General features: G+C 38.8%; 2 protein-coding genes across 2 annotated transcripts; both read right to left on the minus strand.

The window, feature by feature from the left end:
- Positions 1-14,388: 14,388 nt before the first annotated feature.
- On the minus strand, positions 14,389-18,264 carry LOC149244791 (peroxidase 51-like). The gene is made up of 4 exons (XM_089375003.1): positions 17,636-18,264; positions 17,262-17,456; positions 16,798-16,963; positions 14,389-15,201 (listed from the first exon to the last, which is right to left on the minus strand). The coding sequence occupies exons 1-4, from the start codon at positions 17,867-17,869 to the stop codon at positions 14,795-14,797; spliced, it is 1,002 nt and encodes a 333-aa protein (XP_089231129.1). The 5' UTR covers positions 17,870-18,264; the 3' UTR covers positions 14,389-14,794.
- A 459,061-nt stretch (positions 18,265-477,325) lies between these two features.
- LOC149244792 (peroxidase 50-like) lies at positions 477,326-489,878 on the minus strand. Its single transcript, XM_089371641.1, has 4 exons — positions 489,706-489,878; positions 478,053-478,263; positions 477,631-477,825; positions 477,326-477,388 (listed from the first exon to the last, which is right to left on the minus strand). The coding sequence occupies exons 1-4, from the start codon at positions 489,876-489,878 to the stop codon at positions 477,326-477,328; spliced, it is 642 nt and encodes a 213-aa protein (XP_089227767.1).
- Between the last annotated feature and the right edge of the window lie 86,838 nt (positions 489,879-576,716).

The raw sequence follows: 576,716 nt of genomic DNA on the forward strand, positions 1-576,716 counted from the left end.
TAATTTGGTCTCTGAAATGGCAGTTTTCAAGCATGGGCTTGAGAAGAGTCGGTTGGCCGACTTCTGTGCTTAACTGGGCTGCGAAAACGACATCCATAAGAGCTGGCGCTACTTTCTCGGCCGCGTTCATGATGCATCTTGCGGTCATGCATTGGCTGTGGGGCTTAACTAAGTAAGTCCAATAACTTTCCCAGTTTAGTCTAGCCAATGCCTGAATTGTCTTCCCGTTTGCCTGTGCCTTCTGCTTCCATTCTGCCTCCAACTGTAACGCGTTTGGTAAGTACCCCGGGGTGGACTCTGAAATCAAATTGGCCCTGTGTAAATTTTCATTTACACAGTCGATAAGTATGCTCGCCTGTGTCGCCGCTGACTCTGCTGCCTGTTCCGCCTGTGTGATTTGTTCGTCCCACTTATTGAAGAGAATTTCCTTATGATTCTCATTAATCTTGGGTGCCCCTGCTCTTTTCCCTTCCTCGTCATTTTGCCAAGCCAGATATTCTGTTACTCTCTTGTTGGCCTGGTCATAGTCATTCCGCAATTCCACCACCTGGCTGGTGATCTTGTCGCTTAGCTCACAAAAATGCCTCCACTGTGATATTCTGCGGACCATATCTTCCTGTTGCTGTGACAGATGGTCGTTCAAGCCGATGGACTCCGAAATAAACTTCGTCAACTTGGGTTCATCCTTGTGCATTTCTTGCACCGTCTGCAGTTGTTTTTCTTTTTCTTCAATACTTCTTTGGTGGCTCACCTGCATTTGGCGAAAGCTTTCTTGTAACTCTTCAAGCTTCTTGGAGGCTTTAGCGTTCTCATTGGCTTGTTGCAACTGTTGTTGCAGCAGTTGTATTTGACTTTCGCGCTCTTCTAGAAGTTGTTGAACTTCAGAAGCCTTGTCGATAGTTGTAGAAGCATATGCTCCTGCAATCTGAGACAATTTCGTGAGATTGTCAGTTGGATTGTTATTCGGGTCTTTCCACAAGACATCTAGGTGTTCAGCATTTTGAGATAGTGCATCTTCAAGCTTTCTTTTCTTTCTTTGTCTCCTTACAACTACCCTGTGCTGTGGGTTGTAGAATACGTCCAGTGGAGGGATCTCTTCTACGCTAAGTAGATGTTCTGAGGATGGAACGATAGGAAGATGCTCCATTTCTGCGGTACTACTGATTATGGTTGAGAAGACCTCTTGCGCCACCTGTGCGTTATTCACAGGTGTTTTCGGGACTTGACCTTCAAGATTAATTAGTTCATTGAAGGTCTCCCATTCTTTATCTAGTTCTGCTGTAACAAGAGGTGCTTCGGTGACGGGAGGGGGAACTTCTTTTGGTGGCGAGGTGGCAACTTGCTGCTCAGCCATCGAGCTTGACTGAGCCGTGTCCTTGATTATTTCTTCGTTCCTCTCTTCTTTGTGGACAGACTCTTCAGGATCTGGAGATATTTCTTTTACGGCGTTGGAATCAGACTTGGAGGCGCTGGAGTGTTCACTGAGGCTGATGCTCGGAGTTGGTTCTCTGGTAGCTATTCGCAGTGTTTCCAGTGGAACATTAGCCAGCTTTCTTTCTCTATATAACCTGAATTTCCGGAGGTCGTCCGGGGACAGCCTCGACTGAGCTTCCTGCAAAACTTCTTCGAGCGAGTTCTTGCCCTGAAAGAGATCGTCAAACAGATCTTTTTGCCCAGAGAACACACTTATCCTGACGTTAGTTGTGAATTCCTGAGCCACCTTATTTGGATCAAATGGCCTTGGTGAGAATTTAAATAGTTGGAGACACGTCACGTTCTCCACCTCGCCAAAAGCGTGTCCTACATCGAATAAAGAGAAGGCCCCACATGTGACTGGGAATTGAGGCCAAATGGCCTTCTTTTTGTTCTTTAGGTCCTTAGTTAAACCGCCTTCAGAACAAGTCTGATATGCGATCTCTCGGGCCAACAACTTATCTGGGATGTACAAGGGTAGGACATGCGGAGGTGCTGTGCTTCCAAAAACTCGAATGTATGTAAACCACTCTTCTCCAAACCATCTTGCGATGGGGGTGATATCAATTTGTGCCTCGGGAGAGCACCTTGGGGGGTCTTTATCGTATATTATCTTATGTATGGGCAACATAAGCCCATGACAAATCTGGTAAAAATGGGGGGCGAACTGGGAATCCCACAAGATTTTATGATAGACGTGAATAGGCAATGGGTCCTGGGTAGTCCATTGCCAACCCATAGTAGGGAATTTCGACACAAGACAGACAGAATCCATTATATAGGCAGATAAATAAAAAGGCGGATAGACCCTTTGGGAGTAGGATCTCTTAGAACGATAGTGGAGGACCGCCGTGTACAGAGTGTCAGAAAGGATTTTGGCCCAATCAACTATCTCAGAGCTAGTCGCGACATCAATCAGCGGTAGCCATTCAGGTGAAAATTTATTGATATCTGGCTTACCGAATATTATACAGAGCATGGCTGCAGCAAAGCAATATGGAGAAGTAAGAGAACCAGTGCTATACATACGGTTTTTATCTTTCTTTAATGGCTCATCTCTTCTTGACCACTCCTTAGTTGTGTCTGATAGGTCCGGATTTTCTGCTGCGAACTTCCCAACAAATTCTGCGTTGTAGGTCGCTTGCGGCTCAGGTAGATGATACATGAGCTTTAGGTCTTGAGCTGCAAACGATCCCACGGGCCCATGTCCCTGGACTTTGAGCTGTCTATGGTGCAACTCCGCATCATCTAGTATCCATTTGATCATGTCTGTGTATGGCAGGATCTTTGGCCTCGCTGCTATTCTATGGAGGAAAGAACATGCTAGATCTTCCAGGGATGCCTCTGAAGAACGTGATGCACCCGCGATAGCAGCAGTTACCTTGATTATTCTCGGATTTTCTTCCTCCAATATCCTATACATGCCCTCCCAAATTGAGATGCCTGCATCTTTATTGCATGTAGTATCTGTGTAGAGGGGCGCCATCTCTTTGGTCTTTTCCCTTGTCTCTGAGCTTTGAGCTTTGTTCTTCTTCCCCATCTCGCTTAGCGTTTCTGTTCGGTTTTGCCTTCGCACTTTGCTCCTGCAGGTTACGAGCGAAAATGGAAAGATTGATCAGAAAGGTGATGGGAGAGTTTTAAATGCAAGAGATAGATTAGATACGCCACCTTACATGAAACAAATCCGCATTAAGGCACGCGTCTTTATGCCACTTAATAACTGACAACTAATTCATTACTAACATTAAAAGCGCATAATTTCCAAGTCAGGTTATAGTAAGTGGATTTTCTTTGGGAGGCGTGCGCGAAGGAGTCGTACTAAGGTGCTTTTATGACTTGCCAACGCATCCTCGCATGTCGCGCGATCGCAAAGGTTAGTGATTGTAGCATCGCAGATCGCCATATCGCAGATCGCAATGATTCAAATATTTGCCAACGTGCCCAGCCTCATTTCTGCGATATGCGATCGCGCGATCGCAACATCGCAGATCGGCGGACTTACAAGCTTTTCTTTATGGATGCTAGTGTATCGCGATGCGATGTTGTTCATTAATACCGAGGCAGTGTGCATATTGGTTTTTAGAGGGGAAACGAAGGCATTTCTTTGTTTTTCGTGAAGCAATCTTAGGATTTGCTTTTATGAACACAGGTCTAGGCTTAAGTTGTCTCAGAAACCTTTCCTACGCTTATGCTTGCGATTTCGAAAGAAACCTTTGTTTTTTCAAAAACATTAACTAAGGGTCCCCATTCAATCTAGCATCGTAGCTGGTACTAGATTGAACGAGGGGGGTTGTTGCTGGCCACAACAGAACCTTAATATAAACATTTCTCAATTCATCCATCACATTGTAATCAAGCAAGACAATTTGTTTCTCTACTCCTTCATCGATTTTCAACCTTTCTGGGAAAGGTGGTTTAACTGATATCGAGGGTTGTTATATGATAGGAGTATCTATTGGAATTTCTTCTCTTTGTCTATTTTCATTTTGAGGGAGAGAAGTCTTCCCTTCTTCTGATAGATTTTTGTGATTTTGAAGATTAGATCTTGTTTCTTGAATGACGACAGGAGTTTTTCTTGGTAATACTCTTCCAGACCTTAATTGGACATTGTTTAGGTTTAGTGGAGTTATTACATAAGTTTTAGGATTCTGACCCTCCATGTTGTACACTGGTTGTTGTGGTATTTTATTATTAGGATTTGGAAGTGGTTGAGCAGGTAGTTGATTTGATTTTTGTGGAAATGGTAGGGAAAGTTGTCGGTTTTGATTGTGAACTAGAACTTGTGGCAATTGATTAGCTTGAGGAATTTGATTAGATGGGGGTAAGAATTGTGGTGGAAAGTAAGATGGCAAGTATTGTTGATATTGAGCATAGGCTCCATAAGGATTTTTCCATCCTTGATTCCAAGTTTGTGACTGTGTCAAAGCCCAAGGTTGTCAGGCTGAATTCCAATTATTTTGTGAAGACTGGGAAAATTGTTGTGGTCTAAATCCTTGTGATTGATTTGGTTGGGGGTTTTTCCATGGTATTTTGTCTATAAAGTAGAGAAGGTCTACTAGTTCTTATATTCCTTCATCATTGAATACAGCCTTAAGACTTGGTAAGGATGGACATTCCTTCGTATCATGATTATCTACACACGTGACATAGGTTTCTATGGCTTTTGAGCCTAAGGGACACTCTCTTAGATCATGTTTCTTCCGATATTTGGGACAGAAGATAGATAATGCAACATTTTCATAATTTTGCTTATTTTGTATTTTAAGGGCTCCCTAAAATATCTGTTTTGAAGGTGTCAAGCAAATTTCCTATTTCTGCCCTGCTAACTGTCCCATCTGCAAACTTGTTAATTCTTGACAAGAGAGAGTCTCTAGGATTCTTTCCAACTCGTGCTTTACCCCTTGATATACGTACACATAAATCATAAATATCTGCAAATGGTAGTTGGGAAATATCTCCTTTCCCAGTTAGGTTAAGTAGATCGATCAATTCATCTTTAATGACTCTAAGTGAAAGAGATTTTAAGGTTTCTTCATCCAAATTATCCATTTTTTCTCTTTTAACATTATAAACAAACTTTTCTACCAATTCATCAAGATTTTCATCTTCTTTTTGTGTCATTTTGAAGACTTCATATTTAAGGTTACTAGGCATACAATAATCTCTATATTTGCCTAAGATAACCATTTTAATGCTGAGTCTTTTAATGTGGTAGGGAACAATTTTAACTTTTGAACATCATGAAGATAGTCATATGATATGCATAATACTTCAAAATCGAAGAGAAATATCTTTGGTTCTTTGTTTCTTTTCCTGTGGAAATTAGGAAGAATTGAGGGTGATGTATTTTTCATTGTGAAGGTTGTATCTTCATCAAGAATAGGGAATCTTGAAGGATCTATATTTCCTCTAGCTCTACCCCCTCCTATACCTCTACCTCTACCTCTTCCTCTTCCTCTTCCTCCAATCCAATCTTTCCCGCCATGGACATTGTGTACTTCTCCTTCCCCTTCTTTAGCCATGATAGATTCTTCGGAGCTAATATAGTGTTCTTCTAATATTTCGGGTTCCTCTATAAATGGTTGCTCATGATAAGTTTCCAATTCCTCTTCTTCACTAGGAACTTCTAATTCTTTTCCCAAAATTTGCTCATCAGCGAGGGATAGAAATATTACTCCTATAGTTGGGGATGTAAGATTTTCTTCAATTACAGCTTCCGTAGAAGAAGTAGGTGAAGTTATGGATTGGAATTCTGATTTTAATACTTTAGGAAGTCTTTGTCGACCTCTAAATGTAATTCGGGTTTGAGTAGGTGGTGTGGAATCTCAAAATCGTGGTGAAGTGAGTGGATTTGTGGGAATTAAACTTCTTCCTTGTCCCACAAATCTACCTCTATATTCTCTATCCCTACACATGTCATGTTTTAAATTAATGATGGTTTTTTTTAACTTCTAATTGTACTTCCCCGACAATGGCACCAAAATGTTTAGCCAATTTAAGGTCTTTAGCTTGTCAACCCGGTAAATAGACTAATGAAGTACAGGTGCACAATATGTGCTTAGAAGTTATTCATTAGGTCATTATGTATTTTTTAGGATCTAAACTTAAGATGGATATGGAGGTGGTGTTTGTCAATTATATTAGTGTCGTAATTCTTAAAGATGTTGGCTAAGTTTCCTAGGAGTTAATATTTATCTAATTAGTTTGCAGATGATATGAGAGTGAGCCTACTTGTGTTAGATTGTTTTAGGATTTTTGATCTTGAATCTTTATGATGCAGCTTCTAATTCACTAAATGCAAAAAGAAACTTATTCTATTAGCTATGAAGAATTATTGTTTGAACTTAATTGTTTAGGAGAGAACTCTCACTCTTTTACTTATTCAATTTTCGCTCAAACAAAATAATCCAAGCAACATCTATACTATGAATTAAACACACTTCAACTATGCTAGATAATAAGCAAATGTAATAACCATGTTTTACCAGGTATAAAGAAAATTAAATAACAGGCTAAACTAGATATAAAGAAAATGAAATTACTTATGCAAATAACAACTTGCTAGAGAAATCATTATGCTGCACTTTCACACAAAACAGAGCAATTGAAGAATGAAAGGAAATCACGTTGCAATTGATTAAAACCTGTCACTAGTAGGGTCCCTCCACATGGTAGTTCATAGCTTCCAACCAACACAACGCATACACACAAAACCAATTCTATTCAAACAAAATTCACAAATTGTTCAAAATTACATCATTTGGTGCGCACCCAAATCATACTGTGGCCACAAGTTTTATAGCAGGTCTCTTGGCATAAATGTATGAATAATTCAAGCCTAATATATCTATCATATGTAAACTTATATCGCTAAACCTTCTTTTTTCTATTCTGAAAGCAAAACAATAAGGTTTCGATCGAATCTAGGGTTCTGTTCTGCATTAATCCAGCGGTTGACTTGGAGTTTGACCGTGATATCTTGTGCTTATCTTCACGAAAAGTTACAAGGGGATAGGAAGGGATCCAAGAGGGAGCCATCCTATATCCATCCACACCCTTCGATGCTGACCTGGAACTCCAGAACCTTGCAAACAATGGAGACAACTATAGAAACCTGGATTAGCTGCGGAAACAGACTGATTCGGTAGCCAATTGCAACTTTATCATAACAATATGGTATAAAGTTAAATATGAACAAGAAGACATATTATTGCATACCTTCATCAAAACTTGCTGGATATGGCTTTATTTAGGTGGTAAATATATAGGAAAAGAGAGGATCATTAGGCAAAAAGGATGTCATGGTAGGACAATCTTCAGACTCTACAGGTCTTAGACACTACAGTGATATATTGTGACAACAAGAGTGGGATCCATCTGGCAGAGAATCTCGTATTTCATGGAAATTCCAAGCACATAGAGACTTAATATCATTAAATTTGAGACATGGTACAAAGAGGATTTATTAGACTCCAACATATATCGACAGATGAGTAGATTGCAAATATTCTCACCAAGGTTTTATCGAAAGGGAAGTTATTGGTCTTCAGAGAGTAGCTTGGACTGAAAGATGTTTCCCCTCTTGACAAGGGGGCACGCTGATCGAGAACACAAAGCCAACTCTTCCCCCTTGTTTGAGATCCTAGGGTGTGGAATTGAGATGGAGGGCTCCTAGGGTTGAAGGATCTATGGACAATAGTGTATCACCATTATTTGTTACCCATAGGGTGTGTGTGATCCTTGTCTTTTTTGACAAGTCGGGTATCTCCCCCTATCTTGGTCTATGCCGAGTATACTCCATTTGGCATCATACCCACAAGTTGGTCTTGTTGGGATTGCCCCTCCCCATCTGGCCAATAGGTTGAGGAGGCTTGGGGGTGTGTGATCCTTACCTCTGGTAACCCAGGTATCTCACCCAAGATTGTATTATGATGCAAGTGTTCTACCACATGCCTCTTGAGGGTCATCATTGGGAAGACTTAAAAGAAATAGGATGGATGTGATCCTTACCTCTTATATAGTAAGTTGTATCTCGCTCACTGATTACATCATGGGATGGTTGTTATCCTTACTTGGTAACTTGTATCTTGCCTATCACTCAATGAGATGACATGAGATGAGAATGATTGATAGGACCTTTCTCATTTTCTGAGAGGGTGGTAGCTTTAGCTCCCTAGTGATTCTTCTTCCTTAGATTCAAAAATATTTTAGTATATAGAGTTGAGTAGAGATGGGACATAACATGTCGATAGGTCACATATGATTCTTACATGATGTAGTTTGAATTTATCCCTAGATGAGATGGAGTTTAATTTCGCAACTCAATGACAAATTCCAACCATGGGACTAGATTCCTCTTTTCTAAAGGACCAATTTTGACTATTGAAGACTCAATTTGGATAAGGGAAAGTGTACTTATGAAAAAATCCCACATATGCACATTAGGACAGGTCGGCCTTGATAGGAAATTGGTCACCCTTGGATGACTATAAATACAAATGACCTCAATGTCATTGTAACATCATCAAGAATCATCTTCTTCTCTTCTTCATTGATTGGTTCACACAAGTCTGAGGCTGGGTCAAGGAAAGGGGTTCACTGGGGTCTAAAATTACAAGGCTTGAAGCTCACACATGTGTTATGGTTTTTGGTTTTCGACCGCAGGCTTGTCAAAGGAAAATTTTGGCTACAACCATAGGCTAGCATGCTCAAGGGTGTGGTTGGAAGGTCTCAACCGTATACACAACTCTTCCTCTGTACGGTTGGAAACTAGGGTTTAATTTTGACATCTCACTGCAATTGACCATAGATAGGAAAAGTTGTCTATGATATACATTGATGTTGGGAACATATATTTGAATGTTATTAGGTTAATTTTGTTGGAATATTTTGTATTGGGCTCATTTTACTCTTCGTTGAATATTTTATCACAATCTAACGGTTTTCCCCATAGTGGGTTTTCCCCTAGTCTTTGACCAAATCTAGTGTCTCTTTTTGATGTGTTGATTTTCACCTTTGGGATTTCATTTCTTGTTATATCTTCAATTAATATTGTTGATTGGAAATATTAATTGGTATTCAAAGGTTTCTAATTGAAGTATTGAATTCGGCTAAAAGTAAATGAAACAACATAGAGCAATGTGAAAATTAACAGTGTCTATTGGATTTTCACTCCCTATTTGAAAAGTATAAATAGATGACGTGATGCCTCATTTATTCACCAATGAAGATCAAGTTTGATCTAATATTTTCTGAGGTCAATCTTCTCTCTTGTAGACAACTACATGAGTGAGGTAGGAGGATGATTTTATCTGGCCCTTTGATTGAAGTTGATTGAACCTTTGACAAGCATGTTTGTTTAAGTATTTGATTGTTGTTTAATTAAAATACTTAACGAAGTTTGACCACTGAAAAAACTGATTTTGACTGCATTTGAGATGAGTTGACCACATGTTTGACCCTAAGAGTTAACCACAAACACGAGTTAAATGCAAGACTGAGCTAACCACGGGACCAAATTTGACTAGGCTGAAAGTTTAATTATATTTGAATTTTTGGTTGGTTTGAATAACATTGAATGTTTATTTTGACCAGTTTTGATTGGTATTTTGACTTGGATATTGGCAAAGATTTCTAGACAAATTGTTGACTTGTAAAATTTGCTAAGGAATAATTTCTCCTAAGAAAAGTTGATGTGTTTTCTCCCAAGGTTAGGTTTCCTAGGATAAAAATATTGTCTCTATTGTGCATGGCTATATTACTATGATTGTTACTATTTTCTACTGCATTTAGTGTTGAATTTTTATAAGTTTAATTATTCAATGATAACAACGGCATAAATACCATGTGAAAAATCATTAGGAGATAATTATCTGGCAGATATTTTTATTTACTATACATCTTGTAGAAAATTCGACAATTTCCCCAATCACAGAGTAGTGGCTCAAGGATTTCACTTCTTCTTTTGCTATTGGTTGAGTGATTAATCTCCTGAACATTTTTCTCCCATATGTGTCTTCTTTCTCTGCTTTCTTTTCCCCCATCCCTTCTTTTGTGTTTTGACTTCTTTCTCTATGGACGATCATCCTCACTCTCTATTACATCCCACAAGGAAGGTAATGGTGTGGTCACCATGCTCCACTTAGGTTTACCATACCGAAACTTCATTGCTTGTTTTTTCATGCCATTAATTCATATGGGTCATAGGTAGTGGAATTAAATAATGTGGGTGTGGCCTAGGTTTTAACACGTGACAAGAAACCTCTCCTCCCCATATCTCTAAATATTTGTCGTCTCCTTCAACTTAGTCATCAACTACATTTTTACATAAATTACTTAAATAGATGTACATAGTGGCATTAACATTACTTAAATAGATGTACATAGTGCTATTTACATAGGGTGTAACAAAAACGGTTGTTACATAATGGAGGTATACATGAATGTGGAGGCAACTCCAATTTGTATGACATGCTTCCAATCCTCTACAATACCTTATAGGGGCCATATTACCTGGGTACTAATTTATTATCCTTTGTTGCTCGACAAAAAAATGTTTAGAATTATAACCTCACAAATGGCGAATTCTCCACTTCAAATCCCTTTGAGTGCAATGTTGATGTGCTTGTTGCTTCACTCTATTTTGTGGTATAACCAAGTTATCCTCTAGAATTTTGAAAACCTTTGAGATTCACAAGAGAAGTTAAGGAAATTTCTTTGGGTGATTTTTGGAGTTTAAATGACAAAGAAAGAAAGTGATTTATGGGATGAACAAACCATATTGGAATTTTTGTTGTAACTTTTCTTATGGTATGTTTCAAACCATGAAACTTGGAGGATATAGATAAAAGACATTTGTGTACCTATGGTTAATTTTTTTTACCGTGGTTCATTATAATTTTGGAGATATGATTTAAGAAAGTTAGTGCTCCTAAATGATTTTGAAACATGCTTCAAACATGTTAACGTGGAATTTTTTTCCTATAATTTTTTTTTTCCGAGATGTTTCAAACTATGAAATCCAAAGGTGATAAAGAAGAGATATCAAGGTACATGTGGTAGAAATTTCGGAACTAGATTCACAAAATTCAATACATGGCATGTTGCACAACTTTGTTCTTGGGAAGAAGCAAAAATCAACAAGTTTTTGGATAAGTATACATGGTAAAGGAAACAATATGTAGAAATAGTGAAGGAAGAAGCAACTAAAAAACTTGGTGAAGGTATATGCAGTAAGTAGACTTAGTGGAAGAAAATGGAACTAAGAGACAATGTGAATATCAAACGAATGTAGTGAAGTAGGCCAATGCCTACAAAGCAATGAAGGGGATTAGTGTCTCCTTTAGATTGGTTCCTCCAAAGAAATATTGGGGATTGGTGTTTCATATACATTTGTGCCTACAAACCAATAGAGGGGATTAGTGTCTCCTATAGGTTGGTTCTTAAAAGGAAGCACACGGGATTGGTGTCTTTGGTAGGTTCGTGCATACAAAACAATAGAGGGGATTGGTGTCTCATATAAAAAAGTTTTATGGTTTTCTCCCTTAAGGGTTTCCACATAGATATTTTGTTACTTGTTCAGTTTATGATATTGATGTTTTATAATGTTTGAATGTTTAAATAAGTAAAATTTCCATTATATTTATGCCTCCCAGTATAATTGTGAATCCAACATTATACCTTGAGATTCTTTCTCGAATAATGATTGTCTTCACTAAAGAGACATAAATGTGCAAACAAAAAGTTGGGGTATGATTATGAGATCATATACAAGAAGGGTAAAAAGAATGTTGTGGATAATGATTTCTCTAGACAATTTGAGGAGGATGGTTCACTTGCTTTATTATTACCATGTTTAGGATGGCTCTAGGAGGCGTGTAAGGAATGTATAACAAACAATACTTTAAGGGATGAAGTGATACCTCACATTGGGTTGACGTGATCATTGCTCTTCACAAGTGCACTACTCTTCAATGTGTCACAATGATAATTTTCAAATTTTTGGCATAAATACACCCATTACAAGCATTCCATTATCCCCATATCGAACATCATTCTTGATAATTTTGTTATTTCTCTCAATTGGCATCTTACAACCATTGATGAAGCTAAGTTTAGAACAACTGTATTCACTTGAAACAAATAATATTTGTATGCTCTTGTCCTAACACTCAGATTCACTCTATTCATTTTGGTTTTGGGCTTTCTCCTCAGAAATGTTTCTTGATACAAAGATTTTAGGACTTGCACTATTAAGTGAGCTATTTGAATGCACTAATATTGTGATAAATTTATTCCTTACATCAAAGATCAAACTTAGGATTAGTTACGAGAACGACCAAACCCCGCCCCCCTCCCGTCCCACCACCCCTTGCCCCCACCACCCTCCTACTCCATCCCTCCCACTTGGATTTGACATTTTTGAATCCCAAAATGTGGAGAGAATCACATAGATGACATGTAGCGGTTACTTTATATTATCCTCAAGAGTGAGTTTATGACTTTTCCTGTAAGGAGTATTTGAGAGATAACATGTTGCTTTAGCCTAGGATGAATGATGGTATCATGGTTTAGTAAGAATTTGAGAGGAGTGAAGCTCAAATATATTCCCATGGGTCAATAGGTAGTAGATATGTTGATCAAGCCCTTGAAAAAAGGGAAGTTTGAAGCATTTAGCCATAAACTTGGATTGATACAAAATTCCTTTCTTGCTAAGAGGGATAATTGTGAATTATAGCTCAAAAGAAACTTATTCATAGGTTCAATGTGAACATGTGAGAAGTAGTTCGAGATGTTTTCAAAAAGAAATTGTATCTTTGAAAAACTAATTTTATTTTGTATTCACTCTAGTAAAACAAGTGAAAACCTTATAATTAGTTGTTGAGTGTTAATTATGCATCTCATGTATGACTTAGACTATGAGAAATCTCAAAAATAGATTCACATCTAAAAGTATAAACATAGGTCAAGGTGGAGGTTTTCATCATTTTCTAACAATTAAGTAGGTTGACTGATGAACAGAGAGAGAGAGAGAACATGGGAAGATAGGAAAGAGAAAATTTTAGGATCACAAAATCAGATAGGAAAGAGACATTTTTTAGTAACACAATACCATATAAGGATTTGTATAGTTTTGTACAACCGTACAAAATTCCATATTGTGATATGAATAGGACCACATATATCCATACAATTATATGGATTAAGCATATAAGTGTTCACACAATCTGTGTGAATAGTCTATATATGCATATAGTAGGTCATACACTCTTAGCAAGATGTTGTACTCAGTGCAAGATTATTTCAGTGATTGTGCAATATTTTTTTTTTTTTGGCAACATGTGGCCCAGTTTTTAGAGGGAATGGAAAAATGAATTTGAAGGAGTAATTCCCTATATATGTGAAATTGTGTTTTATATTTATGTTATTAAATTTCTAACTATGGTTTAAATTTAATTTCAACGTTATCTAACTTCAAAAAGTTATTATTTAATTGAGATTTTTCACAAAAATCTCAAAGGCAGTCCATCCAAGAGAGAGGTTTCCGGACCTATCTTCCTCTCCCCTAATCATACACACTTTCTTTTAGAGTTGGGATTGGCTAACCTAAATAATACAAACAATAACTATGACTTTAGCATTCCTCTCCCCTAATCATACACACTTTCTTTTAGAGTTGGGATTGGCTAAGCTAAATAGTACAAACAATAACTATGACTTTAGCACTTGAAAAAGCGCTGATACCTATACAAAATTTGGGCAACTCCCTCTTAATTATTCAATGGTTGAAAGAAGACTATACCTTTAGGCATTACTTGCTTTAGTGCTTAGTTTATAAAAACAGTCTATTTTTGCTCACATTTCATTTGGATATGTGTCTAGAGACAATTTTTAAAGCTAATAATTTATATAAAAAATATTTGGAACAACACATACAAAGTCTTAAACTATCCAATAACATACTTATTTTTATTATTTCTAAATTAAATTACTATTAAAAAATTTGTATTAAAATGAAAACAAATTACATCTTTTATATATAGATATATAGATATATAAAATAAAAAGTGATATTTTATTCGTATTTTTATATAAAATTTAAAAATATTCATAATAGAAACATGACTATCTAAACTTTTATAATAAAATCTCTTACCTATAAAATATATATATTTTTAATTATATAATTATCTTAAATATAAAATGATGATTTACTATGTTCATTTAGTATTTAACATTTACCTTTATAGTTGTGTTATCTTCTCAACTATTTTGTAAAAACTCAAAATAGAACATTCTATATACGTTATTTAAAAAAGCAAACTAACTTTACCAAATATATTCTTTCCCAATCCATTACTATCACACATCGCATTCATCACGAGACTAAAGTTTACATCACTTTTTGAATGGGAGTAGATGTTAAAAATATACTTTGAATTTTGAAATATATTGCAATACAACTGTCTGGATTCCGAATTGGAATAGGAAGCAATGAAGAAATATACAGTTGAACTACACCACCAACTCATTGCCGTTCTATGATGTCATTATACAGTATAGTTTAAAAAAACATGTTCTTCAGTTTTATATGATTGCCAAACATTCAAAATCCAATGGATAAAGTATGGTTTCCATACTTTATTAGTTAATGGTAATTGCACGTTTTTTAGCACAACCCAACACAGAAACCACCTACCCCAGCAGGCCGCGGGGATTATTGAGAAATGAAAAGGAAAGAAGCAACTGCCATTGTCTCGTTCCACTAACTCCCATAGAAAATACAAAAGAATAAATGCAACGCAATGCAGGTCCGGTAGGATTAGTTAAATCGGCTGCAATCTTGTCTGATCTCGCCCTGGAATCCCGTCTTCACGTCCACACGCCCCAAGTTCCTCATGGCGCTCACGAAGGCCGTGTTAAACGTATCTGAACTCTGAGCAAATTTGTTTACAGCATTTCGTGTGCGCAGGTCTGTATATAGAACCTCGTCAGATGAGAAAAGCCCCTTTCCAGACTGTAAATTCTGGTAATAAACGTTATCGAATTTGCGGGGAGTTGTGGGATCTATGTTAACAGCAATGGTCGGGTCCACGTTCTTAGGGCACATCTGTTGAAGTTGAGTAGCATAGGACGCATTCAGACTTGGATCCACGGATGTACTAGCACTGAAACTGTAGATTCTGTTTGCAAATTGGTTGCAGTGAGAGAATCCCAGAGTGTGGGCTCCTGTAAATACACCAAATATACATAAGTTACTAAAAATAATTTATCACTGAAAACCACATGCAAGGTATTAATAAAATAACTTTACTTGTTTCCCAGGTTCAAATAATTGTACCGTTGGGAATCACCACTTGTAAGTTATAAAATAACTTTACTTGTTTCCCAAGTTCAAATAATTGTACGGTTGGGAATCACCACTTGTAAGTTATTAATAATATAACTTTACTGGTTTCCAAAGTTCAAATAATGGTCCGGTTAGGGTCTATTAGTGTAGTGAGAACAAACCCTTCAGGAGTTAGTCAATGATCATATGGCCAGGGATAAGAAGTTAGAACACATAAGATAAGAACATATGGGAGTATTGGTTTATCTTATTTCTAATATTTAGTCAATGATCATATGGCCAGAGATAAGAACACATAGGATAAGAACATATGGGAGTATTGGTTTATCTTATTTGGCCAGAGATAAGAACACATAGGATAAGAACATATGGGAGTATTGGTTTATCTTATTTCTAATATTTTGTGATGAGAACAAATGGGAGTATTGGTTTATCTTATGTCTAATAATTTTCACAAAAGTTGATATCTAACATTTTCTAAGGGTTAAATTGTGTTTGTATAATACTAATGGCTTATATTCTAATACTATTTATTGAGAATAGTAATTTCCACACTCTAATATCATTTTGTGGGAATCACAATTGTTCATTAAACTAAAACCTGTAAGTGTTAATCAACTATTACATAGCCAATGATAAGGATTCATACTATTAATCCATATTGCAAAACACAGAGAACCATGTTTATCCATCGTCCAACATCTACTGGGGTTTTCGAGGTCTAAAATCTTAACCTGATGTATAGTTTTGATAACATAAAAGGTTTCATATATGTGTAAGTTATGCAATTTTAAGTTATTATAAGTAAACATTTCAAAAAATAAACATTCAATAATGATTTTCATCATTATTTTAAAGTTTAAATCTAAACCTCATGGAAAAACTTCAATGGTTTTTTAATCTCTCCCACAACTATTGATTTAAAAATAGTTACGTCTCTCTCATTTCAGAGGTAGAGTTTCGTTCTCCAATGAAATTTCCATAAAAAGTTATACCATTTACCTCATATATGTATAACATCAATTAATATTAAGATGTTGAAATCTTTAGTATACGGTTGTTTCATATGGTGGCCCAGTTTAAAATTCAAAATGTGTCATGGAACAGAACTGGGAATAAAAAAGCATTCCCCTTTCCAGAGAAATCAATTTGATATTGCAATAGAACAATAGAAACAGACAAAGGAACTGGTCTGTGTCTCCAAGGCCAAGTTTAAGTTATGAAGATAATAGTGATCTGTTCATGAGCTAAAAACAAGCAACAACAGACAAACACTTGCAATTCTGTATCAGACAAAGAAATTTTGTATTTTCTTAGATAAATTAGTTGGAATAAGATATAAAGTATCAGATTTGGTGTGATAAAACATTATGAAATTTAAAAAAGAAAAAACAAAGAGGTTGAACTAATGGAAGCAGGAGTAGAAGAGTTAGTGGTATACTGGCAATCAGAAATGAGGGATTGCAGATAATTACCAGATAGAGCTACCATGTCTGTTTGACTCAAACCCTTCCTTGCAAATAGAAAGTTTAGTTGGTTGAGAGTGAATGAAGCCTTTGGTAGGTTTCCATTGACTCTGGAAGCTTGGGATATCAATCCATCTCGTCGCCCTAACTCCACATTGAATTGTGGGCCTCCAGCCTGCAAATGAGAAGAGCAAAATAAAATTAATGACTGAACAAAAGTAGCTGGTCCTAAAATTACTAAAATACAAAACTACATAAGGCAAATCATTTTTGGGGTCAATGTTTTAACAAACAGTTATCAGGCACCATATTCTCATAGTGATTGGGAAGATCCACATAGATTGTTTATCACTTTGTGTGGATGAAATGATTAGCCAATGGCCATCTAACTGACTCCGCTCTACAAGTCCATTAATTTGTATATTCTTGTCTTGAAGAGAAACCAAGCCCTATGATAAATGCTGATCACTTACCAATGCTACAACATCTCTGGAAGCCATGGTTAGGATATCAGCACAAGACACTGCGTTGGGGCACACTTTCTCTACAGCTTGCTTGGCCTTGATGACAGTATCAAATCCATCACCAGCTAATGACAAGTTGTCTGAAAAATCTTTCTCAGCAGTGTTGTTTGATGTAGACTGAATAATCACTGAGGCATCACATCCCTGTGCAGAGATCCAAACGAAAATCAGATCAGTTGACCTATTACTATTGTGAACACCACATATCAACCAATGTAACAATACTAATACCAACTTCAACAATTTGCAAAACTGAAAGAGAACAGTTTCAATTTCAAGCAAAATCACAAGTTCATTGCTTTGAACTAATACACGTCCTCTACCTCAACAAAGCAATCATGGAAGAAGAGTCGTAATGTGCCAGGAACTGTCACAAATGTCTGGGTAAACTTTTGAGAAACAACATTCCTTACAATGGATTCAACATTGGGACAGATTTTTGCATAAAAATTCTCACTAAGTTGAGCTGATCCATTGTTTACACACAGCCCTAACAATACCCAAATGACAAATCCAGCCAATTCCAATGGCTTCCTAGCAGATTTTTTTGAACCCATGACAATATCTTATCTGAGAACTCACAAGATAAGAGCCCCTGGCCTACTGTATTACGCACAAACCTGCATACCTCTCTATATAACAATGAATGAAAAAGACGGGCTGGTGGCTGGAATCTAATGGCTGGATCAGACAAAACATGAGTCAAATTTAGGTGGATAACAGCCCAGCATTCTCCCTATGTCACATGAACGATCTCGATCCACTCTTGCAAATGTATATGATACCATCTGCAATAGTGGTTTACGCGTATCCACGCTTGCAAAGACGGCTTTGTAATTAAAAACAAGCAAGTGTATTGATGTCTTGGGTATCTGTATATTATATTTATTTTCAAACAGTCAGAAACAGGCTGCCTTATTGAATAATTCAAAGCATGTAATTGTCACTTTGTGAGAGTCCTGATAGATTGGACTGCTTCCTGGGAATATGTAACATGTGTATTCTCATCAAGTATTTGTATACTTGCACAGCAAGGTAGATTCCTCATCATTTCCATTGAGTGATCTAACATAAAGTATGATTTACCAGTTTACCAAACAGAACACGTGAAGAGAAGGTAAACTTCCTGGAGGGAAAACCCTGGTTGCTGCTTGGAAAAGCTTTTTTTTTATTAAAGGAAGAGCAGTTGTCAGAGACAAGGTTTCCATGGCGTTTTCATGATCACATGGGAACAGTTTTCATTTATACCATCACATCATTGATTTATTTTTGCTTTAACAGGGAAAGTTGTGATTCTTCTCTGATCCCAGTGTGAAATCCATGTCAGCTTTATGCATGTTAGCATGGTCAGCATTTTAAGAAGTTTCTTAACAGGTGCTGGTTTTTTGACAGGTGCTATACTTGTTTTCAACATGTGAGTGACAGGGGTTTTTCCCTTCAAAGCTTGAAGCTTTTAGATGATTCTAGAGAGCACTCTCTCACTAGAATTTGCCTAATATATATATAATTCGTGTAAAGAGCGTACTAATTGATGAAGAATCACTTTTTTTTAATGAAACAAAACTGTCATATTCCATTAGGAGAAAGTTGATACTATGAAAGTCAATATTGTCATCCTAAACCATTAAAATAACAGAGCAAGGCCGTCATAATTGATCAAAGGAACCTGGAACATGAAAGGGATGAGAAATTATTATTATTATTATAAATGGGCTGATATTTATTATTATTGATTTAACTTGATTAAACTGTTAATTTTTATAGTATTATTGTTGTTTTACAAAACTGTCATATTCCATTAGGAGAAAGTTGATACAATGAAAATCAATATTGTCATCCCAAACCATTAAAATATAAAATAACAGAGTAAGACCGTCATAATGGATCAAAGGAACCTGGAACATGAAAGAGATGAGAAATTATTATTATTATTATAAATGGTCTGATTTATAGTATTATTGTTTTTTTTAATCCAGTTTAAATTTTTATTAATAAAAGAAAGATTTATATTAAGTGTATGTTTATCAAAAAGATTAATTTGGGAGTGCAAAGTTTTAACTAGATATTTCAAGATAGCATTTCAGCATTAAGGCTTTTTACATTTGGTGTTACGTACCAAATTGATTCATGGGTTTTTCCTCTTACATCAGTCCAACCTCTAGAGCTATCAAACATCGCTGAAGGTGGAGTTGTTTCCACGATATTTTGAGAAAGCTCAAAAGTTGATGAATTTGCTCTAACTACTATCTCTTTCTCATTGTCTGAGTGATCAGACTCATGGGTACGCTTTTTCCCACTAATTGTCGGTATTGTCATTGTTGAATCCTTATCATTGATCTTTATTGTCAGGGACCCCTCTATAGAGGGGTGAGATGTTGTGTTGTCAAGGGGTGACTTTTTTTGTTGATCATTGCTCTTCTTATGATCTGCAACATTCTTGGGGTCGGAAGCAACTTTTGGGTCCCTCCATCCTTAGCCATATTTCTTTGGCTCTTGGGTGCCAAATGTCCCTATTGCTGAAGGACACGAACTCTCAAGGTGCCTGGGGTGTTGATAGGTTCTACACTTGAAAGTGTTGTTCTTGGTGAAATTCTTTACCCTCACACATGAGGATAGTTTTGTGTGGAAGACCTTTATTAAGATCCATTTCTACACAAATTTGGACAAAAGTGATGATCCCTTGAGCCAATCTATCACTGTCCATCTTGATGAAGCGATCTATTGAGTCTCCGATATTTGCTAGGATCTCTGATCGAATCTAGTGAAGAGGTAAGTTTAGGAGCCTTGCCCAAACTAGAGTGGTAAGAGATTTCATAGTATTTGGGTTAAAGTCTAGAAACCATGGTTGAATTGAAAGGCCAACTCGGCCCCAGAACGAGGGTCCCTCGTCAAAAACCTTATGGTAATCTTCCATATCCTTGAAGACAACCACGAAAAAACCTTTCAAACAAAAGAGAAATCCACATTCTGGGACCAATTCTGGTGAACCAATCTGGAGGGCCAATGATGAGGGCCAAAACCCATTAAAGCAACATATAATCACCCTACGTTTGTAATCTGCTACCCTGATCCTTGAGAGAATAACATTCATTGACAACTTTGGAGTGTCCTTAGATTGCTCCACCACAAAAGCTTGACTTGAGAGTGCTTTTGAAGTTTGAGAGCTAGAACCAGGGTTAAGGGCATCCTTGAAGGATTTGGGCTTCAAATCCAAGGCTTCCCCCCTACCCTTGGCACCTCCATTTAGACGCGACAGCGAGGGAGATGGAAGAATCTCTCTTGATGCCATAATCTCATGTAGTTCGCCATTTTGAGCTGCCTCCCTTCAGAAAGGAGTCTCATTTCCCCCACAGGAACTCTTGTGGGCTTCTGGATGCTAGAAGCAAGCTAAAATACTAAACCCTCTTCTTCAACCATTATGCAAAGAGATTCCTCGGACAAAGATCTAGCAAAAATTGGGACAATCTTGGAAACTAAGTTTCCAGGACCTCTACATGATGGAGTAGCTTCCACTCGTTGGAGAGATTTGTCAAACATTTTGCTGGAAACCCCATAACCCAAGAAAACTTCCTAATAAGGAATATGGAAGATATTAAAAGAATTCCGCATCTTCCACCCTGCCTTGGGGATCAAGCTAAGTAGAAATGTTTTCTTTCTACCATGGTGTGATTTATTTCTTGCATCATTCACTGAAGAAATATTCATGTACCTATCATTCTCATGCATCCACTGTGCAAAATCACACAAGGAGGTCCATTTCTTAAAGACCCGTGAGGTGTTCTATAACTGAAACCACTCGGTGATTGCATAATTTCGAAAGGGTATATGTCCTATGTCAATCTCTTGACCAGTGACGACGCAATTCGAGAAGTTGCTAACACCTAATATCCTTATCCAGTGTGGGACCTCTATTTTCAATCAACCACTTAGTATTTCTATGAGTTGATTTTATTTATTTATTTATTTAAATTTCAAAATTAAAAATATGATTATTTTTTAATAATGCTATTTTATTAAAATAAATGTAATAATATTTCTTAAATATTGTTTATAAAAATTAACTTTCATTAAAACTAAATTTGATTTAACAATTAAAAAAAAACACTCTAATTTATTTTGAAATTATATAAAATAAAGAGTAAAAATAAATTTAAATTACAATAAGACACCTTAATTAGTGATCAAAATAATGTGAAATTTGTAATAACTAAGAGATTTGACATTGAAATCCTCCTTGGAGGATTTAAGATGTCCAAGATTAAAATCCCCCCTTGTAACTTAGTTAAATTTGATTTAACAATTAAAAAAAATACACTCTGATTTATTTTGAAATTATATAAAATAAAGAATAAAAATAAATTTAAATTACAATAAGACACCTTAATTAGTGATCAAAGTAATGTGAAATTTGTAATAACTAAGAAATCTGACATTGAAATCCTCCTTGGAGGATTTAAGATGTCCAAGATTAAAATCCCCCCTTGTAACTTAGTTCAAGGAAACGAAGTGTAAAGTTTTGTAGATGTTCTATGCTAAGAGCAATTTCACTTTTCTCACAGCAATCATACAAGTAGATAAGCAAAATGCAGATAGAACATATAAGCAGATCTTACAGAAGACAAATCAGAAACAAGAAAAATGTATGTGTTCGTTTCGGCGGTCAACAGGATGCTTCAACCAGCAAAGTCTCCTTTGGTCAGCCAGCCCAGCATGTGTCACAACAACCCTCCAACCAGTAGATGAGTCAACCCAAGTCAGTTCTACAAAAGTCAACGCTGTCTTGAAAAGTCAACGCAGGGGCAGCAAGCCAAAAGTCAACGCAGCAGCAAAACGGTCAACCTTTTGACCTCGATTTTTGTGCCAGTAGTACGGCCTTCAAAAATCGAACCTCCCACAAGTTTTCAGCTTGTTTGGACCAAGCGTTGACCAAAGTCAACGCTGGTCAAACTTCTGCGAAACCCTAGCAGCAGAAAGCCTAGCAGCAGAAAAAATCCTCTTCGTCCTTCCCACGTGTGGCTGAAATTCGTCCTCCAGGTAGCTCGTACTTTTTAGGATGAGAGAGGAAGATGTGAGTTATGTTCAAATTCTCTCCAACTTTTCCTGTATATATATCCATCAATGAGGGTGTGTGACACATCTGTTGGGCATGTGAGCCTACATTACAAAACTGGTTGACCTTGCACATATAATTTATTAAGAATAATAAATTCAAAATATAAGTTCTGCTCATCGGATTAAGACTATTTTTATATGGATTTTACACCTCTCAGAAAGAGGAATCCAACAAAAATATTAGCCTCTTAATCTGAGCATCGGAACATGGAGTTTGGACCTAGTTGTCCAAATTTAACACTCCCTCTCAACTAGGGAGAACTCCATCTATTAGTGCAATTAACATCGTGAGTCATCCCGCCGAAACTTGCTTTGCTGGCTTCTTTATTTCAGAACAGAAGTGGGTCAGTCACAAAGACATCATTCCCCGACTGACATAATCAGTCCAGAGGTCCCAGACCTCACAAATCTTGATCCCAGATCAAGTGGTTGGACCATGCCATCCTAGATAGAGAGTACGGCAATCTCTGATGCGTCCATCAGTCTTTGCTAATAGTCTCTAGCTTTTCCACACCTCATTGGCCAAATGAGAGGTACTTCCATGAGCCCTGAACTCAATGGGTAGGATGCATATGGGGCACAGATTAAATGAGTGGCGAACCAGCTCAATAATCACAAGGGTGGGGCAGAAGCATTATGAGTGCTTATAGCTCCGAGAAGCTATCCCCAAAGCCCCCCAGAGCTCCCAGAGCTCATCGTCCAACAGGACCCACATCATAGGGTCTTTCCATGACACCAAGACTCTCACGGAAGGTTAGGAACTTGACCTTCCCCAGGGGCTTAGTGAGAATATCCGTGACCTGCTCATCAGTTCCTATATGATCGAGCCTTACGGCGCCTCGCTGTACCATATCCCGGATAAAGTGGTACCTGATATCAATATGCTTGGATCGGTCGTGGAACACAGGATTCTCAGTCATACGAATCCCACTCTGATTATCACAGAGTATTACAGTGGTATCTAGCACATGTTGGAACAGCTCACTAAAGAGCTTCCTCAACCAAACTGCTTCACAACAGGCCATACTAGCAGCAATGTATTCGGCCTCCGCGGTGCTCAAAGCCACCGACTTCTGCTTCCTGCTCATCCATGAGATCGAAGCAGAACCAAGATTGAAACAGCATCCAGATGTGCTCTTACGATCCACCACACTGCCAGCCCAATCGACATCAGTATATCCCCGGAGTATCACACTCCCGGCAGTGTATCTCAGCCCATGGTTTATCGTGCCCTGAAGATATCTCAAAAGATTCTTGGCACCAACCCAGTGAAAATGATGAGGCTCAACCATCTGTTGACTCAAAGTATTCACTGCAAAACATATGTCCGGACAGGTGTTCACTAAGAACATCAAAGCTCCTATAAGTTGACGATACTCAGTAGGATTGGCCAAGATAGGCCCTGCAGCGCTGCCACTCAACTTCTTAAAGTTGAGTTCCATTGGTGTCGACACGGACTTACAGTCCACCATCCCAAATCTTTCCAGAAGCTTCACAATATACTTTCCTTGAGAAAGGAAAATCTCTCCAGGTCTCTGCCAGACCTCCAGGCCTAGGAAATAGTGCATCAGTCCTAGGTCTTTCATCTCGAACTCAGCAGCAAGCTCCCTCTTACATTGATGAATGAGAGGGTCATCACCTGTCAGGAAGAGGTCGTCCACATACAACACTAGAATGAGAGGCTTTCCTTCCACAACCTTAAAGTAAAGGTTTGGATCAGCATTGCTTCGAGTGAAGCCCAGCTTCATCAAGTAACTATCCATCCTCTCATACCAAGCTCTGGGTGCTTGCTTTAACCCATAGAGGGCTTTCTTCAACCTGCAGACATAAGTGTCTCGATCTTGAACTTCAAATCCCGGAGGTTGTTCTACATACACCTCTTCCTTTATTGCACCATGCAGAAAAGCGGTCTTGACATCCATCTGATGAAGACTCCATCCTTGTGTAGCAGCAAGGGCTATGATGGATCGGATGGTGGTATATCGAGCCACAGGTGCAAATATATCGTCATAGTCAATTCCTTCCTTTTGAGAGAAGCCACGGGCAACAAATCTTGCCTTAAACTTTTCAGCACTCCCATCAGATCCATGTTTAATCTTGTAGAGCCATTTAGCGGTGACAACAGATTTGTCCTTCGGTCTCGGGACCACATCCCAGACATCATTCTTCATAATAGCCTCATATTCTTCATGCATAGCATCCTTCCAGACTTGATGCTTGATGGCTTCCTCAAAAGATCCAGGTTCAGATTGTATAATAGTACTCAAGGCAGCTAGATACCCTTGGTATCTACACGGCTTCTTGCTTTCTCGGAATGTTCCCCTTGGGGCAGCATGACCCTCAGCATCTTTGAGGGTGTCCCTGAGCCATGATGGCCTCTTTCCTAGAGAAGGGGAAGGATCAATAGGGTCCATTGGCCCTTCAACATCAGGCATAGTCTCATCCTGGGGTTCTTCCAGATTTCCAGGTCTTTCTTCATGGTTTTCTTCAGATCTAGGAAGATCTACTGCTTTCTTCAGGGAAGCATCTTCGTCAAAAGTGACATCATGGCTTATCTCTACTTCCCTTTGACCAGGTACATAGACTCTATATGCCTTAGAAGTCTCACTGTAGCCCACAAACATTCCTTTCTTCCCAGTAGTATCCAGCTTACTTCTCTTTTCTTTCGGCACATGAAAATAGACAGGACATCCAAAAATTCTAAAATGTGAGACATCATGTTTCTTACCAGAGAAAACCTCTTCGGGAGTTTTGGAGTCCAAAGCAGAATGAGGGCATCGGTTTTGAATGTACACAGCAGTATTTGCAGCTTCTCCCCACATAAACTTTGGAAGACCTTGGTCACATAGCATGGCACGGGCAGCTTCCACAATAGTCCTATTCTTGCGTTCAGCAACACCATTCTGCTCAGGAGTATATGCAGTGGTAGTCTCCCTCTTAATGCCAGCTTCTCTGCAAAAGTCTTTGAACTCATTTGACTCATATTCAGTGCCATTGTCAGTCCTCAAAATCTTGATCTTCTTTCCGGTCATATTTTCCACCAAGGCTTTGAAGGTACGGAACCACATGAAAGCCTCATCCTTCTTCTTCAAGAAGTATATCCAGGTTTTGCGAGAGAAGTCATCAGTAAATGTCATATAGTAAGAACATCCCCCCAGGGATGTTACAGGCAACATACCGGAAAGATCAGAATGGACCAGTTGCAATATCTCAGATGTCTTTGTGACACTTGAGGGGAAAGGTCCCCTTGTATGTTTTCCTTCAGCACAGCCCTTACATACACCTTTATGATTATTTCCAAAATCAGGCATCCCTGTCACCACCTTCCTTGCTTCGGGAAGAGCCTTGTAATGAAGGTGTCCAAATCTTCGGTGCCATAGTTCGGTTTGACGGATAGTATCACAAGTCATAGCTCCCAACGGACTCCCTCCAACCTGGTAGAGTGTACCAACCCTAAAACCAATTGAGATAGCTTCCTTGAAGCTCTTCTTCCACATGAGTACCTTTCCATCAGAGAAAGTTACATTGAATCCTTTGTCTTCCATGGCAGATACAAACACAAGGTTCTTCTTCAATTTGGGTACATAGAGTACATCTTGTAGATGGAGGACTTGTCCTTGAGACAAGTGGAGGGTCACAGTCCTGGTCCCTTTCACAGGATAAGTGGCATTATCCCCAAGGATAATTTCTAGATCAGTATCCCTTTCAACCATGTCAGAAAGTGCTTCCTTGAATCCGGTGATGTGTCTTGAGGCACCACTATCGATTAGCCAGACATCCATAGTGTCGGGCGGAGATGCAGCTGAGAGAGCAGATATTAGAATATACTCAGTTCTTTTATCAACAACATTAGACTCCTCATACCTGGTATTTCTGGTCCTTTTAGAAGGTGGATTGTTTCCTTCAAAGTGAGCCTTCCTCTTTCCTTAGGATTTGTCATTTCTTCGATTCCCATTCCTTCGGTTGTTGTTGTTGTCGTCACTATCGGGAGAATTCTTCTGGAAGGGGCATTCTCTAGCATAGTGTCCAGTCCTATGGCAGGTGAAACATTTACCCTTCTTCTTTTGAGTCTTAGTCCTTCCTTTGTCCTTGGAACCACCAGAGTTCTTCTTCCGGGAATGAGCAACATAGGCAGCATTTCTTTCATTATCAAATTCCTTCATCCTTGTTTCTTCTTGCATACATCTAGACAGAAGCTCATCAAAGTTAGGGATGGTATTATTGTTGAGAATGGTAGTTGTGAATACTTGCCATTCATATGGAAGTCCTCCAAGTGCGGTGAGAACCATCTCACGATCAGCTATTGTCTCCCCAATAGCTAGCAGATTGTTCCTGGTTTCGGTCAACTTCATAAAGAAAGTTTGAATAGACTCGTCTCGGCCCTTCTTCATATTCTTCAACTTGTTCTTGAGGAATAGCACTTGGTTCACATTGTTTACTCGGAACATAAGTATCAGTTTGTCATACATCTCCTTGGATGTGCCTAGTTCAGATATGTAGGCAACCAGACTCTTATTTATGGATTCCCTGATCAGCAGCTTTGCTCTGATTTCTCCCTTCTTATACTTGTGTTTAACAGCAGCAGAGGCATTTGATGGAGGTTCTTGAATCTTCCCTGTCACATGATCTAGGAGATCATGATCTTCTAATTTGAGATCTAATAACATCTTCCAGGCATGGAAGTCATCACTTCCAGTCAGCTTGTCATTCTCCCTGAATTCAAGCTTAGAGGAATCCATTTCCTTCGATGATGATTGCTATAGATAGAGTTTGTCTTCACCTCAGCTCTGATACCATGTAAAGTTTTGTAGATGTTCTATGCTAAGAGCAATTTCACTTTTCTCACAGCAATCATACAAGTAGATAAGCAAAATGCAGATAGAACATATAAGCAGATCTTACAGAAGACAAATCAGAAACAAGAAAAATGTATGTGTTCGTTTCGGCGGTCAACAGGATGCTTCAACCAGCAAAGTCTCCTTTGGTCAGCCAGCCCAGCATGTGTCACAACAACCCTCCAACCAGTAGATGAGTCAACCCAAGTCAGTTCTACAAAAGTCAACGTCGTCTTGAAAAGTCAACGCAGGGGCAGCAAGCCAAAAGTCAACGCAGCAGCAAAACGGTCAACCTTTTGACCTCGATTTTTGTGCCAGTAGTACGGCCTTCAAAAATCGAACCTCCCACAAGTTTTCAGCTTGTTTGGACCAAGCGTTGACCAAAGTCAACGCTGGTCAAACTTCTGCGAAACCCTAGCAGCAGAAAAAATCCTCTTCGTCCTTCCCACGTGTGGCTGAAATTCGTCCTCCAGGTAGCTCGTACTTTTTAGGATGAGAGAGGAAGATGTGAGTTATGTTCAAATTCTCTCCAACTTTTCCTGTATATATATCCATCAATGAGGGTGTGTGACACATCTGTTGGGCATGTGAGCCTACATTACAAAACTGGCTGACCTTGCACATATAATTTATTAAGAATAATAAATTCAAAATATAAGTTCTGCTCATCGGATTAAGACTATTTTTATATGGATTTTACACCTCTCAGAAAGAGGAATCCAACAAAAATATTAGCCTCTTAATCTGAGCATCGGAACATGGAGTTTGGACCTAGTTGTCCAAATTTAACACGAAGCCATAACTTAAACCCAAAAAACACAAACCATAAACCCTAAAAAGTTTACAAATAACCCCGTATCAAAAAACGACTTGAAAAAATTCCTCTTGTCACAAAACAAGAAGCAAAACCTTAAATCACAATACTTATTATTGATGAATTGCATGATGCACATTCATTTTGTATTTAGTAAAATATATCTTAATTTTACAAAATCTTAAATCACAAAACTGATTATTTATGAATTGCATGATGCACATTCATATTTGCAGTTAGTAAAATATATCTTAATTTTTTTTAAAAACGATAGAAATGATTTCAGTGACATAAAATATTAATGAGTTAAAAACTAAACACGGTATATTCATATATTTCAAAGTTTTTTTAGGAATGAAAGAAATGATTTTAGTGACAAATGGATTGCAAATAAATAAAGGAAACAGGGATTTCATTTTCATGAAAAAGACCTACGAGGAAAGAGAAGAGAAGGATTATTCTAAAATTTATCCGATAGGAGAAACTTCGTTCGTTGGAATAATTTTATTATTTTAAAGTTTTTTCTTTCTAAGGTTTGCATGTGTACACCGCATGCTCTTGGAATAAGATATCAAATTGATCAGAGATTTATTATAGTGGACTTTTTTGAAAGGAGAAAATAAACTCAGATATCAAATTTGGATTTAGATATCGCATTGATAAAAAATATAATGGAATATTTCACAGGTGAAAAGAGAATAATATTAATATATAAAAATTTAGATTCAAATGGAAATTTATTAATCCATAGGTGAAAAGAGAATAATATAATATATAAAAATTTAGATTGAAATGGAAATTTATAAAATAATAATTTGTTATACAGATTATTTTATATGTTATAATTATAGTTATTAAAAGAAATTGAAATGAAAATTTTATAAATTAATAATTCATAAAATTAAAATATTTGTATATATTAAAATTATTTTCATGTAATGATGGGGTAAGCAATTAAATGAGAAAACAATTAAAGATGTCACAGGTTTTAATTGTTATAGGAATGAGTGTAAGATTGTAAAAAAAAAATTGTGATATAAGTGAATGATGAGTAATTTTAAAATAATAAGATAAATATAGATATGATTAATGGTGTTAATATTTAAAAAGAATTATTTATTGAAAGTTTGATGATATGATATTTTTTTCTTTAGGCTGTGGTTCACAGATACCTTGATCAATAGGTGGTGCTACGTCTACGGAAAAATCTGGGCTGATCGACCCCGAAGGGAATCTAGCCCCGTGGCCCAGTAGCTAGGCCTAACCCCAAGGGCTTCAGGGAGAATGGACCCTGTGACTTCTCGACGGCGAGCAACTGATTTTGACCAACTGAGCTAACCATTGGGGCTTGATGATATGAGATCTTAAATAAACGAATATAAGAAATTTTTAACGAGGGAAAAAATTTAGTATAAAGAGTTAATTATAAATTTAATATGATAATTTTTTTCTTTTCATGAACTTTATGAAATAGAAAAATGAATGTATATTTGTTTTGCAATCTAAAATACTATGTTTATCAATCTTAAGTTAAAGCCAAAATAACCAATTTATCCAAATACTTAGAGGAACAAAGGAAGTCTCATTCTTTTTTTTTTTGAATATATACGAATGCACATATATTTCTATTACACATATTTATAACTTTACAACACATTTCCTTTAACATTAGGACCTATTTTGGGGACCTATGTTTCATAAGGAACGCTTAGCATTAGGATCTATTTTCCTATCTTGTGCATTGTCAAAATCCCTAGGGCTATTTACTTTGTCCAAAAGCAGCTAATGGTGCCTAAAAGACCACTTGGGTATTGAAGACACCATAGGGATGCCATGTATTTAGCTTGGAGGTCCCAGTTTACATTGCTTGAGGCCTAGAAGGTCCATTTTATTGCATAAGGTCCTTTTTTTCCTTCTTAACCATGGTCTAAGCCCTTAGACCCATCATTGATACCCATAACCAATTTATGGCAATGATATCCCATGGTCAAACATCACAGAGAAAGGTATTTTGTGGTATTTCAACACATCTTTTACCATACACGAACTCAAGAAGCTTTGCTATATTTCTTGGGACCTTCTTATAATTCCCTAACCATTGTCAAGATGCAATGACCCATTAGTATTATTGAAAACAACATAATTTCCCTTGGCAAACCACTCATTGATTTGTAGACAATTGACCTATTGCAAAATTGTCTCATCATTGTTTATGTGAATTATAGGATAAGAAAAATAGTTGTCACCTTGAATTCTTATTAGACTATAAAAAGACTACTTTGTAGGAATGATACATCTTAGACAAAATAAAGGATGTGTATTCTTACAATAATGTAATTTGGAAACCCATCTTTACTCATAAATTACCATCCACAATATGATTGAAATCAACACAATGATGACATAAGGAGTCACTTTGTGTGAGGGCTCAACTCCAATCCACAAACAATTATTTGAATGTAGTCCCAACAACAATTCAAAGTATAGTTAGTAGCTCATATAAACATAATAAAAATCCTCCACGCATTTTCATTCAAAAATTTCTCTCAATATGAATAACTGTGGAAATATACACTCTCTCATAATAAAAATAATCAAATTAAAATATACCAAATCATTATAGTGTGTTATTAATCAATAAAATGGAGTTTGATCTGCGCCTTCTTGTTTTCATTTTTGTGCCAAGAGGCACTCTTCGATGTAGTATGGAAGAGGTGTTGTAATGTTATGTATAGATTTGGACTCGGTTAAATTACAGGTAAAAATTAAAAAATAAAATTGGAGAGGTCAAATTATTTAAAATAAAATTAAAATTAAAAAATTATAACATACTAATGGTTATAAAAATTGTTATGATTGTTTAAAAGTAAAATTGAGGTCCTAGAGTCAATTTACCATTGGCGGGTTTTGGGTTCTAGGTTTTGATAACCCATGGTTTTGCTAATGGTATTCTTATGTAGTATAGCCTATTTAAAGGCGTCAACACTCCTTTGCAATTTTCTTTTGGGGCATGTGTGTGTGTATGTGTGTGTGCGTGTATTAAACCAATTGAGATCCATCTTAACTCTCGATCTATCAAGCATCGAGAAGGATCAAATCTCTTGAGGTGAAAACCTTTCCTCAAGATTTGCACTCAAAAAAGAGTGTTTAACCTTGAGATATATGATCCCTCTCAGTGCTTGATAGATCCAGAGTTAAGATGGATCTAGGTTGGTTTGTAAAAGAGGGATTAAGTAATACATATGAGACAAACAATAATAATGGACTACTATGTATATGACAAGAAAAATTGTATGGTAATTGTGTGGCTCTAACCATTGAATTTTACGCAACAATTAATACTCAAGCCACTTTGAAATCATAAACCCACATCCATCAAAAGGAAATTCTATTTATAAGAATCAAAGAATGTTGGTTATTGTGGAGTTAACATGACTTTTCTATTCGATGATTTCACAAGAGACCAAGGAATTGTGTAGCGAGCAACATTGGATCATAATAATGAAACCATGATGTCAATACTGAATTCTTGAACATTATTAGTAATAAAAAAAGTGTGCGGTGTGGGGCTTTTCCCATTGAACAAGACACAATGATGTGTTCAAGCCACATCTCAACTCAACCACATAATCTTGTTCAATCTCACAATAACACCATGTGAAATACACTAAAATAAATTGATTCTTGTTGGTGAATATCCAACCATAAATGTTAATGCTAACAAAATACTTACAATTTGGTGATGTATAACAACAAATTAAATGATAATATGTGTGCATTACGTTTAAGAAAATATGTACCCAATGAATATAGAAATGCAATATTTCAACTCAAGGTTGAATATTTTGGCCATCAGTTGGACATAATCTATTTTAGCGTGTGTGTCATACAAATATTTCAACTTCTCTAATGCACCAGGGTGTAGGGTTTGTTCTCCTTGTTCTCCCAAATGGATAGTGCCTTATCTGATGTTGGATTGTTAGGTGATTTTTCCTCCTCTCCTTCACATATTCCTTTTCTAAGTTATTAAAAATGGGCGTGTGTATGATCATTTTGGATCACTATCTATAGTTCTCCTTACTAGTTAGCACCACACTAGTAATGGAGATGAGGGAACACATTCTCACAAAAAAAATTGAAGGGGTTAGAAAATTTGGAAGGGTAGTAGTTCTAATGGTGATGGCTTCTTCTTCCTCTTTTTTATATATTCCTTCTCTCGCTAGCTCTCTTCTGTAATGAACAATCTAATTTTTCAATAACACTTGATGAGAAAGTTTGGAAAAGTCTCATATCTAAGCTTAGCAAATGTCATCATGATAATAAATCCTTGTAGATTTGAATGAAACAAAATCAACACAAGCTTGCAACTTGCTTGTCAAAATCACACACTGGAACTAAAAGACTTAGATATTAGGATGAATCACAGACATACCTTGAATGAAACACACAGTAGTTCTTTTATGCAAGTCAATTGAACAAATATTTGGACTAATTGCATATAATAATTGGAAGCCAAATGCCCTCAAATATGTATCAATGCCTTTTTGTTACCATAGAACATGCTCATTGCAAACAATTCAAATATTGATCAGGCCCCCAATCATCTTAAAATCCATTGTGTTAATATTCTTGATTCAATAAGTTGTAGAACTGAACTATATAAAAGAAAGGAAAGGGTAAAATATGGAATTAATTAAGAAAAATGTTTGTAAATCCAGTGTTAGTAAGGCATCAAGGAAACAACTTGCAATACTGCGAAGAAATGTTCACTTCATATGAGTAGAGTAAGGAAGTCTCATAGATTCTTGTGTGAGTTTTGTTGTCCTCCATGAAATGAAAAAATACTAAAATATCATTGAACTTGTTATAAGGAAGCTACCCTTCCAACATCTCATTAGAAAGTTTGCATAGGATATTAAGACAGATTTGAGATTTCAATCTTTTGTTGTGGTAGCCTTGCAAGAAGCATCATAGCCATATATTCTTGGCTTCTTTAAGGGCACGAGTCTCTATTCCATTCATGACTATAGCCTCACCATAATGCCCAAAAACATTCAAATTTCTCATGATGCAGAGGGCTTCACAACTTTTGTAAGTCACATAGAGAGAGATAACACAAACTATGAGCACAAGTATAAATAGGGAGTAGTGTTTTTGATACCAAAAAACTAAGGAAATGAGCATGCAAGAGTTATAATTTTAGATAGGAAGGAGAGAATGCGTAGATAAGAAGACAGATGGAGACAAGAGTGACAACGTTAGCCGTGGACATGAAATGCTAAAAGAGTGAGTGTGGCATTTTTGGTGTTCCTGAGAGCACATGTAGGTTTGCAACCTAGCAAACAAGGATGGAAGGGAACTGGTAGAGAAAGGAGTTACAAAGTGAAAGTAGAATGCCTAAGCTTGTCTCTGATACAATGTTAGGCTAGGTTGAGTAACTCTCAGTATTGACTTTTCCATTAACATTCAATGTTATATATAGTGAAGTGACACTTTATTTCATATTCTAAAGTTCTATTTATATTTTCCATCTCCTAAATTGTTTATTTATATTTATATTTATAGGAAAAAAACCCCAAAGGATTATGTCCAACACAAGGCATATAAATTGTATAATCCAATTACAAAGAAGGTGAAAATCAATGAGGATGTTGAATTCAAAGAAGATTAAGCATGGGATGGGATCATATACAAGAATTTAACTATTGGAGCAATAACACCTTAAGTAAAAGATTAAATAGAGGAGTAGGTTGCATAAGGAGGAAAAAGAGTTTCACAAACCCAATCATCAATAATAGATGCTCCAACAAGAACCCCAAGAAATTCTATTGAAGGTAACCCATCTAGCCCAATAGCTTAGTCTATTCATACTTTTCAATCAAGTAGTAAATTTGACCCTACAATTACTAATGTAAGGTCTAAAAATACTAAAGTTTGAGAGAAATACATGAGGATCTAGATGTGCATTCAAATTTTGCATTTCTTACTTGTCAATCCACATAGTTTGAAGAAGGATTTAAAGAAGAAAATTGGGTCAAAGAAATGAATGAATAATTGGAATCCATAGAGAAGAGTGATAAATGGTATCTAATGGAATTATCAAAAGATAAAGATTGTATTGGTATAAAATGGGTTTACAAAAATAATTTTAATGAGAAAGGAGAAGTAGAAAAGTGCAAGGCCATATTTTTGGAAAAAGGTTTTGCACAAAATCCTGGAGTTGATTATGGTGAGACCTTTGCACTAGTTGTAAGGTTAGATATGGTCATAGTTGTCTAAGCCATAAAAGGTCAAAATAAGAGGAAATATTATCAAATGTATGTAAATTCAGCATTCATAAATGACATTTTAGAAGTCTAAGTGGAGCAATCAATAGGATATGTGATAAAAGAACTTGAGGATAAGTGTACAAATTGAAGATTTTTGGATGAATGAAAGTCAATTCTCCTCGTTTGTTTCATGACATGTGCCTAACAATCTCTTAAGGACCCATTAATTATGGCAATGAGTATGTTTACTAAGACCTATGGGTTTTGGTGTAATGGAAATTGTGATTCCAACAAGTTGTATCAGAGCTAAACGTATCAAGTTTGGAACACACCTAAGTCACATTGGGGGTGAGACTGTTGGACTAATGAAAGTCAACACTCCCCATGTGTTTTGAAACATGTACCCAACAACCTCTTAAGGATCAATTAACTCTAGTGATGCATCCATTTACTAACACCTATGGGTTTTGGTGTAATGGAAATCATGATTTCAACAAATAAATATTTCTATGGGCTTAAGAAAGTTTCCAAAGCTTGGTATAGCATCATTGATTCATGTATTATTAGTAATGAATTCAATAGAAGTAGAAATGGTCCTATAATATAAATCCACACCAAAAACGAAAATACATGAAAAGTGTTTTTCTTGAAAGAAACATGTTTTCTCATGTATTTTCAAATTTCTTCAATGTGACAAAAAACTAGTATTTTTTATTTTTTCTGGTGTGGATCTACTCAAAAGTATGTAGAGTAGGTACTCATTGGATGCAAAATATTCCCAATCCAAGTGTTGGATACACTTGACATTTGAGTAAACTTATAAGGAAATAATACCAAAAATACAATTTTAAAAAATAGTTTTCTTCTTTTCCCTCCAAAAATATTTATCACTCTAGTTGCCAACGTCATCTTGAATCTTAATGGTTCTTTTAAAGTTTATTTATTAATACATTTTTATTTTTATTTTAAGACCCATTTTTTACATCAAAATTCCCCTAAGGGATATGATATAGCATATTCAAGCACTTGTAGTAATTTCTTGGTTAGATATATTGATAATAATTTTGCAATTAGGACGGATGGTGGACAAAGCACTTCAAGATATGTCTTCCATCTTGGTTCAAGTGTGATTTTATGGGCATTGAAGAAGTAGCCCATTGTGACAATATTATCAATAGAAGCTAAGTATGTAGTAACAATAACAATAATATGCCAAGTAGTTAGGTTGTGTAGAGTATTAAGTGATCTTTAACAAGGATAAGAAGGACCAACATTAGTATAATGTGATGACAACTCAACAATAAATTTTTCAAAAATCCATGTTTTTTTGCGAAAGAAAACAAACATATTAATACTAGTTACCATTGTCATAGTCTATATGTTCTACATTTTGGAAGGTTTTCTAGCATATATTCTAGTCTAATTTGTCCAGAATCTAGCAAAGATTTCTTAGAATCACAAGTTTGAGGTGTAAACTATCCATAATTTGAGTGCCCTAGGGGTTTTTTAGGGTGCTAAATCCATATATGCAATCGATAACCAATTTTTAATAACAAAAAATAATATTTGGCTAAAACAATCATTGGATTCTAGCCAAAACTCTAAAATGTAGCATGTTTATGGCAATACTAATATCATTTTATTAGAGAATTTAATGGTAAAATCTACTTGGAGTTTTTAAAATTAAAGGACCAAGAGACTTATATATGTCCATAGCCAATGACAAGAAACATGTTTAAGTTTCATTAAAAAAAAATAGGTGTTATAGATATTGAAGCACTTAATGATTGTAATTAAGGGAGAGTGTTAAGATATTATTATTCTTGCACTAGCATAGAGAGTTCCGGAAAAAACTCAAAGTTGACATCTAGTTAGATTTAGTTAGATCTATATACAAATTCTAAATTCTATCCATCGAAAACTCAATGCTCCATCAATTACATTAATAAAACCTCCTTAATAAAAGTAACATTTGTCATTATCTTATTTTTTTAATAAATTGCAAATTACCCAATTTTCATTAGTAAAAGTCACATTTCATTACCATATTAAAGTCACATTTCATTACCATATTATTTAAGGAGTAGTGTAAAGAGGTAACCTTTTGGACACCTTGAAGTTTGGATTAAGGCGGTTGAACATTTTTTGGCAATTTGATGATCCATATCCTCCATGCTCAATTCATCTTTGGCTCTATTCATCTTTTGCACTCTGTTTCCTTAATCGTCCAATGTACACAAGCATGAGATTGAGAGGGAAATGAAAATTAGAATTTTAAATGTCTTATGATTCAAGATGATATATCCATGAAGATCTTACTGGCCCTCTACTCGTTAGACTACTCCACTCCTAACACCTATGTTGAAATTCCTTTGTACCCCAAATCTGATCTATGTCTAAACTAGAGAATAAACACATCGAAGATACCAAACTAAAATCACTTTACATAGAAGAAATATAAAAATAGTTAAATCAACACTGATAGTACACAAGAATATATGAGCCCAAATCTCATTTCTCATTAGTCAATTAATAAGAAAACACTAGGTCTCTCGTACCAAGGATCATGACCCTTCAGATTGTTACCCTCATACTCACAATCAATAAGTCTAAAATAATAAGATTATGAAACTTGGAAATTATAATTCTTACCTGTCTTTGATGTGCTCATCAATTCTAGAATGAGTTTGTTCCTAATACTTGGTAGTTTGTTGAGGTTTAGTTGGTTGAGAGATTCTCTCCAACTAGTTAGCCTCCTAGATTAGTGTGTGGCTGAGATATTCATTCAACCAAGAGATTGCATGTCCAAGATAGAATAACTATCTCGAGACATAGCTTGATGTATATATTGTATCATCATTCTTTGTGAATATACAATCAAGATTAAAGCCTTTTCTTCCAACCTTCCGTCTCTTGAATTATTTATTTATTTTCATTTATTAAATTCGATGGGTATCAGAGCAGCTATAATTCTTAGGGCCTAATTTTTTCATGGTAGTGTTCCATGGGAAGGCAAGACTGTGTTTGAGGGATTGTATACTCGATCAATTACCAGTGACTATGTCCATTCACTATATGGTGATGGTTTGTGGCAGTGTGGACTATATATACCTACACATGCAACCTGTGCACAAGTGAAGGAAAGGCCGAAGCTTGGGTAATTTGTGGCCGATGAAGTAATCCAAAGCATACCTATATGATATTTGACCAAAGGTTGTGTTGTGTTGACCGTATATTATTAAGGAGTTTGAGTTCAAATCTGAAGGTTGATTCTGCATGACTTTTGTTATGCTCTTAACCTGCAAAAAGATACCCAAATACAGAATATGCGAAGAAAGATACCCAGAACATAGAATAGTGAGAGACAACAACAAATATTTTATTATTCAGAAAGCAATGTTCACTGGCCTCTTTGAGGGGGCAACCTCCAATAGAGCAGAGCTCGATACAAAAATAAGACACAATGCTCCTCGCAGGGAGTCTCTATCCTTTATATATGACTCATACATGCAATACCAAGGATCAATACCATGGTTTTATTAATACCATCTATCTAATACTACGGCCCATTTGCAACTAACTGTGGTCCCGTCATTAATTGCGGGTTAACCACTTACAATTATTAATATGGGCTTTATTGACTCTTGACTATGACTCGATCCCATTACATAAATAAGGGGGTTAGGGTGGGACCCTAACATGCCCTCCCCCTTAAGACTAGCCTTGTCCTCAAGGCTGAAGCTGCGGAAACTGCTGAAGAATAGTGGCTGGTTCCCAAGTTACATCTTCTGGAGAGGTGTCTTTCCACTTGACGAGGACTTCTGGGTGAGAACCATCAAATTTACGCATATCCAACTTGGGAGGTTGCGGACGAGATTGTTGGTGGGGGCCCCAAGGTGAGGAGAGTGGCTAGACTCACCCTCACTATGTCCATTGCCAATATACGCCTCCTCATGGGCTTCCTCCTTGCCCGTTGGGATTATGCTCGGGATCAGGCTATTTAATCGGTCAAGCTGAATGTGGAGGGATTGCAAGGATTCTTCAAGTTTGTCCATCTTTTCATTGGCCATAGCTTGAGCTCTAGTTTCTACCATGCACCGACTTGATGTTTTTGAAAATTGGGACCGCCTAAATTTTTTTTTTCACTAAGAATTGAATGGTACCACCATGCTCAGCTCGTCGTCCTGATTCTAATGGGCTAGATCACCAATAAGCACCCCGGGAGATCTCAGACTCTTTTTTTTTTAACTCCTTTAGGAATACTGCAGTCACCAAATCCTCAAAATGTCAATGCGGCCAAAAGTCCCGCGAAAATTATACCCCGGTATAGGAACCCCACACAACTACTTAGATCTGGTGGATCTGAGAGATTTGAATGGCGGATCGGATAGCTCTGGGCAGCTAAACAGATTGCTGCTACGGATTTGATGGATCTAATAGATCGGAATGGCTGGTCTGCTAACTCGGAACTGTGGGACTGATGTCTGCTGCTGCTGCACCTCTTTGCGCGCTGATCTGGCAGAGATGATGCGTGATCCCCAGATAGAAAAGGGAACTATGGTCTCGAGGAGTGTCAGGTGCTACAGATCGCAATATACATAAGGGTCTGACAGTAGTACTCGGCCCAATGTTTCAGGGCTCTAACTAAGGAGGATCAACCGTACCCTTAGCCGTACAACCCGACTACCTTATCGTATGGGTGAGTAATCTCTCTGAGTGCTGTTCTCGGTGTACTGTAGCAGCAAGACGGCTGACGGTTTATCTATGGCAAGGTTGCAGAGGAGCTAAGGGGCTTCCGATATACCCAGAAGGTACTTGGAAGACAGTCCGTACGCGGTTCTGTCTAATGCGTTACTACTCGAAGGGGTACCCACAGGGGTTACAAGGGAATCCAACAAGTGTGACCACCTCTTGTATTTCCTGCGTGCATGCCTCCCTAAATCCGTAGGTTTATGCACTCAACGACAGATCCCATAGTTTAAAGACGCCGGAACACGTCTCTAGCCAAAAAATTTTTTTGCTAAGAAATAGAGATCCCACTGGCCCTGGAAAGTGCTTTGATACCACTTGTTATGCTCTTAACCTGTAAAATTATACCCAAATACAGAATATGCGAAGAAAGATACCCAGAACATAGAATAGTGAGAGACAACAACAAATATTTTATTATTCAAAAAGCAATGTTCACTGGCCTCTTCGAGGGGGCAACCTCCAATAGAGCAGAGCTCGATACAAAAATAGGACACAATGCTCCTCGCAGGGAGTCTCTATCCTTTATATATGACTCATACATGTAATACCAAGGATCAATACCATGGTTTTATTAATACCATCTATCTAATACTACAGCCCATTTGCAACTAACTGTGGTCCCGTCATTAATTGCGGGTTAACCACTTACAATTATTAATATGGGCTTTATTGACTCTTGACTATGAATCGATCCCATTACATAAATAAGGGGGTTAGGGTGGGACCTTAACAACTTTTGATGGCCTTTCCCTTGCGAGAATGTGGGTTTTTTCGAGGGAGAATAGGGAACAAAGTTCGATCCTCTGTTTTGTAATTCTCAATTATTTATTTAGTGTAATACATAGTTGGGTTTTATCAAATATATGGTTGAATTTATTCATTCGGGGAACAACTGAGTAAGAATCCATCTTTGTCATATATAAGTAGTGTTGTCTATACGTTTTGGTGTGAGACACATGATTATATGTTTGATAAAGGATCCAATGCACAAGTGATAGGTTGAATTGAATCAAGACATGAATGATGTTGTGGTTGGACATCATAACCAAGGAAATGAGGCAATGAGTGTTATCATAATCGATTTCTAGATCACAATGAGAAATGTTGAGCAACATGGGTCAAATGTTGTGCTGGAGACTAAATCTCTATTTAGGGTCATCAATTCATAATAATCGAAGAATACCTCATATGGACAGACTCATATTGAACTGTAAAGAGATCCTAGCATAACACTCTATTTCCATTCGAGGTTATAATTCACTCAACAGTGAGGGGGGCTCTGTCTGTCAAAATGTTTTTTCCACTATCAGATTTAGAGATGAATGGTCAAGACTACTTTTGAAAAGTCAATATATATGGTGGATGTTCAATGTTATTTGCACCATCGGTCATAATTTAATTTTCTTTTATGAGTTTCGCAGTACAATAGGATTGTTTCCAAAATCAACCTCACCACAAACATCAAATGGTATTGATAGGTATTGTGATTGCAACAGAAATTAGGGTTGTAAAGAGGAAGTGAGTGGATTTTTCCATTGTTGAGAGCCAAAGTTATGTATAGATGCCCCGATTCTAAGGTATGGGTGATGTTACATAGTGCTTTCCACTGGATTCCATGACAAAGCTCCATGCGATGGGCTGGACAACTGCTACAAAACTCATGACCATTGCATTGGGAAGATCAGTTATCTCACCGTCAATTGCAATCACAAACGGTTGAAATTCCTCAACACTTACAGTAGTTCTAGACAATCTTAGTTCCCAGGTGCCACGTGTAGCATTCACATGGTGCTGAATACCATCGACTTTGGCATCGAGATAGGTGTGTGGATTAGAAAGGAGCTACCACCCTTAGCGGCCCCAAACGACTCCAACACTTCTACAACATAACAAGAAACGTGATAGATTAACAACAACACTGTGAGGAGCCTGCGTGAAGCCACCTAAGAAAGCACCTGCGTGGAAATCCGCATGGAAATTAGCTAGCTCGTGAACCAGCAGCGTGGAACCCATCTCGAGAACTATGCGTGGAACCAAACTGGAGGAATGCGCACTCTTCCTTGGAGATCTGTGTGATTCTAAGTTTATTTCTCTGCACAGATTTCCCTTGCACTCATTTATGCAAATCATTTTCCATATTCTTTTTTCAACTCTTTTTGTCTTAAAAGGCTCGCGTGGATAATTTCAAGAAAGTGAAAGAGTAAATTCATATAAGTGGAGAAAACACATTGAGAGAATGAATTGAAGTTAAATGGTGGAACATCTTGAAGTATGGATGTGTATGCTTATTTATTAATAAGCATAGTAGTTTTGGTCGTATTTGGGCTGCAAGATTAACTTTTATATCTCCGCATGCTAATTTAAAGATTGTAATATTAAATGAGTCCAAAGTTCTTAGTTATTTGGTCAAAAGTCGTGTGAAGGAAGGTTTACAAGTTTTGGGATATAAAAGGGTTTTAATTTTGGAGTAATAAGTTTGTAATTATAGGGGTTTGAAAAGTCATTTTTTAGTTGAGTTCAAGCTATGAATAGTTTAAGTTGAGTCCAAATCCAAGAAAATTTTATGTTGTAACAAAAAGGGTGTATTCTCGGTTGAACCCGACACCCAAGCCTTGATTGAATTATTAAGTAAAAATTGATAAGGGGTTGGGTTTTTTAAAAGTCAAATAAGAAGTCATCTGCTCATTACATTACATTGTAAAAATCATTAACTTGGGTGCATTTTTGGTAGTAGCGGACACCCTAAACTTGTCAAAACTAAATCAAGTGAGCGTGAAATTGAAAGAAACAAAGTTCAAATCTAAGATCAAGAAAGCGTTAAAATCAAGCGAGTCTTAAAAGAAAGAAAGCGTGATTTCTATTGAGTGAGTTCAAATGGAGCAAAGTATTCAATTGCTAGAGTTTTTGAACAATCTAATACTAAGGCATCTACAATATGCATATGAGACAGTTGAATTTATCCAAATTGAATCACAACTATAACGTGATGAGCTACAACAAAAGAGTCATGTTTTTGTTCCATTCAAAAATACAACTTCAAATGTTGATTCCAAGCCACTGAGTGATCCAATTTCAAGTGTAGAAGTTGTACATAATCAAGTTCAACTTTCTTGTTCCAAGCCAATCATCAAACCATTGGAGGAAATCCAATGTAAAAAAATTGACGTGGTTTAGGATATGACAAAGATGAAAGTAATTTGTATATTCCTCATTATTCAAAACAAATCAAGTTAATCATTAGAGGATTTCTTGATCAAGCAACATTAAAAATCAATGAGAAAGTTGAAGAAAAGCCAAAATGCCAACATTGTCAAAGAACAGGTCATATGGAAGATCATTGTTTTGATCTTCATCCTTGTCACCATTGTGGCAAGAAGAATCACTCATCAGAGATATGTTGCAAATGAAACCAACCAACTAGATTGAAGATTAATTATGCATGGATAGATCCTTGGGAGCAGTTATGAACAGTAAAATGATTGTATATGTTTTGTCGTAGAATTTAATTTCACATGAAGACAAATATTTCAGCCAATAGTGAAAAGATGGTACTCTCATGCAGCTGAAAGGGTAAGTACAACAATGAAACTCTCCTACATTTGAAGAGGGGGGGGGGGGGGAGTTCAAAACAAATGCACATGGTTATAGTCTCTTCTTCCAGTTGACAAAGGGGAGATTGATGATGAAATTTAAATTGAATTGATGATGATGGTTGTCAGACTGAAATTTTCGCCAATAACACAATTGTGCAGGGGGAATCAAAATTTGTCAGTGGACAAGTGATTAAGATGCTGATTGAGAGAAAATGTGGGCATTTTTTGTTCACTTAGATGGTCATTGGACCAAGAAAAGGATAGATAGATCCTTTTGCATTGTAGATTGGAATTAGATTGAGTTGTCAATCATTTTTAGGGATGTGTCAGACTTGCAATTGATTCACTTCTCTTGGCTTGCTCTCTTCATATTGCAGTTTTCAACATCCAGTTTTGGCAGTTTTTCAAGCAACTTTTCATTGAAGCTCAACTCAATAGTTTCAACATGAAGACTTGGAGATGGTACTAGGTTCTTACTATGGACTTATGATTGAGGGGGGAACATTTTTTTCACAAGAAAAAGCGCAATTTTCATTAATAATAAGAAAATTACATATTGTATCTTCAGCATGTGTGAAATGCAGAAATCACCAATAAATGGATAAACCATTCAAATCAGTACAATGTCATAGTTCAATATTTACAATAAAAAGCATAATATTTACATAAAAGATTAAAAGGCATAACTGTCCAGTAAGCATAGAGATGATCAAAAAGAAAAAAAATCGAATGATCTTATGAAGATCATTCCGATATATTCGCATCCATCTCAATGAATGGTCGATGGTAAAACTAATAGAACACCCGATTTCTGAATTCCTGAATCAACCACTGCCCCTTGATCTGCTGCGCAACCTCCTTGGAAAGAAAATCGGCGACCGCATTCCTTTCCCTATATATATGAGAGCATATAATAAAATCAAATTGTGATTTTAGAGTGATGACTTCATCCAGTAAGCCCCTCAGTGTGTGAAAGTGACAATGATATGTAGAGTTGATCCATTTTATAACAAGCTTTGAGTCCCCAAAGATCTGTATCCTATGTAAATTTTGTTCCAGAGCAAATATTATAAGGTATCTGAGACATTTAAGTTCAACATAGTTGTTGGTGCCCCTCCCTAAGCCCAATTTGATCTTGAAGAAATGTGAGTCGTTTATGTGAAGTAACCCCCCCCCACATCCATCGGTCTGTGCCAACCCATCGAAATAAGCCCAGGGGATATTCTTGTCTATTACTTCTAGATCGATGACCCAGGTGGGGTGGTGATTAGAGTCCTCAGGGATCAAACTATAGATAGCAGCGATATAATTTCAAGTGGCCGGCCACTCGGACGATGCGTCCTGATATATAATGCAATTCCTGGTCAGCCAGATACCCCAACAGACAATCAGAGGGAGGTTTCTAATTTTTTGTGAAGCTGCAACATTCCACCAACTTTTCCAGGCATCAGATAAATGTGGTCCATCCCATTTGAGCACAATGTTGAGGGAGGTAGTGATCTGAACCCACACCTGGCCAGCAACCAGGCAATGAAGGAATAAGTGGTCGATATCCTCTGCATTTTCCTTGTAGAGGCAACATATAGACGGACCATGAAAATACTGATGCATAAGATTAACCTCCATGGGCACTTTATTTGATAATATACACCACATGAACAGACAAGTTTTGTGAGGTGCCTTAAGCTGTGGGTGCCACCACCAGCTCACCTCCACCAGATCTAGAGTATTCATAAGTGTTGTGTATCCTTCCATTGGGGTATATTGACCATGTGGTGTAGTCGCCCATATGATTTCATCTTCCTGTAGAGTAATCCTGATATTAGCTTCCTCCAATGCTCCAATAAACCGATGCCAAACCCTGCTCCATCTGCCTGGAATCCCAAGATCCAGAGCATTAAACCATTTCTCAGAGATCCAATTTGGGTTTCTAACATCAGTAATATGAGAGAGCTGGGTGATTTCATCCAGACCAGGCATTTATACCTAGTCGCACCTATGCACCATTCCCGATTCGTCAAGCCAGTCCTTCCTTCATGACACTAATAGACTGTGAGATAGCCTTCCAGATGATAGATGCACCTGTAATGCCTTTTTTCGACCTGCTAATCTAGTCCATGAAAAATAGAGGGTGAATGTATTTAAAGTAGACCACCTCTTTCCATAGACTATCTGATGTGATAATCTGCCATCCCATCTTCGCAGCCTATGCTTTTGCAAATAAATGTAGATCATTTATACCCCATCCACCCCATTTTTTGGTTTCCCAATTTTGTCCCAGTGAACCCAGGAAAATGTCCTCCCACATTTTCCCCCCACCATAGGAAGTGACAAAAAATTTGTTGTATTACATTGATTATGCCTTTGGGTATCCAGGCAAGAGTCATCCAATATACCGGGATGGCCTCCAAAACAGATTTGATCATGGTGAGACTGCCAGCTCTGGAAAGCCATCTCTGCTGCCATATGTTAATACGACCATCAATTTTTGTAATGAACCATTTCCAATCTGAAATATGATAACCATTTTGTTTGAGCTTGAATCCAAGGTATTTTGGACCCATCTCCAGTTGTGCTCCTGCTCCTACCTAACAAATTGAAATTGTTGTATGGCATGTATTTGCTCCTTTTGTAAGAAAGACACCAGCAAGATGGTGGATTTTTTGAAGTTTGGATCCATACTTGTAGCTTTACAAAATAGGGATAATATTTCCTTAAAAGAAGTGGTATCATGGACTGAGCCATTTAAAAAAATAAGAACATCATCTACAAACAATAGATGTGAGAGATAGGAAACTTCAGATATCTTTACACCACCCAATGACCCTTCAACATGGGATTTAATTAATAGTCTACTTAGTCCCTCCATGATCAAAATAAATAACAATGGTGATAATGGACATCCCTGTCACAGTCCATGTTCAACATGAAAAAACCCAAATGCAACCCCATTGATGAGAATGCTATATGATGCAAATGTGAGACAACACATGATCCAATTTATGAAAGAGTGAGGAAAATCGATATGGGTAAGAATAAGTTGAAGATATGACCAACTGGCATGATTAAAAGCTTTTGATAGATCAATTTTAAGAATGATACTCTTGGTATTCTTTTTCTTGATCGAATGGATCCCTTATTTAATGTATCTGGCATTGATTACGGGATGCGAATTGTTCCTTGGAGATCATCTTGGATAAAAAAAGGTTTGATGCAGTTAACAATAATTTTTGAAATTATTTTGTATATACAGTTACATAGGGAGATGGGACGATAGCCATCAAAGGTTTGAGGGTGATCGGCTTTGGGAATGAGGACAAGAAAGGTCAAGTTGAATCCTTCATGCATCTGGCCAGAAAGTCTACAGTCCTCAATAGCCAATAGAAGATCAGGCCCAATATGATCAAAGAAGGTGAGATATAATTCCATAGGCCACCCATCAGGACCCAAGCTCTTATCTCTTTTGAACCATTTTAGGACAGCTTCAATTTCCCCCAGCATCACCGGTTCATTTAGTATCTTTGTATCTTCAGCCTCCACAAATCTAGGAATCGCTTCAGCAGTGCGAAGTATCTCAGCAATGGTAGCTTCCCTAGGTGCTTTGAAGATTTGTGAGAAATGTTTGATGCCCATATTAGCAAGTTGATTGAAAGTGTTGGCCTCCCTACTTGTCTGATCGCTTATTGTCCTGAGAGTGTTAATAATTTTTCTCCCCCTAGCACATTGTTGAAAAAACTTAGAGTTTTTGTGTTATTCTTTCCACGACTAGCCCATGTAGTGAACCGGGGGGTTAGAGGGGGTAGAGCCCCCTCTTCATTGCACTGATTGCATAGTGGGGGGTTTGAGGGAGGTGGGTAGCCCCCTCTATGGGGTCCGGGGCAGCGCCCTGGGAATTTTTTTTTGGACCCTATATTAGGGTGGGCAGACCTACCTATGGTTTTGTGCATGATTTTCGCACATGGTTTTGGACACGATGGTTTTCAATCCATGGTTTTGGATGCGATGGTTTTTGGTCCATGTTATTGGATGCTTCGGCATGTATAAAATGTATTGTAACATTGAAAGGAATATAATGAAAAATCAAGCTGGTAGTCCCGGTTTTGGGATCCAGGAGAAAATCTCTGTGTATATGTGTTTTATGTGTTATGCTCTCGCATTGTTTATTTTCTGTGTTTTAGAATTTGTAAGCAGGTAATTTCTATACGGGGTTAAAACCTACATTTGGTATTAGAGTTGTTTTGGCTTCAAGGGGATGCCTTTGTTGCTGAGGGGTTTCACTCGGGCCTGTGGTAGACCTCGTTCAGTGGGAGATCTATGGGATCAATTCTGGAGGTGAAAGAAGATGGCGAGTAGTGGAAAGATAGAGATTGAGAAATTTAATGGTCAGAGTTTTGAGTTGTGGAAACTCAAGATGGAGGATCTGTTGGTGGATAAAGATCAGTGGATCGCGATAGATCTGGGTACTAAACGAATGGGGGTGTCTGATGAAGAATGGAAGAATTTGGATTGGAAGGCAAAGAGCACAATACAATTATGTGTCTCAGATTCAGTATTGTTGAATGTATCAGGGGAAGCTACGACAAAGGCTTTGTGGGACAAGTTAGGGACTTTGTACCAATCTATGACTCTGGTGAATAAACTGTTCCTATGGAAAAAGTTGTATAACCTGAGGATGAAAGATGGAGACTCGGTGACAGAGCATCTGAATGCGTTTAATATTGTGGTAAGTCAGTTATTGTTTGTTGATATCAAAATTTTAGATGAAGATACGTGCATTAGTTTGTTGCATTCTCTACTAGATTCTTGGGATAGTCTGGTTATTGCAATAGGTAGCAATGCAACTATCTTGCAGTTTGATGAAATAGTCTCATCCTTGATGACAGAGGAGATGAGATGGAAAAATATGGAGAGGTAGAATGGTGATGCCTTGTTTGTACGAGGACGGTCCTAGAATAGAAACAAAAATAAGTCATCGAGTGGGAGGTCTAAATCTAGAGGGAGATCTAAATCTCCAGGAAAACTTGTAAAGGTGGTGTGCTGGAAATGTGGAAAGAAAGGGCACTACAAAAGGGACTATAAATCTAAAGCTCTTAACAAAGGAAAGGGATCTGATGATGCTCCTTTTGTAGAGGCGAAAACCACCTAAGATGAAGGTGGGGATGTGTACTTGGCTTCTTCAAGTACACATGTAGATCATGAGGCATCGTTGATTGACTCAGGTGCATCCTTTGACTTCAGTCCCCATAGAGAGTGGTTCTGCGAGTATGAGAAACACGATGGTGGTGATGTCTTCTTAGGGGATGATAGGAAGGTTAGAATCATTGGTCGTGGAAACGTAAAGTTGAAGTTGCAAGGTGGAAGGGTTAGAACACTTCTGGGTATTCTACATATTCCTGCATTGGCCAGAAATTTGATTTCTATAAGAAAGCTAGATGATGCAGGTGTAAAAATAGTGTTTGAGAAGGATACCTACAAGATGGCTCAGAGAGCACTGGTATTGATGTGGGGAGTTTGGATTGGAACTCTATAGAAGCTGCAAGGTAGAACTGTTGTTGATGGGTGCAACAGTTCTGTGGTTCTTGAAAGTGGAGCAGAAAATCTAGTGGTCTCTGGAGAGAAGACCATGTTGTGGCATCAAAGGCTTGGACATATTGGAGAGAAGGGCCTTCGAATACTTCATGGTAAAGGGATGGTAGAAGGTATGAGTAATAGCTCTCTGGATTTTGATTTCTATGAAAATTGTGTATATGGGAAGCAGAATTGGGTGAGTTTCCCCTCTGGTGGTAAGAGGCCAAAACAAATATTAGAGCTTGTGCACAGTGATGTGTTTGGACCTGTGAAGGTTTCATCACTAGGTAAGTCTGTGTACTATGTATCATTTATAACATTCTCAAGGAATACATGGATATATTTCCTTATGAATAAATCTAAAGTCTTTGACAGGCTTAAAGAATTTAAGGCTCTGGTGGAAAACCAGACAGAGAAGAAAATAACGGTGTTGAGGACAGATAACGGTGGAGAGTTTTGCAATAAGAAATTTGCAGAATTCTGTAAGAAGTGTGGTATAGCACTGCAAAAGACTACTCCATATACACCTCAGCAAAATGGAGTTGCAGAAAGAATGAACAAGACGTTGATGGAAAGGGCAAGAAGCATGCTCAGTGGTGTTGGGTTAGGACAAGAATTCCGGGCAGAGGTGGTGGAGACAACATGTTACCTGGTCAATAGATCACCTTCATCAGTGTTGGAGGATAAGACTCCACAAGAGGTATGGATTGGTAAGAAACCCTCTTTTTCACATCTGAGGGTATTTGGATGTGATGCATATGCACATGTTCCAAAGGAGAAACAAACCAAGTTGGATAGTAAATTTAAAAAGTGCATATTTATTGGGTATAAGGATGGTTTAAAGGGTTATAAGCTTTGGAACCCAGTAACAAGGAAGGTTGTGTACAGCCGAGATGTGGTGTTCTGAGAGGTGAAAGATGTTATTGAACATGAAGTCCAACCAAAGGAACCTGAGAAGATAGAGTTTGAGCTTAAGAAGGAAGAATCAAACTCTACAATAGAGGAGGAATCAGAAGATGAAGAGCCACAAACTCTGGGTGTGAGAAGATCAGTTCGAGAAAGAAGGTAGTCAGAAAGGTATAGTCCATCTGATTTCTGTTCAAATTTTGCTTTATCTATTACTGATGATGATCCAAGAACTATGAAGAAAGAAGTAGATTCAGAGGATGGCAAACTCTAGAAAGATGCCATGGTTGATGAAATGACATCTTTGCACAAAAATGAGGCTTGGGATCTGGTGGAGTTGTCGGCTAGAAGGAAACCCATTGGCAGCAAATGGGTGTTTAAGAAGAATGTAGAAATTTCAACTATAGATCAACAGATTATGCAATAAACTAAAGCAAAATACAAGATCTACTTCTACAACAAACTTTGTGGAAGCTTAATCGAATATGAGCAAGATCAAATAGAACACATATAACTGGGAACGAGAAATCAATCACACATGAACACAGAAGAATGACCCAGGGAAAGCCTCAACCTAAAACCCCAATCTCTGTATTATCATACAAGTGGAAATATGTTCATATTACAAAAAGAATCAGCTCACAATCTATCCCGCTCTCTTTGCAATCAAACTGCTGCTCATAGACAGTCAAAGGATTCTCACAAACCTTCTCCTCTACCCTCCAAGCCTCCTATTTCCCTGTGCAGGTTTCCTTGGGGTCCAGTGCTGCCACCTGTGTGAATTGGCCTCTTCACACACTCACTAACCTCTGATCTAACTGTGCAATCCTGAAGGAGATAATTCCTTCTACATGGATGAGTTTCCTTTATAGGAAAATTCCTCCAACTGATAGTACACTATCCCTTCCTTTAATCTCAACTGGGTCTCTGACTAAACTGACATGCATGAGTTATTTATGAGAGAATATTCAGTTATCTGAAGTGCAGTAGTTACATGCATGCATGCATTAACTAACTGAACTCACAATTAGTTCAACAAAGTATTTGAACTAATCTAACTGGACTTAACTTAGTTAACTGAGCTAACTAATTACAACTAAAATTACAACTCTTCCTTATCTCTTTAACTGAGGGATAAATTCCTCAATCAATGGAGAAACTGTTGCATGTCCTCACATAGACTTTATGTTTGATTTTCTACAACTAATTAACTCAAGATGAATTAATTAATTATTTCACAAACAATTTCTAAGATAAAATTCGAATTTTACTTCTCAATTTTAATTCAGGGACTAACTAAAAATTGGAATCCATCCCGAAATACTATTTATAGCAATGCTATTTTTATCACTTCCATTTTTTATTCCTTGTTGCTATGTCCAACACTGGTACCCGAACTACTATCTATAGCAATGCTAATTTTAGCATTTCTTGTTGCCATTTTCAACACTCCTTCTCAACAAGAAAGGCATTCAACTCGAACCTGATCCTGAACCTTTGGAATTTTTTGCATGCAACACTTCTCCCAAGTGTTGTCATTCCAGCAACTCTAGAAACAAAAAAACTCCCAACTGACCTCCCTGTTGGGCTAGAAACATCCTCTGATGCTGAAGCTCCATTTTCCGCTGACAAGTGCTCCCTCTCTAACCTCTGAGATGTTGCAACACTCCATGCATCTTGCACCATTGCACACCTCTTTGTGCCATCCTACACTGGCACAACACTCCAATGCCTCTTGCATTGTTGTAGCTTGCTAGCTCTACAAAGTCTTGGGACTTCTGCACTGTAGCTCTCTCTGCCACTCCATCCACATCTGTCTCTATCCACTCAGCCAATCCTACTACTCCTCATTGGGGCTCCCATAGCAAGGTCTAATCAAAGAGGTTGGGTACCTCAATGATCCTGCCCCTATTCCAGCCTTCTTGGGATTGTCACTCCACATCACCCCACCTCCGACCTAGAGGTATGGATGCATGTGATCCCTCTGCCCACTTGGCTCAAAATTTACCCCTACTGGAGGTCTCTGCATGAGTGGATGCCTCCACTTGGTCTCCTCTCGGTTTCTCTATTTTTGGCTGCTCCACAACCTCCTGAAGCTGCTTCACCAATTGTGGCTCCTCCACAATTGTCTGAGACTTCTTCTGGCGAGGCATGTTGAGAGGTAATGTAGTCTCCCTCTCAACCACCAAGTCTCCAATAGTTTCCTTGTTCCTCAAGGCTTTGCATGCATCTTGAAGCTCAAGAGCATACAGGTTCTTGGCTCGTGAACCGATCTGCTTCACCTATCTCGTGGTGATGTCTCTAAGGAAAACCTTTCCCTTACTGAAGACTAAATCATAGCCTTTGTCTTCCAGCATTGCGATTGATACCAAGTTTTTCTTTAGTCCTGGCACATGCTTCACATTTGTCAAGGTAATGCGAGCTCCATGCTCCCTCTGAAAAACAACCGTGCCTACACCTGAGACACTATAACTTTCCTCATTACCCATCTTATGAGTATTTGGAGGCCTTTCTCCTCCAAGGTACTGAACAAACTCTTATCTTTGGTCATGTGGAATGAAGCTCCACTGTCAACCCATCATCGATGAAACCATGCATGCGATGAGGGTGAAATCCAACTCGAATTGTGAGGCTAGTGCCTCACCTTCTAATCCTTCCAAGGATCCCTTCTTGGATTTCTTCTGTGGCCAATTTGTTGCATAATGGCCCACCTCATGACAATGAAAGCATCGAACTTTCAATTTGTCAAACTTCTTCCCACCATGGGAAGAACTCGATTTGGGATGAGAATCCTTCTCCTTCCATTTCTTCGCCTTACTCACTAAGGCACAATTTTCTTCATCCTCCTTGGATGAAGAACCATCTCTGGTGCTTCTTCTTATCTCCTCCTGTATCAGATCTGACCAAAGTCATTCCCAATCTGGAAGTTTCTCTCTTCCATTTACCGAGTCTTGATAGCTATGCCAGCTCTTAGGAAGACCGAGGAGAGTAAGACTCACCATGTCATCATCGACTGTCATGATCTCTACACTTCCAAGCTCATCCCTACAGGTGGTGAGCTTGTTTAGATATGTAGAGATCGTGTCACCCTTTTCACACTTGATTTTATGAAGCTTGTCTTTCAGTGCCAGCTTCCTTTGATCGCTGCTGTTCTGATATAGATCTTTCAATGTTTTCCAAATTGAAAATGATGTCTCCTTCCCATGGAGACTCGAGACTACGTGGTCTCGAACTCCCTCCAGAAGGATTCTCCTCGCTCTAGCCAAACATTTCTTCCATTCCACCAATTCTGTAGCATTAGCCGCTGCTGGCTTGGGGACTTCTTGATTAATGAAGTCCTTTAGACCGTTATCCTCTAATACTGCTTCCATGCGATCCTTCCAGGCTATATAATTCGAGCTGCCATCAAGGACATACTCGAGTCTTAAACCGTTGAACGCCATTGGTGAAATTGAGATGTGATAAGAACTCGATAAGAACTTCAATCTTCGAACTTCTCCCTTTTTTGTATATTGTTCTTCACTTTGATTGCCTTTGCTCCAATACCATGTAGAAATCCCCACTGTAGATCAACAGATTATGCAATATACGAAAGAAAAATACAAGATCTACTTCTACAACAAACTTTGCGGAAGCTTAATCGAATATGAGCAAGATCAAATAGAACACATATAACTAAGAACGAGAAATCAATCACACATGAACACAAAAGAATAACCTAGGGAAAGCCCTAGCCTAAAACCCCAATCTTTGTATTATCATACAAGTGGAAATATGTTCAGATTACAAAAAGAATTAGCTCACAAGCTATCTTACTCTCTCTGCAATCAAACTGCTGCTCATAGATAGTCAAAGGCTTCTCACAAACCTTCTCCTCTGCCCTCCAAGCCTGCTATTTCCTTGCGTAGTTTTCCTTGGGGTCTAGTGCTGCCACCTGTGTGAATCGGCCTCTTCACACACTCACTAACCTCTGATGTAACTGCGCAATCTTGAAGAAGATAATTCCTTTTGCATGGATGAGTTTCCTTTATAGGAAAATTCCTCCAACTAATAGTACACTATCCTTTCCTTTAATCTCAACTGGGTCTTTGACTGAACTGACATGCATGAGTTATTTATGAGAGAATATTCAGTTAGCTGAAGTGCAACAGTTACATGCATGCATGCATTAACTAACTGAACTCACAATTAGTTCAAAAAACTATTTGAACTAATCTAACTAGACTTAACTCAGTTAATTGAGCTAACTAATTACAACTCAAATTACAACTCATCCTTATCTCTTTAACTGAGGGATAAATTCCTCAATCAATGGAGAAACTGTTGCATGTCCTCACATAGACTTCATGTTTGATTGTCTACAACTAATTAACTCAAGATGAATTAATTAATTATTTTACAAACAGCTGCTAAGATGGTCTGTACTAGACCATACATTGCACATGCAGTGGGAGTATTGAACAGGTTTATGTCAAAACCAAGGAAGGAGCATTGGACAGCAGTGAAGCGGGTTTTCAGGTATTTGCATGGCACTAGTGATTATGGTTTTTATTACCAAAGAAGACTAGGATTGGACAAAGTTTTAAATATACGTGGCTTTGTTGATGCGGATTGGGCTGGAGATTTGGATCAGAGAAGATCTACAAGTGGGTATGTGTTTAACCTATTTGGAGGTGCAGTCAGTTGGATGAGTAAGAACAATCTGTAGTGGCACTATCAACTACAGAGGCAGAATACATGGTAGAAACTCATGCAAGCAAGGAAGCAATTTGGTTGTAGATATTTTGTTCAAGTATGGGGTTAGTACAGGGAGCTATAAGGATAGACTGTAACAACCAAAGTGAAATTTTCTTGGCAAAGAACCCTGCTTACCATTTAAAGACAAATCACATTGATGTTCAATATCACTTTGTGAGGGATATGATAGAAGACAAAAAGGTGTTGCTGGTAAAGGTGGACACTTTGAAGAATACTGCAGATGCATTGACAAAATCTGTGAGCTCTGAGAAGTTCTCTTGGTGTAGAGAAACAATGGGCATTGTAGGGCTGGATAAATGACTAAGCTCTCTTGTGGCCCCCTGTGGAAAGAAAACAACAAGTGGGAGAATGTTGGGTTGTGTTATTCTTTCCACAACTAGCCCATGTAGTGAACCGGGGGGTTAGAGGGGGGGCGAAGCCCCCCCTTCATTGCATCAATTGCGCAGTGGGGGTGTCATAGGGGGGGCGGAAACCCCCCTCTATGGGGTCCAGGGCAGCTGCCCAAGAATTTTCTTTTTGGACCATATATTAGGTTAGGTGCACCTACCTATGGTTTTGTGCATGATTTTCGCACATGGTTTTGGACGTGATGGTTTTTGGTCCATGGTTTTGGACGCGATGGTTTTCGGTCCATGGTATTGTATTCTTCAGCATGTATAAATATGTATTGTAACATTGAAAGGAATATAATGAAAAATCAAGTTGGTAGTCCCAGTTTTGGGATCCAAGGGAAAATCTCTGTGTATATGTGTTTTATGTGTTATGCTCTCACATTATTTATTTTCTGTGTTTTAGAATTCGTATGCAGGTAATTTCTATACGGGGTTAAAACCTACATTTCATCCCCAACCTTTAGCCATATTGCTCTGCTCTTTAATCTCCAAGTCTCCTCTTGCTGTCTTAGGATGTGAATCTTTTCAATTTCCAATTTGATCATATGGTCCTTTTATTCAGTGCTTGTTGAGTGGGGTAACGTTAGCCTCATACTCACAATCAATAAGTCTAAAATAATAAAATTATGAAACTTGGAAAATATAATTCATACTTTTCTTTTATATGCTACTGCTCATTAATTCTAGAATGAGTTTGTTCCTAATACTTGGGAGTTTTCTAGGTCTAGTTGGTTGAGAGATTCTCTCCAACTATTTATCCTCCTAGATTAGTGTGTGGTTGAGATATTCACTCAGCCAAGAGATTTCATATCCAAGATAGACTAACTATCTTGATACATAGCTTGATGTACATATTGTATCATCATTCTTTGTGAATATACATTCATGGTTGAAATCCTTTTCCACCATGTTTCTGTCTCTTGAATTATTTATTTATTTTAATTAATTATCTTCACAAATCTCTTATACAAACTAGTATACATAGTGTTAGCACTCAGAAAATTCCTCTTGGGTGTAGGAGATAAATTCTCAATATAACCATTTCACTCCAACTTGTAGATCAAAGGCTAGCCCCTTCAATCCAAAGACGACTCTCTCTGACCTTTACAATGTGGCTATATATTTAGATGGGTTGTGTTGATGTAGGGTTTGGTTGTGCCTGAAATCAATAGTTCATTGGGTGATGGAGTCAAATAGTTAGGGTTTAGATATGTTTACCAAGATAACTGGTTTCCTAATCAAGATTGATAAAGGCAAGGCAGATGGTAGATCCTAGACCTTTGCCATTTTTTGTAGATGGATGAAGAAGAAGAAAAATAGTACACCACTATAGTGCATGCACAATGAATCCTAACGTGAATTTAGAATATCATAATGAGAACCTTTGAAAACCTAACTCAAAGCATCAATAATATAATGAATTCTGAATTAACTTATATTTTCCAAACATTAAGAGGGAATGTAGTTATGGGATTATTGAAGGAGAAATTAAAAAAACACAGAGATACATTCTAAAATCCATTATCTCATGAATCTTTATATCGCTGGTTAGAATTTACTCATCTTGGTAAATGAAATAATTGAAGTATTTAGAACACATAGACAATGATTATAATTTTCAAAAAAATCCAACCCTTTTTTCATATTCTTGATGAAACATATAAGAAAATACAATAGAGATTCAAATCCACAAGTTGTGGAAAGTATTAATTACAATAAACATAAATATAAAAAAGAAATGGATCTAAAAACCCATCTTTAATCTTCTCTCTTAGTCGAATTTGGTGAGGTGTCCTGCAACTGTCGACTTGACATTTTTATAGGAAACAAAATTTTGAAAAATATGGAAAATTCCTAAAAATAGGCTTCAAAGGTGCATTCAGATCTTCCAAACGATGACACCTGTTAGAAAAAAGAGGGGGTTTTTTCTTAAATGATCCATGAGCTCCAAATAAATATTTTGGTTTTCCCAAATTCATCTCCATCTGCTCAAAAACTAATTTTGAAAATAGTAACTAAAACATGAAAATATAGAATTACAAAATATGAAAACTAGGCCTCAAAAATTCCTCTATAGTTTCTAAACCATGAGGTCTAGATAAAATATGAAAGAGGATTTTTGAAATAAGCCTGTTTATAACACAAACCTCATTTGGTGTTTTAAAATTCCTTACCAACTGCTTGGAATCTCTGTTGGAATAGGGTTACTAAAATAGGAAAAAACAAAGTGTTGTAATTTCTCTTAAATCACTTCTCTCCTTTAGTTGGTACACTTGTTCCCTTTTAAGGTTGTTTTTCCATATGTTGACTTGTATTCTCCACACTTACTCAACCGGAAAGTCTCTGATATTTGACCACAGTACATTCAAAATAATTTATTTGCTTGAAATATTAACCTCAGTAATCCAATTTGTTGAAGAACTATTAGGGTTTGATGCAACATAATTAGGGTTTATGTAATACTTGGCCCCTGAAGTCAACTGATCGCTTTCCTATGTCTTCTGTAGCTTGAGCAAGGATTTCCAACTTATCTGGACTCCTTGTCACCCTCCTATTTAGCTTTTGTGACATTTTATCATTTTTTAGTGTTTTCCTTTGCTCTTCTCAACATACTCTATTTTTCTCTAATTTTTCCTACCTTTTGAAGCCTACTCTGTTTTTTCTTCTTCATCAAAGATGATGACTGCGTCTTTGTAGTTAGGATTTATTCTTTCTTTGAAGTTCAACCTCATATTGTTATTAGGATGAGTGTGAGGCTTTTTTACCATAACCCTAATTGTCTCAGCTTCCTCATCTTCTGTTTTGATTTTCTATTTACCCTGTTTTCTCTTTGAGATTTCCTATTTTATTTCCTCCTCCTCTACTAAATTTCTGTGTTGGCTTCTTTGGATTTTAGTCCTTCCTTCATAAAATTTAACCTCTGACATCTTCACATGGCTAGACTGACCCATTTTCAATGCTCCAAGACCTGCAAACACCTTTAATGACCTTTAAATACCATAACAGAGGACTGCAAGACAACTAGAAACCTTTCTGCACTAGAAAACTACAAATCTAGGTTTGCTGGAAAAACCAGTTTTAAGAAAAACAAGGGAGATTATGGTTTAATTTAAAACGACTAAAATGGGCTAAACAATAGTGGAAAATGTCACATCATGCATGAGGAGGACAATTATTTTACAAACCGCCACTTGAGTGCTCAAAAAAGATGACCTATAGTGTTGGAAATCAAGTTCCATTTTTTTTCGAAAAGTGGTATGAAAACATTTTGTAGCGCCACACTACGAAAATATTTCATAGCGCCACCCAATTTTTTTGTATAGGTCAAATCACTTAGTGAAATTTTACATAGACTTAGGGTTAGGTAAAAGAGTTTTAATGACACATTTTCCTAGGATTATCAAACTTTATAATGAATACAACACCCCCATTTACATTATTTATTACTTGCAAAAAGAAATATTGACATTATTGACTTGAAATGAAGGTGTAAACCTGATGCTATCACATAATATACAATAAAATACATAATTTTTCCTTTGACTAAACCTAAGGCTTCAGATATTCTCCTTCAGATATTCAATCCAGCCAATAAATCAAATGCATACATGAGCTAGTCCTTCAACTCATGTGATCTAGGTGGATATTGGTGGCCACTCGCCAAGTCCACTTGGACCCCCACCATTGTTTCTTTTAGCTTTCCAGTTTGCTTAATTGTAGCACAATTTACTATTTTTAGCAGTTTTTCGGGTCTTGAACTTACGGAATCGTTTTGAGGCCCTAAATGACATTTTTTGGGAAAACTGGGAGAAACATAGGTCCATGGACCTATGCTAGTTTGTAATTCCCAAAGTTGTAGTTCTCGGATAGATCTTTCTAACGAGATATTGTGTGTGTCAAACGGAGATTGTATGCCAAAGTTACGACCCCAGGAAGTTGATGTACCAATTTACCCAAACGGGGCCCACCGTTTGGCGTTTCATTTTCTAGGGTTAGGTTTTTGGATGTTTAGGGTTTTCCATTGTTTCCCAACAATAAATAGGCCTTCGAGCCTCATTGTAACACAATTCAGAGGCATGTAGCCGCCACATCTCTTCTCAGAGATAAGCTACCATCGCCCTATCTGGTTTATTTCCATTTTTGTTTGTAAGAATATTTTAGTATTTTACATTAACGAAATGAAGCATTATTTCTGTTGCATCTCTGTGTTTATAGTTATCTATTTAATTTGTTGCATTCCTGTTTAAATCCAGATCATCATGGTCCTTAGATTGTTTGTAGTCCTTTGTAATCAGTCCTTCTGCAATCACTTTACAACTTCACGATCTCATAGATTTTCTTCTTCAAATCACATATCTGAATTTTTTCTTCTAGATATGACCTTCCAACACTCATATATGACTTTTTTCCTATAGATCTAACATTTTAGCACTCAAATCTAAGGTGTTTAAACCCTCACCCTACCTTAGTTAGGCATCGACCCTTCTCTTTTCGAATTGGCTAACTTTTCTAGTGAACTTGACCCTTCCTTAGTCTACCAAACATGGCCTAACCATCCTTGTTGTAGCTAGATCTTTCTACTCAACCTCTTTCTTGATCTTATGGCTCCTCTAAGGCAAATCTACAACTAGGTCCTTTAGCCTCCCTCTCTCCACAAGTGAAATTCCTTCTCTGCCTGTGTGTCTGGGCTTCTCAGTTGACCTATTATTTATACTTTTGTGTAGAAATATTGGGACTTCTCATTGTCCATTAAGAAACCATCATTTAAGAACTAAAATAAAAATTAGAAGAGAAATTAATTATCTTAGGTCCAAACCCGTAACTTCAGCTGCAATCCCCAACCACTTGGGTACTTTTCCCACCCAACCAACTTTTGGTGGGTTTTCTCCACTTGGAAATACCTTCCGAGCTAACTAATTTCCAACACTCCGTCTTATTCAAGAAGGTATTTCCGTCACACCTTGAAATTTTCAACTCCATGATATTCCTTACATACCCATGATTTCCCTTGAATGTCATAACTTTCCTTATGTAGCCATATTTGTTGTTGAATGTGCCACACCTTATTTTGTACTAGGCTGAGATTTATGTTGCATGCGAGGATAATCATGCCCGATGCACCACCATGAGTTTTCTCATGTGGATCGTGATTTTCCTTACATGGGATGAAAACTCCACTCTCTCTTAAACCTAAAGATTCAAACTTCCATTGGGCAGATGTCATTGCTTATAGTATCCCTCTGAAGCTAGACTTTCTATGATTCTACACAAGATCCACTGGCTCATTTTTCTTTCCCTCCTGGAAATTATCACTATTGAACTTGTGTCCTTCCAAGATCAATCTCGAGCTACAATCAAACACTGGGTCTAATCCACTCTAGACCATCGCTACTCAACTTTGCATGAGTCCTCATCCTCCTGGGTCAAATACCTCATGTGCACATGGCTCCCCTAATAGATGTGCAACAAGATTCAATCTCACGCTCAATCTGTCATCCATGTGAAGCTATCTCATCCATGCCAAAGCACCTTCTTTGCTAAGCATCCTTCTCCATGTCCAAAAATTTCACAACTCCCTCTTAAGTTTCTTCTTGTGCACACTTTGATTCACTTTCTCTTTAAAGTAGTTATGGTACCATGCTGAATTTCCCTTTGTACCCCATATCGGTCTATGTTTAAACTAGAGCATAAACACATTGAAGACACACAAATAAAATGTCTTTGTATAGAATAAATATAAAATAATGAAGTCAACAATAGTACACAAGGGCCCCTAGGGTTAGTTCAATTGGACGAGGTCTCATTGGTAAAGCACCTTGCCATTGGGAGGTCACATGGTCAATTCTTCTTGATTCCCTCAAGGTTAGGATCTGATTAGTTTGGTCGATGGGATGTGATACCTTTGGGTGGATTTGTCTGAATTTTACTAAAATAAAAAGTAGTACACAAGAATATATCAACCCAGACTCATTTTTCATTAGTCCATCAATAAGAAAACACTAGTGCTCCCATACCAAGGATCACGACCCTTCATATATTTGATACAAAATACTATATATAGTATACAATAAAATACATAGTATGTCCTTTGATTGAACCTATAGCTTGAGATTTACTTGTTTAGATCTTCAATCTACCCAATTAATCAAATGAATACATGAGCTAGTCCTTCAGATCATGGTCCTTGGATTTTTTGTAGTCCTATGCAACCAGTGTTTTTGCAATCATGCTACAACTTCTCGATTTGCTAGATCCACTTCTTCAGATAACAGATATAAATTTATTCTTGTAGATTTGACCCTACAACACTTAGATATAACTTTATTCTTACAAATATAGCATTCCAACACTTAGATCTGACTTTCTTCTTGCATATCTAACCTTTCAACACTCAAATTTGACTTTATTCCCACATATTTGACCTTCCAACACTCAGACCTAAGGCTTGTAAATCCTCAGGCTACCTCACCTAGGCCTCGACCCTTCTTTTACTGGCTCGATTGACTTAGCAAGTGAACTCAACCCTGCCTTGGTCTATCAAATATGGCCTAACCTTCCTCATTGCAACTAGATCCTCCTACTTGGCCTCCTTCTTACTATTGTAGCTCCTCTAAGGTAGATTTACAGCTAGGTCCTTTAGCCTCCCTCTCTCCACAAGTGAAATTACTTCTCTACTTCTATATCTTGACCTATCATTTGGTCTTTTATTTATACTTTTGTGTGAGTTATCTTGGGGGTTTTACTTGTCCATCAAGAAAACATGATTTAATAACTCAAACACAAATTGGAATAAAAAATTAATTATCTTAGGTCCAAACCCACAACTTTACTTCCAAACCCAAACCACTTGGGTACTTTTCCCAACAAACTAATTTTTTTTGGGTTTTCTCCACTCAGAAGAACCTTTCGAGCTACCCAATTTCCAACAATCTATTCCTTCCTATATCGATGCATGTGACCAAAAATGTTGTTTCCATTATTAAGCACAGATGGGTGGAGACAAAGTAGAATAATTCACAATTTTTTCTCTATTAATTGATTCTCAACCTTTCCATATGCACACCATTGGTTATCCTGGCATAGGGATTAGCGTTCTTAAGGCTTGTGAATGGCAAGGCTTAAATAGGTAGGTTAAGCATAATGAATGGGAAGCATGGAAGAGAAAGAGGAGTAAGTTGTGTAAGACAAGAGAATAATTCTTATACCTTGGATCAAGATGAGAATTCACAATGAATAATGAAGTGGATAGGAGAGGTTGTTGCCTACCTTATGAAAGGTCATCTCATTGAGAAGCTCCATGATCATAACAACTTCCACATAGATTTTGGACTTTTATATTTCAATGATGTAGAAGAAATAATGGACATCCTGTCGTGGATTAGCCTTCCAAAGTAATGGATCTCCAACATAGAAAATGATAGGTTCCTCTATATTTGGTCCCTAATGCATTCAACATTAGCCTAATAAAGAGAGAAACATGGAACAATTGAATCCTTCTTGCCTTAATCTAAAAGCCACTCCTAGCCTCCTGCGTCAATGGTGGATCGAATCCATCTGTACTGCAAATTTGTTTCATATGGAGATGACGAGTTTAGAAATTCAATGAATATAACAAGGCTTATGGAATAAGAGCTCCATCTGAAGCCCATAAATATGGTGGTGGTGAACATGGGGATCAAGGCCAAATTATGAGGTGATGGATCAATGATTTAGAAATGACTCTCAATGTGGATGAGTTCTTCATGGAGATTCACTAAAACCACCCATTTATATGTGATTACCACTGGTTTACCTTTGGTCACGTCAACGAGAAAAATTCCAAATAGCTTCTTGCAAATATTAGATGGCACGACTTCTATGACCACTTTTGGCCTTGATTAATTGGGTTGATTAAGACTACTAAAACCTTAGCGTAGGGTTATCTTATTCATGTTTGAAATATCTAAAAGATATTGAAATCGATAACAAATAACATAAATAATGCTATAATTCAAAAGGGTCAATCACAGAAAATCCACATAAATAGAATGGTTCATAATGGATCCACCTCTATCTTGCTGTAAGAATGGTAACACTAGTTGTTTATTTGATTGGTTGATCAACTTCAAATATTTAATTAAGGCATTCTTGCTATATTGATTTTATGGGGAGTATATTTTCTAGATAATTTTGTTATAGAAGGGTATGCTACTTCCAAAATATTTCTATTAGCTAGTATTCTTTAAAAAATTATAATCCTGTAAAGAAGAATATTGCATTCTTGCTTTATACTCTTGTATGTTATAATGGATCAACTCTCAATTCATCAGACTTTCATTCATTCAAATACAAGAGCAATGCAATCTTACTTGATACAAATTTATATTTATATTTACCAATGAGCAACATGATCCTACTTGATACAGATAAGACAATTTTCAAAATGGAAGGAACACATATAGATAAAGGAAAACTTTTAGATTAGGAAAAGTAATTAAAGTATCCTTTCTATAGTTACAAATGATCATTTTTTCAAAATTTTACAACACAAGCAATTCTTGTTAACCAAAAGAAACTCTTGTTAACTAATCTCAACATGAAAATGGTACAAGGAACAAAATAAGGCTTATTTAAAAATGAAATATATTCATTTCATAACTCAAAAAATAGAAGGAATTTATATATTTCTCACTTTCACTTGTACAATTTTTTCAATATGTATTGTAAAGAAGTAATAATGAAAGTTTAAAGAAGTAATAATGAAAGTTTATAATTTATTGCTTTCTAAAAAAATCTTTAATATAAAATTTTAAATTTATTTAATATTTATGAAGTACAATAAATATTATATATGTTCAAAAAAAAGTTACATTTTCAATAACTAATGAGCATCTAGTTTTCATTATTCAATCATCATTGTAACTTCAATATTCAATAAGAATGAATGTGAATCACCCACAAGTTTGAGGATTCATGATCTAGATTGGATCATTGTATTTTTTTCATCCATCTTGATGCTTTCAAAGTGGAAAAAGTGGTGGAATTAACTAACATGACCATTTTTACTAGCAGGACCTAATTTGGAAAAAGGGGGTTTGAAACCTTCTAGGAGCGTTTTGATGCATCAAATGATTTTTTTTTGGGGATAAAACTTTGTTTCTTTAGCATGGACCCTTTCTTCCCATTATACGCACAGAGACCTTTCGAACGGTACATGAATCACACCAATGAGAGTCCATTTGCAAACATTGTGCCACTTAGAAGTTGACCTTCTTGTTTCACCACCATAATTCAAGAGGATTCCATGTCAGCCCCCATAGTTCATGGAAAACGAGATAGCCACATGATTATGATGAAGAAGATTCTATAGGAGTTTATATTGAATCTTTGGTTTAGAGTTGAGGTAGTCAAACCTAACCACTAGTAGGCTATCTGAATATGTAAAATTGGACCACTAGGTGGAAAAGGGGTTCCATTCATTCGAGTGCATATGTTCCATAGCTGAGAAAAAGTAGCAACAAGGGATAGGAGATAGAGTACATCGAGAGGATTTGTGCACTGTGTTATAAATAAAAATATATATAAAATAATACAAATAAAGTAAAACAATAATAATAATAAATAATGATTAATTAGTAATCAGTTAATTAAAATGTATGTCCCTAAGAACATAACCATTAATGAAGAGGTATCTGCCTATGTATCCAACATGAGGCACAGACTCGCAACATTGTGGTTCACCAACCCAAACATAGTCAATCATCAAAATATACTTCTAGAAACTTATGAATAAACTCCTTGAATGCCACGATCACTACCTAGGAAAATATTGTAGGCGCTTTCTTCAATCCGAATGGGATAACTATATATTGGAAGCAACCCCCCTCCATCGTGAAGGTTGTTTTGCTTCGATCCTTCGACATGATATTTATTTGATGATAACCCAAAAATCCATCAGTGAATGAATACACTTCCTGTCCTCCAACATTCTCTAATACTTCATAAGTAAATGATGTTGGAAACAGGTCATCCACACAGACATCATTCAACTTCCATAGATCTACGCATATGTGGATTTCTCCCTTCTATTTCTTTTCTTGGACCACCATTGGGCTTACCCAATCAAATTCTTCTATAGGCTCAATAATTCCAGCTTCCAGCATCTTATCCAGTTCTAGGCGCACCTTTTCCTTATACTTTGGATTCAATAGATAAGGTCGTTGCTTAATAGGCTTCACATCCCATTTCAATGTAATCTTCATAATGCCTAAATCTTCGACAATCCCTTTAAAATCTAAAAACTTCGCAGGAAATAAGTCATGGTACTCATGCAGCAGCTTGAATACCTTATCAACCATATCTTCGTCCCAATAGTCTCCTATCTTCACGAACTTAGGTTATTCTTCAGATCCGATGTTTATCTGTCGAGTTTTCAAAGGTTCAGATATATCAAGGTTTGCCACCTTTGGTCCTTCGACTTTGCGTTGTCCTTCCATTTCAGGAATGGTAATATTGCATGGATCATCCTCTTTTTTAGAAGTCACATTATAACATTCCAATGCATGGCGCAGCTATGTACTCCAATCTGGATGAGTCCATTCGACCAGTTCCTCTGGTGTTCTAAATATAGATTCTTTAATTTCCTGTAGCGCTTCATCAATGCTCTCAAACCCATCCTTGAAGTTGAATGTTAATAGAATACTCTCCCTTAAAATGTCCCATTCATTCATTCCATGGTGAAGCTCTGACACTAGATAATAGTTCATTGGGATTGTATCTAACGCATGACAGAATATATGCACCCACTCTAGTTGTGGCTCTGTTCCCTAGGCCTTAGTCCATCGTACTAAATGATAGCGTGGATCATCCTTCCCGCTGTATTTTTCTATCATCCTAGTATTAGCATACCCAAATCTTAACTTCATCATCGTTCGGTATTCTTTCCATCGAGCAAAGTTGTCCTTGTGCGTACCCCACCAACGGGAAGGCGTAGTGCCAATTCCAGTGCTTGGAATCGATGTCGTTCTGGTACTTCCTTTTCAAATTCATCCAAAAATAGTTCCACGTCAGTCAAACCATCATACTGTGGAAGCTTCCTTACCTTAGCAAAGGCACACCTCACCGACTTGGTCACCATGTTGCAAAAGAGCGTAGATACTTCATGTAGCATATTCTGCTAATTCTCCAGCTCTTGATTGGAATCTGAGGTGCAGGAGCTATCCCTGTCCCATGCAATCTGTCCATCAGCTATAGGATTGATCCAGTCCTCATCTCACGCTATTATCTTGTATATCTGATCCAAGTCATCATCAGTTTCTACATAGTCACAGACAGGTTCAGTATACCGTGCTCCCTCTATAGGGTCTAGTGGCACTATAACCCTGAGTGACTTCCTTTCAAAGGACATCATCCACTTCTTTAAGTTGATTACCCCATTCATATCAATAGCCCAGTCAATCCCTAACAGCACAGGGTAGGGATTACTGTCATCCACTATTTCGATGACCTCGAAGTCAGCCAACGCGCTCGCTCCCTCAATGTCCACCATTACACCATATAAGCATCCCATCGAAATAATTTTCTGTTGGTTTTCCATACGTAATTGAATAGGAGACCACTGCAGTGCAGGTTGCCCCAGCCTTTCCCACATCTGTTTGGGCAAGACATTCTCATCCGATCCTAGATCCAAGATTACCTAATCCATCTCATATTCACCTATCTGCACGGTTAGCCTCATCTCACACCCCGTTCGTGCTTTATTTTTAGCAATCTTTCTGACTGTGCGTTGTTCAAGCATAATACTTTTCTTTATGTGCACACTTGTCGATTAAATCTTGTAACCCTTCTACTTCTTTCTGATCATGTAATAGCTTCATGTAAGTCTCCATAAACGTAGCTACCACTAAAGGATCTACTTCTCTCTTTGCGCTAGTCTTGGGTTCTTTTTCCTGACTACCTTGAGGTAGATGCGTCAACGAAGTTCTTCTTAGCCTCCATGAAGGTCTCCTTAGCGCGATTGAGATCAAAAGATGTCTCATTCTCAATAGCCTTGCGCACCCATCCATCTTCCTAAGGTAGCTTTCCTTTATCCTCACCAATGGTTATGCCACTTCTCAGCACGATATTCATGTTCTGATCCTCTTTGCGGGGTTCATCCCTCATCATCTGAATGTTTTTCTTATTCTACTGCGGCTGCGCCTTCTTCTCTTGCATTTTTACCAAAAGGACTAGACACTCCTCTATGACATGGTCTAGTTGTCGACAATAATGACATGAGGGATGTGTGGGATCTGGACAATCGCGGGTGAAGTGCCTTGCTTCACCACAATTATAGCAAATTACCTACCCATGCCCTCATCCTGGTCCATCACCTCTTCCTCATCCTCAGCCTTGGAATCCTCTACGCACTGCTCCCATGCCTTGATCTGGAGGTCGGGTTTCTTCCTGCATCCTATAGTTAGGCGTTCTATCCATCATTAGCTCATAAATTCTACAATGGCGTTCATTGTGCCCTACTGACTTACAAAAATTGAAAAATAACTACTGAGTGGTCAGTACAAACTTTTGCAATAGATGGTAGTTATCAGTAGCATGTTGTCCTGTAACTTGACAGATAGCGCACCACAACGAAGCTCCCGCGCTCGTCCCAATATTAGTCTCTGGTTTCATGGGTACAGGCCCTCCCCCTATAATATAGTTCTGAAAGACCAGGCAATGATCCTTATCATGTCCATGGATTTTACATTTTAGACACCAGATCTCAACACGCACCTCCGACTTCCCTTCCCTTCCCTTTTTCAAGCTCTACGACTCCAAGTTCAAGCTCTCCAGTGGCAAATGAATCTATTGCACCCCAAGGTTCATATCTTGAATATGTGATGTGTGCAGCCTCATCATGATCTCCAAGGCTTCCGCTTGTTTTGTTATCTTCTATTGTGATAAAGGTATTCTTAAATGTGGAAATACCGATGCAATAAATGAGTCGCGCTGTTGGGTATCTAAGATTTGCATATTGACCTACCTGATCTGGCACTTCAACCTCTGATCAAAGTCCCAAGGAGTCTCATTGACTTTCATTTAGATCTCCTTAAATTCAATTACTCACTGCGCCTCTAACTTAGGTCTACTGAACTTGTTCAAAGCTAGCTGGGTATCTGCCAATGACACATTGGGGTTATCAGTTCAATACTTGATATACCATGTTAATGCGCAGTCCTGTAAGGTCGTAACCAACTATGCTTTCTTAATATTATTGTTTGTAATCTGCTGCATAGTACAAACAACATCTGCGACAAACCAAAACTGTTTTGGATCTTCGGTCCCCGTTCCTTTAAAAATCAACATCTTCATCTTGTTCGCCATATTGAATGGTGGAGGTCGAGGTGGAGGTGTAGGTGAAGGTGTATGAGGTGGAGGTGGAGGTGGAGGTGGAGTGGATGGATGAGGGATCCTCACAATACCTTGCGTTATCGACTGAATTGCACTTTGTGGCGCAGTCAACACCGCCCCTTTATCATCACTTGAAGGGGGTTTAATGAGCAGACTATATTATGGGCTAGATCCTCTGTTTCTTCTAAATAATCTCCCACTTTGCGTAGCCCCAAACATCAAGGTAATTGCATAACCATGTTTTCACATAACAACATTTTAATCCAAGTCTTTAGTGAGTTCAAATAGTTACCTCACAGTCCTTTAAATTTTCTTTGTTCTGCTTCGCTATAGCTGATGTTCCTGTCATTCAGGAAATAAGTCACAAAGCTTCCCAATGTGCAATCAATCTAGTGATCCAAAACCTACGTGATATTACTACCTGATGCCTTCAGACGTCACACCAATTTAGGAGTCCACACTATAATACCTTCGAGTCTCCATGTCCCTTGACTTTCAGCTAATTTAGACAACCATTGATGCAGTTCTTTAGGGAAGAAACAAAATAACACGCCGGTCTCATCTGAATGCAAAAACCTTTGCAACGACTACTCCTTGGACAATTTAGGGCTCCTGTTCTCCTGAGCTGTGAATGCATGCGATTTTTGATCAATCCACTTGTCAAGTTATTTCTTCGTCGGAAACCATTTACCACACATCTCTTAGACAGATTCCGAACCTGACAACAAAACCATTTGTTGGCTTAAGGGGGCCTAACCTAGGTTCAGAGTTGTTCGTGCCAACCAAAAAACCCTCAATTGCTAGCCCTTTCGGCAACAACCTACGTAGCACACGTTGCAGTCTCACCTAAAGCCGTATTGGGGGATGCTAGAACCATGTTTTTTGCATCCAGGGATATGAGATAAGCGGTTTCTAAGTCTGCACAACTTCAGATCTACCTTTCTGCAGATCGATATCTTCCTAGGTCTTGTCACTGTAACTAGGGAAAGATGGCTTCTAGAGCTTCGCGAAGGTCTATGATCAGTCTTTGCAGACCTTAAACAAATAGATTATCTACTTACATGCACCAATAATCAACCCTAGATCTAAGTTTGCGCAGATATATCAATTCATCAGAAAACATAACAAAATAACTTTTAACTTTGCGAAAGTAGATAACTACTCATATCATGGATCATTAAGATAGGTTCAGTGATTTCGCCAACATTCATTCCTTATTTCATAAAACTCTATCATTAAGCGACATAATATAAGAGAACAAATTCCAATAAATGCACAATAATTCTTCAAAATTAGTCTTTATTAATCTTCCATGTTTATATTACAGACTCTTCTACCCTACGCACTCAGCTATAGGGGTCTGCGCACTCAGCTGTAGGGGTCCGCACACTCAGCTGTGAAATCTACAGCTACAGGAGACTTCCCTTCTTCACCTAAGTATAGGAAGTAGAGCCTTCCTGCCTTCGCACTTGCCTAAGACAAGAAAAAGCATTCACCGTACCCAATTCTCTATCAAAAGTTATCTCTAAGACTCACTATGACTCAACTATTTATAGCTTTCCTTCATACAATACCATGGTTCGCGGACCATAGGAGAATCTTAAAACTGACCCAAACAAGGGGTAAATCCCCTTTGAGTCCTATTTATCTATGCACTCCACATCCACATTTCGCGGAGTCTTTACATCTTGTACTAAAACTTTTACAAAATTGGGTTAAATTAACCCCAAAACTAACCCTAGGAATGCTAACCCAAAAATGATGCAGGGTCTTCAATGATCTTTAGTCCTGGAAGGTGGTTGCAAACTTGTGTCCCTTTGCTTGCTCTTGATAGGTCCACCCATAAGTTTAGCTACAAGTTTGTCTTTAGGGATGATTCCCTCTTTCTCCTCCTTCTTTATCATCACGCCATGACATGACAGTGTACCTGTTCCTACAATTCACACATGATGGGACGACATCAATCTAAAAAATCCCTAGTCTAAGATGGTGCATTATTATCCATGAAATTAGCCTAAGACAAGTGACAGATTGGGAGAAAGGGCTCAGTGAGTGTGCATTGCATAGTTTTAGGTGTCAGGGAGATAACTTGATCACTGAGATTACGTAAAGCACAGCTCAGGCTTGGCTGAGGAACTTTTCTGCACAGTCCTCACTGAGGAGAAAAATTGCGTAGTGCCCACTGAGGGACAAAATTGCACAGTTCAAGAAAGGAGTGGTTTCTAAGGGATGAGGCCCTGAGAAGACAGACTGTGGAGTTTCAAGAGGTGAGGGGGACTAAACAACAGAGAGGCCTAAAGGGAAAATATACACAGTGTTTGAAGGTTGTGAGCTCCGGTTGGGGGAAGGGCACTGGAGGAAGCATATGCATAGTTTTGGAGGCCAAGGGAGGTTGGTCTATTTGCTCATTGCATAGTTCCAACAAAAAAGGGAAAATATTGAGGGTTAAAGGTGCGAAGTGCACAGTTTAAGGCAGACCAAGAGTCACAACTGCACAATTTTGGAGGTTAATGGAGGTTGTTGGGCTCTGTAATTGCGTATAACATCAGTCCTGGAGGTCAGTGACTAAACACTACGTAGTCCCAAGAAACAAGGTCACATCCATGACGACTGAGACTATGTAGTGCACAGATTAGTTAGGGCTTGGTGAAGCCAAGTTGTCTGGTCGGGAAGGTTTCCCGAAAATGGCTAAGTGTGGGAAGGGAGCTAGACTCGTGATGAACTTGACTTGTGCTCACATACCTAACATACTTTGATGGCATGACAACACAGATCATTGAAACAAATAAACAAAGAATTCCCCTCTGTGCGACTGCCTGGTGACACGATACGATAAGTGCAACACTTAAGATAGACCTTGGGATGACCATGAGTACACTTGTGCGACAACATTATAGATCTTTTGTATGAATGTGATGGATGTTTACATGGTTAGGAAAAATCATATACACAAAGACTGACCTTCGAAACCACTATAAAAGGCTCGCAAACATTACATAATAGTCAAACATTCCAAAAGACGACAGCTAATCCAACAAGTAAAATGGTCCAAAGAACTTCAAGAAAGCTCATGGAATGAGCTTGATTGTTTGAAAAAGTCAAGGAAAAGACCAAGGAAGGCTCTGAAATTCGAGTGCAAACCAAAATTTTGGACGGTGTTGCAGCAACTACAACACGAGGATAATTACAACAATATTAATTTGGCAAATCAACTATTAGTTCTAGAGCTAAATATAAGAGAACAAAAAGGTCTTTTTCGAAAAAAAGAATATGAAATTAATGATTTACAAGTGATAGTTGATCATTATGAATACATATCTCAATTCTGTGTCGTAACCATGCTTGACAAAGAGGTTGACATAATTTTCAGTCGACCTTGGTTCAAGGAATTAGGTACGTTCATTTTAAACACATAGAAAAAATTCATAATGTTCCCTTACAAGAAGAAGATAGTCATGTTCCAAGACATTACAATGAATTCAGAATTGATAATGCCTTCATCAAAATATCTTAAGGATATTTCAAAACTAATGTCTCAATAGAATCCAGAAATAGTATCAAAGAAACGAAAAGAACTTGAAGAAGTCATATCCAACAAAACCAAGGAAAATTCATGTTTGAAGGAGCATAATCAGAAACTACTTACACAAGTGAGAAAATATAAAGCCAAGAAACATGAGTTAGAATAAGAAAATAAAATTTCTGAAAAGAAACTCAATGAAAGTCTATCAGGAAAAGAAGAGGAAATTTTATGCTTAAAGAACCTTAACCAAAGGTTATTAGAACAAATCAACTGTTTAAAATATGAGAAGATTGAATACCAAAATAAATTTGACTCAGAAAATGAGGAACTTTTACGTGTGAGACACCATAATCAAAGTATACTCACTCAAATTAAGAAACTTAAGGATGATAAGAAATCATCGAAAAATATATTAGAAGAACTTATCACGAAAGAAGTGTCGAAGTCTTCAGTCCAAAATGAAGAAAGAGGAACAAATACCGATCCAATCAATATCACAACTTAAGAAGATGAGAAACCAATAGAAGTTAAAACATATTCAGATGTTGCAGTTTAAACAATGGAAATTCCAAGTGATGATTCAATAGCCAACTCAACAAAAACAATATCTGAAGTAAAACAAGAATCTGCCACACACATGATAAGGGAAAGTCTAACGAGAAGAAATTTTTATCTACATATGAATCATAAGAGAAGACAACTAAGTCAGTCTACATATTTGAACCATTCACAATGGAAACAACAGATATATGTTCCAAGGAATGTTGAAGTTTGCAGAATCCAATCCTATGATAACCATTCATTACAAATTTCCAGTAATCAGAAGATTCCACAAAAGATTAATCTAGGATTTTCAGATCCATTCTCAGTCCGACAATTTTGTCTATCACTCAGAGCATCATATCATCTAGTATCAACTAAGATGAAAGTTCAGAGGTGAGAAGATACTCAAAACGAGAAAAGAGATCAAACCCTTTCATTAGTAAGCTTTTAAGACAAATCTTTTTGAAGAGGAAGTCAATATTATGAATAATTATATGTAAAAAATAATATAAATAATTTTAAAACAATAATAATAATAAATGATGATTAATTACTAACTAGTTAATGAAAAGGTTAGTCCCTAAGGAAATATCCATTAGTGAATAGGTACCTTCCTAGGGTATATAAACATGCCCTCACCCTTAATGTAATCATTCTCATTCATACATTTTAATATATATTCTTGTATCCTCAATTGATATCTACATATTCCAAATCTTTTAGAGTGTTTAACCTCTATGTAACCATTAGTGAAGAGGTACCTACCTAGGGTATATAAACATACCCTTGCCCTCATTGTAATCATTCTCATTCATAAATTTTAATATATATTCTTGTATCCTCAATGGAGATCTACATATTCCAAGTCTTTTGGAGTGTTTAACCCACTATGATGAACATTGTTCGTTACACATTGTAGTTTATACAGGTCACACTTCATACTTCTTTGTACTTGTAGTCATATTTACCATGCAAAGAAAGAGAGCAAAGAAACCTCACCTTGCAACTGTGTTTTTCTCCTAAAAGGGTTTCAGAGGTCATATCGCGTGTCAAACGCGTGTGTGAGATTTTATATCATTGTTTTCTATTTTCTAAATAATTTTTATTTGCACGCACACACTATTAACAATAATCTTAAGGTATATAAATCTAAATAGATATAAAATTGTAATAGTGTAGATTTTAGATTTTTAAGCATAATTTTATCAAATTTGTTGTGATGAACTATCCAATGGAATATCCACAACAATTTACAAATCAATTCAACACTTTTTTTTTGTCATTAAAAAACTAAAGTATTACTCTATTCTCATTGGTTCTTATCTCTTCTTTGATACAATATACGTTTTTCACAACAATACACTCATCATCACATTGGCCATGCCATCATAATCCTTAAACCATATTGACATATCCACCATTTTAAGTATTAATGAAATCTTCTTGGAGAATCTTGGAAACCTTGTATTTTTGAATCGCCATTTGAATCCATGTGTTATGAGCGATGTTGATCCTTGACATCACATTCATCGTTCATATTTAGTTTGTTAAGATCTCACCCTTACCATAACTCATTAGATTGGTCATCATTGTCTCTACTTTTGTGATTTCAAAACACCAAAACAACTAGTGTTGAGTTATGAATGTAAATTGTAATGGCATTGGAAATTCGTTAGTGATATTGATTGTTCATATATGGTTCAATACCAATTTTTAAATGTAAGAGTAGACACATAGGGAACCCAATGAAATTAGATCATCTCTCTTTTTCATGTGCATATATTCCATCTCTCTAAAGGCCTCTAACATGTTAATTCATAGTATACCTCTAACATTTTAGTTCATAGTATATTTGTTGTATTGGCAACTAGCTTTAAATTCCAGCCAAAACCACCTAAGGCTCAATCCGGGGTGGCATAAAGACACAAGGGCCTGGTTAAACTATTGAGAGATCAACGAGAATGATGCATTGCAAAACATAAATAACATTAAAGATATTGTTACTTCTAAGTTCAAAGAAAAATGTGGTGTGAGAAAGATTTAGCGGCTAAAAGAAAATTAAGTTATTATAAGAAGGTCATCAACCCCACCCTAGAAGATCAAAAGTATCTCTCTATTTTAACTAGCTCAAAGAAGAAAATTAATATAGCAAAGATTAGAACGAATTCTCATGAGCTCCATAGTGAAACAGGTCGTTGGGCAGTTTCTAAAACGCCATGGATGGAAAGGATCTGCCATATATGTGAGAATAGGAACATCGAGGATGAAAACCACTTCCTCTTAGAGTGCCCACGTACAACCACATTAGATCTCAATTTCACAGTCTTTGTTACAATACTGACCTTCCTAGCCTTTTACAATGTCTAAATTATAGTGAGCTCTGGAGGCTTCTCTCCAAGCTTTTTGAGCATAGGAATAAAATCTTACATCAAAATAAATAATTTGTTTCTTTAGGTCCGATAGACCAATGTTTGGTCTCAGCGGACGTTAACCATCATCATCAACATGTATGTTTGTTATTGGTCATGCCATGGTTATAGTGATGGTATCTAATATTTAGCTATTATTTGAGCCATGGAAAATTTTAGGGGCTAATATTAGCCCAATGGGCTAATTTTCCATGATTTTTCCACAAAAAAGATTCACTAATTTCCAATTTTTATAAAAGATGAGTCGCCCAAATTTTAGAATATAAAATTATTTTACCTTAAAAATCGCCAACATTATATAGAGACTATACATAAAATCATTATAAATTTGAATAATTTTACAAATATATCAATAAACATTTTATAGTTTGCATATTAGGGATTAGTGAGATTTCTCAATGTTTTTAAACTTCAAGAAAATTTTCTATCCTTAAAATTTTCCTTGATTTGAGCTAATCCTACATTAGCCTATTAACCATGTAGTTTGTAATTCATGACATCTCTATTGCTGTAATAGATATTTGATATTAAAAAAAAAAATATTACTTAAAATTACAATCCATGAATTTTTTACATGTTTAGTCAAACTTGGTGTAAAAATAACGAGTACATTTAATATAAAACATTTTTTTGTAAATCAATGAAATTTTCTAACTTGCATATTCGTAATTAATATTAAATAATAAACTTTGTTAGTCTAAAAAAACTTAAATTAACATTACAATATTGAGAAATATGATTCTATTCATTTAAAAGTTTATGGATCATTAACCCTAATTTCTTTGTTCATTTCACTTTTTTCATCACTCCTTTAATTTCTTTTTCTGGTTTCTAGTAACATTGATATCCCTAAAGTAATACATCATATGCCCAATATTTTTAGAATACCAGTTAGCTCTCTCTCCTATTTCCTCCCAGTTCCTCCCAAGATGTATGAGATATGTCATTTGCAAAATTAATGGTTGGAGCAACATTCATTGATCCTTGGTTGGGGTTCTTAAGCAAGTGATGCAGAATGTAACATAATTGTTGTTATCATCCACGTTCCAAAAGCACATCTGTTGGAGTTGGCTGTCATAGGAAGAATTCAAACTTGGGTCCAAGGCTCTACGAGGACTGAAATTATAGATTCTGTTTGCAAATTGGTTGCCGTGGGAAAATCCCAAGGTGCGGGCTCCTCGAAAAACAAAAGAATTGCATGTTACTAATATTATTTTATCACTAACTTTAGATCTAGCTTAATTGGAGATCGCATTAATTTAATGTAAACTGTAAACTCCCATGTTCAAATCGCTCAATTAACCTTTGCATGCGGGAGGAAAAAATAAATAGTAATTTAGCATTACTATCCGTAAGTCATGAAGACAATATTTTTGTTTACCTTTCTTATAAAACGTTAAAACCAGCATACATCTGCCCAGCATGGGCCGAGACAAATCGTACAACCTCCACCTCTTGCAGATTAACTGCCATTTACTGTACACTTTTGATTTTCATTATGTTCAGAATTGTCAAAGGGGTTGTCGAGTTTAAAACTAGGCCTTTCAAAAAGATCACAGATTTTGAAATAAATGTACTCTTTTAACGAGAGAAACCATTTTCAACTTGGAACCCATAGCAAAAGAACAACTAGAAATAGACACAAGGAATGCATTTTGTCTCGAATTCAATCCTTTTTTCCAGAAGAAAAATCAAAATATGTTATATTAAGGTCATATAAGCGGTGATGAATACATGGAGGAATGGATCGGGATAAACCATCGATCGATATCAGTTCCATCATGGATGATCTAATGAGGAGAAATAGCAGAATATGGAAATAAGTGAACAGAAGCATATAAACAGTCATACAGATACAAATCCTAGAACCATCGGCCTCCCAGAAAGGCGAACTGTGGCGGAACTGTGGCGAGCAATCATAGAGACCAATAATCGCTGAGAAGAAGCGAGAGCCGGAAAACGCTGATGAAGGACGCAGGAGGAGGACGATCCTGGCAGTGGAAGCCTTCAGAAGAGGAAAGAAGACTAATCCGGAGGCAGAGAGCCGGTGATAGAGGATATGATGATCGCAGGAGGAGAGAGATGTTCCTGAAAGACACAGCAGCAGCGCCATTTCCAAACATGCCAGAGCGTGAGGAGGAAGATGGCGTGCCAGAAGGGCCGCTGTGAAGACCACCAAGAGAACGCCTCTTTGACCGAGGGAAAAGAAAGGGCAGGGAAGCCATATAAAGAGCAACAAAAAAAAAAAAAAAGTAACATATCTATATGTAAATGAGTAGTTTTAATTTAATTATTCATATTTATTATGTAGAGAGTAGGGATTTGTCTTCTATGGAATATTTAGAATATTTTTAATAATTTTTACAAATCAAAAGCTAAGATATTTTAAAATAGTTATGCCATTAATTAAAGAAAATGTTTCGATTAAAACTACGCTGAATAGAATTGTTGAACAAGTAGCACAATATCTTGAAAAACACGACCCTGTGTTGCAATATGTGCTAGGGTTTGAGTTAGGGCTTGGCACTGGTAACCATGGCGGGTTGTGGAGGAGGGAGTTCTGCTCCCTCCTGTAGTCAAATAACTGCAAATAGAAACAAGGAAACTGATCTGCATCGTTTCAAGAAACCAACAGAGGTGATAACTAAGGATACTAACACAGGAAATACCAAACCTCACGAACAGAGAGTGAATCATGAGGAAGATAACATGGAGAAGAGAAAAGAGGGCAGCAGTCAAAAAGCTGCACCTCTCAGGGCAACAGGCGTCTATAAACCCTAGTCGACCATCACTCCTCGGGCGTTTTAAGTGACCCAGCGCTATAGGTGCACATGACGGAACACACGATCATATGCAAATTTATGGGGATTTGGCCGACGGAGAAGGCCTTACATGCATGGATAAAGAACCACTGGAAACCTAAAGGGGAAATAAACCTTCACCTCGGATCCAAGGGTTTCTTTACGGTGGTGTTCACAAGCTTAGAAGATAAAGACAGAGTGTTTGAGGGAGGACCCTATTTCTACGTTGTTGCAGGCCTTTACATGCGACCATGGGTGATGAACTTTGTCCCAGAATGAGAAACGTTCACCTCAGTACCGGTATGGATACGAATTTACTCCCTTCCTTTAGATTATTGGTTTTCGGAGTCTTTAAAGGCTATCGGCAATAAACTAGGGCATTTTATAAAGATATCAGATGTGACATTAAGAGGCAAATACACTTCCTTCGCCCGGATCTATGTGGAAATGGACCTATCTGGGGCACTCCCAGACGAGATCATTTTAGAAGTCTATGATGAAGAATGGGTGTAGGTGGTGGATTATGAGCATGTCCCATTTAGATGCTGTAAGTGCCATGAACATAGGCACCTTTACAAAGACTGCACATTCAATAAACTGGAAAGCAACAAAAAAGCCACCACAAGTAAAGATCCTGAGGGTTTCACTAAGGTGGGGGGTAAGGGGAAAGGAGGAAACCGGAACGTAAAGAAAATCAACGAGGATGGACAACTGAGCCACAATAGTTTCCAAATCTTAGAAGAATATATAGGAAACAATGGGGAAAACCAGAAATCAGAAACTAAAACCAATGAGAAGAATAGGGATACTAACATGGAGGACATACTAGAGAACAACCAATAACAGGATGATCCACCGAGCATTGTGGAGCTCAGCAGGGACAATGCGATGATGCCAAGTGAGGCGGGGAAGGGAGGATTATGAACTACATGAGATTCTTGAGAAGGAAACTTAGATCTGGAAAAGTTTCTGAAGCAGGGTATTACCAAAGGAGTTGACTCCCTGCCAAAAGAGGAGTTTGACAAGGTTCAACAGCTCTTCCTATGGCGATCACAGTCGAAGAGTTCTGGAGTCAAAAGAAACCATGACAGCTAGGAAAATAGAGGGATGAAGACAATGGAGGAAACACAGGGGCACACTTCCAAGAACCCGGGTAGGAAAAGAGGAAGGAAAAGACAAAATGAGCTGCTGACAAAATGTGGAAAACTCATGATCAAATCAGGTAAGATGAAATATCTCACCAGTTACTCTTTTACAAACCTATCTTAATGAAGTTTACAACATGGAATATTAGGGGCCCAAGAAGTATAAGGAAACAAAGAAATCTCAACAGTAGAATAAAAGAAGAAAAACCAGACATGGTTTTCATTCAGGAAACAAAGTGCTCAATGGATAAAATCAAAGAAATCCACAGTAAATGGTTAAGCAGGTATGAGTATCTAGAGGTTAAGGCAGAAAGCTCAGTAGGAGGGATTCTGATGCTTTGGGATCCCCAAAAACTTGGAATATTGGATGCGGAAGCGTCCAGGAACTATCTTTTGCTGGTAATACAACCCATGGGTGATAAGGAAATTTACATGATCACAAATGTCTACGAACCTCACAAACTAGAAGACAAACTCAAGATTCTCACTTCCCTTGAGGAGCTAAGAGAGAGACATACTGATATACCTTGGATTCTGGTAGGAGATTTCAATATGATCAAGTCTCTTACAGAGAAAAAAGGTGGCACCAGAACACTAGGTAGAGACTCCATTGCCTTCCAGAACTTTATAAATAACATGAGATCAGTGGATGCTGAAACATTAAATGGCACTGTCACTTGGAACAATAAGAGAGGAGGGGCCTCTTAATTTTCCTCTAAACTAGATAGATTCTTGATCTCAGAGGACCTATTTCTCACGGGCCTTGATATGTCAGCTTTTATCCTTCCATTTGGAGGTTTAGACCACTAGCATGTCCATCTTGAAGCCACTTTTATGGGTACATCAACGAATAGACCTTTTAGGTTTGAAAATATCTGGCTCTCTCACCCTGACTTCACCAACAACATTTAGAAATGGTGGATGGAAGAGTTGCCCTTTCAAGGCACTAAAATGTGCATGCTACAACAAAGAATTAAACACATCAAAGCTAGACTCAAATATTGGAACAAAAAACAGTTTGGCAACATTTTCAAAGCCAAAAAAGAAGTTGAACAAAAGCTTCAGGGGATTAATCAGCTTATGATCACAGATGGATTTACTGAGGAAAGGAATACTAAAGCCGATGTTCTTCAGAAGGAATGGGATGATAGGTGCAGGCAAGAGAAGATTTTCTGGAGACAGAAATTGAGAATACAATGGATTAAAGAAGGAGAAAGAAACACAAAGTTTTTTCATAAGTCAACTTTGAGTCACAGGTCACATAAAATTTTTTTGAAACTCAAAGATTCTCAAGGAAAAGATCTCATCACCCACAAAGAAATGGAATTTGTCCTAGTTCAACACTTCGTTAACATTGCAAAGGAGCCTCTCTTAGATAGGTCACAGTTTATTAGTAAATTCACAAGGTACATCCCCAAGCTGGTAACAAGAAAAGACAATCATAATCTCAATAAGCCAGTATCTGAAGATGAGGTCAGGGAAGTTATCAACGAGATGCAAAATGGGAAAGCTCCTAGCCTGGATGATTTCAATATGGACTTTTTCAAAGCATGCTGGAAAATAGTCAAACAATACATCCTTAATGCAGTTGAAGACTCAAGAAGATCCAGATCGGTCCTGAAGGCTCTCAATGCCTCTTTCATAACTTTAATTCCGAAGTATGAAAAAGCCATCACATTGGACAGATTCAGACCCATAGCTTTGTGTAATGTGGTGTACAAAATTATTTCCAAAGTGATCGCTAACAGACTCAAGCCCCTTCTTCCAGGTCTTATCTCAGAGGAGCAAACTAGTTATGTGGAAGGAAGACAAATTCTCAGCAATATCATTCAAGCTCATGAGATGGTACACTCTTTGAAAAATAAAAAGCAAGTTGGAATGATAATACAACTTGACCTAGCGAAAGTTTATGACAAGCTAAGCTAGTCTTACATCAGAGAAATGTTGAAAGCTTATGGTTTTGACTATAATTGGATTAGATGGGTCATGGATCTTGTTTCCACGACCAGTTTTTCATTTCTGCTTAATAGATCGCCCTCAAGAACATTCATGCCTTCTAGGGGTCTAAGACAAGGAGATCCACTCTCCCCATTCCTCTTTGTGATCATGATAGAAGGGTTGGGCAGAGCGATAAAAATGGCAAGTGTTGAGGGAAGAATCCAGGGTTTGAAACTCACCACAGATGGCGTGGCTTCAACTCACCAACAATTTGTGGATGACACTATGCTGCAGGGCATTCCCACGGTCAAGGAAGCCAAAGCTTTTAAACAAATCCTGAATGACTTTGCCATGGCAGTTGGTACAAAGGTAAGCCTTGACAAATCAAAAGTTTTCTTTTTTAACACTGACATTGCTATTCAAAGAAACCTTACCAGAATTCTAGGGTTCCAAAGGGATTAGTTACCCTCTAAGTACCTTGGAATGCCCCTTACAGAAAAACCTCTAAGCAGGGGAGTTTGGGAGCTGGTCATTAACAAACTTCAGGATAGGATCCAGAAGTGGACATGTAGATCTTTGAATTTAGTAGGGTGCCTTGTGCTCACAAAAGCTGTCCTACAGGCCATACCCATTTTCATGATGTTAGCTCTTCCTATTCCTAAATGCGTTTTGCAAAATATTAGGAACATTTAAAGAGATTTTCTTTGGGGCAAAGGGGAAGATCAAAAGAAATGGGCTTTGGTAGCTTGGGATAAGCTCTGCAAAGCTAAAGCCCATGGAGGTTTAGGGCTTCATAACCCCGAAACCCTCACTAGAGTTTCGGGTGCAAAGCTTTGGTGGAGGTGGCTCAAGGATTCAGCATCCCCATGGGCAAAGCTTTGGAAACAAAAATATGCACAAAATTGGTAGGAGAGGGATCATATTTGAATGTATGGGCTTATCAAGGGCCCCCACATTTGGAATCTTGCTTGGGAAAATACAGGCGTTTTCCAGCTGCACAGCTTCTAGGAGATCCGAGATGGGAACTTGGCAAGATTCTGGGAGGATAACTAGCAGCAAGAACCAAACCTATTTAGAGAAGAACTAACCGAACTCAAGAATGACACTGACAACAAAGGTTTATGCATGGTAAGTGATTGCTGGGATCAGGTAATAAACAATGGCAAATGGAGAACTTGGAAGGATCTAGGCTACAGGGAAGAGAGCCCTTTGAAAGCTTAGGAAAACTCTCTTGCTATGGACTTAGAACAAAGGAAGATTTTGGTTTCATCCTCGTCTGACCAGCTAATATGGGGAAGAAACACAGAAGGTAACTTTAACCTCAAAGAAGCCAAGAAGATAGCCATAGGGTGTGATTATCAATACCCTGATAAGGCATGGAAGGACCTTTGGCAGAACTCGCATTGGATGAAAATAAAGATGTTCACGTGGGTGGTTTAACAAAAGAAAATTCTAACTTGGGAAAATCTTTTGAAGAAAGGTTTTGTTGGACCATCCAAATTCTATCTGTGTGGTACACAAGAGGAGACAACGGAACACTTACTCAACCTTTGCCCTTTCACCTCAACCTTGTGGGATTGGGTGGCCTCAGTCTTTAGACAAAGTGACATCGATGGCCTCAGTATTAAAAACACTCTGAGGAATTGGAGAAGAAACTTCTCAAGAAATGAGCTCATCAACAACGCTTGGACTCTGGTTCCAGGCTTCCTAATCTAGGACGTCTGGAAAGAACACAATGGCAGGATTTTCAAAGGCAAAACTGGCTCAACCCAAAACACTATTGCAAAGATATTAAGACAACTCAAAGATACTGTTTGTGCCATGTTAGGGAGACCTCCTGAGGAACCGACTCTGCCACAGGACAAGCATATACTACTACAGTTGGGTCTCTAGTCGCAAGTTCCCTAGAGCATACATAAGGAGGTAAGCTAGATAAATGTTGATAAAGACTTTTGGCAACCTCCACCTCATGGTTTCTAGAAAATTAACATAGATGGAGCTTCTAAAGGTAACCCAGGGATGGTTGGGTTTGGCAGGGTCATCAGAGATGAGCAAGGGTGCATAAAGGATATCTTTCATGGTCATATGGGAATGGCTACAAACAACATGGCGGAGCTCATGGCCTTAGAGCAGAGCCTAGAAATACTAATTGAGTCAAATTCTCACAATGAAATTGTTGAAGTTGACTAAGAATTGGTTATTAATGCGGCCAAGTAGATCTGTAATGGAAAATCACCTAAAAAAATATCCAAACATTGGCAACTTTTGCAGGTCTTTCAGCGCATTCATTCCCACCTACAAACCCTGAGACCGGCTAGCCTCATTCATGTGCGAAGAAAAGCCAATATGCCAGCTGATCATCTGGCGAATGAAGGAGTGTTGTGAAAACAAAGTTACAGTAGGTATGCGAGGGATTCAACACCCTTGGGGAATTTGCGGGAGGATTGTCAAAGACAGGCAAAGAAAGACATGGAAAACTTCCATACCATTAGGTTTGAACAAGAAGAAAGGCTAGTGGAAGCCGGAGAAAGCAGGGTTGTAACTTGTAAGCCTTTCTTAACCGTTTGATTTTTAAGAAAAAAGAGGGGGTGGGGGGGGGGGGGGGGGGGGGGAAGGTGAAGAGAGAAGAAAATTGCGCAAATCAGAGCTTTCCATAGGGGAGAGGCGCTTGGTAATCAATAGACCTCTTAGCAGGTCATCAGCCATGGATCCTAACTGCCTTTGTAATCACATGGCCATCAGGTGGAAAAGTAATCGGAGGATAACCACAAAAACATACCTAATACTTTATAGATAAGTGGCTTATTTTCCTCATTGGGTCCGAAAAGGAAATTAAAGACCATGCAGGTTTTCGCTCCGATATCTTGGAGGAATGTTAGATCATCAGGGGCTTTATCGTACAGGTTTCAGGTTTTAAAAGTGCTTGAAACTTATGTTTCAAACTGGAACCGAACATTCTTTAAACTCCGGCTCACTTTCCTTATCGGGGCTACGCATCGGGTAAAAGGGACGCTTGTTTCCAAATTGTAGTTTCGTGACCGTCGGATCTCACGAGATCTTTGGATGGAGATTTTTTTTGTAAGCCTCAGATTGAGGGTTTCAGGTTCTTTTTCAGGTTGTTAGTTGGTTACCCTTTATAAGGTTAGCCTGTGTTGGTCCTTACATTGTAAGGCCTTGTAAATTATGTAATCTTTCTTTCGGTTAATAGAAGGCTCCACTCTTATTTGACCAAAAAAAAATTAAAGAAAATGTTTCTAAAATATTATTTTAATTATTCATAATGACATATTCTATTTTATAGATGTAATAGTAGATATATGCCTTTTTTATTAATCACATTATTGGGATTTGGTTGAATTTTAGAACCAACTAATGTGGTTCATCCTCAGGACAAGGTGAGAAATCAATCCATCTGTATGAATAAATAGTATGGATGCATCATTCCCCAGAGTTATCCATTGAAAATTAGCCGTTGATAAATTATTTAATAACTAGTTAATAATGTTCGGCTAGGGCTAATGAGCGAGAGAAATTATGTCTAATATCTGCACCATGCTCATGGATTATCTCTTTAATAGACCTATCTGTTTCTCAAATATAGGGAATACCACAGGAGTAGGGAACAAGATAGATACCCTTCATGTCTTTAGGGTCAATAGGGTCTTTAACAGATCCAAGAGAAATTTTAAGGGTATTGAGAGGCTTGAATGAAGAAGAGACATTAATATTCCTTAGGATATGGGCAATCATGTCTGTGGTTCCTTGGGTACATGAGAGGTGAACCTTAGCGATAGGATCAACACAAGTAGGTTTAACTTTTGGCACTTTATAGACCCTATGAAAGGCCTTGAGGCTTTGAGATCTGCTATACCCATTATTTTTAAAACCCTCAAGAAAAAGAAATTTCTCTTGTTCAAGGTTGCTATCATTAGAGATTCTTAGAGCACGGGTAGAAATAGTTATGAGAACACCAAATTTTTGAGCCGAAAAATGATGAGAACTAGCATAGAGATACTGTTCCGTGTGAGTTTTATTTCGAAAAACTTGGTGACAAACGGAACTATCCTCCATCCTCGAAAGGAGAATGTCTAGGAAGGGAAGGCATCCATTCACCTCAACTTCCATCATGAACTTGATGGAGTCTGATTGAGAATTAAGGTGGTTAAGAAACAAATCCAACTTCTCATGACCATGAGGCTAGATGACACAAGTATCATAAAAAAACCTCTTCCACTTTTTAGGGTGAAATTGAGTTGTGGTGAAGGCCTTGGTCTCAAAATTTTCCATAAACAAGTTAGCAACGATAGGGGAAAGAGGGGAACCCATCGCAACACTATTTGCTCATAGAAGATTTAAATATTGATGGAAGATTTTGAGACCAAGGCCTTAGCCACAACTCAATTTTGCCCTAAAAAGTGGAAGAGGTTTGTTGATGATACTTGTGTCATCTAGCCTCATGGTCGTGAGAAGTTGGATTTGTTTCTTAACCACCTTAATTCTCAATCAGACTCCATCAAGTTCATGATGGAAGTTGAGGTGAATGGATGCCTTCCCTTCCTAGACATTCTCCTTTCTAGGATGGATGATGGTTCCTTTTTGTCACCAAGTTTTTTGAAAGAAAACTCACACAGAACAGTATCTCCATGCTAGTTCTCATCATTTTATGGCTCAGAAATTCGGTGTTCTCAACACTCTTGCTACCCGTGCTCTGAGAATATCTGATGATAGCCACCTTGAATAGGAGAAATCTCATCTTCTTGAGGTTTTTAAAAATAATGGGTAAAACAGATCTCCAAGCCTCAAGGCCTTTCGTAGGGCCCGCAAAGTGCTAAGAGTTCAACCTGCTTGTGTTGATCCTATCTCTAAGGTTCACCTCCCGTATATCCAAGGAACCATGGACAAGATTTCCCATATCCTGAGGAAGATTAATGTCTCTTCTTTGTTCAAGCCTCTCAATACCATTAAAAATTCTCTTGGACCTTTTAAAGATCTTATTGACCCTAAGGACACGAAACTTGCCCACCTTGTTCCCTACTCCTATCGTATTACCTACATTGGAGAAACAGGTAGGTCAATTAAACAAAGAATCCATGATCATGCTTCAAATATTAGACACAATCGCTCCCAATCATCAGCCATAGTCGAACATGAAAAGAAATTGAAACACCATGTCTACATTGATGATTCCAAATTCATTACTAGAGTTGATCACTTCCACCATAGGAAGCTTAGGGAAGTGATTAAGATTGAGAGGAATGCCAGCACTCTTAATAGGAATGATGGTTGGAAATTGAGTAAGAGTTGGATTCCGGCTCTCTCTTTATAATTTTACCTCCCTTTCTTCTCCTTTTTCATTTCTTCTATCTGATTTTTATATTTTATAAATTTTTACTATTATTTTCTTTTGTTTTCATCATTTATAGGCCCCTATTATTCTTATTAAGATTCTTTAACTTCGTTTGTTTATCATAGTAATTATTTTTTAGCAACCTCTTTTTAAATTATACATATTTTGTAACCCTCTAGATATTAGTTATTATTTTGTTTCCCCTCTTGACCATTCATCTTTCTGAATATTTATAAATGTTGAGTCCTTCACTACCATTTATTTTTTGCAATATTATTAAGTTAGTTAATATAACTAAAATATGTATACACCTAATAACTTCTTTATATTTAAATAATAAGATGTAACCTCTTTTTTCATTTTATATATTATGATAAATTATTAATATATTTCTAGTATGAATTCTTATCCTATAACTCTAGTTTTATACAATTCAACATGACTACATTTTTATTTAATGGGAATAAGTTAACCCCTAACAAATAATATTATATAAACTGATAATATCGATAAATAATTATTAAAATTTTGAGATAAAATATTTTATATTTATTTATTCCTAACAACTAGTTTTTAACTAAATATATAGTATTTTAATAGGCAATCTCCTTACCACTAATTTTTAAATAATATTTTACTGACCTTAGTAACTAATTTACCAACGACTAACTCTGGGCAATGATGCATCCATACTGTTTATTCCTAAGGATGAACCACATTAGTTGGTTCAAAACGTTGACCAAATCCTAATAATGTGATTAATCCAAAAGACACATATCTATATTATGGATCACAAAATTCTTAGATCTAACAAGATGAAATAGTATTTTTTCACAATATGTTTTCTTATTAATTTTGATCAAAATATGGCAGAGATTTTTAGAAACTTGAGTTTAAGTTGTTTAATCTCTAGAATTGGAGTGCCCTAGGGGGTTTTCGAGACTGTTGAATCTATTTATGCATTAAAAAATGCATTGGAGTGTCCTACGGGTTTTTTTGGGTTGTTAAATCTATTTATGCATTTTAGAAAACAAAAAATTACATTCTTTCTTGAGACTACTCAGTTCCAGTGAAAAAGTCTATTTCATCTACAAGTTAGACTAGGCCATTCATAATTATTAGGTGGATGTTAGGGTTTTATTCTCTCGACAATATTTTAAAATATTCTTAATAATATTCACAAATCAAGTAGGGATTTATTTTAAAAGTAGTTATGTCATTAATTAAAAAAGGTGTCATATGAACTTGAGTTATGGTTTTTTGGGCATGTAGTATGTAAGTCATGGTAATGTAACAAAACCTATTTCTTGGAATCACTATTCTAAAGTAAGGTGAATTTGCATAGTTAAAATAATGTTACATGTTTTTATAAATGTATACATGTTTAAATCATATATTATTTTTTATTATAAATAATATTAATAATAAAAATTTAAATTTAAATTATAAATGAATTAATTTTAATAAGGTTTTCTCTATATTGAAAATTTCAAAATATATCATAAAATAAATATTTTGATGTTTATTTACAATTCTAAATAACTTTTTTTTTTTCCTGTTTTTTTAAATATTATGTTAAAAATAATATTTATTTGGAAAATAAAAATAAAACACCTGAATATAATAATAAACCAAAAATTAATATAAATTCATTTTAATACATAATCTTTTAAACCATGGAGATATTTGATATTCAATTCTTTTAATTCCTCTTAATGTTTGATACATCCAACAAAAGCAATGAATAAAAAAAAACAGAAAATAGTGAATTAATGACAAGAATAGATTACCAGTCTAATAAGAAATTGGGAATGTATGATCCATAATTAATTACCAGAGAGATCTATCATATTTCCCTGATGCAAGCCCTTCTTAGAAACTAGAGGAGTAAGTTAATGGGTTGATGAAACACCCTTCGGGTTTCGTGCCCCCTCACCGTTAGTGAGGTCCTTCCGCAAAACTGGTCCCATCCCTACCCAACGTTGATAGCAAGCAGGTCCTTCCCAAATGTTAACTTTAACATCTTTGTTTCCTCGCTCATCATCTAGATACTCTATTTGTAGAGCTCCCATTTGCAGGCGATCTTGTTGGATGCCACGATGGGTAACCTAACTCACGTAGCCGCACACCCTGAATTCACACCTTCATCTGTCTAAATTCCTTTCGATCCGAGATCATTTTGAAATCCCCTGCATGCTCAGATAGAGAAAATTGAAATCGCTTGCAAATATCGGTCGAATGTTCAATGTGAGTAGCAATAAGAAATGTCACGAGTTGCAGATTCTAGGTTTGGTTAATAAGCATGCACCCTCAGATGGAGAAAATTTAAACTGCCTGTGTTGATCAAATTGCAAATATCGTTCCAATGTTCAACATGAATGGAGCTTAAATTTTGTAAATAACATGAAAACAATGTGACAGACGTTTATACCCGGACGTCGCTCATATTGTAAATTCAAAATAGGAAATGTGAAAACCCATGCAGATTCCAGGTCTGGTTAATAAGCATAATGTTTGTTTTTCTATTGTTTTTGATGGTGCTGGTCAAAACCCAATTACTAAAACCTAATTTGTAAAACCTAGAATCCTCCACATTACTAAAACCCAATTTATTAATACTATTATATAAAGTAAATGTTTCTTTGGGTTGCACACAACTGGTTGTTGCTTGTCCGTCAAGGTTAGGAGAGCACCAAAATTTATTCAGATTGTGATATAAAGGAAATGTTGTTTAGGGTTGCAAACAGTTGTTTCTGACCCAAAATTTCTTGTTCAAACATTGCGGAAACTCACTGGTCAACCATTACGACAACTTGCTTGTTAACGCTAGTTAACCATTGCAGCAACTCGCTGGTTAACTTTTGTGGAAACTCATTGTTTCACTGTTACAACAACTCACTGGTTGATCAATGAGGTAGATAGTTGGTTTACCACTATGGAAACGCGCTAGTTTATAGTTGGGAGTCCTTACCGTTGTGGAAACTCGGTGGGTCACCATAGTGGCAACTCACTGGGTCACTATTGCAACACATTTTGGGTTACAGTTCCAGCAACTCATTGAGTCAGAAAATGGTAAAGCAAGTCAAATGGGAAACAAAAGCAATATTTTAATAACCAAACTTTGTAACCATAACCTTCCTGGTGCAAGACCTTAAATAAAATATTATCTTTTTTATAACGGATTTAGATTGGTTTGAAGTATATGGAAAACACATGGAGATTGATCGGATTGCAAAAATCCCTTCAACTAGAATTGGAGACTTTATTAGAGGAAATGAAATGAACCTAGATGCTCCATTTTCTTTCACCCAGGTATAAAATAAACGCCAAGGCTTAAGGCCTATTAGTTCCTTGCTATATCAAGTGTAAGTTTTTTAGATATGTATTGTTTAAATGTTGGTATTAATAGTGCTCGATCATTTTTCATGGATTCATATTACTTTTCAATTTTTTAATGTAGCTATGCTTGTTCATATGGCCTCGAGGATAGAACAGGACAAGATGAAATGAAGTGAAGATACTTATTTGTGAAGAAGAGGGGTCATGCTAGGTGCCTGCATCAAGAAACGTTATCAAGGGACATGGTTTCCTATGTAGAGAGTTGTTTCTTCTTGAGAGTGCCAGTTGACTCGGTTTGCAAAATTCATGTTAAAAAATATGTTGACATGGATGTTGGAACTCAAGATAGGGATTTCATTTTTGTGTAGGAAAGATTTTGTTAACATCTCTAATCGTCTAATGAAAGGAAATATCAATTGCATAAGAAGGATGAAATGAGTGTGAACCTTTGGCATAGAAAACACCCAGATGATTTTTTCTTTTATCAAAAACCCAATGGTGGAGAGATCCCTTTTATGGTTGGAATTCAGACAAAGTGGATGTTGGAGACCATGGTGAAGCTATCGAATAATAGCCTAATAACCATATATTCAACATTTAGCATGAATAAATATGGGGTGATTGTATTAAGAATGATTGATCTAGTACAATAATTTGATTAGTAATGATTGATAATGATTAATGAGTTGAAGTTGACTTCAAATGTTTTTTGAATGCGTTAGTATTAGTTTTACACACACGTGGTGTTTGATGAGCAAAAAAGTGGGTTTCCAGTTGCATGCGTGGTGGCATCATCTAATACATCACGAGACATTTCACTATGGTTGGAGCAACTCATGCATAGGTGTCACTAAGTTGATCATAGTTGGAAATTTAATGCCTTCATGGTTGATGATGCATTGGCTGAAAGTAGTGCTTTAAGGTAGCGTCAATCTTCTTATTTTATAGTACAACTTGTATTTGTTACAAAAATAACATGCTTGAAATTAATTGAATGTGGCAGGAGAATCACAAGGTGCAATGTTATCTTGTGTGTTTGGCACATACATCGAGCATGGTTAAAAAATGTGAATCGATTGGCCAATAGTCCATAAATAGCAAAAGAGATGTTTAGTGATTCAGGTTTAATTATGAATTATTTTTCTAGTGTTGAAGTGAGCAATGCAATTAATGTTTTCTTCAACAACTTTTCTAATGAGGAGAAGTTCCTAGACTATTTCCACAAGAATTGGGTTGCTGGTGACAAGATTTGTAAGTTGAAAAACTCCTTCTTACATTTCTCTTTTTGGTTTTCATACAAATGAAATAGCTTCATTAACCAAAATCTTATACAATTAGGGATATGGGTAAAATGTTGTCAGGATTTCCCCATGCAAATTAGGAGACAAACAATGTTGTGGAGTCATATCACTGTTAGCTAAAGACAAACTGTCTATATGATAGAAGAAAGAAATGTTTTCATAGGATGGATTGGTTGATATATGTTATTCTAACAAATGTTGAACCTTGTTATCTGTTTAAAGAAATTCTAAAAGAGGAAGGATTTTTGAATAATTACAGGAAAGAGAAACAATTTGAATCATAATGGAAAGAGAAAAAACAATTCCAGATAGTGATTGCAGCCCTCATGAGCAAATGTATCATGATTTCTTAGCGAGGAGTCAATATAAACCTAATAAGGAATATCTTGTCACTTGTCATCACACAAATTTATAAACTTGTGATTTCCCATGGTCTATTAGGTGGAATATTTTCAAGCATGCCATAAAGGTGGGTTGGTTGTCTTGCCATTCAATGGCTTCAAACCAATTACTAAATTATCAAAGAACAACTGATTCATACAATGACCCTCTTGAGATAAATATAGAGTCAATATCGGATCTTGGTGAAGATGCAAACACATTTTCCATGGAGAGTCACATTGTTTATGTAAATGTTGAAGGACTTGCGTTGGTCAAAGAGGAGTTATTTGGCTACATAGACCTGGCTTGAAAAATTCCTCCTGCTACTTTGACCAAGATTGAACAGCTGATTTCTTTGTTTAAAAAAATGTTTGATGGCGCCAACAATCTTCATATTATGGATTATGAATTCACGTATGGGTTGGGTGCTTTTGAGTCATCTTTAAAGAGGAAGAAGAGTTTCCTGAGCCCCAAAAGGAGAATAAAAATAGGTAAACAAAATGCAAGATTGGAAAATGACTTGAATATCGCAGTGGGTTAAGATGGACCATTTGATTTTGATTAACTCAACAAGAGAGGTCACCCTCGCTCCAACAATGAGTGGCTTTCCAGGTTTGTTGTGATGCATTTGTTTTCAATTTGATTTTAATATTTATTAGTATATTACATGTATTTTATGTATTATTGTTTTGTTGAATATGTTCATGTATATTTGATAGGTGGTCACAATATGTTTTCTAATTTGCCTAATTTGTCTGAATTGTCATTTAAGTTCGGTAAATAACTCCATTCATTTACACTTAGTCTTTCAATACATCTATTTTTGTGTATGTTATGGAAGATAACTTTCATGAGGTTTTCTATACTTTCATTATGCTTGCATACATTGGTGTCTAAACATGAATCTGATATATAAATTGGAATAAAACAATGGAAATTTAACAAAAATTGCAGAGGAAATGCAACAAAATTGTAACTAAACATGTAAAACACAATTTTACGAGTTTTTTGTAAGTTCTCAATGCTAATGGTGAGATATTATTGGATAATAATATATATATTACAACATCAAAGATTATATATATTACAAAATCAACAACAATGAGGGAGTAGATATTAGCAAGAACATAGGGGTTAATCTGAATTTGAGAATGAAGGGGCATTTTCATGAATATTTTTGATACAATAATCATTGTGTCCATCTTCACCAGGATGAAGATACCCTCTTGTTTCCATAATTTCATTCCAACTTTATTTAATTATTTAATTTTTTATGTATTTTTTAATTTTTAATTTTTTTTTTTTTAATTTTTAATTAATTAATTAATTTTTAATTTTTTTGTTTTTAATTTTATTTATTTATTTATTTATTTTTTATCAGGGTGTGTAACTTTTTATATATCCTTTTTGGCAGCCAGATCATTGGATAATGAAATCTAAGACCGATCTGGTTATTCCCACACTATTCCATGGAAATAATATAATGAGCAACCATTGTTAAGACTATCTTTAAGTTTGGGTACTTAAATGGGTCTTTATTTCGGGTTTGTTTTCCCGAGGCATCCCAACTTGATTTATATCCTTCTTGTATGGAAGTCTCCAATATTTGAATCTGGGTTGCATAATATGCAATGGTCTACTGCCTATTTCGGGTGATATACTTTGCTACCTTTGATAAACAGGCCAAATCTTGTTGTTATTTTATCACCTCTACGCGTATTTGATATTCTCCTCTAACCCATAGAATGATCTCACAATAACGTATAAAGTTTTAATAGCTTCCACCCAACTGGCTTGATTTCTCAAATACGATATAAAGGCTCTCAATTGGACATCCCCTAAATCAGGGTTTGGATTCCATTTTTTGTTAAGAGATGCCAAAAAATTATGTTGGTATAGTTCACAAAGCAAGTCTCTTTCTAGATTCATGTAGGACCTATATAATTTTATGAAACCATGTTTGTATTCAACATGGAAAGGATTCTTGTTGATGATAGCATTCTTTTTAAACATCAACAATATTTCTCTCAAGTACACGTTGTACTTGGTTGAAGGAGCCCTGGAACTAAGCACACTGCCCATTATCTGTCTAAGTTGTTTCTTATCACTCTCCATCTTGTTCACCTTGTTTTGCAAATCAATCACTTTGTTTTTATGTTCTCCTTGAACTTTGTTTATATATTCTTCCCATGTATTGCAAAGGTCACGAATTAATTTTCCGTGCAAATGGAAATGTATTAGTTTTCCCTTATAGGAGGGTATACACAAGACTAAACTATCCTTTGCCTACGCATCCTCTGTTTGCACAACAACTTGTTTGGTTAGTTTGATCTATGTTTCCTGATCCTCTGTTAGTTTCATCCCTGGTTCATGTTCCTCTGTTTGTACAACCATTTCTTTTGTTAGTTTCATTTGTGATTCATGCTCCTCTATTTTCATAGTTGTGATTTCGGTCAATTTCATCTCTGGCTTCTGATCCTCTATTCAAACATCAATGCCAACAAATTCTTTTTTTCCAAGGGGTATATTTTCTTGGATCCATGGTGAAGGTATATATATGACACCAATGGGTAGGTCATCTGCAACTTGGGCCAAGAAATTTAATCTATCAAAAGTTTATTTTTGTCTCAGCTCATTTGGTAGGGTTTTAACTTTGATTTTTAGTTGTATTTTTTTCATCTAGAGAATCCTATTCTTCTTTAACAATGAAATATACAAAGGAAGATTTGTAGGGGTACTTAATTTTCCAACGTGCTTCTTTGTCAATTATGGGGCTCCAGTTGGTTGGTCCTCCTCATCATCCCTATACAATTCTTGTGGTGTAGTTGGTTGGTCCTCTTGATGATCCCCATACAATTCTTGTGGTTCAGTTGGTTGGTCCTCCTCATTTTCCCCATACAATTTGACATAGGAGGCTGATGAAATCAAGGTGGTAGTCTTAAAAATAGACTATTGGTTACATTATAACCAATCAGATGCATTATAGCAGATTTTGTACATGGCTTACCTTACACTGAGGGTCCCACGTTGACTTTTCCTTTGTAAACAAGCACTTCACTCTACGTAGTTGATCTCCTCTCTCCAGATCTAACGGTCATCACTCACCTCGATAAAAAAAACAATCCATTGATCCTCCACCGTTGATAAAAGTGCGCTGGATCCAATGGTTCACGATGATATCAGCTGGGGAACTTGCATGATGCTTACTCGCCCTTATAGAGCCGATAAGGATTATAAATCCTTGATCTATAAAAGTTCGAGTCTGTCTTTGGAATTAAAATCCGAACACTTGGTGACCCGATATCCATTGGATAACAGAGGCCATCAAATCCTATGGCTGGCGGGTCTTCAACTAGCACATGGGTTAACAACAGGCCTAACCCCCGTCGTTGACTGTGACCTAAAAGTTTGAAATTGAGATCGACAGCCAAGAATGAGTGCGGGTCTCCAAACACGATCCAGGATTTCCGCACTCTCCTACCCCGCAGTTGATACTAAATGACCACGATTAACACATAAATGCTGAGTTTTACAATTAAAATGGGAAAACAGAGAAATACCTGATTAAGTTTCAGAACACAGATTCATAGAGGTAAATGAGAGTCTTTACCAGAATTAACACACATTCGCACACTGAATCAATTTCTTCAATATAATAATAGTTACAGAGTCTTGTCCCTCTCAACTCAATTACAGTAATTTATCAGACCTTTGTCTCAATCTCCAAATCCTATCTATCACTCAACTCTTGCCTCTCACTGAATTCTCAATCATCTCAGCTAATCCCTTTCCATTACAATTTCTTCCCTTTTATGAGTCAAATCCTATTCTCAATGTACTAACAACTCGATCTCTATTTTAATCAATCTAACAATCAAATCTCTATTTTTAAGCTCTATTACACACCTATTCTAGCAACTTATTTCTTAGCCTAAAATACAATAATTTCCTAACTATTACAATAATGAAGTACAAATAATTTTCGAGAGATCCAACCCTCTCTACCAAACTAACTTTTGACCACTCAAGTCAGTGAAATTCAACTCATTTAGCCCCAACATGTGAACAAACCATCACATTGCTGGCTAAGTCCAAATTCTCTTGTATCAGACTCCCGAGGAAGAAAAGAATCATCCCTCAGACTTTCAGGGTTTACTCCATACTTCTGCAACTCTGCTGTCATCAACCAACTAGCGTCCTCTCATTCTTCTGGATACTCTTTTCTCCAATACATCTTCCACCTCTTTCTTAATTGTCTTTGGCATTTGTTCTTCCCAATTCAAAGTTTGAACTTCATCTTATGTAGTTTCCTCCTGTAGCTCTGTCTTTGTCTCTTTGTATGGATACAAATCTGCAACATTAAATATAGGTGATATTCCAATCCCTTCTGGTAATTCAATCTCATAAGCATTAGTTGAAAACTTCCTTACAATTCTACATGGTCCTATCTTTTTCATTTTTAGTTTATTGTAAGTCTTAGCAGGAAATATTTATTTTCTCAAATACACCATCACTAAATCTCTCACTTGGAATTCTTTCTCTCTTCTTTTCATATCTACTCTCTGTTTGTATTTTCCACTGCTTTCCTGCAATCTACCTTTGACATCTTCTTGTAGTCTCTGCATCTTCTCTGCAAACTCTTTAGCTTTTGCACTTCTTATCTCCTGTTTACCCAAATTTCTGAGCTCATACACACCCCTTGGATTCATCCCAAAAACAATCTGAAATGGACTCATTCCAGTACTTCGGTTTGGAGTGTCATTATAAGCAAAATCATCCTGAGCTAGTGCTAAATCCCACTGCTTAGGATTTTGATACACTAAACTTCTCAATATGTTCCCCAAGCTTCTGTTTACCACTTCGGTCTGTCCATCTATTTGAGGATGGTATGCTGAATTGAAACTGAGGTTAGCACCTAGTTTCTTCCAAAGAGTTCTCCAGAAATGCCCTAAAAAATTTGTATCTCTATCATACACAATATTTACAGGCAATCCATGTAATCTTACAATTTCTGAAAAAATAGATTAGCAATATGTGTTACATCACTAGTCTTCTTACATGCAATGAAATGTGCCATTTTGGAAAATATATCTACCACAACATAAATGGAATCATCCCCTCTTTGAGTTTTAGGTAACCCCAAAACAAAATCCATGCTAACTACATCCCATGATCGGTCTAGTATTGGCAATGGCTGGTACAATCCTATATTCTGGCTTCTCCCTTTAGCATGCTGACATATCCCGCACTTCTCAACAAATCTCTTAAAATCAGTCTGCATCTTTGGCCAATAGTAAAAAGTATTTACCTAAGAAAAGGTTTTGTCTTGTCTAAAGTGGCAAGATAATCCTCCACTGTGTTTCTCCTTTGTTATGTTTTCCCCCATAGAACATTTGGGAATGCACAACTTGTTGCCTTTAAACAATAAACCTCCTTGGATAAGATAATCTAACCATTGAATTATGTTATGAACTATTGGATTTTGTACTGTTGTATAAATATCTTTGAAATCTGCATCATCTTTATACATTTCAACCATTTCTTCAAATCCTACAACACCAACTTTTAATTCTTGCACAATGAAATTTACCTTGCTTAAAGCATAAGAAACTTTGTTCAACTTACCACTGGTGTTTTTTATCACAAAAGTAAATCTCTGCAAAAACTCTACCCACTTGACATGTTTCTGGTTCAATTTTGGTTGATTGTTTATGAACTGTAATGCACGATTGTCAGGTTACAATATAAACTCTTTTGGTAGAAAATAATGTCTCCATTTTTTTAAGTCTTGTACGATGGCATAAAATTCTTTATCATAAGAAGAATATTTCTTCTTAGCTTCATTTATTTTCTCACTGAAGTATGTTATTGGTCTCTGTTCCTTACTCAAAACTGCTCCAATTGCAACTCCACTAGCATCTGTTTCAACTTGAAATACTTTTTCAAAATCAGGTAAAGCTAAAACTGGTTTCTCTATGATTTTCCTCTTTAGCAACTTAAAATTCCTATTTGCTACTTCTGTCCACTTGAATGGTTGATTAGTTTCCTTGATTGTTTCAAGAATCGGTGCACAAATTTGACTAAAACCTCTGATAAATTTCCTATAAAAATTTGCAAGACCATGAAAACTTCTTACCTCAAATATATTCCTTGGAATAGGCCAGTTCCAAATTGCTTGGAATTTCTCTGGATCCATTTTCAACCCTTATTTAGAAACTACAAATCCCAAGTAAAGTAATTCTTCTTTCATGAAACTACATTTCTTCAGATTTATCAGTGGTTTCTCTTTCTACAGAGTTGTTAAAACCAATTTAAGATGCTCTAGATGTTCTTCTTTACTTCTACTAAAAACTAGAATATCATCAAGATAAACAATAACAAACTTGCCTGCATATTCCTTCAAAACTTCATTCATCAATCTCATGAATGTGCTAGGTGAATTAGTGAGTCTAAAAGGCATCACTAACCACTCATACAACCCAATGTTTGTTTTAAATGAAGTCTTCCATTCATCTCCTTCTCTAATTATTATTTGATGATATCCACTCTTCAGATCTATTTTAGTAAAATACTTTGACCCACTCAAAAAATCCATCAAATCATCCATGCATGGTAAAGGAAATATATACCTGATAGTGATTTTGTTTATGGCTCTGGAATCTATACACATACACCATTCACCTCCTTTCTTTGGACTGAGTAATGTTGGCACAACACATGGACTAAGACTCGCTCTGATTAGTCCATTATCCATCAGTTCTTGCACTTGTTTTCCAACTTCTGCATTCTCTTGAGGAGTTAATCAATATGCTGCTTTGTTTGGAAAACTTGCTCCTGGTATCAGATCAATTTGATGACTAATACTCCTGATTGGCGGCAATGCATTTGGCAACTCATCCAGAATAATATCAGAAAAATCATTCAACAGAGTTTTGATTTCTTCAGGTAAATCATCTAAGTTTGTGGAAGTCAAAATTACCTTAGATTTCCCTATGATAGAAAAATGCATTTCTTCACCTTTTCCAACCTCTTGCAACAACTGCTTTCCACTCATCAGCATAACACTGTTTCCAGGTGCTCCTTTGTCAGTTTCATCCTTCAATGGCAACAGTGTATGTTTATTTCCATCCTTCTCCAGAGTATAAGTATTTTCCTCCCATCATGAATAGTTTTTCGATCAGAATTACAAGGTCTTCCCAACAGTCCATGGCATACATCCATTGGCATTACATCACACAATATCACATCTTTATAAGTACCAATCTGTGCCTCTACCTTGCATTGTTCTGCCACAGTAATCTGATGTCCTTTCTACAACCATGACACTTTGTAAGGAGTAGGGTGTACTGTCTTCACTAATCCTATCTTGTCCACCATCTCTGTAGAAAAAAGGTTATTAGCACTTCCACTGTCAATTATCACTTTACGACATTTACCTTTGGATTTGCATGTAGTTCTGAATAAAATCTTCCTTTGAGCTGGTTCTTCAGTCTCTTTCTCTACCTTAAGCAATGCCCTTTTCAAAAACATGGATTCTCCTACTTCAGGGGATTCTTCCTTTTCTGTAATTTGAGGTTTTTCTTCCTTTTCCTTATCCACATTCACATTTCTCTGACTTGTTGTTTTATTATGAGGAGAGTCCCATGATCCATGTCCCCATTCTCCACATGTGTTGATCCGAATCAGATCCATAGAAGACTGTCAAAGTACCATGACTGTATCAGGTCGAACAAATCTCTAAAGAAATCCAAAACAGTGATAAAAAACACCCTAAACTAGTGGCAATGGAAGCCAACGTGGAACGATGAGGACCTCGGTCAAAGCGCACTAACTGAGGCCGATGGAGACTACGCAGGATGCCAAAATAGCTCCTGGGAGCCCCAAAATGGGAAAAGGAAGTGATTTTTGTTGTGCGATTAGTGCTAGGCGAACATGGCCGTGAAGGAAAAAGGTGAGCACTCGGTTACGTGGGGGAACTGGAGGACCGTGGGTGGAAAAAGGAAAAAGCGCTAAACACAATGACGAGACCTGCGCTCTGGAAACCAGCGGTTTTGATCGGGGTGCCCTTAAACAGTAAGAGGTTTTGGAAGAAAGCAGAGCGATTCCATACAATGATCGACGCGTGGCAGGTGGAGGTGAGAGAAAACAACCGTCGATCGTGAGCTATCCGTAGAGCAAGTCAACCGTGTGAAATGTGCATATGGTGTTGGATCTGGAGGGCTCAGATCGGACGGCTGAGATCGCGGTTGATGGAGGAAGTGGAATCGACAGGGAATTAAGCTACATTTTAAAGGGATTTGGAATCCATTTGACCACCACGGTGGAGGAAGAACGCATCCACGACGTAACTAAAGAAGCGAACCGACGAAGCAGGCTGGCACCATTTAGAGGAGGACAAGTGGCCACTCCCTGAGCGTTCATGATGACACCGAACACAGGGAACTCCAAGTGCAGCTGTAGAAGGTGAAGAGATAGGCGGAAGAGGAACCGAACAGGCATAGGATCGAATGGCTAAAAGCCATGAATAGAGGCAATCGAATAGGGGAGAAGTTAGACACAAAAAGACAGAAGTCGAGAGATGAAGTGTAACAGTGAACCCTGAGAGGAGGACTAAACACAGAGAGCAGTAAAGCGAAGCATAAGAGACAGAGGGCCGAGCTAACCAGAGGCAACATCGAGCACCAGAGAGCTTGAAGATTCAAGCCATCCCATAGAGGAATCTGTCCGGACTGAGCATCACATTTGGCTCTTTCCATTGTAGACCAGAGGGTCACAGAGCTGGTAGGAAGAAGAAGAGTCAGTGTACTCCAAGTGGTTTTGGGAATCCAAGAAACCACCCTACCAAGCAAAACCTGCTTCAGGAGAACTCACATTGAGTCCCTGTACTGTAATTTATCTACTTAAAGGCACAATAAAACAAGGCCACCATTGAAAGTTGGACCGAAGACGTAGCCCTGGAGAATAAAGTGAACTCCTTATTAACATTGCTTGTGTCTTTATGTTTGCTTACTGTGTTTCTTTGCTGTCTTTTCCCTTTTCAGGTCTGTGTATTGGCAATTTGATCAATCCATTGCTTCAATAACACAAAACACACACCAGCACATGAGTTTGTAATACCTTAGTTTAATAAATCTTTAACTGATGTCACTCATAAGGTGAATATCAGATCAAGTGGTATCAGAGCTCTAGGCTGTAAGGTTAGACAAGCTTGTGTTGGTTTAGCTGTGAATGCTCAAAATATCAAAGCTCAAATTAGGAGAAGGAGAGTTGGTGGAAACTAATCCTGAAATTGGAAGAGTCTATCCTTGAAAGACAATGTCAGAAGAAGGATATATAGGGCCAGACCCTCAATTCATATAGAGTTTCCTAGCTATAAAGTCTATGGTTGAAGAAATGTACAGAGACTTTAGAAAGCAAAAGGTGGAAGATGCATCAGGCTCTAAGCAAGATAAAGAAGAATATGAGTCTCACTTCCATGACAACTCCAAAGGAAAGGGGAAAGAGGAAAAATTTATCACACCTCCTAATAGCCCCGTGCATAATAAGAAAGCATCTTTGATTAAGCTAGATGTTAAATTTGATTTTCCTATATATGATGGAGAACTAAATGCTGAAAAGTTGGACAATTGGATTAGAAAAATTGATTTGTATTGCAGGGTACAGAACATAAACTCAGACAAGAGTAAGATTTAGCTGGCAAGCCTACGCCTAGGTGGCACTTCCTTGGTTTGGTGGGAAGGCAGAACCCAAGCTGATATGAAAAGACATGGCAAGACCATCTCTGTCTGGAGTGAATTTGTTGCTGTAATCAAAAAGCAGTTCTATCCATTGGCCTACATGCAACAAGCCATGATGAGTTGGCAAATTCTTCGACAGTTGAAAGGGAAAAGTGTGCAAGGGTATACTCAAGAGTTCAGAAAGAGAGCATTGAAGTTCAGTATTTCACTAGACTCACTAGAGACTCTTTTGAAGTACATTGGTGGTCTACACAGCTACATGAGGCATACAATCCTCATGTTTAATCCCACTAGTAAGATGAGGTATCTGTACAAGCTACTCATCTAGAAGCTAGAGGAAATAATGGCAATCTAAAAGTTGGGGCATCATCCCAACCCGTTGTAAGCAAGAGCAAGGAGAAAATAAAATAGAAGTGGAAAGCAAGGAAGGCTAACACTGCACAAAAAGCCAAAGCTTCATGCACTCACTGTAAAAAGGAGGGGCATGATGATGAGAATTGTTGGATTCTGCATCCAGAGCTGAGACCTAAGAAGTCCGAGGGCAAGAAGAAGAAGACAGCTGCAGCTAGTTAGAGAGGTTTGGGGTCAGACTCGGGAGATGAAACAACCATAGAAGACACAAGTATAAAAGGTAAGAATTATGAAGCATCTACTAGTAATTCTGCTCTATCTGTTATTGATGAAGAAAATGAGAGAAAAAGACATGAGCTTTTCCATATTCGAGTTATTTCCAAAAATCAAAAGATTGATACTTTTTTTGATAGTGGCTCACAAGCAAATTTGATTTTTGAAGAAATTGTAAAGAAATTGGTATTAGCAACTACACCTCACAAGAAACCATACCCATTAGGATGGTTGAATGATAAAGCACAACTGCAAGTGACTAGACAGTGCAAACTCAAGTTTTCTTTTGGGTCAGCATTTGTAGATGAGGTTGAGTTAGAAATAATTCCTTTGGATATATGTGGAATTTTTTTAGGAAGTCCTTACTTGTATGATAGGAAAACTATTTTCTATAGAGTTGAGAACAAGTATCTACTTGTTAAAGATGGAATCGAATACTTTGTAAGAGCTCATAAGCTCAAGAATAATTATACTCTCATAAACTCAAGATTAATTCATGCAAACAATTCTTACTAATGGTTGTAAAGGAAAAGAAACATGATAAAACCAATGTATTTGAGGGCTGTAATGCTAAATAGCAAGCTGACATAGAAAAGGTTGGTTCAAAGTATGATGTCTTGTTTCAAGAACATAAAGGTTTGCACCCAAAAAGGGAATAGTACATGATATTATTTTGCAGCAAGATGTTCCATTGCCTAACATTGGGATGTACAGGTTGTCTGCTTTAGAGAATGCTGAAATCAAGAAGCAGGTGCGGGAGTTGCTCGAGAAGCGCTTCATCAGGCCTAGCACATCACCATGTGGGTCACCAATTGTTTTGGTGAGAAAGAAATATGGCTCTTGGAGAATGTGCATTGACTGCCGAGCACTGAATAAGATAACAATCAAAAATCGTTATCCCCTTCCTCGCATAGATGATCTTTTAGATCAATTGAAAGAAGTTGTTTATTTCACCAAGCTGGATTTCCACAGTGGATACCATCAGGTCAGAGTTGTAGAGCAAGATGCATGGAATACTGCTTTCAAAACAAAGCAGGGATTGTATGAATGGCTGGTTATGTCTTTTGGCTTAATTAATTCTCCTGCTACTTTCATGAGATTAATGAATGATGTAAGTATGGGAGTTTACACAGTGCATTATTAGATATCATTTTGGGATTCAACTACGTTAAGTAAGTCATGATACTTTCATGAGATTAATGAATGATGTAAGTATGGGAGTTTACGCAGTGCATTATTAGATTCAACTACGTTAAGTAAGTCATGCTACTTTCATGAGATTAATGAATGATGTAAGTATGGGAGTTTACGCAGTGCATTATTAGATATCATTTTGGGATTCAACTACGTTAAGTAAGTCATTCACGTATGACCATTTCCATGAGAGGTAGTCGTAACTGACTAATTTCTCATGATTTTTGAATAGTTCACTTAGCACTCATTGCATCGGGTGATGCTCACAGGGGTGAAGAAGTGGGATTGAAACTAGTGAAATGAATCACATAGCATCAATCATCACTTCCGGGGCTTGCACCCGGTAACCAGGACTTCCCAGGAGGTCACCCATCCCAGAACTCCTCTGGCTCAAGCGCGCTTAACTGTGGAGTTTTCCCCACAATCAAGCCCACTTAGCTTGCTACCCCATTTGCAAAACCTTAGCAAGTATTGTGCCTCATGAACCATTCTAGTAGAGATCCCTTGACTCTTTTTTGAATTTAAGTATGGGAGTTTACGCAGTGCATTATTAGATATCATTTTGGGATTCAACTGCGTTAAGTAATTCGTTCACGTATGACCATTTCCATGAGAGGTAGTCGTAACTGACTAATTTCTCATGATTTTTGAATAGTTCACTTAGCACTCATTGCATCTGGTGATGCTCACAGGGGTGAAGAAGTGGGATTGAAACTAGTGAAATGAATCACATAGCATCAATCATCACTTCCGGGGCTTGCACCCAGTAACCAGGACTTCCCAGGAGGTCACCCATCTCAGAACTCCTCTGGCTCAAGCGTGCTTAATTGTGGAGTTTTCCCCACAATCAAGCCCACTTAGCTTGCTACCCCATTTGCAAAACCTTAGCAAGTATTGTGCCTCATGAACCATTCAAGTAGAGATCCCTTGACTCTTTTTTTGAATTTAAGTATGGGAGTTTACGCAGTGCATTATTAGATCATTTTGGGATTCAACTGCGTTAAGTAAGTCATTCACGTATGACCATTTCCATGAGAGGTAGTTGTAACTGACTAATTTCCATGAGAGGTAGTTCACTTAGCACTCATTGCATCGGGTGATGCTCACAGGGGTGAAGAAGTGGGATTGAAACTAGTGAAATGAATCACATAGCATCAATCATCACTTCCGGGGCTTGCACCCGGTAACCAGGACTTCCCAGGAGGTCACCCATCCCAGAACTCCTCTGGCTCAAGCGCGCTTAACTGTGGAGTTTTCCCCACAATCAAGCCCACTTAGCTTGCTACCCCATTTGCAAAACCTTAGCAAGTATTGTGCCTCATGAACCATTCAAGTAGAGATCCCTTGACTCTTTTTTTGAATTTAAGTATGGGAGTTTACGCAGTGCATTATTAGATCATTTTGGGATTCAACTGCGTTAAGTAAGTCATTCACGTATGACCATTTCCATGAGAGGTAGTCGTAACTGACTAATTTCTCATGATTTTTGAATAGTTCACTTAGCACTCATTGCATCGGGTGATGCTCACAGGGGTGAAGATGTGGACAAGGAAACTAGGATGATGCTAGCATAGGTGATGTACTCAGACCTTTTCTTGATGATTTTGTTATTGTGTATCTGTATGACATTCTGATTTTTAGTAAAACGTGGGAAGAACATTTAAAGCATGTTAAGCAGATATTAGATGTTTTGAAAAGAGAAAAACTTTATGTTAAACTCTCAAAATGTGAATTTGGCAAAACATCTCTAAACTACTTGGGTCATATAGTAGGGGGAGGTGAATTGAAAATAGATCCCTCTAAAGTGGAAGTCATTGTGAATTGGCCTAAACCCAGGTCTGCTATAGAAGTGAGAAGATTCCTAGGAGCAGCACAATATTGGAGGAAGTTCATTTCTAACTTCTCCTCAATTGCAGCTCCCTTACATGCTTTAACAGGATTGAATCAGGTGTTTCAGTGGGGAGGCAAACATCAGAAAGCCTTCGACACCTTGAAAGAGAAAATTAGTACAACACCTATGCTAGCACTGCCAGATCTACAAAGACCATTTGAGATCCAAACTGATGCCAGTGATTATGCCATGGGAGCAGTGTTGACACTGCATGGTAAACCCATATGTTATCATTCTGAGACTTTTAATCCTACAGTATTTAACTATCCTACATATGATAAAGAATTGTATGCATTATTTCAGAGTGTGAAAAAGTGGAAACATTACTTAATGGAAAAAGAGACAGTAATACACACTGATCATCAACCACTTCAATATCTACACTCCCAAACTAAGTTGCAACAATCAAGACATTACAGATGGATGGGTTTTCTACAAAAGTTTCACTTAGTCATCAGATATAAAAAGGGCATACATAACAAGGTTGCAGACATGTTATCTAGACCTATTATAAATGCATCTACCATACTTAAGCATAATTCTGTGCTACATGAAAGCTACATAGAACAATATGCTCAGGATATGGACTTCAAAGATGTATATGAATCTTTGAGTCAAGGCAAAAGAGTAGAAGAATTGGACTGTCATAGAAGGGACCGAATCTTATATCATTGTGGGAAACTCTGCATTCCATAAATTGAGAGGATAAAGATAATTAGGGAAGCACATACTTCTCTGATATCAGGTCACTTTGGGGTAAGTAAAACATTTGCACAGTTGCAAAGATTCTGCTATTGGCCGAAAATGAATGAGACAGTTTCTAGATATGTAAGAGGGTGTGCCATGTGTGCTAAAAGCAAGCCCAACAATAAAAAACTAGGCTTGTACACTCCATTACCAGTTCCTTCTCACCCTTGGGAAAGTGTTTCCGTGGATTTTGTTGGAGGACTACCTAAATCTAGGAAAGGTCATGATTATCTATATGTTGTTGTGGATAGGTTCAACAAAATGTGTATTTTGATACCTTGTAGTAAACAGATCACAGTTGAACAGACTGCAAAATTGTTCTTTGAACATGTATGGGTTCATTTTGGATTACCCACTTCCATTGTATCTGATCGAGACACCTGATTTGTGGGGAAGTTTTGGTTGAGTCTGTGGGAACTGATGGACACCAAACTGAAGAAAAGCACAACTTTTCATCCACAAACAGATGGCCAGACAGAAGTAGTAAACAGGACAGTGATCTAGTTACTGAGAGGATATTGCAGTAAACATCCTAAGCTTTGGGATGAAAACTTGTGTTATGTGTAGCATGCTTACAACAGGGCCAAACACTCTTCTACATACATATCTCCTTTTGAGACCTGTTTTGGTTTCACACCAAGGTCTCCTTTGGATTTTGTCTTTGGTAAAGATACCATGGTTGATGGACACAACGATGTGGACAAGGAAACTAGGTTCATTGAACAGATCTAGGAGATCCACCAGGCAGTACAGGAACTGTTAGGGTCCCACCCTAACCCCCTTATTTATGTCATGGGATCACGTCATAGTCAAGAGTCAATAAAGCCCATATTAATATTTGTAAGTGGTTAACCCGCAATTAATTACGGGACCACAGTTAGTTGCAAATGGGCGGTAGTATTAGTTAGATGGTAAATGGGCGGTAGTATTAGATAGATGGTATTAATAAAACCCACGATATTGGCTCGTGGTATTGCATGTATGAGTCATATATAAAGGATAGAGACTCCCTGCGAGGAGCATTGTGTCTTGTTTTGTAATCGAGCTCTGCTCTATTGGAGGTTGCCCCCTCGAAGAGGCCTGTGAACATTTCTCTCTGAATAATAAAATCATTGCTATTCTGTGTTCTGGGTATATTTTCTTCGCATATTTTGTGTTCTCGGTATCTTTTCTTCACTTGGGTATTGATTTGCAGGTTAAGAGCATAACAGGAACAGCTAGAAAAGAGCCAGGCCAAGTACAAGGCTAGGCATGATAAGCACCGGATGGAGCATAGTTTTCAAGTTGCAGACCAAGTCTGGCTATATATCAACAAGGACAGGATGCAAGGTGAAGGTAAAAAGCTAAAGCCTATCAGGTATGGACCTTTAGGATACTTGAGAAGATTGGTGAAAATGGTTTTCGCCTTGATTTACCAGCTTACATGCACATCTACTCAGTTGTAAATGCAGATTGCTTGAGATTGTTTGAACCTTCAATGATAGAGGACCCTGACGAGCAAAGTCAATTGCCTTCTATTGATGACCTGCTACCTGAATACCTCATTGACTTGCAGGAAGACATAATGCTGGACAGGAAGGTGAGGACAACGTGTAGGGGAGATGTTGAGTACCTCAGGATTGGGCTCAAAGGTTCAAAGCCAAGTAGTGCAAAGTGGATTGAGATTGGACAAGTGAGAAAACAGTATCCTCACTGAGTCGATGCTTGAAAACCAACTTTTGGTGGTCCAAAAGTTTTTTTAGTGGGAAGGCCGTGATCTGAATCGGATCCATAGAAGACTGTCAAAATACCATGACTATATTAGGTCAAAAAAATATCTAAAGAAATCCAAAACAGTGATCAAAAACACCGTGAACCATTGGCAATGGAAGCCAATGTGGAACGACGAGGACCTCGGTCAAAGCGAGCTGACCGAGGCCCATGGAGACCGCGCAAGAGGCCAAAAAAGCCCCTGGGAGCCCCGGAATGGGAAAAGGAAGTGATTTTTGATGCGCGATTAGCGCTTAAGAGAACATGGTCGCGAAGGAAAAAGGCGAGCACTCAGTTGCATGGGGGAACCGGAGGATCGCAGGCGGAAAAAGGAAAAAGTGCTAAACACAACGGCGGGATCCGCGCTTTGGAAACTGGCAATTTTGATCGGGGGTTCCCTTAAACGGTAAGAGGTTTTGGAAGAAAGCAGAGCAATTCCATACAACGATCAACGCGTGGTAGGTGGAGGTGAGAGAAAACAACCGTCGATCGCGCGCTATCAGTCGAGCAAGTCAACCACGCGAAACGTGCGTATGGCGTCAGATCTAGAGGGCTCAGATCGGACGACTGAGATGACACCCGATGGAGGAAGCGAAATCGACAGGGAATTAAGCCACGTTTTAAAGGGATTTGGAATCCGTTTGACCGCCACGATGGAGGAAGAACGCATCCATGGCGTAATTGAATAAGCAAACCAACGAAGTAGGCTGACACCGATTAGAGGAGGACAAGTGGCTACTCCCTAAGCATTCATGATGACGCCAAACACAGGGAACTCCAAACGCAGCTGCAGAAGGTGAAGAGACAGGAAGAAGAGGAACCGAACAGCCATAGGATCGAATGGCTAAATGCCATGAACAGAGACAGTCGAATAGGGGAGAAGTTAGACACATAAAGACAGAAGTCGAGAGACAAAGTGTAACAGTGAACCCTGAGAGGAGGACTAAACACAGAGAGTAGTAAAGTGAAGCAGAAGAGACAGAGTGCCGAGCTGACTAGAGGCAACATCGAGCACCAGAGAGCTTGAAGATTCAAGCCATCCCATAGAGGAATCTGTCCGGACTGAGCATCATATTTGGCTCTTTCCACTGTAGACCAGAAGGTCACAGAGCTGGTAGGAAGAAGAAGAGTCTGTGTACTCCAAGTGGCTTGGGGAATCCAAGAAACCACCCTGCCAAGCAAAACCTACTTCAGGAGAACTCACATTGAGTCCCTGTATTGTAATTTCTCTGCTTAAAGGCACAATAAAACAAGGCCACCACTGAAAGCTAGATCGGAGACGTAGCCCTGGAGAATAGGATGAACTCCTTATTAAAATTGCTTGTGTCTTTATGTTTTCTTATTGTGTTTCTCTGTTGTCTTTTCCCTTTTAAGGTTTGTGTATTGGCAATCTGATCAATTAGTTGCTTCAATAACACATAACACACACTAGCACATGAGTCTGTAATACCTTAGTTTAATAAATATTTAACTGATGTCACTCATAGGGTGAATATCAGATCATGTGTAACACTGAATATCTCTTCCTCGACCTCTTCCTCTGGGTGCAAATCTTCCTTTATTAAAATCTCCCCTCTATGGTGGTCTGCTACTTGAACTTCCTGCTTCATTGTGATGTTGCTGAAACCTTGGTCTAGTAGTTCCTCTACCTCTTACTGAACTTTTCCATCTATTCCTCTGATTTTGTTTTCTCAACATCTTCTCTTATTCCTTCAAACTTGCTTGATAGGCATCTTCAATGGTCTTCAGACTCAGTAAGCTGATCTCATCTTGTATGTCATATCTTAAGCCATTGATATATCTGGCTACCTTCTCCATGTCATCCTCTGCATGTCCTGCTCTAATACTCAATCTATAAAACTCTTATGTATATTCTTTAACAGACATTCATTTTTGCCTTAAATTCTATAACTATTTGAAAATATTTAACTGATAATATTTTGGCATAAATTTAGCTTTCATTTTACTCACTATATTGTCCCATTTCTTGATCTTGGACTTTCCTTTTCTTGTTCTGGATGTTTGTAGTTCATCCCACCAAATTGCTACATGACCCTTCAATCTGGTAACTGCAAATTTCACATCCTTTTTGTCATCAACCTCTTCATAGTCAAAATATTTGTTCAGTGAACTGATCCAATCCATTAGCTCTTCTGCATTGAGACTCCCTTCATATGCAGGAATTTCCACCTTTGGTTTTCCACCTACTTTAGCCAACATCTTGATAACTTTGGTAGTTTCATTTTCCTCCTTCTCTTCTTCTTCCTCAGAAGATTCTTCTGCAACACTAGCAACTCCTACATTAGGTGTTATCCTCTGAGAAGTATCCATTGTGTCCATCCTTGTACGTAGACTCCGGATCTCCTTTAGCAGAACTGCATTTGCTTCAAGTCTTCCTCAACCTATGCCAGCTCCTCTCCTTGGCAGCATGTTTACTGCAACCAACTCAATCTCTATGCTCTGATACCAAAAATGACGTAGGAGGCTGATGAAATCAAGGTGGTAGTCCTAAAAATAGACTATTGGTTACATTATAACCAATCAGATGCGTTATAACAGATTTTGTACGTGGATTACCTTACACTGAGGGTCCCACGTTGACTTTTCCTTTGTAAACAGGCGCTTCACTCTACGCCGTTGATCACCTCTCTCCAGATCTAATGGTCATCACTCACCCCAATCAACAAAAAAATCCATTGATCCTCCACCATTGATCAAAGCACGCTGGATCTAATGGTTCACAACGATATCAGTCAAGGAACTTGCGCGACGCTTACCCACCCTTACAGAGCCGATAAGGATTATAAATACTTGATCTATACAAGTTCGGGTCCGTCTTTGGAATTAAAATCCAAACACTTGGTGACCTAATATCTGTTGGATAACAGAGGCCATCAAATCCTATGGCTGGCGGGTCTTCAACTAGCACACAGGTTAACAACAGGCCTAACCCCCGCTGTTGACTGTGAGCTAAAAGTTTGAAATTGAGATCCATGACCAGGAATGAGTTCAGGTCTCCAACCATGATCAAGAATTTTCACACTCTCCTACCCCGCAGTTGATACTAAATGACTGCGGTTAACACATAGACACTAAGATTTACAATTAAAATGGGAAAATAGAGAAATACCCAATTAAGTTTCAGAACACAGATTCACAGAGGTAAACAAGAGTCATTACTAGAATTAACACACATTCGCACACTGAATCAATTTCTTCAATATAATAATAGTTACAGAGTCTTGGCCCTCTTGGATCAATTACAGTAATTTTTTAGACCTCCGTCTCAATCTCCATATCCTATCTATCACTCAACTCTCGCCTCTCACTCAATTCTCAATCATCTCAGCTAATCCCTTTCCATTACAATTTCTTCTCTTTTATGAGTCAAATCTTATTCTCACTGTACTAACAACTTGATCTCTATTTTAATAAATCTAACAATCAAATATCTATTTTTAAGCTTTATTACACACCTATTGTATCAACTTATCCCTTAGTCTAAAATAAGACAATTTCCTAACTATTACAATAATGAAGTACAAATCATTTTCGAGAGATCCAACCCTCTCTACCAAAACTGATTTTTGACCACTCAGGTCAGTGAAATTCAACTCATTTTGCCATAACATGTGAACAAACCATCACATTGTTGGCTAAGTCCAGATGCTCCTGCATCACAATTATGGAGGTGTAGTTGGTTGGTCCTCATCATTCCCATGCAATTTTGGTGGTGCAGTTGGTTGGTCCTCCTCACTTTTGGAGGAAAATTCTGGTGGTGAAGTTGGTTTGTCCTCCATAGCATCCGCATAAAAAATTGAAATTGAGGCAATGCCCTCTATTCCGTACTATTCCACTACTCCTGATATGTACTCATAGTCAAAATCAGGAGAGGGAACAGTATTTAATTGTTCTTTTGTGTCAGCAAGGTGGCCTAATCCTTGTTCCATGAATCCTTTCTGCATGCATCCTTGCTCCATGACTGCTTCTTCCATCAATACATCCTATGGATGCTCTTGCTCTTTCTCTTCTATTCTTTTTCTGTAATAATGAGGAGGGTTTCAAGAACTGGAGCAAGACGACCTCACTTTCACCTATTCTGCTTGTTGGCACTACTGCGGGGCGTTTTTTTGTATCCTCTTAATATTATAGTGGCAGGTTTACAACCCAATATTTCTATTTCATCATCATCATATTTTTTGTCTCCTTTCTGTGGGTTTGAGCAGAAGAATCCTTAGAAACCCTAGTTTAAACATTGGGAGGCTCAGTTTCCATATGGAAAGGCTTTATGGAAATTTCTATAGCTCGACGACGATGGGAAAAGTTGCAGATGGTGGGTCATGGGGCAGAGTTACAGCTCCCAAGGAATCCTCTCGAGGGTTAGCAACTTCAACATGCAATGGCCTTCCAACTAGTTCAATCCAAGTTATCCCTTCTCTTTGCAGCTCAACATCCACCAAAAGTTTAATGAGGAAAATGTGGGACAACAATTCGAATGGCCACTTTGATTTTTGCATAGATCGGCCCATACTTTGTAGGTTTTTTGTAAGAAAGAAAGGCATGTTAACCAACCTGCCATGATGCAAGCGGTCTAACAACCAAATGTGTTGGTAATAAACAACGACATACCTTCCTTCGCATGTGAAAAATCTCTAGACAAGGAATGCAGGATCTTTCCAGGTTTTTGGTAACGTCCTCCTGTCAAATCTTGTTCTTATCTTCTGCAGTTGTTCACTTGCCTCAAGGAATTTCCAGACACATCATATTGGGGTTTTCAGGGTGCAAACCATTGTTATCCTATCTGGGGTAACCCTGTCACTTCTACAATTTCTTCTTCTATCACATGAAACACTGTCCCTACAACCCTAGATTTACCCTCCCTGTAATCCATTGAACATTCTAGAGCTATGCCATTGTCATACCCCTGAAACCTATGAATGTACTCTATTGGTGCGGCTTGTTCAAAAAATGGTTTAACGCATGGAAATTCGTCTAGTAATTATTCACTACCTTCTCTATTGGAAATACTAAGAGGGGAGAGTGAATCATTATTTTATTTCAATTTTTATTATTACCAGTTTAATTCTTCACAATTTAAATAGAGAAACGTATAAGTATAATTTTATTGAGTAAAATAATAAATACAATATAAATGTGTTGCAAGCTCCAACTTGGTTTTGATGAGGTTCCTACCTCTAGGGCTTCGACCCTATCTTGTCAAGGCACTAACCTTGGATTTAGGAGCACCAACTCCAAGGACACCAATCCTTCCAATTTTGAGCCACCAACCCAAGGGCTCCGACCCTATCTTTCAAGATGAATCAGGTCAAAATATTGTCCTCCCGCTTTGTCTTCAACTTCCTTGTTCGCTCGGCCTTCAGCTTCTACTGCACCTTCTATGTCTGCCAGACCTTCGGCTCCTACTGCACCTTCTGCGTTTGCTAGACCTTCGGCTTCCTCTGTTTCTTCCAGTTCACGAGTTGTGAAATTTCCTTGTTCTCTGTGATAGATGCCTGATACGCCTCACAGAAGTGAAGCGTTTCAACTTATATATATATATATATATATATATCTATATATATCTATATATATATATATATATCTATATATATCTATATATATATATATATATCTATATATATATATATATATATATATATATATATATATATATATATATATATATATATATATATATATATATATATATATATATATATATATATATATATATATATATATATATATATATATATATATATATATATATATATATATATATATGAGTTTTTCCAATGAATCAAAACGACTCGTTCAAAGGTGAAGGGGCCAACCACGTCATCACCTTACCCCCGCAATCACAACCTTCATGAAAATTGGAGTTATTCCTTTAATCCCGCAATCGCAACTTTCGGAGGTTTGCACATAACATAGCCGATTCCCCTACTGCCGATGGAGTGGATGTGATATGATATTAAACAGTTGTTAATAAATCCATCGGGTCCATATCCTTATCACAATCAACGGTTTGACATCCCTTAGAAACTAGCGATACTGCGGATGCGATATTGTATAAAGTCATGTTATAATGGTGCAACGGGTCCGCAATATTATATCGCAATCGAAGGTTTTACCGTGATAACCCTATAAGACTTGCGATATGGCGGATGCGACGTTATATTATGGATGTTACTATAACCTATTCAAGTCCACATGTATTATCGCAATCACAGTTTTAGTGTGACATTGACTTTCGATGAGGCGGACGTGATATTACATTAGGGCGTGTTCTATTGGAGCAGCGGGTCCGCGTATTATATTGCAATCTATGGTTTGCCGGAATTTGGTTGGCACAAGGATTAAAACAGCCTTAACCCCCATAGTTAACTATGATCTAAGAGTTGAATATGAGATCGACGGCTAGGATTGAGTGCGAAACTTCGGCCACAATCAAGGAAATCCGTACTTTCCTACCCCCGCAGTTGCTAATCACCGTCAATCTAACGATCCAGATCTATTCCTCCGCCATTCTTCTTTCGCAAGCACTTGGGTTTGATCTCCTATGACTTCTCTTCACTCTTCCACTCTTCCGATAGCTGTTGCTCCTGTGGCTTATCTTCCTGTGACCTCCGATAACTCTGTTTATGCTCCTCCACTGTTTTCTTCCTATCGGTTCTTCTTGGGCATATATTACATGCGATACTTCCGATATGGCTCCTTCGATGTTTTCTTCTTTACTCCTCTGATATTGTTGTTAACTCCTCCGTTATGTTAGCTCCTCTGATATTTCATGCGATATCTCTGATATGGCTCTTACTCTTGACTTGGCTTTCTTGTGGCTTCTCTGTGATTTCCGATGGCTACTCTTTGATGGATCTTGTTCTTGTCTTCCATGATGGCTTTCCTCCTTGGGTCTATTGCTTCTATTATGTCTATATATATATATATATATATATATATATATATATATATATATATATATTCATTCCATATGTTGTATTCAGTCCTTGGGTCCTTCATGGGAAACATTATGATCACAAGAATTTTCCATCACAAACACTGCCATATTGACATCAATGACAACCTTGATTAACAATCTCCCCCTTTTTCATTGATGGCAATATTCTTCTTCTCTCCCCCTTTGACATCAATGGCAAAAAGGTGCACAAGAACTCCCCTTGTCGAACTACTCCCCCTGTCATGCAACATCTTTATGAATCAACTTAATGTGATGCTAGAGAAATAACCCCCATCTTTTGGCGAAGATGTTCAAATGCTTCTCGAGGAAGAGGTTTTGTGAAAATATCAGCTATCTACTTCTTAGTATTGATATATTCCAAGTTTATGTTTTGTTCAGCTACTTGTTCACGAAGGAAATGATACTTGATTGGTATATGTTTGGTCTTTGAGTGCATCACTGGATTTTTGCTGAGACTAATAACACTTGTGTTATCACAATAGATGGTGATTGGTTGATTGGTACCTATGTTGACATCTTTTAGAGCTTCCTTCATCCATAATATTTGAGTACAACAATCTGCAACAGCTATATACTCGGCTTCAACTATAGATAGTGATATGGATGTTTGTTTTTTGTTGAGCCAAGATACTAGACAATCTCCCAGGAAGAATGCATTTCCACTAGTACTTTTTCAATCATCGACACTTCCGGCCCAATCAGCATTGGTGTATGCAGTCACAGTAAGAGTTGAGCTCTTAGGGTACCAAAGACCAAAATCAGGAGTTCCTTTCAAGTATCTGAGAATTCTTTTTACAGCCAACAAATGGGATTGTTTAGGAGCTGATTGAAATCTTCCCACCATTCCTACTGCTTGCATAATGTCAGGTCTCGTAGCAGTTAAGTATAGGAGGGCTCCAATTATTGACCTGTAATGAGTTGCATCTACCAGAGGAGAGTCATCATCTTTGCCTAATTTCCAATCTGTTGTCACATGTGTGCTCATGGGTGCACAGTCTTCCATTCCATATCTTTTAAGCATGTCTATAAGACATTTTTATTGAGATATGAACATGCCTGTTGTGGTTTGAGATACTTGTAGTCCAAGGAAGTAAGATAACTCTCCTATCATTGAAATTTCAAACTCTTTTGACATATTTTGAGCAAAATCATGGCTCATCTCATCATTATTACTACCAAAAATCAGATCATCAACATAGAAAAGAGTGACTAGTAACTTATCCTCATCCATCTTTATGTAGAGATTACTTCCTGCCACCCCCTTATTGAAGCCTTGTTGTTGTAGATAGTGATCCAATCTTGCGTACCAAGCTCTAGGAGCTTGTTTCAACCCATATAATGCCTTTTTCAACTTACAAACAAAGTCTTTTCATTCTACTAGATTAAACCCTTTTGGTTGCTCCATGTAGACTTCTTCCTTGAGTTCCCCATTCAGAAATGTTGATTTTATGTCCATTTGATAGATTTTGAATCCTTTTGAGCAAGAAAATGCCAAGAACATCCTTATAGCTTCCACACGAGCTACTGGTGCAAAGGTTTCTTCAAAGTCGATTCCTTCAATTTGTGAATAACCTTTACAAAGAAGCCTTGCCTTATTTCTGATGATTTGTCCATCTTCATTCATTTTGTTTTTGAACACCCACTTGGTTCCAATTATATTTTTGTCCTTTGGATGAGGTACCAGCTCCCATGTCTCATTCTTCTCGATTTGAGACATTTCTTCTTCCATGGATTTTACCCAATGAGGATCGTTACTTGCTTGAGTAAATGTTTCTGGTTCTATCATAGATAGGAGAGCAACATAAATTTTATTTGGTGTATTTGTCATCCTTCTTTGGGTTTGCATCCCTTCATCTATATTGCTAATAATCTGCTCTTATGGGTGATGTTTTTGGAGAAACTTCACCTTTGAAGGGGTTTGAGATGGTTCTTTTTCCTTGTGATTTTCTTGATCTTTTTCCCCTTTTTCAGGTTCTTCTTAGTTTTCTTCAATGAGAGGGTCAACTTCATGATCTTCTATTTCTTTTCCTGGAAGGTCTTCATCAATGCTTTCCACTATTTTCCATAGTCAATCATTGTAGCACTTGTAGGCTTTGCTCCTTGCAGAATATCCAAGGAATATTCCTTTGTCAACCCTAGAATCAAATTTTCCTGGTGAGTCATCATTGATTTTTATGAAGCACTTGTTTCCAAAAATATTGAAGTATTTTATTGAAGCAATTCATCCTTTCCATAATTCATAAGGATTCTTCTCATTATTTAGTCTTATTTGAGTTTGATTCAAGGTATAAACAATTATCCTCACCGCCTCTCTCTAGAATTTTGGCTGCAAATCAGCTGCTATTAACATTGTTCTTTCCATTTCTTGAACGGTTTGGTTTCTTCTTTCAACTACCCCATTTTTCTTGGGTGTTCTGGCAGTAGAGAGTTCTCTTTCAATTCCATGTACTTTACAGAATTCATCAAATTCTTTTGATGTGAATTCTCCCCCTCTATCCATTCTAAGACATTTAATCTTAGAATCCTTTTCATTTTCTACAAGAGCTTTAAGATTCTTAAAACATTCAAATGCTTCAGATTTATATTTTATGAAATATACCCACATCATTCTAGTATAGTCATCAACAAATAAAGCAAAGTACCTTTCTCCTTCGAGTGTCAGAGTTCTAGTTGGTCCACATAAATCAGTATGGATGATCTCCAAAGGTTTTGATGTAGAAAACTCCTTGGTCTTATGGTTGGTTCTAGTTTTCTTTCCATGTTGACATGGACCACATACTCCTTGATTTGGCTTGAATAACTTTGGGATGTCTCGTACTACATTAATCTTGCTAATATTGATCAAGTTATCGAAACTTGTATGTCCAAGTCACTTGTGCCACAACCAACTTTCATCTGTTTGACTTAAGTAATATTTATCTTCTTGAATTTTGTTCAGAATGTAGATGTTATCTGATGTTCTAACTCCTTTCGCCACGAGTTCCCCTGAGGGAGAGTTCCTTATTTCACAATATTTAGTGCTAAAGACAACATTATGTCCTTGATTACAGATTTGGTTAGCACTCAAGAGATTGTGTTTGAGCCCGTCTACTAGCAAAGCATTTTGAGCCTTTCCTTTTCCATTAATAAGGGTAACAGTTCCTTTTCCAGCAATTTTGGCAGATCCACTTCCAAAGGATACATTTCCTTCCTTTTTGTTTCGTCCTTTTCTACCTTGAGAGAAATGATTTTATTTCATAATTTCTCATTTTCTTCAATGGCACTCATTATCAATTCATCTACATTTCCTTCTAGACCTGAATCATCATCATTTGTGAATGCCATGAATAATACTTCTTGGCTCCCAACATAGTCATTTTCTTCATTTGATTCATCATTACCTCCTTTGCGATGAGGGAAATGATTAGTTGATTTATTTTTGATGAGTACAAATTCATCTTCATTAGACTCATCTTGCTTAGAGAATAAATTCTTCTTATTGAACCCTTTTTTGTGTACCATCCTTTTAGAATTTTCCTCACCATCACTATCATGCTTAAGAGGACATTTTGCAACATAATGACTTATTATTCCAAATTTGAAACAAATAATAGGGTACTTACCTTTTAACTTAGATCCTTTCTTTAGTCTTCATACAAATTGTGCCAATTCAGATTCAACATCGGAGTCATCACTACTGGTACTCCATTATTTCCCCTTTTTTATTTTTATTTTGAGGCCTTGAATGCTGCATCTTTGGAACTTGGGCTTCCTTTTCTCATCTCATAGGAAATGAGGATTCCATGAAGTTCATCCATCTTGAGAGCATCTAGGTCCTTCATTTCTTCTATAGCACTTACTTTGGAGTCAAATCTGTCTCGGAGAGATCTTAAGACCTTTTGAAAAATAGTGCTTTCTTCAATGTTTTCTCCCAATCCTTTAAGAGATTTGACCACTTCATCTACTCGGAGAAAGTATGATGCAATATCTTCTTCATCATCCATTTTTAGACTTTTAAATTGTCTTCTATGAGTTTGAAGCTTTGCCTTCTTAACTTTGGAGTCCCCATCGCATAAGCTAACTAGCTTATCCCATGCTTCTTTGGCCGAGTCACAATTCATGACTTTTGTAAATTCAGAATTAGTGATTCCACATGATGGAATTTAAGGCTTTTGCATTTGCAATGTAAGCTTTCCTTTTGTCTTGATCTGTTGAAAGAGTGGAAGGAGTTGTATACCCATTTAAAACTGAATACCAAACTTCAAGTCAAAGGGACATTAAGTAGTAGGACATTCTTTTTTTTTCAAAAACCAAAATTTGTGCCATTGAACAGAGGAGGTCTTTCTGACACTTCTTGATTTCTCATTGTGACTAAGAATCCTTCTCCTGGCTGTTAGGCTAATATGAAGAAGCTGGCTCTCATACCAATTGTTGGAAATACTGGCAGGGGTGGGGGGGGTGTGAATCAGTATTTTCTTTCAATTTTTATTATTACCAATTTAATTCTTGACAATTTAAATAGAGAAATGTATAAGTATAATTTTATTGAGTAAAATAATAAATACAATATAAATGTGTTCCAAGCTCCAACTTGGTTTTGATGAGGCTCCAACCTCTAGGGCTTCGACCCTATCTTGTCAAGGCACCAACCTTGGATTTATGAGCACCAACTCCATGGACACCAATCCTTCCAATTCTAAGGCACCAACCCCAAGGGCTCTGACCCTATCTTTCAAGATGAATCAGGTCAAAAGATTGTCCGCCCACTCTGTCTTTAGCTCCCTTCTTCGCTCGAACTTCTACTTCCACTATTTCTTCCAGTTCACGAGTTGTGAACTTTCCTTGTTCTGTTTGATAGATGCCTGATATGCCTCGCAGAAGTGAAACGTTTCAACTTATATATATATATATATATATATATATATATATATATATATATATATATATATATATATATATATATATATATATATATATATATATGAGTTTTTCCAATGAATCGAAACGAATTGTTCAAAGGTGAAGGGGCCAACCACAACATCACCTTACCCCAGCAATCGCTACCTTCATGAAAATCAGACTTATTCCTTTCTTCCCGCAATCACAACTTTCAAAGGTTTTCACATAACATAGCTGGTTCCCCTACTGTCGACGGAGCAAATGCGATATGATATTAAACAATTGTTAATAAATCTGTCGGGTCCACAACCTTATCGCATGTTAGAAAATTATATATTACGGAGCAATGGAACACATAAAATATTGCAGAAATATAAACACAAAAAACGCACAAAACAAGAGAGACAGAGATATACGTGGTTCACCCAGTTTGGGCTACGTCCACCCTGAACATCCAGTCCTTCCTTTCTATTATCCAACAAAATGAAGAGACACAACCTATAGCAAATCCGCTGCAATATCCTCTGTTTTCTCTCACAGTCTCACCTCTTTGTTTCTCGCTCACACAGAATACACATCTATCACACAGCCTCAAATACAATACCCTCATACAAAGGGAGGGGTTGCCTTCTAGGGAAAAAAACCCTAAACAAACATAAGTTCTACCGTCAGATCATCCGCCTAATGAACGGCCCAGATTGACTAGAAATTACTATACTTTTACAAGGCAATTTCACATTTATTTTTGGCTTCGGGGGCGCTGCCCCCGAGCCCCTTCTGGCCCCCGGACCCCCCAGCCGGGGGGGATGGGCCCCCTCAGACCCCCGCGGGGGGGACAAGTCCCCTCGCACCCCCCCGTGTGGAGGGGTGTACAAAAATTCCTGGGGTATACATCCGGCTGAAACAAAGACCTCTGAACAATCATGCTCCACACACAACAATCTCCCACTTGGAGAATGATTGTAGCAACTCCACCGCTGCTTCATTTGCTGGAAAATGGCTCCTCTTTGGACTTGGCTGTTTCTCATCTTCATCGTCATCCTTGAAGACCAATTGAAACTGAGCATGTTCTCAATTTCTCTCTGGTTACAACTTTTGTTATCATATCTGCAGAATTCTGGCTAGTGTGTATCATTTCCAGCTTCAACTCTCCATCTTCCAACACTGATCGTATGAAATGATACTTGAGCTATATGTGTTTAGTCCTGGAATGAAATGCTGAGTTCTTTGCAAGATGAATGGCACTTTGGCTATCACTGTATAACGTGCCCATATCATGCTTCTTACCCAACTCACCCATTAAACTTTGTAACCAAATCATTTCTTTACTAGCCTCTATAGCAGCAACATACGAGTCTGCTTCTGTTGTTGAAAGTGCAACAACACTTTGGATTTTTGAAACCCAACTGACAGCTGTTACTCCAACAGTAAATACATATCCTGTAGTGCTCCTCCTGTTATCTTTGTCACCTGCCATATCTGCATCAACATATCCTTGTAGGGAGATGTTTGAACCACCAAAGCATAATGCTTGATTTGTGGTACCTTTCAAATATCTGAGAATCCATTTCACTGCTATCCAATGTTCCTTTCCTGGATTGTTCATGTACCTACTTACAACTCCCACTAGATGTGCAATATCAGGCCTTGTGCAGACCATTGCATACATTAAGCTTCCAACTACTGATGCATATGGAACTTTAGACATATAATCCATGTCTTCTTGGGTCTTTGGGCACATTTCCTTGCTAAGTTTGAAATGGCTAGCAAAAGGTGTACTAACTGGTTTTGCATTGTGCATATTAAATCTTTTCAACACCTTTTGTATGTACTCATTCTGAGACAATGTTAATTTGCTATTTGTCCTGTCTCTAGTGATTCTCATACCAAGGATTTGTTTTGCAGCTCCCAAATCCTTCATTACAAATGAATTTGCCAATTTTCTTTTGAGTACATTTATTTCCTACATGTTAGATCCTACAACAAGCATGTCATCTACATACAATAACAATATAATATAGCTGCCATCATTTTGCTTTTTCAAATAAACACAATGATCAGAGTGGCATCTAGTATAACCTTGTTCAGACATAAACTTGTCAAATTTTAGATACCACTACCTTGGAGCCTGTTTTAAGCCATACAAGCTCTTCTTCAACCTGCACACTAGTTTCTCCTTCCCTTTCACCTCATATCCTTGTGGCTGCTGCATATATATCTCTTCCTCCAAATACCCATGGAGAAAGGCTGTCTTTACATCTAACTGCTCAAGATGCAAATCCTCAGCTGCTACAAGACTTAAAATAGTTCTGATTGAAGTCATTTTAACAACAGGAGAAAATATTTCATCAAAATCAATACCTTTCTTCTGTGCAAACCCCTTCACCACAATTCTAGCTTTGTACCTCTGTTTTCCTCCATCTTCTTCCTTCAGCCTGTAAACCCATTTATTCTGCAATGCTGTTTTACCTGCAGGCAACCTGACTAAGTCCCAAGTCTGGTTATGTGCTAAGGAGTCCATCTCTTCTTTCATGGCTTGCTCCCACTTCTTCCTGCTTTCAACCTGCATTGCTTCTTCATAACATTCGGGTTCACCATAATGAGTCAACAATAAATAATATAATGAAGGAGAGTATCGTTCAGGGGGTCTACTTATCCTGGTAGATCTTCTAACACCACTTTCTGGTGTTTGGGGTGCCTTTTGTTGTTGTGGTGGTTGTTGTTGTTGATTATTATTATTTCCAGGCACCTTTACCTTTTCAGTGATGTCATCAAGAACTGTGTATTCCTTGTTTTTGTTTTCTTTCTTCTTTTCCTGCAACTGATTCTTATACAAGACCTTTTCATTGAATATTACATCTCTGCTCCTAATGATTTTGTGATTTTCTTAATCATATAAGCAATAACGAAAATCATTAACACCATATCCAATAAAGGTACATTTCTTTGACTTTACCTCAAGCTTTGTTCTATTTTCTTTATCAATATGGACAAAGGCCTCACAACCAAAAAGCTTTAAAAAATAGTAGTTTATCTTTTTACCCGTCCATGCTTCCTCCGGAACACCACCATCCAAGGAACTTGAAGTCCCTCTGTTTATTAGATAAACAGAAGTATCTACAGCATCTGCCCAAAACTGTAAAGGCAATCCTGCATGCAATCTCATGCACCTTGCACGCTCCATGATTGTTTTGTTCATCCTTTCTGACACACCATTTTCTTGTGGTGTTCTTGGAACTGTCTTCTCTCTACGAATTCCATGCTCTGAACAGTACCTATCAAACTCTTTGCTGCAATATTCACCTCCATTGTCTGATCTAAGACACTTCAATTTCTTTCCTATCTCAATCTCAACCAAAGATTTCCATTTCTTGAAAGTATCAAATACATCAGATTTATTCTTAATACAATAAATCCAAGTTTTTCTAGTTGCATCATCAATAAAGGTAACATAATAGCGAGAGCCACCAAGAGATGATACCTGAGCAGGTCCCCATACGTCTATATGCACAAGCTCTAATTTTTCGTGCTTCTTTTCTTTCCCAACTCTGAGAAATCTGACTCTCTTCGGTTTTCCATAAATGCAGTTCTCACAGAAGTCCAAATCAACATTCTTCAAACCCGACAACAAATTCCTTGAGTGAAAAATCTTCATCCCCTTTTCACTCATGTGTCCGAGCCTATGATGCCATAATGATGCATCTGCTCCTTTGGAAGTTAAAGCATTAACAGAGTTAGAAATACCATTGCATAAATACAATGTACGAACCTTTTCACCTTTTGCTATTACCAGGGCTCCTTTGGTGACCTTCCAAGCTTTACCTGTGAAAGTTGTCACACAATCTTCACCGCCTAATTGCCCTGTTGAAATCAGATTTTTCTTTAGATCTGGAACATGCCTTACCTCCTTTAATAGCCATTGGTTTCCATTCTGTTGTTTTACAAGAACCTTACCCATTCCAACGATTTTACAGGGTTTATCATCACCCAGACGAACTTTTCCAAAATCTCCTTGAACATAGTCATGAAAGTATTTCTTATCAAGTGTGGCATGGAATGAAGCCCCTGAAACTACCACCCAGGAATCAGTAATATTTTCGAAAGAAAGAATCAAAGGATCTTGTAACACCTCACCTGTCACATTTTCTTCATGATTGTTTTCTTGTTGTGCATCTCCTTCTTTTCCCTTCCGAGATCTACAGTCTTTCTTTAGGTGTCCTTTCTTTCCACATTTCCAGCACACTATTCCCGATCTGGAGTTGGGTCTGCCTTTCCTTGATTTACTACGATATCCTGAGCTCTTTCCTCTTTCCATTTTTCTTCCTCTAGACTCTGCACTCAAAGCATTTCCCGATGTCTCACCAGAGCTTTTCCGTCGCATTTCCTCGCTAAGGATAGCACCGACAACATCATCAAACTTTAAAGTACTAGATCCAGAAACGGAGTTACTAATGGCCATTACCAAACCATTCCAACTTTCTGGTAATGAGCACAAGAATAACAGAGCTCTAACTTCATCATCAAAGTTTACCCCTACAGAACTTAACTGACTTGTAAATGTATTAAAATCATTTAAATGGTTTGCAACAGATCCACCTTCCGACATATTCATATTAAATAACCGTTTCATAAGAAATACCTTGTTTGAGGCCGAGGGTTTTTCATATAGTTTCGACAACATCTTCATCAAACCCTCTGTCGTGGTTTCCTTCGAAATGTTGAAGGCGACTGATGCAGCAAGGCACAACCGTATTGTTCTGAGTGCCTTTCTATTGAGAAGGTTCCATTCTTCATCTTTCATACCCGTCGGCATCTTTGTTTTTCCGCCCAATGGTAGGTATAGATCTTTCTGATACAGATAATCTTCCATCTGCATCTTCCACAGCGAGAAGTTTTGGCCGTTAAATTTCTCGACCCTAAACTTACCATCTTCCGCCATTGCTCCCACTCGAACCAGGAACCCTTCTTTCCTGCGAGTTTATCAGCCAAATATACCTTCGGCTCTGATACCAGTTGTCAGAAAATTATATATTACGGAGCAATGGAACACATAAAATATTGCATAAATATAAACACAAAAAACGCGCAAAACAAGAGAGACGCAGATATACCTGGTTCACCTAGTTTGGGCTACATCCACCCCGGACAGCTAGTCCTTCCTTTCTATTATCCAGCAAAATGAAGAGACACAACCTACAGCAAATCCGCTGTAATATCCTCTGTTTTCTCTCACGGTCTCACCTCTCTGTTTCTCGCTCACACAGAATACACATCTATCACACAGCCTCAAATACAATACCCTCATACAAAGAGAGGGGTTGCCTTCTGTTAGAGTCGGTCTAGTAGCCCTCCACCAGAGATCAAAACTCTTTGCATTTCATAATTAGGTGCCTCATCAGTGTGGTCATGTTGCATCCCGTTAGGCATGCCATAACCCTGGTGGAGAAGCTTATGTCTTTTATTCCCCTCTTGTTTGGCACTGTTGGATCATGTTTTCCTGAGTAAATAAAATCTTCACAAGGTCATTTCCCTGTTTGCAATGTCAAGGTCTTAGGTCTAGGGTTGAGTCAAGCTTTCTCTTGCGATATCATAAAGGACTAGCAGGCCAGAGGGATGTCCGTCATAAAGCATCATTTTGATAACTCTTATCATTGTACAACTAATTCTTACCTTGTTTTCAAAAACCCTGTTTTCGAAGACAAAGGTCATTATCTCATTTTTGTAAAAATTTGTAAAAAGTTCAAATTCTCCGAAAGTTGGCATGCAGCCTTGGTCTCCTTTGCCAAGACATCTCCGAAGCTATCCCTGCAAAATTTTTCAAGAGAAATCATCATTTCAACCAATTTTTCAAAGAAATTAAATTAAAGGTCAGAGCCAATTAAAGCAAAAAGTGTCAACATTCAAAACATTACAAAGTGGGTTTTGGGCAAGTAAAAATTAAAAGGAAGCCTATAAAAGCATGTCATTCCTCATTGGTAACTCATTTGCCTCTCAACACTTCAAGAGAATACTTGTCAAGTCGATTTCAAAGTTCATTGGGTGAATTGGGTAATTACAGTGGCGCGCTACGCATCAGAGGAGGCGTGCTACATGTTGGGGGCGCGCTATGCATTAGTGCGCATTTTCCAGTGCTAAATAACTCAAGCGCTACGCATTGGATGTTGGGTGTGGAGCCTGATTATCTTCTATATTCAAAGGTATCGCCACATAGGACCCGAGTTCGAAATGGGGGCGGCAATGTCGCCCGTAAAATATTCGCTGCAGGGGGGGTCCAGGGGGGGGCGGCTGCGACCTTTGGGAGCCCCCCCCTGGCGGGAGGTTTTCGGGGGCAGCGCCCTCGAAGCTAAAATTAGCTGTAAAATTTCCTTGTAAAAGTATAGTAATTTCTAGTCAATCTGGGCCGTTCATTAGGCGGATGATCTGACGGTAGAACTTATGTTTAGTTTAGGGTTTTTTGCCCTAGAAGGCAACCCCTCTCTTTGTATGAGGGTATTGTATTTGAGGCTGGGAGATAGATGTGTATTCTGTGAGCGATGAATAGAGAAGTGAGACTGTGAGAGAAAACAGAGGATATTACAGCGGATTTCTTGTAGGTTGTGTCTCTTCATTTTGCTGGATAATAGAAAGGAAGGACTGGCTGTTCGGGGTGGACGTAGCCCAAACTGGGTGAACCACGTATATCTGTGTCTCTCTTGTTTTGTGCGTTTTCTGTGTTTATATTTCTGCAATAATTTATGTGTTCCATTGCTCCGTAATATATAATTTTCTAACATTGGAGGCGCGATACGCATCAGGCTGGGCGCGCTACGCATTGGGTTTCTTGCTCAGGAAATCGCCAGCAAGCCACCAAAGCTACTTCTCTCTCAAAATCTTTTCAGGTAGGCCTCTAATCCATGGTGATTTTGGTTTGGCTAAGATGAATGAGCAATGAACATGCAAAAAATGCCATGCTAATATGAAGTAAAAACCCTACCTTGCTGTATCAAATTTTAAAAATGCAAATGTGCTAGGGTTTCATTGATATTTGCTGCCCAAGGTTACCCATTTTCCATTCCTCTTTCCCCATATTTTCCTCCCCATTTTCCTTGAAATTTTTCCATGCAAATCATATAATTTTCCTATTAAAAATCATTAAAATCCCTAAACCCTACTAATTTCTAAAACCCTATGTAAATTTTCTAAACCCTACTTCCCATTAAAATCCCACAAATTATGATTATATATGTTCCATGTTCCTTTCCTAAAATTTCCTTTCCCATTTGTTTTCCCTAATCCCCTCAATATTCCCTTTTCCCTAACATTTCCCATGTGTGTTTGTCCCCTTCGTAACAACATTTAAACAAGTCAAAACAACAGTTCATTGGGTGCACAGTCAGCATTATTTTTCAGTCACTTGCCTCCAAAACCATGTCAGAAACTGAAACAGATTATGAGCAAAGTGATGACCGTGAAACAACACCAGAGGTAGAGGTGCCAAGGAGGCATCACAGGGGTGGTAAAGGTGGTCAGCATGTCAGGGAGGAGCCCACCTCTTTGGCTTATCTACAAGCTTGTCCACTTGCAGTGTCATGTTTACAATATCTATCATGCTATGAATATTGTGAGAGAATCTCCCAAATTCAACACCACAAGGAATTGACCCGCTTGTTTGTCCTACATTTGCACAATGGGCATGTGAATCTTGCAGGAGTGGACTTCACATTGTCACCCAAGATTGTTGCTCAAGCAACAGGGATACCCAATATTGGAGAAGAGTGGAGCAAGCACCAGTAGTTGGACAGATTTCATTATGATCCATATATCAAACCTGTATATATGAGGCACCTAACTGGTGTTTTTCCCTTCAGATTCTTAAGAGACGAGTATGCACCTTTGATGAGGATCATCATTCGCTATTTCACTTGCGAGGGCATATTTTCACGTTTATATTCGTACCATATCCGTTTGTTGATGCATTTCACACGGGTACAAATGATGAACATTCCATTCTTCATGTGCCAAAATATAGAGAGGATGGTGCCCTTGGTGCAAAGAAAGAGCCCAGCACAGCAACACAAGAGCATCTATCATTATGCACTGATCAAGATTGTGGTCATGCATCAGTTGGCACAACAGGGTATTCCATGGGAGGATTTCATTTCTCGTGACTTGTTCACAGTGCCACAACCACCTCCTGAGGTTGTCCGTGATGAGGGAGGGCCTTCACATCAGTTTGATATTCTAGAGCCCGAGCATGTCAGCTCCCATCCATTTGTCACATATCAGAGAGGCCACAGGGCCTTATTTGCATCTGCACGGCGAGTATTATCTCCACATCAGGTGGAAGGGGTCTCGCCTTCTTCATCAGCACAGTGAGTGTTATCTCCACATCAGGTGGAAGGGGCTTCACTTTCGACAGCAGCACAGGTACCAGAGAGAGGCAAGCAGCCCAAGATTGATGAGGGGCCATCAGGTGTTCCAGGCATAGATGTTGTTGACCTTGATATCATTTCTCCTAGCCTAGAGCCAAAGGAGATCATCCAGCAACTAAGGGCTGAAAATGACTTGTTGCAGCAAAAATTGCAGATGGAAAATTGGACAATTACTTATTTAGAGCAGCGCAACAAGCAATTAGAGGATGAACACTCTCTTGATGAGTTGCGGAGGATCCATGAAGACCGCAACTTGGCTCGCAAGAGACCCGGTGATTTGACACCCATTGAACGAGAGGCTATGCTCATCCGGGTCAATAATCATTTGGAAAAGTTGTTGGCCAAGGAAAACACGGAAAAAGACATGCTCCAACACATGAAGAATCACTATTGGGCTCGAATGCATGTGTGTAAAGCAAGAATGAAGGTGCTCAAAGGACGGTTGGCCAAGGCACTAAAACAGAGGAAAAGGCCCGATCCCCTTCATATTTTGGCTGAGGCTTCCTTGGAGGAGCATGGTACTAAATGACACACCTTCAGCTCAAATTTCAGAGAATTTGGAGCAATTTTGGTCATTTTTGAATTTTTTGGTCAAAAAGCAGGTTTTTGCCCTCAACGCGTAGCGCGCTGCGCGCTACCCTGAAGATGGGCAAGTTCATTTCTCAAAAACTCAGCATTTTTGGATTTTTCATGACAAATTACACTTGCTCAGCAATTTCCAAGACATTTCATCAGGTTTTGAGCCCTCAGAAGGTCAAAAAACATGCAAAAAATGACTTTCTGCAACTTTTTGGACACACAGGAAGCAGTCTTGGGAGATTGCAATTTTGGAGGGGAAAAGGGACACTAAATTGAGCAATTCCACTTGGGTTGGCAAGTAGACATCCAGAACGTTCCAACAAGCCTACTTTTGCCTCATTTGGATGCCGGGAAGTGCCTCAAAAGTTGGCTCAAAGGCGAGCTATGCGTTGAGAATTGGGGCGCTACGCATCAGGGAAATTTGCCAGATTTTCACCTATAGCTCAGCAAAACGTAGATTTGACTAGTTTTGACTTTTTGGAGTGATTTTTCATCCTCCTTGATGTACTTGATGTAATTTTATGATGTCATGGCACTTATTTATCTCTTCTAGAAGATTCATTCATAAAAAGTCAAAAATTTAATGAATGAATTGGTCTCCTAGCTTATAGAGGCAAGTTGTTTTGTTTGCCTAGATTGTAGTGCTCAGTTTAGAATTGGTTGAAACAGCTCCTAGGATGATGAGCTTGACCCCTAGAGGCAAGGAAAGGTGTTAGCTTGCCTATATTATGTATTTTCTTAGTCATTTTCATGGTTGGACTCTTGAGGGATAAGCTTCTATTGTATTACACTTTGTATCTCTGCAATTTTGGCAAAGGAAAGACCAGGGTTTTGCAGCACTATTTGGGATTCCTGTGGTTATTTTTGTTGATGGTGTGCTTCTCTCATGTACTTGTAAGTGTGTTATGTGTATCATTTTCCCACTTCTCTTTTCTGCACATTAAGTAAATGAATTGTTAAGGTAGAATTCATAATTTATATGCTCTGCCTTTAAGTTTGCTTAATATCTATGTTTTACTCTGTCTAAAGAGAAATCTCGATGGTTTCTTGCTCTCTTTAGCTCCTCACCGGTCATTCCTATCCATTCACTTAAATCAAAGGCATCAAGACAATCTCTGACCTTGCCCCAAAAAGACCTCTGCAAAAGCTGTGTCCCATCCCTGCACCCAAAATTGCTCTCCCCCTGTTTTCCACCAAAACCCTAAAAATCTGAAATCAAACCTTCTCAATCAGTTTACTAGCCTAAAATCAGTGTTCTTTATTGGTCATCTCCGCCCTTTGAAGACCTTTTGCCGAGATAGGCCCGGAGAGAGCCCTCTCCTGCCCCGTAGGGCTAGCTATGAGGCTAAGTGGTTTGATGTTGCCTTGGATTTTGTCTTTTTCAGCCTGAGGCCAAATTCAAGTGCTAACATATTGGCGACCATACTGGGGAGAACAAACTTGTTTGTGGATTGATGTGTTTGTTTCATAAGTCTTAGATGGAGCCTGAAGTTATGCCAGGTAGCCTTCGAAACGCTTTTGTCTTGCATAAGTGGAAGTAGATAAATGCTGCTTTAGTCAATCTCCGTGAGCTTGTGAATACGACCACTTCGATTGCATTTTACCCCAGTTCATTTGTAAACTCTGAACTTTTGGATGATTAGTTGAGAGTTTTCACAGGCTGATCGGTTATTTGTTCCTCGATATCCAAACTGGCTTCAGATTCTAAACATATATTCAAATCTCATTCATGTCCAACTGTTTTTGAGTATCTTGAAGACATTGATTTTGACGAGAGTTTTGAGTTGTCCTTGTTCAAAACCAAATCTGAAAGTGCACTTGGTTCTCTAGTTCCCAACCCTGATTTTGCTGCTGCTCTTGAAATCGAGAGACATAATAAATTGGTTGAAAATTTCATCCTAAGACACCTTCAGACAGATATCCAAGTCACTAATCTTGCTGATTTCCTAGAAACTATATCTAGCAATATTGGATCTACTATCACGGCTTCAGTTCCGCACGAACAGACCAATCCTCCTTTTATTTCTATATCCCCTATAGTCACACATCCTGAATCAACAGTTAATTCTCCTTCCTCGTCACATACCGCTTCTCCTCTGCCTACACCTCCCTATACCCCTCATACTACATCTACACCTACTCCACCTGCTACTCCTAGACCCAATCTACCTAAAGCAATGGCTGCCCGGTTTGCTCCACTTGCTCTTCCTCAAAATCTGCATGATATGCCAGCTGATTATCAGAGTAAAATTTCCATGTTTGATGGCACTCCTCAGGGTGTTTCCGCTCAGCAGCATATAGACAAGATGACAACTTTCTTTGATCTATATGAGATAGATGAAGAGGATGTAACTATGTGTTTGTTTGTACAAACATTCGATGGAGAAGTAAGAAAATGGTTCAGAGGTTTGACAGCTAGAAGTATACCCACATTGGAAGAACTTCAGAAGCAGTTTCTAGATCGATGGGAAATCAGAAAGGATCCACTTCAGATCAATGCTGAGTACAACAATCTCAAACGTAATCATGGTGAGTCGGTCCAAGATTACATTATCAGATTTAACACAGTTTATAATGCTATTCCAGATGATTTAAGGCCATCTAGAAAGTCAGCACTTCTTAAATTCCCGGATGGCTTTGATCCGGAGATGGCTTATTCATTGCGAGATAGAGATCCGCCTACCTTGGAGGATATGCAGAAAATCGTTGTTAGTGTTGAAGCGAATTTGAATGATAAGAGAGCAAGGATGAAAGCCGAAAAGCGAGTGACAATCAAAGAAGAAGCTTCTACATCAGATCAACTCCTTCGCAAGGTAGCTACGTTGCTTGAAAATACTCATCTCAGCAAGCCGGAACCGCAGATTCGTAATCCTGATTTCCAAGGTCCATAGCAGCCACAATACAGAATCAAGCAACGTGAAACTAGGGCACAAGAAACAACAGTTCAGCAACAAGTAAAACCTCCGCTTCAGCAGAATTTTGTTAGCCAAGAATCTGAGGATGAAGGTGATACTATAGGAGAGGAAAATCACTTTTTTACTCCTAATGATCTGCCTACCTATATTACAGAAGAAGAAGAATTTGCGCGAAATTCCATCATACATCAAGATGAGAATTATATCCTATCGAATGAGGCAGCACTTGAGGAAGAATCGGAGGAGTACCAAAGAGGATATCTCAATGCTTTTTCTGCTCAGCAGAGACAATTAAGAAACCGAGCTTTTCCCATAAATCCCATTCAGAAAAAGAAAGATACTTCAGAAAAAAATGATTCCCCACAGACAAAAGGAAAAGATATAATTGATCCCCCAGCAAGTCAATCATCTTCAGCGGATAAGGTAAATCAGCCACCAAGCATAATGAAGGATAAAGTCGAAAGAAGAGAAGTTCCGGCCAAAGAAGGTGAAAAAGTTTCAGCATTTAGTTTGGAGAATGAATTTCAAAGCTGAAAGTGTTTATTCTGTTAGTGTCAGTCTTTCCAGCCTTCCTCCAGTGATCAAATGTGCTCTTACAAAGTGATTTTGAAGTGTCAAGGTCAAATTTTGTCATTTCAGTGAGTCTTCAAGCAAAATTTGGTCACTACGCATTAGGTCTAGGGTTTACTCTCACTCTTTTCAAAGTTGCCCAAATGCCAATCTATGTCACTATTCAGTTGAGTCCATCATCATTCATAGGGTTTTCATTATCATCTCAGTGTCTAATGAGTCTTTTTACACCTTGTTCATGCTTCAGTTGCGCCTAGGCAAGGTCATTTCCCTCCCCTAGGGATTTGAAAGCTAATTTCTCTTGGATGGTCAAATCATCGGCAAAACTTGTTTCCTGATGTTCATACACCTTCCCCTATCCTTAAAGTACCTTACCAAATGCTTCCCATCACTGAGATCCCCCAAATTCCTCATTTTCGCACAAACCCTAGTTTCTAGCTACAACCTGTCAATTTTCTAGGTTGGGCCTGTGTTTTGCCTTTTTGGACCCCTTCCCCTCACTCAATATCTAAGATTCCACTTTCCCCTGCTTCCTAACATCCCTCCCTACTTACAAAAATTTCCCCAAGAATTTAGAAGCCCCTTATCCCCTTCATTTTGCTTCATTTCGACAAAATTCCTTGTTTCACACATTGGGATAAGTTTCACTCAAAAGATGTTTCAGAGCAATCAAAGATGAATTTTGCAAAACTGAGAGAGGTTTTTGTCCACAAAAAGCCAAGGAAGAAAAAATTCCTTCACTTTTTACACAGGTGTCATGGTTGTAGAGAAATGTCAAAAATACAATCGCTAGATCCAAGGCGGTTGGCCAAAGCACTAAAATGAAGGAAAAGGCCCGATCCCCTCCACATCTTGGTTAAGGCTTCCTTGAAGGAGCATGATGCTAAATGACTTAACTCCAGCACAAATTTCAAAAAATTTTGAGCATTTTTGGGTCACTTGTGAATTTTTGGGCAAAAAACAGGTTTTCTCCACCAACACGTCGCGCGCTGCGCGCGACCCTTTCGATGGTCAACTCCTTTTCAGGAAAACTCAGTGTTTTTGGATTTTTCATGCAAAGATACACCTTCTCATCAATTACCAAGAGATTTCATCAAATTTTGAGCCTCCAAAAGGTCAAAAAACAAGCAAAAGATGACTTTCTGCCACCTTTTTGACACACAGGAAGAAGTCTTGGGAGATTGCAAATTTGGAGGGGCAAATGGCCACCAAATTCAGAAATTCCACTTGGGTTGAAAAGTAGACATCCAGACCTTTCCAAAAAGCCCACTTTTGCCTCATTTGGACACCTGAAAGTGCCTAAAACGCAGCTCCAAAGGCGCGCGACGTGTTCAGGATCAGGGCGCGACGTGTTGGGCAGTTTTCACAGAAATTCACCTACAGCTCAGCAAAACGCAGTTTTGACTAGATTTGACTTTTTGGAGTAGATTTTGATCTTCCTTGTTGTAAATGATGTAATTTTATGATATTTTGACACTTATTTATCTCTTCTAGAAGATTCATTCATGAGATAGGCAAAAATTTAATGAATGAATTGGTTTCCTAGCTTATAGAGGCAAGTTGTTTTGACTGCCTAGTTTTGAGTGCTCAGTTTAGAATTGGTTGAAACAGCTCCTATGATAGTGAGCTCGACCCTAGAGGCAAGGAAAGATGTTAGATTTCCTATATTATGTACTTTCTTGGTCATTTTCATGGTTGGACTCTTGAGGGAGAAAGCTCTATTGTATTACTCATTGTATCTCTGCAATTTTGGCAAAGGAAGAAAGACCAGGGTTTTGCAGTCCTTTTTGGGATTCCTGTGGTTACATGTATTGATGGTGTGTTTCTCTTTGTACTTGTAAGTTTGTTATGTGAATCATCTCCTTACGTTTCCTTCTGCAAATTAGGCAAATGAAGTGTTAAAGTAGAATTCATGATTGCCATGCTCTGCTTTTAAGTTTGCTTAATATTTATGTTTTCATATGTCTAAAGAGAAATCTTGAAGGTTTCTTTCTCTCTTTAGCCCCTCACCGGTCATTCCTATCCATTCACTTAATTAAAAGGCATCAATACAGTCTCCTACCTTGCCCCAAAGAACCCCCTGCAAAAACTGTGTCCAATCCCCGCACCCAAAATTGCCTTTCCCCAATTTTCCACCCAAACCCTAAAAATCCCAAATCAAACCTTTTTATCAGTTTACTAGCCTAAAATTAGTGTTTTTTATTGGTTATCTCGCCCGTTGAAGATCTCTACCGAGATAGACCGGAGAGAGCCCTCTCCTGCCCCGTAAGGCTAGCTACGAGGCTAAGTGGTTTGATGTTTCCTTGGAGTTTACCTTTCTCAGCCTGAGGTGAAATTTCAACCGATAACATATTGGCAACCATACTGGGGAAGAACAAATGGTTTGCTTTTTGATGTCATTTGTTTTATAAGCTACAGACGGAGCCTGAAGTTATGCCAGGTAGCCTTCAAAACGCTTTTGCTTTGCATTAGCGGAAGTAGATAAACGCTGCTTCAGTCAATCTCCGGTCTAGCTTGTAAACGTGACATCTAACTTGTTAATTACCCCAGTACATGTATCAAGTTCAGATCTGATTGTTGATGGTGGACAACAATCAGACACTGACAAGGCTGAAATCATTCACTGAAAACTCCAGAGATCAATGCTTCATGGTGACTTCACTGCAGAGAGATCAGTAGCTTTGAGCTTTTCAAGATGGATCGGATTGCAAGAAGATATGCTCCCTTGAGTCGAGATCACATTCCAGGTTTTCCGAATAAAATTCCGAAAGTAGATTGGTCAAGGAATCTACCTACATTTAAAGATGATGGTAAGAAGGATGCTGCTCTACATCTAGTTAGATTTCATATGCATATTCACAAGTTCAAGATGGATTTTCCTGAAGATTGCTTGATGAAGATATTCCTGGCCACTCTGGAAGGTGAAGCCAAATCTTGGTATGAAAGTTTGCCGCCTGCTTGTATTTACTGTTTAAAGGATTTTCATGCTATGTTCATTGAACGATATAAGGACTCTTATCCATCATTAAATTTGGTTCATGACTGTTGCAAACATGCTTCTACTTTTATTGGAAGCCTTGAGAAATATTATGAAGATGATAATTTTATGGATGTTGAGATCTGTTGGCATTATGAGACAAGTGTTGGCCTTGATGGCAAATCACACTGATGACAAATCATAGTGCAGAAGGATAGCAGCAAGGAATTGATGATCAAACTACAAGTATGAAGAGAAAATATATACACGTTGGTTCACTATATACCAAGTCGCGTATACAAGCAGGTTCACTATATACCAAGTCGCGTATATGCAGGTTCGCTATATACCAAGTCGCGTGTACACGCAGGTTGGCTTCAGTAAAAGAGCGTGTATGTGGAAAACTTATCTTTGGTCCGTGGCGGTTATTCCTTGGAAGTTGTGCCTATGGTTTTGGACCATGGTGTCTCGACGGACGTGTTGATCCCTAATTTTGAAGTTGATGGTATTGGATTTCTATGGTTTTGGCCCTTGGTATTGAGCAAGGACTAAGGCTATTTAAGGAGAAGAAGATCATTAGGCATTGCACAATTGAAAAGTCTTGAATATCTGAAAAAGAAAGAGATCTTGTATGCCGGTTCTGGGTTGCTTGATCTAAGCTAAGGAGAGATCACACCGGTTGATGGAAGACTAGATCTAAGGACAGATCGAGATCTAATGGTTTGAAATGCACTATTATGATTATGCCTATTTCTGGATCTGCATACTGACGCAATGTTATGTTCTGGGTCTGACTAATGTCCGGTACAGCTGCAAGTTAAGCGAAATTTATTTTTAGATCTGTACGCAGGTTGTCTTTGGTAAAAGCGCGTGTATACGCAGGTTTCTCTCATTGAAGTAGCATATATCTTTTGAAGTTTGATTTTTTTGGTTGCAGTTGGGTCTGACTGCTATTGCAGAGTTCTGTAGTCTGCTCTGTGTTCTGGTGACTGGTGTTGACAGGGTTTCAGTGGTTCAGTGATTCAAAGATTGATGATGCTAGTATTGGTTGTTTTGTGCTTCAATGATCTATTATGAAATTTGAATGAATTGTGGTCTTCAGATTGTAATGTTGTGCTTCAGGAATATCCAGTCTGAAAATGTATGAAAAGTGGTACCTGAAGGAAAGAAGATTGTAGGCCAGCACCTATGTACTAGTATCTTAGCTAGCACAAGAGCAAAGGGGGTTGGAGCTCCCTTCCAAGGAAGTTTGGAGAACGAGAGAAGGTTGAAGCCTTCAGCAGGTTGTAGCCTGCGTACTGGTATAAGGTTGCACCAGTACAAAAGATTGTAAACTGAAGTTTCATATTAAAGAAAGATAGAGACGACTTGCACCAGGTGGTTTTCACCCACATTGGGTTTCCACCTTATATCATGGTGTTCATGTGTGTGTTTTCTGTGTGATGATCTATTTTGTTATATTGCACCTGTCTTTCTATCATGGTTAATAATGTCCTGATGAATTTACTGAAGATAAGCTACTGAATCATAAGTTTTCTTGTTATACGCTGGTTTCTTTAGACACAGTAGCGTGTACACGCTGTTTCACTTAACTGAAGTAGCGTATATGTTTCTGAGCATAAAATGAAATTTTTTTTCTGATAATACTGATTCAACCCCCCTCTCAGTATTATTTCCAACAATTGGTATCAGAGCAGGTCCTTCAGAGAAGCTTGATCGCTTGAAGGTAGATCGTTCATCATGAGCAACTATGAGAGAGAATCATCAATCAGGCCACCGGTTTTTGATGGGACAAACTTCAATTATTGGAGGGTAAGAGTTACTGCCTATCTTCAATCTCTTGGTACAGAAGTTTGGGACATCGTAGAGACAGGCTACACATTTCCTTCAGCTACTCCTACAGATGCAGACGAGAAAAAGAAATATGAAATAAATGCGAAAGCAGTCAGTACTCTATTGGGATGTATATCCCAATCGGAATTCATGAAGGTAATGCATTATAAATCTGCAAAAGAAATATGGGACAAGATTGTCACGAGCTATGAAGGAGACGAACAGGTAAAGCGTGCTAAACTTCAAACTCTCAGGATTAAGTATGAGACTCTCAGAATGTATAATGATGAAAGTGTGGCTAACTATTTCCTTAGAGTTGATGAGATTTTTAATTGCATGAAAAACTTGGGTGAAGAAATAAAAGAGGCTATTGTGGTTGAAAAGGTTCTAAGGTCATTGTCCCCCAAATTTGAATCTAAAGTGTCTGCAATAGAAGAAAAGGAAAATCTACGAATTCTTACTATGTCTCAGCTTCATGGAATTCTAACTGCTTATGAAATGAGAAAGGGAGGTCCATCAGACAGAAGAGAAGCTGCTTTCAAAGCTTCAGGCAAAGGAGATTATTATGAAGCAAGTTACATGCCAGAAGATGAAGAAGAAGAATCAAACTTTGTCAGAAATCTTCAAAGGGGTTCTGGAAGGTTCAGAGGTAAGTTACCTTTTAAATGCTTTGCTTGTGGAAGAGTAGGTCATTATGCTGCCAGATGTCCTCACAAAGATAAGAATGACAAGGGAAAGGAACCTGTTAAATGGAACAAGAAACAAAATGAAAAGAAGAAAAGCTACTACACTCATGAAGATAGTGATGGTCTTTCAAATAGTGATGAAGATGAACAAGGTAATAGATATAAACTTTTAATGGCTTTTGAAGATGATGACTACATGGATGCTATAGATGTAGAAGGCTTTTGTGAAGAAATGAAAGATCTCAAAGTTTGCTTAGAAGAGAAGAGTGCTATTATTGATTCTCTACAATGTCAACTAGCTGAAAAGGAAAAACATCTTGAAAAATTGGAATGTGAGATTGTTTGTCTTAGAAAGGAGATTGAGAAAACAAAAGCGATTAATCTTAAATTTGTTAAAGGATCTGAAACCTTGGATGAGATTATCAATGTGCAGTGATCTCCTCTGATAAAGACAGGTCTTGGATATAATGGAGAAACATCTCAAGCCTCTACCTCTAAAAGTTATCTTGATGCAGCAAGGAGAAGCGAGCAAAAGCCAAATAAAAGTCATCAGGTGAATCAAGGACAGTTTACCTCAAGAACAAATAAAGACCATCAAGAAGTTTGGGGACAAACTGCCTTAAGGACAAACAGAAGCTACAATCAGCCACAGGTAAAATCTTCCCAATTTGCTCCAAGAATAAATGTGAATAGAAGCTACGGTCGGTTGGATGATAGATCTGATTATCGCAGAAGTTTCTTTAATGGCCAATGCTTTTCCTACCATAACTTCGGTCACAAAGCAGCTCAATGTGTTGCCTACAAGACAATCATGACTAGAGAAGCTCAAAAGCAAGGGAGAATGACTGGAACCATGAAAAGGACTTATAACAACTTTTCGGTTCTTGAAAATGAAATTGAATGCTCTATCTGTAATAACTTTGGTCATGAAGACTCTGAATGCAGGAGCAGGTTCCGGAAGACAACTCAGAAGGAACAAACCTCAAATGTTAGAACATGGAGAATAAAGGAACCGCAACTAGAAAGATGTGGGATAGCCTTTTATGCAGAAGGTCAAGAAAGTCTATGGTACATTGATAGTGGATGTTCGAAGCATATGACAGGGGACAAAGAAAAGCTTGAGTCATATACCGCATTAGAAAAGGGGAAGAAAGTTTCTTTTGGAAATGATATCTCTGCAGCCATAAAAGGAAAAGGTGTTGCTCCATTAAAAGAGAAGGTCAAAGCTGGAAATGTTTTGTATGTTGATGAATTGAAGCATAATCTTCTGAGTGTCAGTCAGATGTGCGATCAAGGAACAAAGGTAATATTTAGATCAAATGGATGTTGTGTTCGTGATCTTGATACAGGTAAAACAGTGATCAAAGGAAGAAGGACTCCAAATAATATATACATATTTGAAGAAGGACCACAACAATGCTATTTGAGCAAGGATGATGAACACTGGCTATGGCATCGGAGGTTGGGGCATCTAAGCTTTTCACAAATAAGGAAAGCATGCAAATATCAGGCAATTCGTGGTCTTCCAGATATCAAAATTCCAGACAACACTATATGCAAATCTTGTCAGTTTGGGAAGCAAACCAGAACTAACTTTCCAGAGAAGGAAGGATCAGCCAGCATACCTCTTGAGCTAGTCCATACAGATGTATGCGGTCCATTTAGGAAAAGTACACCTCGAGGAGAAGAATATTTGATATTATTCATTGACGATTTCTCCAGGTTTGTCTGGTTAACACTTATGAAGCACAAAGATGAAGCATTCGAAAAATTCAAATCCTTCAAAGCCTTGGTTGAAAATGAATCAGGACACAAAATTAAGTGCCTCAGATCTGACATAGGTGGGGAGTTTACCTCAAACGAATTTTTCGATTTCTATGAAGAACATGGGATAAGAAGAGAATTCTCTATAGCTAGAACTCCTCAGCAAAATGGGGTGGTGGAAAGAATGAACAGAACAATCCAACAAATGGCTCGTGCTATGCTTGATGAATCAGGTACTCTCGCAACTTTCTGGGGTGAAGCTGCACATGCTGCGGTTATTATTCTTAACAAAACAAATGTCTGAGTAAACAGCACTCAAACACCTCATGAGCTCTGGAGTGGTGAGACTCCTTCGGTGAAGCATTTCAAAATCTTTGGGAGCAAATGTTATATTAAGAATACTGATGAGCAACTTGGCAAACTTGAACCAAGAGCAGATGAAGGCATTCTTCTTGGTTATTCTCCACATAGCAAAGCATACAAGTGCTACAATAAAAGACTTGGCAGAATTGTTGACAACATTGATGTAGTGGTTGATGAGAAGGGATATATTCCTAGGCAAGTTCATCATGAAGACATTGAAGAAGATGAAGGCTACCCTCAAAGGCAGAATGATGAAGAAGAAGAACCTCAAGAAGAAGAAGAACCTCAAGAAGAACCAGAGGAGCAGGCAAGAATAGAAGAGAAGACTCCATCCAGATATGTTCAAAAGAATCATCCAGAATCTCAGATTGTGGGGCAGAAAGAAGCAGGAGGACTTCAAGCTATTTGGCATTACTTTCTTCCACTGAACCACAAAGTGTGAAAGAGGCATGCAAAGATGAATGCTGGGTCAAAGCAATGGATGAAGAACTTGAGCAGATCGAAAAGAACAACACTTGGGAATTGGTTCCTAGACCAAAAGATAAAAATGTCATAGGGACAAAATGGGTCTTCAAAAATAAATTGAATGAAAATGGAGAAGTAATTAGAAACAAGGCCAGACTTGTTTGTAAAGGGTATGCGCAGCAAGAAGGAATAGATTTTGAAGAGACCTTTGCTCATGTTGCAAGACTTGAGGCCATCTGAATGTTCCTTGCTCTCTCAAGCTTTCAAAACTTCAACGTATTTCAAATGGACGTGAAATCAGCCTTTCTGAATGGAGACTTAGAAGAAGAAGTATATATTGAGTAGCCAGATGGTTTCATTCTTGGGAATGATCCAAACCTTGTATGCAAATTGAAAAAGGCTCTCTATGGTCTCAAACAAGCTCCAAGGGCTTGGTACTATCGATTGGACAAATATCTTCACCAACAAGGCTTTTCAAAAGGATTAGCAGATAGCAATCTCTATATAAAAGTTGAAAATAACAAATTGCTAATACTTGTTGTTTATGTAGATGATATTATCTTTGGCAGCAATGAAGAGACTATGAGTCAAAACTTTGCCTTGGTTATGCGGAAAGAATTCGAAATGTCACTACTTGGAGAATTGACATACTTTCTTGGATTGCAAATCCAACAAAATGAAGGAGGCATCTTCTTGTCTCAAAACAAGTACCTCAAGCAGATCTTGAAGAAGTATGGCATGGAAGATTCAAAGCCAGTATGTACACCCATGGTTACAGGATGCAGCCTCAGTGCAAATGATGAATCATCAGCATCTCATCAGGCTGGGCGTGCTACGCGTTGGGTTTCTTGCTCAGGAAATCGCCAGCAAGCCACCAAAACTACTTCTCTCTCAAAATCTTTTCAGGTAGGCCTCTAATCCATGGTGATTTTGGTTTGGCTAAGATGAATGAGCAATGAACATGCAAAAAATGCCATGCTAATATGAAGTAAAAACCCTACCTTTCTGTATCAAATTTTAAAAATGCAAATGTGCTAGGGTTTCATTGATATTTGCTGCCCAAGGTTACCCATTTTCCATTCCTCTTTCCCCATATTTTCCTCACCATTTTCCTTGACATTTTTCCATGCAAATCATATAATTTTCCTATTAAAAATCATTAAAATCCCTAAACCCTACTAATTCCTAAAACCCTATGTAAATTTTCTAAACCCTACTTCCCATTAAAATCCCACAAATTATGATTATATATGTTCCATGTTCCTTTCCTAAAATTTCCTTTCCCATTTGTTTTCCCTAATCCCCTCAATGTTCCCTTTTCCCTAACATTTCCCATGGGTGTTTGTCCCCTTGGTAACAACATTTAAACAAGTCAAAACAACAGTTCATTGGGTGCACAGTCAGCATTATTTTTCAGTCACTTGCCTCCAAAACCATGTCAGAAACCGAAACAGATTATGAGAAAAGTGATGACCGTGAAACAACACCAGAGGTAGAGGTGCCAAGGAGGCATCACAGGGGTGGTAAAGGTGGTCAGCATGTCAGGGAGGAGCCCACCTCTTTGGCTTATCTACAAGCTTGTCCACTTGCAGTGTCATGTTTCCGATATCTATCATGCTATGAATATTGTGAGAGAATCTCCCAAATTCAACACCACAAGGAATTGGCCCGCTTGTTTGTCCTAGATTTTCACAATGGGCATGTGAATCTTGCAGGAGTGGACTTCACATTGTCACCCGAGATTGTTGCTCAAGCAACAGGGATACCCAATATTGGAGAAGAGTGGAACAAGCGCTAGCAGTTGGACAGATTTCATTATGATCCATCTATCAAACCTGTATATATGAGGCACCTAACTGGTGTTTTTCCCTTCAGATTCTTAAGAGACAAGTATGCACCTTTGATGAGGATCATCATTCGCTATTTCACTTGCGAGGGCAGATTCTCACGTTTATATTCGTACCATATCCGTTTGTTGATGCATTTCACACGGGTACGAATGATGAACATTCCATTCTTCATGTGCCGAAATATAGAGAGGATGGTGCCCTTGGTGCAAAGAAAGAGCCCAGCACAGCAACACAAGAGCATCTATCATTATGCACTGATCAAGATTGTGGTCATGCATCAGTTGGCACAACAGGGTATTCCATGGGAGGATTTCATTTCTCGTGACTTGTTCACAGTGCCACAGCCACCTCCTGAGGTTGTCCGTGATGAGGGAGGGCCTTCACATCAGTTTGATATTCTAGAGCCCGAGCATGTCAGCTCCCCTCCATTTGTCACATATCAGAGAGGCCACAGGGCCTTATTTGCATCTGCACGACGATTATTATCTCCACATCAGGTGGAAGGGGTCTTGCCTTCTTCATCAGCACAGCGAGTGTTATCTCCACATCAGGTGGAAGGGGCTTCGCTTTCGACAGTAGCACAGGTACCAGAGAGAGGCAAGCAGCCCAAGATTGATGAGGGGCCATCAGGTGTTCCAGGCATAGATGTTGTTGACCTTGATATCATTTCTCCTAGGCTAGAGCCAAAGGAGATCATCCAGCAACTAAGGGCTGAAAATGACTTGTTGCAGCAAAAATTGGAGATGGAAAATTGGACAATTACTTATTTAGAGCAGCGCAACAAGCAATTAGAGGATGAACACTCTCTTGATGAGTTGCGGAGGATCCATGAAGACCGCAACTTGGCTCACAAGAGACCCGGTGATTTGACACCCATTAAGCGAGAGGCTATGCTCATCCGGGTCAATACTCATTTGGAAAAGTTGTTGGCCAAGGCAAAAACAGAAAAAGACATGCTTCGACACATGAAGAATCACTATTGGGCTCGAATGCATGTGTGTAAAGCAAGAATGAAGGTGCTAAAAGGACGGTTGGCCAAGGCACTAAAACAGAGGAAAAGGCCCGATCCCCTTCATATTTTGGCTGAGGCTTCCTTGGAGGAGCATGGTACTAAATGACACACCTTCAGCTCAAATTTCAGAGAATTTGGAGCAATTTTGGTCATTTTTGAATTTTTTGGTCAAAAAGCAGGTTTTTGCCCTCAACGCGTTGCGCGCTACCCTGAAGATGGGCAAGTTCATTTCTCAAAAAATCAGCATTTTTGGATTTTTCATGACAAATTACACTTTCTCAGCAATTGCCAAGACATTTCATCAGGTTTTGAGCCCTCAGAAGGTCAAAAAACATGCAAAAAATGACTTTCTGCCACTTTTTCGACACACAGGAAGCAGTCTTGGGAGATTGAAATTTTGGAGGGGCCAATGGACACCAAATTGAGCAATTCCACTTGGGTTGGAAAGTAGACATCCCGACCTTTCCAACAAGCCTATTTTTGCCTCATTTGGATGCCGGGAAGTGCCTCAAAAGTTGGCTCAAAGGCGCGCTACGCGTTGAGAATTGGGGCGCTACGCATCAGGGAAATTTGCCAGATTTTCACCTACAGCTTAGCAAAACGCATATTTGACTAGTTTTGACTTTTTGGAGTGATTTTTCATCCTCCCTGATGTAATTGATGTAATTTTATGATGTCATGGCACTTATTTATCTCTTCTAGAAGATTCATTCATAAAAAGTCAAAAATTTAATGAATGAATTGGTTTCCTAGCTTATAGAGGCAAGTTGTTTTGATTGCCTAGATTGTAGTGCTCAGTTTAGAATTGGTTGAAACAGCTCCTAGGATGATGAGCTCGACCCCTAGAGGCAAGGAAAGGTGTTAGCTTGCCTATATTATGTATTTTCTTAGTCATTTTCATGGTTGGACTCTTGAGGGATAAGCTTCTATTGTATTACACTTTGTATCTCTGCAATTTTGGCAAAGGAAAGACCAAGGTTTTGCAGCACTATTTGGGATTCCTGTGGTTATTTGTGTTGATGGTGTGCTTCTCTCATGTACTTGTAAGTGTGTTATGTGTATCATTTTCCCACTTCTCTTTTCTTCACATTAAGTAAATGAAGTGTTAAGGTAGAATTCATAATTTATATGCTCTGCCTTTAAGTTTGCTTAATATCTATGTTTTTCTCTGTCTAAAGAGAACTCTCAATGGTTTCTTGCTCTCTTTAGCTCCTCACCGGTCATTCCTATCCATTCAATTAAATCAAAGGCATCAAGACAATCTCCTACCTTGCCCCAAAAAGACCTCTACAAAAGTTGTATCCCATCCCCACACCCAAAATTGCTCTCCCCCTGTTTTCCACCAAAACCCTAAAAATCTGAAATCAAACCTTCTCAATCAGTTTACTAGCCTAAAATCAGTGTTCTTTATTGGTCATCTCCGCCCTTTGAAGACCTTTTGCCGAGATAGGCCCGGAGAGAGCCCTCTCCTGCCCCGTAGGGCTAGCTACGAGGCTAAGTGGTTTTATGTTGCCTTGGATTTTGTCTTTTTCAGCCTGAGGCCAAATTCAAGCGCTAACACCTTCTAGGGAAAAAAACCCTAAACAAACATAAGTTCTACCGTCAGATCATCCGTCTAATGAACGACCCAGATTGACTAGAAATTACTATACTTTTACAAGGCAATTTTACATTTATTTTTGGCTTCGAGGGCGCTGCCCCCGAGCCCTCGCTGGCCCCCGGACCCCCCAGCCGGGGGGGATGGGCCCCCCCGAACCCCAGCGGGGGGGACAAGTCCCCCCCGCGCCCCCCCCGTGTGGAGGGGTGTACAAAACTTCCTGGGGTATACATCCGGCTGAAACAAAGACCTCTGAACAATCATGATCCACACACAACATCGCAATCGACAGTTTGACATCCCTTAGAAACTAGCGATACTGCGGATGCGATATTGTATAAAGTCATGTTATAATGGTGCAGCAGGTCTGCAATATTATATCGCAATCAGAGGTTCTACCGTGAAAACCATATAAGACTTGCGATATGACGGATGCGATGTAATATCAGGGTTGTTACTATAACATGTTCGGGTCCGCATGTATTATCACAATCGCAGTTTTAGTGTGACATTGACTTATGACGAGGCAGACGCGATATTACATTAGGGTGTGTTTTATTGGAGCATCGAGTCCATGTATTATATCACAATATATGGTTTGTGGGACTTCGACTGGCACATGGATTAAAACGGACTTAACCCCCGTAATTGACTGTGATATAAGAGTTGAATATGAGATCGATGGCTAGGATTGAGTGTCAGACTTCAGCCACGATCAAGGAAATCTGTACTTTCCTACCCTTGCAGTTGGTAATCACCATCGATCCAACGGATCTGTCGATTTGGTGATCCAGATCTATTCCTCCGCCATTCTTCTTCCGCAAGCACTTGGGTTTGATCTCCTGTGACTTCTCTTCACTCTTCCACTCTTCCGATAGTTGTTTCTCCCATGGCTTATCTTCCTATGACCTCCAATAACTCTGTTTATGCTCCTCTGTTGTTTTCTTCCTTTCAGTTCTTCTTGGGAATATATTACATGCGATACTTCTGATATGGCTCCTCCGATGTTTTCTTCTTTACTCCTTTGATATCACTGTTAACTCCTCCGTTATGTTAGCTCCTTTGATATTTCATGCGATATCTCTGATATGGCTCTTACTCTTGACTTGGCTTTCCTGTGGCTTCTCTGTGATTTCCGATGGCTACTCTTTGATGGCTCTTGTTCTTGTCTTCCAATGGCTTCCCTGATGGCTTTCCTCCTTGGGTCTATTGCTTCTATTATGTCTGTGTGTGTGTATATATATATATATATATATATATATATCTATATATATATATATATATATATATATATATATCTATATATATATATATATATATATATATATATATATATATATATATATCTCTCTCTCTCTCTATATATATATATATATATATATATATATATATATATATATATTCATTCCATATGTTGTATTATTCCTTGGGTCCTTCATGGGAAACATTATGATCACAAGAATTTGCCATCACAAAAACTGCCATATTGACATCACTGACAACCTTGATTAACATTCTCTATGAAATCTTGAGCCTCCCATATTTATTCACAGTTCAGAGTGGTTATGGTTATGTTTGTTCTCTGCAACAATTTGAATGTGGGAGAACAACACAAAGGAAGAGTTGAGGGAATGAGTCTAGTAAGGAGAAAATGTGGCATCATCGATTGTAGTGGTAGTACCCAGTCAAGTGTTTCCACAATAATTGTAACCCATTTTCCAACAACCATTCATTGTTCTCATTGTCAAGGGCTCTATTTCCATTGTACATAGTTAGGTTTTGCCGCAATGGTTTCTTGCCATTTGACAACAACGCTTCATTACTGTTGTGGTCAAGGGATATTCTCCATCATAATAATGTAAAGTCTGATTACATGCAACTTTGTTGACCCGTGCAACATTACACTCACTCCTTAAATTACTTGTCTTAAAAGGTATTGGTTACAATTTATTATTTATCCTTGAATTCATATTATAATTTTTGCATGATTATCAAATTAGCTTCATTGATTTACAGGTTGTTCATATTAGTTTCACTCTTTTCAGGCTTATCTGTTGTTGTTGTCATGTCTGTCAAAACATGCTTCAATTCAAATCACCTGATCTTGTGAATGTAGATGTTGATAGTGGAGAAATTCAAAACATTTGAACTTTTTGTTTGGATATTTATACAATTCCGTCTCTTGAGTTTGGATCTATGGATTGGAAAAATGCAAGTTATCACAATTGCATTTTGTATTTAACCACATATAAAGGGAAAATCATGATTGATATATAAGCTATCTTCGTTTGCTCGTAACCAAGGGTATCTCACATAATTTGTTATTGAAGAGACTTCTTTAATAATTTGATCTCATTAGACTTTTAATAGAGACTTGTATAAATATTGCATGTGCTACTCATCGATAATGAATGAATGAATGTTACTAGAAGTTGGAAATGTGAAGAGGTATTGAAGGCATTCTAAGGTCTCGTTTTGTAACATCTTTTGGATTCCTCTATTTGATAATAAAAATATTTATTTTGCTGTCCATTTTTGGGTTCTGTTTAAAGTGTTCTCAACTGATAAAATAACATTTGTAAAAGGAAATAATGATTCTCCCCCCAGCCTTCTCATTATTTCCAACAAATAGATAAAATTGAACTGTAATGAAAATGACACAATTGAACTAAAATGAATTGTTAGACACAACTAAACTGTAATGAAAATGAGACATTTGAATTGTAATCACAATGTAGTTCCATTAATAGCATTGACTGAAAAATACATTTTTACATACACGTGTTGAGATATAAAAAAAGTACCAAAAAATAAAGTGAGCCCATCTATAAAAAATAGAGTTCATATAAATACATAAAAAATGATGGACATAATGGTTGTTTATGCTGCTACAATCTATCACAAGAAATAAGAACACCATAATAGGACTCCCACCATAATAACCCCAATAGAAATCACAAGAACAATCCATTCATTAACAGGCCACGTATATCGATGCCTGTCAATGAAAATTGGTGGAGCACATGCTGGCTCCTCCACATATCTTGCACATCTGTGTCCATTGGATGTTTCTTCACTGAGTATATCATCAACAACCCTTTGGACATCTGATTGGTAAGTTATGTTAAAACTTTGAAATTGTGCAACAATGTTTTTGGCTTGTTTGTGGAGGGATTTCAAATTTTGTTTATGACTTGGAAAATTCAAATAATTTGATTGGTTATCAACTCTGAATTGGTGTAAGTGACAATGTCACTAGCACAATAATTCGTTGTTGCTCTTACACCATAATTCCTTGCTGCTCTTAGCCCATCAACGAGGGAAATATAATAGGCTTCATTGTTTGTGGTTGTCCCAGGAATTTCTCCACTATTTTGATAGACTTGGCTTAGTGCTTCATTATGAAGCACAAATCTAGTTTGTGCTTGGCTTGTGTTTGGATGGTACCAAACCTGGATAATCAGTGTCCACCTTTTCACCATCTGTAAAAGAAGAAAACAATTAAATGATTTTTTTTAATGAAATATTGCTAGATTTTTAAAACAAGGTTGCAGTAACTCATTGTTGTTGTAGCAAAAACTCACTACTAAAGTGGCAGAAAATCACTATTACAATGAATGCACTAGTTGTTATAGTGGATGAAACTCACTGTTACAGTGGTGACAACTCACTGTTATAGTGGTGACAACCCCTTCTTATAGTGGTGGAAACTCACTGTTACAGTGGCGGAAACTCCCTATTACAGGGGCGACAACTCACTGTAACAATGAGTTGTCGCCACTCTAACATTGAGTTGTCGCCACTCTAACAGTGAGTTGTCACCACTATAAGAGTGAGTTTCTGCCACTGTAACAGTGAGTTTCCCACTAATAGTATAATAGCCAATGTAACAGTGAGTAATAGAACAACACCACTATCACTTTATCAATCAACCAGGTTAACCTGATAGCTCATCTTAACATGATAGGTCCTCCCGCACTAGGTTAACATGATAACTCATCTTTGCAGCTCATGCTTCCTCTTTAATTCTATAAAGATGATGAATTTTCCAGTGCATGCATAATGTAAATATGAATCAATAAAAGTCTTCGTGATCTTAGCAATAAGAAATATGAGAATTGTTGGATGATGGAGATGTCTCATCAATTTTTCAATTAGAAGTTATAAAAAGCTAAGAATTTTCTCATTTGTTTCTATGGCACACTAATTCCATGCCCATTTACACATTTTATTAGTCTTCTCCATATTTCTTTTCTAGAATGTTCAAATCATTATGAATTTCCTTCAATAATACAACATTCAATATGTAAATGAAACAATGTCCTTATGGCAAAGGAATACTCCTATGGAAGTACCTAGATGTGAAATGCATATGCTTGAATGGAGGATAAAAACAATATTCAATATGAAAATGAAATAATGTATTTATGGCAAATGGAGACTCCTATGGAAGTACCTATACCTGAACGGAGGATAAAACACATGTAACAGAGGAATAACCAAATCATAATGGAATTTATATAGGAGTAGCTATCAATATAATTAGCCTACCGATGATTTTATATTAAAACAATTTTCTTAGTAAGATCCTTTTATTTTTCTTTGAATTCAAATTACTATATATAAATATACTTACCTAATTTTACAACCAATATTATATATAAAGTTATGAGGGTTTGTTCAATTGGTTCAATTGGATCATTTTAATTCTTTATATTCTTTAATGTATATTGGTTCAAAGAATACCCAAGTTTGATGTTGTGCCAAACTAGATGACAAGACATTGAAAAGGAATAAACCAACAAAAAAGTTAAAGTAAACTAGATGAAACAAACTTGGAAGAAATACCAAAGAACTCATGAAGTCCACCAATAAATTAAAAACAATAGCGATATATGGGCTACCGCAATGATGACCAGTGAGTTGTCGAAATGATGACCCAAATACATGCCGTAGCAGAAAATCACTGGTCACCGTTGTGGAAACTCGCTTGTCACCGTTGCGGAAACTACCTGAAACAATATCCCAGAGAAAAAATAATGCAGATAATTTGTAGAAAATGAATATAATTTGTAAAAAAATACTAAAAAAATACATTTGCAAATGGTAACCCTATCTTGCTTGGCAGAAGATAAATGCACTCGAAAATTTCTAAAAACAGTAGGCAACTCTTCCCTGTTTCCTCGCTCAATGGAATGAAATTGAAATATGAGGAGATGGACTTCTGGTGGAAAAATATTAAACATGAATCGAGCCTTGTCTGACCTGCCACTCATGGAATATTTGAGGATAATTTCTCAACAAATTTCTGAAAACTTCCTGCAACTCTCCCCTATTTTTCTCGCTTGATGGAATGGTTGCACTCTCCCCTATTTCCTCACTCGATGAAACTCTCCCCTGTTTTCTCCCTCGATGGAATGGTTGCACTCTCCCCTATTTCCTCGCTCAATGGAATGAAATCCCCTCTCCCTCTCCCCAGTTTTCTCACTTGATGGAATGAAAGCCCCTCTCCCTCTCCCCAGTTTTCTCGCTTGATGGAATGAAAGCCCCTCTCCCTCTCCCTAGTTTTCTCGCTTGATGGAATTAAAGGCCCTCTTTGATGCAGGAGCATGTGACTTAGAGGGAAAATTTTTCAAACATATTCCAAAAATACAAAAAAAATCTACAGGCAAGGGAGTGGGGTCCTTTAGCTAGCAAGCTTTTAGGCTTTTCTAGCTTAGGATTATGATAAAATTAAGAATAAAGATCAAGTTGTAATAAATCGGTTTATGATACATTGTAGTAGATTTATTGTTTTAAATCACTTATGTAAAAGCCATGCTTTTGTAAAGGATAAGGGCCAAGAAAGCTTTATCTATTATTTATAAATAAGAAACAATGGGACTCTCAAAAGGAGGTCGAGCCCGGAAGCATTATCATTTTGCAAAGCCTCTCTCTGTTCACCTGAATTATTGAATCTTTGTTAATTGGTATTTTATAGACGTATCAGTCCTGCTTTTGTGTGGTTCCACGTGTATTAATAGAGATTCAATTGTTTTTTTTTATTAACTCTTAATATTCTACTTGTTGGGGAGTTTTCCCTTCATATCGGTGAGCGCAGGATTCTTAAAACCATTGTTAAGTCCTGCATACCAAACTCTATTTTACACAGAGAAATCGTGACATTTCCTTGGGCAGAACATAGTTCTGGAACTAAAACATTATTAGATTTGGTTCATACCAATATTGGGTCCTAACCAATATCGCATTGCAGGACCTTAAGTGGAGCAGAAGACCATTGAAAGCGTCGAACTCTGATAGCGCGACACTACCGAAGCTGAAACGCTATAGGGATTCTTTAATAAATTATTGGGTCCGCGATTGTTATCGCATCACAAGTGGAGCGTGGAAGAGACCTTTGGAACTGCCGAAGTCCAAAACCCTGATAAGCTCAGACCTGAAACATTATAGAGAAGAGCGGAAAAGGTTGTCGGGTCCGCAAGGATGATCACATCGCAAACCCAGAGTGGAAGGAACTAAGTATAGGTACATTGGAGGTTCTGATAACGATTTTTGGGAGCACGTGTTATCGCATCAGAGGAAGGAGTGTCTGAAAGCCCGATTATAAACCATCGATAGTGTTATTTGCGGTTAACGCAAAGCCTTTGGAAAAGAGCGCGATAGTGTAATTCCTTTGGAAATTACACTAAGACTATTTGAGAGCCGCGACAGTGTTAAAGCACCGACAGTGTTTTTGGGTAATTCCTTTGAAATTACAATTCCGATAGGAACAGAGGCTCTGTTTATCAATTAACAAGGGTTGGGGTGATTGGAAAAAAAACCCATGAGGCTGTCAGTTTAACATTAGATGACTGATATGCCATATGAAGGAGAAAGAGAAATTTGGCCTGATATTGAAGAAATTTCAGACATATTTGCGAGGCTATCTATATCACCTGCACCCAGGCCATCATTAGTGGTATTAGAGCAGCCATTTGACATTGGATTGAATCTCATAAGCAGGAGAAGGAAAGTTACTATGGCTTTCAGATTTGGAAGAGGATGAGGACGTGGTGGAAGAGGACAGCCTGTTGCAAACGCTGAAGTAATGGAAGTTGTGCAACAGATGCAAGCTATATTGGATGCATTAACAACAAGTAGAAACATAAATTATGGAGATGTTAGTGAACCTAAGATTGAAGCTGCAGAGGAGGGAGCTGTAGCAGTTACTCCTGAGATGAGGTTCTTTCAGTTAGTGTTGAGATCCAAAACCAGGCCAAAGATAGAGGTATCAATATATGAAGGAGGACTGAATCCAAAAGAATTGATAGACTGCATTAATGGCATGGAGAAATTCTTCGATTATGAAGAAACAAAAGATGAGAAGAAAGTCAAGTTTGTTGTCACCAAACTAAAAGGCCACGTAGCACTTTGGTGGGATGGTGTGTAGGCAAAAAGGAAGAGACTTGACAAGCAGCCAATCATGAATTGGAGCAGGATGGTAGCAAAGCTAAGAGGTAAGTTTTTTCCAAGTAATTATCAGCAAACCTTGTTTAGACAAATGCAAAATATTAGACAGAGGTCTTTGACAGTGAAAGAATACATAGAGGAGTTCTACAAGGTGAGCATAAGAGTTGGAGAAGCCCAACATACAGATGAGAAGGTGGCTAGATATATTAATAGTCTTAGGATGGACATTCAAGATGAGAAAAGTCTACTGTCTCCTAAAACAGTAGAGGAATCTTATCAGATAGCACTGACAGCTGAAGAAAAACTCATAAGGAAGCAGTCTGCTAGAGGGAGAGGTACTTTCCGAGGAAGGGGAAGTCAAGGTGGTAGAGGAAGATCTACAGCACCTAAAGATGGAGCTAGCAACAACTCAACCCAACATGCACCAACAGGAGGTGATGCAAGAGGCAGAGGGAGTTTTCCTAGAGGAAGAGGAGGTAGAGGAAGAGGCAGAGAAATAAGATGTTACAGATGTAAAAAGCTGGGACACAGAGCTTTTGAGTGCCCAGAGAATGCAGAAACAAATCAGAGGAATGAATTTGTTCGTCTAGTTGAGGGAGAAGCACCAGTAGCAACAGTGACAGAAGAAGAAAATATACTAGAGAGAGGAAAATCTTTGGTAATTAATAAAGTTTTGCTCAATCCAACAAAGGAGGTGGTTGAACCATCACAAAGAAAAAATCTATTCAGGACAGTGTGTAAAGTCCAAGGGAAATGTTGCCAGATGATTATTGATAGTGGAAACACTGATAATTTGGTCCCTACATAAGTGGTGGAGAAATTGAAGCTGAAAACAATGAAACATCCAACACCTTACAAAGTGTCATGGTTGCAAAAGGGACATCAATTGTTGGTGAATGAACAATGTGAAGTGGAATTCCAGGTGGGAAAGTATAAAGATAAAATTGTATGTGATGTGATTCCAATTTATGTGTGTCACATATTGCTTGGAAGACCTTGGCAATATGACAGAGGAGCCATGCATGATGGAAAAAGAAACACCTACAAGTTTGGAAAGGATGGTGTCAATCATTCGTTGCTGTCTCTGTAAGAAGAAGATGTACTAGGAAAGAAGACTAATCCAAAAACTCTGTTACTTGGAGGAAAAGAATACTTGAAGCAAATTGAATAAAATGAGGTAAATTTTGTTGTAATTTGCGAGCCTAAGGTGAAAATGACTTCTACTAAAGTTTCTAATTTACCCATTGAAATTCAAGAAATGTTGGAGAAATATTGTGATATTATTGTTGATGATTTGCCTAATGAATTACCACCCATTAGAAGAATCGGCCATCATATAGGTTTGATTCCTGGAGCAAGTCTACCTAACAAAGCAACTTATAGAATGACTCCTATAGAAAATTAAGAGGTTAGGAAGCAGGTGCAAGAATTGCTTGACAAAGGGATGATCAGAAAAAGCTTGAGTCCTTGTGTAGTGCCAACAGTGTTGAGCCCAAAGAAAGATGGAGGTTGTTGAATGTGTATAGATTCAAGAGCCATCAATAAAATCACAATCAGGTATAGATTTCCATTGCCTAGAATTGAAGATTTAATGGATTGCTAGAGTGGAGCAAAGTATTTTTCAAAACTAGATCTTAAAAGTGGGTATCATCAGATAAGAATAAGAGAAGGGGATGAGTGGAAAACCGCTTTTAAGACAAATGAGGAACTGTATGAGTGGAGAGTAATGTCTTTTGGGTTGTCAAATGCACCAAGTACATTTATGAGACTAATGAATGAAGTTCTTAAAGAGTTCATTGGTAAGTTTGTAATAGTATATCTGGACGATATATTAGTCTATATGAGGCATTTAAATTATGTCTTACAAACATTGCAGCAAGAGAAATTATTGTTGAATTTGAAGAAGTGTTCATTCATGAAAGAAGAGCTAGTGTACTTGGGTTTTGATATTTTTGCTGAACGGTTGAAGATGGATCTAGAAAAGATCAAGGCAATTATGGAGTGGCCTTCACCCAAGAGTGTTTTTGAGGTAAGGAGTTTTCATGGTCTTCCTAACTTTTATAGAAAATTTACCAAGAATTTTAGTAAGATAAATTCACCTATTATTGAGACCATAAAGAAGGACAAACAACCATTTAAATGGACTGCTGAAGCAGAGAAGAATTTTTAGTTGTTAAAGAAAAAAAATCACTGAAAAGCCTATTTTGGTTCTACCTGATTTTAATAAACCTTTTCAAGTGCAATGTGATGCCAGTGGAGAAGCAATTGGAGGTGTTTTAAGCCAAGAAGATATACCAATAACTTATTTTAGTGAAAATCTAAATGATTCCAAAAAGAAGTATTCTTCTTATGATAAGGAGTTCTACGCAGTTGTGAAGTCATTGAAGAAATGGAGGCATTATTTAATGTCAAAGGAATTCATCCTTTACTCAGATAACCATGCATTACAGTTTATAATGCAGCAGCCAAAGCTCAGCTAGAAACATGCCAAATGGGTAGAGTATCTTCAAGGTTTCCTTAAATGTTAGGATATTCCGACACATAGGATATAGTTAAGTTCAACTTGGTCTAGTATAGAGTTAGGTTAGAGTTAGGTAAAGTGTGTTTCTTTACCGTTGTACATTTTGTAACTTACAATCCGACGGTCACGATATGTAGTGATCCGACGGTTCACTCTCACCTCGGTATTACCGACACTTGATCCGTGGCTTGACACCCGATTGGTCCATGAGTTCTATTTAAAGCGCATGGAGGGTCATTGTTCGGGTAATCCGTGCATGAGAGAAGCTTATGTAAATTTTCATTCTTTGATTAATAAATTGCCTGTAGTACCCACGTTGGGACAGGCCGTGGACTGTTTCCCTCCTTGCACTCTGAGGGTTTTAACCACGTCAAAAATACTGGTGTATTGATTTGAGATCTGGTTGTGAGCGGTGTCCTTTTGGTATTCTTTCTGTGGAACTTACCCTGTAAATTCCTACATGGTATCAGAGCTATTTGAGGGCCGCGTCCGTTGGTGATCCAAATCTGAAGCCGGTAGAACTGCATGCGGCTGTCGTTTCCTAGATCTGCTGTTTCTGACTGCTTTCGGGCCGAGAGGACTGCTCTGTTGCGTTCGGAGCATCTGTTCCAGTGAGGAACCCCTTTCGTTTCACGCGAAAAGGTTTCCGGTAGCCCTAGCTGCGTCATTTTTCAGATCGGGAGGTATACAGTGTTTTTTTGCAGTTTACTGTTATTTTCTCTCTGCTTATTTCGGTCTCAGTTTATTTAGCCTTTTTTTTAACCGGATCTATACCTTTCATTTCTGCGTATGCTCTTTGCCCTGCGACTCTGTGCGATCTGGGCAAATCAGAAACAGAAAGGAAGGATTTTTCTCATGCGTATGCTCTTTTCCCTGCACCTTAGTGTGATCTCGGAAAATCAGAAACATTGAGAAAAATATTTAGTTTTTCGGCTAAAGCTAACTTTGAGATTTTTTTTAAAAATTTCTAGTTTTTTGGCTAAAGCTAACTTCGAGCCGCAAGGTTCGTTTTTCTTTGCATATTCGTGTTGGGTTTTGTGTTTTGTGTTTTGTAGGGAAAAAGAGCTTTCTCAAGGCAAGCACGCAAACCGAGGCCCCCCCCCCCCCCCCTCTCTCTCTCTCTCTCTCTCTCTCACTCTCAAATTTTTTGTATAGATCAATTGGTTCAAAGCTATTTTAGAGAGTAGAGGTCTTGGGTTCAAGTCTCCATTTTGTGGGGGCGGATTTTTTCATTCCCGCACATTCGCGCACTTTGCCGGCAACGTCAACAATTTTTTTTCAAAAAGCCATAACTTCTTCATCCGGAAGCCTTTTTCAGAGCCGTTTTTTTTAAAACCGCCTATTTTTTCGAGATCTATCCATTGGAACACTTACTTTCAGCATCTTCAGCTTCAGTTTTAAAAAAAAATGGAAAGTCCATGCCAAGTCATTCTTGACAGCACTAACTACTTCCAATGGGTAGCCTACATGGAAGATTTACTTAGAAGTAAAGGTCTCTTCAGAATAGCCACAGACCAAGAGAAGAAACCAAAGATGAAGACAAGGCTGCAAAATGGGAAAATAGACAAGATCAAGCACGTGGTTTGATAGGGATGTCTATTTCTCCTGATCTTAGATTCCACATTGCAGAACTTGAGACTCCTCATGAAGCATTAGAAAAACTTGCTAAAGTTTTTGGGATTAAAAATGAAATTAGAGCCCATCAACTTGAAAATGAGCTGCTTACTTTGGATCCTAATAATTTTTCTTGCATTGAAGATTTCTTGTCCAAATTCAAGACCCTTAGATATCTCTTGGAAGGTGTTAAAGTTAAGAAAGAAGATGGTAACCTTATTTATTCCATCCTTACTAAGTTGGGACCAGCCTACTCTGTATTTGTTTCCACTTTCCATTCTACAAGGGAAGCTTTCATTTGTCAAGGACAAGACTACAAGGCCCCTTCCTTTGACTCCTTTTGTGATTCCTTAATAAGAGAACAAGAAAAACTCTTACACCTTGGTCTTCTTAATCTTGGAAACTCTTCCACGAAAGCGTTAGCCGCCCAGCAGCAACCAAATTCAAAGAATCCTAAGAAGTCATATCCTCAAAAGAATGGTCCTAAACCATCTCAGCCTCAAAATGAAAGATCATTTCAGCAAAATGATAAGACCAATAAAAACAAATGGAAGAAGACTGATAGACATTGTAACTTTTGTAATCGAGATGGCCACTTAGAATCTAAATGCTTTAAGAAGATGGAAGCCTTGGAAGCCGCAATGAAGAAACATAACATCCATCTGGAGCCTACTTCAACTTCAACTTCCGGAATGGCACTTTCTGCATGTCATCGTCAATCATCTCAGTCTGGTTATGCATTAAATGTATCTTCTTCTTCTTCTCATTCTCATGAGTGGCTCATTGATTCTGGAGCCTCTTGTCACATGGCCAAAAACCAAGCCATGTTTTCTTCTTTAAATGATTGTAACACCAAAAATATATATATTGGTGATGATAGATCTCTTAATGTTGTAGGGACTGGAACTGTTCATCTAGACAATGGTCAGTTCAATGATGTATTATGTGTTCCAAACTTATCCTGCAACCTTCTATCTGTCTATCAGATAACTCATTCAGGTGAAGGTAAAATTGTTGAATTTTCACCTCATGATGTTGTAATCAAGGATCTAAAAGATCCTAAACAGATTCTAGCTACTGGTCTTGCTGATGATTCCAAAAGGTTGTATAAGTTTCACAACTTTGGGTCATCCCATCTTCCCTCAGTATTTGTTGCTCATAATGATGAAGTGAGCAAACTTTGGCATGAGCGATTTGGTCACTTAAACTATCGCTCCCTTCAGCATCTATGTAAAGAAAATATGGTGACAGGTCTTCCTATGGTATCTTGCAAAGATGGTGTTTGTTCCGGATGTGTACTCGGAAAACATCATCGGGACAGTTTTGACAAACGTGCCTCTTGGCACGCCTCAGCCCCTTTACAGCTTGTGCACAGTGATTTATGTGGTCCTCTTCCTGTTGCTTCATTCTCTGGCTGCAAGTACTTCTTAACTTTCATTGATGATTTCTCCAGACGCACTTGGGTATACTTCTTAAAACTCAAGAGCGAAGTATTTACACTTTTTTGGCCTTCAAAGCATTTGTTGAAAAACAATCTGGACATCAAATTCTTAAGCTAAGAACTGATAATGGTGGAGAATATGTTAAAAACACATTCATCAACTTTTGCACCGAAAATGGAATTCAAATGCAACATACTGTTCCATACACTCCACAACAAAATGGTGTAGCTGAAAGGAAAAATCGCACCTTAAAGGAAATGGCTAATTGTATGCTGCAATCTAAAGGACTCAGTCTTAGTTTTTGGGCCGAAGCAATTAATTGTGCAAATTATATAATCAATCGCACTCCTACTAAGGTTCTAGAGAATATCACTCCAGAAGAAGCTTGGAGTTCCATTAAACCAGATGTAAGTCACTTTCGTGTGTTTGGAAGTGAAGCATGGGCCCATATTCCAGATGAAAAGCATAAAGCTTTAGAACCTAAGAGTGAGAAATGTACTTTTGTTGGATATTCTGAAGATGTAAAAGGTTATAGACTTATTCCATTTAAGTCCAAAAATGTTATCATTAGAAGAGATGTAAAATTTGATGAAAATAAATCGGCCTGCGAGCCTAGTCCGGCGGATGTGCCACCTCTTCCTATCTCTTCTATCTTTGAAAACATTTCTTCTTCTGATGATGAAAGCGAGGATGATAATCCTCCCCCACCTTCTCAGGATCCTCAACTTCCAAGATGGGTCCGTGCTACTCGGGATGCAGCAGGTGATCTTGCCGGTGATCCTACAGATCAGCGACGTACACGTTCTCAGTTTGAAAGAGCCTCTTCTTTACTGGCTCAAGCTCCAGTAAATCATGATCCTGACACTTTTGCAGAAGCTTCAGGCCATCCACATTGGGAAGCAGCTATGAATGAAGAATATCATTCATTGATGACAAATGATACATGGGATCTTGTTCCTCTACCAAAGGGACGCAAACTTGTTAGATGCAAATGGGTTTACAGAACCAAGTATGGACCAGATGGGAAAGTTGATAAACATAAAGCTCGTCTAGTTGCTAAGGGCTTTTCACAGGTTGAAGGCATTGACTACACTGAAACCTTCTCTCCAGTTGCCAAAATGAACTCTATCCGCCTTGTTCTTTCCCTTGCTGCCTCTTTAAAATGGGAAGTCCATCAAATGGATGTTAAATCTGCCTTCTTGCATGGGGACTTGCAGGAAGAAATCTATATGGAACAACCCATTGGCTTCATACAAACAGACTCCAGCCTCGTTTGTCGACTTAAGAAATCCCTTTATGGCCTCAAGCAAGCTCCTCGGGCTTGGTATGCCAAAATGGATAGCTTTCTTCTGGCTTTTCTAGGTGTCATTCTGACAATACTGTCTACACCAAGAAAGTGGGCAACTCTCTTATCATCCTTGTTCTTTATGTTGATGATCTTATTCTTACTGGTAGTGATCCCAACCTTATAAACCATGTGAAGTCCAGCCTTAAAAAGAAATTTGAAATGACAGACTTAGGACACTTACACTATTTTCTCGGTCTTCAAGTCTTGCAATCCCAAGAGGGTATTTTCCTTTCCCAGTCCAAGTATGCTTGTGATATTCTTCGTCATTTTCACATGGAAGACTGTAAGCCAGCCCCTTCTCCCTTTCAGTCTGGAGTCAAACTTTCAGTCTCTTGTACTTCTCCTGAAGTTGATGCTACCTTATACCGTCAACTTGTCGGAAAACTCTTGTATTTAACCCATACTCGTCCTGATCTTTCCTTTGTTGTTGGCCTTGTTGCTCGTTTTATGCAAAACCCCCGTGAAAGTCATTGGAAAGCAGCTAAAAGAATACTTCGTTATGTTCGAGGTACAGTACAGTTTGGGATTCATTACAGTGCCAAAGCAGCTCCTCTGTTAGTTGGTTTCACTGATTCTGATTGGGCTGGTGACCTTGATGATCGGAAGTCTACTGCCGGTTATGTCTTCACTCTTGGTTCAGGACCTATTACATGGGCTTGTAAGAAACAGGCTGCCATTTCTCTTTCGTCAGCAGAAGCAGAGTATCGTGGTGCCGTGGAAGCTAGTAAGGAAGCCTTGTGGCTTCGTCAGATCCTATCAGAGTTTGGCTTTGAGCAGCAGCATCCAACCACACTTTGGTGTGATAATCAAAGTGCCATTCAGCTATGCAAAGATCCAGTCCAGCATCAGCGCAGCAAACACATTGAACTACACATGCACTTCATCAGAAAGCTCATTCATGACCATGTTCTTGAAGTGCAATATTGTCCAACAGATGATCAGGTTGCAGACATCTTCACAAAGGCTCTCACAGAGGCGAAGTTCACTAAACTTCGATATATGCTTGGAGTTCAGGAAGTTGTCACTAAGGGGGGATAGGCTCTAGTGCCTCCTTCCTTCTCCTATTGTGTCATATTTGTAAATCCTTCAATCCTATCCCAAGTTGTTCTTAAGGGGGGATGTTAGGATATTCCGACACATAGGATATAGTTAAGTTCAACTTGGTCTAGTATAGAGTTAGGTTAGAGTTAGGTAAAGTGTGTTTCTTTACCGTTGTACATTTTGTAACTTACAATCCGACGGTCACGATATGTAGTGATCCGACGGTTCACTCTCACCTCGGTATTACCGACACTTGATCCGTGGCTTGACACCCGATTGGTCCATGAGTTCTATTTAAAGCGCATGGAGGGTCATTGTTCGGGTAATCCGTGCATGAGAGAAGCTTATGTAAATTTTCATTCTTTGATTAATAAATTGCCTGTAGTACCCACATTGGGATAGGCCGTGGACTGTTTCCCTCCTTGCACTCTGAGGGTTTTAACCACGTCAAAAATACTGGTGTATTGATTTGAGATCTGGTTGTGAGCGGTGTCCTTTTGGTATTCTTTCTGTGGAACTTACCCTGTAAATTCCTACATTAAGTAGGAGAAATGTATTGCTTCAAGAGAGTCAAATCCAAGTGTTGGGTTTTAATTTTCTTAAGGAATTATATGAGGTCGATTCAGATTTTAAAGAGGCCTTTGAGGCTTGTAAAAATCCTATTTTGGTGGATAGAAGTAAATGGTTGGATTAATTCTTACAAGATGGACTGTTATTTAAGAAAAATCAGTTGTGCATACCAAACTATTCAATGAGGGAGAATTTAATCAAAGAAAAACATAGTGGAGGACTTGCAGGACATTCTAGCATAGAGAAGATGTTTGAACAACTAAACAGATTTTATTTCTGGCTGAAAATGAAATCTGAGAAGTATGTGAGAACTTGCAAAGTTTGTCAATATGCAAAGGGAAGGAGCAAAAACACAGGTTTGTACAACCCATTACCAATTCTAGATAGGCCTTGGGATATGGTAAGTATGGATTTTGTGTTGGGTTTACCAAAGACTCAAAAAGGTAATGATTCAATTTTTGTTGTAGTGGACAAATTTTGAAAAATAGCACACATTATTCCATGTTATAAAACTAGTGATGCTTCTCACATTACTAATTTGTTTTTTAGGAGATTGTAAGATTGCATGGGTGGCCCAAAAGTATTGTCTCAGACAGGGATTCCAAATTTGTTGGACATTTCTGGAGGACAATATGGAAGAAGCTGAGAACTAAATTAAGTTTCAGTTCTACCTATCATCCACAAACTGATGGACAGACTGAAGTGGTGAACAGGAGTTTAGGCAATCTTTTAAGGAGCCTTACTGCAGAACATCCAAAGCAATGGGATCAAGTATTGGCACAAGCTGAATATGCATATAATGAATCACCTAACAGGAGTACAGGACAAATTCCATTCCATATTGTTTATGGAATGCATCCAAGAGGAATATCTGAATTAAGAAATTTGGGAAAAGAAGAGATGAGAAGTGCAGAGGGTGAAAATTTTGCTTCAGAAATGCAAGCAATACATGAACAAGTGAAGCAGCAGCTGCAGGATAGCAACATCAAATATAAAACCAGAGCAGATATGAGGAGAAGAGAGGTGAACTTTGAAGTTGGAGATTTGGTTTTAGCACACCTCAGAAAGGAGAGGTTTCCAAAGAGGGAGTATAATAAATTGAAGTTCAAAAAAATTGGACCATGTAGAGTGTTAAGAAAGTTCTCTGCAAATGCCTATGAGATTGAGTTACCCCCTGATGTTGGGATATCACCAATTTTTAATGTTGTAGACCTGTACAAGTATGAAAGTGGAACTACAGATGATACAACACAAGATCAAGAGATCCAAGAGATTGATTGGGTAAAATAGTTACCCACAGCAAAGGAGTTGCAACCAGAAAGAATTCTAGACAAGAAGGTGTTTAAGAAGACAAGGGGACGAGAGTACTTCCAGTATTTGGTAAAATGGAAGGGATAGCCAACCGCTAAAGCTACTTGGGTTACAGAAGACATGCTACGAAAACTGGGCAGTTTTGTAGATGAACTCATGGATAGGATCCCATGAAGAATTTTGTCCTCAGGAGTTTGATGCAGGAGCATGTGACTTAGAGGGAAAAATCTTCAAACATATTCCAAAAATACAAAAAAAAATCTACAGGCAAGGGAGTGGGGTCCTTTAGCCAACAACTTTTCATGCTTTTCTAGCTTAGGATAATGATAAAAATAAAAATAAAGATCAAGTTTTAATAATTCGCTTTATGATAAGTTGTAGTAGATTTATTGCTTTAAATTACTTATGTAAAAGTCATTCTTTTGTAAAGGATAGGCGCTGAGAAGGATTTATCTATTATTTATAAAGAATAAACAATGAGACTCTCAAAAGGAGGTCGAGCCCGGAAGCATTATCAATTTTCAAAGCCTCTCTCTGTTCACCTGAATTATTGACTTATAGACGTATCAGTCCTGGTTCTGTGTGGTTCTGCGTGTATTAATAGAGTTTCAATTGTTGTTTTTCGATTAACTCTTAATATTAGACCTGTTGGGGAGTTTTCCCTTCATATCGGCGAGCGCAGGCTTCTTAAAAGCATTGTTAAGTCCCGTAGACAAAACTCTATTTTACACAGAGAAATCATGATATTTCCTTGGGCAGAACATAGTTCCGGACCTAAAACATTATTAGATTTGGTTCATACCCATATCGGGTCCAAACCAATATCGCATCGTAGGACCTTAAGTGGAGTGGAAGACCATTGAAAGCATTGAACTCAGATAGCGCGACACTACTGGAGCCGAAATGCTATAGGGAGACTTTAATAAATTATTGGGTCCGCGATTGTTATCACATCGCAAGTGGAGCGTGGAAGAGACCTTTGGAACTGCCGAAGTCTGAAACCCCGATAAGCTAGGACCCGAAACATTATAGAGAAGAGCAGAAAAGGCTGTCAGGACCACAAGGATGATCGCATCGCAAACCCAGAGTGGAAGGAACTAAGTATAGGTACATTGGAGGTTGCGATAGCGATTTCCGAGAGCAAGTGTTATTGCATCGGAGGAAGGAGTATTTGAAAGGCCGATTATAAACCGTCGATAGTGTTATTTGTGGTTAATTCGAAGCCTTTGGTAAAGAGTGCGACAGTTTAATTCCTTTGGAAATTACACTAAGACTATTTGAGAGCTGTGATAGTGTTAAAGCACCGACAATGTTTTTGGGTAATTCCTTTGAAATTATAGTTTCGATAGGAACAAAGGCTCTGTTTAACAATTAACAAGGGTTGGGGTGATTGGAAAAAAACCCATGAGGCTGTCAGTTTAACATTGGATGAATGATACACCATATGGAGGAGAAAGAGAAATTTGGCCTGATATTGAAGAAATTTCAGATAGATTTGTGAGGCTATCTATATCGCTTGCACCTAGGCCACCACTCTCCCTCTCCCCTTTTTCATCACTCGATAGAATGAAATTGAAATGAAATGAGATGGAGCTTCCAATGGAAAAATCTCAAACACAAAATTTGACTGTACACGACCCTGTATGACTTGCCACGTGTGGCAGATTTGAGGAATTCGACTCTACGCAACATTTATGGATAACATTTACTCCCCACCCTCCACTAGTTAATTGCTAATGGATTTGGGTGGATTTTCTAATTCAAATTCTAAATTGGATGCCTCACTCTGTATACAACTCGTAGGTGGCCATTGGTGAAGGAGGGCAACCTATTGCTTTGGCGAGTGTGTGGTTGCGTGAGTTTGGTGAGCCATTGTGTCGTAACGAGCGAACTGGCTTGAAAATGGGTGTTGGACGATGAACCATGAAATAGTCGTTAACTGCAAATGGGAGTTAGACACCGATTCAGGAAACTCACGTTAACCTTGCAAAGCTCCATTTTATTAATATTGGGGAGAGAGGGGACCTGGTCCCTAGAAGGGCCTCACTGGCGGCGAGGGGGTGCGAAACCCGAAGGATGTTTTGTCGACCCATTAGCCCACTCTGAAACTAGATATTTTAGTTGGTTGAGAGCGTGTGAAGTATTTTTTAGATTTCCATCAACTTTGAACGCTTGGGATATTAACCCATCTTTTCGCCCAAGATCTACCTTGAACAAGGGTCCTCCAACTTGTAAATTATAGATGCACGCGGAAAAATGCAAAAGGATTACAAGTCTTAAAATTACTAATCATAGAAAAAACACTACATGACGCAAAAGCTTTATGGAAACTATTGATTTATGGAAGGTTAATAGATACTACTTTCTAGCAATCTAGCCTAAAATACTATTAATTCCTATTAATTCCTTTATAATTTATATGGTGAAAAAAAGGGAAGTTGGATGATATTCAGGATTGCTTATCAAGGCTACAACATGTCTACTAGCCATGGCTAGGATATCAGTGCAAGAGACAGTGTCCAGGCACACATTTTCTACATCTTGCTTGGCCTTTATTATAGTATCAAATCCATCACCAGCTAGTGACAAGTTGTCAGAAAAATATTTCTCAGTTGTGTTATTTGGAGTAGATTGAATAATCACAGAAGCATCACATCCCTGTTGAGACCCAAATTAAGCATCAAGCCATTTCATTGTAAATCATATTGTTCAGTATATTACTAATAATATTAGTTTCTAGATTTTGTGCATCCAACCGCATGGAGCAAAGTCAACTATTCATACTTTTCTGCATACTAGTTAGGTGGTGGAATACATGATCAACATAAATAGATTCAATGCATATAAATGGCATGGAGCAAAACCTGTTCCATACAAATTAGATGGAAAAATCTACAATCAACATAAGCTCAAGCATATCAACAAGAGAAACTAGACCCAAAAGAACAAAGAATTCCAATTTCTATTTTGAAAGAAAAACACAAATTTCCTACTTTTAATATATAATCCTCCAAGCTATATATATCCCTTACCTCATCAAAGTAGTCATGGAAGAAGAGCCACAATGTGGTAGGAACTGTGACCATCTTCCCAAACTTATGAGAAACAACATTCTTTACAATGGATTCCACAATGGGACTGGTTACAACATAATTTTTTTTATGAAGCTTAGTTATATCGGAGATAACATACACTTATGCACTTAATTGTACTTTAGTGATACTAGTGAGTGGAGTCATGCAGGGAAACCTTATTATTATCACCAAGAGGTAACTCCACAAGTGCATGCATGATTTTTAGTAATCTCCACTTGCATGAGATAGTTAACTGATAACTCCATGGCCAGTTAACTAAGACTAGATGTCAATTTTATTCATTGCATTCTCACATATATGTAGATTCAGAACTCGACTTACTACTATATTAATTCAACCATGTAGAATATATTGCATTGAATTATATTCCCTCCTTGACTTACTACTATATTAGTTCAACCATGTAGAATATATTCATTGAATTGTATTCCCTCATAATTTTCTTTTCCATGAATGAATAAAATTCATTTTCGTTTCTTTATCATTTTTCTTTCTTCTTTCCTTGCATTTGTTTTTCATTGTTTTTCTAGCTAGATCCAACATGTGTAGGTTCAGCTATAATTTCACATGATATTAGAGCTCACGGGAGCTAGGAAGAAGGAGCATAAACAACATATTTGTAGGTATCGAAGATTGGAGCTATAAAAAGGAATGGAACTTCCACCTTCAACAATTATCATGCCATATAACTATTTTCAATGAAAGCCAAAGATTCAGTTTCAACTCAGAAGTAAAGGTTTATATCGAATAGCCATGACAACAAAGATTGAACAAGATTCCATAATTTAAAAATCCAAATATTTCAACTGCATGGAAGAGGCCTTTGGTCTTCTATTCTTATAAATTTCTCCAAGTCAAGATTGGACCACTTTGGAGACACTCTCTGGGAAGCAGGAATGGGGTTGCTAAGAGGAACAACAAGTCTTTGGAAGAGATGGTTAGTTGCATCTTTCATGCAAGGTCCTTTCCTTCCAAATTATGGGCTTAAGCAATAAATTGTACTTCATACATACAAAAACACAATAAATTGTACTTCATACATACAAAAACATATATTCTCACTAATTTATTATAGGGAAAACATTTTTGAAGCACGAAGTGGCATGAAACCATAACTTACACATTTCTACATTTTCGGATCTTCTGAATGGGTCCACATTCCTTTAGAAAAGAGGAAGGATTTGGAGCCTCAAAGAAAAGAATGCATATTTCTTGGATATCCAAATGGTCTAAATGGATATAAACTTCTATATTTTTCAATATAAAATCTCTTAAACGCGAGGAGTGTCTAATTTGATGAAAGTCTCCTATATGCATCTAAGGAACAACTTGCAACAACTTTTGTGCTTCCTCTTATAGCAAATATAAGAGATGATGCATCTTGTCATTCAGATCATATTTTAGAGTTGAGTTTTGAAGTTGAATCATAAAATCATGAGAATGCATGTGAACATCTAGATTCTCAACCTCTTTTGACACAAAATTGGCGCCTCATGAGTGATCCCATTGATGATCTTACCATGGGATCTCAATTTGAAGAAGCACTTCATGTACTCACTACTAAAAATCAGTTATTCCCATGCATTTCTACATGGTTCTAGCATCCAACCTTCAAACATATTAAGAAGATGTAGGGGATCATTTTTGGGAAGTAGCTATGGATGAGGATCACAACTCCCTCATTAAGAACCAAACTTGGGACTTGGTTCCACTTTTTGTAGATCATAATTTTGTTAAATGCAAGTGGGCCTACAAGATAAAGAAATCAATGAAATGAATTATAAGAAGATACAAAGCACCATTGGAGGCCAAAGGCTTTCAACATGTTCATGGTATCTATTATGATGAAATATTTTCTCCAATGGACAAAATGGACTCTTTCCAATGAACTCTTTCCATTGCAATAAGAAGAAGGTGGGAGGCCCTTCACCATATGAATGTGAAGAAAACATTTCTTCATGGTGATCTCAAAGATGATATTTACACAGAGAAACCAATATTATTAGTGATTAATATTATTGTTAAACATTATTTCTTAATCTAACAAGATTTAAAATCAATCATTTCGAAAGACAAATCTATTCTAAAATTTTAAAAATGTATTCTAAATTAAAATTAACATTAATTGACTAAATTAAAATAATTAGTTAAAATAATCTCAATCAAAATTACATTAATATTAATATTAACTTTACCATTAATTGTTAAGGAAGTTTTCTAAATTAAAATTCAACATACATTATATGATTATGAATATTAACATTATTAATAATTTTAAAATTTTGAAAAGACAAATTTATTCCAAAATAAAAATTAATTCTTAATCTAACAAAATTAAAAATCAATCATTTCTACAGACAAATCTATTCTAAAAAATTTTAAAATTTATTCTAAATTAAAAATTAACATTAATTAACTAAATTAAAATTAGTTAAAATAATCTCAATCAAAATTATATTAATATTAATATCAACTTTACCATTAATTTTTAAGGAATTTTTCGAAATTAAAATTCAACATAAATTATATGATTATGAATATTAACATTGTTAATAATTTTAAAATCTTAAAAAAAAAATTAAACATCCTTATTAAAATTCTAAAATAAAATTAAAATTAATTAGAATTAATTGAAATTCTAAAATAAAAATTAATTAAAAACAAAAGTAATAAATGAAATTTTTTTTTTATTAAAATTATTAAAATTATCATTAATTAAAATTATTTAAATTTATTGAAAAAATTAATTAAAATTATCACTAATTAAAAAATTTAAAGTTAATTAAAATAAAAATGAAAATTAATAAAAATTATTTAAAATTATCATTAAAAAAAAGTGGTATGGTCCCTTAATAACATTCCCTCTGCGCATAGCTCACTCCTCTATTTATAGATCTATCATGATGATGAGCCAGGGTGGATGGCTCGAAATATCAATTCTAACAACAATGGATGTAATAATTCTGGAAAAAAATTAGATACTATTTACTTCACCTTAAAAATAAAGGTATAATAAATAATTAAAAAAATGTGTAAAAAATTCAAATGAAAATAATAATATAGATATTAAAGAAATAAAAAACAATTAACCAGAACTTTAAAATACATTCATTTTAGTAGTTAGCAATTCAAGGTTATAATGTAATATTTTTGTGTCTTTTCTAAATATATTCAATATTATTTATTTACATCTTATTTTCCTTTATTTCAACACTTAATTTATAATAAATTCATAACTCATTTATGATTTTCTATCTTATATAAAACAAAGCCATCAACATATTATTAAAATAACTTTCTACATATTTACTAAAATAATTCACTAAACAATTGTGACATTATTCTATACAATATTATTAAAATATTCTTTCTATAATTATTAAAAAATTTATATACACGTTATTAATCCACTTCTATTATTACATATTATTAAAATAAGTTTCTACATATTTACTAAAATAACTAGTAGTTGTTACATTATTCTATACAACATTACTAAAATATTCTTTATATAATTATTAAAAAATTTATATGATAGATGATGATGATGGTGGTGGTTAAAGTCTGCTAAGACCAAACATTGGTCTATCAGACCTACAGACACAAATTATTTATTTTTGATTTAAGATTTTATTCCTATGCTCAAAAAGCTTGGAGAGAAGCCTCCCGAGCTCACTATAATTTTGACATTGTAAAAGGCTAGGAAGGTCAGTATTGTAACAAAGATTGCGAAACGGGGATCTAATGTGGTTGTATGCCAAGCACTCTAAGAGGAAGTGGTTTTCATCCTCGATGTTCCTATTCTCACATATATGGCAGATCCTTTCCATCCATGGTGTTTTAGGAACTGCCAACGACCTGTTTCACTAAGAAGGACATGAGAATTAGTTCTAATCTTTGCTATATTAATTTTCTTCTTTGAGCTAGTTAAAATAGAGAGATACTTTTGATCTTCTAGGGTGGGGTTGATGACCTTCTTATAATAACTTAATTTTCTTTTAGCCACCAAATCTTTCTCACACCACATTTTTCCTTTCAACTTAGAAGTAACAATATCTTTAATGTTATTAATGTTTTGCAATGCATCATTCTCATTGATCTCCCAATAGTTTAACCAAGCCCTTGTGTCTTTATGCCACCCCCGATTGAGCCTTAGGTGGTTTTGGCTAGAATTTAAAGCTAGCTTAGGAAGTCTATGATCATCTATGTTATTGAGTTTGTGCTTGTACAACAGAAACCTAATCATAGCTAGGCTCTCAATAGGGGAAAGACTTGCTTCTATAAGGAGAATAGGATAGGGTGTATTACTTTTAGTTTTCAGGTTATAAGTTATAAAATGCTTCTGGATTTGCTCAATCTTTCTCCATGATTCTCTAGAGATGTTGCAACCCCAAATCTCACAGCCATATAAGATAACAGGAGTGACTAAAGTTTCAAAGAGGAACTTCTTTTTATCCCACATTACGAGGTTTGTTGTTTTACAATTATTTTCAAGACCAAAATAAGCTTTCCACCTCCATTATACACATTATTAGTCTACTTCTATTATTACATATTATTAAAATAAGTTTCTACATATTTATTAAAATAACTCGTAATTGTTACATTATTCTATACAACATTACTAAAATATTCTTTATATAATTATTAAAAATTTTATATACACATTTTTAAAATATATCATGCACAATTCTTGAAATTATTTTATACATATTGCAAAAATATTTCATACAAAATTACTATAATATTTATTACACGACATAATATTTCCTTACAAAAATATTCTCATAAATATTTTATTCACAATTATTAAAATATATTATTTTCATAACAAGGTACTTTTTAAGGATTTAAATATTTTCATATATATAGTATTGTAGGTAACTATTCTGGTTTGAAAATTCATACATATAAAATGTAGGCAAATATTCAATAAAACAAACTTTTAAAAATTAGTAAATTTTTGGGAAATATGATTAATTTAATCTCCCACCCACACATATATTTAATAATAAATGAATTTTTATTTTAATAAGTGAATTTTGTTTTCTTAAAAAAAATCTAAAAAATAGCTCATTAAATTTTTTGTTCACAACTAAAATATTCTAATAATGTAAAAAATTTATGTAATGCCATAAAATTATCCAATATCAATGTAATGTTTTGAATAAAATTATTAAAATCCTCCACACTACCATAACAACATAGATTGTCTTCCAAATTTTCTCCACAACATTATTATATTTTTAATAAGATTACAAAATTGTCCAACAACACTTCAAAATATATGCACATTTTATAAGCAATATAAATAAAGATTAATGATATATATATAATTTTTAATAATTAATAGAAAATTAATATTATTTTTATTTTTCCCATACAAAATGAACATTAAACACTCGTACTATTATATATAAATATCATATTAAAAATCGTACTATTATATATAAATATAATATTAAAAAGTATTATTAACTTTATAGACAATGAGCATTACATAACACTGGAATGAAATCCAAATAGTAAGCAAGAGCGAAAGTTGACAATCGCTTAGTTCGCAATAGCATTTAATGGATGTGAAATCGCTTACTTCGCAATAGCATTTAATGGATGTGAAAACACTTTAGTATTGTAATTAGAAGGTTATTTGATTAGTTGTTATTATTGATATCTTATAAGTTAACAATTTGAGAAGGATAGAGATTTTTAATATCAGTAAGAATATGATGTTGCGTTAGAGTGTTAATATGTTAATTTATGAGATTTGAATTTAGATGGAAGGATAACAAATATTTTGCTCAACGATCTAAATTAAAATCAAACAATAAAAAAATTACTTAAATTTATATGGATTATAATTCAATTTTATTATATATAAAAAATTAATTAAATAAACATTTAATTAATTGACCTATCATATAAATAGTATAAATTAATTACTTATAATTAGAGAAACTTGGCATAATAATAAATTTTACTTTTTCTATTAATACTTAAATTAAGCTCTACTTTCAAGGTTGGGTTCTACTCCCTATCTACAAGTTGTTTTCCACTCACTATAATGTGTGTTTCCACTAAATATAAACACAATGTGTATTTATGTGATGAGTATGTTTTTATATTTGGTTGATGTGTATTTATGTGATGAGTATGTTCCTATATTGGGTTGATTTGTGTTTATGTGATGAGTATGTTTATGGGTTTGTTTGATTTTTTATTAATAGTAAATAGTTTGTTTTTGTTTTTGTTTTTATTTTAAATAGTGTAATTAAATGTTGCTTATTAAGTTTATTAAGATTTAATATTGAAGGTTTTTTTTCAATCGATTGTAGTGTAAGAGTATATTTTTAGTGATTCAATATGGTTGTAAGGGTAAGTCTATTTTGAGAGGTTAAAATGTTTCAAGGGAATCATATAAGAAAAGTGGAAAGTTTATTTGTATAATGATAAGAGTAGAAATTAAATTGGAGATTTTATGACAAATTCGAGAAAAGATCATAACTCAAATAATTAGGAAACTAAGGAAAATACTATGGGTTATGAAAGTAATCGTGAGGATGAACATGACTTTTCGATTGATTTGATGGAAAAATAAAATTAAACTTCAAGATAACTAAATGAAATGAAGAGTCCCTTTGTTCATAACTAGTTTCAAGATCTAATACAAAATTTGGCTATACTAAGTTGAGAAGAGAGAATGCCATGAAAAGACACATCAACATAATATGTCAAAGTTACTAAATTTTGATGGCTCAAGACGTGTGGTTGATCCCTTATTCACGCTTAGCACATGGCGAGAATGAGAGAAAGAAACCAATATGCCCATTTAGTGGATCATGTTAAAATGTAACGTGTTGGGTACTGCACTCAAGTGGTATGGAAAAATTGATAAGCCATAATATTTTTGAAGCTAGAATGATGTCATATTTTAGTTCAAGGATGGGTAAGGTTACGTAGATACCAAAACAATGACATTGAATAACATAAGATAAACCCAATAGATGTAGGATTAGAAGGTTGAACCGTGAAAAATGACAATCAAAGTTCTTTATGAAGTTGAATTGTATTACTCATGGCCTAATATTTGATCACAAGTGTAGAGAAAATCACCAATCACATTAAGAGGGTGTTAATATCATATTGATATGGAAGATGACATAGAGTTGACCTTACAAGGCAAGAATCACTTAATGGAAGAATTGGTTCTATCATACCTCATATTGATAAGGTTCCACGTTATGGTTTCCATCACATTGATGAATTTTTTCATTGTTACCTTTGGAAATTTTGGATGGACACTAGGGCATGCACCTTCATGAATCATCTTCTCTTCTTGGTGGTGGTTTACTTTATGTAGATATTTAATATGGGAGATTCACTTATCTATTGTGAATGGTCATGGTAGAGGGTCATCTAGTGGTTTCATGCTACTTTCATACCTTTATTTGATAGATCACTCTTTTGACATAGGGGTACTTCCTACTACATTGTATATTCTTTTCAAAATATCTGAGAGATTATACATCACTAAGGCTTTTCCTTGTTGACCAATATCTTATAACTTTTCCTTCTTAAAGTGGGGTTTTAAATTGTGAAAAATAAAGTAAATATATTGTACTTTTTAAGGTGAAGTGTAAAGTACCATGGGTTTTATAGGTGTGAAGTGCTCTTAAAAAAGTGTTTCTAGTAAGAATATCTTTTTTTAATTAAAAATATGTAGTGGGAAGGGGGCTCAATGAGAGGATTTGGAAGGTATTTATCAATCTATAATGAAATTAGGGGTTTTCTTTAAAATCCATGAACACAAATGCTATGTAATAATTTCACCAAGTGAAGAGCCCATGTCATGGATCATGTTGTTAATAGTTTATTACCAGCAGGGGGTGTTTTACATGATCCCTTTGTTGAAGTGTGTGGTGAGGACCTAAGTCTTGGTGTTTGATAGAGTTACCACTTTTCTCATGTGTCCTTCTCCTATGGTGTTGATGTAGTGCGGTCATACATTTTTACTTTGTGAGATTTTCCTATGTGTATAACCTTGCAGTATTATAAAACACCTTGGGAGGAGGAATATGATGTTAATACCATTGCTAATTTATAATTTCCCAAGTTTGAGTTAGAAGAGTCAAGGGGGTGTGTTGGGATATTATACATATATTCTATAAATTTTGGTCCTAATGATGGACCCCCTTTGGGGTTCGAAACGTCGACAGAATGAACATAATATTGTGGATAATCTGGATCATGCTACTCCAAAAAACTACCACAGAAGCTTAAAGTCTAATATCTATCTATCTATCTATCTATATATATATATATATATATATATATATATATATATATATATATATATATATATATATATATATATATATATATATATATATATATATTATAGTGACATAACCTTTACAAGGCTCAATCATATATTATTGATGTATTTATCCCTTGGTGGTAGTGAAACTTAGTTTCAAGCATATGCGTGTATTAATGTTTGTTATTACCTTTATATCATGTTGGATTTTTCTAGCAAGAGCATATTTATGTTGCATGGAACAACAACTTGATGGAGGGTACCCCTTCATTGGCACACATGTTGAGGAAAATCACATTAGTTTATTATTATTTTCTTAAGTGGAGAGGCCATCCCACTTAGTAGGAGGTAGTTATGAGGGCACCCTTTCCCTAGTGGTTATGTTTGACACATGGTCAACATTGTTTTTGTCCTTAGAGTGCCATATTCTTATTCACATGTAAGGTGGTTGGCACACTTATAAGACACATCCATGTGGATTTAGTTGATCATTGATTACTTTATTATGGTTTCCTATCACAAGTTTTGAGGATTTATAACCACCTTGGATCGTATATTTTTCCTTATCTAGGAGATGATTGCACAATGGAGAAAAATCCCTTGAAGGAAACTACCATTTTGGAAGTTTGGCCAAGTATTGCATGTTGAGTAATTGTTAGGTCCCTATACTACTAGTGTAACCCCTTATTGTTATTAGTACAACCCCCTTATTATATTTTTGTGCCCTTGTAGTCCCCATATTGTTATTATTGTGCGCCATAGAAGCCCACTATTGTTATTATTGTGCTCTTACATTATTATTGTTATGTCGGCTCTGATTATATTATGACCCCTTAGACTCCTATATATATAAAGGAGGTCTTGTCATTTGTATCATCCAAGAATTGTTCATTTGTGTAATGTAAAGGAGGTTTCCCCTTCGAAGAGACTTATTTATAGGGAATTAATCTATCTGTTCTATCTCTTTGTGAGCTGGTTTTATAGCATTTGGTACCAGAGCTTTGGATTCTAGTGTTTTGCTGCTCCAAAAAGGTCATTGTGACATTTTCACTATAACATTTTTCTGCAATGTTTCAGAAGCTAAAAAAAACCATTTGAGAAGACATCTCGTTGAACCTCAAGTTTGAAATTCATAGCTTGTATCACGATATTTTTGGATATATTATCTCATGAATTTAGGGTTTGTACAAGCTCCAGAATTCCATCTCAAATAGGTCATCGTTGAATTTTTGCTATAACTATTTTTATACAAAGTTTCAAACTCTGAAATTAAAACTCATTTGCGGCGAACACTTGGTGAATCTGGGTTCCGAATTTCAGATCATGTTTTGTTATATTTTCAGAGATACAGTCCAAGACATTTAGGGTTTCTGCAGGCTCCGAAATTACATCCCAAATAGGTGCCCTTGGGAAAATCGTCATAAATTTATCTTTGAGCATCACATTGAAATTTAGTAAGAACTTATAGAAAGAGGACGGAATTTAGTTTTCTTTGTATCGGTTTCAGGGCCCAAGGTTGAAAAATTGACATGTGGCACTTCGTACAAGTTCTTTCTACTTAACCAATCTATAATCGGGTCATCGTGGGAGATTTGACATATCTATTCCTTGTAGAATCCAATCTTGATCAGACTTGCGAGGTTAGAAAGAGGACTCAGAGGGATACTGCAGGATACAATCTCAGAACTTGGATATATAACAGTACAGAGTTACAGTCATTTGAAGACCGATTTACTAAAATCAAGAAAACGTGATATGAGGAAGTTTGATGGGAAGGATCCGGTAAATTGGATATACAGATGGAGTAATATTTTGACCTACATGAAGTGCAAATATTAAAAGAGGTATGTATTGCATCTTCATATTTAGAAGTAGATCAATTTTTATGGTATAAAGGGCTTTTTTCTCATAAACCACTTGTTACGTGGTCAATTTTCAAGGAGGAAATGATAGCACATTATGAGGATACAAAGAGAAACACCTTCTTTAGCCAATTGATAAATCTCAAACAAAAGTGTTCAATGGCACAGCACATTGAGGACTTTCAAAAATTGAATATAAGGGAAAATGATATTCCAAATAAGTAGAGGATTGATGTCTCCATAGAGACTTTAAAGGATAACATTCAACATGAGGTTCGTCTTTGGGAACCAGATTCATTGGAGAATGCATTCAGGTTGGAAAGAAAAGTGGAAAGAAAAATTATGGCAACAAGGAATTCTACCCCTCACAACTATAAAGATGGAAGTGTTGTTTCTCTTAGCCTTCCAGAACCTACAAGGTTGGCACCACAAAAATTAGAAGAAATAAGAGCAAAGGGGCTTTGTTACAATTGTGATGACAAATACATTAAAGGTCATAAGTTTGTTGAGAAGAAATTATTTTACATTGATTATGAAGAGCAGGAAGAAAAGGATCAAGAAATGTCAAACGAAGAGGATATACACCAGGAACCAACCCCAGACAAAGAAGAAATGAATCTGACCATTGTTGGCATTATGATTCAGGTTTGGCGCTATGGCACAGGTGTTGTACTTGATGGAAATTCATTCAAGTGGCAAATCTCTGTTCAGGCTCTCAAAATGATGGAAAATAAGGGGTTCGCAGGTACACTGTTCAAAAGGTGCGGGCCTGCAGACACGCCATTCACAAAGTGCAGTCATGTTCGTAGGTTATCCGAACAGAAGGTGCGAACCCCCAGTTCACTCACTTCAATGCAGAGAAGCGCACACACGTGGGAATTTTTATGTTTGGTCCATGGTATTTAGTCCGACGTACATGATCCTATGGTTTTGGTCCGTGGTATAGGATCTAAATTATTGAACCTCGGTTTTTGGATCCCTTGTATTGGTTTTCGATGGTTTTGTTCCATGGTTTGAGTAAGGGCTTGCCTATAAAAAGGAAAGGAGATCATTTGGCTAGTCACTTGTGAAATTTGAATATCTTAAGATCTGAAATGTTGGGTGAGCTGTTTGAAAAGCTAGATCTAAATCAAGGTAAAATCTATAATTTGTAAGGCGGATCTACTGATAGGTCGTGTTCTCTCTAGCGCATGATCAGATCTATGGATCTGCTTGTCTGTGGCACATTGGAGGACTGTTAATTTGGCTCTATTCGGGGGTCCGCAGTGCAGCAGAAGGCACAGGTGCAGGAGTCCACAGCGCAGCAGAAGGCGCAAGTGCAGGGGTCCGCAGCCCAGCAGAAGGCGCAGGTGTGGGGGTTCGCAGCGCAGCAGAAGACGTAGGTGCAGTGGTCCGCAACCCAGCAGAAGATGCAAGTGCGAGGGTCCGCAACGCAGCAGAAGGAGCAGGTGCGGAGGTACGCAGAGCAGCAGAAGGCGCAGGTGCGGAGGAACGCTGTCGGATAGACAGTGCAGGTGCGGAGCTGCGCAGTCCAGACACAGAAAAAATGCGGATATTCGCAGGTTTCTATTGGTGAAGTTGCGGACTTTTCTTAAAATATTTATTGGTTGCCTTTTATCTATTGCTGCAGAGTTCTGGGTTTAGATTACTGGTGTTGCCTTTCTGGTTGCTGCATTCTGAGAAGTTATTGGTTGATTCATTGGGTGATTGTAAAAGGAGATTGGTTGATTCACATGTACTTGATGATTATTTGATTTTTATGGATCCAGTTTGAAAATTTATGAAAAGTGGTCCTTGGAAGAAAATAAGTAGGTCAGCACCTATGTACTAGTAGATCAGCTAGTACAAGAGCTAAGGGGGTTGTAGCTCCCTTCCAGGAGAGGCCGGAAAATGAGAGAGGGTTGTAGCTCTCAGCAGGTTGCAGCCTGCATACTGGTAAAGGACTGCACCAGTACAAAATCATTGTAAAAGAAGTTTCTAATTGAAAGAAGATAGAGACATATTGCAGCAGGAGGTTTTCACCCACATTGGGTTTCCACCTTATATCTGGTGTTCTTTGGTGTGACTATCTGTTTTTCTTGTTCTTGCTCATTATTATTTGGTACTGACATGGAAATTAATGATCAATATCTGAAGAATAAATTAAAGTATAAATCTGGAAGATATATTGAAAAGAATTTGATAATATTGATTCACCCCCCCCCCCTCAGTATTGTTTCCAACAATTGGTATCAGAGCAGGTCCTTCTGAAGAAGCTTGATCGCTTGAAGGAAGATCCATCATCATGAGAAACTATGAGAGAGAAGCATCTATCAGGCCACCAATTTTTGACGGGACAAACTTCGTATATTGGAAGGTAAGAGTTACTGCCTATCTTCAATCTCTTGGTACAGAAGTCTGGGACATCATAGATACATGGTACACTTTTCCATCAGCAACTCCTACAGATCCGCCTGAGAAGAAGAAATATGAAAGAAATGCAAAGGCTGTCAATACTCTATTAGGATGTCTATATCAATCAGAATTCGTGAAGGTTATGCAGTATAAATCTGCAAAAGAAATATGGGACAAGATTGTTTTGAGCTATGAAGGAGATGAACAGGTAAAACGAGCAAAACTTCAAACCCTTAGAATTCAGTATGAAAATCTCAAAATGCACAATGATGAAAGTGTGGCTAACTATTTCCTTCGTGTAGATGAGATTGTTAATTGTATGAAAAATTTGGGTGAAGAAATAAAAGAGGTTGTTGTGGTTGAAAAGGTTCTAAGATCTTTGTCCCCTAGGTTTGAATCTAAAGTTTCTGCAATAGAAGAGAAAGAGAATCTACGAAACCTTACCATGTCACAGCTACACGGAATTCTGACTGCTTATGAAATGAGGAAAGGAGGACCATCAGACAGGAGAGAAGCTGCCTTCAAGGCTTCAGGCAAAGGAGATTACTATGAGTCAGGATACGTGTCAGAAGAAGAAGAAGAATCAAATTTTGTCAAAAACCTTCAACGAGGTGCTGGACGATTCCGAGGTAAGTTACCTTTCAAATTCTTTGCTTGTGGAAGAGTCAGTCACTATGCTGCCAAATTTCCTCATAAGGATAAGATTGACAAGGGGAAGGAACCTGTTAGATGGAACAAGAAACAGAATGCAAATAAGAAAAGCTATTACACTCATGAAGATAGTGATGGACTTTCAAATAGTGACGAAGATGAACGAGGTAATAATTATAAACTTTTAATGGCTTTTGAAGATGATGATTACATGGATGCTATAGATGAAGAAGGTCTTTATGAAGATATTTCTAAACTCAAAATTTGTTTAGAAGAGAAAAATGTGATTATTGATTCTTTGCAATGTCAACTGGCTGAAAGGGAAAAACATCATGAAAAATTGGAATGTGAAATTGTTGGTCTTAGAAAAGAGATTGAGAAAACAAAAGCTCTTAATCTTAAATTTGTTAAAGGATCTGAAACTCTGGATGAGATTATCAATGTGCAGCGTTCTCCACTAATCAAGACAGGTCTGGGATATAATGGAGAAGCATATCAAGCATCCACCTCCAAAAGTTATCTTGATGCAGCAAGGAGGAGCGAGCAAAGGCATAATAGAAATCATCAGGTAAATCAGGGACAGGTTACCTCAAGAATGAACAAAGACTATCAAGAAAATCAGGGGAAATCTACCTTAAGGACAAACAGAAGCCTCAACCAGCCACAGGTAAAATCTTCCTCAAGAATGGGTGTCAGTAGAAACTACAATCGGTTGGTTGATAGATTTGATAATCACAGGAGTTTCTTCAAAGGCCAATGTTTCTCTTGCCATAACTTTGGTCACAAAGCAGCTCAATGTGTTGCCTATAAGAAAATCATGACTAGAGAAGCTCAAAAACAAATAAGTATGACTGGAATCACGAAAAGGACCTATAACAACTTTTCCGCCCTTGAAAGTGAAATTGAATGTTCTATTTGTAATAACTTCGGTCATGAAGATTCTAAATGCAGGAGCAGGCTTTAGATGACAACTCAGAAGGAAACATGGAGAATGAAGGAACCACAACCAGAAATATGTGGGATAGCTTTATATGCTAAAGGACAGGAAAAGCAATGGTACATCGACAGTGGATGTTCGAAGCATATGATAGGTGATAAAGAAAAACTTCAATCATATAGTGCTTTAGAAAAAGGAAAGAAAGTTTCTTTTGGAAATGATACCCCTGCAGTCATAAAAGGAAAAGGCATTGTTCAGTTGAAAGAAAAAGTCAAGGCTGGAAATGTTTTGTATGTTGATGGCTTGAAGCATAATCTACTAAGTTTCAGTCAGATGTGCGATCAAGGAACTGAGGTAATATTTCGATCAAATGGATGTAGTGTTCGTGATCTTGATATAGGAAAAACAGTGATCAAAGGCATAAGAAATCCAAATAATTTATACATATTTTAAGAAGGACAACAACAATGCTATTTGAGCAATAATGATGAACATTGGCTATGGAACCGGAGGTTGGGGCATCTAAGCTTTTCACAGATAAGGAAAGCATGCAAATACCAAGCAGTTCGTGGTCTTCCAGAAATCAGAATTCCAGACAATACCATATGCAAATCATGTCAGTTTGGTAAGCAAACCAGAACTAACTTCCTTGAGAAGGAAGGATCAGCTAGCAGGCCTCTTGAACTAGTCCATACTGATGTATGTGGCCCATCTAGGAAAAGGTCACCTCGAGGAGAAGAATACTTTATATTATTCATTGACGACTTCTCCAGGATGGTTTGGATAGGACTTATGAAGCACAAAGATGAAGCCTTCGAAAAATTCAAATCTTTCAAAGCCTTGGTTGAAAATGAATTAGATCACAAAATTAAGTGCCTCAGGTCTGATAGAGGTGGGGAGTTTAGCTCAAATGAATTTTTCAATTTTTGTGAAGAACATGGAATAAGAAGGGAATTCTCTACAGCTAGGACTCCTCAGCAAGATGGAGTAGTGGAAAGGATGAACAGAACAGTTCAACAAATGGCTCGTGCTATGCTTGATGAGTCTGGAACTCCTGCAACCTTCTGGGGTGAAGCTGCATTTGCTGCAGTTGTTATTCTCAACAAAACAAATGTCCGGGTGAACAGTACTCAAACTCCTCATGAGCTCTGGTATGGTGAGACTCCTTCAGTAAAACATTTCAAAATATTTGGAAGCAAATGCTATATTAAGAATAATGATGAACATCTTGGTAACTTTGAACCTAGAGCAGATGAAGGCATTCTCCTTGGTTATTCTCCTCACAACAAAGCATGTAAGTGTTACAACAAAATACTTGGAAGAATAGTTGACAGGATTGATGTAGTGGTTGATGAAGAAGGAAACATTCATAGGCAAGTAAATTATGAAAATATCGAAGAGAATGAAGACCATCCTTCAAATCAGACTGACGATGAAGAAGAACCTCAAGAGGCACCAGAGGAACAGATAAGGATAGAAGAGAAGACTCCATCCAGGTATGTTCAAAAGAATCATCCAGAATCTCAAATTTTGGGGCAAAAGGAGGCAGGCGTACAAACAAGAAGAACAATTGCAGAAGCTTCAAGCTATTTGGCATTACTCTCCTCCACTGAACCACAAAATGTAAGAGAGGCATGCAAAGATGAATGTTGGGTCAAGGAAATGGATGAAGAACTTGAGAAGATCGAAAAGAAAAACACTTGGGAGTTGGTTCCTAGACCAAAAGATAAGAATGTCATAGGGACAAAATGGATCTTCAAAAATAAGTTGAATGAAAATGGGGAAGTGATTAGAAACAAGGCTAGACTTGTTTGTAAAGGGTATGCTCAACAAGAAGGAATAGACGTTGAAGAAAATTTTGCTCCAGTTGCTAGACTTGAGGCTATTCGAATGTTCCTTGCTCTCTCAAGCTGTCAGAAGTTCAAAATATTTCAAATGGATGTAAAATCAGCCTTTCTGAATGAAGACTTAGAAGAAGAAGTGTACATTGATCAACCAGATGGTTTCATTCTTGGGAACGATCCAAATCTTGTATGCAGACTAAACAGGGCTCTCTATGGTCTTAAATAGGCTCCAAGGGCTTGGTACTACCGTTTGGACAAATATCTTCATCAACAAGGTTTTTCAAAAGGATCAGCAGATAGTAATCTTTATATAAAAATTGAAAATGACAAATTGCTAATACTTGTTGTGTATGTAGATGATATTATCTTTGGCAGAAATGAAGAAGCTATGAGTCAAAGCTTTGCCTTGGTGATGCAGAAAGAATTCGAAATGTCTTTTCTTGGAGAACTAACATATTTTCTTGGATTGCAAATCCAATAGAATGAAGGCGGTATCTTCTTGTCTCAAACCAAGTACCTCAAGCAGATTTTGAAGAAGTATGGCATGGAATATTCAAAACTAGTATGTACCCCTATGGTTATAGGATGCAGCCTCACTGCAAATGATGAATCAGCAGCAGTGCATCAACCAACCTATAGATCCATGATTGGAAGTCTGCTTTATTTGACAGGTACCTGACCAGACATCATGCATGCAGTGGGAATAGTTGGAAGATTTCAAGAAAATCCTAAGGAAACTCATCTTCAGGCAGTTAAGAGAATCTTCAAGTACCTTCAAGGAACTCAAAACTATGGCTTATGGTATCCTAGAGATACAGATCTCACACTTCATGCTTATACAGATGCAGATTGGGCCGGAAGCGTGGATGACAGGAAGAGCACAAGTGGTGGTGCATTCTTTATGGGTTCCAGATTAGTATCTTGGTTCAGCAAGAAACAAAGTTCGATTGCTTTATCTACAGCTGAAGCGGAATATGTGGCTGTTGCATCTTGCTGCACTCAACTCCTTTGGATGATGCAGACCTTGCAAGATTTTCAAATCACTTGTACACCACCTATCTCCATCTTATGTGATAATACAAGTGCAATCAACATTTCAAAGAACCCAGTCATGCATTCAAAGACCAAGCACATACCGATCAAGTATCACTTTCTCCGGGAACAAGTGTTGGAACAAAAGGTCAAATTGGAGTATGCTCCTTCTAAGGAACAAGTTGCTGATATACTCACCAAACCACTGCCCAGGGAGACCTTTGAATACCTCAGGCAAAAGCTGGGGATAGTTGATGCATCATCTTGTTGTTGAATCTTATCTGTTTCAGAGGTTGTTGGTTGTACACAAGTTTCATATGGGGTATACGCATACATTTGCTGGTTTATGGATTGGTCAAAGACCATCTGGAACAGTCAGGGGGAGCATATATTCTTCTAATCATACATTGTTGGCATTATTGGAGGAGAAAGTTCAGAAGAAGAACATGGATGCTGATCTGAATATTGCTGCTAATGTTTTGTCTCTATGTCTTATATCTCTTTTCTCAAGATCATTTATGGTGTATGGTGGATTATTGTTGTGGGGAAAAATGCCTATGCAAGACGATCCTATCCACCTAAGGTGTGACAGTGCCTTAGCAACAAACAGAGACAGCTATTCTAGTATTCTTCCGTTATGAATTAAGAATGAAGAGAAATGGATGGACTAACCGGTGTCTTTTGTTTGTCCCTCGATCCGGTTTCTCTTCTCTTTGAGAGTTCCCAGCTACTTGCCTTCTCGCTCGCCCAGCTTCAACAGGTCCCTGTAAGATCACAAGAAGATAACACTACACAAAGACATGGATTCATATTCATAACTAGTCCAAGATTAGAAATAAACTAAACATACTAATGTAACCATACATCAAAGATATATCAGTATATAGGAGGAACCAAGATAGCTTTATTGATGAATAACAAGGTTCAGGAAGAGATACAACCAAGAAGGCTCCAATCCAGCATCTCCTTCCCAGCAAATGGAATTCCTATCTTCACCTTCCTTCAAAGCATTAAGCACCCAATGATTCCAATCTCAAACCAACAACAATTCTTTGCAATAACAAAATTCCAACCTCTAGATCTCATGGAGGAGAGATCCATATATAGATGTTTGGAGAGAGCATGAGTCAGCTTGAGATCTGACTAGTGTCCTCTCCCTCTGTCAGTTCTTGTTTCCACTTGGAGGTTCTTGCTTCCACTTGGAGATTGAGAACCTCTTACTCATCACTAGTCGAATTCATTGAGGCAAGTGTCATTGGAGAAGATTCTGGAAGCTTCCAGGGTCTTTCCACCTCGTTGAATGAACTTTCCATTTGTCACTTTCCCGCTCAGTGCACCCTGGTAGTGCTTCTACCTGCATTGCAGTGTAGGTAGCCAGTGCAGACTTTGCATTTCAGCGCAGACAGCTAGTGGAGCCTCTGAATTGATCCTGAATTGACTTGTTTTTGAGCAGTTTATGGTGGAGAACTTCTGTGAATTGCTGTGGTTTTTTAGCCTTGTTCCTCTAGGGGTAGGAACAACATGTTTAGGGACTTTGGATCCCTTAGATTATGGACATTTCATGCTCAATGCTGTAAGGCACAAAAATGTCTATAACAGTTGCCCCCTAAAGTATGAGGCCGTTTATCGGGTGAAATGCTTTATCAGGAGGATCCGAAGTTCATCCAATGCTGGGAGGAGACCTGTAATAAGATACAATACAATACATTATTTTTCATACTGCTTTCATGATCTAGCTGAGGCGGGCATTCCCATGCTCAGCTTTATAAATTCATTTTTCTGTACATAGAACAGACAATCGTCTGATGGTAGACTGATAATTTTGATGAAATTATCATCCTTTGGGTAGGATGATTATCTGCTGCAATGATGTACATGTCAATGTCTTTATCTTTCCTGAATATATATCGCAGCCCAGATGGATGAAACTAGATCCGGGGTCTTCAAACTCGTTCGATCTTCACTCTAAGTACAAGTTGATCCATGTGAGAAATGTTCTGAAGTCGAACATGGAAAGACATCGCTTGATTACCGGTCAATGAGGTAAACCGTTAACAAGCGCAAGAGGAATCACCGATAATGATAATGACCCTCAAGGTACTGCAGTACAATTCACGTGGTGTGAATAAGGGACTTGGCATCGAACACCATGCAAAATCTTTCGGGCGAAGGTCATTGATGTATGCCTGTCGCCGGAAGTGAGAAACTTGCCATTGAGGCATGCAAGCTTCAAAGTACTGAAGGGGGTGTTCCTAGATCAACTTCTTGGATAATGAGCTGATGTCGACAAGAAGCGATCTGTCAAAGGAGGGCCTTAATGTATCCCACATCAATGACACGGAACGGAGCTAATGATTTTGATGGAGGTGAAAGCGATCTGATGACATATGATTCAGGGTGGCGGTCATGAAAGGATGAAGGATAATGTACGGCAGTGGATGGGACACGGCTGACTTCTCTGAACGACTTCTCTTGAACATATGGCGACACTTATGCGATGGATCGGTAGCATTACCCCAAAAATGGATGGTATGGCGAGACCATGGTGATGTGACCGGTGAATGAAACAACCCAACCCGATTGTGGTACGGAGGAAAAGTGTCATGTTCAAGAGTGACTTGCTACCATCAAAGTTTTCTTGAGTTTCTCCCAATTTTCCCCAGTCATTGCTGACCAGTACCTCTTTATTTTTGTCAAGCTTGAGGAGGATAGCATATGCTTGTTCTATAACTTGCCCTTCGGGCAAGCCCATCACTATGTTTTAACGAGCCTAGCGATAGTGAAACTCGTTCTCGTCTAAAGACAAGTTTGTCGTTATTTAATGATTTTAACGAGTCTAACGACAAAGATAACTTGGTCCTTTTCATTTTTAGAGAGTCTGAAAAGGTACGTAAAGTCAACTCCGAAAGTCCTTTTTCATCATCTAATCCCTTAAGTCCGAAAAAGTATAAAACAATACAGAAGGGATGAGTTTTCGATAGTTTTAACGAGCTGAACAAAACAAGCGCTCGATCTTTTTGTGCAATAATCCCTCAGGTCCAAAAAGATTAAAATCTAGAGGAGGGATAGCACTTTCGGTTGCTTTAACGAGCTGGAAGGCCAAAACTCGGCAATCTTTTCATATTTTACGAGTCAGATGAAAAGAGCTTAAAGAAGACTCGTCTTTTGAGGAACGAGCGATAAAACGGGTTAGCAGCTGATTCCAGGTATAGGTTGGAATTTTCCAATCACGGCAGTGTCACAAGGATGGCTAGTGAAATCACTCTTCGCAGCTGTTCCTCAAAATGGGTAAACAATCATATGGAGGTGAACGATCGGCTAATGGAAAAGTGGAGGTGACGGTGCAAACACGACCAAGGCTTTAATGGCTGATAATTTACGTTCGCAGTGGTTATTTACCGGGTAGTTCATTTTTTAACGAGCTTAAACGCAGATTGAAACACTTGCTCGATCTTATGTTTATTTTTTAACGAGCATGAACTATGTGCTAAAACTGCTCGGATCTTGCGTTTATTTTTTAACGAGCATGAACTGTGTGCTAAAACTGCTCGATTCTTGCGTTTATTTTTTAACGAGCATGAACTGTGTGCTAAAACTGCTCGATTATATGGTCAAATTTTGATTTTTTACCATAACTAGCTCTGCCCTTTTCAAATATAGTACTGTATCCTCAATTGCTGCATCAAACTAGTTAGAAATGAATAACATTTGTTTGAAAATGAGATTAAAACCCTAATATTTCGCTTTGAACTACGTAAAAAGCAATTAAAAAGTGTTTTTACCTCTCATTTTACCATTTCATTTGAACTTGGTTTGTTGGAGCTTTGGAGGTGCCTCTTCTCCCTTGATTTTCACCAGCTGATTTTGGGAGATTCTGTGGACGATTCTCGGTGCCGTCTGGACCAGGTAGGAGCTAAACCCTAGCTCTTTCTTTTCATGGTTTCCTTTTTCCATTCTGTGCCTGTTTTCATGTTTTCCTGAGCCCCTGGGGTTTTGTTAGGTCGCTCTGCCATCAGCGCACCTGGTTCACTCGAAACCTGCGCTGAATGTCAAGCTGCATGAAGGCAGTTTGACCTTCAATGCAGGTGGAACACTGGCTAGTTGCGCTGGGCATAGAAAAATAGTTTTGTTGCACAGTTTTTGATGAAAATTTTTGCCAGTTTCTCATCAAAATCAGGATCTTACTCCTTCTCTTGTTTGTTTTGCAGGGATCTTTGGAGAAAAATGACCCTTACATGGCGAGAACGAGAACATGAAGAAGAGGACATGATTGCCCTACATGATCCTGTCACGGTGAACGCGCTGCGGAACTGTGGCCTGCTGAAGTTCTTCCGTATCTCTAGTATGAGAGCGCAGATCTCCCTACTACAGTATATGCTTGATGCTTGGGATCCTATCAACCAAGTATTTCAGATTAGGGGAAAATCTATCCCCTTGACCGTAGTAGACATTTACTTCTTGACTGGCTCGTCGAGGCGGGGTGCCCCCATTTCTTTGTCAGGTTCGGCCCGGAGGAGTGACTCTGTGAGAGATTATGTCCGCCAGCATTGCAGGGAAGGATCTCAGCCGAGCAGAGACGGAAAGATCGTTATCCGTGAGATTGCTGACAGGTCTCTCAGGTCCATTCTGTATACTATTGGTAGGATGGCCGGTAGTGCATCTCTTCACGTTGCCAACAGATCCTATGTGCAGCACGCCTTGGAGTGCCTCCAACCGAAAATATTCAACTAGTGTGATTCAGTACTTCTTCAGATGAAAAGTCAGTTGACCAAGGTAAAGGACGGGAAGTTGAAGAACTTTGGATTTGGTTCTATTTTGACTGCCTTTGCCTTGGAGAAGATACCACTGATGCAACCTCAGTACATTGCACTTGACATGCCTTCTCCTACCGAGCCACGCATGCACAGATGGGTTGATCACATGTCTAGGCATGCTGGTCAATCTCAGATTTCTTTCACTGATACCTTCTTCAGGTGGTTCGAGCGTCAGGAGATGGTCTATTCCGAGTATCCATATGTTGGCATGGATTTCCGAGGTGATCCGGATTTGGTACTGCCAGATGGCGAACAGTGGGGCGCTATTGGTAAAATCTTCGACCATATCACTGTTTACTGTTTTTATTTATAATGTCCTTGTGCTTTATTCTATCAAGACTTTAATCAAACTCATGTGTGCATGAAGATGTTGGTCCTGTTCGTTCAGCAGTTCGCCCGAGAGCGCCAGCCGCTGCCCCAGCAGGGGAGACTGCTGGGAGGGTTATTCTTCGCGACCTTGACGTAGCCGAGACCCTCACAGCTATGCAGGAGCAGGTTGAGAGCCTTAATCTTGGCATTCCGGATGTGAGGATCGACGAGTTACCTCTACAGTTGCAGCGGAATACTACTGGTGTGCCTAGACGATGGACTCGTCTCTTACGCATGATTGCACAAGCCGTGACGTGCTATCATGAGCATCACTAGGCTAGGGTGTCCCCTAGCATTTTTGAGCTTTTGGGTCATGCGACCAATTTTGTCTTGGTTACAGAACATTATATGTAAACGATAAACAACTTATATATATATATTTTTTGATTTTCGAGGTTTATTCTGGTTGAGTTATATGATCCATATGTACAACATTGATGATGTGTTTCTTTTTATAAATGTCACAAATGTCTATCTAACACATAGTTTGCTAATGAGTCGGTTAATGTGTTTAAGTTTCTGGAAATATGTTGGTATTGAATTAAATCAAACTGTCTTTCCAAAATCTTAACCCTTAGAAACATACGATAAATAGCTGGATTGCGGACGGAATATATACCATTGAGTTGTAGAATTACGAGTTGTGAGTCTAGCCTGACGATTAGTCGGCGTATACCATGGGTGATGGCATCAGAGAGTAGTTCTATCAACGCGCTATACTCAGCGATGTTATTCGTTGATTGACCAATACATACACCTCTGAAACTTACTAACTCGTCACTTGGATCAAAAATGGCCCAGGCTGCGGAGGGCAGGTTCCACGAACTATGACTCACTCCGTCAGCATATCCCACACATGTCTCAAAAAGGTTCGACATCTGCAATAAATGTAAAAAGGTGGATTACTTGACCAAAACAAGCACTTCAGCGAAAACAAAATACAACAAAAGCATACAGGTTACTATTTAAGCATAGTAACGCTTAAGGTACAACCCATTGCGAGGTTGCGCCAGTGGAATTCCGTCATAATCCATTAACTCGTAGGCTCCTTTTGCTAACACTCGTTTAACAATATAGGGGCCCATCCATAAAGAATTAAATTTACCTGCTCCCGATTTGTCGGATTCTTGGTCGTAAAGCAAGACCAAGTCCCCTTCTGAGAAGACACGGGGTTTGACATTTTTGTCGAACTACGCCTTGACTCGTTTCTTATGGGCTTCGTTAGCCAAAGCGGCGTCACGACGGGTTTCATCCAATTGGATTAATTCCAAGAAACGGGCCTCTTCTTCTGAAGTTCCGGGGAGGAGATCGATTGCGAGTTTAAGAGACGAAATTTCACACTGGACTGGTAAGACTGCTTCCAGGCCATACACCAGTTGGAAAGGTGTGAACCCAGTCGCATTCCTTACCGATGTTCGGTAAGCCCACAAGGCTGAGTACAGGATCAGGTGCCACCTTCTTTTGTGAACTCCGATCATCCTTTGCAACATACACTTCAGGACCTTGTTGATCCCTTCAACTTGTCCGTTGGCTTGCGAATAATACGGGGTAGAGCTGTCGTGAGATAGCCCTAGCTTGGCAGCTAATTCAACCATCATGTGATTGCGAAAATGTGATCCATGATCTGTAACTATAGCCTGTGGTACGCCGAACCTGGCGACTACATGATTGAAAAAGAAAAGGGCAGTTGTTTCACCAGTGTTATCTAATGTAGGCATCGCCTCGGCCCATTTGGTAAAATAGTCAACGGCGACTATGATATACCCATGCCCCCCGGTCGAGGTGGGGTTACATGTCATGAAATCGATGCCCCATTTGGTGAAAGGCCCAACAGCAACTATTGGCTGTAACGATGTGGGTGGTATTCTGGTTTTGCTATCAAAAATTTGACAAGCATGGCAACTTCTGACTGCGGTTATGCAATCTTTGAACATGGTTGGCCAGAAGTATCCTGCTCGTAAGATTTTTTGTGCTGTTGCATATCCAGATTGATGCCCCCCACACGCGCCCGAATGACACTCATTCACGGCTTTTTCATCCTCCTCATGGGTGAGGCACCTCCTCAGAACTGTATCGATACCACGACGGTAAAGCGTATCACCGACGATCATGTAGTCTTTTGCTTGGTATCGTATACGTTTCTGTTCAGAGTGAGAGGTGTTAGGCCTGAACTTTTGGGTTTGGAGATAAATTATTATATCTCCATACCACTCATTGCTTGTAGATATCAGAAACAAATTTTCGTCCACGATTGATTCTTCGGATGTTTCATCGTTGGACGACGATGGGAGATCGCACAATAACTCTGCGAAAACTAGAGCTTTCTTTGATTTGGATTTTACAAATTCCAGATCAAAATCTTGAAGGATCGCTATCCATTTTGAATATTTGCCCCCCAGCAACTGTCGCGACAATATATAAGTCATGGGGTTGCAATCTGGTAAAATGTTAGTTTTCCGAAAGAGGACATAATGTCAAAATATTTGAATCGCTTGAACAGCTGCAAGCGCTAGTTTTTCAACATAAGAATATTTGCTTTCTGTATCATTCAAGTTTTTACTTAAATAATATATAGGATGTTCAATTCCATCGACTTCTTGAACTAAAACCATCGCAATGGTCGTATCCGCTGCAGCCAGATACAGGTTAAAATCTATTTGATAGTTCGGGGCATACATTAATGATGCTTTTACTAGAGAATCTTTCAGAGCGTCAAAGGAATCTTGCGCCACCTGATCCCAGACAAAACGTACATCCTTTTTCAAATGATGAGTATAACCTTTAGCAAGTTCTGCGTAATTTGGAATGAACCTCCTTAGAAAGTTTTCTTTCCCTTGGAGTTTCTGAATCTGAAGCAAATTTGAAGGTGGAGGCAAATTAATGATTGCCTGAACCTTGCAAGGGTCGAGACGAATCCCATCCTTAGAGACTACAAAGCCAAGTAAACGACCAGAACCGACACAAAATACACATTTGTGTGGATTGAGTCTTATCTTGTAGTGTCGGCAACGTAGAAATATCGCTCTTAAATGCTGCGGATGATCAGTCCGCTTTCGCGAATGAGCCGGAAGGTCGTCGAGGTATGGTTGAACGATGTTCTTGATGTCATGGAAGGCATAATTCATCATGGAAGGCATAATTCATTTCCCTCTAAAATGTCGCCCCTGTGTTCTTTAAACCAAAGGGTAATTTTCGATAAGCGAATGTGCCCCACAGACAAATGAATGCAGTCTTTGACTGGTCCTGTGGGCGGATATTTATTTGATTATACCCGGAAAATCCATCCATGAATGAAAAGATTTCACATCCGGCGCATTCATCAATTATCTGGTCGATGAAGGGTGTAGGGTAGTTGTCTTTCGGACAGGCTTGGTTTACATCCCTATAATCGACACACACTCTAATTGTCCCTTGTTTCTTCATAACAGGGACAATATTCGATAGCCAATCGGTTAGAGGAACTGGGTAGATGAAACCAGCATGGAGAAGCTTTTCAACTTCTGCTTTAATGGCAGCGGCTTTCTTGGGGTGCACCTGCCGAAGCCGTTGTCTTACTGGTTTGACATCAGGATACATCTTAATTTCGTGTTCAACGATACTCGAGTCAATGCATGGCATTTCATCATATGACCAAGAAAAGACATCTCTGAACTCGCGGAAAAGAGCGTTATATATTTCTAGTTCTGAAGGAGAACAACCTTTTCCAACATAAATATTCTCTACAACATTTGTTTTAGTCGAGATATTTATGGCTATAGTCTCTTCAATATTGGATAAGTTTCGTTCGGAATCCACCGTATTTACAGTATTTGATAGGAATTCAAAACTGAAGGGTGATAAAGGTCATGTTGAGTATCTTCTTCATAATCTGGAAGAAGGGAACGATGGTGGCAATCATTCCATGGTGCCCCTTCAATCAACATTGATTGTAGGATTCCTTTGTCGGTTCCATGCACTCTCGACCAAGGATCTAATGGGGTACCATATTCTCTAGACCTATCTACCCAAACGCTTGATGAGCGTTGATTTGGGTTCGCCTCCCATGCCCGAAACATTGATTGCTACAATATTTCTATTGGGCTTGGGGGCAAAACCATTGCATGATCCATGTTGATATCGTCTTTTGAGATCTTTGTGGAAGATATCATGTTGCAGGCTCCTACCAATGCTACTTCTCCTATATAGATTGGAGGTGGAAGTGCAAAAGTTCCCATTAATGTGGGGTCTTTCAGTAGGCCTACTCCGATATTCTGAAGCGAATGGTTGCTTCCATGGATCATGGGAATGCTTCCTGTAACTTGTGAACCATTAGGGAGGAAGTCTTGCTGGTCGACGATCGTAATCCCTCCTTGAAAAGGGAACGTGATCTTTCTAAAATAGGTCGACACTACAGCTGCCATGGCATATATCCACGGTCTTCCCAGTAGGATGTTGTAATCAAGGTTCCCATCAATGACTTCAACATCTATTTCTACTGTTTTTCCCCCTAGTTCAAAATTCAAGTTATTTAGGATACCGTACGGGGTATATGTCCTTCCGTCGAATGCTTTTAATGTCGTCGAAGATCGCGACAAGGTTGGAGATCCTAAAGTTTTCCAGCAACTCATCGACATAATACATGTAGATGCCCCCTCATCAATAATTGTTCGGTGAACAGTTTTGTTGAGGGATTTCACTTGAATAAGGAAAGCTAGTTGAGCTGGTAACTGAGGATCGTATCCTTTGTGGTCGAAGGATACAAGATTGGAATCCTTAGGATCAACCCCACCAATGGCCAATAACAAAGCCTGCCTTTGGGATGGACAATCTTGTAGTACTTCAAGAGTCGACATAGCAGATGGCGATTGGGCCAAATCTTCCACTATGTTATAATGCTGCGCCGCTCTGGCGCGAGGATTAAATGTCGACTTGTGTACTACTCCCTTTGGCGGTTTTATTGTTAATTCAGGAATGATGGGTGGTACAACTTTTGTCGAAGTTGTTGTCGAACTACTTGGTTGATCTTTACCTTTGTCGTTCGACAGCTGCGGATTCCCGTAATCTTTGTTCCTTGTCGAAATCAAAGCATCATTTTGTTGCTTGGAGATCGACAACATTAGCACTTGCGACGGGGAAGCATTTCCATTATCAACCAGATTTTGACCTGGATTTGGAAATGGATCAGTTAACACAGCTGAGGTTTGCGAACTTTTGAAGAACCTTTTAAGCTCAGCTTTGTATGGACATTCTCCTGTCCGATGATCCTCATCACATATTTGACATGGATATTTTAGTTTCCTATTTCCAGGAGGGTTTGAAGAAGTTTTCTCAGGAGATGATTCACCCTGTTTCTTCTTCTTCCCTTTGTTTTGCTTCTTCTTGCTTCCTGGTTGATTGGTTTCTTTGCCTTTATCTGCTGATACGGCATTTACTTTCGAAGCAAGAATTTCTTCTTTTGCATTTTGATCTGAAGTCTTACGGGCTTTCTTAGACGAAGCCCTTGTCGATTTCGTGTTTGTCGTGCCAATCAAACCATCACCAGCATGAGAGTCACTATTTGATTTAGTAGGAGGAGGAATTGAGAATTCTGGTCTAGGGGCGTCAGGTATTTTGTCGTAGAGCGTGCCAGACTGAGTGTAGACTAAGTCTAGATATTGTGCACGAGAAATAACTTGCTCCTCCGTTACGACTCCCCCCTTGGCCGCATCTTCCGTTATGGCAGGAAGTAACGACTTGATAAACCATTCAGCTAATAGCTGATCGGGAATGTACGTTTTCACCATCCTACGACGACGACGCCACTCATGTATATGATCGGATATATGAGTGGCCGTTGTCTGTTTGAAGTTGGTTAAGATTTCCGTTCCCGTTTCATACCTTATCGGTAATTGAAAATGGGTTAAGAAAGTCGTGGCTAGGTAGCTGAAATTGTCGAACGAGGCTCTAGGTAATTCAATATACCATTTAGCCACTGGACCCGTTAACGTCCTATGAAAAAGGCGAAGCCTTATCGAATCATCGTTCAGGGTGTTTGATGAACACCACAGATGAAATGTCATCACGTGATTCGATGGATCTTCGCCTGGATTTCCATTAAATTTAGGAATATCTGATGGAAGCTTGTGAGAAATCGCTGGCCACCAAGGGGCGTAAGCAATTGGATCGTTTGTTAACCGGTGTAAATCGGGTAACTCTAAAGTTGCCACGAATGGTAACTGTTGATTCAGGTTAGGTGAAGCATACCCAGGGTACGACGGAATTGCTTGAGCAGTTGGCCTTTGCATACCAGCATAATGTAATTGATGCTGGTATGACCGAGACGGTTGGTGGACTTGACCACTGTAAAGTGGTTGGTTTTGACCATTTTGAATGTACGGTTGTCCACTGTTCGCAAAGATCTGCTGCTCAGAACCTTGGTACACTTGCTGGAATTGTGGTTGTTGGTATTGCACCAGCCACAGTTGTGAAGCCATGTTCTGCTGTGCTATACTAACCGGCGGACCAAGATGTGGGGTAATTGTACCTGTTTGGACCTGTGTCGCCCTACCAGTTGGCGATTGTGGTTGAGTCACAGGGTCAAGGGGCTGTTGCATTACAACCTGAGAAATCTGAGGCTGACATACAACAGGCATCGTTTGAACTTGTGACACTGTTACAATAGCTGGTGTTGTCGGGATGTTCGACATAGGTACACATTGTTGCATAGAATACACAACTCTTGGTTGTTGGGGTAGTATAGGTACCCAACCACTTGTCGTAACTCCTGTATAACCTGAATACTGTTGTGAACTCCCGTATGGATATCCTCCCGGAGGGGGTAATGAAAAGGAATACTGCCCCCCATACGGTGGCAATCCGGAACTCAAGGGGATTGTTTGTCCTTGGGGACTGGATTGCCCAAATTGACCTCCAAAGGGATCAATCTAGTGAGTCTCAACATAAGAGTTGTCGGATATTATTCCGGAGGAACAAACTGGAACGGACCACACTGTCGAAATAGTCCATGGGTGGACTCCTTTTAGTGGTTGTGAGCTAGTCGGGATAGACGGTATGCCGGCAAACATTGTCGGGGTGACGGCAGGGAGTTCTGCTATCACTGTGTCATTCGACACAGTCCTAGATGTTAACGGTTGCTCAGACATTTTGAGTCTATCCAATAGATTTCCTAGCGATTCTACAGGAACTTCCACTGGTGATAGACTAACTTCTGATGTAGAAGGAAATAGAGTGACCCCTACTCCAAAATGTGTTGGAGTACTTGCTTGCGGATCTTCTACAATTTCCTCTATCGCAATCAAACCGGGTGGAAGAGGAAGACTGTCAGGTCCGTAAAATATTTCTGGTGCCGAAGAAGGGGTTGATTCGGCAGCGACAGTTGTTTGAGGAGCGAGACTCTCTGAACCGGTCGCAGATGGAACTGGTTCAGTAACGCAAGTGTTTGCTCTCAGACTAGGATCAGTGTCACTGTCCCTCTGTGGCTGTTGAACTTCTTCTATAGAGGCAGGGTTTCCAGAAATGTTTGGAGTAACTGGAATCTCAGATGTTGTTGGAACACTTGTTCTAACTTTGATAGGAGATTTCGAACCGGTTAAACGAGTTCGCTTTGTCCGTACTGTTTTCGATTTCGGAGACAAAGACGGTTGACTCGTAAGCCTCCGTGAACGACGGGGTTTCAATTGACTTTCTTCCACGATTTCGGATTACTCGATCAACCAAAATACAAAAAGGGGAAAGTGTGTTTCCGAATTAAATGAATTTTTAGACGCTTTAGACACAACTTGCTTTTTCACTTTTAAAGAGTTGAGAAAAAGCTAAAGATGACTCTAGTCTCCTTCGATGTTTTAACGAGCCCGAAGTGACAAATGCTCGGATGGACTTTTTCCATTATAGAGTCTGAAAAAGGCCAAAAGGAACTGCTCTGGAGTTCTAGGCAAAGGGTGTGCCAAACTTTTTTGCAAAACCGCAGAATACTTTTTAGGGTACGGGCGGTCGATCTTCCTGAATGCTGTGTTCAGTGCATTGCGATCAGTAGGGCGGCCAACACGGCTTCCTATGGATAAAGGTTATATTCCTATAGGGGTCTCCCAATATATATGCGATGGTACGTGGGAGCACAATCCGTACTGGTACTAATCGTCCCTCAGGAGGAATCACCCAACCATCAGTGAGGCGACCAGTGACCAGGTTTTACGACGCCGGAACACGTCTCTAGCCTAGACCTCTATGTTGTGCGTTATGTTGCAAAGTGTTGTTAAGTTCATTCAGTTTATTTTAGGTTGATCTTTTTAGAAGTTTTCCTTTCTGGATCACCACGAGATGTATGATACAATTCCTAAATGCAGTCTAAAGATAATAAGCAAGCTTTATATCTTTTCAACTTATGAAAATCCTAGCTACAAAGGGAAAAGAAAGACACCATCTTTTCTCAAAGAGAAATCAGCACACTCTAATGCACTTTTCCTAAATCAAGCATGCAAACTATCAAGATGCAAATGCACAATGCAGGTGTTTGTTTTCCGCTTTCTTAATATTGATGCCTAAAAAGAAAGATTTTTGTACAACTTTGAATTTGATTTTAAATAACAAATACAAACAAGTTTGCTTTTTCGAAATCAGAAAGGGTAGAAGAGAATACAAAACTTTACGACTTTCGAAATGAACACTTGTTTCGAAACTTAAAAGAGACAAACTCAAACCAAAAGCAAAAGTAAATGTATAATCAACTGTAAACAGCCAATGAACTCTCTCCTAAGATCACAATCAATAGATCTGAATCAAGGGCTATAGGATGATTATTTCACTCTTGCAAAGGAAAACTGTAAAAAACACTCACAATCTTTTTGTACAAAAGGAGGCAGAATTTAAGCAAAGAAAAGGAGTTATCAGACTGGTACCTATGCTGGTTACAGGCTGCAAAAACAGAGATCAAAACAAGGCAAAACAGAGCAGAGAACCCCAGCTGCACAAGGCCTAACTGGATCAACGCACCCTCAACACAGGGGTTTTGACATTCAGCGCAGGTAGTCTTCACGGGACCTGCGTTGAAATGCAGAACCTCTTCACAGGGTCTGCGCTGAAGGAGAAACGAGAGTTTCTCACTGGGTTCTGGGTCACAGTTTGCTGATTAATCTACGGTTTCAAGCCAAATAAAAGAAACAAGCAAGGTATAATCAAAGGGATGCTTTGAGGGAGGGCTAAGATCTATCACAAAGGATCATCAAATCATTTGTGAGTCCATTGTTCAGATCATAGACAAATCCAGTGATTGGATCAAAGCAGCAGCTGTCTACTTTGCATCTGAGAATAGCAGATGCAGTTTGATTGTTGCTGTTGAGTCTATGAAACAAACAATGATAGAGACACAAATAAAATGACTAAACAGATCTCCCCAGCGGAGTCGCCAATGTGTTGTGGGGAAAAATGCCTATGCAGGACGATCCTATCCACCTAAGGTGTGACAGTGCCTTAGCAACAAATAGAGACAGCTATTCTAGTATTCTTCCTTTATGAATTAAGAATGAAGAGAAATGGATGGACTAACCGGTGTCTTCCGTTTGTCCCTCGATCCAATTTCTCTTCTATTTGAGAGTTCCCAGCTACTTGCCTTCTCGCTCGCCCAGCTTCAATAGGTCCCTGCAAGATCACAAGAAGAGAACACTACACAAAGACATGGATTCATATTCATAACTAGTCCAGGATTAGAAATAAACTAAACATACTAATGCAACCATACATCAAAGATATATCAGTATATAGGAGGAACCAAGATAGCTTTATTGATGAAGAACAAGGTTCAGGAAGAGATACAACCAAGAAGGCTCTAATCTAGCATCTCCTTCCCAGCAAATGGAATTCCTATCTTCACCTTCCTTCAAAGCATTAAGCACCCAATGATTCCAATCTCAAACCAACAGCAATTCTTTGCAATAACAAAATTCCAGCCTCTAGATCTCATGGAGGAGAGATCCATATATATATATATGTTTGGAGAGAGGATGAGTCAGCTTGAGATCTGACTAGTGTCCTCTCCCTCTGTCAGTTCTTGTTTCCACTTGGAGGTTCTTGCTTCCACTTGGAGATTGAGAACCTCTTACTCATCACTAGTCGAATTCATTGAGGCAAGTGTCATTGGAGAAGATTCTGGAAACTTCCAGGGTCTTTCCACCTCGTTGAATGAACTTTCCATTTGTCACTTTCCAGCTCAGCACACCCTGGTAGTGCTTCTACTTGCGTTGCAGTGCAGGTAGCCAGTGCAGACTTTGCATTTCAACGCAGACAGCTAGTGGAGCCTCTGAATTGATCCTGAATTGATTTTTTTTTGAGCAGTTTCTGGTGAAGAACTTCTGTGAATTGCTGTGGTTTGTTAGCCTTGTTCCTCTAGGGGTAGGAACAACATGTTTAGGGACTTTGGATCCCTTAGATTATGGACATTTCATGCTCAATGCTGTAAGGCACAAAAATGTCTATAACAATTATGGTTCTTCTTGAAGAAAATTTCTTTTGCAGCTCTAGCCTACAGTCAGGGGGAGCATGATCAGCTCAGCAGAGCAGAGTTTTCAGCATGTCCTCGGGGGGAGAATGACCCTTTTCCCTTGATGAAAAAGGGGGAGAATGACTTTAAGGATCTTGGGGTTGCCATCAAGTCCAAAGGGGGAGATTGTTGGCATTATGATTCAGGTTTGGCACTATGGCACAGGTGTTGTACTTGATGGCAATTCACTCAAGTGGCAAATCTCTGTTCAGGCTCTCAAAATGATGGAAAATAAGGGTTTCGCAGGTACACTGTTCAAAAGGTGCGGGCCCGCAGGCATGCCATTCACAAAGTGCGGTCATGTCCGTAGGTTATCCGAACAGAAGGTGCGGACCCCTAGTTCACTCACTTCAATGCAGAGAAGCGCGCACACGTGGGAATTTTTATGTTTGGTCCATGGTATTTAGTCCGACGTGCAGTGCGGAGGTATGCAGAGCAGCAGAAGGCGCAGGTGCGGAGGTACACTGTTGGATAGACAGTGCATGTGCGGAGCTGCGCAGTCCAGACACATAAAAACTATGGATATTCGCAGGTTTCTATTGGTGAAGTTGCGGACTTTTCTTAAAATATTTATTGGCTGCCTTTTATCTATTGCTGCAGAGTTTTGGTTTTAGATTACTGGTGTTGCCTTTCTGGTTACTGCATTCTGAGAAGTTATTGGTTGATTCATTGGGTGATTGTAAAAGGAGATTGGTTGATTCACATGTACTTGATGATTATTTGATGTTTATGGATCCAGTTTGAAAATTTATGAAAAGTGGTCCTTGGAAGAAAAGAAGTAGGTCAACACCTACATACTAGTAGATCAGCTAGTACAAGAGCTAAGGGGGTTGTAGCTCCCTTCCAGGAGAGATTGGAAAACGAGAGAGGGTTGTAGCTCTCAGCAGGTTGCAGCCTGCGTACTGGTAAAGGACTGCACCAGTACAAAATCATTGTAAAAGAAGTTTCTAATTGAAAGAAGATAGAGACATATTGCAGCAGGTGGTTTTCACCCACATTGGGTTTCCACCTTATATCTGGTGTTCTTTGGTGTGACTATCTATTTTTCTTGTTCTTGCTCATTATTATTTGGTACTGACATAAAAATTAATGATCAATATCTGAAGAATAAATTAAATTATAAATCTAGAAGATATATTGAAAAGAATTTGATAATACTGATTCACTCCCTCTCTCAGTATTATTTCCAACAACCATATCCTATAAAGCATTGGCAAGAATTACCACTCCTCAGACTCTCAATATAGAAGGACATATCAAGAAGAAAAATGTTCAAGAAGTGAAATATCACATTGAGAAAAAAGAAATGAATTCAACCATATCTTTTAATGCATTGGCCGGAATTAGCACTCCTCAAACTATCAAGATAGAAGGACAGATGAAGAAGAAAAATGTTCAAGAAGTGAAAGATCACATCGATCATCAAGAAATGAATCCGACCATATCTTGTAATGCATTGGAAAAATTACCACTCCTGAAGCTCTCAAGATAGAAGGATATATCAAGAAGGAAAAGATTCAAGCAGTGAAAGATCACATCGAGCATCAGCAATAAGTTCTCCAACTTTTAAAGGATAATGCCTCTTTGGTGCAAAATCGAATGAAACAACACGCAGATCAACATCACAGTGAAAGAAGTTTTGATGTAGGCAATTGGATATTTTTATGGCTACATGTCAAGCAAGCTATTTATGAGAAGGAAATGTTGGAAATACTACATGCACTTAAGAAATGTTGACCTTACCTAATGGGAAGACACTTCAAGGTAAAAATGGATCATGATATTCTTAAATACATTTTAGAACAAAGATTATCTTTAGAAGAACATAAAAATGGGTCACAAATATGTTGGGTTATGATTTTCAAATCATCTACAAAAAAGGGAAGCAAAATGTTGTTGCATATGCACTTCAAGAAAGGATGAGGATGTGGAAGCATTGTTTTGTGCTATTTCTATTATCCACATAGATTGGATAAACGAAGTAAGGGATGAATGGAAAAAGGATGAAGAAGTGTGGCCACTCATTCAAAATTTGCAAAAGATTCCAGTTCAAACAATATTGCCAGAACTTGACGAGGAAGGAAAAATCATATTGGAACTTGGAGGAGTCATAGAAACAAGAATCCAATAGCTACGAAATCAATCAATTTTAGAGTATCTCATCAAGTGGAAGAACTTACTCGCTGAATATTCCACAAGCGAGGACAAGAATTTTATACAAAAGCATCAAGAACTACTCAAGCATTGAGGACAACACTTTTTGAAGGAGAGGGGCATGCTAAGTCCCTATACTGCTAGTGTAACCCCTTATTGTTATTAGTACAACCCCCTTATTATATTTTTGTGCCCAAGTAGTCCCCATATTGTTATTATTGTGCCCTATAAAAGCCCACTATTGTTATTATTGTGCCCTTACATTATTATTGTTATGTTGGCATTGATTATATTATGACCCCTTAGACTCCTATATATAGAAAGGAGGTATTGTCATTTGTATCATCCAAGAATTATTCATTTGTGTAATGCAAAGGAGGTTGCCCCCTCAAAGAGGATTATTTCTAAGGCGTTAATCTATCTGTTCAATCTCTTTGTGAGCTGGTTTCATAACAGTAATCCACCTAGTGGTGATGGGCCTTTGTATTATCCTTTATTTAATAGATCTTATTGTTGAGAAAGTATAAACTCTCCATACCATTTTTGTTTTGGTCATCCGATGAAGGTAAAAATGGAGCAAGGCCCTTCCTTTCCTTTTTGAATTTTTGAGCCTTCATGAACTTTGCTTGATCACTGAAAAATATTGCCATGAAGTTGGATTTATTCATTCTTCACATACCCCACTAAGCTTTGAAGGATTTATTTGTTCCCTTTCCTTATCATTTCAACCGTCTTTTCTCTTTTACTAATATCCAAGGCTTGTGACCATTTCCTATATTACATTTTAAACAAACTACCTTCCATCATATTATATCACATGGGTGTTGGTTTTGGACATGATACACAACATTACACCAAAATTTTCCTTCATCATGACAAAATGAAACTTTGATAATTTTTACTCTTTCTTTATCACACCGTTCAAAATTTTCTTTTCTCATGACATAACACAATAGAAAATTCTTTGTCCTGTGATACATCGTGATGCTTAGAAACTTCCAAGGACATGATATGTTACACATAAAAATTATTTGTTTGTTGTTATAGGCCATTTTTTTACATCTAGTCAATAGGCCTTCAACTAGATCAATCAAGATACTTTGACCTCCTTTTCATCATCCTTGTATAGAGCCCTAAGCATGACTCATTCTAGTCCATGAGTTTCTTCCTGAAAACACCTTGTTTCAATCATTTCAAGGATCAATGCACTCTAGCCTCCTACCGGACAACGTTGACGACTATGTTTCTCTAGGGTGGCCCGCGTTGATCACCTACAAGTTTCTCCACTATGAACTTGCGTTGGTTCTAGAAATTTGGGAAAAAGAGAGAGAATCCTAAAGCCTCTTCTTCCAGAAGCTTCTAGAATCTTTTCTAACCATTTATCTCTAATAAAAGTCTTGAATCATATCCTATCATACCTTGGAGTTTCATCCATTATCGCTTGAGCTCATCCTCCCATCAATAGTGGATCTCAAGCCCTAATTAGTAAAAGGATAAGAATTCATGAACTACCTCCTTGACCTATATATTTACTGCCAACCATAGGCAAGGGGTTGGATTTTGGAGAGTGATTCTATCCTTATACTATTGATGTGAGAGATATCTTTCCATGCATTATAGTAATTAGAGGTGCAGTTGGTGACAAGGAAAGGACAAGTCAACTTGGAGGAGCTCTTTTACAGGATCAACACCTATTTTTTGCTGTAACTCACTCAATTTCTATTAATGCAAATAGTTCTTTGTTTTCTTATATATGATGTTATGGTTTCATATATTTCAATACCATGTTGATCTATTAAATATGGTGATTAGATGGTGCTACATAGATTCTGTGAACTGTTGGCTTGTGTTATTTTACTGTGCAGGTTCTAATAATAATGATCAGAGCTAGGATTGGAGAATTCAAGCCAAGGAAGGAGTGAAGCATATTATAGATTCTAGGTAGGATTGATCCCGTTATTTATTTAATTTAAGGAAAATATTAGTGCTTTTGTCTTTCTGTTGCTCTAGGTCAGTCCAAGAGGCCTAGGGAAATACTTCTATCTGCAGCCGTAGATTTAACATAACAAATTAGCGACCATACTAGGGAGTGGTGTATTCCATTAGCGGTTTCTTTATCCATTCCATTTGCCTTACCACTTTTTCGTACCTTTACTATCTTATCCAGTCAAGAACAGACCTAGGAAGATATTTCATTGAGTCTCAATTGAAATCCTTGTGCCAGAACTTTTCATCCCTCGACCAATACACCCTTTGGTCTTCTTACAAAGTGTTGCACCTCAGTTGAGACTTCTTTGTGTCTGTGTTTCATAGCACTGGTGACTTGTTTGTACCTACGTTGACCCTTATTCATGCACAAGTTTGTAATTTCCTTGATTTTATCTCTGATCCAACCTTGATTCCAACTTCTCTTCCTTGAGTCTTTGAGTGTCTTATGGTCCTTTGAAGCCTCCATTTGGTTTGCTTTTGTTTTGATACCTTTGGTAAGGATTTGTTTGAATGTTTTACTTTGTTCTTATCATTAGGTTGTTTGCAAACTGATATTATTTGATCATTGAGTTCTTGGATGAATTTGTGTTCCAATCATCATTCTGAAAATCTTGTCTGAATCAGTGATTAGACTTTTCATCTTACTTTACTTCATTTTTGAAAATTAAGTGACTTGAAAAGAAAAATCTTTGCATTGGAATTTATGGTTTTGTGTGTGCATTTAAATTGGAACAATTTCATTTTTCATATTGTTTGCTGCATTCTCTTTGTCTCTTCCCTTGCTTAGATATATTTTCATTGAATGAGAAATATTCCATTTCCTCATGCTAGTTTTCATTTTAGGATAGTTAGGTAACATTCACGGTGAGCCCCAAAACTGAAACTTAATTGAAGATAAACATTAAAATTTGTTGAATCAACCTAGGGATAATTTAAAACATTAACACAAACATTTATAAGTCTAGGCTAGAGATGTGTTATGGCATCGTTAAACGTAGGAGCTGTTGTTGTTTTCTAGCATTGTATCCCATGGGTGAAATCTCGTTCAATGTATATGAGTGTATAGGATTGTTCTCCACATACCTTTGAGTATATTTGACAATGTTCCATGCACGTAAAGTATATGGGAACATTCTCATCAAACGGTTATGCATTTGACAACACTACTATGAACTACAGTTCCACGTACCATCGAGTATATTTTGGAAGTCCCCTATAGGTTGTTATCCTTTCCATTGGTATCTGAGTCGACTGCAGTGTATACTGTGATACATGGAACACAATGTTCAGGGAGATTTCCCGCATGTACGTTCATTCCTTGGTTCGCCAAGGTGTATATTGCAGTTCATGTTACTTGGTAATCCTTTATGCCTAGATGACCCTCTTTTTAATTTATTTTTTTGTGTTAATTTCTAAAATTTATTATTAAATGTGGAAGAACAAAATATCCCCCTTCGTCGTTCGCGTAGAATTAAAAATAAGCCTCCACTTCCACTAGAGGTTACTCTTTGCCGTCATTAGAAGCATAAGAAGACACAAACTACAAAATCGAGAAATTCAGGAACTACTTCTAGTCCTCTTCCTAAATATAATCAACCAGAATCATCTTTCCCTTTGATTACTGAGCCCGAGAGCACATGTACTCTTGTTGGTGAATCTAACATAATCAAAAGAGAAGCTCCTGAAACCTTATTACCTGAGATTGTTAAACATAAATTTCTTGAGTCACATACTTTACTTCCTAAGGTTGTTAAACTTGAGGAACCCCAACCATCTTCACCTGTCACTTTAGATCCTTCCCCTTCTCTTCCTTTTTCTCAGACATAACCTCCAACTATATATCTTGGACCCGATGGTGAACCTATTCCATAAAGACTTGTGCTAATTGAAGTGATCCCACAAGAAGAGCCTCGTTCGTCTACTCTTGTTCATTGGAGTGGACTCCATTTTTATCAAACTGATCCTATTCCTCCTCTTCAAACTTTGACACAAACTCCTTTACCTGATTCTTTGGGCATACCCTTAGATTTCATGTGGCATCTTCATTAGGATTATTAACCATGATTGGATTTGATTTTATCTCCCAACTCGTGTCCATCACTATGGTTGAGACATCAAATGTTGCTTCCTCATCCATGTTCGTGACATCACCAGAGGCACATCTATATAGTGGTACATCTGTCCTATCTAGTTATTAGTATTTATCTAGTACCTTCTCTAGTGCAGCTTCCATTCCTTGGACCTCTCCCATGTCATCCATTTCAGGAATTCCATCTAGTACTTCTCTTATGAATTCTACGCAGCCTACACGTTCTCCTTCTCCTACACCTGTGATTGAACAATAGTCTAGACCTTATGTTAGTGGGAAAGGTTATCTTCAATAGCCTAACTCTCATCATGTTGGGTGTCCTCAATCTGGATTGGAGTTGCCTCCATCATCCCCTACTCCCATGGTAGGGGAAACTTGTTGTTGTTATACCTTAAGTTGGTAGTGATCCTTATTATAATCCTCCTTAGCTTAGGATGGATTCAAGTGTTTGGAAACCTACTTTTCTCGTACAACCTAGTTCACCTTGAGACCATTTTTGGATCCTAAACCTGTGTCGGCTTCATCTCAATTTCCTATCCATCCATCTGTACCTCAAAAATTTCAAATACATGTGAGTCAAACTTCATAGGTTATCATTGCATCTCAACCTATTCCATTGGCATTTGGTACCCCTTAGGTTCCACTTACCCAACATTTACAAGGTACCTTACAATCTCAACCACTTAGGAAAGGTACTCCTCAAATTATGATAGGACAGAATGTGTATACCATGGCACAACCCCAATCGAACCCACCTTCTGTCGTGATGATGCAAAATCTTGCAGGAAAACATTATAGACCTTATTAGTGTGTTCCTCAAGTGCTTTTTCAAGGCCAACATATCCAAACCCAACCATTCTAGTCTTTGTAGGGTTATCCTGGAGTTGGTCAACAAGGTTATGCGTAAGCTAGTTACTAGAACCCTCGTTATTCTGGTGCCCAGGTTCCTCTCTATTAGAAGCCTCCTTATCTTGGAATGCAAGTAATTGTTTCTCACACTATCCCTTCTTATCTGGGCTATCCTCCACTAGATTTTAAACGACAGTTACCCTTTGTGTCGATTCTCAAATTTCCAGATTTGACTTGTCTTACGGATGATCCCATCACTCATTCACATTGGTGGCCAATAATTCCCACAAAATTTCCATTTCATATCCAAAAATTTAATGGGAATCCTGGATAAGACCCATTAATCCATGTCATGACGTATCATATGTGGTGTTCTTCAAACTCCCTTAATGATGATTCCATACGATTACATATTTTCCAACATAGTCTTACAGGTATGCAACTAAATGGTACATTGAGTTACCTAGAGATTCGTTTCATGATTTCAATTCCTTGTCTACCACCTTCCTTACGCATTTCTAGTTACCCATCCAGTATGAAACTGGAATGAAATTTCTAACCAAATTCAAAAAAACTAAAGCCACTCACATTTCAAGTCATATTCATGAGTAGCGGTGTCATTGACGGTTGGTTAAGACCTATGTTCCAAATCAATTGCTAGTGGAATGGTTTATTAAATCCTTGTTTCCATCTATCACAAAGGATTTATCTAGAGGCAGAGTCATGACTGAAGAGTAAGTAATTTCTCGTGCTCAGTATTTTGACCTCTTCTATACCCAATTTGGCATGCTCTATGAAAAGATACTAGATTCTCTGAGACATTCAAACGTTGTTCCTCCCGCTCTTGGTAAAGAATCACATGTTGCTGATGGCATCATTGGTTCTTCCAGCTCATAGTAAATGAGAAAACCATCTAGTGCTACTCTCACTACTTCTTCCCAAAACTCTTCATCCAATCCTCCTCCGACTTCTTCTTCTGATATAAATGTCATTTCATTTGATAAAAAAAATCTAAAAAAAAACCAGGAGGGAAGAAGAAAGGAAAAGGTAAAAAGAATAAATATTCTTCACCACAGAACAAACAAAAAAATCAGTCCTCTGATGAGAAACGAAAGCCTTACTACCCATGTCTGATTTGAATCGAGGAGTACATTACTCGTGACTATCCTCACTGCACAAAAGTGAATTAGTTTATGAAATATCCCACTTCTCTCGCTATGATAACTGACTTGTTTCCCAATCATAAGACCCATATGATTGCTTAGGACCCATCTTCCTATAACATGGTTTTAATGCTCTCCCCAATGAAGCATAAATATGATGTTATGGTGGCTACTCCGAACAAGGACTATGGTGATGTGAATCCTCTGAATGGTCAGGCTACAGATCAACCTACAAGTATGTTATCACCTCCTTCTGTCCTCCTCCACCCACGATCCCTACGGAGTTAACTATTAAGTCTCTGAAGAGCGTTATTCATAAGTCTTATTTCAACCCTCGTGCTAGAACTACTGAAAATTATAATGTAGTTCAGGACTTGGCTCAGTCTCCATCAGCTAAGTTGAACCTTCAGGTGTTGCGAAACTGCCATGTCTAGAAAAAGTCTTTGCTTCCAAATATTGGATGTGTGGATCCTTCAGATTCCAACCTAGTTGTTTTCGGTCATGAAAACTATACCCCTCGCCTTTCAGCTCAATTGGCCTTTATCATTCAGGTCATCTTCTGTGGTAAGAACATCCGTCCTTCTATTGTAAATCAGGGAGCCTCGACATGCATTATATCTATGTCTTGATCAAAGCGATTGGTTCACCTCAACTGAGTTAGCGACCTACCACATTGAAAGATTTTGACGGGAGAACATATAAGCCTTGTGTGATCCAAATTAGATCCATAAAAATTCTCAAAGTGCTATGATTGTATCAAGATCATAACAGACTTCAAAACTTGTGAACAAGCTTCAAGAAGGACCTCTGGACAGTGGCAGTTTTTAGCCAGCAAAGAACAATGAGGATCTTGGTCAAAGCGCGTTGACTAAGGCCCATGGAGACCGTGTAGGATGCAAATTGGCAGTTAGGAATTCTGGATCAGAAAACAGAGGTCGTTTCTGAAGCGCGATTAGCGCTTAGCGTTAATCGAGCATCGCTAGGAAAAACCGCTCAAGAAGGAAAATCCTTGAAGTGCTCAGTCGAATGGGAAGCCGAGAAATTGTAGGGAAAGCGCTAAAGCAAAAGGCGGGCGCTGCGCTCCAAAACCGGCGGAATATCGGAGGCATGTTGGGTGGTAAGTAGATTTGGTAGGAGAACGAGCGATTCCATACATTGAATGACACATGTCCAGTGGATGAGAGAGAAAACTGCCTCTCATCACAGGTTAATGGTCGAGCAAGTCAACCGCATGATAAGAGTGAACACCGTAGGATCTGGGGGCTCCAGATCTGACGGCGGAGATTGTGCCTGGTTTGAAACCAAATCTGAAGGGAAAATAAGCTACAACACATAAAGTTTGAAGTTCGATTTGATCGTTGAGTTGGCAGATGAATCATTACACAACGTAACTAAAATACTGAACCGTTTGAGGAAGAGTTCGCGCAGTTCGTGAGAGGAGAAGTGGCCACTTCCCTGTGAGACGTTGGTGATGACGCAGAGGCAGGTAGCTTCGAGCGAACAACAGCAGGCGATCTGAAGGGGCAGAAGAGGAAGCGAACAATCATGAGACAAGTTGGATTTAAGCCATGAACAGACAGAGAACAAAATGAAGGAGGAGAACAGAGACAAGTGAGAAATAGGTAGTGAAGCAAGAAGTAGAAAACAAAGAGCCGAGCTAACCTGTAGAGTTAAGGCAGCATCGAGCAGACAGAACCAGGCTTGAGAGGTTCAAGAAATCCCTGTGAGGATATCTGTCGGGAATTGAGCTCCACATTGGACTCATCCCATTAAAGACCAGAGAGGTCGAGACTTGGTAAGGAAAGAGTCTGTGTACTCTAGTGGCTTGGGGAATCCATGAACCACCGTATTAAGCATCATCTGTTTTAGGAGACTCAAATTGAGCTCCTCATTGTAAAAAATCTGCTTTAATGACACAATAAGAAAAGGCCACCACTGAAAGTTGGACTGGAAACGTAGCCCAGGAGGATTGGGTGAACTCCTTGTTAACTTGTTGTGTTCTTGTATTTTCTTACTGTGTTTCCCTTACTGTTTTCCATTTACTAGTGTTTGTGTATTTTGCAATCTGATCGATCCATTGCCTAAGATAACATAGACACACACCAACACATGAGTCTGTAAGACCTTCATTCATTAATTAATTAACTGAGATCACTCAAGAGTGATTTTTAGATCAAGTGGTATCAGAGCTCAAGGTTGTTAAGGTTAGAGAAGCTTGTGTTGGATTTAGCTGTTGAATGCTAACTAGATCAAAGCTCAAATTAGGAGAAGGATAGTTGGTCAAAACTAATCCTGAAATTGGGAGAGTCTATCCTTGGAAGACAATGTCAGAGGAAGGTTCTATGGGGCCAGACCCTCAATTCGTAGATAGTTTCCTAGCCATAAAGTCCATGGTGACTTTAGAAAACACAAGGATGAAGATTCATCAGGCTTCACACAAGATAAAGGAGAAGACGAGTCTCACTTCCATGACCACTCAAAAGGCAAAGGGAAAGAAGAAAGATTTCTCACACCTCCTAATAGCCCTAAACATAAAAAGAAGGCATCTTTGATTAAACTAGATGTCAAATTTGATTTACCTATATATGATGGAGAGCTGAATGCATAAAAGCTGGACAATTGGATTAGACAAATTGATGTTTATTGCAAAGTGCAGAATATTTATTCAGACAAGAGAAAGATTCAACTGGCGAGCCTACTCCTTGGAGGCACTGCCTTGGTTTGGTGGGAAGGCAGGACCCAAGTTGACCTGAAAAGACATGGTAAGACTATCTCTGTCTGGAGTGAATTTGTTTCTGCAATCAAAAAGCAGTTCTATCCATTGGCCTACATGCAGCAAGCCATGATGAGCTGGCAAACTCTTCGACAGTTGAAAGGGAAAAGTGTACAAGGATACACTCAAGAATTTAGAAAGAGAGCATTGATTCTAGGAATCTCATTAGACTCACCCGAGACTCTGTTGAAGTACATTGGTGGTCTACACAGCTACATGAGGCACACTATCCTCATGTTTAATCCCACTAGTATAGATGGGGTATCTGTACAAGCTACTCATCTAGAAGCTAGAGGAAAGAATGGAAGTCCAGAAGTTGGGGGATCATCCCAACCCACTGTAAGCAAGAATAAGGAGAAAAGAAAGAAGAAATGGAAAGCAAGGAAGGCTAACACTACACAGAAAAGCAAGGCTTCAAGCACTCACTGTAAAAAGGATGGGCATGATGATGAGCACTATTGGATTCTGCATCTAGAGCTGAGACCTAAGTAGTTCGAGGGAAAGAAGAAGAAGACTGTTGCAGCTATTCAGAAAGATTTGGGGTCAGAATCGGGAGATGAAACAACTATTGTAGCCACAGGCATAAGAGGTAAGAATTCTGAAGCATCTACTAGTAATTCTGCATAATCTACTATTGATGAAGAAAATGAGAGAAAAAGACATGAGCTTTTCCATATTCAAGTTATTTCCAAACATCAAAAGATTGATACTTTGTTTGATAGTGGCTCACAAGTAAATTTAATTTTTGAAGCAATTGTAAAGAAGTTGGGATTAGTGACTACACCTCACAAGAAACCATACCCATTAGGATGGTTAAATGATAAAGCACAACTACAAGTGACTAGACAATGCAAACCCAAGTTTTCTTTTGGGTCAGCATTTGTAGATGAGATTGAGTTAGACATAATTCCTTTGGATATATGTGGAATTGTTTTAGGAAGTCCTTACTTGTATGACAGAAAAGCTACTTTCTATAGAGCTGAGAACAAGTATCTACTTGTTAAAGATGGAATCAAATACTTTGTAAGAGCTCATAAGCTCAAGAATAATTATACTCTCATAAACTCAGGGTAGATGCGAAGAATGATAAATTCATGCAAAAAATTCTTACTGATGGTTGTAAAGGAAAAGAAACCTAATAAAACCAATGTATTTGAGGGCTGTAATGTTAAATAGCAAGTTGATTTAGAAAAGGTTGTTTCAGATTATGATATCTTGTTTCAAGAACCTAAAGGTCTACTACCCAAAAAGGAAATAGTGAATGATATTATTTTTAGCAAGATGCTCCATTTCCTAACATTAGAATGTATAGGTTGTCCACTTTAGAGAACGCAAAAATCAAGAAGCAGTTGTAGGAGTTGCTCGAGAAAGGGTTCATTAGACCTAGCACATCACCATGTGGGTCACCAATCATTTTGGTGAGAAAGAAAGATGGCTCGTGGAGAATGTGCATTGATTACCGAGCATTGAATAAGGTAACAATAAATTTTTTTTATCCCCTTCCTCACACCGATGATCTCTTAGATCAATTGAAAGAAGTTGTTTATTTTTCCAAGCTAGACTTGCATAGTGGATACCATCAAGTCAGAGTTGCAGAACAAGATGGATGGAAGACTGCTTTCAAAACAAAGCAAGGATTGTATGAGTGGCTGGTTATGCCTTTTGGCTTAACTAATGCTCCTGCTACTTTCATGAGATTAATGAATGATGTACTCAGACCTTTTCTTGACGGTTTTGTTATTATGTATATGGATGACATTCTAATATTTGGAAAAACATGGGAAGAACACTTAAATCATGTTAAGCAGACACTAGATGTTTTGAAAAGAGAAAAACTTTATGTTAAACTCTTAAAATGTGAATTTGGCAAAACATATTTGAATTATTTGGGACATATAATAGGGGGTGGTGAATTGAAGATAGATCCCTCTAAGGTGGCAGTCATTGTGAACTGGCCTAAACCCAAATTTGCTACAGAAGTTAGAAGATTCTTAGGAGCAACACAATATTGGAGAAAGTTTATTTCTAACTTTTCCTCAATTGCAACTCCCTTACATGCTTTAACAGGATTGAACAAGGTGTTTCAGCGGGGAGGCAAACAACAGAAAGCCTTCGACACCTTGAAAGAAAAGATCAATACAACACCTGTACTAGCACTGCTTGATCTTCAAAGACCATTTGAGATCCAAACAAATGCCAGTGACTGTGCCATGGGAGCAGTGTTGGCATAGCACGATAAACCCATATGTTATCATTCTGAGACATTTAATTCTGCAGTAGTTAACTATCCTACATATGATAAAGAATTGTATGCATTAGTACAGAGTGTGAAAAAGTGGAAACATTACTTAATGGGAAAAGAGACAATTATACATACTGATCATCAACCACTTCAATATCTACACTCTCAAACTAAGTTGCAGCAATCAAGACACTATAGATGGATGAGTTTTCTACAACAATTTCATTTAGTCATTAGATATAAAAAGGGCATACACAATAAAGTTGTAGATATGCTATCTAGATCCATTATAAATGCATCTACTATACTTAAGCATAATTCTGTGCTACATGAGAGTTACATTGAACAATATGCTCAAGATATAGACTTTAAAGATGTATATGCAACTTTAAATCAAGGCAAATGAGTAGAAGAATTGGATTATTATGTAAAGGACTGAATCTTATACCATTGTGGGAAGTTATGCATTCCACAAACTGAAAGAGTAAAGATAATTTGAGAAGCACACACTTCTCTAATATAGGGTCACTTTGGGGTAAGTAAAACAGTTGCAAAACTGCAAAGATTTTTTTATTGGCCAAAAGTGAATGAGATAGTTTCTAGATATGTAAGAGGGTGTACTATGTGTGCAATCAAGCCCAACAATAGAAAACTAGGCTTGTACACTCCATTACCAGTTCCTTCTCATCCTTGGGAAAGTGTTTCCATGGATTTTGTTGGAGGGCTACCTAAATCTAGCAAAGGTCATGATTATTTGTATGTTGTTGTGGATAGGTTCAACAAAATGTGTATTTTGATACCTTGTAATAAACATATTACAGCTGAACAAACTGCAAAACTGTTCTTTCAACATGTATGGGTTCATTTTGGATTACCAACTTCCATTGGATCTGATCGAGACACCCGATTTGTGGGGAAGTTTTGGTCAAGTATGTGGGAACTGATGGACACCAAACTGAAGAAAAGCATAGCTTTCCATCCACAAATTGATGGCCAGACAGAAGTAGTTAACAGGATAGTGATCCAGTTACTCAGGGGATATTGCAGCAAGCATCCCAAGCTTTGGGATGAACATTTCTATTATATGCAGCATGCTTACAACAGAGCAAAACATTCTTCTACACAAAGATCTCCTTTTGAGACCTGTTTTGGTTTCACAATATGGTCTCCTTTGGATTTTGTCTTTGGTAAAGATACCACAGTTGAGGAACACAGTGATGTGGATAGGGCAACTAAGTTCATTGAACAGATCCAAGAGATCCACCAGGCAGTACAAGAATAGCTAGAAAAGATCCAAGCCAAATACAAGGCAAGGCATGACAAGCATCGGATGGAGCATAGTTTCCAAGTTGGTGACCAAGTCTGGTTTTAGATCATCAAGGACAGGATGCTAGGTGAAGGTAAAAAGCTAAAGCCTATCAGGTATGGACCCTTCAAGATACTTGAGAAGATTGGTGAGAATGCTTTTCACCTTGATCTACTAGCTTACATGCACATCTACTCAGTTGTAAATGCAGATTTCTTGAGATTGTTTGAACCTTGATTAATTGAAGATCCTGAAGAGCAGATTCAATTGCCTTCTATTAATGATCTGTTACCTGAATATCTTAATGAATTGTAGGAAGACACAGTTCTGGATAGGAAGGTGAGGATGACGCGTAGGGGAGATGTTGAGTACCTCATAGTTGGGCTCAAGGGTTCAAAGCCGAGCAGTGCAAAGTGGATCGAGATTGGACAAGTGAGACAATTGTACCCTCACTTAGTCGATGCTTGAAAACCAACTTTTGGTGGTCCAAAATATTTTTCAGTGGGAAGGCCATGATCCGAATTAGATCCATAAAAATTGTCAAAGTGCTATGATTGTATCAAAATCATAACAAACTTCAAACTTGTGAACAAAGAGCTATCAGGAAGGACCTTTGGACAGTGGTAGTTTGTAGCCAACAAGGAACGACGAGGACCTCGATCAAAGCACGCTGACAGAGGCCCATGGAGACAGTGTAGGATGCAAACTGGCGGTTAGGAAGTCTAGATCAGAAAACGAAGGCCATTTCTGATGCACGATTAGCGCATCGCTGGGAAAAACCCCTCGAGAAGGAAAAGCCCTGAAGCACTCGGTCACATGGGAAGTCAGGAAATCATAGGGAAAGCGCTAAAGCAAAAGGTGGGCCATGCGCTCCAAAACTGGTGGAATATCAGAGGCATGTTGGGCAGTAAGTGGATTTGGCAGGAGAATGAGCGATTCCATACATTGCATGACGTGTGTCGAGCGGATGAGAGAGAAAAACACCTCTCATCGCGGGCTAACGGTCGAGCAAGTCAACCGCGTGATAAGAGCGAACACCGTAGGATCTGGGGGCTCCAGATCTGACGGCGAAGATTGCGTCTGATGAGAAACTAGATCTGAAGGGAAAATAAGCTACAACACATAAAGTTTGAAGTCCGATTTGACCGCTGAGTTGGTGGATGAATCATTACACAGCATAATTGAAATACCAAACCGTTTGAGGAAGAGCTGGCGCAGTTCATGAGAGGACAAGTGGCCACTTCCCTGTGAGACATTGGTGATGAAGCAGAGGTAGGGAAAGCCAAATGAATAGCAGCAGGTGATCCGAAGGGGTGGAAGAGGAAGAAAACAGTCATGAGACAAGTTGGCTTTAAGCCATGAACAAATAGAGAACAGAACGAAGGAGGAGAATAGAGACAAGCGAGAAAGAGGCAGTGAAGCAAGAAGTAGAAAACAGAGAGCCAAGTTGACCTGCAGAGTTAAGGTAGCATCGAGTAGATAGAACCAGGCTTGAGAGGTTCAAGCAATCCCTGTGAGGATATCTGTCGGGAATTGAGCTCCACATTAGACTCATCCCATTAAAGACCAGAGAGGTCGAGACTTGGTAAGGAAAGAGTCTGTGTACTCTAGTGGCTTAGGGAATCCAAGAACCACCCTACTAAGCATCATTTGTTTCAGGAGACTCAAATTGAGCTCCTCATTGTAAAAACTCTGCTTTAAAGACACAATAAGAAAAGGCCACCACAAAAAGCTAAACCGGAGACGTAGCCCAGGAGGATTGGGTGAACTCCTTGTTAACTTGTTGTGTTCTTATATTTGCTTACTGTGTTTCCTTTATTGTTTTCCATTTCCCTGTGTCTATGTATTTTGCAATCTGATCAATCTGTTGCCTAAGATAAAATAGACACACACCAACACATAAGTCTGTAATACCTTCATTAATTAATTAATTAACTAAGATCACTCAAGAGTGATTTTCAGATCATTGTGTAATTCTAAATTCCTTAGAAGTAGAAGTAGGGGGGAAAAATGTATCCATAGAGTGGAATTTACTAATGAACCTCTTGATTATAATCTTCTATTAGGTCATACGTGGGTTTATGCCATTGACACAATCGTTTCAACTTATTTCCGTAGATCTCCTTTCCTCATAAGGGCGGGATTATGGCTATCGACCAACTCACCTTTTTCACCTCTGATTCTCATGTTACTGAAAGTGTCCTGCTTGTAGGGGAAACTCTACATTCTTATCAACATGTTGGGGTTTGATTGTTGAAGGATTCTTCACTCATGAGAACTTTTTCGCTTCCTCCTCCTCCTCTCCTAGACAACTCATCTTCCGTTGCTTATATCAATATGATATCATCTTGTACTTTCCGGACCATCCATGGATTGTACCAAATGAAACTAGCATCTATAGTTTTGGTGACGAAATGTTGTTTATCCGTATTGGACTAGATTTTGAATCTATCTAAGTGGTGCCTCATGAGTGATATTGTTTATGAACTTTCCACGAGACCTCAATTTGAAGAAGTGCCTCATCCACTCACTGTTACAAATTAGTTATTCCCATGCATTTCTACATGGTTCTAGCATCTGACCTTCAAACTTATGAAGAAGATGTAGATGATCCTTTCTGGGAAGTAGCTATGGATGAGGAGTAAAACTCCATCATTAAGAACCAAACTTGGGACTTGGTTCCACTTTCTTTAGATCATAAGTTTTTCAAATGCAAGTGGCTCTACAAGAAAAAGAAAACAATAAATGGACTTATAAGTAGATACAAAGCATCGTTCTAGGCGAAAGGCTTTTAACAAGTTCATGGTATTGATTATGTTGAAACCTTTTCTCCAATGGCCAAAATGGACTCTTTTCATTAACTCTTGCCACTGCAACAACAAGAAGGTGGGAGGCACTTCACCGCATGGATGTGAAGAAAGCATTTCTTCACAGTGATCTCAAAGAGGATATTTACACAAAGAAACCACAAGGGTATTTAAAAAAATCATCTTTTGTTTTCCAACTCAAGACATATCTCTACGACCTAAAGTAGGCACCTAGTGCATAATATGCTAAAATGAATTCCTATTTACTCCCTCAACATTTCATTCAATGTAAATTTGATCCAAATTTTTATGTACTAAGAACATATGAATCTTTGTTGTTCATAATCTTATATGTAGATGATATACTAATCACAAGCAATTCAACCTCAACCATTGCAACAATCAAAACTGCTTTGCATGGCAGGTTTTCCATGATAGATACAGGTTTGTTACACTTCTTCCTTGGACTAGAAATCAACTAGAATGATTAAGGGATCAAAATTTCTCAAACTAACTACGTAGAGATCTCTTAGTTTGCTTTCACATGACCAACTGCAAGCCAACAATTACACCTTTTTTATTGGGGGTACACCATGATTATGTAAAGGATACATCATTGGTTTATTGCACCATGTATAAAAAATTTGTGGGAAGTCTCTTCTATCTCATTCACTCTTATCTCATATGTAGTAGCCGTAGTTTCCAGATGCATGAAAAAGTCACATGAGTTGCATTGGAAAGTTATCAATCACATACTCAAATATGTTTAGAGAACCATCAACTATGGTATTCATTATGTAGTAGGATGTACTTTGGATCTCATTGGACTAGCAATAACATTGATTGCAAATCCACTTTAGGATATGTTCTCAATTTGGGTTCTAGTCCTGTTTGTTGGTTTAGCATAAAAAAGCCGTGATTTCTTTATCATTGATAGAGGCAAGCTACAAAGGTGCAGTCAACATTCCCATTCAAGACATTTAGTTGTAGAACTTACTCATAGAGCTTGGTATCATTTTTCATCATCCAATTGTCAATTTGTATGACAATCAAAGCACACTAAATTAATGCAGCATTCTAGTCTAGCAACAACGAACAAAACACATCAAGGTATACATGCACTACATCTGAGTATTGGTACATGATGGGGTGGTCAACTTTTAGTACTGTCCCACTTATGATGGGGTCATTGACTTGCATTATTTATCCACTTCAGAAGAGATTGACACTGTGATGCAGGAGCATTCACCCAAGAGAAAATCATTGTAATTAAGTAGACATAGAGAGGTCATGTATTTTAGGAAGTTGGATTCCTAAGTGATAAATTGATGTAATGTAGGCTTTTAAGTGCATAGAATAGGAATAAATCGGATAATGTGAGATATCTTGTAAATGCTATCGAATAAGGAGGACATGAGTGGGAGTAATGACCAAAGAGTTCAAAATCAAATATAACTCTTAAATAGTTCCATGATTCGAGGAACTAAGGAGAGCTTTTGGGAATTAATTAAAACTAGAAATGGACATGGTGGACAAAGAATTTAGGAGTCGGTTCAGTAGATATAGGAGTTGAACCAGGATCAGTTCAACAGAACTGTCTGGTATATATGTAAGCCTATGGGTAGAGTGAAAAGGAGAGGCCACTGATAGCAGAAGATCAGGCCTGTGCAAGACAGAGAAGTCTCGAATGTAATCTTTGTTTTTGCATATATATATATATATATATATATATATATATATATATATATATATATATGTATATATGTATATATGTATATATATATATAGATACATATATACATATATATATATGTATATATGTATCTATATATGTATATATGTATCTATATATATATATACATATATACATATATACATATATATATATATATATATATATATATATATATATATACAGAGTTTGTTCCTGACTGTGTCAGTGTTTGAAGAGTATTTTCATGAATGAATTACTTGAATTCGTAGGCTCTGCAATAGGTTGCAGGCAGAATTCTGAAGGATGCAGAGGAACGGAGTGATTCAGAGGAGTTGTAAAAGGATCTTAGAATCTAATTGAAGAAGTAGAGTGAAGCTCTGGAGATAAGTGTGAAGTGAGATTCGCAGAAGAGTAGAGCCCAGGAGGAACCGCGCAGTAAACCAGCAAGAAGGCCGAAACCTTTAAAGGAGGGAAAATCCACAGAAGAATTGAAGAAAACGCGTAAAAACCAAGTAAGAAGGAGGAGCAAAGGAGTGAAGCATCTGTGCTCAGCAACAGTTGGATCTAGAAGATCAATGACCCAGATGATTTCACTAAGGAGCAAGGCAAAATATTGCATCGGCGAAGTTTAATCCATAGTCTAAGTCCCGCAAGCCTAAAACCAATTTACATTGGAAATCAACGCAAAACATAGTCTGAGTCTGGAAACCGAACTTGAAATATTATGAAGGTTGGCCTAAACCCTTATCAGGTCTGGAAGCTTGGTCAAATCGACAATTTGTAGTAGAAGGGGTCCGACTATAGATAGAGCGATTGCGATTCTACAATAGATCTTGGGCTGTCAAATTGAGATTCCAGTTCGATGGCCCAGATCTAATTTCTAATCGCACATTGGCGCTTTGAAGAAGTCAAGGGGTAGTGCAATGGAACGCCGATATGCCGATAGCAATAAATCGGCAATCAGAGGTTGGGGTGATCAGTGCGCGTCGATAAGGGTTTGAAAGGAGAGCCAGACCCGACGATATTTATAGTCGCGGGTATATTGGATTTGAGTTCTGGCTAATGCATTCCAGCAGGGATTTTCCTTTGTAAATCCATTTTTTCCTATGTATTTCCAATATATATGTTGGTCAGGTCTTTAAGGTGAAAGAGCCGATATATGCATTCTGATAGTCACATATCAGAAGAAAAGGGGTGATGAGGCATATATGTGGCTTAAGGGCTTATATAAAGGTTTTGAAGGGTTTTTAGAGTCCCGATAAGAAAGATTTGAGAAAGGCTTTAACAAAAGGGATAATGAATGTTATAAGGAGGTGAATAGTCCCGATAGGAGGTTTAGGCGGGGTGATTGGTTCTGATACAAAGGAACTGATGATAAGAGGGCCTTAACCATTGATATTATGAATATTTGACTCCTTTGAGAGTCAATTACCTGGGACAGAGGTATTTATGCATATTTATGCATACTGTGGGTGTAAGCGGGGGTAACCCTACATCAAACTGCCAACATCTTCACAAAGACTTTCACTAAGCATAGGTTTCACATTTCATGAAACTATCTTGGTGTGAAGGACATAACTGCCTAGTAGTTGTATTTCTTTTTCAATGTTGTATTTTCAACTGTGTTTTTTTCCATGTGGTTTTCCCTCTTTCTGCTTCTTGCAGTTTTTTTATGTTATGTAGATGCATTGTAAAATGGATAACTTACATGGACTTTTGCCATGACCCATTCATTTTGTTCTCTCTAGTATTGCTTTAGTGGGCTATTGGAGATAACATATGTATACACTTAATTGTACTCTAGTTAGACTAGTGAATGGAGTCATGCATGAAAACCTCATTATTATCACCAAGAGGGAACTCCACAAGTGCGTGCATGAGATTTAGTAATATCCACTTGCATAAGATGATTAAATGAGAAGGACATGGTCACTTAACTAAGACTAATGTCAATTTTCTTTAATGCATGTACACATCTCTATAGTTTCATTAGTAGACTCACTATTATATTAATTCATCCATATAGAATATATTGCATTGAATTATATTCCCTTATAATTTTTTTTATGTGGTTAAATATAATTCATTAATTATTTTTTTTTCTTCTTTTCTTATAAATTTGGGTCATTATTTTCTATCTATATCCAACGGGTAAGAATTCAACTACAATTTTACAAACCAATCCTTCGTTTATACATATTTCCAACATTACCCAAATGATTATCCCAACGAACTCCATTGTCTTCAAAGAAGATCTTTTTAAATCCATAATTGATCCAATACCTAATAAAAGAATAGATGATCTCTCATAATTCAAAGATCATGCAACATGCACGTCTCTATATGTATAAAATAATGAATGATTTGGATTAGGGTCACGAATCTGACTCAATCTAACAAACAAGTCCAAATTAATTAAACAGGAATGAGGCCATAAGAATTTGTGTCTGCACGTCAGCTAAGATGAATTCGTGAGCAAATCCAAAAAGAGACCGGCGTATATTACACTGTCTTTTGAAATACCCAAAAACCAGCAACTTCAAATAATTCAAAGCATGGAACTGTGAGTGAATATGGATAGGTTCCGATTATTTAACATCACGTGTTCCAATTATGTTTCTGGAAGCCAAACTAGGAATATTCATGGTATCTGTTGGCCGTTGTGAAGTATGGGGATTAGGAACAATTTGAAAAGCGTTTTCTATTCAATAACCTTAAAATCTCTCATTGGGGTTTTCAAAAAGTCTCCCATGTTTGTGAAGTGTTAAACAATTATTGTATTATTCTACACATTTTATTTTTGTTTTTAAAACTAAACTATAATACGAAAGATGATGTTTACCCAGATCTAGATCTATACAGTTTACTTCACCTTGAAAAATAAAAATATAATATAAAAATATATTACTTCATAAGATTGTAAGTGTACCCTATTGACAAGCTACCCACGAGGAATGATGTGAATTTAGTTCAATTTATTTTAAATTTAATGGAATTTATGTGCTTGATACAAGAAGCACGGAAATGGGTGGTTAAAATTGACTACAAGGATTAGTAGCAACAAAATGAATTGAAAATTCAACATTATGTTGGTAAAGCACTTCAAGAGCAAGGCCATTGTGGGACACTGGTACCTAATAGTGTCTGTTGATTGCTATGAGCATGCTATGACCGGTATGATGGTTTGAGGCAGGTATATGCCTTGGTTGTTTGAATTTTCGATGCGAGGAAGCCTTGCCAAGGGATGGATCACCCAGGATAGGGGATGCCTGGGAACTTGTAAGGTGAATGACTGCACGGAAGGGGTGACTGATTTCCCAAGGAACTGTGTAGCAAAGAAAGGGAGGCCATGGATATATTTCTTTTGGTCATTAGCATTGCCACATGGAATCAGGTGCACATTGAGAGTGCGCCCAGAACAATGAGCCAGTAACTGTTCATTGAGAGGACAAGTGGCATAGGATTATAATGTTGGACATTGGATGTAGCTTTGACTGTGGCAGTGGATTCTGGACTTCCTAGGAAGGACGTGAATCTCCGTACTACTTTTAAGAGTGGAGGTGTGATCCTCTAGATTTCCTTGTTGATTGATACAGCCATTGTATCCTTTTATATGTTGGTTTAGCAAATGTGCATATGTGTATATGTGTGTATTATTGTAAATATTGTATCAAAATGGATTTATAAAGCTCCATAGACAATATGATTATTTTCTGGGTGAAGCAAATGCGTATGTGTATATGTGGTTGTTATTGTAAATACAGTAATGAGTTGTGTTATAAAGCTCCAACAAATGGTATGTTTATCATGTTTTAGCATATGGTCATTGTAAATATTGCAATGAGTTGTGTTATAAAGCTCCACGGGCAGTATGTTTTGTTTTCAGAAGTCTTGTTTGTTATAGGTGTCATTGAACACCGAGGACGGTATTCCCCGAGGGGGAGGGTTTTGTAACAACCCTCGTTAAAAAATATATAAGGCCACGGTTGATGGGACACTTATTCCGAGATGAATGGTGGGCAAGAAATCCTAGTGGTTGTTCATTTCGGTTATTATGACTAAGAAAATTATCAAAGACAATGGAAAAGGATTTGGAAAGGCATGAGGCATTAATTAGCATTTTATTTATGAAAATAATGGAAATTAGGAGAAAAGAGATGTGAAAGGTCACATGTTGCATGTGAGGGGGAAATGAAGGAAAATAATGGAAAATAAAGAAAATATAGGCCTCATTGATAAAAAGGCTTCTGAGGATTAGTGGGCAAGCTTGGTCACTTTAGTGTTGGATCTCTCTCATTATTCTCTCTCTCTCTCTCGATCTTGGACACTTGGATTTTGTTGGAGCACTTTGGCATTGGAGCAAGAAAGGCAAAATAAGGAAAGAGGAAACATCAAGTAGGGAAAGACATGATCAAGCAGCTACAACATGATTCATTGTAGGTATCGATTTGCATGTGTATTTTCCTTTCTATATGTGGCATCCATGGTGTTGTATGTGGTTGTTTTTTGTCATGGCATGGGTTTTGTTAGGTGTGAAAGTTCTTTTAGCCTAGCCTTGCCATTTCTGGATAGCCTTGATGAGATGGGTTCTCATACTTCGATTGAGATGGATTGCTGGATGGATTTGAAACTGAGTGGGGTGGATCTCCGAAATGACAAACACATGGCCTAGTGGTCCCTGAACCAGACTATGGACCACGGTAAAGCCACTGGCCTAGTAACCCCTGAGCCAGATTGTGGGTTGATGTAAAACTAGGATTGTGTGCCTTGGTGGGCCTAATAATCCTTTCCTATGAATGACGAGATATATGGTAAATCCAAGAGGTGGATTGCTCTCCGTTAGGCCTAGTAGTCATAGGATGGGATGTATGATAAATCTTGGAGAGTGGGTCTCAGTGTAGGGACTAGTGATCTCGAGAAAAGACTGTGGATTATAGTAAAGCTCGAGAGACTAAGAGGCACTCAAATTCACCATGGTGTAGGTGGAGACCTCTGGTAGCATCCATGCTTATTTGGTTCTTTTCGGTTGGTTATGAGTCCCACACTCATGCTTTGAATATGGCAGAGGGGTGATTGTCTGAAGAGAGACTTGGCTCAACCAATCTATGGTCGGGTGGAACGTGGTAGTCCTATGTCTGGTTGGTTTTCACATTTATTAATGATAAATTCATTCCCTTGGTTTTCATGTGTAAATGTACTAGTTTATATGTGGATTTTATGGCTGATATATTTATGGTATTTCTATTGTTACTATGCTGGTTATATGTATGTTTTATGACAACAGCTATGTATGGCTCTCAGTATGTTTTTACTTGTAAATGAATGGACAATGTATCTATGACCTAATAGATGATAATGCAGCAAAAGACATGAGGGAACAATGGTTCTTAGCGATTCTTAGATAAGTATGAGATCCCTATGCTTAATTCTGTTGTTTACACCTGTAGATTACATGTTTGCAATATGTTTGACGAAATGCCTATCATGGCTAGTAGGGGTTTGGTTAAGGGCTTGTTTAACTAATTGCTTCTACTTCATTGTTTCCCTATTATTTTACTTCTCTTAAGATATCATTCCATTATGGGCAGTGACCTGGGCTTTGGGCCAGAAAAAGTGGCTCAAATCTCGAGGATGCTGGCACAAAACTAGACAAATTTTTCTGCAGACCCTTCGTTGGAGACCTGTGAGAGTGTCCAAAGGTCCCTAGACAGTGGCATGCCCATAACATGAGACCGTTTAGAGAGAAAGTGCTCAGAAGTTTCAATTGGATCTAGGGGCAAGGTGCTGGAGTGTTGGCATGGTTATCAAGGGTCATGTAGCTGATGTGCAAGGTATGTTTGTTGTGTTTCCGTCAATTCCATTTCCTTAAGGTCACATAGGAGGTTGAATCCAACCATAGTAGCCTCTCGTCGCATGTTTACCTCAGTTGGCCAGTTACTCAGGTAGATGTGGGAGGAGGGTGTTACATATATGTTCTTAGTTTGGTTTCTAGTCCCACTTTTTGGTCTAACAAAAAACAATCCGTGATTGCTTTATCATTGACAGAGGTAAACTACAAAGGTGTAGTCAACATTCCCATTCAAGACATTTGGTTGCAGAACTTCCTCATTGAGTTTGGTATCATATTTCATCATTTGATTGTCATTTTGTATGACAATCAAAGCACACTAAAGTTTTACAGAGTTCTAGTGTAGCAACGACAAACAAAACACATCAAGATATACATGAATTACATATGAGAATTGGTACATGATGGGGTGATCAACTTGCAGTATTGTCCCACTTATAATGGGGTCATTGACTTGTAGTACCACCCCACTTCTGAAGAGATTGCCAACATCTTCACGAACACTTTCGCTGAGCATAGGTTTCACTTTCCGTGAAACTGTCTTGGTGTGAAGGACATAACTGTCTAGTAGTTGTACTTCTTTTTCAATATTGTATTTTCAAAAGTGTTTGTTCCATGTGGTTTTCCCTCTTTTCTCTTCTTGCAGTTGTTGTATGTTACTTAGATGCATTGTAAAATGGGTACATTAAAAGGCTTCTTGCGAGGACCCATTCATTTTGTTCCCTCTAGTAGTGCTTTAGTGGGGAATTGAAAGTAACATACATGTATACACTTAATTGTACTCTAGTTAGACTAGTGAGTGGAGTCATGCATGACAACCTCATTATTATCACCAAGAAGGAACTCACAAGTGTATGCATGAGCATTAATAATCTCCACTTGCATGCGATAATTAACTAGAAATTCATGGTCACTTAACTAAGAGTAGTGTCAATTTTCTTCAATGCATGTTCACATCTCTATAGTTTCTTTTTTTGTGTAAGTTAGAAGATTATATTATAGAACAAGTATAATACAAAAAAACTGTCGAAGCAGTTCAAGCAGGGATGTACAATAAACGATAGCTAATCGCCTGCTTAGAGGTTGTGACACAGAAGGACCACAAAAAGCCCACCGCGCAGGGTGGCTCGAAACAGAGCAAAATACAACTTTATCACTAGTACTGCTGACACAATACAGAAGAGACAACAACACAGACAAGCTTATGCCGAGACAGAAGTATGAAACAACAACACAGACATATAAAGCCGAGACAGAAAGAGGTCAGAGGAGAACTGCACAGGTGTCTCCTTAGATGTATTTTCCCATCTGGCCGATGGTATCCAGGCCTATCTCCCGCACATGGCGATCAACCTTCGCCTGCATTGCTTCAAGGGATTCGGGCTGGTCCGCAGCAGTGGTGGCCGGCTGTGCAACAGGAGCCGTGTTAATGGAGTCTCTCAGTAACCTGATGAGCAGCGTTAGCATCCGATTGAGAGTTTTGACTGCCTCATGCACAGTGGAGATTTTGCTGTCCAGCGCGCTGTTGTAATCAATGATTTTAGCCATTTGTGCCTCTGTAAGATTCACCTCTGTGACAATGTGTTGCTTCTCCTTTTCAATTGAATCCAGAGCCTTGGCTATGAGGGTCTTGGTGCGCCAGCTTTCCGCCTTGGTCCTGACAAATTGAGTTGCCCTTTTCGAGGGGGTTCCCGGGTCTTTCAACCAGTCGACCTCCGCTGCAATATCCTCCTCCGTTCTTCCTTCCTCCTCCTGCTTGGCTTGAGCTTCGAGTTCAGCAATCTTGCGTTTAATTCTTGTTACAGTCCGGGTTTCATAGCCTCCCTTGGCTTCCTGGAGGTCCCGGTTTGCTGCTGCGCAGCGACTCCCTCCCGCATCCATCACCAACACTTCGTATCTTTCCCGACTCAAGCCAATTCCGTTTACAGAATCAATCTCAATACAAACTCGAAGAACTGTGAGGAAAACAGGGCAGTTGCCCGCTGCTTTATAGCAAATTCCTTTGTGCATCCTCATGAGGATGGAGTTACTGCCTTTGAAGGTGGTAGTACTTTGGTGATAAGTGTGATTGAGGATCGCACAAGCGAGGTTGACGCAGGTCGAATAGGAGTGCAGAATGCTGCTACCAGTATGACGAGCTTTGCGCCAAGTGTTTGGTACTTTCCATCGGATGGGGTGGTGGCGGGTGAAGTTTGAGATGCCCCGTATGCCGGCATGCTCGATTCTGATCCACGGAGCCTTGTTCCACCTCTTCTCACACAGAATTGCCATTAATGGCATTGAAAACTTACAATACGGACCCTCTCCCTGCGTGATGATTGCACTGTTGCTGAGGCTGTGCATCCCGTTTCTCGAATTGTAATGATCGCCCTTCTTAGAAACCTGCCGCCGCCAGGAGCTCCACCGTTCCAAATGTCCAATCATCCCGTTGAAAGGTTTGGGCTTATAACCACCACCGGTATCCTTGTGAATCCGATACCGGGGCCAAGTGCCATCCCCTATTAAGGTTGGGTGGCTTGGATTAAGTCTTTTGCCGCCAGCTGTTCGCATGTTACTTTAATGATTGGGTTATCGATCTCATGCCAACACCTGTTCATGACGATGTTCGGGTTGTCTGCTCCAAAGTTTGCCAGATGGTCAGCCAGACCATTAGCCTTTCTCCTCACTGTCTGGAAGGTTAAGCCTCTCATCTCCGTGATGAGTTCTGCTATACTTTCCGTCGCTTTGGCCAACCTCCAATGCCTAGTAGCCTTGCTGATGCTTGTTCCTGCTTGTAGGCGTTTAGCCGCCACACATCTCTATAGTTTCATTAGTAAACTGGCTATTATATTAATTCAACCATGTGAAATAAATTACATTGAATTATATTCTCTACTAATTTTCTTTTATATAAATAAATATAATTCATTACTTATTTTCTTTATTAGTTTTCTTTTTTCTTTCCTTATAAGTTTGAATCATTTTTTTCTAATTATATCCCACTTATGCATATTCAACTGCAATTTACTAGCCAATCCAATCCTTCGTTTACACATATTTCCAACATTACCTACATGGTTAGCCCAACTAACTCCAATGTCTTCAAAGCAGATTTCTTTGAACCCATAATTGATACCATATCTAATAAAATAATAGATAATCTCTGAGAATTCAGATATCATGCAACGTGCAGACCTCTACATATAAAAAATAATAAATGGTTCGGATTAGGGCCACGAATCTGACTCAATCTAACAAACAAGTCCAAATTAAATAAGCAGGAATGAGGCGATAAGTATCTGTCTCCACGTCCGCTAAGACGACTTCGTTATCAAAGCCAAAAAAAAGAGACCGACGTGCATAACATTACTTTTGTTTGGGGTATAGTATATGCGTTTTCAAATACCCAGAAACAAGCAACTTCAAATAATTCAAAGCATGGAACTGTCAGCGAATATGGATAAGTGCCCTCAGAATTTAAAATTTTATATACACATTATTAAAATATATCCGGCACAATTCTTGAAATTATTCTATATATTGCTAAAATATTTCATACAAAATTACAGAAATATTTATTTCACAACATATTGTTAAAATATTTATGAAATTATCTGGAATATTTTTTTATAAAAATATTCTCAGTAAATATATTTTTCACAACTACTAAAATATTTTATTTTCATAAAAACGTATTTTTTAAGGATTTAAATATTTTCCTATATATAATATTGTAGGTGACTATTCTGGTTTGAAAATTCATACATATAAAATGTAGACAAATATTCAATAAAAGCCCTGTAATTTACTACTAAAATTGGTAAATTTTTAGGGAATATTATCCATTTAATCATATATATATCTATAAATAGTAAGCCAATTTTTAATCAAATTAATGATTTTTTATTTTTAAAAAATGGCAAAAAAAACTAATTAAAATATTTTCTTCACAACTACTAAAATATTCTAATAATACAATTTTTTTATATAATACCATAAAGTTATCGAACATCCCTATAATATTTAAAATAAAATTGTTAGAATCCTCGGCAATACCATAACAACACAAACTACCTTCCAATTTTGTGGAGAAGATTATTATATTTTTAATAAAATTACAACATTATCCATAACACTTCAAAATATATGCCACATTTTCTAACCAATATAAATAAAAATGATATATATATATATATATATATATATATATATATATATATATATATATATATATATATAAAATTTTTTAAAAATAATTTTTAATAATTAATTTATAATATTATTATTATTTTTTTTAAATTTTCTTTTTCTCATACAAAATGAACATTAAACACTGACACTATTAAATAAATATTATATATAAATATCATATTAAAAATTATTATTAATTTTATAGACAATGAGCACTGTATACTATTATATATAAATTCCCTGTCAAGCTTTGGAAAGCCCCTTGTCCTCTCAAATCTATCCTTTTTGCTTGGCTCCTTTTCTACAACAAGAACCTCTCATGGGAAGTTCTCCAAAAGAAAGGGTGGCACGGCCCTGGTAGATGCCAACTCTGCCTAGCTGAAGTGGAAACGAACATCCATATGTTCTTTCAATGTGCTGCCTCCTCGGCGATCTGGACCGAGCTTTCCTTGATTTATGGATTTCCTCTCAGCTTGTTTTCCTCTGTTCTGGATGCTTTCTTCTGGTGGTCCTCACAACGCCCCACCTGGCTCGCCTTATTCACTCTTACATGTTGGCACATCTGGAAGTGGAGATGCCGTCGTATCTTTCAGGATTGCAACTTGCCGCTTGATTCCATCATCTCCTTGATCGTGGGCTCTCTGCCACAGGACTAATGCTACTGTTCTTTGCACTTGTCATCACTGGCTCTTTTCTGCTATATGTCCTTTGTGCCCGGCATCTATATATCTCGCCGGCCTCGCTCATTTTATTTGTCTTTTGTGCACTGTATCTATGTATCTTGCAGGCCATATGTTTATTCGCCATCTTTCGTGCATTCCTGGACACCCTTTTTTGCAGACATGCAGAACTTCTCATTTGGGGATCTCCTCTTCCCCATGCACGTCGATTATGAACATTTTCACAAAAGCTTTTTCTCTCATATGTATTACTGACAATTATATGATCTTAATATAATCTATTCAGCTTTTCTCTCTGAAAAAAAAATACTATTATATATAAATATCATATTAAAAATTGTTATTAATTTTATAGACAATGAGCATTACATAACAGTGGAATGAAATCCCAATGGTACCGAAGTGCGGAAGTTGACAATCGCTTACTTTGGCAATAGTATTTGATGGATGTGAAAACACTTTAGTATTGTAATTAGAAGCTTATCTGATTAGTTATTATTATTGATATCTTATAAGTTAATAATTTGAGAAGGATAGGGATTTTTAATATTAGCAAGAATATGTGGTTGGTTTAGAGTTTCAATATGTTAATTTCTGAGATTTGAATTTAGATGAACTAAATTAACCAAAAAAATTACTTAAATTTATACGGATTATAATTCAATTTTATTATATTAAAAAAATTAATTAAATAAACATTTAATTAACATATTAATACTTAAATTAAGCTCTACTTTCAAGAGTGGGTTTTACTCCTTATTTACAAGTTGTTTTCCACTTGCTATAATGTGTGTTTTCACTAAATATAAACACAATGTGATTTGTTTGACTTTTTATTAATAGTAAATAGTTTTTTGTTTTTTGTTTTTGTTTTTTTGTTTTTTGAAAGTGTAATGAAATGTTTTCTATTAAGTTTATTAAGATCTAACATTGAGGACTATTTTTAAATTTAACAAATTGTAGTGTAGATTATATTTTTAGTGATTCAGGTGGTAGGGTAAGCCTAAGTGGAGAGGTTTTGATGTTTCTAGGGAATTAAATAAGAAAAGTGGAAAGTTTATTTGTATAATGATAAAGAGTAGAAAGTAAATTGAATATTTTATGACAAATTGGAGAAAAGACCACAACTCAGATAATTAGGAAACTAAGGAAAATACTATGGGTTATGAAAGTAATTGTGAGGATGAACATGACTCTTCCATTGATTGATTGGAAAAATCAAATAAAACTTCAAGATCACTAAATGAAATGAAGAGTCCCTTTGTTCATAAGTAATGTCAAGATTTGATACAAAATTTGGCTATACTAAGTTGAGAAGAGAGAATGCAATGAAAAGGACATATCAACCTAATATGTCAAATTTACTAACTTTTGATGGCTCAAGACGTGTGGTTCACCCCTTGTTCAACCTTAGCACATGGCGGGAATGAGAGAAAGAAACCAATATGCCCATTTAGCGGATCATGTTAAAATGGAACCTATTGGGTACCACACTCAAGTGGTATGGAAAAACTGATAAACCATAAGATTTTTGAAGCTAGAATGATGTCATATTTGAGTTCAAGGATGGGTAAGCATACCTAGATACCAAAACAATGACATTCAACAATATAAGATAAACCCAATAGATGTAGGGTTTGAAGGGTGAATAGAGAAAAATGATAATCAAAGGAGTTCTTTATGAAGTTGAATTGTATTACTTATGGCCTAATATTTGATCACAAGTATAGAGAAAATCACCAATCACATTAAGAGGGTCTTAATATCTTATTGAGATGGAAGATGACATAGAGTTGACCTTACAAGGCAAGAAACACTGAATGGAATATTTGGTTCTATCATACCTCATATTGTATAAGGTTCCACATTATGGTTTCCATCACATTGATGGAGTTTGTCGTTGTTATCTTTGGAACTTTTGGATGGACACTAGGGCATGCACCTTCACAAATCATCTTATCTTCTTGGTGGTGGTTTACTTGATGTAGATCTTTAATAAGGGAGATTCACTTCTCTATTGTGGATGGTCATGGTAGAGGGTCATCTAGTAGTTTCATGCTACTTTCATACCTTTGTTTGATAGATCACTCTTTTGACATATGTGTACTTTCTACTACATTGTATATTCTTTTCAAAAAATCTGAGAGATTATACATCAGTGAGGATTTTCATTGTTGGCCAATATCTTATCACTTTTCCTTCTTAAAGTGGGTTTTAAAATTGTGAAAAATAAAGTCAATATATTGTACTTATTAAGGTGAAGTGTAAAGTACCATGGGGTTTATACGTATGAAGGGATCTTAAAAAAGAGTTTCTAGTAAAAATATTTTTTTAATTAAAAATATGGAGTTGGAAGGGGGCTGAACAAGAGGATTTGGAAGGTATTTATCAATATATAATGAAATTAGGCATGTTCTTTAAGATTCATGAACACAAATTCTATGTAATAATTTACTCAAGTGAAGAGCCCATGTTATGGATGATGTTGTTAATGGTTTAATACCAGCAGGGGGTGCTATACATGATCCCTTTGTTGAAGTGTGTGGTGAAGACCTAAGTATTGGTGTTTGATATAGTTACCACTTTTCTAATGTGTCCTTCTCCTATGGTGTTGATGTAGTGTGGTCATACATTTTTACTTTGTGAGATTTTCCTAGGTGTATAACCTTGCGGTATTCTAAAACACCTTGGGAAGAGGAATTTGATGTTAATACCATTGTTAATTTATTATTTCCCAAGTTTTAGTTAGAAGAGTCATGAGGGTGTGTTGGGATATTACATATATATTAAATAGTGATATAGCCTTTACAAGGCTCAATCATATATTATTGATATATTTATCCCTTGGTGGCAGTGCAACTTAGTTTCAAACATAGGCATGTATTAATGTTTGTTGTTACCTTTATATCATGTTGGATTTTTCTAGAAAGAACATATTATGTTGCATGGAACAACACCTTGATGGAGTGTACCCTTTCATTGGCACACATGTTGATTAAAATCACATTAGTTTATTATTATTTGCTTAAGTCGATAGGCCATCCCACTATCTTTGGATTTCATTAGGTTACATTTATTTTTATGGCATGGTTGATAATATTTTTTGAGGTTTTTTATACAATGGAACTTGCTAGGAGGTAGTTATGAGGGCACCCTTTTCCTAGTGGTTATGTTTGACACATGGTCAACATTTGTTTTGTCCTTAGAGTTCCATATTCTTGTTCACATGTGGAAGGTGGTTGGCACACTTATAAGACACATCCATGTGGATTTAGTTAATCATTGATTACTTGATTATGGTTTCCTACAACAAGTTTTTGAGGACTTATAACCACCTTAGATCTTATTTATTTCCTTATTTAGGGGATGATTTCACAATGGAGAAAAATCCCTTGAAGGAAACTACCATTTTGGAAGTTTGGCCAAGTATTACATGTTGAGTAATCCACCCAGTTGGTGATGGGCCTTCGTATTATCCTTTCTTTAACACATATTATTGTTTGAGAAAGTAACAACTCTCCATACCATCTTTGTTTTGATCATCCGATGAAGGTAAAAATGGACCAGGGCCCTTCCTTTCCTTTTTGAATTTTTGAGCCTTCATGAACTTTTTTATCACCTAAAAATATTTCCATGAAGTTGGATTTATTCATTCTTCACATAACCCTATAAGCTTTGAAGGATTCATTTGTTCCATTTCCTTATAATTTCAATACATCTTTCCTCTTTTTGTAATATCCAAGGCTTGTGACCATTTCCTTTATTACATTTTATAAAAACTTATTTTCATCATAATATAGCAAATGGGTGTTGGTTTTGGACATGATACACAACATTACACCAAAATTTTGCTTCATCATGACAAAATGAAACTTTGATAATTTTTACTCTTACCTTATCACACTGTTCAAAATTTTATTTTCTCATGGCATATCGCAATATAAACTTCTTTATCCTACAATACATCATGATGCTTAGAAACTTCGAAGGACATGATATGTTGCACACAAGCATTATTTTTTTGTTGTTATAAGCCATTTTGTAAGATCTAGTCAATATGCTTTTAACTAGATCAATAAACATACTTTGAACTCCTTTTCATCATCCTTGCACAAATCCCTAAGAATGACTCATTCTAATCCTTGAGTTTCTACCTGAAAACACCTTGTTTCTGTCATTTCAAGGATCAACATACTTTGGCCTCCTACTAGACAACATTGACTACCAGGTTTCTCAACCGTGGCTTGCATTTATCACCTATAGTTTGTTGCACTATGAAAATACATTGGTTCTAGAAATTCGGGAAAAAGAGAGAGAATCCTCAAGCCTCTTCTTCCATAAGTTTCCAGGATCTGTTGTAACCATTTACCTCAGATAAAAATCTCGAATCTTGTCCTATCCTACCTTGGATTTTTCATCCCTTAGCCCTTGATATCATCCTCCCATCAAGAGTGGATCTCAAGACCTAGTTGGTAAAAGGATAAGAATTCATGAACTACTTCCTTCACTTATATATCTACTGATGATGATGATGATGGTGGTTAACGTCCGCTGAGACCAAATAATGGTCTATCGGACCTAAAGAAACAAATTATCTATTTTGATTTAAGATTTTATTCCTATGCTCAAAAAGCTTGGAGAGAAGCCTCCCGAGCTCACTATAATTTTGACATTGTAAAAGGCTAGGAAGGTCAGTATTGTAACAAAGATTGTGAAACTGAGATCTAACGTGGTTATACGCGGGGCACTCTAAGAGGAAGTGGTTTTCATCCTCGATGTTCCTATTCTCACATATATGGAAGATCCTTTCCGTCCATGGCGTTTTAGGAACTGCCCAATGACCTGTTTCACTATGGAGCTCATGATAATTCGTTCTAACCTTTGCTATATTAATTTTCTTCTTTGAGTTAGTTAAAATAGAGAGATACTTTTGATCTTCTAGGGTGGGGTTGATGACCTTCTTATAATAACTTTATTTTCTTTTAGCCGCTAAATCTTTCTCACACCACATTTTTTCTTTGAACTTAGAAGTAACAATATCTTTAATGTTATTTATGTTTTGCAATGCATCATTTTCGTTGATCTCCCAATAGTTTACCCAAGCCCTTGTGTCTTTATGCCACCCTCGATTGAGCCTTACGTGGTTTTGGCTAGAATTTAAAGCTAGCTTAGGAAGTCTATGATCGTCTATGTTACTGATTTTGTGCTTGTACAACAGAAACCTAAGCATAGCTAGGCTCTCAATAGGGGAAAGACCTGCTTCTATAAGGAGAATAGGATAGGGTGTATTACTTTTAATTTTCAGGGTATAAGTTATAAAACGCTTCTGGATTTGCTCAATCTTTCTCCATGATTCTCTGGAGATGCTGCAACCCCAAACCTCACAGCCATATAAGATAACAGGAGTGACTAAAGTTTCAAAGAGGAACTTCTTTTTTTCCACCCCCCATTAATCCTTTTCTCAATGCTATGGTTCCAGTTGAGCTTGTGATGAATATCAATTCCTAGGTACTTGTAAGAATACACTTCCTCCAAGTTATTATTGTCATACATAAAATTAGCGTAAGTGTCCTTCTTGGATTTGATAATCATAACTTTTGTTTTGTCAGTGTTAACAGTCATACCCATGGTAGAGCAGAAATCCTTAAGAAGCTTGAGTTGCTTATTAAGATCAGATGGGCACCTTGCCAAAAGAACAATGTCGTCAGCATAAAGAAGAAGGATGGCGACTATCCCAGCTAAGATCGTGCCATCACATCCTGCTTCCTCTAAATAGCCTTCGAGCTTATCGATGTAAATGCCAAATAGGGTAGGGGAGAGGGGGCAACCTTGTTTAACTCCGATGTTACACTTAATATCTTTCGACCACCCTTCATTGCTCTTTAGCTTGGCAATTACATTCTCGTATAACCTTATAGCGGCAGCTCTCAACTCAAGAGGAACCTTTAGCTCTTCTAATCTATTCCAAAGGTTGTATCTAGGAACCGTATCGAAAGCCTTTCTAAAGTCTAACTTGGCTAAGAGAGGGTTGATCATAATTGTTCGATAATTAGAGGGGTTATTTGTATCCCCACTTTTAAAAATAGGGATAATGAGGCTCTCAGTCCAAGGTTTAGGGAACCCTTGCTTGACTGCTTGATTGAAAAGCTTGTGGATGTGGGGGATGAGGATAGGACCTCCAATTTTTAAGATTTCCGCTTGGTAAACTTCAATGTCCTTAGCTTTCCAATTAGAGAGGCGATTAACCCCAAACTTAATGTCTTCTAAAGAGAAAACTTCTTTCGTTGTGAGAAGGGTTTCCAAATTATCCATGACATTTGGAGATTCATAAAGCTTTTTAAGATAGGAATTCCAATCGTGAAGAGAAATTTTATTATTATCCTTAGTCTTCCTAGTTAGAATCTGCCTCCAAAATTTCTTAGGAGCTACCTTAGAGAGGTGTAAGAGATTCTCCTGTCTTTGACGAATGTACTGCCTCTTTTTCCTTTTAGTTAGGGCTTTGTATATTTTTATCTTGTCCATTTTAAGAGATTCATCAGCAGCTTCCTTAATTTCTCTCCTTGCACTTTTACAATCTTTGTCATACCATGGATTGGTTTTGCTATTTCTTTTATTATTTGAAACTTCAATTGAGAACTTGTTAATAGAATATGAGAGGGTTGTAGTAAAATTATGATAGAGGTCTTCTATGTTGTCTATATTAGATAAAGGAAGCAAATTAGTTTTTAATTCATTTAGAAATAGATCATTTTTATTTCTATCAAATATTAAGTTCTTTTGGCTATAAGTGTTATTTTCTATGGGAACTCTATGCATGACAAAATTGAGAGTTATAAGTAAAGGCCTATGATCAGAGTTAGGTTCGTGGTCGTTTAAGATGTCAAAATTTATTATTTCGTTGTATAATGGGAGATCGGAAATAACGTAGTCTACCACGTGGCTACCAAGTCCATGGATGCAGGTCATCTTGCTAGAATTGGGCCACTTCTTTAGACCGTTACAAATTATGAGATCCTGAGCACTACAGAGCTTTACTAGTTCCGACCCAAACAAATTTTCCCCGAGATCTTCAGAGTTCCTTTTGCACCTGCTAGCCAGAGTAGGGTCTTCGTCTAACCAAAGAGCATTAGGGTTGGAATGATTTCTTAGAATAATAGCTTGGTTGTTTGAAGTTCGAGCATTAAAGTCACCTATTAAAAGGATATTACCGTCATTCCTTAGGCTAGAAATATCATTCTCTAAACCATTGTAAGGGTTAGTTTTATCTAGATTCTTCTTCTTATAGAAGTTAGAATTAATGGGAGGAAATAACATATTGCTATGTAGGACTTTTTATTATTAATGTCTTTGATCTCTATCCAACTATATTGGTTGTGAGGGTCATTTTTATAAATCCTAACATGGGGGGAGATGTTCTTCTTAATGTAACAAGCTATTCCCCCAATGCCTCTACGGGAGGATCGCATGTTCCAAGTAGACCATAGCGTAAAGCCATCTATGTTAGGGACCTTAGATTCTTCATGCTCCCAAGTTTCAACAAGCAAAATAATATCAACATCATTTGAAATCCAACTTAGCTTGGGGCCTTTGTTCCATCGAAAGCCCTGACAATTCCAAGAAAGGATCTGGAGCATGTTTAATTGCTATTGATTACTATCTTTTTGGTTTCTATCTCGAATAAAGGCTTTTCTATTTCTGATTATTGCCCATTTTCCTTCCTTTCTAGCTTCTTTTACCTTTTGAACCTCCTTTCTTAATTCTGCTTGGTCTTCTGGAATGAGATCTTCATTTATGAATATTCCCGTTCCTTTTAGACTTGAGGTTTTACTAAGTATGTCGTGCTTATGATCAATGGAGCTCACCTTTATGCGGATTAGTCTTCCTTTATTCTTGGTTAATTTCCCCAACCTTGTTGCTTCTGTGAGACATAATGTTTCAATTTGTAATCTATTATGTAGTTCTGTCTGGGCTAAGGCTAAAGTATCCTCATCTACTTCCTCTTTTAAACAAAATATTATAAGGTTTAAGGCCCTTTTGTTACGTTCGTGGTCTAATTCTATTAATTTTTTCATTTCATCTTTAATTGGTTTGATATCTAACTTATCTACCACATTATTTAGGGTGAGGCGGCTATTAACTTTTTCTTCTAGTTCTTTAATCATGTCTTTCATTTTAAGACTCTCTAAAGTATCAACATCTCCTTGCTGGGATGGTTGGTTAGTATCTTGGTTATGTTTTTCTATAACCTACAGTCTAGTCTCCATTGCCTCCATTTTATTCTCTAGTAGTTCTATTTTATTTTCTATTTTTTTTTGGATCGTGTCTTCAAGAGATGCAAATTTATTTTCCAGCATGGCTTCTAACTCTTTTTGTAGCTTGGCTTCTCTTTCTTCTCTACGTTTCTCTAAAGACTCTATATACTCATAAAGGCCTTGTAGAGTAACTGTGCTAGGTCTTCCCTTGGTAATCTTTGGTAACTGCTATCCATATGCAAGGGGTTGGATTTTCGAGAGTGATTCTACCCTTATGCTACTGATGTGAGAGATATATTTCCATGCATTAGGGTGATTAGAGGTGAACTTTCTGACAAGGAAAGGACAAGTCAACTTGGAGAATCTCTTTTATAGGATCAACACTTATTTTTTTGTTTTAACGCACTCCATTTCTATTAATGCAAAAAGTTCCTTGTTTTCCTATATATGATGTTATGGTTTCATATATTTCAGTACCATGTTTATATATTGAATAAGGTGATTAGATGATGTTACATAGATTCTATGAATCATTGGCTTGTGTTATCTGATTGTCCATGTTTTAATAATAGCGATTAGAGCTAGGGTTGGAGAATTTAAGCCAAGGAAGGAGTGAAGCATATGACAAATTTCAAGTAGGCTTCATCCCGTTATCTATTTACTTTAAGGAAAACATTAGTCCCTTTGTATTTCTATTTTTCTAGGTCAGTCCACCAGGCCTAAGGAAAATACTTTGTTCCTTGTCGTAGATTTCACATAACAAATTGGCGACCATACTGGGTAGTGGTGTATTCTCTTGGTGGTTTCTTTGTCCATTGTGTTTGTCTTACCACTTTTCCATACCTTTATTGTCTTATCCAGAGAAGAACAGACCTAGGAATACCTTTCAATGAGTCTCAGTAGCAATCCTTGTGCCAGAACTTTGCATCGCCAGACCAACACACCCTCTGGTATTCTTAAAGAGAATTGCACCTTAGCTAAGCCTTCTCTATGCCTGTGTTTCATAACACTAGTTCCTTCTTTGCACATGCGTTGGCCTTTGTTCATCCACAAGTTTGACTTTTCCTTGATTTTCTCTCTGATCCAACCTTGATTCCAGTTGTTCTTCCTTAAGTCTTTGAGTGTCTTGTATTCCCTCTGAAGCCTCCATTTGGTTTGATTTTGTTCTGATACCTTTAGTAAGGATCTATTTGAAGATTTTCCTTTTTTCTTATCATTAGGTTGTTTTCAAACTGATTTTGTTTTATCATTGAGTGCTTGGATGAATTGGTGTTCTAGTCATCATTCTGAAAAGCTTGTCTGAATTAGTGATTAGACTTTGCATCTTAGTTTTCTTCATTTTTGAAAATTAAGTGACTTGAAAAGAAAAATATTTGGATTAGAATTTATGGTTTTGTGTGTGCATTTAAATTGGAACAGTTGCATTTAAAAGAGAATTGCATTTTGCATATTGTTTGATGCATAGTCTTTGTCTCCTCCCTTACATAGATATATTTTCAATGAATGAGAAAGATTCCATTTCATCATGCTAATTTGGATTTTAGGATAGTCAGGTGACATTTGCAGGGAACCCCAAAACTAAAACTTAATTGAAGATAACCATTAAGACAGAGATGTGTTTTGGCGTCGTTAAACATATGAATTGTCATTGATTTCTAGTGTTGTATCCCAAGGGTGAAATCTCGTTCCATGTACACGAGTGTATAGGAGCATTCTCCATGTACCTTTAGGTATATTGGATAGTGTTGCACAAATGTAAAGTATATGTGAACACTCTCATCGAATGGTTATGCATTAGACAACACTAATACAGGCTAGACTTCCACACAATATAGCGTATATTTTGAAAGTCCCCTATAGGTTGCTATCCTTTCCATAGGTAACCGAGTCGACCGTCGTGTATACCATGATACACCGAACACAACATTCAGGGAAATTTCATACATGTAGGTTAAGTCCTTGGTTCTCCAAGGTGTATATTGAAGTTCATGGTTACTTGGTAATCCTTTATGCCTAGATTACCCTCTTTTTGATTTATTTTTTGTATTAATTTCAAAAATTTATTATCCAATGTGGAAGAACAAAATATCCCTCTCTGTCGTTCACATAGAATGAAAAATAAGCCTCCACGTCCACCAAAGGCTACTCTTTGCTGTCATCAAAAGCATAAGAAGACGCAAGCTACAAAATCAGGAAATGCAGGGACTACTTATGGTCCTCCTCCTGAATCTAATCAACTATAATAATATTTTCCTTTAAGTACTGAGCTCGAGATCACCTCTACTCTGTTGGACACAGATTGTCATTGATGTCAATATGGCAATATTCAAGAGGAGGAGACAGAGCCATCAGAGGAGCAGACGGAGCCAAGAGGAGCAAGAGGAGCCACATAGGAGCAGACCAAGCCATGTTGGGAATTTTTCTGACCGTACCCAGCTTTGACTTCGATCCGACGGTGAACAGTCTTCATACTAATCCAACGATCATCGCTCGCCCAAACAGAACGAATGTTACGTCCCGATAGAAAGTGGTTTTGTGAAAAGTACAGTTGACGCGTGGCAAAATTTTATTGCATCGGGTGAGATTTACGGAATACCACTTTTACAGCAAAAGCAGTCCGATGAGCTTGGTTGTTTTATTCAGCTGTTTTTGTAAAAAATAAATGCGCATGTGAAATTAATATTTCAATAAGCCAGAGGAGCCACACTAGAGCAAGAGGAGCTACAAGAGGAGCCATCGGAGGAGCAAATGCAGCAAACAGAGCCATATATGCCTATCGGGAGCCTATCGGGAGCATACACAGCTATCGGGAGCCTATCAGGAGCATACACAGCCATCGGGAGCAGAACTCACATAGATATATCCAGTTATGTTATCGGGTTTGTAAAACCCATGTATGCATGCTTTATCATTATTCGTGGTTAAAAACCATATAAATATGCATATAATGCAAACAGAGGCGGAAGTCTTGGTTATATATGCAAATACACCATCGGAAACAAAAACTATGCATATATATATGTTTAACACTATCGGAGGCGCAAACGGAGGCTAAGGCGTGTACATAAGCTTTAAAACTATCGGCGGATTTGAAACCTTATTCACGGAAGTGTTGAAACTATATTGGGCCTGGCACACAATGTTGCATCAGAACTTCGGGAGCGACGATACAGTGTCAAGTGGGTCATTGCGATTGCCGATAGCGATATCGCATCGGACCTCCGCCAAGGGTAGTCCCCTATTGCGATAAGCATGCGGACCCGACGGGCATATAAAACATGGTCCAATGCAATATCGCATCCACAAGTGGATCGGCCCATCGGCCATCGGCCATTGGTGACTGTCGATTGTGATTACAAGGTGGACCAGATATAGGTTTAAATGTGGGTGAATTAAAATTTGAAGTCCGCCTTTAGCGTTTTTTTCGCCTGTTTTTTTTATATATTTCCTATGTAACTCAAAAATGTCGTGCGCTAGGTTCTAAGTCAAAAATACTGTAAGGAACAGCCCCGACAGTGCGGGAGACCGCATCATGGTGATTATGATTGGGATAAGATATGGTTGTCTATTAAATGAAGCAGCTCCAGTGTATGCCTGCGATCATGAGAAAAACAGGAGTGTTGTTACAATTTTGATATATGTATCCTATGAATATTGGAATGGTTGGATAGACAGATGGAACTGAAGTCCGGGAAGCAAGCAAGAGAGGAAGTAACTGGCAGGGTAAGCAAGTGTTGAGGAAGCCGAAGAGCCTGCGGAGAAAGGAAGCCAAAGAGCCAACGAGAAAGAGGAAATGAATGGACAGAGGCATGGAATGTATAAAAGCAGCAAAAACAGAGAACTGATGTGGTTATTGGTGTATGGTATAACCTGAGTATGAGATAGTGGAAGCAGTAGAGGCAAAAGGGGCAGCAGAAGCAGCGGAAGCTGAAAAGAGTGCAGCAGCACACCAGTGTATACAAAAGTTGGGTTGGAGCCCAAGAGGTTGGAGCCTCAGAATTGAACAGGATTGAAGTCCTTGGGAGTTGGTGCTCCTAAGTCCAAGATCGGTGTCTTGGCAAAACAGAGTTGGTGCTCTGGAGGTTGGAGCCTCACTGAAGTCCAAGTTGGAGCTTGGCAACTACTCACAGTCAGAGATACTTATATTGTATTTATTTCATTGCACTGTCTTGCGTTTTAATAAAAACATTTATTCCAGCTGTTGATTTCTGTGTTTAGTATATACATATACATATCTATATATGCTTTTGGCAATCACTTGAACGAAAAATAATAAATACTGATTCATCCCCCCCCCCAGTATTCCTAACATACTCTTGCTGATGAATCTGACACAATTGAAAGAGAAGCTCATGAAACCTTATTGCCTGAGGTTATTGAACCTTACTTTCCTAAGTTAGATACTTTACTTCCTGAGTTTGTTGAACCTGTGGAACCTCAACCATCTTCACCTATCACTTCAGGTCCTTCAACTTATCTTTTGTCTCACACAAAACCTCCAAATATATATCTTGGACCCGATGATGAACCTCTTCCATACAGACTTGTGAATATTGAAGAGATCCCTCAATAAGAGCCTCATATTTCTACTCCTGTTCATTGGAATGGACTCCATTTGTATTAGACAAGTCCTCTTCCTCCTCTTCAGACTCCAACATTCTAGGTTTTAACCCCGTACAAAAATTACCTGCATACGAATTATAAAACACATAAAATAAACAATGCGAGAGCATAACACATAAAACACATATACACAAAGATTTTCCCCTGGATCCCAAAACCGGGACTACCAACATGATTTTTCATTATGTTCCTTTCAATGTTACAATACATATTTATACATGCCGAAGCATCCAATACCATGGACCAAAAACCATCGCGTCCAAAACCATGGACTGAAAACCATCGCGTCCAAAAAAACATGTGCGAAAATCATGCACAAAACCATAGGTGGGTCTGCCCAATAACATAGGGTCCAAAACCAAAATTTTACGGGGTGCTGCCCCGGACCCCATAAAGTGGGGTTACGGGTATGCCTCAAACCCCATGTGACCCCCCCTCTAAACCCCTGGTTAATTACGTAGGCTAGTCGTGGAAAGAATATAACACAACCCAACATTCTCCCACTTGTTGTTTTCTTTCCATAGGGGGTCACAAGAGAGCTTAGTCATTTATCCTGCCCTACAATTCCCATTGTTTCTCTACACTAAGACAAATTCTCATAGCTCACAGATTTTGTCAATGCATCTGTAGTATTATTCAAAGTGTCCACCTTTACCAGCAACACCTTTTTGTCTTCTATCATATCCCTCACAAAGTGATATTGAACATCAATGTGCTTTGTCTTTGAATGATATGCAGGGTTCTTTGCCAAGAAAATTGCACTTTGGCTATCACATTCTATCCTTATAGCTTCATGTACTAACCCCATACTTGAACACAATCTCTGTAACCAAACTGCTTCCTTGCTTGCATGAGTGGCTGCCATGTATTCTTCCTCTGTAGTTGATAGTGCCACTACATATTGTTTCTTACTCATCCAACTGACTGCACCTCCAAATAGGTTAAACACATATCCACTTGTAGAACTTATTTTATCGAGATCTCCAGCCTAATCTGCATCAACAAAGCCACAAATATCCAACACTTTGTCCAATTCTAGTCTTCCTTGGTAGCACAAACCATAATCACTAGTGCCACGCAAATAATTGAAAACCCGATTCACTGTTGTCCAGTGCTCCTTCCCTGGTTTTGACATAAACCTGCTCAATACTTCCACTGCATGTGCAATGTCTGGTCTAGTACAGACCATTGCATACATCAGGCTACCGACTGCACTTGCATATGGAACATGAGACATATCCTCTTCCTCTTCTTGTGTCCTCGGACACTGTTCAACAGATAATTTTACACCTACAGGAATAGGAACCTTCACCGATTTACTATCATGCATATTAAACCTCTGCAATATTGTCTCAACATAATTCCTTTGGTTTAACCAGAGCTTCCTCTTTGCCCAGTCTCTTTTAATTTCCATGCCCAAAATATAGTTTGCATCACCAAGATCTTTCATGTCAAATTTGGAGGACAATTGGGTCTTCAAATCCTGGATAGTTTCTTTGTCATTTCCAACCAACAACATATCATACACATACAAGACTAGATAAATAACACGGTCACCAATTAATTTAAAATACACACAGTGATTTGCTTTGCTTCTGGTGAAGCCAAGTCCCCGTATAAATGTATCAAATTTCTGATACCACATCCTTGGTGACTATTTTAACCCATACAGAGACTTCTTTAACTTGCATACAAGTTCTTTCTTACCCTTCACTGCAAAGCCTTCAGGTTGCTTCATGTAGATCTCCTCTTCCAGATCCCCATGAAGAAATTTTGTCTTCACATCCATCTGTTCTACCTCAAAATCAAAAGTAGCAGCAACAGATAAAAGTAACCTAATAGAAACTACCTTGGCAACAAGAGAAAAAATATCACCAAAATCAATTCCAAGCACTTGGGAATAACCTTTTTCTACCAACCAAACTTTGTATTTCTCCACTTTTCCTTCTGCATTTGTCTTCTTTTTGAACACCCATTTGCTGCCAATGGGTTTCCTTCTAGCCGGAAACTCCACCAGATCCCAAGCCTCATTTTTGTGCAAAGATGCCATTTCATCAACCGTGGCCTCTTTCTAGAGTTTTCCATCCTCTGAATCTACTGCTTCCTTCACAGTTCTGAGATCATTGTCAGTAATAGATAAAGAAAAATTTGAACAGAAAGCAGATGGACTATACCTTTCTGGCTGCCTTCTTTCTCAAACTGATCTTCGCAGACCTGGAGTTTGTGGCTCTTCATATTCTGATTCATCCTCTACTGTAGAGTCTGATTCTTCCTCCTTTAGCTCAAACTCTATCTTCTCAGGTTCCTTTGGTTGGATTTCATGTTTAATAATATCTTTCACCTCTCTGAACACCACATCTCGGCTGTACACAACCTTCCTTGTTGCTGGGTTCCAAAGCTTATAACCCTTTAAACTATCCTTATACCCAATAAAGATGCACATTTCAGATTTACTATCCAACTTGGTTCGTTTCTCCTTTGGAACATGTACATATGTATCACATCCAAATACCCTCAGATATGAAAGAGAGGGTTTCTTACCAATCCATACCTCTTGTGGAGTCTTATCCACCAATGCTGATGAAGGTGACCTGTTGACCAGGTAACATGTTGTCTCCACCGCCTTTGCCCAGAATTCCTGTCCTAACCCGACACCACTGAGCATGCTTCTTGCCCTTTCCATCAACATCTTGTCATTCTTTTTGCAACTCCATTTTTCTGAGGTGTATAACGAGTAGTCTTCTGCCGTGCTATACCACACTTCTGATAGAATTCTTCAAATTCCTTACTGCAGAACTCTCCATCGTTATCTGTCCTCAACACCTTTATCTTCTTCTCTGTTTGGCTTTCCACCAGAGCCTTAAATCCTTTAAACCTATCAAAGACTTCAGATTTCTTCTTAAGGAGATATATCCATGTATTCCTTGAGAAGTCATCTATAAATGATACATAGTACACAGACTTACCCAGTGACGGGACCTTCACAGGTCCAAACACATAACTGTGCACAAGCTCTAATATATGTTTCGCCCTCTTACTAGCAAAGGGGAAACTCACTTGATTCTGCTTCTCATATACACAATTTTCTTAGAAATCAAAATCCAGAGAGCTATTACTCATACCTTCTACCATACCTTTACCATGAAGTATTCGAAGGCCCTTCTCTCCAACATGTTCAAGCCTTTGATGCCATAGCATGGTCTTCTCTCCAGAGACCACTAGATTTTCTGCTTCACTTTTAGGAACTGTAGAACTGTTGCATCCATCAACAAAAGTGCTACTTTGCAGCTTGTACGACGTTTTAATCTGAACTCCCCACATCAATACCAGTGCCCCTCGAACCATCTTGCAGGTATCCTTCTCGAACATTGTTTTTACACCTGCATCATCCAGCTTGCTTACAAAAATCAAATTTCTGGCCAATGTAGGAATATGAAAAACACCTGGAATTTTTCTAACCCTTCCACCTTGCAACTTCAACTTTACTTTTCCGCGACCAACGATTCTAGCCTTCCTATCATCCCCCAATAAGACATCACCACCATCATATTTCTCATACTCGCAAAACCACTCTCTATGGGGAGTGAAGTGAAAGGATGCACCTGAGTTAATTAACCATGCCTCATGATCTACATGTGTACTTGAAGAAGCCAAGTACACATCCCCACCTTCATCTGAGGTGGTTTTTGCCTCTACAGAAGGAGGACCATCAGATCCCTTTCCTTTATCAGGAGCTTTAGATTTACAGTCCCTTTTGTAGTGCCCTTCATTTCTGCATTTCTAGCACACCACCTTTATAGGATTTCCTGGAGATTTAGATCTCCCTCTAGATTTAGAACACCCACTTGATGACTTATTTTTTTTTCTATCCTAGGATCGTCCTCTTACAGATAAGGAATCACCATTCTGGCTCTCTGTATTTTTCCGTCTCATCTCTGTTAAGGGAAATGTTCCCCTAGGGTCTTGGGTTGGTACCCTGGTAGATCAGGGGTTATTTAAACAAAGAAACACACATTCCACACAGCCATGATGCTAATATAAACAAACTATAGGAAGAAGGGGTGCACCTTAGGTCCTTCGTTTGAGAAGATCCAATTAGGGTTCAGACCCTCTTTGAGTTCCTTTGAGTCCTTCAACCTGCAAAACCACCAATTCCAGAAAGTACAACAGTATATGGACCAAGCATCATAAAGAAATCATCTTCATTGCATATTGAAAGGTAGTTAGTTATATAATTAAAAACAACCATTCACATGTGAATCATAACATTGATATCATAAACATGAAGAAGATTTATATCAGGAACAAGACAAGTGTTTCTTTTATTATAAATAACTAAAGTACAGAAAGGAATAATTTCACCTGATTCGTCCTTTCGCAGGCTCCAAGCGGAACCGTCCTCCGGATTCGTCCAGTCTCAAGCCTTTAACAAACTCCTTCCATGACTTACTCCATGATATCTCAAATGGTAGATAGACATCAACACACAAGGAAACAAGGGTTTCCTGCAAATGGGGGAAGTGCTGGAAGCACTAGGGACTTCAGACCTGGTACAAGGATTATCTCAGTAGTGTGATCTTTCTCTCTATTCTCTCCTCCTTTAGGCCTTCCCATGGAAGCCTTTTTATACTTCTCCCAAGGTAATTGTTTAGTTGGGAATTCATTGGGAACAGTTGGGCCAAGGGCAGTAACAGGTAATTAGCAGGTAAAACCCGCGATCTCCACCCGAAATTAAGGAGTTTTAATTTTTTAAAGTGTTTTAATACATATAAACGGGTTGGATATACACATACTAGCATATACACACGTTTAGCTCAGGGAAATGTCGCGTATAGGGAATAAAGCACTCTTTTTTTAATTTTGGACTAGGTCTGGAAGGAGGGGTTGCCCTAGGCCATAAGTGCATCATCACAAACATCAAGAGTGATATTTGGAGCTATAACAGATGCCCCCTAATATATGAGGTTAGAAGGGGTACATGATGGCTGAAATGTATTAAGCAAGTACATGGAAAGGAAATCTGCCAAAATCCAAGAAGGACTTCACTAGAGTTCAGCCTGCCTAGCCACAAAAGGAGATCAGAAAGAAACATTGTCTAAGGCGGGCATACCCATGCTCAGAGAAAGTAAAGCATGTCCGCATATCAAGTACAAGCGGATCCACTAAGTATACAAGTATAAAGAACTGGAAAATACATAATGGATCATCTGATCATGATCGAACACGTACATGTCTGAATATCACATATAAGACTGTCAATGATGCTGAAAGATGCAACAGATCACTGATATCAAAGACTGATCCAAAAAGGTACCAAATGAAAATGATGGAGCAAGATGGTACTACACTGCAAATTCAGGTGCCAGCATATAGAATGTCGCCATGAATGACTGCAACATATAAGGTGGAGTGGTATCAACTAGCATCAACAGGAGCAACTGTCGAGTGAACCAATGAATGCTGATGCAACCTGAGGTCTTCACCGACCGCCGTGGTACATTTCTACACCATGGGAATAAATGATCTGAAGTCAACCATGTGATAAATCGTTTGATTACCGGTCATTTATGTATACCGTTAACAAACGCGAGACTACTCAATGATAATGATAATGAGCGTCAAGGTACCCAGTACAATCTAACAAGTGTGAATAAATGAGCTGGAGTCAAACACCTGTAAGAATCTATCAATCAGGAGACAATGATGGTTTCCCACTGTCGATAGCGAAGGATCTGCCACTAATGACTGCAAACCCCAAGGTACTGTCAAATGGACTCTAGACCTTTACCCCAGAGCAATGAGTTGTAGTCGATAGGGAAAGATCCGCTAGAAGGAAGGCATTAAGGCATCCTTCATCAATCTAGCGTGAGTATAACCCGTAGGCAAATAATGTGGAAGGAATCGGATGAAAAAAGATGTAGTAACCCGACCGAAGCACATTTCCGGCATACACAAGATGTGGCTAGCACACGACAGAAACCCTCTAAAGCAACCAATAATGAAAGCTGACACAGAGGCGAGTATCCACCAATAGGGTCAAATGGAAACCAAGGTACTGCACGAATCCAAATGTGTGATAATGTAAGCTGATGTCGAACACAAGGGAAACCACTCAGTCAAAGACCCATGATACTGATCGATGCTAAGCACAAGGTGACCTATCAATAATGTAAATAGGGCCAGGGTGCGACTCTAGGACTGCCCTCAGAGCAAGATGTCGTCGTCGATAAGGACAAGACCCGCCAGCAAGAAGTCAATGGGGACATTCTCAAACCGGCACAAGTAAAGGACCAATATAACTGATGTGATGATAGACAAGACACTAACAACCAGGGATGGCCGCCTGAAAAATGAGTCAAGAGATACCGCAAAGAGGTCGACTCAGGCTAACTTCCCTTGAACAAAATCACGACTCAATGTGACTATTGGCAGCATATGATGACTTTGTATAAGCTCATTGTGCAGGAGGCACGAACGAACCCTCCATATGATTGGAATAGATAACCAATCGGGGGAGAACTGACTCAATAACAAGGTTAAGGCGTACCTAAGTCAAACTAAATCATGCCCAAATGGAGGAGACTTTGTTTTGAGTGCTTTGTTCAAGGGCGACACGACTGACTCTAGCTGCCAACAATAAATGGAAATACTGTCTCGTTCCTGCTCTTTTTTAGAATATATAATTTTTTTGTCTTTTTCTTTAAGCTGGAAAAGAATAAAAGAATGCTATAGTACAGTGGAAAGAACGAGTGTCAGTGAAACAGATGATCTAGTTCATGGGATTGGAACATTCCTATGCTCAATGCAGGGAGGCGAAACTGGTCAAAGACACTCAAAGGTGTGTTCCTTCCACGGGTCAAGGTGTGTCAAGTTTCAGAAGGCAAGGGAATGCAAGTTTGATTTCGCAGTAGTCATGGTCAAACATTGGCTTAAACACGAGTCCAAGTGAAGCCGGCTCAAGGCTAAAAGGTGCAAATGGTCAAAATGCAATGCAATAGTACAACTCAACACAAAGAAGCCTCTAGGGTATAAAGGCCAGAATGAAGCGAAGAAGCAAAGAGGAATGAGTCTTCATCGCATAAGTCATGGTGGGACTACAGAGGACTCCCGAGCCTACTCAAATCGGAGCAGCATGGGAAACAAATGTCAGTGAGGTGCTAACTACGATGCCCATGAAAAGGATGGCTCTACCATCGTGTCATGATTAAAAAATTGGCGAGTGAAGATGGTTTACTGACCATAACACGATGGGATTGACCCTATGGCAGATGTATCGACAAATGGAGGCTAGTATGCATAATGCAACGAAAAAATGGTGTCCCTAACCTATATGCCAATGAGAAAACGATACCCGCCATGATGGTTCAGCAGTCATGGAACCATCTCAAAACTGTCGAAAAAGCGTCCAAAATGTCCTAAAAATCAAACCATTCTCGACATAACAAGCTCCCAAGTTAAAAGTTACATGAGACCAAACAAAATCAAGTTTTGAAAAAATTTTACATTTTCAAAGCCTATAAAATAGTTTTTTGGACTCACCATTTTCACCATTTGAGTTTGAGAGCAAAAGATTGGAGCAAAAGAAGCAAACTTTCCATACACCAAATTCAACCATTCAGATCCTTCGAAAATCACCAGGTAACCTCTATACTTGACTTGCATTCAATTGTGACTAGTTTTAGAATTTTTAATTTAAGTTTTACCGTTGTATTTTTTGCCAAAATTTCTCTGCGGCGTATACGCGGGTTGGGTATATGAAACCCACGTACACGTGGGCCCTACACATGACTGTGTGTAAAGAGACTCGCGTATACGCCGCAAACATTTCAAACAAAAAAACTAACGGTTCAAAATCATTTTTTCTTCAGGATGCCAGTCACTTGGCGAGAAAGAGAGCATACCTCAGTGGATGATGAGGTCATGAACGATCCCAATGCTTTGGATGCCTTGCGGGGATGTGGTTTGCTAAAATTCTTCAAATTGCCAAATATGAAAGCAAACACACGGTTGCTTGAGATGCTCCTTCACTACTGGAGTATCGAGGATGATGCATTTATTATTGACCATATGCCACTCAGGATGGAAGTGGAAGACATTTATTTCATCACAGGTCTTTCCCGGAGGGGAGAGATAGTACATTCCAGGGGCAGGACATGAATCAGTCTCTCGATCGAGGACTACGTACATATATATTGCCCGGGACATCCGGAAAAGGTTGGAAGTCAGATTCCAATAAAACATGTGGCGAGTTTATCACTGAGGATAATCCTGTTCACTATAGCTAGAGTGAACGGATCAACATCTCTGCACCAGGCATCACAGCCAGCCATGAGCCTGGTGGTAGATTGTCTCACTACCATATTTGACTGGTGTACTCCTCTTCTGACTAGCCTGAAAAACTAGCTTACTTCCATCAAGAGAGGGCAGACCAAAAACTTTGGATACGGGACCATCTTGTGCTCTTTCTTCTTTGAGAGAGTCCCAACACTTCGTCCTAGAGTGCCAGTTTCAATCAGCACCCCACGAGATCCACGAATGGGCAGGTGGGCTGACCTGATGAAACGTCTAGGAGGTGGGGATGTCCCACGGACTGCATTTGACGATGATTTCTTCTCCTGGTGGGAGGAGCAGATCATTTCCATAGATGACTACCCTTATGCTGGGTTGGATTTCTGAGGAGATGCCGATCTAGCATTACCACCGATCGCAGCATGGGGTGAAATAGGTAAGTGATTTTTGATTTTATGATTTTTTTTATTTTCAAATATAATAATGAATTTTGAAAAATATTTTTGATAGGATTCAAATGATTAATATGATGATCATGTTCCAGATATTGGGCCGATACGACCAGATGGGTTCCCACGGCATGGACGGCGTGGCCGAGGGGCCGAAGAGGCAGCTGCTGATATAGAGCAGCTTCTACACACAGTTTAGTGACACTTGGTGAGACTAACTCACTGAGTACCGCTGGCAGCCATAGAGGACCTCCCTGAGGATATGCAGCGTCATGTGGTTGGCATGCCACATGACTGGGTCCACACTTTTAGGTGTGCAGCCAATGCGATAGCTACCTACTTAGCCACTCATCCTAAGCTGGGGCATTAGATATACCAAACATGATTATGGGCATTTGAGTCCCAATTTTGTATATTATATTTGGACAAACTTATGTACACTCGAGATGTTTTATGATATCTATATATATATATCTATATATATATATATATATATATACAGTTTGACTTTTTGATATTTGATTTTATTGTGATGAATGATTGATGTGCCAGTCTAATGCTTGATTAGCGATAGAATCAGCTAACCAATTATGAGATCTTGGAATGTGCAAATAATTAATATAAGTAAATGATCTTTTCAACAACCTCACCGTTAAATACTGGCGATATAAACATGGATCCCTTACCCGATAAATGTTATTTAGTTGTGACACTATCAATTGTGAATCAAGATAAACTACCAACGAGTCGATTCCATGAGAAATTGCCTTGGATAGTAAATTAATGACGGCAGTATACTCAACCATATTGTTTGAAGCAGGACCAATGCATACTCCCCTTGACACCATCAATTGACCAGTTGGATAGTAGAGTATCCAAGCTGCGGAAGTGAGGTTCCGAGTGTGCCGACTAGCGCCATTGGTGAATCCAAAATAGACCAATTCATCCATCAACACCTGCCACAACAGACCAAAAGTGTCGATATCAAAAAACTCTCGATGAGATATGTACAAATATACAAAATGTACAAAGAAGCCATTGCCTAGTTGCTAAGCAAAATACTTCTTAAGGTAGAGCCTGTCAGGGGGCTCCGCCCACTTGCTCCTAGGGATGTTTGTCAGTACAATTATCGAACCAATCAATATACTTCCTTTGGAAAATAACTGTGTTGGAGCCAAAGGAACCGTACAAACATCACTAGTCAAACTGGAGGACCTAGATTTGACTTCATGCAAGGGAGGACGAAAACGTGAACGATGATGTAAATCTTCCAAAGGTCGATCTACAGCCGTCATTGCTTCGAATATCGCTTCGTCAGATGGAAAAACAATATCCAAGCAATCCAATGCAGAAGTGGAATCAAGGGTCCGAATATGAGCCACATCACCATCTAACTCTTTCTCTGAGGAAGGAGTAGGATGATCGTCTGCAGAGTCATTAGTAGATTCACATCTAGGCTCTACTGCAGACGTAGAAGATTCTATTTCACCCGCCTTGCCGTCATCTGATGTGGTCATAGATGAAGATGAGGGTACAGGATTCGAAAAATAATGAGCTTGAACAAAATCTTTCTGTAAAGGGTCCCTGGAGGATGAAATTGTATCTATTATTTCCGTAGGAGGGGGAAGATCAAACGTACCCATCAATGAAGAGTACATCCTGACTCCTAGATTCTCAGCAGGCGGATGGGGGTTGTCCACTAATGGAATAGTAAAGTCTGAAGTTTCTCGAGGATCAATTGAAGAATTATCCAATTGATCAACCTTAACGATTTTCCCTTCATGAGGAAAGCAAATGACACGAAACAGAGTCGAAATGACAGTGTCCATTTCATATACCCAGTTCCTTCCTAAGAGGAGATTGTAATATAGGTTAGCATCAATGAATTCTACTTCGATATCAATGACCTTCCCTCCAACACATATAGGGAAGGCTGGGATAATCTCGTATGGCTTATGAGAATGACCATCAAACGCTGTCAAGAGGGTAGGTGAAGAAACAACTGACGGTGGTCCAATGGCCTTCCAACATGACATAGACATGACACACATGGAAGCTCCCTCATCTATAACTGTTCGAAAAATATTAGTTTTCCAGTAGGTAGACTTTATCTGGAAAGCCATATGATGAGGAAGTCTCTTTTTGACATTATTCATATCAAAAGTGAAAGCTAAGGAATTGTTTGGATCCACTACCCCCATTTCCGATAGCAAGGAACTTATTTGAGAAGGACATGACTGGAGAACCTCTAAAGCAGACATAGCACATGGACTCTGCACCAGATCCTCAACAATGGAGTAATTCTGGGCTGCCCTAACATTAGGGTTGATAGTCACGCTTTTAGCAGAACCTTTCGGTATCTGTGGTATAGTCTGGACAGAAGGTCACTCAATATGAATTGGGTTGGTAGTTTCAGGAACTGATTTACCCTTAGAAGTCTCAGCTTCACCGTAATCACGTGACCAAGTGGCCACATGGACATTAGAACCCATCATGAAAACATTTGATGATCTATCCCCTTCTTGGTTGCCCCCTGCGGAGGTACCAGGGTTTGAACTCGCGCCAGCAAGAAGTTGCTGCCCTTGGGGAAAAGGGTTGGTTAACACAACTTGAGAACTAGAAGCCCCTTGCTACCCTAACAAGCACTGAGCATCTTGAATCTTTGGGCAGAGATGAGTTAAATGATCCCCACTGCATAACTTGCATGGAAACTTGACTTTCTTTCTAGACTCATTTCCACCACCACCAGCAGTGTTGCCGGATTTATTTGCATCAGTCTTCTCATCCTGACCCTTTTTCTTACCTCGTCCTTTCTTCTTCCCATTGGAATTTTGATTTCCTTTGGGGTTGGTAGACTGAACAACATTAAATGAAGAGGGTTGGGAAGACAAAGTGTTAGACGATGTGACCTGGTTGTTAGAAGCAGTTTGTAAACACAACTACTGCAGTTGACTCAACAAGTTCACTGCATTTGTGTTTATTGATCCAACGATACCATCCGCATGGGGACTTGCCTTTGACTTGGCTATGTTAACCTTAGTCCCGGGAGCATCAGGTAAGATTTTTTGCAGAATCCCAGATTGAGAATAAATCAACTCTAGTTGCTGGGCCCTAAAAATAGCTTGCTCCTTAGAATAGACTCCGCACAGGGAGACATCCTTAGAGATTTCAGGTTGTAAAGATTTCAAAAACCTTTTGAGACATTATTCAGGGGGAATTTCAGCTTTAATGAGCCTCTTTCTTCGTCTCCACTCTTGAATGTGGTCAGAAATGTGAGTTGCCACATCCTGACGGAAATTGGCCATAAGTTCAGTTCCGGCATCATAATGGACGAGCAACTGGAAATGATTTAAGAAAATATTAGCTAAGTCAGCAAAAGATGTAAAGCTGCCCCCAGGCAACTCTATATACCACTTGGCCGCATTACCAGTCAAGGTGCGTTGAAACAGTCTCAACCTAATCGAGTCATCGATAAGGGAGTTTGATGAGCACCACAAATGGAATGTGGTCACGTGGTCGCCCGGGTCTTCACCTCCCTTTCCCTCGAACTTTGGAATGTCCGAAGGGAGTTTGGTTGGGACCGAAGGCCAGGCTGGATTGTATTTGATTGGATCATTTGTTAATTTCGTGAGATCTGGCAAGTTCAATGTTGCCAGAAAAGGAAGCCTAGGAGGACCTTGGGAATTCCACCCAGACTGGGCGGAGTTCTCAAAGCCTTGAAAAGATTGGCCTAGATTTTGGAAGGCACCAGGCTGCCCAAAGTAACTCGCAGAACTGGCTGAACCAAAAGGCAGACCTTGTGATCCAGCATAACTCGAAGTTTGACCAACTCCGAACGAAAAACCTCCATAACCGGTGAAGCTCCCTCCTAAAGGACTATAAGGAGTCGATAACCCCTGATAAGGATTCCAAGCAGAAGCTAAGGGAGGAATACTTCGAAACATGCTAACTATGGAATACAGTCTATTCCCTTGTTGGGTTGAAAATGGATTCCCAGTTCCTATGCCACTAACCGCAAGGTTAGTCCAACCTTAAAAGGGATTACTGCTTTGTCCTGTGGCAGAAAAAGGCATAGATCCTATCGTCGGGTTGGAATGTGGTATATGACCACTTCCAAAAGGAAAACCTCGAAATGAAGCCAATCCACCCATCATGGATGTGGCAGCACTAAATGGAACTGATGGAATACCCTGTGACTGGGTGCCAAAAGGGAAGAATCCAGTACTAAAGCATTGGCTTGGGAATTTCCACTCGTAGAAGGAATGGAGGTAGACCCAACTAAAGATGTGCTAGTAAAACACCCAAATAAAGATGCAGAGGGGATGGAAATAGTTCCTCCCCCTTGTACTGATGTTGGAGTCTGCATAGTTGTAGCACTTGTGGTGGAAGCCACGCTTCCAGTAGTAGCCATCGATGGTAAGTGCGTAATATCACCTGGACTCAACGGTCTATGCGTCAGAGATCCAATGTATTGTAATACTTCTGGATGACTAGAAGGTAGGGGAGAATTCAGAGCCACTAACAACTCTGAGAGTTCTTCTACCTCTATGTTATCTTCCGTCTGAAAGAGAACTCGAGAAAGAACTGGAGTGTTCCTCTCTTGTTCTGTGGAAGTACCAGGCCTATTCTGAACACTAATGTCCCTGCGAGGAAGATCAATCCCCGATGCGTCAGCTGCCCTGGGTTGAAACCCATTGGCAGTATTACCTCTGCGCCTTCTAGGAGAAGGCTCTAAACTTGGTGGTGAAAGACCACAAAGTCTTCGAGACCATCTAGGAGATCGGTCAGCCACTTTGAAATTTTTATTAAGATCTAGCTAAAGACTCAAAGAATTGAAAGCTAGGCCAACTAAGAGCACAGAGCACACACTAAAAAGTCCCTAAAGATATCAGCCTGTCAAACAACTTTCGAGTATTTCTGCTCCAGGTGATGAGGACCAGACACCAAAATACAAGAAAGTGAAATAAGGGGCCTTCTGAAGATAGACTGGGATAATGACAGCCCAGTCCTACCAGTGAAGGTAACAGAGGAAGTTAGGCTGACCTCCTAACAACAGCCTGTGCCGGTGCAATCCCCCAAGCTTCGCAAGGGTGTCCTCCAGTATTACCGTTGAGAGCGATGCAACGTCGACCTCAGGTGCCACGGGATTACCCTCCGCGGCGACCTATGTAGTTCCCTAGGAGTAGCAACTAAGGTTACCAATTCATATCAGAAGCCAGGTGGAACAGTCGTGAGGTTGGATCCGACAAGTAGGAGAGGGGGTATCTCTCTTCCTTATCTTCACGAACCCTCGTGCTTAACTCCCAGATCCAGAGCTTTCCTAGTCTTCCTAACACTATTGGATTTTCACTCACTATTCAGACTCCTATGTTTGACAGTTTAAATGGCCTTGGAGAGTTTTCTCTCCACTCACCTAATCCAAGGCCCTAAAATCCTAAAACTTGTTGGTGTATCTAACTTGATAATAAAAAAGTTTTAGTGTATTTTAATTAGCGCTTGATTTTAAAATAGGTTGTTCTTTAAGTCAAGGGATTTGCGGAAATGAAACTTGTGGTGTTTTGACGCAAAAGAAATTAATAAAAACCAAACTACATGCAAATGCACTTGTTTTCGTTTTTCAATGAAAGAAATTTCTACTGGGTTCAGAGGAACTTCAAAGAAAGCAACAATTTTTTCTTTTCTTTTCTTTAACTCAAACTTCACACTCACAAAAATTAACAAAACTATGGATGCCTAAAAAGATGTGCAAATTTATCCTAATGCAACAAATACATGCTGATGCAAAACTCAAAACTACTCTTTAAATGAAGAAATGAAAGTTACTTGTTTATCAATTTTTAATTTTCCACTTAAAATGTTTAGATGGAATATGAGTTGCTAATGCTCATTTTCGTCTCTACACTAAAAGCAATTTTCAAGACAAACAAAACAATGCACTTTCATTCACTAAAAGAAACTAAATCAAAAACAAAGTTCAAGAAAGCAAAACCAAGTTTTTCAAGAAGTTTTCTTCAAAAGAAAAAAAGAAACAAAAACATCTTTTCAAAAGTGCTCTCAACAAGACTGAAACTTTATGATTGAAGAATAGGCAACAAACACTTTTGCAAGTTGACAACACGAAATGGATGAAAACTCAACAAAAAAATGTGTTTAAAGATGCTCTTAACAATCAAAAGCAGCAATGAAAGCTTTGGCAACAAAGACCAAAAGATCAAAAATACAATTTTCAAGAAAGTGTCAATCAACAAATTTCATGAAACAAGAAAAGTAGATGGTCACAAAAAGTAGTTTTGTCAAGAAAACAAAAAGGTCACCAAAACAAGATTTGACACAAAGATTGAGATCAATCTTCCTGCCCTGAAGGATCAGAGAAGCCAAGATTCCTAACAAGAAATCTTGCGTGTTTGAACAGAAATGATGACGCTTGCAAAAACAAAAACAAGACCAACACTTCTCACAATCAGAGAGAGTTTGAAATCAGATATTTTCTGTAAAAATAAAGACTTACACAGAAAAGTAATTGTTCAGGATTGAATCAGACTAGCAGACAGACCTTCAGAAACAAAAAGATTTGAAAAATATTGAAAATTTTAAGATATACGCGACTGTACTGATGTATAGCTGCGTGTATATGCGACTGTGCCTAAGGAAACATGCGTATACGCGGGTTCACTTAAGGAAACATGCGTATATACACCTCTGTAAACAAGAAAAACAACGTATATAACAGACTTCAAGAAAAACAAAAAAAACAGTCTGAAGAAACTGATCAAACTTTCAATGTAGGTTCCTACAGGAACAAACTACTTAGTGACAGCAAGCAAACAGACAGCTGAGCCCTGATTGGCTTGAACAAACCCAAACTAGGAACAACAACAGTGTTGTCCCCAGTGGAGTCGCCAATTCTGTTAAGGGAAATGTTCCCCTAGGGTCTTGGGTTGGTACCCTAGCAGATCAGGGGTTATTTACACAAAGAAACACACATTCCACACAGCCATGATGCTAATATAAACAAACTATAGGAAGAAGGGGTGCACCTTAGGTCATTCGTTTGAGAAGATCCAATTAGGGTTCAAACCTTCTTTGAGTTCCTTTGAGTCCTTCAACCTGCAAAACCACCAATTCCAGAAAGTACAGTAGTATATGGACCAAGCATCATAAAGAAATCATCTTCATTGCATATTGAAAGGTAGTTAGTTATATGATCTGGATTTAAATAGGAACGCAACAAATTACAGAGATAACCATATACACAAAGATGCAGCAGAAATAATACTTCATTTCATTAATGGAAAATACTGAAATATGCTTACAACTAGAAATGGAAATAAACCAGCTAGGGCGATGGTAGCTTATCTCTGAGAAGAGATGTGGTGGCTACATGCCTCTGAACTGTGTTACAATGAGGCTCGAAGGCCTATTTATTGTTGAGAAACAATGGAAAACCCTTAACATTCCAAAACCTAACCCTAGAAGATGAAATGCCAAACTGTGGGCCCCGTTTGGGTAAATTGGTACACCAACTTCCCAGGGTCATAACTTTGGCATACGATCTCCGTTTGACACGTACAATAGCTCATTAGAAAGATCTATCCGAGCACTACCACTTTGGAAGGCAACATCGGTCCATGGACCCATGTTGCCCCAGATTTCCCAAAAAACGTCGTTTAGGGCCTCAAAACGGCTCTGGAAGTTCAGGACCTGAAAAAGTGCTAAAAATAGTAAGTTGTGCTACAATTAAGGAAACTGAAAATGCTGAGAGAAACAATGGTGGGGGTCCAGGTGGACTTGGCAGGTGGCCACCAATATCCACCTGGATCATTCCTCCCCCCTTAGGAAGCAATGGTCCCCATTGCGTTGAGTTCCTTCATGAGATGAGGAAACTTTTGTTGAAATTGTTCCCTGGTGAGCCACTTGCCTTGCTGAAGGAGTTGGCCTGCTTTGACAACTCGATACAGTTGGATATTCTGTTGGCGAGTGTTCTTGATCTGTGTGTCCATGATCCGATCAGTTGTAGTTTGTTCCATGCAATCTGGATTTAATTCTGTGGGTGTGAGCTGTTCTGCAATGTCGGATGTGTCTAACAATGGTGGAAAGTATGGTCGAAGGCGGTCCACATTGAACACTGGGTGCAGGCCAAGGAATGGGGGAATGTTGAGCTCAAATGCATTGTCTCCCATAGCCTTAGTAATGGTGTAAGGACCATATCAGAGTGGTCTCAGTTTCCGATAGGCTCCAGTAAGGCGTTCCTTTTGCAAATGCAACCAGACTTTGTCGCCCACCTGAAACTTGTGCGGCACCCGATGTTGATCATGTCGCTGCTTGTACTTGGCATTTGATTTCTCCAGAATGTCATGGACCTACTGGCGAATATGTTGGATGCGCTCAATGAAGCTGGTGGCCTTATTTGTTTCGGACTGGACATGAGTTGAGTTTATGTGAGTAGCTGCAAGTGGCATGGCCACATCAATGGGGCATATTGGCTGGAATCCCAAACCCACCTGAAAAGGGCTATGGCCAGTGGAGCTGTGAAGAGCTCGGTTGTAGCTGTGCTGAACATAGGGGAGGCTCTCGTCCCATGTGCATGGATGCTTTGAGTTATACATGCGCAGAATGTGCACAATCATCCTATTGACAACCTCTGTCTGGCCATCAGTTTGAGGATGGAAGGCTGTAGACTTCGTGAGTTTGGTGTCCAGCATTGACCAGAGACTGGACCAAAATGTGCTGAGAAACCGACTGTCCCGATCTGAGATGATAGACTGTGGGATCCCAAAGTGCACCCACACTCATTCAAAGAAGAGTTTAGCAGTGGCTTCTGCTGTGATATTCTTCTTGCAGGTCGCCATAATGGCCATCTTTGAGAACCTGTCAACGACCACAAAAACAGTCATTTCCATGCTTAGTGGAAGGAAGGCCTGACATGTAATCCATGGAGATGGATTCCCAAGGTCGACTAAGGGTAGGCAACGGGGTATAGAGGTCGTGCTTCTTGATGGTCGGTTTGGCAATGGCACAGGCAGTACATGATCTGATGTGCTTCCCAACATCCTGTCGAAGATTCGGCCAATAGAAATAATTTTGCAGTACTGCCACTATTTTCTTGACCCCGAAATGCCCAGCAGCACGACTGTAGTGTGCTTCCCAAATCATCTTGGCACGCTCGCTTGAAGGAACACAAAGGTGACCCAGGTGGCATAACAGGGCATCCTGGAGGTGAAAATCTGGAACATGCCAACCCTCCAAGAGTGTCTGGTATGTGTGGCCGAATTCAGGGTCGCTTTTGTAGAGAAGTGGCCAATCAGAAGTCTCGTGCCCACAAGAGTTGAGCACGGTGGTTAACGCCATGATCGGTGGTTGACTGAGGTAATCTGCAACATTATTGGTGTTGCCCTTCTTATACTTGATATTCAAGTGGAATTGTTGCAGGTATGTAGACCACTTCTGATGGCGATCATTCTGCAATTTCCCTTGGGTCTGTATGAACTGCAGGGGTCGGTGGTCTATGTGGATGACTGTTTCCTTCCCCAGAATGTAATGCTTCGATTATCGGCAGGCCTGTACAATGGAATACATCTCTTTATCATAAGTGGGGTACTTCTGGACTGTGTCTGAAAGTGTTTCACTGTGATATGCCACTGGATGTCCATGTTGAGTAAGGACCGCCCGAATAGCATAGTCAGAGGCATCTGTCTCAACCTCAAATGGTTGTTGTAAATCTGGTAACGCGAGCACTGGTGCGATGCAGAGGTGATCCTTCAACTCCATGAATGCCTTCTGTTGAGATTCAGACCAAAAGAATTTTTCTTTCGCCCCTCCCTTGGTGACTTGACTCAAGGGCCAAGTAATATGAGAAAACCCCAACACGAACCTGTGGTAGAAGTTGGCAAGACCTAGAAAGCTGCTGAGCTCTGTTAGAGTGGTTGGAGATGGCCAATCCCAAATGACTTGGATCTTGGCTGGATCAACATTCACCCCCTATTCATCAATGATGTATCCCAGATACTGAACCTAGGTCATGCCAAAAGTGCATTTCTCCAAATTGGCACATAGCTTGTGTTGCCGCAGTGTTTGGAGAACCTGTCGGATGTGGTGGAGGTGCTCTTCCCAACTCTGGCTGAAGATCAGAATGTCATCCAAGTATACTACTACAAAGGAGTTGGTGAATGACCACAAGATGTCATCCATTAGCCTCATGAAGGGTGCAGGAGCATTCGTCAATTCGAAAGGCATAACCAACCATTCGAAAAGGCCCTCCTTGGATTTGAAGGCAGTCTTCCACACATCAGAGGGTTCGATTGGTACTTGGTGATATCCTGACTTCAGATCGATCTTGCTGAAATATTTCGCCCCCTTTAGTTGGTCTAGGAGGTCATCAATCTGCGGGATCGGGTACCTATTATGGACAGTGATCTTGTTCAGCGCCCGATAGTCAATACAGAGTCTCCACGTCCCATCCTTCTTCTGTACCAACACGATCGAGCTCCCACAAGGCGATGAACTGGGACGGATGTGACCTTTCTGCAGGAGCTCTTGAATCTGCCTCTTGATTTCATTGTTCTCCAGAACGGAGCGCCAATAAATTGGTCCATTGGGTAGCGGTGCACCTGGGGTCAGATCGACAGAGTGCTTGACCTGACAGTGTAGAGGAACCCCTGCAGGGGAGGTGAAGATGTCCTCGTACTCCTCCACATCCTTGTCCACCTGTAGTTGTCGTGCAGAGGGACCCCGTCTGGAGGCCGCAGCTACCGTCTTCTTCTTTCCTTGAGGGCGTATCATCAGGAAAACAAATTTCCTAGTTTTGGAAATGATCTTACTGCATTGTTTTGCAGTAATCAAAGAGATGGAGGTAGGTGGTGCTACCTCTGGTATCCTGTACAACTTATTTCCCAATGTAATAATAACAGCACGCGGCCTTGATTCATACACATCATGTCGCTTCCAAAAGTATGGTTGTCCTAATAATACATCACAAACTTCAAGGGGAGCAATGTCACACAATACCTCATCCGTGAAGGGCTTGATTTTGTATGGAAGGCGACACTGCTGGCTCACGCGAAGATATCGTCCTTGGTGAAGCCACCCAATGGTGTATGGTTGTGGATGTGCTATGGTCAGTAAGCCCAACTGCTTCACGACCTCTGCCGAAATGAGGTTCTTTTGACTCCCGCTATCAACAATGAACTGTATTGGGGAGCCCTTTGAGATCTTCGGGTTCATTTTTTTGGATCTTGGCGGTAGTAACAGTGGCATTGGGATCCGCATCAATGATCTGCTTCCCTTTGTCATTCCCCTTATCGGGTTTTGACTCAAAATCGGAACATGCATCTGATTCTGAAACCTTTAGCTCAGCCACCAGTGACTGCTTGGCCCGACACTCACTTGTGTTGTGAGTGGAGCTCTTATGGAACTCACACCATTTTCCCGTGTCCTTTTTCGGCTTCGCGGCGCTGTTATTTGCTTGCAGCTTCGGCGGGTTGTCTTGGGCTATCCCGCCTTGGCTTTGTCCTTTGTTCTGTGGTTTAGGGGCACCTTTCCCCTGCTTTGGATTCGCAGATCCAAAGTCTCGCTTATTTTGTTTAAACTTCTGCTCGACCTTGACGGCATATCGGTATGTTGCGTCGAGCGAGGAGATGTTCAGGAATTGTATTTCTTCCTGGATGTACTTGTGCAGGCAGCCATGGTATTTGAGTATCAAATGTTGCTCCGAATCCTTGATACCCAACTTTGTGCGAAGGGTATGGAAAAGATTGGTGAACTCAGGCACGTCTTGGTCCCTTGCTTGTCGCAGCGTGGTCCACTTTATGTATTCATCCTCATAGCTTCTGACAGGGTAGTACTGCTCCTTGATGGCATCCCGGAATGAATTCCAGGTGGGTGTGGCTGAAAATAGTGAGCCAGTACTTTCATCCTTTTGCTCGCAGTAGGTTTCCCACTAGTCCTTGACGTGGGGGGCTACTTTGAGAAGAGCGAAAACCATATTTTCCCGACTTGAAAATTCATGAACAGAAAAATAACCCTCTAGTAGATTTAACCATTTATCTACAGCATATGCGTCTATCTGACCCTCGAATATGGGGATTTCAAAATTAACTTGTACCTTAAAGGGCGTGGCGTTTCCAGAGTAGCTGCTGGAAGCCGATGCGTCACTTCTGGGTAGCCGCTGAAGGATCTGGGCAAAGCTGTCCATCATCGCATTCCATTTTCGCTCGAGGGCTTCTTCGAGCAAGATTTTGATGGGATCTCCTGCCCCCTCATCTTTCTTTTCATCCGCCATGGGAGGCCGTCGGGATTTGCGAGGCTGGTCTTGCAAAGGTTCGACCAGTTCAAGCCCTAACTCCTTATACCCCGACCTTGTTGGGGACATGCAAAGAAAAACAGAGAAAAAGTAGACCGCTTTGATACCACTGATCCAGATTTAAACAGGAACGCAACAAATTATAGAGATAACCATATACACAAAGATGCAATGGAAATAATACTTCATTTCATTAATGGAAAATACTGAAATATGCTTACAACCATAAATGGAAATAAACCAACGAGGGCGATGGTAGCTTATCTCTGAGAAGAGATGTGGTGGCTACATGCCTCTGAACTGTGTTACAATGAGGCTCGAAGGCCAATTTATTGTTGAGAAATAATGGAAAACCCTTAACATTCCAAAACCTAATCCTAGAAGATGAAACGCTAAACTGTGGGCCCTCTTTGGGTAAATGGGTACACCAACTTCCCAGGGTCGTAACTTTGGCATATGATCTCCGTTTGACACATACAATAGCTCGTTAGAATGATCTATCCGAGCACTGCCACTTTGGGAGGCAACATCGGTCCATGGACCTATGTTGCCCCATATTTCCCAAAAAACGTTGTTTAGGGCCTCAAAACGGTTCCGGAGGTTCAGGACTCGAAAAAGTGCTAAAAATAGTAAGTTGTGCTACAATTAAGGAAACTGAAAATGCTGAGAGAAACAATGGTGGGGGTCCAGGTGGACTTTGTAGGTGGCCACCAATATCCGCATGGATCCTTATATAATTAAAAACAACCATTCACATGTGAATCATAACATTGATATCATAAACATGCAGAAGATTATTTCAGGAACAAGACAAGTGTTTCTTTTATTATAAATAACTAAAGTACAGAAAGGAATAATTTCACCTGATTCGTCCTTTCGTAGGCTCCAAGCATAACCGTCCTCCGAATTCGTCCAGTCTCAAGCCTTTTACAAATTCCTTCCATGTCTTACTCCATGATATCTCAAATGGTAAATAGACATCAACACACAAGGAAACAAGGGTTTCCTGGAAATGGGGGAAGTGCTGGAAGCACTAGGGACTTCAGACCTGGTACAGGGATTATCTCAGTAGCATGATCTTTCTCTCTATTCTCTCCTCCTTTAGGCCTTCCCATGGAAGCCTTTTTATACTTCTCCCAAGGTAATTGTTTAGTTGGTAATTCGTTGGGAACAGTTGAGCCATGGGCACTAACAGGTAATCAACAAGAAAAACTCGTGATCTCTGCCCGAAATTAAGAAGTTTTAATTTGTTTAAGTGTTTTAATACATATACGCAGGTTGGATATACACATACCCGTGTTTACACGCGTTTAGCTCAGGGAAATGTCGTGTATAGGGAATAAAACACTGTTTTTTAAATTTTGGACTAGGTCTGGAAGGAGGGGTTGCCCTAGGCCATAAGTTCAGCATCACAAACATCAACAGTGATATTTGGAGCTATAAAAATCTCCTCCATTAACAAGGATGAGACTATTTCATCAAACTTCAAGGTAGTTGCATTACTACCTATTGCAATAACAAGACTATCACACGAATCTGGTAGAGAACACAACAAACTGATGTACTTATCTTCATCTGAAATTTTAATATTAATAGATGCTAACTGACTTACCACAGTACTAAACACATTTAGATGCTCTGTCACTGAGTCTCCATCTCTCATCCTTATGTTATACAACTTTTTCTGCAGGAACAGTTTATTCACCAGAGACTTAGATTGGTACAAAGTCCCTAAATTGTCCCATAAAGCCTTCACCATAGCTTCCCCTGATACATTCAACAATACTGAATCTAAGACACACAATCGTATTGTGCTCTTTGCCTTCCGATCCAACTTCTTCCATTCTTCATCGGACACTCCCGTTGGTTTAGTATCTGGATCTACCACGATTCGATCTTTATCCACCAACAAATCCTCCATCTTGAGTTTCCATAACTCAAAACTCTGACCATTAAATTTCTCGATCTCTATCTTTCCACTGCTCGCCATGTTCTTTCACCACCAGAATCGATCTTGTAGATCTCCCACTGAACAGGGTCTACCATAGGCTCGAGTGAATCCCCTCAACAATAAAGGCATCCCCTTGAAGTCAAAAATAGCTACGGTACCAAATGTAGGTTTTAGCTCATACAAAAATTACTTGCATACGAATTCTAAAACACATAAAATAAAAAATGTGAGAGAATAACACATAAAACACATATACACAGAGATTTTCCCCTGGATCGCAAAACCGAGACTACCAGCTTGATTTTTCATTATGTTCCTTTCAATGTTACAATACATATGTATACATGTCGAAGCATCCAATACCATGGACCGAAAACCATCGTGTCCAAAACCATGGACCGAAAACCATCGCGTCCAAAACAACATGTGCAAAAATCATGCACAAAACCATAGGTGGGTTCGCCCAGCATAACATAGGGTCCAAAACCAAAATTTTCCAGGGCGTTGCCCCGGACCGTATAAAGTGGGGTTACGGGTATGCCTCAAACCCCATGTAACCCCCCATCTAACCCCCTGGTTAATTACGTGGGCTAGTCATGGAAAGAATATAACACAACCCAACAGACACAAGCTCCTTTACCTGATTATTTGGACTTACCCACATTTTTCTCATGACAACCTTCATTGGGATTGTTAACCATGACTGGATCTGATTTGATCTCCCAACCTGTGTCCACCACTATGGTTGAGACATCAAATGTTTCTTCCTTATCTATGTTCGCGACACCACCAAAGGCACATCTGTATGGTGGCCCATCTGTCCCACCTAGTTGTCAGTCTTTACATGGCAACTTCTCTGGTGCGACTTCCAATCCTTGGACCTCTCCCTTGTCATCCATTTTGGGAATTCCATCTAGTACTTCTCTTATGTATTCTACGCAGCATGCTCCGTCTCCTTCACTTACACCTACGATTGAATAGTAGTCCAACCCTTATGTTAGTGGGTAAGGTTATCTTCAACAAACTAACTCTCCTTATGTTGGGTTCCCTAAATCTGGATTACAGTTTCCTCCATAATCCCATCCTCTTATGGAAGGAGGGAAAATTTTTCTTGTTATTCCTCAAGTTAGTAATCAATATTATTGTAATCCTCCTTCTCATGGGATGGATTCCAATGTTTGGTAACCTACTTTTCCTGTACAACCTAGTTCACTTTGGGACCGATTGTTGAATCCTCAACCCGTGTCAGCTTCATCTCAATTTCCTACCCATCCATCCATACCTCAAGAAGTTAAAATACGTGTGAGTCAACCTCCATAGGTTATCATTGCATCTCAACCCATTCCATTAGTATTTGGTACCCCTCAGGTTCCACTTACCCAGCCTTTACAAGGTACCTTAAAATCTCAACCACTTGGGCAAGCTACTCCTCAAATTCTGATAGGATAATGTGAATAGCATGGCACAGCTCCAATCAAACCCGCCTTATGCTAAGAAGATGAAAAATATTTTAGAGAAACAATATAGACCTTATCAAGGTGTTCCTCAAGTACCTTTTCAAGGCCAACATATCCAAACCCAACCATTACAACCTTTGCAGGGTTATCCTAGAGTTTGTTAGCAAGGTTACGCATATGCTAGTTACCCGAATCCTCCTTATTCTGGTGCCCAGGTGTTATCGGGAAAACTAGTGTCTATTCAGAACTACTAGTCCCACTAAGACGGGTATCTATCTTAGAAACAAACAAACTAAAGTCACTTGTGTTTTCCTTTACGAGAGATAGATGAGAAAGAAACAAAGAGTACCAACCTCAGTCTTTCACTTGGCTCCTTGCTTGTTTCCTTTCCCCTTTGACAGAATCTCGTCACTCCTTCCTTACTTGTCCCACTTCAGAGAGAACCTGTAGAGTGAAAGCAGCATAATACCATCAAAGCATAGAGATCAACAACATAGGATCAGATATATATTGACCATACAAATGCATATGTCAACACAATATTCAGAGAAATACAAGAATATGGAGGAAAACTCAAATAGTTCTATTGATAGAAGTAGTAGAAGAGAGGATTACAACCACTTTGTCTGACCCAGTGTCATCCTCCCAGCATGAAAGCCCTCTTCACATCATACAAAGCAAGATCACCCAACAATGTCTTCAAAGAGAAACCAACAACACTTCCTTGCAAATTACAAAATTCCAGCCTTTGGATCTCTTGGATGAGGGATCCATATATAGATGTTTTTAGGAGAGTGAGTCAGCTTCTTGGATTTTTATTAGTGTCATTTCACTAATAGTTCTTGGTTCCATTTGGAGATTTTAGATCTCTTACTCATCCCTGGGCGAACTCAGAGAGGCAAGTGTCAAATGAGCAGCTTCTAGAAGATTCTCAGGGTCTCCACCTAGCAAACTGCTTGTGCCATTTGTCTGATCTCGCTCATCGCACCCTACAAAAGGGTTTTCTAGTATGCATCGCACCTTTTTCATGTGGCAGGTGAGATGCATCGCACCCTTAGCACTGGGTAGTCTGTATGGTCCTGCTTTGACCAGTTCTGAGTAGTTTTTCATGGAGAACTTCTGGGAGATGATGTAATCAGCTGACCTTGCTGCTTTAGGGTATGAAACAAGAATTTTAGGGACTTAGAAGCCCTTGGTTTATGGACATGTATGATTGGGGTTGTAGTGCCCAAATATGTCTATAACAGTTGCCTGCTAAAGCATGAGGTCGTAAATCCATTTTGATGTCCGGTGAAATGATTTATAATGAGGATCTAAGGTTTTTCGAACTGGAAGGTGACCTATAATAAGATAAAATACAATACATTATCTTCATAATATTTTCATGATCTAGCTGAGGTGGGCATTCCCATGCTCAACTTTGATAAATTCATTCTCATGTACATAGGACAGACAACTGTCTGTGTACAGACTGATGATTCTGGTAGAGCCATCATCCCTTAGTTTGGATGATTATCTGTGCAGCAATGATGTACATTTGATGTCTTTATTTTCGTGAATATATCGTAGCCAGATGGATGAAACTAGATCCGGGGTCTTCAAAACTCGTTCAATCTTCACCCGAAAGTACAAGTCGGTCCATGTGAAACGATGTCTTGATGTCGAACATGGAAAGACATCGCCTGATTACCAGCCAATGATGTAAGTTGTTAACAGGCGCGAGAAGAATCACCGATGATGATGATGACCCTCAAGGTACTGCAGTACAATTCACGTGGTGTGAATACATGAGTCGATGTTGAACACCACGCAAAATCTTTCGCTCGAAGGCCATTAATGTAAACCTGTCGCCGGAAGTGAGAAACTTGCCATTGAGGCATGCAAGCTTCAAAGTACTAAAAGGGTTGTTCCTAGGTTGGATTCTTGGATAATGAGCTGATGTCGACAAGAAGTGACCTGTCGTAGGAGGGCATTAATCTACGACATGGAACAGAGAAAATGATTTTGTAGAGGTGAAAACGATCTGATGATACAAGGTTCAGGGTGGTGGTCATGAAAGAATGAAGCATGAAGGTATTGCAGCGGATGAGACACAAGCTGGGTAGGTGAATTCTCTGAGCGACTTCTCTTGAACATATCGGCGACACTGAAATGGATTGGTAGCGTTAAACCCAAAAGTGGATGGTACGGTGGACCAATGGTGATGTGACCGGTGAACAGAATAACCCAACCCGACTCAATCATGGTGATGGAGTGAAAGTGTCATGTTCAAGAGCGACCTACTACCAATAAAGTTTCTTCAAGTTTTCTTCCCAATTTTCCCCAGTCATTTCTGACCAGTACCTCTTTATTTTTGTCAAGCTTGAGGAGGATAACATATGCTTGTTCTGTAATTTTCCCTTCGAGCAAACCCTCGCTATGTTTTAACGAGCCTAGAGACAATGAAACTCGCTCTTGTCTGAATGGACAATTTTGTCGCTATTGTTTTAACGAGTTTAATGACAAGGATAACTCGGTCCTTTTCAATTTTAGACGATCTGAAAAGGAACGAAAAGGAAACTCCAATATTCCTTTTTCATAGTATAATCCATTAAGTCCAAAAAAGTGTAAAACAATGCGAAAGGGATGACTTTTCGATAGTTTTAACGAGCCGAACAAGACAAACGATCGATATTTTTGTGCAATAATCCCTCAGGTCCAGAAAGATTAAAATCTAGAGGAGGGATGGCACTTCCAATCACTTTAACGAGCTGTAGAGGCCTATTGCTCGGCAATCTTTTCATATTTTACGAGTCAGATGAAAAGAGCTTAAAAGAGACTCGTTTTTTGAGGAACGAGTGATATATTCAGGTAGTAGTTGGTTCCAGGTAAGGGTTGGAACTTTCTAATCATGGCAGTGTTAAGAAGATGGGTAACAAAATCACTCGTCACAGTTGTTCCTCAAAAGGGGTAAACAATCAAATGGAGGCATATGATTGGCTAAAAAAGAGTGGAGGTGATGATAAGAACACGACCAAGGCTCAAAAGCTGATAATAATTCGATCTCAATGGTTATTTACCGGAGGTGGGTTCATTTTTTAATGAGCATAAACTTTGGTGGAACATATGCTCATTTCTAGGTTTATTTTTTAACGAGCTTGAACTTCACGTAAAACTGCTCGTGCCAGTCGTATAATAAGGATGTCTCATCGATAGGTTCATTTTTTAGGGAGCTTGCACCATTCAAAATTTTGCTCCGACTCCTTTTATTATGTAAGCTAGGAACGACCAATCCTACGAGTTTAAAGGGTTAGAGAACCTACAAACTAAGAAAACAAATGGTCGCTTTTCACTTTCACGCAAAAAGGTTTGCATGCCCCCAGTATATTGAAGTAGAGTTTCCCAGGTTACCCTTCAATTTGCAGACAAAAAATTTGATCTATCAAGAAAGGCATACCTTTTGACAGAGGTATCTTATTCCGGTCTAATCCCATTCTCCTAAACGAATGGGTGTGTCAGACTAGTCATATATCCTCCGCGGAAACCTACCCTATACTTGAAGTTTTTCTTCCGAAGCAGACCATGGTGCATGCCCCCTAGGCTTCAGTCACAACCACCGAATCACTCACACTCATCAGGTTGATGGACTGGAGATTGATGAGACATTCCTTGTGCAAAAATACCTGTTAGGGATGGCATTTGACTATTAGCTATGTGTGAACCGGGGAATGAAAGTTGGTCTACAAGCTGGATCACTCTGCCTTCATGTGGAAAACACATCACTCAGAAGAGTGAGGAAACAATAGCTCCCATGCTATAAATGTAGTCGCGCCCAAGGAGTAGATTATAATCTAAAGGTCCTTAGACTACCATTACATTCAGATAAACAGTTTTCCTTCTCAAAGCTATAGGCAAATTCAGAAGGATCCCTAACGGTCCACTGGTCCTTTGTCGAAGCCTGTTGGATTTCGCATCTCAGGCAAAAGCGATGGTGAACCAAGCACTTTCCAAGCAGTTGAGGAAAGGATACTCACAGAAGCCCCTTCATCTATGATGGTACCAACCATGACCATTCTGTAAGTTTGCACTATAATTCAGAATGGTACATTAGACAGTATACGGGGTCTGCCTAGTAGATTCCAATCGAAGGAGACGACTAGGTTGCTTGGAGGTGGGACCGAATAAATGGCCAGATACATCTCTAATGAACTTCCTTCCTACGGTAAAGGAATGGGTAGATTGCCCCAATGTTCATCAGAGTCCGTGTTTACGAAAAGAATTTGAACAGTGTCATTCTCATTCTCTTTGGTGACTGTATCATTTGAAGGTAAATCCTCTGAAGACAAGATGGGGTCGACTACCATCTTGACCTGTTGACTTTGGTCCGATGTGGACTCAGAGGGTTCATCTTCAATGATAGGCACTTTGACCGACAACAAAGGTGTGTCAGTCGGATTTTCAACTAGCAATGGACTCGACAAGAGTTTCTTGTATTCATGAGGAAGTCGCTGTGGTGATGTAAGACGGTTATCCAAGATTCTTTTAGCTTCGTCTCGGAAGGGACAACGGTGGACGGCATGATCGCCTTCACACAGTCTACAAGGAAATTTATATTTTCCTTTCTGTCTAGTGACTTCATTTTCACTAGTTGACAATGTACTCTCAACATGATCGTCAGAGGTTGACGACACTGGATTGTGCAAGCGGGGAGACTAGTCCCTCAAGATCAGTGGGATGCAAGGAAAATCTCGATGATAGTGGTCCCCTTTGCAGATGACACATGGAGATTTAGGTTTGGATGGTGCGGTGTGTGGATTTTCGCTAGATGATGCACGGTTGCCTCATTTCACTGTTGGCTCCTTCTTCTTCTTCTCCTTCCCTTTCTTCTTCTTCTCAGTTACTTGGTTTTTAGTTTTAATAGCTTCACCAAGTGAAGAGGAAGAAGGAGAGGGAGAAACAAATGAAGTAGAAGGTTGGGGGGTAACTCTAGTATCATCTAGTTTATGATTTGATTGCTCAGGAATCATGGTGCTTTGAACGACAGAGGTCGAGAAAAGCCATATTGGCAAGCCAATTGTCAATCCTGGGAGGGACAATGTGGCCATATGAGGTGCATCAACATCTCCCCAAGAGGAGAAAGGACTAGGATTTCCCTCAAGGGGAAATCCTTGGTTGGTGGACTCTATTTTCTCAACCCAAGATCAATGAGGGAACAATGACGTTATTCTATTTAAAATAAATTTTAGACGCTTTGACACAACTTTCTTTTTCAATTTTTAAGAGTCGAGAAAAAGCTAAAGATGACTCTAGTCGCCTTCGATTTTTAATGAGCCTGAAGTGACAAGTGCTCAAATGGACCTTTTCCTTTAAGGAGTCTGAAAAGGAATGAAAGAGACTACTGTAGAAATCTAGACAGAGGGATTACCAAACCAATCACAAAACTACAAAATACTTTTTACGGTACAGCAGTCAATCTTCCCGAATGCTGTGTTCAATGCATTGCGATCGATAGGGTAGCAGACACGGCTTGCTAAGGATAAATGATATAGCCTATTGTGGTCTCCCAATATATACTTGACGGTACGTGGGAGCACAAGTCCGTACTGGCACTTGTCCTCTCAAAGAGGAGGAATCACCCAACCTACAATGAAAGCAACAGTTACCAGGCTTTACGATGCCAGAATACATCTCTAGCCTAGACTTGTAGATGTTGTACGTTAGGTTCCAAAGCGTTTTTATGTTCATTGAATTTATTTTATAGTTGATATTTCTTAAGAAGTTTGCCTTTAAGGTTCACCGCGTGATGTAGATATACAACTCCTAAATATGCAATCTAAGATGATAAACAGTCGTTTACTCTTCTTTTTTGCAATGAAAATCCTAGCTACTAAGGAAAGAGAAATGAAATCCTTTCAACATAGAGCAGAGAGCACACACAAGATGCACTATCCTAAATCAAAATCAACAAGCAGTATAAATGCAAATGCACGTGCATGTATTGTTTTCCTCTTTCTTAATGTGTGAATGACAAAAAGAATGCTAAATACAAATCTGAATTATCTCTTCTTTCGAAGCGACAATATTAACGATTTTCTTTTCAAAAAATGACAGGAAGGCAAGACGACACTTTGCGGTTTTGAATTGAAAACTGATTTTGACACTTGAAATACTATAAATTCATATCAAATACAAGAGTAACAGTGTAATCGACTATCAAAAGAGAAGGATTCTTGTCTTTGACTGAAAACAACACTTGCAACACTTTCAAATCAAAAGACAACAGTTCGATTAAGCTACTATTTTGTAAATGAGAACTGTGAATGGTGAAAAATACATAAAAACATTCACAAATATTTGTACAATGGAGGCTAAATGATGCAAAGGAAGGGGGTTTCAACAATGGTCTACTGATCATAGACAACAAAACTCCTGAATAAAACTGAAGACAGTGAAGAAAAAACAAAAATCTGGAGGCAGAAACAGTCTTACCTGATCATCGCACCTGTAACACAGGGAAATAGGGGTGCATCTCACCTACTGCACACGGGAGGTGCGATGCATCTAGCTTGCCTAAAGGAGAGGGTGCGATGGACCAGGAATGAGACTTTAACTTGGTTTTTGGTCACAGTTTGCTGTTTAGTTCAGGGATTTAGGCTGAGCTAACGATAGTCAGTAAATACAAAGTATAGGGTTGATCTAATGAGGTTACTTGAGCTACCTTTAGGGCCTTTAGGATGTTAGCAAGTCAGTTGTTCAGTTCATAAACAAACCCGGAGATTGACTGAAGCAGCGTTGATCTACTTTGCACTTGCATAGAAAATGTAGTTCGAAGGCTAGCTAGCTTGACTTCAGGCTCCATCTATGGTTTATGATCAAACAAATAGAGACAAGCAATCAAACTAATCGCTCCCTAGTGGAGTCACCATTTTGTTATCGGGAAAACTAGTGTCTATTCAGAACTACTAGTCCCACTAAGACGGGTAGCTATCTTAGAAACAAACAAACTAAAGTCACTTGTGTTTTCCTTGACGAGAGATAGATGAGAAAGAAGCAGAGAGTACCAACCTCAGTCTTTCGCTTGGCTCCTTTCTTGTTTCCTTTCCCCTTTGACAGAATCTCGGCACTCCTTCCTTACTTTTCCCACTTCAGAGGGCACCTGTAGAGTCAAAGCAACATAATACCATCAACGCATAGAGATCTATCACCGTAAACAACATAGGATCAGATATATATTGACCATACAAATGCATATATCAACACAATATTCAGAGATATACAAGAATATGGAGGAAAATTCAAATAGCTTTATTGATAGAAGTACTAGAAGAGAGGATTACAACCACTTGATCTGACCCAGTGTCATCCTCCCAGCATGAAAGCTCTCTTCACCTCATACAAAGCAAGATCACCCAACAATGTCTTCAAAGAGAAACCAATAGCACTTCCTTGCAAATTACAAAATTCCAGCCTTTGGATCTCTTGGATGAGGGATCCATATATAGATGTTTTCAGGAGAGTGAGTCAGCTTCTCGGATTTTGATTAGTGTCATTTCACTGATAGTTCTTGGTTCCATTTGGAGATTTTAGATCTCTTACTCATCCCTGGGCGAACTTAGAGAGGCAAGTGTCAAATGAGCAGCTTCTAGAAGATTCTTAGGGTCTCCATCTGGCAAACTACTTGTGCAATTTGTCTGCTCTCGCTCATCGCACCCTACAGAAGGGTTTTCTAGTATGCATCGCACTTTTTGCATGTGGCAAGTGAGATGCATCGTACCCTTAGCACTGGGAAGTCTGTATGGTCCTTCTTTGACCAGTTATAAGTATTTTTTCATGGAGAACTTCTGGGAGATGATGTAAATAGCTGACCTTGCTCCTTTAGGGTATGAAACAACACTTTTAGGGACTTAGAAGCCCTTGGTTATGGACATGTATGATTGGGGTTGCAGTGCCCAAATATGTCTATAACACCAGGTTCCTCTCTATCAGAATCCTCCTTATCTGGGAACGTAAGTACATATTTATCAAGCTATCCCTTCTTATCCAGGCTATCCTCCACAAGATTTTAATCAACAATTACCCATTGTGGTGACTCTCGAATTGCCAAATCTGACTTGGCTTGCCAATGGTTCCATTGCTCATTCACCTTTGTAGTCAATAATTCCCACCAAATTTCCATCTGATATCCCAAAATTCAATGGGAATCCTAGAGAAGACTCGTCAACCCATGTCATGACGTATCATCTATGGTGTTCTTCAAACTCCCTTAATGATGATTCCATATGATTATGTATTTTCCAACATACTCTTATAGATATTGTAGCTAAATAGTACATTGAGTTACTTAGAGCTTCGTTTCATGATTTCAATTCCTTGGCTACCACCTTCCTTACACATTTATAGTTACCCATCCAATATGAAACTGGAACAAAACTTCTGACCAACTTCAAAAAAACTAAATCCCATCACATTTCAGATTTTATTTATGAGTTGTGGCATCATTGCCAGTTGGTTAAGACCTATGTTCTAGATCAATTGATAGTGGAATGGTTTATTAAATCCATGTTGACATCTATCATAGAGAATGTAGCTAAAGGCGAAGTTGTGACTCAAGAGCAAGCAATTTCTCGTGTTTAGTATTTGGACCTCTTCTATACCTAATTTTGCATACTCTATGAAAAGAGACCAGATGCTTTAAGACCTTCGAATATTGTTCCTCTCGCTCCTGGTAAAGAATCTCATGTTTCTGATGGCATCATTGGTACAGTTAGTTCACAGGCATTAAGAAAAGAATCTGGCATTGTTCTCACTTCTTCTTCCCAAAACTCTTCATCTAATCCTCTTGCGGCTTCTTCTTCTGAGATAAATGTGATTTCATTTGATAAAGGAAAATATAAACAACAACTAGGAGGCAAGAACAAAGGAAAAGGTAAATAAAAGAAAGACTATTTACCGCATGATAAATAAACAAATTAGTCCTGTTATCACCCCAAGAAACTCTCCTAGGTTGTATATCGGAGATGCTCGAGAACATTACAAACTTAGCTTAATTTTGGAAATGGATGAATGGAAGGAATGATGCTTGTTCAAGCCAGATAACCACTTCTACTATGCTTAACCCCAGACATGCGTGAACACCCCCAGACTACAAGGCTTTAGACCACCAATTACTCACAGTTTAGAGTTTGGGTGAAAATGGAGAATACTGACCACACCAGCAGATACACAAGACCTTGTGATGGCCGGTTGCAACCAGTAAAGAGGTCTGCAAATCTATTTCCCAAGTGCACAGACAGGATGACAGCTCTCTGACACTAGATGAAAAGAAACCTGAATAACACATTCACTAATACATGCAAGATTCTAACACACAGGTAGGATGATAGCTCCTCTAATGCTAAACATTAAGAGTGCAGGAAAAATGCATATCAAGTACAGCCTAGAACATAATAGAAATGGAAAGTGAGCAATTAACAACAAAAGAAGATTGTATTAGCTGAAAATGAAGACGAGACGCTGCAGGTATCAAATCAGTTACAGTCTCTAGAAGTTGAACCTCACATCAATACCACAACCATCAACCCTGATTACATCTGTTTTTTGGGTATATATAGAGTTTGATTACAAAAATGTTCTGCTATCCTAGGCGTGGAGGGGTGATAATGGACCACCAACTGCCTTAACTATCTGATGGAGTCTCTGGTGAAATCTGTCTGCTTCAATGAACAAAATTGATCTTCTTGGGTGCTCTGTTGTACTTCTCGAGCAGGTGGAGTGTCGTAAAGGATAAAATTCCTTAACTGATGAATGTATTTATCTGCTTGAGGCTTGTCCTTTCTTCCTTGGCCATTCTTCTTGTTGAATGTGGTTGTTAAGGAACAAATGCACCGGGTACAGGTAACTAGCCACCTTCGTCTTTCGGGTGCATGAGACAATTCGTGGACATAAATAGTCAGGTCAGAAGGAGGAGGAAAATGAGACGTTGGATTGGGCAGATCGACGGCGGGGATTGGTTTGTAGAATATATCTGAGGATACAGGAGCGGGGTGAATGCAGGCTGTTAGATCTCGGGTGGGCAGGGCCAACGGTCGCTGGGTGCGGAAGATGCACTGAGTTTATTGGGCGGGGAGAACGGGCTTGGGCGGTAAGCGGTATTGCTCACACCGCTCTCGGGGGTCGGGCAGTAATCATATAGGGGCGAGCAATACAAGTCAGCACATGACGTGTGGCGGAAGGGACGAGAGAAAACCACCCTTGATCATGAGTTATCGCGTGGGTGGTTCGAAGGCACGGGAGGAGCGACTTCCGTCTGATCGTGGTGGATATAATCGGACGACGCGGGTTTGATCGCACAAGTTTATGTCGAATGTGACAGGGAAAGAGTTTACAAAGGCACGTGGTCATGTGGTTACGGTGCTATGGGATTTAAGCTTAGCGCCTGGGGCTTTAAGAAATAGGGGTTTATGCTGGGTGTTGGAGGGAAGAATTGAGGTAGCGGGGCTATGAGAGTGTATGTGGAGTGAAGGAAAATGAGGAGGAAGATTGATGCAAGCCCTCTTTAAGCACAAACAACACGGCCAGACCTGTATTTGACCCTTGAAAAATCAAAGTATGTAGCAGAGCTAACTCTGGCTCCTTCTGGGGATGAGATCCTCCCTATGAGGTCTCAAGAACTTGCAGACCAATGCCTTTCCTGTGAAAATCAGATTAGTAAAATTTTCTAGTGTTCGATTGGGCATGGAGTCTAACTGAGCTTACACTAAAACTGATAAAACAACATATTTACAACTTTAAGGCTGAAATACCTTAAGCAACATAAATTTTCAGAAAACGCCCATTAACTGGGCCATCAAAAACTGTCTCCCCTCCCATACTTTGCAGTATGAAAGTATTGTTCCCTTGGATTTGAGAAATAATAAAAGGCCCTGTCCAAAAGGCATCAAACTTCCCATGGTTTCCTTTCTTCTCTTTCAATGCATCCCACTTCAGAACCAAGTCTCCAACCTGGAAGTTATCTGTTTTGGCCCTTCTGTCAAAGACTTCCTTGATCTTTTTCCGATGTGTTGCAGACTTTTCAACCAATTGTTCTCTGATCTGATGTACCTCTGCTAAATCAGTGATCCTCTTTGCCATGTCTTCATCCTCATTCTGTTCTTCTTGTAGGAACTTTTCCACTGGGAGAGTCAACTGAATTGGGAATACAGCTTCAGTACCATATACCAGCTTGAATGGAGAATTCCCTATGGATTTCTTGGTGGTCACTCTATCAGCCCACAGTGCATACTTGAGCTTAGAATCCCAATTCTTTTTGTTGTCTTCCAGCAGTTTTTCAATTATCCTTATCAGGCTTTTGTTGGAAGATTCTGCCAGACCATTGCCTTGAGGGTAATATGGGGTGGAATGAACCAGCTTAATGCCCATTGAGTCACACATGTCCACCAACTCTTTTGCCTTGAAGGCTTCTGCATTGTCTGTGATTATTTTATGAGGACACCCAAACCTGGTGAAGATGTTCTCTGTTAAAAACTTTATGATCACATTATGATCAGCCTTCCTAGTAGGGATCGCTTCAATCCACTTAGTGAAGTAATCAGTGGCTACTAAGATCCATCTGTGCTGGCCACTGGAATGTGGATTGATTTCTCCAATGAAATCCAAGCCCCACTGCTGAAAAGGTCCATTAGCATGTATTGGTTTTAGGGGCAGGGACTTCAATTGTTGTTTCCCTTCAAATCTTTGGCACATGTCACAAGATTTAACAAATGAGAAAACATCAGCAAACAAGGTGGGCCAATAGTACCCAGCTCTGAGGATCTTGTGGGCTATAGTTTTCCAATAATGGTGCCCTCCACATATGCAAGAATGGAATTGATGCATGACTTCAATGGATTGTTCTTTGTCTAGACACCTTAGCAGAATTCCAGAGGGATCCCTCCAGTAGAGCAGGTTTTCATGAATGAAATATTTGGCTGCCCTAAGTTTAATAGTTCTAGCTTGGCTTGCGTTAAGACTTGGAGGAATTTCTAGCTTCAACAAAAATTGAGCTATTGCAGAGTACCAATCACAAGAAGCTAGATTTTCTGCCAATGACTGTTCTTTCCCTGGTTCAACTGTTTCTTCTTCTATTCACTTGCCATTTGCATCTGTGCTCATGAGATTTATGTCCAATGTTCTGCAATTTTCTTCTGCCATCATTCTGGCAAGGCCCTGACCTCTGACCAACTTAGTGGGCTTCAGTTCTATATTAAATTCAATTAACTTTTCAATCCATTTAGCCCTTCTTTTGTCAACATCAGGCTACGTTAGAACATCTTTTATTGAAGCATAGGGTACATATGCAATTATCTTTGAATGCAGGATGTAAATTCTGAAAGCTTTCAAAGACTTGATAAGAGCCAATGCCTATTTTGTGATGATATCATAGTTCAGCTCAGCATCCCTTAAGTTTTGGTGTAGAATTCCACTGGATGCTCTGAGCCTTCTTCATCTACTTGCAATAAAACTCCTACAAGGGTGTCTTCAGAGGCAAATGAAAATATATGGAACTCCTCGCTGTAATCTGGACTTCTTAAAGTGGGAGTTTCCATAATAGCTTTCTTAATGGACTCAAAGGATCTTCTTGCTGCGTCAGTCCATTTGATCTCCAACCCCTTTCTCAACATGGAGGTAATATGCTTTACTAGTTCTGCAAAATTCGGGATAAACCTCCTTACAAAATTAATCTTGCCCAGAAAGGACTGGATATCCTTCTTTGATCTTGGGAAAAACAAGGTCTATATTACTCTTACTCTTTCTAGGTCAATCCGGACACTTGCAACAGAAACAACATGTCCTAACAGCTTGCCCTCTTCTAAAGTAAACTGTGACTTTTTAGGATTGACCGAAATCCCAAACCTTCTGCACTTCAGGAACACTTTCTTCAAATGTTGCAAATGGTCATGATGGTTGCTGGAGTATATTATTATATCATCAAGGTAGATAAGGACAAACTTATCCTTCTCTCCCACAAATGCTATATCCATAGCTCTCTGAAAGGTGGCTCCGGCATTCATCAACCCAAAAGGCATCTTGGAATACATAAAAGTGCCCCAAGGAGTGGTGAATGCAGTCTTCTCTTGATCATCTGGATGCACAACAACCTGACTATACCCCGAAAATCCATCAAGGAAAGACATCACTTTGGCCCCTGAGACCCTTTGCAGCAAATGCTCCATCTTGGGCAGAGGATAATTGTCTTTCTTCGAGCATCTGTTTAATTTTCTGAAATCAGAAAAAAGTTTGATTTCTCCAATTTTCTTCCTCACCACTACTAGGTTAGCTACCCATTTTGAATATCTGAGAGGGACTATGATTTTGGCAGCCAATAACTTTTTTGTTTCTTTTTCAATCAAAGGGAGGAGAAAAGGATTTATTAGTCTCAGCTTTTGCTTGAAAGGGATGGTGTCTTTCTCTGAAGGGATTTTGTGCTGGATGATCTTCTTTTCATATGTTTTCAGGTCACTATATTCCTAGGCAAAGACATCAACAAATTGCTTCATTAAATTGTCGTATTCAGAATTTTGGATAGCAGACAGATGAGTGGACAGATTTATGTATCTAAGCTGATCTGAACTCTCGAGATTATGCCTATAGACAACAGATTGGTCTTCTTTTGGGGCAGCCTTATAAGGCACATCATTCATGTCAAACAAATTTTCTAATGGAACCCGACCCCTAGGTATCTGGTTGCTGGGCAGTTAGACAATGCTATCTTTACCAATTCTGTTTCTAAGCTGGGATTGGGGGTTTTCTTCCAAGGCTTCATTTTCTTGGTCAATTTGCATTTCGGAAAATTCATCGATGACTTGCAGAAACCTATTCACTTCATCATCATCTTCAAAAACTTTCTAATGCTGGACATTATCAGGCAAGGATGGTCTGTATTTCATTTGAACTTCATAAACTAGTCTAGGAGGCATGGGAGGGATAAACATGCTAGCAGACACGGAAAGAGAATCAGCAAGCTGATTTCTGACTCTAGGGATATATGAGATACAAAAATTATCAAAATAATCTTTGAGTCTCCATACCTCATCTCTATATGCTTTCAACCTTGGGTGCTTTGCTTGAAATGTTTTATTCACTTGCTGAATGATAACGTCAGCATCTCCAAACACCTTTATGTTTCTGATTCCCCTATCTTTAGCTGCGTTGAGACCCAATATCAGAGCTTCATACTCTGCTATATTGTTGGTGACTTGAAAATCCAACTTAAAAGACAGACGTATGCTTTCCTGTTTTGCAGATATCAGCACCACCCCTGCTCCTACGGTCTCCCTGTAACATGTTAGGATATTCCGACACATAGGATATAGTTAAGTTCAACTTGGTCTAGTATAGAGTTAGGTTAGAGTTAGGTAAAGTGTGTTTCTTTACCATTGTACATTTTGTAACTTACAATCCGACGGTCACGATATGTAGTGATCCGACGGTTCACTCTCACCTCGGTATTACCGACACTTGATCCGTGGCTTGACACCCGATTGGTCCATGAGTTCTATTTAAAGCGCATGGAGGGTCATTGTTCGGGTAATCCGTGCATGAGAGAAGCTTATGTAAATTTTCATTCTTTGATTAATAAATTGCCTGTAGTACCCACGTTGGGACAGGCCGTGGACTGTTTCCCTCCTTGCACTCTGAGGGTTTTAACCACGTCAAAAATACTGGTGTATTGATTTGAGATCTGGTTGTGAGCGGTGTCCTTTTGGTATTCTTTCTGTGGAACTTACCCTGTAAATTCCTACATGGTATCAGAGCTATTTGAGGGCCGCGTCCGTTGGTGATCCAAATCTGAAGCCGGTAGAACTGCATGCGGCTGTCGTTTCCTAGATCTGCTGTTTCTGACTGCTTTCGGGCCGAGAGGACTGCTCTGTTGCGTTCGGAGCATCTGTTCCAGTGAGGAACCCCTTTCGTTTCACGCGAAAAGGTTTCCGGTAGCCCTAGCTGCGTCATTTTTCAGATCGGGAGGTATACAGTGTTTTTTTTGCAGTTTACTGTTATTTTCTCTCTGCTTATTTCGGTCTCAGTTTATTTAGCCTTTTTTTTAACCGGATCTATACCTTTCATTTCTGCGTATGCTCTTTGCCCTGCGACTCTGTGCGATCTGGGCAAATCAGAAACAGAAAGGAAGGATTTTTCTCATGCGTATGCTCTTTTCCCTGCACCTTAGTGTGATCTCGGAAAATCAGAAACATTGAGAAAAATATTTAGTTTTTCGGCTAAAGCTAACTTTGATTTTTTTTTTTTAATTTCTAGTTTTTTGGCTAAAGCTAACTTCGAGCCGCAAGGTTCGTTTTTCTTTGCATATTCGTGTTGGGTTTTGTGTTTTGTGTTTTGTAGGGAAAAAGAGCTTTCTCAAGGCAAGCACGCAAACCAAGGCCCCCCCCCCCTCTCTCTCTCTCTCTCTCTCTCTCAAATTTTTTGTATAGATCAATTGGTTCAAAGCTATTTTAAGAGAGTAGAGGTCTTGGGTTCAAGTCTCCATTTTGTGGGGGCGGATTTTTTCATTCCCGCACATTCGCGCACTTTGCCGGCAACGTCAACAATTTTTTTTTCAAAAAGCCATAACTTCTTCATCCGGAAGCCTTTTTCAGAGCCGTTTTTTTTAAAACCGCCTATTTTTTCGAGATCTATCCATTGGAACACTTACTTTCAGCATCTTCAGCTTCAGTTTTTTTTAAATGGAAAGTCCATGCCAAGTCATTCTTGACAGCACTAACTACTTCCAATGGGTAGCCTACATGGGAGATTTACTTAGAAGTAAAGGTCTCTACAGAATAGCCACAGACCAAGAGAAGAAACCAAAAGATGAAGACAAGGCAGCAAAATGGGAAAATAGACAAGATCAAGCACGTGGTTTGATAGGGATGTCTATTTCTCCTGATCTTAGATTCCACATTGCAGAACTTGAGACTCCTCATGAAGCATTAGAAAAACTTGCTAAAGTTTTTGGGATTAAAAATGAAATTAGAGCCCATCAACTTGAAAATGAGCTGCTTACTTTGGATCCTAATAATTTTTCTTGCATTGAAGATTTCTTGTCCAAATTCAAGACCCTTAGATATCTCTTGGAAGGTGTTAAAGTTAAGAAAGAAGATGGTAACCTTATTTATTCCATCCTTACTAAGTTGGGACCAGCCTACTCTGTATTTGTTTCCACTTTCCATTCTACAAGGGAAGCTTTCATTTGTCAAGGACAAGACTACAAGGCCCCTTCCTTTGACTCCTTTTGTGATTCCTTAATAAGAGAACAAGAAAAACTCTTACACCTTGGTCTTCTTAATCTTGGAAACTCTTCCACGAAAGCGTTAGCCGCCCAGCAGCAACCAAATTCAAAGAATCCTAAGAAGTCATATCCTCAAAAGAATGGTCCTAAACCATCTCAGCCTCAAAATGAAAGATCATTTCAGCAAAATGATAAGACCAATAAAAACAAATGGAAGAAGACTGATAGACATTGTAACTTTTGTAATCGAGATGGCCACTTAGAATCTAAATGCTTTAAGAAGATGGAAGCCTTGGAAGCCGCAATGAAGAAACATAACATCCATGTGGAGCCTACTTCAACTTCAACTTCCGGAATGGCACTTTCTGCATGTCATTGTCAATCATCTCAGTCTGGTTATGCATTAAATGTATCTTCTTCTTCTTCTCATTCTCATGAGTGGCTCATTGATTCTGGAGCCTCTTGTCACATGGCCAAAAACCAAGCCATGTTTTCTTCTTTAAATGATTGTAACACCAAAAATATATATATTGGTGATGATAGATCTCTTAATGTTGTAGGGACTGGAACTGTTCATCTAGACAATGGTCAGTTTAATGATGTATTATGTGTTCCAACCTTATCCTGCAACCTTCTATCTGTCTATCAGATAACTCATTCAGGTGAAGGTAAAATTGTTGAATTTTCACCTCATGATGTTGTAATCAAGGATCTAAAAGATCCTAAACAGATTCTAGCTACTGGTCTTGCTGATGATTCCAAAAGGTTGTATAAGTTTCACAACTTTGGGTCATCCAATCTTCCCTCAGTATTTGTTGCTCATAATGATGAAGTGAGCAAACTTTGGCATGAGCGATTTGGTCACTTAAACTATCGCTCCCTTCAGCATCTATGTAAAGAAAATATGGTGACAGGTCTTCCTATGGTATCTTGCAGAGATGGTGTTTGTTCCGGATGTGTACTCGGAAAACATCATCGGGACAGTTTTGAAAAACGTGCCTCTTGGCACGCCTCAGCCCCTTTACAGCTTGTGCACAGTGATTTATGTGGTCCTCTTCCTGTTGCTTCATTCTCTGGCTGCAAGTACTTCTTAACTTTCATTGATGATTTCTCCAGACGCACTTGGGTATACTTCTTAAAACTCAAGAGCGAAGTATTTAACACCTTTTTGGCCTTCAAAGCCTTTGTTGAAAAACAATCTGGACATCAAATTCTTAAGCTAAGAACTGATAATGGTGGAGAATATGTTAAAAACACATTCATCAACTTTTGCACCGAAAATGGAATTCAAATGCAACATACTGTTCCATACACTCCACAACAAAATGGTGTAGCTGAAAGGAAAAATCGCACCTTAAAGGAAATGGCTAATTGTATGCTGCAATCTAAAGGACTCAGTCTTAGTTTTTGGGCCGAAGCAATTAATTGTGCAAATTATATAATCAATCGCACTCCTACTAAGGTTCTAGAGAATATCACTCCAGAAGAAGCTTGGAGTTCCATTAAACCAGATGTAAGTCACTTTCGTGTGTTTGGAAGTGAAGCATGGGCCCATATTCCAGATGAAAAGCATAAAGCTTTAGAACCTAAGAGTGAGAAATGTACTTTTGTTGGATATTCTGAAGATGTAAAAGGTTATAGACTTATTCCATTTAAGTCCAAAAATGTTATCATTAGAAGAGATGTAAAATTTGATGAAAATAAATCGGCCTGCGAGCCTAGTCCGGCGGATGTGCCACCTCTTCCTATCTCTTCTACTTTGAAAACATTTCTTCTTCAGATGATGAAAGCGAGGATGATAATCCTCCCCCACCTTCTCAGGATCCTCAACTTCCAAGATGGGTCCGTGCTACTCGGGATGCAGCAGGTGATCTTGCCGGTGATCCTACAGATCAGCGACGTACACGTTCTCAGTTTGAAAGAGCCTCTTCTTTACTGGCTCAAGCTCCAGTAAATCATGATCCTGACACTTTTGCAGAAGCTTCAGGCCATCCACATTGGGAAGCAGCTATGAATGAAGAATATCATTCATTGATGACAAATGATACATGGGATCTTGTTCCTCTACCAAAGGGACGCAAACTTGTTAGATGTAAATGGGTTTACAGAACCAAGTATGGACCAGATGGGAAAGTTGATAAACATAAAGCTCGTCTCGTTGCTAAGGGCTTTTCACAGGTTGAAGGCATTGACTACACTGAAACCTTCTCCCCTGTTGCCAAAATGAACTCTATCCGCCTTGTTCTTTCCCTTGCTGCCTCTTTAAAATGGGAAGTCCATCAGATGGATGTTAAATCTGCCTTCTTGCATGGGGACTTGCAGGAAGAAATCTATATGGAACAACCCATTGGCTTCATACAAACAGACTCCAGCCTTGTTTGTCGACTTAAGAAATCCCTTTATGGCCTCAAGCAAGCTCCTCGGGCTTGGTATGCCAAAATGGATAGCTTTCTTTTAGAATCTGGCTTTTCTAGGTGTCATTCTGACAATACTGTCTACACCAAGAAAGTGGGCAACTCTCTTATCATCCTTGTTCTTTATGTTGATGATCTTATTCTTACTGGTAGTGATCCCAACCTTATAAACCATGTGAAGTCCAGCCTTAAAAAGAAATTTGAAATGACAGACTTAGGACACTTACACTATTTTCTCGGTCTTCAAGTCTTGCAATCCCAGGAGGGTATTTTCCTTTCCCAGTCCAAGTATGCTTGTGATATTCTTCGTCATTTTCACATGGAAGACTGTAAGCCAGCCCCTTCTCCCTTTCAGTCTGGAGTCAAACTTTCAGTCTCTTGTACTTCTCCTGAAGTTGATGCTACCTTATACCGTCAACTTGTTGGAAAACTCTTGTATTTAACCCATACTCGTCCTGATCTTTCCTTTGCTGTTGGCCTTGTTGCTCGTTTTATGCAAAACCCCCGTGAAAGTCATTGGAAAGCAGCTAAAAGAATACTTCGTTATGTTCGAGGTACAGTACAGTTTGGGATTCATTACAGTGCCAAAGCAGCTCCTCTGTTAGTTGGTTTCACTGATTCTGATTGGGCTGGTGACCCTGATGATCGGAAGTCTACTGCCGGTTATGTCTTCACTCTTGGTTCAGGACCTATTACATGGGCTTGTAAGAAACAGGCTGCCATTTCTCTTTCGTCAGCAGAAGCAGAGTATCGTGGTGCCGTGGAAGCTAGTAAGGAAGCCTTGTGGCTTCGTCAGATCCTATCAGAGTTTGGCTTTGAGCAGCAGCATCCAACCACACTTTGGTGTGATAATCAAAGTGCCATTCAGCTATGCAAAGATCCAGTCCAGCATCAGCGCAGCAAACACATTGAACTACACATGCACTTCATCAGAAAGCTCATTCATGACCATGTTCTTGAAGTGCAATATTGTCCAACAGATGATCAGGTTGCAGACATCTTCACAAAGGCTCTCACAGAGGCGAAGTTCACTAAACTTCGATATATGCTTGGAGTTCAGGAAGTTGTCACTAAGGGGGGATAGGCTCTAGTGCCTCCTTCCTTCTCCTATTGTGTCATATTTGTAAATCCTTCAATCCTATCCCAAGTTGTTCTTAAGGGGGGATGTTAGGATATTCCGACACATAGGATATAGTTAAGTTCAACTTGGTATAGTATAGAGTTAGGTAAAGTGTGTTTCTTTACCGTTGTACATTTTTTAACTTACAATCCGACGGTCACGATATGTAGTGATCTGACGGTTCACTCTCACCTCGGTATTACCGACACTTGATCCGTGGCTTGACACCCGATTGGTCCATGAGTTCTATTTAAAGCGCATGGAGGGTCATTGTTCGGGTAATCCGTGCATGAGAGAAGCTTATGTAAATTTTCATTCTTTGATTAATAAATTGCCTGTAGTACCCACGTTGGGACAGGCCGTGGACTGTTTCCCTCCTTGCACTCTGAGGGTTTTAACCACGTCAAAAATACTGGTGTATTGATTTGAGATCTGGTTGTGAGCGGTGTCCTTTTGGTATTCTTTCTGTGGAACTTACCCTGTAAATTCCTACATAACATGCTCCATCAAAGAACATTTCCCAAACCTGAATTCCTTGCTCTCCCTCAGCCTGCTTCACTGGTTTCTTGATATGCATTGAGGCCTTCTGGGATTCTTCAATTTGGAGAATACATGCTCCAAAATCAATGTCGACAGCATAAATTGGATGGTTGGAAGGATTCTTTTCATCACTGATGATGTAGGCCAGCTGTGCTTCTCTGTACAATCTCCTGCTTTCTCCTCCAAAAATTGGGACAATGGCATAAGATAAATCATTATGTAATGTCCCACCTAGTCTCTTAATCCATCCCGTGGACAGCAGCATGCAAAACTTAGGAGGGACATTTGCTACCACAATATCCATCATCACACTCTTCATGGGAAACTGAGTTAGGGTAATGGCTAGGTCTTTGATTAATCCTAGGCATTTTACCTTTCTTGAATCAAATGAGAATAAGTCATGATATGGTCTAGTGATATCAAGGCCCAACTCTTCCATGACAGCTTTAGGCATAAGGTTGTGGCTGGCCGCTGTGTCTAGCAGGCAATTGTGGAGGATTTTGTCATGAATGGTCAAGGAGACATAAAATGATGGAGAATTATTATCAGCAGGTTCGATCATGGGGCTAAGCACAACTACAGGCTTATCATCTTGCAAATTGATGTAGTCAGTGGGGGCTTGTGAGGCTTTCAGCTCAAGGCCTCAAGGATAGGCTTTCTAAAAACTTCACTCTTTACAAGTTCTAACAGAGGCAAAGATATTTTTAACTTCTGGACTTCTGACTCAAAGCTGAAAGGGGAGGGTGGCTTATCAGGACCTCTTAACTTTTGAGCTAGTGCTTTGAGGATGACTGGATCAGCTGCTGGCTTCTTCTATCTGATATTTTGTGACTCTGTCTAGACAACAACTCTTTGGGTAGGACTCTCCTTGACATTGTTTGCTTTTGACCTCATATTATATCTTTGTTGTTCACCAGTCTTCAAAACAGCCTCTCTGTCCCACTCTGGACTGGTTTGGTCTTGTAGTAATGATTCTTCATATGTGGTCAATGTCAGAAAGGCAGCACTGTCTTTGTCTTCCATGCAATGAATCTCATCCTCTTCTTCAAACTGCTCCTCCTCCATGACTACATTTTGGAAAGGAGACTTAACCCTTTTTTCTTCATTTTCTTCTTTACCTCTCTGAATGATCTGCAATTGATCATTTGCTCTCCTGAATGGATTTGGGTTTCTTGGAGCAAATGTGTTTAGAAGCCTTGCTTTCCCAGAACTCTGCTCAACTTTCAGCTTGGATATCTCAGCATCCAATGAATCTATCATTTTAGTCATCTTATCTAATTTAGGCTCTGAAGATGAAGCAGAGGAAGAAGAAGCCTCACCTCTCTGCCTCCTTCTATCAGCATGACTTTTAAGTTTTTCTGTAGCCATAATATTAGATTCTACCTCTAGTGCTACACCTTTCATTTCAGCTAGGGTGGCACATCTTCTTTCTCTCAAAAGCAGGCAGAAATCAGAGTCAAAAGAACTGGCATAGGCAAGCTTGGCTGAGGTGGGAGTAGGCTTTACTTCAGTTGGAATCTTACTGTACATGCGGTTAAACCTTTTATTAAAATTAGGCAATGATTCCCCGTTTTCCCTCTTGAGGTTACCAAACTCAGTATGATAATACAACAAATCTTTTTTATCTCCCCAGTGTTTTAAAAATGCATCATCCAATGCCTCAATGTCATCTATGGACCTATGGCACAGTTCTTTGAACCACTTTCTAGCTTCTCCATCGAGGCTCTGGACAAATACTCTCATCCACACATCATCTTCACTAATATCTAGGTTATCAACATAACTATAGAAAGACTCAAGGTGTTCTTCAGCTGTTACTCCCTCTGTACCAGTGAATTTTTGCATATATTTCTGATATTCTCCTGCAAGCATGGCATTCAAAGGAACAGGCAAGACCAGGGGTCCATACCTAGCAGCTATGATTATTTCCATCTTTGTGGGAGCTTGTTGGCCTGCCATGACTGGGATAGATGAAAGGATACTGGCAAATTGAATGGTAGGAAGTAATGAAATAGATGACAGACACAAGGGAATATGATGGACTATGTGGGAGGCTTTCTTCAGACTGAGATCCAAAGGGGAACTGACTAAACAAGGAACTTTATGAATCTCTGAAGGTATTTCTTCACTAACAATGTTAGGCTCTAAATCTTCAAACTGGATATCCTCAACTATAACCTTCTCTTTAAGAGATGCATAAGTTTTCTTAGGATTACCTAATCCTGATGCTCCTTTCTGTGATGTTTTCTTCTGCTTAACAATCTTCTCAGGGTCAGGCACTGGGTCAGCTGGTCATTTTTGAGGATTTCTCTGGGTATGCCTCGCAAACTGAGCCAGAACTGTAATGTGGAGACGCCACCAGGTAGGTTCTCCAGTAGAGTTGCCAGATAGATGATTACAACCAGAACTGTGTCTAGACTTTGTCTATCATCAAAGCATGGAGCTGTGTCGTTTCCCAAGGAAGCCAAGCTTCAATATCCTCTCCCCGGCAACGGCGCCAATTAATGTTATCACCCCAAGAAACTCTACTAAGTTGTATATCGGAGATGCTCGGGAACATTACAAACTCAAATTATGTTGGAAATGGATGAATGGAAGGAATGATGCTTGTTCAAGCCAGATAACTATTGTGGGGGAAAGTATCCAACTCGGAATGACCCTAACCCACTCTAAGGGTGACAGTTCCTTAGCAACAGCTGAAAGCAAAGCTATCTAAAGTTTCTTCTTTATGTCATGCAAGAGATAAAAGGAAGAGATCCACTTACCGATGTCTTGCGCAAATGGTCGATCCAATCTCCTTTGATTGCCGCTTGCTCCCAGCTCCAAGTCTTTTCACGGGCCCAGCTACACAAGATCCTGCAAATAAGACAAGAAAAGGAAACTACAAGAAGCATGCATGCATAACTGATTCAAGGATTAGCATAAATCAAAGACACAAGTAAGACAATTCACCATTGAAACACATGCGAATAGAAGACCCTCAAATTCTTTATTAATATATGGAAGTAAGGTTCAGGCGGTGATACAACCATGAGAGGTCCAATCCAGCATCACCTTCCCGACGGAGAGAAATCTCTTCTTCACCTCCCTCAAGCAATCACCCAATGCTCACAACTGTAAACCAACAACAATTCTTCGCGCTAAATTCCGGCCTTCAGATCCCATGGGATGAGATCCTTATATAGAGTTTTGGAGTGAAGGTAAGTCATCTTGATGTGTGACTTGTTGTCCTCTTCAACTCCAGTTGTTCTTCAGTCCTTCACTCAGAGTTTCTGCCTTCCACTTGGAGTTTTAGAAGCTCTTAACTCATCATTAGGTGAATCTTATGATCAAGTGTCTTTTTAGAAGCTTCCTGGGCACTGGCACTTTGAGAAAAAGATTCCTCCACATGTCCAAGTACGCCCAGCGCAGGTAGCCTTTGTCCTACCTGCTATGCATAGCAGGTAGCCTTTGTTGTACCTGCTATGCAGCGCAGATGCCTAGTGGAGCAGCTGCTTTGATCCAAAATTGACCTGTTTTTGAGTGTTTTTCAGTGGAGAACTGAACTGTAGTGCTATGGTTTGCTGACCTTGTTCCTCTAAGGGTAAGAACAACATGTTTAGGGACTTTGGATCCCTTAGATTATTGACATTTCATGCTCTATGCTGTAAGGCACAAAAATGTCTATAACAGTTGCCCCCTAAAGTATGAGGTCGTTTATCAGGTGAAATGCTTTATTAGGAGGATCCGAAGTTCATTCAATCGTCGGGAGGTGACCTGTAACAAAATACAATACAATACATTATCTTTTCATACTTTCTTTTCATGATCTAGCTGAGGCGGGCATTTCCCATGCTCAGCTTTATAAATACATTTGCTGTACATAAACAGACGATCGTCTGATAATAGACGGATAATTCTCTGCTTTTAATTATCATCCTTTTAGTAGGATGATCATCTGCTGCACATGTCTATGTTTTTATCTCCTGAATATATATCGCAGCCCGGATGGATGAAACTAGATCCGGGGTCTTCAAACTTGTCCGATCTTCACTTTAGTACAAGTCGATCCATGTGAGAATTTCTTGAAGTCGAACATGGAAAGACATCGCTTGATTACCAGTCAATAATGTAAACCGTTAACAAGCGCGAGAGGAATCACCGATAATGATGATGACCCTCAAGGTACTGCAGCACAATTCACGTGGTGTGAATATAGGATTTGACGTCGAACACCACGCAAAGTCTCCTGGTCGAAGGTCATTAATGTATACCTATCGCCGGGAGTGAGAAACTTGCCATTGAGGCATGCAAGCTTCAAAGTACTGAGGGGGTGTTCCTAGATCAACTTCTTGGATAGTGAGCTGATGTCGACAAGAAGTGATCCGTCAAAGGAGGGCCTTAATGAATCCCACATCAGTGACATGGAACGGAGCTAGTGATGATGGTGAAAACGATCTGTGGAAATATGATTCAGGGTGGCGGTCATGGAAGGATGAAAGATGATGTACGGTAGTGGACGGGACCCGGTTGACACTTTCTGAATGACATCTCTTGAACATATAATGACACTGATGTGATGGATCGGTAGCATTACCCCATGTATGGATGGTATGGCGAGACCATGGTGAAGGGACCGGTGAATGATAATAACCCAACCCGATATTTACGGAGGCAAAAGTGTCATGTTCAAGAGCGACTTGCTACCATTAAGCTTTGAGGTTCTTCCCAATTTTTCCCCAGTCATTTCTGACTAGTACCTCTTTATTTTTGTCAAGCTTGAGGAGGATAACATATGCTTGATCTATAACCTGCCCTTCGGGCAAGCCCATCGCTATGTTTTTAATGAGCTTAGCGATAGGGAAACTCGTTCTTGTCTAAAGACAAGTTCGTCGCTATCTAATATTTTTAACGAGCCCAGCGACAAAGACAACTCGGTCCTTTTCATTTTTAGAGAGTCTGAAAAGGGTACATAAAGTGGACTCCAGGGGTCCTTTTTCATCATCTAATCCCTTAAGTCCGAAAAAGTATAAAACAATACAGAAGGGATGAATGTTCGATATCTTTATCGAGCCGAACCAGACAAGCGCTCGATCTTTTTGTGCAATAATCCCTCAGGTCCAAAAAGATTAAAATCTAGAGGAGGGATAGCTCTTCCGGTCCTTTTAACGAGCTGGAAGGCCAAAACTCGGAAAACTTTTCATTTTTTACGAGTCAGTGAAAAGAGCTCAAAGAAGACTCGTCTTTTGAGGAACGAGTGATAAACAGGGATAGCAGCATATTCCAGGTACAGGTTGGAATTTTCCAATCACGGCAGTATTACAAGGATGGCTAGGTGAGATCACTCTTCGCAGCTGTTCCTCAAAATAGGTAAACAATCAAGTGGATGTGAATGATCGGCCAAATGAAAAGTGGAGGTGACGGTGCACAAACACGACCAAGGCTTTTATGGCTGGAGAATTTACGGTCTCAAATGGTTATTTACCGGTTCATTTTTTCTGAATGAGCTTGAACTCTGGGGGAAGCCTGCTCACAAGCTTACGTTTATTTTTTAACGAGCATGAATTTCCGCATTAAAACTGCTCGGATCTTGCGTTTATTTTTTAACGAGCATGAACTTTGCCAAAACTGCTCGTATCTTGCGTTTATTTTTTAACGAGCATGAACTTTGCCAAAACTGCTCGTTTTTACCAGTCATAAAGTAGGAAGGTCTCGTGGAAGATCTCTATTTTTTAAGGAGCTTCATCTCCCTACGCTTTGCTCCATATCCTCTCTTTGTGCAAGCTGGGTATCGGCTAATCTAAGGGTTAGCGGGGTTAGTCCTACCTAAAACTAAAAAGCCGCCCGAGCTTGCATTCCAAGAGGTTTGCATGCCCCCAGGTGTAAGTCTAATTTCAAGGTTACCCCTCAATTTGCAGGTAAAACATTTGTTTTACCGGGAGAGGCCTACCTCTTTCTGGTTACCCAAAGATTGTCCCGTTAATTCTTTTAAACAGAAACTTTCTTCGGCGATGTCTATCATTAGGTTATCCAAAGACGGTTACAATTTGTTGCAGCAATAGAATCTCTTTCTTTGGAGGCTGCCCCTACTTATCCTCTAAAACATTTGTTTTAATGGGTGAGGCTTGCCTTTTATCCAAAGACGGTTACTACTTGCTGCCGCAAACGGATCCCCTTCTTTGGTAGAGCCTACCTATTTAGACAAAGGTGAATGACCTTTGTCAAACAAGTAACCTTGACAGAAGAATCCTATTCTAGAACAACCCCACTCCTAACAGCCCCTTCTGAGATTCCCAGTCTCTCTTTGTCTTCCTGTCCTTCTTCTTCCTTTCGAAGAGGATGGCTCAGAGGAAGATTCTCAAAGATGAAGGAGGGGACGGGGTACGGACTAGTCATATTCTCCTGCGGAAATTCTACTTTACACCCAAGGTTTTTTCTGCCTCCAGAGCAGACCAGGGTGCATGCCCCCTGGGTTCCGGCCTTCCTTTCCCGAATCACTCGCCTTCATCAGGAAGAAGAACCGGAGGTAGAGACCTTTTTTGATCAAATAGACCATTCAGGATAGGTATGTGACTATTTGCGATGTGTGATCCCGGAAATGAAAGTTGGTCTACGAGCTTGACCATTCTTCCTTCGTATGGAAAACACATTATTCGAAAGAGTGAGGAGACTATTGCTTCCATGCAATATATGTAGTCTCGTCCAAGGAGTAGGTTATAATCCAAGGGTCCTTGGACGACCATCAAATTCATCTTGACAGCCTTCCCTTTCAGTGTAATAGGCACATTAGGTAGAATCCCTAATGGTCGACTGGTTCCTCTGTCAAAACCCGAGAGCTTTCTTGTCTCGGGCAAAAGCGTCGGGCAACCCAGTGCTTTCCAAGCAATAGAGGACAGAATACTCACAGATGCCCCTTCATCAATGATAGTTCCAGCCATCACCATTTTGTATATTTGGACTATAATTCTAAATGGTATACTGGCTGGTAACCAGGGTCTGCCTAGTTGGTTCCAATCAAAGGACGCAACTAGGTTGCTTGGTGGTGGGACCGAATATACGGCCGGATATGATCCTGACGATGCTCCTTCCTGCGATAAAGGAGTGGGCGCATTGCCCAGATGCTCATCAGAATCGGTGTTGACGAAAAGAATATGGACGGTGTCATCCTTATTCTCTTCGGTGGGGGTGTCAACTGAAGATGAATCCTCAGTGACTGTGGTATTTGAAGATGAAACTTCTGAAGGGAGAACCGGGTCAACTGCCGTTTCGACCTTTGGACTTTCGTCCGGTCCGGATTCAGTAGGTTCACTTTCAGTGACTGACACTTCAGCTGGCCCTATGAGCGGGACAGCTGTATTTTCAACCAACGAAGGACTTGGCACGAGTTTTTGATATCCAGGAGGAAGTAGCACCGGTGCCACCGGTTGATCTTCCAAAACTCTCTTGGCTTCGTCTAAAAAGGGACAACGGCGAAGGGTGTGATTGCCTTCACACAGTTCGCAGGGGAATCTCATTCCCCTTCGTCGTCTAGGACCTTCACTTTCGCTGGTCGACGGTAAGCATTCAACCTGGTTGTCAGAGGTTGACGCTTCCGAATCGTGCAAACGAGGGGACCAGTCCCTTAGTATCCGGGGAATACTGGGACAATCACGGTGGAGGTGGTCTCCTCTACATATGACACATGGTGATTTGGGCCCGGTCCGTGCTGTGTGTGGGTTTTCGTTAGATGCCTTTTGCTTGCCCCCAGGCGCCTTTGGCTCCTTCTGCTTCTTTTCTTTCTTCTTCCTTTCCTTCTTCTTCTCTATGGGAGCCGCACTTTTGGCGGCTTGACCTTTCGAAGAAGAAGGCTCGGAGGAAGGCTCATAAGAAGTGGAAGGCTGGAGGGTAGCTCTAGACTGGTCTAACTGTTGACTCGACTGTTCAGGAACCGTGGTGGTCTGAACTACAGCGGTTGAGAATAGCCAAACTGGCAGGCCAATTGTCAGTCCTGGAAGCGACAATGTGGCCATGTGGGGCGCACCAACTTCTCCCCAAGAGGAGAAAGGGCTAGGGGTCCCATCATGTGGAATCCCTTTGTTGGTGTGTTCCATGTTCTCAACTTTAAGATCAACGTAGGAATCAGGGGTGATTATGTTCCGTTTAAAATGAATTTTATATGACGACGCTTTTTAAGACACAACTTGCTTTTTCACTTTTTAAGAGTCGAGAAAAAGCTAAAGATGACTCTAGTCTCCTTCGATGTATTAACGAGCCTGAAGTGACAAATGCTCGGATGGACTTTTTCAGTTATAGAGTTCGAAAAAGGCCAAAAGAAACTACTCTGGAGTTCTAGGCAAGGGTGTGCCAAACCTTTCGCGAAACCACATAATACGTTTTACGGTACGAGTGGTCGATCTTCGTGAATGCTGTGTTCACTGCATCGCGATCAGTAGGGCGGCCGAAACGGCTTCCTATGGATAAAGGCTTTGTTCCTATAGGGGTCCCCCAATATACTCGACGGTACGCGGGGGCACAAGTCCGTATTAGTGCTATCGTCCCTCAGGAGGAATCACCCACCTTCGTAGAGATCAACAGTCACTATGTTTAACGACGCCGGTTCACATCTCTACCTAGACCTCTACTGTGTTTCGTTATGTTTCAAAGCGTTGTTAGATAAATTCAGTTCTTTTTAGGTTGATCTTGCTTAGCAGTTTGCCTTTATGGATCACCACGTGATGTATGATACAACTCCTAAATGCAGTCTAAGAATGATAAGCAAGCTTTTTCAATTCTTTCAACTTATGAAAACCTTAACTACTGAAGGAAAAGAAAGACATCATCTTTTCAAACAGATCATAGAGCACACACTGATGCACTTTTCCTAAATCGACATGCAAGCTGTCAAAATGCTCATGCGCAATGCAAGTATTTCTTTTCTTCTTTCTTAATGTTTGGTGTATGACAAAAGAAAGCTGTTGTATGATTTCGAATTATATTTCAAGCGAAAGCAAACAAGTATTGTCCAATAATCAAAAGAACACCTTAAGATTCACTCGTTTCAATCACAAGGAATACTGAGATTCGAACCATATAACGAAAGCAAATGCTCAAGCAGCTATGAACAGCAATAAACTAGCTCTTAGAATCACAACGACACTTTCTCACAGGTCTAGATTCAAGAGGTCATAGCAAGACTAGTTCACTTTCGCTATGGGAAACTGTGAATGACAGCAAGAAATACAATAAGAACAATCACAGTTTCTTCATACAACTGAGGCGGAATGAAGGCAAAGAGAAGTGGTTTCAGCTGGGTATACAGGTTGACAACAGGCTGCAAAAACAATACTGAAAACTGGGCAACAGACAATGGGGGAATCCCAGTTGCACAAGGCAAAACTGGATCAGCGCAGGTACTGCACTGTCAACTTGCGATGCAGCGCAGGTAGCCCCTTCGGGACCTGCGATGCAGTGCAGGTAGCCTTTGTTGCAGCTGCACTGATTGAGACAACTCTCGTCTCTCTCAGATTCCGGGTCACAGTTTGCTCAAAAATCAACGGTTTTTGGCCAAATCAGTTGCTATCAGTCAAGTATACTCTAGAGGATGATTAAAGGAAGATGAACACTATCACAAAGAGCTAAAAAGAGTCCTTGTGGATCAGCTCTTCAAATCATAAACATGCCCAGCACTGGGCTAGAGTAGCTGCCCTCTACTTTGCATTCGAAGAACTCGAATGCAGTTTTCGATTCGGTACTCTTTTGTTTAAGAAATGAATAGCAAGAAACACAAGCTACCAACAAGACACGATCCCCAGTGGAGTTGCTAGTCTGTTGTGGGGGAAAGTATCCAACTCGGAATGACCCTAACCCACTCTAAGGGTGACAGTTCCTTAGCAACAGCTGAAAGCAAAGCTATCTAAAGTTTCTTCTTTATGTCATGCAAGAGATAAAAGGAAGAGATCCACTTACCGATGTCTTGCGCAAATGGTCGATCCAATCTCCTTTTATTGCCGCTTGCTCCCAGCTCCAAGTCTTTTCACGGGCCCAGCTACACGAGATCCTGCAAATAAGACAAGAAAAGGAAACTACAAGAAGCATGCATGCATAACTGATTCAAGGATTAGCATAAATCAAAGACGCAAGTAAGACAATTCACCATTGAAACACATGCGAATAGAAGACCCTCAAATTCTTTATTAATATATGGAAGTAAGGTTCAGGCGGTGATACAACCATGAGAGGTCCAAGCCAGCATCACCTTCCCGACGGAGAGAAATCTCTTCTTCACCTCCCTCAAGCAATCACCCAATGCTCACAATTGTAAACCAACAGCAATTCTTCGCGCTAAATTCCGGCCTTCAGATCCCATGGGATGAGATCCTTATATAGAGTTTTGGAGTGAAGGTAAGTCATCTTGATGTGTGACTTGTTGTCCTCTTCAACTCCAGTTGTTCTTCAGTCCTTCACTCAGAGTTTCTGCCTTCCACTTGGAGTTTTAGAAGCTCTTAACTCATCATTAGGCGAATCTTATGATCAAGTGTCTTTTTAGAAGCTTCCTGGGCATTGGCACTTTGAGAAAAAGATTCCTCCACATGTCCAAGTACGCCCAGCGCAGGTAGCCTTTGTTCTACCTGCTATGCATAGCAGGTAGCCTTTGTTGTACCTGCCATACAGCGCAGATGCCTAGTGGAGCAGCTGCTTTGATCCAAAATTGACCTGTTTTTGAGTGTTTTTCAGTGGAGAACTGAACTGTAGTGCTGTGGTTTGCTGACCTTGTTCCTCTAAGGGTAAGAACAACATGTTTAGGGACTTTGGATCCCTTAGATTATTGACATTTCATGCTCTATGCTGTAAGGCACAAAAATGTCTATAACAATAACCACTTCTGCTATGCTTAACCCCAGACATGCATGAACACCCCCAGACTACAAGGCTTTAGACCACCAATTACTCAGAGTTTAGAGTTTGGGTGAAAATGGAGAACACTGACCACACCAGCAGATACACAAGACCTTGTGATGGCCGGCCATAACCAGTAAAGAGGTCTGCAAATCTATTTCCCAAGTGCACAGACAGGATGACAACTCTCTGACACTAGATGAAAAGAAACCTGAATAACACATTCACTGATACATGCAAGATTATAACATAGAGGTAGGATGACAACTCCTCTAATGCTAAGCATCAAGAGTGCAGGAAAAATGCATATCAAGCACAACCTAGAACATAATAGCAATGGAAAGTGAGAAATTAACAGAAAAAGAAGCTTGTATTAGCTGAAAATGAAGACGAGACACTGCAGGTATCAAAGCAGTTACAGTCTCTAGAAGTTGAACCTCACATCAATACCACAACCATCAACCCTGATTACATCTGTTTTTTGGGTATATATAGAGTTTGATTACAAAAATGTTTTGTTATCCTAGGCGTGGAGGGGTCATAATGGACCACCAACCACCTTAACTATCTGATGGAGTCTCTAGTGAAATCTGCCTGCTTCAATGAACAAAATTGATCTTCTTGGGTGCTCTGTTGTACTTCTCGAGCAGGTGGAGTGTCGTAAAGGATAAAATCCCTTAACTGCTGAATGTATTTATTTGCTCAAGGCTTGTCCTTTCTTCCTCGACCATTCTTCTTGTTGAATGCGGTTGTTAAGGAACAAATGCACCGGGTACAGGTAACTAGCCACCTTCGTCTTTTGGGCGCATGAGACAGTTCATGGATGTAAATAGTCGGGTCAGACAGAGGAGGAAAATTGGTTGTTGGATTGGGCAGATCAACGGTGGGGATTGGTTTGCAGAAGATATCGGAGGATATGGGAGCGGGGTGAACGCAGGCCATTGGATCTCAGGCAGGCAGATCCAATGGTCACCGGGTGCAGAAGATGCACGGAGTTTATCGGGAGGGGAGAATGGGCTTGGGAGGTAAGCAGTATTGCTTGCACTGCTCTCGAGGGTTAGGCGGTAATCATACAGGGGCAAGCGATATGAGTAAGCGCATGATGCGTGGCAGCGGGAATGGGTGAAAACTACCCTTGATCGCGAGTTATCACACAGGCGGTTCGAAGGCGTGGGAGGAGCGACTGTCATCCGATCGTGGTGGAGATAATTGGATGGCGCGGGTTTGATCGCACAAGTTTATGTCGGATGTGACAGGGAAAGAGTTTACGAAGGTGCGCGGTCATGTGGTTACGGTGCTATGGGATTTTAAACTTAGCGCTTGGGGCTTTAAGAAACAGGGGTTTATGCCGGGTGTTGGAGGGAATAATTGAGGTAGCAGGGCTATGAGAGTGTATGTGGAGTGAAGGAAAATGAGGAGGAAGATTGATGCAAGCCCTCTTTAAGCACAAACAACACGGCCAGACCTGTATTTGACCCTTGAAAAATCAAAGTATGTAGCAGAGCTAACAAGTCCTCTGATGAGAAACAAAGCCTCACTACGCATGTTTTATTTGCAATGATGAGCACTTTACCCATGACTGTCCTCACTGCACAAAAGTGAATTAGTTTATGAAATCTTCCACTTCTCGTGTTGTGTTAACCAACCTGTTTCCCGATTAGAAGACCCATATGGTTTCTCAGAACCCATATTCCTCTGATGTTATAGTGGCTTATCAAAACAAGGACTATGGTAATGCGAATCCTTGGAATGGTCAGGCTACTGATCAACCTACCAGTTTGACATCACCTCCATTTGATCCACCTCCACCCACGATTCTTGCGGAGTTAATTATTAAGCCTATGAAGGGAATTATTCATAATTCTTATTTCAACCCTAGTGTGAGGGATGCTCAAACTTATAACGTAGTTGAGGACTTTGCTCAGTCTCCATCAGTTATGTCGACCCTTGAAGTGTTGCAAAACTGCCCCGCCCAAAAAAAGGCTTTACTTTCAACTATCAGATGTATGGATCCTTCAGATTCTAACCTAGTTGTTTTCAATGATGAAAACTATACCCATCGCCTTCCAACTCAATTGGCCTTTATCACTCAGGTCATCGTTCGTGGTAAGAACATCAATTGTTCTATTGTGAATGAAGGAGCCTCAATGTGCATTATGTCTATGTCTTACTCAAAGCAATTGGTTCACCTCAACTAAGTCAATCACCTACAAAATTGAAATCTTTTGATGGGATAACATATCGCCGTTTTGGTATTCTGAATTACTTGCAAGTAGAATTTGGGGGAAAATGTATCCATAGAAGTGGAAGTTATTGAGGGACCTCTTTATTATAATATTCTATTGGGTCATACATGGGTTTACACCATGGCCGTGGTCGTTCAACTTATTTTCGTATGATTTCCTTTCCTAATAAGGGTGGGATTGTGGCTATCAACCAACTCACCTTTTTCGCCTTTGATTCTCATGTGACTGGAAGTGTCTCGCTTGTAGGGGAAAGTATACATTCTTATCAACATGTTCAAGTTGGATTGTTGAAGGATTCCTCGCTCATGGGAACCTTTTCGCTTCCTCCTCCTCCTCTCCCTGACAGGTCATCTTTGGTTTCATATATCAATATGATATCATCTACTTTCCAGGTACATCCATGGGTTTCACTAGATAAAACTAACATCTATAGTTTTGGTGACCGAATGTTGTTTACCCCTAGCGGAGTAGATTATGAAGCTATCTATTTGACTTGTGCAACTCATACCTTCTCTTCTATCATTTGGGATGATCAACCATTGGATTATGGCAAATATTTGGATCCATTTTCTTGCATATTCTCTCCTGCTAACAGCATCATGGTGATCATGATGCCAGATGATGCGTCGTGGGAGGATCATCACCATCGTTCCTCCTTACTAGATTCCATTGGGGATAATCCCAATGATGTGTATCTACCTAATTTCATCGAGTCTTTTACAAGTTCTGTTTCTATCCACGAAGTCAGTTCTGAGAAGAATCTCTTAAATATCAAAGAGATGATACATCTTGATATCTCTGTTAAACCGGGTATTGTCAAAAATCTGCACATTGGTGCATATTTATCTCTATCTCAGATTGAGACCTAATAAGCCCTATTTCAGGAGTTTTGTAATATATTTTCCTAGAATTATGCAAAAATTCCATGTATCAACCCAAGTGTAGTAGTGCACGAAATTAAAACATATCCTAATGCTAAACCACATTGCCTCTGTCTAGTCCATCCAAAGAAGGTTGCCACAATAAAGAGTGAATTTGAAAATCTCCTTCATGCTAATTTCATCGTGTTGGGCATGGAATTCCCCCAAGGCATGTTTTGGGGCTCAAATTCCAAGTTTTGACTTAATCTTGTGGTAAACACTCCACGAATTGTAGGCGCAGAGCGCGAAATGTATGATAAAGTGTTATGAAACTAGCTCACAAAAAGATAGAAAGGATAGATCAATGCCTTAGAAATAAGCCTCTTCGAGGGGGCAACCTACTTTACATTACACAAATGAAAAATTATTGGATGATACAAATGACAAGACCTCGTTTCTATATATAGGAGTCTAAGGGGTCATAATATAATGAGAGTTGACATAACAATAATAATGTAAGGGCACAATAATAACAATATGGGGACTACATGGGAACAACAATAAAATAATGGGGTTATACTAATAACAATAAGGGGTTACACTAGTACTATAGGGACCTAACATGCTCCTCTCATTCAAAAAGTGTTGTGCTCAACGCTGGAGTAGTTCTTGATGCTTCTGTATAAAATTCTTGTCCTCCCATGTGGAATATTTAGCAGGTAAGTTCTTCCACTTGATGATATACTTTGAAATTGATCGATTTCGTAGCTGTCGGGTTCTTGTTTCTGTCACTGATCCAGGTTCCAATATGATTTTTCCTTCCTCATCAAGTTCTCGCAATATTGTTTGAACTAGGATCTTCTATAACTTCTGAATGAGTGGCCAGACTTCTTCATCCTTCTTCCGTTCATCCCTTGCTTTGTTTATCCAATATGGTTGGATAATAGAAATAGCACCAAACAATGTTTCCACATCCTCATCCTTTCTTGAGGGTGCATCTGCAACAACATTTTTCTTCCCTTTTTTGTAGATGATTTCAAAGCCGTAACCCAACATGTTTGTGACCCATTTTTTCTGTTCTTCTAAAGATAATCTTTGTTCTAAAAATTATTTAAGACTATCATGATCAATTTTTACCTTGAAGTGTCTTCCCATTAGGTAAGGTCGCCATTTCTTAAGTGCATGTAGTATTGCCAACATTTCCTTCTCATAAATAGCTTTCTTGAGATGTAGCCGTAAAAATACCCAATTGCTTACATTAGAACTTCTTTCACTACGATGTTGATCTGCTTGTTGTTTCATTCGATTTTACACCAAAGTGGCATTATCCTTTAAAAGTGTTAGAAATTTGTATATTACATAGAAATGGAACACATAAAATATTGCAGAAATATAAACCCAGAAAACACATAAAAAAAGAGAGACACAAATATATGTGGTTCACCCAGTTTGGGCTACGTCCATGGAGAAACAGCCAGTCGTTCCTTTTATATTATCCAGCAAACTGAAGAGATACAACCCACAGCAGATCCACTGTAATTCCCTCTTCGCTCTCAATATCATCTCTCTTCCTCACTGAAATGGTACTTGAGCTGTATATGTTTAGTCTTGGAATGAAATGTAGAGTTCTTTGCAAGATGTATGGCACTCTGGCTATCACTGTATAACTTGCCCAACTCCTACTTCTTACCCAATTCATCTAGAAACCTTTGTATTCAAATCATTTCTTTACTAGCCTCTGTAGCAGCAACATACGCTGCTTCTGTTGTTGAGAGTGCAACAACACTTTGCAGTTTTGAGACCCAACTGACAACTGTTCCACCTACAGTAAACACATACCTTGTTGTCTCATTCTGTTATCTATATCACTTGCCATATCTGCATCAACATATCCCTGTAGAGCAATGTTTGAAACACTAAAGCATAATACTTGATTTATGGTACCTCTCAAATACCTGAGAATCCACTTCACCGCCATCCAATGTTCTTTTCCTGGATTGTTCATGTTCCTACTTACAACTCCCATTGCATGTGCAATATCAGGCCTTGTGTAGACCATTGCATACATTAAGCTTCCAACTGTGGATGCATATGGAACTTTAGACATATGAGCCATTTCTTCCTAAGTCTTGGGACACTCCTCCCTACTTAATTTGAAATGGCTAGCCAAAGGTATACTAACTGGTTTTGCAATTTGCATATTAAACCTTTTCAACACCTTTTCTATGTACTTACTTTGAGACAATGTTAATTTGTGATTCTTCCTGTCTCTAGTTATTCTCATACCAAGGATTTGTTTTGCAGCACCCAAATCCTTCATTGCAAATGAGTTTGCCAATTTTATTTTGAGCACATTTATTTCCTGCATGTTAGAATTTGCAACAAGCATGTCATCTACATACAATAACAATATAATATAGTTGCCATCATTTTTCCTTTTGAGATAAACACAATGATCAAAGTGACATCTAGTATAACCTTGTTCAAACATAAACCTGTCAAATTTTAGATACCACTACCTTGGAGCCTGTTTTAAGCCATACAAGCTCTTCTTCAACCTGCACACTAGTTTCTCCTTCCTGTTTACCTCATATCCTTGCGGCTGCTGCATATATATCTCTTCCTCCAAATCCCCATGGAGAAAGGTTGTCTTTACATCTAACTGCTCAAGATGCAAATCTTCAGCTATTACTAGACTTAAAATAGTTATGATTGAAGACATTTTAAAAATAGGAGAAAATATCTCATCGAAGTCTATACCCTTTTTCTGTGCAAACCCTTTCACCACAAGTCTAGATTTATACCTTTTTCTACCTCCATCTTCTTCCTTCAACTTGTAAACCCATTTATTCTGCAATGTTGTTTTATCTGCAGGCAACCTGACTAAGTCCCAAGTCTAGTTATGTGCTAAGGAGTCCATCTCTTCTTTCATGGCTTGCTCCCACTTCTTCCAGGTTTCTACCTATACTTCTTCTTGATAACATTCTAGTTCACCACAATCAGTCAACAATACATAACATAATGAAGGAGAGTATCATTCAAGGGGTCTACTTATCCTGGTAGATCTTCTAACATCACTTTCAGGTGTTTGAGGTGCTTGTTGCTATTGTGGTTGTTGTTCTGGTTGTTGATCATTATGATTTTCAGGCACCATCACTTTTCCCGTGATCTCATCAAGCACTGTGTATTCTCTGTTTTTTTTTCTTATAGCTGATCCTTATACAAAACCTTTTCATTGAATATGACATCTCTGCTCCTAATGATTTTGTGTTTTTCATAATCATAAAAGTGATAACTAAAATCATTAACACCATATCCAATAAAGGTACATTTCTTTGATTTTGCCTCAAGCTTTGTTCTATTTTCTTTATTAATGTGGAAAAGGCTTCACAACCAAAAGTCTTTAAAAGAGAGTAGTTTACCTTTTTACCTTTCCATGCCTCCTTTAGAATACCACCATCCAAGGAACTTGAAGGCCCTCTGTTTATTAGATAAACAACATTATCTATAGCATCTGCGCAAAATTGTAAAGGTAATCCTGCATGCAATCTCATGCACCTTGCATGCTCCATGATTGTCCTGTTCATCATTTTTGACACACCATTTTCTTGTGGTGTTCCTGGAATTATCTTCTCTCTGCGAATTCCATCCTATGAATAGTACCTATCAAACTCTTTGCTGCAATATTCACCACCATTGTCTGATCTGAGACAATTCAAACTTTTCCCTGTCTCATTTTCAACCAAATCTTTCCATTTCTTGAAAGTATCAAATACATCAGATTTATTTCGAATACAATAAATCCAAGTTTTTATGGTTGCATCATCAATAAATGTAACATAATAATGAGAGCCACCAAGAAATGATACCTGAGAAGTTCCCCATACATCTGTATGCACAAGCTCTAATTTTTCGTTCTTCTTTTTTGATCTGATGATGCAATCTAGGACAATTAATAAGGTATTACATACTTATGTGCATGGATTTGTCTATGTTATTTTATGCAATGGATCGATAAGATTGTGAAATACACAGACAATGGAGCAGTAAACAAAACATAATAGACAACTCATAACATAGCAAATTTAATAACGAGTTCACTCAATACTCCTGGGCTACATCTCCTGGTCCAACCTTCAGTGGTGGCCTCTATATTATGTTTTCAAACTGAGCTTTTACAACATTGAGCTCAAATTGAGCCTCACACACAATAGATGCAACAACAAGAGCTTTGCTTGAACCTCTCAAGACTCTCTGAGTACACAGACTCTCTCAATGCTCTTTGTCTCTATCATAACTCTGTCTTAGCATTTTCCTTCAATATTGCCCCCCCTGTTTGCTCTCTGCCTATGGCTTTTAAAGCCAAAACTGCGCTGCCTGTTTGTTTCAGGTTTTTGGCTCTCAGTCTCCTTGGCATTTATTCGCTTCGAATCCCTCTTCCAACATTATACAATCATTGCATAACACCTAAAGGGGAGGTGGCCACCATTTCTGTAACGTAAGAGTGCCTCAGGCCTCTGGGACTCTTGAAACAACCGCTCTCTATCTAACACAATGAAATGTATTTGAAACTGAGAAAATCTGCCAAAACTCTATGTATCGGACTTCAAAAGTCCTTAAATCCACCTTATTCTCCTATTGGGTTCACCTGTAAGTCGCCATCGTATATCGAAATGGCTCGCCCATTTGTATTTTGGAAATCCATTAAAACTGTGAAAATGCATTAGAAATGGCTTTCCTCTAGACTTGAAATTATATGTAATAGGCTTAAGGTACCCTTTCAGTTCTGGCTTATCGCATCAGAGCTTTCTCCTTTGCATTTTGTTTTAACAAATGAAACTACAAAAACACATTGAAAATGGTGTTTGAAAGATCTCAAAATCTATATGTTATGGCTTATAATGTTATCGGGTCCGGTCCATCGGATCGTATATATGCATATGTACATAACCCATGCTCCTTTGTATTTGCGGATTGCAATTTGGCGATGCAATGTGGGCTATCGATCTACGTGCTTGATTGACGGTCCTCGTTGACCTCGCCAGTCACCATTGCATCTCCTATGAGGTCTCTGCCGATCGCTGTCGCAAATTGTATGTCGATTCCGTCGATATCCGCCGAAGGTCATCGCCGATTGCGATCCACCGCTCAGATCTGGACCGTTGATCGGCTAGATCTGACGGATACTATGCATCACTTTGTTCCACCACCGATACTCTGTATTTTCACTGATTTCACGGGTTTTGGCCTCCCGATAGCATTTTTCCCCATTTTGAAAGGTTTTCTCATGCGATTTTCTTTTATCTTTGGCATTATTTTTTTGAGTTTTCAAGACTTAGAGAGTGTTATTAGATTCATTTGGATCATTTTCTTTCCCAACTCTAAGGAATCTGACTCTCTTCTATTTTCCATAAACACAATTCTCACATAATTTTAAATCAACATGCTTCAAACTTGGCAACAAATTTCTTGAGTGAAGAATCTACATCCCCTTCTCACTCATGTGCCCAAGCCTATGATGCCACAATTCTGTATCTTCTCCTGTAGAGTTTAAAGCATTAACAGAATTAGAAATACCATTGCACAAATACAATGTACCAACCTTTCCTCCTTTCGATATTACCAGGGATCCTTTAGTGACCTTCTAGGTTTTATCTGTGAAAGTAGTTACGCAACCTTTGCCTCCCAACTGCCCTGTTGAAATCAAATTTTTCTTCAGATCTAGAATATGCCTTACCTCCTTCAATAGCCACTAATTTCCATTTTGCTGTTTTATGAAAAATGTATCCATTCTAATGATTTTATAGGGTTTATCATCACCCAATCGAACCTGTCCAAAATCTCGTTGAACATAATCATAAAAATGTTTCCTATTAGGTGTGGCATGGAATGAGGCCCTTGAATCTACCACCCAGGCATCAATATTATTTTCTAATGAAAGAATCAAAGCATCTTGCAACACATTACTTGTTACATTCACTTCATGATTAGGTTCTTGCTGCGCTTCTCCTTCCTTTCCCTTTCAAGACTTGCAGTCTTTCTTCATGTGTCCTTTCTTCCCGTATTTCCAACACACTATCCCCGATCTAGACTTGGATCTACCTTTTCTTGACTTACTGCGATATCTAGGGCTCTTTCTTCTTTCCATTTTTCTTCCCCTAGTCTCTGCAGTCAAATCATTACCTGATGTCTCACTGGAGCTTTTCCATCACATTTCCCTGCTAAGGATTGCACCGAAAACATCATCAAACTTTAAAGAACTAGATCCAGAGACAGAGTTACTAACGGCCATAACTAAACCTTTCCAAATTTCTGGATATGAGCACAAAAATAACAGAGCCTTAACTTCATCATCAAAAGTTACCCCTACAGAGCTTAACTGACTGGTAACTGTATTAAATTCATTTAAATGATTAGTGATAGATCCATCTTCTGACATCTTCATATTAATAAACGCTTCATAAGAAATACCTTATTTGAGGCCGAGGGTTTTTCATATAGTTTGGCCAATGTCGACATTAAACCCTTTGTTGTCGTTTCCTTTGAAATATTAAATGCTACCGCCACTGCTAGGCATAGCCGTATTGTTCCAAGTGCCTTTCTGTCGAGAATATCCCATTCTGTGTTTGTCATACTCATCGGATTCTTTGTCTTTCCGCTCAATGGTCGATACAAATCTCTTTGATACAGATAATCTTCCATCTACATCTTCCACAGCTGGTAGTTTTGGCTGTTGAATATTTCAACCCTAAACCTACCATCTTCCGCCATTGATCCCACTCGAACCAGGAACCTTATCTCTTGCGAATTTATCAGCCAAATAAACCTTTGGCTCTGATACCAGTTGTTAGGAAATTTTGTATTACAGAGCAGTGGAACACATAAAATATTGCAGACATATAAACATAGAAAATGCATAAAACAAGAGAGACACAGATATACATGGTTCACCCAGTTTGGGCTACGCCCATGGAGAAACAGCTAGTCCTTCCTTTTATATTATCCAGCAAATTGAAGAGATACAACCTACAACAGATCCGTTGTAATTCCCTCTTTGCTCTCAATCTCATCTCTCTTCCTCACTTAGAATATGGATATATATAGACGCAATAAAATTCCCTCATATATAGCGATGGATTTCCTTCTAGGGAAAAAAACCCTAAATTAAACATAACTTCTACCGTCAGATCTCCGCCTAATGAACAACCCAGATTGACTACGAAATTACAACATTTTACAAGGAAATTTTACATCTATTCTTAGCTTCGGGGGCGCTACCTCCGATCCCCCTGCCAAGGGGGGGCTCCCAAAGGTCGCAGCCACCCCCCCTGTAGCGAATATTTTACGGGCGGCGTTTCCACCCCATTACGAACTGGGGTCCAATGCGGTGATACCTTTGAATACATGAGATAATCAAGCTCCACACCCAACAAAAAGTTGGAGAACTTATTCTTGATGCTTGATGTGATCTTTCACTGCTTGAATTTTTTATTCTTGATATGCCCTTCTATATTGAGAGTTTGAGGAGTGGTAATTTATTCCAATGCATTACAAGATATGGTCGGATTCATTTCTTGATGCTCGATTTGATCTTTCACTTCTTGAACATTTTTCTTCTTGATATGTCCTTCTATCTTGATAGTTTGAGGAGTGGTAATTCCGGCCAATGCATTACAAGATATGGTTGGATTCATTTCTTCTTTCTCGATGTGATCTTTCACTTCTTGAAGCTTTTTCGTCTTGATATGTCCTTCTATCTTAAGAGTTTGAGGAGTGGTAATTCTTGCCAATGATTTACAAGATATGGTCGGATTCATTTCTTCTTTTTTTGGAGTTGGGTCCTAGTGTATATCCTTTTCTTTTGATGTTTCTTGATCCTTTTCTTCCTCCTCTTCACAATCAATGTAAATTAATTTCTTCTCAGCACACTTACGACCTTTAATGTATTTGTTATCACAATTGTAACAAAGTCCTTTTTATCTTTTTTCTTCTAATTGTTGTGGTGTCAACCTTGTAGGTTGCGGAAGGCTATGAAAAGCAACACTTCCATATTTATAGTTGTGAGGGGTATAATTCCTTGTTGCCATAATTTTGCTTTCCACTTTTTTTTCCAACTTGAATGCCTTCTCTAATGAATCAGGTTCCCAAAGATGAACCTCATGTTGAATGTTATCCTTTTAAGTCCCTATGGAGACATCAATCCTCTGCTTCTCTGGAATATCATTTTCCCTTATATTCAATTTTTGAAATTCCTCAATGTGCTCTGTCATTGAACACTTTTGTTTGAGATTTATCAATTGGCTAAAGAAGGTGTTTTTCTTTGTATCCTCATAATGTGCTATCATTTCCTCCGTGAAAATTGACCACGTAACAAGTGGTTTACAAGAACAAATCCCTTTATACCATAAAAATTGATCTGGTTCTAAATATGAAGATGCAATACGTACCTTTTGTAACAGTGGTACACCATGTAGATCAAAATATTTCTCCATCTGTAGTATCCAATTTACCGGATCCTTGCCATCAAACTTCCTCATCTCGCTTTTTCTTTATTTTAGGAGCTCGATCTTGAAACAATTGTAACTCTGTACTTTCAGATCTCCAAGTTCTAAAATTTTGTCTTGCAGTAGCCCTATGAGTCCTCTTTCCAACCCCGAGATTCTGATCAAGATTAGATTCTATAGGAAGCGTTATGTCAAATCTCCCACAATGACCTAATTATAGACTAGTTCAGTAGAGCGAACTTGTACGAGCTCCTCCTAGGGTCCAACAAGAAGTCTCCTCTACTTTGACAAGTTTCACTCTCTTCCCAATGAAGCCAAAAAAGGTATGTGATCTCTCCTCTCAAGCTTAACTAGGAAGTCCCAATTCCACCAGCATTTACCCTCAAAAATTGTTCAGCTTCTAACCTCTCTAACAACCAGCCCAATGCCTTAATTTATAGTTCAATGGAGGGAAGTTAGTAGGTCCTCCTTCAAAGGGATAAAGCCCTCCTTCAAAGGGATAGCTCCTCTCATCAAGGGATTAGCTCCTTCTCTTTTGGGATGCATGACCACCTAAGAGCGACCAATCCACATCAAAATTCCTTCTAGAATCATCAAGAATTAACCCAAAGTGAGTTTTTTAGAGTAAACTTGCACCTTTTTTACTTTCACAGGGGTCCGCACCCACTCCTTTAGGGACAGAGCGGGCAGGTCCGCAGTTTTGGTGAACAGGGGGTGCGGGACTACAGGCAACAGTGAGAGAAAGTGTGGAACCAGAGCTTTGTTGATTTTCAATGTCTTTCTCTCATTTTCAAAGCTTGACTTAAAGAGCTGAGGTGTGAGACTTGCTTAGGAGGACAGTACAAGTGATGATAGACCCATACTGACTGCAAATATTCATGGTGACGATATTTTTGTGTAACAGATTTCCCCCTAAAGTGCGAAGTCTGTAGTAGATGAGGATTTCATTTATCATTTAGGAAGAGTGAAGTACTTTATCATTTCGAGGATCATATTGTGGAGAGCCCGGTCTGAACCTGTAAAAAAACATTCAATGCAAAATATATATATGAGATCATATCATCGCTGAGGTAGGCATTCCCATTCTCAGATCAAAACTGACTTAGAAAACTAACTACTACTCTGATAAAGGAATGATCTTGTAATACATCACAAGTATAGACACATGTAGACACAGTATGGATGCAACCATCTGTTTATGAATAGTCCACAATATAATGAATACAAAATTCCTCGCAGCCTGGATTGTGGAAACTAGATCCAGGGTCTTCATTTCTACTTCCTGAAACAGTACGATTCTATCCATGCGAAGGAATGTGTTGAAGTTGAACATGGTAGAAACCACTTGATTACCAGTCAATGATGTAAACTATTAACAAGTGTGAGAGAAACCACCAGTGATGTCAATGGCTCTCAAAGTACCCAGTACAATCCATGAGATGTGAATAGATGTGTTGATGTCGAAGATGTCACGGAATCCTTTGATCGAAGGTCAATGATGCAATCTGTCGTCAAAGGCGAGAAACCTGCCATTGAGGCATGCAGATCCTAAGGTATTGACGATTTCTAGATCATCTTTCTAGATAATGAGCTGAAGTCGATAGAAAGCGATCCGTTGTAGGCAAGCCCACAACACGAAATCATAGATCAAGTTGAAGAAATTTAGTTGCAAGGACTGACTCAGGGATGGTCAAGATGGATGAAAGACATTTTGCAGATGAATGGCTTTATTGGCATTGACTTCTTGAACACATAACGACACAACAGATGGTTTGGTGACAATTGACCCAAAGTTAATACCCAGAAACCGGCTGAAGACTTTCAATGTGGTTTGATCAACTGTTAGGAAAAGGATTTCCCAACCCAGGTGAATAAAAGTGTCGTGTTCAAGAGTGGTTACAAAGTATGACAAACAGGCTCATTTTTCTCTCTTTTCCCCCACCATTTCTCGCAAGTACCTCTTTATTTTTGACAAGCTTGAGAAGGATAACATTTGCTTGATTATAAGCTCATCCTTGAGATGAGTCCAACTTAGTTTAAATTCGAACCCTAAGAAGGAGTGGTTCGTTCCTGTTTGTAATTGAACAGGTCCTTTACTGTGGAATTTAAACGAGTCCAGTATAGGAGAAACTCGGCGTTTTTCAATTTTAGAGAGTCTGAAAAAACTTAAGAAGACTCCAGGGTTGACCTTTTTCGTAAATTTGTGTCTCCCAAGCCCGAAAAAGTATAAAATAATACTTGAGAGAACCTCTTGATATTTACGACCAAGGAGTACTTTTCGTAATTAGTGCCTCTGATCCGAAAAATTAAAAAAGCGATCAATGACACGTCGTTTTATAACCAATATCGAATTTCAAACGACAAAAATCTGGCAATTTTTTCATGTTTTTACGGTCAGAAAAGAGCTGTAAGTGGACCGTCTTTTTAGTTCCGTTTTAACGAGTTAAAAAGAAAAATTCGGCAATCTTTTCATGTTTTAGGAGTCAGAAAAGAGCCTAAAGGTGACTCTAAATGATTTTTCGTTGAAAATGATCGATTTCGCCTGAACAATTCGTTATCCTGAACAAAAATTGCAAACATTACTCATACCTGTTTGACATGGATAAAAATGCTGCAAAAATTACCTTTCTAAATTGAAACATAAACAAATTTACAATTCATTTATTCAAAAAACTTATAAAAAGGGCTTTCGTCAATTCATTTTTACCGTTTAAGATTTGGGTGAGAAAATAGTGCTTTTGTTCAGAAACTTCCCATGAAGATTGTGGAAAATCCATCTGTCATTATCGAACGTCGTCTTCTCCAAGTAATCCACATCATTCTACTCTTCAACTTCAACCATTTTAATTTGTGTTTTAGGGTTTTATTTCATTTTTTAGAGGGTTTTTAGGCTAGAAACCCGCGCGCGGGGGCCCGCAGGCATAACACTGGCAGCCCGCAGACCCCAACTTTTTCTCAATGGGGAAAAATTCAGGGGTCCACACCTTCCATGAAGGCAAGGTGCGGACCCACGCACTGTCTCTAAAAGAGAGGGTGCGATACCCATAGCAAGGGTTTTTAACCCAAAAATTCTCAAAATTGACCCAAACAATTTAATTTCTTGCATTCTAATTTGCTTTTTTGTTGGATGTAGAGTGTACATCATGCTTGATTGGCGAGAACGGGAGCATGAGGACGTGGATCTTGTCACGTTAAATCACCAACCTTCGATCGATGCATTGAAGGCATGTGGCTTGTACAAATTCTGGGCCATACCTAGCATGAGGGCCCAGGTGGACTTCTTGCAGTGGCTAGTAGACAGGTGGAGCATACAGGACAATTACTTCTTCATTGGTGGCCACCAGCTTGAAATTGAGCTGGCAAACATATACTTTTTGACTGGTTTGCCTAAGAGAGGTGAAGACTTGACTTTATTTGGGACTAGGCCAGGTGGCCAGTCCGTCGATAGCCTCCGGCTAAAGTTTTGCAACAACCAGGCTAGAGACAAAGGGATAGACATTAAAACCATATCCCGTCCTGAAATCATGGTGATCGCGTTTACTGTTACCAGACTTTGCGGGAGTGCCGCACTACATATTTCTACCGGATCCCAGATGCGGATGGCAGTTGACTGCTTTCGAGGCACCATCTTCAACTAGTGCGATGCTGTGTTGGCTAATGTAAAAATCCAACTGACCAAAGCCAAGAACGGAAAACTGAAGACCTTTGGTTATGGGGCTTTGGTTGTGAGTTTTGGTCTGGAGGGGGTCCCAATGTTGGTCCCGCAGCACCTTACTGTTGGAGCTGAGCTTCCTCGAGAGCCCAAACTGATGCGATGGGTTGTAGTTATGGCCCGTCATCCTGACGAGGGGACAAAGGTTGTTCGATTCAAAGCTAAGTATTTCCATTGGTTGGAAAACCAGGTTTTTGCTATTCAGGACTTCCCTTACGTTGGGGTAGATTTTCGCGGTGACCCAGACATGGCTCTTCCACCAGGAGAGCAATGGGATGATTCAGGTAAAATAATTTTCAACATTTTCCTATTTAATTTTTTTTTTTTGGTTTTTATGTCATCCCAAAACTGATAGTAAAAGTTTCAATGTAGATGTGGGTCCACAACAACCAGCCGCTCTCCGACCTTACGAGAGGAAACAACCAGTTGCAGTGGTGCTAGCCCCACATGACGAATCAGCAGAGACCTTGGCCGAGTTGGAGAGTCATCTAGAGTGCTTGACAGGGGACATTCCGAAGACTGGCATAGATGAAATTCCTCGTCGACTACAGCGCTATGTGATTGGGGTCCCAGGACCTTTTAGGAGGTTCCTTTGTAAGGTGGCCCATACAGTGGTTTCTTATCGAGATCATCACTAGTGATAGGATGATCGCCTATTGTAGACACATATGACATTTTTGCTTTTTGTACTTATCATTTTTGCCGATCATAAGGTGTTTTTCAACCTATGATCGAGGACGATGTATATTTTGACACACTCCTATATATATCACTATTACCGGCTTATCTTGTAAATCATGTTATGGAATGCTTTTAAATTTACATGTATGATTATTGCAAATGTCTACTTAACATTTGAGAAGCAATTGCATCTGCTAATGTATTTAAAGATTTTGGAATATGCTAATATTCAATATAAACAAATTCATGTTCCAAGAGACGCACTCTCAAAAATAATATCAATAACACTAGATTTCTAATGGCATACACTCTATTAAGCTGTAATACAACGAGTTCAGAACCTAACCTCACTATCAAACTCCGAATCCCAAATGAAATAGATTAAAATAATAACTCAATCACTGCACTATACTCGGCAATGTTGTTCATTGTTTGACCGAGGCTTACCCCATGCATAGATACCAACTTTTCAGACGGCGAATAGATAACCCAAGCTGCAGAAGAAATGTTCCATGTATTATGACAAGCACCATCAACGAAACCAATGTATGTTTGGAGAGGCATCGACATCTGCAATATCAAGAGTAAAACCAAGATAAGCAGGAATAATGACGAAAAACACTCTCTAAACTAAGCACACTTTTTAAACTAAAACACACCAACTAGAAAGAAAACTATCATAACTAAAAATCTCCATACCCATTCTTTAAGAATAATACCTCTTCAGGTAAAGACCATTTCTGGGTTTACCTAAAGAGTCCCCGTTAAAGTCTACCAATTCATAGGCCCCTTTTGCTAGCTTTCGCTTGACAACATAGGGACCATGCCACATAGGAACGAATTTTCCAGCGCCTAATTTATCATTAGCTTGATCGTACAATAAGACTAGATCTCTTTCCGAAAAATTTCGAGGGGTCACATTTCGATCATACTGAGCTTTAATACGTTTTGCGTGAGTTTCGATCGCCAATGCAGCATCATGTCGATTCTCATCTAATTGAGCCAAGTATAACAAAAAAATTTCCTCTTCGGAAGTGGCTGGAAGTAACTCGATGGCCATTTACAATGACGGGATTTCACATTCAATGGGTAACACAGCTTCCAGACCATAAACTAGTTGGAAAGGAGTGAACCCTATTGATGTTTTTACTGAGGTTCGATACGCCCAAAGCGCTGAAAATAACATGTTATGCAAATTCGACTGATGAATCCCAATGATTCGTTGGATCATGGTGACTAAAACTTTGTTGATGGATTCAAGCAGCCCATTAGCTTGTGGATAATAAGGAGTTGAACTATCGTGACGCAAGCCAAACTGGCTTGTAAGTTCGGTCATCATAACGTTTCAAAAATGACGCCCATGATCAGTGATAATCGCTTGTGGAACACCAAACCTAGCAATTATATGATTGAACATGAAAATTGTCATTAAGTGGCTTTCCAGATCCCAGTGATAGTAAAAAACAGGCCTATTCATAGGACTATGATTGATGAGGGAGCCTCAACGTGTATTATGTCACTACAGTGTTGGAGATCGCTTGGTTCTCCTTCACTAAATCAATCCCCGACGATTCTAAAGGCCTTTGATGGCTGTGGGTTTCATCCTTTTGGCATTCTACAGGATTTACCTATAGGGGTTGAAGGAAAAACTATTAATCTAGATGTGGAGGTGGTTGATGCCCCTCTAGATTACAACCTTCTCTTGGGTCATAGTTGGTCTTACATTATGACAGCTGTCTTTTCATTGGTATTTCGGGTTATAAATTTTCATCATAATGGAAAGATCGTAACTCTAGACCAGCTGGATTACTTTTCATCTGACCCAGCCTCTTCTGAAAGCATTCAACATGTCGGTAAAATGACTATCCCGTATAAGGATGTTGGAGTAGGACTAGTTAAAGATGCCGGTTTACTGGGAACTTTCCCTTTTCCTCCGATCAACGCATCGTCCTCTTATGCAACCATTCATATGATTTCGTCAGACACTGAATCTCAGATAGACTCATTTGGTGATGTTATGCCTTTGAGTCCATATGAAATTGTGTATGAGGCCGTGCAATCATTTAACAAAAATTGACTTAATGAATGTGGTCCATGAGGAATCACTTTTCACATCAAGCTCAGATTCAACAACGTTTTCCGAACTTGTTCACTCTGATGAGAAAATTCGTGAAATCCTATGTGTAGATGATTTACCATGGGAAGATCTCCATCACAGATCTTCGTTCTTACCCAAGAATGATCGTTTCAAAAATGATTTTTCATCAATTTTTACGACTGAATATGTCAAGGAACCTTAGAATTCAATGAAAAATCTTGATTCAGAGTTAAATTTGGGAAACAACTCTCAAACTATTCCTATTGACATTTCGGTTAAGCTTGGAATTGTTGAAAACATTCATATAGGCGCCTCGTGTACAGAAGTTGAAATTCAAATATATAAGGCCCTATTTCAAGAATTCTGCGATGTGTTTGCCTGGTCATATGAGGAAATGCCAAGAATTGACCCCACAATTGTTGTTCATGAAATCAAGACTTACCCGGACGCTAAACCTGTCCGGCAACGTTTGCGTCAGATTCACCCAAGAAAAGCTGCAGCTATTAAAGCAGAAGTTGAAAAATTACTCAAAGCAGGTTTCATTTATCTGATTCTGTTAAGAGATTGGGTATCGAATATTGTTCTGGTTAACAAAAAGCAAGGGACAATAAGAATATGTATCGATTATAGGGACATTAATCGAGCCTGTCCAAAGGACAATTACCCAACTCCCTATATTGATCAAATCATTGATGATTGTGCCGACAACGAAATATTCTCCTTCATGGATGGTTTTTCCGGATACAATCAAATCAATATTCTACCTGCTGATCAACCAAAAACGACTTTCATTTGTCCATGAGGGACATTTGCTTATTGCAAATTACCTTTTGGGCTCAAGAATGTCGAGGCAACTTTTCAAAGGGCCATGTCTTATGCATTTCATGACATCAAGCACATTGTGAAACCTTATCTCGATGATTTGCCTGCTCATTCATTACATCGAGCTGATCATCTCATCCATTTACGAGCAATCTTTATGAGGTGTAGGCATTTTCGGATTAGGTTGAATCCACACAAGTGTGTTTTCTGTATAGAAACGGGTCGATTGCTGGGGTTTGTTGTTTTGAAAGCCAACATTCGCGTCGATCCCTCGAAGGTTGAAGCTATTGTCAAATTGCCTCCTCCTTCGAGTCTTCGCCAACTCCAAAGTTTGCAAGGGAAAGCAAACTTTTTACGACGATTCATTCCTAAATATGTCGAGGTTACAAAGGGTTTTACCCGGTTGTTGAAACAGAATACTCCATTCTATTGGGATGAGATAGCTCAGAAATCTTTTGATGCACTAAAACATGTGTTGACCCATGCACTGTTATTGCATCCTCCCAACTACAACCAGGACTACTTCTTGTATCTCGCCGCCTCTCATTCCACGATTGGAATGGTCTTAGTTCAAGAAGATGAATTCAGTATTGAACATGTGATATATTACCTTATTCGAACTTTAAATCCAACTGAGCTAAAATACTCGCATGTGGAGAAATTGGCATTGGCAGCTGTTCGAGCTGTCCAACGTTTTCGTCACTACATTTTACTATGTAAAACTACAGTAATTTCTAATTGCAACCCTATGATCTACATTTTGACCAAGAAATTGCTAGGGGGCAAGTACTCGAAATGGATTGTGATCCTGTAGGAGTTCGACTTGGAATTCGAAAAATCTAAGTCTAAGAAATCTTTAGTTTTTGCGGAGTTAATGTGTGACTTCCCGCGTGCTGACACGGAAACTGTGGCGAAGGAGCCCATTGAGGACGAGTCCTTGTTTCTAATCAGCAATTTAGATCCATGGTATGGGGATATCATCATTTATCTCCAGACCCAATCCTTTCGGCCAGAAATTTCAAGGTCAGAACGTCGGAAAATACGATTCCAGTCCCAACAATTTAGGATTATTGGAGATACTCTTTATCGTCATGGGGTGGACTCTATTTTTTGACGTTGTTTAACTCACAAGGAAGCCGAAAGGGTCCTAAATGACTGTCACTCTGGAGCATGTGGTGGTCATATGTCTGGGTATGCCACATCCCAAAAGATATTGCGCACTGGCTACTTCTGGCTGTCTTTGTTTAAAGACTATATTAACGCAGTTCGAAAATGCCACAACTGCCAAATTTTTTATCGCAAGATGCGTGCTCCTCCTGCTCCTCTCCACCCTATAATTACCATTGGTCTTTTTGCCAAATGGGGTATGGATTTTATTATATGTAACCCTCACTCGTCCGGGGGGCATGCGTATATCATCCTTGCGGTATATTATTTTACCAAGTGGGCCGAGGCGATGCCTACATTTGAGGCAGACAGCGCGGTGTACTATTTTCTAGATCGAAAATTATTAGGTTCAAGTCCTGAACATCAACAGCTCCTATAGCTGATAGAAGTAATTTATGTTGTGCTGGACATGATTGCAGCACTTCCAAAGCTGACATTGCTGAAGGTGAAACAACTAAATCCTCAACAATGTTATAGTTCTGAGCCGCTCTCGCATGTGGATTGAAAGCTGACTTTCGAAGTATACCCTTGGCAGGCGGTTTGATTACTAAGTCTGGATTAGGTTTCTCGAGCTGTAGTGGATCAGAACCGGGAGATGAGGTTGATGGGTTAGAATGAGATGATTCTTCTTCTTTACCATCAACAAGACTTTTACTACCATAATCATGCGATCGAGTCGCAATCCTAACATGGGACATCATCAGTATGGGTTCTTCATTGGCACTCGAGGAAGAACCTATCATATTACTATCTTGACTTGGAAAAGGATCCTTCAAAATAGCAGGCGTTTGGGAACCTTTGACAATCTTCGCAACCTCTGCACAATGAGGGCAGTCTCTTGTAAAATGCTCTTCGTCACAAATGAGACAAGGATAACGAGGTTTGCATTTCTCATCATTTGATTCCGCTTTTTCAAGTTTCTCTTTTGAGTTTTTATCCATTTTATTTTTCTTCTTCCCTTTCTTCTTACCACCGGATTTTGATTTGGCTGTAGATGACTCTACAACATGAATATCAGTGGAAATCTCCGCGGAAGAATCTCCTGTAGGGGAATCTGGCAAGGTTATGATAGGAGAAGAATTCTTGGAAGACTTCTTCTTACTTTTGGTGTTAACCGTACCAATCATACCATCAGTGGCATGAGACCCTGAAGGAGCTGCAGCGATTTGATTTTGCTTAGGAAGATCAGGGATTTTCTCATGTAACGTACCTGACTGAGTATAAACTAAGTCAAGGTACTGCGCTTGAGAAATTACTTGCTCCTCAGTAATGACTCCGACCTTAGCTACATCCTCAGTGATCTTTGGCTATAAAGATTTTACAAACCATTCAGCTAAGATCTGATCCAGAATAAAAACCTTCACTAAATGCCATCGACGTCTCCATTCATGAATGTGATCTGAAATGTAAGTGGACGTCGACTGCTTTAATGAAGTTAGTAATTCCGTGCCATTGTCATATCTGACTGGCAACTGAAAATGAGTCAAAAACGAGGTAGCTAACTGACTAAAGTTATAAAAAGTGGCTCGCGATAACTCAATGTACCACTTGGCCGCAAGACCAATTAGAGTGCGCTAGAAAAGCCTTAGACAGATTGAATCATCTGAAATGGAGTTAGACGCACACCAGAGGTGATAATTCATCACATGGTTCGATGGGTCCTCTCCTGATTTTCCTTCAAACTTAGGAATATCATTAGGCAAATTATTCGGCATTGGCGGCCAAAACGGAAGATAGTTAATGGGATCGTTCATTAGGTGTGACAAGTCAAGCAAGTCCAAAGTTGCGATAAACGATAACTGACGATTAGGATCCCTAAAACTCTGGGTCATGAGACCAGCCCCAGGAGGAGGATATCCAGGATAACTAGGAACAGGAATTGCATTTGGGATATTGTATCCTCCCGGAAAACCAGGATTAACCGGACCTTACTGGGGTTGTTGAGGTTGTTGATATGTATACCCAGGGTATGGTTGATACTGATAGACTGGCTGCTGCACAGCAGGACTGAATTGGTACTATCCCTGGTACGGTTGATAAGTAATTTGTGGTTGACTTGTGACAACCGTACTTGAACCAGGTTGTCCTCGAGGCATCTGAACCGAAGTTTGAATTGTGGAACCAGACTGAGGTAAAGATGTCTGAGGAGTAGATACAAGAACTGTAGAAACCGGAGCTGTCGATACTCCAGAAGTAGGTGGGGTAGATTGAACAGATGTTGCGGCAGTTGCAACAGCCATTTGGGGGAGAGTACGAGGTGTACTAGGCCCAGGCTGAGAAACTACCGAAGGTACAGTAGTTTGAATAGTAAACTGGACAGGTTGCTGGGGTGAACCAAAAACTAAGGGTTGTCCAGTTTTAGATGACAACTGTACATTCGATTGCAAGACCTATTGAGTTTGCGATGGATCCCACACTAAATTCATTCCGGGGTACGGACCCATAACAGGTTGAGAATATTGAGGACCATAACCGGGTTGAGGGTAGGGTTGATAATTCAAAGGTACATTTCTCGTTCCTTGAACATATGATTGACCGGAGGGTGGTTGGAAACCTTGGTTCGAGTACTGACCTTGGGGTTGATACCCTTGAGGCACGTACTGATACTGGGGTTGACCTTGAGGTACATATTGATACTGGGGTTGACCTTGAGGCACATATTGAGTCTGGGATTGACCTTGAGGAACGTACTGTCCCGTAGGTATGTACTGTCCTTGAGGTTGCCCCCCCAGGTGCGAATTGGGTACCTTGAGGTTGCCCCCCAGGCGATAATTGAGGATTTTGAGGCTCCCCCCAGGCGGTAACAGGCCACCTTGAGGTTGAGGATTAGGAATAGTACTTGACATCATGAGAATATCTTCTACACTCAACAACTTAATACCATTGTTTCCAGTTAATAACCCTTGATCAATGCGTTGAGGAGATGCTCCCGCAAAAGTACCAGAAAGTGACTGATACCCAGAGGGAACAGAAGGACCGCCATACAAAAAGGATTTTGGCGATTGAGTAAACATGGACGACTGTCTTGACATATTTAATGAAGGATAGTAACCTCTAGGTGTTGGGTGATAAGGAATACGAGGTGGTGAAAAACTTAGTCCCGGGTTTTCCAAAAAATTAGTCAATGAAAGATACCAAGCACTGCTCCCAGGTGGACTGTAAAAAATTGATTCACTCTCCCTAAGTTCAATAACAGGTTGATTTTCAGGGATAGGGATGCCTACTTCTTCTTTCGGAGTAGCAAATTCTTCGATAGCTATAAGTCCAGAAGGAAGATTTTGGGTAATTATTCTTTCTACCCTGGGTGAACCAGGACCACTAGAAGTTGGAGAGGTAAACCCCGATGTTGGAGTAGCAACAAATTCAATTTTAGGTTCGGATATTTCAGGTTCCTCACCTATATCACTAGTAGATGAAAAGCTACTAGTAACTTCGGAAACAGACACTGATTTTGGATTATAATCTGCTACTAAAGCTTGAAAATCAGGATGTACCACCAAAAAAGACTCTCCTTCTTCAGGTGACCCAACTCTATTGTCTCTAGGAGTTATGAGGGCTCTTAACCCTTCAGGCTGGCTCGGTGAAAACTCAGGAGGTTGGCCCCGAAGTCTACAGGACTTCCTCGGTAATTCAGCCATGATTAAAAATTTTAACTACTTCACACAAAAACAAAGTAAAATCTCAATCAAAACCACCTAAAGCCTCTAAAGAACCAAAAAAATTTGAATCACATGCCTAAAGAATCTAGGAGATCAAACCACACACAAACAATAACTTTCCGTACTGAAAACACTAGTTGGTGATGAAGCCCAACGTCGCAGAGTTCAATACACAAATGGCGGTTGGAACAGTTACCCCGGAAACCTGCTTAATGAATAGGCTGGCACAAGTTCCTCCATTAAAACGTTTCGAGTTAAGAGAACCCCCCAGAAAATGCAAGTGAGTCTAGCCGACGTCTGCTCCAGGTATAGTGGGATCTTCCCACCACTGTCACCTTAGGAAGAATCCTATAGAATATGGTCACTAAGGTTACCATCGGAAACAAATATACCTGGTGGAATAGTCTACAATCCGATACGCACGCAAGGGCAGAGTAACAAGCTCAATCCCCTTGAAGGCTCCTTGACATAATTCAAGGTTTACCAACAAGTGACCCCAGGCTACTCGATAATGGTTAATCTGAGGTTTACCGTTTTTAATACGTGAATATCTAGCGTCGTTCCCAATGAGGAAGGATTGATTCCCACATTGGTTCGGACATGATCTCGTGCTTCTCCTTTAAGAGGAGCTTTCCCAGAGCATAAATGCAACAATTGGATTTCTCTCCTACCGCAAGATACAACTACTTGTTTGTTTTACTGTCTTGGAGAGTTAATTACTCCCTACTCCAAGACACTAGCCTAAGCTATGTTGGTGTATCAGAGCCCTAGAAATAAAAATATTACTAGATAGATTTTACTTTAAGCGTTATTTTTATTGGTTTTTGTTTAAGTCAAGAGGTGCGGAGATGAAACTCGTGATGTGAAGACTCGACTCGAAATCACTAAAAAATGCACTTAAGATGATTAAGCAATCTTTTCCCTTCAATGAACTTCTAGCTAGGAAAGAGTTTGAGAATGAAAATACTTGTAAACACAAATCTTTCTTAACAAACAAATTAAAATAAGAGCTTTTTGTCTTTTCCAATGCACTCAAAATGAGACAACTAGTTATTTTCACAAAAATTTCCCTTTTCTTTCGAAACACTACAAAAACAAACTTTTTCCAAAAGAGATTTTTTATTTTTTATAAAACACTCAAAACTATGGAACTAACTAATCTTGAGATCTATAAAATCTAAAAAACTATTTGAAGTCAAAGCTTACAAGATGTCTTTTTCAAGGATGTTTTACTTAGCTACAAGCAAACTAAGGACTAATTTGTCCAGAATCACAAATCAGTCAAAAAACAACCAATTTTTGTTTTCTTTTCTAAAAATGAAATCCAAACTTTTAACACAAGCTTTTTCAAAGTTTCGTAAAGAGAAAACACAAGGTGGATTCCTCAACAAAGGTAGATTTTGCAAATGGTCAGACTCATAAGAAGGCTAGTAAAAACCAAGGTGATCTGAGGTTTCTACAGCTTCTAAGCTCAGAGCTACTACAAGACCAAAATGAAAACCAAACCCAACAATCAAAACTTCTAGGAATTTCACCTAAAACCCTAACACCAATGGAATTAACCTAAGAAAAGCTTCTGACAAGTTATATGCAGGTTTGGGCAGGGGATAATAACATCTAAACAAAAACTAAGCTGACTAACAGAGAAAATCTTAGGTTTTCCAAAATTTTGACAGGGTCCGCAGGCCCACAGTTAACACAGGTGCGGTACCGCTCTGTGCTAAAAGCAAAAGTGCGGATAGGTCCACACTGTGTCCCAATCCGAGGGTGCAATCCTCTCCCAAAGTTATGAAAAATAAAAAATAATCCTAGATCTACTAAATCTACCCAATTCCACACACAACAAGCCAAAAATAGAAACAAAAACACAGTTTCTCAGGTCAAAGTAAAAACAAGGAAAAAATCAAGTCCCCAGCGGAGTCGCCATTTTGTCACGTGGAATGAGTCGATCTTGCGGACAAGATAGACCTTCCTAGAATCTAATGATATCTAGTGACAAGCAAGCCAATCAAAAACTATCTTTCTCCAAATATGCATTTATAAACAAAGGCAAACAAGTGTTTAGGCCTACCTTGGGTCCAATGCAAGTTTGTAGAAGACTCGCTCCTTTGATCCAAATGAGCTCCCTTGTTGCGAATCTGCAAACACAAACAAGCAAAAAAAATTAAATAGCACCTGATAAACCAATATCATAAAGCATACTTAACATGATGATCAAGGAATTCATGAAACAAATGACATAAGACAATTTGTTGAAAAAAATGAATCTGATTGTATTAATTCAAATCAAAGAAGAACTTTACAACCTGTGCCTTGATGCTGTACAAGCTCCTCCCAGGGTCCAACAAGAAGTCTCCTCTACTTTGACAAGTTTCACTCTCTTCCCAATGAAGCCAAAAAAGATATGTGATCTCTCCTCTCAAGCTTAACTAGGAAGTCTCAATTCCACCAACATTTACCCTAAAAAATTGTTCAGCTTCTAACCTCTCTAGCAACTAGCCCAATGCCTTAATTTATAGTGCAATGGAGGGAAGTTACTAGGTCCTCCTTCAAAGGGATAGCTCCTATCATCAAGGGATTAGATCCTTCTCTTTCGGGATGCATGAACCACCTAAGAGCGACCAATCCACGTCAAAATTCCTTCTAGAATCATCTAGAATTAACCCAAAGTGAGTTTTTTAGAATAAACTTGCGCCTTTTTGACTTTCACAGGGGTCCGCACCCACTCCTTTAGGGATAGAGCGGGCAGGTCCGCAGCTTTTGTGAACAGGGGGTGCGGGACCGCAAGCAACAGTGAGAGAAAGTGCGGAACCAGAGCTTTGTTGATTTTCAATGTCTTCCTCTCATTTTCAAAGCTTGACTTGAAGAGCTGAGGTCTGAGACTTTCTTAGGAGGACAGTACAAGTTATGATAGACCCATACTGACTGCAAATATTCATGGTGACGATATTTTTGTGTAACACGAAGGCCTCCACTTTAGGTAGTAAAGACAAACTAGAACGAGAGATGGACCCATCAATGATTACTACCTTTCTGGAGACATGCATGAAGCTACTGCATGATAGCAAGGTTGTGAAGGGTCTGCAAGAAGTCATCACTAGGTGCACTAGGTGAGGAGAACCATGCGTGGTCTGGAACCTCGAGAAGCACACAACATGAACAGGAAGGGAGGTGAGATTGACTGTGCAAATTAGGGAATATGAAATGGATCAAGTGATTCTGGATCTAGGATCAGACATGAAGGTTCTTCCATAGCAGACGTGGGAGCGCATGGGCAGGCCCATGTTGTAATGGTCTCCTATTCAATTGTGAATGGAGAACCAACAAAAGATCCTACCGATGGGAATATTGTATGGAATAATGGTAGATATCGAAGGTGCGAGCACGCTTGCAGATTTCGAAGTGATAGAGATTGTTGATGACAGTGACCCCTATCCTGTGCTACTAGGAAGAGATTGGGCCACTGACATGAATGGAGTGTGCTGTGGGGTAAAATGCACAGTGTATGGAGAATGAAAACTACCCTCAAAGGCCTTCCGAGGACCTTTGACAAACTGTAAGATTATCTGTAGAAGCTACCAAGTTATACACATGTTCATCTATCAAATATCATTTAACAAAGTATGGAAAGAGGATTACCTCAAGTCTCCTTCTAGATTTGTTTGGAGATCACAATGCATCCAAGAAGAAATCCCTCAAGGCCGACTCCAAATCAATTCCCGCACAAAGGAAAGGCAAACACAATCACAATATACAATATTGGAAACTAATATATGAATGAACAATGAACATCTATTTGCATACAACTAAACTACTCATCTAAACAAGTATCGAATGAACCACTTAATGAACAATGTTACCGACACTATGGAGTAGGGAACACAACTGCAGTTCTGTATTAATAATGGAAGAGTGATTAAAACCATCTGTTGTATCAATCTTCCTTTGCCCCTTCCACTTCTCTCTCTCTCTCTCTTCTAGCTCACTTCTTCAAGTATGTGATAGTTCACAATAGCTTAGTAGGCTATCCTTTCAAATGCTCTGATCTCTTTCACAATGACCCTCACCTTGCTTATATAGAAATTGAGTTAGGGTTGCCAAGTTCCTCATAGAGTTCACTAGGGAAAAAGCAATGAACTTGCTCTGCTTTTCAGCTCTTTCCCATTTGCCTTCTTTTCTTAGATTAGAAATCCTCCAAATATCTCGATTTTGGATGTTTCCTTGCTTTTCTTGAGCAAATTTAGGGATAAATATCTAGATATTTGTGAGTCAATTTGTTGGTTTGACCCATTGAACTTCCCTTAGTTTCACTAACACTACCCCTGGTCTAACAACTTGAGTTAGTAGGGTCACTAACGCACCCTTAGGCTTGGTAACAAGCTTTATAAAGTAGGTTTTCAGTGTGTAACCAGCGTTAGTGTGGAATCAAGGCCTGCAATTGTGGTCTTTGCTTCAGTCATCATGTCTTTCACCTCTGAGTTGATGAGGAGGTCATTTTGTTGTATAACAGATGCCCCCTAAAGTATGAGATCAGAGGCAGAGACAATGGCCGAAATACTTTACTAAAACTGTAATTTTTTGTCAAAATTTGTAGAGAGAGAGAAGCTTCGGGTGGTAAGGAAAACCTGATACAACACATATATATATAAAACTACTAAAAGCATGTCTTGAGTTGAGCATTCCCATGCTCAGTAGCTATGTCAGAGTAATTTTCTCAAACAGATATGAAAATACTAGCCGCCGATAAGCACAATGCGGATCCAGTGTCATAATAGAATCATCCTGAAACAGTTGTCTCCAAAAAACAATATCCGTAACTTGGAAGAGGAAACAAGGCTGAATGATGCAAGCCTCTACCCAAGGTCTTGATTTCCACATCACCGAACATCATAGATCAATACATGTGAATATATAAATTGACGTCGAACATGCACAAAATCATTTGATTACCAGTCAATGATGGAGATCGTTAACAGACGTGAGGAAGGCCACCGATAATGGTGATGGTCTCCAAGATGCATAGTGCAATCTAACGAGTGTGAAAATTGTCTTCATCGTTGAACACCTGTAGAATTGCTTGATTAGGAGCCAATAATGAGAACCCCTGACCAAGCACAAGGCAACCTACCACTAATGTCTACAAGTACCAAGGAACTAAATGCGTTTCTGGGTTATCTTCCTAGATAGAGTGTTGAAGTTGACAGGAAGAAACCTGTCTAAAGGTAGGCAATAATGTGTCCTACATCAATCAACACGAAACGAGACAAGAATGATTTTGTTTTTTGAGAAATCTTTTGAGCATTTGGGTCTAAAAAATAGAGGGCATGATGAAAGGATATGTTTGATCGGTTGATGGAGGACACAAATGGGTAACCCTTGAACAATAGAAGGCACGACAATGGTTTTAACCAGATAGCACTAGATTCATGAACACTACAAAGTGTTATGATACAGAGATGAAATTACATCAGGGTATATAGGCTAAAACTCATAGGATGGTAGGGTTCATATTGAGAGGCCATCAAAAGGAGGTTTATCTGAGCGAGTGCCATGTTCAAGGGAATGACTGCTGCCAAACCATGCTTTCAAATATGAAATATAGTCGTATTGTCCACTTTCCTCGTCTGATTAATTTTATGAGTCCAGACAGGTAAACTCATCGATCTTTTCATATTTAAAGAGTCTGAAAAGGATCGTAAAAGGAACGACACTTTGCACTGTCTGATTAGTTTAATGAGTCCAGACAGGAAAACTCGTCGATTTTTTCATGTTTTAAGAGTTTGAAAAGTATCGGAAAAAGAACGACTCTATATCTTGTCTGCGTAATTCAAAGAGTCCAAACTAGACAGCTCGGTGGTCTTTTCATATTTAGAGAGTCTAAAAGGATCGTAAATTGCAACTCCATGGTGGTCCCTTTGTCATAGTTGTTAACTGGGTGCAACAAAAGGTTAATAGTATACCCGAATTAGTTATTTTTTTGTTAGTTAATCTATTGAACCTAGATAAAGAGAAACCTATTTTCAATAGATGTAAACCTCATTTTGTTACGAGTACGAGGCGACGAACTAAACTCGTTTTTCATCTTTAATTTTTAATGAGTCATGCGATGACAAACTCAATACCTTCATCAAAATTTTTAATGAGTCAAATGAAGAGAAATTAGGGTATGTTTTTCAGTTTAGTGAGCGAGAAAAAGATGGAAAAGAACGTCTCATCCCTTCTTCATAGTTTTATGAGCTTGAAGGAGGGGAAAACTCGGGGATTTTTCGATTTAAGAGTGAGAAATGGTCCCAAAAAAGAACATGCTCTGGTTGTGGCTATATGTTTTTAATGAGCTCGGTAACAAAAACTCAGGATTTTTCAGTTTAACGAGCGAGAAAAGTACCTAAAAGAATGCTCGAGTCATCTTTATAAAGTTTAATGATCCTAAAGACAAAGCTCAGGATTTTTTCAGTTTTAAAGAGTGAGAAAAAAGCGCCTAAAAAGAAATGCTCCCTTTGTATTTTTTGGTTGAATGAGCTGGAAAAAGATCAAAAAAGAGTTTTCTCAGAGCATCGTCATATAGATTTAACGAGTTCGACAATGAAAACTCAGAGATGTTTATATTTTTTAAAGAGCAATAAAATATCACAAAAAGTGCTCTAACTATCGTCGCATAGATTTAATGAGCTCAACGATAAAAATTCAGAGATGTTTATATTTTTTAAAGAGCAATAAAATATCACAAAAAGTGCTCTAACTATCGTCACATATATTTAATGAGCTCAACGATAAAAACTAGGAGATGTTTATATTTTTTAAAGAGCAATAAAATATCTCAAAAAGTGCTCTAACTATCTTTTTGGTTTTTTATTTATTGTCGCAAAATATATGCCTAGTGCAATACTAGGCATAATACTTTTTGAGATAGAGTCCATTTCTGGGCTCCTTGAGTGGGACTCCTTCCTGGTACTACAGTTCATATGCCCCCATGGGGAGGACTTTCATTACGACATAGGGACCTAGCCTTTTTGGTTGAAGCATACATGCCTCCAAGAGGTCAACTTTGGAAGATAGAGCAATTCAAGGTCACCCTCATGGTAAGGAGGAAACTTAAGCTCTTTCGCAAATAGGGATTGTACCTGGTGCTTGTGAGACCCGAGTGTCAAGTCGGCATCTCGACGGGTTTTATCCATCTATTTAACGTATAGTAAGCATTCTTCTTCGGCTGTAGTGCCAGGCATGGGTTCAATGGCTATTTCTAGGGAAGGGACCTGATACCCAATGGGTTGGTCATCGTCGTAAATCTGTATCTCATGCACGACAGTCGATGGATTAATGTCGAGCATTTCCTCGTGAGACCCATTGAATACATCGTAGAATTCCTAAAATAGGCATGTGGAGCTCGTAATTTCCTCAGTATTGCAATCCGCTCTCATCTAGATGTTTTCCACAATGCCTGTCTTGACAAAAATATCGATGGGCAATGACCTGGAAGTGTCACCCATGTTTCCTTCTGCATCCAAAGTTTGGATGATCGTATATGGATAGGAAACTATTTCGGGTATGTCAGGGGATAGGATTTGAAGAGGTGTCATGTCCAAATCAGATATTAGAACATGATGGTGTGAGTCCTCCCAAGGTCGCTCTTCTAAGCTCGTGATCTCTCTAATAGCTTCGTCCATAGGTAGGAATTGATTGAGTGGATCAAAAGAAAGAGTGGTTATGGGAGGGGCAGTGGTATTGTTGGCCGAAACCAAGGTGACTGGAGATTTAGATGCAAATTGAATGGCTTAGTAGGTCGATTAAGCTGGTGACAATGGCATTTTCTCTTCGTATGAGTCAATGTCTGAAGGGGCTAGTAGGATCCATGGAATGGTCTTTTCATGAGGAATAGATGAAATCATATTGACCATCTGTGAAACATTCAATGGCTAAAGAGGAAAAAAAACTATGAGGGAAGAAGCCTTCAGTAGACCGGTACCTAAACTGATGTAACAGTCTGTTCCACCTCCTAGTAGGGGTACGGAGCCACTTGGTAATGGTAAATAATCAGGGGTGTAGAAAAATAACTGATCTACTGTAATTATCTGTCCATCCAATGGAAATAGGATGGTGGAAAAGATAGTAGATACAACAACCATCATGGAATATGTCTAACTACGACCCAGCAAGAGATTATAGTTGAGTTTTCTGTCTACGAATTCTATGTCCACTGTTACGGTTTTTCCAGACAAAGTGATGGGAAAAATGGCAGGTATCCTTTTGGGATAAAGGTGTGGCCGTTGAAAGCTTTCAGGGAGTTCGATAGTGGGGATAAGGTTGGAGAACCCAAGGCGAGCCAATATGAAGCCGACATGACGTAGGTTGAAGCACCTTCGTTGATGATAGTTCTGTGTATATCTTTATCTTTCGAAGTTATATGCACCTGGAATGCAAGATGGTGAGAAAGGGGAGGTTTACACTTGTCCATGTCAAAAATAACAAGCATGGAATCCTCTGGGTTGATACTACCAATAGTCGAAAGCAAATCTTTTCGTTGTGTTGGGCATGTTTGTAATACTTCGAGCGCCGACATAGCCAATGGCACTTGCACCAAATCATCTACAACGTTGTAGTGTTGGGTGGCATGTGTAGATGTATTGTGCATTGTGCGTCGAAGTGCCCCTTTTGGGGGTCGAACTACAAAGTCCTCAACCAGCTATTCGATATGCAAATCATTGGGCGGTGGTGGGTTTAGACCTAAGGATGGTTTTGCTGCAGGAGCGACAAGATCTCCATTTTGCTCTTGTGGCATGTTCTACTATTTCAAATGTGAAAATGGTAGAAGATCCTTCAACAGCTGAAGGATGTTGCGAACCATAGTTGCCACCTTGCGGGGGTTGCGGTTGGTTTGCAATAAGGTTTTGCTGTTGTTGAGTGGGAAAAGGATTTCTAAGTATAGCGGGGGCCTTACCAGAATCCCTTTTAGCAAGGTATTCTGTGCATTCTTGAAGTCGCGGAAAACACCAAGTCGTGTGGTCTTTATCACAGAGTTTGCATGGATATTTGGTGGGTTTATCCTTTTCCTCGTCAGTAGGTGCAGCGACCTTCTATTTTAGGTTGGGCTGCTTTGGTGACTGCTCTTCAGAAGGAGCAGTCTTTTTCTTATTCTTCTTGTTCTTGCCACTGGATTTTTGCGTAGACTGCATAGAGTTTATCGCAGTGGCAGGAAGAGCAGTCATATTGGTAGAGGGGTCCACTGCCAGCCTAGAAATGTGACCACTGAGTTGTTTTACAGTAGCCCTAGAGGTTGCATCGACAATCCCGTCAGCGTGCACTCCGGGGTGCTGAGTGGCAAAAGCACTGGGGTTACCAGGAGCATTGGGGATTATGTCGTAAAGAGTGCCAAACTGTGAATATATTAGATCCAAGTGTTGGGCACAATGTATGGATTGGTCTTCTGTGACCGCACCACATAGAGCGACATCTCTAGTGATTTGGGGGAGTAAGGACTTGCAAAACCAGTCCGTTAAGAGAAAGTCTGGGATGGGAGCTTTGACTAACCTTTGCCTACTTCTCCATTCATGTATAAGATCAAAGATGTGGGTGGTGGTATCCTGACGAAATGAAGTGAGGAGCTCTGTCCCAGTCTCATAGCGAATAGGTAACTAGAAGTGCTTTAGGAATTCCATCGCTAAAGTGTCAAAGGTCTTTACTGACGCGTGTGGTAACTCAATATACCATTTCGCTGTGTTGCTAGTGAGGGTGCGAGGAAAAATACGTAACTGGACACTATCATCCACCATAGAGTTTGAAACACACCAGAGATGGTAGGTGGTGATATGGGTGCCTGGATCCTCCCCTTATTTTCCATCGAACTTTGGGATGTCCGTTGGTATTTTATGCGGGATCGGCGGCCATTGTAAGTTGTGATAGATGGGGTCGTTTGTCAACTTGTATAATTTGGGTATATCCAACGTTGCTAAGAAAGGCAGAGAGTTAGGTGCCCCCGACTCGAACCATGGTGATGACGGATGACTTGAGGAGCTTTGCGCTCCTCCCATCGTTTGGTTCCCCATATTATACATGGGTTGTGTGGTGTAGTAGTTGCTTTGAGGTATGGTGTTGTAGAGTGGATTTCCATGAGGATTTTGATATTGGGGTATGAAATTTCCCCTAGTATAAGCAGTGCCCCCTTGACTCATTTGAATATGTGAGTAGGGTGCCCCCATGGACTCATTGGGAACCCCTTGAGGATTCTCGCCCGACACAAAAATAACCTTTTGTCCTTGATTGATAGAGGGAACACTCATGTCAATTAGCGACTAACCATGCATGCCTTAGAACAGAGGAGGAACTATTACGTTCCGAACTGGCATGTGCATATTGGGAACCCCCCAGGTATATGAATCTGGGGGTTTGAACTGTACAACAACGGCCGACCATGTTGTTGGTAGATGGGAACCACGCCCATAGTGCCGCATTGAGTGTTATAGGGAGCACGATATGTGACACTTACCGAAGGTATGCAATTTGGCACCAAAGGGGTGGAACCCGGCATTGGATAGGTTCCACTCGGATATGGTGTCATGTGAGTGGTTGTACCTGGGACAAATGGTATAGCGGGATTCACCATTACCAGTGTTGTGGTGACTGTTGACTGGGGAAGTGGTGGAGGACCGAAAGCGTCCACAAAGTTCCACAACCCGTTAGTCATCGACGGGATAGATGGAAATGTTCCAACTACCGAAGCAGGAAGTACAGGTACCACGGGAGCCAAGACAGGTTCCAACAGATTCGTGAGTGGAGTGTTAAAGGAAGGAAGGAATCCTTCGGTAAAGAAATCCTCTGGAAAACTTGAATCGTCGGTTGTCCAAACAGATCCTGTGTGAGATCTAGGAGACTAATCCCTCGAAGATGGGGAATCTGGTTTAGTGGAACTCGGCGGATCCTCCACAATGAGTGGAGGAAGTCCTAACAATCGTCTAGAGTGATGACGAGGGCCGAATGTAGCCACGGTGACCATTAATTTTTATCAATAAATTTTATCGTTATATTTATTAAAGTCTCAAAATGATAACACTCAGGTGCCTAAAAAAATATAAAAAATACACTAAGTCTATCAATCCGCAAGCAGAGGGAAAATACCTTGTCTAATAAGCACCGATCACCAGAGATGAAACCCAGTATCTCAATGAATAACAGAGAAGGATGGCCAGATGTACAGTTACGGTTACTTTAGAGCTTCGCCTGAACCTTAGATTGAGGGGCCAAGTACTCTCGTGAAGATGAGTACCCTCCCAAAAACTGAGGACAAAGTAGATTCGTCTGTGTTAGGTACCAGGACAGCTTGTCCCAGTCACCTTGTGCAAGTCCCTATAAGTTTGGCCACTAAAGATACCTCAGATCACAGACACCACCGGGGGAGACATAGTTGTAGATAGCACGCTGTGTGGGAAGGATACCTGAGTCCCCGGCTCAGTTCCAAAATCCCCAAAGGGACCCCCAATACACAAAATACCCAAAGGATTTGTAAGAGAAGGCGGGCTACCTTTGCTTATAGTCTGATGTTGTCTCGTATTTTTCTCCGTTTTTAGTGGCGTGGTCCCGGTAATATGAGTGCAAAAGGAATTTTTCGCTCGTTAATGACACTAGTTTTGGTTTTCGACCTTGGGTAGTTCACTCACATGCTTATCCCAAGATCCTAGCCTAGCTAATGTTGGTTTGCTCAAAAGAGTAACTGATTGATTTTAATGTAAATTTTATGTGTACTTGATTATTTGTCTTCGGTAGGGGTGTTGACGTATGAAATATGGTGAGACTCTTGACTCAATAAATCATGCAAAAACAATGCTCTGAATTTTTTTTTTCAATTTGATGCAAACAAGCTTTATTCTACATATTCATATTTTTCACATATTCATAGTTTCGTCTGTGCATCTATAGTCTTTCAACACATGCATAACCAAAAGATTCTTTTCCAATATTTCCTAACAACTACTAAAAACCAAAATGAAGCAACTTACAACTATTTCAACAGAAGGATAAATACAAATTGTCAGTCTTTCTTTCAAAAAAATGTTTTTAAGAGAGAAAAACCAAAAATTTTTCCTAAAAAATAAATTTCTAGGACACCAATTTTACTGACATAATATAGTTACAGATCTTATTTCAGCCCATGAGAAAATTTTCCATCCCTTTTGGTCCACAGATACTACTAGAAATCAAGGAAAAGGGAGACTAACGCTCTGTAACAGTGGCTATAGAGAGTTAGTAGGCCCACTAACGCTCCCTGTACACAGGCACAGTGCTTTATAAAGCTCTGTGTAGCCTGGTAACCTGCGTTAGTGTGGGAAATTTATCAAAAAGAGGGTTTCCAAGATCAGTTTCTGAGATGAATGTATACTAGTAGGATGCAGAAAGATATTTGGTGGATCAGAAAAATGATTGCTGAAGAATATGGAGCTCTTGGAAGGAAGAGAGAACAGAGAGTCTGGGTAAATTGGGAACTAGATGTATAGTCCCTAGTGGAGTCGCCAATTCTGCTGTGGGGTAAAATGTACGGTGTATGGAGAATGAAAACTACCCTCAAAGGCCTTTCTGGGACCTTTGATAGAGTGTAATATTATCTGTAGAAGCTACCAAGTTATACACATGTTCATCTATCAAATATCAGTTAACAAAGTATGGAAAGAGGATTACCTCAAGTCTCCTTCTAGATTTGTTTGGAGATCGCAATGCAGCCAAGAAGAACTCCCTCAAGTTCAGCTCCAAATCAATTCATGCAAAAAGGAAAGGCAAACACAATCACATCATACAATCTTGAAAACTAATATATGAATGCACAATGAACATCTATTTGCATACAACTAAACTACTCATCTAAACAAGTATCGAATGAACCACTTAATGAACAATGTTACCGACACTATGGAGTAGGGACCACAACTGCAGTGCTGTATTAATAATCAAAGAGTGATTACAACCATCTATTGCATCAGTCTTCCTTTGCCCCTTCTGCTTCTCTCTCTCTCTCTTCTAGCTCACTTCTTCAAGTATGTGACAATTCACAACAACTTAATAGGCTATCCTTTCAAATGCTCTGAGCTCTTTCACAATGAACCTCACCTTGCTTATATAGAAGTTGAGTTAGGGTTGCCAAGTTCCTTATAGAGTTCACTAGGGCAAAAGCAATGGACTTTCTCTGCTTTTCAGCGCTTTCCCATTTGCCTTCTTTTCTTAGATTAGAAATCCTCCAAATATTTCAATTTTGGATGTTTCCTTGCTTTTATTGAGCAAATTTAGGGATAAATATCTAGATATTTGTGAGTCAATTCATTGGTTTGACCCAGTTAACTTCCCTTAGTTTCACTAACGCTTCCCCTGGTCTAACAACTTGAGTTAGTAGGGTCACTAACGCACCCTTAGGCTTGGTAACAAGCTTTATAAAGCAGGTTTTCAGTGTGTAACCAGCGTTAGTGTGGAATCAAGGCCTGCAATTGTGGTCTTTGCTTCAATCATCATGTCTTTCACCTCTAAGTTGATGAGGAGGTCATTTTGTTGTATAACAGAGTGATAAATCTAAAGAAGCGTGAGATGATTTTAAAGAAAAAGTCACTAAGCGTAGTGGTACCTTTAGACCCTGCGAAAGAATTGCGCTACATAGAGCTAGTGTGTGACGATGAAAGTGACGAAGATCTAGACTATATCTACAAGATAACCACTTGGGAACAAGATTGGGTGAATCCAACATCGGATGACAGGATTTCGTGGGAGCGCGAAATTTCCTGCACATCAGATTCGGATGAGGAAATCGAACGATGGCAGAACCGGTTACGTGAGGTAACCACGCTCAATTGCAACATGATGGTAATATCACTACGCTGCATGACAACAGAGGTAAGGGATCTGCTTATGTATGACGGGTTGAGCGAAGTGGATGATTTCCTAAAAAAATTTGAAAGAGAGGTGCCAGAACAGCAGCGGTTCAATTATTTGAAATGGGTATTGCGCTCTACGCTCGCAAGGTGGTGGGGTACGCACCAGCGAAATTTTAAGGACTAGCGGGGATGTAGAAGGATGATGCACCTACTCTTTGGGAAACCATAGATATGGCTAACAGAAAAGTATGATGGATGGGATGATGCACGTGCACACCTTGCGAAATGGACCAAGGTCTATGGGGAAGAGCCACAACCTGAATGGGTGTGTTTGTTTTGTCATACCCATGAATTGGTATACTGAGACAAAACTCTGCCATGGCATGAGCGAATGGGATATCCTACACGAAGGATTCCTATTAACCTTCACGTTTGAAGATTGTTGGTGGGATACGGTTGATGATGCGCTACAAGCAATAAAAGCAGCTATCTTCAAGATACCCCAAGAGCCAATGGAAGAGGTTCAGCTGGAATGGCCGACCTAGCTGAGCTGCGCACTGGAGTGTTACAATGTAAATATTGAGGAGGATGATGAGGATGCATGAAAAATTAACATTCCAGAAACTGAAGGCTATCTTAAGGTTCGAGGACCATTGATTGAAGATCCTAACATCACCGCGCCGCTAAAAACAAAGCAGGTAAACATTGGGATGCAGGCTGAACAAAAGTATGCAACGCTTGGTGATTATTGGTATGATGCCATGGTGGATAAGGTTGCTGAGTTACTCTGTGAGTACCAAGACTTATTCCTGACAAAAATTACGGATTTAAAAGGGATCGTTGGTGAGTTAGGGATGATGAATATCACCCTAAAACCTGACGCGAAGCTGGTCAAGCAGAGGCCTTACCACTTGAATTCGAAGTATAAGGAAAAGGTCTGCGTAGAACTAGACAAAATACTCACAACCAAAATTATTGAGTTGGTGGAAGAATCCGACTGGCTGAGCCCTATGGTAGTGTAGGAAAAAAAGCAGAAGGGTGAAATAAGAATCTACGTGGACCTCAGGAAACTGAATGACTCCTGTGTACATGACCCATTCCCGACATCGTTCATAGATGAAGTATTGGAAAATGTTGGTGGACAAGAAGCATACTTATTCATGGATGGGTTCTCAGGGTACCACCAGATCAAAATCACATCAGAAGACAGGAGCAATATGACATTCACAATGGAATGGGGCTGCTTTCAATACACCATTATGCCATTTGTGTTGAAGAACATGCTAGCCATCGTTTCGCGCATTGTTGTTTCCGCATTCAAAGAATACATTGACAAGTTCCTGGAGGTCTATCTGGATGATTGGACTATCTTCGGATTGGTTAAGCACCACGTAGCAAGCTTACACTTGATGTTGGATACTTGCTGACGACACCAGATTGCATTGAACCTTAAGAAGTGCAGATTCCTCGTTCCATTTGGGAACCTGTTGGGACATGTGCTCTGAAAACAAGGACTGATGACCCGCAAAGATTGCAGTGATTCTAAATTGGGAATCACTGTGAAGTGTTAAACAACTACACGCTACCTTGGGACACACAAGGTACTACAGGAAGTTCATCAAAAGCTATGCCCAAATCACCGCGCCAATGGAAAAACTATTGAAAAATGATGTCACATTTTTTTGGAATGAAGATTACATGAAGAGCATGGATGTCCTAAAGGGGAAATTGGCCTCCGCTCCAATCCTGGCCTTCCCAAAATGGGATGTGGAGTTTCATGTCCATGTTGATGTGTTGTGTATCACGTTGGGAGCAATGCTCACACAAGAGGGCAGAGAGGGCTTTGATCATCCTATCGTGTTTGCAAGTTGTAGATTGTCCAAAGTCGAGAAGAACTATTCCACAACCAAGCGCGAGGGGTTGGTGATGGTGTATGTGCTCCAAAAATATCGGCACTATTTGCTAGGAGGACATTTCAAGATGTATACAGACCATTCCGCGCTAAAGTACTTGGTCAATAAGCCTGTGTTGGGGGGCACATATGTAGGTGGCTCTTATTGTTCCAAGAATATGACTTTGAGGTCATGGTAAAACCTGGACGCTTGAATGCAGGACCGGATCACTTGTCGCGTATTGAGATGGGCGAGGAACCTAATAATTTGGAGGAAGGATTACCTGATGCACAACTCTTTGCGATGTGCATCGCGGACGGGAACTTCGAAGATATAATGCACTTTCTAACAACAGGGACTATGTCGAAGGAATACTCTGTCCAACAGAAGAAGGAATTGGTGGTGCACACGATGGATTTTTATGTCATCGTGGGGAACCTATACAAAATGGGAAATGATGACATATTTCGAAGATACATACTTGAATTTGAATGAAGTCAGATCCTTGTGGAAGCACATGGGGGTGCTGCAGCAGGACACTATGCAGGATGAACGACCACACAAAAGATTCTTCGCGTAGGGCTGTGGTGGCCAACCCTTCACCAGGATTCAAAAGCACACTGTAAGGCCTGCGATATATGTCAAAGGACCAAAAAACCATCGCAGAGGAACGAGATGGCATTGAATCCATAAATGACACTATAGCCATTAGAGAAATGGGAAATTGACTTTGTGGTACCTATCAAACCTCAGGGAAAGATGGGCATGCACTACATCATCACCGCGGCGGAGTTCCTGACACGATGGGTAGAAGCACAGCCGGTCAAAGAATGCACGGCCGCTACAGCTGCGAAGTTTTTGTTTGAAAATGTGTTGACCTGATTTGGCTGTCTAAAAATCTTAATGAGTGATCGTGGAACACATTTCCTGAATGAAACTGTCAGCGTGCTCACATAAGAGCTCTAGGTGTATCATCAGAAAAGTACACTGTATCACCCACAAGCCAATGGGACTATAGAAGCATTCAAAAAAATACTGGAGACTGCGTTGACCAAAGTGTGCAATGTGCAACGAAGTGATTGGGACCTGCATGTACCTGCAGTGCTATGGGCTTACCGAACAACATTCAAGAAACTGACGGGACAAGAACCTTTTCAGTTAATTTATGGTGTGGAAGCTGTCATGCCAATGGAATATATTGTACCTAGTCCGCGAATAGTAGCGTTCACAAGGATGACAGACCGCGAAGCTCTGGAGGAAAGGCTTGTGCAATTGGAAGAACATGAGGAGGAACAATTCTTGGTTGGTTTTCACAAGTAGGTCCAAAAGCAGCATGAAAAGGCCTGGCATGATCACCATATCAAGTTGCGCACCTTCAAGGTAAATGAATTGGTGCTACTGTACAATAATAAGTTTGACAAATTTCCAGGAAAATTCAGAATACATTGGCTGCGACCATACATGGTTAAGGAGGTTACAGATAGAGGCGCGGTCCAGCTGGTCAAACTAAATGGAGAACCCTTCCTAGACAAAGTGAATGGAAATCACTTGAAGCCCTACATGGGTGGGCCAGCTGTCTGATTAGTTGGATGAAGCATAGTCTTCATGCTCCGAGGAGCCAGACAAAGGCACGGGACTATAAACATATGCAGCAGCTACCAGTATAGATGTATGGAAACAATTCAGACACAGAGGTCTGAGAACAACGGATGTAGAAGATACATCAAGCAACAACTCAGTGTGTTGCGGACCTCATTACAGTTCGAGAATAGTTGGAGGGACTCTGCACCAATATCGTCGCGCCGACCGAGTGACTCGAGGGCGAGTCATGATGCTTGTGTTGGGGACCTGTTGGGCATGGAATCCCACCAAGGCATGTTTTGGGCCTCAAAGACCAAGTTTGGACTTAATCTTGTGGTAAAGACTCCACGAATTGTGGGCATGGAGCACGAAATGTATGATAGAGTCACAGGGTTGTCCACCCTAGTCTTGTAATGTAATGTCGGCCTACCCATGGTCCACGGACCATGGGATTGTATAAAGAGAGAAAGACTCTAAGTGTAAAAGATAACAAAGATAGCGAAGTAGAAGTGAAGAGAAATAGTCTAAGAGTCTAAGTGTGTCTTGGGTCGTAGAATAGGAGAAGGCCCTGCAGCTGAGTGCGCAGAGGCCTAGTAGTCGACAACTGAGTGCATGGACCCCTGCAACTGAGTGCGCAAGGTGGAGTCGAGTCTGTAACCGAGGAAGATAATAATAAAGAGAAGTTTTATCTTAATTCCGTGTATCTGTTCTTGGGTTATTACCTATTTGATATAAATTGCAACTATACTATTTATTTAATGTGCTCACCTGTATGAATGATTTATATTGCTAAGTATAACTTAACGCATACAAGTAGGTTGAGGTAATAAACTAATAGTGGAATACTAGTAAGGACTTGGGTAATAATAGTGTTCGGCCCCCGAGTAGGGTTGCGCAAAGACAACATCTCAAGCTGCGAGGTATGGGTAAGTGCGCGTAGCAACGTGTGCGCAGGGTAGAACCACAGATCACTTGAACTCATTAGACATCTCCAGGGTGTAGAAACCTAGTTCTAGCACCCTCCCATACTACTTCGAGTGAGACCTCAGTCCACGCTCCACTCACTGTTGCCGAAAGGGCCAATAGTAGCAGGATTTGTTTGGCTAAATCACCTCTGAACCTATGTTCCCCAACAAGCCAACACATCTGCCTTGCTCCTCTCACCGATTGGGTGTCGAATATTCTCCCTGTCATGAATAAATAAGGGACAATCCGTGTATGCGTCGATTATCGTGATGTGAATCATGCTTGCCCAAAGGAAAGTTACTTGAACCCATTCATCGACCAAATTGTTGATGATGACACCGACTGTGAAATCTATTCATTCGTGGATGGTCTCTTCTGGTATTATCAAATCAACATTCTCCAGTGGATCAACCTAAGACTGCATTTATTTGTCCCTTGGGTACATTTTCCCACCAAAAACTCCCATTTGATATGAAGAATGTTGGGGCCACATTTCAATGGGCAATGGATTACACTTTTCAAGATATTAAACATATCATGCAACCTTATTTAGACGATCTCCCTACTCATTCCAAGTATCGGTTTGATGACCCGGTGCATCTTAGGGCCATTTTCTGATAGTGTAGACACTATAATATTCGACTGAATGCACACAAATGTGTGTTCTTCATTAGTTATGGTTGAATTCTTAATTTTTTTATTTCAAAACATTGAATTCATATGAATCCTTTGAAAGTACAGGAAATCATCAATTTTCCTTCACTTTCTTCACTTGTTGAGTTAGAATGACTTCAACGGAAAGCTAACTTCCTATGTCGATTTGTCCCGAATTACACTGAGTTGACCAAAGGATTCACTTGCCTACTTAAGAAAGGGGTTCCCTTCCATTGGGATAACATAGCTCATAAAAAATTTAATTCCTTGAAAGATGTTCTCATTTAGGCATCTCTATTATATCCCCTTGATTACCGGTGTGACTATTTCCTGTATCTCTCTGCTGCCATTTCTACTATAACAATGGTATTGGTCCAAGAAGATGATGTAGGGATAAAACACCCCATATATTATTTGAGTCAAAATCTCAATGATACTGAGATCAAGTATACCCACGTATAAAATTTGGCTTTGGCAGCCGTTCAAGCCATCCAAAGGTTCTACCATTACATATTTCTCCGAAAAAAATATGATAGTTTCAGATTACAACCCTATGACATAAATTTTGTCACTTCAATTGTTAGGGGGGAAATACTCTAAATGGATCATCATATTGCAAGATTTTGACTTGGAATTCATCAAATCCAAGTCAAAGAAATCCTTGGTTTTCGTTGAGCTTATGTGTGACCTTCCTTCCCGTGATTCATAATCGACATCTGACAATTCTATCCTTGATAAGTCATTCTTTCTTATTTCTTCATCTGACCCATGGTATGGATACATTGTGATTTATAAAAAACCCGGGCTTTCTAGTCTGATACCTCTCATTTTGAGCAGGTACACATTCAATCACAAGTCAAGAATTACATCATCATTGGTGACACACTTTATCGAAGCGGTATTGATATGATTTTATGAAGGTGCGTCACGCATGAGGAGGACGAAAAATTCCTTAATGAATGTCAGTCAGGGGCATGTGGTAGTCATTTATCTAGCTACACTACCATGCCAAAGATCTTACATGTTGGTTACTTTTGGCCTACCATATTTCGAGACTGTAATTTTGCTGTCCAGAAGTGTCATGCATGCCAAATTTGTGATTGTAAGTCTCGTGCTCTGGCCGTTCTATTTCTTCCCATTATTTTCATTGGACTATTTCAAAAATGGGGTATTGACTTAATGACATGTAACCCTCACTCAGTTGGGAGGCATGGTTATATCATTGTCATAATAGATTATTTTACTAAATGGGCCAAGGAGATGCCTACGTTTAAGAACACTAGAAAAACGACTACTTATTTATTTTTCAATCACATTATCACACAGTTTGGTGTTCCGCAAGCCATAGTTATGGATCATGGAAAGCATTTCTGGAATCATATGATGACTGAACTAGCTGTTAAGCTGGGACTTTCCCATGAAAGTTCCACTCCGTACTATCCTCAGGGTAATGGATAGATTGAGGCTATCAATAAAGTTCTCAAAACTATGCTTCAACATATGGTATAGGTCCATAAATTATACTGGCATTTGCTCCTTTATGCTGCCTTGTGGGCATACCAAATCTCAGTAAGGACTTCTACTGGATTTACACACTTCAGTTGGTTTATGGTCTGGAATCAATTTTTCTAATCAAATGTGAGATTCCATCATTGAAACTAGTTGTCAAACTTCTTCCTGCCACTTCTATAGAAGAGGAATGCCTTTTACATCTGACCTGATTAGATGAGACATAACATGACACCATTATAGCTAATGAAGCTCATAAAATATGTATCAAGGCGCAGTAGGACAAAATTTCAAGCCTCATGTTTTCTCAGAAGGATACCTTGTTCTTTTATATGACTAAAAATTTGATAGGTTAGGCTTAGGAAATTTCCAACCTATGTGGTTAGGTCCATATCTTTTCAAGAATGTCCTTGCAAAAGGGGCCTATGAGTTAGTCAATTTTGATGGAATTCCACTGACGCAAGCTAGGAATGGGTTGTACCTAAAAAAATAATATGCTTGACCTCATGCGTAGTAACACTGTGTACATACTGTCTATATGTGTGTTGAGTGTGTTTGCTATGTGTATCTTTAGAGTTTCCTCAGTTTCTATTTAGTCGCTTTACATTTGGTTTACAGATATCGACATCCCTTGAACCGTATTTTGGTTATGCTAATGGTGCTAGTCATAGTACTCGAAACCTATCATCCTCAGCATGAGATGTCTTTGATCCAAATGGTGAGTTAGTGAGTATACAAGGGATTTGTATTGGTTTCTCTATGAACAACATTACTAAGTAGAGCACAGTGGTCAAGCTACTGTTTGATGTTGTTTCATATGGTATCAGTCATTTAGTCATCAGACTTGACTCACAACTCATGGTACTGCACCTTACTAATGTTTATTCAGTTATAAATCCTACCATCTTGCATATGTTTTCAAGGGTTTTCCTTCTAGAAATAACTTTTGATTTCGTACAATATGAACACATTTCTAGAAATATGAATACATTGATATATGCACTTGCTAATCATGTTTTAGATAGACATTTGCAATGAATGTAAAAAAATTTCAATACACATCACATCATTGAAAGTATAATAGGAACATGGAAACACTGAAGATATATATAAAGTTTGGTTTTACAAAATTTGTGCCTGAGACACATATGGCCACATGATCCATATATAAAACTACTTGTAAATATATAACTAGACTAATCAAAGTGCTCATGCTAACAAGCCACTGCATGATTTATCTTGTGTAGTAGCTGACCAATACGGCTAGGCACTCTGATTGTGTGTTGCTAAGGTCACAACAGAACCTAGTCAATCGTGGTATCATCTATCTCGTGAGTCAACCCCTCCATGTGGCATTCCACCTCAATTAGGATCTTGACTACATTTAGACTTGTAGTTCATCCGGTCCTACAACAACAACCTATGTTATTTCTTTTGCTGCTTGTGGTTGCCCTCTTACATGATGGAGCTAAAAAGCACCTATTGGTCGAACAGTCTCAATATATGCATGAAAAATCAATAGTTTAAATCTTAGAAACACCAAAAACACAAAAAAAAAATTGTAAAACTTTCAAAAATTCAATTGGTCGAAATATCTTACCTATAACATCACATCACTCACCCTCAGGAAGCATGAGCTCAAGGTCATCATGGGTATCCATCACTGCATACAGATAATCATTGACCATAATCATCTGTCTGCAGAACCATCCAAAGAAGGGTGGTGAAAAGCTGGCCAAAAAACCTAAAAGTTGGAACATATGATCTATCCACCTCCTCATCTATGGTACCCTCAGATCAACGGGCTCAAGCATAATTTGTTGAGGCTAAGATAATGGAATCTATTCTAGGGAAAAAGAGACTAAGATGGAACTGTATCCAAAATTTTTCAACTTTCCCTCTCTTGCTTTAGTGAGTTGTTCTTTCATATTGACCAATACTCCTCACTCCAGTTGAAGACTATTGGTTCTAAGCACTCTCCACTGTACTGCATGTATGATCTGCTGGCCACACGAAGTGGTGAGCTACCCGCGAATCTTGAAATAATGAACAAGATCATTCTTAAGGGAAAACTGTTACATATTTTATGTTGAACTTTCCATCTCTAGTTGGTTTAGATCGAGGTCTGCAGTAAGTAGTGATAGTATTTCACTATTTCTCCAGCCCTTCTCCCATCTAGGAGAGACATGGGGACACCTCTCCTAGATAAACCAGTTAGAAAATATATGTCCTCTACTACGATCTCAAGAATATTTTAGATAAATTAGAATGCATGTGCTTGCACATCCCATGCATGAACACGATATTCTAGTAGCTCCATCTATTGCCTGATATGAGGAAGCCAGAAGAATTTAAACAATCCACAATATTTTAGTGCCTCGATGGTAGTAGGGTTTGTTGTAACATATTTTGGTACGCTGAAAACTAAAAAGATTTTAGTGAGAAAATTCCAATTTCCTTCTAGGCCAAATGCTGAGTTATATATTCATTATGCTTTTGAATGGTTTATTTTTTATATATAAAAAAAATATTTTTAATTTTTTTTTTTTTGAAAATATAATTATATATTTTATGGAAATATGTATCTAAAATTAAAATTATATTATAAAAAATAAAAATTCAATCCTAATCATATGCGAAGCATTTAAAGCCAACACTAAAAAAAATTCCTATGGCCCACCCCACACTAAACTGTTTAAACTCCCCTATTCTTCCATGCATCGAGATATGGGCACATTTAATCCAAGGGTTATAAATATATTTCCATGCCTCGAGATATGGGCACATTTAATCCAAGGGTTATAAATATATTTCTTAGCCCCCAACTCTTCTGACATTTAACTAAGGGGGGGTTCGAAAAGATTTTTTTTACATTACTACTTTTTACGCGTGTTATTTCCTCATAAATTTCCTCATAACTTCGCACCTACCCCCTCCTAAACCACTTACCACTACCCCCCCTCCGCAAACCATGAACTTTATTGTTTTTAGTTTTATAAATATGTCAGGAATGGAATTTCATACTATTATAAAATAAATGCTATGTGGTTCAAAGGTCGAATAAAAAAGATAAGGTGAAACTAGATTTTAGAGGGAATTCACAGATGGAAGGCCAAGTGGGTGAAATGAAATGGCAAGCTAAGGTGTAAAATGATTTTACAGCTACACATAAAATGAAATTCACATATGCAATGAATTTATTAGAGAAAACAAAAGGCAAAATTTCATATGAAATTAATGTACAGATGAGAAAAGATGGCATTCATGTAAATGCATTTCATGATGGGAGATTAAGGTAAAAGAAGCATGGTGAAATCAATTTACAGGTGTAAAATCATTTTTTGCAGGTGAAAGTAAAAGAGAAAGGAATGGGCCAATAACAATATAGTTTGCGGGTCCCAACCCTTTAAAAAGGTTTGTAGCATGATTTATGAATGTTTAAATGGAATGCGACTAGAGCTAAAAATGGGATGTGGCTAGAGTTTAAAAATGGGTTACGGCTAGAGTTGAAATATTGAAATGGAAATGGCTAGAGTTTAAAAACAAAGGATGAAATGGGATTTGTTAAAGAAATGGGTGTTAGATAACATAGGAATTTCTCCAAAACAATTTAAACTAGATCCATTCTTCCTCCTTTAATCTCCAAATGCAAAGCATAGTAACGTCTTTCAAAAAAACAACAGATAGATGCAAAGAGGTGAAAAACATTATCTAAAATGACTAATCAAACTAAAAATTACTTCTAGGAGTTATCATGCATAACAATGGCTCCAATGGGGATGTTGGACCCCTATGGTGCAACAAAGAACTAGTAGACTAGTTTCCTAACCATTGGGCTGATCCAAATTTGAAGACTACATTGAAACCCACTTCACCACACTAAAAAGTGAACTGCAAACCAACTCGAAACCAATTACTACTGCTGAAATGTGATATCAAACTCTTTTACAAACTAAAATTGACAATTGCAAACTATAGCCTAAAGATGAAGGAAATGCTTGCTCAACAAGCTTATTTATGTACCAATAACCCTACTCTAACATCTGAAAATCAACCTGCTTAATTCAAGCAATATGAAACCTCTAGTTTAATCAGTCAAAGAGTTGATTCAATGCCAGGGCTCCTTAATTGTGCTTGAAAAAAATTAGTATTGGATCATCTAATGGCAGCTTATAATAGAAACTGAATCCATCACATGATATTGTAAATGAAATAAGCTCCACCTTCACTGATGACTGGAATAAACTTACCAAACGATCTTGATAATCATGAAATCACCTTTTTGTTGGCATTATAATGTATGTGTTGTACTTGATGGCAACCCACTTGTAGCAAAACAACTCACTGTATATGGTAACTAGATGAATCTACAAAAGATATATCATATGTGACAGAGTGCATATGAAAGATCACAGTATAGTAGGTAAACAATAAAGAATTATAGATCAGTCTTCACAGAATGAAGAAAGAGAGGTATACATAGGTTCACCATTGACCAACCCGCGTATATATGCAGGTTCACTGTATAAAAGTCGCGTATATGTACACATGCACTTTCACAAAAGGAAAATCGCACATACCTTGGAAAACTAGGCTTTTGGTCCGAAGTATTTGGTCCATGGTATTTTGATTGATGGTATTGGTCCAAGGTATCTGGTCATGGTATTGGTCTAGGGTGTTGACCCTAGGTATTTGGTACAAGGTATTGGTCCTAAGTGGTTTTGGTCCATGTTATTGAGAAAGGCCTAAAACTATAAAAGGAGGAGAAGATCATTAGGCCTAGGTGTGCAAGTATCGAATATCTATTGAAGTGTGAGATCTAGTATGCAGGTTATTGGGTTATGGTGCATTGCTGGATCTGAACTAAGGATGAACCTTAGAAAATGATGAGCGACTAGATCTAATGATGGATTGGGATCTTAAGGCATAAAATGATCTATCTTTATGTGTTTTTGCTCATGAATATTCTAGATCTGAATACTGACACATATATTATTATGTAAATGATATGATCTGGGTATAACTAAAGTCTTGAATAGCTGCAAAATTATGAATTAATAGTTGCATATGTATACGCTCGTTGGCTTTGAGAAAATCGCGTATACACGCAGGTTCGACACATGAAAGTAGCGTATACCTTATAAAATATGTTTTACTTGCTATTGTCTGTTGTTGCAAAGTTCTTGGTTCTGGTTACTGTAGTCTGGTGACAGTATTCTGAATGATCAGATTGATGGGTTGTCAAAGTGATTGATTGATTTGGTTGTGGTTGGTTCAAAAGGTGATTGGTTGATGAAGATATATTTGATGATTGAATTACACTTATGATGTTGTTGATGGATCCAGTCTAAAAATTTATGAAATGTGGTACTTGGAGGAGGAAAGAAGGTCGTAGCCTTCTGTAGGTCGGCACCTACATACTAGTAAACATATCGGATAGTACAAGAACTAGGGGATTGTAGCTCCCTTCCAGTAGAAGCTGGAGAACAAGAGAAGGTTATAGCCTTCTACAGGTAGAAGCCTGTGTACTGGTATAAGACTGCACCAGTACAAAAATTGTAAACATAATTTTCTTATTATTAAAAGAAGACAGAGATGAAAACAGCAGGTGGTTTTCACCCACATTGGGTTTCCACCTTATACCTTGGTGTTCGTGTGTGTTGCTTATGTGTGATGCTTTATTGTACTTTTACTGCATTGTCTAATGAATTCCTAATATACTGGTTAAAGTTCAATGCATTATAAATTGGGTAAATCAAAATATCTCTGCATATACGCTGGTTGCTTTAAGTATAGTTGTGTATACACGGTAGTTCACTTAGTTGAAGTAGCGTATACAAATTAGTTTTGAAAATTAAATTATTGATCTGATAATACTGATTCACCCCCCCCTCAGTATTATTTCCAACACTTTTCTTGATGAGTAACACCATAAGGACTGAATTCGTTCATAACTGATAGTCTCTATTGTCCTATGTCTTAAATTCCATGAACATCATCAAATAAAAAGGAAACAATAGATTTGTCTTCCCTTCCATGTAAATCAACAAAAAAATCCATACATTTTTGAACATCTTCAAACAAGACATCCATATTGTGTGCATCAAAACTAATCTTTTGGTTATCACGCAATTTTGATTTGACCTATGGTAATTTTTATTGAGGACTTTCATCTTAATTCTAAACATGAACAACTCCTATACAAACAACTTTATTCATATAATCTATTTCATTTAGATGATCCTCAAATAGAATAGGTAAAACTTGTATATTCAACTCTTCATCTAACTCAGGTTTACCCCTTTTGACTGGAAGTTAGCCCTTCCTCTGTTTCACGTTGTCCCACCTTTCACTGCATTCTATTTGATGAATGTGCTGCTGGATATACGCCAAAAATACCTTCATTGTCTTATGAGTGGAGGCGAAATGGACATTTTAATGCTCGTTGACCTGGGCCTGCTGATATCACAATCACAATATAGGAGAGGTCCTTTTGCCATATTTCATGGTGTTTACCGATTGTCGGGACGCGAAACTTTAATACAATATCTCACATAAATTATCGCATTCAGAATGGTGGTTCTCTGTATCTCTATGCAAAGAAGAGGAGGGGCCTTTAACACTGATTTATGGTAATTTCCCGATTTTCCAGATGCGATGGTTTATAGAATGAATCACATAAAATATCACATTCTAGAGGGTTCTCGCACATCACAATCACAAGTTGGAAGGGACTTCGGCGGAGGAGGGACTTTGACTTGTGTGATCCCCAATTACGATATCGCAATTGGTGGGGGAAGGAATTATCGCAATCGGTGAGAAAGACTTTATCGCAATCGACAAGCGGAGGAAATATCGTAATCAATGAGGTTGAGGAGGGACTTACGATATGATAATTGGCAGGGAACCTTGAGATATGCGATATCGACTGAGGAGGGAATTTACAATAAGCGATATCGTAATTGCAAAAGGAATAGGGAGATGGGTGTATATGGTATCACAAAAGGGAAGGGCCCAATAGCAATATGGTTTGTGGGCCCCAACCCTTTAAAAGGGAATGTGACATGATTTATGTTTAAATGGAATGCGACTAGAGTTACAAATGGGATGGGGATAGAGTTTAAAAATGGGTTACGGCTAGAGTTGAAATATTGAAATGGAAATGGCTAGAGTTCGAAAACAAAGGATGAAGTGAGTTTTGTTAAAGAAATTGGTTTTAAAGAACATGGGAATTTCTCCAAAACAATTTAAATTGGATTTGTTCTTCCTCCTTTAATCTCCAAGTGCAAAGTATATCAACCTCTTTAAAAAAATAACAGATAGATGCAAAGTGCAGTGGTGAAAAACCTTATCTAAAATAATTAATCAAAATAAAAATTATTTCTAGGAGTTATCACGGATAACACATCATTTAATGGAAAGCAAGCATCCATATTTCTACAAAGTTATTTGGTTATCCGAGCATCCGAGGGTTCACTAAGAACACCCTCATTAAAAGACCTAGATACCATATTCATTTAGGTTCACATTCATATCTAGGCCCCTAAAAATATTGGTTGCAAATTCATTTGATTCCACATTCATATATTGCCCCTTACAAGAGCTAGATACCATATTCATTTGAGTCGACATGTTTGTATGGCTATTCAGATATCTAGTTAAATAGATGAGTTTAGTTACAACATGATTTCCATGTAAAATTTGGTGAGTGATATGCATGGGTTTAGATAATCATCATGTTATCCCTTGGATGTGGAGGGAAGTCATTGAGGAACCCTTCAAACTGCTTTGGGATTGAAAGCTGACCCTTCAATCTGGAGAGGGATTTCTCCTTAACACTACTACTCAAGGTCACTGTAATAGTAGGTAACTAATACAGTCATTGGCCATATTTAGTTTGTAATAAGTAAATCCAATTTGGAAAGAAAATAAAAGAGACCATTGGGCATGAGTCTTTGACAAAAAAAAAAAATTGCTAGTCACAGGTTATATGCACATCTCTAACAAAGGCAAGACAGATTATGATTTCTTAGAAAAATTATGATTAAGGTATGGTAGAAGACCATAGCAAGTAAACATAAAAATAAAGAAATATGATTTTTGCAATGATATATAGTTTGAGAAACAAATAGGTATCTGAATAACATGAATCTGAGCATTCAAAGCAAATCCTAATTCATTTCACTTTATCCAAATGCTAAAGCTTAATGATAAAAGTATTGACTAAGGAGAAAATAAGCATAGTAGAAAAATATACATCAAATCATTCACACATGAATATCTGAAAACTGTGAGGACAGAGGAGGAAAAACACATGAAACTAGGGTTTGAAGTAGGATTGCAGCATTGGGCACCATGGAAGGGCGAGAAAGGGGGAGCTCCACTCCCTCCTGCATTCATGTTGTTTCAAACCACTTCAATAAGCCGATGGAAGCGGAATCCGGGGATACAGAAAGAGGAAAATAAGAAAATAGCTGAGAACAAAGGCACACAGAAATGTAGGAGGAAGGCAGAAGAGAGAAGCGTACAGGAGTAGATAGTCAGAAAACTGACCCTAGCAGTCGGACAGGACCATGTAAACCTAAGGCATCCATCACACCCTGAGTGGTGTTAAGTGATCCAACGCTACAGGTGCATTGGGAGCACATGGCGACTTATGCAGTGATATGTAAATTCATGGGGTTTTGGCCAACAGAGAAAGCCCTACACATATGGATAAAGAACCATTGGAAACCTAAGGGAGAAATAGATTTACACCTTGGATCCAAGGGTTTCTTCACAGTTGTGTTTACAAACCTAGTAGATAAAGACAAGGTGTTTGAAGGAGGACCTTACTTCTATGCGGCTGCAGGCCTCTATATGAGGCCATGGGTTATGAACTTTGTTCCGGAGTGAGAAACATTTACTTCGGTGCCGGTATGGGTAAGACTATATTCCCTACCTCTAGATTACTGGTTTCCATAATCATTAAAAGCCATAGGTAATAAACTAGGGCATTTTTAAAAAATATTAGAGGCCACTCTGTGCGGAAAATATACCTCATTTGCCAGAATATGCGTAGAAATGGACCTTTCTGGGGCTTTGCCAGATGAAATAATTCTAGAAATATATGATGAAGAATGGGTACATGCGGTGGATTATGAGCATGTACCCTTCAGATTGCACAAATTCCATGAACACGGGAACCTCTTCAGAGACTGCCCTTTAAGAAAAATGGAGACTAGTACCAAAGCAACCTCAGGTAAAGAGACTGAAAGCTTTACCAAGGTGGGGGGCAGAGGAAAAGGAGGAAGGAAAAACCAAAAAAAAATCTATGAGGAAAAGCAACCTAGTCATAATAGGTTCAAGATACTAGAAGAAGAAGAGGGGGAGGAAAGAACGAATAAAGTAATGAAGGAAAATCCTATAGAGAAGGAAAAGGATGACAACATGGAGGATAGACCTGATAAAAGCTAGAAAATGGAGGAGCAGCCAAGCAATATGGAACTTGATAGGGACCAAGAGATGACCCCAAGCAAAGTGAGAACGGAGGATACTGTACTGCAGGAAATACTGGAAAGGGAGCATCTCGATCTAGAAATGTTCATAGAGGAAGGAACAACCAAAGGAGTGGAGTCCCTACATCCAGATGAATTTAATAGAGTACAACAACTCTTCCTCTGGAGAACGCAAGCAAAGGGTGTAGGGGTCAAAAGAAACCATGATAGTCAGGATAATGGGGGAGTTAAAACTACGGAGGCAACAGGAGGACAAGCTCTCAAGAACCCAGGAAGTAAAAGAGGAAGGAAAAAATAGAATGAGTTGCTGATTGAATGTGGAAAACTCATGATCAACTTAGGTAAGATGAAAGACCTCACAAGTTACTCATTTACAAATCTTTCTTAATGAAGCTTACAACATGGAATATTAGAGATCTAGCAAGCAAAAGGAAACAAAGAAATCTCAGCAATAGAATGAAAGAAGAAAAACCAGATATGATATTTATCCAGGAAACAAAATGTTCAATAGAATAAATAAGAGAAATTCACAGCAAATGGCTGATTAAATATGAATATCTAGAAGTTAAAGCAGATAGAACAGTAGGAGGAATTATCACACTTTGGAACCCTTAGAAACTAGGAATCTGTTGTGACTAGCAACAACCCCCCCCTTCTCATTTAAGTGTTATCCAAAATACTAAATGTGTGGGGACCCTTAGTTAAAATTTAGGAAAATCAAGAGTAGGGCTTAGCTTTCTTTTCCTCGAAATAAAGTTACCATCATAGGCTTATGAAACTCCTTCGAATACTTAAAACCTAAAGTTTATAAGGAGGAAGAAATCTTTAAAAACACGTCGTATAAATGGTAGTAGAACCCCACCATACAAGTAAAATCCCGACATATGCGAGATTATGGTATTAAAGCAACTATCGCGTCGCAATAAGCAAAGCTTATAAGAAAAACTTCAAGATTTACTGATCTGCGATGACGCCGATCGCATGATCGCATATCGCAGGAAAACAGGTTAAATAAATTTGTCATACATAAACTTCTGCGATTTGCGATATTGCGATATCGCGATATAGTGATGGTTGCGATGTTAGGCCACACCAGCGTTACGATATTACGATGATGTGATCTGCGATGTTGCGAAGCAAATCGCAAAATCGCTCCATCGCAGATCATTCGGGCACAATATTCAAGAAAAGCCACTTGCCATAAGCTGACACATAATTATGCACTTTAAATGCTAATACAGGAGTTAGTTGCCAGTTATTAATAAAATATGGACGTGTGCTTTTCAAAGAATCACTTCACGTAAGGTGGTGTATTTAGTATGTCTACGACATTAAGAACTCTCCCATCACCCGTCCGAGTCATTCATTTCCATTTTACTTGTGAATTGTATGAACAGAGAATGGGGGACGATCCAAGGCAATACGCAGGTTGAAATGGGGAAGAAAAACAAGGCTCAGAGCTCCGAAGTGAAGGAAATTGAACCTTTATATATAGACATGGCCTGCAACAGAGACGCAGGAATATCGACGTGGGAAGGCATGTACGGACTGCTCGAAGAAGAGAATCCCAGAGTGATGAAGGTTACTGCTGACGCGGGCTCATAGGGCTCTTCCGAAGCATCCCTAGAAGAGCTAGCATGCTCATTCCTACATCAGATAGCAGCGAGGCCCAAAATTCTCCCATACACAGACATGATCAAGTGGATACTTGATAGCGCATAAATGAAAAATAGACAGTTCAAGATTCATGGTCAAGGGCTCATTGGGTCATTCGTTGCGCAGGATTTAAAGCTTATGTATCATCTGCCTGAGCCGCAGGCAACCTATAATATGCAATTCATAGAAAAATTTGTGGAGGAGAACCCGAACCTGTTTGAGACCACCAAAGATTGGTCTAGAAAATATGAACCACTCAAAAAGGATAAACACGGTATGTACAGTACTGGTTCCCTTACCTCCCCATATTGCTTTGCTGCTGCCATGCTCTGTAGATTATTTGGAATGCCAGATATCAACAAATTTTCATTTGAATGTTTACCATTACTAGATGCTGCCACAAACGCCACTATTGTAGATTGGGCCAAGATTTTATCTGATAACCTAATCACGGCTATTGTCAGTTACCGGTCCAAAAGATCTGCGTCTCAAATGATTTATCCTCCTTTTTACCTAGCCGCATATGTTATGGATTCTATATGTTATGTGTCTAAATTCCTTGTTATGGGTTGGAAGTGGACAACTCAAGACCCCTTACCTATCCATGTCTATCATAAGATATTGTGGGACTCTCAGTTCACTCCACATTTCTACCAGATTTGTCATGGACTCATGCTGCCCTTATATAGAATGTTGTATGATAAAGAACCCCCGAGGTGCTCTCCTGAAGCACAGATAGATATCCTCCCCATCGCAAGATGGTTCGGAGAAGAATTTTTTACTTATGTTAGAGTTTTTAGAAGTACTGTACCCCCTCATGTTCTACCTTTATATATCCCTGATAAGCTCCTAGCTCGAGAAATCGCATATCAAACCTGTTCAGAAGGTGGCCTAACTAAAGACCTAAAGGACAAAAAGAAGGCTATATGGCCACAGTTTCCTATGGCTTGTGGGGCCTTTTCGTTGTTCGATGTAGGTCACGCTGTCACTGAAGTACAGAATATGACGTGTCTACAATTATTTAAATTCCCGGGAAGACCATTTGACCCAAATGAGGTTTCCCAGAATTTCACAACTACTGATATATTCCAAAATAAAATCTCACTTTAAGAAATTTTGCGGCAAGCCCAATTGCAATTGTCTTCAGAAGACCTTCAAAAATTCATGGTATACAGGGAAAGAAGACTAGCGAGTGTTCCTCTAGAAAAGTTACGACTGTCTGCTAGAGAACTGACTCCAAGCGTTAGCCTCAGTGGGAATTCAAGCACTAACGGATCTAAGTCTAAGTTTGTACAAGAAATTCCTGAACATTCTAAAATATCTGGAAACGACCAAGATAGGAGCGAAGAGTCAGCTAAGGACGCCGCTCAGTCAATGGAACTTCCATAACAGCAGGTTATTGCCTCCTCGCAAAGAGATCTTCCCCCTCTTGTCATTGAAGCACCACCCATCACGACAGAATTAGATAAGGAATGGGAAACCTTCAACGAACTGATCAATCTTGAAGGACAAGCCCCAAAAACACCTGTAAGCAATATACAGGTAGTACAAGAAGTGGTCCCAACCATAGTCAGCCATGTCTCAGAAACAGAGCATATTCCTATCACTCCGTCTTCAGAGCTTCTACTTAATGTAGAAGAAATTCCCCCTCTGGAAATATTTTATAGTCCCCAGCATAAAGCAGTGGTAAGAAGACAGAGAAAGAAGAGGAAGTTAGAAAATACACTCTCTCAGGAAGCTGAGCAATTAGACGTTTTATGGAAAGATCCCGCCAGTAATCCGACTGAAAATCTCACCAAACTATCTCATATTGCAGGAGCGTATGCCTCTGCGACTATTGACAAAGCATCAGAAGTACAACAATTGTTGAAAGAACGAGAAGATCAAATATAGGTACTGCAACTACAATTGCAACAAACCAATGCTAATAATGAGGCACACAAACATCTTGAAAAGTTGCAGGAAGACTTCCAACAAATGCAAATAAGTTATCAGAGAAGTTTGGACGAGAAGGGAAAACAGCTACAGGAAGTACAAGAAATGCACAGGGATGATCCTAAACTTACAAATTTTATCTCAGAATCTATTGCTTTGAATGAACACCTACTGCAGCAGCAAGAAGTGTTGGGACAAAATATGTCACAGTGGAATGATTATTGCGAGATGAGTGATAAGATCACTAACCAAGTGGTCGACTTACGCAGTGAATATGATCTGATTGACAAACGAGTGACTAAGTACTTGGCTTGGCAGGATGAGGACGACGGAAAAAGAGTAGGCACACCCAGGATAAATGAAAATCATAAAGAGGTGCTCTTCAACAAGTGGGACGATCAAATCAGCGAGGCAGAACAAGCGGCAGAAACAGCAGCCACGACAGCAAGCATCCTTATTGACTGTGTAAATGAGAATTTGCACAGAGAAAATTTAATCGTAGAAACCACCCCGGGGTATTTACCAAACAAACTACAACTAGAGGCAGAATGGAAGCAGAGAGCACAAGAAAAGGGAAAGGCAATCCAACCACTAAACAGGTTAAATTGGGAATGCTACTGGACATACTTGGTGAAGCCGCATAGTCAGTGGATGACTGTGAAGTGTATCATAAATGCAGCCGAAAAGGTGGTACCAGCACTCATCGATTCCATTTTCTCAGCCCATCTTAAAGGAGAAGTCAGCCAACCAACCCTCCTTATACCAATGCTGAATACATGCAGCTTTAAAGACCAGACACAAAAGTAGTTTAGTTCTGAATTTAATTTTCGCTTTAAATTTTGCTTAGAAAAAGGGCGGTCATTTGAAAACCGCATCCTGAATTTTTTTAAATAAACTATTATTAGAACTAGGAAGTAGTATTTAAAACCTTCTCATGCATTTAGAGAAGGGTCCAGAAATTTATCAAAAACTTGTCCTCAGAACATGCATTTTTGCACCCTCAGAGGAGGTTTTGGTGAATGAATGGATCAAGATTTGTTAATGTTTGCATTTGGTATCTGCTACTGATGTTGCACTTCTGTACTCTTAGTAGATGTTAGAGCAAGGAGAGATAAATCATTGTTGCTTGAAGCTTATGAGTAGGACCAGTCATAAATGGTACTTTTATCTCTTGACCATTTCTACTTATATGTTAAAGTGATATACAATTTTTAGTTGTTTATATGTTATTGCATGAATGCTTGAGTTACCATTTGGCACTTTTGTACAATGGTAGCTATTTATTTATGTTTAATGTATGAATAGCTTATTATGCGATATGCTATTCACAACTGTTTTGCCTAACTTTTTATGTGAAATAGTTCATCTTGATTGATTTCCTTTCTTATAATCGCTGAATGATCTTTATTACCAGTTGTTATTTGAAATCTCTCTAGATCGCATAATAGAAGAGTTACATCCCGGGCTAGCATAGATTAGATGTGCTGTTTTTATTAGATTACAATAGCATAGAATTAAATTAAAGTTTGAATTAAAATAACTTAGATAGGAACTGTTAGATCAACAACATCCAATTCTACACACACACACCCATAGATTGGGAAACTGGTCCCATTATCCCCAGTTGGACCCACTATACCAAACGGATAAGGAGCTTCCAACCAAGGTCCGGACCGGGCGGGTATCCCCCTTGTTGTCGACTTGATTTTCGGGGCTTCAACATATTTGGCGCTAGAAGGAGGGCCTGAACATGTTGTCTGTTGGAGTTTGTTTGCAATATTGACATTTGAATTAGGATGGCTTCTCTCAAACTGCCCATTTGGAGTTGTATCCATGTTTGTGCCTCTTCTAACACTCCGCCTGAAGTGGTAAGACTCTTGTCTCAGGTAAAATTCAATGGTAAGAGTAATTCATCTGCTTTTAATCATGCCTTTCAGTTTATTCGAAATGTTTCAAATTCAAATTTTCAAGGAATTGATGAAGGCAGTTTATGAAAAAATTTTACTCTCACATTCATAGCAGAAGCTAGAAACTGGTGTAGAACCCTCCCAGTTACCTCAATTCACAGCTGGGACCAATTTGTCACGGCTTTCATTTGTAAATTTGATTGCTATGATTACGACCAGGTATATGATGAAATTGAATATCTACGCAAAGAAGATGAGTCTGTTAGAGATTTTAATATTAGATTTCATCTTAATTGTTTGAAATATGATGTTGAGAATGAATTCATCAATGAAGAATCATTAGATTGTGTTGAGCATAACTATTCCCTACCTCCTATCCCTAATCCAGTAGAAATTAGTCCCAGCTTTGTTCCTTTTTCTTCTAATATGAATGAGAATTCCAATTTGGACGTGTGAATAAGTTATGATGAAGAAAATTCCCAAAGCTTAGGGGACATGCCTGATCCAATACAAGAAGACGAAAGCGGGAATGTTAGAAGAAAGCCTGCCTTGGGACCAGAAAGCAATTTTGAGACAAAGTCAGATAATATGATCACAAGTCGACAAATGCAGATACCAAGGTTAGAACAACAAAGTAATCCTCTTTCAAAAAACATAAGCACACCAAGGTATGATCTAAATCCAGAAATCTACGATGAATGTGATGAACAAGGGTTTTTCCATGATGATACTTTTGAATGCATTATTTCATAGTCTCATTTTTCTCTTTATCCTGATGTTTTTAATGATGATAATCCCCCCCCCCCCCCCAGTATCAATGATATCTCAGAAAGTACATAGGATTATCCAAATGAATCACCATTAGGTTTTCAAGATAAAGAAGCAGCTATAGAACACCCTTTTGTCATTTACAAACATGAACGACTTGACCCCCCTTGTTTGAATATATTGGATAAAAAAGAGAGATCTAGGGAATCTTGTAAAGTCATTTATGATAACTACTTTGATGATGAAGATGTTGATTTATCTCGAGTAAATCAACAGAAATGTGGGAATGAGGGATATTCTAATTAAAGAATTATTTCAGTCAATCCTCATTCCAGAGTGGCTGATCATTTACATGATTTCACTACCCAAGAGAATATTCCAATCTATGATTCATATTATGAACAAACCTTCATGCCTATTCCCAATCATAATTTGGTTTCTAATTCACAAGATGGAATTCAAAATTACTCGAATCCCATAATTCTGGCCAATTCTTGTGAAAGAGAAGATATTTCAAATCAATCCCAGTTGTGCTATAACACTAGTTGTACAGATAGTCATTGCATTCTTTGTCGCTTGCACTCATTTTGTATAAAACCGGATTTTGCTTTAAATTTCAACTTTCAGACTCTTGATAGATTACTATGGCATACTGAGCACCTTACTGACAAACATTGGAGTGATGTTTTACCATTTTGGAAAATTCAATTGTGTCAAGGAAATCTAGAACTTTTTCAATTCCAAGTCCAATCAATATCAGCTTTTCTTGAAAAACTTCTATCCTATCCAGAACAACATCAACAAAAGAAGGTATTTCTCGAGAATTGCCGACAATTCAGGTTAATTGCTAATTGTCTTTTGAGGAGTTTCCATCCATTCTTCATTGATTCATTCAGTGAGATATATTTGGAAACTTTCCTTTTATTAGAAAAAGTCGAAGGCCTAACTTTTACACATAATAAAATACCGGCTATTAAAACCAAAAACTCATATTTACTGCACAGCCTGCCATCTTTCCTATCGAATGATTACCAACCCATAATGACAACTCATCCTGATTTTTATGATCCAATAGATATCCAATTGCAAAGAAGATTTCATGAGAAAGAGATTTCAGACAAAATTCTGGCCACAATTACACTTTCTAATTCCACATTCAACATTTTCAGTCCAGGAAAAAATTTAGTCTTAATACTGATGTTTGAAAGGGATACACATCTAGGAATAAAAATGGAAAGATGGTTACACTGCAAATATCATTATACCTAGTCGATTTTTTTGTATAGTTAAAATAGGAGTAGGGTTAATTTAGCTAGGTTGTTAGGTGGATAGTTTATTTTAACAGTTGATAGGCAAAATAAGAGAAGTAATTATCCCTATCATGTACATAATCCAAGGGAATAGTTACCTCTCATTTCCTTTAACATGTTTTTCCCTAATAAAATTTGCTGTCGTTGGCAACATTTGACATTTACTAAAAGAGGCCAACTCTCTTTCAGATTTTGAATCCTTCGCTTGTATAAATAGCAAATCTTTTGGAAAAATGATCTTTATTATTGATAGATACAGTTAAAGACTCTAGCCTAGATATAATACTAGTTTCAACTTCATAAAGTTTGACGAAAGCAACCTTTAGTGAAGAAATTGTTTTATCTCAGTACAATGAAAGGTATCAATAACAAAATGAGGATTCTATGTACAACAGCTGTTTCCAAAAAACTCTATTATTATCGTCCAGAGCTATCATAAGGAAACACTGACTTCCTCCCTGCCAAGGAAAATGTAGCCTTCAGAGGAATAATCCAAGGATACACTATATCTTGAAGAATAAGAGGTCTCATCACGAGTCGGCTTATCATAATCACAGATATTATAACTTACTAACTTTGCCAATACTGTCTACCACAACAGGGCAATGACTCAAGATTGTTGCAATCAAAAGACAAGGGGTCTCATCACGAGCCATCTTGTTTAGCAAAGTTATGAATCAAGTGAGTGACTGTGTCATAATTTGGCTACCAAACCAAGACATTGTTCTTTAAGAATATAAAAAGAAAATCAAAGCAATAAGTGTGGACATGGATTTTTTCTTTGAGAGTTGTAGTTCACCTTGAGTAGGATATAAGATCATTGCTGGGTAACAGGTAACCCTGTCGAGGCTATAAACGCCTGTTGGCAGCAGAGGGTCTACCTACGACAAATGAGCATATTTAAAACTGTTATACAAAGGAGAATTTGTTTTATCTTTACAAAACCAAGTAATGGATGATATAAATACAAGGAATAGCTTAAGGAAGCCAATAGTCAAAGTAGTGGAAGCTTGAAACAAAATATAATTGACAGGTTAGAGCATAATACACTTTATCTTTCCATAATAAAGTTTAAATTTTCTGAAAAATTTCTTGCTTTGGAACTTTGAAAAATTCAATAGAAAAACAAAGATAACTAGTTCTCCCAAGTGAATCGCCAATTTTTGTGACCAGAAACAACGCCCCCCCCCCCCCTTCTCATTTAAGTGTTATCCAAAATACTAAATGTGTGGGGACCCTTAGTTAAAATTTAGGAAAAGCAAGAGTAGGGCTTAGCTTTCTTTTCCTCGAAATAAAGTTACCATCATAAGCTTATGAAACTCCTTTGAATACTTAAAACCTAAAGTTTTTGATGAGGAAGAAATCTTTAAAAATGCATCGTATAAATGGTAGTAGAACCCCACCATACAAGTACAATCCCGGCATATGCGAGATTATGGTATTAAAGCAACTATCGCGTCGCAATAAGCAAAGCTTATAAGAAAAACTTCAAGATTTATCGATCTGTGATGAAGCCGATCGCAAGATCGCATATCGCAAGAAAACAAGTTAAATAAATTTGTCATACATAAACTTCTGCGATCTGCGATATTGCGATATCACGATATAGCGATGGTTGCGATGTTAGGCCACACCAGCGTTACGATATTACGATGATGCGATCTGCGATGTTTCGAAGCAAATCGCAAAATCGCTCCATCATAGATCGTTCGGGCACTATATTCAAGAAAAGCCACTTGCCATAAGTTGACACATAATTATGCGCTTTAAATGCTAATACAGGAGTTAGTTTCCAGTTACTAATAAAATATGGACATGTGTTTTTCAAAGAATCACTTCACATAAGGTGGTGTATTTAGTATGTCTGCGGCATTAAGAACTCTCCCATCACCCGTCCGAGTCATTCATTTCCATTTTACTTGTGAATTGTAGGAACGGAGAACGGAGGACGATCCAAGGCAATACGCAGGTTGAAATGGGGAAGAAAAACAAGGCTTAGAGCTCCGAAGTGAAGGAAATGGAACCTTTATATACAGACACGACCTGCAACAGAGACACAGGAATATCGATGTGGGAAGGCATGTACAGACTGCTTGAAGAAGAGAATCCCTGAGTGATGAAGGTTACTGTTGTCGCGGGATCACAGGGCTCTTCCAAAGAATCCCTAGAAGAGCTAGCATACTCATTCCTACATCGGATAGCAGTGAGGCCCAAAATTCTCCCATACACAAACATGATCAAGTGGATACTTGATAGCGCATAAATAAAAAATAGACAGTTCAAGATTCATGGTCAAGGGCTCATCGGGTCATTCGCTATGCAGGATTTAAAGCTTATGTATCATTTTCCTAAGCCGTAGGCAACCTATAATACGCAATTCATAGAAAAATTTGTGGAGGAGAACCCGAACTTGTCTAAGACCACCAAAGATTGGTCCAGAAAAGATGAACCGCTCAAAAAAGATTAACACGGTATGTACAGTACTGGTTCCCTTACCTCCCCATATTGCTTTGCTGCTGCCATGCTCTGTAGATTATTTGGAATGCCAGATATCAACAAATTTTCATCCGAATGGTCACCATTACTAGATGCTGCCAAAAACGCCACTATTGTAGATTGGGCCAAGATTTTATCTGATGACCTAATCATGGCTATTGTCAGTTACCGGGCCAAAAGATCTACGTCTCAAAGGATTTATCCTCCTTTTTACCTAGCCACATATGTTATGGATTCAATATGTTATGTGTCTAAATTCCCTGTTATGGGTTGGAAGTGGACAACTCAAGACCCCTTACCTATCGATGTCTATCATAAGATATTGTGGGACTCTCAGTTCACTCCACATTTCTACCAGATTTGTCACGGACTCATGCTGCCCTTATATAGAATGTTGTATGATAAAGAACCCCCGAGGTGCTCTCCTGAAGCACAGATAGATATCCTCCCCATCGCAAGATGGTTCGGAGAAGAATTGTTTACTTATGTTAGAGTTTTTGGAAGTACTATACCCCCTCATGTTCTACCTTTGTATATCCCTGATAAGCTCCTAGCTCGAGAAATTGCATATCAAACCTGTTCAGAAGGTGGCCTAACTAAAGACCTAAAGGACAAAAAGAAGGCTATATGGCCATAGTTTCCTGTGGCTTGTGGGGCCTTTTCGTTGTTCGATGTAGGTCACGTTTTCACTGAAGTACAGAATATGACGTGTCTACAATTATTTAAATCCCGGGAAGACCATTTGACCCAAATGAGGTTGCCCAAAATTTCACAACTACAGTCAAGATAAAAGTGTTCTTTGGGAAAAAGGATTTATTTGATGATATATTCCAAAATAAAAGCTCACTTCAAGAAATTTTGTGGGAAGCCCAATTGCAATTGTCTCCGGAAGATCTTCAAAATTTCATGGTATACAGGGAAAGAAGACTAGCCAATGTTCCTCTAGAAAAGCTGCGACTGTCTACTAGAGAACCGACTCCAAGCGTTAGCCTCAGTGGGAATTCAAGCACTAACAGATCTAAGTCTAAGTCTGTACAAGAAATGCCTGAACATTCTAAAAGATTCGGAAACAACCAAGACAGGAGCGAAGAGTCAGCTAAGGACATCGCTCAGTCAATGGAACTTCCACAACAGTAGGTTATTGCCTCCCCGCAAAGAGATCCTCCCCCTCTTGTCATTGAAGCACCACCCATCACGACAGAATTAGATAAGGAATGGGAAACCTTCAACGAACTAATCAATCTTGAAGAAAAAGCCCCAAAACACCTGTAAGAAATATACAGGTAGTACAGGAAGTGGTCCCAACCATAGTCAGCCATGTCTCAGAAACAGAGCATATTCCTATCACTCCGTCTTCAGAGCTTCTACTTAATGTAGAAGAAATTCCCCCTCTGGACATATTTTATAGTCCCCAACATAAAGCAGTGGTAAGAAGACAGAGAAAGAAGAGGAAGTTAGAAAATACACTCTCTCAGGATGCTGAGCAATTAGACGTTTTATGGAAAGATCCCGCCAGTAATCCGACTGAAAATCTCACCAAACTATCTCAGATTGCAGGAGCGTATGCCTCTGTGACTATTGACGAAGCATCAGAAGTACAGAAATTGTTGAAAGAGCGAGAAGATCAGATACAGGTACTGCGACTACAATTGCAACACGCCAATGCTAATAATGAGGCACACAAACAGCTTGAAAAGTTGCAAGAAGACTTCCAACAAATGCAAATAAGTTATCAGAGAAGTTTGGACGAGAAGGGAAAATAGCTACAGGAAGTACAAGAAATGCATAGGGACGATCCTAAACTTACAGAGTTTATCTCGGAATCTATTGCTTTGAATGAACAACTATTGCAGCAGCAAGAAGTGTTGGGACAAAAGATGTCATAGTGGAATGATTATTGCGAGATGAGTGATAAGATCACTAATCAGGTGGTTGATTTACACAGTGAATATGATCTGATTGACAAACGAGTGACTGAGTACTTGGCTTGGTAGGATGAGGACGAGGGAAAAAGAACAGGTTCACCCAGGATAAATGAAAATCATAAAGAGTTGCTCTTCAACAAGTGGGACAATCAAATCAGCAAGGCAGAACAAGCGGCAGAAACAACAGCCACGACAGCAAGCATCCTTATTGACTATGTAAATGAGAATTTGCACAGAGCAAATTTAATTACAGAAACCACCTCAGGGTATTTACCAAACAAACTACAACTAGAGGCAGAATGGAAGCAGAGAGCACAAGAAAAGGGAAAGGCAATCCAAGCACTAAACAGGTTAAATTGGGAATGCTACTGGACATACTTGGTGAAGCCGCATAGTCAGTGGATGACTGTGAAGTGTATCATAAATGCGGCCGAAAAGGTGGTACCAGCACTCATCAATTCCATTTTCTCAGTCCAGCTCAAAGCAGAAGTCAGCCAGCCAACCCTTCTTAAACCAATGCTAAATACATGCAGCTTTAAAGACCAGATACAAAAGTAGTTTAGTTCTGAATTTAATTTTCGCTTTAAATTTTGCTTAGAAAAAGGGCGGTCATTTGAAAACCGCATCTTGAACTTTTGTAAATAAACTATTATTAGAACTAGGAATTAGTATTTAAGCCCTTCTCATGCATTTAGAGAAGGGTCTAGAAATTTATCAAAAACTTGTCCTTAGAACATGCACTTTTGCACCCTCAGAGGAGGTTTTGGTGAATGAATGGATCAATATTTGTTAATGTTTGCATTTGATATCTGCTACTGATGTTGCACTTCTGTACTCTTAGTAGATTTTAAAGCAAGGAGAGATAAATCATTGTTGCTTGAAGCTTATGAGTAGGACCAGTCATAAATGGTACTTTTATCTCTTGACCATTTCTGCTTATATGTTAAAGTGATATACAATTTTTAGTTGTTTATATGTTATTGCATGAATGCTTGAGTTACCATTTGGCACTTTTGTACGGTGGTAGCTATTTATTTATGTTTATTGTATGAATAGCTTATTATGCGATATGCTGTTCACAACTGTTTTGCCTAACTTTTTATGTGAATGATCTTTATTACCAGTTGTTATTTGAAATCTCTCTAGATCGCATAATAGAAGAGTTACATCCTGGGCTAGCATAGATTAGATGTGTTGTTTTTATTAGATTACAACAGCATAGAATTAAATTAAAGTTTGAATTAAAATAGCTTAGATAGGAACTATTAGATTAGCAACATCCAATTCTACACACACACACACACCCATAGATTGGGAAACTGGTCCCATTATCCCCAGTTGGACCCGCTATACCAAACGGATAAGGAGCTGCCAACCAAGGTCCGGATCGAGCGGGTATCCCCCTTGTTGTCAACCTGCTTTTCGAGGCTTCAACAAAATCCTAGATACTAAAGCATCCAAGAACTACCTATATATGGTTATTCAACCTTTGGGGGACAAGGAAGTTTATTTGATCACAAATGTTTATGGTCCATAGAAACCTGAAGACAAACGCAGGCTTCTTACCTCACTGGAGGAACTATGAGACAAATATTCGGGCATCCCCTCGATTTTGGGAGGGGACTTTAACATGATCAGGTCCTTGTCCGAAAAAAAAGGTGGAACCAGATCACTAGGCAGAGATTCCATAAAATTTCAGAATTTTATAAACAATATGAGGCTAGTAGAAATGGAAACAAGTAATGGCATATTTACCTGGAATAATAAAAGGAGAGGAGAGTCTCACGTGGCCTCAAAACTAGATAGATTTATTTTCTCGAAGGACCTTATCCTTACAAGCCTTGAATTTTCAACTATGATAGTCCCTTTTGGTGGCTCAGATCACTGGCCGGTTCAACTTGAAGCGCCCTTTATAGGAACTCCAAAAAACAGACCTTTCCGGTTTGAAAACATTTGGCTTACCCATCTTGCTTTATCAGCAATATTGAAAAATGGTGGACAGAGGATATGCAAGTTTAGGGCACTAAAATGTTCCTCCTGCATAAAATATTGAAACACATCACACTCAGGCTTAAAGATTGGAATAAGAATGAGTTTGGCAACATTTTTGAAGCCGAAAAAGTTGTTGAACAGAAGCTACATGAAATTAACTAGATCCTCATTAAAGATGGATTTAACGAGGAAAGAAAGGAACAAGATGACTACCATCAACAAGAATGGGAAGGATTATGTAAGCAAGAGAGATATTCTGGAAACAAAAATCAAGGGTACAATGGCTAAAAGAAGGAGAAATGAATACAAGGTTTTTTCACAAATCTACCATGGATCACAGGTCTCATAACAGGATTTCAAAAATCAAAGATTCTCAAGGAAATCAACTCAATACCCACAAAGAAATAGAAGCTTCTCTGGTTCAACATTTCCAAGGCATAGTTGAGGAACCTCTCTTAGACGGATCACAATTCATCAATGACTTTACAAAGCACATTCCTAAGCTTGTGACAAGAGAAGACAATTATAATCTAAATGGGTCGGTGAATGAAGAGGAGGTTAGAAAAGTCATCAAAGAGATGAAAAATGGGAAGGCACTAGGGCCAGATGGTTTTAATGTTGACTTCTTTAAATAATATTGGGAAACAGTCAAGCATGATATCCTCGAGGTGGTGGAGGACTTAAGGAAAAACAATTTTTTTTTAAAGGCGCTCAATACCTCTTTCATATCCTTGATCCCAAAGCACGATAATTCTATGACACCAAACAAATTCAGGCCAATAACATTATGCAATGTGGTGTACAAAATTATTTCCAAATTAATTGCCAACAGGATTAAGCCCCTTCTTCCAACTCTCATGTCTGAGGAGCAAACTGGGTATGTGGAAGGTAGGAAAATTCTCAACAACATCATTCAAGCTCATGAGGTGGTTCACTCACTTAAGAGCAATAGGCAGGAATGAATGATAATGCAACTTGACCTTGAAAAGGCTTATGATAAGCTAAGTTGGGCTTACATCAAGAGAGTTCTTATAGTATATGGTTTTGACCATAATTGGGTAAGATGGGTAATGGCCATTGTAACTACCTCCAGTTTTTCAATCATGTTAAATGGTTCACCATCCGAAACCTTCAAACCTACGAGAGGACTCAGACAAGGAGATCCACTCTCACCCTTCCTCTTTATTCTCATGATGGAAGGGTTTGGCAATGCCATCAAATCTGCCAAAGCAGAAGGAAAAATCCAGGGTCTCAAACTCACCATGACTAGAGATGCTTTGACCCATCAACAATTTGTGGACGATACCATGCTGCAGGGTATACCCACAGTCAGGGAAGTTCTAGCCTACAAAAAAATCCTGAAAGACTTTGCAATTAATGTGGGTACAGAGGTAAGCCTTACCAAATCAAAGATTTTTGTTTTTAATACTGACATTGCTATTTAGAGATATATATCTAGAATTCTAGGCTTTCAAAGAGCTATGCTACCCTCTAAATATTTGGGAGTACTGCCAACAGAAAAACCTCTGAGCAAGACAGTTTGGGAGCCTGTTTTTAATAAGCTCCAGGACAAAATCCGGAAATGGACAAATAGGTCTTTGAATTTAGCAGGACGACTAGTGTTCACAAAAGTTTTCCTACAAACTGTCCCCACCTTTATGGTTTTAGCCCTTCCAGCTCCTAAAGGAGTCATGCAACAATGTAGAAATATCCAAAGAGATTTTCTTTGGGGCAAAGGGGAAGAGAAAAAAAAATGGGCCTTGGTAGCCTGGGAAAAGATCTGTAAACCCAAGACACATGGAGGTTTGGGACTTGATGATCCTGAAATGCTAAACAAATTTTTGGGGGCAAAACTATGGTGGAGATGGCTAAAAGATCTGGCTTCCCCTTCAGCCCAAATTTGGTAACAGAAATATGCAAACAATTGGCAAGAAAGGGATCACATTAGAATGTCTGGGCTCATCAAAGGCTCCCACATTTGGAACAAAGCTTGGGAGAATAGAGCCATTGTTCAGAAACACAGTTTCTGGGAAATCAGAGATGGAAACCTTGCTTGGTTTTGGGAAGATAATTGGCAACAGGAACCTAAACAAATAAGAGAATAATTTGAAACTATTAAGAACGATACTGACAACAAAGGGTTACTCAGAGTAAATGACTTCTGGGATCAGGAAAAAAGCGAAGGAAAATGGAGAATATGGAAGAACCTGGTATACAATGATGACTCCTCGTTGAAGGCACAGGCAAAAGCTTTAACAACCATCCTGGAACAGAGAAAGATTCTGACATCAGTAGATTCAGACCAGCTGAGATGGGGCAAAAAAAATGAAGGCACCTTTAACCTCAAAGAGGCCAAGCACATAGCCCTTGGGCTTGACTTTCCAAACCTTGATTGGGTATGGAAGGACCTATGGCAGAACCAAAGCTGGATGAAAATCAAACTGTTCATGTGGTTAGTGCAGCATAAAAAAATTCTGACCTAGGAAAACCTTAGGAAAAGAGGGGTATCTGGTCCATCTAGATGCCAGCTATGTGAATTACAAGAAGAAACTATGGATCACCTTCTCAACCTCTGCCCATTCACATCCACCTTGTGGAATTGGATAGCTTCAATATTCAGACAAACAGACAGGGACATGGGCAGCATTACCAGCACCTTGAAGAAGTGGAGGAAAAATTTCTCTGATAATGAAATAGTCAACAAAGCTTGGGCTTTAGCTCCAGGCTTTCTAATCTAGGATGTCTGGAAAGAACGCAACAACAGAATATTCAAGAACAGGAAAGGTTCTTCCCAGAGCATCATGGCTCAGATTTTAAGACAACTCAATGAGACGGTAGGAACCCTCATTAAAAACCCCCTGAGGACCAACCTAAAGATACGGATGTGCAGATACTACTACATTTGGGTCTTCAGGGGCTTGTCCCACAGGGAAAAAACAAGAATGCAAGTCATATAATTGTTGATAAGGATTTCTGGCAACCTCCCCCTCAGGGTTTTATGAAATGCAATATAGATGGGGCCTCAAAAGGAAACCCGGGCATGGCTGGGTATGGAGGAGTGATAAGAGATGAAAAGGGTTTCATAAAAACCATCTTTCATAGTCATTTGGGGAAAGCCACTAATAATATGGCAGAGCTCATGGCCCTTGAGCAATGCTTAGAAATCTTGAGGGACTCAAATCTTCATAATACTATAATTGAAGCTGATTCCGAATTGATTATTAATTCGGTCAAGAAAATTTGCTATGGCTCAGCTCCGGACAAAGTATCGAGACATTGGTGGCTTCTGCAAGTTTATCAATAGATTCAATCCCACCTACAGAACATGAGAACCCTGAGTTTCACTCATGTGCACCGAACAACCAACAAATTAGCAGATATCTTAGCTAATGAAGGCGTACTCTGTGCTAAAAGCAACAAAAAATATGAATGGATAGAGACCCCCCATGGTAGATTGAGGGAAGAGTGTCTCAGACAGGCGAGTGTGGATAAGGAGTTCTATTAGAGCAGGGGAAACTAGCAGAGGAATTTTGGTCTATATGGTGCAGCAGTTCAAGGATATATACGAATAGGATGTCTGGTCTATAGGCAGGAATTTGTACCTAGAACTCTACAAACCCAAGGTTCTCGGGCGGGATTCAATATATAGAACAAGTCTTTACATGAATATGAAATATACTACAGATCGCCTTTTCATTGGCTATGCAGGGAGCTTTGTTAATGTGCGAGCAGATAGGCGAAATAGAGGCAATCTTATTAATTTCGCGTGGCAAATAGCAAGGTGGTTACCATGCCAAATGGACCCGAAATTAACTTTAACGGTGGCTTTATTAGACTTCGGGTCCGAAAGCAGGGTTAAACACCGAGCAAGTTACTCAGCTTGGCGTGGATCGCCCGCATCTGGTGGATTTCGGGTTGATTACATGCATGAGGGTTATCATCCCAGGCGGACCTGAAATTTTTATATTGTTGTCTCTAAACACTTATCGGGTCCGATATAATGATTAGAGGGTCCATATGTTATCGTTCTGAAATTGTGTCTCGGCCATCAGATATTTGATGGCAGATCGCACGGTCTTGGTGTTAGATTGATTTTTGGAGGTTAGGACGTAATGTTTTGTGGGCCCTAGGCCCAGATAGTTGGCCTTTAGCTCAGTTTCCAAGGCTATGTGTGGCTAGATAAAGTTATGGCCCACATCTCCTTTGGGTTTTTTGTACATTATGTAATGTGTTTTTATAATATAGTTGAATAGAAGGACCGACACTTAATTCAGCAAAAAAAAGAATCTCTAAAAACTGCACATGTAACACTGCTTATAGTAAATTATATTAATCTCACAAGTATACGCAAGGTCTGTATTTTTCCAAAAAAAATTGAACACTTGGTCCTCTTTCATGTTCTACTTTATACAATACTTACAAACTGTTCAAGATCCAAAAATAATGGATCTCAAACCTCTTCATCTATCTTTACCTTATTAAATAAAAAAAATGAAGGAGGAGATAATATCTGATCTCCAAGTCGAATTGATGAGGTGGCTCTCCAACTAGAAGTTGATTAATAATTTTCTTAATCATAGAAGAAATTAATCCTAGTGAGTTCTTAAAAAATTGGCTTCAAATATTCCTTCGTATCTCCCAAACCGTGATATCTATGTAAAAACTGAGAGAGGTTTTTTTAAATGAGCCTGTTCCCAACAAAATTTCTTTTGGTTTTCAAAATTTCATTTTCAGCTATTCGGAAACCACTCCCAAAGTTACTGTCTTTTGTAGGAAAACACAATTTTAAAAAGCAGAATTTTGTTATCATGCTCAAAATAGTAAATTCACCATGGATGTTGAGCTTGATTCATCAAAAATGAAACTTGGTTTCTGAATCCATCTTACATGAGCTTTATCGTGACTAGAACTCCTTATCATTGCCTCAAAATTTATATCTGCTCCAGTCACTAACAAATTAATTGTTAGTGCTCTGTCAAAATATTTTCTAAAGGAACATTGATGAATTAACTCTCAACAATGTTACAAAAAATTGTATGTAAGTTTTCCTGCCTCCTCTAGCAAAAGGTATACATTATTGTTCTATTTTGGATTGAAGATTTGGTTGAATTAGTTGTTGAGATAAAATTGAAGGTTGGAGCTCATTAAGCCCAATATTTTTATATTTTATAAAAATAACTAACCTTGCATAAAAAACCGAGAGCATATATAGGTACAAAGAAGACCAAAAACACAATCGACACCTACTTTTTAAGAAAAATAACACTCGTTTCCATTTAATCTACCAGTGATTATGTTTTTAAACCAACTGAACCAATGCCGACAAATTATCTGTTAACACACCTGAATGTTTTGTGATTTTTTTTTAAACAACTAACCTAAGTGATTATGCATAAATCCATTACCTTGAAACTAAATTGTGATAACAACTAGCTCCAATGGGGATGCTGTCAGCTTGAAAGGAAACAAAGAACCATCATAGACCAGGTTCCTAATTCAAACTTTAAAATTTTGAAAATTGTAAAATGAACTAGATGTTGAAAGTTTGAGATCTGTAACCTATATTCTGACCTGATTTAAATCTGCCACATATACCAGATCTTATGTAGTTATTCAATTGAGAACAAATTCAAATTGAAATAAAACTATCAACTCACACTTAAACTAAAAACCATCCGCAAAATGCGGAAAACTAAAATGCACATGGTAAAAGAGATGCTTACCCAACAAACTTATTAATCACACTTACCTACATGAAAAAGTTCTCTGTAATATACACAGACTCTCCACTTGCCATTCTTTTTAGGAACGATGACAAGCAGTGACACCCACTAATTGTTAGATATCGGATAAATAAAACTAGCACTCAGGAGTTTTTGTAATTCTTCCTTCACCACCTCCCTCAGTGTAGGGTTCATGCGGCGCTGTGGTTTTCTGACTAGTTTGCAGACATCCTTCAAATAAATATGGTGAGTGCATAGGTTAGGGTGAAGCCCTTTCATATACGTATAGTCCCATGAAAATTCCTTTTTGTATTTCTATAATAGATGTAACAGAAGCTGGTTTTTCTCAGCAGTCAAGTTGGGGTTAATATTCAAAAACTTTCCAGGTTCTATCTTAATTGGATTGTTGTCAATATTCAAAGTGGTTCTCATTTGTTCAAAATCTATATCTTCCACCTCTTCTTCCTTGTTTGCATTTTTAACAGAAGCGACAGAAGGCAAGTTACTAATAAAACCATTAATGACATCATCTTTTGTCTCATCCTTGAAATACTAGGCTTTCCGCAAAGTGAGGAGTGGCAGGGAAAGATGTGACTCAGGCTCAAACTCATCCCACCAAGGCTTGTATACATCCAAATTTGGTTTTGGGGGGTAAAGGCTAAGGTTATTTGTTTCCTGGCGATCCGAGATCACCATGGATCCCAATCTGCAGCCTATAAATGCACCCACAATGGCCAGGCAAGGTCTCCCTAGGATCAAAGGATGTCCCCCAAAATTAGATTTGGGCTGTAAGATAAGAAATTCAGCCGGATACCTCGAGGAAGCTATTCTAATCACTATATCCTCTAACACTCCCTTGGGTTTAACATGGGACCTGTCCACTAATTCAAGTATAGTAGGAGTATGTCTAAGTCCCTATAGCCTGAGAGTGGTAAAGAGGTCCTCTGTCATTACATTAATGGTAGCCTCGAGATTGATCAACGTGTTAGCTATGGGTTGATCATTAATGTAGACAATAACCGTAGGATTTCCTGGATCATTATAGTTAGTTACGAGAGCCTGAGAAGACATTAATTCAGATAATTTCCCCATCACATGTATGGTGGCAGGGTCTTTAGGCTTCCTCTTAGGTTTCTTGATGCACAAATATCTCACTATTTTAGCATAAATAGGTATTTCTTTAAGGCCTTGTAGCAAAGGAATTTGTACATGCAGATTTTGCATTTCCCTAAGAAAATCATATTCGGGCTGCGAAGTCATCCCAGGTTCAGTCAATCTCTAAGGATAGGCAGGGTCCTAAGTTACGATAGTCGAATCGGCTGTTACAGGTGTATCAGCCTTTCCCAAGTTGGCTATTACAAAAGTAACAATCCTTCACAGGTTGGCTGTTACATATGTAACAACTTCCTCTATATCGGTTGTTTTAGGCACAATAGCTGCCTCAGATCCTCCGGTATCTCTTCTCGATGGTTCACATTCCTCCTTTGTAATGATAGGGGAGTGACTTGGTTTAATTACCTTGCCTGATTGCAATTGTATTCATTAAGCCCCACGGGGGTAATAAGGTAGGTCTGGAAGGTAGTCAGAGCCTTTATGCCTTGAGTTTCTTTATTGTTCAAGTTTGGGTAGGTTGCACAGGTAGTTGGGGTCACATAGGTGGCAAAGGAGTAGGAGTTTGGAAAGGAGGTAACTGTAACTATTATTGCATGGGAAATCCAGGTAAAGCTGAATTCTAGGCATTTCCTCTCCAGTTCAGATTCCAAGGATATGATTGAGATTGAGGATATTGGACAGAGGGAGATGGAGACCATTGGTTCCAGGGTGAAGGAAACTACCCTGAAGGAGGAGTAGGATATTGCCATGGATATTGTTGAGTATTATATGCATTGTTCCACGAATTGAAAGAGGAAAAATCTTAACACATACCTGTAGGTCATAGTTGCCACAACCTCCTTGGTGCGATGAAATAAGAGGGCTGCACTTCCTCACTTGACTCTCTAAGTACTTCCTTTAGTCTAGGAATCTCTAGAAATTTCCATGTCGAATGTTCCATCTCACAAATATTACACAAGCTGATGCTGTTCAATTCTCATTCCCTCAAAGGATGTTTCTTTTGGCAATTAGGACAGAACATAGCTAGAGGTTTTTCAACTTTTTCCTGTGCCTTCTTAATCCGCGTTGTCATTATCTGGGCAGAGAGAGTACTGAGGATATTGGTCTTGAAATTTTCAAACAAATTCTCGATATCTACCCTAGATACTCCTCCTCCTGTAGATTTTTGTATTTGGGTAGAGGCATCTCGAACTGTGCTCCTCCCCTTAGACAATCCTCTAAGCATCTTAAACAGAGCTTTATAATTTCAACGAATCGTTCTTGCGAAATATCCCCCTTCCCTAATAGGTTCAAGGTGTCAAGGCAGTCATCCCTTATTTCTCTGATAAATATATTATTTAAGATTTCCTAGTCTAAACCGCTATGTTTAGACCTCTGTAGGTTATAGTGGAACCACTCCACATAATTTTCTAGGATTTCATCCTCCTTCTATGTCATTCTAAATATCTCCTCCCTCAAGTCCCTGGTTCTGCAATAGTATTGGTACTTTGGTAAGAACGTCTCCTTCATATCATTCCATGTTCGAATAGAAGCGGAGCCCAATCCCATGAACCATCTCAAGGATGCCATTTTAAAGTAGTAGGAAATAATTTTAATTTCTGTGCATCTGAGGTATAATCATAACTTCTACATAAGACATCAAACTCAAATAGAAATGTGTCTGGATCTTCCACAGTCATCCCCTGGAAGGATGGTAAGGATGATAGAGGAATATTTTTCATAGGAGTTTCACCTCTGATATCCCCGACTAGGAACTCAAAAGTGGTGATAGTAGCATCTGTTTTAGCGTTGTTTTCATTGTTTTCCCGCATGACTAATACTTCTACCCCTTGTTGTAACAGACGTCCATCAAACTATTTTTTTGATTGTCTTGTAGGTGTGATTAGTGGCTTATATGTCCTTGGGGTTGGTTGTTTCACCACACTACCTATATTTGGGTATTGATAAACCAACAGGTGTTCTTTTGTCTCAGGTGTTCGATGTTCCCCCTCAATTTCCCCTTTCCCTTTAGTCCTCAAGTTATAGATACTAGCTTCCCCCCTCCTGCCCCTAAATTGGATTCTTGATCTTGGGTGTATGGGTGCTAGCTTTAGAATGATATTGTCCTAAGATAGAGGAATCAGAGGTTTCTGCTTTTGCTATGGGAGTAACATCTTTTTCCTTGCATCCCTTTGAGAGCTGGACTATTCTTTTTCTTCCTTAGAAATTAGTTCCTGGATAAATGTTTTCCTTCCCAAATCTACACTCTTCCTTTCATTTTTACGACCAATTTTTCCTGTGACTAATTAGAGTGGGGGTAGTTTTGGTATCTCTATAATTCCTACAGTTGCACACATGGACCCTATGTGTATTAATTCACACCCTAAGTGTCTCAGTCTTTGACAGTGGTGAGCCTGCCCAGGTATGTTAGAGCGATGCACAAGTTCTTACCTCTCATCTTACCACCCAACAATTGGGGACTAGGAACACTCTACATCAAATAAACAGCTTGGTTGACTGTATCGTCAACTACCATCTCTGGAAACGGTGCCAAAATGTAGTGTTGTTTTAATCAATCCAAATTGACCGAGACTACAACATTTAATTGTCAACCTAGGGTAGGTCTTGCTATTTCAATGGAGTTTGCACTGTCTATGCCGATACACTACAACCCAGAATAAGGAAATGGAGAAGAAAGTAAAAGATGTCACTGAACCAAATTGCTGAATCAAATCATTCATGTAGACATAAAAGCACTCCATATAATTAACTCACACTTTTCAACTATCAAAGTAAGGGCGTGCCACATAGTGACTAATATCTACCCCAACTGGTTACTACCATTCTGTTGATTAACTCAATGTAACAACATAATATAAATTGGAACAATAGTGAATGTAATGTACAATTTGTACAACAACAACAAGAAACCATAAATCAATTAGCGAAACTAGAAGGTACAATACCTCTATCACTGCAGTCCCTGCCAAAGAGGAGGTCCCTTCCTCCTCAGAAGGGAACAATAATAACAAAAAAGTAATTAATGAATCAGCTGAAGAGTAGTAACAACATCACCGTGCTAATTAATATTAAAAAAATAATTCAGAGTTATAGAAGCAGAGTAACAATACTTTTCTATATGTCGTATCCTTGTACATGGAAAATCGAGTTCCTTTATAGTTATTACATACCTGAAATTAGAAACAGGCCAGTCATGAGAATCTCACTATTCTGATGCTGATAAAAAATAAAAGTAGTTACAACCTATTTCTAAATATAAATATACATTAGTTAGGATTGCAAGGGCTTGGGTTTGTTTCTTCCAAAATAAACAAGTCCTACTACCAACAGCTGTTATGTGGAATAATACCCACAATTTCCAGCTTCAGTGCAAAAGCATCCTGTGAGTGAATAGGGGTTTGGGATGTTACGGTAATCACTGGTGATAGCACCCTTGGTGTAACAATGGACCTTTGTATTAGCACGTAGTGTAACACATCCATTGTGTTACAAAAACCTATAACAACATCCAATGTGTAACAGCAACCTGTAACAACATACAGGGTGTAACAACGAATTTGTTGACACCTAATCCTCAACGGATGGGTGAACTAGAACATGAACAGTCATCAAGAAGATGAACTGTTCCGTCTCCTTCTTGTATATAATCAATAGTTCTCTAATGAAATTGGATATCAGTTTTTCTTCCGCTCATTCTGGAGTTACCCTGGCCTGACATGGTATCAGAGCACAGGTCCCAGAATCCTTGTAACTCCTCTGGCCATAATGCCTCTGCTTGAACGTTTGCCATAATGCCTCTGTCCTGCGCTGCTCTGCCTCTGTCTGATATTCCTCTGACAGATATCTCTGCGCTCCCTGAACGAGCACCAACGAGACAACGCATTTCCTTCTGCGAGGAGGTATAACGTGTCAAGTGCTGTGTAACATCTTGGAAAACTCATGGCTAGAATTGCCTCCCTGTTATCTGCCCGGAAGCTAGAAGGTCGAGAAGTTCGTGTCTGCATTTCCATTTGAACCGAAGCTGGAAGCCTCAGTTTGATTTGGTCCTCCGTCTAATATTGTTCCTGGCTATTCAAGGATAAACTGCAAGTTCCTGACATGGTATGGCGGAGATCGAAGCCGAAGTCCTGGTTTCATCGGCCTGAATTACTGTGACGAGGCCCAGTTTCCCATTGAAGGAGGTCCTCAGCAAATTGACTCAAGTCCTCGTCGAGTCTTTTGACATGACTGTCAATCAGATCGTATGCTTGTTGTGCGAGCAAGACTTTCTCGATGCAGAGGCTCAACGTGGTCTCCTGGTTAGTCTCTAATTCCTTCCTCAGCTTCTCAATCATTTCTTCCTGTTCCGGTGTAGCTTTCTTTGAGCTCTGAGACAGAAGACACTTTGTTTGTTCAAGTCGTAAATCATCCAGTGATTTTCAGTTGATCGCATCCCATTGCAAGGCAAGACAGTATGGAAAAAAATCCCGAACAAAAGGTCTTCATGAAAATGTGTATCCTTCAAACCGTTGAACAGTAAGTTCTGAGGGTGTTTGCGCTTTCTGCTGTAAAAATAGTGGGATTTAGGCTTGTTTTTGGAGCCAACGACCTATGCTCAATGAAATTGTATGTATATGCCTTGATTGACCAGCATACATATTGACCAGCTGCTTCAATGCGCTGTTTCAATCAGTTTTTCAATAAGTTTTTGAATGCGCTGCTTGAATAAGTTATTTGGACGTTGTTTTGGAAGCTGTTTGAATAGTTTAAGGAGGATATGGTATAGTTTTAGTCACTTGAGAGATAAACCGTGCTCCTTTTTGCTGATAAACCATGCTCCTGACAGTTCGAGAAATATAAAGCCCGTGCTCTTGGGTAATCATTGAGGTATCGAGTTTAGCAGAAAAAAATATATATATTTCACTATTGAATTCTGTATATATATATATATATATATATATATATATATATATATATATATATATATATATATATATATATATATATATATATATATATATATATATATATTTGTGCGCTATGGTTAATACCTGTATATATATATATATATATATATATATATATATATATATATATATATATTTGTGCGCTGTGGTTATATTAACCAGTATATATATATATATATTATGGTCTTCAAACTGAGTTTGTAGATATGAAATATAGTGGATACAGTATCCTCGGAGGGTTTTGAAGAAACAGGATATAAAAGTATTTAAAATCTGTTGCCTTTTTTGAATACCACTTCATTGTATATCAACATAAGTTTTTTTACCAACAAAAGTTTTTTTATCAGCAGAGACATTTTTTTTACAGAATGCATTCAATAATTTCTATGGTCGGAATAGTTCTCACTGGCAAGGAGAACTATTCTGAATGGTCTTGGATGGTAAAACACACCCTCATCTACAATGAGTTATGGAAAGGAGTGTGTGTCAGAGAAGAAGACAAAGACCCTGTGCAGCCTACATCAGATAAAGAACTTGTCATTTGGGAAAACAAGAACAGCAAAGCCTATGCATTGATCGCAGCATCTGTAAATGAAGAAGTAAGTCGTCATATTTCATCCTATTCCACTGCCTTTGAAGCTTTACAAAAGCTGAAAGAACTCTATGATTCACATTCTGCACTTGAAGTTGTTCAGCTCATGATTAAACTCTTCACTCTTGAACTGAAAAATAATGATCCCCTTGCTCTTTCATCTGAAATAAAGTCTATAATGCATGATATTAAATCCACTAAGGTTGAGCTGGATATCTCTCTTATTTCCTTTCTCAAAGCACTCTATCCTACCTACTCCAATTATCTTGAGTCTTTACGAGCAAATGGAAATCTTAAAGACATAACCTTTGAGTCTCTTGTGAAAAAGTTTGCTGAAAGAGAGAAAGCCTTTGGAAAGAAAACAGTCCCTGAATCTTCTGAAGAGACTGTTTGCCTTGCTAAGAAAGAAAAGCATCCTGCTCAAGATTCTACAAGAGGAAGAGGTGGACGAAGAGGAAGAGAAAGATACTTCAGAGGCAGGGGGACAGACATTCTCAAGTAGAAAAGGCAGATCTGCATTGCATTCGCTGCAAACGAAATGGATCACATGATGCTTCTACATGCAAGCTACCATGGGACAAAATTGAGCAGAGAAGAAACTAGCAGAAAGGTAAAACTGATGACACAAAGAAAGGTAAAGCACCTGAATCCGCTCACTATATTGAGGTACAATGTAACATTGGAGTAAATGAAGATTTGTTTAATGCTTCACTTGCTTCTTCGAAAAATGATTGGTTGCTTGATTCAGGAGAAACCTGTCATATGACTCATAGGAAAGATTTTTTTGAAGATTTCATTGACAATGTTGATGGAGCAGTATACTTTGCAGATCAGTCAAAAATCAAGCCATCAGGGCTTGACACAATCAGGCTTAAACTGCCTGGTCTTCCAGACTTTCTTCTAGATCATGTTCTATATCTCCCACAACTCAAGAGAAACTTGCTGTCCCTGGTCCACATCCGCCAGCAAGGTCACTCCATTCACATGTTTGATGGAAAGCTTGAGGTAAGAAAGGCATTTGACCACTCACTTGTCATGAGGGGTATAGAAGAAGAAAGACTTCTTAAACTGCAAGGAACCTCTGCTCATGCACAACATTTCTCATATATTTCTCATCATGAAGAAGGTACACTTCCGTCAAGTTTATTATGGCATGCTAGATTTGGACATTTAAACTATGATAGTCTCCACTTGTTGAAGAAAAATGGTGTTGCTGGTTTGCCTACAATTCCTAGAAAACATAAGCAATGTGATGCTTGCATTCTAGGAAAGCATAGTAAACAGTCTTTTCATGATTCACATTCAAGAGCACATAGGAAGCTTGAACTCATTCATTCAGATTTATGTGGTCCAATGCCTGTTCCTTCTACAAATGGAAATAAATATATCATGACATTTATTGATGATTACACCAGAATGTGTTGGGTTTATTTATTGAAGAACAAATCTGATGCTTTTCAAACATTCAAGAATTTTCATAAGTGGATTGAAAATGATGCACAATCTCATATTGGGTCTATTCGCACTGATAATGGAAGAGAATATACATCAAATGAATTTGAACACTATCTTCGCCAACATGGGATTAAACATCAAACAACTGTGCCTTATAATCCTCAACAGAATGGTGTAGCTGAAAGAATGAACAGAACAATTTTGAATATGGTACGATCCATGCTTTTCTTCAAAAATGTAAAGATAATGTTTTGGGCTGATGCTGTTCTATGTGCTACATATATAAAGAATAGATGTCCATCTAGTGCTATAAGAAACAAGACTCCTTATGAATTGTGGTATGGACATGTTCCTTCGGTAAAACATCTCAGGATCTTTGGTTCCACCTGTTATACTTTAATACCAAAGGTACATAGAAACAAACTTGGTGCTAGAAGTCGTAATTGTATCTTCCTGGGGTATTCAAACACATCTAAAGCATACCGTCTCTATGATGAAGTAAATAAAAAGTTTGTTGTATCTAGAGATGTCATTTTTCTTGAATCATCCAAATCTGACAGTGTTGTTGAGTGACAACTTGATCGCTTGGATAGATTCACAAAACCGAAATCATTTCAAGAGTTTGATAATCAGATTCCACATCTTGAAGGGGGGATTCCTATACTAGAGCAACATGTGGAATCTTCTTCTGAAGAACAATCTCCCCTGCATGAAACTCCAACAACGGATGATGCTTTAAGTGATGTAATTGATAGAATTGGGAGACTCAATCTTGATTCAGTCCCAACTCAATCAACAGAGCAGCCTGGACCATCTCAGAAAGGTCCCCCAAAGTGGCTGACAAAGACACTTGAAAGTGTTCATCCTGATGAAATTGGAAAAACAGGAACCAGAAATACAAACCGACAAGATGGAGGTGATGTAGATAACTCTAATTCACCTGTTGATATGGATGTTACTTATGATTGTGAATTGTACTTGTCTACAGATTTTGAACCAACTTCCTTCAAAGAAGCTGCTTCTTATGATGAATGGAAAGAAGCGATGTAGAAGGAGTATGATGCCCTCATAAAGAATGGCACTTGGAAGCTGGTTGATCCTCCATTTGGAACCAAACCAATTGGCTGCAAGTGGGTCTACAAGAACAAGTACAAAGCTGACGGCTCACTTGACAAGCACAAAGCTAGGCTTGTGGAAAAAGGTTTTGCACAGAAGGAAGGGGTCGATTATGAGGAAACTTTTGCCCCCACAGCAAAATGGGCCACCATCCAGACACTCTTTGCACTAGCTGCTCAGAACGGTTGGAAAGTCCATCAAATGGATGTAAAAACTGCATTCTTGAATGGAGATCTAAAAGAGAATGTTTTTATGTCCCAGCCTGAAGGATTTTCTATGAAAGGACATGAACACAAAGTATGCAAACTTGTGAAGTCCTTGTATCGCCTCAAACAAGCACCACGAGCCTGGTATGAAAAACTAACTGAGCATCTTCTGAAACTCAACTTCAAACATTTTGATCTTGATGATGCAACTTTATTTGTCAAGAAAGTTGGCAAAACAGTTGTATATCTTGTGGTATATGTAGATGATCTTTTAATGACAGGGAACAATGAAAGCTATATTGCATCCATAAAGAAAGAATTAGGAAAAAGTTTTGAAATGACTGATTTGGGCTATGTTCATTACTATCTTGGCATTGAAGTAACCCAACATCCAAAATCCATATTTCTTTCTCAAAAGAAATACATTGGAGATTTGTTAAACAGATTTGGCATGACAGAGTGCAATCCTCTTTCTACTCCAATGGAACAAAACTTGAAGCTCACATCTATTGAAGGAAAGGAATTTGAGGATGCAACAAAGTATAGACAGCTTGTAGGAAGTCTCATCTACCTCACTACTACCAGACTAGACATTTCATTTGTTGTTGGAATCCTCTCCAGGTTTATGCAAAAGCCTTGTGAGGGACATTGGTCTGCTGCAAAAAGAGTTCTAAGGTACTTGAAGGGAACTCAAGACCTTGGAATCAAGTATACGCAGGTGGACGACTTCAACTTGATTGGATACTCTGATTCAGACTTCGATGGAGACAAAGAAACTGGGGTATCTACTTCAGGATATGCTATGAGTCTTGGATCAGGAGCTGTCTCCTAGAGATCACGCAAACAATCAGTACCAGCAGATTCCACAACAGAAGCAGAATACGTGGCAGCAGCTGAAGCAACGAAAGAAATTGGGTGGCTGAGGAAAATTCTTGAAGATTTGCAGGTAAAACAAATACAATCAACTCCACTCATGATTGATAACACCTCTGCAATAAAGTTGGCCAAGAACCCAAAGTTCCATGATCGTACTAAGCACATCAATACTAAATATCATTTGATCCGACATCATGTTGAGGCCAAAACAATCCATCTCCGTCATTGTTCCACAAACGAGCAAATTGCAGACATCTTCACCAAAGCGCTTGGAAGAGAAAAGCTTGAAAGATTCAGAACGATGCTTGGACTCACCAACATCCCTTCAGATTAAGGGGGGGAATGTTGACACCTAATCCTCAACGGATGGGTGAACTGGAACGTGAACAGTCATCAAGAAGATGAATTGTTCCGTCTCCTTCTTGTATATAATCAATAGTTCTCTAATGAAATTGGATATCAGTTTTTCTTCCGCTCATTCTAGAGTTACCCTAGCCTGACAGAATTGTTCTACACTTCTCTGTAGTTAATCAACACTGCTTGTCTACTCCATAACCTTGTTCTCGCGAGAAACACCTGAAACGGAGAAGATCTTTCCAAAATACTTCTTCAATGCTCCCCTAGTTAGCCACAAAAAGGAATAAAGCATCGTATTATTCAGTAAAATACGAAAAAATAACATGACAGTAGAATACATTATAAAGGTGAGAAAACAGGGGAATTAATCATGTAAAGTTCATAGGCTTGGAGAATAAAAGGATAAAAATAGGGGAAAGAAGGTGCCGAAAATAGGTAAAAATCCACACCCAACACCTGTTAACATGTTGAACACGATCCTTCCAAGGCTTGTTGTAGATTAGTATATAATCAAAAAATACTAACATAAGTTTTCTAAGGGTGGGTTTGAAAATGGAATTCATCAAACCTTGAAATGTAGGAGATGCATTGGTAAAGCCAAAAGGCATTACTAAAAATTCTTAATGACCCTCATGAGTTCTAAATGATGTTTCCAGAATGTCTTCAATATTCATCCTAATATGATGATATCATGAACAAAGATGAAACTTGGTGAAGTAAATTGCTCCATGTAATTCATCCAATAATTCATCAATGATAGGAATGGGAAATTTATGTTTAATAGTGAGCTTGTTGAGCTCCTTATAATTTGGACACATGTGCCATGATCCATCCTTCTTGTACACCAATAGTATTGGAGCCAAAAAAAACTTTGACTAGGCTGAATTATACTAACCTCTAGCATTTCTACAACCATACATTCAATTTCACTCTTTTGGGCATAGGGATATTTGTAAGGCCTGATGTTTGGAGGAACAATTCTTAGGATCAAATGAATAGGATGATCATGATCACGAATAGGTGGGATGCCTTTGGGAGTCTCAAATACCTTGGAATGATTGTCTAAGATAGTTTGGAGATCTAGAGAAATATATGATTTTGATGTTTGAACATCTAGTGAGCATAATTGTGCACTTACACCCCATTTTTATTTCTTTAGAAGCTTTTTCATGTTATTAGAGCTAATGATCTTTCCTAGTTTCTGTTAGGTCCCTATACTACTAGTGTAACTCCTTATTGTTATTAGTACAACCCCCTTATTATATTGTTGTGTCCATGTAGTCCCCATATTGTTATTATTGTGCCCCATATAAGCCCACTATTGTTATTATTGTGCCCTTACATTATTATTGTTATGTCGGCTCTAATTATATTATGACCCCTTAGACTCCTATATATAGAAAGGAGGTCTTGTCATTTGTATCATCGAAGAATTATTCATTTGTGTAATCTAAAGGAGTTTTCCCCCTCGAAGAGGCTTATTTCTAAGGCTTTCATCTATCTTTTCTATCTTTTTGTGAGCTGGTTTCCTAACATTTGGCAACAGAGCTTTGGATTCTAGGGTTTCACTGCTCCAAATAGGTCATCGTGGTATTTTAGCTATAACTTTTGTTCTGCGACATTTCAGAAGCTAAAAAAAACACCCATTTTAGAAGAAATCTTACTATATTGTGCGTTCGAATTTCAGATCTTGTCTCACTATATTTGTAGAGATATGATATGAGGAAGTTATGGTTTTTGCAAGCTCCAAAATTTCATCTAAAACAGGTCATCGTGGTATTTTCGCTATAAACTTTTCACTACGCAGTTTCAGAAGTTAAATAAAAAACCCATTTGAGAGGAAATTGTTTTGAATCTCGGGTCTGAATTTCAGAGCTTGTATCGCTATATTTTTGGATATATGATCTGAGGAAGTTAGGGTTTTTGAAGACTCCCAAATTACATCCTAAACAGGTGACCTTGGGGAAATCATCATAACTTTCTCTCTGAGCAAGAAATTTAAATTTCGTAAGAAGTTACAAAAAGAGTACGGATGGTAGTTTTGTGTGCATAGTTTTCAGATCTGAAGGTCAAAACAGTGACATGTGGCACGTCGTACAAGTTCACTCTACTGAAACATTATATAATCAGGTCATCTTAGGAGATTGGGCATAACTCTTTCTTGGAGAATCAAATTCTAATCAGACTTGCAGGGTTAGAAAGAGGACTCAGAGGGATACTGCAGGAGACAATTTCAGAACTTTGAGATCTAAAAGTACAGAGTTACAGTCATTTCAAGATCAAGCTCCTGAAATCAAGAAAATGAGATATGAGGAAGTTTGATGCAAAGGATCCAGTAAATTGGATACTACATATGGAGTAATATTTTGATCTACATGGTGTACCACTGTTACAAAAGGTATGCATTGCATCTTCATATTTAGAACCAGATCAATTTTTATGGTACAAAGGGATTTGTTCTCGTAAACAACTTGTTACGCGGTCAATTTTCATGGAGGAAATGATAGAACATTATGAGGATACAAAGAGAAACACCTTCTTTAGAGCAACACCACAACAATTGGAAGAAAAAATAGAAAAAGGGCTTTGTTACAAAGTGGAAAGAAAAATTATGGAAACAAGGAAGTCTACCCTTCACAACTATAAATATGGAAGTGTTGTTTGTCCTAGCCTTCCACAACCTACAAGGGTTATACCACAACAATTGGAAGAAAAAATAGAAAAGGGGCTTTGTTACAATTGTGATAAAAAATACATTAAAGGTCATAAGTGTGCTGAGAAGAAATTAGTTTACATTGATTGTGGAGAGGAGGAAGAAAATGATCAAGAAACATCAAAAGAAGAGTATATACACTAGGAACCAACCCCGGAGAAAGAAGAAACGAATCAGACCACATCTTGTAAAGCATTGGAAATAATTACTACTCCTCAAACTCTTAAGATAGAAGGACATATCAAGAAGAAAAAGTTCAAGAAGTGAAAGACCACATCAAGAAATAAGAAATGAATCCGACCATATCTTGTAATGCAATGGCCAGAATTACCACTCCTCAAACTATCAAGATAGAAGGACATATCAAGAAGAAAAATGTTCAAGAAGTGAAAGATCACATAGAGCATCAAGAAATGAATCCAACCATATCTTGTAATGCACTGGAAGAAATTACCACTCCTAAAACTCTAAATATAGAAGGACATGTCAAGATTAAAAAGATTCAAGCAGTGAAAGATCACATCGAGCATCAATAACAAGTTCTCCAACTTTTAAAGGATAATGCCACTTTGGTGCAGAATCGAATGAAACAACAGACATATCAACATCGCAATGAAATAAGTTTTGATGTAGGCGATTGGTTATTTTTATGGTTACATACATACAAACAAATGTCCCTCAAGAAATCTATTTATGAGAAGGAAATGTTGGAAATAATACACACACTTAAGAAATGGCGACCTTACCTAATGGGAAGACACTTCAAGGTAAAAACAGATCATGATAGTATTAAATACTTTTTAGAAAAAAGATTATCCTCTAAAGAGCAACAAAAATGGGTCACAAAGATGTTGGGTTATGACTTTGAAATCATCTACAAAAAAGGGAAGCAAAATGTTGTGGCAGATGCAATCTCAAGAAAGGATGACGATGTGGAAGCATTTTTGTGCGCCATTTATATTATCCAACCAGATTGGATAAACGAAACAAGGTATGAATGGAAGAAGGATGAAGAAGTGTGGCCACTCATTCAAAAGTTGCAGAAGATCCCAGTTCAAACAATATTGCCAAAACTTGAGGAGGAAGGAAAAATCATATTGGAGCCTGGAGCAGTGATAGAAGCAAGAACTCGACAACTATTAAATCGATCAACTTTAGAGTATCTCATCAAGTGGAAGAACTTACCAACCAAATATTGCACATGGGAGGACATGAATTTTATACAGGAGCATCAAGAACTACTCAAGCGTTGAGGACAACACTTTTTGAAGGAGAGGGGCATGTTAGGTCCCTATACTACTAGTGTAACCCCTTATTGTTATTAGTACAACCGCCTTATTATATTGTTGTGTCCATGTAGTCCCCATATTGTTATTATTGTGCCCCATAGAAGCCCACTATTGTTATCATTGTACCCTTACATTATTATTGTTATGTCGGCTCTGATTATATTATGACCCCTTAGACTCCTATATATAGAAAGGAAGTCTTTTCATTTGTATCATCAAAGAATTGTTCATTTGTGTAATGCAAAGGAGGTTGCCCCCTCAAAGAGGCTTATTTCTAAGGCGTTCATATATATTTTCTATCTTTTTGTCAGCTGGTTTCCTAACAGTTTCCCTATGATACCCCTTAATTCAAATCCCTTTCCTTCCCAAAAAACATTCAAGAAAATTTCTTGAAAATTAAAAGCTATCATACCCAAAGATTGTAACCATTGGACTCTTAGTACAACATTAGCACCACCTATTGGAATAGAGAGCGTAAGACTATTCAATGCATATTCCCCCATGGTTAGATTGATATTATTGCACTTTCTAGTGCAATTTATAATTCCTCCATTTGCAATCACTAGTTGACACTTTGGTGCAGGGTATAGGAAGGAATTCAATTCCTCTTCTATCTTACAATGAATAAAATTATGGGTACTACCTGAATCAATCATAAATATTACCTTTTTCTTCTTAATATGTCATTTTATATTGAGAGTTTGAGGAGTTGTATTTCCTACCAATGCATTAGAAGATATGGTCAGACTCATTTCTTCTTTCTCTAGGGTTGGTTCCTGGTGTATATCCTCTTCTTTTGAAGCTTCTTGTTCCTTTTCTTCCTCCTCTTCACAATCTATGTAAAATAATTTCTTCTCATCACACTTATGACCTTTAGAGTATTTGTTATCATGACTATATCAAAGCCCTTTTTCTCCTTTTTCTTCCATTTGTTGTGGTGTTAACCTTGTAGGTTGTGGAAGGCTAGGAGCAACAATAATTCCATCTTTATAGTTGTCAGTGGCAGGCTTCCTTGTTGCCATAATTTTTCTTTCCAACCTTAATGCCTTCTTCAATGAATCAGGTTCCCAAAGGTGAACCTCATGTTGGATGTTATCCTTTAAAGTCCCTATGAAGATATCAATAATATGCTCATCTGGAATATCATTTACCCTTATATTCAATTTTTGGAAGACCTCAATGTGCTCTGCCATTGAACCCTTTTGTTTGAGATTTATCAATTGGATAAAGAAGGTGTTTCACTTTGTATCCTAATAATTTTATATCATTTCCTTCGTAAAAATTGACCAAGTGACAAGTGGTTTACGAGATCAAAGCCATCGATACCATACAAACTAATTGGGTTCTAAATATAAAGTTAAAATGCATATCTTTTGTGTATGTTGCACATTATGGAGATCAAAATATTGCTCCATATGTAGTATCCATGTTACCAGATCCTTTCCATCAAACTTCCTTATATCAATCTTTGGAATCTGGTGTGTCTTCAATCCAAAGTTGGAGTATATGAAATCATGATTAACATTTCTTTCTTTTTTTTTCATCATGGGTTTCATCTAATACCTTTTCACCATTAGGAAGCATTTCTTGTAGAAACTTCCTTCAAACCTTCCATGTCTGCTTTTAAACCATTCTTAAAATATTCCATGTTGCCTTTCATTTTTCTTCTATACCATCCATGTTATATTTCATACCATCCTTTAAACCTTCCATGTATGATTATAAACTATTATTCAAACCATCCATCTTAACTTGCATTTCATTTTTGGTTACTCTTTGTGAGAGAAACATTTGTTGGCTTGAGGGTGCTTGGACCCAAGATCAGAGTTAGCTACACTAACCAACAAAATCCTACACTACCAACCCTTTCGGCACAGTCCACTTAGCGCAGACTGCAGTCTCACCCGAGCTATTATTGGGGGATGCTAGAACTAGGTTTCTGCATCCAGAAGGCTATGTGATGTAACAATAAAGTGTTTCTTTAATCCAGGGCCTAATCTGACCTTCGCGAACCCTTATCTTCAGAATCACAGACTTAAAGTGATTTCTACTTAAATATATCTATGAGCTTCATCTAATTGTTCTAACATGCATAAGTTATCATATAAAAGTAGATCTGGACCTTCGTAATGCACTTAAAATAATATTATAGAGAATTGAATCATAATTTAGCATGAATGTGTAACAGATAAATATATAGAGATCGCATAAAATTGCTTCAAATAGGCTTTATTACTTCAAATATTCAATGAATACACTTCTTCTGACCCTGTGCACACAGCTGCAGGGTGGCACACTCAACTTCGTACTTGCCAAGGTCTCCATGCACTCAACTGTAGGAGCCTTCCCCTTCACCAGAATACAAAATTATAGAAAAAATAACCTCAAAACCTCATTCATGGACTTCATCCACTTCCTAATGACTCCTAGATAAATTCCTTTTATATATTTTACATTAAGTTACCATGGTCCATGAACCATGGACATAAATCAAAATAACCCATCCCTTTACAAAATAAAAAATCCATTTGACTTTTAATGTTCTACATTATTCATGCTCTGCTCCTCAAAATGCAGAGACTTTACAATATTACATCAAAATTTATTCAAACTTTAGACAAAAATTATACCTAGTGGTCACCATCCCAACAAGCCCCCAACACAAAGTCGTGACTCGCCCTGAGTCACATTGTTGGTACATCCTCGATGTGCACTTTAAGGCCATTGAACTCTATCTTCAATGCTTAAAGCTCCATTGTGCACTGCGCGACGTCTTACCAAACCTCCTCGACCAAATTCTCACTAGTTGGCCCCTCCACTGCTAAGACAATGGTCCTCTATGTTTGTTGCATACCTTTTAGTTTATGCGCTACATCATGAGAGAGTTGACTAGCTTCATTTACATAAGGTTTCATTCTTGTTGAAATGATTGATGATTTGCATCACCACTCATCTATCTGAGTCTGAATATCCTTCCCTTCCGGAAGTCTGGCAAACCGTTGAATAGGTTCTAAGGTCCATGTTGTGGCCCTGATTTCATCGAGCAATAGTTGTTTTTCTTGTATGTTATCTTCAATCTTCTATACATGTGGGTCCTCCTACAACGAGGCCCACATCTCCATGGTGTTCTAAAAAATCTGGTTGTAGTGCTTAACTGCAACTTCTAGTATGTCCATGTCTTCCTTAATAATAACCTTGCACTACTCTCGAAATTTTGGAGGTGTTATTGTCTGTAGCTTCATATGCAGCTCTATGACCTGCATCTACATCTCAAACCTAACACATTCAACCTCCGCTTTGGACACTTTTACCACAACTTACATATTTTGAAGCTTCTCTTTGGAAGCTGATTCAGTCTGTATGAGGAGCTCTAATAGCTTAATGAAACTCTGGGTAATGGTGTCCTCGAGCTGCAGCCTACGCGCATCAGTTTCATCCCTACCCTGGATGGCCCTGGAAGCTTCCTCAGTTAGCTTCTCATTGTGGCTCTTGATGTCTTTGATCACAAAGATTTCCTGGTCTTCTCGGATTTTCAATTCGTTAGACACTCCCTGGTGGAGTTCATGCAATTTTTGAATGGGCAACGTCACTAAGTTTAGTGTTGAATTCCTCCCATATGGTGTTGTTTCCTGATCCACCTTAGTAGTTAAGCACAACAACCCTCCTGGAATGGGAACTGTGCGGACCTTTGGGGTTACCACCAACGTCGAAGTTAATGTCAGTTTTTCACTTAACGTTCCCATGCTTTCTTGATTCTCACTCACCTAAATCATGCTCTCTTGAATTTCACTCGCTTGTACTTGTATCTCTTTGAGGCGCTATTGGACCTACGTTAGAACTGACTTATACTGATCCTCTATATGTCCCAACATGTCCTTTGGGACTGAGTGCATACTTTCACCGATCTCATCGAGTCACCCTTAGTGTGGACCATCGCTTCCATGTTGGAGGTCTTGTTAAACTTCTGCTTCTTTCGTGCACCTCCAGTGGTGGGTTTCTTCCCCTTATTTAGGATGAAAGGAGACTTAATATCTTCTGTCTCCTTAAAAGGGTCTATCTCACCCTACTCTGATTCTTCCATGTCTAGCTCCTCTTCTTCTACACGCTCTGGTTCCTGCGCAATATTCTTCCCAAGGTCCAGAGTGACCTTTTGAGGCACTTTCTTTGTGTCTTTCTTCGATGTATCTCCTACAGCCTTCCTTTTTTTGCTGGTATGTGTTTGGTCTCCTTCATCTTCCTTGCTGGGGTCCAGCCACACGCTTGACCAGTTAGAGATCACCGAAAAAAAGTCCTACTTTATGACCAAATAGGGAAACTCATACCATATGCCATCTACACCTTTCTTCGCATGTATGTATATGTTGTGGAAGTATACTTTGAAGTTTACAACTTCCCGATATTGGTTAAGTAGCACCGGTAATAGTCGTGTCTTATGGCTGATCACGATGTGCATATCCATCTCAAACATCACCCAAAATAATTTTTTCTCTACCCCCCGACTTGGATCCTTTCACACCCAAGTGAAGTACCCTCATAGCTTTACCTAAATCTAGGTCGATAGTAGGGAACTACCACTCATCGGGGGTTATCCAAGATGTTAAATAAATCAAAAGAAACATGTATGCATAATGGAAGGGTTTCCCATCTTCATGGGCCTCACGACAATCATCCAAAAATTCCTAGTAGAGGTATCTTACCCAAATAAACTGCACCCCTTGGCTGCACTGTGTGGCCAAATGAATTAATGGGGTTAGCACATCATCTGCCCTTCACTTCCTCATAATCTTACCATCCAGAATGGATGCATAAAAGGCGACAACCATATCAGAAATAGAGCTTACAGCGTAGCCTCGTGACTTCTTGATGACATTAAAATATTTCTTTACTTGGTCTGCGAGCTTCAATTTTTGAGACTTTCTAACAGAAGTGCTGGCAGGGTATACGCCTACACATGGAAGTGCAATGATCCTCCTGTTCAACATATCATCAATTGGGATCATCTCCCAAATCAATAAGGCTTCTTCATGCACCAAAGCAAGCAACTAGCACACACATATTGTATTGATGTTGTTGCACCAAAAATGAGGCACATTCAATATGTTCAATAACCTAGTGGGCTGAATCAAAACCACCCATCTCATTGGTTCTACTCTCCTTACACCAGACTCCTCATAGTATACCATCTTTAGGTATTTACTTGGCTCAAAATGACGGAATTTTTCACTATCCTCCTAATCCCAATCCTCCATGTGCAATTGCGATACATACGCCAACAACGCTCCTTCCAAGGGCACATCTTCTTGCAGCAAAGGTGTACACATGGAAAATTTTACTGCATTAGGGTCCTTTGTCACCTTATCAATCGACTTTCTCATAGGCATATATAGAGGTAACCGTGATATTGGCTCAACCTCATCGATACTTATGTCCTCAATTCATCCCTCAAGTTCTTCATCCTCTAAGTTAACCAGTTCCATTGGTTTCTTATTTTTCCCTTTGTCCATCGTTTCCTTTCTCCTCTGCTCAGCTGACACCTTCCTAGCCGGCTACCTTATTAGTGGTTTTTGTGGTTTCTTCTGCTTCTTTTTTGTTGTTGTTTCTACTGGTTCTACTTTTGTTTATTCCATTACCACGGCTGTGGGATTTGCCCTATGCGATATAGGAGTTGTGGTTTGTGTAGGAGAAATAGCATTCATGATGCTTGTTAATCCATGTTCTAGAAATTCCCAGTAGATGTCCTGCCAATCCTCACTATACATGCAACACTTCTCTCGACTCAGACATAGGTGCAAAATTTCACAAGATTTCTTCAAGAGGCGAAGTTTCTGAATGTAGAGTGGGATGTCGTATTTATAGCCAAATTCAAATTTGAATGGCATGAATTCCTTCATATCCCCCTCATAAATGTGAATTTGGTGTCAGATTTCCATAGATATGCTCCTTAAATGTACTTCCCCTACTCCCTTTAATGGGAAAATCATTGTCAAATCAACTGTAGCTTTTCCAACAGTCACATTTTGGGCAGGCTACGCTGGAACCTCCTTTATGGTGAAGCTACTTTTTTGCAACATTCTTCACCTATGACATCTCCCTAAACATCGTGCAACCCTCCTTCTTTGACAAACTCCTTCATTGACATAGTAGCTTATTGTCCTGTGCTTCCTTCCAACTGCCTAAAGCACTAAGACTTTCCTACTATCATATAGTCATAGCATACATGCAGGGGCAGGATCATCCCTGTATACCTTCAATCTGATTCAATTAATCCTTCCTGGGAACAACTCCCCATTAAGATTTGAGAGCTAAATTACGCCACCATTCAAAATATCCTTGATCACATAGGGTCCCAACCAATGCATATAAAACTTCCCAGGAATTTTTTTGAACTTGCTGTCATACTTCATGACAAAATATCCATTCTTAAATGTGCGGTTCTTAATCTGGTGATCATGCCACACCTATTCCTTAGCTTTTTACACCTTATGATAAAAACTAGCCAAAAAGTAGCCCTCCTCCAATGCAAGTAGCTCTGCTAAGTGTTACACCATGTAGTCATGATTGACCATCTCAATTACTACTGCGATCCTTTGGTTGGGCACTATATGCTCCATTAGCATCATTGTTTCTTGTCCATATACTAGTCTAAATGGTGTTTTCCCTGTCAATTTCTTACAATTCATCCTATATGCCCATAGAACCATCGGTATGTGCACATCCCAGTCATTCCTATTAACATTGCAGATATTCGTTAAGGCATTTTCCAATATTTTGTTAAAAGCTTCAACAGTTCCATTCACCTGGGGATGATATGATGTACTCTTCTAATGGTGCATTTGGAATTCTTCTGCCAATGCCTTAGTTATTTCATTCAATAAGTGTGAATCTCAGTCACTCATTAGGATCTTTGGGCATCCAAACCATGAAATAATATACTTGAATATAAAATTCACAGTATTTTCTATGCTGCAATCCTTCATGGGATGTGCCTCGGCCCATCTGGTCAAGTAATTTGTCACAGTGATAATATAACGTGCCTCCATCTTCTTCCCTGGTAGATTAATTGGTCCAACAAAGTCAATTTCCCATTTATTAAATGCTTGCAATGTGATCTGTGGATTTAAGGGCAATTCATCCCTCCACGAAGGTCTTCCAGTCCTCTAGCACACATCATATGCACTATAATACTCCTTAAAATCTTTATATACCATGGGCCACCATAATCCTGCCTGCAGAATCTTTTGTGTGGTTTCCTTACCTGCATAGTGTCCTCCTGCGACACCACCATGCACTTCATCCAGAGTACATATTGGCGCAAAACTTCATTCGATCCCATCTTATATAAGTGTCCTACAATCACAAAAAAATATACAACCGTGACTACTAGTTCCTTATTTTTCTGTGTTGTGTATCCTTCAGGAGCTACACCAGTAGAAAGAAAATAAATAATGTACAAAAAATGTTCATCAGCCACTCTGATAGTGAAGAGTTGCGCGTCATGTAACACTTCATCAATATTAGTGGGTTCTTCATCATTCTCGATCCTAGAGAGGTCATGAGGTACAACATGCAACCTCCTTGAATTAACTATCACTTCAAAATCATACTCCTGGAAGAGAAGCAACCATCTACAGATCTTCCCCCTCAACATAGGCCTATAGACGAGGTATTTCAATGCAGAATGATCCATGTGTTAGCGCTTGAATTTGGCCTCGGGCTGAAAAAGACAAAATCCAAGGCAACATCAAACCACTTAGCCTCGTAGCTAGCCCTACGGGGATAGGAGAGGGCTCTATTCGGGTCTATCTCAGAAAAAGGTCTTCAAAGGGCTGAGATGACCAATGAAGAACACTGATTTTAGGCTAGTAAACTGATAGGGAAAGTTTGATTTTAAATTTTTAGGGTTTTGTTGGAAAACTGAGCACGGCAATTTTGGGTGCGGGGATGAGACACAATTTTTGTAGAGGTCTTTTTGGGGCAAGGTAGGAGATTTTATTGATGCCTTTGAAATAAGTGAATGGATAGATATGACCGGTGAGGAGGTAAGGAGAGCAAAAAACCATCAAGAGTTCTCCTTAAACAGATGAAAACATAGATATTAAGCAAACTTAAAGGTAGAGCATAGAAACCATGAATTCTACCTTAACACTTCATTTATTTAATTTGCAGAAGAGAAGAGTAGGAAAATGATACACATAAAAAACTTACAAGTACATGAGAGAAAAACACCATCAACACAAATCACCACAAGAATCCCAAATAGTGCTGCAAAACCCTCGTCTTTCCTTTGCCAAAATTGGAGAGATACAAAGAGTAATACAGTCTAAGCTTATCCCTCAAGAGTCCAACCATGAAAATGACTAAGAAAATACATAATATAGGCAAGCTAACACATTCCCTTTCCTCTAGGGGTCGAGCTCATCATCCTAGGAGTTGTTTCAACCAATTCTAAACTGAGCACTACAATCTAGGCAATCAAAACAACTTGCCTCTATAAGCTAGGAAACCAATTCATTCATTAATTTTTTTCCATTTTATGAATGAATCTTCTAGAATAGGTAAAAAAGTGTCATGCCAACATAAAATTACATCAATTACATCAAGGAGGATGAAAAATCCCACCAAAAAGTCAAAACTAGTCAAATGCTGCGTTTTCCTGAGCTGAAGGTGAAAAATTGAGAAAATGTCCAGATGCGTAGCGCGCCATTTCTCAACGCATAGCGCGCCTTTGAGCCCACTTTTGGGGCACTTCCAGGCATCCAAATGAGGCACAAGTGGGCTTGTTGGAAAGGGCTGGATGTCGACTCTCCATCCCAAGTGGAATTTCGCAATTTGGTGACCATTTACCCCTCCAAAAATGCAATCTCCCAAGACTGCTTCCTGTGTGTCCAAAAAGTGGCAGAAGGTCATTTTTTGCTTGTTTTTTTACCTTTTGGGGACCCAAACCTCAATGAAATGTCTTGGCAGTGGCTGAGAAAGTGGAATTTGTCATGAAAAATCCAAAAATGCTGAGTTTTTGTGAAATGGACCTCCCCAACTTCAGGATAGCGCGCGGCGCGCTACACGTTGAGGGCAAAAACCTGTTTTTAGCAAAAAAAATTCAAAATTGACCAAAATTGCTCCAAATTTTCTGAATTTTGAGCTGGAGGAGTATCATTGAGCACCATGCTCCTTCAAGGTGGCTTCAGCCAAAATCTCAAGTGGATCGGGCCTTTTCCTCCATTTTAGTGCCTTGGCCAAGCGTGCTTTGAGTACCTTCATTTTTGCTTTGCACACATGCATGCGGGCCCAATAATGATTCTTCATGTGGCGGAGCATATCTTTGTCCCTGTTTGCCTTGGCTAGCAACCTCTCTAAATGAGTGTTCACCCGAATGAGCATAGACCCTTGCTCAATAGGTGTCAAATCACCGGGTCTCTTGCGAGCCAAGTTCCGGTCTTATCGGATCCTCCGCAACTCATCAAGAGTGTGTTCATCCTCTAACTGCTTGTTGCGCTACTCTAAGTATGTGATTGTCCAATTTTCCATTTCCAACTTCTGCTGCAACAAGTCATTTTCAGCCTTTTGTTGCTGAATGATCTCCTTTAGCTCTAAGCTAGGAGAGCTGATATCAAGGTCAACAATATCTATGTCCGGATCACCTGATGGCCCCTCATACACCATGGGCTTCTTACCTCTTTCCTATACCTGTGCTGCTATCGAAAGCGAGGCCTCTTCCACCTGGTGTGGAGATAACACTCGCTGTGCTGATGAAGAAGGTGAGACCCCTTCCACCTGGTGTGGAGATAATACTCGCCGTGCAGATGCAAATAAGGCCCTGTGGCCTCTCTGGTATGTAACACATGTTGGAGTGCTGACATGCTCGGGCTCTGAAAAGTGAAACTGATGTGAAGGCCCTCCCTCATCATGGACAATCTCAGGAGGTGGCTGTGGCACCATGAAGAAGTTAAGAGAAATGAAATCCTCCCAAGCAATGCCCTACTGTGCCAACTGATGCATCACTATGATCTCGATCAGTGCATAATGATATCTACTCTTGTGTTGCTGTGCGGGGTTCTTCCTTTGCATTACGGGCACCATCTTCTCTATATTTCGGCACATGAAAAATGGAATGTTCATCATTTGTACCCGGGTGAAATGCATCAACAAACGGATATGGTACGAATATAAACGTGAAAATCTGCCCTCACAAGCGAAATAGCGCATAATGAGCCTCATCAAGGGTGCATACTCATCCCTTAGGAATCTGAAAGGAAAAAAAGCAGTTAGGTGTCTCATGCACCCGGGTTTGATATCTGGTTGATAATGAAATCTGTCTAGCTACTGGCACTTGTTCCACTCCTCCCCAACATTTGGTATCCCAGTGGCTTGAGCAACAATTTCAGGTGATAGGGTGAAATCCACTCCTGTAAGGTTCACATGACCATTGTGAAAATGTAGGACAAACAAGCGGACTAGTTCTCTGTGGTGTTGAATTTGTGAGATCCTCTCACAATATCCGAAGCATGATTGATACTGAAAACATGTCATTGCAAGTGGACAAGCTTGCAACTGAGCCAAAGAAGTGGGCTCCTCCCTGACATGCCGACCACCCTTACCAACCTTGTGATTCCTCCTTGGCACTTCTACCTCTGGTGTTGAATCACTGTCATAACTCTGCTGATATTCTGATTCGGTTTCTAACATGGTTTTGAAGGCAAGATGACTGAAATGTATTGCTGACTTTGCACCCAATTAACTGTTGTTTGACTTTTTCAAATGCTGTCACCAAGGGAACATAAATACAAGGGAATTGTTAGGGATAAGGGAACATGAGGGAATTAGGGACAATACACATAAAGAAGGAATTTAGGGAAGGTAACATGGGAAATCACAAAATTGTGGGATTTTAAGGTGAAGTAGGGTTTGGGAATTTAGTAGGTTTTAGGGATTTTAGAGAGGAAAATTATGAAATTTTATGGGAAAATTTGAAGGAGAATGTTGATGAAAATGAGGGAAAAGAGGGATCACAAATGGGCAACCTTGGACATCAAAAAAAATTTGAAACCCTAGCACCATTAAGACTTTAAATCTTCCATAGAAAAGTAGGGTTTTGACTTCTCATTTTCATGGCATTTAAACATATTAATTTCTCATTCATGTTGCAAAACCAAATCTAGCCATGGAGGAGAGGCCTACCTGCAATTTGCTTGAGAGAAAAGTGGATTTGGTAGCTTGCTGACAGTTTGTTCAGTGAAAAACCTAACGCGTAGCGTGCCTCGCCCAACGTGTAGCGAGCCTCTGACACGTAGCGCACGAGCAAATTTGCTCTGAGAAAGGCATCCTGATGCGTAGCGCGCCCCTGACGCGTAGTGCACCCTCCCTGATGCGTAGCGTGCCTCTGAAACTGCCCAATTTGCTCAATGACCCTTGAAATGGCCTTTGCAAGGATTCACTTAGCTTGTGAGAGGCAAATGAGCTGCTAATGAAGAGTGATGTGCTTTTATAGGCTTCCTTTAGATTTTTATTTGCCCAAAACCCACTTTATAATGTTTGAGTGTTGACATTTTTTTTGAATTAATTGGCTCTGACTTTTGGTTTCCTTTCTTTAAAAAATTGGTTGAAATGATGATTTCTTCTGAAAATTTTTGCAGGGATAGCTTCTAAGATGCTTTGGCAAAGGAGACCAAGGCTGCGCTTCGAAATTTGGAGAATTTGAAATTTTGACAATTTTACAAAAACGAGATAATGACCTTTGTTTTTCAAAAACAGAGTTTTGAAAACGAGGTGAAAATTTAGTTGTACAATAGTGAGAATTATTGAAATGATGTTTTATGAAGGATATCCCTCTGGCCTGCTGGTCCTTTATGACCTCTCAAGACAAAAATTGACTCAACCCTAGACCTAAGACCTCGAAATTTAAAACAAGATTAATGACCCTTTGAAGATTTTATTTACTTAAACAAACCTGAACCAGCAGTGCCAAACAGGAGGGGAATAAAAGACACAAACTCCCTCCACCGGGATTATGGCATGCCTAACAGAATGCAACATGATCACACTGATGGGACACCTAATCATGAAATGCAAAGAGCTTTGATCTCTGGTGGAGGGCTACTAGACCGACTCTAACATTGGCTCCAATGGGGATGGTAGCTCCTTGGAGATGCCAAGAACCTTAGACCTCTGGGAGAGCAGACCAGTGCCTTCAACCATTGGGCGATGGAGTCATTATTTACTCATTAGACACAAGCTCTGACAGTTTTAGTAACTGCAGATTTGACTGAAAATTGGACACAACTTTGACCCAAACTAACTCAATCTTGGATAGAAAATGGACTGATAAAAACACCTTGACAAACCTCTAACCAACCAATCTTCATCTTCAGAATTATAGCCTTCACCCCGGGCCCCAGACTGAGGATGAAAGATCAGTACACATATGCGATAAAATAAGAGTAAAACGGTATGTACAATGATGGTGACAAGAACAGAAAATGCTCAGACATGGTACCTCTTTAGCAGCCGACCATTGATCGACCCTCCGGGATAATCACCTCCATTCATTTCCTTGAGAAGAAAAGAATTTTGGCCACGATATGCTGCGATCTTGTAGGGACCCTTCCATAAATTATCAAATTTGTCGTGCTTCCCTTTGTCTTCATTCTGAGCATCCCACCTCAAAACCACATCATCTATTTGGAAGTCATCTGGTTTTGCTTTCCTGTCATAAATATTCTTTATGCACTCTTGCAACTTGAGAGTATTGTGAAGAACCTCCTCTCGTGTCTGCTATAAATGAATCATTTGATTAATCCGCCTCTGCATGGGATCTTCCTCACTACCAGTTTCTTGAAGCAATTTGACCATCGGAATAGCAAGAGAAGTAGGAAACACTGCGTCTATCCCATACACCAACTCAAAAGGAGACATGCCAATTGACTTTTTCTGACTTACCCTATCAGCCCACAGTGCATTCACTAGCTTTTTATGCCAGCTCTTCTTATTGATTTCCAGCAACTTTTTAATGATATTTACCAAGGACTTATTTGAAGATTCTGCCAACCCATTTCCTTGCGGATGGTAGGCGGTAGAATGCCCTACGATGATATTGTATTTGTAGCAAAAGTTAACCATTCTTTTTTATTTGAATGCTGCTGCATTATTTGTAATTAACTTACTCGGACAGCCAAATCGTGACAGTATATTATTTTCAAGGAAAGAAATAATTACCGCATCCGTGGCCTGTCGGGTGGGAATAGCTTCAATCCATTTTGTGAAGTAATCTGTAGCTGTCAATATCCATCTATGTTGTCCTGATGATGCCAGATGAATCTCGCCGATAAAATCCAAGCCCCACTGCTGAAATGGTGCGCTGACTTCAATAGGTTGGAGAGGAAATGGCTGTAATTTCTGTTTCACTTGAAAAATTTGGCACTCGTGACAATTCTTGACAGCTTTATATACATCTAAAAACAATGAAGGCCAATAAAAACCTGCCCTTAGGATCTTATTTGCTGTAGTCTTCCAAAACAAGTGGCCCCCGCAGTCACCTTTATGAAAATCTTCCACCATTGTTTTGGCTTCCTCCTCGACCAAACAATTCAGCAATATTCCACCGGGGTCTTTCCAATATAGTGCAGATTTGAGGATGCAAAACTTGGATGCTTTCAACTTCAATGTCCTACTTTTATTTCGAGGCATCTCGGGAGGTGAAGACAAATTTTGAAGTACATATATAATATCAGCATACCAAGGAGAAGAAATAAAGATGTCAGATACCTGTTGTGCTGAATTCTCCTCATCTTCATCGGACATGGCAGACATCAAATTGATATCTAGGACATGGAGATTTGTTTCAGCCATCAATTTGGCAAGACCTTGACCTTTGATCAGCTTAGTGGGTTTAATTTCCACATCATACTCTAATAATGCAGCAATCTGCCTACCGCGCCTTCCTTCCGGTTCTGCCTGTACTAAAACATCCTTTACTGCTGCGTTAGGAACATATGCGATAATGTGGGAATTCAATATATACACATGGAAATCCTTCAAGGCCTTCACAAGCGCAAGCGCTTGTTTTTCGATGATGTTATACTTCAATGCTCCGTCCCTTATAATAAGGCTGAAAAAAGCAATAGCCTTCTCAACTCCGTCTCTTTTTTTCATTAGTACAGCTGCCAATGTGTGCTTAGAAGCAAATGAAAATAAAATAAAATCTTGTGTGTAATCCAGACTGATTAGAGTAGGGGCTGAAGATAGAACCAACTTTACCAAATTGAAAGATTTTACCGCCTCTTCGGTCCACTTTAGCTGGCTGTCCTTTTTCAGCATGCTTGTGATTTCTCTAAGATGCTCGGCTAGATTTGGAATGAAGCGACGCAGAAAATTCAATTTACCATTAAAGGACTGTATTTCTTTTTTGTTTCGAGGCTGATCGATTTGCTGAATAGCTTCAACACGTGCAGGATCTATACGGATGTCGTCTTTGGAAATGATGTGGCCCAAGAGCTTGCCTTCACTCATGGCGAAAAGACTCTTCTTTGGATTCAGCGAAATACCATATTTTCTGCACTTTTGAAAAACCATTTTCAAGTGATATAAATGTTCTTCATCAGATTTCGAAAATACAGTCAAATCATCAAGGTAAACAACTAAAAAGACATCTTTCTCGTTGGCAAAGGCCATATCCATCGCACGCTGAAAAGTGGCACCTGCATTTTTCAAACCAAACAATATATTTGCATAATGAAATGTTCCCCATGGAGTAGTGAATGCAGTTTTGTCATGATCATCCTCATTTACCAAAATCTAATTGTACCTGGAATAGCCATCGAGTAGCGACATCCTTGATGCTCCAAATACTCGCTGCAGTATATGATCCATCTTGGGCAACGGATAATTGTCTTTTAAAGACACCTTATTCAGATTTCTGAAGTCAATGCATAAACGGATCTCACCGGTCTTCTTTCTTACGGGTACCAAATTGGATATCCAATCGGAAAATCTGATAGGTACTATGATTCCAGACTTGTACAACCTATTCACTTCTTTTTCTATCAATGGCAGCAATTTAGGATTGATTCTCCTCAACTTTTGACGGAAAGGTTTCTGATTTGGCTTTATAGGAATAGTATGTTGAATGATATTAGTGTCATATGTTTTCAGATCTGAATAATCCCATGCAAAGACATTAGAAAATGAAGATAACAATCTGACATACTCCTTCTTTACCTTTGGTGACAATGACTTTTATAGCTTTACCATCTTGGGATTCTCAGCTGCTCCAATGTTTACCTCTTCAACACCTTCAGTTGGTCTCAATGTCGGTTTGCAGGCCACATCATCTTGATCAAACAGCTCTTCCAAAGGAATCAATCCTTTAGGAATAAAATTGTCCTTAAGTTGCAGCACATCCATTTGATTTACTTCATCTAGTTCTGTATCTATGGAAATGTCTTTAAACTCACCTTCAATCTGCAGAAAATCTTTAATTTCTTCATCATCCTGGAAGACTTGCCAACATCTTTGATTATCCGGAATTGTGGGGCGGTGTTTCACATAAATCTCAAATTTGTTGCTGGAATTCATTGGAATTTTTAAGTTACTTGCTGCCTTGGCCAGCGCATCCGCAACACCATTTTTTATGCGGGGCACACATGTCAAAGTATGTTCAGAAAATAATTTCAAAATATCTAGGACAGCATTTCGATATGCCCTCATACGAGGATGCTTGGCCTGAAACTCACCTTTAACTTGCTTTATCACCAACTCAGAATCACCATAAACTACAATCTTCTTTTCTTTCAACTTGCGAAGAATTTTAAGGCCAGCAATGAGAGCCTCATATTCTGCCTCATTATTTGAACAATCGAATGCTAGTTTATAAGAACACACTCTCACCTTGCTTGGGACTTTGTCTCGGGCAGAAAAGGGACTTCGAATCCACACACCAATACCAGCACCATCGCTGCCCATAGCGCCATCAAAATCCATGGTCCAAAGACTATCTTCATCTTCTTCCAACTGCTGAAACTGTGTTGCCTCTGTTTTTTCTGTTTGTTGCCCCTTGGCTTCAGCTGTTTGCTTCGTGGCAGATGGCTTTTCTTCTCTTTCCTTTTGTAGAACTTCTCTAAAATTTTCAGTAATCTCTGGTATATCCTCTGCCTGAACTAACTAACTATCTATCTCATTAAAATTATCAGCAAACAAAACAAACGACTCCAAATCTGTATGTACATAATTTACAGGATGATTTTTGGCTTTTCTTTGCTAGTTATCATGTATTTCATCTTTTGCTCCCGATATAACTTTCTCATTTGACCGAAGACTGGAATTGTAGCATAAGAAAAATCTAGCTGAAGTGTACCTTTCAACTTAGCTCCCCAAGACCTTGAAAGCAACATACCAAACTGCGGAGGAATATCCGCCACAACCACATCCATCAAGACATTATTAGTTGGAATTTGATCTAGGCTTACCACCAAGTCCTTGATCAATCCGATACACTTTACCCGGCTGGAATCAAATGAATACAAATCATGATATTTTCTTGTGATGTCTAATCCCAACTTTTCCATGATTGCTTTCGGCATCAAATTGTGCGAAGCACCCGAGTCAAACATAACATTATGTAAAACATACTCGTGCAACCTCAAACTGATATAGAAGGGAGGAACATCACTTTCAGGAGACTCACCATCTAAAGCAGGCCCAAAAATTAATTCTGGCTGATCATCTTCTACATTTACCGTGTCAAGCATTGGATCAATATTCAGAATTTTGGAAATTTGACCTCGGTAGCTGGTGTTTTTCATGATTTCAGTCAATGGAATAGACACCTTTAGCTTTGAAATTTCATTCTCCAAACTAAATGCTGAAACCTTTTCACCTTCTTTGGCCGGGACTTCTCTTCTTTCAACTTTATCCCTCATTGTGCTTGGTGGCTGATTTACCTTATCTGCTGAAGATGATTGACCTGCTGGGGGATCAATTATTTCTTTTCCTTTTCTTCCTCAAGTGCTGCATCATTTGAAAAGATATAATTCTCATCCTGATGGATGATGGAGTTTCTCACAAATTCTTCTTCTTCTGTAATATAGGTAGGCAGATCATCAGGAGTGAAAAAATGATTTTCCTCCCCGATAGTATCACCTTCATCCTCGGATTCTTGGCTAACAAAATTCTGTTGAAGAGGAGGTTTTATTTGTTGTTGAGCTGCTAACTCTTGTGCCCTTGTTTCACGCTGCTTAATTCTGTATTGTGGCTACTGCGGACCTCGGAAATTAGGATTGCGAGTCTGCGGTTCCGGCTTGTCGAGATGAGCATTTTCGAGCATCCTTTCTACCTTTTCTACCTTGCGAAGGAGCTGATCTAATGTAGAAGCTTCTTCTTTGATTGTCACTCGTTTTTCTGCTTTCATCCTTGCTTTTTTATCATTCAAATTTGCTTCAACACTAACAGCGATTTTCTGCATATCTTCCAAGGTAGGCAAATCTCTATCTTGCAGTGAATAAGCCATCTCCGGATCAAAGCCATCCGGGAATTTGAGAAGAGCTGATTTTCTAGATGGTCTTAAATCATCTAGAATAGCATTGTAAACTGTGTTAAATTTGATAATGTAATCCTGGACAGACTCACTGTCAGGCGGAAAGAGTCGATTGTGCGGACACAACCAACCTCCCTAGGAGCCTAAGACTCTCTAGTGACAAACAAGACAAACAAGAACAATCCTTCTCTAAACATGCATTTACTATATAAGAAATCAAGTGTTTAGATCCTACTTGTAGTCCAACGCTGTTGTAGCAGTCCAGCTCCGCTGATCTGGATGAGCTCCTCCTTCACTTTGAAACCTGCATCCACTAACAATCAAACGATTAAATAGCACTTGATAATCTCATAGAATAAAACATATTTAACACATAGACCAAGGAGTACATGAAACAACTCATAAATAACAAGTTATTGAGAAGAATGGACTCATTTGCATTAATAGGTAACAAAAGGAACAAATACAACCTGAGCCTTGGTGTTGTGCAAGTCCCTCCCAGGGTCCATCAAGAGTTCTCCTTTACTTTGACAAAGCTCACCCACTTCCAAATAGAACAAGCAAAGATGGCAATCTCTCCTCACAAGCTTCTAAATGGGAGTCCTAATTCCAGCAGCATTTACCCTTAAAAATGTATAGCTTCCAACCTCCTCTCCTTCTGGCCCAATGCCTGTATTTATAGTGCTCAAGAGGAAGTTAATCAGGTCCACCATCAATGGGATAATCCCCTCTTTGGATGGGATAGCTCCCTTATTGATGGGATAAGTTCCTCTTTGGTAGGGGTACATGAACCATCTGGAGGCGCTCAATACACATCAAACAACCTTCTAGAATGCTCTAGAAATGACCACAAGTAACTTTTTAAAGATGAAACTTGCGCATTTTGACCTTTACAGGGGGACGCACCTGCCCCTTTACATACAGAGCGTCCAAGGACGCATCTTTTGTGAACATTGAGTGCGTACCCGCAAGTAAGGTTGAGACAACCTGCGTACCCAGAGATAAATACATTTATAAATACTTTCTCTCTTTTTGGAGTTTAGCATGGAGAGCAAAGGTATGAGACTTGCCCAGGAGGATAGCATGACTGTTGATAGAGCCATACTAACTGTAAATAGCCATAGTGACATTTTTTAGTGTAACAGGTTGCCCCCTAAAGTGCGAAGCCTGTAATAGATTAGGGTTTTGTATTATCTAGGAAGGGTGAAGCGCTTTATCATTTCAAGGATTATCTCATGGAGAGCCTGGTCAGAACCTGCAATTTTCAACACAAAATACATGTATAAGATTATATCATCACTGAGGTAGGCATTCCCATACTCAGATCAAAACTTTAACTAACAGACTAACTACTCTGATACAGGAATGATCTTGTAGTACATCATAATCATAGAATTTTGTAGACACAGTATGGGCGCAACCATCTGTTTATAATTAGTCTACTTAGATAATGAATACAAAACTCCTCGCAGCCTGGATGGTGGAAACTAGATCCAGGGTCTTCATTTCTGCTTCCCGAATTGGTACGATTCTAGCCATGCGAATAAATGAGTTGATGTCGAACATGGTAGAAACCACTTGATTACCAGTCGATGATGTAAACTGTTAACAAGTGTGAGAGAGACCACCAGTAATGTCAATGGTTCCCAAAGTACCCAGTACAATCCATGAGATGTGAATGAATGAATTGATGTCGAACATTTCACGGAATCCTTCGATCGAGACTCAATGATGTAAACTGACGTCAAAGGCGAGAAACCTGCCATTGATGCATGCAGACTTCAAGGTACTGACGATTTCTAAGTCATCTCTCTAGATAATGTGCTGATGTTGATAGAAAGCGACCCGTTGCAGGCAAGCCCACAACACGAAATCATTGTTCAAGTTGTAGAAATGTTGCTGTAAGGACTGACTCAGGGATGGTCAAATGGATGACAAGTATTTTGCAGATGAAAGTTTTGTTTGCAGACCTCTTGAACACATAACGACACGACAGATGGCTTGGTGATGAGTGACTCAAAGTTAATCCCCGGAACCCGGCTGAAGAATTTCAAAGTGGTTTGATCAACTGTGATGTAAAGGATTTCCCAACCCAGGTGAATGAAAAGTGTTGTGTCCAAGAGTGGTAATAAAGTTTCTTCTGAGACAAAAGATAACAAATAGGCTCATTCTTCTCTCTTTTCCCCCACCATTTCTGGCAAGTACCTCTTTATTTTTAACAAGCTTGAGGAGGATAACATATGCTTGATTATAAGCTCATCCTTCGGATGAGTCCAACCTAGTTTTGATTCGAACCCTAGGAAGGAGTGGTTCGTTCCTGTTTGTAATTGAACAGGTCCTTTACTGTGAAATGTTTAACGAGCCCAGTATAGGTGAAACTCGGCGTTTTTCAATTTTAGAGAGTCTGAAAAACTTAAGAAGACTCCAAGTTGAACTTTTTCGTAAATTTGTGTCCCCCAAGCCCGAAAAAGTATAAAATAATACCTGGGGGAACCGCTTGATCTTGCGACCAAGGAGTACTTTCATGATTAATGCCTTTGACCTGAAAAGTAAAAAGCGATCAGAGGCATGTCGTTTTATTTCTAGTATCGAATTTGAAACGACAAAAATCCGGCAATCTTTTCTTGTTTTTACGGTCAGAAAAGGGCTATAAGAGGATTGTCTTTTAATTCCATTTTAACGAGTGTAACAGAAACGCTCGGCAATCTTTTCATGTTTTAGGAGTCTGAAAAGGGCTTAAAAGAGAAATCCAAGGTTTCACTTTTTCGTAAGTTTTAACGAGTTCGAAAAAGGGATAAAAATGTACTCATGGTTTTCACTTTTTCGTAAATTTTAATGAGTTCGAAAAAGGGATAAAAATGTACTCATATGGTCTACTTTCAATTTAATTTACGAGCAGGAAAAGACGGAAAGAACTCGACATTTTAATTTGTTTTACGAGAATGAAAGATAGCAAAATAATCTCGGGATTTTCATGAGTTTAACGAGTCTTGAAAATAACCAAAATTGACTCGAGATAGGTTTCATTTTTACAAAAGCTTGAAACAGATAAAAACTATGCTTCAAAGTAGTTTCATTTTTACACAAGCTTGAAACAGAGAGAAAACTGTGCTTGATGCCCCCTAAGAGTAACTGCTAGATCGCATGCCCCCCAGCTTCATTTCATTCAACCAGTTGGATGAAATGAAGGTTCATGAACGAGATCATTTGAAAGACTCGACCTACAACTGTAAGAAAATTATGCAAAAAACTGAAATAACTAACCTAAATATACAACTTAACATTTACGAGATCTAGTCAAACTCTCGACTCAAGTAGAGGAGGATTTGTTTCATTTTTTAACGAACTTGACTGTCAGGCCAGGTTAGCTCAGAAATTAATGAGCGCAAAACAACTGAGTGTTATTATTCATTCAACTATTATTATTTATACATATACAAAAACGGATCAGTTCATCTTCTAGATGACTGTCCGGCTTCACCTCATCCGTTTCGGATTAGGTGTCAACATTCCCCCCCCCTTAATCTGAAGGGATGTTGGTGAGTCCAAGCATCATTCTGAATCTTTCAAGCTTTTCTCTTCCAAGCGCTTTGGTGAAGATGTCTGCAATTTTCTCGTTTGTGGAACAATGACGGAGATGGATTGTTTTGGCCTCAACATGATGTCGGATTAGATGATATTTAGTATTGATGTGCTTAGTACGATAATGGAACTTTGGATTCTTGGCCAACTTTATTGCAGATGTGTTATCAATCATAAGTGGAGTAGATTGTATTTGTTTTACTTGCAAATCTTCAAGAATTTTCCTGAGCCACACAATTTCTTTCGTTGCTTCAGCTGCTGCCACATATTCTGCTTCTGTTGTGGAATCTGCTGGTACTGATTGTTTGCGTGATCTCCAGGAGACAGCTCCTGATCCAAGACTCATAGCATATCCTGAAGTAGATACCCCAGTTTCTTTGTCTCCATCGAAGTCTGAATCAGAGTATCCAATCAAGTTGAAGTCGTCCACCTGTGTATACTTGATTCCAAGGTCTTGAGTTCCCTTCAAGTATCTTAGAACTCTTTTTGCAGCAGACCAATGTCCCTCACAAGGCTTTTTCATAAACCTGGAGAGGATTCCAACAGCAAATGAAATGTCTGGTATGGTAGTAGTGAGGTAGATGAGACTTCCTACAAGTTGTCTATACTTTGTTGCATCCTCAAATTCTTTTCCTTCAGTAGATGTGAGCTTCAAGTTTTGTTCCATTGGAGTAGAAAGGGGATTGCACTCTGTCATGCCAAATCTGTATAACAAATCTCCAATGTATTTCTTTTGGGAAAGAAATATGGACTTTGGATGTTAGGTTACTTCAATGCCAAGATAGTAATGAACCTAGCCCAAATCAGTCATTTCAAAAATATTTCCTAATTCTTTCTTTATGGATGCAATATAGCTTTCATTGTTCCCTGTCATTAAAAGATCATCTACATATACCACAAGATATACAACTGTTTTGCCAACTTTCTTGACAAATAAAGTTGCATCATCAAGATCAACATGTTTGAAGTTGAGTTTCAGAAGATGCTCAGTTAGTTTTTCATACCAGGCTCGTGGTGCTTGTTTGAGGCCATACAAGGACTTCACAAGTTTGCATACTTTGTGTTCATGTCCTTTCACAGCAAATCCTTCAGGCTGGGACATAAAAACATTTTCTTTTAGATCTCCATTCAAGAATGCAGTTTTTACATCCATTTGATGGACTTTCCAACCGTTCTGAGCAGCTAGTGCAAAGAGTGTCCGGATGGTGGCCCATTTTGCTGTGGGAGCAAAAGTTTCCTCATAATCGACCCCTTCCTTCTGTGCAAAACCTTTTGCCACAAGCCTAGCTTTGTGCTTGTCAAGTGAGCCATCAGCTTTGTACTCGTTCTTGTAGACCCACTTGCAGCCAATTGGTTTGGTTCCAAATGGAGGATCAACCAGCTTCCAAGTGCCATTCTTTATGAGGGCATCATACTCCTTCTGCATCGCTTCTTTCCATTCATCATGAGAAGCAGCTTCTTTGAAGGAAGTTGGTTCAAAATCTGTAGACAAGTTCAATTCACAATCATAAGTAACATCCATATCAACAGGTGAATTAGAGTTATCTACATCACCTCCATCTTGTCGGTTTGAATTTCGGGTTCCTGTTTTTCCAATTTCATCAGGATGAACACTTTCAAGTGTCTTTGTCAGCCACTTTGGGGGACCTTTCTTAGATGGTCCAGGCTGTTCTGTTGATTGAGTTGGGTCTGAATCAAGATTGAGTCTCCCAATTCTATCAATTACATCACTTAAAGCATCATCCGTTGTTGAAGTGTCATGCAGGGGAGATTGTTCTTCAGAAGAAGATTCCACATGTTGATCTAGTATAGGAATCCCCCCTTCAAGATGTGGAATCTGATTATCAAACTCTTGAAATGATTTCGGTTTTGTGAATCTATCCAAGCGATCAAGTTGCCGCTCAACAACACTGTCAGATTTGGATGATTCAAGAAAAATGACATCTCTAGATAAAACAAAATTTTTATTTACTTCATCATAAAGGCGGTATGCTTTAGATGTGTTTGAATACCCCAGGAAGATACACTTACGACTTCTAGCACCAAGTTTGTTTCTATGTACCTTTGGTATTAAAGCATAACAGGTGGAACCAAATATCTTGAGATGTTTTACCGAAGGAACATGTCCATACCACAATTCATAAGGAGTCTTGTTTCTTATAGTACTAGATGGACATCTATTCTTTATATATGCAGCACATAGAACAGCATCAACCCAAAACATTGTCTTTACATTTTTGAAGAAAAGCATGGATCGTACCATATTCAAAATTGTTCTGTTCATTCTTTCAGCTACACCATTTTGTTGAGGATTATAAGGCACAGTTGTTTGATGTTTAATCCCATGTTGGCGAAGATAGTGTTCAAATTCATTTGATGTATATTCTTTTCCATTATCAGTGCGAATAGACCCAATATGAGATTGTGCATCATTTTCAATCCATTTATGAAAATTCTTGAATGTTTGAAAAGCATCAGATTTGTTCTTCAATAAGTAAACCCAACACATTCTGGTGTAATCATCAATAAATGTCATGATATATTTATTTCCATTTGCAGAAGAAATAGGCATTGGACCACATAAATCTGAATGAATAAGTTCAAGCTTCCTATGTGCTCTTGAATGTGAATCATGAAAAGACTGTTTTCTGTGCTTTCCTAGAATGCAAGCATCACATTGTTTATGTTTTCTAGGAATTGTAGGCAAACCAGCAACACCATTTTTCTTCAACAAGCGAAGACTATCATAGTTTAAATGTCCAAATCTAGCATGCCATAATAAACTTGATGGAAGTGCACCTTCTTCATGATGAGAAATATATGAGAAATGTTGTGCATGAGCAGAGGTTCCTTGCAGTTTAAGGAGTCTTTCTTCTTCTATACCCCTCATGACAAGTGAGTGGTCAGATGCCTTTCTTACCTCAAGCTTGCCATCAAACATGTGAATGGAGTGACCTTGCTGGCGGATGTGGACCAGGGACAGCAAGTTTCTCTTCAGCTGTGGGAGATATAGAACATGATCCAGAAGAAAGTCTGGAAGACCAGGCAGTTTAAGCCTGATTGTGCCAAGCCCTGATGGCTTGATTTTTGATTGATCTGCAAAGTATACTGCTCCATCAACATTGTTAGTGAAATCTTCAAAGAAATCTCTCCTATGAGTCATATGACAGGTTGCTCCTAAATCAAGCAACCAGTCATTTTTCGAAGAAGCAAGTGAAGCATTAAACAAATCTTCATTTACTCCAATATTACATTGTGCCTCAATATAGTGTGCAGATTCAGGTGCTTTACCTTTGTCTGAGTCATCAGTTTTACCTTTCTGCTGATTTCTTCTCTGCTCAACTTTGTCCCATGGTAGCTTGCATGTAGAAGCATCATGTGATCCATTTCGTTTGCAGCGAATGCAATGCAGATCTGCCTTTTCTGCTTGAGAATGTCTGCCCCCCCTACCTCTGAAGTATCTTCCTCTTCCTCTTCGTCCACCTCTTCCTCTTGCAGAATCTTGAGCAGGATGCTTTTCTTTGTGAGCAAGGCAAACCGTCTCTTCAGAAGATTCAGGGACTGTTTTCTTTCCAAAGGCTTTCTGTCTTTCAACAAACTTTTTCACAAGAGAGTCAAAGGTTATATCTTTAAGTTTTCCATTTGCTTGTAAAGACTCAAGATAATTGGAGTAGGTAGGATAGAGTGCTTTGAGAAAGGCAATAAGAGAGATATCCAGCTCAACCTTAGTGGATTTTATATCATGCATTATAGACTTTATTTCAGATGCAAGAGCAAGAGGATCATTATTTTTCAGTTCAAGAGTGAAGAGTTTAATCATGAGCTGAACAACTTCAAGTGAAGAATGTGTATCATAGAGTTCTTTCAGCTTTTGTAAAGCTTCAAAGGCAGTGGAATAGCAGGAAATATGATGACTTACTTCCTCATTGACAGATGTTGCGATCAATGCAAAGGCTTTGCTGTTCTTGTTTTCCCAAATAGTGAGTTCTTTGTCTGATGTGGGCTGCACAGGGTCTCTGTCTTCTTCTCCGACACACACACCTTTCCACAGCTCATTGTAGATAAGGGTGTGTTTTACCATCCGGGACCATTCAGAATAGTTCTCTTTGCCAGTGAGAACTATTCCGACCATAGAAATGATTGAATGCATTCTGTAAAACAAATATCTCTGCCAAAAAACACTTCTGTTGAGAGAGAAAAAAAATCCTTATATGATAGCCTTATGCATTCTCCATATATATATATCACTGCTCATATATATATTACTGTTCAACAAAACTAGGGTGCTCACTGCTTACATATATCAATATCTCCAACAAAAAAATAGCGCTCACATATATATGACTGCTTACATATATCACTGCTGAACAAAAAAGGGCGCTCACTGCTTACATATATAAAAAAAAAAGGCGCTCATATGAAAATATATGTATATCACTGTTTAAAAAAAGGAGGGCGCATATATATATCACAGTTTTGACAAAAAAGCAGTCACCAATATATACTCCACACAGTGAACATATACCACCAATACCACCAATTTATGGGGTTGTAATGGAAGTGTATTACTGTTGTTGTTGCGACCCGTGATAGGATTTGTTGATGGCATGTTATTGCAGCAAGGTATCTCTCAAACCTTCGAAAACCTTAAGACAAGTCTCAACGTTTAATACCGCAGTCTTAGGATTTGTTGATGGCGTGTTATTGCAGCAAAGGTATCTGTGAAAACCTTAAGACCGTGCTCAAAAAGAGACGCAGTCTCATCTTGCATACCACAGTCTCAGTACCAGCGTTTACTACCACAGCGCTTTAAAAAAGGCGCAGTCACCAGTGAGAAATCACTGTGATTCCGGGAGACGCAAGCACAAAGGTCTACACCGAACAACTTCAAGTGCAGTATATCACAGTTCAACAAACATAAAAACGCAGGTCTTCAATACATTAAACGCAGGTCTTCAATTCATTAGACGCAGTCTTCAATATACCATAACAAGAAATACATTAAACGCAGGTCTTTAATTCATTAAATGCAGTCTTCAATTTACCATACGCAGGTCTTCAATACATTAAGCGCAGTCATCTTACCGTTGTCAGTCCACAATACGTTGCAAAAACAAACGCAGGCTTCTTCAAAACGCAGTCACAGTGTCTTCAAAACCATAAACGCAGGTCTTCTCTTCCTTGAACGGACCTCAACGCAGCGTATGCAGCGATGTCAGAGGGATGTCAGAAGAGCAGAGAGCGTATGCAGGGCTGGTGCGCCAGGGAGCAGAGGTTTCATGAGGCAGCAGAGGAGTTACGCTATTTCTGGAACCTGGGACCTGTGCTCTGATACCATGTCAGGCCAGGTTAGCTCAGAAATTAATGAGCGCAAAACAACTGAGTGTTATTATTCATTCAACTATTATTAATTATACATATACAAAAACGGATCAGTTCATCTTCTAGATGAATGTCCGGCTTCACCTCATCCGTTTCGGATTAGGTGTCAACATTGACACAGGAAAAGAACTATGCTCGGATTTGGTTTCATGTTTACGCAAGCTTGAAATGAAAAACTATGCTTGTTATAAGTTCACATGCCCCCAGCATAATGACGCAAAACGAGGTACATGCCCCCCAAGCTTCATTGCATTCAATGAGGTGGATGGAATGAAGCTTTACTTTCAAGATCTCGGAAAGACTTGTGGGAGTTGTTTCATTTTTTAGTGAGGTTGACACAGGAAAAGAACTATCCTAAAAGCCCTTGTTTCATTTTTTAAACGAGCTTGACACAAGATAAGGAACTATGCTCATAACTACTCTTTACAATCTACCTAACAAAAAACTCTACTCTAAAAACCTTGATTCATTTTTTAACGAGCTTGACACAAGACAAGGAACTATGCTCATAAAATCCTTGATTCATTTTTTAATGAGCTTGACACAAGACAAGGAACTATGCTCATGACTACGCTCTACAATCTACCTACTTAACGTACCCTTGTTTCATTTTTAACGAGCTTGACACAAGACAAGGAACTATGCTCAAAAAGTTCGCATGACCCCAGTATAATGATGCAAAGCGAGGTACATGCCCCCCAGGCTTCATTGCATTCAACCAGATGGATGGAATGAAGGTTTACTTTCAATATTTACCTTGAAAAGGGAGTTGTTTCATTTTTAAGGAGGTTGACACAAGAAAAGAACTATCCTCATACCTGATTCATTTTTTAATGAGGTTGACTCAGTTACAGGAACTATCCTCAAAAACCTACTTTCTACAATCTACCTATATATCCTAAAATCTACCTGATTCATTTTTTAATGAGGTTGACTCAGTAAAATAACTATCCTCATACTAGCCTGTTTCATTTTTTTAACGAGGTTGATACAGGAAAAAAAAAACTATCCTCGTACAACTGATTCATTTTTTAACGAGGTTGACACAGTAAAAGGAACTTTCCTCTGATTCATTTTTTAACGAGGTTGACTCAGTAAAAGGAACTTTCCTCACACTCACTGATTCATTTTTTAACGAGGTTGACACAGTAAAAGGAACTTTCCTCACTACATCCAGTTTCATTTTTTAATGAGGTTGAGACGGGAACAAACTATCCTCACGGACACCTGTTTCATTTTTTAACGAGGTTGGCATAGGAAAAGGAACTGTCCTCGCGGCAGCCTGTTTTATTTTTTAACAAGGTTGATACAGAAAAAAACTATCCTCGCCGCATCCAGTTTCATTTTTTAACGAGGTTGAGACAGGAACAAACTATCCTCGTGACATTGATCATGGCTTCCGACTGGTAGAAAGACATGTCAATGGGCACACCTTGATCATGGCTTCCAAGAGGTCTTCATCAGAAGGAAGAATACTTCTCTGGAAGGAACACATGTCAAGGGACTCAAAAGGGATAAGAACATCGTGTTCAAGTAATCCCATAGGATTTTCCATGTCAATTACCGTATCTAAATCAAAAGAAGATGAGCAAACAATGAGAGGCTCACTTACATCGGTAACTGAGAACATGGGACTAGTTGCCACATAATTAACCCGCGGCAGGGTAGATACCACTTTAGAATCAGGAACATTTAGGGGTGTCATATTATTGGTAGTTGAAACAAGACTAGGGAATGAAAGCTGGTCTACAGTCACAATACTGCCATTGTGAGGGAAAGACATCACGCGAAAGAGTGTCGATACGACAGCTTTCATTGCATAAACATAGTCTCGCCCAAGGAGTAAATTGAAATCCAAGGGACCTCGAACTACCATAAGATCAATACAGACAGTTTTACCTTCCAAGGTAATAGAAAACTTAGGAAGGATCCCTAAAGGTTCACTAATGGTTCTGTTAAAAGCTTTCAGATTCTGCGTAATAGGCGCAAGCTGAGGGGAACCCAAAGCTTTCCAAACATTTGAGGATAAAATACTAACAGAAGCACCCTCATCTACCTGAGTACGATGTATGTCCCTACCACCAGCCTTGACAATGATTTGGAAAGGGATGGAGGAAGGAAGACGAGGTTCTATCAGTCTATTCCAATCAAAGAAAAATACCTCAGTGCTTGGAGGGGGTTCTATAGAAACATGTGAAATTCCCCCTGGTGTAGAAGAATATGATGTAACAAGAAGAACCTGAGCAGTATGAAATTCACTTTCTAAAGGGAAAGTGGGATCGACCGAATGTGAAATTGAATCGACCACTTGATCAACTAATTGATCATCAACCTGAGTGACATGAGTTTCACTCTCCAATGGAAGAGTGTGATCGAATGTACTTGAATTTAGATCAATCACTCCGTCAGTTGACGGTAGGTTGGGAGAAAGTTTACGGTAACCAGTTGGAAATTCTTGCTGTGGAACAGTAAGGTTTTCCAACAATTTTGAGGCTTCATCCATGTGAGGGCAAACGTGAGTTTGATGACTCCCTTTGCATAACTTACAAGGAAACCTAACTTTACCCTTTTTCCCAGGAACCTGACTATCACTGGTTGATGGATCAACGGAATGTTGATGAGATTTTTCTAACCATACTTCCAAGACCTTTGGAATACCAGGACAATTGACAAGGAAGTGGTCACCCTTACAAAGCCTGCAAGGGTATTTGGGTTTACGATGCATGTCGGAGTTTTCCTCAACACAACTAACACTTACAGTCGTGGTTGGTTGGTTGACTTCTTTCTTATCTTGCTTCTTCTTCTTCTTCCCTTTCTTCTTCTTCTTAGCCTCCTGGTTACTAGCATCAAGGCTTTTACCAGGCGAAGAGGAAGAAATGGAGGAAGAAACAGTTGGATTTATCCTACCACAAGATGAGCTACTTGTTTGGTTTTGCTGTCTTGGAGAGTTAATTACTCTCCTACTCCAAGACACTAGCCTGATCTATATTGGTGTTTCAGAGCCCTAGAAATGTAAAAATTACTAGATGAATTTTAATTAAGCGTTGTGTTATTAAGGCAGTTATTACTCAAATGGGTAAATGGATATGAAACCAATGGTGTTATGACCCGACTCAACTGAATGCAATCGAATATGATAATGTAATCTTTTCAATTTGATGAATCCTAACTAAAGTAAGGAGAGAGTTTCCATTCACTTCCAACAATGCAAAAAATTGATCACTAAGAGAAAATATAACAAATTCTCTAATGCACTAATTTCATCAAGAAAAACTAATGCAAATCAATTCCAAACCATTTTTTATTTTATTTTATTTTTGTGTAAATTCAAATCAAAGAGAGCTGATCTAAATCTACGATTGATTTTTTAGAATGTAAACTATGCAATTGTAATCTATGCACGATTCACTTGAAAAGTATGCAAATGTAATCTATGCACATTTTTCATTCATATTCTAAAAATGAGAATTCTAATTATGCAAATGTGATCTATGCAAGAGAATTCTCAAACACAAGACGATTCTAATGTGATCTAAGAACCAATCAAGTGCAAATTGAGAAAATTGGGTGAGAGTTCCAAAGATCAAAAATAAAAACACTCAAAGGCGATTAACACTCATACAAAATTTAGCCCCCCCCCCGACGAATGAGGGGGAATTTTTTTTGCAAAAACAAAAGCAAAAAGATGCAAAATTGTGAAAGGACTGAGAGAAACCTCCAAGTAATGACAAAAGGAAATCAAATCAAGAATTTCTCAAAAAAGAGACTCAAAACACCCAATTGATGAAAGCTTAAAGCAGGAATGCCAATGAAACAAGCTTAGGTGAAGATCTTTGACAGGAGACTAATGGATCTGGGCAGTAAAAACTAAGAAAAAGAAAAATCTAAGAGGAAAAATGTAAAAAATGGAATTTTCTTAAATTTTAGCAGGGGACGCAGGAAACCCGTTAAGACAGGTGCGGGCCCGCTCTGTGCACACAGCGACAGTGCGTACAGGGACGCACTGTGCAATACTCAGAGGGTGCGTCCTACTGGAAAATTCAAGAAAAACTAAATTGAATCTAACCCTAAGCTAACCCACCCAAAAACAAAGTCACAGAGCCAAAAACCAGAAAATAAATGACTTTTCTCAGATCAAAGTTGCATACAAAGGAAAAGACTTTCACATCAATGGAATCCCCAGCGGAGTCGCCAATTTGTCAGGCGGAAAGAGTCGATTGTGCGGACACAACCAACCTCCCTAGGAGCCTAAGACTCTCTAGTGACAAACAAGACAAACAAGAACAATCCTTCTCTAAACATGCATTTACTATATAAGAAATCAAGTGTTTAGATCCTACCTGTAGTCTAACGTTGTTGTAGCGGTCCAGCTCCGCTGATTCGGATGAGCTCCTCCTTCACTTTGAAACCTGCATCCACTAACAATCAAACGATTAAATAGCACTTGATAATCTCATAGAATAAAACATATTTAACACATAGACCAAGGAGTACATGAAACAACTCATAAATAACAAGTTATTGAGAAGAATGGACTCATTTGCATTAATAGGCAACAAAAGGAACAAATACAACCTGAGCCTTGGTGTTGTGCAAGTCCCTCCCAGGGTCCATCAAGAGTTCTCCTTTACTTTGACAAAGCTCACCCACTTCCAAATAGAACAAGCAAAGATGGCAATCTCTCCTCACAAGCTTCTAAATGGGAGTCCTAATTCCAGCAGCATTTACCCTTAGAAATGTATAGCTTCCAACCTCCTCTCCTTCTGGCCCAATGCCTGTATTTATAGTGCTCAAGAGGAAGTTAATCAGGTCCACCATCAATGGGATAATCCCCTCTTTGGATGGGATATCTCCCTTATTGATGGGATAAGTTCCTCTTTGGTAGGGGTACATGAACCATCTGGAGGCGCTCAATACACGTCGAACAACCTTCTAGAATGCTTTAGAAATGACCACAAGTAAATTTTTAAAGATAAAACTTGCGCATTTTGACCTTTACAGGGGTCGCACCTGCCCCTTTACATACAGAGCGTCCAAGGATGCAGCTTTTGTGAACATTGAGTGCGTACCCGCAGGTAAGGTTGAGACAACCTGCGTACCCAGAGATAAATACATTTATAAAGACTTTCTCTCTTTTTGGAGTTTAACATGGAGAGCAGAGGTATGAGACTTGCCCAGGAGGATAGCATGACTGTTGATAGAGCCATACTAACTGTAAATAGCCATGGTGACATTTTTTAGTGTAACACTCACCATGATTGCGTTTGAGATTGTTGTACTCGGCATTGATCTGAAGTGGATCCTTTCTGATTTCCCATCGATCTAGAAACTGCTTCTGAAGTTCATCCAATGTGGGTATGCTTCTAGCTGTCAAACCTCTGAACCATTTTCTTACTTCTCCTCCGAATGTTTGCACAAACAAACGCATAGTTACATCTTCTTCATCTATCTCATATAGATCAAAGAAATTTGTCATTCTGTCTATATGTTGCTGAGCAGAAACACCTTGAGGAGTGACATCAAACATGGGAAATTTACTCTGATAATCAGCTGGCATATCATGCAGATTTTGAGGAAGAGCAAGAGGGGCAAACCGGGCAGCCATTGCTTTAGCTAGATTGGGTCTAGGAGTAGTAGGTGGAGTAGGTGAATGAGGGGTATAGGGAGGTGTAGGCGGAGGAGAAGTAATATGGGATGAAGAGGGAGAATTGACTGTAGATTCAGGATGTGTGACTATAGGGGATATATAAATAAAAGGAGGATTGGTCTGTTCGTGCGGAACAGAAGCCATGATAGTAGATCCAATATTGACAGATATAGTTTCGAGGAAATCAACAAGATTAGTGACTTGGATATCTGTCTGAAGGTGTCTTAGGATGAAATTTTCAACCAATTTATTGTGTCTCTCGATTTCAAGGGTAGCAGCAAAATCAGGGTTGAGAACTAGAGAATCGAGTGCACTTTCAGATTTGGTTTTGAACAGGGAAAACTCAAAACTCTCGTCAAAATCAATGTCTTCAAGATACTTAAAAACAGCTGGACATGAGTGAGATTTGAATATATGACTAGAATCTGAAGCCAGCTTGGATATCAAGGAACAAATAGCCAATCAGCCTGTGAAAACTCTCAACTTATCATCAAAAGTTTCAGAGTTTACAAATGTACTGGGGTAAAATGCAAATGAAGTGTTGTATTCACAAGCTCATGGAGATGGACTGAAGCAACGTTTATCTACTTCCGCATATGCAAAGCAAAAGTGTTTCGAAGGCTACCTGGCATAACTTCAGGCTCCGTCTAAGACTTATGAAGTAAACACATCAACCCACAAACAAGTTTGTTCTCCCCAGTATGGTCGCCAATATGTTAGCGCTTGAATTTGGCCTCAGGCTGAAAAAGACAAAATCCAAGGCAACATCAAACCACTTAGCCTCGTAGCTAGCCCTACGAGGACAGGAGAGGGCTCTCTCCGGGTCTATCTTGACAAAAGGTCTTCAAAGGGCTGAGATGACCAATGAAGAACACTGATTTTAGGCTAGTAAATTGATAGGGAAAGTTTGATTTTAAATTTTTAGGGTTTTGTTGGAAAACTGAGCACGACAATTTTGGGTGTGGGGATTAGACACAGTTTTTGCAGAGGTATTTTTGGGGCAAGGTAGGAGATTGTCTTGATGCCTTTGAAATAATTGAATGGATAGATATGACCGGTGAGGAGCTAAGGAGAGCAAAAAACCATCGAGAGTTCTCCTTAAACAGATGAAAACATAGATATTAAGCAAACTTAAAGGTAGAGCATAGAAACCATGAATTCTACCTTAACACTTCATTTACTTAATTTGCAGAAGAGAAGAGTAGGAAAATGATACACATAAAAAACTTACAAGTACATGAGAGAAACACACCATCAACACAAATCACCAAAGGAATCCCAAATAGTGCTGCAAAGCCCTGGTCTTTCCTTTGCCAAAATTGCAGAGATACAAAGAGTAATACAGTCTAAGCTTATCCCTCAAGAGTCCAACCATGAAAATGACTAAGAAAATACATAATATAGGCAAGCTAACACATTCCCTTGCCTCTAGGGGTTGAGCGCATCATCCTAGGAGCTGTTTCAACCAATTCTAAACTGAGCACTACAATCTAGGCAATCAAAACAACTTGCCTCTATAAGTTAGGAAACCAATTCATTCATTAATTTTTTGCCATTTTATGAATGAATCTTCTAGAATAGGTAAAAAAGTGTCAAGCCAACATAAAATTACATCAATTACATCAAGGAGGATTACAAATCCCACCAAAAAGTCAAAACTAGTCAAATGCTACGTTTTCCTGAGCTGAAGGTGAAAAATTGAGAAAATGTCCTGATGCGTAGCGCGCCATTTCTCAACGCGTAGCGCGCCTTTGATCCCACGTTTGGGGCACTTCCCGGAATCAAAATGAGGCACAAGTGGGGTTGTTGGAAATTTCTAGATGTCTACTCTCCAGCCCAAGTGGAATTTCTCAATTTGGTGACAATTTGCCCCTCCAAAAATGCAATCTCCCAAGACTGCTTCCTGTGTGTCCAAAAAGTGGCAGAAGGTCATTTTTTGCTTGTTTTGTGACCTTTTGGGGGCCCAAACCTCAATGAAATGTCTTGGCAGTGGATGAGCAAGTGTAATTTGTCATGAAAAATCCAAAAATGCCAAGTTTTTGTGAAATGGACCTCCCCAACTTCAGGGTAGCGCGCGGCGCGCTACGCGTTGAGGGCAAAAACCTGTTTTTAGCAAAAAAAATTCAAAATTGACCAAAATTGCTCCAAATTTTCTGAATTTTGAGCTGGAGGAGTATCATTGAGGACCATGCTCCTTCAAGGTGGCTTCAGCCAAAATCTCAAGTGGATCAGGCCTTTTCCTCCGTTTTAGTGCCTTGGCCAAGTGTGCTTTGAGTACCTTCATTTTTGCTTTGCACACATGCATGCGGGCCCAATAATGATTCTTCATGTGGCGGAGCATATCTTTGTCCCTATTTGCCTTGGCTAGCAACCTCTCTAAATGAGTGTTCACCCGAATGAGCATAGACCCTTGCTCAATAGGTGTCAAATCACCGGGTCTCTTGCGAGCCAAGTTCCGGTCTTCTCGGATCCTCCGCAACTCATCAAGAGTGTGTTCATCCTCTAACTGCTTGTTGCGCTGCTCTAAGTATGTGATTGTCCAATTTTCCATTTCTAACTTCTGCTGCAACAAGTCATTTTCAGCCTTTTGTTGTTGAATGATCTCCTTTAGCTCTAAGCTAGGAGAGCTGATATCAAGGTCAACAATATCTATGTCCGGATCACCTGATGGCCCCTCATCAATCATGGGCTGCTTACCTCTCTCCTGTGCCTATGCTGCTGTCGAAAGCGAGGCCCCTTCCACCTGGTGTGGAGATAACACTCGCTGTGCTGATGAAGAAGGCGAGACCCCTTCCACCTGGTGTGGAGATAATACTCGCCGTGCAGATGCAAATAAGGCCCTGTGGCCTCTCTGGTATGTAACACATGCTGGAGTGCTCACATGCTCGGGCTCTAAAAAGTGAAACTGATGTGAAGGCCCTCCCTCATCATGGACAATATCAGGAGGTGGTTGTGGCACCATGAAGAAGTCGCGAGAAATGAAATCCTCCTAAGCAATACCCTGTTGTGCCAACTGATGCATCACTATGATCTCGATCAGTGCATAATGATATATACTCTTGTGTTGCTGTGCGGGGTTCTTCCTTTGCACTACGGGCACCATCTTCTCTATATTTTGGCACATGAAAAATGGAATGTTCATCATTCGTACCTGGGTGAAATGCATCAACAAACGGATATGGTACGAATATAAACGTGAAAATCTGCCCTCACAAGTGAAATAGCGCATAATGAGCCTCATCAAGGGTGCATACTCATCCCTTATGAATCTGAAAGGAAAAACAGCAGTTAGGTGTCTCATGCACCCGGGTTTGATATATGGTTGATAATGAAATCTGTCTAGCTGCTGGCGCTTGTTCCACTCCTCCCCAACATTTGGTATCCTGGTGGCTTGAGCAACAATTTCAGGTGATAGGGTGAAATCCACTCCTGCAAGGTTCACATGACCATTGTGCAAATGTAGGACAAACAAGCGGACTAGTTCTCTGTGGTGTTGAATTTGTGAGATCCTCTCACAATATCCGAAGCATGATTGATATTGAAAACATGTCATTGCAAGTGGACAAGCTTGCAACTGAGCCAAAGAAGTGGGCTCCTCCCTGACATGCCGACCACCCTTACCACCCTTGTGATGCCTCCTTGGCACTTCTACCTCCGATGTTGAATCACTGTCATAACTCTGCTGATAATCTGATTCGGTTTCTGACATGGTTTTGAAGGCAAGATGACTGAAATGTATTGTTGACTTTGCACCCAATTAACTGTTGTTTGACTTTTTCAAATGCTGTCACCAAGGGAACATAAATACAAGGGAAGTGTTAGGGATAGGGGAACATGAGGGAATTAGGGACAATAAACATAAAGAAGGAGGTTAGGGAAGGTAACATGGGAAATCACAAAATTGTGGGATTTTAAGGTGAAGTAGGGTTTGGGAATTTAGTAGGTTTTAGGGATTTTAGAGAGGAAAATTATGAAATGTTATGGGAAAATTTGAAGGAGAATGTTGATGAAAATGAGGGAAAAGAGGGATCACAAATGGGCAACCTTAGACAACAAAAAAAATTTTAAACCCTAGCACCATTAAGACTTTGAATCTTCCACAACAAAGTATGGTTTTGACTTCTCATTTTCATGGCATTTAAACATATTAATTTCTCATTTATCTTGCAAAACCAAATCTAGCCATGGAGGAGAGGCCTACCTGCAATTTGCTTGAGAGAAAAGTGGATTTGGTAGCTTGCTGACAGTTTGTTGAGCGAAAAACCCAACACGTAGCTCGCCTCGCCCAACGCGTAGCGCGCCTCTGACACATAGCGCACGAGAAAATTTGCTCTGAGAAAGGCAGCCTAATGCGTAGCGTGCCCCTAACGCGTAGCGCGCCCTCCCTGATGCGTAGCGCGCCTCTGAAACTGCCCAATTTTCTCAATGACTCTTGAAATCGCCTTTGCAAGGATTCACTTAGCTTGTGAGAGGCAAATGAGTTGCTAATGAAGAGTGATGTGCTTTTATAGGCTTCCTTTAGATTTTTATTTGCCCAAAACCCACTTTATAATGTTTGAGTGTTGACATTTTTTTTGAATTAATTGGCTCTGACTTTTGGTTTCCTTTCTTTAAAAAATTGGTTGAAATGATGATTTCTTCTGAAAATTTTTGCAGGGATAGCTTCTAAGATGCTTTGGCAAAGGAGACCAAGGCTGCGCTTTGACATTTGGAGAATTTGAAATTTTGACAATTTTACAAAAACGAGATAATGACCTTTGTTTTTCAAAAACAGAGTTTTGAAAACAAGGTGAAAATTTAGCTGTACAATAGTGAGAATTATTGAAATGATGTTTTATGAAGGACATCCCTCTGGCCTGTTGGTCCTTTATGACCTCTGAAGACAAAAATTGACTCGACCCTAGACCTAAGACCTCGAAATTTAAAACAAGATTAATGACCCTTTCAAGATTTTATTTACTTAAACAAACTTGAACCAACAGTGCCAAACAGGATGGGAATAAAAGACACAAACTCCCTCCACCGGGATTATGGCATGCCTAACGGAATGCAACATGATCACACTGATGGGACACCTAATCATGAAATTCAAAGAGCTTTGATCTCTGGTGGAGGGCTACTAGACCGACTCTAACACCATGTACATTTTAAATTGCGCACCCAGAAAATAATTCCTGAATTTTTGTAGTCAATATACCATGGCCAATACCTCTTTTTTTGTGGTTGAATAGTTTCTATCCACCTTAGATAGTTTCCTACTTGCAAAGGCAATCAAATGGTCAATATATCCTTCACCTGGTTGAGTTAAAACAACTCCCAATGCTATACAAGATGCATCCACATGCACATAAAATTCTTTCTTCCAATCTAGAAATACTAGGATTGGCGCAGTAACCATCTTCTCCTTAAGAACATCCAAGCTCTTCTGACAGTCTTCATCCCAGAAAAATGTTGCTTCTTTCTTCAACAACTTCTCCATTGGCACAGTGATCTACGCATATGCCTTTATAAACTTCATGTAATACCTTGTATTCCCTAAAGTTGCACGTAGCTGCTTTACATTCTTGGGTGGATCCAAATTGATAATTACAATGATCTTAGTGTTGAGTTATGTAATACATATGTATTTACTCTCAATTACAGTGCCTTTTTCCTCTTTTCTTATCTATTTCATACCTTGATACGCTAACATATTGATGGATTATGATAAGAAATGAATGAACTACTCTTGATTAATATTTAGCCACCATAACTAACTCATAATCCTTTTTTATGCAGAAAAATGATGAAAGGAACTGCTGTTGTTCCCTAGATACAGAACAACGTAAACTAACAAAGGAGGAATAAGGCGCGTTGGTTGCGGTCAAGCCGGAGGATGAATCAAGAGGATCAACACTAAACAAGAAGAATGCCAGAAGATAGCATTCAGTTGTGAATCCCTCAGGATCTTTCAATCCTGAGGGATCACATTGATCTTTTACCCTTTTTGACTATAAAACTAAAAATTGTAGAAGGAATCAAGGAATTGATATCTGTGTATTTAAAATTGTAATTTTAATTTATAGACTGGTTCTTTTGAGGGACACGACTGTATTGTAATGAGGATTGAGTTCAATGGTTAATACATAATTTACGTTACTATTCACTGGCGGCTAAGGGCCCGACATTTGGTGGATCAAACTGCTACCCCCTTTGTGTTATATTTTCTAATTTACGCAATTTTGAGTGGTTTGATGTTTCCTGTTCTTTGTTCTCTGCGAATTTATCTTACTTGTTATTTGCCGATTTCCTGTATTGACATTATTTTACTTTCTTTACATGATTCACAGCTTTGTCATTCGATTCCATTTATGCTTACTGTAGATTAAATTGATTATCAGTTAAAGCATTGAATCTTGTTGAGTGTGGTTATTATAGAATCAGCTAAAAGATTGGTTAATATTATTGAACTCTCGGTTGACATCATTTCCATTTGAATCGAATAATTGAAATTGAGTGTGATTTATATAGAATTAGCTAGAAGAGATTGGTTAATGCTACTACGCTCTTGGTTGATGTTATTCTCAATTTAATTGCTTGTTTGAGATTTGATTACGATTTCAGTTGAGGATTAAGTCTTGATGCTTAGATGTAGTATTTCTTTTAACAGTTTCAAGTTGAGTTCTATCAATGCATCTGTTTACTCTTGTATCAAAGGTTTATACTTCATTTTAAAAATCATTACTCTTTGGATTCATAGCTTGCACATATTGTGTACACTCTTGGAATAAAAGGACTTGCCCGGGTTGATAATTAATGTGAGGCAATTAGGAGTTTTAAGAGACACCTATTAGCACCCAACATTTTGGCACTGTTGCCGGGGAGAGTGTTGCCATTTTACAAAGTGTGATGTCTATTTGATGATTGCTACTGGGAAAGAATTGGGTATTGAAAACGAGAGGTAAGAACCTATGTAACGAACAAGTAAAGTGCTTGCTCCTCCGCTCGCTTTTCAGCATAATTACATAGAAGTGAAGTAGGTGTTTGATGTTTGTCTGCTAAGGGAGAACTGGTTATTAAAAAGGGAAGGTAAGAACCTGCGTAAGGAGAAAGTAAAATGCCTTCTCCCTTGCCCACTTTCCGGCAGAATTGCTAGGAATTTAAGGTAGAAATAAATGTTTTAATTTCTACATGAATGACTAAGAAGAAAAGACCAAAAAATGATATAATCCAACATCCCAAACCTAAATAATCTAAGGGACCAGTGACCCTTGGATGGTCAACTTTTATCGACGAAATCATAAGGAAAACTGAGTCTCAACCATCAGTAGGACCCCAAACTATTGCTTCTAGACACCCTACTATCTCCCTTTAGGCCATAGGATCACCATTTGTAGCCTACATTGAGGTTCACAGTAAAACTGAAGGGACTGAATAGAGTTTTCAAGATATTGAAAATTCACGATCAATTCACTCACAAGAAGGGAATTCTTGCAACCTTTGTGAAGGAGAAGGAGAAATATGTAAATTTGAGGTTAAATCAATAGAACCAAGATCTCCTAAGGTAGTAATTGAGCAGAGGACACCTAGTGTCCCAGATCAAGGGAGTGTTGTTAAAATCATTCCCGCCTCTTCTGGACATCCTAGAAACAACTCTCCAGATCCAGAGATCCCAAAAGGATACTAGCATATTTTTGACCAAATGGCCAATAATCCACAACCACCTCAGACCTCTACACTACAGTATCCTATTGTTGACACAGCTATCAACACCCCCATGAAGGCTATCCCATTACAAAATATTCCCACCATTCATGGACTCACTTTAGATGATCCAGATTCATTCCTGTTTGAATTCGATGTCCTATGTAGGGGTTATGATTACACCACCGACCCCCATAAACTAAATTTGTTCCCCTCCACTTTAAAGGGAGCAGCGCTGCGTTGGTTTATGGGACGGGGTGGAGGCACCATCAACGATTGGGACCAAATGAAAATTTCCTTCCTTAAAAAGTATCAAGATTATTGCAGATCTAGAGAACTAAAAGATGAGATATTCTAAATGGTAGCAAGGCCTAGTGAAACTTTGGAAGAATATGTGGATCATTTCCAATATAACCTCCAAAGGTCTCCTTATGCAAACCTACTTGATAATGTTCTAAAAACCAAGATGATTAAAGGGATGAAATACCAGTGGATAGAGACACTAAATATCATGGGTAAAGGTGATATTTATCAAGAAGACTATGCTAATATTATTGATTTGTGTATCAGGTGCTCGAGGGGTAGTACAAGACTGAAACTAGCTGGATGTGATGCGATCACCAAGGACAACAAAGTCTCTAGGGGAAGTGTTACTCGTGCTAAAATCGGAAACATGCTAGAATATTTCAAAACAAATATCCTAGGAACCTTGACAACATAGTTAGACATCATGCAAGCCAAGCAGAAGCAGGTTGAAGCAGAGCAGAACCTGGTTATTTTTTGCCCCTGATGTAGAAATAAACATAGTCCTAAAGAATGCCCACTGGATATAGTACATACCTATGCCATATGCACTAAGGAACATGCCACAGAAAGTTTCCCATTGTTCCCAGGATTAAAAGTGGTCTTCAAGGAGACATAGGAAGAACTAGAACCAGTGTACCCATTAAACTAGCATCGCCAATGGTAAGCACGACAAATAGGTATGCCTACTGACCCATCTTCATTCTTTCAGCCTTCACAATATAATTCCCAGCAATATACAGGAGAAACATGGTAGAACCATCCACCTTTTCCTAATTGGCCACCACAAGCATTCTCCATGCCACCTTGGTCCAATCAGTCAAACCCAAACAATAGTTGGCCAAATCCCTCTTACTTTCCATCATTCTTGCAGAACAACCCATATCCATCTCAATGGTCCCCCTCTACTTCACAAAACCAAAACTAGAAATCAAGCTAGCAAAGACCCACGAACAAGCCAGTAGGGATAGTCCCTCTGCCTCAACCCATGCTACCAGCACCTAATACATTGCAGTAGAATCCTCAATCCAATCTACGACTGCAACTCCCATCGAGCCTAACCCAAATCCTAATAACAGACTGGTCTAGTCGGTACAAATCATTGAAGTTCTGGATCTGGAAACTGAGTTAAGAGAATGTAATGAACTCAAATTGAGGTTTTGATGAATAATCACACCAGAGGATGATAAAAATCTGCAACTTGAAGAACCTTACCCAAATAAGCCATTGACTGTAGAACAAATACCTCAAAGGGAAGATGCAGTCAAGTAGAAAATTCATGAACAAATCATTACCTCTTCTCCTCCATTCCCAGAAAGATTGATTATACCTCACCCAATCGAATATCCCGATTTCGATCTCTTGAGAGAACTAAAAAATCTTTGCGTAAAAATACCCCACCTCCAAGCTATTCAAGACATTCCAATCTATGCAAAAACCATTAAGGAATTGTGTGTGAAATTGTCTACGAGGAAAATAAAGCCAACACCAACTGTCCCTGTAATCGGAACTTTGTCTGACCTATTATTAGGCAAAGAAGAACCGGTGAAATATGAAGATCCAGGAAACCCTATTGTCACAGTACAAATAAATGGATGCTCCTTTCCCAATGCATTAGTCGATTTAGGGGCAGCCATTAATATTCTCACAACAACAACCTGTGAGAGACTTGGCATCATAACCTTAGATCCGACTATGGCCTTGCTGGAACTTGCTGACTGTTCAGTTATTAAACCGGAAGAGACATTATAGGATGTGATGGTGTTTGTAGATTCTTGGGAATACCCAGCAGATTTTTTGATTATTCATCCTAGAAACCGTCTAGATGGACATCCTCTAATATTAGGAAAACCTTGGCTAGCGACTACGGATGCTTATATTAGCTGCCGAATAGGCAGTATGATTATAACTAGAGGGAATGATGTGAAGAACCTAGCTTTATACCCTCTAGCTCAACCGCGCCTAACCATAATAAAAACTAGGAAGCAACATGTAACATATTTAACCAAAAATATTCGATCACCATTAACTGTAGCAGATGCTCTTGAATTTAAAAACCAAACAAAAGATGATATTATTAACACTTACATTAACCACCCTGCTGTCGTATCTAATCTAAAATGTCACATGATTGAGGTAGTCCTTGATAATGAAATTGAAGAAGATCCTTTTAAAGATATCAATGACCAAACAATACCAACAACAATTGTCTACAATAGCAAACATATTGAAATTGAGCCAGGGAAAATCCTTAACATTAACAAAAACTTGAGTGATGACCAACAACATAAGCTTATTCAAATCCTTAGGAAATAAAATGGGGCTTTCGCTTGGGATTACCTAGATATGAAAGGGATTGACCCTCAACTATGTATGCACCACATATACACTGAAAAAAGATGCAAGACCCATTCAACAACCTCAGTGTAGATTGAACCCTCACCTTAAGGATATCGTTAAAGATGAATTGCAGAAACTGTTAGACGTGAATTTTATCTATCCTATATCTGATAGTAAATGGGTCTCTCCATCAGTTGTGGTTCCAAAAAAGAATGGGAAATGGCGTATATGCGTCGATTACAGAGAACTTAACAAAGCAATGCAAAATGACCATTTTCCCCTTCTGTTTATCGAGCAGGTTCTAGACACATTGGCAGGTAAAAAATTCTTCTCTTTTCTGGATGGCTTCAGTGGCTACAACCAAATCCAAATTTCCCTTGAAGACCAAGATAAGACTACCTTCACCTACCCCTGGGGGACGTTTTCTTATAGGGTATTACCTTTTGGACTGTGCAATGCACCTACTACATTCCAAAGAGCCATACTCAGTATTTTTGCAGATTTGATAAACGAGGGATTAGAAGTATGCATGGACGATTTCACACCCTATGGAGATGACTTTGAGCAGGCATTACAAACATTGGAGAAAGTCTTGGAAAGATGCATTGCTACTAGGCTCTACTTGAGCCACGAGAAATGCCATATGATGATGACAAAGGGCTTGATCTTGGGCCATTACATCTCTACAGCTGGAATTCAGGTAGATCCAACAAAAATATAGGTAATCCTCTTACTAGCTACCCCCTGCACTCAAACAGAGGTACATAGTTTTTTGGGATTTTCTGGATATTATCGGAGATTTATAAAAAACTTTTCACAAATTGTGGCACCATTATATGCTTTGACAGGAAATATTGATTTTATATGGACTGACAAATGTGACATTGCCTTTGTAGAATTAAAATGGCTAGTATCAACAACACCAGTATTACGAGGCCCGAACTAGGATATACCATTCCAAATTTCATCAGACACATCAGATACAGCCATTGGAGCAGTTCTGGGCCAAGAAGAAGACAAAAAACCCTATGCGATATACTACATCAGCAAAAATTTAACTCCTTTTGAGTTAAATTACACAGTAATAGGGAAGGGGTTTCTCGCTGTAATCTAAGCTATTAATAAATTCAGACACTATATAATAGGATACCCTGTAATCCTGTATACTGATCACTCTACTATCAAATATTTAGCTAATAAACCTATTATGAATGGAAGAGTGACACGAAGGTTAATCCTTTTATAGGAATTTGACATAACAATCAAGGATCGACCAGGAAAGGAAAATCTGGTGGCAGAATTCCTCTCCCGAGTGCCAAGAACAGATGACGCAATGGCAGTAGAAGACCAGTTACCCGATGAGCACCTATTCACTATGACAGTGAAAACACCATTGTATGCGGGTGTGGTGAATTACTTAGCATTGGGGAAACTACCCAAACACTTGACACCCAGATAAAGGAAATTGATAGTGCAACGTAGCGCTCGATTCTCCTGGATCGGAGGATAACTCTTTCACACAGGAGTCAATATGCATATCCATAGGTGTGTCAGAGAAGACGAAATCTATGATATCCTAAAAGCCTACCACGATGGACCTTGCAGTGGACATTTTTGTAGATCGCAGGACTGGACATAAAATTTTACAGATGGGCTATTTTTGGCCCAAGATTTTTAAGGATGCTAATTAATTTGTTCAGGCATGCGATAGCTGCCAAATAATGGGCTGTATTGGCTAGTCTGACGAGATTATACTGGAGAAGCCCAATCTCCAGGGAATTCTGGTTATACTGGAATTCTGCCTTCCCCAAAAGGTGCAAACCAGGAAGAGGAAGATACAGAGGCCATTCAGAGGTCAGAGAACTAATCTGGTGACATGCTCCCAGTGGAAAACAGCCATGATCAATGGCAAGAAGTTCTAGATGCAGAGGTCAAAGGCCAAGAAGAGGAAGCAGACACGGAGGTTATCTGAGAGTCCGATAATCAATCTGGATACATGGTCTTATTGGAGCAAAGCTAGGGTGAACAACCAAGCTCTTTAGAGATAGAGGCTATTAATGAGACTAGTAGTAGACCAATTACTCCTTAGAAGAAGCACAGAGCCAAAACGAAACTGAAGAAGCTAAGAAAAGAACACCAGAAGCTTCGTAAGACGTTTAAGAGGCTCCGACGAAAAATAAAGGAAACTACAATGGGAAAAACTTGAACAATACCCCTGAGGTAGCCAATGTGGCCATGCAAATGGAATTATGCGAAGGTAGGGCTACAGGGACTCAAACTAAGCTCATACCTACTTGAAAAATCACCACTCAAGCAAGATTGCATGCAGACTTAGTAGATGTAGTTGCTCAGATGGAGGTTGGGACCTCCCACAATAAAGAAGTGCAGACAGAGGATATCCCCTCTTATAGCACAGACACTCAGACAGAGAGTATCCCCTCTTGTAGCATAGGCACTCAAACGGACATACAAGCCAAAGACATTCTGACGCACCATGACCCTATTTTACTAAATCTTCAGGAGGAATTGGCACAAGCCTGGCTCACTTTGGAACGATATGAACAAGAGACAATTTCCCTGTAGAGATATCAAGAGCTGCAGAAACAGCTTAGGGAACTAACTATAATGGAGAGCGAGACCTTTGATAGGTATAGAAAGGCAGAAGAAAAGTTGGAGAAGGTAAAATTCAAGCCAGACAGAGTCATGAGTTAGACAAACACCATTTGCTCACTATGTCCAGATGTCATGACATGTAGGTCTCCCGCAACCAATTATGCCTTGTTCTTATTAGAACGGTACCTGTTATTGAAAATCAAAGTTGTAAGAGTTGGTAAACCAATTGAATTAGGGACAATTGAAGACTTTATAAATTGCTTCAAGCAACATGGTGTAAAGGTCCAGAGGCTTCTTTGTGAGTTCTACCTACACAATTTCATATTAGAAAACGAGGTGGAAAAGAACCCTAATCCTTTTATTGAAGACTGTTAGATGATCTAAAAATACAATTTTATCATAGGTTATAAAATTAGAATAAAATAATTATTAATTTAAGATATTAAATTAATAATTATTATTCTAGAATGTTTAATTGTTTAATGGAGACTTTTAGAATTAGCATATTGTTGTAACTAGATATGACTCTCCAAATGTGTCGTATCTTAGGCTCTATTTTAGGAGATTAGTTAGCCAGTTGGTTTGAATAGCATTTATTGTAAATGGAAACTTGTTATTTAATAAGTGATCCATAATTAGAGGTAGTTAGGACATGGAGCTTATAAATAGCTCATTGCAAGAGTGTTTGGTTGTTCGGGTGTAAACTCTTGCAAAATCAATTATGTAATTGTTTTTTTCTGATTAATAAAATTACGTGTCTGAGGACACTTCTGCCATTATTGTGGTATCAGAGCTCTAGTAATGTTGCAGTGGATGTGAGGAGGATCTTCCAACTCAACAAAGTCCTGGAAAACTCCATTCAGTTGGCCAGCAAATCATTGGTATGGAAATTGTACAGTTTTGTTTAAAAGGAAAATAAATTTTATCATTGATTTTAGATTTTTTAAAATCTAAAATTCATTTTTTTTATTATAAAAAATTGCCTCTGCTCAGCCTTCACACTTTTCTTCTGCTCTTTAGAGAAAATGGAAGTGAGACTAGGAACCTCCTCGGTTTTATTATAAATTGAGCTTTCAATTTTCTTCTGTTCTTTAGAGAAAATGGAAGTGAGACTAGGCGCACCCTCGGTATTGTTATCAATTGGACCTTTCTCGGACTCAACAAAACTTGGAAACTTCTGATTTTTTGTTTTTACCTGCGATGCGTGCTTTCGTTTGAGTTTCTTTATTTTCTTCTCCAAATCATCTATATTTTCCCTCAATTTATTAATCATTTCGCACTGAGATTCGAGTTTACTCTTCAATTTTTTGACCTGTTCTTCTGGTGGAAGATCGCTCATGCCTTCAACATCCAACGCTAGCCGTTTAAGCTCCACTATTTCATCAAGGCCGACGGCTTCTCTGAAGAGTAAATCAATGGTCTTCGTCTGAGATGAATTTTTGACAGCAGAACCCTCCGCTTCATTTGTTTCCATTGCATCAAGTTTTGAAAATTCATCATCTTGAGATTCACAGAACTGTATGGGATTGGCGCCAAAAAAATCTGAATCCACACTGTAAATGCAAAGGAACAAATGCTCTGGGGAGTATGTCATTGCCGCTAAAACCACGAGAGGACATAAGCCTCCTACGCATTGACATAAGCCTCATGCACATTGACATATTGTTTATTATAATGTTGCAGATATAATGATCCTCCTGCGCGTTGAGCAAAATTGAATCATCGACAGTTGGAAATGACGCATAGTGCTGCCAGCGACCTGCATGATGATTGACGCGATGTCGAAGAAGCGAGAGCAATGGACACGCAGCTATGCATCATCCACTGCAGCCTCAGCCAGTCCCATGCCTACCGTTCAAAAAAATGCCCAGAAGCCAGGGGCAAGCACATTTTGTAAATTTGAAGAATATTTTGTGGAGATATAAGTGTTTTATTTTGTATTTGGAGTAATAAGGAGTTTTATTTGTAATTTGTAAATTGGGGAGATAAGGTGTGTTGGGTAATTTGTTTTTAAGAAGTTTTTTGGGATCATCACATTGTAACTCAAAGTATTTTTTACTTTGAGGGGGGGTAATTTTTTTATTTTTTTTTACCATATTGTGCAAAAGCACCATTGTAAAAAGTCAAATTTTGAAAGTTGCCTTGTAAAAATTTGAGAAATTGACTAGAGCCAAGTGCAAAGCTCAGTCAATTGTCTCCTGTTTTGACGACTATTCGAGGGTCAAGGCCAAGCCCCGATAGATCGTGTTTTTGCGTGTTGTGTTGACTATCTTGTCATTTCTATTCTGATTCTTGGTGCGACGCTACAACGCTAAAATGTCTAAGTTGATTAATTTGTTTTCTGATTATGACAAACTAGCAGGCAACAAATCTTATAAAACATGGCATCGTCTCATCGGAATCACACTCATTTACAATGAATTATGGCAGGGAATATGTGATGGAGATGTTAAGCCGAATAAACCCATAGATGCAGATGCACTGGCAAAATGGGAAATCAAGAATGCTAAAGCCTTAGCTCTTATTAAATCGTCTGTGAATGATGAAATGTATGTCCATATAGAAAATGCTTTAGATGCATGGACTGCCTTGAAAACTTTTAAAGACCTCTTTGATACTCAGCCTGAATTAAAGAAGGTTGATCTACAGTTAAAATTGTTGCAACAAAAATTAACTGAAGATGGTGATATTCTTGAATATCTCTCCAGACTTAAGAATATTAGGCAGGAAATTATTAATGCTGGTTTTCCTGCAATTGATGATAGCTTTATGGTCACAATTGTAATTGTTGGGCTTCCTTCTTCCTATACGCATTTTTTAGAGACTTTACAAGTAACTGGGAAATTAGAAAAACTAAAGTTTGATGAACTTTGTGAAATGTTAAGTCAACATGATAAAACTTTTGGGAAGAAGAAGAAAGTTGGTGAAGATGTTTTTCTCAGAGAGGCCAGCACTAGTAATTCATCAGCAGATAGTTCTCGAGGAAGAGGCAGAGGGAATCAGAATCAAGCAGCACATAATCGAGGTCGAAGCCAAAGCAGAGGCAACAATTTTAACAGAGGAGGAAGAAATAATTTTCAAGGTAGAGGAAACAACCAAGGAAGGGGCAATTTTCAAGGACAAGGATATAATAGTCAAGGTAGAGGACAATCTCAAAATAGAGGTCAAAGCAGAGGCAGAGGACAATCTTCAGGACGAGGAAGAGACTTAAGTCAAATTGTGTGTCGAAGATGTAACAAAGTTGGCCATTATGCTGAAGATTGTCAAACTTCACTTAATAAAATTCCCAAGTTTTAGCAGCATTCAGCACAATTTGCAAATGATCAAGATGAAGATAACTCAGAATATGTTTTTACTTCCTCACCAACATCACAAATTTCATCCCATCTTAGAAGTGACTATGAAGATGCCTGGATCTTGGATTTCAGGGCAACTCAGCACATGACTTGTCGACGTGATTTTTTCTGGAACTTTCAAGAATGCCAACTTAATTCCATTTTTCTTGCTGATGATACAAAACATACTCCTTATGGAAAAGGAGTAGTAAAAGTTGTTCTCCCTGACATTGGAGAAAAAATTATTTCCAATGTATGGTATGTGCCCAGTTTCAAGAAAAATTTGCTCTCTTTAGTCACGATTCGACAAGCAGGACATCAGGTGATTATGGAAGATGGTTTAGTGAAGATTAATTCAGTGAAACAGAACTTGAAAACAATCATGACAGGTTATGAATATGGAAAACTGTTACGGATGAAAGGGACAGTTATTCCAAGGCATTATGATTTTGCAGGGGCAATGACTACAGGTATTTCACCTATGAGACTATGGCATGTAAGATATGGACATTTGAATTTTGAAAGTCTTTCTCAATTGCAGAAACAAGGAATGATTAAAGGACTTCCCACATTCAAAAGGGAAAATGCAAAATGCGAAGCTTTCATTTATGGCAAAAAAAATCGAGAAAGTTTTCCAACAAGTTCATGGCGTGCAAACAGGCGGCTACAACTAGTTCACAGTGATGTTTGTGGTCCACTACAAACTTCATTTGGTGGTTGCAAATATTTCTTACTATTCATTGATGATTTCAGCAGAATGACTTGGGTTTACTTCTTGAAGAACAAGTCAGAAGCATTTGATAAGTTTAAACTTTTTCGCCAACTTGTTGAAAATGAAGTCAAAGAAAAGATAGGTACTCTCAGGACGGATAATGGGGGAGAATTCACTTCAAATGAATTCAGAACTTATTGCAGTGAAAATGGCATAAGACGACATCTCACTAATGTTTACACTCCACAGCAAAATGGAGTAGTCAAAAGAATGAATCGCACTTTGTTAGGAATGGCGAGATCCATGTTAACATTCAAGAGTTTAAGTCCAACATATTGGGCAGAAGCAATACATACAGCTGTCTACTTAAGAAACAGATCTCCAACTGCTTCTTTAGATGGAATCACACCTTATGAAGCTTGGTTTGGTTTCAAACCTCGAGTTAAACATCTTAGAGTTTTTGGGTCAGTGTGTTATGCCTTAGTTCCGAAAGAAAAACGAACTAAGCTTCACTCAAGAAGTTTAAAATGCACAATGATTGGCTATTCTGATGAGAAGAAAGGGTATCGTCTTTTGACCAATGGAAAATTCATTGTGAGCAGGGATGTCATTTTTGATGAAACAGAGAGTAAGAGTGCTGAAGAAATTGAAAATCTTCGTCACAAATTAGAAACTAAGGGAAGTAAAAGAAATGGAAAAATGCAAAGTCAACCAACTTCACCAAATTGGTATGAAATTGATTTTCCTTCCTCTGACGATGAGTCATCCAGTCCATCTACATCAACAACATCATCTGGGTCTTCTAGCAGTTCATCCGCATCTCCAAGCAGCAATAGTTCTTCTGACAGTGATTCTCCACATTCTTCACCTGAACGACGAACATCAGTTTATATTAATCCTCTGTACAATGATGGGGACTTTACAGAAGCACAAAGAAGTGAGCACCAACTTCCAAAATGGGTAGTTCAACTTTTGAAAGATGTCAAGCCTGATGAACAGAATAAAACTGGCACCAGAAGGGAACATAGAAGTGAAGGCAATTTTGCCTTGATCGCAAATGATTTTACTGAACCTTCCACATACAAAGAGGCAGTAAAACATAAAGAATGGCAACAGGCTATGGTTGAAGAATATCAAGCAGTAATTGATAACAACACTTGGAAACTTGTTGATTGTCCAGCAAATGTTAAACCCATAGGGTGCAAATGGGTTTACAGAATTAAGTATAATCAGAAGGGTGAACTTGAAAAGTATAAAGCGCGACTTGTTGCAAAGGGTTTTGCCCAACAGGATGGCATTGATTATGAAGAAACTTTTGCTCCAATAGCTAAATGGAACACCATCTGATTAACACTTGCATTGGCCACTTCAAAAGGATGGAAAGTTCATCAAATGGATGTAAAAAGTGCTTTTCTCAATGGGGATTTACAGGAGGAAGTGTATATGACCCAACCACCAGGTTTTGAAGTTGAAGGACAAGAACATAAAGTCTGCAAATTGATCAAGGCTTTATATGGGTTAAAACAAGCTCCCCGAGCTTGGTATGAAAAGATGGATGAATACCTTAAGAAAGTTGGTTTTCAACGAAGTGAATCTGATGATACTTTGTATGTGCGACAACAGGGAAAATATTTGGTAATTCTTGTTATGTATGTAGATGATTTGATCATCACTGGCAATCATGATGATCATATTGCACAGGTGAAAAAGGAGTTACATGCAGGTTTTAAGATGACAGATTTGGGATTACTTCACTACTATCTTGGAGTTGAAGTCTTCCAACGTCCACATCATATTTTCATTTCTCAGAGTAAGTATGCTGCAGAGGTTCTTCAGCGATTTGGCATGTAAGATTGCAAGCCCGTTCTCACCCCCATGGAGAAAAACTTGAAACTTTCAAAATTTGAAGGGGGGGAAAAGGTGGACAGTACAACTTACAGACAGTTGATTGGCAGCTTGATTTATTTGACAAATACTCGTCCTGATCTATCTTATGCTGTCAGTATTCTTTCACGTTTTATGCAGGAACCACGAGACAGCCACTGGAATGCAGCCAAAAGAGTTCTTCGATATATCCAAGGAACAAAAGATTTTGGTCTTCTTTACACAAAGACTAAAAATTTTGTACTTGGTGGATATTGTGATGCCGACTTTGCTGGGAGTATTGATGATCGAGCATCAACATCAGGTTATTTAATGAATATGGGGTCAGCAGCAGTATCTTGGAGTTGTAAAAAACAAGCTACAGTGGCCACTTCTTCAGCAGAAGCAGAGTACATTTCAGCATGGGAAGCAGCATGTGAAATTGTTTGGTTGCGCCGAATTTTGCAGGACTTGGGCATTTGTCAGGGAGAAGCTACATCATTGTTCATTGACAGCCAGTCAGCCATCAAACTTCAAGAACCCAGTTTTTCATTCAAAGACAAAGCATGTGGACACCAAGTATCATCATATCAGGTCTCTCATTGCCAAAGATGTCCTCAAACCAGTTTATTGTCCTTCCGAAGATCAAATCTCCGACATTTTCACGAAACTGCTTAGCAGAATAAAATTTACTAAGTTCAGGGATGAACTTGGTATCTGTTGTAATGTATCTTTGGATCATAGGGGGGAATGTTAGATTATCCAAAAATACAATTTTATCATAGGTTATAAAATTAGAATAAAATAATTATTAATTTAAGATATTAAATTAATAATTATTATTCTAGAATGTTTAATTATTTAATGGAGACTTTTAGAATTAGCATATTGTTGTAACTAGATATGAATCTCCAAATGTGTCATATCTTAGGCTCTATTTTAGGAGATTAGTTAGCTAGTTGGTTTGAATAGCATTTATTGTAAATGGACACTTGTTATTTAATAAGTGATCCATAATTAGAGGTAGTTAGGACATGGAGCTTATAAATAGCTCATTGCAAGAGTGTTTGGTTGTTCGGGTGTAAACTCTTGCAAAATCAATTATGTAATTGTTTTTTTCTGATTAATAAAATTACGTGTCTGAGGACACTTCTGCCATTAAAGACGTTCAATTTCAGGCTTTTATCTCATTTGCAGTTAACCAAATCAAATGGTTTAAATCTTATAATGCATTTCAAAGGCAGGAACATGGATTGGATCTTTGGGTGAGGAGTGAACCTAAAATCCCTTTACAAATGTTTGCCAACCATAAAAAGCTGATGACACAAGAGGGCGTGAGTAAAACTTTAGGGCCCATACATAAGGAGATTGTGCAGAATGGAATAACATATTTCCTCTCCATTCAAGAAAGATCCCTGAATACATCTAAGCTCAGATGGATGACCTCTACTATTAGTGTGAAAGAATGGGAGCCATTTGATTATAGGAATTTTAAAGCTGATGCGGCCTGGATGATCACCTACAACAATCTTATTTTGAGAGAAGGATCTTATTGGTTGGGATGTCGGTTTTGGAGTCCCATTATTTGGTATCCTCCTGAAGGGTATCGGGCTGACTACGAGTTTCCTGAAGGAAAAGAAAGGCCCGCCTTTGCACTCCTGGCTCAACATCATGGCTTTAGGCCAATTTTTGAAGCTTTCTCTCCAGCCTACTCTTTAACTGCATTGCATAATAACTATTTATTTTTCATGAGGACATGAAACAAGTTAAGCAGGGGACTATGTTGAGTTATGCAATGGGTATGTATTTACTCTCAATTACGGTGCCTTTTTCCTCTTTTCTTATCTCTTTCATACCTTGATACATTAACATATTGATGGATTATGATAAGAAATGAATGGACTACTCTTGATTAAGATTTAGACACCATAACTAACTCTTAATCCTTTTTTATGTAGAGAAATGATGAAAGGAACAGTTGTTGTTCCCTAGATACGGAACATCGTAAACTAACAAGGGAGGAATAAGGCGTGCCAGTTGTGGTCAGGCCAGAGGACAAATCAAGAGGATCAATGCTAAACTAGAAGAATGTCAAAGGATAGCATTTAGTTGTGAATCCCTCAGGATCTTCCGATCCTGAGGGATCACATTTATCTTTTAGCCTTTTTTACTATAAAAGTGAAAATTGTAGAAGTAATCAAGGAATCGATCTCTGTGTATTTCATATTGAAATTTTAATTTACAGATTGGTGCTTTTGAGGGACACGACTATATTGTAATGAGGATTGAGTTCAATGGTTAACACATAATTTATGTTACTGTTCATTCGTATTCTCTGAAATAGCTCAGCAGTATTTGTTGGCGGCTCAAGGCCCGACCTTTGGTGGATCAAACTGCTACCCCCTTTGTGTTATATTTTCTAATTTACGCAAGTTTGAGTGGTTTGATGTTTTCTATTCTCTGTGAATTTATCTTACTTTTTATTTTCTGATTTCTTGTATTAACGTTAGTTTACTTTCTTTAAATGATTCGTAACTTTGTCATTCGATTCCATTTATGCTTACTATAGATTAAATTGATTATTAGTTAAAGCATTGAATCTTATTGAGTGTGGTTATTATAGAATCAGCTGAAAGAGATTGGTTAATATTACTAAATTCTCAGTTGACATCATTTCCATTTGAATAGCATAATTAAGATTGAGTGTGATTTATATAGAATCAGCTATAAGAGATTGGTTAATGCTACTATGCTCTCGGTTGATGTTACTGTCAATTTAATTGCTTATTTGAGATTTGATTACGATTTCAGTTGAGAATTAAGTCTTGATGCTTAAATGCAGTATTTCCTTTAACAGTTGCAAGTTGAGTTCTATCAATGCATCCATTTACTCTTGAATGAAAGGTTTATACTTCATTTTAAAAAGCATTACTCGTTGGATTCATAGCTTGCACATATTGTGTACACTCTTGGAATAAAAGGACTTGCCCAGGTTGATAATTAATGTGAGGCAATTAGGAGTTCTAAGAGACACCTATTAGCACCCAACACTTGGGAGGGTCTACCATCAATCCCTAATTACATAAAACATGTCCCAACAGTTTGAGTTCAACTTGTCCGTTTGCTTCATGAATTATAGATAGAAAGGAATAGAAAGAACCAAACTGTGTCTTGCGCTAATCCTTTGATCCAATCCCTCTCTTCTTTGATAGTCTCCAGCTACCTGCTCCCTTGCATGCCCAGCTTCACAAAGTACCTGTAAGATCACAGAAGAAGAGCACTATACAAAGACATGGATCTATATTCATAAACAACTTAGGATCAGATTTAAGTTAACCATACAAATGTAACAAGCATCAATGATACAAAAGCATGGAGGAGAGCTCAAATAGTTTTTATTGATAAACAAGAAAAGATCCAGGAGGAGTTACAACCAGTGGTTCCGACCCAGCATCAACCTACCAGCAAAGAAGCCCCTCTTCACCTCAAACAAAGCATAAATCACCCAACAATCTGATGTTTGTCTCTAGAAACCAACAGCAATTCCTTACAATATGCAAAATTCCAGCCTCTGGATCTCTGGGATGAGGGATCCATATATAGATATATGTAAGGAGGATGAGTCAGCTTGTGATTTGATTAGTGTCTTCTCTCTGTCAGTTCTTGCTTCCACTTGGAGACTGAGGGCCTCTTACTCATCCTTGGTCGAATTTAGTGAGGCAAGTGTCACAGGAGAAGATTCTAGAAGCTTCCATTGCCTCTCCACCTCGCGGAATGACACTGCCATTTGTCATTTCTCGCCCATTTGTCATTTCTCGCCCATTTGTCAATTTGAGTTTAGTAGGCCTAAGTCAGAGGCGTTGTGAGTAATTAAATTTAATGAGATCCAAATGAATGTCAATGAGACTCCTTGGGACTTTGATCAGAGGTTGAAGTGCCAGAACAGGTAGGTCAATATGCAAATCTCAAATACCCAGCTTCGCGACTTGTTTATTGCATCGATATTTCCACATTTAGAATACCTCTATCACAATAGAAGATAACAGCACAAGCAGAAGCCTTGGAGATCACAACAAGGCTGCACGCATCACCTATTCAGGATACGAACCTTGGGGTGCAATAGATTCATTCATCGTTGGAGAGCCTGAACTTGGAGTTGCAGAGCTTGAAAAAGGGAAGGGAAGGGAAGTCAGAGGTGTGCGCTGAGATCTGGTGTCTAAAATGTAAAATCTATGGACATGATAAGGATCATTGACTGGTCTTTCAGAATTATATTATAGGGGGAGGGCCTATACCCATGAAACCAAAGACTAATATTGGGATGAGCGTGGGAGCTGCATTGTGGTGCACTATCTGTCAGGTTACGGGACAACATGCTACTGATAATTGCCATCTATTACAAAATTTTGTATAGACCCCTCAGTAGTTATTTTGCAATTTTTGTAAGTCAGTAGGGCATGATGAACACCATTGTAGAAGTTATGAGCTAATGATGGATAGGACCCCTAACTATAGGATGTAAGAAGAAATCCGACCTCCAGATCAAGGCATGGGAGCAGCACGCAGAGGATTCCAAGGCCGAGGATGAGGAAGAGGTGATCGAACAAGATGAGGGCATGGGCAGGTAATTTGCTATGATTGTGGTGAAGCAAGGCACTTCACCCAAAATTATCGAAATCCCACACATCCCTCATGTCAGTATTGTCGACAGTTCGACCATGTCATAGAGGAGTGTCTAGTCCTTTTGGTAAAAATGCAAGAGAAGAAGGCGTGGCCGTAGTAGAATAAGAAAAACATTCAGATGATGAGGGATGAACCTCGCAAAGAGGATCAGAACGTGAATATTGTGCTAAGAAGTTGCAGAACGATTGGTGAGGATAAAGGAAAGTAGCCTGAGGAAGATGGATGGGTGTGCAAGGCTGTTGAGAATGAGACATATTTTGATCTCGATCGAGCTAAGGAGACCTTCATGGAGGCTAAGAAGAACTTCGCTGATGCATCTACCTCAAGGTAGTTAGGAAAAAGAACCCAATATTAGCGCAATGAAAGAATTAGATCATTTAGTGCTAGCTACATTTATGGAGACTTACATGAAGCTATTACGTGATCAGAAAGAAGTAGAAGGGTTGCAATATTTAATCAACAAGTGTGCACATAAAGAAAAGTATTCTGCTTGAACAACACACAATCAAAAAAATTGCTAAGAATAAAGAACGAATGGGGCATGAAATGAGGCTAACTGTGCAGATAGGTAAATATGAGATGGATTAGGCATTCTTGGATCTAGGATCAGATGAGAATGTCTTGCCTAAACAGACGTGGGAAAGGATGGGGCAACCTGCATTGCAGTGGTATCTTATTCAATTATGTATGGAGAACCAGCAGAAAATTGTTTCAATGGGATGCTTATATGTTGTAATGGTGGACATTGAGGGAGCAAGCGCGTTGGCTGACTTTGAGGTCATCGAAATAGTGGATGGCAATAATCCCTACCCTGTGCTATTAGGGATTGACTGGGCTATTAATATGAATGGGGTAATCAACTTAAAGAAGTGGATGATGTCCCTTGAAAGGAAGTCGCTCAGGGTTATAGTGCCACTAGACCCTACAGAGGGAGCACGGTATACTGAACCTGTCTGTGACTATGTAGAAACTGATGATGACCTGGATGAGATATATAAGATAATAGCATGATATGAGGACTGGATCAATCCTATAGCTGATGGATTGATTGCATGGTACAGGGGTAGCCCCCGCATCTCAGATTCCAATCAAGAGCTGGAGAATTGTCAGAATATGCTACATGAAGTATCTACGCTCCGCTACAACACGGTGACCAAGTCGGTGAGGTGTGTCTTTGCTAAGGTAAGGAATCTTCTGCAGTATGATGGTTTGAATTACGTGGAACTATTTCTGGATGAATTTGAAAATGAAATACCAGAAGAACATCGATTTCAAGGACTAGAATTGACACTACACCTTCCCGTTGGTGGGGTACACACAAGGATAGTTTTTCTCGATGGAAAGAATACTGAACAATGATGAAGTTAAGATTTGGGTATGCTAATATCAGGATGACAAAAAAATACAGCAGGAAGGGTGATCCGAACGATCATTTAGCATGATGGACTAAGGCCTAGGGAACAGAGCCACAACTAGAGTGGGTGCATAAATTATGTCATGTGTTAGATACAATCCCAATGAACCTGTATGTGGTGTTAGAGCTTCACCATGGAAGGAATGAATGGGACATTTTAAGGGAGAGTTTTCTATTAACATTCAGCTTCAAGAATGGGTTTGAGAGCATTAATGAAGCACTACAAGAAATTAAAGCATCTATATTTAGAACGTCGAAGGAACCAGTTGAATGGACTCATCCAGATTGGAGTACACAGCTACACCACGCACTGGAATGCTATAATGTGAATTCTAAAGAAGAGGATGATCCATGAAATATTACCACTCCTGAAATGGAAGGACAGCGCAAAGTCGAAGGACTAAAGGTGGTGAACCCAGATATATTTGAACCTTTGAAAACTCGACAAGTAAACATCGGATCTGAATAATAACCTAAGTTCACGAAGATAGGAGATTATTGGGACGAATATATGGTTGATAAGGTATTCGAGCTGTTGCATGAGTACCAGGACTTATTTCCCATGAAGTTTTTAGATTTGAAAGGGATTGTCAGAGATTTAGGCATTATGAAGATTACATTGAAACCAGATGTGAAGCCTATTAAGCAACGACCTTATCGATTGAATCCAAAGTATAAGGAAAAGGTGCGCCTAGAACTGGATAAGATGCTGGAAGCTGGAATTATTGAGCCTTTAGAAGAATTTGATTGGGTAAGACCAATGGTGGTCCAAGAAAAGAAATAGAAGGGAGAAATCCGCATATGCGTAGATCTGCGGAATTTGAATGATGCTTGTGTGGATGACTCGTTTCTAACATCATTTACTTATGAAGTATTAGAGAATGTTGGCAGACAGGAAGTGTATTCATTAACTGATGGATTTTTGAGTTATCATCAAATAAATATCATGTCGAAGGATCGAAGCAAAACAACCTTCACGACAGAGGGGGGTTGCTTCCAATATACAGTTATCCCATTCAGATTGAAGAAAGTGCTTGCAATCTTTTCCTAGGTAGTGATCGCGGCGTTCAAGGAATTTATTCGTAAGTTTCTGGAAGTATATTTTGATGATTGGACCATGTTTGGGTTGGTGAAGCGCAATGTTGCAAGTCTGTGCCTCATGTTGGATACATAGGCAGATACCTCGTCATTAATGGTTATGTTCTTAGGGACATACATTCTAATTAACTGATTGCTAATTAATCATTATTTATTATTATTATTGTTTTACTTTATTTGTATTATTATATATATATGTTTATTTATAACACAGTGCACAAATCCTCTCGATGTACTCTATCTCCTATCCCTCATGGCTACTTTTTCTCAGCTATGGAACATATGCACTCGAATGAATTTAACCCCTTTTCCACCTAGTGGTCCAATTTTACATATTTAGATAGCCTACTAGTGGTTAGGTTTGACTAACTCAACTCTAAACCAAAGATTCAATATAAACTCCTATAGAATCTTCTTCATCATAATCATGTGGCTATCTCGTTGTCCATGAACTATGGGAGCTGACATGGCATCCTCTTGAATTATGGTGGTGAAACAATAAGGTCAACTTCTAAGTGGCACAATGTTTGCGAATGGACTCTCATTGGTGTGATTCATGTACCGTTCGAAAGGTCTCTATGTGTATAATAGGAAGAAAGGGTCCATGATAAAGAAACAAAGTTTTATCCCCAAAAAAAAATCATTTGATGCATCAAAATGCTCCTAGAAGATTTCAAACCCCCTTTTTCCAAATTAGGTCCCGCTAGTAAAAATGGTCATGTCAGTTAATTCCACCACTTTTTCCACTTTGAAAGCATCAAGATGGATGAAAAAAATACAATGATCCAATCTAGATCATGAATCATCAAATTTTACATGTCACGACACTGCGTTTGAGGACCTTATTGATTGCTTCAACTTGTCCATTGGCTTGCAGATAATATGGAGTAGAGCTGTCGTGAGACAACCCTAGTTTGGCAGCTAATTCGACCATCATGTGAATGCGAAAATGTGATCCATGATCTATGACTATAGCCTGCGGCATGCCGAATATGGTGACTACATGATTGAAAAAGAAGAGGGCAGCTGTTTCACCAGTATTATCTAATGTAGGCATCGCCTCGGCCCATTTGGTAAAATAGTAAACTGCGACTATGATGTACCCATGCCCCCCGGTCGAGGTGGGGTTACATGTCATGAAATCGATGCCCCATTTGGCGAATGGCCCAACAGCAACTATTGGTTGCAGAGGTGCGGGTGGTCTTCTGGTTTTGCTATCGAAAATTTGACAAGCATGGCAACTTCTGACTGCGATTATGCAATCTTTGAACATTGTTGGCCAGAAGTATCCTGCTCGTAAGATTTTTTTTGCGCTGTAGCTTTTCTGAGCCCCTGGGGTTTGAAGAACTCGTTTAAGCGCACCCTCTGTGTATCTAAAGCTGTGTTGAATGTTGACATGTCTAAAGGATATCTGACATTCAACGCACCTATAACACTGTTGCAGGTGCGTTGGGCGTAGAAAAGGAATTTAGTGCACAATTTTTTATGGAAATTTTGTCTATTTCTTACCAAAATCAGGATCTAACTCTTCTCTTGTTTGTTTTTCAGAGATATTTGGAGTAAGATGACCATTACATGGCGAGAACGTGAGCATGAAGAAGAGGACATGCTTGCCCTACATGATCCGGTTACAGTAAACGCGCTGCGGAACTATGGCTTGCTGAAGTTTTTCCGCATTTCTAGCATGAGACAGCAGATCAACTTACTGTAGTATTTGCTCGATGCTTGGGATCCTACCAACCAGGTTTTCAAGATCAGGGGAGAATCTATCCCCTTGACTGTAGTAGACATCTATTTCTTGACTGGCTTGTCGAGGCGGGGTGCCCCCATCTCTTTGTCAGGTTCGGCCCGGGGAGGCGACTCTGTGAGAGATTATGTCCGCCGGTACTGCATAGAAGGATCTCAACCAAGTAAAGAAGGCAATATCATCATCCATGATTTCACTGACAGGTCCCTCAGGACTATTCTGTTTACTTTTGGTAGGATGGCCGGTGGTGCGGCCCTTCATGTAGCCAACAGATCTTACATGCAGCATGCCTTGGAATGCCTCCAACCGAAGGTGTTCAATTGGTGCGACGCAGTACTTCTTGTGATGAAAGAACAGTTGACCAAGATAAAGAGCGGGAGGTTGAATAACTTTGGGTATGGTTCTATTTTGACCACCTTTGCCTTGGAGAAGATGCCACTGATGCAGCCGCAGTACATTGCACTCGATTTACCTTCTCCTACTGAACCACGTATGCAGAGATGGGTTGACCATATGTCTAGGCATGCTGGCCAGTCTCAGATTTCATTTTCTAATACCTTCTTCAGGTGGTTTGATCGTCAGGAGATGGTTTATTCTGAGTATCCATACGCTGGCATGGACTTTCGGGGTGATCCAGATTTAGTACTGCCATATGGCGAGCAGTGGGGCGCCATTGGTAAAATCTTTGACCATATCCCTGTTTATCGTTTTTTGTTTATAATGTCCTTATGCTTTATTCTATCAAGAATTTAATCAAACTTGAGTGTACATGCAGATGATGGTCCTGTTCTTCCAGTAGTTCGCATGAGAGTATCGGCTGCTGCCCCAGCAGGAGAGGCCGTCGGAAGGGCTATCCTTCGCGACCTCGACGTGGCCGAGACTCTCACAGCATTACAGGAGAAGGTTGAGGGCCTCACTCTTGGTATTCCAGATGTGAGGATTGACGAGCTACCTTTGAAGTTACAACGGCATACTACTGGTGTGCCCAGACGATGGACTCGTCTCTTACGCATGATCGCACAGGCTGTGAATTGCTATCACGAGCATCATTAGACTAGGGTGCCCCCTAGCATTTTGAGTTTTTGGGTCATTTGACCGATTTTGTCTTGGTTACAGAACATTATGTGTAAACCATAAACAGTTATATATATTTTTGATTTTCGGAGTTTTACTTTGGTTAAGTTACATGATCCAAATGCAAACATTGATAGTATGTTTCTTTTTATAAATGTCGCAAATGTCTATCTAACACATAATTTGCTAATGAGTCAGTTAATGTGTTTAAGTTTCTGGAAATATGTTGATATTGAATAAAATCAAATTGTCTTTCCAAAATCTTAACCCTTAGGAACATGCGATAAATAGTTGGGTTTCGGACGGAATATATACCATTGAGTTGTAGTATTACGAGCTGTGAGTCTAGCCTGACAATTAGTCGGCGTATACCATGTGTGATGGCATCAGAGAGAAGTTCTATCAACGCGCTATATTCAACGATGTTATTTGTTGATTGACCAATACATACCCCTCTGAAACTTACTAACTCACCGCTTGGATCAAAAATAGCCCAGGCTGCGGAAGATAGGTTCCGCGAACTACGACTCGCTCCGTCAGCATATCCAACACATGACTCCAATAGGTTTGACATCTGCAACAAATGTAAAAAGTGGATTACTTGACCAAAATAAACACTTTAGCGAAAACAAAAACATAACAAAAGCACACAGGTTACCATTACGCATAGTAACGCTTGAGGTACAACCCATTACGAGGTTGCGCCAGTGGAATTCTATCATAATCCATTAACTCATAGGCTCCTTTTGCTAACAATCGTTTAACAATATAGGGGCCCATCCATAAAGAATTAAATTTACCTGCTCCCAATTTATCGGATTCTTGGTCGTAAAGCAAGACCAAGTCACCTTCTGAGAAGACACGGGGTTTGACATTTTTGTGGAACTGCGCCTTGACTCATTTCTTATGGGCTTCGTTAGCCAAAGTGGCATCACGACGGGTTTCATCCAATTGGATTAATTCCAAGAAACGAGCTTCTTCTTCTGAAGTTCCGGGGAGGAGATCAATTGCGAGTTTGAGAGACGAGATTTCCCACTGGATTGGTAAGACTGCTTCTAGGCCATATACCAGTTGGAAAGGTGTGAACCCGGTTGCATTCCTTACTGATGTTCGGTAAGCCCACAAAGCTGAGTACAGGATTAGGTGCCATGTTCTTTTGTGAACTCCAATCATCCTTTGCAGCATGCGTTTGAGGACCTTGTTGATTGCTTCAACTTGTCCGTTGGCTTGCGGATAATATGGAGTAGAGCTATCGTGAGACAACCTTAGTTTGGCAGCTAATTCGACCATCATGTGATTGCGAAAATGCGATCCATGATCTGTGACTATAGCTTGTGGCACGCCGAATTTGGCGACTACATGATTGAAAAAGAAGAGGGCAGTTGTTTCACCAGTATTATGTAATGTAGGCATCGCCTCGGCCCATTTCGTAAAATAGTCAACTGCGACTATGATGTACCCATGCCCCCCGGTCGAAGTGGGGTTACATGTCATGAAATCGATGCCCCATTTGGTGAATGGCCCAACAACAACTATTGGTTGCAGAGGTGCGAGTGGTCTTCTAGTTTTGCTATCGAAAATTTGACAAGCATGGCAACTTCTGACTGCGGTTATGCAATCTTTGAACATTGTTGGCCAGAAGTATCCTGCTCGTAAGATTTTTTTGCGCTGTAGCATATACAGATTGATGCCCCCCACACGCGCCTGAATGAAAATCATTCAAGACTTTTTCGGCCTCCTCATGGGTGAGGCACCTTCTCAGAACTGTATCGATACCACGACGGTAAAGTGTATCACCGACGATTATGTAGTCTTTTGCTTGGTATCGAATACATTTTTGTTCAGAGTGGGAGGTGTTTGGCCTGTATTTTTGGATTTGGAGATAAATGATTATATCCCCATACCACTCATTGCTTGCAGATATCAGAAACAAACTTTCATCCGCGATTGTTTCTTCGGATGTGTCATCGTTGGATGACGATGGGAGATCGCACAATAATTCTGCGAAAACTAGAGCTTTCTTTGACTTGGATTTTACAAATTCCAGATCAAACTCTTGTAGGATTGCTATCCATTTTGAATATTTTCTCCCCAGCAACTGTCGCGACAATATATAAGTCATGGGGTTGCAAACTGACATAATGGTAGTTTTCCGAAAGAGGACATAGTGTCGAAATCTCTGTATCGCTTGAACAGCTGCGAGTGCTAGCTTTTCAACGTAAGAATATTTGCTTTCTGTATCATTTAAGTTTTTACTTAAATAATATATAGGATTTTCAATTCCATCAACTTCTTGAACTAAAACCATTGCGATGGTCATATCCGCTGCAGCCAAATACAGGTTAAAATCTTTTTGATAATTAGGAGCGTACATTAATGATGATTTCATTAGGGAATCTTTTAAAGCATCAAAGGAAGCTTACGCAACCTGATCCCAGACAAAGGGTAATTCTTTTTTCAAAAGACATGTATAACCTTTAGCAAGTTCGGTGTAATTTGGAATGAACCTCCTTAGAAAGTTTGCTTTCCCTTGGAGTTTCTGAATCTGAAGCAAATTCGAAGGTGGAGGAAAATTTATGATTGCTTGGACCTTACATGGGTTGAGACGAATCCTGTCCTTTGAGACTACAAAGCCAAGTAAACGACCAGAACTAACGCAAAATACACATTTTTGTGGATTGAGTCGTATCTTGTAGTGTCGGCAACGTAGAAATATCGCTCTTAAAGCTGCGGGTGATCAGTCCGCTTTCGCGAATGAGCAGGAAGGTCGTCGAGGTATGGTTGAATGATGTTTTTGATGTCATGGAAGGCATAATTCATTGCCCTCTGAAATGTCGCCCCTGTGTTCTTTAAACCAAAGGGTAATTTTCGATATGTGAATGTGCCCCACGGACAAATAAATGCAGTCTTTGACTGGTCCTGTGGGTGGATATTTATTTGATTATACCCGGAGAATCCATCCATGAATGAAAATATTTCACATCCAGCACATTCATCAATTATCTGGTCAATGAAGGGTGTAGGGTAGTTGTCTTTTGGACAAGCTTGATTTACATCCCTGTAATCGACGCACACTCAAATTGTTCCTTGTTTTTTCATAACAGGGACAATATTCGATACCCAATCGGTTAGAGGAACCGGGTAGATGAAACCAGCATGGAGAAGTTTTTCAACTTCTACCTTAATGGCAGCGGCTTTCTTAGTGTGCACCTGCCGTAGTCGTTGTCGTACTAGTTTGACATCTGGATACATCTTAATTTCATGTTCAACGATACTCGAGTCAATGCCCGGCATTTCATCATATGACCAAGCAAAGACATCTCTGAATTCGCGAAAAAGAGTGTTATATATCTCTAGTTCTGAAGGAGAACAACATTTACCGACATAAATATTCTCTACAACATCTGTTTTGGTCGAGATATTTATGGAGATAGTCTCTTCAATATTGGACAAGTTTCGCTCGAAATCCACCGTGTTTACAGTATTTGATAGAAAATCAAAAACTGAAGGATGATAAAGGTCATCTTGAGTATCTTCTCCACATTCCGGAAGAAGGGAACGATGGTGGGAATCATTCCATGGTGCTACTTCAATTACCATTGATTGGACAATTCCTTCGTCAGTGACATGCACTTGCGACCAAGGATCTGAAGGGGTACCATATTCTTTAGACCTATCTATCCAAACGCTTGATGAGCGTTGATTTGGGTTTGCCTCCCATGCTAGGAACATTGATTGCTACAATATTTCCGTTGGGCTTGGGGGAAAAACCATTGCATGATCCATTTCGATATCGTTTTCCGAGATCTTTTTAGAAGATATCATGTAGCAGGTTCCTATCGACGCCACTTCTGCTAGGTTGATTGGAGGTGGAAGGGTGAAAGTTCCCATTAGTATAGGATCTTTTAATAGGCCTACTCTGATATTTTGAAGCAAATGAGGGCTTCCATGGATCATGGGAATGCTTCCTGTAACTTGAGAACCATTTGGGAGGAAGTTTTTTTGATCGACTATTGTAATCCCTCCTTGAAAGGGAAATGCAATCTTCCTAAAATAGGTCGACACAACAGCCGCCATAGCATGTATCCATGGCCTTCCTAGTAGGATGTTGTAATCAAGATTTCCATCGATTACTTCAACATCTATTTCTACCGTTTTCCCTCCTAGTTCAATTTTCAAGTTACTTAGAATACCATATGGGGTATATGTCCTTCCGTCGAATGCTTTTAATGTCGTCGAAGATCGCGACAAGGTTGGAGATCCTAAATTTTTCCAGCAACTCATCGACATAATGCATGTAGATGCCCCCTCATCAATAATTGTTCGATGAACAGTTTTGTTGAGGGCTTTCACTTGAACAAGGAAAGCTAGTTGAGCTAGTAATTGAGGATCATATCCTTTATGATCGAAGGATACAAGATTGGAATCCTTTGGGTCTATCCCACCAATGGCTGATAATAAAGCCTGCCTTTGGGATGGGCAATTCTGTAGTACTTCAAGAGTCGACATAGCGGATGGCGATTGGGCCAAATCTTCCACTATATTATAATGTTGTGTCGCTCTAGCGTGGGGATTAAATGTCGACTTGTGTACTACTCCCTTTGGCGGTTTTATCGTCAATTCAGGAATGGTAGGTGGCGCAACTTCTATCGAAGTTGTTGTCGAACTACTAGGTTGATCTTTATCCTTGTTTTTCGACAGCTGTGGATTCCCATAATCTTTGTTCCTTGTCGATATCAAAGCATCATTTTGCTTTTTGAAACCGACAACATTAGCACTTGAGACGGGGAAGCATTTCCACTTTCAACCATATTTGTTCCTGGATTTGGCAATGGATCAGTTAACACTGCGGAGGTTTTTGAATTCTTGAAGAATTTTTTAACCTCAGCTCTTTGTGGACAACTTGCGGTCCAATGATCCTCATCGCATATCAAGCATGGATTTTTTGGTTTCCTATCTCCAGGAGAGTTTGAAGAAGATTTTTCAGGTGATGATTCCTCTTGTTTCTTCTTCTTCCCTTTTCCTTTCTTCTTGCTCCCTAGTTGTTTGGTTTCTTTGCCTTTATCTGTCGATACAGCATTTACTTCCGAAGAAAGAAGTTCATCTTTTGCATTTTGACCTGAAATCTTACGGGCCTTTTTGGATGTAGCCTTTGTCGATTTCGTGTCTGTTGTGCCAATCACGCCATCATCGGCATGAGAGTCATTGTTTAATTTAGGAGGAGGAGGAATGGAGAATTTCGGTCTAGGGGCGTCAGGTATTTTATCGTAGAGCATGCCGAACTGAGTGTAAATCAAGTCCAGATATTGCGCACGAGCGATAACTTTCTCTTCTGTTACGACTCCCCCCTTTGCCACATCTTCCGTGATGGAAGGCAGTAATGACTTGATAAACCATTCAGCTAATAGCTAATCGGGGACATACGTTTTTACCATTCTACGACGACGTAGCCACTCATGTATATGATCAGATATGTGAGTGCCCGTTGTCTGTTTGAAATTGGTAAGAAGTTTTGTTCCCGTTTCGTACCTTATTGGTAACTGAAAATGGGTTAAAAAGGTTGTGGCTAAGGTACTGAAGCTGTCGAACGAAGCTCTAGATAATTCGATGTACCATTTTGCGGCCGGACCTATTAACGTCCTCTGAAAGAGGCAAAGTCTTATCGAATCATCATTTAAGGTGTTTGATGAACACCATAGATGAAAGGTCATCACATGATTCGATGGATCTTCACCCGGATTTCCATTAAATTTAGGAATATCTGATGGAAGTTTATGCGGAATTGCTGGCCACCAAGGGGCGTAAGCGATTGGATCGTTTGTTAACCGATTTAAATCAGGTAACTCTAAAGTTGCCACAAAGGGTAACTGTTGGTTCAGGTTAGGTGAAGCATACCCTGGATAAGATGGGATTGCCTGAGCAGTTGGTCTTTGCATACTGACATAATGCATTTGATGCTGGTATGTTTGGTAAGGTTGGTGGGCATGACCATTGTAAAATGGTTGATTTTAAACGTTTTGAATGTACGGCTGCCCACTATTAGCAAAGATTTGTTGCTCAGAACCTTGGTATACTTGTTGGAATTGCGGTTGTTGGTATTTTACTAGCCATGGTTGTGAAGCCATGTGTTGTTGACCGATACTAACAGTTTGACCAAGATGAGGGGTAATTGTACCCGTCTGAACCTGTGTCATTCCACCAATCAGCGATTATGGTTGAGTCGCAGGGTCAAGGGGCTGTTGCATTACAACCTGAGAAACCAGAGGTTGGCATACAACAGGCAGCGCTTGAACTTGTGACACCGTCACAATAGATGGCGTAGTCGGTATGTTTGACATAGGTAAGCATTGTTGCATCGAATATACAACTCTTGGTTGTTGAGGTAGTATTGGTACCCAACCGCTTGAGGTAATTCCAGTATAACCTGAATGTTGTTGAGAACTCCCGTATGGATATCCTCCCGGAGGGGATAATGAAAGGGTATACTGTCCCCCATACGGTGGTAATCCAGAACTCAAGGCAATGGTTTGCCCTTGGGGGCCGGACTGCCCAAATTGACTTCCAAATGGATCAATCTGTTGAGACTCAACATAAGAGTTTCCGGATATTATTCCGGATGAACAAACAGGAACAGACCATACTGTCGAAGTAGCCCCTGAGTGGGCTCCTTCTAGCGATTGAGAGCTAGTCGGGACAGATGGTATACCGGCGAACATTGTCGGAGTGATAGCAGGGAATTCTGTCATCGCTGTGTCAGACGACACAGTCCTAGATGTTGACGGTTGTTCAGACATTTGTAGCCTATCCAAAAGATTACCTAGCGATTCTACAGAAGCTTCCGCTAGTGGTAGACTAACTTCTGATGAAGAAGGATATAGAGTTATCCTGACTCCAAATTGCGATGGAGTACTTGTTGGAGGATCTTCTACAATTTCTTCTATGGCAATCATACCAGGTGGAAGGGGAATACCGTCAGGTCCGTAGAATATTTCTGGTGCCGAAGAAGGTATGGAATCGGCAGCGACAAATGTTTGAAGAGCAAGACTTTCCGAACCGGTTGTAGATGGAACTAGTTCGGTAACACAAGTGTTTACTCTCAGACTAGGATCAGTATCACTGTCCTTCTCTGGCTGCTGAACTTCTTCTGTAGAGGCAGGGATTCCAGAAATGTTTGGAGTAACCGGAGTCTCGGATGTCGTTGGAACACTTGTTCTAACTTTAATAGGAGATTTGGAACCGATTAAACGAGTTTGCTTTGTCCGTACTAGCTTCAATTCTGGAGACAAAGACGGTTGACTCGTAAGCCTCCGCAAACGACGGGGTTTCAATTGACTTTCTTCCATGATTGCGGATTACTTGATCAACTAAAATAAAGGGGAAGTATGTTTCCGAATTAAATGAATTTTAGACGCTTTGACACAACTTGTTTTTTTAGTTTTTAAGAGTCGAGAAAAAATAAAAGATGACTCTAGTCTCCTTCGATTTTTAATGAGCCTGGAGTGACAAGTGCTCAGATGGACCTTTTCCGTTAAGGAGTCTGAAAAGGAACGAAAGGGACTACTATGGAAGTCTAGGTAGAGGGAGTACCAAACCAATCGCAAAACTGTAGAATACTTTTTACGGTAGGGCAGTCAATCTTCCCGAATGCTGTGTTCAGTGCATTTCGATCGATAGGGCGGCAGACACGACTTCCTATGGATAAAGGTTTTAAGCCTATAGGGGTCTCCCAAAATATACTTGACGGTACGTGGGAGCACAAGTCCGTACTAGCACTTATCGTCTCAAAGTGGAGGAATCACCCAACCATCAGTGAGAACAACAGTTACCAGGCTTTACGATTCCGAAATACGTCTCTAGCCTAGACCTCTAAATGTTGTGTGTTAAGTTCCAAAGCGTTGTTAGATTCATTGAATTTATTTTAAGTTGATCTTGTTTATGAAGTTTTCCTTTTGGGTTCACCACGAGATGTAGATGTAATTCCTAAAATGCAATCTAAAGATGATAAACAAACGTTTTATCTCTTTTGTGCAATGAAAATCCTAGCTACTAGGGAAAAGAAATACATAATCTTTCACAAAGAGCAAAGAGCACACTGTAAATGCACTTTCCTAAATCAAGCCAAACAAACTGTCTATATGCAAATGCACATGCATGTATTTGTTTTTCGACTTTCTTAGTATATGGATGCTAAAAAGAAAGTTGATGTACAAATCTGAATTTCTTTTCAAGTGACAAACATAAACAAGCTTCTTTTCGAAATAAAAAATAGAGATGATTACGACACCTTACGATTTTGAAATGAATACTTGTTTTTGACACAATAGTAACAGGATAATCAACCATCAACAGCAATCAAACTTTCTCCTATGATTGAAATCGACACTTGCGACAAATTCAAATCAAAGGACGACAGTACGACTATGCTACTTTTGCAAAGGAAAATTGTAAATGACTCAACAAACACACAAAAACATCTACAGTTCTTTTGTACAAAGGAGGCGGAATAACAGCAAGGAAAAGGAGTTTCAAGTAGACATATACTAATCACAGGCAGCAAAATTCAGGGATAGAACTGGAAAGAATGATCCACATAAGCCACAACTGCACAGAGCTAGTCTGATCAGCGCACCTGTAACACAGGGAATCTGAAATGGAGCGCAGATTGTCCCTTCGGGAAGTGCGCTGAAATTCAGAAACTCTGAACAGTACCTGCGCTGGGCCAGAAACGAGACTCTGTTCAGGTTCCGGGTCACAGTTTGCAGTTCAGTTCTTGGTTTTTGGCCGAGTAATAAGCAATCAGTAATGCAACAATCAGGGGTAGGTCTAAGGAGGATCTAAGAGCTATCACAAGGGCAATTAGATAGTTTGTGAATCAGTTGTTTAAACCATAAACAGATCCAGTGAATGGATTGAAGCAGCAGTTATCTACTTTGCATTTGTTATGGCAAATGTAGCTCGAATGCTACTTGTAAGTTTATGAAACAAACAACAAAGAATGATAAACAAACAAACTAATTAGCTCCCCAGCGGAGTCGCCATTTTGTTACTTGGAAAAGCGTTTATTTAGAACTGCTCTATCCCACTAAGGTGTGACAGCTTCCTTAGAAACAAACAGATAAAAGCTACTTATGTTTTTCCTTTATGAACTATAGATAGAGAGGAATAGAAAGACCAACCTCTGTCTTGCGCTAATCCTTTGATTCGATCCCTCTCTTCTTTGATAGTCCCCAGCTACCTGCTCCCTTGCACGCCCAGCTTCACAAAGTACCTATAAGATCATAGAAGCATAGCACTATACAAAGACATGGATCTATATTCATAAACAACTTAGGATCAGATTTAAATTGACCATACAAATGTAACAAGCATCAATGATACAAAAGCATGGAGGAAAACTCAAATAGCTTTTATTGATAAACAAGAAAAGATCCAGGAGGAGTTACAACCAGTTGTTCCGACCCAGCATCAACCTCCCAGCAAAGAAGCCCCTCTTCACCTCAAACAAAGCATTGATCACCCAACAATCTGATGTTTGTCTCTAGAAACCAACAACAATTCCTTATAATATGCAAAATTCCAGCCTTTGGATCTCTGGGATGAGGGATCCATATATAGATATCTGTAAGGGGGATGAGTCAGCTTGTGATTTGATTAGTGTCTTCTCTCTGTCAGTTCTTGCTTCCACTTGGAGACTGAGGGCCTCTTACTCATCCTTGGTCGAATTTAGTGAGGCAAGTGTCACAGGAGAAGATTCTGGAAGCTTCCATTGCCTCTCCACCTCGCGGAATGACACTGCCATTTGTCATTTCTCGCCCATTGCACCCCACAGAAGGGATTTTTGAAATGCAATGCACCCTCACATTGCATTTGGGTGAGATGCAACGCACCTATCCAGTGGAGTAGCTGCAATGATCTTGTTTTGACCAATTTTGAGTAGTTTTTCATGGAGAACTTCTGGGAGAAGTTGTAATCTGTTGACCTTATTCCTTTAGTGGTTAGAACAACACTTTTAGGGACTTAGGAGCCCTTGGTTTATGGACATTTCATGCTTGAGGTTGTAGGGCACAAAAATGTCTATAACACCTCCCAAGCTAGAGAGGGTTCTCTCCAAAGGATCACAGCCAAGAGGGCTTGATGGATTAGGGTTTTAGGCTAGATATAGTAGCTCAGGGTTTGTTTGATTTGATTGGGTTGTTAGGATATCCCAACACATAAGAAATAGTTAAGTATAACGTGGTCTAGTGTAGAGTTAGGTAAAGTGTGTTTCTTTACTATGTACATTTGTAACTTACAATCCGATGGTCATGATATGTTCTAGACATGAAGTGATCCAACGGTTCATTCTCTCCTTGGTATTACCAACACTTGATCTGTGGCTTAACACCTGATTGGTCCAGGATCTCTATTTAAAGAGCATGGAGGGTCACTTGCAACGAGACCATTAATGAGAGAAGGTTATGTAAAAAAAATTTCCTTTATTAATAAATTGCCTGAAGTGGTCATGCTGGCTCAGGCTATGGACTATTTCCCTCTTTAAGGGTTTTAACCACATCAGGAATATTAGTGTATTGATCTGTGATCTATTTGTGATCGATGTCCTTTGGTGTTCTATTTGAGAAACTTACCCTGTAAATTCCTACATGATATCAGAGCTATTTGAGAGTGGCATCCATTGGTGATCCAAATCCGAAGCCGATATAACTGCAACCGAATTTCATTTCCTAGATCTATTGTTTCTAACTATTTTCAGGCCAATAGGACTACTCTATTGTGTAATGAGCATCTGTTCCAGTGAGGAACCCCTTTCGTTTCACGTGAAAAGGTTTTTGGTAGCCATAGCTACGTCATTTTTAATATCTACAGGTATACAGTCTTTATTTGCAATTTTAGTTATTCATCTCTCTATTTATTTCAGTTTATTTAGCTCTCTATTTTTTATTACCAGATCTATACCTTTCATTTCTGTGTATGCTATTTTCCCTGCGACTCTGTGTGATCTGGGAAAATAAAAAACAGAAAGGAAGAATTTTTAGTGTGATCTTGGAAAATCAGAAACATTAAGAAAAATATATAGTTTATGGTGAAAGCTAACTTCAAGCCGTAAGGTTTGGTTTTTTTTTTGCATGTCTGTGTTGGGTTGTGTGGTTTTTTGTTTTTTGGGCAAAAAGAGATTTTTCAAGTAAGCACGCACCCCAAAGCTTCAGTGACTAAAAAAAACCCCCTTCTTCTTTTCCAAAAATTACTAACCTATTAAAATAGCTCACTTGGTCCAAAGTTACTTTATGAGAATATAGGTCTTGGGTTCAAGTCTTTCTTTTTGTTGAGTTACATTTTCAAAAAACACATGTAACTTATGTTTTAAAGTTACTTTATGTAAAAGCGTTCTCACCCATTATAAAAAGTGAGTCACTTATAATTATAAAGTCTCTTTATCTTTTATTTAAGTTACAATTTAATGGGTAGCTCATAAAGTACCAATGTAAAAGTGACTTTCACTTATTTATAAAAGTGGGTCACATAATTTTTTTTTTAGTAAGCTAATTAGATTAAGTTTGGAAAATGGGGGATTTTTTTTAAATATAACATTATCATTCATTTCCGCACATTCATGCACTTCGTTGGCATCTTCAACAACTTTTCTTCAAAAAATCATAACTTCTTCATCCGGAAGCCGTTTTCAAAGCTATTTTTTTAAATCAGCCTAATTTTTCAAGATATTTCAATTGGAACACTTAGTTTTAGTATCTACAGCTTCATTTTCTATTCAAATGGAAAGCCCATGCCACGTTATTCTTGACAGCACCAACTACTTCCAATGGTGGTCCTACATTGTGGATTTACTTAGAAGTAAAGGTCTTTACAGAATAGCCTCAGGCCAAGAAAGTAAACCTAAAGATGAAGATAAAGGAGTCAAATGGGAAAATAGGCAAGATCAAGCACATGAATTGATAGGGATTTCTATTCCTCCAGACCTTAGATTCCATATCGTAGAACTTGATACCCCTAATGAAGCAATGAAACAACTCACTAAAGTTTTTGGAACTAAAAATGAAATTAGAGCCCATCAACTCGAGAATGAGTTGCTTACATTGGACCCAAATAAATTTTCTTCCATTGAATATTTTTTGTCCAAGTTCAAGACACTTAGACTTTTCTTGGAAGGTGTTAAGGTTAAGAAAGAAGATGGTAGCCTTATCTATTCCATTCTTACTAAGTTGGGACCGACATACTCTATGTTTGTTTCCACCTTCCATTCCACTAGAGAAGCCTTCATTTCTCAAGGACAAGACTACAAGTCCCCCTCTTTTGATGTCTTTTGTGATTCTTTATTAAGAGAACAAGAAAAGCTCATACATATTTGTCTTCTTAATCTTGGAAACTCTTCTAAGAAAGTGTTAGCCGCCCAACATCAACCAAATTCAAAGAATCCTAAAAAGCAGTATCCTAAAAAGAATGGTCCTAAACCAAACAAGGGTCCTAAGCAATCCCAGTCTCAAAATGAAAAATCATTTCAACAAAACGATGAGGAAAATAAAAACAAAGGGAAGAATATTGATAGACATTATCACTTTTGCAATCGAGATGACCACTTAGAATCCAAATGCTTTAAGAAGATGGAAGCCTTGGAAGCAACAATGAAGAAACATAACATCCATTTGGATCATTCTTCAACTTCAACTTCATCTTCAGGAATAACACTTTCTGCATGTGGTTGTCAAGCATCTCGGTCTGGTTATGCACTTAATGTATCTTCTTCTTCTCATTCTCGTGAGTGGCTCATTGATTCTAGAGCTTCTTATCACATGGACAAAAACAAAGCCATGTTTTCTTTTTTTAAATGATTGTAACACCAAAAATATATATGTTGGTGATGATAGATCTCTTAGTGTTTTAGGGACTGGAACTATTCATCTAGACAATGGTCAATTTAATTATGTATTATGTGTTCCAACCTTATCCTTCAACCTTATATTTGTATATCAGATAACTCATTCAGGTGAAGGTAAAGTCGTTGAATTTTCACCTCACAATGTTGTAATTAAGGACCTAAGAAATCTTAGACAGATTTTAACTGCTGGAATTGTTGATGATTCTACAAGGTTGTATAAATTTAACAACTTTGGGTCATTAACACTTCCCTCGGTTTTTGTTGTTCATAATGATGAAGTGAGCAAACTTTGGCAAGAGTGATTTGGTCACTTAACTAATGCTCCCTTTGAAATATATGTAAATAAAATATGGTGACAGGTCTTCCTATGGTATCTTGCAGAGATGGTGTTTGTTCCGGAAGTGTACTTGGAAAACATCATTGGGATAGTTTTGAAAAATGTGCCTCTTTGCACACCTAAACCCCTTTACAACTTCTGCATAATGATTTATGTGGTCCACTTCCAGTTGTTTCATTCTCTGGCTACAAGTATTTCTTAACTGTCATCGATGATTTCTCCAAACGCACTTGGGTATACTTCTTAAAAAACAAGAGTGAAGTCTTCAACATGTTCTTGGCCTTTAATGCCTTTGTTGAGAAACAATCTGGACATCAAATTCTTAAGCTAAGATCAGATAATGGCGGAGAATATGTTAACAAAAAATTCATCAACTTTTGCACTGAGCATGGAATTCAAATGCAACATATTTTTCCATATACTCCAGAAAAAAATGGTGTAGCTAAAAGGAAGAATCACACCTTAAAGGAAATAGCTAATTTTATGCTTCAATCTAAAGGACTTGGTCTTAATTTTTTGGCAGAAGCAATTAACTATGCAAATTACATAGTAAATTGCACTCCTACTAAGGTTTTAAAGAATATCACTCCAAAAGAAGCATGCATCTCAATTAAACCAGATGTAAGTCACTTTCGTATTTTTGGAAGTGAAGCAAGGGCCCATATTCCATATGAGAAACATAAAGCTTTAGAACCTAAGAGTGAAAAATGTATTTTTATTGGATATTCTGAAGATGTTAAAGGATATAGACTTATTCCACTTAAGTCCAAAAATGTTATCATTGGAAGACATGTAAATTTTGATGAAAATATATTTTCCTACGAGCCTAGTTCGGAAAATGTAGCACCTCTCTCTATCCCTTCTACTTCTGAAAATATTTCTTCTTCAAATGATGACAACGAGGATGAAAATCCTCCCCCACCTTCTCAAGAACGTCCTTCAGCTCCTCAGCTTCCAAAATGGGTCTGTGATACTTGGGATGTAGCAGGTGCTCTTGTAGGTGATCCTACAAATCAGCAACGTACACGTTCTCAATTCGATAGAGCCTCTTCTTTACTGGATCAAGCTTCATCGAAACATGATCCTAACACCTTTGCAGAAGCTTCAATCCATCCAGATCGGGATGCAGGTATGAATGAAGAATATCGTTCATTATTGGCAAATGATACATGGGATCTTGTTCCTCTTCCAAAGGGATGAAAACTTGTTAGATGCAAACGGGATTACAAAACAAAGTATGGACTAGATGGAAAAGTTGATAAATATAAATCTCATCTTGTTGCTAAGGGTTTTTCACAAGTTGAAGGCATTGACTATACTGAAACCTTCTCCCCTATTGCAAAAATTAACTCTATCCACCTTGTTCTTTCCCTTGCTGCCTCTTCCAAATGGGAAGTCCATCAAATGGATGTTAAATCTGCCTTCTTGCATGGGGACTTGCATGAAGAAATCTATATGGAACAACCTATTGGCTAAATACAAACAAACTCTAGCCTTGTATGTCAGCTTAAGAAATCCCTTTATGGTCTCAAGCAAGCCCCTCGAGCTTGGTATGCCAAAATGGATAGCTTTCTTTTAGATATTGGCTTTTCTAGGTGTCATTCTGACAATATTGTCTACACCAAGAAAGTGGGTAAGTCTCTTATCATTCTTGTTCTTTATGTCGATGATCTTATCCTTACTGGTAGTGATCCCAACCTTATAAACCATGTGAAGTCCAGCGTTAAAAAGAAGTTTGAAATGACATACTTAGGACACTTGCATTATTTTCTTGGTCTTCAAGTCTTGCAATCCAAGGAAGGTATTTCTCTTTACTAGTCCAAGTATGCCTGTGATCTTCTACGCCACTTTCACATGGAAGAATGTAAGCCAACCCCTTCTCCCTTTCAGTCACTTGTACTTCTCTTGAAGTTGATGCTACCTTATACTGTCAGCTTGTAGGAAAAATTTTGTATCTGACCCATACCCGTCATGACCTTTCCTTTGTTGTTGGCCTTATTGCTCAGTTTATGAAAAACCCACATGAAAGTCATTGGAAAGTAGCTAAATGAATACTTCATTATGTTCAAGGTACATTTCAATTTGGGATTCATTACAATGCAGAAGCATCTCCTCTATTGGTTGGTTTCACTAATTTTGATTGGGTTGGTGACCCTGGTGATCAGAAGTCTACTGCAAGTTATGTGTTCACTCTTGGTTTTGGACATATTACATGGGCTTGCAAGAAAAAAAGTTCCATTTCTCTTTCTTCAGTAGAAGCAAAGTATCATGGTGCCATAGAAGCTAGTAAGGAATCGTTGTGGCTTCGTCAGATCCTATCAGAGTTTGGATTTCAACAGCTGCATCTGGCTACACTTTGGTGTGATAATCAAAGTTCCATTCAACTATGCAAAGATCCAGTCCAACATAAGCGCAACAAGCACATTGAACTATACATGCAATTCATCAAAAACCTCATTCATGACCATGTTCTTGAAGTGCAATATTGTTCAACCGATGATCAAGTTGTAGACATCTTTACAAAGGCTCTCACAAAGGTGAAGTTTACTAAACTTTGACTTATGGTTGGAGTTCAGGAAGTTGTCACTAAGGGGGGATAGGCTATAATGCCTCCTTCCTTCTCCTATTTTGTCATATTTGTACATCCTTCAATCCTATCCAAATTTGTTCTTAAGGGGGTATGTTAAGTTATTCTGACACATAGGGAATAGTTAAGTATAACTTGGTCTAGTGTAGATTTAGGTAAAGTTTGTTTTTTTACTATGTATATTTGTAACTTACAATCCGACGGTCACAATATGTTCTAGACATGAAGTGATCTGACGGTTCATTCTCTCCTTGGTATTACTGACACTTTTTTCGTGGCTTAACACCCGATTGGTCCATGATATCTATTTAAAGAGCATGGAGGGTCATTTGTATTGTGACCATTCATGATAGAAGCTTATGTAAATTTTCTTTCTTTTATTAATAAATTTCCTGAAGTGGCCACATTGGCTTAGGCTGTGGATTGTTTCCCTCTTTGAGGGTTTTAACCATGTCAATAATACCGGTGTATTGATATGTGATCTGTTTGTGAGCGGTGTCCTTTGGTAGTCACTAGACGAGTGAATTAGGTCAAAGAGTGAAGTAGGTCAGGGCAAAAGAGAATCAAAATTGTAGACATCTGATGGGGCAAGGTAGGAAAGTTACTTTAACACTTAGTAGTATAGTGATGAGATGGCTTAGACTAGTGAGGTGTTAAAAAGAGCATGAAAATCATGAATTCTTTTTAGACTGGAGAAATTAAACAAATTATGATGATTTTCCCAAAATAGAGCATAGAAGATGAATTCTTCTTATCCCACCTTGAAAATAAAACATATTTAAAGTGAAATAGATCATGAAAGGTACAAAACATTCACATATATGTAACTAAAGAGGAAATAATATCAAAATTGTTGGACACCTAATCCTCAATGGGTTAGTGTGGAAGCCGAATAGACAAAGTAGTCCAAGAGACCTTGGGATGTGGAACCCAACGGTCACATAATGTACTATAAATGTATATCTCTTGTTAATAAAAATTGCACTCTCATGTTTTATCCTTCAGATTCCTCTGTTGCCCATGTGTGTTTAACATGGTACCAAAGCAGGCGTATTCCTGCCCTGCATAATTTCCTTGAGCCATTTGTTTTATGGTCTTTATGAGCAGGTCCTATTTTAGTATTCCTGCCTTTGTAACTCCATTTTTGGCATTCTAGTATGCCCTTGTAACTCCCTTCTGCTATCTTCTCTGCAATCTATCCTTTGACAGGAATATGTCCTACCATGCATAATCTCTTGCAACTTGAAAATTTATTATTGGATTTTTTTCTGGGGTCATCTTCGCTGTTTTAGTTGAAAACTGCATTTTATTAGCTACATTGTACTGAGTGGTGATTTAATATCTGACTTGTGTGTCAGACAGTGTAGACAGTGTTACTGAACCACCGTTGGCATTGTATGGTATAACAGAGTACAATAACGTTGCTCTCTCCACACTGGTCATACGCTCCAAAACGCAACGCATCCACCATCCTCTCACTCGGCTTCATCAATGGGAAGCTGGAGAGCCACCTTGCTGTTCCATTCACCATTGACCCTCCACGCACACGCTGTCGCGGCCATACATCTGACATGCTTGCCCATCTTTAATAGTTTTACAAGCAGGGTTTCTGTGCATGCCCACTGGAATTCCACATTTTATTGAATTTCTTTCAGCCTTTGGCAACCGACTCAACCAGGCTCTTTCTCATACACCTGACCTGTTGCAGTTTAGTTAACGCTTGACCTATACCGCCTCCTCCGCCTGCATTCGGTTGAACGTTGGACTGTCCTCTGGCAGCTTTTCCAATTATGAAATTCTTTGTCTTACCTAACGTCCGCGGCTACTTCTCCGCGAAAACAAATTCATCATGACTATGTTCACTGATACCTTTCACCACGGACGTAGTTTGTCCAAGCATCCTTCGCCCCAGGGCTCTCTTTGGCTTTATCAAAGTGATTACCGACAACAGAGAAAACTGTCCAAGCCTCCTAGACATATCTGATATATTTAGATTTGCGATATCATCCATTGGTCTGGCAATCGGGTCCTGCGGTTGCCCCAGCTGGAGCTTCTGAAATTCTTGAACCGGAACCTGCAACTGCAGTTGCTTATGCACCTGTTCGTTTATCAGGGAACTTGTAACAACTGAAAATTCCAATGTATAATGTTCTTGCTTCAGGATATTCGTCCGATCCGCATTTTTCAAATCCTCATTCTTTAAAACCCAGTTTGAATCAATCAGTTTAGGGTTCGTAGCGAGATTACTATCCTGTTCCAAACCGTGCCTGAGATTTATATTCATCTCGGTCTGAGAGGCCGCTGGTGTGATTATTCATGCAGAAGCTGAGATGGGATCGATCAGAGAACTCGTTACCGACTGACCCTCCGGCCGCTGTAGCTGCTGAAGGTCGAGATTTATTTTTATGAAGGCTCCATCAAGCAAGAGAAGTGTTGAAGTGTCAAAGTTTTGTTTTCTTGTTGGCCAAAGTTTCATCTTGAGAGATGACATTGAGATTATTTTGTATAAGATTCGTGAACCACATTGAATGTACGTTGACTTCCAAGTGTATATGCTGCCTCCATCTGGTGCGCTGAGAAGGTAACTCTGATCAGGCTAGGAGAAAATATGTTCGTCATTCATGCAAGGATGATCAGTATTCATTATTAGCTCTTTGTCAGAAGAAGAAGCATTTCGGCGGATCCAAAAATTCCCACCAAAATCCTTAACACCAAGAAATATTAACAGCGAATGGTGTGAGTGGTGGCTGACTCTGTTCAATCCTGCATTGTGGTATCATGTGTTGCTTTGGTGCGTTAATAAACCATGGTGTCTGTAGATCCCAAAACGAAGCGCGGCGGAACCATGGTTTAGCGGTGTTGGTGCAATCATGTGGTGTTGCGTGGTCATGTTGACTGATGAGCATGTTTCATTCAAACTTTGCTTGGGTTCATCATTGAAAATTATGAACATTCATTGCTAGGGGAACAATAAACAAAGCCAGTGTCGGCATTTCAAAATTTACTCTGCTTTTAAGTGAAAAATTGATAACGGTCATTTGTTTTTAATGCCTTACATTTTCCTTTATTCAGGATCATGATTATTCATATTCAGGATCCTGATTATTCATATTCATGAGTGTCAGATTTTTTGAGAAATTTGTTGCAAAGGCTTCCTAATAAAAAATAATAAATACAGATAAGAAAGTGGCAAGATCAGAGAATATTTGCATAGTTGTTGAAGTTTTTATAGCCATCATTTCTGCTTTGAAAGTGAAGGAGTATTTGAAGGATCCAAGCAAGTTTGCAGTTGCTGCTACCCCAATTGTGGCATTAAAACTCATTATAGTCTCTATCTACATATATATATGCATTGATTCCTTGATTCATTTGCTGCACATTTATAAAGGATATTGTTGTGTACTATGAGTGGGTATTACTTTTCTGCACTGAGTAGTAGTTGTGATCAGTTTTTAAGGTGTAAATCTGACATTGAAGAAAAAAAAATGGCGAGAATCAATGAAGTATTAGAGTTACTCAAAACTCTCATATTGTCTACTAATCATGATACATTAAAAATCAACAAAGTTTCTCTCACAGACATTCAGGCCTGTCTACAAAATGCACAAGAGAAAATTGAATTTTTGCAGCTCAAATCTCAGCTACAGCAAGAAGAATTAAAATAGAGGAGTCATCATTCTGAACCTGTTTCTGTTCAGAAGATTGAAACAGACTCCCATAAACAACAAGACAATAATGTTACAGTTCATTCAGATTTAGTACCCCATAAAGCAGCAATTGTACATGCAGATGCAGAAACTTAGTCTACACCTCCCAAGCCCATCATCCGACCTTGGGAATAGCTTTTCCACAACAAGCATAGAACTGGTCTTGGATATGACAAGGAATTGTCCTTTCATATTCCAGACTACTCCAAGCCCATTCAGTTTTAGAGTCCTGGATTCATTCATGACAGTTCACTTGCTCCTCATGACAGTTCAGCTTCAATTGTTCCAGATTCTGCCCCTCTTCCACGGCAACAACAACAACAACAGATTGTGAAATGCTAACACTATGACCGAGTTGGCCATTTGAAAGATCACTGTTTTGATCTTCATCCATGTAAGCACTTTCATAAAACCACTCATTCTTCAAACAGAAGCTTTAGAAACAAACATCCTACAAGAACAAAGATTCATCTTGGATGGATCACTTCTTGGCAATGGGCATCAACAGACAAGAAGATATTTTAGTCATATGTCGGAACTTGTTCAAGAGTATTGAACAGTCTTGCAGTTGAGGTTTCTCCATCATATCACCTTGTATCTGACAGGGGGGGAAATGATGGTCATCTACAAGCTTCAAAGCCACATCAAGCGAGCCTGAGCCACAACCTACCACACCAGTTTCAGAGTTGTAGCCAGAAACAAAGATGCCCCTAAGCATGCCTTCAATTGGTAATCTTGGACACTTCCTCTAGCAGAAGACTTCAGCTTCTTGCCAGTTTTGGAAGAATTCCAGGAACAAAATTGGGAACACTTCCTCTAGCAGAAGACTCCAACTTCTTGCCAATTTGGAAGAGTTCCAGGAATTGCATTAAGCATTCCAGAGTTGTTGGTCATCCTTAAACCATCACAAGTTGAGACTTATCTTTTCAGGTTGAAGTTCTCCCTTTTACGTGAGGTGAGACCTCCCTTTCATGGTTGAAGGTTTCCCTATTCAAAACAATAGGAGCACTTCCTCTAGCAGAAGACTTAAGCTTCTTACCAGTTTTGGAAGAGTTCCGCGAACTGCACTAAGCGTTCTAGTGTTGGTGGTCATCCTTAAACCACCGCCCTTTATACCAACATTTCAGAGAGCACATTCAGCCTAGTGATGCCATGCATGTTTTCACATTTTGTATTACAGCTCTCTTCTTGGACTCATACATAACCCTTCAGATTAAGGGGGGGAATGTTGGACACCTAATCCTCAATGGGTTAGTGTGGAAGCCGAATAGACAAAGTAGTCCAACAAACCTTGGGATGTGGAACACAATGGTCACATAATGTACTATAAATGTATATCTCTTGTTAATAAAAATTGCACTCTCATGTTTTATCCTTCATATTCCTCTATTGCCCATGTGTGTTTAACAAAAATACCATGACACGGGAATCCCACCAAAATAGTTGCAACTCATCCAATATATTCCATGCCAAAGTCTGAAACACTAGTACAACATCCAATGGAGTCCAACCTATAGAATGACTAAAAAATTATATGATATAGGCCTCAAACCAACTCAAACTAGCCTTAGGGGTTGAATCCATGAGAGGAGGAGCAGTTGCAACAAAGACTGAACTGATAGCTAGAGTGTAGGGTGGTCAAAGTGACTCATCCCTAACTTAAGAAAATTGATTCATTACAAGTCATAGAGGCTATTTACCTAATTTATTTACCCTAGGTGACAATAAAACCATAATAATTACATCATCCTTATCAATTACATTAGTAAAATACTAATTTTCCATAGGTAAAAATCAAATTGGAGAGAAACAATGAAAATCCGGGTTGATTGTCAAACGCGCAATGCCATCTTCAAGATGACTTTTACCTTTACATGTGGATGATGCTGAAGGTTTGAAAATGTTCAGAACACTGCATTAATAACTTGGGAATCTTGTACTTATTACATTTAAATGACATAAAATTACAAAATGAATTAAAAATATTACATTTGAACTCAAAATTACATGATGAAATAAGAATTTCTCTTTACAAATAATCTTCACATGGTGAAGAGATGTTATTTGATCACCCTTTACTTATTGGCCTTATGCAATGGAATGGAATTTTATTGGAACCTTGGAAACCCTAATGACCTAATGGGACCTTGAATGACCAGACTCCATGTTGACTTGACTGACATAAAGACATGATGAAATGATCTTTTATGATTGATGTATGCCCAGTAAGACATGAAGGTGGGCCAACAAGTATTGATTTTTGAGGGAGAGTGAGGTTTAATTAACTAGGGCTACCATCAATGAGGACCTATGTGGAATGAAAAAAATTTCAGAATGTGATCCTAATATGATATGAAAAGAGGAGTTTTGATCACTGATGGCAGTATGCAAATACTTACTCTAACATCAACCTTATTCGGGATGGAAAATCCTTGGAGGTGTCAAGAACACTGTAGACCAAGTGCCTAACCATGTGGACCAATACAGTCAAAAAACCTTAAACTGAATTGCATGATTAAATGCTGCAAACTCAAATGACATAAACTAACTTGTGACAAACTGAAAAAATATTCTTAAAATTGAGCTTATTTAACAAAAACTACTCTAACTAATCCATTCATCACTTGATCAGGTGAAATGGAACAACCAATGCAACCATGTAAGCATTCTGGCTACAATTTGAATTCTCTGCAAGTGCTTGCTTATGAGCAAGAAGAGAGAACTACTGCAAGGCAAATCCCATGAAAACTTGAAATCAAATTGAATCTTGATAAAATTGCAAAGCATGAGCCCTTCAGCTGACCTCAAAAATGCTGCAAAAGGATCTTCACAGGAATACATATTGATTTCCATACCATATAATACATTACTTTTCTACTCTAGATAGTCTTCATACCTTGATTTTAAAATTTCCCAATACCCATGATTTCTTCCCTTGATGACTGCAGCAAGTTGACAAAAGGATCCTGAAACTCGTGAATGAATAATTTTTCTTGATGATCAACAACAAAACAAGAATCTTCGAATGAGCTTTCAGATGAGACTCATGCTGAATATGACAAAGAAACCGGCTGTCGGATCAAGTTTATATCAACACTCTTTTCAGGCTCAGAGTTAGCTAATGGAGAAGGACTTTTACTGCAAATATAATCCAACACATCAGCTATAGGGTCATGAAAAACTTGAAAAGACTGTTGCAAACTATTTTCGATTGGGTCAAATGAGGCTACATGATTTTCTACATGTTGCTCATCCTTTGTTTTAGAGTATTATGAAATTTTCCTTTAAAGGCTAAAAGGCTTCAAAACAGAATGGTACATAATCATATTGCATCATTTGATCAAAGGTTTCAACTTCCAAGCCTTCAACTACAATTTAGGATTCAAGGGAATTTGGTGGCTGCAAATCTAGAGCTAAGGAGGATTGTATGTTGTAAAGGATTTCCTCAACCATTTCAAGAGAAGGTTTATCATTTATAGTGTTGACCACTCACTTATCTGCTTGCTTATAGTTTTCTCTTATTTTTGCAAATGAGGAGAAACACAAGGGTAAGGAGCTCTGATCAAGAATTTCATTATCCTTTTGATTATCAAGATCGAAAGTTAATGACTGTTGATTTCTGATTACATCAAAGTTGTCTTTAATGAACTGAAATGAAGTAAAACAAAGAGGCAAAGATCCTTCACTTACTTCCAAATTTTCTGCACTTTCCTCCTGACTGCCATAGTTGATATGCATTGGTTGATCACTGTATTCGAGCTACTGAAACTGAACTTCCTCCTCCCATAAACCAACTGCTGATTGGTCTTCAAGATTAGCTTCTGTTTGGAGAACATAATCATCATCATACTGATCAAACTTTGGCAAATCATCACAATTAATTTCATCAAACATACACATTATATCAGTAGATTGTTTCTCCTCAGATTGATCTATAAATCCATTTTCTAATCTATGGTAGCTGGGATTAGCAGGAAAGTGTTTAAGGCCAACAACCTTTTCTTCTTCTGGGATAAGTGGGTCATGGTGATCTTGAATGGAAAATTCATCTCTCACAGTGATCTTTTCCATCATTTTCTTCATTGCACTCACCAAAATGTCAAGCTTTACCTCTGACAAATGCTCTAAATCTATGTTCTCCCTCTTTTCTTCCTTCAACTTTTCCCTTCTGATCAGCAGATTAGCCTCTACATCTACTGCATTGTTCTGCATCTCTTCAAGTGTTGCAAGGTTCCTTTCTCTTAGTTGAAACTCCATTTCCAGATCAAAGGCATCCAGTTAATGTAAGAGAGCTAAGCCAGGAGGAGGTATTATATTGGCAGGCATTGAATAATATACTTGATTGAATCTGGCAGAAAATTTTTGTACTGTCTCCCCTGGCCATATTTTTAGCTAGTCATACTCTTCTAGAATCACGAAAGGGTTTTCTTTGACCACCCACTTGTCAAGGAAAACTTTGGTAAACTGCAGAAAATCTGAGATGCTTGCAGCTGGTAGGTTTTTGAGCCAACTTTTGAATTTGTCATGCAAAGAAAGAGAAAACAACCTAATACTGACATCCTCTTCATAAACTTCAAAAAGGTCGAGGAAAGTCTCAAAATTATGCATATGTATCTCAGGAGTGATGTTATCACATTCACCATCAAACCTTGGCAGATATAGGTAATGAATTTCAGGGAAAGCATGGAGTATAGGAGGTAAGATGAGTGGTTTTTATCTATCTAGAATTTTACAAGGTGTAGGAGTATGTACAAAAGTTGTAGGATCAATCTTGAACTCTTGAGGTTCATCAATTTGAATATGGTCATCATAAGATTCAGAAAAAGGGTCTAGACCAAGATCAAAGGCATATGGGGAATTTGTATTTACAACCTTCAAAGGAGAGGAATCCAACAGAGGTCCATGATCTTTTCTCAAACATAATATACCTAGGAAAACTTTCTGGAAATTTTCAGGAAAAGAGGAGATATTTCATGATAAAAAACATGATATCATGAATAAAAGTCTAAGTTTAATACCGAAACTTCCCATGTTGTCCTTTCATATTTTTTGGAAAGGTTCATCCTCCAATGGAGTCTCTGAATTTGATTTCAAAACTGATTTGGAGTTTCGAGGTGGATGATTTCAGCCTTCATGTGCCTAATCACTATCCACCATTAGCAATCAGATCTAAATTTTATTGTACACCCAGGGAAAATGAATATTTTGTTCCCCGACAATGGCGCTAGTATGTTATCAATCCTTCAGATCTCCAAGTCTGAGGAAGAGTCTAGCTGAGGTAACCACAAACCAATCTTTTAGCTTGGTAGCTATCCCTACCAAGCCGGAGAAGTCTATCTCCAAAGGATCACAGCCAAGAGGGCTGGATGTATTAGGGTTTTAGGCTAGATATAGTAGCTTAGGATTTGTTTGATTTGATTGGGTTGGGGTAGTCATTGAACAAGTGAATTAGGTTAGAGAGTGAAGTAGGTCAGGACAAAAGAGAATTAGAATTGCAAACATTTTATGGGGCAAGGTAGGAAATTTACTTTAACACTTCGTAGTATAGTGATGAGATGGTTTAGACTAGTGAGGTGCTAAAAACAGCATGAAAATCATGAATTCTTTTTAAACTGAAGAAATTAAACAAATTATGATGATTTTCCCAAAACAGAGCATAGAAGATGGATTCTGCTTATCACACCTTGAAAATCAAACATATTTAAAGTGAAATGGATCATGAAAGGTACAAAACATTCACACACATGTAAGTGAGGAGGAAACAATATCAAAATACCATGCCACAGGAATCCCACAAAAATAGCTACGACTCATCCAATATATTTCATGCCATAGTTTGAAACACTAGTACAACATCCAATGGAGTCCAACTTGTAGAATGACTGAAATTTTTTGTGATATAGGCCTCAACCCAACTCATCCTAGCTTCAGGGGTGGAATCCATCCTAGGAGGAGCAGTTGCAACAAAGAATGAACTGATAGCTAGAGTGTGTAGGGTGGTCAAAGTGACTCATCCCTAACTTAAGCAAACTCATTCATTACAAGTCATAGAGGCCATTTACCTAATGTATTTACCCTAGGTAATAGTAAAAACATAATAATTACATCATCCTTATCAATTACATCAGTAAAACACTAATTTCCCATAGGTAAAAATCAAATTGGAGAGAAACAATGAAAATTTGGGCTGATTGTCAAACGTGCAACACCATCTTCAAGCTGACTTTTACCTTTACAGGTGGATGATGCTGAAGGTTTGGCAATGTTCGAAACACTGAGTTAACCTTGTACTTATTACATTTAAATGACATAAAATTGCAAAATTAAAATTAAAATTATTACATTTGAACTCAAAATTACATGATGAAATAAGCATTTCTCTTTACAAATCATCTTCACATGGTGAAGAGATGTTATTTGATCACCCTTTACTTGCTAGTCTTATGCAATGGAATGGAGTTTTATTGGAACCTTGGAAACCCTAATGACCTAATGGGACCTTGAATGACCAAACTCCATGTTGACTTGACTGACATAAAGACATGATGAAATGATCTTTTATGATTGATGTATGCCCAATAAGACATGAAGGTGGGCCAAAAAGTATTGATTTTTGAGGGAGAGTGAGGTTTAATTAACTAGGGCTACCATCAATGAGTAAATTTTTGAATGAGGACCTAGGTGGAATGACAAAAATTTCAGAATGGGACCCTAATATGATATGAAAAGAGGAGTTTTGATCATTGATGGCAGTATGCAAATACTAACTCTAACAGGCTCCAACCTTAGGATTTTGCCTCCTTTGTGTGGCCTCCTCTGTTCTCTGTCTTCTTCTTCTTGTGTGTCCTCTTCTTCCATATAATCTTTGCCTTCCTCCATACTATTTGTTCTAGAGACCCTAGTGATAAGGTAGGTGAGAATGGGAAGTGGGAATAGGTCTAGGGAATGGGGATAGGACTACAAAATTTTGGGGAGATGAGGTGATGGGTTATGGAACTATGGGAGGTGATGTGGGGTGAAAATTTGAAGGGAGTTGGAAATGAAAATTAATTTACAGGTTTGTAGTAGAGGCTGCCTAGGGATTTCTAGTAACCTAGGTCTTAGGGTTTTGTAGGAAAAGTGTTTAGGGACTAAGGAAAGATAATGTAAGGGTAGGGATGGTTTCAATAGTGATGTAGGAAGGTGTTGTAGGGTTTATAGGTAGCACTTTTTAAGATAGGAATGAATTTAGGGTTTTGTCCTTTGCCTAGGGACCAATTTTTCTTAGGAATCAAACACTAAGAAGAAGTGTTGTTTGGAAGAGAAAATGAGTGGAAGAGAGGGTTACTTACTTGGGAGAGGGGTAAAACCCAATCTTGTGGAGTTTTTAGAGGAGTTAGAGGTGTTTTTGGTGCTTTGGAGGTTTACTTGGCAAAGGCACAATGCCTAACCCAGAAGCGTGACGCTAGTGTTGAAAAATGCAGTGCCCAAATCTCTAAGCACTGCGCCAACAAATTTTTCTCCTCTGACCCTTCAAAACCAACTTTTTGAGCTAAGGGAGTGTGAGCTCAATCTTTGGGAGTGCAAAAAGATTTGCTTTTGATGTCTTCGTGGCTTTTATACTTCATAAAATTGATTTTTTGGGCCTTGGGACCCACTTTCTTCTTTTTGTCATTCAATTTACTTTTGGAAACTATATCTTTACATTTGACCTTTTCTTGTACAAATTGATCACTTGATCTACATTGGCATAGTTTGACCTTTGACTTTTGGTCCTTTGGCATTTTGGAACTGAGTTGACAGCTTGAGAAAAGTCACTTATTACATATAATGACATGAAATTACATAAATATATAAAAAATAGGATTACATCTCTGTTTTTGGAATAAAATTACAAACTGGAATGAAATTCTTACTTAAAATCAAAATTGGAACTTTAGCAACCATGGTTACATGCTTGTAAATCCTTATTTAACTGAAAAATGGATATTATTTTGTTGACTCTCATACTTTGGTGGCCTTATTGCAGTGAAATGGTGTTTTATTGGACCTTGGAAAATGAAACCTAGTGACCTAATGAGACCGTGAATGACTGGACTCCAGGTGGACTTGACTGACACAAAACATGATGAAATGAGCTTTTATAGTCAATGTATGCTCAACAAGACACATGAAGGTGGGCCAGCAAATATCGATTTTTGAGAGGGGATGGGGTTTTAACTTGGGCTACCATCAATGAGTAAATTTTTGCATGAGGACCTAGGTGGAATGATACAAATTTCAACATGGTACACTAATATGATATAACTGAGGAGTTTTGACCACTGATGGAAGTATGAAAATACTGACTCTAACAGTAGGGAAGGCGACACTGACGGCTGACACAAAGATCGCATCCTTGGTGAAGCCACCCGATGGTGTATGGTTGCAGATGTGTTGTCGTCTGTAGGCCCAACCGCTTCATGACCTATACTGAAATGAGGTTCTTTTGGATCTTTCTATCGATAATGAATTGCAACAGAGAATGCTTCACCCACATTTGTGAGTGGAAGAGGCATTACTTCTCCTCTGGATCTTCAGGCTCATTCTTCTGGATATTGGTGGTAGCCATGGTGGCACTCGGATCCACATTAATGATCTCCTTCCCTTTGTCATTCCCCTTGTAGGGTTCTAACTCAGAGTTGGAATATGTGTTTGATTTGAAATCCTTCAACTTACCCACTAGTGACTGCTTGGCCTGACACTCACTTATGTTGTGAGTGGAGCTCTTATGGAAGTCACACATATTTCCTATGTCCTTCTTTGTCTTTGTGGTGTTGTTACTTTCTTACATATTTAGCGGGTGGTCTTGGTTTGCCCCGCCTTGGCCTTTGCTATATGGTTTGGGGACACCTTTTCCTTGATTCAGATTCGTAGATCCAAAATATCCCTTCTTTTGTTTAAACTTCTGCTCAATCTTGAAGCGTATCGATATGTCATACCAAGCGAGGAGATGTCCATGTTCTCCATCTCATCTCGGATGTACTTGCATAGGCAGTGGTGGTACTTGATTACCAAATTCCACCTAGAATCCTTGATACTCAACTTTGTGCAGTAGGGTATGGAAAACATTTGTGAACTCTGACACATCTTGGTCCCTTCCTTGTCATAGCATGGTCCACTTTATATATTTATCTTCATAGTTCCTCACAGATTAATATTGCTCCTTGATGGAATTTCGGAAAGAATCCGAAGTGGGTGTAGCTAAAAATAGTGAGGATTCCCTCTCGTCCTTTTCTTCATAGTAGGATTTCCACTAGTCCTTGACGCTTGGGGCAACTTTGAGAAGTGCAAAAGTAATTTTTTCCCGATTGGAAAAGTCATGAACTAAAAAATATCCTTCCAATAGATTCACCATTTATCTACAGCGTTTGCATCTATCTGGCCCTAAACTATGGGAATATTGAACTTAGCTTGTACCTTAAAAGGAGTGGCACCTCTAGAGTGTTTGTTGGATGAAGATGCATCGCCTGTGGTATTCATCAAAGGATCTAGGAAAAGTTATCCATCATCGTGTTCCTCTGTCACTCGAGGGCTTCCTTGAGAAATGATTTGAAAAGATCTCTTGCCTCCTCATCTTTCTTTTCTTCTACCATGGGAGGTTGTCAAGGTTTGTGAGGTCGGTCTTGTAAAGTTCAACCAGTTCGAGCCCTAACTCCTTATACCCTGATCTCGTTAGGGACATGCAAAGAAAAACAAAGAAAGAGAAAACGTCTCTAATACCATTGATCCAAAATTAAACAGTAACACAAAAAAATGAAGGTATAACCATAAATATATAGATGTAGTGGAAATAACACTTCGTTTCATTAATATCAAAATAATGAAATAAACTTACAAGCAGAATGGAAATAAACTAGCTCAAGCAATGTTAGCTTATCTCTAAGAAGAGATGTGGTGGCTAGATGCCTCTAAACTATGTTACAATGAGGCTCAAGGGCCTATTTATTATTGAACAATAAGAGAAAGCCCTAAAAAACCAAAACCCTAAGCCCAGGAGATGGAATTCTAAGAGTTTGTGGGCCTCGTTAGGGTTAGTTGGACAACCAACTTCCCGGGGTTGTAAATTGGTCATATTATCTCCATTTGGTGCGTATGATACCTTGTTGGAAATGTCTCTCCAAGTTCTATAGGATTTGTGGTAGGCCCCTATCTATGGCCACAGACCTGCTGTGGACCTAAGAAAAGGAAGCCATTTAGGGGGTCAAAACTGCTCCAGGAGTTTAAGACCTAAAAAACTGCTAAAAATAGTAAATGATGAAATAGACAAGGAAATAGATGAAATGGACTGGAGGTCTAGGTGGAATAGGTGGGCGACCACCAATATTGAACTAGATTGATCCTCCCTCCTTAGGTAGTAATGGTCCCCATTGCATGCAACACCTCCATAAGGTGAGGAAATTTCTGTTGAATCTGTTCCCTGGTGAACCACTTGCCTTTGTGAAGGAGTTGGCATGCTTTGACAACTTGATATAGTTAGATCCTCTGTTGGCAAGTGTTCTTGATCTCTGTGTCGATGAGGTAATCAGTTATGACATGTTCCATGTAGTCTGAGTTTAGCTCTGTTGGTGTGAGTTTTTTTGCAATGTCGGATGTGTCCAATAATGGTGGAAAGTATGGCCGAAGGCGGTCTACATTGAACACTAGGTGTAGACCAAGGAACAGCGGGATGCTAAGCTCAAAGGGATTGTCCTCTATATCCTTGGTTAGTGTATATGGCCCATATCAAATTGGTTGAAGCTTGTTGTGGGGTCTAGTGAGGCGCTCCTTCTACAAATGTAGCCAAACTTTGTCACCCAACTTGAGCTTGTGCAAAACTTGATGTTGATAATCGTGTTGCTTGTAATTAGAATTGGCTCTATCCAACATATCATGGACCTATTGGCAGATGTGTTGAATGCGCTCAATGAAGCTATTAGCCATGTCAACTTCAGACTAGATGTGAGCCGAATCTACCTGAGTAGCTACAAATGGTATGGCCACATCAATGTGACATAATGGTTGAAATCCAAACCCTACCTAAAAGGCACTATGGTTCGTTCAGCTATGGAGAGCTTTGTTGTAGCTGCGATGGACATAGGGGAGGATTTCATCTAATGTGTGTGGATGCTTCAAATTGTACATGCGCAGGATGAATACGATCATCTTGTTGATGAACTTTGTTTGGCCATCAGTTTGGGGGTGGAATGTAGTGGAATTAGTAAGTTTGTTGTCCAGCATTGACCAGAGACTTGACCAAAATGCATGTAGGAATCTATTATCCTGATCTGAGATAATGGATTGTGGGATCCCAAAGTGTACCCACACTCTCGCAAATAATAGTTTAGTAGTGGCCTCTATCGTGATACTCTTCTTGCAGGTTGCCATGATGGACATCTTAGATAATTTGTCGACGACCACAAAATGAAGTCGTTGCCATGCTTAGTAGAAGGAATGTCTGACATGTAATCTATGGAGATGGATTCCCAAGGTCGACTAGGAGTAGGTAGAAGAGTATATAGGCCTTTCTTCTTCCTGTTTGGTTTTGCAATGGCACTAGCAATGCAGGATTTGATGTACTTCCCAACATCCTGATGAAGTTTCAGCCAAAAAAAATAATTTTGCAGTACCGCCATTATTTTCTCTACTTCAAAATGTCCAGCGGCCCGACTATAGTGTGCCTCCCAAATCACCTTGGCACACTCGTTTGAAGGAACACAAATGTGTCCTAGGTGGCATAGTGGTGCATCTTGGAGGTGAAATTTTGGAACTTGCTTCCCTTCCAAGAGTGTCTGATATGTGCTACTGAATTCTAGATTACTCTCGTAAATATGCGACCACCCCGAAGTCTCGTTCCCACAAGATTCGCTGACGCAGTCTGAAACGTTATTGGTGATGCCCTTCTTGTACTTAATGTTCAAATTGAATTGTTGCAGGTATGTGGACCATCTCTAATGGCGATCATTCTGCAACTTTCGTTGCATCTATATGAACTGCAGGGGTAGGTGGTTTGTGTGTATGACCGTTCCCTTCCCCAAAATGTAATACTTCCATTGACGGCAAGCCTACACAATGGAATAAATTTCTTATCATAAGTGGAATACTTTCGGATTGTGTCTGAAAGTGTCTGACTATGGTAAGCCACTGGATGCCCCTACTAAGTAATAACTACACCAATAGCATACTCGAATGCATCTTTCTCAATCTCAAATGGTTGTTGTAGGTCTCATAATGTGAGCACTGGTGCAGAGTAGAGGCGATTCTTCAACTCGGAAAACACCTTTTGTTGGGTTTCAAAGCAAAAAAACTTTGCTTTCACTGCCCCCTTGGTTACTTGACTTAAAGGCCAAGTGATATGAGAGAACCCCAACATGAACCTGTGGTAGAAATAGGAAAGACCCAGAAATATGCAAAGCTCTGTTAGAGTGGTTAGGGTTGAAAAATCTCGAATGACTTGTACCTTGGCTGGGTCCACATGCATACCTTGCTCATTCATGATGTACCCCAGATATTGAACCTAGTTCACGCTGAAAGTGAATTTTTTTTAATTGGCATACATCTTGTGCTATCACATGGTTTGAAGGACCTGTTGAATATGGTGGAGGTGCTCTTCCCAATTCTGGCTGAAGATTGATATGTCAAATAAATACACCACCATGAATGCATTGGAAAAGGGTCACAAGATGTCATCCATCAATATCATGAAGGTTGTGAGGGCATTCATTAACTCGAAAGGCATGACCAACCATTCAAAAAGACTCTCTTTGGATTTGAAGGCAGTCTTCCACACATCGGAGGGCTCAATAGGCACCTAGTGATAACCGGACTTCAAGTCAATCTTGCTTAAATATTTAGCCCCTTGAGCTGGTCCAAAGGTCATCAATCCGTGGGATTGGGTGCCTTTTCTAGACAGTGATCTTGTTCAACATCTGATGGTCAATACAAAGTATCTAGGTCTTGTCTTTCTTCTGTACCAATACAATCAAGCTCCCACATGGTGGTAAGAATAGTAAATTATAAAATAAACAAGGAAACAAATGAAACTGATTAGAGGTCTAGGTGGAATAGGCAGGTGGCCACCAATATCCACCTGGATCATGCCTCATCCTCTACCTCTTGATGTACTTCTGCTTTGAACCTCTGTCTCTTGAAATAGAAACCTGACTTTTGAAAGCAGTTTCTAAAGTGAAATCTGTATTTCTATCTATCCTTGCCTCATTTGATAGAAGTGATTCCATCAACTCATCATCTGTCAATGATGTCAAATCATTGGCTTCTTCTATGGCTACTACAATAACATCAAATTTGGTAGACAAATATTTGAGGACCTTCTCAACCATTGTTTAATCTTTAATTTCCTCACCAAAATTTTTTAACTAATTTATGACAGTCATATTCATGAAATAATTGATGTCCTTTGTCTCCTTCATTTGTAGACTTTCAAAATCTCTCCTAGTATTCTGCAACTTAAAAATATTGACTTTGACCATATCTTTATAGTTTGTTGCTAAGGTCTCTCATGCTTCCTTTGCTAAGACATGATCATAATTTTCTGGAACATTGCTCGGTCCACACCTTGCTCGATAAGATGCAATGCTTGTGCAAACTTTTTTTTGTCTTTCTTCCATAGATCCCTCTGTGCATTAGTGAGAGCTAGTTTTTCTGCTTCATCCTTATGTTCTGAAAACTCAAACTGGACATAATCCCAAACATCATAAGCTTGCAATGTGGTCGCCATTTTAATGACCCACACATTATAGTTCTTCCATGTGAAAAGTGAAAATTAGAGTTGGAAATTTGATAAAGCCATCTTCTTAAAAAAAAACTTTCTCCTCAACTAATATATTCCTCTTTTGCTATAAAAAAAATTATAACTCCCTTAAATATTAAAACACCTTTTTTTATTTTGTTTTATAAAAACCTTTTCAAATAATCTTTTCCTTTCTATTAAAAAAAAACCATTTAAAATATTTTTATATATAAAAAACTTTTTAATAAGTCCCTTTATAAATCTTTAACCATATATCATAACACACAATGTGACGTATTTAATATGAGACAAAAATAAATAACCACGCTATTCCACTTTATGCCTTGAAAATAAGTTAGACTTCGAAGTAAAATACATCTCTCCGCCCTAATTCCACATTAAATTGTGGGCCAGCAGCCTGCAAAATAAGAGAACAAAATAACATTAATGAATGCATAAATGTAATATGATCATCTAAATCCCAATCCTAGAATGTCAAAATGAGTGCCTTTCCATCAAAATCCAGTTCATCTGTATGGATAAACTACCGATGGTTTTTACAATAGTCATCCTACTTACTATAGGCTAAAAAGCCATTAACTCTCCATGTCCGTATTAAAAATAATGTGGGCAACTTAGCCTGTAATGCAAATCACTTACCAATGCTACAACATCTCTGGCAGCCATGGCTAGGATATCAGCGCAAGACACCGTGTTGGGGCACACATTTTCTACAGCTTGCTTGGCCTTCATTACAGTATCAAATCCATCACCGGCTAGTGATAAGCTGTCTGTATAATCTCTCTCGGCTGTGTTGTTTGGAGTAGACTGAATAATCACAGAGGCATCACATCCCTGTGCAAACCCAACTGCAAAACCATACCATTTTACCTCAGAGAAAACATCCATCATCATAATTTCCAGTATTCAACAATATATATGAGCCCATATATTAATAAAACTAATACTAGGATCAACAATGGGTAAAAAATGGAAGAACAGAGAAAAAGGATAAGGATTTCAATTTCAAATTCAAATTCAAAACAAAAATATGAATACATTCATATATATGTCTCTCTTACCTCAACGAAGCAGTCATGGAAGAAGAGCCTTAGTGTTCCAGGGACTGTGATAGTCGTGTCCGCAAACTTTTGAGAAACAACATTTCTTACAATGGATTCAACATAGGGACAGCTTTCTGCATAAAAATTCTCCCTGAGCTGAGCTGATGCTTTACTTACACACAGTCCAAACAACACCCAAATGACAATTCCAGCCAACTTCAATGGCTTCCTGGCATATTTATTTGCAACTAAGATTAATTTTCATTAATATTAGTAGTTATGATATTTTCATTAATATTAGTAGTGATATAAATTAATTGACGGGTAAATATTAATCAGATCAATTTATGATAAAGATTTAATTATTTATTTTATGAAAGTTTTCACATTTTTAAAATTTAAAATATTAAAAAATAAAGTTTTTACATTGTTAAAATTTAAAATATTAAAAAATTAGTTTTTTATTATTATTATTTATAAAAATAATTAATATATGATTTCTTACTTGATTTTTAATGTTTAAATAGGTCAATACCACATGCTTATAAAATTATGATTAGTTTCATATGACATAAGTAGATATAACATTTTTTTTAAATTAATTAATTTAATTAAAAAGGTAGAAAGAGTATAATTATTTATGGATAAATTTTAAACTTTGATTTGTGAATACTAATAAGAATATTTCAAGAATATTATGTGGAGGTTCAATCCCTACCATCCACCTAATAATTGTTAATAATTAAATTAAAATTCCAGAAATCTTTTTCCAAAATAAGTATACATACTTAAAATGGTTAAGAGGTTTTCTTTAAAAAGAATTCTACTAAAAAAATCTTAAGAGAAACATTCCAATATCACATAGTTTTGATGAGTTAAAGAGGTTAGGAAGGTTGGTACTATAATAGATATTTTGAAATTGAATTTAGTTTCACAAACTCACTCTTTGAGAAATATCTTTGAACTTTAACCATGTTAGAATCAAGAAAATGACATATTCTTGCATTCTACGGTGTTTTAGAAAGTTTCCAATGCTCAGTTTCACTATGTAGCTTTATTCAAATTTTATCAATGTTGATATTATTCTTTGTGCTAGTTGCAACTAATAAATACTTTTGATCTTGTAGATGAGGTCTCACCATGTCCTTGTAGTATCTTAGCTTTATTTTATTTTATAATTTTTTGTCTCACAATGTCCTTTGTAGTTTCTTAGCTTTCTTTGGAAAAATATTATTAACATATTTGTATAGCAATATTAAAGGAAAATTATTTATAGTGGTAAAGCAAGAAGGAAGAAAACTAAATAAATGATCCTATGTATTACTCTAATTAATAACTTGAAAAAGAAAAAAAAAACTAAAAACTAATAGCAAATAAAAGAGTCATTTTGTAAGTAAATTTCTTAGAAAATCATACCCTATTAGACAAAAGACTATATAGCTATGCGTTTTAAATCATATATAAAACTTGATACCATATTTTTGCCATTAATATCTCATAAAAAATTAGAATATATGCTCTAATTTTGTTAGAGAAAGCATTTTAAAAATATCAGAGGAAAATATTATTGATTTTTATTGACAAAATGAGAGTACAACTTGTTGTTAAGTGGATTTTCGTAAAAATCAAGACCAAAAATCACTTAAAATATCTATGATGTTACTTGATAGGTTCCAACATACTCTGAAAGAAGGCGAGTCTTCTAGCTTATGGATGTAAGCTAATCCATGTAAAATTTGTTGAGCACATTAACAAAAGAATTGAGTAATGCAACATCAGCAGTGTGGTTTTCTCATGAAACGGTTTCCACCATAAATAATTGTATTCTTCTGTGTGCATATTTGTGTTAATATTTCTCATGGTTATTCTTCTTTGAGTTTATTGCTACTTTCATATTCAATTAAGCTAATGTTGTGACTGTGCATGGCTATTTGATATTGTGGGAAAAAAGATTTAAAATTGACATAAAGACCATCACTACTGATTCACAGCCTCCTGTCCCCCCTCTTAGTAGTGATCTAGTTTCCAACAATATATTGCCCCTTTCATGAAATCCCCCCTTGACACCTTGTATGAGCTCTAATCTTGGTGCAATTTGGTTGTCGATTGATGGAATTTGACACTTGGCGACTTAGAAATCGAGCCTCCAACCTAATAATTTTAACTAAAAGAACTTCTTTGCATAATTAGCCTGAGAACAATCAAATGCTTCTAAAAGCCCAATTTTTCACCTAATCCAAAAAAAATTAACAAAAATTATAAAAACTAACATGTGTTATCACAAGCTTCAATGGCCATATTGTCCTTCCTGGACTGCAGCAAGGAAACTGGAGGCTCATCTCCATCCTTAATTGCAAAAGATCCAAGATGTTAACAGTACAAAATTGAGCCACAACACTGGTAATGGGAGGGAATATGCTAACAAGGATGTCCAACATTTTTTAATGAAGCTGGAACATGTATCCTTCAACCTCAACTTAGTTAATGATCTCAAGTATTGATTATTTTGGAAAACGATGTTTGGATTCTCTGTTAAATTTTTTATGATAGGCTAAGATCTCAAATATTAGTAATTTGAAGGGTATTAATTTGACTTTAAAATTAAAGAGTCTTTTAAATTTATTTTGGAAATGGGGGTGTTACAGGGAAAAGTGTCTATATAGAACTGCTCTATCCCACTAAGGTGTGACAGCTGCCTTAGAAACAAACAGAGAAAAGATACTTTCGTTTTTCCTTTATGAATTATAGATAGAGAGGAATAGAAAGACCAACCTCTGTCTTGCGCTAATCTCCTGATTTGATTCCTCTCTTCTTTGATAGTCTTTAGCTAGCTACTCCCTTGCACACCCAGCTTCACAAAGTACCTGTAAGATCACAGTAGCATAGCACTATACAAAGACATGGATCTATAATCATAAACAATCTAGGATCAGATGTAAATTGACCATACAAATGTAGCAAACATCAATGACACAAGAGCATGGAGGAAATCTTGAATAGCTTTTATTGATAAACAAGAAAGAGCCAAGAGGAGTTACAACCAGTTGTTCTGAACCAGAATCAACCTCCTAGCAAAGAAGCCCCTCTTCACCTCAAACAAAGCTTAGATCACCCAACAATCCGATGTTTGTCTCGAGAAACCAACAACAATTCCTTACAATATGCAAAATTCCAGCCTTACCTGGAATCTGTTGCTACCCATTTTATCACTCGTTCCTCAAAAGACGAGTCTCCTTTAAGCTCTTTTCAACTGACTCGTAAAATATGAAAAGATTGCCGAGCCATTGGCCTCTCCAGCTCGTTAAAGGGACCGGAAGTGCTATCTCTCCTCTAAATTTTAATCTTTTTTGGACCTGAAAGATTATTACACAAAAAGATCGAGTGCTTGTCTTATTCGGCTCGTTAAACGTATCGAAAATTCATCCCTTCTGTATTGTTTTATACTTTTTCGGACTTAAGGGATTAGATGACGAAAAAGGAATTTTGGAGTTACTTTTACGTTCCTTTTCAGACTCTCTAAAATTGAAAAGGACCGAGTTATCTTTGTCGTTAAACTCGTTAAAAGTGTAATAGCGACAAACTTGTCTATAGACAAGAACGGGTTTCACTATCGCTAGGCTCGTTAAAACATAGCGATGGGTTTACCCGAAGGGAAAATTATAGAACAAGCATATGTTATCCTCCTCAAGCTTGACAAAAATAAAGAGGTACTAGTCAGCAATGACTCGGGAAAATTGGGAAGAAAACTTGAAGAAACTTTGTTGGTAGCAAGTCGCTCTTGAACATGACACTTCCACTCCGCGTCTGAGTCGGGTTGGGTTGTTTCATTCACTGGTCACACCTTAGTGGGATAGAGCAGTTCTATATATACACTTTTCCCTATAACAGGGGGAGGATCTTGGTCAAGCATAGAGTGATTTTGATTCCTCTCCGAATTTATTTTTTTGTTGTTGTAAAAGTAGTATTTTAAGAGGAATAGGAATATGGATGTTGCCAATAGTTGATAGATCAAAATTTGTAAGGGAGATTGCGATGAGTGAAATTTGAGGATTGGCTTAAACTTTGTATGATATTTCTCTATAGAAAGCAAAAGTCATTTTAATATATTTTCACTATGATTTTTCTGTAAGTTTTATGGGAGTTTGTAACTTTGTTTCAATCATTCTTTAGAACTTTATGATGAGAGCTTTGTGCAATTGTTTTGTGAAGATTTTCATTACTTTATAAACGGATCTATTTACTCTAAATTGATTAATTTTATGTAGGTTTAAAATTGTTTTAAAATGATCATGATTTAATTTGATTCTTACACGGAAGCTTGGATGGTTTTAATATATGATTTAATTCTATATTATTATCATTCACATATGCACATAAATTGAACCAATTTAGATCATTTTACTATTGCTAGATAGGTGTTTCATTTCTGTTTGTTTGTGATCAGTTGTTATTTTATCATGGTTATTGGATTGCATTTAGATTAACCATAGTTTAGTTTCTTTTGTGTTTAAATTTTAATTATTCTAGAGACTCATGTGAGAAACAAATAAAAAAACTCATTTCAGGGAGTGCAATCATTCTTATTCATTAACATCAGTTACATTAGGTTTGTATCATCATTATCCTTTTGTATATATGTACAATTGTATATATTAAATAGTAGTTTCATTCTCATTATATATGTGTCATTGTATGCATTTATGATAATTGTAGGATTCCCTTGCCCCTTCCTTTCGTTAGAGGAAGAGGCATAAGGCCAGTGGATCCTTTAAATCCATCAAGAATGACTAGCCCAAATAGTTGGGGTTGTGTGAAGAGCCTTGGTATGGGTTGTTTCTCCTTTGTTTATTTAGGCATGTGAACTCCCGTGTCAACAAGTTGCAACACACTATTCCTTACACTCCATAGTAGAATGAGGTAGCTGAGAGGAAGAACAGATCCTTCAAAGAGATGGTCAATTGGATGTTCCATGCAAGGTCCATTACAAATTGTGGGATGAAGAAATCAACTATTCTTCATACATACAAAACATATCTCCTCAAAAAATATAGTATACGAAAAACACCTTTTGAAGCATGGAGTGGCATGCAATGAGAAGTTACACATTTCCACAATTTTAAATCTCACACATGGGCCTACATTCCTTCAAAAAAGGGGAAGGATTTGGATCCTCAAAGAAAAGAGTGCATTTTTTTAGATATTTATATTGTGTGACAAGATTCAAATTGCTAGATCATTCAACAAAGAAATCTCTTCATCAAGAGAAGTGACTACTTTGACGAAATTCCCCTGCATGCATCTATGAAATAACATGCAAAAACTTGTGTGTTTCCTTCTCTAGCAGAACTAAGAAATGACGCATATTATCATTTAGATCATAATTTAGAATTAAGTTCTGAAGTTTATTCAGAAGATCATGAGCATGCATGTGAACCTTTATATTCCTGACCACTTTCGACATAAAAGTGGTGCCTGATGAGTGAACTATTGGATAATATTCCATGAGATCTCAATTTGAAGAAGCACCTCATGCACTCATAGCTATAAGACCTGGTGTGCCCATGTATTGCTACATGGATCTAGCATTCAACCCTCAAACTCATTAAGAATCTATAGCGAACCCTTTCTAGGAAGCAACTATGGATGAGAAGTACAACTCCCTGGTTAAGAACCAAATGTTACACTTGGTTCCAATTCATTTAGATTGTAAGCTTGTGAAACACAAGTAGGTCTACAAGACATTAAAAGCAATGAATGGGCTTGTGAGCATATACAAAGTAAACTTAGTGGCCAAAGGATTTTAGTAGGTTCATAGCATCGATTATGACGAAATATTTTCTCCGACGAAAAATGGACTATATTTGGTTAACTGTTTCCATTGTAGCAATAAGAAGGTGGGATGTTTTCCACATGGATATGAATAATTAATTTCTTCATAGTGATATCAAATAGGAAATTTACATGGAATAGCCACAAGGGTATTTAAAGAATTTATCTTTAATTTGCTAACTCAAGAAGTCTCTCTATGGCCTCAAGTATGCACCTAGAGAATGGTATGATAAAATGGATTTAAATTTACTCTCAACATTTAATTCGATATAAATACGATCCAAATGTTTATATGCTAAGGACATCTAATTCTTTGTTGTTCATAGTGCTCTATGGATATGATCTACTAATTACATGTACTTCAACCTCAACCATTGGTACAATCAAAACCACTTTGCATGATAGGTTTTCCATGATAGATATGGGTATATTTCACTTCTTCCTTGTACTAGAAATTATCCAGAAAGATTCAAGGTTAAAAAAAATATCAGTCTAACTATCCAAGAGATCTCTTAGTTCACTTTCAAAAGACCGATTACAAGCCAACAACTACACCTTTCTTATTGGGGGCACACCATGAGGATGGAAAGGATACATCATTAGTTGATTGCACCATGTACATCCAACTTGTAAAAAGTATCCTCTAGCACTCTCACTCTCATCCTGATCTCTCATATGAAGTAGGCCCACATTTCCCAGATACATGCAATAGCCATATGAGCTACATTGGAAAATTGTCAAGCACATACTCCGGTATGTCTAGGAAACCATCAAATATGGGATTCATTATGTAGTAGGATGAAATTTGGATCTCGGTGGTCACACTAGTTTAGATTGAGTTATGTTGTCACTTAAATTGTATAGGCACCATGATAATGACTGAGGTTTGTGGTTTTCACCTTGATCCCCAACCTCTCCGTTCTAGTTGTCTCCCAAAAAAAGGCTATGGGGGTTATACCCTGTGGAAATGAAATGAAGAAGGACAAGTTGGAAACCAACAAGTCTAGGAGACACAATTGAGTGACATAGAACTTGGTTAAATATAGCAAGATTTTAAGGATTAGATTGAATTTATGTTTGAGACTAGTGCCTTATGGAGTCAATACTCTTGCTTTATAAAATTGAGACCAAGTGACCAAATGGACAATTGATGCTTTCATACTTCACTAACCTAAATGAAATGCAAATCCTAAGACCTAGATATGATGCAAAGATGTTGGTTAATTTTAATCAAATGCCTAATCTAAGTGTGAACTTCCCTTAACTATTTTGAAGTTGGGCTCCAAGGTAAGTTGTGGGAAGGAGGCCAACAAGAATAAAGAAAGGGCTTGATTAACGATACCTTATGTTAGGCTCCTATCATCCGATGCCTCCGGCACTATAAAGACTGTGGCTTTGACAATTGCGAGGTCACTGTGTTAACCACCGAAGAGTTACCAAAACCCCTCAAGCTAAATGAGAAGGGATGTCCTAGAAATATATCAACCGAGCATATGCTTGGAGTTAAGTTTAAATACGCATGACTAGTTTAAAATGATATGCAAGGCGAAATTAGTGAATAATTCTTAAGATGAGATTCTTAATGTTTTAAGTACTTTATTTATGGTTAATCTAAGCTTATATCGACAAGTACTTGTTAATGATATTCACGAGACAATCTCAACTATAAAAATAAATTTGAATTTGCCACTAAGAGATATCACAAAATACAACTAAGATGAAACCTACTCAATTGATATCTGAGAAAAATCACCAATATAAGGGATATTAACCAATGAACCAAGACAATTGATAGAGTACTAGAGATAAATCTAATGCTCTTCCAATGGTTTACTTATGCAATTTAAACAAGAATCATAAAACCATGAAAAATTAGAGCACTTATACTCTTATAAAAATTAGCCAATAATACTTTTGTAAACAATACAAGAAGCCAATAGTGATTACTTAAGAAAGGGACAAAAGGGTTATCAATGCCCTTCAAGAGATAAACACTCAGATTAGTAAATTCTCAAGTCAAGAATATTCAACCAAAGGTATCAATGCTTTAATATAGAAAACATAATTATGCATTCCCTTGCAAAATGTCAACAAGATGTTTAATGGAGTGAGGGATTTAAATTCTCAAATTGTTCAAGAGACACTCAATGACCTTAAGAAAAAATCATAAGACAAGAGATGAATCCAAAAAGATCAAGTAACTTGAAATGTTTCTAGTGTTTTATGAGCGAACTTATTAGTGTAAAGAATTGAAACTTATATAACTCATTAGCAACAACGAAAGTGTTAGAGTATTCTCAGCATATGAACTTACAGATCACTTCAGCGACTTAATGTGAACAATTAGAGTATGAAGCATAGAGACCTTAATTCACCTAATTTCTAGAGCAACAAATAAATATTATGACAACAGTCTGTAATCCTTAGTCTAAAGTTCCTTTAGATAAAGTATGTGATGCTAGATACAAGCAAAAGAAACTACTTCCAAAATCAAAAAAAATTATGCAACATAGTTGATTTTAAATCTGTGATATCTCCCTCATCTGAACTTCGATTCGACCGGTTTGTTTTTTGAATTTGGGTATTTTTTCACAAAGAATCCATATCTACAATTTTTTCTGCAAATTTTGCACCAAAAGTTTCAAATCTAATCTGAAAAATCGTCGCCCCAAAAAATTCCTACAAAAAAAAAATTCACCCGGCTTTGCCCAAGATAGTGCTCTGATACCACTTGTAATAGATCTGACCTGAAAACGTATGAGAATAGAAAATATACCCAGAAATAACAAGAGAGAAATAGATAAACTTCAAATATTTATTAATATCAAAACCCTTAAGGTTTGGTAACACCATACTATCACTCCTTAAGGAAGGAGAACACTCCACAAGTCATATGCTTGCCAATACAATAATCCTTGACATATCAATGGGGAGTCTCTAGCTTCTTTATATAGGCTTAATACATACAAAATCATGGATCATTACCATGGATCTCTCAATACCATACTTCTAATACAATGGACTTATCACATTATTATTAACTACTTGTGGTTGTGGTCCCTTACATGATGTAGGTTAACTACTTTATTTGTTAACTATGACCCATCACATTATTACATTATTCCCTTGGGTACCTCCATTTGCACCCCATAGTATCCCCCTAGGTATACTACAGATGTGAATTCTATCTATTTCTCTCTTATTATTTTTGGGTATATTTTCTTTATCATTAGTCTTTAGTTTGTCAGAGTTGCAAACCCATTTTGAAAAATATTAATGTAAATGTTCCTAGTAAGGCAATGTATGTATGTAACAACCTAGGTAAACCTATTATATTGGCGAGGAATTTCATCCTAGGAGGCTATTCATCTCACTAATTCATTTGTGTTTCTAAACACAGATGATCGACATAATTTTTCCCTTCAGCCTCACCCTAAAGCTATGGTGGAATTTATCATCAAGGTCTTAGGTGAGTCATAGTGCTTTAGTAGAGTCTTTTGGAAAAGTGATTTGAAAATAATTTAAGCTAATTTGCTAAATTATTTTATTACAAATCACTTGGTCTACTAGATCATATTGAGTCGCAGAACTGGGTAATAAGTTGAGGCTCTATAACGAATGGGTGTCCCCCCTTTGAGGGTTCAAATTGTAATATCTTGATGTAAAAAATATTTTGGTGCATGGTCCCTCATATTTAGAAACGTGCCTAAAATATTAGAGGTGGAAAAAATTATTAATCCCCTCATGTATCAATTAATTAAATTTTCTCGCAAAAATAAATTAAGTGAGAATCCATAATCTACACCAAATAAACACACAAGTTCATATAAGTAGCATCCATCCAAATATAATCCAATAATCATCATATAACATTAAGTACATGGAATAAAAGCTCTATAACTAGTAACAAATAATCTATGAAGCATAAATTATGTTGAAATGAAAACTACTTTAACAAATTAAATAAAAAAGAGTAGGGTTAGAAATACAATACAGAGGATGTCGTGTGCTATCAGATGTCTTCAGCATAGTGCATACTGAGCATCGAGCAAGTTTGTGGGTTGTTTCTCGGATGTGGCATGCTGAATTATGAAAATGCTAGGACTTTGGCTCATCTGAATATTGAGCTGCTCTCGATTATCAGACACATCAAACCTCTTCCTTCTTCTTTTCTACTTTTTGTTTTTCTTCTCGGTGGGTTGTGATGTCAATAATGAGACCAACTTAGATTTTTTTTCCTCATCGTGAAATTACTCAGATGAAAAATCTGAGGTATGCCCAATTTTATCCTAGACATGTTCTTTCAATGGAGACATATAGGTGTGATTTTCCCAATTTTCCTTTTCAACCAGGGCACCATCTGACTTGTCTTGAATGGGGTTAGTGACCTTCTCATGATGAGATGAGAATTGATTTGGTGGACTAGGAGGCTTGTGATTTGTTGCAGGTTCCGTTTTTCTTTCGTCCTCCGATCCATGCTAAAATTCCTATACCTTTTACATTACTTGCAACTTATTCTGAAGAGTGATCTTCTCAATTCTTATGGAATCCATCTGGTTAGAGTGTTCGATCTTCATAACATCGATTTCTTTGGCATGGATTTCCTTCATGGTGAACAACTTACTCTAAAGACATATCTGACCAACTTCCACATCTTTTATTACCTTGGCAATCAAATGGTTCTACATATTGGACCTCATATCCTCCATATCTTGAACATACTTTCCCTCCATGTTGGCTATCTGCTAAGAGGGATTAATTTTCATGATATTTACTCCCTCATCATGTTTTTCTTCTATAGTTGAAAACCTGCTTTGAAAACCAATTTCCATGTCCTTTATTACTTTATAATAATTCACTTGAATTGAACTTATTTCTTCTTTTTGTCTTTCTTGCATGGCGATCACTTGATCAAAGTGATTAAGCTTATATGATTTATAGCTCCTCACCAAGTTTTTCTAATTTGGTGTACAGGGTTTTCATATCAGTGGCATGATCTATTATCGATTTTGCTTGATTAAGTTCCATGCTTTTCATCAACCGTGTTTGACTAAATTACATGTCTTTAACCATTTGCTTTAATTCCTAGATAATATGCTTATCATTTTCCCTTTCATTATCGACACCAATTTGACAACTTGTCTGTTCTTTTCCACAATCATGGATTTGTCTTGCAAAGACACAAATGGATTCATCATGAAAATGGTCACAAGGTCTGAAATAAGGTAGATTTTGATGTGGCACTGAAATATTTCTTTGATATTTGAGTCCTTTATAGGATCACTTTCTTTGATATTTATGTTTGAATTTGTGTAATTCCTCTATGCTTACACTGAAAATAAGATAAGCAATCTTAGAATGGAAAGCCACTTACCAATGTTACTTCCACAGTTTACTTTGTTTTTATTACAATATCAAATCTCTCACAAACTAGTGACAATTTGTAAAGAAGATCTTTCTCGGCTATGTTGTTTAGAGTGGACTGAATAATCAAAGAAGTATCACATCCCTATGTAAATGCAAAATTAAACTATTTCACTTCAATGCATGATTTCATAATCTTATAAATGACAAGATTCAATAATATATGTTATCCTATATACTAGTTTCAATACTAGCCCCCTTACCAAACAATTAGGTAAAGTCTAATGAACAATGAAATTCATTTTCAATTCTGTAACAAATACACAAAGTGTTTTCTTACACAAATCTTTGACTTTTATTTTATTCTAGATTTCCAAATTTGACCTTAGAAGTGAAGTCAATTGTCCCAAATATTGAAAAGTATGCAATCTAATTACCCTAATATACTTTGAACACATCCTCCATAACATATATATACCTCAGTACAGTGATGTGTGGTTTGACAGTAAGTCTACTTGGGCAAAGCCTGGGAGACCGTAGTTCAAATCTCATTGAGTACACAGGCCTGTTGTGGTGGATGCTCGAGAAGCAGATTCCCTGCACCCCCACCACGACCTTGGCAACACGAGAGTCTTCCTTTGCTAAAACCATAGGATCTTAGTATATCGACTTGCAGGTAGTTGGATGTACTCTTTGTGTTATAGTGGCAAAGTCTTCCTTTGCTAAAACCATAGGATCTTAGTATATCGACTTGCAGGTAGTTGGATGTACTCTTGGTGTTATAGTGTTCGATGTACTCTTATGTAGTCTTGGTGTTATAATGTTGGATGTACTCTTCGTGTTATAGTGGGAAAGTCTTCCTTTGCTAAAACCATAGGATCTTAGTATATCGACTTACAGGTAGTTGGATGTACTCTTGGTGTTATACTAGCAGCTATGAGGATTGATCCTGGGTCTCCCATAGATTGATCCTGGGTCTCCCATAGATTAGGACTGGCAGTTACCGTCATGGAAAAAAAGCCCCAGTGTGACAGGATGTGCTACAAACGTCTTTTCAAACTTCTTAGTAACTTCCTTCTTTACTAACTATCAAATTTGCCAAATATTCAAAAATATGCCATCTAATTATCCTAATATACCTTGCACATATCCTCCATACCATATTTACCTTACCTTAACGAAGTAGTAATGGTAGAAATATATCCCTTACCGCAACGAAGCGGTCATGGAAGGAAAGCCGCAGTAACAGCCTTCTTTTCAAACTCCTTAGTAATAGCCTTCTTTACTGGGACAGGTTGGGACAAGTTGCTGAATAAAAATTCTAGCGAAGCTGAGCTGATCCTCTGCATTGACATGAAATCTGCACGCCTTCATAGGTATAGGAATCCAACCAAATTAAACAAAGTACACCCATTCATGATGGTCGCTTTCAGTTTTTGATACCTCCCATGAACGATGCCAACACACAGTCAGTGTATGCTAAGGCGAGACAGTTACCCAAAAAAACAAAACATGTATTTTCAAACAGCCAGAAAGAAACAAGCTGCTTTGCATGGGAGTTGTTGAGCATCTGGACAGATTTGGACTGTTTCTGGGTAAATGCCAACATTACCTGACTTTACAGCAACAGAGAAGACTATATGTTCCCATTTCTGTACAGTTTACACAACCCACCCAATTTCAATCCAACATCTGGAACCCAACGTTTCACAACCCAAGATCAGGAATTCCAAGATTTGAATCCAAGAGCGGGAATTCCAAGGTTTGTCTCTCAGAAATTAACCTTTTCCATTGAAGATCCCCGGATTTATTGCCAAACGTGAAGTGTGAAGATTACCAAAACGAGATTCTAGCGTAGTAGACAAAAATTTAAACATTAAAATCTTAGGGTTTACACAACCCATCCAGTTCCAATCGACTGCTATCTAGTGGAATCTCAAGGTTTTGTCTGTCACACCCAGTTTCAATCTAGTGCTGTCCAGTGGAATCCCAAGTTTCTGTCTCTCACCAGTCCAGAAAAATTGAATAGTTCCACATATAATAAATTTCTACATATTGTTTTCTGATATAAATTATTAAAAAATGTTAACTATGAAAGGATAAACTGGTATTGGCAACATGGTTTTGATATTTATTGTCTCCACTTATTTGTTTAGTAAGACTTAAAATTACAATGACTAACTTAGATTCTTTATTTGACTTTATATATGTATTCAGTGTGTAAGGATATACTATTTAAATTTGATCACTGGGATGATCAGAAAATTGGGTTTGGGTTTGATATTTATCTATTTGTGTAAGACTGACTTAGAATTACAATGATTCACTTAAACTATATATATTTGAGTTTATGTATGTAAAGATATACAATATATGTTTGATCATTGGGAATAGCAAAATACATTGGATTTTTATTGGTTTTATTTATTTGTTTAAGATTTAGAATTATAACGACCAACTTAAAACATATTTATAAATTATAGAAGGTAGATGTCTATCTTGATAACTCTTAGTTTTAATAGATATTTTATTGAAAATAGAAATTAACTCAGATAAATAGATAAAGCACACATAAAAATAAAGCACACATAAAAATCAGACACAAAATATTGGCGGAAAAAGGCTGAAGCCTCATGCTTCTCTCTCACATTTTCATTCATTTAAAATAATTGAATATAGTGTTACAAATAAATAGATGAGAGACAGTGTTCTCAAGATAGTGCGTGTTATCTTAGACACTTTTGGTTGAGATAATTTCTTCTTTGGTTGAGATAATTTCTTCTTTGGTTGAGATAATTTCTCACCAGACACACACCAATATAGGAGTTATCTAAACTAACTCCTATCTTAGAGGAACAACCCAAGAGTTAGACACAAATTCCTAACTTGGAATATTTAATTAATTAATTTATTTTGGATTTATTATTGTTTTATGAGAGAGGCTAACATATTTTAACTAGATGATTGATAACTCTTAGTTTTAATATATTTGAGCCTAGTTAACTTAGCTGTCTTACCCATTTAAAAATTTAAAACTTTTATTAATATTTTTATAATTCTGTCAAAATTCTAGCGAAGCTAAACTGCTCCTCCACTTAATTCCAGTCCCAACATTACCCAACTGATTAAGCTATTCAACTCCAATGGCTTCGTGGAAAATACAGTGTTCAACATTATGTATATCTCTTATCTGAGAACTCAAAGAATACACTTGCCTCTGCTCTAATGCCGGTAATATCTATGATATAATATAATATAATATGAATTATTTAGTGGGGCAGTGCCAAGAATCTGACTAAATTAATCAAAGCACAAGTCAGATTTGCATTGCAGGAAAGCCATGCATGATGATCGCTTTCAGTTTTTGATATGTGCCCTGAAAAATGCCAATCCACCTCAGCATAAAGTAGTATGGGATATCAGTGGAAAAACAGTAGTATGGATCATTACAGTCCATGTATTCACGTCCAATAAGACGACTCAATTTTATTAACAAAAATACACAAAAACAACCCATCCGGTTTCAATTGATTACTATCTAGTGGAACCCCAAGCTTTTCGCATATAATAAAATTCTCCACATTGTAGTATTTTTTTAATATAAACTATAAAATAATTGTTTTATGTATTCACAATGAAAGTATATATAGGATATATATTTGACCATATTGATCGGCAACATGGTTTGATAGTTGTTCTTTACTTATTTGTTTAAGCGAGATTGATAATTACAATAGCCAACTTCAAAAATATTTGTAATTTATGAAAGGTGGATATATATTTTGATAACCGTTTGTCTTAATAGATATTTTGATTAGAATATTTTTGGCTGGCTGAGCTATGCGGGAGCTCGATCAAGATAATTAGATTATTGACTTAATAAATATTGGTAATTTAGTTAGTTATATTTACAATTTTATAAAAGTTTAATAAACATTTTCATATATATGTTTTTTTTTTTGGTTTGTTTTTTTATGCTGTTTTTTTTGGTTTTTTGAAATGTTTTTAAGTGAAAAAAGTATTAAAAGTAATAGGAGTTAGAACCAATGGAGAATAGACTGTTATTATTACGTAGTTGTGATTTTCTTTTTTATAGTTATTCAGTTTCTATTTTCCTGGAATATGATTTGCTATCCCTAACAAATTGTATCTATTTAATATTCAGATTAATGTGAAATTGCAATTTGGCGTTTTACTTGAGGTAGCTCTTGATGATCCGCACTTATGAAGTTCTCTTATTTTGGTTTATCATTTCATGTCTTCTCTATGTAACTCTTGACATGGTGTTAGAGCTGCAGGTCTGACGGAGCCAATACCTGACTGGGAGAGGTTGGCGCGATTGAAGCTAGATCGTCGCGCGTTGTTTGAAGGGAGAGTCGCGTCGATCCATATGTTACCCTTCCGCGATTTTTTATTTCCGTGACGGTGCAGATTCACTATGAATACACGTGCTGCACTTCACGCATCCACGTGGGAAGGTCACGTTGACCTTGAGGTGCGGACGACACAATTGTAGATCTGGGTTGGTTTTAAATTATTGAAGTTTTTTATTCATCCAAAATGAATAATCAAATTGTTGAAGCTTATCTCAATGAGAGTAATAAGCTTGATGGTCCCAATTACACTAATTGGAAGTTTAAGCTTGAGACTTTGCTTGAGAGACAAAATGCATATGGCATTGCCACCAGTGATGAGGTCAAGCCGACTACTGCAACTGGTGGATCGAATACAACAATTCAAGACTGGGAGAAAAGGGAGATGAAGGCAAAGGTTCTCCTAAAGTTATCAGTCAAAGATTGCATCATCCCTCACATTCGGGAGTGCAAGATGGTGAATGATATATGGATGATTCTCAAAGAAATGTACGAGATCAAGAACACCAGTTGAACTTTGTACCTCAGGAAGAAGATTCTCTCCATCAAGATGGAGGAGAATGAGTCTGTTTCTTCATTCATATCATGGATAAAGGAGGTTAAAGATAAACTAACTGATATCGGTGAGAATGTGTCAAATGGTGATCTGGTGATGATTACCATGAATGGCATGACAGATGATTATCAGATTTTTATAATGGAACTGAATGCAAGAGAAAAACCTCCAAGCTTCAAAGAGCTTATTGGGATCTTGCTACAAGAAGAAGAAAGGAGGTTGTCCCTCAAACCTCAAAATCCAGACCTTGCATTAATGACCAAGTTCAAGCCGAAAGGGAAAGAAATGGCTAGTCACAGGAAGGACAGTGTATCGTGAAAAAGGACACCACAAGGTATGACCTCGCATAAACATGACTCTTCTCCTAAATGTTTTTATTGTGGTAAGATAGGCCATATTGCTAAATTTTGCCATAAGAAAAAGGCAGACGGGGAGAGGTGCAAGCAGAAAAGACATGCAGGTCATTTGGCTGATGTAGATCAGAACCAAGATGTCAGATTATTTATGGCTGAGACTACACTGGCCACTGAGGAGGATGTATCAGATATTTGGTTTGTAGATTTTGGAGCCTCCTCACATATGACAAGTAAAAAGAAATGGTTTAGAAATTTTAGAGAATCCAAAACTGGAGTAAAAGTATTTCTTGGAGATGATAGAGGGTACGAGATGAAGGGACATGGAGATGTCCTTGTCACTCTGCCTAATGGAAACATCAGGAATATATTTGATGTGTGGTATGTGCCTGGTATTAAGAAGAACCTGATTTATGTATCATAGATTACAGGTTAGGATCTCAAGGTAGAATTCTTTAAATCTTATTGTATTATTAAAGACTTGTTGGACTAGATGAAGCCTATTGCTACAAGTGTTCGTATAGGAGGACTCTACAAACTGGATGTGAATATTACACCACAACAAGCATTGATGTCTTTGGATAAGTTTGTTGAAAACTTGTGGCATTAGAGACTTGGGCACACCAATTTCAATGATCTTCTACTATTGCAGAACAAAGGTATGGTGAATGGTCTACCTGTTTTGAAAAAGTTGCATATTGATTGTGAAGCATGTGCATTCGCTAAATAACATAGAGATGAATTTCCTGCCGTTAAAGATAGGAAAGAGAGGGATACTCTCGAACTTGTACACACTGATTTATGTGGGCCTATTCAGACAAGATCGTTAGGCAGGGCCTACTGTTTTCTAATCTTTGTTGATGATTGTACAAGATTCACATGGGTGTATTTTCTTAGACAGAAGAGTCATGCCTTTGATTATTTCAAACAGTTTAGGAACATGATTGAAAAGCAGGCAGGAAAGTTCATCAAGATTCTTCGATCAGATCAAGGTGGAGAATTCAAGAAAGGGGATTTCATCAAATACTGCAAAGAGCATGGGATACAATAGCAGTTTACAACACCTTACACTCCTCAATAGAATGGAGTAGCTGAGAGGAAAAACAGAACACTAGTGGAGTGTGCTCGCAGTATGTTGAAAGGTAAGAATCTAACTAATGGTTTTTGGGCAGAAGCTGTCAATACTACAATGTATTTGAGGAATAGGAATCCCACTAAAAGTCTTGATTATAAAACTCCTTTCGAAGAGATTTTTGGCTTTCAAGCCTACAATAAGTCATCTTATATTATTTGGTTGTAAAGCTTTTACACATGTTCCCAAAGAAAATAGGAAGACGTTAGATTCAAAGGCCATTAAATGTACTTTCATTAGATACCACAGTGAGTATAAGGCTTATAAGTTGTTAGATCCTTCTACTCACAAGGTGTTTGTTATTAGAGACGTAGTATTCCATGAATAAGTTGATGATGGGAATCCTGTTCAAGATAATGAAGAATGTCATATACCCTTACTTTCAGATGAGGATGTTGAAACAGGGATCAATCAACAATAACAACAACAAGATAAAGAGGAGGAAATTGAGTTCAGTCCAAAAAGAGAAGAATAGAGTAGAATAGTTGACACCCCACCACTCAGGAGATCTAGCAAGCCGAAACAGTTACCAGCTCGGTATAGGGATTGTGCGCTCATGACTGGTATGTTAAACATTGTAGAACCTTCTAATTTTCATGAAGCTAGTAAGAGTTGTGAATGGAAGGAAGCAATGAAGGAGGAATATGAATCTATTATTAAGAATAATACATGGGATCTAGTAAAGCTTCCTCATGGTAAACAACCCATAGGTTGTAGATGGTTATTTAAGTTGAAATTTAAAGCAAATGGGTCTATTGATAACTATAAAGCAAGGTTGGTTGCAAAGGGGTATTCCCAGGAAGAAGGTATTGACTTTGAGGAAACATTTTCCCTTGTTGCAAAATTAAATACTATTAGATTGATTATTGCTTTAACCACTAAGCATCATTGGAAAATACATCAATTAGATGTTAAATCTGCTTTCTTAAATGGTGATTTAAAAGAAGAAGTATACTTAATGTAGCTTGAGGGGTTTGTTAAGAAGGGAGAAGAGAATTTATTCTGTAGATTAAAGAAATCTTTATATGGTTTAAAACAGGCTCCTAGATCATGGTACGACAAAATTAATTCATTTTTCCTCATGCATGGTTATAAACAGAGAAAAAATGATCCTAATTTGTATACTGTGTTTAATGATGAGGAGCAGATAGTGTTGATTTATTTATATGTAGATGATGTGATCATGACAGGAAGTGCAGACAATCTCATTGAAGAAATCAAGTAGTAGTTATCACAAAAATTTGAGATGAAGGACCTTGGAGAATTGCATTACTGTTTGGGTCTAGAAGTTTGGAGAGATTCAAGCCAAACTTTCTTGTCCCAGGGTAAGTATGCTAAGAGTTTGTTGACTAAATTTTAAATGGATGAGTGCAAGGTTGCATTTGTGCCTTTACAGCAGAATAGCAAGCTTCAGTTGAATGATGGTTCAAAATATGAAGATGCAACATTGTGCAGACAGTTGGTTGGTAGTCTTATTTATTTGACTACAATGAGACCAAATCTAGCTTATGCAGTGAGTGTTTTGAGTTAGTTCATGACTCAACCTCATGAGAACCATTGGCTTCCAGTGAAACGAGTATTGCGGTATCTGCAAGGAACTTTAGACTTTGGTATTTAGTATTCTGATTCATTTGATGTTAGCTTGAGAGGTTATACAAACTCTGATTGGGCGAGAAATTTAGATGATAGAATATCAATTATGGGTTACGCCTTTAGCATTGGATCCGGGGTCATCTCTTGGTGCAACAAGAAGCAACATATTATAGCCTTATCCTCAGTAGAAGCAAAATATCAAGCTATGTGTGCAGCAGCATGTGAGGCAGTTTGGTTGCGCAGACTTCTCCAAGATGCAGGAGAAGAATAGGCATAAGCTACGGTTATCATTTGCGATAATGAAAGTTCCATCAAACTGGATTACAATCCTGTGTTTCATAAAAAAAAACTAAGCACATAGACACTCAATTTCATTTTGTTAGGGAAAAGGTGCAGTCCAAAGAGATCTATGTTGAATATTGTAATTCTTGTGATAATATGGCTGATATATTTACTAAGCCTCTGGGAAGACTGAAGTTTGAGTTGTTTAGGGACATATTAGGTGTGTTTAGGAACCCTTTCTCCATTAAGGGGGAGTGTTAGAATTAATGGAGAATAGGATATTATTGTTACGTAGTTGTGACTTTCCTTTCTATAGTTATTCAATTCCTATTCTCCTGGGATATGATTTGTTGTACCTAACAAATTGTATCTATTTAATATTTAGATTAATGTGAAGCTGCAATGTAGCGTTTTGCTTGAGGTAGCTCCTGGTGATTCGCACCTGTGAACTTCTCTTGTTTTGGTTTATCATTTCATGTCTTCCTTGTGCAACTCTTGACAATAGGAGATTAATGAATTCGATAAATCAGATGGAGATGTTATTTTTTATTTGGATTCAAATGATTTAATTTATGATGACTCTTCCCCTCATAAAAGGAGTATCTAAACATGATAATGTCCATAGAAGGGCATTAATATGTTTTCTTTGTCACTCATCAATCAAGGTTATTATGGGCTTCATTTAAACCTTTCTTTCTTCTTATTGGGAACATAATTTAAAAATTGAAAATAGTTGGGTAATTGTTGCATGTTGATCATGAAAACCTAGAAAGTGTTTGCCTTATATATTTGGAATGAGGTTCCAAAAATACATTTTTTTCTCATTAGACAAGATCACTTAGGGTTGCCTGCAGAGGTTTGGTCCCATGGCCAGTGGACGATCTGCTAAGTCCTCCATGTCGCTGTGCAGGTCACGAGTTCGAGTCTCATCTTAACCGAGGGCGGTTCCTGTGTGTTGGGCGATTCCTCCTAGAGCTTATAGTGGCAGCCAGTGGGATTCGACCCCGTGTAATGCGAGTACAATACCACCGTCGTTGTCAATTCCGCTAGTCAAAAAAAAAATATCACCTACGGTTGATAGGTTTCCATATTAATAAAAAAGGATAGATGGCCTAGGGTTGATAGGTCTCCGTATGAATAAAAAGGGATAGATGAATTGTTTATGGGGATGCACATCCTCTCGCTAAATAGCTCTTTGTTTTAGTTTTGTCCAACATTTTACAAAATCAAACCAAAGGTATTACACTCAATATATCTCAATTTTAGTTCACAACATCAATGTTTGAAATGGTGTTGAGAGCATAAAAAATGTTAAAGTTATGAACAGACCAAGTTAATTTTCTTTAAATATTTCCATGTGTTTTTCACATTCACATTTTCTTGAATTAAGCATTCATCCTTATTCATCCACTTCCTATACATTCCCTTCTTCTTCTCCACATTCAACATTCCCCACTTTCTTTGACATCCACGTTCTCTAGATTTTGCATTTCCACATCCATGTAGAGCCACCACTACCTCCTCTCTACCTTTTCATAATCTTATGCTTAGTCTTTGCATTTCACATTGCCTTATTCTTCATCTCTACATTTAACATTGCCTCATTCTTAGTCTTTTTATCAATCCAGGATGTGGAGCCCCTCCACACTCATCTACACCTCCACATAAACCTATGCCTCCACCTCTAGATGTGAATTTCATCCCAATTTTATGTGGAACTAATATCCTATGTTTGTGTGAAACTCGTTTATCCTAATTGAACACTTGGAAAGTGTGAGTTGAATAATAGTGACTATACAATGACATGGTAGGGTGAATGGGCACATGCATAACCAACCAAAAAGTGATACATGGAACATATGATCAAAGCATGACACAAGGCAGAGGACAAAGCTATTCTAGTTAAACATCAGAAAGTACAATTTGATTCATGGAGATTAGGAAATGACATGGCAATGGAGTGGGCATATTATAGCCCATCATGATGTGATATGTGGCACGTCTAACCAAATCATGACACATGGTAGATGACAAACCTATCCTAGTCGGACACATGAAAAGTATGACTTAGCTAATGGTGATTGGGAAATGATGTGGAAGCCAAAAGTAATAATAAGCACAAGCTACATAGTCTATCTAATAATAACTACCTTCACGCTCATACAATGAATCATGACATGAGGTAGAGGAGAAACTTATCCTAGTTGAACACTTTACAAGTATGAGTTGACTAATAGTGAATAGGAAATTGCATGATAAGATGGTTGGCCATATGAATAACCAATCATAACGTGATAACTGGCACATTAGATTAAAAACATGGCACAAGGCAATGGACAAAACTATCCTGGTTGAACTCTAATCAAGTACAAGTTGACTGATGGTGATTAGGAAATGACATGGAAAGGTTGGTGGGAACATGCATAACTAACCATAGTGTGATATGTGGTACATATAACCAAATCATGGCACATTGTATAAAACAAACTTATCTTATTTAGAGACTTGAAAAGTATGATTTGGCTAATGGTGATTGGGCAATGATGTGGAAACCAAAAGTAACACTAAGCACAAGTTACATAGGGTCTATAACTCTCTCTAGCTTCAAACGCATATGCTAGAGCATAATATTAGGTAGTGGACAAACCTATCATAGTTGAACACATGGAAAATATGAGTCGACTAATGTTGAATAAGAAATGACATGGTGAGGTGAGTAGACATATGCATAGGCAACCACAATGTGAGGCATGGCACATTTGATTAGAGCATGATGTGAGGTAGAGGATAAATCTATCTTAGTTGAATACTTGGGAAGTATAATCTGATTAATGGTAATTGGGAATGGCATGGAAAGGTGTGTGGGATAATACGTAGCCATCCATAACATTATATATGGCCCATCTACCAAAGCACAACACATGGCATATGGAAAATCTATATTAGTTGGACACTTGGCCAGTACAAGTTGGCTAATTGTGATTAGGAAATGATGTGGCAACCAAAAGTAACACTAAGCAAAAGCTAAATAAGATCCATAACTCTCTTTACCTTCATAGTCATACGCCAGAGCATGACATCAAGTAGAAGATAAATATATCCTAGTTGAATACTTAGCAAGTATAATTTGGCTAATAGTGAATAGGAAATGGCATGGAACGTTGAGTGGGAAAATACATAACCAACCATAATGTGATACATGCAACATTTGAAAGGAGCATGGCATGAGGCAATGGACAAACCTATCCTAGTTAAACACTTGGAAAGTACAACTTGATTAATGGTGATTGGGAAATGACATTGCAAGGTTAGTGGGCACATGCATATCCAACTACAACATGATATGTGGCACACTTACCTAAGGTATGACACATGGTATCTAAAACAAACATATCCTAGTTAAACAATCGACAAGTAAAAGTTCTCTAATTGTTATTGGGTAATGTTGTGGAAACCAAAAGTAACAGTAAGCAGAAGCTACATAGGCTTCATAACTTTTTATACCTTCACATTCATACAAATTATGAGAAAAACAATCCATATTTCCCTCCTAGAATGAATGCTAGATAAATAAGGAAAAAATATAATCACGAGTTATGATTGCATGGAGGGGAAAATCAACAATCATCAAGTTTCCATTATGTGGAGGTCATAACTTGAGTTCCCGATGTTAGAATTGAAAAACCAAGAGCTACGTGGAAATATAAGTTGAGTAGTAGAGTCATTATGGTTTCAAAAGATGAATATAGAATACTTTTCTAAGAAATTCAAAAAATAGTTGAGCATGTTCCATGGGCATAAATTTAGCTAGTTTTGGATCCTTAACTTGTCTAGCTCATAAATTGAGCTACAAGCATGAAAAACACACAAACAAGATATTTTTGGAAAGATAAAACTGTAAAGGATATCCTAGTTAAGGGTTTCAATGGCTTAAACTCTCAATTATTAAGGTCCAAAATTTAAAATACAATCTATTTCTAGAAGTGATGATCAGGTGCTCATGTCCTAAGTGTCGTAAAATGCTCAAAATTTAAAATGCTCAGAACTAGTTCAAAGTTGAATTACTGGAAAGTGCTCATCTTCCTGATTCCGGTGCCACAAACGGTTCGAAAAACGGTCGCTGTATGAGGAAGTTATGGAAAAAAAAGAAGAATTTGTCAATAACATTGAAAATTTGAATTTTTCAAAAAAAAAATTAAAAAAAGAATATTCCATAGAATATTCCTTGGAATATTCTAGGGAATATTCCTTTTCAGCGACCAATCATAGACTGCCATGTGGCAGGCCCGGAGGCTGCCACGTGGCATGGGTGACGTCATCATACCCTATGGATGCGCATATATAAAATGTTTTGGCATTGGCAAGTTTTGAACACGCAACCTCCTACCAAGTAGCCAAACACCTTACCAATGCACCATGGGGATTTCATTTGCATGGAGTGCGGAATAATGTTATTTAAATGTTCAAATTGGTTTTGGCGGGGCCCCAAGGGGGCCAGCCCCCCATACCATGTGACCACAGCCCAAAATTGTGGGCCAAACATTTAACCCCCACGCACAAAATCTGAGGCACCTAACCGCCGCCCCACAAATCCGTTCACATGTATTTATTACAACTGTAGTTAAGTTGGTAGAATTTTGGCAGGAGCGCCAAATTTGGGTGGACCTGCCATATTTGGCGGGCCTAACTGGCTCCAACTACAATTAGTTGGAGTTTTTCTAGGGGCAAACTGGAGAAACTTTAATTGGCCATAACTATGGCTAGGAAAGACGGTTTTGGATGAATTCTTTTTTGATTTTGGGTATTTTCAACCTTCTGAAGAAATTGGTGCAGGTCTTACAGCCATTTGAGGTCATTTGTAGAGGTTTTGGAGCCATAAAAGTTCTAGGAGCCACTAGGGCCCAGTATTGTGAAGACTGTATAGGGTTGCAGGTATCCATTGGAGGTGAACCAGTAGTCAATCCTGAAGGATTCAAGTGTTCTGAATCCGTTTTTATCATCTATTCCACTTGTAGATGCTTCTATTCAGCTGTATATTCAATTTGAGCATTTAATTAAAACAAGGACAGGCCCATTTGGGAGCTTTGGACCCAACAGACGTAGCCCAGGAGGGTGAACTACTTTATCAACTTCTTTTTCATCTGCGGTTGATTTATTTTGCAAAACAAATTCGTTTTAGTGTGTTAAACAGTAAAAGGAAATAAATCTGCTATGCTTAAATGGGTCATGAACAACTGAAAATTTCATTTGTTTTCTTTCTGCAAGACATGGACATCTTTTAAATATGTATATATCTAAATTGAATACCTTGCAAACCATTTACAAGTAGTTTCAAATTCAGATCAAGTTGGTATCAGAGCCCAGGTTTTTGTGCAAAGATCTTCTAACTGTCTTGCAAGTATTGATGCTTACCAGGCTGAAACTTAAAAGAGGGGAAGGACAGTTGACTAGAGAACGAGAGAATCCTCAGTCAAGGAAGGCCAGAGAGCCATCACCTCCACCTTCAATTTTAGCCTCAAGAGTCTCAGCAGAAGCTTCAAGAATTTCTGCACATGAAGGAGAAATTCCTGTAGACATGGATCCAAAAAAAGAAGAAAGAGTCTTCAGAAAGGCTTTCTTGGACATCACTGAAATGGTGAGGATATTGTACCAAGAAAGAAATGAGAAATTGGCTGGAGAAGGGTCCAAACATCCACATGAACGAGAGGGCTCTTCATTTTGTAAGAAGGATGATGATCATTCCAAGAAAGGACATGGAGGAAATGGTGATCCACCACCCCCATCGTCACCTTCTTCCTCTTCATCCTCGTCTTCTTCTTCTGTGCATAAGAATTTTTCCTCTCGAAAAAGTCCTTTTTTGAAGCTTGATGTAAAATTTGAATTACCTATGTTTAATGGTGAAGTGAATGCAGAAAAGCTTGACAACTGGATTAGGCAGTTGGAAGTTTACTTGAGGATCCAGAATATGCATGATGATGCCACAAAGATTCAGTTGGCTTCTTTGAGAATGGATGGAGCAGCATTGGTCTGGTGGGAGGCCAAGACTAAAGAGGAGATCAAGAAATTTGGTAAGGTTACCTTAACATGGCCTGAATTTCTGCTAGCCATTAAAAAAACAATTTTATCCTCTTACTCACATGCAGAAAGCCATTATGAACTGGAAAAATTTCAAACAAATTAAGGGTCAGAGTGTCCAAGACTATACCCAAGAATTCAGGAGAAGAGCTCTCTTGTTAGGGGTAGATTTACAGACCCAGGAAACCTTGCTGAAATACATTGGTGGCTTGCATAGCTACCTTAGACACACCATCTTGATGTTTAACCCTACTAGCCTGGATGAGGTTTGTGTCCAAGCTACCCATTTAGAGGCAAGGGGAAAAAAAACATTTGAAGAGGGTAGAAACAAGCCCACCAAGGGGAAAAACAAAGAGAAAACCTCCAAGGGAAAGGGCAAAAAGAATATATCTGTCAAACAGGAGAGTGAGAAAGTGATATATAAACACTGTTCTAAACCAGGCCATGAAAAACTGCTGGAAATTACATCCTGAAAAAAGACCTCAGTTTAACAAATCCAAAGGGAAACAGAAAACTGCTGCTACTACATCTACACCACAGGATTTAGGGGATGATTCAGGTGATGAAACCAAAATTGCAGCCATGGGTTTGAAAAACTTGAAGGGAAAAGAAATTGAAACTCAAGCCAACACTAGTACCTCAAACTGCCATGTACAAGCTCCTAATGAGGAAGAAAGAATTGAACTGTTTCATGTGAGGTTGATTTCAAAACATACTAAAATTGACACACTTTTTGATAGTGGGTCGCAAGCAAATCTTATATCAGAGGACTTGGTCAAGCAGCTTAAACTTGAGACTGTTCCACATCCGAAGCCATATCCACTTGGATGGATTTGCAAGGATGCAAATTTACAAGTTTCAAGAAAGTGCACATTGCGCTTTGCAATTACTGCACATTTTATTGACACAGTTGAACTTGATGTGGTACCTTTTGATATAGCAGGAATTGTTTTGGGAAGTCCTTACTTGTTTGACAGGAAAGCTATCTTTCATCGCCATGAAAACAAATATCATATTTTCAAAGATGGCAAGGAGTTCATTGTTAGAGCTCATCGCAAGAAGACAAATACAACGATGGTGAATGCAGGACAGGTAAAAAGGCTGGTCAATTCAAGTAAGAATTTTGTTCTTCTTATGATTAAGCCCAAGGTTGATGTGAATTATGAGTCATTTGACAATTGTGATCCAAAACTTAAGTCAGAATTGTATGATGTAGTTGATGCATATCATGAGATGTTTCAGAAGCCAACAGTTTTGCCTCCTAAGAGGGAGATTCAGCATGAAATCCATTTGCATCCAGATTGTCCTCTTCCAAACATAGGCATGTACCACATGTCTATTATGGAGAATGCTAAAATAAAGAAGCAAATCAAGGACTTGCTGGACAAGGGTTTCATAAGGCCAAGTACTTCGCCATGTGGGTCACCGATAGTATTGATTCCAAAGAAGGATGGCACTTGGCGTATGTGTGTTGATTTAAGGGCCTTGAACAAGATAACGGTAAAGAATCGTTACCCACTCCCAAGGATAGATGATTTGCTAGACTAGCTGAAAGATGCTCGATATTTCACTAAGTTAGACTTGCGCAGTGGATATCATCAAGTAAGAATTGAAGAAAGTGACATTTGGAAGACAGTCTTTAAAACCAAACAAGGACTCTTTGAGTGGCTTGTGATGTCGTTTGGTTTGTGCAATGCACCTACAACTTTCATGCGGGTAATGGATGATGTCTTGCGTCCTTTTCTTGATGATTTCGTTGTTGTCTACTTAGATGACATCTTAATTTTCGGCAAGTCTAGAGAAGATCATGTTATGCATGTTAGGAAAGTACTTGATGTTTTGAAGAAGAATCAATTATTTCTTAAAATGTCAAAGTGTGAATTTGAAAAGACTTCTTTGGTTTATTTGGGAGACATAGTAGGAGGAGGTGCTTTGAGAATAGATCTTGCTAAAATAGAGGCTATTGTGAATTGGCCTACTCCCAAATCCATAACAGAGGTAAGAAGTTTTTTGGGTGTGGCTCAATATTGGAGGAAGTTCATCTCTAACTTCTCTTCTATAGCAACTCCTATGCATGCAGTGACAAGTGTGAAGCATGCTTTCCAATGGGGAGGCAAGTAGAAAAAAGATCTCGAATCTTTGAAAGAGAAGATTAGTTCAGCTTTGGTCCTTGCATTACCGGATTTGAGACAGCCATTTGAGATACAAACCGATGCTAGTGATTATGCCATGGGTGCAGTTCTTCTACAGCATGGTAAGCCTATTGCTTTTCATTATGAAACTTTTAATGGTGCTGTTGTAAATTATCCTACATATGATAAGGAGTTGTATGCATTGGTACAAAGTGTCAAAAAGTGGAAACACTATTTGATGGGCAAAGAAACTGTTATACATACCGACCATCAGCCCTTACAGTACTTGCAATCACAAAGCAAGTTACAACAGTCACGACACTTCAGATGGATGGGCTTCTTGCAACAGTTCCATTTGGTAATAAGGTACAAGAAAGGTACTCTGAATAAAGTTGCTGATATGCTTTCAAGGCCTATTATTGGTGCTGTTACTTTACTTAAGAATGATTCCATTGTACATGATAGTTACATAGAACAATATGCATCTGATGATGACTTTAAAGATGTGTATGCTAACTTGAGTAAAGGGAATCATGTAGAGGAAAATGACTATCACATGCATAACTATTTGCTGTTTCATTTGGGCAAGTTGTGTATACCACAGGGGGAGAGAATAAATGTCATAAAAGAATCTCATTCTTCTCTTATTGCTGGCCATTTTGGTGTGAGCAAAACAGTTGCACATCTACAGAGGTATTGCTATTGGCCTCGCATGGTAGATTCTGTTTCAAGGTTCATAAGAGGATGTTCATTATGTGCTACAAGCAAGCCTAGCAATAGGAAGCTTGGCTTGTATACTCCTTTGTCGGTACCTTCTAGACCATGGGAAAGCATCTCTATGGAGTTTGTAGGAGGTTTGCCAAAATCTAGAAAGCAGCATGATTATTTATATGTAGTAGTTGATCGTTTCAGCAAAATGTGTATACTTATGCCTTGTAGGAAAACTATAACTGCTAAACAAACTACTGAATTATTTTTTCATCATGTATGGATTCACTTTGGTTTGCCTACTTCCATTATTAGTGATAGGGATTCCAAATTTGTGGGGAATTTTTGGTCCAACCTATGGGAGATGATGGACACAAAGTTGAAGAAAAGTATTGCTTTCCATCCGCAAACAGATGGACAAATAGAAGTTGTGAATAGAACCATTGTGCACCTCTTGAGAGGATATTGCAGCAAGCATCCCAAGATGTGGGATGAACATTTGCACTACATACAGCATGCTTACAATCATGCCAAGCACTCTTCCACAAACACCTCACCGTTTGAAGCTTGTTTTGGTTACTTGCCAAAATCACCTCTTGATTTCATTCTTGAGAAAGATGTTTCCATTGAGGGACATAGTGATATTAACAAAGCTCGTTCATTCATTGAAAGAATTCAGTAAATACATCAGCAAATTCAAGAACAACTTGAGAAGAGTCAAGGCAAGTACAAGGAAAGAGACGACAAGCATAGAGTCGATCACAAGTTTCAAGAAGGGGATGAGGTATGGCTGTACATTAGTAAGGAAAGGATGTAAGGAGAAGGTAAAAAGATGAAGCCTATTCATTATGGTCCATTCAAAATCCTCAAGAAGGTTGGAAATAATGCTTTTCAATTAGATTTGCCTTCCTACATGCAAATGTATTCTGTTGTCAATATGGAGAACTTATGTTTGTATGAACCTCCTTTGATTGTTGATCATGAAAGTGTTGTTCAGCTGCCATCTATAGAAGATTTCTCGCCAGAATTCTTAGATGAGGTGAAAGAAGATACAATCCTTGACAGAATGACACGCACTTCAAGGAGGGGAAGTGTAGATTATGTTCGGGTAGCTTTCAAAGGCAGCAAACCAAACAAGGAAAAGTGGATGGAGGTGGACAGAGTGAGGGAGCTATACCCTCACCTCTTGAGCAGGTAGTTGAAGGCTTTTGGGGTCCAAAAGCTTCCCAATGGGGAGGCGTGATCAGGTGCTCATGTCTTAAGTGTCGTAAAATGCTCAAAATTTAAAATGCTCAGAACTAGTTAAAAGTTGAAAAACTGGAAATTTCTCATCTTCCTGATTTCGGTGCCGCAAACGGTTCAAAAAACGGTCGCCGTATGAGGAAGTTATGACAAAAAGAAGAATTTGTCAATAACATTGAAAATTTGGATTTTTCAAAAAAAATAATTAAAAAAAAAATATTCCATAGAATATTCCTTGAAATATTCCAGGGAATATTCCTTTTCAGCAACGAATCATAGACTGCCACGTGGCAGGCCCGGAGGCAAGGATAATTTTAGGGGCGAATGTTCGCCCTTTGGCGAAATTAAGGGGTTTTAAATTTTTAGTGGGCGAATATTTTGTATCGTAGTACATTTTTACAAATCACCTCAAATAGCCCACCTTATTTTAAGGGAGAGGGTAAAAAAGGTAAATTTAGCCCTTGAAATTAGCACTTACAACCTTCCATTTGCCCATTTTCAAGAATATGTTTTATTTAAGTGAATCCATTCGCCCATTTTCAAGAATAGGTTTTATTTAAGTGAATCCTATTGGCCAAATACCATATTTATAAAAGAGGTATGGTAAATTAATAAAAATATAAATAAATGAGAGGTATGGTAAATAAATAAAACATTTTTTATATTTACTCCATAAGTCACCTTAAATAAAACTATAAGTAAAGTGGAGGTATGGTAAATAAATAAAACCTCTTTTTATATTTAGTCCATAACCCTCGTTCTATTTATGAAGGCTCAACAAAGAGGTTTTATTTAAGTGAATCCTATGGGCCAAATACCATATTTGTAAAAGAGGTATGGTAAATTAATAAAAATATAAATAAACGAGAGGTATGGTAAACAAATAAAATATTTTTTTATATTTACTCCATAAGTCACCTTATATTTACGAACACTCAAAAAATGGGTTATATTTAGGTGAAACCTATGGCCAAAATACTATGGGACAAACAAGGATAATTTTAGGGGCGAATGTTCGCCCTTTGGTGAAATTAAGGGGTTTTAAATTTTTAGTGGGCGAATATTTTGTATCATAGTACATTTTTACAAATCACCTCAAAAAGCCCACCTTATTTTAAGGGAGAGGGTAAAAAAGGTAAATTTAGCCCTTGAAATTAGGACTTACAACCTTCCATTCGCCCATTTTCAAGAATAGGTTTTATTTAAGTGAATCCATTCGCCCATTTTCAAGAATAGGTTTTATTTAAGTGAATCCTATGGGCCAAATACCATATTTATAAAAGAGGTATGGTAAATTAATAAAAATATAAATGAATGAGAGGTATGGTAAATAAATAAAACATTTTTTATATTTACTCCATAAGTCACCTTATATACATGTAAGGGTGTAAACAAATAAAAATATAAGTAAAGTGGAGGTATGGTAAATAAATAAAATGTCTTTTTATACTTACTCAAAAGGTATGGTAAATAAAATAAAAATAAAAATAAACTATACGTATCGTAAATAAATAAAACCTCTTTTTATATTTAGTCCATAACCCTCATTCTATTTATGAAGGCTCAAGGAAGAGGTTTTATTTAAGTGAATCCTATGGGCCAAATACCATATTTGTAAAAGAGGTATGGTAAATTAATAAAAATATAAATAAACGAGAGGTATGGTAAACAAATAAAACATTTTTTTATATTTACTCCATAAGTCACCTTATATTTACGAACACTCAAAAAATGGGTTATATTTAGGTGAAACCTATGGCCAAAATACTATGGGACAAATACCATGGACTAGATTGTTATTAATACCATGCAAAAAACCATTATTAACCCTAATATTAGAATTAATAAAAATAAAAATGGCACATGGTATTGACCCATGGTATTCACCAAAATGGCACATGGTATTGACCCATGGTATTCACCTGGAATGTAGCCTATTTAAATGGGGGAATTAAACCAGCATGTAGCCTATGCTAAGATTCACTAGGACTTTACAAAGTTTTATTATTTAGTGAAAGACTCGCCAAGGTCTTACAAGATTTTATAATTGAGTAAAATATTCGCCATTCCTCGTGAGAGATTCGCCAAAAAATTATATATACATATTATATTATTGATAAAATCGCCTTCCATTTTTCCTATATACCATGGAGATTCGCCCATTTATTATATTTATAAATTTAGGGGGGGTTCTTAAAATTTTCCCTGGGGACAAATACCATGGACTGGATTGTTATTAATAACCATTATTAACCCTAATATTAGAATTAATAAAAATAAAAATGGCACATGGTATTGACCCATGGTATTCACCAAAATGGCACATGGTATTGACCCGTGGTATTCACCTGGAATGTAGCCTATTGAATTAAACCAGCATGTAGCCTATGCTAAGATTCACTAGGACTTTACAAAGTTTTATTATTTAGTGAAAGACTCGCCAAGATCTTACAAGATTTTATGATTGAGTAAAATATTCGCCATGCCTGGTGAGAGATTCGCCAAAAAATTATATATACATATTATATTATTGATAAAATAGCCTTTCATTTTTCCTATATACCATGGAGATTCACCCATTTATTATATTTATAAATTTAGGGGGGGTTCTTAAAATTTTATTATATTTATAAATTTAGGGGGGGTTCTTAAAATTTCCCTGCCCGGAGGCAACCACGTGGCCTGGGTGACATCATCATACCCTATGGATGTGCATATATAAAATGTTTTAGCATTGGCAAGTTTTGAACGCGCAACCTCCTACCAAGCAGCCAAACACCTTACCAATGCGCCATGGGGATTTCATTTGCATGAAGTGCGGAATAATGTTATTTAAATGTTCAAATTGGTTTTGGCGGGGCCCCAAGGGGGTTAGCCCCTAAGGGCCAGCCCCCCATACCATGTGACCACAGCCCAAAAACCGTGGGCCAAACATTTAACCACTGGGCACAAAATCCGAGGCACCTAACCGCCGCCCCACAAATCCATTCACATGTATTTATTACAACTGCAATTAAGTTGGAAAAATTTTGGCAGAAGCGCCAAATTTGGGCGGACCCGCCATATTTGGTGGGCCTAACTGGCTCCAACTACAGTTAGCTGGAGTTTTTCTAGGGGCAAATTGGAGAAACTTTAATTGGCCATAACTTTGGCTAGGAAAGGCGGTTTTGGACGAATTTGTTTTTGATTTTGGGTATTTTAGACCTTCTGAAGCCATTGGTGCAGGTCTTACAGCCATCTGAGGTCATTTGCAGAAGTTTTGGAGCCGTGAAAATTCTAGGAGCCACTAGGGCCCAGTATTATGAAGACTGTATAGGGTTGCAAGTATCCATTAGAGGTGAACCAGTAGTCAATCCTGAAGGATTCAAGTGTTCTGAATCTATTTTTACCATCTATTCCACCTGTAGATGCTTCTATTCAGCTGTATATTCAATTTGAGCATTTAATTAAAAAAAGGATAGGCCCATTAGGGAGCTTTGGACCCAGCAGACGTAGCCCAGGAGGGGTGAACTGCTTTATCAACTTCTTTTGCATCTATGGTTGATTTATTTTGCAGAACAAATTCATTTTAGTGTGTTAAATAGTAAAAGGAAATAAATATGCTATGCTTAAATGGGTCATGAACAGCTGAAAATTTCATTTGTTTTCTTTCTGCAAGACATGGACATCTTTTAAATATGTATATATCTGAATTGAATACCTTGCAAACCATTTACAAGTAGTTTCAAATTCAGATCAAGTGAGAACTCAATTATTTAGGGACAATGGTTTAATAAACAATATCTGTAAAAATCCAAAGTAAGTGCTATTGGGGTACATTACACTAAGTAGTACACGAGAATGTATATTCTAGCTATCATTTGACCCTAAGTTGTTGGGTTTTCTAAAGTAAAAATATCGTCTCTATTGTGCATGGTTGTCTTTCTATGATCTTTATTGTTGTTGATGTATTTACTATTGATATTTTCTGGAGTGTAATTGCTCAATGATATGAGTGGCATAAGAATATTGTGTGAAAATAATTAGGAAGTAATTACATTGCAAAAAATAGTATTCTATTGGGGCATATTGTATATAGTTCAACACTTCATTTACCAAGGCCCAAATCGATGTTACTGAAATCCATAGATTTTATGGATTTTGGGGATGGTGAGAGGGGAAGGGGGTACGGGGGTACCCCGTGACATCACACATGAGGGGGGACTTGGGGTTCACAAACGTGGTTCAACTTACATTGGAACCTTGTGCTACAAATAATACTTGTTGGAAATGACACCTGGCACAGTCATGAGTACCCTACAAAGATCAGTGAACAAGATGGCATATCAACCTCTCAAAAGGAAGGGAGTTAAATATATCGAAGGACCTGATAGATTGTATGGACCCCAACATTTCAATGAGGTGGCACCTCCTAATTGGGTATCAAGTCCTTTGCGACTTGGGCTGAACCATTTCCTTCATTTCCTGATATATCTATCGACACACATCAATCAATAATGAAACCTCCTTGTGACAACAATTTCGACAAAGATCACTCTATAAACTAATAGAAATTCCACCCCTACTCATTAAATTTCATTAACAATAATGAAACATCTAAAAAGTTTTAATTTCTTGTGAAAATTATATCCCACCCTTATGATGGACCATCCCATGGTCTTCCCATTTTTCCACAATTTCTTCACAAGTATAGTCTTATACGTGGCATGTGATTTCTTTGGTTTAGGAGTACTACACACAAACAATTATGCTTTTGAATTCACATGGATTTTAATATAGTTATTTAAACCTACATACAAAATATTTTTGAAAGTAACGGCCTCTTTTTAGAAAAGATCTAAGTGTGGACGTAGTTGTGTGGAACAACACATGTATAAAATCAAGGATGTGTGCAAAATAAAAGATGTGCAGAAAATGGGTTATGTTTGGGAGAAAGGGTGTGCAAGGGAAATGTGTGTGCGAAGCAAGAAACACAAACTTTCTTCCTCACACATGAATTTATTTAAAAGAATTATTTTTCATATCTAAATAATATGTTTCGTAATGTATAGTTGTGTTTTCTCAATTTTACTATTGATGATGGTATGGGTAAACAAATAGAAAAGGTGCAGAGGGCTCTGTAGTGAGTATCCATGGTAGAAAATTGTGGACATAAGAGGTGTTGTTACTTACAAAACCTGGTTTTTAAAAAGGAAAAAACACAGTGTCAGCATAATAATGGAGAAAATTCTAAGAATTATTATTATTAGGACTTTGTTAATGTCTACTTAAGATTGTTTCAATCATATTTCCCAAGATATTGTTCAACTTGTTGAACACTAATGTGTTCCTATATATGTAATTGGATATTGGTTTGATGTGATTATTTGAGAGTGTGGGCGACCTTTCAAAGTGAGAAACATCTCAATTGAGAGATGCATGTCACCATTTCCAAATTCTTGTCGTCTAATTTTTTAATTGATATCAGAGGTTAGGTGAGCTGTGATGGAAGTCCTTGCACTAGCTGGAGGGTCTTGGTTCGTTGAGTGGATCTGCGTTGAGCGCTTCTATCACTGGGTGTGGTGGATTGAAGAGTGTTTTCGTATTCGTTCAAGAGGCGTTGCGTTGAATTGTGCTAGCTGTGTGAATGGTTTTCAAGGGACGCATGGAGCCTCTTATTTTTTTTTTTTTTTTTACGTAAATACTGCCTATGGAGATCGTTGTGTAACCAGTGAGCATTGCTACCTCGAATATAATATAGGTTCATTGAGTTATAGCTGCATTGAGTAGTTTGAATGATCAGGAGAATATCCTGAAGCGATGAGTAGGGTGTTGTTTCCCATTTCTCGTGTAGTAAAAGAGCGTGAAGGGGCCGAGTGTAGCAGTAGAGCCTTGCAGTAGAGCGCTAGAGCTCATGCCTGCTGAGAGCTAATCCTTATTTGATCTGTGTTATGGACCGATCTTGCATCATTTTGAAGACCAGAGCTATTGGCGATACTAATGGAGATCTATCTTTCAAGTTATCTTGTATGTAGATTTGTCATAAGAGTCAAACTGTGGCAAATGAAGGTGAGTTACAATGAAGGGAGTTTGCCCCAAGTCATTGTGAAGTAGATCTTCCATCCATTCTTTATGTGTTGTCTGCAGTGAACCCGACTGAAGTGTTGAAGCCGTCGATCAACAATTTGTGGCATGATACAAGAAGTTGTGGTAGCTTCGATGAAAGTCGTTGACTTGAGAAACCTATTGACTGTGACCTGATGAGCACTTTCCTAGTGTGTGGATGGGTGCTACAGAGTGCGCCTGAGAAAGTCAAGCCACGGGAGGAGGAGAAATGCATTGGTGACTGTGGGTCAAGATGCACATCAATTTGGCCATAGAGAAGTTTTCTTTTTCCAGAGGTTTGTATCAGTATTGCATAGAACATTTTTCCCGATTGCGTTGACCACTTGGTGCTGAGGAGAGGGAAAGTGTGATTCAAGAGTTGTGAGAGCACCTAGCACCGTGATTGGAGTATTTTTCGTGAGCCACTTTCTTGTCTCAACAGAGATATGCTGACCAAGGGACGCGACCTTCTTGACTAGAGTGTTGTATGCGTGTGCCCAATGTGTAATATTATGGTGTAGTGAACTTGGAAAAAAAAACGGTTTTGGAGTAGTGCTTCAGAAGCATTGGAGCGTGGAACAGTGATTGGAGCATATAGCAAAGCTAGCCAGTGTGCAAGGAAAAATTGATCCCAACCAAGTGTGGTATGGATCTAGCATGGAATGAGTGCTCGATGCCTGAATGAATTTCCTATTTTGTATTTGTGTTGTTTCATGCTCACATTGCTCATCGTATGATCTAGTTCTTTTAATTTCAAGGATGCATACATATAGCAAAGCATATTAACCATGAAACATAAATCATATGAAAAGGAGTGGAAAAACATAAGCAAGCATGAGATCACAACACAAAAATTTGATTACAAAGTTCAACCAATGTGGGTTACATCTCTAGGCCTTTCTCAATAGTGAGAAGGCCTTTTCTTATTAAGTGGCATCAAAGAGAGCAAGTACAAGAAAAATTACAAAAAAGACCCTTATAGCTCTAACCTGGAAGATGGCTTGAAAATGGAGAGCCCAAATGCTGAAACTGACGTTGCCACTAAATTTCTGGAGCGAAACCATCCAAAAACGACAATCAATTCATCAAATTATAACAATGTCACCTTCTTCACCCCTAGGAATCTTTCTGATACACCAAAATTCCCTTGGACAAGGTTCTGCCCCCTGGAAGAATCAAGGTTCCACCCCTGACTTGCTCCATTGGTCTGCTAGCTCTCCCCTTGTAAATGAAAAATTATAGGTTTTATAGTCTTGTGTCGGCAGACATACCAACGTTGGCCCCATTGGCATGTTGGTCAAGTCGGTAAGATTGAGGCAGGGAGGTCGGGGATTCCAACCCCACAGACCCCTAGTCCGTGGCATATTTTTTAACCACCTTTTAAAATAACATGGCCACGAAACTGTATTAACTGTTAACATTTTTTTTAAACCCATCGTTATGTTGTGTTGGCTAGTGGTTAGTTGAGGCGCCTAGGAGGCAGGTCAACCAAGTTAATCGGGCCAGTTTAAGCCCTACTACCTCAGACAGTGTTGACACTTGGCAGAAAAATGTAGGGGTTAGTTCTGTTAGTGGGCGGCCTGCCCAATCTATATATATATATATATATATATATATATATATATATATACATTCACCCATGGGTTCTGGTGAACATTAATTTTATTTTATTATAACCACCATATATTTTTGACTTCACCGAAACTAAGGCGTCAAAGAAAAATTAATCATTGAAAAAATTCGTCATTCTAGTGGTCGGATTCCATGGGCCAGGTCTGCCCAATTTGTTGCCTCTTAAGCCTACCACTTTTCCACTTTAACCAAAAATTTGACCAACCATAACTCATCCATACGAACTCGGATTTCAGTGTCATTCACACTGTTGGAATCAAGGTGATGAGATCTTCGATCTAGTTCTGGTTTTTTTTCCATATGTTGACTTTGATTTTTGAGCTATTTTTAAGGCCACATGTACTTTGAGATCCTCCTAGATTGTTCCTCCCCGCTAAGGAGCTTTTAGTCCTCCAAAAGGATGACCGCATCCTGCACACTGCCTGCTTCCTCGTCAAACCACACTTTCAACATTTGTATTGCATGCAAAAATAGTACATCCTTTGCAATCCTATACAAACCACACATGAATCAAATAACCCCATACTTTCCAAGAGTTTATAAGACACACTCTTTGGTCAAGTTTTACATAACAGAAACCAATACCCAAACTACTCACAAAAGGCCAAAACATCACTATTGCTTTAGTAGGCTATGGAAAACACATCATCACTTTTACAATTATTCACAACTCATGATTTGCAAATTGTGGCCATGACAAGCAACTATATCTAGTAAAACCATCTCTTACTTAGCAAAATGAATTAGTCATCTCCCTGTGGTAGATTCACTTGTGGAATATATTCACCAGCCAGTTTCTTTATTCGTGCTTTATGGGCCTAGAGTGTCTGACATGTGGCTTTTTGGTGTCCATCCTCGTTATAATGATTATGTATCCTCCAGACTTTCCAGATCATATTGGAACACTTTCTCTTGGGTTGCCTCTAATAAGTGCTCGTTGATCCCTCACTGTCACTGGAATGTGATGAGGTACTATCATCATCTATCATTGGTTGGTCACTAACTATTGTGGAGCATTCCCCAACTTCCTTTCTTACATATCCAAGTCCTGCATAATGAGGAAATTCCTCCACTTTGATGCGGTTCACAATGCCTTGGCCATTAATATCGAGGCCCTTCCCTTGATACCCCATTTTCTTAAAAAAAATTGATCCAATTCCTATAGTGTGTCACTCAAAAGCAGCGAAATGATCATCATAAAAAGTACATGCAATTGAATAATCACTTTTTAACTCAGACTTGTTATGCTGCAATCTTTCTAAGGCCTCCTCCTTGGGTTGTAACTGATGTCACAACTTTATTTCTCCTTCTCGACTTCTTGTAGGAGTCTCCTCAGTTCATCATTCTTCACATGAATGCTTTGGTTTATTTCTCTGAGTTCTCGGAGCCATTCCTCATTTGGTGCCCTTTTAATTTTTGGTAAAACATCCATTAAAATATTTGTCTCATCGCTTGAATCGGAACACAAATTAATGGGTCCATCTATTGCAATCCCAAGAGCTGCAATCTTCATTTCATCACATGAGTCTGATCCCAGGTCAACTGGTCCACTGCCTACAAATCCTGTAGTTGTGATCTTCTCATCTTCCTCAAATTTAGATTCTTGATCTTTTTGCATGGTTACAAATGTCTTCTGGTTCTCTTTTTTGTCACTCCTCTTAGGTCTCTATTATGGAATGCAGTTTTCAACAATTCCCATGAGAGGAAATTTCAGCCTAAAAGTGCCTATGGATTTTCATGTATTTTCCATGTCATAATATGTAAACCAATCAAAATCTTATAAATTTAAAAAGAGGTACATGTAAATATTTTGGAGGGAAAAGAAGAAAAACTATTTTTTTAAGTGCATTTTTGGCTTATCTCTTTATAGGTTTACTCAGATTTCAAGTCTAGACACTCGTTGAATGAAGAATTAAATTCCTCATCCAACGAATACCCATTATGCATACATTTGAGAAGACTCAAATTGATAAAAATTGAAGATATATTAAAAAATGTGTTCAACGATTTTTTTTTAATGTATCTTCAATTTTTATCAATGTGGATCTTCTCAAATGTGTGCATAATGGGTACTCATTGGATGTGGAATTTAATTATGCATCCAACAAGTATTTACACTTAAGTTGAATAAACCTTCAAGAAGATAAGAAAAAAATACATTTAAAAAAATTAGTTTTTTTCTTTTCCTTCCAAAATTCATAACTCTTATTTTATTATTTTAACTATTAGTTTATTATTTTTCCTTAGGAGGCCACTTCTAGGCTGAAATTTTCTCTAATGCCTCATCATGCCCTTCTTTCTCACAATGAGTACAAGAGGGATTTTCTCCTCTTCTCTTAGTTGTTGTTGTCCTCTTTGGGTGGTTGTCTTGTTCATGCTTCTCCTTTCTTTCTAGATGTACAACCTTCACACTAGCTTCATCAAGAGACTTAGGTTCAAATAATAACAATGAATGGTACAAATAACTATGCAAAGAGCCAATATATTTCATCATTGTCTTAGAAGTGTCTAGTGGAATATTTAATGCTAATGCTCGTTTTCTAAACTCTTTTGTAAAGTTCTAAACAATTTGACCTTTTCTCTAATTCAAATGTTTCCATTCCATCATGGACTTTTGTCTGTAAACAAATGGATAAAATTGTCCTCTTAATGCAGAAATGAACTCAGACAAAGATGAAAGAAGTGTACGACTATTCTTACCACCTTGTTGCAATTTTCCTTCCCACCAGACAAGAACGGTGCCACTGAATCAAAGGGATGCTAGCTATATCTTGACATCATCCTCTTTGATTTGTTGTATTCATCTATACACTTCAACCTATCATATCCAATTATCTATCTTTCTGCATTAGATTCTCCACTAAAAATAGGTAAATCAAATTTGACATTTAGTTTAAAAAGGGGATTTTTAGATGCATTCTTCTTATTCCGGTTAGAATGATAAGAAGGGGAAGAATAAGAACTATCACTAGAATATGGAGAGGGATAAGGCCCTTCTCCACTACCTCCATGATGTTGGGTTGTGTTATATTCTTTCCACAACTAGCCCATGTAGTTAACTAGGGGGTTAGAGGGGGGGCGAAGCCCCCCTTCGTTGTGTTGATTGTGTAGCTTGGGGGGGGGGGGGGGGGGGGGGGGGGGGGTCACAGGGGGTTTGAGGCATACTCGTAACCCCACTTTATGGGTTCTGGGGCCACGCCCTGGAAAATTTTGGTTTTGAACCCTATGTTAGGATGGGCGGACCCACCTATGGTTTTGTGCATGATTTTCTCACATTTTTTGGACACGATGGTTTTCGGTCCATGGCATTAGATGCTTCGACATGTATAAATATGTATTATGGTCTTTGCTACCAAGGAAGACCAGGATTGGATAGAGTTTTGGATATTCGTGGCTTTGTTGATGCAGACTGGGCTAGAGATTTGGATTAGAGAAGTTCTACAAGTGGGTATGTGTTTAACCTATTTGGAGGTGTAGTCAGTTGGATGAGTAAGAAACAATCTGTAGTGGCACTATCAACTATAGAGGTAGAATACATGGCAGCCACTCATGCAAGCAAGGAGGCAGTTTGGTTGCAAAGATTGTGTTCAAGTATGGGGTTAGTACAAGAAGCTATAAGGATAGACTATGATAGCCAAAGTGCAATTTCCTTGGCAAAGAACCCCGCATGTCATTCAAAGACAAAGCACATTAATGTTCAGTATCACTTTGTGAGGGATATGATAGAAGACAAAAAGGTGTTGCTGGATAAGGTGGACACTTTGAAGAATATTGCAGATGCATTGACAAAATCTGTGAGCTCTGATAAGTTCTCTTGGTGTAGAAAGACAATGGGCATTTCAGGGTTGGAAAATTGATTGAGCTCTCTTGTGGCCCCCTTTGGAAAGAAAACAACAAGTGGGAGAATGTTGGGTTGTGTTATATTCTTTCCACGACTAGCCCACGTAGTTAACCAGGGGGTTAGAGGGGGGGGGGCAGAGCCCCCCTTTGTTGCACCGATTGTGTAGTGGGGGGCAGGGGCGAGGTCATAGGGGGTTTGAGGCATACTCATGAGCCCAGTTTATGGGGTCCAGGGTAGCGCCCCAGAAAATTTTGGTTTTGGACCCTATGTTAGGATGGGTGGACCTACCTATGGTTTTGTGCATGATTTTTGCACATGTTTTTGGACGCGATGGTTTTCAGTCCATGGTATTGGATGCTTCGTCATGTATAAATATGTATTATAACATTGAAAGGAACATAATTAAAAATCAAGTTGGTAGTCCCAGTTTTGGGATTCAAAGGAAATCTTTGTGTATATGTGTTTTATGTGTTATGCTCTCGCATTGTTTATTTTCTATGTTTTAGAATTCGTATGCAGGTAATTTCTGTACGGGGTTAAAACCTACATTTGGTATCGAAGAAATTTGGCTTCAAGGGGACACCTTTGTTGCTGAGGGGTTTTGATCAAGCCTGTGGTAGACCTTGTTCAGTGGGAGATCTGCAAGATCGATTCTGGTGGTGAAAGAAGATGGTGAGCAGTGGAAAGATAGAGATCAAAAAATTTAATGGTCAGAGTTTTGAGTTGTGGAAACTCAAGATGGAGGATCTGTTGGTGGATAAAGATCAGTGGATCACAGTAAATCTAGGTACTAAACCAACGGGAGTGTCTGATGAAGAATGGAAGAAGTTGGATCAGAAGGCAAAGAGCACAACACAATTGTGTGTCTCAGATTCAATATTGTTGAATGTATCACGGGAAGTTACGGCAAATGATTTGTGGGACAAGTTAGGGACTTTGTACCAATCTAAGTCTCTAGTGAATAAACTGTTCCTACGGAAAAAGTTGTATAACTTGAGGGTGGAAGATGGAGACTCGGTGACAGAGCATCTAAACGCATTTAATACTGTGGTAAGTCAGTTAGCATCTGTTGATATTAAAATTTCAGATGAAGATAAGTGCATGAGTTTGTTGTGTTCTCTATCAGATTCATGTGATAGTCTAGTTATTGCAATAGGTAGCAATGCAATTTCCTTGCAGTTTGATGAAGTAGTCTCATCTTTGCTGATGGAGGAGATGAGACGGAAAAATATGGAGAGCCAGAATGGTGATGCCTTGTCTATACGAGGACGGTCCCAAAACAGAAACAAAAATAAGTCATCGAGTGGGAGATCTAAATCTAGAGGGAGATCTAAATCTCTAGGAAAACCTCTAAAGGTGGTGTGTTGGAAATGCAGAAAAGAAGGGCACTACAAAAAGGAATGTAAATCTAAAGCTCCTGATAAAGGAAAGGGATCTAATGATGCTCCTTCTGCAGAGGCGAAAACTACCTCAGATGAAGGTGGGGATGTATACTTGGCTTCTTCAAGTACACATGTAGATGATGAGGCATGGTTGATTGACTCAGGTGCATCCTTTCACTTCACTCCCCATAGAGAGTGGCTCTGCGAGTGTGAAAAATACGATTGTGGTGATGTCTTCTTAGGGGATGATAGGAAGGCTAGAATCATTGGTTGCGGAAAAGTAAAGTTGAAGTTGCAAGGTTGAAGGGTTAGAACACTTCCAGGTGTTCTGCATATTCCTACATTGGCCAGAAATCTAATTTCTGTAAGAAAGCTGGATGATGTAGCTATAAAAACAGTGTTCGAAAATGAGACCTGCAAAATGGTTTGGAAAGCACTGGTATTGATGTAGGGAATTCGAATTGGAATTTTGTACAAGCTGCACGGTAGCACTGTTATTGATGGGCGCAATAGTTCTGTGGTACCTGAAAGTGGAGCAGAAAATCTAGTGGTCTCTGGAGAGAAGACCATGTTGTGGCATCAAAGGCTTGGAAATATTGGAGAGAAGGGCCTTCGAATACTTCATGGTAATGGTATGGTAGAAGGTATAAGTAATAGCTCTCTAGATTTTGATTTCTGTTAAAATTGTGTATATGAGAAGTAGAATCAGGTAAGTTTCCCCACTGGTGGTAAGAGGGCGAAACAAATATTAGAGCTTGTACACAATGATGTGTTTGGACCTATGAAGGTTCCATCACTGGGTAAGTCTGTGTACTATGTATCATTTATATATGACTTCTCAAGGAATACATGGATATATTTCCTTAAGAATAAATCTGAAGTCTTTGACAGGTTTAAAGAATTTAAGGCTCTGGTGGAAAACTAGACAGAGAAGAAGATAAAAGTGTTGAAGACAGATATTGGTGGAGAGTTTTGCAGCAAGGAATTTGAAGAATTTTGTAAGAAGTGTGGTATAGAATGATAGAAGACTACTCCAGATACACCTTAGTAAAATGGAGTTGTAGAAAGAATGAATAAGATGTTGATGGAAAGGGCAAGAATCATGCTTAGTGGTGCCAGGTTAGGACAGGAATTCTGGGCAGAAGTAGTGGATACTGCATGTTACATGGTCAACAGGTCACCTTCATCAGTGTTGGAGGATAAGACTCCACAAAAGGTATGGACTGGTAAGAAACCCTCTTTTTCACATCTGAGGGTATTTGGATATGATGCATATGTACATGTTCCAAAGGAGAAACGAACTAAGTTGGATAGTAAATATGAAAAGTGCATCTTTATTGGGTATAAGGGTGGTTTAAAGGGTTATAAGCTTTGGAACCCAGTAACAAGGAAGGTTGTGTATAACCGATATGTGGTGTTCAGAGAGGTGAAAGATATTATTAAACATGAAATCCAAACAAAGGAACCTGAGAAGATAGAGTTTGAGCTAAAGGAGGAAGAATCAGACTCTACAGTAGAGGAGGAATCAAAAGATGAAGAGCCACAAACTCCAGGTGTGAGAAGATCAGTTCGAGAAAGAAGGCGGCTAGAAAGGTATAGTCCATATGCTTTTTGTTCAAATTTTTCTTTATATATTACTAACACTGATCCTAGAACTATGAAGGAAGCAGTAGATTCAGAGGATGGCAAACTTTGGAAAGAGGCCATGGTTGATGAAATGGCATCTTTGCACAAAAATGAGGCTTGGGATCTGGTGGAGCTGCTGACTGGAAGAAAACCCATTGGCAGCAAATGTGTGTTCAAGAAGAAGACAAACGCAGAAGGAAAGGTGGAGAAATAAAAATCTCGGTTGGTAGCAAAAGGTTATTCCCAGGTGCCAGGAATTGATTTTGGTGATATTTTTTCTACTATTGCCAAGGTAACATCTATTTGATTACTTTTATCTATTGTTGCTGCCTTTGATTTTGAGGTAGAACAGATGGATGTGAAGATAACATTTCTTCATGGGGATCTGGAAGAGAAAATATACATGAAGCAACCTGAAGGCTTTGCGGTGAAGGGTAAGAAAGAACTGGTATGCAAGTTAAATAAGTCTCTGTATGGGTTAAAACAGTCACCAAGGATGTGGTATCATAAATTTGATACATTTATACGGGGACTTGGCTTCACCAGAAGCAAAGCAGATCACTATGTGTATTTTAAATTAATTAGTGACCATGTTATTTATTTGGTCTTATATGTGGATGATATGTTGCTAGTTGGAAATGACAAAGAAATTATCCAAGATTTGAAGACCTAATTGTCCTCCAAATTCCACATGAAATATCTTGGTGCTGCAAATTATATTTTGGGCATGGAAATTAAAAGAGATTGGGCAAAGAGGAAGTTCTGGTTAAACCAGAGGAAGTATGTCAAGACAATATTATAGAGGTGTAATATGCAGGATAGTAAACCAGTGAAGTTTCCTATTCCTGTAGGTGTAAAGTTATTTGCTAAACAGTGTCCCAAGACACAAGAAGAGGAAGAGGATATGCCTCGTGTTCCATATGCAAGTGCAGTCGGTAGCCTGATGTATGCAATGGTCTGTACTAGACCAAACATTGCACATGCAATGGGAGAATTGAGCAGGTTTATGTCAAAACCAAGGAAGGAGCATTGGATAGCAGTGAAGCAGGTTTTTCAAGTATTTGTGTGGCACTAATGATCATGGTCTGTGCTACCAAGGAATACAAGGATTAGATAGAGTTTTGGATATCTATGGCTTTGCTGATGCAAACTGGGCTGGAGATTTGGATCATAGAATATCTACAAGTTGGTATGTGTTTAACCTATTTGGAGGTGCAATCAGTTGGATGAGTAAGAAATAATCTGTAGTGGCATTATCAACTATAGAGGTAGAATACATAGTAGCCACTCATGTAAGCAAGGAAGTAGTTTGGTTGCAGAGATTGTGTTTAAGTATGGGGTTCGTACAGGAAGCTATAAGGATAGACTGTGACAACAAAAGGGCAATTTTATTAGCAAAGAACCCCACATATCATTCAAAGACAAAGCACATTGATGTTCAGTATCACTTTGTGAGGGATATGATAGAAGACAAAAAGGTGTTGCTGGTTAAGGTGGGCACTTTGAAGAATATTGCAGATGCATTGACAAAATCTGTTAGCTCTAATAAGTTCTCTTGGTGTAGCGATACAATGGACATTTCAAGGCTGGAAAAATGACTAAGCTCTCTTGTGGCCCCCTGTGGAAAGAAAACAATAAGTGGGAGAATGTTGGTTTGTGTTATATTCTTTCCATGACTAGCCCATGTAGTTAATCGGGGGGTTAGAGAGGGGGGGGGGGGGGGGTGGGGTAGAGCCCCCCTTCGTTGCGCCGATTGTGTAGCAGGGGGGATCACAAGGGGTTTGAGGCATACTCGTAACCCCACTTTATGGGGTCCAGGGTAGCACCCTAGAAAGTTTTGGTTTTGGACCCTATGTAAGTCGGGCGGACCCATCTATGGTTTTGTGCATGATTTTCGCACATGTTTTTTGACGCGATGGTTTTTGGTCCATGGTATTGGGCGCGATGGTTTTTGGTCCATGGTATTGGATGCTTCAGCATGTATAAATATGTACTATAACATTGAAATGAACACAATGAAAAATCAAGCTGGTAGTCCCGGTTTTGGGATCCAGGGGAAATTTCTATGTATATGTGTTTTATGTGTTATGCTATCGCATTGTTTATTTTTTGTTTTTTAGGACTCATATGCAGGTATTGTTTGTACGGGGTTAAAACCTACACATGATTTACTAGTGCATGATCATCTAGCTCTTTCTTCTCGGGCTTGATTATCTTCTCATACTTCACAAATATCTTGTAAACTTTCTCTACCATGTAGTAGAAAGCCTTGTGATGGTGTCTATCTTCCTCCATTCAAGCTTCCTCATCTTCCATGTTTCATCTTTGTGGTGCACGCCTTGCTTCGGGATCAAAGTACTTAAGTTTTCCTTCACCTCTTTATAGCTTGTTTGTAGGTTTCAACCCTATAGAGAAATTACCTACATATGAATTATAAAAACACAAAATAAACAATGGCAAGAGCATAAAAAATACAAAAATATTCTCCCCTGCATCCCAAAACCGGGACTACCAGATTGAACATAACTGTAGTTCCCTTGATTGGATCTACAAAATACCATGGATATAAAACCATGTACGAAATCCATGAACAAAACCATAGGTAGGTCCACTCACCTAATATAGCGTATTCATGGAAAGAATATAACACAACCCAACATTCTCCCACTTGTTTTTTTATTTACATGGGGGACCATAGGAGAGCTTAGTCATTGATCCAACCTTGCAATGCCCATTGTTTCTCTACACCAAGAGAACTTATTATTGATCACAGACTTTGTCAATGCATCTGTAGTATTCTTCAAAGTGTCCACCTTTACCAACGACACCCTTTTGTCCTCGACCATATACCTAACAAAGTGATACTGAACATCATTTTCCTTTGTCTTTAAATGATAAGCAGGGATCTTTGCCAATAAAATTTCACTTTGTTTGTCGTAGTCTATCCTTATAGCTCATTGTACTAACCCCATACTTAAACACAATCTCTGTAACCAAATTGTTTCCTTACTTGCATGAGTGGTTTCCATGTATTCTACCTCTATAGTTGAAACTTCCACTACAGATTCAAATGACTGCACCTCCAAATAGGTTAAACACATACCCACTTGTATATCTTCTCTTACCCAGATCTCCAGCCCAGTCTCCATCAACAAATCCACAGATGTCTAAAAATTTTTCCAATCCTGGTCTTCCTTGGCAGCACAAACCATAATCACTAGTGCCACGCAAATACGTGAAATCCCGCTTCACTGTTGTGCAATGCTCCTTCCCTGGTTTTGACATAAACCTACTCAATACTCCCACTATATGTGCAATGTCTGGTCCAGTACATATCATTGCATACATCAAGCTACTGATTGCACTTGCATATGGAACACGGGACATGTCCTCTTCCTCTTCTTGTGTCTTGGGACACTGTGTAACAAATAAATTTACACCTACAAGAATAGGAACCTTCACCGCTTTACTATACTGCATATTAAACCTCTGCAGTGTTGTCTCGATATACTTCCTCTAGTTTAACTAGAGCTTCCTCTTTGCCCAATCTTGTTTAATTTTCATGCCCAAAATATAGTTTGCAACACCAAGATCTTTCATGTCAAATTTGGACGACAATTGGGTCTTCAAATCCTCGATAATGTCTTTTTCATATCCAACCAATAACATATCATCCACATACAAGAACAGATAAATAACGTGGTCACCTATTAATTTAAAATACACATAGTGATCTACTTTGCTTCTGGTGAAGCTAAGTCCTCGTATAAATGTATCAAATTTCTGATACCACATCCTTGGTGACTGTTTTAACCCATACATAGACTTTTTTAACTTGCATACCAGTTTTTTCTTACCTTTCGTCACAAAGCCTTCAGGTTGCTTCATTAGATCTATTCTTATAGATCCCTCTGAAGAAATGTTGTCTTCACATCCATCTATTCTACCTTGAAATCAAATGCAACAACAACAGATAAAAGTAATCTAATAGAAGCTACCTTGGCAACAAGAGAAAATATATAACCAAAATCAATTCTCGACACCTGGAAATAACCTTTTCCTACCAACCGAGCTTTGTATTTCTGCACCTTGCCTTATGCATTCATATTCTTCTTAAACGCCCATTTTTTGCCAATGGGTTTTCCTCCAGCCAACAACTCCACCAGATCACAAGCCTTATTTTTGTGCAAAGATGACATTTCATCAACCATGGCCTCTTTCCAGAGTTTTTCATCCTCTGAATCTATTGCTCCCCTCACAGTTTTGGGATCATCATCAGTAATAGATGAAGCAAAATTTGAATAGAAAGTAGAAGAACTATACCTTTCTAGTTTCCTTCTTTCTCAAACTAATATTCTCATAGCTGGAGATTGTGGCTCTTCATCTTTTGATTCCTCTTCTATTGTAGAGTCTGATTCTTCTTCCTTTAGCTAAAACTCTATCTTCTCAGGTTCCTTTGGAAGGACTTCATGTTTAATAACTTTTTTCACCTCTCTAAATACCACATCTCAGTTTTACACAACCTTCCTTGTTTCTGGGTTCCAAAGCTTATAATCTTTTAAACCATCCTTATACCCAATAAAGATGCACCTTTCAGATTTACTATCCAACTTGGTTCTTTTCTCCTTTGGAACATATACATATGCATCACATCCAAATACCCTCAAATGTGAAAGAGAGGTTTTCTTATCAATCTATACCTCTTGTGGAGTCTTATCCTCCAACACTAATGAAGGTGATCTATTGACTAGGTAACATGAAGTCTTCACCACCTCTGCCTAGAATTCCTATCCTAACCCGACACCACTAAACATGCTTCTTGTCTTTTCCATCAACATCTTGTTCATTATTTCTACAACTCTATTTTGTTGAGGTGTGTATGGAGTAGTCTTCTATCTTGGTATACCACACTTCTTACAGAATTATTCAACTTCCTTCTTGCAAAACTATCCACCATTATCTATCCTCAACACCTTTATCTTCTTCTCTCTTTGGTCTTTTATTAGAGCCTTAAATTCTTTGAACCTGTCAAAGACTTCAGATTTCTTCGTGAGGAAATATATCCATGTATTCCTTGAGAAGTCATCTATAAATGATACATAACACACAAACTTATCCAGTGACGGAACTAACACAGGTCCAAACACATCACTGAGCACAAGCACTAATATCACTTTCGCCCTATTAGCACCATAGGGGAAACTCACCTGATTCTGCTTCTCATATACATAATTTTCATAGAAATCAAAATCTAGAGAGAAAATAGACATACCTTCTATCATACCATTACCATGAAGTATTTGAATGCTCTTCTCTCCAATATGTCCAAGCCTTTGATGTCGTAGCATGGTCTTTTCTCCCGAGACCACTAGATTTTTTTCTCCACTTTCAGGAATCATAGAACTGTTGCACCCATCAATAACAGTGCTACCTTGAAGCTTGTACAGAGTTCCAATCCAAAATCCCTGCATCAATACCAGTGCTCCCTGAACCATCTTGCATGTATCTTTCTTGAACATTGTTTTTACATCTGCATCATCCAACTTACTTATAGAAATAAGATTTCTAGCCAATGCATGAATTTTTAAAACACTTGAAAGTGTTCTAATCCTTCCACCTTGCATCTTCAACTTGAATTTTCAACTACCAATGATTCTAGCCTTCCTATCATCCCCTAAGTAGATATCACAACCATCATATTTCTCATACTCGTAGAACCACTCCCTATGGGGAGTGAAGTGAAAGGATGCACCTGAGTCAATCAACCATGCCTCATGATCTACATGTGTACTTGAAGAAGAAGCCAAGTACACATCCTCACCCTCATTTGAGGTGGTTTTCACCTCTGTAGAAGGAGCATCATCGGATATCTTTCCTTTCTCAGGAACCTTAGATTTACAATCCCTTTTGAAGTGTGCTTCCTTTCTGCATTTCCATCACACCTTTAAAGTTTTTCCTAGAGATTTAGATCTCCCTCTAGATTTAGATATCCCACTCGAGGACTTATTTTTGTTTCTGTTCTGGGATTTTCCTCATACAGACAAGGCATCACCATTCTAGCCCTCCATATTTTCCTGTCTCATATCCTCCGATAGCAAGGATGAGACTATTTCATCAAAATGCAAGGCAGTTGCATTACTAGCTGTTGTAGCAACTAGATTATCCCACGAATCTGGTAGAGAGCAAAACAAAATGATGCACTTATCTTCATCTGAAATTTTAATATCAATAGATAATAAATGGCTTACCACAATATTAAAGGCATTCAGATGCTCTGTCACAGAGTCTCGATCTTTCAACCTCAGGTTATACAATGTTTTATGTAGGAACATTTATTCACCAGAGACTTAGATTGGTACAAAGTCCCTAACTTGTCCCACAAAGCCTTCGTCGAAGCTTCCACTAATACATTCAACAATACTGAATTTGAGACACACAATAAAATTGTGCTCTTTTCCTTTCGATTCAAATTCACCTAGTATTCAACTAATATTTTTGTTGGTTTAGTCCCTGTATCTACCACGATCCACTGATCTTTATCCACCAGCAAATATTAATGATGAGCCTCAGTATTGCAACAAGAAGGCTGCAACTCCCAAGGCTACCAACTTTAATTATCAACCCAAGGTTCATACAAACTTAAGAGGTATTGACACTATGTTTGTAGCATACAATGTGTCCTTCCTTTATTTTCATGATGTAATGGAGTCCATGTACTAAAGTCAAATCCTAAACTAATTGCAAAAAATGAAATGCTCGAAATAGAAACCTCAACATATTGCAAGAAATAAAGTACAAGGAAAGAAACCTATTTTAATTTCATCAATTAAAGATCATGAACTAAATTTAAACCATTACATTTCAAAGACCTCAGATCCATTAACATAGTTCATTGGATGTGGCAATAAAGAAAATCATCATTGTATTATCCAATCCATAGACCTATCCATTAGCCCAAATCATTGAAATGTTTTGCATGGGTAAAGAGGTAAGTCATAAGTGGTCTTAGTCTTCCCTAATCATTTATTTAGAGCATAGGGGTATTTATTCAACCCTAAGGGAAAATAACCAAGCTTATTGAGTGAATCTGGGCAAGTGTATGCATGTTGGAAGGCTACTATAGGGTTCCTGTAGTACTACTACAAGAAACAACAAATTTTCTATAGGGAGTTATAATTCATCGAATGAACAACCAAATCAAATCCAAACTGTATGGGAAAAATTTTGGTATTGAATATGATGTCTTAGGTCTCCATTCCACGTGGAATCACTCAAAAATACCTCTATTAGCACATGCTAAAAAATGGTAGAAAATTACTAGTCTAAAATTTAGAAATTTGAGAACTAGTGAGCTAGTAAATTTATCAAATGCCTAACCTAATCAAGTGAATATGCAATGGGTAATTTTTTTATTAACTAGAATTTTTATTATTATCTAATGCAAGTGGAATCAACTTGATTGAAGCTCGTTAGCTTGCTCTAAAAAATAGCATAAATTTACTGTTATTTTCCACAAAGGAGTTCCAGAAATCTAGATTTGGGAATAAGAAAACTAATCCTAGTAGTTCAATGCTTACTATGACTTTCCAAATATTTTCCAAGGATGAAATGATTCTCTTGATCCTGTGAAATAACTTACATCAACCATTTAACCCAATCCTACAACAAGAAACCATTAATACTAAATGGAGGAATAGAAAGAAACAAGAACAAGAGATGCATGTGAATAACAAGTGAAAAGAAGAAAAACAAATGATACAAAAGGGATCTAATTATCCTGAGATGGCCCAACCCAATGAAACTCAGAGTCCTATGAAGGCGACCAATGTTTAGAAGCTGAACATGACACCAATCTTCATTATTTCCATCAATACAATTACATCCCTGCATGAAATGACAATGGAGCTACAAAAATACAAGTTCTCTCCACAAGAAGACTAATAAAAATCTACCCCTAGAGGAAAAATTGACTTGGTACTTATATAAAATGATTAGGAATCATTCCCCATGAAAGGAAGAAGTTTCCCCACCAAAATCCATTCATTAGTGGATCTGGTTCCCAATACGAGGAATCTGCATTAAATGGCAGGGACCACATTTCTAGATTTTCTCAATCATTGGAGCTCCACAATTTGTTCAATAATTCCATAATATCTTGTTGACTTATTATTTAATATTTATCCTCTTGTAGTAGGGAGAAAGTGACTAAATTATCTCCTCCTCCAAATCTTCATAATTTGCCCAATATTTCACAATATTCCACAAAAATAAATAATATTAGGCACAAATATGCAATTATCCACAAACCCTCCTAATGAGCATGTTAAAGTTAAAAATGCATTATCTAATGCAAAAATCAAGGTTTAATGTGCTAAAGGATGGTCAGATGGGCCTTAATTTATGTATAATTTAGAGTCATGGGCCTTAATTTATATCTAATTTAGAGGCCCATCATACCCCCTCCTGAAAGTGTTGCTCATCCACTGAAAAAATTAGTGACCTTACTGTGTCTCATTCATGGCCCTGGTGGCCTCTCTCTTGTGCATTCCTCAGTGCTTTCTCTTAAGAATCTTGGTTGTACGTTTTGCAAGGACGTTGTTTTTCCATGATTGTTTAACAATATTTCAAGATAAAAAACATAGCTTTCCTCTTTTCAAGTGAACTTTGTTGGCTTTGATATCCATTTCATTCATATCCTCTCCCTTGAAACCTTCATTCCATTTTCACTTATTTTTCCAAAAATTTTTGTGTAGAGAAAAAATCACAGTGTTTCTTGAGACCATTAGCTTTCCATCTTCCCCTTATTCAATATGGGTTCTTAAATATTTTTCAGTTTGGAAAGGTCTTTCACATCCTTTTCCAACCTTCTGCTAATTTTTCCACCATTTAGACACCTCTAAAACCTTCAAAACACCTTTACATTAGAACTAGGACATCATGTAGTAATTCCTATAAAAACTACAGGAAACCCTTTAATGGTTCTTGTAGTACCTGTTTTGAGCAGAAATGATAGTCTAAGCCTAGGGTAGGCCCTCAACTTGACTTCCATGCCTTTCTCCCATTTCTATAACATTCTTTAGGCCTTGGACAAAAGCTAGAAAGAGATTAGAGACCTCTTGGAAAGTCTCTTTCCATCACTGCAATTTGAGTTTTATTTTGATGGTGAATGTCTTCTTGCCTTTTGTTTCATTCTTCTTCTCTTTTATGGTCTGGATGATTTCCTAATGGCCTTGGAGTTCACTGATTTTATTATTCTCTCTTAGGCACTGTAATTTTTGGTTTTAACACAATTTTTTCCTTTCTTCCTTCTTGTAGTAGCATTTTTCCTTCCTGTAGCAGTCATTCCTCCTATTTAAAGGTCTTTTAATTGTATGGGAGTGATGAGAAATGATGTAGAGAGTTTTGAGGATGATATTAGGGCTTAGAGGGAGTAGTGCAGGTTTGTGAAAATGGAGAGGATGGGCTCTATGTGTTTTTTTCAAGAAATTTTCAGGGTGAGATAGAGTGTCAGGTTTGTTCTTGAAAAATATTAATTTTTTTCTTATGAAATGAGGTGGATGAATGATGAATAGATAGTGGATATGAAGTGGATGGAGGGCATGGTGTGTTGTGGTGACTTTTCCTTTGCAGAAATTTCTTCTTTTAACTGTTGCCCCCATTACTCGAAATCATCACCCTTCCTAATTTTACTTTTCCACATTACATGAATGAAGGAGTGAGCTGCAATTAACTAGTTGAAGGTGGCCGAGACTACTGACCCATCCTTATCTTATAAAACCTTATCTCTCATGTGTTGAAAACAAATTTCTAACTATAATATGCTCAAGAGAAGAGGTCAATAATATTGCATACTTGTAAAACAAGGCATCTTCTAGTAGAACTAGGACGTAGTAGTACTACAAAAAACAATAGATTTCCCTTTTTTGTCCATATCTCCCAAACGGTAGAATGGATTGAGCTGAAATTTTCTAAGCATGTTTCCATCATCCTTATGCACCTCCCCATAAAAGAAAATTGACCAATGGGTGCATGAATCTCGAGAAAAATTAAAAATGGTTGAAGTTGATGGAGGTTGGTTTCTTGGAAAATGTGAACTAGAATTGGTTGACATTGCTTGGGCATGTTATCAATATCCATATTCATCTCCCCATGAAACAACGCTTTAAATGAATTCACGAATACCGAGAAAATTCAAAAATGGTTGTAGGTGATGGAGGTCGATTTCTCAAAAATTGTGAACTGGAATTTGTTGAAATCGCTTGAGCATGTTACCATCATCCATATGCATCTCCCCTTGAAGCAACTTGGGAAATGGATGCATGGTTTTCAATATATGACAAAAATAGTTTTCTAATCTATGTATTTTTGTTTCCTATAGTAAAACAGAGCATTCATGTAGTATTTTAGGACAACAAGGACAATGAGTGAGAAAAGCTTGGGAATGATGGGTGGATAGTGGAAATAGATGAAGATGATGGATTGTTATGGCCTTAGCCTTTTTAGAGCAGCTGAGAAAAGGAGGAGAATGTCCAAGTTTGACTTCCTTTGACTATAATTTTGACCATTTTTTTGTTTTATTTGGTGCAAACCTGTTTTTCTTGCTTGCAGATGTTGGAGAGCACCTACATTCATTAGAGAGATACAAGGAGCAAGATTTTTAGTTTTCTTTAGTTTTCTTTTTTTTTCTTCTAGGCTTACTATCCACCTCAGTGAGGTTTTCAACTAGTAGGTATGCCTATGTGCTTCAAAAGAGGTTTTTGCCTATGATCTTTCCTTTTTATTTTTTCCAACCCATTGACCGCCTCATGGAGCTTTTCAATCAACGAGCCAATATCAAGCGCAACAAAGTAGGTTTTCACCTAAGATTTTTATTTTTCTCTTATTTTTCAATTCTTTTTTCTTTTCTTGTCCTACTCTACTTGAGAAAACAAATTCATTTCCAAGTGTAGGAATACTTCCAATCAATCCAAGTGCACATCAAGATGATAAATAAACTGATGTGTAGGCTTGAAATGTATTCATTGACATGTACCTGGATGTAAGAGACTGAATGCTTTAACATTGATGATATCAAGCACAATTGAAGAAGAGAGTATTGCTACAACTTAGTGACTGTTTGTAACCATATTTCAATATAGTTGTGATAACCCTTGTCCACTTTCTCAGTTGGATCATCTTGGATGTCTTCTTCTTCCATGACCTTCAAATATTCCTCTTTTTTCTGATTGTTCTCTTGAACACATGGAGGATCTGATGGTAACCATGAGGGAACATTGTCAATCTCTAATTTTGATGTATGGTCTTCATCAAATGCAACCCATGACCCTTTGATATTCTCATTTAAATCTTCTTCTTTTGGATGTGGTCCTTCAATGATATCAAGAGAATCTCTTTTTCGCAATACTCTTCCTAATATGAGATGAATACCATTGAGATCAAGAGGACATATTTGGAATTGTTGTAGCTCAACATTGTAAGTGGGCTGAGCTACTTCATTGTGTGGATTTGGAAATTGTGGTACAGGTAGTTGAGTGGGAGTGGATATTTGAGATGGATGTGGTTGGGGTTGTGGTTGTGGTGGAGGTGGATGGTAGGGATAACATGGAGTTAGGTATGGGGGATATTGAGGATATTTTGGATGCCTCCCATAAGTTCCTTTCCAAACTTGTTGCCAAGATTGGTTTTGGGGTTGAGATGGCCAATGTTGCCAAGGAAATGTTGTGTTCCACTTACTTTGAGGCGGATATGCATAACCTTGAAATTGTGAATTAGGCTCTTTCATAATACTAGGTTGATTAGGCTTCCATGGTCCTCTTGGGGCTACATAACATAGTTGCAATGGCAATTGACTTGCTCCATTGTCCTCTTGGTAAACTTCCTTGAACCTTGGTAATTATGGACAACATTTAACATCATGTGAGTTTGCATGGACAACACAAATATCAACATCTTATTTTTCTTCATTTTGAATTCTTAACATTTATATTTGTTTGGCTAGATTTCTAAGAATTTATGTTTTAAAGTCCTCAAACAAATTTCCAAGTTTAGCTTAACTTACCGATCTTGATGTTGATTTACTTACTATTGCCCTTCCACTTTATATGTGTTTTCATGTTTCACAAATTTCTTCAAATGATAATTGGTATACATCGCCTTTACTCATTAGATTAAAAAGATCAATCCATTCATACCTAATTGTTATAAGTAAGGGGGTTTTTAGTGTGTTAAATCCTAAATGATGTAGTTTTTCCCTCTTAACATTATACATGAACCTCTGTATTAGATCCTCAAGGCTATCATATTCTTTTTGATTCATTCTAAATATTTCTTCTTTAAGATCATGATCTTTATATTTTTCTAGAAATATCTTTTTGCATATTATTCCATGATATTATTGAATTATTCCCTAAACTAATGAACCATTTAAGAGCTCTATCCTTCAATGTTGCAGGAAACAATCTCAATTTTTGACTGCTTAACAAATAACTATAAGATCTACAAACGATTTCAAATTCAAAGAGAAAGGTTTCTAGATCCTCCGACCTTAGACCATGAAATTTTGGAAGCAAAGATGGAGGGATGTTATTCATGTGCACACTACCATCAATATCGTGAATGGGAATTCAGAGAGGATCTTCCTCATTTTCATCATCTCCAGCCATTTCTTCTACATTCTTTGTCATCTCTTCTTGTACCTACTATTGTTGTAGTTTTTGGTTTTGGTAAGTTAGCATCAATTAGTCAAAAAATGTTAACTTAGGAAATGGACAAAAAGAATATTGCATCAAAAAATGGTAGGCATATTCTGATGAATAAATCCATATCAATAAAATGTTAGAATAGATGCCCTAAAAAAGGAAGGAAAAAATAAAATGTTAGATTAGAAACAAAAGAAAAAATAATAAATTCTGAAAGTGTTGCAAATACAAATGCCACTACTCTTAGTCAAGTTTATTTTTGCAAATAAAAAGTTGTGTGCAGATTGTTTAAGTGCCACACTAGTTCATACAATCCAATTATATAGTTTAGTCATGATTGGATTTGATTTAAATTTTTGTTAGTAGGTAGCAAATAAAATTGGCTCAACAGTTTAATCTGAGCCAATGGAAGTAATAAGGGATAGAAGTAGATTAATCATTGAAAGGAAAATGTTGAGTTGCTAGTCTAAATGCACTCAGGTGACTAAGATTGTGAAAAAATGTTAGGAAAGTTAAGGGTAGGTATAAAAATGAAATACCAATGGAGCATGAAATAATTTTTATCCTAAAGTTAGAACATTGCATACATGTGCATATAATGAATGGTTTAAATTAAACATTATTTAAAAAATATCAAATTTATGGTGTAATATTTGCACGTTATCCATTCATTCGCCAATACCCCACGCATGTCACATTCGTCATAATTCTTGAACCCACCATCACTTACCACCATGATATTAAACCTCATTCACGTTCTTCTTCATCCCACTAATTCCCCTAAGATCTAATAGCCTACATCACTCCTCGTCCCTCCCTTGCCGTCCGAATGTTATTGGCCGGGGGGGGGTTTCGAAGTTGGCAGTTTTGGAAACCAACCTCTAAAACTGCTTTTCCCCATCCTAGTTGTTATAGCACCATTTCTCACCTTTGGTATTTGTGATGCTTGATCTATGGTCTAGAGAAACCCCTCCTTGTAGACTTGGTCCAAATATTTTAAAACCAATGTTGTATTCCCTGTACGCTACTTTGCCCTGAGATAAAAGTGTGTACACATGGGTTAGTCAATACCCAACCCGTGTATATGTGTTAAAACACTTAAAATTTTTGAATTTCCTTAATTATGGGTGGAGTTCATGGTTTTTACCTGTTGATTACCTCCTATTTCCTGTGGCCGAACTATTTCCCAACTAAAAAACTAATTGGGAGAAGTATAAATAGACTTCTATAGGAAGGCCTTAAAGAGGAGAAGAGATATAGTTATTATACTTAGATTATCCATGACTAATTTTGATGTATCCTTGTGCCTCATGCACTTCCCCAAGCTTCAGGAAACCCTTGTTTCCTTGATTATAGATATTCTCCTTCTTGCTTGAGATATCATGGTGTTGGTTGTGGAAGAATATTGTTGAAGGCTGGGATAGGACGAATCCGGAGGACGGTTCTACTTGGAGATGGAAGAAGAAGACTCAAGTGAATTCTCTCCATGTTATTTATAGCTTACTGCAATAAAATAAATGTTGTCTTGTTTCCAAAAATAACTTTGTTTATGCATCAAATCATGTTGTAATTCATGTATGAATGTTATCTTGATGTATATCTGATCATTAATTTATATGATATCAAGTTAAATTTCATGAATATGCTTTACCTCTATACTGCTATGCATGTTCGAATTGAATGATTTTCAGGTCTGAAGAACATTGGGAGTTGCAGAGGGTCTGAATCCTGCGAGACCTACTCGAATGAAGGGAATCTGGGTACGGTCACTCTTTCATAGATTATTTATATAAGTATTTTGCCTGAGTTATATGAGTTGTATAAGTAGGTTCTGCAACTTGACGCATCCTTTGACCCAAGGAAAGTTCATCCCTTTAAGTGTCCTTGACCAGTTTCGCCTCCCTGCATTGAGCATAGGAATTCTCCCATCCTAGGAACTACATCATCTATTTCTCTGACACTCATTCTTTCCATTGTACTATAGCATTCTTTTATTCTTTTTCCATCTTAAAGAAAAAAGAAAAAAGAAATTATATATTCCAAAAAGAGCAGGAATGGGACAACATTTCCATATTTTATTGGTAGCTAGAGTTAGTCTTGTCGCCCTTGAACAAATCACTCAAAAGAAAGTATCTCCTCCATTTTGGGCGGGATTTAGTTTGACTTAGGTACGCCTTAACCTTGTTATTGAGTCAGTACTCCTCTGATTGGTTACCTCTTCCAATCATATGGAGAGTTTGCTCATGCCTCCTACATGACGAACTTATACAGAGTTATCATATGTTGCCATATAGTCATCATTGAGTTGTGCTTTTGTTCAAGGGAAGTAAGCCTAAGTCGGCCTCTCTGCAGTGTCTCTTGACCTATTTTTTCAGTCGGCCATCCCTAGTTGTCAGTATCATGTTTGTCATCACATCAGTTATATTGGTCCTTTGCTCGTGCTAGTTTAAGAAGGTCTCCTTTGGCTTCTTGCAGGTGGGTCTTGTCCTTATCGACGATGACATATTGCTCTGAGGGTAGACCTAGAGCCGTACCTTGGCCCTATTTTCATTATTGATAGGTCACCTTGTGCTCAGCATCAATCAGTGTCATGGGTCTTTGACTGAGTGGTTTGTGTTTGACATCAGCTTTCATTATCATGCATTGGGATTCGTGGAGTGCCTTAGTTTCCATTTGACCCTATTGGTGGATTCCTCGCCTCTGTGTCAGCTTTCATTATTGGTTGATTCAGAGGGTTTCTATTGTGCGCTAGCTACATCTTGTGTACGCTGGAAATGTGCTTCAGTTGGATTACTACATATTTTTCATCCAATTCCTTCCACATTATTGTCTTACAGGTTACACTCGCGCTAGATTGATGAAGGATGCCTTAGTGCCTTCCTTCTAGCGGATATTTTCTTATTGACTACAGCTCATTTGCTTTGGGACAAAGATCTAGAGTCCATCTGGCAGTACCTTGGGGTTTGCAGTCATCAATGGCAGATTCCTTCGTTATCGACAGTGGGAAACCATCATTGTCCCCTAATTGATAGATTCTTCCAAGTGTTCAACTTTAGCTCATTTATTTTCACTTGTTAGTTTGTACTAGGTACCTTTACTCTCATTTTCATCATCAGTGAGTAGTCTCGCGTTTGTTAACGGTATACATCAATGATCAATAATCAAACGATTTCTCACGTGGTGACCTTAGATCATTTATTCCCATTGTGTAGAAATGTACCATGGCGGTGGGTGAAGACCTCGGGTTGCATTAGCATGTCTTGGTTCACTTGTCAGTTGCTCTTGTTGCTGCTAGTTGACACCATCCACCATATATGTTTTAGTTCTTCAGAGCTACATATTATATGCTAGCATCCGAGTTGTGATGTAGTATCATTTTATTCCATCATGTTCATTTGGTACTATTGGGATCAGTTTTTGACATCATTGATCAGCTTCATCCTTCAGCTTCATTGATCGTCTTCTTATATGTCATATTCAGACATGTACTTTTTTTATCACAATCAGAGATCCATTATGTACTTTTAGTTCTTTGTACTTGTATACATATTGGATCTGCTAGTACTTGATATGCGGACATGCTTTACTTTCTTTGAGCATGGGTATGCCTACCTCAGACAACATTTTCTTTCTGATCTCTTTTTGATGGCTTGGTAGGCTGAATTCTAGTGAATTCCTTCTCAGTTTTGACAAGATTCTTTCCATACACTTAATATATTTCGGCCATCATGTACCCCTTCTGACCTCATATATTAGGGGGCATCTGTTATAGCACCATTTCTCACCTTTGGTATTTATGATGCTTGGTTTATGGCCTAGGGCAACCCCTCCTTCCAGACTTGGTCCAAATATTTTAAAAACAATGTTTTATTCCATGTATGCTACTTTTCCCTGAGATAAAAGCATGTACACGTGGGTTAGTCAATACCCAACCTGCATATATGTGTTAAAACACTTAAAAAATTTAAATTTACTTAATTATGGGCCAAGTTCACGGTTTTTACATGTCTATTACCTCCTATTGCCCATGGCTGAACTATTTCCCAACTATTTCACAACTAAAAAAATAATTGGGAGAAGTATAAATAGACTTCTATGGGAAGGCCTTAAAGAGGAGAAGAGATAGATTTATTATACTGAGATTATCCTTCACTGAGTCTGATGTATCCCTATGCCTCATGCACTTCCCGAAGCTTCAGGAAACACTTGTTTCCTTTGATTATAGATATTCTCCTTCTTGCTTGACATATCATGGTGTTGGTTATGGAAGAAGATTGTTGAAGGTCAGGATAGGATGAAACCAGAGGACAGTTCTGCTTGGAGCCAGAAGAAGAAGACTCAGGTGAATTCTCTCCATGTTATTTATGACTTACTGCAATAAAAGAAATGTTGTCTTGTTTTTGAAAATAACTTTTTTTATGCATCCAATTGTGTTGTAATTCATGTACGAATGCTATCTTGATGTATAAATGATCATTAGTTTATATGATATAAAGTTAAATTTCGTGAATATGATTTACCTCTATACTGCTATGTATGTTTGAATTGAATGATTTTTAGGTCTGAAGAACTTGCAGAGAGTTTGAACCCTGCAGGACCTACTCAAACGAAGGAAATATGGGTACGGTCGCTTTTGCATACTTTTTTTATATAAGCATTTTTCCTAAGTTGTATTAGTGTTTCTTGTTGTAGTTTGCTTTTGATCTGTTTGGGTTCTAACCCAAAGCCCTAGGGTACTTATTCCCGTAACACTAGTTATTCCAGACTTCAAATCCTGAAACAACTTACCACTCCAACTTATTTCCGAATGCAATTTTCATTCAACCATTTACCACCACTCCACGTCGTTGTCCACGTCTACTCCCATGTCACTTCCTTTGTCCAATCATCTATCGTCTCTTTGCCTGTTATCCATTAATTCCCACCTCTCACACATTAATATTCCATTTATCCATTTCTCAGCCCTGTTGGAGAATTAATGAGGATTTAATCGTTGATTAACGGACACACTCCATCTTATTCATTATAAGCCTTGACTTTCATGAAAACCGTTACACATTACATTCCCATAATTCACTGGATACTTGTAGCAAAAATGACAGTCTCATCATTCAACCGAATTTTCAATTTTGTTCAGAAGCAAGCCAACATCAAGGTCCACCTAATCCATTTTCACTTACATTGTTATTCTATTATCACTATGTTTCAACCCAATTCTTCCAATTTCTGTCACTTTCAGCTTGCAAATTCAATTAACAGAATGCCTCCTAAAGTAAAATAAGTTGCAGAAACCCCAAATCCTCTCATTCATGCACAAGTTGACTTCCATCATACTCCCCTGGTCAATAGAGACTGTAAAATCAACAACACTTTATCTTAATTTGATTTGTTTCAAATATACTACTGGGTGGAGGATCAATTAGTTGATCAAACTGATGAAATTGGACTTTGGGATTCCCACCTTCCTTATAACATTTTCCCTCAGATACAAAGAGCACCTGCATTTGTCAGGAAATGCCATGAATCCTATGACCCCATTCAAAGAGCTATCATCTCACCTATAAGATAAATTTTGTGCTCCATCAATGCTCAGTCCATTGAACAGATGTTGCAGGCCCCAACCGTTGCACCAACCCATCCTTTTTATCATGAAAGCCTAAGAGAAGCCTATCAAAAGCTAGATTTCACTAAAAGAGCTCAAACTCTAGAAATTTTCCTAGCTGTAGATAGCCCTCTGCCGAAGAGAAACCCTCCCTATGATTCATCTATATTCCCAGACAAAACCAAGAAAATTACAACCATTCTTTCCTATCTTCTTGGTTACAATTCTGATCAATATGTAAATGAAGCCATCATTGGTTTCTTATCTATCTTTTTTGTTGGTTCAAAACCCACTGTTCATTATAATTTTAGCCAATTTCTAGCTGAGGCCATTCATGAACAATTTGTCGAGTTCAATACTGAAGAGGTATTCAAGTATGCTTTAGTACTTGTATATCTTTTTATATATTTTGAGGGATACAAGTCTCCATTCACCTTGTAGAAGCTAGATGAAGAAGGAAACCAGCAATCAATGATCTTTTGGACTTCTATGGGAATGAAGGAGAAGGAATAGTTTACATATAAACAATTCCTAGAATTGTTTGTGCATCCAGCTATTAATCTTATGAGTAGCACTCCACTACTAAGAATAAGTGATGAAATTGTGAAAGTGTTGCATCTAGTTGATCAAGAAACAACAGTAGATTGGTATCTTTACCAAAATTATACAGAGATCAGATTCTATGGCCGTGAGCTTCCACCCTACAAGCTTCCTAAATACCTCCCTATCAAAATTTTGCATTAGAATATATTAGGCGGAGTTTAAATGCAGATGAAATACATTTTGTGGCTGCAAAGAAGAAATCACAATTCAAGTTAAAGGCTCATGTTGGTCCATTCATCTGTAATATTAGAGAAACAAGAGAAGAAGCAGATAGGTTATTGAACAAATGAAGTTTGGACTCAGCTTCACTTGGTCTTATGACCCAATGGGAGTGATTTCTAGGCTCAGCGTTGAAAACAAGTTCACTACATACCATCATACTACTAGGTCTGAAATTGAGCAGTACAAAAATCAGTCGGAGTGGAAGGAGAACACCCTTAAAGAAGATGAAGAACGTGTAGTCTCTACTTCCAATGTACAAGCTCCACTTGCATAGGAAAAGACAACTAAACAGGGGAGGGAAGAACATTCACCCCCTCCAACTAAAGAATCAAGTCAAGGTTTTATAATTGTACATAGAAATAAGAGATCCAGGCTCTCTTCCATGGTCAGTGCAACTATTGAGTTACAAAAAAAAAACATTTGATGGACTTGGAGAAACCTCTATTTTCACATAGTTTGGTGGATAGACTATTCAGTCTCCCACTCATTCCACCACATCTCATGAGCAGAAGGTGATTAAAACTAGTGAAGGTAGTCAGAAGGATAAAGAAGGGGACATTTTCATGTATTCAGTGAAATTAAGAAGAAGAATGAGCAGTTAAAGTTGAATACTTATACTCAATTCTAGCAACATTCTTCCAGTTCTCAAGCTAGACTTCTTTCAGTCTATGACTCTGAGAAAGATAAAATGCAGATGGCTTTCTTACAAGCTCAGATTCCACAACCTAGGACTATTGCACATTACCAAAAGCACACCTTCTTTGAATTTGATATTAAATATGTACATCCAATTGACCAAATTGAGATGCCCAAATAGACTGACCAAATGATTGCTTCTACTTTAACTAACATTGCCATGAGTCTGTCAAAAATGCAGGTTACCTTGGCTAATACACAGTCACGGTTTAAGCTTGAGAAATTTTTCTCATTGGCCAATGACGCCAAGATCAAAGCTTTGGAAGACCTGGTGCTGAAGATGGGATATGCTCCCTCTGATATAAAGGTTGTAGAAGAAATTTTCAAGACAAAAAATATTGAGATTTCAGCATTAAGGAAGTAGCTAAAATTTCCATCTTCAGAGGACCCAATGACTAAAGAAATTGAAGAAACTGAAACTCAGAAATCTCACATGATGAAGCTCATCATGGAACAAAATCTACAAACAAAATCTACAAACAAAACAGATGGAGGAGCAGATGGAGAAACTTGTCAAAGAGAAAGAGGAAACTGTAAAAAGGGACATTATTCCAATGGATGTAGTTCCTCTTACAACAGTCTCTATAACTATAGCTTCTACCTCAGGCACATCAGCAACTACAAGAACAACAGTAGGAGCTGAACAACTTGTTAAAGCTATTCAGAATCTGTCTATTTAGACAAAGAAAATGAAGAAATTTCAGGATCAACTAAAGACACTACAACACATGAAAGCAGTTGCATCCAGTTCACATGCAGCCGAGTTGCTGAGGGAAAAAATTCAAATTGAGGTATTTCAGAAAGAAACTAAAGAATCTTACCTTGGAAATAAATTGGATTTAGTAAAGAAATGTTATGGGAAGAGATTACTGAATCAATCAAAGATATCTGGCCTTATATCAAAATAATCTTTGATCAAAAGGATTTGTTGGAGAAAGCTTGGGAAGCTATTGAAATCGTCTCCAAGGAACTTGAGGACATGCTAGAAGTTTCCACTGAAATAATCAAGTTTTTTAATTCTAAAGACAACTACGAGCTTGAAGAATTAGGAATTAATGAGAGGACATGAACCATACTAGAAGTGAAGAAGATTATTACAAAGGAAAATCTCATTCTTCAGTTGGAGGAGAAATGCAACAGTGTTAATGTCATTGTTCAACATTTTTTCAGCAGATTGGAACCCTTGACCAGCAAGGGTTTTCCCTCTATGCTGGTGATAAATGATAAATTAATGCCCATTGAAGACTATGTGCGAAAACTTGTGGAGGTCAACGCTAATGCAGCTATAGTTTCAAACATAAGAGGTGCAGCAACACCAAGGGTTGTGCTAAATTCACTTAGAGATACCTTTTTCATCCTAAATGAAATCAAACATATATTTTTAGTAAAACCCACTTTTACTAAATATACAGAAATGGATGAGGTTTATCGAAGGGTGACTAATTTATCTATCCCAGATAAGAAATGCTCGAAACATTTAACTAATTTACTTGACTAAAGGAAGATCAAAAAGCATTCAACAATTCCAGGGGCAGTCATCAATAGCTTGGCAACATTCAACATTTCCAAGAACAATCATCAATAGTTCAACACCAAAATAGTGACAGATCGACTATGAGTTCATATTCCTGATTTTGTATTAATCTATTTTTGTAAATTTGTTTAATATATTTTCTTAGCTCTAAGATTGTATAAATAACTCTCTTTAACGAGTTACTAAGGAGTTGCACCCTTGGAAGAACATTTGTAAGCACTAAATGTACTCATCTTTTTCTGAATCATTAATACCAAAGCAAAGTATTCTACATTTTGATTCAGATAGTTTTGTATTTCTTGTAAGTTTTCCAATTTTCATTCATTGTGTTTTCTTCATATTCTTAAGTTTTACAAAGATAACCAGATAGGAGTAGTTGAGTCTAAACTTACTCTTATAAGCTTCCTGAAGTGATCATCTTTAAAGAGAATGAATTATAAAAACTGTTTGTTTAAGTAATTCCCTCTAAATCATAAAATCATCAGTATCTTTGTAATCTTAGGCATATTTTGTCAAACTTTTTGAACATTGTTTGAAGGTTTTCTTACTTATGGTTATTTAATTTTCTTTTTGAAAACTGTAACAATCATATCATCTTTATGTTTCTACTCATCACCAAATAAGTTAAATCACTGTGTGGATTGCAAAAGAAACCCTTTGTTTAATATTAGTATTATTCAAGAAGGTTATTCATCATTGTTTTAAATATGTTTCATACATTGGTCCTCCAAAAATTAAAACAAAACCCCCAAAAAAAAATATCATAGATGCCCTGGCATGATAGCTGACCATTATCATCTCAGAGATACAACATCAATCTAGTGCCATTGCCAAGGACTCGAATTTGATTAGATTTCCTGGGTCAACAATATAAATCCTATTCCTTTAAGGTGACTAAAGGTCTGGATAAGTCAAAATCCTTCACCTAGCGACTCCACTGTATCAAACTGGCACCTTTTAAGAACACTAGATACCATTCTGAATCTGACACAGTTAGTCCTCTGTTAGTTCCAGAAAGACTTGTGATAAAGGTCAGTTCTAGAAGGAGACATCAACCATCCTCTTCCACTTCAGCCTTGCAGTCTGAAGATATATTGAAATTTGATCCCTATTGTAACATTCCACCCAATCCAGATTGGACTCATTTATCACCTAGGGTTGATGAACTTTTAGATAGGGGAGTTGATTTTAAATCATCTTTCCTTATTCATTCACTTGAATCTCATCCAGAACCCTACTTCCACCAGGATCACCTAAATTTGAGTCTGACCTGGGTGTTCATTTACATGAATACAAACATACATATTTCATATCCCCCACTACTTATTCATTCCCTTCCACTTCTGAACGCCCTAAATCTTCTCCTTCTAAATAACCTAAAGGGACCTTTTCTATACACTCTAATCCACTCTTTGAAACAAAAGAGGATATTCATTCTAAGGTCCACAAGTTAGTTATTAAGACTCCTTTAGATCTTTCAGGACATCTCCTCCTTCTTTATCCCCTCCTTCTTCACCTCCACATAGTCATGCACCCTCTCTATCACCATCATCATCATCATTTTCTTCTTCTTATATAAAAACACCTCATACACCACATTATACTATGGCATTGCAACCCATTGTACAGGCAAGATATGTAGCTTTACTTCTACCTCCAAACTTTGATGCTTTCCCTCCTGGATATTTAAAGCACCTTCCTAGGTATAATGGAGAAATTGGTCCCTTAGCTGAAGACCATCTTCAAGCATTTCTAGAATTTGTAGATAACATGAACATAGAACAAGAAATTTTTTTACATTAGGTTGCTTGCTTAGTCTCTTGAGGGAACTGTGAGAACTTGGTTTAAGTAGTTACCTACAAATTCCATTAGAAATTGGTAAGAGCTAACAAATATATTCAAAAATCAATGGAGAGTGAAGAAATCTGTTCTTTAATTTTTGACTTAGTTTTAAGAACTTAAAAGAAACTTTGGCAAACTTGTCTCTGATTTGATCAAAAGGTTCAACAAACTTTATCATAAGATGCCCCCTGATTGTAAACCCCCTGTAGTAGCAACTAAATCTAGGTTCTCAAAAGCCTTTGACAATGATTTTGTTGTAATGTTAAGAGAAAGAACTTCAAGAAATCTTGAAGACATGAAAACTAATGCTATAGAGGTGGAAGCAAATAGGGAAGCCTCAACCACTTTAAAAGTTTAAGAGGAAAAGGCCCAAAGAAAACTTAAATCTAGTCAAGAGGCCTCTACTTCCTCTAAGACTAAAATTGAAGATTCTAAAATAGATGAGGTAACATCAATTCTCAGAAATATATCTAATAGAATTTCCAAGATTGAGACTCAACCTAGAACAGTTCAACAAACAGTCACTCGACCTCAAAATCAAAATCAAGGTCAAATCCACCATTACAAATTCTTCAAAGGCCTGGTAATGGTCAGTTGGTTCCAACTCCTTTACTGATAGATGATCAACAACCTGATGACAGTACTATGACTATCATTGAAGACATCAACAATATGGATACCTCTTTTGGTCAAACCACTATTATTCCTCTCTCTCAACAAAAGAAGGTTCAAGAAGACCAAGATTACTCATAGGCTTCCAAATACCATGCCTTCTCTAAATTCCTAATTGCAGAGTTGAACAAAACATATGATCTTAAACCTAGACCTAGCCTTGGAAGACCTCCCAGGGAACCTCCAATGGTGGAACCTCGTACTAAACTTGTTGAAACTCATACAACTATTATTCGACCACTAAATTAGTCAACTGATATAGCTCCAATTGAAAAAATTGTCTTAACTGCATTTAATGTTGAAAGGGAGTTAGAAAGAGTTAAAATTCCTATACCACTTTCAAAACTTTCTAAAAACCCTGGATATAAAAATCAAGTCTCCAAATGGATACAGAACACCTCGGTTGATGTTGAAAGTGATGTTATTAGTCTTCAAGATGAAAAACTAGCAGTTGTTTTTGGTCCTAGCTCAGATATGATAGATGAAATAGTGCCCCCTTTCTATGTGACTCTAAAGACAAATGATTCAATGTTACACAATTGTATGCTTGATTCTGGAGCATCACATAATATCATGCCAAAGACTATCATGGATCATTTAAATCTTGACATAACTAGATCCTATCATGATTTGTACACCTTTGATTCAAAAAGGGTGCCTTGTCTAGGACTGATTAAATATTCAGTAGTCACTCTTGCTCAAATCCTAGTAAAAGGTGTAGTGTTAGATATAGTTGTCATAGATATCCTTCCCAAATTTGGAATGCTCCTTTCAAGGTCTTGTTGTGCCAAATTAGGCGGAACTCTTCAAATGGACATGCCTTATGCCACTATTCCAGTCTATAGGAGAGAGCAACTTAGGTTGTATAGAGAGGTAAGATTTGTCCACACTATGTGCAAAATAGATCAACCCAGGAACCATCCCATTTATTCAATTGATCAAGATTTTGGTTGTTTTTAGCTCTATTCAAACCAAACACATGACTCTCAAGTAAAAATTAAAGATATAGTTGAAAACCCTATACCAAAACAATATGATGTATGGAAGTTATTATTTGATGGTTCTTGTACAAAAGATGGAGCAGGAGCTGGGGTAGTATTAATCTCACCACAAAAGGAAAACATTACACAATCATGTAAACTTGATTTTGAAGTTACCAATAATGTAGCAGAATATGAGGCCTTCCTTATAGGACTGCAATTAGCCAAAACTTTAAAGGTACAAAATCTGAGTGTTTTCATTGACTCAGAGCTCATTATTTAACAAATTAGGAATATTTTCCAAAAAAAGCATCCTAGGCTTAGATCATATCGAAATGAGGTTTGGGACTCAGTTGAAAATTTCTTTAATGCTTTTAATTTGAGTTATATCCCAAGAGATGAGAATATTCATGCAGATTCCCTAGCTGTCTTTGCTAGTTCATTTAAATTTCCTAATCAAACTGATGTATTCTATCAAATACAAGTCAAATACAGGCCATCCATCCTAGACAATCTAAAATACTGGTAGATATTTCAAGATGATCAACAGCTAAAATCTTTTCTGCAGGTTATAGATGAATTTTCAGTTCTACAAATTGATGAAGATAGAATAGAAATATATGAAAGCACAAATGAAACTGATAGTTCAAATTTAAATTCAAAAAATGGTAATCATGACATCATACAATTGCCTAACACCTCTATTCCCAAAGGTCTCATTCCTTTAGAGAAATTATTTGATCAAAATGATGTCCTCATAAACCCACAATCAATTTCTCCACAAGATGACATAGAAGAAGTAAATATTGGAACAAATGATGAGGTTAAGAACATCAAAATTTGTGCATCCTTAGATCCTCAAATCAAAAATAAATACCTTAAGTTACTTGAAAGATATAAATATGTTTTTTCCTAGACCTATGTTGATCTAAAAACTTATGATACATCACTGATACAACATAAGATTCCTTTAAAACCATAAGCTAAGCCATATCAACAGAAACTTAGGAGGATTAATCGAGTTCTTCTACCAATTGTAGAAAAGGAAATCAAGAAAACGCTAGATGCCCATATTAGTGTGCCTCTTAGATGCTCTAATTGGGTTGCCAATTTAGTTCCTGTTAGAAAGAAGGATGGAGAAATCAGAATTTGTGTGGTCTTGAGGAATTTGAATAAAGCATCATTAAAAAGATAACTACCCTTTACCCAAAATGGATCAGTTATTTCATATGGTTTCAGGAGCACAAAGACTTTCCATGCTTGATGGCCTTTCAGGTTACAATCAGATAAGCGATGATCTAATAGACAAAGAGAAGACAACTTTTACTACACCCTAGGGTACATTTATGTATTTTAGAATACCCTTTGGCTAGTCCAATGCTGGAGAAACCTTTAAGAGAGCTATGGACATAGCTTTTGTGGGTCAGGTAAACAAATTTGTAGTCATTTATCTTGATGAAATAGCTGTTTTTTCTAATTTTGATCAGAAACATCTAAAACACTTGATGAGGGTTTTTGACAGGTGTAGGAAATTTGGAATTCCCTGAATCCTAAAAAGTCTTTGTTTGCTATCAAAGAAGGAAAGCCGCTAGGCCATATAATCTCAAAATAAGGGGTGGTGATTGATCCCAAATGTGTTTCTACTATAAAAACATTATCATTACCTAGAAATAAGAAAGAGATTCATGCTTTTCTAGGCAAGATTATCTTTTTAATAAGGTTCATCCCAAATTATGTTGAAATTGTAAAAGACATAACTGATATCCTCTGAAAGGATCATGAATTTAAATGAACTGTCTCTTCCAGGTATGCATTTGATCAAATCAAGAAAGCTATCTCTAAAGCTCCAACCATGGCCAACCCTGATTATACCAAACGATTCAGTATCTTTTCCTTTGCCTCTGAAACAACCTTTACTGCTATTTTATTACAAAAGAATGAAGATTCCCATGACCAACCTATAGCATTTTTTACTAAGGTTATGAGAGATGCTGAGCTTAAGTATGACATAATTGAGAAGCAAGCCTATGCCCTTATAAAAGCCCTCAAATCATTCAGGATGTATGTCCTACATTCACCCATTACTGCTTATGTTCCTAACTGCGCTGTAAAAATTATTTTTAACCCAACTAGACACTGATGGGAAGAGGGGTAGATGGATCACTAAGATACTAGAGTTTGATCTAACTATTAAAACCACAAATCTAGTAAAGGGTCAAGGATTAGCTAAGCTTCTAGCTGAATCAAACTGTAAAGAGTTGGGCATCAACTTTGTTTTGGAAATACAAGGGGAGAATCTACAAGAACCTTCCCAAAGTCTAGATAGGAAGAATCCACAAGAACCTTCTATCTGTGAAGAAGGGGGGAATCCACAAGAACCTTCCCATCCTCCTGCAAAAAATAATCCACAAGTACCTTCCCATCATCCTGCAGAAAATAATCCACAAGAACCTTTACCTTCAGATCAGACCGTCTCTTTACACATTGATCAGAAATATCTTTTTATCAAATTGGTGTCAAGATATTGTAAATTTCTTAATTCATTTTGAATGTCTAGCATCATTCTACAAAAGTCAATGTAAAACTCTCAAATTGAAAGCAATCAAATATTGTATCATAAATTCAAATTTATACTGGAAATACCCACTCAATATCTTATTATTATGTTTAATAGAATCAGAGACTCAAGGGATCATTAATCAGTTTCAAACAAGATTTTGTGTAGGACATTATGCTTGGAGAGAAACAACATATAAGATATTAAGGGCAGGATTTTATTGGCCAACAATGTTCTTACAAGTATGAGCAAAAGTCAGGAGTTGTGTTCCTTGTTAGATGTTTGCTAGTAAGCAAAAACTAACAGCTCTTCCACTGATCCCTACAATAGTCTTAGTACCTTTTCTCCAATGGGGATTGGATTTTATTAGAGAGATTCATCCTACTTCAAGCAATCAACATAGATGGACCCTCATTGCAATAGACTACTTTACTAAATGGGTGGAAGCAATTCCAGTAAGAAATGCTACTGATTCAGTAGTGATCAAATTCATTGAAGAAAACATCTTATCTGGGTTCGCTTCCCCAACTCATATTGTTACTAACAATGCCACAACATTTTCTAGTGTTAAAAATATTGAGTTTTGCTAGAAATATCAGGTTCTTCTTCATCATTCAACTCCATATTATCCTCAAGGTAATGGTCTTGCATAATCATCCAATAAAAGTTTGGTAAAGGTGATCAAAAATACTTTAGCAGATCATAAAAAGAGCTGGGATTCTCATATATTTTATCCAATCTGTGAAAACAGGATTAGTCCAAAGAGATCTACTGGAAAATCTCCGTTTCAGTTAGTCTATGGGAAAGATGCAATTTTCCCTACCAACTTGGCCTTCCCTGTTTTGAAGTTTCTATAGGATTCAACTGATGAACCTGATGATTTTTCAAGTAGAATAAATCAAATTATTGAACTAAATGAAAATAGAGATGAAGTTCAATACAAATTGAAAAAGTATCAGAATAAGATGAAGAGCAAGTTTGATAGAAGAGCCAGGGAAAGGGACTTCAAGGATTATGATCTAGTTGTAAGATGGGATTCCGGAAGAGAAGACAAGGGAAAACATGGCAAGTTTAAAAACCTATGGTTTGGACCTCTAGCTATTGCTGAAGTAAAGCAAAACAACACTTTTGTGCTACAAAATCTTGAGGGACAGTATTCCACTTATCCTGTTAATGGAAGGTTTCTCAATGATTACATTTAGTACTGAGAAGTTGAAGTATATTTAATTACTATCATTGTAAAATGTCTCGTTTACTTTACTTTTCAAACTATTAGTGTGAGTTTTTCATAGAAAAGACTCCATAGGCCGAGGAGAAGGCACATGGATCTGCAGGTTCTTTGCATTATACAAGAGAAAGTAATCCCTAGTTGGAGGCGACGCTGTAGCATTTTTTGGTTTTGGTAAGTTAGCATCAATTAGTCAAAGAATGAATTTTTTTTCAAAAAATGTTAAGTTAGGATATGGAAAAAAAGAATATTGCATCAAAAAATGTTAGGCATATTCTGATGAATAAGTCCATATCCAATAAAATGTTAGAATAGATGCCCTAAAAAAGAAAGGCAAAAATAAAATGTTATATTAGACATAAAAAAAAATAATAATAATAAATTTTGAAAGTGTTGCAAATCCAAATGCCACTACTCTTAGTCAAGTTTATTTTTGCAAATAAAAAGTTTTGTGTATATTGTTTAAGTGCCACACTAGTTAATACAATCTGTTGAGCATGGAATCCCCCCATAGCATGTTTTGGGGCTCAAAGCCCAAGTTTTGGTCAAAGGTTTTGCAAATAAAAAGTTGTGTAGATTGTTTAAGTGCCACACAAGTTCATACAATCTGTTGGGCATGGAATCACCCCACAGCATGTTTAGGGGCTCAAAGCCCAAGTTTTGGTCAAAGGTTTTGTAAGACTCTGCGAATTGTGGGCGCAGAGCGCGAATTATAGGTTAAGTCATTAGGTTGTCTGCCCTAAAGTAATGTAATGTAATGTAAAGTCATGTCAGCCTACCCATGGTCCATGGACCATGGGATTGTATAAATAGAGAGAGGCTCTAAGTTGTAAAGATAGTTAGTGAGGAATTAGAGAGAAAGAATATGAATGGTTCAGGCTTAGGGTAAGAGTCTAAGTATATTGGGTTGTAGTAGTAGGAAGAGGCTCTGTAGCTGAGTGCGCGGACCCCTGTAGCTGAGTGCGTAGGGCGGTGTTGAGTCTGTAATCTGGATTGAAGATTAATAAAGAGAATTTGATTCCTATTTGTTGTGCATTGCCTTCTCTATGTTTATACTATTTTATTTATCGCGCACACTGATATGATTGTTGAATATGCTGTAATAATCATTAGTCTTACATAAACAAGTAACTAATCAGGTAATAACAGTTTAAATAGAAAGGAACTTGGGTATTACATGGGTTGCGCCCCGAGTAGGGCTGTGCAGAAGCGCACTGCGAGTTGTGAAGGGATAATAAGTGTGCGTAGTGACGGGTCAAACCGTACTCCTCTAGAAGCTCATCAGACATCCCCAGAGTGTGGAAACCTAGTTCTAACACCCTCCCATACTAATTTGAGTGAGACCTCAGTCCGCACTCCGAATAATGTTGTTGAAAGGGCCAGTAGTACTAGGATTCGCTTGGCTAAATCACCTCTGAAACTAGGTTAGGCCCATACAAGCCAACAAATGGTTCCGTTGACGGGACCGAGATCTGCATAAGGGATGCCTGATGTCGTGCCACTGGAATCCAACAAAGAAAGAAATTGAAGAGTGGTTGGAAAAGAAGATTCAAGATTTTAAGGTGTAGGAAAATAGAAATCCACGAGTATCTAAGGAACCGTGGTTGGAGCGCTACTTGTATACAGAAATCCACAAAATTTTCTTTGTATCCTTTCCTTCTGAGCTGTATGAGTGGATTACGAAGTTAGCAAACAACCAGGTAAGGTGTAGGCTCGACAAACCAATCGTGTGGACTCCAGAATTAGTGCGCAGACTAGAAGGGTTAGGAGATAAGATCACATGAGCTGTGGACCATTGGCTCGACCGAATAATAGGAGGCTTTATCACTGACTTAGCGGTAGACACGACCATCAACTACAATGAGGGAGAGTGACATTTTCTCAAGGGACCGCGAGGTAAGTATATTAAATCTTTAAACACTTGGATTAATATGCTATTGTGTGAAAAGTGGGTTATGCGAATAAATTAATGTTTGGGACTACGTGGAGTGGGAATATCTATAGAAGCAGAAGTAGTGAAGAGCTGGAAACCAGTCCCTTAATTTTACCCTCACGGGAAAGTGAGGAAGAGCTCGCGAAAGTTTCTTCGAGAAGTACAGTTACTTTGATAAGGTAGCACATTCCGTGTTACCACCTCCACCCACACCACCACCCATCTCACACTCCTCACCTCCATCTCCACCCACGCCACCTCCGCCACCACCACAGTTCAGTTTGGTGAGCGCGATCAAACTACCGGTATTCAAAGGAGTAGGGAATGAAGATCCGGACCAATTTTGGTTCATGGTAAGAGCAGTATGGGAAGCACAAAGCATCATGGATGAAAATATTAAAAAGGATACGCTAGTAAGCACGCTGCAGGATTGCACATTAATGTGGTATATCAAGCATTCTAATGATCACCCAAATGTAGGAATCACAAAGATCTGGGCTGCGCTAAACAGGGAATTTAGCACGCCAAAATCAGAAACACAATCAATCATCAGGTTTAAGGAGATTGCGATGATCCCGAACGAGACCCCTTGGGATTTGGACCAAAGGATAAAGAGTACGATCCGTGAAGCCAATATGATGTTAACAGATGCACATCATTGCACATGGTTTGTGGCCTCACTTATGCCACACTTAAAGATGACGTTGTCGTAGCAAAAACTTTCCATCCAGGCCGAAGCGTTGGAGATGGCAATGAGATTACATGAGACCCCTATACAAGATCCTAGGTTGGGACTCCAACAAATCCATGCGCACTACAAAATATATGTTTGGAAATGCAAAGTTTGAAACAGTACAGGACACCTCATTCGAAGGTGCGCGAAGAAGTATGGTGCATAAAATGGAAAGGTCAAGGGCATCACAAGGACCACTGTCTAGTGGTCGTGAACTACTTTGCAAGAGGAGGGCCGATTCCATTAAGACCAGAGGCACAAGCAGGGTCGAGTGTGGCATCTGCACTATGGTGCGTGATCTACAAGATAGGAGGAAAACACAACAGACAATTGTCATCTATTGTAGAAATATACGCAAACGTCCCAGCAATTGTTTTGTAATTTCTGTAGGTCAGTAGGCCATGATGAATGCACTTGTTGAAGCTACGAACTAATGATGGATCGGACGCCTACCTACAGGGTGCAGACTAAAAGGCTAGCCCTCAACCCAAATGCAGGGATGGCGCGTACTATATTTCAGGGCCACGGTCGAAGTCGAGGCAGAATGGGACCAGGACGGGGTCGCAGACAACTAATTTGTTACAATTGCGGAGGGCCAGGGCACTATGCCCGCAATTGTACAAACCCAACAAGAATATCATGTCGGTACTATAATTAGTTTGATCATGAAGTAGAAGACTTCCCTTCACTGATAACGAGGATGCACAAAAAGGGGGTACTCCAGCCCCCTCCGACTCAGAATCTATAGATGATGAGGTCTGAGCCACGCGAAGAAGACCTGAATGTAAACATGATGCTCAGAAGCGGTATGACCATGCGAGATGATAAAGGGAAGAAGCCAAAAGAAGTGAGTGGGTTCGCAAGGCTCCTATAAAGGAACTCAAGTTTGATTTAGAACACGTGAAGGAGGCATTAATGGAAGCTAAGAAGAGCTTCACAGAGGCCTCCACTTCAGGTAGTAAGGATCAACTAGAACGAGGGATGGATCCTTCAATGCTCACTACCTTTCCAGAGACATGCATGAAACTGTTATGTGACAGTAAGGTAGTCAAAGGACTACAGGGACTTATCACTAGGTGCGCAGGGTCAGGAGAACCACGCATGGTCTAGAAACTTGGAAAGCATGCATTGTGCACCGAAAGGGAAATGAGCTTGACTGTGCAAATATGTGAGTATGAAATGGATCAGGTAATCCTAGATCTAGGCTCGAACACGAATGTACTACCATAAAAACATGGGAATGCATGGGTAGACTCACACTACAATGGTCCCCTATTCATTTACGAATGGCGAACCAACAGAAGATTTTACCCATGGGAAGATTACAAGGGGTAACAGTTGATATTGAAGGGGCGAGCGCGCAAGTAGATTTTGAAGTGATAGAGATTGTCAATGACAGTAATCCCTATCCCATGCTACTGGGAATAGACTGGGCTATCGATATGAACAAAGTCATAAATCTAAAGAAGCACAAAATGATGTTTGAGAAAAAGTCGCTATGCGTAACAATACTGCTAGATCCAGCCGAAGGAGCGCAATACACTGAACTGGTGCACAATGATGATAGTGATGACAATCTCAATTGTATTTACAAGATAACTATGCGAGAATAGGATTGGGTGAATCCGACTGTAGATGGAAGAATTTCGTGGGAGTACGAAAGCTCCTGCACTTCAGATTTAGACGAAGAAGTAGAGCAATGGCAGTATCAGCTGCACAAAGTAATGACGCTGAATTGCAACATGATGATTACATCATTGCGTCACGTAACAATAGAGGCAAGGAAGCTATCGACATATGATGGATTAATAGCGGTGGATGAATTTTTGAGCAAATTTGAAAGCGCAGTACCAGAACAGTAGTGATTTGATGCTCTGAAATGGGCATTGCACGAAATACCTGCACGATGGTGGGGTACGCATCAAGGAAATTTTAAGGACTGGCGTGGATGTAGAAGGATGATGCGCCTACGTTTTGGAAAACCCCAGCTCCAAACAAAAGCAAATCAACGGGGGTGGAATAATGTGCGCGCCCACCTTTCTCGATGGGTACACACATATGTTGTACAACCCACACAAGCGCACACCACCCGCTAGATAGAGAATCAGAACAAACCCCAGCAACAGGAAACGTGACACGCACTACTAATTCTCCATGACAAAACATTTGACAGGGTGTGTGGAGTACTGAACAAAGTTCACCAAGTGAGACAAACTGATTGGGACCTGTGCATGCCAGTGATTCGATGGGCCTATAGGACCATGTGCAAAACCCTGAACGTGGAGATGATTCCAAAGGTGTGGAACAGAGTAGAAACCGTAAGTTTTGAAGAAAATACAAAAAGGAATCCACACGTAATGACTCCTGTAGTTGTGACAGTGTGCGTTGGCTAGGAGGAAGAAATCACACATCTACGTGAGGACGAACATCTAAGGATTCACGAAGCCATCCGGTGAGGGAACCTTAGACTTCACAAACTCGAAAATGACAGGGTAAGATTGAGGAAGAAAACAATTTGGATGGACGCTGAAATCAAAAGGCTGGAAAACGAGATCATGCAAGCATGTCTCGTTAATAAACCAAGGATGACAAAGCAAGATACGGATGATCATACCATTGCATTAGAAGATTCTCACCGAGATTTTATGACTCTACTACCATGGCTACGACCTGACCTCACCAAATGCAGTAACTAGGGGAGTGCACTACATACAGTAGAATGTGTGATGCTGGCGATCGCGCAAGCCATTGAGGAGTTTCCGCGGACTATACTGGAAGGCACGAGTGGTGCGACCACCTGACTAGCCGTAGGGAGCACAGTCCTAGTGCTCTAGACAGTTGAAAGAGAGAGCAGGACTATAAAAGAGTCTGTTTGGGAGTTGAACGATGAGGGAGGTGTGCGCAGAATTAGCATGTCCCAAGATTCGCACCCACGCATGGGGGCCTGCATTGCCGCGCGGGTAGGCTGGGAAGTGACCATTGATGTCATTGTTCATGACAAGATGTCTTATTTATGGCAAAAGGGAGTAGGCAATGGACAATTAAGACACGAATTAAGGGCAAGATTTGGGGTAATCTACCCTCAAGAAAGCATTGATGGCCCATAAGTGGGGGAAATGGTCGAATTTGAATTCAAAAGGCGCTATAAAACTCCAGGGGCTAGCCACAAGACAACACTTATTCATTTGATAATTGAGCAATTGATTAGAGCATAGATTGTTGAGCGCCAAGCAAGATTTGATCCCCAAAGTTCGTGAATGCCCACAGAAAGCTCAACCAGGATGACAACTACCAGGAGAGGTTTGAGCTCAGCAGAAGGAACCACCAATGAGATTGCGCAAAACCCCATGGTACATGATGTTCCTGGAGACATTGGGGTCGTTCCGGAAATCCGAAATTGTCTCAGATGCCGAAGCCCAAGAAAGATAAGTAGGCAGTGGCACTAGTTGGCATGTCCCTGAGGAATCTGTGGTTCGGTAAAATCTTAATGGAAGAAAAGGGAAAGGTTGTCACCATTGAGACAGATGACAAGGAGGAGGACCTATAGGCTCTCATTGATGAGATAGAGGTAGCAAAAGACATGGAAGAGGACATCTGATCGGTGCGCTCTGCAGGGAAATTTCCCAAGTACGTCCCTCCACGGAAAGGGAAAGCTAAGATACCCAAGGACTTGGATGCCACTAAGAGTGCACTCCAGACCCTGCTCGTCCCTGACGAAATTGTGTTTGAGGGTTCGCACGTGGGTCGCATACCCACAATGAAGTTTGAATATTGGGACCTCACGGACAATGAGAAGTTCCCACACTTGGAGACATAGAACCTCATGAAGCAAAGCATGGAGGGGCCAGTCACAACACTAGAGCCACAAAAATGGCTACGTGGTGTCGAGAAGGCCAGATTACTTCATCTGATGTGGATTCCACACTTTCACAGCACGCCCATCACTATTTTTGTCATCAGGCAACTACTTTGCCTAGTGCACAATGGGTACTTATGGCTGGAGGATTTCCCGGCTCCCCTGTAAGGGAAAGGACCCTGCGGTGATAGCAAGAAAAAATGGAGATTTGGCGCTAGCAGAGGTCATGAAGAAAAAATAAAAAGTGGAGAAGAAAAAGAGGGGTTACGCAATTAACAGCATTAAAGATAAAGGGGTGCACGTAGCCACCCAACAACTGGCCAAGAAGGTAATGAGAAAATGCCCCTGAGATGAGGTACCAGCGTTGGTAGTTGCGCTGGAAAAACAATGCGTAGAAGTGGTCCAATTCAATTGGGCTGAGTTACTCTGCAAGGAGTTCCTGACTAACTGCAAGGAAGCCCAGGAGTAGGGAAAGACCTTCCACTACGCGTGGTTTCCCTTGTCCATTTTATTGGTGATAGGGGTGTTGGAGAGGTAAATCCCCTCTACGGATAGAGGCGATCCCTACTAGCCCAGCAGGGGTCTAGCAACAATCACACAATGCTGCTATGCATGTTCCTAATTACGATTAAACAAGAGGTAAAGAGCACCTACTTGGATTCCTGCGCTGTCGTTTGACGAAGAGATGTTGCCTTCGCTCCTTCGCCTCGGCTGGTCACAATCCTCCGCGATCTCCGCGAATAGATACCTGCACACACGAAGAGGAAACAAACGCAAGCGTGAAATCTAGTAAAAGCAACCATACATCGGTCAGAAAAGATGTAATTCACATTTAACCATAGCATAGACAAATGAGAATGGAACAATAATAGCAGTCATCTATTATTAATCAGAATAGAGAAGAGTACAACCAAATGTTCTGACGTCGGTAACCTTCTCAGGAGGGGCCAGTCAGCATGTATCTCAAGCATTCACCTTTGAGGATGATTCTCCCAAGACAAACAACTCTCTCTCACACACAAGTAACACAAAACATCCTTCCCTAAGCAATCAATCACTTCCACACCTAGCACACCAAACCTATAGTAGCAGCAATCTGAGCACTACAAGCTCTGCACAATCCAAGCTATTCCAAGCTATGTCTAACTAGCTACTCATGGTAATGGTGAGAGTTTATATAGGAGAAGGAGCCTCCTAAAAGGGTGGAAGGATGAGCTTATCTTCAAGGGAAGTGGTTGCAAAGGGTCGAACAGACATGCCATAGAAGGGAGTCGACATTCACAAAGCTAACAACCAAGCCTGGAGTTATCTGGAAGGCTGGTTGTTTGAACAAATTCGCCCAAACTGGATCAGCGCGGATTATTAGGAAACTGTCGCGCTGTCGCCGCGTCTCAATAACTGGGACAGACATGTCAGCGCGGAAGTACACGGGAAAGGCGCGCTGTGGACCAGCGCGGAAAAGTGATGTGCTTCCGCGCTGGCAGCGCACGGAATACACTACAGGGCGCCAGTCATCGCGGTTATTTTAGGAACAGATGCGCTGATGAACAAAACTTTGGAAAAATGGGTTTTTGAGCCAGTTCAGGAAGCAGGAACTTGGTGATTGTGAATTCTGGGCACAGCAGGGTGACTGACAGGAAGGCAGTGACAAATTACTGTGTAACAGATGCCCCCTAAAGCATGAAGACCGAGAGAGTGGGAGGGGTGAAATGCTTTACAACACACGCCGAACTGGAACACCACCAGGAAGGACCGAAAATCTCTGACAATCAAGTTCATGCAGTCTAGGCATGGGCGCAGCCATCCAAAAGACATGCGGAAATGGTCTGTGGAATGGACGCAGCCACCCAGCTAAGAGACCAAGACAATGATAAGGTATGGTCGCAGCCATCCATGAAGACTCAGGTATGGGCGCAGCCATCCATCAATGAGTCATGTAATGATCATCCACAAAATCGCAACCTGGACCGTAACAGACAGGGATCCAGGGTCTTGCGCTCCATCTCGACCCGAACAAAGTACAAGTTCAAACATGTGAATACAGGAGTTGAAGTCGAACATGCATGAACATCGTCTGATTACCAGTCAATGATGGAAACTGTTAACAGACGCGAGAGGTACCACCAATAATGACAATGGCCCTCAAGGTACTATAGGTACAATCCGCGGCGTGTGAATCAATGAGCTGGCGTCGAACACCCACGGAATCATTCGATCGAAGGCCAGTGATGTAAGCCTTACATCGAACACGAAGAACCTGCCATTGAGGCATGCAGGCTCCAAGGCACCTGAAGGGAGTCTCTAAGTCACCCTCCCGGATAATGAGTTGGAGTCGACGGGAAAGGACGTTGATCGAAGGTGGGCCATGATGTTTCCCACATCATCGACGTGAGATAGAGGTAAAATAATTTGTGTGAGATAGCAGACGAGGTTGTATTGTTGCAGAGGTCAACTTCTCTTGAACACATGGCGACACTAAGACGGGTTTGGCAGTACTTGACATCAAATGAGCAGAGGATATGGTGATGATGGCAATGAGCAAATGAGAGGCCAAATAGGATATCCCAAACCCATGGAGGCTAGTGAAAACAAGATGAGATGACCCCACCCAGACACGAAGCAACGGAGTGCCATGTTCAAGAGCGACGTACTGCCGACACGACTGTAATCATAGTTCCTTTTTCCCCACCATTCCTGCCAGGTACCCCGATTATTTTTGGATGACAAGCCTGACGGGGATAGCATATGCTTGATGTGCGTCATTTCGACAATACCCGATGTCATTAAGTGTTTAACGAGCCTGACAAAGGAAAAGCTCGGCATCTTTTCTTGTTTCGAGAGTCTAAAAAGATCGCGGAAAAGGAGACTCCAGGGGGGCCCTTTTTCGTACAGTTGTGTCTCTCGAGCCCGAAAAAGTATAAAACTATGCTCGAAAGAACCGCCCGACCATTACGACCGAGGAGTACTTTTCGTGGATAGTGCCTTTGACCCGAAAAAGTAAAAAAGCGGTCGAAAACACGTCGTTTTAGAGCCGATATCGAGTGCGAAACGACAAACACCCGGCAATCTTTTTAAGTTCAACGGTCGAAAAAGAGCTTAAAATGACCGCCTTTCGTTCCTTTTAACGAGCTGAAAGGAAGCTCGGCTATCTTCTCTCGTTTAATGTCGGAAAAGAGCTTAGAGACGACATATTGGGGATCACATGCACGGAGAACCGTCATGACCAAGCTGCTTTATCTGAACCTGCACAAGAGCACTACCTGCATAAATCCATTCGATATGTGCAAAAAACATATTAAAACATGCATCCGACAAATTTAGGGCTAAAGTCATCGCTAAAAATGGTAAAAACCCAAAAAATATGGCCATTTTATGAGTTTTTACTATAAATAGGGGGAGTAAGAAATCATTTTTACCATTTTACCATTTTGGGACGTGAAGGACGTGGAGAAGCCAGAAAGTTGACGGAGTGATTTCAAGCCAGTACGGACACCATTTCTCGAACCGTTTCTTCTAGGTAGGTTCTCTCTTCCTTGCCCTGCATTTTGATCATGTTTAGTAGGTTTTTAGCGGTCGGATTTGCCCAATTGGGTAAATTCTTGGCGCACGGATGCGCTCTCGGTCAGCGCGGAAATCCCACGCGGGTCCGCACTGGCCGAATTAAGACAGAATGCGGCCAACTTCGGGTCAGCGCGAAAAACCCGTGTTCTTCCGCGCTGACCTTGAAAAATAACAAAGGGCTGCCATGGCCAGCGCGGAAAATTTTTTTGTTTCAATATTGAACGTGAAAAATTCTATGCCAGCACTTCTAATTGGTTTTCATGGCTTGTGCAGGACATAATGGCTTTCCAATGGCAGGAAAGAGTGCACGATGTTGAAGATATTGCTGCTTGGGCCAATGTGGATTGCTGCAATGCCATGCGGGCTTGCGGTTTTATGAAATTTTTCCTCACACCTCGCTTAAGGGCTCAGCATGATCTTCTCGAGTTACTGATCAGGGCATGGAACCCGGTGGATATGAAATTCACTATCCGGGGCCAGGATATTGAATTTGACCATATGGATATCTTCTTCCTGACTGGGTTGTCACGCCGGGGTGCGAGGCCCATCATAGAGGGACAACGACCTGGCGGCGGTCCTTTAGATGATCTCATGGCTCGAGTATGCCCGGAGGCTGAGAAGACGCGAAGTGGGAAAGTAGCAATCCCCACAGTGGGAAACACAGTCCTTCGCACCATCCTGTTCATGGTGACCCGGGCAGCGGGAACCATGGCCAACCACGAGGCTTCAAAGACCCACCTCATGCTAGCTCTCGATTGACTTGAGCCTACAGTGTTTGACTGGTGCACAGCAGTGACCAACAACATGAAGAGGCAGCTGAGCAACTGTCGTCGCGGGGAGACGAAACAGTTTGGCTACGGGTCTATCCTGGTCCTGCTTATCCTAGAGCGAGTGCCAGCCATGCGGCTGCAGACGATGGCCATGGATGCTCCTAGGGATCCTCGCGAGACGAGGGCCTCAAGATGGGCTCGCATCATGCCACGTGGAGGTGGTGGCAGGCCACATAGCTGGGGAGCATTCTTCCGGGACTGGCTAGATCAGCAGGTTATCTTCGTGGAGGACTGGCCATACGCGGGCATGGATTTCTGCAATGACCCTGACCTGGTGCTGCCCCCAGGCGAACAATGGGATGATGCAGGTATAACACTTCGACTTTTTGAGTTTTGCAATGTTTTTGGATTTTTTATGCACGTCTTAATAGATGTCATGGTATGCAGATGTGGGGCCTACTAGACCGATTGGCCTGGCTGCCACGGCACGGAGAGAAGGACAGGGAGCTGGGGCTTTGGCCTTAGTCCCTCCAGGGGTTGACACGTCAGAGACTGTGGCTCGCAACCTTGAGGGGTTGCTGGAGGGAGTGCCTGACTACCAGGGGGTCGAAGAGGTCCCCTTACAGCATCAGATCCATACAGTGGGGGTGGAACCCAGGGTGCACCGCCTTCTGAGGCGGGTAGCACGAGCAGCTGTGTACTACAGAGAGCATCATCCAGCTGACTAGTTAACTAGGTTTTATTTCCACTGTTGTTTTGAGACACATGACTCAGATGTACTGAGATTTTGGACATGCACACTTATTTTTGAGCGCCTTAGTGCGCCACACGATATATATATATATATACATACCGGTTTTTAGATGGATCATTGTTACATGTGATGATGTCTTGTTTATGTTATGCAATTTGTTCAGTACAATTGTGATCTTATGTATGAATTTGCATGACACATGACCCATGGATTTTATATTTTTTAATGCAAGCTTAAAAGCACACACATGCAAACTATGCTTGAAATGATTTATTTACATATGCTCATGGTCTTACTATGCTATCTATGTTTTCCTGTATGATGTTTATCTGTTACGCAAATGTCTATCTAACACATGATTTGCCAATGCATCAGTCAACGTATTTAATCATCTTGGAATGTGTTGATAAGTAATGTAATCAAAATTCCGTTCCAACAATCTTACACGCAGGTATAACCTTAGTATGCGCTGGTCTCTGACGGAATATCGCCTGTTAAGTTGATGGACGACCAGCTGGGAGTCCAGGTTCACCACTAGTTCTCGGATGCTGAGGTCAACTGCTTCGGCAAGTAATTCAATTACAGCGCTGTACTCGGCAACGTTGTTAGTGGTACGACCTAGGCAGACACCCTGAAGGTCTAACAACTCTCCGTGAGGATCGTAGATCACCCACGCCGCCGAAGACAAATTACAAGTGCTGCGGCAGGCACCATTAGCGAAACCAACATAAGGTGCACTAGACATCTGCACAGGAAAAAGAAAACATAATAAGAGGCAACCACGCCTTCGTACCAAAGCAAAACGAAACTCATGCATGAAAAACACAAAACACACGTATATACAAAGCGAGTGCGCGAAGTTATGCATAATATTTCTTTAGATACAGCCCGTTGCGGGGCTTGTCAAGAGGATTTCCTTCATAATCAATCAACTCATATGCGCCCTTTTGTAAAACTCTTTTCACGATGTAGGGACCTAACCACATGGATTCGAGTTTTCCTGCCCCCAGCTTATCCTTGGCTTGATCGTAGAGCAGTACTAAATCTCCCTCAACAAAGGAACGAGGATGAATATTCTGGTTGAAGTGAGCCTTGACTCTCTTCTTCTGTGCTTCGATAGCCAGAGAAGCCAAACGACGAGTCTCGTCTAACCGTTCTAGGTAAAGAAGCCGTTCCTCCACCGAAGTGGTGTTGGGAAGCAACTCGACAGCTAATTTTAATGAAGGAATCTCGCATTCGACGGGAAGGGTAGCCTCCAGTCCATAAACCAGCTGAAACGGGGTGAAACCGGTGGCATCCTTCACAGAAGTCCGGTAGGCCCACAAGGCTGGGAAAAGCATAAGATGCCAGTTAGACTTGTGCGCATTGACGGTGCGTTGAAGCATGGTGATCAAGACTTTGTTCACGGCTTCCACTTGACTGTTAGATTGTGGATAGTACGGTGACGAACTATCTTGGCGCAAACCTAGCTGGGTCGTTAGATCCGTCATCATATGATTTCGGAAATGCTTTCCATGATCTGTAACAATAGCCTGAGGGACTCCGAAACGAGTGATAACATGATTGAATAAAAACTGCGCCGCTGTGTGACCGTCTTTGTTTAATGAACGCATCACTTCGGCCCACTTGGTGAAATAATCCACAGCAACGATAATGTACCCATGCCTCCCGGCCGAACGAGGGTTACAGGACATATAATCGATGCCCCATTTGGCAAATGGACCTACGGTTACGACAGGGTGCAGTGGTGCAACAAGTGCACGCATCTTCCGGTGGTAGACCTGGCACTCGTGACATGCACGTACAGCAAGGATGCAATCCTTGAAGATGGAAGGCCAGAAATAACCAACACGAAGGATCTTCTGGGCGGTAGCATATCCAGACATATGGCCGCCACAAGCACCGGAGTGGCAGTCATTCAAGACTCGCTCAGCCTCCTCGAGGGTTAAGCATCGGCGAAGAACAGAATCGACGCCGAGGCGGTACAGGGTATCGCCCAAAATGCGATATGGTTGAGCTTGGTGACGAATTCGTCGTCGAGCATCTTTCGATGTGTTGGGACGAAACGAAGACGTTTGTAAATATACGATAATGTCCCCGTACCACGGGTCGAGAGTGCTGATGAGAAATAGCGTTTCATCCGGAATATGCTCCTCTGAGCGAGATGGTGCGGACTGAGATGGTAAGGAACAGAGCAGTTCGGCAAAGACCAGAGATTTCTTAGACTTGGCTGCAGTGAATTCCAAGTCAAACTCTTGGAGGATTACGATCCACTTCGAGTATTTGCCCCCCAGCAACTGACGTGACAAGATGTAGGTCATGGGGTTGCAATCAGAGATCACGGTCGTTGTGCGCAACAAGATATAATGACGGAATCGTTGGATGGCACAGACAGCTGCCAAGGCCAACTTCTCGACATATGCATAGCGAGTTTCCGTATCCAGAAGGTTGCGGCTAAGATAGTATACAACATGCTCGGTGCCATCATCATCGTCTTGCACTAAAACCATGCCGATGGTGGTATCGGCGGCAGCCAGATAAAGGGTGTAGTCACGGTGGTAGTTCGGAGGTCTTAAGAGCGGAGCTGAGACAAGAAGGTCTTTAAGACGCTCAAAAGATTGTTGAGCGATAGCGTCCCAGCGAAAGGGCGTGTCTCGCTTCAATAATCGTGTGAAACCCTTAGCCACCTCGGCATAATTTGGGATGAATCGTCTGAGAAAATTAGCTTTTCCCTGCAAGCTCTGTAACTGCTGAAGAGAGGCAGGGGGAGGAAGATTCAAAATGGCCTCGACCTTAAGGGGATCCAGACGGATACCTTCCCGGGAGACGATGAACCCGAGCAGTCGGCCAGATTCTACGCAGAAGACACACTTATGCGGATTGAGTCGAATACGGTAGTGTCGACAGCGGAGAAAGATTTCGTGTAAATGAGATGGATGGTCTTGACGTTTAGCTGAATGAGCTGGAAGGTCATCCAGGTAAGGCTGTACAATGTGTCGGATATCATGAAAAGCATACGACATTGCACGCTGGAAAGTGGCACCGGCATTTTTAAGACCGAAAGGTAGCTTCTTGTAAGCGAAGGTGCCCCAAGGACAAATGAAAGCAGTCTTATGCTGGTCTGCGGGGGCTATGTTGATCTGGTTGTAACCAGAGAAGCCGTCCATAAATGAATAAATTTCGCTTCCTGCGCAATCATCAATAAGCTGATCAATAAAAGGCGTAGGAAAGTTATCTTTTGGACAGGCGCGATTGATGTCGCGATAGTCAACACAGACCCGAATAGTACCCTGCTTTTTATTCACAGGGACTATATTGGATACCCACTCCGTGAGAGGAATGGCATAGATGAAACCAGCTCGAAGGAGTTTTTCAACTTCGGCCTTGATGGCTGCAGCCTTTCAAGGGTGCACTGGGCGTTAACGCTGACGAACAGGCTTAGTGCCGGGATAAGTAGGGATTCCGTGCTCCACAATACTGGGATCAATGCCGGGCATTTCCTCGTAAGACCATGCGAAAACATCACGGAATTCACGAAATAAAGCGGTATAAAGTTGAATTTCCTCAGGAGTGCATGTGACTCCAATGAAAATATTCTCGACAATCCCTGTTTTGACAGAGATGTCGATAGCCAGGGTTTGCGTAATGTTACCCATATTTCCTTCCGAAGACACTTGATATAACTGAACAGGCGTTTGGAGAGGGATAGATGGGACACATGAAGCAAACCGCTCGAGACATGTGACCATTTCCGAATGAGGAGGGAGAAACGAAGAGCGATGGTGGTAATCTAACCAAGGGAGTTCCTCGAGAGACATAGTCTCAATGATAGCCTCGTCGGAGGGAAATGATTCCTTCAGGGGATCCGAAGTGGCCTCTTCTCCCAACCAAGGGAAGTGGTCATATGAATCGGGAACACTGCTTGGAAAAGCAGGTTCAAGAGGTGGAGCCGATGCAGCGACAATCTCGATGTAGTTGAGCTCGGCAGGACTCAACGGCATCATCTCGCCCCAAGAGTCTTCCTGATTCAAGGGAGGGAGAACCCATGGATCAGAACGTACTGTAATCATGTTAACGGAGGTGAGATTCGGAGGTGGGAGGGGAAAGACCCCCATCAAGGAGGGATCTTTGAATAATCCAGCACCCACACTCACTAGCGACTTGGAGGTATGCTCTACGAATGGCACATTCCCTTCAGAAGAGGAAGCAAAAAAGGACAGCTGGTCCACCGTGACGATTTTCCCTTGATGGGGAAAGCGAACGACACGGAACAAGGAGGAAGCCACGGCTTGCATGGCATATGTCCAGCTTCGTCCAAGGAGGAGGTTGTAAGTGAGATTAGCGTCGACGACTTCAACCTCTACTTCTACTGTTTTCCCTTCTAAAGAGATAGGCAATCGCGGGAGGATACCATACGGACGAGATTCTCTTCCATCGAAAGCCTCCAGGGTCGTAGGAGACTGGCTCAGAGCAGGAGAACCAATAGCCTTCCAGCAAGCAACCGACATGATGCAGGTTGAGGCACCTTCATCAATGACTGTACGATGGATCGTTTTGCCGTTGATGAGAACCTGTATAAGGAAGGCCACCTGGTGAGGCAGTCTCTGCGTGAAACCCTCGAGATCAAAAGAAATTAAATCCGAATCTGCCGGGTCTATGCCACCAATCGCTGATAGCAAGGACTTCCTCTGGGAGGGGCAGCTCTGGAGGACTTCTAACGCGGACATAGCAGACGGAGCCTGAGCTAAGTCCTCCACAATGCTATAATGCTGGGCAGCACGAGCATTGGGGTTATAAGATGACTTCCTGAGTACACCTTTGGGAGGGGGTCGGGGGATCGTCTCAGTGCTGGGCCGTTCGATGTGAAGGGGACCAGAACTGGACGGAGGAGCGCTGGAGGGAACCTCCGGCTCTTTACCGACTGAAGATGGATAATATTTCGCTCGAGTTGAAACATGGATGGGGATGGTTCCAGCCATGAACACCTGAGAACCGAACGAGGAAGAGGATTGAGAAGGATCTGCCACCTAATGCGTCTGCTGGGACGGGAAAGGCTCTTTAAGCACAGCAGGGGGCCCTGGAGCACCTTTCAGAAGCCGACTAACCTTGGACCGCCTAGGGCAATCTTTGGTGTAGTGATCCTCCTCGCAGATGAGACAAGGATACTTAGGCTTCCGTTTGGCTCCTTCCTCGGAGGGAGGTTTAGGAGGGTTCTGCTTGGGCTGTCCAGATTTATCTTTGTCCTTCCCTTTCTTTTTGCCTTTCGAGGATTTGTCTGCCGCGGTGGACTGAACGGCATTTACCTCGGAGGTATTCCTAGAAATAGATTGGCCCTGAGGAGCATTCTCGTTAGAAGCGTTCTGTTTCTGCTTCCCAGGGTTCGCGACCGATTTCTTAGATGATGAATTTACCAAACCAATGACTCCATCAACAGAAGGCTTTGGTGGAGCTTTGGGTTGTCCAGGCCTCGGGGCGTCTGGCAAATACTCATACAAAGTACCTGACTGAGAATACACTAAGTCGAGGTACTGAGCTCGCGCGATCGCTTGCTCCTCAGTTACACACGCCCCCATTGCGATATCTTTGGCAATTTTAGGGACAAAGGACGTGGTAAACCAGTCGGTCAGGAGTTGATCAGGAATCCAAAATTTAATCAAGCGACGGCGCCTTCTCCATTCATGTATATGATCAGAGATGTGCGTAGCCGTATCCTGTTTGAGAGACGTGAGCAGATGGGTCCCAGTCTCGTACCGAATGGGTAACTGAAAATGAGTTAAAAAGGCCATAGCCAACGAGTTGAAGTCTGAAAACATGCCGCGATTGAGTTCGATGTACCATATAGCAGCTGAACCAGTGAGAGTCCTCTGGAAGAGGCGAAGCTGGATAGAATCATCAAGCCATGAGTTAGATGAGCACCAGAGCTGATAAGTCATTACGTGGGCCTGAGGGTCCTCTCCGGCTTTGCCGTCAAACTTTGGACAGTCACCTGGTATTTTGGTTGGAACCGGTGGCCAATACGGATTATGCAAAATAGGGTCGTTTGTTAATTTGGACACATCAGGTAGTTCCAACGTTGCTAAAAATGGTAGCTGTGGGTTAAAGGACATCTGTGGCTGCGGATTCGAGGCGACATTAGGGTTCCACCCAGATGGTGGTTGCCCCCACGAACTTTGTCCGGACGGACCCGGCCCAAAAGGGCCTGGCGCGTAAGAATTTTGTCCCGATGGACCCGGTCCAAAAGGGCCTGGTGCATAGGGAGTTTGTCCGTAGGGGTTTTGTCCGTATGGATTTTGGCCATATGCGGACGGTTGTCCCTGTGTCTGCCCCCCAGCTCCCCATGTACTAGCAGCTTGCCCGGCAGGTGCACCATATTGGTAATTTTGATAAGGAGTGACCTGTGGTTGCTGATAATTTTGATAAGGAGCATACTGATTTTGCCCCTGGGGTTGCTGGTAGCCATATGACTGTTGGGTCCCATACGGAGCCTGATAGGCAGGCTGCGTTTGGTAAGAAGGTTGGTAACCTGTTTGAGTTTGAGGCCCAGGGTAATTTCCTTGAACCGGCTGGGGTTGAACCATATGTCCCGAAGGTTGACTTGGCCGGATTTGAGATGGACCTAGTTGGCCAGCAGGATAGCCCTGCTGGGCACTAGGTTGTCCATGCGCCACCAAGGGTCGTCCTTGCAGAACGGATGACTGAACTGGCTGGATAGCTGGTTGACGCCGAGGTTGGCCAGCTTGTCCAGATTGACGATTAGGGCGGACAACGGGTTGACCTTGCTGTATAGACGGTTGGCCCGTTTGCCCCCCAGTGTGAACAGATTGAGAAGAGGGCTGGGCTTGCTGCATGGCAGGCTACCCTCCTTGGTGTATGGGCTGAGCAGAGGGTTGGCCTTGCTGTATAGCAGGTTGCCCCCCTTGCCCGGAAGGATTTGTGAATTGAGCGGTAGGTTGGCCCTGGGGAGCGTAGGGTTGTCCACCCTGCCCAGGGAAATGACCAGACTGGGTGGTAGGTTGGCCCTGTTGTACATAGGGTTGTCCACCCTGCCCAAGAGGATACCCTTGCTGGACCACCGGTTGATTTTGAGGATTGTAAACTGACCCAGTTTGTCCATATGGGTACCCTTGCTGGAAACCGGGTTGGCCTTGCTGAATGGAAGGCTTCCCTGGTTGTCCAGTAGGTTGATTCTAATACGGATATGACAGACCTCCAATGCCCGTGGGTTGTCCCTGGTAAGGTTGACCCTGTGGACCCCCAGATTGTCCTGGGTCAGGCGGGCCATAAAGTGGTTGCCCCTGGGGGGTTTGCACATAGAGTGGCTGGCCTTGATTGGGTGGTCCTATGGGTTGTCTGGGAGGATCCCGGTTCCCAAGAAAAGTGTGAGTAGCGGGATCATACGTAACATTCAACGGTTCCTCGTTTTCTTCGAAAGGACGATGAGGAAGAACTGAAATGCTCTCGAGGTACTCACCGTTTTCATCATAGTAGAAGAGGGGACCTTCGTAATCTGGGTCCGTTATGGGTTCCCCAAAAGCATCATACGGCCCTGACCCTGGAATGCCACCAGAAAAGGGACCAGCTTGAGGGTTTGCAGACGAGGAAACTGGTACAGCACTGACAACCGGAGTCGAACGTGCTACACAGACAGTAGGTTGAGTGGGAACTGAGGTAACGGGCGTGTTAAGCCCTGTCGTAAGGGGTGTACTAAGGGGTTGCGAAACAAAGGGCCCGGTGGAGGCAACAAGACTAGGATCCCATATAGTTGTAGAAGTCGTTCTAGCGGCGTACCTATCCCTCACTGATTGATATCGTGGAGGGAGGGGAGAGGAAGCCGGGATCGGGGTCTCAATGTCTGTCACTACGGGCGTCTCACCGGTGCTGGAAGCTGTCTCATCCATGTGGGAAGAAGACATTGGAGACGACATACCGAGAGGGGTACGAGGGGTACGGGGGGTATAATCGGGCTCCCAGATAGGATTCCAATCCTCTATGTAATCTTCGTCGCCTGGGGCACGTACGTTGATAGGCTGGATACTCGGAACAATGGGAAGAGTACCGCTTACAACTGGTACCTCTGTAGCAACAGAGGATGGAGAACCTTGATCACTTGGACCGGGAGTTGATGGGTCAGCCAGGATGACCAGACCCCTTAGAAAACCTAAAGGAAACTAACGATAAAACCCTACTCAAAACTATCGCACACAAGATCTAAAACAGGTGATGTTATCGTGGCCAAATTAATTTTAAGACACAAGAACCAAACTTGACCTTTTCATATTTCAGGAGTCGAGAAAAGGACGAAAATATGACTCGAGTCTCCTTCGAATGTTTAATGAGCACGAAGTGACAAGACGCTCACAGGCACCTTTTCATTTAGGGAGTCCGAAAAGGATCAAAAGTGACTGCTCTGGAGACTCTAGGTATAAGGTTTACCAAGCAACTCGTAAAACTGCTTATACACCTCAGCAATCGTATGAGAGCCAAGGACTTTCCGTACTGCAGTCAATCTTCCCGAATGCTGTGTTCTGTGCGTTACGGTTCACAAGGCGGCAGACTCGGCTTCCTATGGATAAAGGATAAGGCCTAATGGGGTCTCCCTATAAACGCGACGGTACGTGGGAGCACAGTCCGTGTTAGACCACTATCGAGTCACAGAAGGAGGAATCACCCAACCTAATGTGAAACAACAGTGACTATGTTTTGAGACGCCGGAACACGTCTCTAACCTAGACCTCTAGATGTTTGCGTTTAGTTCCAATGCGTTTTTAGATTCATTTGGTTCATTTTACAGTTGATCTTGAGATTAAGTTTCGATTTCAAGCTCTATCGTATGTTCGCTCACAATTACCTAGATGCAAGCTACATGCCAAAGAATTCCATTTTGTTTGATGAATTCTAGCTATGAGAGGGCAAAGAATTTTAACCAAACAAAACAAATGTAAGCAAACAAGAAACTTGATGCAACTAAAGCGAGGAAAGGAAACTCTTTCTTTTGAAGATGCAAATCAACGAAATGTTCTTTTCCTTTTCAATTTTTTAAAGCAAAGCTACTAGTTTGATTTCCTTTCAATGACACAAAGCATCTAAATGAATTTGGAGGAACCGGAACACCAAGCAAACTACTTAATGAAAGCACACAAAGTTCCCAAAGCACTCAACCAAAGCTTCCAAATCAAAGGAAAACTAAGTTCTGCACGAGCTATGTGATCTAAGCTCGGCAAGACAAGCAAGGATTGCAAGCAAGGAGGAAGCGAGAAACCACTCGGAAATACAAACCAAAACACTCCAACAATCATTGAACAAGTGCATAAACAAATCTGAAATCGGCTGGTCAAGAGAGCAAACAAGATTCCTACGGTAGGCTTGACACACACACGGCCACTAGATGCCCTAGGGCTAGAGTGCGAAATCAATGGAGAAAAGCGAACACCCGAAGGATAAGAGTCTCAACCAGTCAATTAGAGACCCAACACAATCCAGCAATTGTAAAAGTAATGATGAAAACACAAACCAAGCAGCGAAAGCAAAAGGGAAGGTATTCACAAAATTAGAAAACTGAACTAAAACGGAACCCTATGGAACCAAGCTCCGCAATCAAGCAGTTCAGAGTTCAGACAGTGAAAAGCAAGTCATCAAACAGGTGGAGAGAAGAAGGGATAGTCACAGCAAAAAGTTCAGGAGGTCAATTTGGTCAAAAATGAACTTTACAGGATCAGCGCGGGTAGCCTTCAGCAACTCGGCGCTGATAGGAGGAGGCCTATAGCAACTTTGCGATGTCAGCGCGGAAGGACAGGGATAAAGCGCACTGTCTCGAAAAAACGAGGTCAGCGTGGAAAGAAACCACACAGACGTGATGACACAAATCACAAGGAAGTGGGGGCGCGATGTCAGCGCGGAAGGACACGAATAAAGCGCGCTATCTCTGAAAACGAGGTCAGCGCGACTGTTAGACGTACAGGCGCGATGGAAAGAAACTCAAAGGAACATGGTCGCGATGTCAGCGCGACTGTTCTAAATTAAAACGCGCTGAGAGCAAAAAACAAGCAAGGCCAAAACAAAAACTTCCCAAACCAAAGGCAAGAGCCTTTTAACAATTAAAATACTTCCCAGAAGTACCCAGAAAGTTTATAAGCAAAGAGACAATCCCAAAAACTCGGAAAAGAGACCAATCAAAGTCAAACACAAAAGTGGACTCAAGAGACAAAAAGGCTGATCCCCAGCGGAGTCACCAAATTGTTGGAGAGGTAAATCCCCTCTACGGATAGAGGCGATCCCTACTAGCCCAGCAGGGGTCTAGCAACAATCACACAATGCTGCTATGCATGTTCCTAATTACGATTAAACAAGAGGTAAAGAGCACCTACTTGGATTCCTGCGCTGTCGTTTGACGAAGAGATGTTGCCTTCGCTCCTTCGCCTCGGCTGGTCACAATCCTCCGCGATCTCTGCGAATAGATACCTGCAGACACGAAGAGGAAACAAACGCAAGCATGAAATCTAGTAAAAGCAACCATACATCGGTCAGAAAAGATGTAATTCACATTTAACCATAGCATAGACAAATGAGAATGGAACAATAATAGCAGTCATCTATTATTAATCAGAATAGAGAAGAGTACAACCAAATGTTCTGACGTCGGTAACCTTCTCAGGAGGGGCCAATCAGCATGTATCTCAAGCATTCACCTTTGAGGATGATTCTCCCAAGACAAACAACTCTCTCTCACACACAAGTAACACAAAACATCCTTCCCTAAGCAATCAATCACTTCCACACCTAGCACACCAAACCTATAGTAGCAGCAATCTGAGCACTACAAGCTCTACACAATCCAAGCTATTCCAAGCTATGTCTAACTAGCTGCTCATGGTAATGGTGAGAGTTTATATAGGAGAAGGAGCCTCCTAAAAGAGTGGAAGGATGAGCTTATCTTCAAGGGAAGTGGTTGCAAAGGGTCGAACAGACATGCCATAGAAGGGAGTCGACATTCACAAAGCTAACAAGCAAGCCTGGAGTTATCTGGAAGGCTGGTTGTTTGAACAAATTCGCCCAAACTGGATCAGCGCGGATTATTAGGAAACTGTCGCGCTGTCGCCGCGTCTCAATAACTGGGACAGACATGTCAGCGCAGAAGTACACGGGAAAGGCGCGCTGTCGACCAGCGCGGAAAAGTGATGTGCTTCCGCGCTGGCAGCGCACGGAATACACTACAGGGCGCCAGTCATCGCGGTTATTTTAGGAACAGACGCGCTGATGAACAAAACTTTGGAAAAATGGGTTTTTGAGCCAGTTCAGGAAGCAGGAACTTGGTGATTGTGAATTCTGGGCACAGCAGGGTGACTGACAGGAAGGCAGTGACAAATTATTGTGTAACAAGGGGAACTGTCTGAGGATAGTTAGTTCCCCAGCATTGACCAGGACTTACCAGATGCCACAAAGTACGTGTCGCTCTGGGCCACTAAGGACACCAAGCGAATTCACGAGACCAAGATCTTCTGGGTGCTCATGGAGGCAAGCATCCATATGTGGATCAACAGGCAGCTGCGCCGGTCCCCCACTGTATACAACAATCTACGGAGCTTTGCAGACTTCAAGGTGGACATGCATAATGTGTACATCAAGGTGCGTAAGGACCCGGCACAAAAATGGACCAAGCTCCCCTTCATCACCATTGATGATGTGATATTTTCAGTGCTAGAATCATGGCCCCCCAGATCTGGCAAAGATGGATAGAATAGCAACAGAAAAACAAAAGAATGAAGCCAAGTTGTGTGTCATGAAGTTGGCCCAGAAAAGGCATAATGAACAAGTGGCCACGGAGATAAGGGTTGTCCGTGAGGCAGCAAAGGCAGCTGCAAAGCAGGCAAAGGCCACCGAAGAAGCAGCAACAGCACAAACAACAGGGGCCACACAACACAGGATGAGGAGGGCCAGGACTTGTCTACAAGACAGCGAGCAGAGGACACAGAAGAAGGCGCTGACCCAAGCACAACTTCCACCCAACTGAAAAGACTGCACGTCATAGAGAGATCGGGTTTGTGGAAAAAGGTCAAGGCATCTAAATTGGCCATCGAGCCGATCACATTAACAGAAGGCGACCTCTACGACATTGGCGACATGGTTCGCGATGTCACCAAGGAATTGCTCCAAGAAGCCATGTCAGAGCAGTATATTTTGTTGGGGGCCCTAAGGGCATAGCTGTAGGAACTATAGGTGCGGCCCCCACAGGAAGGAATTGTAGCCACCTATATCATAGCAGGTACATTAGCAGCAAAGCAGTTGCTACGCCAATGACAGCCAACACCATAGTGCTACCGGAAGGAGTGTTAACAGCAGATAATGAGGACGACAGAGCTGCGATAAGCAGGATCAAGGGAATCACAGTAGAGCTCCACCCCAGGGAGGGCCGCGTGATCCAGGTGATGAATGAGAAAAAGATCAACATTGAACATCTTAACCTACAGGATGATGATCTGGTGTCACAGATCCAGCAAATCGTGAAGACAGTTGATGAAGCATGCCGACGAGTCCCAGAGTTTTCCATCGTTGCATACCTACCAACAGAGATGCGAATCCACTGTCTAGAAAGTGGAATCCGAAGCGCATGCAAGGAAACAATGCAAGTGCAGCTGGAGCTGAACCTCCAGATTGTTGAGCTGCGGCTGAAGGCGCAACCTTCCACCCCTTTGGAAGTCAGAGAGCATCGTCTTAGCACGATTCAAACGGGACTGGAAGAAATTGGACTGGCAGTGCAGGACTGTATTGGGATGTTGGACCAAGCCTTTGACATCCTGACATCTTTACAGGAGGACCCCAACATACAGTGCCTAGAAACAGAGGCACGCGAACTGCAGGAGCAGTATGATAATGTAAGGGGAACTCTGTATATAGTCATCCTCACACAATGACTGGCAAAGATGCAGCAAGCAAATGTGTTAAAAGAGTAGGTGGATGCCGCTAGACAAAGGAGGCATTTCTCAAGGCGTGCATCCAGCCATGGATTGATGAGGCCTTCACCATTACGACAGACATTGAGGGCAATCTCGCATAGATGTAGGGACTCTATGCGCTAAGGCAGGTAGCAGATCCTCACAAAGAAGCATCGGAAGAGCGCATGAAACAAGTCCAAAAAACCGCAGAACAGTGCGTCGCGGACCTCCGAGTAGTATGGGACCAGTTGGAGGGGTTCCACGCCAAGGTTGCTGCACCAGCAGAGTGACTCAGGATGAGTCACGACAATTGTGTTGGGGATCTGTTGGGCATGGAATCCCCCCACAACATATTTTGGGGCTCAAAGCCCAAGTTTTGGTTAAAGGTTTTGTAAGACTCCACAAATTGTGGGCACGCAGCACGAAGTATAGGTTAATTCATAGGGCTTTCCGCCCTAAAGTAATGTAATGTAATGTAAAGTCATGTCGGCCTACCCATGGACCGTGGACCATGGGATTTTATAAATAGAGTGAGGCTCTAAGTTGTAAAGATAGTTAATGAGGAAATGGAGAGAAAGAATATGAATGGTTCAAGCTTAGGGTAAGAGTCTAAGTATATTGGGTCATAGTAGTAGCAAGAGGCTCTGCAGCTGAATGCAAAGAGGCCTAGTACAGTCCGTAGATGAGTGCGCAGACCCCTGCAACTAAGTGCGTAGGGCAGTGTCGAGTCTGTAATCTGGATTGAAGATTAATAAAGAGAAGTTGATTACTATTTGCTATGCATTGACTTCTTTACATTTATACTATTCTATTTATTATGCGCATTGATATGATTGTTGAATATGTAGTAATAATCATTAATCTTACTTAAACAAGTAAGTAATAGGGTAATAACAGATTAAATAGAAAGGAACTTGGGTATTACTTGGGTTGCACCCCAAGTAGGGCTACGCAGAAGCCGCACCGCGTGTTACGAAGGGATAATAAGTGCGCAAGTGACGGGTCAAACCGCAAACCTCCAAAATCTCATGAGACATCCCCAGGTGTAGAAACGTAGTACTAGCACCCTCCCATACTACTTCGGGTGAGACCTCAATCCGCACTTCGCGGACTGTTGCCGAAAGGGCCAGTAGTACTGGGATTTTCTTGGCTAAATCACCTCTGAACCTAGGTCAGGCCCATACAAGCCAACACAATCCAATTATATAGTTTAATCATGATTGGATTTGATTTAAATTTTTGTTAATAGGTAGCAAATAAAATTGGCTCAACAATTTAATCTGAGCCAATGGAAGTAATAAAGGATAG

The sequence above is a fragment of the Pinus tabuliformis genome, chromosome 8, assembly GCF_031772625.1.
Source record: "Pinus tabuliformis cultivar Carrire ecotype Pingquan chromosome 8, CPIR1, whole genome shotgun sequence".
Lineage (NCBI taxonomy): Eukaryota > Viridiplantae > Streptophyta > Pinopsida > Pinales > Pinaceae > Pinus > Pinus tabuliformis.

Bases quoted from the DNA above. Each gene is read 5' to 3' on its own strand.
- LOC149244791 (XM_089375003.1), bottom strand. From the start codon at position 17,869: ATGGGTTCAAAAAAATCTGCTAGGAAGCCATTGGAATTGGCTGGATTT. The intron at 16,964-17,261 runs GTAAGTGATCAG...TCTCATTTGCAG, and splicing joins CCAGAGATGTTGTAGCATTG to GCTGGAGGCCCACAATTCAA. The intron at 15,202-16,797 runs GTAATTATCTGC...GTGTATTTACAG, and splicing joins AGACATGGTAGCTCTATCTG to GAGCCCACACTCTGGGATTC.
- LOC149244792 (XM_089371641.1), bottom strand. From the start codon at position 489,878: ATGGTTTTAGCAAAGGAAGACTCTCGTGTTGCCAAGGTCGTGGTGGGG. The intron at 477,826-478,052 runs GTAAGAGAGACA...GGGTTTGCACAG, and splicing joins TCCATGACTGCTTCGTTGAG to GGATGTGATGCCTCTGTGAT. The intron at 477,389-477,630 runs GTAAGTGATTTG...CTTATTTTGCAG, and splicing joins CCAGAGATGTTGTAGCATTG to GCTGCTGGCCCACAATTTAA.